Source organism: Patella vulgata, chromosome 1 (genome assembly GCF_932274485.2).
Source record: "Patella vulgata chromosome 1, xgPatVulg1.2, whole genome shotgun sequence".
NCBI lineage: Eukaryota > Metazoa > Mollusca > Gastropoda > Patellidae > Patella > Patella vulgata.
This window is the reverse complement of record NC_065879.2, coordinates 24821096-25310491: the sequence shown is the minus strand read 5'-3', so window position 1 is coordinate 25310491 and position 489396 is coordinate 24821096. Positions and strand designations below refer to the sequence as shown.

Sequence of the window (489396 nt, the reverse complement as noted above, 5' to 3'; positions counted from 1 at the left end):
ACAGCCAGGATTATACAGGTTCTGAATTTAGCTGAAGTCCATCATGAGTTTTAGGAAAATCAAGAAGTCGACAATGTCTAAATATGTCCCTTCTCGGTGCCAATATCGGCAGTGCGCAAGGGTTTAATGATAGCGGGATCATCGTTTGTCCCGACAGCCAATCCAATACTCAATTACAGTGCCTACTACTGAGAATTTTGAGAAATGAAACTTTCCAAATAATGTAAAATCAGATGAAATAACCTTTTACCACAAAGGTAACAGCGATAATTTCAAATTTCATCAAATTTAATTTTGATTTTAGTCTTTGATTGGATTCCTCATAAAATGGATTCATAGTACATGAACGGATCTGGACAAGCACTACTCAATCAACATACCTACCAAATTGCTCAATCAAGGTGCTTTTGCACCAAAAACCATGGTTCGAGCAATCTTATTAGACTAAATCTCAACAACCGAAAGCTAAATAACATGCATGCCACTATTTCTCAAAATTCTTCAACTGCTTTCAGACTAGCTCTTAACTTGTCATCTTAGGATATCTAGTCAGCCATTATGAAAAAGACGTAGATTTGGTAATATAACTTCTATTCTAAATGTCCCAATTCGAAAACTTCACTATTCAGTAACAAGAAAGCATATGATTTCTATTGTGTGCCATAAGATCGTGATATTCTAAGGCTAAAGGTCAAAGGGGCTAACTATCAACCCGACATTATGCTGCATTACATACTCCGTAATCCACCATCGCCTCTTTGGAATGACTGGGAAGTAGTGAGTAGGAAGTGTTTGTCTATATTAATACACACCCGATGTTTTATTTCTGAGTGTTCGAAACAACTTCTCGGTTAATTTCTCGCAAAATAACAATACTTCTCAATCTGAGAGCACAAATCCGATAGATGACTCAAAATACTGAGATTCATTACACATGTTTTCTGAGTTTTGAGAGTGATACTGCGGAATACATTATTATATACTGCATCATAATGTATTATGATAGCTGAAATATATGCATGGGATAAGATTCATGAATACCTGGAAAAATTTATGGTTGTTATTATTATACGTGTTGGTCGGTGCGAAAATGCTTAATTTTCGTATGCTATTTCTTTTCAAATTAATTTTATCAGCTTGCAAATGACATATTCCCGCTTCTCGTCCCCCTGAAACGACATATCACACATGTATGTTGCTCTTGGTATTGACAGAATACTTTTCGAGTCAATTTCTGTCGCCATTTTGGATTTTGGCGGCTATATTGGATCAACCGTTTTGAAATGAGTTGGAAACTGTACAAACGATTCGGATGACCAACAAAACCTATAAAATGATATATACTCTTCAAACAAGTAGGGGATATTGAAATGCAAATACCAATGCAGGTTGTGATATGATAGATAGTCATGGACACTTGGGATGCTTTGAGAGTATTTTCACAGATGAAGAACTTATCGCCACAACAGAACCACTGAGCTACACGTGCAACATGCAGTAGCGCCATACACATGGGAGGGGTTCATTGTCAAATTTGACACTTCAAGGAAGGGTTGATGAAAACTGCCGCGTGCTGGTTTATCCTATCCACGTTTGCTTTCCTATCGGTTCTTGCATAGGATTTGCTGTTTGGCGTATCTTTGCTTTGCTTCTAATGGGTTCTACACAGTGAGCAGTACCCAACATGCTTAATGTGTTGGAGTCTGTGATCAGCAGACTGTGGAACCGGTACCACCAAACACACAATGTTGATGATAGACCTCGTTCAGGTCATCCTAGGGCCACTACACAAGTCCAGGATCGATACATTTGTACACAGGTCCTGCGAAATCGAGGAGAAACGGCCAATCATCTTTCTGTAAACTTGTACCAAGTTACAGGAATTCGAGTTACACCCCAAACGATTAGAAATCGGCTAAATGCAGCCCATGACAAACAGGCGTCAATGTTGTAGGCAGCGTAGAAATTGGGGTAATCGTCGATGGGCGCGTGTAATGTTCTCGGATGAGTCCAGATTTCATCTGAATTTCACCGATAGGCGAGCTCGCGTTTGGAGGCTTGTTAATGAGCGTCATGCTAACGTTAACGTCAGACAGCATGACAGATTCGGGCGTGGGTCTGTTATGGTGTGGGGAGGAATCACCATGAATGGCAGAACGGTCTTGCATATTGTTCCAGGAAGGGCCACTGGTGTGTACTACCGTGACCACATCCTGGCACCGATAGTTCTTCCCTTAGCTCAACGTGCAGGTCGACGTTTCATCTTTCAAGATGATAATGGCCGTGCCCACCGCCTTCGTGTCGTGAATGGCTACCTCTAGCGTCAGAATATTGTCCATATGCCTTGGCCAGCCATGAGTCCTGACCTTTCCCCTATAGAGCATGTCTGGGACATGATCGGGAGACGTGTTCGTCGACGTCAACGTCAACCGACAACACTGCAAGAATTGGCCGTTGCACTGCAAGAGGAGTGGGTCAGATTGCCCCAAATCGTGATTGGACGGTTGATTAGGAGCGTGCCACGACGAATTGCTGAATGTCTGAGGATTGGTGGAGCAATTACTCATTATTAAGACAAAAATCAAAAACGTCCATTTTCACTTTTGACACTGTATCTCTTTGCGAGTGAAATGGAGCTGTCAGATAAGCCGCCCATATGAACTGTTTATGTTCATGTGTAGGCAATTTGCCTGTTATTAACATACACAGGTTACCTCTAATAAAAACAGCAGTGCATTTCCGCAGTTTTGTATTTTTTCTGAATATCCCCTACTTTTTTTTGAAGAGTATATATTACACAGGTCATTTCACTAAAAATGTTTGTCAAGGTCAATTTCAGACCATTTTTGGCTGCCATCTTGGATTTTCGGCTCTCCTGAGGTTAGTCCGTAGTTTTCAGAAGTAGCAAACTGCAAATATCTTCACGTGGGTCCCTTCTATGAGAAACCATCATCAAACCTTGTTCCCCGAGAAATGGTTACGGGTCTGTGGGCTGTGACCCGACTATACTAACGCGACTCCAAGCCCTGATTATGGTCCAACTGAAATTAAAAGCAGTTCATAAATAAGCTGTAGCTTACTTGTCCCGGAAATTGAAAATGATAACAGGTACTGGTGAATGTCCTTTTATAGTTTCATAGAAAAGCCCTTACATCATTGTATAGAATATTGTATAGCATTATTCATCATAAACCGGACGAAACTGGTCGGGAAAAAAATAGATTTAGCCATGTCTTATCTGATTTAGAACAATTAGAGGCAACAATTACATCAGTTTATTGCCGAGGTTAGATGTGACTAAAATAATTATATTATTGTAGAAACCCGTTTGATCTCCTACCTATTCCATTTCACCGAACAAATGGTACCAACATGATTACATTACAGTCAATTCTGGCAGTGCTTCGTACTATCAACTGTCGTGGCAGTATGAGTAATAGCCGAAAATCTCAGAGGATAAAACTTCCAATGAAAGGGTGGTGTAAAATGTCTTCTAACGACCGCTGTCTCTGCCCCTTTTGCCCGCTGGTCCCCTACACAAAAGAGACTTGGCAATGGTAATTCAAATTGTGGACCAATGACTTTCGAGTAAGGATTATCAGGTCTACTTTGAACATTAGGATGCATTATTCTTTTGACTGCGATAAGATAAACTTGTTTACACGCAGAGGGTGCACGTAACAAGTTGGTCTCAAAATAACTTTAGTATAATTGGTCATTGAGATGAATCGTATTAAGATTCGACCGCCATACAGTGGCGAGGCCTTCACTTTTTAACCCACCTTTTTTTTAAAAAAAAAAAGAAACACTATAAATCTCTAACGCTTGTGGCATTATCAAGAAAAGCGTTTTAATCGCTGGGGTGGTACAAAAAGCAACGTCCCACTTATAAATATGTAGAGCACAAAATGATCCTTTGGCACTGAATTCGTAGAAGAGCCACTACTGTCCGAGTAAGATTTACGTGACAATTGCCGTATAACAGTCTCAAAACAAGTGTCGACGCGGTGTTAAACCCCATTCTGGGGCCAACTCCTTGGGTCTACGCCCCAAGACTCTCTCTCTCTCTCCCTCTCCCCCACACACAAGCCACTATATATATATGGGTGTGTTGGTATAGATTAGATGTGAAACGACATTAATATAAAATATGCACATCACGAATGTTTACGTATACAGTTTTTAAATGGGCAAACGGCCTGATTACACATGGATTGCTATGTCACCATCTGATGTAAGACTAAAATATTTTAATAAACTTAGTTGGTGAAAAGAACATTGCAGAATTGCAGAAGGCAGCGGATTTGAATAGTTGTAGTCATTAAGTAATTAAACGGAATTAATTTGGAAGATATGCGTTACATGGGATTATAAAAAAGTAATATTAATACGATGACGATACAAGCTACAAATACCAATGACACTATCAGAACTCAAGTTCTTGATGACTACAACAGCAGCTTCAACCATAAGAGTATGCGTGCAGAAGATTCCAGAAAATATAGCCATCTTCAGTTGAAATTAAATAACAAAGAACGTAGAGAAAATTCCTCTGTCGCTCCCGGAATCAACACAACGAAAGATAGTGGGAAAACTGAAAATGAATTCTCATCTACAGATCAATCTTCTAATTGTGGATCTGATGTTGCTTCCACTATTGCTAAATTCGCAAAGACTGGTATGGAAGAAAGCGTATCTATTAATGCTATATACAGTAGTGATGCGAATCACGCCGAAGATTTGAAAAATATTCTATATCCTGACGGTAAAGTAGGACCTAGTCCCACCTATGCCACAAATACTGTAGGTAAAAATGCCAAAACCGATCTATCCTTTGATTGTTCTAATGAGTCATACACAAAAGAGACGCCTCCGTTGAACATGCAAGATACTGGTGGAACAAGTATTCCAAATGTAGATGAAGACGAGGTAATAGAGTTAGATGACCCTTCAACTAAATCAGGAATAAATGTTCATTCAACGGCGTTTAAAGATGACACTGTATTCAGCATAACCAAAGCAGGGTATGATAATTTGGGATATCTTTCCGATTCTGCGGTTAATGGAAAATATGTGCGAGAAGAAATGAAAAGGCGGAAAAATGAAATAGAACCGTCACCAGAGGACGTCTTCAAAAAACATAAAAGATATCGAAAGAGGCGTTCAACTACAAGAACAATCAAGTCTATCAAAGAATCAGAAATTGACGTAGAAATTGAAATTGGACTGTGAGTATCTTTGCCAATAATCTTTACAATAACCTCTAGTTACAATATTGCAGTATCGGGCATATTGTAGCTGAAAATTGGATTTATGTCTTACTTTTCAGGACAAACCGGGCTAATGAACACAGACATGTGGGAAGTTTTGCCCGAACAGCGGTGTCTCCGCATACTATTCATTCATCGAATTCCAGCTGACGTGGTTCTTTTACGTGCACGTCAACGTCTACACGTGTACACATCCCAAAGACCCTGCAGACGCTGTTTTTGCACCAATGACACGGGGATACCAAACGGGAAAATCCCCAGGAACATACTAGATTAATGAGCCTGTGTCTCACTCACTAAGTCACCGTGACTCCCATCCTGAATTCATAACAGGTATGACCATAATCACCGCTCCCGCCACACACCCCCCCCCCCCAAAAAAAAAAAAAAATTAAAAATAACAACAGCAACGACAGATTGAGCAATAGTAAATGAACTTTCCAAATGTGGACAACATCAGTGGCTATTCGATTCGAAAATGATAAGTTTACCCTGTTTCGTGCAGAACACCGATCACTATGTCACAGGTCAACATTTCTGGCATAGTGAATTGTCATTTTAACAAAATCATAATCTTGTTGCTTCAGCAGTGGACCTAAAATAGGAAAAGAACTGAAGCTTACTTTAAGTGTCTGTAATTTTCTTATGACTATATTTGTGACTGGCGTTCTGTACGCTCAAGGTGTGTTGATTGTTAGTATCATAGATGGATTTCGGGTCACCAGAACGGAAGCATCACCTGTCGTTTCAGTGTTTGCAGCTATTGTCTTTGGAGGAGGTACGTATTTTCCTGTCAACCACACAATAAAATTATAGGAAATCAAAATCTTCAACAATTTTATTGAAACAAACTATTTGTGATTTGGAATAACATATATAGGCATTAAAGAGTGCAATAAGGCATAAATTTTACTATTTGAATGTTAATAAAGAACATTATGCATCCCACATAAAACAAGTGGGTGTGGCCGAACACACCACTAAAAGGATTTTGTACAATAAAATGTCCAAATGTATAACAAGCACTTTGAAAATCACCTTATTGCAAACAGTAGCTATAGCACTAATCGTATTCCAAAGATGAGACCATTATCTCTGATAGATTTTGAGAATTTGATTTTCTAAGACCTGATATGGGTGAAAAATTGAGTACGGAAAAAAGCAAGTTAAAAGTTAAAAATTTGATTTACCTATACAAATGACTAAATATTTAACACTATATAATATAAAGGCTGGACACGACATGAAAAATCAACAAATTTTAACTATTTTGGGCAATTTTAGCTGATATCAAAATTTGACAGATCAATCTATACAGAGTGTTTTATAAGGTAGTGTCCTGTCTTAAAGCTTTGTTTAAGAATTACCATAACCCGTCCTTCCGGGTACATTGCAGTAAGTAAGATAATTCCAAATATGGAGCGAGCTGTGTCATTTGTCAGTGAGCTATCCCTCCCAAGTAAAGTAATAAAAAAAAACAAGTTTGTGTTTAGGACTCCTCGCAATGGAAGCACTGTGCCTGCAATACTTACATATAAAGGCAAAACGGTAATTCAGAGGAAAGTATACTAATGATCAACATTATCAAATGTATCGCTAATTTTAGGCATTAAACCCTTCATCCCCTCCTCCTCTCACAATACATAACAGTTGCCCAGGGACATTATATACACTTTTTTAGAGATGAATATTGCTATAATGAATTAATAGTAAACTGGTCTAGAAAAACTTGATCTCATAAATTCTCCTCGCGGGTGGCGATGCTCCCGGACTATTTGTATGTTGATTTGATAAAGCTGATATTTTAGAGGTAGGCCTACATTTAGCAGTTTACATCACAGTGAGTTCTTTCTTATCTTCTCAACAGCGAATACATAAATGTGGATCACACACCATTGAAAAATAATTCTTTTTTTCAGGGGGTGTTGTTGGTCCATTAATGAACAGATTTAATGGGGGAAGTTTATGTATGATTGGAGCCGTATTTGGAAGTGCTGGGTTTATAATCAGCTCGTTTGCTCCATCAATACCAGTTTTGGTATTAAGTATGGGTGTCATGGCGGGTACGTCAGGGGTTTTTTTTTATAATGGGCAACACAATAAATTTGCTATATTTGAAACTAGGCTGTAATTGTCCTTTCATATATCATTAATATTGAGCAGGACTGGGCAGTTAGTTTTTTTTCGTATGACTGTCTCTCAATAGCTGCAGTCATTAAAAACACCCAAAGGATGGTAGATCACATGATAAGGTGACTCTCGGTTGTTATGGAAAATTCCGACGTACTAGAAAGGAATTGAAAGGATAGGAATGGGGTTTGCCTCTGGAATACAAAAGCTTCGTCAAATGTTTGTCGTTTGTCACATGCGCAGTGTAAGGGTCGGTGGGTGGTGTTGCCCTGACAATGGCGTCTCCGCATATTCTTCATCAAATTCCAACTGCCTGGGGCTCGGTTTTAATGACCTTCCGAACAACTACACATAAATAGAAAGGCAGGTTTAAACACCCGTACTGTTAACTGTTGCATCTAGCATGGGTGACCAAAGTTGTCCAAGACTAGTAAAGGAAATGGGTGAGAGGTTAGATTTCTGTCAGGTTTTGATAAATATTCCTAACATCTGGCAGACAAAGAAAACTTCCAGCCGAACGAACAAACGTTATATGAGAATTTATTGTGAAAATTAGTGGTGGTCTGAATCCATGTATGTGACGATTTAACTTTTCTGCTATGTTTATGTATATTTCAGGTGTTGGACTGACAGTACCATTTATTCTACCTTTTATTGCCGCGAGCGATATGTATGATAAACATCGTTTTACTATGTTGACAATAATAAGTCTTTGTCCTGGTATAGGAGGAGTTGTCTTTCCTTACATGACAAGTGTACTTATTGATATATATGGATGGAGGGGCGTGGTTCTTATCTATGGTGCTTTATTTTTGAACTGTTTTCCAGTAGGATATCTTAATGCCATTGTTAAACGCCGTCTCAGTAAAAAACTTGGACAGAGGACGAACTTGAAGGAAATGCTCAATTGCTCTCTGTTCAGGGAGCCTTTGTACCTAGTTCTAGTGTTTTGCGTGTTTCTGATGAATACTCTTCTACCCACTGTTAATGTTTTCTTTGTGGATATGGTAAGAGGAAAGGGTTTTGATGTCGAAACCGGGTCTTTTCTATTGTCTGTTAATGGTATTACGAATCTCGGCGGCAGACTGATCATAATAGCATTAACTCCCGTGTTAAAATGCTCTCGTGTAGCCCAATGGTCCGTCTATTTAGCCATACTGTCTGCAGCCGTTTGCCTGTACGCTTTTGTTGTCAGTTACCCTCATCTTCTAGCCACTACCATCGTTTATGGGACATTTTGGGGTATGGCTATGATATCCTATCCGGCCATGATTTTAGAGGTGTCGGGACCCAAGAATTACCCGACAGCAATGGGATATTCTAATTTGATTGGTGCTATAGGCGGGTTAATAGGAGTCCCCATTGCAGGTTAGTATAAAACTATATGAATTCCTAAAATGAAAAGTGGCCTACTTGGCCTGAAATGTGGGGGTAAACAGTAAACTTGAGCAAATGATTATCTGCATAATCTTTGGTCCAACAATGTTACATGTGTGATAGAAATGGGTTAAGTAGATTCAAAATATAATTATAAAGTAAAGATCGTTGCTACTGAAATTTAGCTATGGTCTGCCTGGTTTCCCTATTCGAAGCTACTGGGTCGGCATTGGTAGAGTTGACAATTATCAATGACGTTTCAAGACAGCTCGGTAGCCATGCGTTTATATTTGTAATTCTTAAATACCCCCGCTTTTCAAAATGTGTTTAATTCTTCACCCACAAGTTGAAAAAGGTTCAGTGGCTGGATTGTAGATGTTGGGTGATGCTTAGTCCAAGTAATGTGAGATTATAAGACAAGTTAACAGTGTTGATTTAAAATTTCTAATGTAATTCCGGTTTTTAATTGAATGCCCCCAGAAATGGATGGTTGACGCCGTCGTCCTCTCTGCAGCCCCCGACATTTGCACACCACTGTTAGACCATATAATTTCATATACATGTACCATTCCTTTTTCTACAGGTTTTATAAAAGACACAACGGGAAACTATGATTTGGTATATTTTGGCACTACTGTACTTGGTCTCGTTGGTAGCGCCATGCTGTTAACCATGTACATCAAGACGACTTGTCAAAAGAGAAGAGAGGAAAAGGTCAATCACCCAGTTTTTAAAAACACGTTTACTTACATTTCCTCGTGAAATGTTGAAAGTTGATAAAATTTCTATATTAATTGTATTTTTTTTTTAAAAAAAAGAATCCAGTGTACATGAATACGTATGTTAGCTTGGGAAAAGTACATCTTCTGGAAACTGCCCATACAGCACCATTATTATCTTACAAACAGAGGTATCACTTAGTGTAGATAAATTAGATATTCCAAACAAACGAATCGAATAGAAAGATTCAACATACATGACAAGCTCAAAATCAACTCTGTAGACCCACGGGTGGGTTGGATACAGTTTGGATTTAAACAGTCGTCTATTTAAAATTAAATCTATAAATGGCGGACCAAGCTAACGTTTACCGTCAGTCGCTGATGTCACTACCGGAAACTGGTGATGAAAGGCCCGCCAAGCGAAGCTATCATGGCCATTGAGCATGTCACTTGATAATCAATCGAGAATATGTGGGTGGAGTTATCGTCTGCCAATCAAACGATCGCCAACTATCATAGACGGTGCAGACACAATTGATACCTATTTCTAGTCCAAACTCCCAGCAGTGACAATTCCGTTCAGAACAAAGTAAATTGACTAAAATTTTTAACATTTTCTTTGTTTATCATCTATTTTTGAATTATTATAGCAAGAATGGCCAACTCTTTATAAAACTCTTAACTAATGTACCTTTAAGCTAGGATATAAATATTAAACACTTCACCTCATTTTACAATGACACCACACAGTCTTTAGAATGCAAATATAGGTGTAGGTTATTGAAAAATTAATTTATTTGTTCAGCTAGTTTCTCAAATTGTACCAAGCAAACCCCAAGGGAAAATAATGATTGACGGACCAAACCATATTTTATGTGGTCAAGTAACCCTAAACAGACTAATTGGAGCTGTCTCCCTTATTTCACAAGTATTACTATTATTCGCCCACTGACTGAAATTTTACTTCGAAGTTGGTGTGGAGTTATATATTAGGACAGGCAGAGTGATCGAGTTCCCGTGCACAAACGAATTATTGAAGAAAGAAAAACAATATACGATCTGTTAGTCCCGACATTACCTGTTAAGTGTCGAGTTTCTGCATTAATTGCAATACAAGAAAAGGTCCTATAGGAAAAGTATAGATTCTGTAGAATGAGGAAAAAGAAGCCATTCTGTAGATTAATTTGTTGATCTATAGTGTCGCTATAGAATTGGTGGCAGTAGCGGATCTAGAAGCTGAAAATGGGGGGGGGATCCAAATCTATGGCGCATTCTACAATCCCACTCCACAATAAATGTCACAAAATACTGGCTATAGGGTAACATTGAGCTTCCTGGTAAAACATATCGACATTTTAACCCGAAAATACGACATTTTCACCCGACACCACGACATTAAAAATGTTGTAATGTCGCGTAAAAATGTATTGTCGGGTTGAAATGTAGTGATGTCGGGTTGTGGTGTCCAGGACCGTAACTGGCTCAGAGCAACGAGGGAGGCGGAAAGTGTTCTCAGGGCTTCGCCCATCCCCTGCCCCCCCCCCAGTTACAGGCCTGGTGGTGTCATGATGTCGGGTTGTTGGGGTGTCAGGTTGTCGTGGTGTCGGGATATCGGCCATATTCCGCGTAATACTATGATTATGTACACTGATCCTGGTGTTGGTCAAGAAAGTTCCCCGGGATTTTGCAGCGTTGTTTCTTCCTGTTGGTAGTGCTGGACAAAGTAGTGTCTGGTTGTGTAGATGGGACAAAATGACGTGTACATAAACGAATCTTTCGCAGCTGAATTTTTGTCATAGCACTCTGCATAGCGTATACATTGTATCTTCTATAGCCCGATTGGCACAGAAAAGTAGGAAAATTGAATGAAATGAAATTGTGTTTAACTTCCTACTGTTCTGCTCTAACTGGGCTAATAAAGACGGGCATACTCTATACAGTGTACAGTGAGGAAAGAATGATGACATAATGGAATTTCTTAGAGCGATAACATGTATCACAATTTCATTCATAATATACTAAACAGCAAAAAAAAAAACACAAAAAAACGTCAGTACGATTTCAAAATCACAGGCACTTTAATCAAATCATTCTAGAAAACGACTTACTAAATGGATCAAGGCAATTTGTTGTGATTAATTCATCGCAATTCCAAGACATTACGAGAAGGTTTAGAGTCTGTACACAGTCTATACATCAGTATCTAGCGTGTCCACCGCGAGTGTCAATAACAGCAGCGCAGCGTCTGTACATGGAGTGGACCAGACGATTGATGGATCCACACTCTCAGAAAAGACTGGCGCAATCCATCGGCTGTGTTTGGTCTCGGTTCGACGTTATTAAGTCTCCTCTGAATTTCATCCCAAAGATGTTCAATCGGGTTTAAGTCCGGACTAAGGGCTGACCAGTGCATAACGTTGGCGCCGTTCTGCTGTAGAAAGTGCCGAGTAACTCTGGCGTTGTGGGCACGGGCGTTGTCATGCTGGTAAACTTTGTTTTGATGACGTGCAAAATGTGGTATGACCTGGGCCCACGTCTGAGAGCTTGATCGATGTAGCGCACTGCTGTGATGCCGTCTCCTCTCCCTGGACCAAGATTCTGGAACACCACAGGACCCACTCCCTGGTTCAGGCCGATTCCACTCCAAACCATTATGCTTGGGCCTCCCCAATGAGTCTCGTTCCATGACACATTGCCCAGAATAACGCCATATTCTGGGCCTGCCATCTGCAGTTGATACGCAATACCGACTCTCATCTGTGAACAGAACAGTTCTCCATTGCCTGTATCGTCAGTTCTGGCAAAGTGTAGACATTCACGTCGATGGCGAAGGGTGAGGATCGGTCCACGGTAAGGTCTATGGCAATGGATGTTCTCTCTGGTGAGACGTCGGCGCACTGTATCGGTAGTGATTGGTCCTCCGTGTGTTCCCACTGTCTGACGTGCTGTCTCAGATGCCTGTGTGAAGGGATTCTGCGCGTGCTGTCGCACAACATGGCGGTCTTGTCGCCTTGTGGTAACCCTTGGTCTACCAGTTCGGGGCGATCATCCGTGGTGTTGGTGGCCGGAAAGCGTTGCTAAAGCCTGTAGATGGTCCGAACATTGACCTGGAAGTGATTGGAAACGGCTTGGGCAGTGTGGCCAGAGTCGAGTCTTCCAAGCGCCTGGTTCCTCTGAGCTGTCGTGAGTCGTGGCATGCTGCTGACGTTGTAGTGTGAATGATTCAACCAGGTATGGGGCTGCATTTTATAGGGCTATTCAGAGTAACATACCAAACTGAAGTTTCTTTTGCTGCTTAGTATACATTTCGGTACATTAATAAAAAAATCTATAGAAATCTATAGAAATCTATAGTACCAATTCCTACACAAAACTATAGAATACTACATATTCCGTGCTATACATTACTGTGCCGTGCAGTTGAATTTCCTACATGAGGCACTACACAAACCTATAGAATACAATATTGTTTTCCTACCGACCCCCCCCCCCCCCACAAAAAAACCAAAGCAAATCAATTCTGTAGAATACTATGGGACACACCCCCTCCCATCAAAACTCTATATGATTTCTTTAGAAAACTTCTTTAGGGTTCTGATTCTACGGGACCTGTCAGCAGTCATCTTTTCATAGACAGTGCTGCGGTATTGTTTCTGTTAGTGTTTTTATTATTTTATTTTTTTGTGGGGTGTGCAGCCAAAACTATACATGGTGCAAACATGGTGCAAACATTCTGCCAACGTAGATTTGGTTGACCTCCGTGGATCTATTATTTATTAAATATATACAGGAAGTGTTTTACGGATGGGACAAAAAATAATCTCAGATTACCCATATTTCGGTTATTTATCAACGGATCTTCGTCGGGTTTTCATTTTTTAAAATTCTGATTTACGTTTTTTTTTAAATTCAGAAATTCGCTCGACATTCCAGAGGGTGTATCTCCTTTAGTATCTAAGGTATCAAGTTGAAACTTGGCAAGATTAATGAACACATTGATGCCTTCAAAATGGAATATTAAAAAAAATTCGTGACGGCTTCCGGAAAAGTTACTTTTGTTGCTGTGCTTTTGTGTAAATCTTAGGGGGTTTAACGGGACACTAGAACAAGACTAAACATGTAATCATTTATCTAATCAGTGGATTCAGGAATAAAACACTCTTCCAAAAATAGACTACTTGAACAGGCCTGCCACTTTTAATTTAGGGCTTCTTTAAGTTCTAATTCATGTAATCTATTTCGTTAAGTAATTTTTACTTATTTTATTCTTTAATATTTCTTTATCTATTTATTTATTTATTCTAATTTTTTTTTCTTAACATCCAGTGTGAAGTTATATACGTGACAAGGAGTAGGGTTGCCTGTACAACCTCGTGGGTTTTCTCCGGGTCCTCCGGTTTCCTCCCACTGCTAAAGACCCCTCCGCACCTCTCATAATATAAGAAATGAAATTTAATGTTTGCTCAGACTGGGCTAATGAAGACGGGCATATGCCATAAAGTGTGCTATGAGGGAATTTTACCCGGACAGTGGCACTACAGCCTACATTTATATCGAATTCCAACAGCTATGGGATCTTTTACGTGCACGCCAGTGTCAACACGGGACCTCGGTATTTCGTCCCATCTGAATGACTATACGTTGTCCCTTGCCAGAGCATCTGCCCTGCACCACTGACAAGGGGGAACCACACTGGAAAATCCTGATGAATCGAACACGGGACCTACAGGTTAGTGAACCCGCCTGAGCCACCGTGACCCCATACGAAAACAAAGAAACCAGACCCAGGCAAAATTTAAATACTTTTTACATTTTTAAATAATAAACGACATTTTGTCATATTGTACCCTTTGACTTTTTTTTGTTTTTTTTTTAAAAATAATTTTTATATAATATTGGCATATCAGTAGTATGTTAACTGCATATCCTAACTTCTTTGAAGCTTGACGTGCATTTTATATTCGTATGTATAAACAACCAGTCGGGTCGAGGCGAGCGAAACAATTTTCGTAAAATTCTAGTTACATACATGTTGATTTTCCAAATGATCTGTCCTCCGCGTGTCGGTGTCCTTTTGCAGTCGTACTTTAAATGTTTATTTTCAATCCCTTAAAATCGAAAACAAAAAACAAACCCCCACTGAACAACAGACAATCAAAGTGTAGTACTACGAGCGAGAAGTCGAGAACCCTAAAGAAGGTCATATAAATAGGGATAATGCAACTTTGTAGAAAATTGACAGCTAAATTGATGAGGATAATAATGATAAACAGTATTAATCCCGATGAACTTTTCTATTGCATAGTAATGGCATATCCGAAAAAATTGACAATAGTCGACAATGGGGGTGGGGGGCATTTTGGGTTAAACTAACATAGTACATAATAAACATATTAATACATCACTGATAAGCATAGCCACAGGGTCTGATGTAATACGGACAGCTATTGAACTTAAACAATTGACGAGCCCCGGGATAACTTTCATGCTATACGTAATATATGAGGTAATGAGAATTGAAACAATGCGTACTACTTGCTGACGTATGATTGATAAGCGATCTCTTTTTATTTTGGTCTATTGTTCAAAAGTGAAAGACATTTATTACAGTATCTATCAATAGATCACTATTATATTATAACATAGATGAAGCATTGCTGTGCGTGTGACCTGTCTGACTTGACTACACGACATTTTATGACCGCTTTACGTTAAGATAAAAATGGTCACCTTCAAAAATAAAATTCAGTGACCATGAGACAGAAATAGGTGTGTGTGTGGGGGGGGGGGGGCGGGTAGCTGTCCTGGGAGACGGATTTAGGCAGTGCAGTGCAGTGACAAAGTAAATGAAAGTTTATTTACAAAAATAAAATCCCTCTTGCTTCAAACACTCGGCGAACAATATAATATATTTGAAAATAATATTTAATAAAAACGCTCCCCATGCTCTTTTTTCTTTCACTTTAAGTTATCGCCACTTCGTAAAGTTTAGTGCTTCGTACGGGTTAGGTACATAGGTAAGTCCCAAAGTAAATTTAAATGTCTTTCTGTGTTTGGGGGTTATTTTGTTTACTTTCTTTTGGGGGTGGGGAGTCTTTTAGAAAAATTTGGCACGCCAATTACTCTACTTCCCGAATCAACTTACTATTTATTAAGACCAGGAAAGCTGCATTTCTAATGGGAAGAAGGACAGCGTCTTCGTCATATCGCAATGAAATATCAAAAGGGGACGTAATGGGATTCGAAATTAAAGAATAATAATTTTGAAATCTTGCAAGAAGAAAGGCTGTGGTGAAGTTTTCGCTATTCGACTTCCCGAATCACAATAGCTGCATTTCTTATGGGAGGACACCGTCTTTGTTATATCGCAATGAAATATCAAAAGGGGACGTAATGGGGTTTGAAATTAAATATTAATTTCGAAATGTTACAAGAGGAAAGACCGCGGTGAAGTTTGCGCTACTCGACTTGCCGAATCAACTTGGGTATCTATTAAGACCAGGAAAGCTGCATTTCTCATGCGAGGACACCATACCATCTTCGTTATATCGCAATGAAATATGAAAATGGAACGAAATGGTGGGGAAGCGCGTCGACAAAGCGTAATGGGCGAACATACATACATACAATCACACACATACATCTTTTATTTTATTTATATAGATCTAGCTGTCAAGGGTACTTTTACGTGCACGCCAATGTGTACACGAGACCCCAGTTTTTCGTGCCATCCGAAACGTTGCCCCTTATTGTCAGGCCACCGCAACCCAGCTGACAAATGGGAGTCAATGTAGACTCATTTTCAATAAAAGATTGGAAATTTAAGAAATGAAAAATCAATAAATAGAATTAAGAGCATATTATTACTGCTACTATATATAGGTCTAGCTGGGTGTTAACGCCAGCTTTCGGCAAAGGTATCGCAGACATTGTATTTTCTAAAATAATACATCAGTCTATCCTAGATTAAATAGGGGAATGGGGATTTTAATTAGGGATATTTGTTTGAAGTTACAAAGACGCTTATGCTCGGGATTCCTATTATAGTAGCCTACACTACTGACCTGGGCATTTAATTGTCTGACGGCTAATTAAATATATAACAACGAGGGTTCCATTATGGTTTCTTCCTTTGTTATATTTTTGTTTAGTTCATTAGTTACGGTTCGGTAAGTCTAACGTAATTTGCGAAGCATATGATAAATTTGTTAAAATGCGATTCAAGAAATAAGCTATTTATTCATTAGACTATTTTATACCGAAATAAATTTTAAATTTGATTTGTTTCTAGTCTCGGCTACTTTTTATCGAACAACCCGAGTAGGCCTTAGTATTTTCTTTAGGTTATAGCCTAAAACGTAAACACCAATTAAGTTTTCTCTAATATGTCTTTATTTCGTCTTAATTTATTAAGTTCACGGGCGGTCGTTAGTTTCATAGAAAAATCCCTATTCCTTAGGTCTATTATTAGCGTCCCAGTTGTCACAAAATAATATGTTGTAATATCCTCCTCATTGTGTAATACCGGATCGGTCACGTGACATTTGAGGTTTTTATCGGTTGGTTTCGACTGGCAAGTCAGTATTATCCGGGCTCCCTTCAAGGTTGAATCGCATTACTCGCGAGAAGACCAGCAAAATGGACGGGCGTGATAGAACCTTCAAGCAGAAAGTCGACGGTTTCACGACTTTCTTATGGAATTCGGATGAAAAGAAATTTTTAGGCCGAAATGCAAGGAGTTGGGGTAAGATTTCATTGTAATTTTCAGATTTGGATTTATTATTTTACTGCAGAAAACAACCGATTTCAATACTGTCGCAGGCGAGTTATTTAGAGGGCATTGAAAGACGCCAACTTCGTTGATGAATGGCCGCTGGAGTATCGTGTATTTGCATGTTTCGCAGTATTTTGATTGTCCCAAAGCAATATATTCATATTTACTTGAATTTTTTTTATCTTAGGTGGTATTTTGTAAACTTTTTAGATCTAATTGTTTGAACAAAACATTTTTTATTTGAAGACGACAGAAAATGAAAAGGTGTGTGGGAATCGGGGAAATTTTCCAAAAATACTCTTGCAAGTTGCACTGAAAAACAGACATTTCGACATGCGCAAATGGCTAGCTTGGATAATATGACATCTAAGCCTCATCTTTAACCTCAATAGGCCGAACGAATAAAAAAAAATGTACCGGGTCCAACTTTGTGATATTCCCATGGTAAAGGTTAGGCAATATCTCTAGCCGTAGGTCGTAAAACGGCTTCTCGTGTCATATTGCAACACCAGTATAGGTCAGTCACCTACTTCAGTTAGAGGACATTTAGGACAAGTAAGTGTAGTGTGTAGCAAGGGCCTTAACACTTGTGTGAAATTCGAATTGTGCTATACTTAAAAAAAAAAGGCACCACAAGAAATATTAAGTTTAAGCACAATTGTTTTTACCAATTTTGCTTTCGTAGCTTAAATTAAAAATACTATTAAGTCTACCAGAATGGTACATTTTAATAAATAATTAAACTTTATTATAATTATAACCAAATTATTTTTAAAAATAGTAAGGTTGAACACAGGGGTGGGAAAAAAATGGATCCACTAGCCCAAGGCTAGTAGTCTACTGTCAGAGACTTGCCCAGCATTAATTTCCACTAGTCCGTTGTTGGACATGGTATAAGCTTTAATATCAGTCTGCATGTAAAATAAAACTGGATTAATGGATAATTGAGGAAGAGTAGTAGGTGGAAATTCTAAAGTCTGCACATACATGTATTAGTTTGTGATGTAGAAAGCAACAAGAACTTGTGTGCAAGTGCCATTTTAGCCGCCAATTTAATTCACAAACTATAAAAAAATCAGCAGTGAAAGGGCACTAGTCCCGAATTAGTACGGCTAAATAGGTCTTTAACCTAGAAGGTATTTTTGGTAATTTGGGCACCGGGTTAGTGGATTTTTACATCCCTGGTTGAACATTCTAGTACTTACAATTTTATTTAATCATTTACCCACACAAGTTGAAATTAAAGATAAAGCGTTAGGTCCACTGGATTTGTTGGTTGACTCAATCTGTTTTCTTGACTTTGATATAAGGTTATAAGTTATTATTTATAAGATAATTAAAGTTGTGAATTAATCTGTTATTCACCAATTAGTTCATTCTAGTGTACCTTAAACATGGTTTCTATAAACAATTATGTACATTGTATTACAATTGTGTGATACACTCTGGTCAGCTAAATCTAATATTAATATTTCTAGGCTGTATCACAGACATTTGTAAGCTTCCATGTTATGTTCTTGTTGAATGAAATGTAGAAATTTTACATAACTTCTTGAATGTATGTCAGTTGTAGGTCAATTGTGAGGTCATTACTAATAGGATAAAGTTAACCCAAAAAATGTTTCTTCTCTGACATGGCTATAAACTTAAATTTAGACTATAGTATAGACCCACATTGATTTGAATTTGTGTGGGGGCAGGGATACTTTAGATCACAAGGTCTCACATCAATGTTCTTTTTATTGTTTCATTAGTTTCAATCACATTTTTGTAATCAGTGGATTTCCCTCCCTCTACTTTTATTCTTGTCTACATTGTCTTATCCATCAATCATAATTAATGAGAATCATTGTACATGCTTCTGGTGATAGTAGTACATATACATGTAATTCAATTGCATGTAATGAACCATGTCCTTCACACCTCAGTAAACTTAAATTTAGATTGTACTTGTGACCGTGAAAAATCACTCGTCCGTGTAAGACATTGATGTTGTTAAACTACAAGTGCAGTCTATTACTAGTTTTATTGATAGTTTTATGTAATATAACAAACCTTTAGCTATAAACACTGCAAGATGCCGTTGTTTCAGCACTTGCCAAACGAGATACATTTTGCTGACCCATAGTTCAGGGGCAATATATTTGTCGTAGAAATGACTTTCAATTTCTCTCAACAACCAAATCGTCTTGATATAGTAATTTCCAGCCGCTTTTTTCCCCCGAAAAATATGAACAGTATTAAAATTAATTTTAAGAATAAGTTTTAAATCCTAAGAATTCTGCACAAACATGATAAATGGACTGAGATATGAGTAGGCCTAATATTATAAATTGTATGTTATATAAGTCCGAAGTATTGCAGATGTTGAATTAGGGTAAATGTATGTGCTGTGATATTTGAATATTTTTAGCAGACTCTATCCAATCTATATAAAAAAAATCGAATCGATCGAATTAACTCAGTACAGTATCATGAAATAAGTACATAGTATTCCATACTGGAAACCATCTAAACAATGTATCTATTTGTGCTTGTTTGGTTTAAAAAAATACAGGTTTCGAATCCCCGGTTGTACGTGACAAGGAGTAGGGTCGCCTGTCCAACCTCGTGGGTTTTCTCCGGGTCCTCCGGTTTCCTCCCACTGCTAAAGACCCATACGCGCAAGCGAATTATTGAAATAAAATTAAACCATATGTTAGTCCCGAAATGACCTAGTTTGTGTCGAGTGGACGTTAAACCCCATTTCTCTCACTCTCAAAAAATACAAAAATGTTTCTGAATCCAAAATATAAGAATCACATTATCATATACATGTAGACGCCACCTTTAATATATTTTCGGTTTATCTTTCAGCTGAGATTGGTTTCTTCTATCTGATTTTCTATGCCTGTTTAGCTGGTTTCTTCTCCTCTATGCTGGTGGTATTTTATCAGACCATTGATGAACATTATCCAAAATTGATGGGAACAGACAGTTTACTTAAAGGCAATCCAGGTTAGTACTACATAATGAGGTGTGCTACCTTTGCTACCATAAGCAATATTGGGTGGCATTATAATTAGTGCCGACTTGAAAATATATTTAGTCTGGATAATCCGGGTTTTATTTATGCGCGTCATAGTTATTTAGTTTCAATGTAGTTCATTACTGATCCTGTGGCTGAGCATTTTTTCTTTGTGTTTTGCCTACAGGCCACAATTTTTAATGGATTGCCGTGGAACTTAAGGAGGGCAACTGCTGATTTTGGCGCATGTCGCGACTCCTAGGGACTGGGAATGCTCACTATTCCGTGGGTTCATTAGTCCACCGATATCTATTATTAGGGTTGGGTTAGGGTTCATTAGTCCACCGATATCTATTGTTAGGGTAGGGTTAGGGCTATTGATACCCATTTTTATACGTCCACATAGAAATGTGGACACATATTGCCATCACATCTGTTGGTCCGTCCGTCATCCACCGTCCACTCTAAATGGGCGTTACCCTCTGTAGGATCAATAATCTTTGTAGGTCTTTTTTTTATAGCTTGAAGCGTCATTCGATGGCATTGTAGCCTAATTGACGTCACTTTACTTGCGTCTGCTTTCATTTTAGTTTATTGTTTTGATTTGTTGATATGCTTTAATTTTTCTTCTAACTATAACTATGGAGCTGAATAAAAAAACACAGAAAAAGTGCTTTGTTCGGTATTACTTTATTCAATAAATGACATTTCATAATTCTTGTTTGTCCCTCACTTTGTTTCAAAACTTTGTTTGACCCTTCACCTAAAAAGTTTGCCCACCACTGGTCTAGATTGTTGGGCTTGGTGTGTGAATGAATATCTAATGATTTCCCTGACTGACTTAACTTTTATCTGACACTATATGCATCAAAGTACAGATGCATCGATGTGTGCGAAACTTGTTGGGCGCCGGTTCTAAGTTGGCCTAGAATTGCTTTATTCAGTATTTGCTGCCATACATATTTCATATGTTTCTTTAAGTTAAAAGATTTTTGAATATTCTCTAAATTATAATCTTATCTTGCAGGAATGGGATATAAACCAAAACCAAATATTGATTCCACCCTAATCCGATATTTACACAAAGAAGCTGAATCCTACAAAGTTTTTACAACAGAATTAGACGAGTACCTTGCCAGTAGGTTTTTTTATTACATTAATGTCATGTCGCATTTAAGGAATTAGTTATGCAGGCATTTCATCCATGTCATTTTTGATTAAAACACATCGGCAGTGCCCATTTTATGAACAGAATTGCTGTTAAGACTATCGCAATACATTTAATTCTTAACCTTTTTGCACTTGTGGACCCCATGGTATATTTAACAGATATATAGACCCACATGTGTTTACTTGGTACAGATTTATAAGAAATCAATTAATTTTTGGGTACCAGTAATGAACTGACAAAAGAAATTAATCATATATGACTAGGTTTCAATTTATCATTGCTGATCATAACATCATTTCTTCGGTGAAGATTGTTTTCTTTGAAGTAATCCAAATTATTGTTAAGAATATATTTGTCGCAAAACTTTTTAAGAGTAATCTCTTTTCTACTCGTTTTGCTCTTGTACAGAAGCTTGCATTGGAAAGTCACTCTGCAAGTTACACAGGGTTTGCGGCCATTACAGTGCTAATGACAATGTATTTAATTACTACATTACCATTACTTTTTAATTATTACAATTACTTTCTCATTTTTAGCAATGTAATAATTACCATTCCCTATTACATTGAAAGTAATTAATTAACCATTACTTTATCACTATATAAATAAACATTTTTCATAGAAATTAAAAAGATAACCTTAATTTTCTGCCATGAAGCCCCTACAAAATAATCCTCGTTTCACTATAATAGATATTTGTGTATAAATTGTTATTTCTATATATTATAACATCAAGGCAAATTTTCAAGAGATTTAGATTGAAGAGTTGTAAGACTGTTGTCTTTTAATCTAACTGATTGAGTGATTGTCTACAAATTAGCACTAATCTTTGATAACAAAATATATCATTTCAGAAATCCACTTTTTAGGTTAAATGTCTAAAAAAAAAAAAGCCTTAAATAAAAAATGTTTTAATACCTCATAATTTTTTAAAACTGATTTAAATCTTTTTTTTTTATAAATTATAATGAATTGGATACATGTCAGATACACTTAATTTACTTCTTTGGTGCTATAAAATTTGAGGCTTGTTATATTGGCAATATTTATATGTGATATAAAATGTAATTGACCATTAAATGTTTTTTGGAATCATTACTTTTGAAATCTTCCATTACTCATTACATGGCCATTACTCCAAAAATGTAATGATTACATTTCATTACCATTACCCACTATCATAACCCTAGTCCTGAAGTACCACAAACAAGTGGTTGACCACATGGGATTTTAATTTTTTAGCCCTTTTGGTCTATATTTTTATTTTTTTGAATTAAAAATAATTTTTGAGGTTGCCATAGTTGACTACAAATGATTAATTAAATGTTGTCTTCAAATATTTCAGCATATAGTCAGCAGAGTACAAATAACAGTAATGTAGTTGAATGTAACACAACAGATTTGAGACCTGATGAAACAAAACCATGTAGAGTTGACATAGAAGCTCTAACACAGAACTGTTCTTCAAGTAATGGCTATGGATTTCCAGATGGTGAACCTTGTGTTTTGTTGAAACTGAATAAAGTAAGCACTTTGCTTTCAGGGAACATTAGCAATTTGGAGATATTCGTATGCCAGTGATAGTTTTTGATTTCACTCAAATTAGAGATAGATCTGCATATTCATTGATTTACGAACTTTTTAGATGTATTATTGTACACATTATGGCGTGATTTTTTTTCCGATAAAATTTCGTCAGTGATCAGATTTGTCCTAGACTATCACTGTAGACAGTCTTTAAGTTGATGTGCTCGAGTTGTCAGCATGTTAAATTCTATTTTACCCCTTTTTTGCTCATCGTCCCATTGATCACAAGTATTTTCATGCCATGTCATTATGATATCACTTAACACAACTGAGAAAAAAAACCTCAGTATACATGTATATTCAATGCAGTATAGTTTGTAAAGTTTATTGGCAAATTTAGACAATGCCTAGAAGTCAATTATTGACCCTAGATTTGAAGATATTGGATTATGTTGATTATGTTTTTCAGATATTCAACTGGATACCTGAGAAATACACTGATTTACCTGAGGATATGCCTGAAGATGTTAAAGCTGATTATTTCACAAAATCACAAATTTGGATCTCATGTGAAGGCGAGGTTAGTCTTTTTTCTTTGCTTTATGAAAATGTAAGGAGAGGCCATTATTTTTTTAAAATGATTGTCAATACATTATAGGTGTCAAGTAAGACATTAATGGCACTCACTTCCAATATTTTATTGAGTGATCCAATAGACTATTCAATACCATTAGTAAACTCTGCCAAGAGGTAACTAAAATGTAGCAATAGCCTGCCCGCAAGTTTGACTTGTTAGAAAACCATAATAGTGAATAGAAATCTTTGTAGGAATCTGAAAAAATTTTTGAAAAATATTACACAACTTTTCTGGGTGTTTTTAATAGCTCTAAATCTTTTTAAATATTTGATATATTTTTTAAACATGCAGTTTTTGTTTTTTAAACAATTAATTTTAGAATAAAATTCAAATTATTCTCTATCGTGTCTAATTTGTTTATTTGTATCTTGTTTTTCATTTTCCAGAATCCTGGAGACAGTGAGAATCTTGGAACCCCAGTCTTTTATCCAACTCAGGGATTAGGGTTACAGTATTTCCCATTCCAGAATCAGAAAGGCTACCTTGCACCTGTTATCTTTGTCAAATTTGTTGGAATAAAGAAACATCTTGGTTTGATGGTTGAGTGCAAAGCTTGGGCCAAAAACATTAAACATAATCGCAGTTTGAAAGAAGGAAGTGTCCATTTTGAAATTCTTGTAGATTAACACTTATTAGGTTATTTTTTATTTTTTTTTTTTTTTTTACTGTGGAACAAACTAAAATACTCTAAGTTCAAATCAAGTTCCATGTACTTGACATATTATTGTTCTGTTAACTTTAGGCCACAACATTTTAATGTTTCACTGAATTGTAATTATATCTAAAATTGATAAGTTGTATATTAAAAAGCACATCTTTTGGAGAAGAATCTATGAAAATTTTCCCTTTTTTTTCTTTTTTTATCCATTGACTTCGTAGAACAATTTTATAACCACCCATAAATGAAGTTCTGATTATTATGAAATTTCACCATTGAGTCGCATTATTTTCAGAAAGATTGTGAAAGTGTGAATAAGAGTGAATGATTTTTTTTTTTTTTTAATGGTTTTTATATGATTATGGAAGTATAAGCGAGAGAATTTCATTGAGGCTATGTGGGGATTTTAACTGTTCTTTTTTGTGTTAATTATTATTTGTAATCATATAGACCATTCCCCACTGACACCTTTGTTTATTTGGTTTAAATCATTAAAAATTGTTTTTTTATTTTTATTACATACGCTAAAATTTCAAACTACATCAGTTTATTTTTTGTAAACAAATAAAAGCAATTAAATGAAATTAAGGAATATTTTGTCTTTATATATTTTTTCTCTCTCTCTTCTCCACTTTGTGTGTATGATGGTATTGTTAAGGCACTGACCTGGTTTCTAAATTCACAAATCTGATTCAGAACCACACCAGGAATATTAGTTTTAAGACTTGAAATCTCAAATCATTAGCAATCTGAATGAATGAAATTTATTCATTTGAAATGAATGTTAAAGAATTCACATTATTTGCATTTACAATCATTTGTATGTTTACATATATAAAAGCAAGGAATTTGACTGAATGTATTTGTATTGGGGCATGTGATGTGAATTCTATGCATTTTGCACGCTAGAGATATGAGATATAATTGTTATTAGATGTATAGTCATTCACTGCGATGTATTTTTGTGAAGATTACATGTTATATTGCCAGATAATTAGATGTGAATATGTTTAAATTTCTATGTCAAAGGTAACTTTGTAGCGTACAAATTATATTAAATTAATTGTTTATATACAGAATTCTACATCCTATAATAAAATGTTTTTAATTTCGAACTGAACTTGTCTGTGTTGTGGTATGGAGAGATATAGACTATGGGGCTTTATTTTCAGAACACTTTTGAAACCTGTTGAGGGAGACAGATACAGTTGTTGTGGGGTGGGAAGGTCCCTAAACTATGTGTTCCAGGTTGGCTGTATATGCCAGGCTTGATAAAAAAAAAATAGGACTGAAATGTCCTTTTTAGGCTTTTATACACCCACTTGGAAATGTGGTATATTGCCGTCATGTCCACTATTTCTTGTGAATACTCTAGACTATTTATTACCTGATCGGTTTATTATTTAAATTAGTAAAACGAAGAAGCCTGTTATTGTCTGATCTGTATTTATTTTGATGCATTAATTAGTAAAAATATATAATCCTGTTGAATATTAACACATAACGTTAATTACTTCTAGAGGTGTGGACCTTGTTTCACTTTGTTAAAACATGTGAACGTTCTAAAGTTTTCCGGTCTGTCAGACTGATCAACAGTGATTATTCGCCAAGCCATACAGTCACTGAGGGGGATTACATTGGTGCGGCTTAAAGGACAATATTAGTGTCAGTCATTATCGCATATTTGATACAACTGGTTCAACACTTCCAAAAATAACTTTAACGAGATCATTGCTATGATAGATGCATAATGAAGCTTTAAAAGACGGAAGTGACGAATGGAAAACACGAGTTATCCTTCAATATAACTGACTGAAGTGACGAGTGATAACGAATACACGGGCGAATTTCTGCTCACTAATAATCCTTCGAAGACCAAAATTTGTTACATGAGACTGTGAAACGAAAAAAAAGAGAAAAAATCCGTGCATTGCAATGTTTGTATCGTCCCCCGCCTTTCGAAGAAAGCAGGAGCTATTAAAATGGGTTCGTCTGTATGTCCGTCTGTCATACTTTTTGGGACACAATAACTCTACTAATTGAGCTAGAATGTTCAAACTTGGTGTAGGTGTTTATTAGGTCAATGCCTTTATGGAGTTCGAGGATGAGCATTTTCTGCTTAGGGTAAGCAGAGATAAGCAATTTGATTGGTTGATGCTATATATGGGACACGATAACTTCAGTTCTAATTAAGTGAGAGTGATGATATTTGGTGTATAGTTTCATTACATCAATACCTAGACTAAGTTCGATAAAGAGCATTTTCTGCCCAGGGTAAGCAGATCGATAAGCAATTTGATTGGTCGAGACTTTAGAACACAATAACTCTCTCTAATTGACCTAGAATGTCCATACATGGTGTAGGTGTTTATTAGGCGAATGCCTTGATGGAGTTCGAATGTGAGCATTTCGTGCGTCGGGTAAGCAGAGATAAGCAATTTGATTGGTTGATATTTAGGGACGCGGTAACTTTTGTTCAAATTGAGTGAGTGTCAAGTTTAGCCATGGTGCCACTTATAACTCAGGATTTAACACTTATATTTAAGATTTAAATATACAGGCGCTAACTCAATTCAAATCTCAGTGCTCAAAACAGATCTCTGCCGCAAGAGGTCTAGCCACACTTTGATTAGATTTATTAAAATTGGTGTCCATCCGTATGTCTGTCTGCCTGTCACACATTTTAGGACACAATAACTTTCTTTGTGACGGACAGACATCCATTTAAATAGCCCATGCTGCAAGGCAGCGAGAGAGAGAGAGAGAAATGGGGTTTAACGTCCACTCGACACAAACTAGGTCATTTCGGGACTAACACATGGTTCTATTTTATTTCGCTTGCGCGTAGGGGACTTTAGCAGTGGGAGGACCCGGAGAAAACCCACGAGGTTGGACAGGCGACCATACGCCTAGTTTGTGTCGAGTGGGCGTTGACCCCCCCCCCTCTCTCTCTCTCAATTTCAGCACGGAGGGCCTGACAAGGATAACTGTCTAGTCGATCGGATGGAACGATAAACCGAGGTCCCGTGTACATATTGGCGTGTACGTAAAAGATCCCTTGACAGTTGGAATTCGATATAATTTTAAGAGTAGGCCGTAGTGCCGCTGTCCTGGCAAAATTTTCATTATAGCACACTGTATGGCGTATGTCCGTCTTCATTAATCCAGTTCGGAACCGAACACTAGGACGTTAAACTCCATTTCATTTCCAGGCGAAGAGAGAGAGAGAGATAGTGGTTCAACGACCACTCGACACAAACTAGGCCATTTCATTACTAACATATGGTTCAATTTTATTTCAATAATTCGCTTGCGAGGAGGGGTCTAGCAGTGGGAGGAAACAGGAAGACCCGGAGAAACCAACGAGGCTGGACAGGCCACTCTACTCCTTGTCAGGTACAACCGGGGAATCGATGCTGAGATTGAAAACAACATCGAACGATATGGTTGGCAAATACTATTTCAAATACAAGCTAAACAACATTTGCGGTTTAGCTTATATTTGAAATAGTATTTTAATTTGCAAACCATGTCCCGTTCGATGTTGTTTTCAATTTCAACACTCCGCCAAACCATTCAACCAGACGAAGAGCGAGTCCTTGGTATCAACATAATTGGCCCGATCACACGGTGGCGACATAATGATGATGGTTGCTAAGAAGAAGTATCAAATTCTAAATTTGTTTGACTTTCATGCTTAACATGTAAAGCGACAACAAAGTAGACAATTTTCGTCTTAATAATAGAAATAAGATGAAACAATTAAAATTTACACTGAACAAAAAAAGAAGTTGGATTATACATTGTCTAAATTTAGAAATTACATGAATAGAAGTTAGAAATTACATGAATAGAAGTTAGAAATTAGACGATAGCATTTTAGAATTTTGAGTCTAATATACTGCCATAATTTTCAAGGAAATGAAATGGGGTTTAACGTCCTACTGTTCTGCTCCTAAACTGGGCTAATGAAGACGGGCATACGCCATACAGTGTGCTATGAGGGAAATTTTGCCCGGGCAGAGGCGCTACGACCTACTCTTATATCGAATTCCAACTGCCAAGGAATCTTTTACGTGCACGCCAATATGTACACGGGACCTCGGTTTTTCGTCCCATCCGAACGACACAGCTGTCCTTGTCAGACCCTCCGTCCTGTATCAATGACAAGGGGAAACCACGCCGGAAAATACAAGGTAACAACATCAATATTGATAAAAAATATTGTTTAAAAAAAAAAATACCGAGTTAGAAATTTAGCTCCTTTAAAATAACCAAAGCAGAAACCTAATCATCCATGTCAACACATTTATGTCCAGTATTAGACCTGCCATTCACTCAATTTATCTCTCTTCAAATAACAAGGACTCTATAATTTATAACTTAACGATGTTAAAGGGACAATAACATCCTTGCTGACTTGACAGCTCCAGAAAATAAAAAATAGCCTTTTTCTAAGTACTAGATATGTTAGTGTCCTACCTGTTGTGTAAATTATCCATTAAATCCTATTTTACTTGTTCAAAAATATTTTTAAATCCAAGTCACATTTGAAAAGCTTTACATCAGGCTTTTCAAATCATTTAGTTGAATTTTTCCAATTTTTTAAATTAGGTGTGTCAAGATGAAATTTGTATCATCAATTAATTGGAATATTGTAAAATAGTACAATTTGTTGACCAGAATAAAGATTGGGACATATTATTCAGTTACAACAAGAGTGGTATTGAGTCTTTAATAGATTTAAAGATACACATCGAAAGTGTAAAAATAAAATTATACTGATTTAGTCCTACTTTCCTGCCGATAACATTGTTAATTTGTATTCACAAGAGGTTCATACCGACAGCATACACTAAACCACTAGCCCAACTAATCGGTCGATATATCTGACCCTACCGGACAACTAAAGCTGGCCAGCAGAACCGAAGCCACAAAACTATTGCCCCCGCCCCCAGATTCGGTAAACCGTCCGTTTTTCGGGCTCAAACATCAGAGAATGAGACCATATATCATAGAAATATTATTGTAAAATAAAATCGCTCGCTGATTATGTTTTGAACTTTGTGGATAACTCGTTTTAGTTAATGATCGATTCTTTCTGAAAATTCGGGTGACATTTGTGGCAAATTATAGTCTCAGCCCCCCCCCCCCAACCGAGATATTGGTCCCTTACGCATATGCTTGTAAATGAGCGGTCAGATATTTCTAACTACTCAAGGCACGTGCTAAATCTCAATGTTTTTCGATATTTGCACCTATTACGGACTCTTTTCCGACCAATGTGGTTTAGCAAAGTGATCACCAGTTACCCCTGCAATATAAACGCCAAAGTGACACTATCGAGACCATAATTGTATATTTCAAAAGACAAACCCCTCTTCCCCTCCCCCATCTGTGAGTTGTTTGTACCAGAGCCCGGGTGAACCTGTCGCTGGCCCCGGGACTACTGCTACTATCGCTTTAAAGTTCATCGGTGGCTAGTTACATTTATTGCATTATCATTATCTTTCCGAATTTATACGTAAGTAATCATAAACATGTTGGTAAAACTTTATGAGAAACAGATATATAAATGGGTAATAAAGTTATTTTAATTCAAGAAGTGGTTACAAAGTATCTCAAATGTATTTGTATTATAATCTTTTACGTATTTGCTCTTATTTAATTATATTGATTGCTATGTTTTGGTTGTCGACTTCGTAATAATTCAGGCGATTTGTGAATGCCCGTGAGTTTGGAATCATGTTTGTGTATTCGTCTTCGAAATCCAATCACCGCTGTCGGTAAAACCATCTTGTCTTTAATATGTATTTATTAGAGCTAATGGGTGAAGTTCAGATAGACTACAACACAGTGAAAGTAGCCTATCACTCTTATGTTTAAATGACATGTGAGAGACGATTTGGGTAATTTATCTATTTACCCACAGGCTATAATATATATATATATGTAATAAACCCTGCACCTCGTCTTTCACTTGTCAGATTAATATCTTACTATAATATATACAAGATCACCTTCAAACTGAACACGTATTCATACAATATGTCACTGTGTGTACAAATATCAAATTTTGGAAAATTTCAGTACAAATGTCAATTAAAGGTCAAAAGAATATATAATCTTGAGGGTGTGCATATTTAATTATCTTTTATCTTTAAGAATATTATATGGTGACAATTAGTGCAGGGTGAACCAAAAAGAAAAGATTTTTAAAAAAATGTACCGATAGGCTACTGGATGATAGGTAAACCTATTACTATCAACCTATTTTAAAAAGGGCATATTTCTTTATATTTTCATAGGATCGTATCCACGATGGACATAGTAGACCTACCGAAAGTTAATCCAACTTCGATCAAAATGGAATAAAGATATCACTGAATATATAGTGTCAGAATTAAACGGCATTGAACTGGTAAAATTGGTAAAAAAAAAATTGTATCGGACAATCAATAAAGTGACATTTTGAACATTTTTATTTTTTGCAATCAACTTCATGCAATTGTACAATTTTTGCTGTGTCGCATCACTTCTAGTCGATCTTTAGAACGTGTTAAGTCAAATATATACACTATCATACAAATACGACCCAATAAAACCTCTCTTCTCATTGCCTGGTCGAATTGCCTACATTTCTACCATGGGGATTATAAGTAGCTAGCGTCGCGCGGGCAGGTAGATAAAGGTATAATAATGAGGTCAAGTGAAGCGTCATGCATAAAGTAACTATACTATATAGTGAAGAGACGTCGTTTACTGTTATCCTTTATAATATATAGTAGAGATTTTCGCCACTTTATACCTCACTGTTTTACATGAGAATAAATCAATGTATGACATAGTAGGCATGACCAACCGATAAAATAATACATTTCAGACAACACCTTACCGGAAAAACACGAGATTTTAGTCCTTGTCGGTTCAGCCAAAGGGAGACAACCCTATTTTTTTGTTATTAATTTACAATCGAACGGTACCAGACCACAATTCTCCCGTCAAAAGGCAAAACCTAGTAACTCCCTTTTTTTATCATCAAAATTGAGTTTGGACCAAATTTGTAGTTACTAGGGTATGTGCTTCCTGTTGTACTAAATATTCCAATCTTTTGATTTTGTAAGCAGTTACACCCATGACACAATCTAGCAACTTCCTTCATTTGCCTAGTATACCACAGTAAACCCTAGTAACTCAATAGTCAAATCAATGGATGAGCTGGGGTTTAATATTCATTCATTACGTTTCTCTTTGTTTTCTCAAAATAAGAAAAAAGTGAGTTACTAGGTTTTGCCTTTTGACGGGAGAATTATAAATTATGTCAATGTTTAATCCAGGAGTCGGACAAGAAAAATCAACAAGCAACAAAAGGCATCTTGCAGAATTACCCAGAAATATAGTTTAAAATCCCCAAAAACAATAAACAAATTCATGCCTCAATAATCTGAAAACAATTTTAACCAATATTTTTTTTTATAGAAACAACAAAAAGATCAAATAATAGTCTAGGACATTGTTTATTGCCTTTGATGAAAATATATAATTAGAAGGCAATAGAAGACAAAACGCATTTTACTCAAACACAAAATTTCAGTTAAATATACATATTTATATATTGTAGACAAAATTATTGTTATTAATAATAATAAAAAAAAATATTTGAATTAAATAATTGTTCTTTATTTATAAATATATATAATTAAAGTAAACAAGAAATTCTAGAAAATCACTAATATGTAAAATGTTGCATTTGTACTTTTTTTTAAATCATCAAAATCTTTAAAGCACTGGTGAAGTCCTTTTTCCCCTGTGGATTTTATGTATAATCTACTGTATATGGATTGTTTGCACCTTATACCAAGCTAAAGTCTGGACTGGATAGCACATAAATTTGTTATCTTCAATATGAGAAATCACCCCACAAACCTATATTGTGTATAATATGATGATAATAATGCTATACATTCATTTATGTTTAGATTGTAAAAGTATTTACACTATTTTTTAAATACAAATTATGTAGTTTAAAAAGAAGCCCTAGAACTAACAGTACATTTTAAATTTTCAAAAAAAAAAAAGACTTACATAAATATTGAACATTCATATGGCAAACACAGAATATAAAGGTTAAATGCAAATTATATACTGTATATAAAAACTATTTGGATGATCAAATGGAGGAACAGAAAGTTACTAATTTGTAATTCCACTTCTACACAAAACTACAAATCTGATCTTTATTTTCAAAAATTGTACTTCTATTCTGTTCCCATAAATTTTGTCGATTTTATATGCAATCAGTTAATATTTGCTGTGGGTGCAATATTTTTCAGCCTGTACAGTATGATCTAGTGGAGGTAAATACAAATAAAATTATGAATACATAAAGATTGTCTGATTTGTGAAGAATTGCAATTTGTAATCCATGAAGTGTAGACAGTACAAAGTATACTAATATCCTTTAAAAATACATATTACATAAACCAAAGTGTTTGAAACAAACTTAACATATATATTATCAATTAAAGGAATAAATACTACTTTATATTCATTTGTTATTCTATATGATATTTTTCATAAGTTCTACTTTAGCTAGAATTCTAGATAATAAAAGTCATTTTAGGCCACATTTTTATACATATATTTATATTGACGCCCATGAAATAATAATTTTAGTTTTATTTGTAATTAATGGTTTCTACTAATATCTTTTTACTTCTTAATATATAAAAGTATATCTTAAATATATATGTATATTGAAAAAATCTTTAATAATAGTAAATGATTAGTTACACCATTAAACTCAGCAAATATTCTGAAACAATGTACTTCATCTGAATAGCTTTAATAGATATTCAGTTTTGCAGTATGATTTTATTATCAAATTATCTGAACTTCATATTTACTACAAAAATTCAAATCAAAATAATATATAATTTAATAAAGAAGTCCAGTCTTTGCCATTTGTTATATTTTATTCATTATATATATCTAATATTTAAATAGTTAAAAAATGTACAACCCAACACTTAAATCATTTAGCACATTAACACATGTTTATAAACAAAACCCTGCACCTTGAGCCACAATATCTACCCTTTGTACTCTAAACACATGGCTGTTTGAATAAATGGTTGAACTGAATAGCAGCTTTTTGTTTACAAACAGTGGCTGACAGTTCTACTCATGAGACCACAGCCACCCTCTTAATTTGCTACCATAACTTAAGTCTAAATGATTTGTATTTCGGTTGTCCATTTTCAAAACTATTCGATATCAAATGATGAATAAAATATTACAAATGTCATTGACTGGAGTTCCTCTTAACATAAAAATAATGATAAATGATAAATCTAAATCAAAATGGCTAGACTTCTTTGATTTGGGTCAAAAATTAAACTCTCCATTTCACTCGATTTTATGTTTGTTGAATTGTAAAAAATTTTTATATCTATAAAGACATACCAAGCCAAATTAAAGCTAATACTACAAATCAAGTTGACTTGCTCTCAGTTTTTCCAAAATAAAAATTTAATCATAAAATAAAAACGAAATAACACAGCAAATCAACCCCATTCATTAAATCATTTTGTCCGAAGTCAAAGAGGTTCAGCTACTTGAAACACTACACACAACCCCGTAATAAAATTACCTCACCAATGGTGATTTTATATAGAAATTTGGTAAACTAACAAAATAAAGCACTCCAAAACTTGTAAAGAAAAATATCTATATGAATGAAAATACTAGAAAAATATGAGTGGGGAAACACCAAATTGATACATAAAAGGAGTAAATGGTTTAGCTTATTCCAAATAATTTGTATTTACCATACTTAAAAATATAATTTGAGAGATCGCATTATTTATTTCGACAGGCCTCCTTTATTGAGACAAATTATGAGATTTACTTTGTAGACTTATCTTGAGACTTTCAATAACTAAAATTTGAGCAAACTTCAAAAGAGAAATTAAATTAGATTTACATTTACTAAATTCAACATACTTCAGAAAATCTAATGATGCTGTACTAGACTATGTGTTCATGGTAAGTGTTTGGGATTAACCTTCATTTGTTACTAGAATCAACTTATAAAAACTTTCTTGACTCTTCTGTTTGAAAAATACACAACATCAAAGATTGCATGGCAGAATTCACACTTGCAATTGTAATGAAATATCTGGTATTATTGATGACAAGGGCACCTAGAAGTTGATCCATGTATGGTAACTGTTACATTTGATAAGACTATAGAACCGATTGGACCATCTACTTCAAAAGTACAGTATTAACGAAAATGTGCATAAAGATTAGAAATGTGCAATTTTCAAAACAGTATAAATGGTAGATATACCAAATAGTAAATATACTTTATAGAAAAATAAAAACATGGTGATTTTTGCGATTGTATAAATAGGTGGAATTTTGGAATGAATTCATTTGTTGTGGTGTAAATCAATTGATTTAAATAATGTTCTTGGTAAAAAAATGAATCCTCTGAGGATGCATATTATAGTCAATGCCTTAACTATCAAATAAAATTGCATAGAAATATTCTATTACTGAAATTACCATAATATTTACCAAATATCTAGTCTATCGAACTTCATGCAGCAAACTTACAAAACCTTGAAAATTTTACAACAGATATATAGCTGGAATCCATAGTACAAAATAATGCAGTCTTAAAGCTTGAATACATATATACCTCTTTTTACAACCAAGCCATTGACAAGATTCTAAATGATGTGGTTCTATATTCTAAATATGAAGACAATGATTTGGAATGCAGATGCAGGTAGTGGTTTTGTTTGACTAAAATGTCTTTTTGATGAATAAGGAATTCGAGAATATGCCCTATGATATGGCTATGAAGTTATAATTTTACAAACCTTGGAAAGCACAAACAGCATTACTTTCCTAAGAAAAGAAAATTCCTAAATTTTATAGTTACATATAATATCTTAGTTTATCATTATCATATAAATAATTAAATACATTTAAACAAATAGTTCTACTTATTAGTAATTTTGTAAGTACATAGCAAGTCTGCGTTGTTTGAAAATAAAACTAAACATTTCTATTCTTAAGGTTGCTGTAATCAGGTCTTGGCAGCAAAGTAAATAAAAACTAAGAATTCAATTAGTCTTTAAATATACAAAAGCACAATTAATTTATACAACAAATTCAATGAACAATCCACAACAACGAATAAAGACGACTGCATAATAAAGATTGCTTCAAAAACCATCAACAAATAACCCTGTTTTTACAATAATAATCAAAATGTACCTCTCTTGGGTTCATATTGATTCACTATTTTTTTTTTAATTTCAATCAACATTTGAATTAACAATTGACAATTAACATGGGTTGAATAATAAATAAACAAGGTTTGAGCATAGCTATATGTAAACATTTATTATATTAATCAAGGAAATTCTCAAGTTGTCTACCCCGTGACTTGTGTGGTTTTCAGCACCATTCAATATGTGTAAATATGCCTTAATGCTCTGAAATGATTATATAAATGCGTTTAAAAAAGACACAGGTGTAACAGACCCCTTGCTCTTTCTGTATGGGGACTCAGCATGCTACAGGGAAGGCAACTTAGTAATTTCCCTCATTAAGGAAGACATTAATTAATTAATAATGATATGTATCAGTGAATGATTATTAACAATATAATACAATAGCAGTGATGATCGTGCTACCTTTCACAACCATCCTAAAAAATATTTACAGGTTTATCTACTGTCTTTTCTGTCTGTTCATGTTAACTAACATCAAACTGATATATGACGTTAATAAATCATCCATCTTATAGCCCTAAAATAAAACAAATACAAAATATTTCAATAATAATAGTTGAGTACAATCAAATTGCTTAAATTTGTTATTTTTCAAACAAAATCAAGTTTGAATTTATCTGAAAGAAAATAGTTTGGACAAACTTTCTATTAATCATATCCAACCTATTTGAAACCGATTTTACATTTTTCAATTTTTGGGAATGGTTTCAAACCAGATTATGAAACTGACCAAAACATGTTTAAGTTACCCTGGTTTAACAGTGACTCTAATCAACAATATTCAGTTGTCATCCATTTTGGTTTTTAAACTATGGAAACTCGTTCAGAATCCTTTTTAGTTTGAAACTAAAACCAGTTTCTGTGCAATAAATACATCCTTTTACATTCTTTGATAGAATTTGGAAGGACATTCAAACAACAGATTGGACAATGTTAATGACTGGGTACAACTGCGCCCACATTCACATTTTAGCACATAAAAACTTACCAGAGATGTTTCGCATAGAAGTTTACTGCCTCGGACTAAGTTTCCAATTGTCATGTGGAAATATGTGTTACCACTACTCCAGTTAGATATCTTTGTGAATGGATGAGTAGCTAATATGTCCTAATAATAAAAAAGAATAAAATATTTACTTTTCCATGAAGGAGAGATTTTATAGGATACCTTAAAAGAAAGGAGGTTTAATTATGCATATCAAATGCCAAAATATAAAAAATAGCTTTTTTTACCTTCAAAATATGAAACAATCATAAAATTTACATAACAACTATAGCTAGGGTTTTGTAACCCATTTGATGAATTTCATTGACGATCAACGGTTCTGGGTCCAGACTGAGTACACTTCCATTTATAGAGATTAAATAGAGAGGTTTCTACATTATCATCAAAATTATTCAACAAACTATTTTACCTTTGTCTGTGGGTGGATCAAGTTAACACCATGTTTATTTATTGCTATTAATAAAATCTCAGGATAATTGATTTCAGTAGTTTGCTACAAGTAAAATTACAAGATTAGGTTAGACATATTTAAAGATGCATTATGTAAGAGCTAAATTAGGCATTTAATCCCATAATCAACTCTCTAGACCAACAGATGACTGTGATATTAAATGGATTATAATAATTTAACATTAAAATGGATAATCAAGACTGTTTATTATCCTAGAAATGGTACTTTGCAATCAAAACTATATTGTCAAAACTTCAACCATTCAAAACTTCGCTCAGAATAAAGTAATCTAACTGAAATTTATATATTAATTTTTCATTACCATTTTTGACTATTACAACAAGAAAAAAACAGCTCTTTATTTAAATCTTAAATAATCCATCTTTAATAAATAAAATCAGATAGAGCTTTTCTCATCACATCAGATAAAGCCAATTCAATACTCTATTTTGAAAAAAAATCAAAGAATTTTAGGTTCAGCTCCTTTAAGTGATGTTACAGGAAAATTGATTGATAGGGGGGTTCCAATGTGGGCGCATAAAATTGTTTATGTTAACAATTTGTAAACATTATTTTAACTCACCTTTACTTCAAAGAAAGCTGAACCAAAAGTTGGCCATTTATAAAGAATCTTTAAGAAATCAACTTTAGCATCTTGTACAGTTTTACCAGCATCTTTATTAAAATGGCTGATGATAACCTGAAATATTGAGTAAAAAAACTTTAAAAGCCCTAGTGAAAAACTGAAATTTAACTAAAAACTGGTCTTGAAGTACCTGGTCTTACAAAGTTTGTCACAAATTTATTCTTTTCAAGGTAATGGAACCATTCACTAGACACTAAAAACTGATCAAGTACAAAACCCCATGAAGTTATAATCAAACATACAGTGATTAAAATCTTATTGGCTTCTAGTTCTTCCTGTGTATAAATTTGAAGTCAATCAAATGATAACTTTAGTCACCAGAAATTTACATGCCATGTTTTGGCAATGGTGTGTATTTGAGTTCTGTGAGATGACATGTTTCAATATTTAATGTGGCAAATTTTCTACAGCAATCTTTAGTTAAATCACTCTGGTACCTATGCCAAATAATTTTTTAACCAGCAGCTGCCAGACAGGATACGCCCACATTTTGCAAGAGATGAATGGAGAACAAATCAAGGGCCATAATTCAGGATGTTAAGATCCAATATGCGCGAATATCGACAGGAACCAAGATCTTTGGGTTATAAAGATATATTTCAAGTTTCATCAAAATCAGATCGACATTTTGACTTCTAGAAGGTCCACAACCTCTATATACCATATATTTACACTATTTGTGTATGAGAGGCGGCCATTTTGTCCGGCAGTTTTGGTCCAATTTTCACGAAATTCAAACTCAAGTGTCATTACAGTGTAACAGTGGTATATTCAAACTTTTTTTTAATTCGAATTGAGTCGTCCCTAGGGTGTAACGGTGATATAATAATACGTTTTTTTAAATCGGGTAAAAATTATGACTTCTATAGGGACCACAAGCTAAAAACATGATTTTTCGTACAACCAGGGGCCATAATTCAGAAAGTTACGATCCGATATGCGCAAATATCGACAGGAACCAAGATCTTTGGGTTATAAACATGCATTTCAAGTTTCATCAAAATCAGATGACAATTGTGACCTCTAGAGTGTCCACAAGCTAAAAACGTGATTTTTCGAATAATCAGGGACCATAATCCATGATGTTATGGTCTGATATATGCCAATATCGAAAGGAACTGAGATCTTTGGGAGATAGACCTATATTTTAAGTTTCGTCAAAATCAAATAAAAATTGTGACCTGTAGAGTGTCCACAAACAAATTGTGTATGATGGACGGACATCCGGACTGACAGGGGCGACGACAATATACGTCCACATGAAAATGTGGGCGTATAAAAATCTACTATGGTTTAATTTTTTGGTTATTGCGTGTGATAACAACTGATAAGCTGACCAATCAAATGGTAGTAAAACTTGTTGAATTGTCATAATTTCTGTTTCAATGGAACTGCTTATTTGAATTCAATAAAAACATAACTCACCCTTTTCCAGTCATCTGGAGATTGTATTTTAATTAAATCATTTGGTAATAATTCACGTAAAATACGACTGAAATAAATATGTAATTTGAAGAAATAACATAATACAATCGTGTAAGTTTGTTAAAATATAAAAATCAATGTTTATCAATACAAATAAATTAGAAGTAGTAAGTATACCTTGACTCATGCATGACACCTCAGTTTATACAAATAATGTTTCAAATAAAACTTACGGAATGTTTGCTAGTTGTTGTTTATTATCTCCATATTTAACTCGATAAATCAACGAAGCTAATTGGGCAGCATCTTCACGAGGGCATTTATGATAACCTCGTAATAATTTTGGCATTTCCTGAAAAAAAAACGCACACAAAAATAATCACAACAGATTTTGTTATCACAACTCATGTTCAGAAAATTATCTAATGTAGTCAAGGTATCAAACATAAGGTTGTAACACCTTGACACTATGAAGATGATCAAAAGGCACCCTTCAATTCTATGCGATCAAATTTTTTGATGTGCCACGATCATTCCAAAAACTCGCCGAACAGACCATTTCACTGGCTAATCTCTCACATCACCCTGAACGCGGATTATATAACAACTCTTCCAGATCCTATTGTAGTAAAGTAAAATGAAATTTTGAACTATAAAAAACAGAACGTAATAGGATCTGTGTTAAAATCAGATTAATTAGACAATAACATGTGTTATTAAAGCCTTCACAAAATTCTATAAAATAAGCAAGAGCCATAATTAATGAAGATTGTTGAAAATTGATAAGCTTCTTCTGAACATCAAGATCATGAGATGATAACTTTTGTCACTACAGCTTCACAAGATTCTACAAAGTGGGCAAGGACTGTAACTCTAGATGTATTTAACAGAAAGTGTAAAGATTTGAACAATGCATATTAATTGTCAGTCCAGAATTGTCAGAATCGCAATTGAGTGATGCAACATTCAGTTCTATCATAGTTCTGTCAGTCCCGACAACGGAGGTGGTGTGAGTAGAATTGTGATGTAATTCAATACAACGCATAATATGTTTCAGCTGTCACTGTTGGTTGGGTTATTTTTTGCATGCAGTTGGCACACGAGTTGTAGCTCAAAATCCACTTCTCATTCACTCAATTGTCACTATTTTGGGGATTAAGAGAATTCAATTCCGGAACGTTCAAACCAGGATCCCTACATATTGAGCAAGAGCAATTACTCTGTTGAAATTTGATATCATTATTCCTTTCACTAATCTGAACCATGCATATCGACTTCAATCAAATCTGAGGATAGCTATTAACGCTATAAAATACAACAGATTCTACACAATGTAAACATATATAAAGTTTTAAAAAAGAAAAGATAAATGTAGTCTGTAGAGTTAACACAAGATATGAAGACGACAAAAAGCAATATAAGATAATATTTCAATGTGGGTATTTCAAAAATACTGTTCAGGTCAAAGTTACAATACCTTCATTTCATGCATTAGCTTCTGAAAACTAATGTAGTTCACCATTTGTGTTTGGGGGGGAAAAAAGAGGTGTTTTGTAGTTAATGAATAAGCCATTATTTTCAACAAAACAGTTTGTCCTTTTCAAAATTAGACAAATCTTACCTGATGAAAATGGAAAATAACATCTGCATTGACATCTTTTCCTGGGACGGTGTTCGTCCATAATTTCTTCATGAAGAATACTTGATATGTAAATTGGGGGGTAGCACCTGAAAAATTCAAATACAATTATATATATATCAGTTTAATCAACAGTGAAGCTATTTCAGGGCCCATTTTCACGAAATTGATAGATTTACGCGTATGCAATGATTATATGCACTTTGTGAAATGGAGCTGGCACAATAACTCAAATGAAATGGAGTTTAACATTCTATTGTTCTGCACCACCTGGGCTAATGAAGACAGATGGCCAGGAGATCCTGGGTTTCATCCCTATGTGGGTCGAAAAAATTCCTCAGAATTTTCAAGCCTGGATCCCCTTTTCAGTGATGCAAAAAAGAGGGCCTAGCCAAGAAAAAACGTCTAGTAATTTTGATGGTATTAAAATCCACGCCCCACCCATGGACTTGTCACCATACATGCAATTAAGAGAACCCTTAACAGTTGGAATTCAAAGAAGAGTTAGTAGAAATGCTGATGTCCTAGCAAAACTTGCAGCAAAGTAGTATACTGAACTCACTTTATTTAATTTTCAAGGTACTTTACTAAGATTTTGTGATATTTTAAAGGATGCATAAGTTCTAAACTATCACATTTCGAAAATTACATGTGCTGAGGATTTTTGTTGAATATTGAACATGCTTTCACATGGTACATGTTTCTTTAAACTAATGTTTCAATTTTGGAACCTCACATCACAAAATGGCAAAATTATACTGCTTATGTTAACAACCTTTTACAATTCACACTTCAAGCTCAAATTAAATTTTCTACCAAACTTGCAAGCATGTTAATTTAACACTTGAATGTCTTCGCAAGATATGTAACTTGCTCTGTACTTAATACTATAGCCTTTTTGTAACGACAAATGTGTGAAGTCAGTAACGGTTAATTTGATACATAATGGGTTCATATATATAAGAAGCATGTCAGATAAACAAATTCATCGAAAATAATTTACCTTCACGAGCTGGACGTGCTTTACGAATCCAGTCGGTTAAATGTCGCACAAAGTCAAAGAAGAAATCGCCTTCTGGGACACTGATAACTGAAAATAGAAGTATTTCCTACATTGGAGGTAGTTTTCAGCAGTGATGAGATAAAAATAGAAATAAAATCTCTCGCATGAAATTATAGTCATCATTTCTCAGGACTAATTAGTCAATAAACTATAACACATACTTATGGAAGAACATTTACTGATTTATTTGGGCGACGTTTCGAAGAGTATTCTCTCAACGTTTTCAAGCAATTAGTCCTAAAATGAATAGATGACACTCATTAATTACTTCCACAATTATCATTTTATAAAGCATCTATACTGAAGTCCAAAAGAAAGTATACACTGTTCATTTCGTAATGTTTCAAACAAAGTCGTTTTTCCATTGTATGTGGTATTTGGGTACAATGTTCATTTGGTTTGCCTTTTATTTGCTTAGAAATATTGAGTTTGGACGCACGAGACGTGTTCAGTGTAGTTTTATCACATTTTTTTGATTTAAACAAAACTTAGTCATATTTTTAGTGTGTATACTTTCTTTTGGACTTCGGTATAGTAAGTAAATGCTCATTATCAGACTATGCAGAAAACGCCGATCACTGAACCCCAAAAAAAATTGGTTATTAAAAAGGTTTTTCATCTACACTGGAAAATAATGTAATAATTCTTGAATAACACACGGAACAAAATGTAACCCACCTTTATCAGCTATTTTCACAAATAAACTAAAACCTTCCGGTGATCTTAAACCAAGTTTTGTGGAAATATTCTGACAGAAATCTTTTGCTCTCGTACTTGACTCCACCTCAAAAGCCTGAAATTAAATAATAGAACTGTCAAATTGATAAAGAACTAATACAGATTACTTCACAAAATAAAGACAGTGGATTTACACTTTTCTTGGCAAAGCAATGTTAAAGCCTGAAATATAATTGGATATATTAGTAAACTGTTTTGGCATGACGTCGTCTGCTATTGCATGAGGACACATGAATCAGAGACCACTTTAATTTGTATCTAATTTCAGATTTGCTAACATTTAGTATACAAAACATTTAATGTCATGGATTTAGCTATTCAAGTTATCAAAAATCATTTAAAATCAATAGACTTGTTCGTCTCAGTTTAAACTGTGTATAATTTTAAAGTTAATCGAATGATAACTTTGGCCTGTAAGAGCATCCACAAGGTCTTTATAAGTAATCAAGGGATGTAACTCTAACTGTAATTATCAGAAATCCTTGAAAAACAATAGCCATCTTCGTCTCATGACCTTAAACAAGGTGTATAAATTAACTTTAGCCTTTAGAGTGTCCAAAAGATTTTTCAAAGTGATCAAGGGCCATAACTGGTAGTAATAATTGGAAATCCTTGAAAATCAATAGGCTTCTTCATCTAAAGACAGGGGGGTTGGATGGGTGAATGGATAGCACGTGCGTGCTGTATCATAAAGTCTGTCATTGAGTCAACTGCCAGGGTTTTCAATTCCCCGGTTGTACGTGACAAGGAGTAGGGTCGCCTGTCCAACCTCGTGGGTTTTCTCCGGGTCCTTCGGTTTCCACCCACTGCTAAAGACCCATAAGCGAATTATGGAAAAAAAAATTGAACCATATGTTAGTCCCGAAAAGACCTAGTTTGTGTCGAGTGGACCTTAAACCCCATTTCTCTCTCTCATCTAAAGATCTTGAAACACCATGTATAAATTTCAATGTGGGTGTATAAGAAACCAAAATTGTTGAAATTCAATAGGATTCTTCATTTTACTGATTTAAATAATGCATATAAATTTCATATAGATTGAATGACAACTTTAGTCAGTAGAGCATTCACAAAGTTCAATGAAGTGAAACAAGGGCTATAACTCTAAAATTTATTAACGGAAATTTCTGAAATTCAATAGGTTTCTTCGTTTTACCAATTTAAAGATACATTATGGGAGATTAGATATAGAGCTGGCAGTTCTCACTATAATAGTTAAAAGGGGAATTTGCTGAAAATTTCAGTCAAATTGATCCACTCTGAACCGAGAATTTAGTGATTGAATTTTCGGCCTAGTCTCATTCATCATTACTAAAGTCGGTACGATAAAAAGCATAGTCTCGATTATCCATTTCATGATTTAATCGATCCTAAACCAGTAAATATCGCAGGCTAGCGATGACATATGTCTGGATAAGTTAATTAATGTCTAATTAATAATTTAGATAACATATCAGGCCTAAAGAAAGACCTGCAATAGGCAGATTTAGCTCTAGCATAATGCATATTTAAATAACGCATGTAAATCTGTTTTTCCACGCCAACCAAACTATAAGCCATGCTTTCTTTGCGACTTTGTTCCACCCAGCAGGCACCATCCCTCACACACTAAATGGTAACCAGACTTGAAAAATCTAACAAGAATTCAAACCCGAAAATGCCCCCAATATAAAATTGTGCATTACCTCATCACTATCATCCGGGAAATAAACTTTATGTAATATTTGTGTTGTTTTATGTTGAATAGCCTCTACTTCTACTTGATGGGGTGGATATTTTCTTGGACCATTCCTACAATAATTATATAAATAAACATAAAAACAATTCTCAAAAATATGCATAGAAATTAAACCGTATCTTTTGCAACAAAATGGGACATTCTTTTGATGCAACATGTTGAGTTAGAGAATGAGCTTAACCATAGAGCATTTTATCAAACCAATCCGATGTTAAGTCCTTTGTGATGTGGATACATATATAGCCTCTCATGATCAATGTTATTTTTCTTTAAATTTCTTAACTAAAATTTGGGCGATTGGCTTTTGAAAAGAGCAACATAATGTTCTTTTGTTTTCATTTTTTTCCCGAAGAAAAAGAAAGTTACTTTTAATAGATGTTCTTTACAAAAACAGACAAAACATAGCTGTTTCATGCACTGCACTATTAGGATGCTATCCCTCTAGTACATGTAGATTGAGTGGAGCTTAACCGTGCAATAACTAGACATTATCAATGTTATTCCACACTTTTGCTGGTTTACACCACTTCTAGTAGAAATCATACAGAGAAGTGGGGTGGGTTTTCCGTGCAATAACAATGAGCATGTTGAGCAGGTCTCAATGTTACAAGTCATTTATATCACGCTTCATACTTAATAAGTTTAACACCTCGGCCTACGACCTCTATGGTTAATCCTGTAAACTGATTCCTGAATATAATAAAACTACAAACCTTAGAGATTTCTGTAACCGCATCATACAATCATTTACTATCGAGTTCTGCCTCGTGCTCAAAAACTTTGATAATTCTTTTAATAAATTGGCACTAGGATTAAAACAACCAGTCGCTAACCACATTAACTCCCAACCTCTATCTTCACTTACTCTGAAATATAAACCATTCAATTTTATTTTTCAAATAAAGTTGAAAACAGTAAGTAGTGAAAACTTTATGTCTAAAATGGGTTGTATATATCTGTTCAATAGACTTGTATAGCAAATTGTTTGATTTAGGTGTATAAAGTCTGTGTGCTTTGTAAAACGCATATATTTGAATGAAACATTTTACTATACAACTTATATGTTTGTAACTGTACATGAACTTCTGTTTGTTATTCCATACTAACGATTAGACACCTCTCACAAAATTTGAGTTGTTGCTAATATTTGACATCCGGTAATTCTAGTACAGTTTTTCAATAAATGAAAATCTGGTTTTGTTATGGAAATTTTTACTCCACTGTTAAACAAAGAAGGTAATAAAATTGAAATTACCTGTTTTTGTTGTCAGTTAACTGTTTCATAATCTGACAAAAAACTTCATCTCTTAAAATTTCCTAAAAAAGTGAAATGAAAACAGTATTAAAGCTCCAACATGCAAGAAAAAGCCAACAGTGAGGCTGATGTCCTCCGCCGCTATCCCAAAATAAATAGATAACACATATTAATTAATTGCACATTTATATTTTGAAAAGTATTGAGAAATCAAACTGATTGTCTATACTAGTCTAAGCAAAAAATGTTCAAGTTCGAACTTTGTCAAGGAATTAAAGTACCTAGTGGTGAAACTATACACAAAGTTTCATCACTCTCCATCAGTTAGAATCAAAGTTATCTGTCCCAAAGCATCTATCAATGAAAATGCTTAGCTCTGCTTAGCTTTAACGGGAGGAAACTGGAGGACCCAGAGAAAACCCACGAAGTTGGACAGGTGACCCTACATTCTGTCACGTGCAACCAGAGAATCAAAATCACGCCAGTTGACTCAATGATAGACCTTATGATGCAATGTGCACATGCTAACCATTTGGCCATCCAACCCACCCACCCCACAATTAGGATCAAAATTGTCGAGCGAGCTACAAGGTCTCGACCAATCAAACTACTTATTGCTCTGCTTACCCTGAGCCGAAATGTTCATTATCAACCTTAGTCAAAGTATTGACTCTCTCTTAATTAAAACTAAAGTTATCGTATCCCAAAGCATCAACCAATCATATTGCTTATCTACGGACTCCATCAAGGCAGTCACCTAATGAAAGCCTAAACCATTTGAAGGATAGTTATTGTGTACCAAAGTATCGACCAATCAAATTGCTTATCGCTCCGCTTACCCTGAGCATAAAATGCTCATTATCGAACTTAGTCAAGGTATTGATGTAATGAAACTATACACCAAGTTCCATCACTCTCACTTAATTGGAACTAAAGTTATCATGTCCCAAAGCATCATCTAATCAAATTGCTTATATCTGCTTACTCTAAACAGAAAAAGCTCATCTTCAAACCCCATCAAGGCATTCACCTAAGAAACACCTATACCATGTTTGAACATTCTACCTCAATTAAAAGGAGAGAGAGAGAAATGGGGTTTAATGTCCACTCGACACAAACTAGGTCATTTCGGGACTAACATATGGTTTAATTTTATTTCAATAATTCGCTTGCGCGTAGGGGTCTTTAGTAGTGGGAGGAAACCGGAGGACCCGGAGAAAACCCAAGGACACGGAGAAAACCCACAAGGTTGGACAGGCGACCCTACTCCTTGTCACATACAACCGGGGATTCGAAACCACGCCAGTCGACTCAATGACAGACTTTATGGTACAGCGCGCATGCTAACCATTCAGCCATCCAACCCCCCTCAATTAAAAGGAGAGTAATCGTGTCCCACAGAGTGTGACAGACAGACAGACCCATTTTAATAGTCTCCTGCTTTCTTCGAAAGGCGTGGGACAATAAAGGTGACATAGTAGAGTTTCAGACCCCGCATAATCACAATCATTTACATCAAAAAACAATTCTGGTCAAAAAGTTATTCAAATCAATCAATTCCAACTAAAGTTATGATTATTTAAAGAATACATCAGTTTCTGTTGATTTTAAACTGCCATCTTTACGTATCTTACAAGCCATATTGCATGACTTTTTCTCTTATATTTTACATTTGAGATCTGGTTTGTTGTGCCTTTAATCTGTGCTTAACAAAACATTGGGCATCTCAATTTTGAGGGACTTGCTCCAAGACTAGGTGGCTTGGGGTTTTCATTTATTTTATAATGGTTTGGATATTTGTATAAGCACTTACAATTCTTAGAGGTGGTTCAAATATTTGATCTGTGAGTTCATTGGCTATTCGACCAGTTCTTCTTGATGGATGATCTCCCATATATTTTAGTATAGGTACAAAGCATTAAGGTAAATAACCAACAAATTTAAATATCAAACAATATTAATCCCAAAATTAATAGATGAAACTCATTAATTACGTGCACATTTATCTTTTTATAAAGCATCGAGCAATCATATTGTTTGTCCCTTTGAGTTGGCTGAGCAGAAAATGGCTATTACAACCTTAGTCAGGGTATTGATTAATGAAACCATACACCAAGTTACATCATTCTAACTCAATTGGAAGCAGTGCTATGTCCCAAAGCATTAAAAAAATCATATTGCTCATCACCAAACTCAGTCAAGGCATTCACCTAATGAACAAAACACCAAGTTTAAACATTCTAGCTCACTTAGAAGCACAGTTATTGTGTCCAAGAATGAGTGATCATCCAAAAATAAAGGATATCTAAGAAACACATGCAGGCTTCGGAACTTGGTTCATCTTTCCCTATTAACTTCTTTAATAAGGGTTGTTTCAGAGGATCTTTTGAATATCTCCACAATTCTCCCAATCCTTTCCTTTTCGGAGCTGTAAGAGTTTTACTCAGTGTTCTCTTTGGTGGTGCCCTAAATTACAAAAACTATATTATTCAAGCACAAGAAAAGAGTACCGGCAAGTTGCTTTTTTCCATACTCCTCGCAGTGTTTTGTTTGATTAGACCTAATCCCACTATTACTGCCAAACTCTCTGCTAATTTCTGTCTTGAATTATAATTGATCAACAGTAGGGTCAACAAACAATGCATTACAGCACAACAAAATATATCACGATTAACAAGAGGTCTAAATATGTTAACATAAAAATATATAATGACAATAGCAGCTGCATTACGTCATAACAAGCAGAATGTATTATGCTCAATTAACAAGTTCACTGCAGAAAAATTAATTGTGTGACAAAAGAGGCTATCTTAAATAGCTACAACGCCACACATGCAATATTTTTATCATCTGTTGGACCACACAGCAGACAAACAATATTTCACCATCTTTTAATACATTTAATCAGTTGTCTGAATTTTTAAGGAAGATCACAGATGAAAGACTGTCATGTTACGCATTGTGTTTTAACAAACTGGATAGAAATAAAACTTAAAGTTTTTTGACATGTGCTTTTTTGATAAATTAAAAATAATCTATGGATTTTCTTCACAAAAATGGATAAATATTATCGAATACATAACAAAGGTAGGAAGTAGCCTAAATAATGTTGGTACATACAGACATTTTACAGAATTTATATCAGAAATAATAGTCAAAAATTTTTTTATTCCAATAGCGAGTTTCAGCGACGGTCAAATTTACTGATACAAGTATCGATGTTTCTTCCAGATGCATCCAAGCATAAAATTTTACTATACTAATGTCCAAAAGAAAGTATACACTGAGCATTTTGTGCTGCATCAACCACAGTCGTTTTTTCACGGTATTTGGGTAGAATGTCAATCTGTTTCACATTCTTATTTTGCTTAGAAATGTTGAGTTTGGATGCAAGAGACAAACTCAGTAATGCTTTATCAAATGTTTTTAATCTAAACAAAACTTAGTCATACTTTTAGTGTGTATACTTTCTTTTGGACATCAGTATAGATATCAGTACTAACAAATGCTGAGATTTTATTACATGGTCACTCCCGTTAAGCGGTTGGTCATGAAAATTCCTGCTAAGCGGTTGGTCATGAAAATTCCCTTGAGCTAGGACTTGATGATAGGGTTTATAAATGTCATACCTAATATAGTTTCCTCACCTGAAATGATCGTAGGAGTACTGTTCAAGTGTGTGTGGTTTTTCTCCATTCAGTTGTTGTATAGATTCAACAGACGGTGAAGATAGAATACGAGTAGTATTATCAGAAGCCTGAATAAACAAGTTCTGAAATAAAAGAATATATTCTCATTAAATGTGAAGTTCTCATTGGGATGTATTTTTTTTTTTTAAAAATCCATTAATTGTCTTACAAGCAAAACTTTTCTTGAACCTGTTCAAAAAATTAGTGACAGACTCACAGTGAAAAAAAAAGGTGAAGAGCAGAAAATGTTTGTTTGAAAAATCAAATAATCCCACTGGTCTCAAAACTGTTTTTACTTACCAATATTTCATTCGGTGGTTTAGTTATGGTTGGTAAAACATAAACACATTCGGCAGGGAAATCACCACTCTTTCCACTTCTTGCATTTTCACCAAAACACCATCCTGGGTTCATCATGACAGATTCCCCATTTTGTTGGTTTAATACAATTAAATCACCTTTATTTATGGACAGGAATTCACCTTTAAAACAACAGCATATTATAGAAAGTAGTAAATACAAATACAGTATTCATTTTGAGTCCAGAACTTCAATTAAAGCCTCTCTATGTCATTTGTATTTTTCGGAATATTTTGGATTTAATTTGATTAAAAAGAGGCCTATCAAAAGATGGTGCCATCTTGTCTTTCAGGCGTATTGACGAAACAGCCTAATTAAAAATAAATTTTAGTCAAAACAACAATAGATTGGTTATAACAACCATGGATTTTAAAACATTTTGGTTTAAGTCCATTTTGACCATATCCAGTTTTTACTGTCTGCTGAATGTTGCGAAATTTCAAATTATTCATATCTTTGTAAATACTAACTGGGATTTGAATCATTTTTGGACTAATATTTCTTTCAGGGTGTAAACTTTCACAATCCCCCAAATGATGCTAAGAGACTTTCATTATAACCATTTTAGCTCTTTTCAAAAAACTTTTTAACAGCAATTAAGAGATGTCATTTGGCAGGCAACCAATGTCAAGACCGGGTGCACCAGTAGAACTGCTTCTTTCCTGTATTCAGTGTAGATTTGTCCTGCCTATTATGTTTACACTAGAATAATACCATGTTTGTCTTTGCGGTTTCTGTTAGTTTATGTGTGGTGTAGAACCTTTGCACTTCTACTATTATTGATTTTCAAATATCTGGTAACAGAAAAAGGTATTAATAAATTTAGACAAGACCTACCTCCTTGACTATAATCTTGAATAGCTATAACAAACTTGGATCTCTTCTTCAAACCTTCTAGAAAAGTCACAACTAAATCTCGAATATCTTCTGCATTTGGTGACGTAAATGTGTACTCATCTAATTTCACCGTGGCCAACGTAAAGCTCTGCCCATGCATTTTACCAGTTCTAAAGTAAATATTGTATTTTCTCTAGATGGCCAGTACAAAATTTAAGTCATTCATTGATATTGATTTATTATGTTTTCCTAACAAATCGGTTTTCATTCTTAAAAGTTCTTCCTTTTAAAAGACATAAGAAAGCAAAAAGTAAACATTAACAATTGAAGACTAAGCAATTGACAATTTAATCAAGCTTAAAATAGTACAATACAAACCTGCTACTGGAAACTGCAGTGATCTCAGGGAAAGATAACTCTAAAAGAACTTGTTCTTGATCATCCACCACATAAACGCCTGTCCAATTAACAGCGATTATCACATCATTCTTTGGTAAACTTGGTCCCGCAAATTTATAGGCTTCGTAAAATCGTGAAAACAACAATGGCCACTTATATTTTGCATAGCTAACGATATCTTCTTTGACCTTGTTCTGTTTGATTTTTTCATTTGAAAAATAAGGACTTTTTAATTTATTCAATATGGCTTGCATCCACATCTGAGAGGCATTGGGTTTATTGAAATAGGAATCAGGAATGTAAGAGTTCAGTAAAGATTGAAGACGTTCTGGAGAAAAGTTGCTGCCATATTCCACAAAATATTGCTGAGCTGCGATCATAGCCAAATCTTCATCCTAAAATCAAAAAAAAAAAAGATTTAGAAATGTTAGTTTGGGAAAAACAGACCTGATTTTTAATAAAGTAAACAGACTGCCACATCACTTACCCCCACAAACTGCCTAGTCAGTAGAGCAGGAATAAACTCAACAATGAAAGCTTGATTAAATGGGTAACAATAACAATCACATAAGCAAATATGTAGGCACGGTTATAAGACACTTGAGCACAACATGGAATTATCGCCACAACATAAGAAAACTGAAAGTTTGTATTTTTATTCAACAAGTGGTTTCCATGCAAGATACGCCCACATTTTGCAAGAGATAGACAGAAAACAAGCTAAAAATAAAAGCGATTTTTCGTACAATCAGGGGATATAATCCAGGAAGTTATGGTCCGATATGCGCGAATTTTAAAAGGAATCGGAATCTCTGGGATATAAACATTTTTTTTTAAGTTTCATCAAAATCAAATAAAAATTCTGACCTCTAGAGTGGTCATCTTGTCTGACAGTTTGGGTCTGACTTTCATGAAATTCAAACTCAACCGTCATTTGGTTGTAATACTGTTGTATTTAAACGTTTTTTGTGACCTCTAGTGGGTCCACAAGCTAAAATCTGGATTTTTTTGTACAATTAGGGGCCATAATCTACAGTGAGAGAGAGATGGGGTTTAATGTACACTTGACACAAACTAGGTCATTTTGGGACTAACATATATGGTTCAATTTTATTTCAATAATTCGCTTGCGCATGGGGGTCTTTATAAGTGGGAGGAAACCAGAGAAAATCCACGAGGTTGGACAGGCAACCCTACTCTTTGTCACATACACCCATGAAATGGAAATGACGCCAGATGACTCAAGGATAGACCTTATGATACAACGCGCATGCACTAACCATTCTGCCATCCAACCCCCCGCCATAATCCAGGAAGATACAATCCGATATTCGTGAATATAGAAAGGAACCAAGATCTTTGGGACATAAACATATATTCTAAGTTTCATCAAAATCACATACTTTTACACTATTTGCGTTCAAAGAACGGCAATTTGTTAGGCAGTTACGGTCCAATTTTTACGAAATTCGACCTTAATCATTATCAAAATGTAACAATGACATATATAATAGGTTTTTAAAATCTGATAAAAATTGTGACCTATAGATGGCCCAGAAGCTAAAATCACGATTATTTCATACAGTCAGGGGCCATAATCTATATGCGTGAATATTGAATGGAAGCAAGATCTTTGGGACATAAACAGTTTAAACACATGTTTTAAGTTTCATCAAAATCGGATCAAATTGTGACCTCAAGAGGGTTCAAAATATTGATGTTACATACTTTAACACTGTTTGTGCATATTACATAGAGCGGCCATTTTGTCTGGCAGTTTAAGTCTGATTTTCACATAATACCAATCCAATCATCATTATGATTTAACGGTGATAGATTTAAACGTTTTTTCAAATCAGATAAATATTGTGACTTCTAAGGGGACCACAAGCTAAAAACTTGATTTTCAGACAATCAGGGGCCATAATCCAGTAAGTTGCATTCCGATATGCATGATTATTGACAGAAACCAAGATTTTTGTGATATAAACTGAAAGTTTCATCAAAATCAGAACAAAATTGTGACCTCAAGAGTGTTGTACAATCAGGGGTCATAATGCATGAAGTTACCGTCCGATACACGCCAATTTCTAACGGAACCAAGATCTTTGGGAGATACACTTATATTTCAAGTTTAGTTAAAATCTGATAAAAATTGTGACCTGTATAGTGTCCACAAACAAAATGTGAACAGACGGACGGACAGAGGCAACGACAATATATGTTTAATTGAAAATGTGGGCGTATAAAAACGTATCACAGAGATACAGACATTTGTACTGGACCAGAATATAGGTTTCTAAGAATCTTTACACTAAAATATATTTGGGAGTTTAAAAATTGAAAATTATACATAATGTTTTTCAATTACCTTATCACACCTGTATTCTCCGAATTTAATGCCTCGAACAACTTGTTGATATATTAAATTAGTAGCAACACTGTCCTCACTAGGATCATGCCATGGTGCAAATATCTCTTTCCTGAAAAACAGCCTCCAGGGGGCATTACGTTCTTGTGCACCTTGTTCCTTGGCATATTGTTCACATTGAGAAATGGCATCCATCACATGATCACCTCCACTTCCCAATGACGACACCTGCACAAACAACAGAATACGTTATTGTCATATGAATGCAAAGGTGGATCAAATAAACCAGTTTAAAACCCATTTTCCTACCAGTCTTCAAGAAACCATTTTTTCTATGTTGGTTTATCTTAGTGGTCTATATGGGTAGTCTTAAATTATCGACTAATAACATGAGCAAAATTAAACATTTTTCAGATAGAAGTTTTACGGTAAGAAGTAAGAATTTTCTTTGATATCAGAATGAATTGGATAAAATATTTGATGGACCATCTTAAAGTTAACATAGACCCATTGAGCTAATTAATTTTTTAAGTCATTTTTCAGACAATATCTATATTTTAACGCGTTATTCCACACTACAATGTACTCACATTGATAATTAACCATTTAATTAAAGAATAAAATCAAAATATAAACAGTAAATAATCTCAATTGGATCAAAAGGAAGCATATCAAAAGATTTCGGTTTGTAAGGGTTTCAAATTCCCTCATACGATGATCAGAGATTTTAAGAAAATATGGTAAAAGTACAATATTTAGGCAATATTCATCGATAAATATTTCTTATCATTTTATAATTTTTGAGAAAAAACAACTCATTGCTGGACAAAATAATCCAGTGACCCTCCAAATCATTAAGGGTCCTGTTGACCCACAGTGTTACATATTTCATTAAATTAAAATTAATTATTCAAGAAAATAACGAACCTTATCAAAGAGGGCAATGTATAAAGAAAACCCAAACTGATCTTTAAGTTCGATTTTTTCTGATAATTGTAAACAAAGTTCTCTGGCAGTGGTAGCACTATCTGACAGAAGGGTCTTTGTATTACCATCCATAAAAGTTATAGGCAACATCAATGGTTTCTTGGATTTAGTTGCCTGAAAGAAAAACATGGGAATAAAGTGTTAAAAGCACAACAAACCAGATCGTTCAAATATCTCAAACATCAAAAATATGTAATATTTACTTATAAATGATAAATGTAGCTTGTATAGTGTTCACAAGGAATTGTGGAAGACAACTGATCAGAAATGAAATGAAATGGGATTTAACGTCCTACTGTTCTGCCCCGAACTGGGCTAATGAAGACGGGCATATGCCATATTAGGGAAATTTTACCCGGACAGCGACACTACGCCCTACTCTTATATCGAATTCCAACGGTCAAGGGATCTTTTACGTGCATGCCAATGTGTACATGGGACCTCGGTTTTTTATCCCATCCGAACGACTAGATAGCTGTTTTTGTCAGTGATGCAGGATGGAGGGCCTGACAACTGATCGGATATTCGGATAGACGGACTTGGGGCGACAGCAAACAACCATGTTTTAGAAACATTAATTAATTTTGAAGAAATGTACATATAGAAGAATTTTTATACAAAGTACTTGGACTGCCCAGATCAAAAGTTAAATATCTAAAGCATGCAAGCTAATTTTACTTTCTGATGTAGCTCAGAATCAAGATAAGTTGATAGGACATAACATTAGTTTTTTAATTTTAGTCCAAATTTTGTATTCACTGCTTGTATCTAATTAGTACCTGTAACTCTAACCAACTAGGTGGTTGATTTCTGGGACCATTTTTAAAGGTTCTTTTCAATCTCTCTTCACAATATGGCGCATAACCTGGTGGTCCCTCTAGTATAAAATTACGTAAATATTTCACCAACTACAAAAATGGAAAAAAACAAAAGATAAATTACAGACACGTTTGTAGGTACATATCTATCATTTGCTATTTTCTCAAAGTCTGAGCAAACCCTTGGGGTTACTATGCCTATTCCTAAATTCATACTTTTCATAACAGAGTGTTGGTTTTAGCCTTTGATGGATTTTTAGTATCGTAAAGATGGATTGGACAAGCAAACCACTAAAACAAAGATTTCTGTGCAGGGAATAGGGAATACTCATGTACAATATATCATTGATGACGAAAAGTTGATTGATGAGGAATCGCTTCCATGCACGATACTTGCCAAAAAGACTTTCACTGACAAGCAATTAGGTTGTTAAAGAAAAATAATTCTTGGTGTGCGCAAGAAGATTTAAATACTGAAACAAGACTAAAATTAAATACCTTTTCTGATGGAGGAAAACATCCAACACATAAACAGAGTAAAATCCAGCCTCTAGCATGTGATGTTTTATTGGTATTCTGTGTTAACTGTTTACAGATCTGACAATAAATCTCATCTCTACAAATAAAATAATCATAAAAAAGCTTATTGATGAGAATAGCGTTGCATGTAGAATTTTGTAATTGACAGTGCAGCACTAAATGTCCATCAAAACCAAAGAAAGATTCGAAGATTGCAAAATATAAAAGTTAATATGGCAAAGCCAGCTCACATAAAAAAAGTTAATGTGCCAGGTGTCAAAATGAAACCATGTGTCACCATCAAAAAAAAAACCCCAAAAAACCTTCAGCTAGGTGAACCTTTCACAGGAAATCACTTTTTTTGAAGGATAAGCCTACAGGCAAGTGGTATTAGAATTCCAGGAAGAGTAAGCATATTCTGCTTTATGCAGGACACCCAACACATCTATGTAGCCAAAATGGTTAGAGTGATCCAACGAAATTTAGACTGCAACCAACATGTATGGATAGAAAGACTTATATACATCCAAAGAGAAAAGACAAAGTCGGGAGCCAATGGTCAACAATGAAAGAATTCAATGGGGGAAATTAAACATACCTAAGATCAGGTCGTAAAATACCATGACCAATGATAAAATGAAGTTTTTCCAGATTAGACATTGGACGATCTTCAAGGAGAGCATTGCCACTACCCAAGTTGTCATAATCTTGCAATTTCTTTGTAACTTCTTCTGTTAATTTTGATTTTTTCTTCAGAGTTAAAGAGACAATCTTTTTTCTAGTCGTAGATTTTTTAACAGTATTTCTTGGGTATGGAACTGTTGAATCTTTCTCCTTTTATTTGAAGAGACAAATTTAATAATTATAATAGCAGGGCTATGTTTCACAAAGTACACATTAGACAAGAGTATTCTAAAACTCTTTGATTTAGATTTTGATTTATGTTGCAAGATGGCAATATGTCTTTGTTGAACATTTTACACCCATAGATAAATTTAGTGTTGGGATATAAGTGATTACGTGTTTATAAGAATGGATCATTACTGGGGGAAAAATAAAAACAATATTCGAACAATCCAATTCAATATTTTAATTTGCAAGCCAATTATTAGCTGTAGCTGTTGACTTACACATTTTAACCATGGAGTTCTGACAGATTGCAACCAAGTTACATTAAAGGGGAAGACCAACGATTTTCAATAAGGTTTCCATAAATAATAAATATATATTTAGAAATAATCCCTCCTATAACATATGCAAAAAATAATTTGCAAGCGAGAAATTAATTTTTATTAATACCAGAAGTAACGTAGTTGGTTCGACACGCTCACTGGTCACTATAGTAAACATACAAATTTGGAGCAAGTTTAGCGCTGTATTTTGTGATCGTTTCGCCGTTATGCAGAAAATCTGATGAAAGGTAATCTTTATTAGGATATTAAGAACAAGAACTTACGGTGTTTTGAAGGTATAATATACAACGTGTTTGTGTAAATTAAGTTTCTAAACTGGACACTGTGACACAATTTAAGCCACATGGCTAATTGTTTACATCACGTGATAGCTGGCACGTGACAGATATTAACCGAACACAAATTGGCGACCTATTCGACCGATCCAGCTGGCAACCTGTTCGTTGGCAACCTATTCAGAATGAGAGCGCACCCCTTTAATATGATTGTGCCAACTTTTACTAATAATATTTTGAAAGCTTATTTAATCAGCTTTCGGAATATATTTAGTTGGATGTCCAGAATTTATTAAGATAATGCGAAATTACATCTCTATTCTGAGCTAAAGGAATGGATAAATGATAATATATTCTACTTTCATTTGATAGACGTTACGTTGGATTTTATTGGTTGATAAAAATAGATGAGTTTGGGCGATTGTTGAATTTATTCTGAATAGGTTGCCAACGAACAGGTTGCCAGCTGGATCGGTCGAATAGGTCGCTAGCCGAATAGGTCGCCAATTTGTGTTCGGTTAATATCTGTCACGTGCCAGCTATCACGTGATGTAAACAATTAGCCATGTGGCTTAAATTGTGTCACAGTGTCCAGTTTAGAAACTTAATTTACACAAACACGTTGTATATTATACCTTCAAAACACCGTAAGTTCTTGTTCTTAATATCCTAATAAAGATTACCTTTCATCAGATTTTCTGCCAAACGGCGAAACGATCACAAAATACAGCGCTAAACTTACTCCAAATTTGTATGTTTACTATAGTGACCAGTGAGCGTGTCGAACCAACTACGTCACTTCCGGTATTAATAACCAGCGGCTGCCAGGCAGGATACGCCCACATTTTCGAGAGATGGATAGAGAACAAGCTAACAAGAAAGTGATTTTTCCTACAATCAAGGGCCATAATTCAGGAAATTACAATTCGATATGCGCATATATCGAAAGGAACTGAGATCTTTGTGATATAAAACTACATTTCAAGTTTCAACAAAATCGGATAAAAATTCTGATCTCTATAGGGTCCACAACCTTGATATACCATATTTTTACGCTATTTGAGAACGAACGGCGGCCATTTTGTCTGTCAATTTTGGGGCGATTTTCACAAAATTCAAACTCAACTGTCCTTAGGGTGGAACGGTAATATAATAATACGGTTTTTTAAATCGGATAAAAATTATGACCTCTAATGGGTCCACAAGCTAAAAACATGATTTTTCGTACAATCAGGGGCCATAATTCAGGAAGTTACGGTCCGATATGCGCGAATATCGAAAGGAACCGAGATCATTGGGTTATAGACTTACATTTCAAGTTTCAACAAAATCGGATAAAAATTGTGACCTCTATAGGGTCCACAACCTTGATATACCATTTTCTTACGCTATTTGAGAACGAATGGCGGCCATTTTGTCTGTCAATTTTGGGCCGATTTTCACGAAATTCGAATTCAGTCATCCCTAGGGTGTAACGGTGATATAATAATACGTTTTTTAAATCGGGTAAAAATTATGACCTCTATAGGGTCCACAAGATAAAAACGTGATTTTTCGTACAATCAGGGGTCATAAGTCAGGAAGTTACGATCCGATATGCACGAATATCGACAGGAACCGAGATCTTTGGGTTATAAACTTACATTTCAAGTTTCAACAAAATCGGATAAAAATTGTGACCCCTATAGGGTCCACAACCTTGATATACCATATTCTTACGCTATTTGGGAACGAATGGCGGCCATTTTGTCTGTCAATTTTGGGCCGATTTTCACGAAATTCGAACTCAGTCATCCTTAGGGTGTAACGGTGATATAATAGAACGGTTTTTTAAATCGGATAAAAATTATGACTTCTATAGGGTCCACAATTCAGGAAGTTACTGTCCGATATGCGCAAATATTGAAAGGAACTGAGATCTTTGGGTTATAAACTTACATTTCAAGTTTCAACAAAATTGGATAAAAATTGTGACCTCTATAGGGTCCACAAGCTAAAAACGTGATTTTTCGTACAAACAGGGGCCATAATCCATGAAGTTTCGATCCGATACATGCCAATATCGAAAGCAGCCGAGATCTTTTGGGGATAAACCTATATTTCAAGTTTCGTCGAAATCGGATAAGAATTGTGACCTGTAGAGAGTCCACAAACAATTGTGGACGGACGGACGTCCGGACAGGGGCGATGGCATAATACGTCCACATGAAAATGTGGGCGTATAAAAATTAATTTCTCGCTTACAAATTATTTTTTTGCATATGTTATAGGAGGGATTATTTCTAAATATATATTTATTATTTATGGAAACCTTATTGAAAATCGTTTGTCTTCCCCTTTAAACTCATTTTTGGTAACAAATATGGTATGAGTGAAATTATAACTAAATCAAACATAGTGAACATTTTTCAGCTACAGTGGATCGATCTTGATATTCAGTTCTCTTGTAATTTGTCATTCAATATTCCTGCTTTTATCAAGTGTTCAATTTTAGAACACTTAGATATATTTGAGAATGTTTTACTAATTGCAGATTCAGAAATTTAGTTTACCATTTCCTCTCCCATTCTCATGGCTTCCTCCAGATCTTTTTTATTGAATTTTCTACCTAAAGTTGAGTAGATTTTAGACATCACTGGGGTGTTATCCTGCAGAAAATAATCACACAAAACAAATCATTTCCATAATGAAATTCTACGAAAAGTAAAGTAGAACACGATATTGGCAGCACGAGATAGATCCAAGTATTTTCAACCAGATTAATAAAATCATATATTTGCTTTGGTTTTTTTTTTGACAAATTTTTTGTAAATATTTAAGTTTTTGGTCTGTATTCTTTTAAGAATAAGAAAGGCACTTGAAATATTTTAGTGAAGGTCATTAGCCCTCACATAATGTTCTAGTAGTCTAGTATTTATTTAGAAATGTTTCATACACAAACAAATTAACATAAATAATGCAATGTATAATAAAAAAAATTAATTCTAAGCCACACGAGGATACATTTGGTCGACTCTTCACAAATTATAATAACATTGAACATTTACCCGAATGTTTTCTGCCATCGTAGTGTGGTATTTAGGTTCAGGCAAATCACCCATAAATCTCAATATCACAATCCAAACAGCCAAGGCAGCCTGTAAACAGAAAGCAAATTGACGCTTTCACACAAATATTTTTAGTTTCACCAAAACAAATATAGGTAATTTCTTCACATTTTACTATTGATTTGCATAGTTAATAACAATTTTTGGAGACCCTGTAAGAACCGGGCCTTCCTCATTAATTAATATTTTAATATTACTGTATTGTGTAATATTTACAGTTTCTTACATAAACTGTGACACAGAAATTAGAGTTTATAAACCAATAAACTACAGTTGCCAATGTCGCATACATTTTGATGACATATACATGATTATTGTGCAGCTCATTCCTAACATTTTTCAAACTCGTAAATAGCATTTATCACATAAATAGAAATATGTAATAGAAATGAAATATTTATTCAAATAAATGATTTTGTGAAGTAATGCACTGTAAATATAAGAACAAGCCTTTCAGTACTCCAAGTATATAAGGTAATATATACTTCAGTACAATACTGTGAATTTTGGGTACTGTACCAAAGTATTTATGACCCAATATAACTACAGAAATGTCTCTTCAAATGCACTGATATGTCACTGTAGAATCTCTTAAGCAGTTGCTGTGCCAGATAGCCCAATTTCGCAAGAGATGGACAGAGAACTAGGTAAAAAAAAAACAAACAAGATTTTGCGGACAATATCGAAAGCAACTGAGATTTTTGTGATATAAAGATTATTTTAAGTTTCATCAAAAGCGGACAAAACTTGTGATGTCTAGAGGGTCCACATTGACGTATTACATACTTTTACACAATTTGTGTACAAGGAGTGGCCATTTTGTCGGGCAGTTTTGTTTTGATTTTCCGAACATTCAAACTCAAACTTCATTATAGTGGAACGGTGATATATTTAAACGGTTTTTAAAATCGGATAAAAAATTGTGACATCTAAAGTTGAGTTTTCGTACAATCAGGGGCCATAATCCCTGAAGTTATGGTACAATATATGCCAATTTCAAAAGGAACCAAGATCTTTGGGGGATAATATATCTTAAAATCAGATAAAAATTGTGACCTGTAGAGTGTCCACAAACAAATTGTGGATGGATGGACGGACAGGGGCGACGACAAAAACCGTCCACATAAAAATGTGGGTGTATCAAAACTATATAGTAGGGCTACCACCCAACCATTTAATACTTACCAACTGATCACCTTCATTACGAAGTGGTAACAGAGGTTGTCGTAGAGCTTTACGGCTGAAATAATGGGATGAATTTGCCTGGAAATATGTGGCCGCAAATTTTCCAAACTTGTGTTCTTTAATTTCTTCCAAATCATCATCTTCATCAAACCCAATAAGTCTATCTCCATCTTCTGCAATCTGAGGTCGTTTCGCATCGCCAATATCCTGAAAAACAAGTGTTGCCAGTCAACATGGCAAAAGTTTAATAACTATTTGTTTATTTAATTCATAGAATGATAATAACAAAAACGATTTATTTATATGAACAAAAACTATACCTTGTTGAGTTCAATATCATCTGTCAAAACAAAAATACAGCTTTAAATTTTAGCATTTTAATTACTAACCACAAACTATAGTTGGGATGCCCATCTCTTGAAAAATAAAACTAAAACGTAGACTTTTCATTAGCTGATAATAGTTTGCTCTAAGCCAAGGGAAAAAATAGAATTCTTAATAAGTCTTTCAGAAATTGGTAATCACCAATTCTTTACAATATAAAATCATAAATAATATGCTGAATTATAATTATAATTATTTACTTACGGCGTAGGCCTGATTGGTCAAGAAATCGACTGTCCCTCCATCGCCAGCACTTCCCACAAAGCCAAACAGATCTGTAATCTACAAAAAATATATTCAGATAAAGAAAATTTTAAGAAAAAAAATGCTAGTCATTGAGAATTTTACATCTACAGATTAAATCATTGCCGAGATATCACCAATTCAGTGTTCCAGTGTTGACACATTACTCCCAATTTATTCATACAGAACTAGCCCCACCACTAATTGAAATAACATATCAGCTTCCCCTAATTCAATATTATATATTGTCCTAAATCAAAGAGGTTTAATTTCTTAAACTAAAAAAGGCTGCAGAATGTAATAGATCATACTTGAAACTAAATTCAAGACTGAATACAGTGCAGGGATAATCAGTGTATTGGAAGTATCAAAAGAAATAAGCCTTAATCACAGTTGAAAGCTTAATAGTTTTCTATCAATGTGTACCGGAGTAAATCACATAAGCTATTGCAAGATTGAAAGGAATAGGCACCCATTTGCTAGTACGAATGGAGAGAAGCATAGTGACCAGTGAGAAGGGGGAGGGAGGGAAACTGTGAAGGTGTGGCATGGTCAATCAGGCTGCTTAGGGAGCTTTTGATCCTGTATATATATTAAAACTTACTTTAGTGATAATAAACCTTTTATACCAGATGAGTATCAGATAATCCTGTGAATATAGGCTGTAGTACCCACTGGAATAGCATGAAGAACCCCTCTATGTAATGCCATTAGCAATATTGTTTCTTAAAATTATCTTACCAATTTACTTTCATCCACATCTTCATTTCGATTTCTCTCGGCATCTTCAATTTGTTTATTTTTATATTGAGCTTTTTTTCTTTCCAGTTGTTCTTCTTGGATAACCTCTTTTTCAATCTCAGCTAGACGTTCCAGATGATGTCTTTCAGCTTCCTCTTTTGCAGTCTTAGTGTTCATCTTTTTCCTAAGAAGCTTTTCTTCTTCTTGTCTCAGATGTTCAGCCTCAAGTCTCTTCTTCAACTGTTCAGAATATATAAATTTTATTTTTACATGACTAGAAGAAATTGTAATGTTGGTAGACTCAGAATTCCATGTACGGGTATTGAAAACTGTAGAAGATTACATTTTTTTGTTAAGGAAAAGTCCTCCATGGAGATAATTTACATAATGATTCAATATAAGTGATGGGATTTCAAATTTTTCTTGTAGGACATTTTTACCAAAAATAAAGGGGCATAACTCTTATCGTTATTTAAGCAGATGGTTTCAGATCACAATTAAAAATCATGTGTCAACAAAATATTCAAATTCGTCTGTAATAAAAAAATTAGGTGCGCCTCGTTATTTTTTTATATTTAATTCTCATACGGTTTTCAAATTTATGTCAGTAATATTCCTACAAAAATAAGTGTTGTCGTAATACGATAGAATGAAAGCATGCCGACTACTGTCGACTGGTACTTTTGTTCAAAATCACCTCCAAAATTACCGTCAAATACTTTCTTCAGCAGAAATCCGGCATTCATCTTATACTACGTTTTGACTGCTATACCGATGGAGGTAAAAAAAAAAGAAAATAGAAAAGACATCCCCAAAATGTTTTGGCAGTGACCGTCGCTCCACGATTCCGAGCCAGTGACATCATCTGCTAAATAATAGCACTTGCACACGTTATCATGTAAAACAATTAACTACCTAATCAAAATTAATTGCTTAATAAATCCAGCCTATTATCAACGATAATCGGGTTGAGTGGTAGTTATACACTCAGTAATTTTGGAATTTTGAATATTATTCACGTCTTGATGTCCGATTGGGCATATTCCTGGTCGGACAATTTAGGAGGTTTGGAAAATAGTGTCGGACATGTTCGGAATATAAAGACTGTTCAAAATCTATATTTCCAAAAACCTTAAATGTTTCAAGAAGCTTTTTTGACAATCTTGAAATTTTAATGTGGTTGCCAAAGGCAATTTGAGTCTTTGATTTTTCCTTGTCTTTAGAAATATACTTTCAGATAAAACTGTACTCAGTAGGTCAATCATGCCTTACGGAAGATTTCTTTAAAGATATGTTCCCTGCATGAGTTTAATTAGATTATCTAGTACAACCTGAGAACTTATAAATAAAAGTATGATGTTTTTATGACCTAGATAAAAAAATTACAGACTGCAAGTGACTAGCTTGTGCTGGTGAAAGGTCAAAGCTGGTCGTTAGCACCCTGAAGAAAGGAAAATATTTCTAAAGTAAAAATAAAATATTGAGATCTGGAAAATAGACAGGATTTCGTTTATACAGATAGATATCCAGATAGAAGAAATTATGTCCAAAAGCAATAGGTTTACAGGAATTCTTGTCAAAAAAAAAAAAGAAAAAGAAAAATTTGTACCTCTATCTTCATTCTGTTGTATTTCTTTACAGCAATCAATGTTCTAACTGATGACTGAATCTTTACCACAGCAATCACACGTTTCTGTACCCACTGTCGTACAAGATGGCCTCGAGCATATCTCTGATAACACCAAAAAATGAGGATAAATACAAATGATGATATGTTTACTTGGAATCAGCCTTTGACTTGAAAGCTAAAAGATGCTAATTGTGCTTGATAACGATAAGAGGATACTTGTCGAAACGTCGTGCTTTTAGAATAAAACTAGTGATTGTTTCCAATAAAAATTGTGTCCTGTTAATGTGTTTCCCAATCGTTAAATGACACTTAAAGATTAATATAATTTTACTAATATGACATATTTCATTACCACGGTCTCCAGACATAAAACTAACTTTGAAGAAATAACCTCCTTTTAGAGGCAATTTCTATACAATTATAGGAATTTTGACTGGAATACACGTAAAAGTGTTGTAATGATTGATCTGAACATGTAACTGAGTGGTTATAGCTGTGTCATTTCCTTCCAATGTAATGCACTTGACACAAACTAGTGTGCACGTGCTAACCATTCGGCCATCCCTCCCCCCCCCCCCCTGCAAAGGACAAGAAATTTGCTTTGACCACAGCCTTTCTATTTACTTTTCTTGGATATTATACATTACGAATATGCATTTCTGTCAAATGCAAACAGACAGACTAATGTTTCGAATTCCCAAATGTGTTATCCTACTGACTCTTCTTGACTTAATCCAGGTAAATAATGCTTTATACTGAATAATGTTGAATTTTCTCACCTGGAAGTTCATAATGATGCTACGCAGAACATTGTATCTCATTGTTAAAATTCTAGATCTACATAATGCCTGTAGACGCATGTAACCTTGTCGCATCTGTAAAGATACATATATCTTTTAAAACTACAAGGTTAGAGTGCAGCTAGTCATACATATTAATTTCAACATGCATTTAAGTCGAATCTATTCAGGTTGTTGCATTAATGTGTCGTGCTACATCAATTGTTCATCTAACAAAAGAAAATTTACCCCCAAAAAATTTCAAGGAAAATAAATCATTTCAAAAGATAAAGTGAAAGATAAATTGTTTTCTAATTTTAGTTTCAGCTTTATGGCTCAAACTGTAGAACAAACATTCAGCTACATCTCAATATTGGCTCTATCTGTCGACCTAAAAATTCTAAATTTAGACGACAGATACCCACTTCAAACTGCAAATTAACACATCAAATTTAATTAAATCCACCCTTTTATTTTTACCCTAATCAAATAAGTCTAGTAATTTTAACAAATACTTCAATAGTCATCTGCATAATATTGTCCAATCGGTTTAAGTGTACTAACCCTAATAAATCTTTTTCGTTCAGCAAAACACCTCCATGCTGATTGGATAGTAATAATGTTTTTACGCATTTTGAGGAAGCGACGTCGACAGTGCCAACTACGTACAGTTTTCTGTATAATAAGGATCTTGTTGGCTAACATCACCTCTCTCTGCTGTTCCAAATAAGCATCTTGAGCATCCTGTAGAAAAATTAGTTTTTCAATCAAATATATCTTTCTGAGAAGTTTGATCTTAATTATGCCAAGCTTCTTTTTTTAATAAATAGCATCAGAACAGGGTTTTGTTTGTAAACAGTGACTCAATAGTTACCATGATGATATCACATATAGCATCCTAATTTGTTAATTAAATGATTTGTACTTTGGGTCTTACATCATGGAAACCCTTTTAAAACTAGATAATTGAAGACAAATAAAAAATCAAACCATACAGGCTATTAAAGTGCACAGGTCTTCTACTGGGTACACTTGCCTTGTATTTCCATTAATAGAAATTCATAAAAACAATTACAAACCTTTAAGAAAACTTTAGTCTTTCCCAGTTGGTAATCTGTATTCTTTAGAACAGCTTGACAAATCTTTAACGACGCTGCTCGACAATCTTCTTTATGTGCGGGGCCAATCCCAGCGCACAATAATCTATAACGCTCCACAAATTCATTAAATGTGTGTCTGATTGGATATCCAGCCCGTCGAATTCTAATAGTCTCCATCATACCAGAATATCGCAGTTGTTTACAGCATAATTCTCTATCAAATATCTGAAATTGTTATAAAATGTTTCTAATTTACCCATAAATGGAATGACACTGAAAATAATGAAAGGGTTAAACCAGTAGCTAGCTTTCTGTTATAAACAAACCAACCGTAAAATATATATTGCGATTGGGATGAGATCTGACATTGGAAGGAAACTGGAGAAAACATGCACAGTCTTTTGTTGACATTCAACATTAGATCTTTTCCTGGTATTAAAGTATAAGATCTTTTTACCTTAGGCTTTTTAAATTCATTAGGTTTAATGCATCTGACGAAAAATGGCTGACAGCTGCTGAGCGTTTTCATCAATGCATCAAGAGATCTCTTGAACTGAGCTGCTAACGTGGGAGATTTTTTCCTAGTGTCTGTACCCTGAAAAACAGATATATTAGTTATTAACAAATACATCATTAGCAATGTATCACATATTATCACCTTCATATCAAATTTCTCTTCATATATAAAATACAGGACACAAGAATATTGCACAGATCAGAATTCCCTTTGAAATATAAGACAAAATGAAATCATGAGAATATAGCTATTTATGGAATCGTTCCACATTGGTGGTAGAGGTTTTCCGCGTTCTATGTCTTTAAACATACATTATGCAAAAGGCTAAATCTGCCTATTTCAGGTCTTTCTTTAGGCCTGAAATGTTATCTAAATTATTAATTTGACTTATCCAGACCATAATCAACTCTCGATGTCATTGCTAGCCTGCGATATTTATTGGATTAGGATCATGATTTAATCATGAAATGGATAATCGAGACTGTTTTTTATCGTACCGACTTTAGTAATGATGATCAAGGCTAGATCGAAAAATTCAATCACTAAATTCTCGGTTCACAGTTGATCAATTTGACTGAAATTTTCAGCAAATTCCCTTTACATTATCTAGTTTTTAACTATTATAGTCAGAACTGTCAGCTCTTTATCTAATCTCCCATAATGTATCTTTAATAAATGTTGTCTGTACATTTTACAAGATTCAAAGTTTAACTGGTTAAATTATTTTTTAGATTTATTTGCGATGTATTGGTATTGCGTTTTTTATATCAAAAACATTCAGTTTAACTATGGTACAAGTCAAAGACTTCTTTAAATCATATGCCATCATATACAGAAGCCATGTGATGGAGTAAATAAAAAGCTGGAGTTTTAAGAATGGTCCTTTCCTCATTTAACATTGTCAGACTAATAACCCATTTCTTCATCAAACTTTCAGAAAACAAAATGTGATAAAATCATGAAATTTAAATAAGAATTATTATCATTAAGTAATTTTTCTAAAACTTACCATGGACATATCTTCATTAAATAATTTATTAATAAATTTACTTTTGGAATTATTGATAAGATTAACCAAATCTGGACTGAATGTGTCACGATTCTTCTCCAAAAATCCTGCAAACACATAAAAGAAAAAGTGAAAAATAAATTGTCAATTTTTTTCTAGTATATATGAACTAGACTATAGGTAAATGTGTGAGTATAATTCTTTTTAAAAGTCGACCATGGAAAATAGATGGCTATAGGTACAAAACACACTTATATAACATAGCTTGACAAGCAATGTAAAATACACCCACCAACAACTTTGTCCTCCAGTCTTTAATAAGACTGGATCTCCTGATTCTTTTCTCTTATTTTTTCTTCGAATGCACACAAGTTTTTTAGATAATGATCCTGAACTGTAATGATCATAATCAGTCACAGGCAATAACTCTGGAAGTAATTTTCTGCAAACACTCAAATTCAGTTGGGACAATCTTTACAATCAATGTAGAACTTAGTGGAGTGAATATAAATACCACTTGATGGACGGACAGACATAATAAAACTATAATAAAATGAAACAGGTACAAACTTTTAGCATCGTAGAAAACCACTCCAGCAAAATGATTAAGACCAAAAGATGTGACATGAGATGATTTTGGTTTCAAATAATTCTGATTGTCTGAATGGTGTTGATGTAATTTATTCAACATGGTCGTATCTGTTCCCTGTAAAAAAAATTCAAACGGAAACACTCATTATTAATGTTCACTGTGCAACTAAAATAATCATTCTCAGAGACAGAAGAGATGTTATGTTTTTTCAGATCTAAAATTATGAGAACTAATAAAATTACCTTAGGGAATTTACTTTCTTCGTCAACTAACGCCATAATATTCATTGGTTTGACAGCAATCATATCTAAAGCATCCTGATTATCTACGAATTCAATATGTTGCCAATTTATACCTTCTAAATTATATTCTTGCTGTAAAATATAAATAATTTAAAAACTGTTAGTGCATTGGTTGAGGTTTGCTTACTATTTCTGGAAAACCTGGTATCACCTTCTACATTACTTGGGAACCTCACACAGCCAACAGTTTACCCTTTCTTTATTGTATAAAGAAATTTGAACCATAAAATACATTTTAGTCGCGACTAAACAAGTACAGACATTTATCATTCATTATTAATTTTTTTATACTAGATCGCTAGGCTGGAGGTCGGGGGTTTGCTCCCCATGTTGGCCGAAAAAGTTCATAACTTTCTGACATGGTTCCCCCTTGTCAGTGGTGCAGAACGGAGGGCCAGACCAGGACAGGTGTCTAGTCGTTCGGATGGGACCAAAAACTGAGGTCCCATGTATACATAGGCGTGTACGTAAAAGATCCATTGGCAGTTGGAATTTGATATAAGAGTAGGCTGTAGCGCTGCTCTCTGGGAAAAATTTACCCCATAGCACACTGTATGATGTATGCCCATCTTCATTAGCCCAGTCGGAACAGAACATTAAACCCTGTTTCATTTCATTTCATTTCTATCATCATGATCAAAAATAAAATTTTCAATTTCATTGCATTTTATGTGTTCATACATTTGTTTATAGTATGACCATCTGTCTTTTAATCAAAATTTTGTTGAAGGGCGACAATGGAACTAAAATTTGGATACAAGCCAAGCTGATGTTCACTTTATCTTTGGAAACAAGAGGTTAAGTTGACATACCTGTTCTAGTTTAAATATGTGCCTAACAAAGAACTGTTGTAGGTTCTCGTTAGCATAATTAATACATAATTGTTCAAAACTGAAAACATAAAAATAAAATACCATACATTAATTTGAATCTTAAGCCCAGTTCTCACTTGTGAGGGTTGATGGTTGTAGGACTGACAAGCAAAATGTGCTTAGTCATTCTGATCGCACAAAGAATCTTTGGCAGTTTGAGCTTGACAATGAAAGGAGGAAATGCCATATGTTAGTCTCCTAATGGTTGAAATATTGTATTGACAGGACATTAAACCCCATTCATTGAAATATGAAAGATTGTTTTCATTAATCATAAAATTACATTTCTACCATCTCTGCATCAGATTGATGGAGACCATGTATTGGAATCATCTAAAGTAGCTCTTCAGATTCCTTAGCTGTCTGATTAAAACACAGATCCCGTTTGGTGTCGCTTTTTATAGTTCAAAATTTCATTTTACTTGTCTTTACTGCACTAGGATGTGAGGGATTAGCCAATGAAACGGTCCGTTATGGCAAGTTCTTGGCGTGTGGTGCACGGAACTGTGGGTATCCCACTAGAAACTTTTAATACCGATTGGTTAATCAAATGTCTGATGCCATAGGTCAAAAGCCGTTAGTATGACCCCTGACGCGACGTCCCACTACAACTGGTCAGATCTTCATGTAGTAGAGGCCATGGAAAGAAAAAAAAAGCGAAACGAAATATAGATCTGTATTTCAATCAGATTGTTGTATGATTTTCTATACACCTTAAGAATTAAGATTACAAGTACCGTATCAAAAACATAAAATCTCTTACATACCTGTTTTTATTAAAATTTTCAAAACCAAAAATATCGAGAACACCAATGGACTTTCTATAGTGTGAAGATGCACTCATTGGTTTAAAGATGGCAGCATTTATTTTCTCTACAATCCAGATGAACATTCTACCGTAGATACCCTTAACAAAGGCATCACGGACATCTAATGATGCAGCTAGACCCATCGTGGATGTGACCGTTTCTCCACTTGTGAAGATAGTTTTGGTTGTCAATGAATCAACCAATGATTGAGCATCAACCTGTAAAGAAATGAAACAATATCTTATACAAGACTTGAATTAATTAAGCCAGTTGTCACTGACATTGTTGGGCACAGATTCAGTCATTGTCAGACAATTCCTCTCTTATTTGTTATCTTGTCTGGCACAGATTTGTCTTTACTCTGTGAATTTATTAATATCTTTATCAAATGTCCTGCATTAAGTCAAAAATGTTGGGTAAAATTCCAGCTGTGTCTGGCATTTTGTCGGATACAAATATAATCATTATGCGAAGTCCTACATAAAATATTTCTGAAATAAGAATCTCCAAAAAGATTCTGATATAGTTTTTTTTTTTTATCAAAGTAAATCTATTTGAAATATCTGCATTGCTGTAAAACTGACCTGTAATAATCTAGCAGCACTGTTTATATGACTGATATCTTGAATCTCTGTAGCTTCTAAATGATCTAATTCAATAGCTGCAATAAATACATTATGTAAGTCAAATCGTAATACTAAAATATTGAAAAGAAAATATATACAACCAAACATTAGGAGCAGGCTGGGAAAATCCTCTTGTTGGCTAGTCCTAGAATTAGACATGAATTAATTATTTTCAGGTGGGAAGACAGCTGGAATACTTACCATTATACTGTATATTTCCAATATGGAGAAGGGTGGCAAGAATTTTAAGGATTTCCCAGATTTCATCATCTTTAAACATTAAAACTTTCATGGCTGATCGGATGTCAGCAAATTCTTTTGTATCATCTCTTCCTTCACATGTTATACTTTTACCCTGCAAGAAAAGTTACGCCGACATTCATATTGGTTTAGAAATGTGGCTATGCGTTACACTTCCCTCTTTTAATGAAAATATCTTTATCTTAGTGGTGTTTAGGAGAGAAGATTGTTGTTGTAATTCTGCTGCAGTTAAAGGGGCAATTGGAGCTACCGGTAAGTACACCAGACAATGCTGCAGCCCAGTCTACCATTAAAATTGGTCAACGGTACAGATCAGTGACAAGAAATAGAAGACACGTTTTAACGTGTCTTCTATTTCTTGTCACTATTCATCACAAAGAATCTGAATCAAAAATGGTTTCTACTTTTGACTCATCCCCTTTAATGAGTTAATAATAATCCACACTGTACTGACCTGTATGAGGTAAAAATAATCCTTAGCTTCTGTTAACTCCAGTTTATTTTTATCTTCTCGAGTCATTCCCATCAACATACAATAAAAAATATGATAGTTTCTCTCGTCCTTAGCCTGACTAACTATACGCGATTTCTCTAATAAATACTGTTCTATCTTAGCACCCTCTATAACACCTTTATCCGTAAAATGGATGTCAATATACTTTCCGAATCTGCTGGAATTATCGTTTCGTATCGTCTTGGCATTTCCAAAAGCTGAAAAAAAAAGATATAAAATTATTCATACATGGCCACTATATTATATTTTTTTTTAAAAAAAGATTTTATGACATAAACAAAATTTTGTCATGAAAACTTTCCACCGGAAACAGGTTAACGTTTAAATATTTACATTGTGTCATTGCCCTAGTCATAGTGCAAGGTTGTTTCTCCACATTTGGACACTAGATTTGCATACTTGAACCCAGATTTATTAATGGGTAACCTATTAAAACTGTCGTATAATCTTGTCTATCAACTTACCCTCCATGATAGGGTTAGCCTCTAGAATCTGTTGTTCAATCCATGAATGTTGACCACTAATAGCTGCCAGAAACTGTAGAATAAGTTTTGTGGATTCTGTCTTTCCTGCGCCAGATTCACCACTGAAAGAAACAAATATAACCATATATTCTTTATTTAGGTAAGATTTCTTGAAGCGAAATGAATATCCGTATTTCTTAAGCAATGGTTCTGTGCATTATCAGCTCATTTACATTGCTACAGTAGAGCTCACACAAATATTCAAATTTGAATAATTTTTCATCCACTCGACACAAACCAGGTCATTTCATAACTAACAAATGGTATATAGTATTTTTTATAATTCACTTGTGCACATAGGGGTTAAATCTTTTCAAAGGCTTTGATTATCTAGATATTTCATTGGCCGTTCAATCATGGTGAAAAGAGCCGAAGTCACAAACCCATAACACGCTTTTCTTAACCATAACAGAAGAAACTGACATGACTAACCTTATAATAACACATTGGTCATGTTGATATCTCTTCATGTTGTGGTACGAGTTGTCTGCTATGGCAAATATATGGGGAGGTAACTCTCCTATCTTCCGATCACGATACAGAGTTATCTGTTCAGCATTGTAGATTGGCAGCACTTCATAAGGATTAACAGCTACTAAAATAGACCCTGTGTATGTCTACAAAAATAAAAGATTAAATAAATAAAAAAGCTGTTGAATGTTATATTACCTTTAAACAAACAGATTGTCCTATGCTTTACAGATCAAGTAATAGAGCTCAGGTGATCTTTTCGATTTGAATTGATTTGATACAGATTAGTCAGTTAAAGGAGCTAAATCGCTAACATTTGGGACCTAGAAATTGACAAAAGTGGGTCGCAACGCATATAATACTGTAATATGAATGTATATAAACTGATTTACATTCAATGGTTTCCGTTTTTACTCTAATTTCAAATCAGTTATGTTCGGCGAAATAAGCCAGCAGTCTCAAGCGAGTGCAAATTTCTAGCGTCTGGTTATTCCAGTCTACATACGCCGTTTGATTTGGTGCAATGTGTCTAGCCTCGTCCCTCGAGTCTCTTGATGCAACTGGGGCTGAAGCGCATTATGGTACACAATTCGTGTACCAATGGTAAAATGTTTATTTTGTCTTAAATATTGGATATCAAAAGCCCATCTTTTTCCGGTAAGATCACAACATCATTGTTGATTTAATTTGACAAATAAATCGTGTTTTCAATGTTGAAAATTTTGGATGATATTGAGTTAGAGACTTAGCTACTTTAAATTAGGTGTGTTGAAATCGGTCTGTATGCATAATCTGCTAAGCGACTGCCGAGATATACATGTTTTAACTTTCGATATAAAATACCTTACTCTAAAGTCAACCATTGAATAGATATTTGATAGATTATTTCGGATAATGATATTTTTAAAAATTAATTACAATAATTTTCAGTCACAAGATTATGCCTCTTTAAATCTAGTTTTACTATCAAAGAAATTCAAAGAAAGTGTTTCTACTGGCCGACATCCTTATAAAAAGTTACCCAAGACCTAGAAAAGTCAGATAAGTTAGATTATTCTTTCAATAAGAGGAATTTACTGAATGTTACATATCTAGTATGAAGTGTTCAAGGTTTTATTGAATTACATATATATAGAGAGAAATGGGGTTTAACGTCCGCACGACACAAACTAGGTCATTTTGGGACTAAAACATATGTATAATGTGTGTGTTATGTACTTACATATATAAGGTTGTCCATATAACGTATAAAAAGATTTCGTAAAATTCCAGCTTCGTTTAAATCTCCTAAACCAATCATATCTTCCATACCATCTACCGAGGTTGGGTGCATGTGTTTAATTTGTATTTTTCCTTCGATCCAATGTTCATGGCCATCATCGTCAATGACCTTAATTCGTCCAGATTCTGAGAACTGAACTTTTGCACCAAGGGCAACACTAAATTCCCCCCGGGTTTCTGGTTCCAACCAAACATGGTCACCCTGAAAAGATAAATACAAAATAAATATAATGCATCATATATTTTTAAAAATACGAAAGATCAATGCCATCGACTTATACCAGGTATACAACGTAATTCTAATTAATTTATCAAAACTTAGTAATTTCAAAGTTTCTACTCATTCAATTGATGAACTGATGTATAGTATAATGAGCAATGAAATATACTTTTATAAACTTTTAATAACTATCAAATCACACAATTTCAGCTGTACATGAATGAGTTGTCTGAACAAAAACATAAAAATCAGGGAGAATAACCCATGAGAATGACAACCCTTTAGCAGTTAGCACTTTTCTTAAAATGTCTAGACCTGGGGTTTAGCAGGCACACCTTAAAATTCAAATTCTTCTAATTTTAAATAATCATAACTTAACAACATGTTGACCTGCGGACTAAAAAAAATACTCACTTTTCTTAAGATACCTTTGTACCTGGACCTACGAGGTAGAATATTTTTGAACATATTTCAACATTAGTTTTAGAGAAAATGGCTGTCCAGGTATATAGATATGATAGATATGTCGGGTAGGTGTTGACCTGATAGAGAGTATATACAGTTAGTAAACTGATATATCATTGTAAATAAACTTATGTACATCATATCATACATACTGTACTGTAAACATTCTACATCTTTCCAATCTTACGATCAATCGGGAAAATTGAACCAAACATACAAAAAAAAAAATCAATTCAAAATGACCAGACCTCTTGATTTAGCTAAAAATAAAACAAGGTCAATTGAATTAAGTTTGATGTATGGAATTGGTTTGTAAAATGGGTATTTGTCTACATATAAATGCAGCCAATGTTGAGATATAACTGTTGCATGTTCCACTGTCAATATTTTAAGCCAAAATTAGTAAACAAACCAACAAAAATTCAATTGTTTAGATTTCGTCCATCATTACCGATTCTCAGTATTTTTTATTTCGACTAACATCAAAGGTGTTCGGATCATTTCAGGAGGGAGAGAATACTATGTTATTTTGAGACTAGCTTAATTTACATTTTTTTTCAATAATTTGCTTGCCCGCAGATGCCTTTAGAAATGTATCTGAGTATCCCAAAACACACTGTGATGTTAGGCAAATGAACCTATTCCTTGTCATGGATCAAACCATGATTTACTTAGATAACAGGCCTTAATAATCTCCAGTGCATGTTTCAGACAACTCAGTCACCCTAACTACCATTATTTGGAAAATAGGTTAATTTTTTATATGTACCTGGATTATACTAAGCACCAGGTTGAGTATCACAGGTTTACTTCCAATCAACAAATATTTTACAAGGTGACCTCACACCAACATTTTAGGTTAATCACTCATCTAGGTGGAATAACTACATCTTTACATGTTTACAAAGTCTACCCACCTTTCCTAAAACTTGCTTTGATACAGATTACTCAAATTTAATGAATGCCAGATTGGTCTAGTTTACATTTTTAACACTTTCCCACTTTGTTCATTAAAAAACTACAGGTATCTAAAACTTGTTTGGAACAGTAACACAATATAAAAGGAAACACACAATTAAATTTACTATTTGATGCAAAGGGTAAAAACATACCATACCATATTAGGTCATTTAGAGCGAAAGTTTGGTAAGATAGTTCATATTAAAAAGTACTTCCCACAAATAAGATATAATTGTCATGCCAACATTCTGCTATTGTTGATTTTCAAAGTTTTTAACGCAACAGAAAATACTTCAAGAACATATCCCAGTACCCCAACTTCAAAATTTTTATTTGTGGTCGAAATTATCCAGACTTAAATACAAATAATAAGATAGAATGACTATTCTATTTACTAGACTGGTATAATCTAGACATCAATCAATATTAAATCTAGTATTGTAAACCACAAGTTACGGGTTTGGAATTGATGAATGATTACGGCGGTCTTTACTTTTCTTCCTCAAATGTTTTAAGTCAACTAGTTTTGCCTTTTATACAAATTTGATTTCAACCTTGTACGACAATTCTTCCATTGATTTCACTAAACAAAGTTTTACTGAAGACAAGATTAAGGATCTTTTTTTTTTATTTTAAAGACAGATCCATTTAACGAATACCCCTTTTTAGAATGAAATTGAAATGTCAAAAGGGCATGTACCAAACTTGAACATTTTTTTTATGTCGTAGATCACATTTAAAATTTCAACAAAGTCTAGCTTAGAGTGTCATAACTGCACAAGCCATGAATTGCACTGCACATACTAGACCTACATGTACATATAATTTGATCCCGCCTGAATGACTAAATACAAATTTGAGATGTCCAGTGTTTTAGGTTTTAGTCAACCATTTACTTTCAAGTGGGACAACGAGCTGCAATGTTTGGTAGACGAACCTACCCTGGTATCAAACCCATGACTTGAATAGATTACAGGAAACAAACAAAATATGTGCCAAACAAAAAGCATGAAGTTGAGCCTGATATTGCCAATTATAACAATGGCGGCGCCAGCCGCCAGTGGTTGCAGGGGCAAAGCTGGAGCAAAATCCAAGGTTAGGGGGAAAAGGCACAAGCTTCAACTTGGGGAGAAAGGGGGAGGGGCTCCCCCAGACATTTTTGAAAAACAGGCTACTGGAAATGCAGTCTGGCAGTATTCCAGGTACTGATAGTTGAGATAAAGTGTCAAATGGATGGACTTGCGAACTTCAACGAAGCCCACTCACGAGCGCCAGATGGAAATGCTGTCTGACATTAGAAGTTACCGTAGAAGGTATTGATTACCAAAACATATCACAAATACTTTTTTTTTTCTAAACTTTATTGAGGGGGGGGGGGGGGAAACAAAGGGCAGACCACATTTATGGGGGGGGGGGGGGACAAAAACATAAAAATCAGGGAGAATACCCCATGAGAATGACAACCTTTTAGCAGTTAGCACTTTTCTTAAAATGTCTGGACCTGGGGTTTAGCAGGCACACCTTAAAATTCATATTCTTCTAATTTTAAATAATCATAACTTAACAACATGTTGATCTGCGGACTAAAGAAAATACTCACTTTTCTTAAGATACCTTTGTACCTGGACCTATGAGGTAGAATATTTTTGAACATATTTTAACATTAGTTTTAGAGAAAATGGCTGTCCAGGTGTATAGATATGATAGATATGTTGGATAGGTGTTGACCGGATAGAGAGTATATACAGGTAGTAAACAGAGGGCAGACCACATTTATGGGGGGGACAAATGCCCCTCCCCTTTTGCCAATTTCAGCAACAGTTAAATGTACATATGGAGACAAATAGTAGTACCGGACGAGGGAGATAACCAATAAACTAGAACATTCTCAAGTTAACTTTTGACTATAATATTTGTATATTTACGGTACACTTTACATGTATTAAACATTAGTACCATATCATAAATACCAGAGATAAAAACTTCTATATAATCCACTCCACCTTATACTGTTAAATACAACCTGAGAATGTTGTTAGCTATGTCTACTGTTTGTCCACATCTGACTGAGTAACAGGTAAATATTATATCCAATCTAACATTTATTATTAGAAAAAAATTCTTTTACAGAAAAGAGAGAGAAATGGGTTTAATATCCACTAGACACAAACTAGGTCATTTCAGGACTAACATATGGTTCAATTTTATTTTAATAACTCGCTTGCGCGTGGGGGTCTTTAGCAGTGGGGGAAACCGGAGGATCCAGAGAAAATCCATAAGGTTGGACCGGTGACCATACTCCTTGTCACGTACAACCAGGGAATCAAACCGAGCCAGTTGACTCAATGACAGACCTTATGATACAACCCACATACACTAACAATTCGGCTATGCAACCCCCCTTTTTACAGAAAATTAAAGAAAATATATTTAACATTGCAGACTAATAAGTATGTCAACAATTACTTAGGTCAAAATACATTTGTTATTAGAAATGTGTGCAGAGAGAATTTTTTTTTCTTCTGCAAGTAGCACTTTCCCAACATTCTTTGAATTCCTTCTTGCAGGGTATGTTTTTACATGCAGTTTTTTCCCCAATATATACAAAGGTCCTCAGATTTCTAAACTATCGCTACAAAACTCTGTTACTGCGCAGACAGGTCAGAACCAGAGACCATATTACTATGAGTACTTAACGAATGTATAGTATATAGCTGAAACAATATTCTAACTTAACAGTATTCAATGCTGGATTGAGACATTCTGGACTGAGTGCGTTTCAATATTGTTGTGTAAATAGGGATAGTTCTAACCACTTTTCTTTGGGATCAAATACCAACTTAATACTGTATACATCAGTGATCTGAGACTAATATCTAAAGATACGTTTATGGAAACTGCATTCTGAGCATAATAGTACTGTCAATCGTAGGACAGTGTTAAATTTGAAATGCCTTGCAACCTTCGACTAACTCAAACAAAACATCACCTTTTTTCATACCAAGTATGGCATTACAAAAGGTCTGTTGGTGGGATGACTCATTACAATTTTGAGACAAGTTGATCATCTTCTTTAATGTGATAAGAGAGACATACACAAACTAGATGATTTTGGAACTAACAGACATACAAATTTGCTTGTGCGTAGGTGTCAGCAGCAGTGGGAGAAAAATGGGGGAACCTACTCTTTGTCACATACAAGCTGGAAATCGAAATCATGTCACTTAATTAAATGAGAGATCTTATGATCTAAAGTGAACACCTCAGAACAATCGGCCACCCAACCTACCTCTTCAATGTAATAAACAAATATTGTAACCTAATATATGGTTAGACACTTTTGCATATATGGGTACATGTACATGTATCATTACATAAATATATTGATTGTTTATGTTGTAATAGAGAATATGTCGTGTAAACACAAAACTTGACTTGACCAGAATGGACCTTGTACATGTATTGCTAGTTAAGGTCATCCATGCTTTACATCACAATGTCCAAGTCAATCTGAGCTCAGTTCAGAAAACATCCCCGTTCTTGCTGTAATAGTTCAAAAATTGATAATGAAAAATGAATATATTGAAAATTCCAGTCAAATTACTTTATTCTGAGCGTTGATAACAATTGAAGTCTTGATTGTCAATCTTGTAATTGACATCACAATGTCAAAGTCAATCTGAGCTCAGTTCAGAAAACATCCCCGTTCTTGCTGTAATAGTTCAAAAATTGATAATGAAAAATGAATATATTGAAAATTCCAGTCAAATTACTTTATTCTGAGCGTTGATAACAATTGAAGTCTTGATTGTCAATCTTGTAATTGACATCACAATGTCAAAGTCAATCTGAGCTCAGTTCAGAAAACATCCCCGTTCTTGCTATAATAGTTCAAAAATTGATAATGAAAAATGAATATATTGAAAATTCCAGTCAAATTACTTTATTCTGAGTGTTGATAACAATTGAAGTCTTGATTGTCAATCTTGTAATTGAGTGATGTCCATTTTAATGTTAAACGATTATATGTCACACGGTTGATCTAATCTATTCAGCTGTTCATTTTCAGACATAACGGCTAACATTAACCCATGTGAAGTAACATGGATAAAAATAACTGATGAAAGTATAAAAAGACTGAAAAGGTAAGAAATATTATATTTTGAGACACACACACACGACTAATATTTTACCTGAATTTTACTGAATGAAAATGTTATTTTTGTCTGAAAATGCCCTTTTATATAACACATATGACATTTTGGGACTGCAGTGCCCCCACCTATGATTTATGCTATTATAATGCACACAGGACGATTTTTGTCTTTCAAAATATATGAAAAGAAGGACACATATTTGTAATCGATAATTCAAAAGAAATTGTATAATTACCTTTGACAGTAAGACCATGTTGATTTATTTTAATTGTTCCCCTTTAAACAGTATATACTTTATTTCTGAAATACATAAAATGAAAATATTTTTCAACATAAAGATAGGAAAAAAATGCAATAAAGTTCACCTGTGATGTGATATACTGACTGTGAAAATAAGAGTTGGATCAAAATCAAAAAAGTTTGAAATACTTGTACTCCTTTGTACATGTAGAATACAATGATACTGGAACAGAAATTTCTAAAATACGGGATTTAACCTCAAATTTTTCTTCCTGGGAGATGAATTTAGTGTATAAAAGGGTGTATAGCTATATTCTTTGGAACCTTGAAATTAACAACATCAGGTCTAGAAGCACATACTCATGTAATACAAGTGTATATAAAATTTGTAATTTTTAATCAATTATGTTCATTGAGGTACATGAATAGACCAAATTGAACGGAAGTAGTTTAAGCCTGCTTAGTCCATTCCACTCGTTTTTAAAAATTATTTTGTCATTTGTGAATCAGCCATTTTTAATTACTTCAGCAGTGGCTTGTGGGATATGTTTTTCCATGTAAATTACAAATGGTGCTTGAAACCATAGAGTACACAAACCTGATTAGTCCATTCTACACATTTTTGAAAAATCATTTTGTCATTTGTGAAACAACCATTTTTAATTACTTCAGCATTGGTTTGTGGAATTTGTTTTTCTTTGTAAATTACAAATGGCACTAGAAATCATAGAGTACACAAGTCGTGTACTGATTTTAAAATGTTCATTATGTCTTAAATATTGGATATAGGATCCCATATTTTCAGAGAGAGAGGGAGAGTTTAATGTCCACCTGACACAAACTACATGTAGGTCATTTTGGGACCAACACATGGTTCAATTTTATTTCAATACCGTAATTCGCTTGTGTGTAGGGGGTCTTTAGCAGTGGGAGGAATCCAGAGGACCTGGAGAAAACCCACAAGGTTGGACGGGAGAACCTATTCCTTGTCATGTACAACCTGGGAATGGAAACCACGCCAGTTTACTCAATGACAGACCTTATGATACGGCGCGTACGTGCTAACCTTTAAGAGTTGGATGGGTTTAAAAGTTGCTCTTTTTGTTCCTTTTCTCTTGCTCTACTATAGCTCACAAGCTGATAATGTTCTCTATTGTCTTAAGACTGGTGTTTGTTTATTAAGTCATTTCAATTGAAAAAGGCCAGAATGTGCTCTGGGTTTCATTTTATGCTTATCTTTTTATTGCTGTCATTACAGTTTGTTAAATTTAGATGGCTGTTTGTTAGAATTAGGTCAGTTGACTACCTGAACAAAGTGGACATATTTTTAAAAAAAACTTTCTAGTTATTTGAGTGCATTATTTAACCATGCAAGGTCGCAAGCATATGACCATTTATCTAAAATAACAGGTCAAAATGAAGACTGTCATATACACCACAATAAAATTCTGTTAGGAAGCTATTAAAATAAATAGATTTTATAGGAAGAAAACAGATACCTTCTACATTTTTTTTTTTATATTCATGGGCCACCTGAGGATTGCCAATGACCTACCTCATCAAAATGCTATAAAAAGTTTGTAACTTTGAATAAGGAAATGTGTAGTGTTTGTAACAAACAGTTTAATCCAATATTATGTTAAGTGTGTTTTGTTGCCAATTTTAACTCTCACTTACAAACAGATCAATACAAAGTTCATGTAACCACTGTCTGTCTGAGTCACTTGTCTGATCTTCACAACTGAAGTTAACTACCAAACATTCTAGGTTTAGGTTTTTACAATTAAAGGGAGACCACTCCATTGTTTAGGTTTTTTAAAAGTAAGTTTCAAATTGATCAAACACTTATGATACAATGTACTGTGCATGGTGGCTTAATGCTGGCTTAATGACTTTCTGTTCTGAACTTATTTTCGTATAATACTTTAGTCATCCTCGATGTCATCCTCCTTTGACGTTCATGTTAATAACAATAATTTGCTGATGTCGCCGAAGATGAACGTCACAGGAGGATGACTTTTTTTTCTTTTTTTTTTTTAAATGGGACTTACTTTATAGTATCATAGGAAAATTAGTTCAGAACAGAAAGTCATATGGTCAACATTTAGCCCAATGTATTACGCAGGAATGATTTGTTCATGTTAATAGCACAAACTGATATGTGTCTTAATTCACAAACTAGCGGTTGCAAAGCACGATATGCCCACATTTTGCAAGAGCTGGATAGAGAACAAGCTAAAAAAAATACTGTGATATTTTGCACAAACAGGGCCAATAATCCGGGAGGTTATGGTCTAAAATGCGCGAATATCGAAAGCAACTGAAATCTTTGGGATGTAAACATATATTACATACTTTTACACTATTTGCGTTCAAGACAGTTTCTACGATTTCCAAATTCAACCCTTATCAGAGTGTAATGATGATATTTTTAAACAGTTTTAATAAATCGGATAAAGATTGTACCCTCTATAAGATCCACAAGCTAAAAATATGATTTTGTTGTACAATCTGGGGCGATAATCCATAATCCTAGAAGTTATCATCCGATATGCGCGAATAACGAAAGGAACCAACATCTTTGGGATATAAACATAAATTTTTATTTTCGTCAAAACTGGATAAAAATTGTGACCTCTAGAGGGTCCACAACCTTGGTATTACATACTTTTACACTATATGCGTTCAAGCAAAGGCCATTTTGTCAGGCAGTTTTGGTCTGATTTTTATGTAATTCGAACTCAACTATCATCAGGGTGTAACTATGAAATGCTGAAATGATTTTTAAAAACGGATAAAAATTGTGACCACTAGAGGGTCAACAAGTTAAAATCGCAAGTTTTTCGTACATCAGTGGCCATAATCCATGAAGTGATGGTCCAATATGCGCGAATATCGAAAGGAACCAAGATCGTTGGGATATAAACAAGTTTTAAGTTTCATCAAAATTGGATCAAAATTGTGGCCTGTTAGCACTTCACAACCTTGACATTACATACTTTCGATTTTATCCATCGGTTTCGGTCCGATTTTCACGAAATTCAAACTCAACCCTCATTATGGTGTAACGGTGATATATTTTAAATCAGATAAAAATTGTAACCTCTAGAGGGTCCCACAAGCTTTTTTGTACAATCAGGGGTCATAATCCAGGATCAAAATTGTGGCCTGTTAGCACTTCACAACCCTGACATTACATACTTTCGATTTTATCCATCAGTTTCGGTCCGATTTTCACGAAATTCAAACTCAACCCTCATTATGGTGTAAATGTGATATATTTTAAATCAGATAAAAATTGTAACCTCTAGAGGGTCCCACAACCTTTTTTTTTTCACAATCAGGGGTCATAATCCAGGAAGTTACAGTCCAATATGCGCAAATATTGACAGAAACCGAGATCGTTGGGTTATAAACTACATGTCAAGTTTCATCAAAATCGGATAAAAATTGTGACTTCTAGGTGTCCACAAGCTAAAAACATGATTTTTCTTGCAATCAAAGGCCATAATCCATGAAATTATGGTCTGATACATGTCAATTTCGAAAAGAACCGAGATCTTTGGGATATAAACCTATATTTCAAATTTCGTCAAAATCAGATAAAAAATTGCGACCTGTAGAGTGTCCACAAACAAATTGTGGACATCCGGACAGACACGGGCAATGTCAATATATGTCCACTTGAAAATGTGGGCATATAAAAATGTCATAGGCTAGGGACTGAAATAAATGCACCATGATCCTTATAGATACCTTGAATTTAGACCTCACACTATCTTATCAGTGAACTGTAATAACAATTGACAAGGTATTCAATCCACCATTTTTACATATTCAAGACTGTGCAGACAATTAACATGCACATTATATAGAAACTAACTTGTTAAACAGATGCTTATTTAATTAACGTGCAAAAAATTGCAACTAGTCTTTTTAAAATAAACATAAATGTGCATCTACAACCCATATTCAACACGCATTTGCAGTGTAAAAATCTACACCTGCTGCATAATAATTTTCTGTTGATCAAATTATATAGTTCCGTAAGCTTCATTTGGAATTTTCTTTTTTATTTGGTGGGTTCAAAAGCAAATATTTACAATGATTATGGTCTTTCGTTCCTTACCATTAGCTAAATGGTTATTTCCAATATTCAAATTCATCCGGGATTTTGTTCCATTCAAATAACCAAACACTTCCATTGTCCGCCCTGAATGTAGGCCTATTAACAATAATATATCTGAATCTCATATTTACGATGTTTCGTGTTCCGTGAAACACAAGATATTTTAGACTTAATATGAAATTACTTATAATTAGGTTTAATTAATGTTGATGACCTCAATTTTCAAGGAAGGGTTATAATGCACACCTTTCAGTATAAAGTATAATCTTTGTTGGTTTTAACAAATTTTTTGGTTTTTTTCCTTTATGTCAAACAGATTTGTATATTTTAAACATCTGCTAAAGTGTTATCATCATGTTCATTAACAGTTTGAAAAAAAAAAATAACAGAAAAAGAAATTTAGTACACATTTTTACAAATTTTCTTTTGAATAATAAGTAATTATGTGATTTTGTTTTGTGTAACTTTCTGATGAAAAAGTAAGACTTTCTCCACATGAAGTATTGTCTCCACAAAGGAAAGGCCTTATTAATTAGGGGAGTAATATGTATATAAACATTAATTGTTGGATCAGTCTATATTTTTTTTAACCAGAAACTGTTTTGCATGCACTTGGAATTCTTCTTGTTCTTGTATTTCTTGCCACCGTACTCTACAAAAAACACCTAAGGCTCTGCCAATTCAAGTACGATTGACACAATTCAATTTTTGATATTACGTCACAATTCCAAGATAGCTCTGATGACATCAGGCAGTGATACAAGCTTGCATAGGTAGAAACACTTAACCAATTATATGATGTGTAGAATATTAATGCATTAATTGCTAATGCCCATAGGTCACATTCATTTTTCACTCAATTTCAGAATACATCTTTGTTCATATACTTTTGGCATACTCATTAAGGCACCTTCCCACACTAGTTTTACTTGCCTATTATTGGGTCACTCTTTATAATTCATCATTTTTCATATCAAATATTTTATGAAATGAAATGAAATGGGGTTTAATGGTCTACTGTTTTGCTACGGGTGGGCTAATGAAGAAAGGCATACGCCATACAGTGTGCTACACTGTATGAGGCACTATGGCCTACTCTTATATTGAATTCCAACCACCAAGGAGGGATCTTTTACGTTCAAGCCAATGTATACACAGGACCTAGGTTTTTCGTCCCATCCGAACAACTAGACAGCTGTCCTTGTCACGCCGGCTGTCCTGCACCCTTGAAAAATGAAAACCACGTCTCAAAATCCCGATGAACTTTCTCGGCCAATGCAGAGATCGAACACGCGACCTCCAGGCAAGCAAGCCTGTGTCTTACTCACCATGGTTCCCAAATATTTTATGACTTAAGGACAGTTGAAAGAAAAGATAATTGTACTAGACTACATGTACATTCAATGCTCTAATAACTTTTCTTAATATCCACCTATAATGGCTTAAGTGTGTAATGAACTGAAAAAATGAGGACAAATTTCTCATCACACAGGAAAAGTTCAATTAAACAAACAACCATACAATAATACAAAATTATTCCATTATGAAATACTTTCAGGACCACAAAATCTCTTCAATGTGTTTTGTAAATTTAGAATAGGTATTATAGCTTTCACCAAGAAAATAATTTATACATCTAATTAATTTTGAATGAAACCATATTTAAAATAATTGTAGTCCAAAAATTTAACAAATTATTTAAGTAAAGTACATGTCTGAGTGTTGATCAAATTCCTTGAAATGTCTGTATCTCTCAGAATGGTTGCAAGATTTGTATCAACCTTTGGATCTGGAACAGTCTCAATGTAACTGAATAGTCAAATCAAGTCAAATTTTAAAAAAACATGTTTTCATAAACAGACAAAGACCCACATAGCCCTAATGTCTCTTTAAACTTTGGAGTTAAACTGACAAATAATTTGGCACTTTGGTTGAGTTAATCGCTAAACATGTTACAGAAGCCTTATCATTAATTGCTTTGAAATTTTGAAATTTCTTTATCTCCCTGTTCAACCCTAACTGAAACTAATGACCAGTGAAATTGAATAAATCATTTAAATTTCTCTGAGTTTATAAAAGTAGTTTATTTGGTTGGATGGGAAATTAAATCAAGCAATTGTTAAATACCGGTACTTAGAATTTTTTCATAACACTGTACTATATACTGCACTATAAGACAAGAAATTAATGAGTCACGAAATATGTGTTAAACAAGAGGATTGACATAAGTTTGTATCAAAATTAAGGCGATTGATGGTATCTTACACTTTTCTAAAATGAAGGCCAAGATTATTGTAGGTTCAACAAGCCAACAGTGAGGCTGATGTGCTCCCTCCTCAATAACAAAATACACTCATTAATTACTTGCACATTAATCTGTTTATAAAGTATTGATCATTCAAACTGTTTTATTAAGACCCACGTTGTCGGCACATACAACCATTTCATTAGAACTTTGAGTAGTGGTATTTACAAGTAAGGAATTCTTTATCTTCCCACTGTTTCTGTAAATCAGGTCTTAACTTAACCCATGTGACACTTAGTTGTATACATGTAGTCATCAACAGTATAATCATACCCATTACATAAACATAATTGTATATTCAACCTGACAGCTTGAATTAAAGAACTAATAAATACTTTGATCACAATGGACACAATGGTGTGTATACACCCATTAAACAAGATTCCTCTTTAGTTTTTTTTTAAAAAATGATCATGTCAATCACCCTGGTTGTTGTGTCTTCAACTTAAACAGATATTACACAATACTGTACATGTGTACTGTATGTATAACAATGGGATTTACTAAGGAGATAAAAGCTAACTTGTGAGTTATTTAATGTCTCGATAATATGATATCGAAGCATGGCAGTTGCATGTTTTTCGTACATATCTGAATGCATTCTTGTGTGCGATTTACCAGTGTATTGTTCAGTGCTGGATATAAAGGCAACTTAACCAACTGTTTCACTTTTCATGCTGGCTTGTATGCCACATGGAAATACAGTGTAGTACTTTACTTGAAAACATAACACAAATGACTAAACAGTTATATACTATGAAATATAATAAATTTGTGTTTGTTCTTTTGTATCTGAGTGCTGTTCACTACCCACACCCCCTCAGAAGCCTATTGATATGCATGTGTACAACCAGTGACCTACACATATACGAGACTATAGTATACACACAACAAATAATTGATGATGTCATTTTAACACATAAAATCAAATGGAATTTAAACAGGAGGAGGAGGAGGAGGGCTTTTATCTCCCACATCCACTTCCCCATCTTACCCTCTTCATTGCATAATCTGACGATATAATCCTATGTAAAACTGGACAGGTTTATAGACACTATAGTATAATCTAGGTGTGATAAGTATAAACCGACATACATGACTGATAGTGTATAGAGAGAGGGGTATATAAAGACTAATGGAATTTAAATAGAGGAGTGACCTAGCTATATACCGGTATACATGTATTATAATGAATGAGACAGTGTGTATAAGTAAAAAAGTAGATGTATTGTATTTATCTTAAAGATCACATATTTCTACCATTTCATCTATAAATAGAGCATGAACATTAGTCATATATCTTAAAAACTTCAAAATCAATACAATAATAATATAATTTGACTGTTCTAATTTCCAAAAGTAAAATATTAATATCTACAAATATCTGTATATACAGTGAAGTTGATTTATGTTGATTTTTTAGTAAAATGGTAACATATTTTCAATCTTAAAGGCCCTGGGCAGAAAAATGGTCATCAAAACAATAACAAAATAATTTCATAGCTTTAAATTTCAAACAAAAAATATTTCATTTTAAAGAGAAAATGTAACTAAAAATATTTTATGACCATTGTACATGCCAGCTGGATTGATGTCTGTTCACTAAAATAAAACAGTAAAAGGTCAGTTTAAAGTTGATATGAATATCAATGAAACTTAAGACTTTAAATTTTTAAATGCAAGTCCTAATTTCCTCTTTAAAATGAATGAAAAATATTACACATTAAAGTAAACTATATTTCATCACTTGAACCAGAAAACCATCGACTTACTCCATTAATAATCCTAAGTCTGAACATTGAGGTACAGTTGTATATCGACATAATGAAACTGAAAAGTCACTATTTGAAAAGTAAACTGAAGTAATACCATTAATCATTATCTATATTTACATTGAAACCCTCCCTGTATTATTATACTGCATAATTTATCAACGGTAAAGAATAATAATCTACATCATCAGTACAATCTTGGGGTGGGGTTTTTACATCATTCAGTCAATCATATCAAATACCTTCAGCTATGAATGTATCTATTTGAGGCAGATCAACTACTGGGCTGATGAATAGACATTTATTGAAGGGAAGGGGTTTCAACAACACAGTTGGTTAATTTGAGACTAATATATGTTAAAAAAAAACATTTTTGTACAATTTATGTACATGTATGTCATGATTTCTCTTTTTCAAATTCCAACTGGCAAAAAACCTTCGCCATTTCGTAAAAATGTTATTTTCTGTCATTAGAATGTTTTCACAAAGGCTGCAGAAGATGACACATTCAATGGGAAAGACTTGAAACATTCACAAAATTTGGATTGATGCCTAATCTTTCTCCAGACCCATAGGAGGTTCACTTCCTTTTACTAATAACTTGGTTTTGCTTTTATATGGGCTCTTTGTCCTAGATTAGCTCTTTATTCTGATATATTATATGTACAGTATTTGTATTATTATTGGGCTTGAAAATACATAACTTGTGGTTCATAATAAGATTTGTTTATTGGCAAAAAAGGTTTCATAACTTTTTTCATTTGTGGTGAAAATGTAAGGTGATTGGGTTTTTTTTGGTTTTTTTGTATGAGACACTTCATTCTTATTTAGGCCATACAAAAACAAATATTATTCTGGTTCTCACTCTCAATCTTAAAACAAACGACAAATAACCAATGAAGATATGAATTTATTTTAAATAAAAACAGTTTATTGTAGTAATGTAGTGGTATCTTAGAAACAGATATATTTCTATCTTTATATGGCCTTACTGATATTCAAGAATTTATTTTAAATTTTAAGCTGTGAGCACTGAGCACATATCAAGACTATACACCCCATATTACCATTCAGTTCTAAACAGTTATTAAAAGCAAACCTCATACCAAAATTCACCACAGTTGGTGAGTGTCCTTGGACGTTTGCATTCCTTTCATCAAACGGAAGGTGTCATATTCCCCTAAAATCTCTTTTCAAGGATTGAGCCCTACATACTTTCTTGAAACATAGATTAAAGGGCCAATCCCGATAATATTTTGGGGAATAAAACTGCTTTATTTTGTGTTAAAATTCCTTAAAATCCTCTACCTAAGGGCAGAGCAACTAACTCAACATATGAGATACATTTTCAAACAACTTAAGCCTGTCAGTTTTCATCTGGAAATGGAGACCGGTGTCCCAAGCTGTATTATGCGGTGTCTGGATAAAACCAGACTTTTATTTTATAAAAATAATGTGTAGGTGAAATTTACCTTTCATTATCAAGTACAGCACATGGGTCATTCATTGTATAGACCTCTGATAGAATGGGAATCGATTATCAGGTCATCCAACGAACAAATTGACCCAAAATCTTAAAAAGGTTACGTGTCCGGATAAGCAGTTTTGACGTTCACGCCCAAACGACTCAATATTTTGAGCTGAAATTTTGAGACAAGGTAAATACACCATTCCTCTATATTTTTGGCACTTAAATTTCATATGTACTCAGACTTCCATTTTTGAGACTGTTCAAATCGAGACAGTCCCTTTAAGTAAAGAAGACTAGATGACTATAGGGATAGAACTACCCACAAGAAAATGGATAAAAAAATTCTGAAACCAGGATCAGAATAAAATTTAAAACAAGTACATACATGTAAGGTTAATGAACTACCACGAATATTATTTTAGATTATAACAAGCGGCTGCCATGTAAGATACGCCCACATTTTGCAATAGACGGCAAGAAAACAAGCTATAAATAAAAGCAATTTTTCGTAAAAATCAGGGGACATAACCCAGGAAGTTAATCGCAAATATCAAAAGAAATCGAAATCTCTTGGATATAAACATATATTTTAAGTTTCATCAAAATCAGATAAAAATTCTGACCTTGGTATTACATACTTTTACTTACACTATTTGCGTACAAGGAGTGGCTATTTTGTCGGGCAGTTTTGGTCTGATTTTCACGAAATTCAAACTCAACCGTCATTAGATCGTAACACTGATATATTTAAACGTTTTTTAAAATTGGGTAAATATCGTGACCTCTAGAGGGTCCACAAGCTAAAAACTGGATTTTTTGTACAATCAGGGACCATAATCCAGGAACTTACAGTCCTATATGTGCCAATATCGAAAGGAACCAAGATCTTTTAGAGATAAACCTATAAGTTTCGTCAAAATCAGATAAGAATTGTGACCTGTAGAGTGCCTACAAACGGATTGTGGACAGACGGACAGGGTCGACAGCAATATACATCCACATGAAAATGAAAATGTGGGCGTATAAAATTTTTAAAAGATGCAAAAGTTTTTTAAGGTTCCCCTCTTCTTTTGTTAATTTCTTCATTTTTTCCAGATGATTATTTTGGGACATTGTAATAGTAACAATATTGTCACATCTAGAAATTGGGTGTGAAACCCATCCTCACCGAGTTTTGGCACTATGCTGCTTTGAGGTAATCTCTTGATGAAATGAAATGGGACACACATAAATAAATAAATGTAAGACTTACATTCCATATGTACTGTATAAACTGATCATAATAAAACCACCTCCATTCTTAGAAACATTTTTCCACAGTATATAGTTATCTATCCAATTTATTATCTATTATTCATACCTATCTTATATCAGTCTATACAACAGAGCATATATATCCAATAATATTACCTTAATATCAATAATACAAATAGCTTTAATTACAATTTATCTATTTTTCTTCCTATGTTTAACATTTCACTGACCAACACAATTTCATTCCACTTCACAGACACATCAGCCAAAACACACAAAGCCATGTATTTAAGTCCAGTGTTCTAACCGTACAACTACTGCTGCTGCCAAAATATCTGGTCACGTACCACTTTTTAAATTTTGAATGTTCACTTACTATTATATAAATGTGCCCACTACAGTTTTGTTTCTTGATATATAATGGTACATGGATAATAGTCAGTCTTAGAGTTTCTTGTATTCAAAAAAAAGACCGATGCAATATTGTTATAAATAAATAACTCAAATCACCAAGAAAACAAAGCAGAAATATGTTTTTGACAACTATGATCAGTTGACCAAATCTATCTGATTGCATGTTATCTATTTACACTGTGTTGTTGTACACCAGATAACTTTTTGTATGATTGTTATAATACATGAACCTGGTTTATCACAGGTATATCTGATAGGTCAGGTCAGGTAAGGTCAGGTCAATATGTCTTTAAATATAATAATTTTATCATGACATAAAGCTGTTACCATAAACACTCTTTAACTGTACTGAGATTGGATCAATCTGTTGCCACCACTACAACCAACACACCATGCCTTCATTATTTAACTGAGAAAACAGTAGGCCTACACTTTGCTTTAAAAGTAGTTCATTCTTAGATTTAAAAAGCTGCCCCAAAAACATGTAATGTACATTTTAATGAATAAAATTGGTTAATTATAAACTCAAAGGCTTACAGAAACCTTTTCAGCTAAAACTTTCAACTAAGGTAATTCCCAGTACTACATTTGTATTTCTTTCAACAATGAACACCCTCTGAAATCCAGCACTACTCCTCTGAAGTTAATGTTTCCATGATTCATCTGTTTGATACGTAAATTTATTTTTATCTGAAATTTAGGGAAAGATTGATACATGTAGACTCAAATATCCTTATATTAAGTTATAATCCCTCAATAAATTACCGATAAACACAATAATCACGCAGAGCTTAATTCAACCACTGAGCCCGATTAGCATGTGTATGATTCTCATATTACTCTAGCAAGAATAATTATTGATACACAGGATGGTCGAAGTTTTCCTTGAAGTACAATGTATCTTGAAAAAAAAAAAGTGTTTGTTAAAGATAAGATTTAGATAAAGAGCTGGCCATTCTTGCTATAATAGCTCAAAAATAGATAATGTAAAATGAAAATATTGAAAATTTCATACAAATTACTTCATTCTGAGCCAAGTTATCACTGTTTGTAGTTGTGACAAGATGTGTGCATTGCAATATTAACCAGGGCATATTCGAGACTTAGCCTCGCTTTCCCATTTTTAAATTAAATTTTTAAATGGTCTTGTTTTGTTAATAAATGTGTAATTCTTAAATTATATTTTTAAATGGCGAATCGTTCTAATCTAGTTAAAATCTCAAGAATCCGATGCCATCAAGAGTTGATTATGGTCTTGTTTTGTTAATTAATGTCTAATTAATAGTTCCGGTTTATATAACATTTCAGGCCTAAAAAAGACCTGCAATAGGCAGATGCTCTTACATAATGTATGTTTAAATACATTTTCTTGCAGTTTGCATCTTTTTTCCAATTGTTATGTATTTAGGATTATTGTGAATGTCAAGAAAATATTATAATCCATGTTATTCATTGATGGATTTTTAATCGCTCGCAAACTGCATCATTGTGAAAGCCGAGTCTCTAAAAGAAATATCTGTCCAAAAAATGGTTCAATTCAATACAGTATTTACAAAGATATATTCAATTCTAAATTCTGCAACATTTACATGTAGAAACCACTGCAGGCAATAGAATCTGAATACGGTCAAAACGAAAAAAGAGAGAGAAAGAGAGAGAAATGGGGTTTAACATCCACACAACACAAACTAGGTCATTTCGGGACTAACATATGGTTTAATTTTATTTTAATAATTCGCTTGCGCGTAGGCGTCTTTAGCAGTGGGAGGAAACCAGAGGACCCGGAGAAAAGCCACAAGGTTGGACAGGCGACCCTACTCCTTGTCACGTACAACTGGGGATTCGAAACCATGCCAGTTGACTCAATGACAGGCCTTATGATACAGCGTGAACGTGCTAACCATTCGGCTATCCACCCCCCCCCCCACCGTGAAAACGAAAGTAAATTAAAAAGGGTCAAAATGTATCTAAATATATATCACTGGATTCTTCAAAGCTAATAAATATCTAATCTATTGTTTTGATTTTTTATGGAGATAAAATCAATATATGGTTGTTTTGACTTAAAGATGGGTTCCCAGAAAAGTATTTATCGGGTGGTTATTTCTAATAAAATATATGGCAATTTTGGTATATATGGAAAGTAGAGATATCCAATCTTCCCCGAAAAATACTCATGGAGCGTATACAGGACAAAAATGTAAGGGTTCCCCTAATCAACAGCCCGACGATTAGGAACTTCTGCACGCGCGATGTCAAAGGTCACAAGCGAACATTGAGCGCTTGATGTACAAGTTGATAAACTTTATGAAGAGTTAGACGTACAATACTTTCTGAGATAAAAATGACGGAAAAGACGTGGGTAGTGGATAATCCGAGGATTTAATTAGGATTCGATATTTGTAATAAATAGTAAGCGATTAAAGACAACATCGTCTTATGTATGCAATGAATTCTCCTCTGACTCCCAAGACGTGACGTAAACATGACCTGGTTTGATCGAATTTTAACAGCAGGGCATTCCTTCGCAATTACAGCGTTTGAGAAGGATTTGAAGCATTATTGTGACAAATTAATTAATTTGAATATGTTTTTGGTCCATATATGCCATTTCTTTAGGCCTGAAATGTTATCTAAATTATAAATTAGGCATTAATTAGCTTATCCAGACCGTAATAAACTCTCGATGTCATCACTAGCAATATTTACTGGATTAGGATCCAATCTGCTGCTCAACGCTCATTTATGATTAAATCACGAAATGGATAATCAAGACTATGTTTTTTATCATACCGTCTTTAGGAATGATGATCGAGGCCAGACACAAAATTCAATCGCTTAATTCTCGGTTCAGAGTGGATCAATTTGACTGAAATTTTCAGCAAATCCCCTTTACATTATCTAGTTTTTAACTATTATAGTGAGAACTGTCAGCTCTTTATCTAATCTCCTATAATGTATCTTTAATCCGAATGAATTTAATGCCAGGAGATTATCTATTGTTAATATTTTGATTTTGATTATTTGATTAAATGTTAAAAAATCAATTTAATTACATTTTAGTGTGGATTAAAGCCATTGCAAATTTGATATTTTTGAAGAAATGCAAACGACAACTTGGTTTCTTAAATAGAGCAAGTGTGTTTGCTGTATGATAATCTGCCTATCACTTTGTTCTTATCTTACAGTATCTTTTAACTCTATACTAACAAAGCATATCTACTTCCTGGTCTGAAGTTTAACAAATAAATTCTAATATACTAATCTGTCGTGATCATTTGGGATCTGTAATCTGGCATTACAGAAATTTATAATTCACAAATCTTCACTTATGTCATATTTATTTGACCACTTCACTGCAAGATTAGATGTTATCGCGATAAGGCAGAATGTCACTTTAGCTCATGAACATTGTTGCACTTGCGTAAGTAAATAATATGGCTAGTGACTATAGTGGTGGTAGTTGTTCAGAGAGCAATGGGGTTTAAAGTCCACTCGACACAAACTAGGTCATTTTGGTACTAACATATGGCACAATGTTATTTCAATAATTTGCTTTCACATAGGGAGACTTTAACAATGGGAGGAAACTGGAAGACCCAGAGAAAGCCCACAAGATTAGGCAGGCGACTCAATAACGGACCTTTATGATCTAAAGCATATACTTCAGACCCAATCTGATTAAAATACAGATCAATATTTCGTTTTGTTTTTTAAACTTTCGATCGCCTACACTACATGAAGATCTGACAAGTTATAGCAATAGGTCACGTAAGGGGTCAAAAGACCGACTTATGACCCTATGATGTCAGACATTTGATTAACCAATCAGCATTGATGTTACTAGTGGATTACCCACAGTTCCGTGCAAAACACACCTAAAGCTTGCCGTGACAGACCGTTTCATTGGCTTATCCCTGACACCATTCAGAACACGAGTTAAATAACAACTCTTCCAGATCCAAGTGTAGTAAAGACAAGTAAAACGAAATTTTGAACAATAAAAACGAAACGAAACAGGATCTGTGTTTAAACCAGATTGCTTCAGACCTCTCAACCTCACTCCTTTATTTAATAAGTTCACAGGTAAAAATTCATCCAGATTTTCCGGCGTGGTTTCTCCTTGTCAGTGATGCAGGATGGAGGACCTGACAAGGACAGCTGTCTAGTCGTTTGCATGGGACGAAAAACCGAGGTCCCGTGTAGACATTGGCGTGCACGTAAAGGATGCCTGTCTACATTAGCCCAGCTCGGAGCAGAACAGTAGGATTTTAAACCCCATTTCATTTCATTTCACCATAATTGTTTCTTCCATATTGTCCAAACTATATGTACCAGTTTAATTCATCTCTGTTTCGTCACTAAAAGGCACTTGACCATGAGCTCGCATTGCTACCTACAGAAACTAACTAGAATGGTTCATTTTGACATGAAAAACGAGTTACATGGGCAAATAACATGGCGATTATGCCTGCATTGCATACCGGTGTCAATGCTACACCAATGTAATTTTAAAATGCTTTCAATTTCTGCCGTATAAACGAAGACATATAATTTTGGAGGAATATTACTGGCATGAATTTGAAGCAAATACTGGTCGGTACGCTTTCATTCTTTTGGAATATTACTGACATAAATTTGAATACTGTACAAGAATTAAATATGAAAAACAGCAAGACTTATTTTCTTGTATTCAGAACACAATATGCTACATATAACATACAAATATTTGTAGTTACATGTATAATCTATTAAAGGGAATGGAAGCTTATTGACTATTTCCTGAAGCTGACAAACGACTTCTGGTGACCTAATTTTGCCCTCTATTAAACCTAACTAAAAATGTCCCAGGAGCAAAATTTTGAAATAGCATCCCTGGTATTAACATTTAATTTATGAGGCGTACAATATTTTTAGTAAAAATAACTTTACCGTGACCCTTTGATAATTATTTGAGATTTAGGTTATTTTGAATATATGTTCTGGTGAGGGTGAGATTTACAATGCTATCTCGGCACCCTTCAACTCCTAAATATATGCTAATGAACATCCAATAAAAACCTATATCAAATCTGCAAATTGTAGATCACTGAGAATTATTTCTTTCCAACACCAGAAAATGTCACTGTGGCTAGACTGACAAATTAATGCTCAATCAAATTAAATCTCATTAGCCGCTTCCGGTATGAACAGGATAATTGTCTTTTTAAGATGACATTAATACTAACCTGCTGTCGGCTGTTGCTTTTGTAATATCTGATTATGTCTCTATATTATGATTGCCTCTCAACATGAGAATATCAATCAAAAATACATTTGATTTTTCTTTTGTTAAAACATTTCACCTTTTATATTTTACAGAACATTTGACAAAATATTGAATATATTTTGATTATAATTTGTACATTTGATTTTCATATTTTGAGACTAACATACAGTTAGTTTTTTCTATGGTCACATGTGTAATGCTAGGGAGGAGAAATTTGCCTAGACAGCCTGGTCAATGGTTTTATTTCTCATTCAAAGAACCAAGCAACAATTAACTTTTCAGCCCTGCAATTGCTATCCTTGTCAAGTGGAAACCAGGTTGAAGATTCAAGAAATCCTTCTCGGCTCACATAGGGATTTTGATTCAAACCTGGCATATTTTAGCATTCTTAGTTTCGGCCACATTTAGAAAAGGAAAATGTAACAAACTGTCAATGCAATAATTTAGTATTTTTTACTATTAGTCGGATTACAAAGACGATGCTCAATTTCAGCTCGTGCACTGTAAGATGGGCACGAAAGTTATTCCACACAGTAACAAATCAAGTTTAGTACGGCAACTCTAGTCTTTAAAAACAAACCAAAAAACTTCTTAGTCCTGGATACAAACTTGCTAACGTAGCAGCTAGTATAAATTGTGTCATTTTACTATTGGTTTGAATAATTTAAAGATGTTGCATTCATTTATTGATTATTACAGACAACTTATACATTATAAATGTGGTAACACAATCTACTTCAATTAATAATGCAGCAAACACATTACTTTCAATGTCTAAAAGGAGCTAAATCTTTTTGATTTAGGCCAAAATAACATATCAAATTGAGTTGATCTTTTGTGTTATTTCAGTTAGTGATTGGTGATTGGTGAGAGAGAGAGAGAGGGGGGGCTTTAACTGTGGGAGGTAAACAGAGGAACTAGACAAAACCCACGACGATGGACAGACAACCCATGTTACTTGACTCAATGACAGACCTTAGAAACTAAAGTGATCACTGGACCACCCCCAACCCCTAATTAGTGATGAGACAAGCTTTACCTGACTATATGTTCTCTTCGAAAGGTTAAGCGGAAGGCTTGTTTACTGAATTTTATTTTCATTTATGGCTTACTGTGTCTGAAGTGGAACACTAAATCGTTCATGTCAAACACTTTATCTGCAGATGTATTCCCACATTTCTTGAATCAAGAGGTTTATTAAGCACTTTAAACTGATAAATAATTTAACATACATATAACCAATAACAAATAAATTCTCATAGGAAACTTTATTCGGCTTAACCAAATCTGACATTTTTTCTGTATAAAATCAATTTATTTATCTTGACATCATAAATACCAAAGGAGGAGCTTTAAGATCAATTTATACTCCCTAATGTCACGAGATTTTATCTGTGGGAAATAAAAGTTTCTTAATGGTACAATGCCTCAATAACAAGCTTTATGACAAAGATGCAAATATCTTCTTTGATTGGCATTTAGTAATTGGAACATATTAACACAAGGTACAATTTTATGGATACACAATTACTGAGTTTAATACTAAGCGATGTTTCGACAAGGATACTCTCATCTTTATCAAGCAAATGATACGGGTATGTGAATAGTAGGCAAATATATACAGAATATGCAACAAAATAATCAAATACAATTAAAACTTACAGTCTCGACGCTGGCCACAGTGCCCAAGCCGTTGCCAATCACTTCCAGGTCAATGTTCGGACCACCTACAGGCTTCAGCAACGCTTTCGGGCCAATAACACCACAGATGATAGTCCCCAAACTGGTAGACCAAGGGTTACCACAAGGCGACAAGACCGCCATGTTGTGCGACAGCACGTGCAGAATCCCTTCGCACAGGCATCTGAGACAGCACATCAGACAGTGGGAACACACGGAAGACCCATCAGTGCTGATACAGAGAGAACATCCATTGCTGTAGACCGATCCTCACCCCTTGTGAACGTCTACAGTTTGCCCAACAACACCAGAACTGGCGACACAGGCAATGGAGAACTGTTCTGTTCACAGAGTTACTCAGTACTTTCTACAGCCGAACAGTGTCAACGTTATGCACTGGCCAGCTCTTAGTCCGGACTTAAAGTAGCAAAGTCTCTAACTCAATATCATCAAAAATCTTCGACATTGAAAACACGAATTATTTGTCAATTCAAATCAACATTGGTCTTGTGATCTTACAGGGAAAAAATGGGCTTCTGATATCCAATATTCAAGACAAAATAAACATTTTACCATTGGTACACGAATCGTGTACCATAATGCGTTTCAGCGCCATTTGGAACAAGGGACTCAAAGATCATCGGTGTAGACTGGAAAAACCAGACACTAAAGATTGCCATTCACATGAGACTTCTGCCGTATTTCACCGAGCATAACTGATAAGAAATTACAGTAAAAATAGAAACGATTGAATGTAAATCAGTTTATATACATTCATATTACATTATTATATGTGTTGCGACCCATTTTTGTCAATTTCTAGGTCCCAAATATTAGCGATTTAACTCCTTTAAATAAAACCCGATTGAACATATTTTGGATGAAATTCAGAGGAGACTTAATAACATGATGGATTGCGCCAGGCTTTTCTGAGAGTGTGGTTCCAGATGCCAATGGCGTTCATCAATCGTCTGGTCCACTCCATGTACAGACTCTGCGCTGCCGTTATTACACTCGCGGTGGACACACCAGATACTGATATATAGACTGTGTACAGACTCTAAACCTTCTGGTAATATCTTGGAATTGTGATGAATTAATCACTAATGTGTCAACATACTGTTCACAAAAAATTGCTTTGATCCATTTAGTAAGTCATTTTCTAGAATGATTTGATTAAAGTCCCTCTCTGATTTTTAAATCATACTGACGTTTTTTTTGGCTGTTTAGTATATGTACCAGAACAGAACTAGGTAAAACATCTTCAAAAGTTTTATCTTGTAAGCAAATGGATTTGTTAACCTACTTTATGTCATTGTAGCCTTTCAGACTACCGTTTCAAGTACATATTTAAAAGGAGGAATGAGAACAGCAAAAGATGCAATTAGCAGTTAAATGAAATTGTAACATGTATTGTTAACATCCAACCATTCAGTAATTACTTATTTACTTATGTACTTACTGCGACGTACAATCCTAGATTTTAAACAATCTAATTACTTCTAAATATTAAACATTCTTCTTTACATCTTATAAATTCTTTACTTACTTATTACTTATCCTAGGTTGTACAATATACAGGGGCAAATGCTCACATCAGTGTCAAGACCCTCAACATTATGGTTCAAACTTCAAAGTCACTTGGTCTGATGAAAAAGGTACAGTTGGCCTCCCATTTCTCCCATATATTTGTCATCTTATTTGAATCAACTATTTTAAAATGTTGGTGAGAAGATATAAATGTATCAGGAAATATACTTGTAACTAATGTTCTATAAAGCCGGAAACCCACAGTTTCATTTCATTTCAATCAATTATTTTCAAATGATACAAATATTTGATATTGTGTGATATTTCTTCTATTAAAACTATTTATTCCATTCACTCAATGGATTCAGATTAGACTAACCTAATGTGTCCCAGATTTTAATAAGCCATCTGAGTCCATCATGAAAAGCAAAAGGTAGAGGGCAATGGTGATGTTTACTATATAAAAGTGACAATACACCATCATTAAACGAGTACGACACATAGCATAGTGCTGGTATAAAACAAATATAGATATACATCTTTAAATAAATATCATTTATCTACTCCCAAACAGACACTCCTCTACTTATTTATGTAGGTTGAGAATGTGTGAAAGAAAATTGCGGGTTTATTTCAATATCTTTAAAAAGAAACCAGTAATGGCATCAAAAACCCCAAAGCTTTCCATCTATATCTATTACTACGTGTAATTATGAAAATGCTCTTATCTTAACAATAAGGTTTTTTTCGTAAGTATTTCATTTTTTGTTGGATTGTCGACATTGAGTGAAAAAAAAAATGCTAAAGTATGTGTACGATCACGGATCCACTTCTTGTCAGGTTCAATTGTGGCATCAAATCGACTCATGACTGTATAGATGACAGGCCTTGATGTATCACTTTAAACCACTTGAGGCTATCTATCAATCCACAATATAGGAGAGGATTCTTTTTTAAAGATGGAAAACAGAAATATTGTCTAAGGAAGTTTCGTATATAGGATGACCAGGGATAACTTGACTTCCATCAGTGTGACAGGAAGCCCCATGATATCGAATTTAATTAAGATCTTACAATAGCGATTAAGGCACACAAAGAATTTGCCTGTTTTTCACTCTGACACCCCTCAGACATTTATATCTAAACTGGTTTAAAATTGTCGGGGATTTTAAACCAGTATATAATAATAATAATAATAATAATAATGTACATTTGTAGAGTGCCAAATCTATCGAAAAGTTTGCTCAAAGCGCAATGAAATAAATAGTTATATACACAGCGAACAGATAGTCTGATTCTCATAGCATTCCAGAAATAAGTGAGTCTTCAGCTGTGAGAATTAAAAGTATTCAAAGTTTCACAGTTTCAGATTTTCAGACCAACTACACTGAAACCTCTGTCACGAAAATGTTTCAATTTTGACTGTGGAACAATGAGAGTGTTCTGGTTATAAGATCTCAAAGACCAATTTGGCTGATATGGTGTTAGTAGTTCAGATAAATAGCTTGGTGCAAGATTTCACAGACACTGATATGTGAGGCACAGGACCTTAAAGTTGATGCGCATGGCAATTGGGAGCAAATGAAAAGATTTTAGAATAGGTGTTATGTGAGATGATGTTTTGGTTTGTGATATGATTCTGGTTGCTGTTTTCTGTATTTTCTGTAGCTTGTAGAGACTGGTTTGATTAATCCTAGACAATAAACTTTTACAATAGTTTATTCTAAACAGAACTAGTAACTACTAGAGATTTGGCAGCATCAATCATGATGAGATGTTGAATGTCTCCAATGCGCCACAAATGAAAGTTACAGTTTGAACAGAAAGATTGTCCAACTGACTTCTTATTTTTGCGATCTTAGAGATGAAGAAATTAGAAAATTTATTTGCTCAAAAACACTAGTTGAATCAGGAAGTTTTATGTTTGACTGAACACCAAGTTGCTATTCAATTTTTTCATAATTTGCTATATCAAATCTGTGTTGAAGACTTTCTAATTAGTTTATTCACCTTAATCTGAACACCGAGTATACTGTAGGTAATTTACAAAGACTGTCTACTAAACTTGTTGACATATATAAAGTGTAGATTCTTCCCCCTCTTGTTTATATACATTTATAAACAAACATTGATGACCAATGACAAGATAGTTTGTTTAAAGTGACCAGAGTTTACAATACGATGTGAAACTGTTTGACCTGGCATCAGACTACCACTAATCCCTTCACATGTCTTCTCAAATCACTACCATACACTGTAGTCCAGTGAGAAGTGGAAACAAACCGCAACTGAAGCCTCTTCCATTATGACAAAGATGGTGTAAACAATGAGGCTACTGAAGCACCTTCCCCTAGGTGGTGGCTACAATCAGGCTTTTGAAGCACCCTTCCCTACATTATACAATAGGTGGTAGCAACAATCAGGCTATTGAAGCGCCCTCCCCTACATGTACAAAAAAGGTATTCTTGATTATTTTTTTCAAGTATTTGTAGTTTGGTTTTTTTTATATTAAACTGCATGTAAAGGTTTTATGATTAATGTTATCCACCTACATGTATAAAGCTCATGTGTACAGCCTGACAAGATGTCAATGAACTGGGAATTATAACCACAGCTCACCACAGACCCAGGATTATTGCTATTGAATTTATGTACTGGGAGACAGAGCTATAGGACATTATATCATTGACATCAAGGGTCATGCTATCAGATACTATCTCATTATCATACAACCCTATTTGATTAAATAACAAATTTGAAATTCTGGTAACATAATCAATTGGTAACATAATCAATACATCCACGACAAGATACCAAGTTGAAAGATAGGTTGCCAGGCAACGAAACATACGCCCACAGCAGCTAAATCGTCCGAGCAGTCGACAAGGGTTGTCGCATATTTATTCTTTTGTAGGTTATTGGGGGCCTTTACAAGACAGTTCCATACAGATCAGATTATAATTTTTGCCGTTTGAGGGTTCACAAGGTTCTACAAACCAAAACAAATTGAAATGATGAATATAAATTTCATACATATCGGATGATAACTTTCATCAATCGAGCATTAACAAGGTTGAACAAAGTGAAACAAGGGCAATAAATCTAGAAGTAATAAACGGAAATTGCTGAAATTCAATAGGATTCTTCTCTTTACCAATTTAAATGATGCATGTAAATTTGATACAGATCGGCAGATAACTTTTGATGTTAGAGTGTTCAATAAAGTGAAACAAGGGCCATAACTCTAGACATAATAAAAAGAAATTGCTGAAATTCAATAAGCTTCGTTGTTTCACTCATTTAAATAATGCATATAAATTTCAGAAAGATCGGATGATAACTTTTGGCGTTAGAGCGTTCACAATGGTCAATAAAGTGAAACAAGGGCCACAACTCTAGATGTAATGAACAGAAATTATTCAAATTAAATATGCTTCTTCGTTTCAATAATTTAAATCAAGTATATAAATTTCAGAAAAATTTGGTGATAACTTTTGGCGTTCGAGCGTTCACAAGGTTTAATAAAGTGAAACAAGGGCCATAACTCTAGATGTAATAAACATAACTTGCTGAAATTCAATAGGCTTCTTCGTGTCACTAATTTAAATAATGCATATAAATTTCACATAGATAGGATGATAACAAGGTTAAACAAAGTGAAACAAGGGCCATAACACTAGAGAGAGAGAGAGAGAAATGGGGTTTAACGTCCACTCGACTCAAACTAGGTCATTTCGGGACTAACACATGGTTTAATTTCATTTCAATAATTCGCTTGCGAGTAGGGGTCTTTAGCAGTGGGAGGAAACCGGAGGACCCGGAAAAAACCCACGAGGTTGGACAGGCGACCCTACTCCTTGCCACGTCATAACACTAGAAGTAATAAACGGAAATTGCTGAAATTCAATAGGATTCTTCGTTTCCCTAATTTAAATATTGCATATAAAGTTCACAAAGATCGGATGTTAACGTTAGAGCATTCACATGGTTCAATAAAGTGAAACAAAGGCCATAACTCTAGACGTAATAAACAGAAATTATTGAAATTAAATAGCCTTCTTCATCTCACTAATGTAAACAACATATATCAATTTTAAAACAACTGGATGATAATTTTTGGCATTAGAGCGTTCACAAGAAATTGTGGACGATGGACGGACGGACGTCCACTTGTAAAATTAATGTTCACGAGTGTCGCTGAAATTCTGTAAAACTGCTACTAAAGGCTACAGCTTACAATAATGTGTACATCCCGTACATAATCTTAAAACATCTAAACATACATTGGCTGACTGAATGCACTGATTTAAAGGAGCTACATGTAAATCCTTAACATGTGGAACCTAGAAATTAACCCAAATGGGTTGCAACACATATAATAATGTAATATGAATGTATATAAACTGATTTCTAATCAATTGTTTCCGTTTTTACTTTAATTTCAAATCAGTTATGTTCGGCAAAATACCCAGAAGTCTCAATGGAATAGTAATCTCTAGCGTCTGGTTATTCCAGTCTACACTGATAGTATTTATTGCTCATGCTCTCCAGATAAGAATATGTCGTCACCGTTTGACATGGCTTGTGGAATATGTCTAGCCTCTTTCTTCGAGTCTCTTGTTACAAATGCATTATGGTACACGAATGGTAAAATGTTTTTTTTGTCTTAAATATTGGATATCAGAAGCTCATCTTTTTCTGTTAAGATCACATCATCAATGTTATTTAAACTGACAAATAATTAATATTTTAAATGTCAAAGACTTTGGATGATTTCGAGTTAGAGACTTAGCTACTTTAACTGCCTACTTACTGGTACTAGTAGTAGTATTTCTTACTGACCAGCAAAGATCTCCATAGTTCTAGATCTAATGCCAGATATCTTCTAAATACAAGGATAAACCCTTGCATTCAAGAGCCAATATTTTTGTTTTAAGATGAAACACCCTCTTGAATCCATGTCATTAATAAAATCGTTGATTTTATTGATTTTATTTGTTTGTACATTTGTTGATACATGTACTCTGATTTTGTTCAAATTAAATTGTAGATAAAGTCAATGTTGAGATATAGCCTTAGCTATATTTGTATTCCTCTTGATCTTTTGAAACAAAATCTAATCGAAAAGAGCTAATTCAATACCCCCCTTCTTTTTTTAAACGAAATCAAAGAGACATACATGTAACCCCAGATTGTCTGACAAGTCCAGCATGTTAGCCAATGAAAGTTTACAGTAAAACTGATCATGGTAAATATGCTGCACATTAATGACATTGTTTACTTTTAATGTATTAAAATAGACCCAATAAAAAGTATCTGCTATTGTGGCATCTTTAACCATTGTAAAGACAGAACAATCTTGGCTCCCCAATAAGATCCATATAAGATATAAGGACAGGATTACACAATACTGTACAATACATGTATTTCAGCATCCCTGCTGCTACAAGTAAAATGTTACACGCAAGCCATATATTAGCTTCAGCTTCTGAAATCCAAGTCCATTTAGGTTCAAGTAGTGCTGGATAATATCAATACAGAAAATCTGATGCCATTATACTTGATAACATAGCTACCAGTAACAGACTTTTGTTGTATTCATATATTCACAAATTATCACTCCATATTCATACATTGTACCTTTGCGGAGTTTCATGTTTCATCAATATTCAATATTACTGTTCAGGACGTGAAAGAATTAACTAAATTCTTATCCAATATTCCAAATTCTTTTCACATCAACAGAATTTTACTAAATAACACTTTAAATCAATTTTTTACCTTTTTTGTTTAGTTTAAACTGAAGTCAAGATTGATTTAAAGCTGTAAAACACAACTGATCAATTCTATACTACTAATTTATTGGGATGCTTAAAGATATATTCACTATCAAGCATAATTATTTCCTCTGTTTGGCCCACTAAACTTACTTTTATCTGAAAGTATACATGTATTTCTAACAGACAATGTCTAAATTTTGTTTTGTAATACTGATCCAGTAATACATGTAAATACTTAACTGAATGTGGCACTAAAAACCTATATTATTAACACACTTGAAAGTAATGAAAGGCTGCCCCCTCCATGATACCTTTACTGCATTAATCTGACTTTGGTACATGTAGTAAAGATGTTTTTAGAATAATGCTTGTTACTTATAACATACGATGCTAAAGAATGACACAAATCCCAGCTCTTTGTTACGAAATAATGCATCCCAGCAACTACGGTCAATATATAGAGAATCTCCTACTCGTTTTTTTTGATAGATTTTATTTATCACCCAACCCTTTCTTATGCGCACAAAAAAGTAGATATAATTCTTCTGTATAGATCTAATTGTAATGAACTTGATTACATTATGACGTAATGATACATTATTTTTGACCGCAATTCATCCGTTGCAAATTCCTATATATTGACCTGGTGTCTCCTAGGTTATGGGGAGTATTATAATTTTTTTATGGTAATTGAGAACTTTTCTCCAACAATATATATTACTGGATCCAAAAAGTAGTTCCTTTTTAATAAAAAAGTAGTTCCTTTTTAATTGACCAATCAAATTCATGTAAAGCGATATCCAGTAGATTATGAAAGTTCACCAGTGAAGTCAAGGTAACAACCAGAATTATGTTGCAATACCTTGCCATCGTGGGTAGTTTGGGCTACGTGTAATTACCTAAACTTTTGCGATGTTTCATTAACTCTAATATAATCATACATCTATTAATTATGTTCACCACAGTTATACCACGCTGCAAGTTTCAATCCCTCAACATTGTGAAGATACAGCAAAAATGTTAACTGGGGTTTTACAATGCATTTATTCCTATCTGTAACTTCAATTCTCAGTTTCATTTCTTTTGTCTAACATTCCTGAGTATTGTTTTATTGATTATTTTTCTCAATCTCTGTTTAATTTCATGTAAAAAGTGCACTGAGCCGACGACAACACTACTTTTCCATAGACTGTGTTACTTTCAACTCATAAACCTGTCTTTAATTTGACAGAGAGGTTAGCGGTTAGATCAGGACTGTCGAGTGACTCACGAATACATCAAAATACGAATCAATCCAATTGGAATGTTTTCTCTTCCAAGTAAATTCCCTCCACACACATGATATGAACAATGAGTAGCGTTGACTAGAAGAACACTAAGCTGATGTATTTACAAGTTCACTTTCCATTCAAAGTCGGCACTATATCAACAGACCTCGCCTCTTATACATAGCTTCACTTTATAACATCAAAACATAAAAGAACTAAACTGGACAATCAAATTCTGTAGTTTTCTTTGTTTTTATCCAATATTGATTACTGTAGCATCATTTTGGTAATAATTTGCTAAATGATGATTTAATTTTGGGAGAAAATTCAATAAATTCTAACATCAAATTATGAAAAGAATTGATGCGTCAAAATCATCACTTTCCTATAGCCACATATCATTGTAGTAACAGGTATGTACATGTACTGTGTGTAATTCAGTCTACTTTCTAGAACAACTGACATTTCTTGTTTTATACCGTTTATTTTACTTTAGGTAAATTGTCTAAGAGCTGACATAATGTGTGTTCAATTACGTGAATACTATATACCACTAAAAATTAAACCATAAATCAATTGTTAAGAGATATTTATATAATGCTAACACATTTACATCATGAATTTTTTTTTACAGTATGACTGAATATTATTCTTCATTAAGAACATGGAGTACGTCATACAGTTTATTTCTTCATAAAGAAAGCATCACAGAGGGTGTGCACATACATAAAGGAGTGTTGAAATCAATAAGCAACATGCACATATGCAACAGTTGGCCAAATTATTTGCTGCAAAAGATAACCAAGCATTCTGGGAGGCCTGCTGAAGCAATACCTGCTCCCTACCAGCCGTAACAAATTCTACAATGCATGTATTTATAAAAGGCGGTATACATGTACTGGAATACATTTCTGTGTAAATAGAATCGAAATATGTGAATTCTGTAAAATAAACTTTTCATTTATTATCTGTAAATAGTGCACTAAAAGTCCAATCAAATACCTCAAATTGTAAATAAAATATTCAAAAAAATATATAAACAGAATTTCATAAAACGTGAACATGATCTGTTACTCTGAAATACAGCCGTGAACACCTTCAAACACTTACCCTAAAATAATTCCAGAAAATAGAATTTTGAGACAAGAGTACCCCGTACAAACATTGAAAGTTGCATGCTTATAAACCAGTAATTATTATAATTTAAATACTTCTAGAAAACAGAATTTCATTGATGTTAGTTTAACAAAGGGCCATAATTCAGTAAAAAAAAAACTGTAACTCTGCTACATGTATATACAGCAGTGTACCAACCTTCAATCAAATACTATAAAGTATCTAGTCCGCTGCTTTTCATAATTGAATTTGAAAGTGCCTACATGCACATCATGTCCTTACTACAAGTATAAATACAAATAGAACTTGTACAACGTACAGGCAGTCATCTTTGTTTACATGCATAATAGTAGACAGCAGTCTGTTCTATATACGTTTAAATATACAGTCTGTCTCAAAGACATGTATCAAAAAATCACAACATCAAAAGCCATACAGTGCATCACCACCATATTACATTTAATGCTCTAATGAATATTACAATTTGGATAGTTTTTAAAGGACATTTGAACCAATTGGTATTATTAGTCCAATAACTATTAAAACAATCCGAATTGCCATTATTTTCTACCATGATTTCATGTCCCAATCTCTATGGGTATTTAATCATTTGTAATACAATGTATTTTTTTTTTGTATCCACTAGCATCCTGTTCTAATAGTAAGTGCAGGTGGACAGCACCACACACAATTACACAAAACAAATCTATGGAAAAGACACAATAATCATAAATCACAAACAGACATACATTAATACATGTATGTACATACATGTATGTAAACTAGATTTTATTTTCATTTGCCCACATATTCATGTGGATTTATTATGCCATTGCCCCTGTCCATCCGGATGTCTGGAGGTCCGTTCACATTTGTTTGTGGACACTTTACAGGTCACAATTTTTATCTGTTTATATCCCAAAGATCTCACATTCGTTCAGTATTGGTGCATATCTGACCATAACTTCCTGGATTATGGCCTGATTGTACGAATAATCTTGAAATCTAATTTTGGTCGAAAAACTTCAAATAATAATTATTATCTTATCAGCGTAAAATTCAAACAATAATAACTTGGCTCAGAATAAAGTAATTTGAATAAAATTTTCAATATATTCATTTTGCATTATCTATTTTTGAACTATTAGTATTATGGGAAGAACAGCCAGCTCTTTATCTAAATCTTACATAATGCATCTTTAAAATAAAACTATAGTCTTCTGATGCATTGTGGTTTTAAACACTAAAAATTTCCCTAAATTTCTCTTCTATTTCAGTTAATTTGAAAGAACATCATCCTTATGGGCATGAAGAACATAATCATTATGGGCATGGCAATGTGTACACAGGACTTCGGTTTTCGTACCATCCGAACGACCCAACATTTACCTTGCCAGGCCCTCTCTGTCCAATACCACTGACAGCGGAATCCATGCCGAAACATAACAGACCAAAGCACGAACATGAACAGGAAGAATAAATAATTCCACAAGTACCTCAATAAGATTGACGATCTTAGATCACATGCACATATATGCCTATGCCTTCAGAATTTTATAGGTACAGCTTCGTGTAAACACATGAATTTGTTCATATACATAATACAGGAGGTATACATGCATGTAATTTGGTAAGTCTTTATCAAAAGGTATGTTAATTTAATAATTAAGAGAAAAAAACAACATATATTTACATGGAAACAGATACTTGTATTATAAGGGTCTGCAGAGCACCAGACTTTAGCCTATATACATGTAGTACATATACATGTAAGTATAGTGTCACTCAAACTTGAGGATCACATCCATCCTCCAACCTTTTTTGACAATGTAATTTGTAAACACAAATTATGTTAAAAGGTATAGATCAAAAAAGTTTTGATAACTGTAAATAACCAGGACAGAGTAAATACATGTACTAGTATGTAGATGATACTGACTGGTGCCATACATGTACATGTACTTCAAAATCTTAGATGAATTTATAGCTCATTTAATCTAAACAGCAAGGTATAAGTAAATTGTAGTTGTAGCAAGATTCATGTAGAATCAAGATATGGCTGTTGCAGGGCTATGAAATCAGTTGACTATTGATTTTGCTGTCATCTAATTAAAAGATTGTAGTTTATTAATTCATTCATTCAGTAAGCAACTTTAAGCCCAAGAGATGAATCACAAATTTATATGAAAAATGACAAAAACTATTCCTTTCCATAGCCAGGGTACATTTTTATAATTATGCATGCAGTTATTGGATTTTTCTCAGTAAGGGGAGCTAAAAATTTAATGGAATGGGTCAACACTATTAGATCTCATTTTGAGACTAACATCTGTTAAAGATTCATATATACATGTATATATATATATATTTCACCCATATGGGACTAAAAATTAATCTCTGATCATGTTGGGATAAATGAATCTTAGTAACACTATAGCCCAGGGCTTGACAAAGAGCTCTTATAAATAAACTTGACAGTCTGATAAGAGAAACATAAACTCATCAGATAAAAGGTAAATCTATGATTTTCTTGCCAGACTGGCTACCCTAGTCTTAACCTAGTGCAATTAGTCATTTGGTCTTGTTGATTTATTACTGGGCATCAACTATCATAATCTAGGCCAGCTTTGTCTTAACATAAATATACAGAATTTTTTCGATACAAAAGTAGCAGGCAAAATGGTTCGCCAGACATTGTTTGGTGGGTCTTACATTTAAGGTTGATACTTGTATTCAGTAACACATTGGCTCGCAAACCTGGAGGTCACGTGTTCAATCCCTGCGTTGACCTGAAAGTTCACTGGGATTTTCCGGCGTGACTCCCCCAAACCAGTGATGCAGGTCGGAGGGCCTAGCAAGGGACAGCGTATAGACGTTCGAATGGGATGAAAAACCGAGGTCCCGTGTATACATTGGCATGCAAATAAAGGATCCCTTGGTAGTTGGAATTCATAAAAGAGTAGGCTGTAACGATGCCCGTCTTCATTAGCCCAGGTTAGGAGCAGAACAGTAGGACGTTAAACTCCATTTCATTTCATTTCATTTCATTTCCGCTGTCCGTGCAAAATTTATCTCATAGCACACGGTATGGAGTACGCCCATCTTCATTAGTCCAGTCAAAGTAGAACAGTAGGACGTTACATCCCATTTCATTTACAGGTTGTATCTTTCATCAGCCAAAAGGGTATTGAAAAGTGATAGCAATGAAGTTCAATGATTGGGATTCAACAGATAGGATTTATTTTTCGGTTGTCCTTTTAAAAAATAAGACATCAAACATTTTCAAAACTATCATTACATGTATATGTATATTATACATGTAGCGATATACATTATATCCTATCGAAAATAAATATAATGTAGGGTATATTTATTTCTTTGAGGTTTAATTGGGAAAAGTCTGACACAAGCAGTTCCGTTTTCTAAATATATGATACCGGTAGGTAAGAAATACATCATACATGTAATCTGTGAATCCCATCTTTTTTCATTTTTTCCCTCGTACAATAATCAAGCAAGGAATGCGAGATGGTGGGTTTGATTCAAGCCAACAAAGAGAAGGGTCACCCATTATTTTTTGCACGTTAATTTAAAATCACCTTTGTTTAGTTCCAAATTGAATTAATATGATTTGACTTGTTTTGAATATACATGTAGGCCTACGTACATTGGTCATTTTCAAATAATATTGTATGCAAGATTTCAAACAAAACTGTCAATCCCTCGCTACAGTATGGACATTCTAAGATTCTGTACGAATCATACTCATAGTTCAACAGATGCTAATCATTCTCGGGCATATTGCTTTGATCTCAAGAAAGTATGCAAGTTCTTGGATTTTTGATGATTTAGCGGAGTATAGGGTTATTTTTCATTGTTAGGCCTATATAAATTTAATTACTTTCATTTTCTTGTTGAAAGTTCTGATGCCTCTTCCGTTCTCTGAATAATAAAACCTCTCATTCGTAGGGTGTGGTTATTTGAGCTATTACAATCTACTATGGGTCAAGATCGCTGTTCCAATAACAAAATGATGAAATGCTGATAATTCTAATATGGCTATAATTCCTGCCCAATATCAGGAAATTATAATACAGTCACATAATTATAGAGTTAATCAAAATAGGACACATACTCCAGTAATCTACAGTAGTAACTGGTATTAAAAATACCAGTTGATAAAGATAATACAGGTAGGCCCTACATATGCATATCTGGCAGTGTTCAAATTTGGTTGTATGCAAAGTCTGTTAAGCCATAATCCTGTAACTGAGATACATGTAATTAAGCTTATAGGCCCTATGTTTTTGAACTTTCAAATTACGAGTCATAGGCCTACAGAAGTTTTAAAACTCATGAAAAACACCTCACAATATTACTAGGCTACTTGGATTTGCGATCATTCTTGGTGAATTAAAGGTCAATCTGAAAATTATAGGCCTATTTTTCAAAATTAATTTTTCTTTAATAAGAGTTGATTAATATGCCTCTTTAATTTTTTAGGCCTATTTAATAAGGACTGAATAAATAGAAATAACACAACTCGATCTGACCTGGATCGATAAAAAACAAAAAACAAAAAAAAATTGGGAAAAATTTGACAACCAGAAAGAGCCACGTGACCCGGTTGAAGACATTTCGGTAAGATCAAAGAAATACACACCTGGAGAATAACCCCACTGTGCTAATTAGATAATAGTCAACAAGAAGTATGCAATACACAGAATATCCAGCTCTAATTGCTACTTGACAAATAGCTTCCGATTGCTAATAAGTAGCCTTTATAATTACAAGTGACACAAACTATATTTTAGAGCAGTTCGACCAGTCAATGATGGCGGAGGAGTAAGCCAGGGGTTTCGCATGTAAAAAAAAAAAGAAAAGAAAAACATCGACGGTATCTGGTCAGACATGACAAGCTAAATTACTGTAGCCGGCACGTATTATTTAGACACACATTTATAATTACCTGTCTAATACAGTTATCCAAGATTTAAATGTCCATTTCGGCTTCTGTTTTTCAGATATTGAAAGGGGACACACGTCAATTTCAGTCACACCCAAACACCCCAAACCTGTCTGAGATTTAACGAGTTATTCAATGGACTTCCCACAGTGCGCGCAGAATGATGACGTCATTTTCAATCTTCGCACCTGAGCAATGTTGTCATCGTAACACGGATCTTTTAGAGATCACATATCTATGTCGTATCAAAAAAGATGTGAAAAATAGTATAAGGGATGAAACGAGGTTTTTTATTTTAAAAATATAATGCAGGTTCTGGATTTTAAAGCCGTTTACTACGTAGTCAGAATTATCCAGTGACAAGAAATATCCAAAAAATGTTTAAACTTTAAGACTTGACGAAACAAGACTACGGTATATAAATAAATAATCATGAGGTAAACTGTGTTGGGGAGGAGGCAGCATTTAATGTGTATTTTTTCGTATACCTTTATATTAGGAATAAATGCCAACACAGTCAATTAATTATGGGTATTTGCCCACTCTACTGTCCATTTTTAACGCCAACATATCCAATTCTTTATATTCGATAGTAGATAGATAGCCTAATAATTTTATAATTATAATAGATATAGAGATTTCATGAAACACCCATTTCGGGCAGCATGTAAATTATACATTACAGTCAGTATCATAAATCTATATATATATTTGTGACTGTCGTTTGTCTGTCTGTTCGGGGTTGGCGGCTACACTAGGTCTGCCCTGAGTCTGAAATTTAGGGTAGGCCTAGGCTATAGGGGTAGGGAACAATCAGGGGTAGCTCGGACCGGGGAGTAACATAGGCCAGGTGGCGTTAGTCTACCACTTCTGGTTTCGGAGTTATGACCCCCGAGCGAAGCCGGTCTGTTCGGGGTTGGCGGCTACACTAGGTCTGCCCCGAGTCTGAAATTTAGGGTATAGGGGTAGCTCGGACCGGGGAGTAACATAGGCCAGGTGGCGTTAGTCTACCACTTCCGGTTTCGGAGTTATGATCCCCCGATCGAAGCCAGGTATGTGTCTGTCTGTTCGGGGTTGGCGGCTACACTAGGTCTACCCTGAGTCTGAAATTTGGGGTATAGGGGTAGCCCGGACCGGGGAGTAACATAGGCCAGGTGGCGTTAGTCTACCACTTCCGGTTTCGGAGTTATGACCCCAGAGCGAAACCGGTCTGTTCGGGGTTGGCGGCTACACTAAGTCTGCCCCGAGTCCGAAATTTGGGATATAGGGGTAGCTCGGACCGGGGAGTAATATAGGCTAGGTGGCGTTAGTCTACCACGTCCGGTTTCGGAGTTATGACCCCCGAGCGAAGCGGGGTTGGCGGCTACACTAGGTCTGCCCCGAGTCTGAAATTTCGGGAATAGGGGTAGCTCCGACCAGGGAGTAACATAGGCCAGGTGGCGTTAGTCTACCACTTCCGGTTTCGGAGTTATGACCCCAGAGCAAAACCGGGTATCCTGCAAGTACATTATAAAAGTGGATGAAAATACATAAAAAAAAAAATGGATGACAAATATATAAAAAGTGGATGAAAATTACATAAAACTGGATGAAATGAAGGCTACAGATACTGAGAGTGCATGAGATATGCCTAGGCCTACTGTCTGTCTGTTATTTAATTCATAATTGTGACCTGATAGTGATGCAAAACAGAATAAAACATAAAATGTAAAATTAGAAACAGAAATTTTGGCACTAGGTCTCAATTTAACATCAAATATAAATGAATAACCTGAAATAACAGTAGAGGATCTAGAAGATGTGAAAGGGGGGAATCTTGGGCGCCATATCCACAATCCCATCCCACTGCAATGAAGGCAGGAAAAAAACGTAATATAATGCATAAAATATCACTAAGCTCGACTGTAGAACATAGATCATATTGCCTATATAGTTGTTCGCCAATCAGTATCTCCCCAGAAAGCAGTTTTATTCAAGTTGACATAAAAGTTCATGCCTAAATTATGATAATTGTTATAGATTTTGTTATTGGTTGTTTTTTTATTTTTTGTGAACCTTGGGGGCGCTTACTTGGTCCAAAGGGCACTTATTTCCCCCCCCCCCCACTCTATATAATTTAAGGTAAACGCATTTACTCTTTGGTATTAAAGTTACAATTTCATATTTTTTAGTTATATTTTTAAAATGTATTAAAATAAAGCCCTAGATGGTATCTATAAACAGTCCTACCTTGTTAAAGAATAATCCTATTAATCCTATAATTCACTACTGCCAGTTGAGAAATTGGCAAAAATATCATTTTCAACTTCAAATTCAAACGTTTGAAGATAGCTATACCATGGTGGGGAATAGGAAAACAAGGGAGGTAATTGTGTTGTTATTTCCGGTGTGAAGATTTTTAAGTGTGAGAAAGATAACCTATGATCATATAATAGGGAGTTGACAACCTATTGAGCAAAAGACATAGAAATAATTATGTTTTGACTTTCTTAGAAAATATGAAATAGTAACTTTAAGGAAAAAAATATATAGGATCATTTAGTGAAGCATACAATGATTGTGGGTTATATATAGGATTTTTGAAAACCACAGACTTTCAGATTGTTATTCTACCTGTGAAACGTGAATCAAGAGACAGCCCACTGGTCAATAACTTCTTGTTATATTTTACTTCTAGCAGCAGTACAGGTAGCTGGCAGCATTCAATCTTGCCGATGTTGTCATTATTGTCAAGGCGTTGCTGTCCACTTCTGTTCCCATAGAACTGACAGACTATGTTTGCTGGAAACGATGAACTAATCTCAGGATGAAAGTGTAAAGGCATCCAAACCTTTGGGTGACACTCTGTTACTGATTTTACTGTACTCAGAAGAGATTTGATTGGACGATGAGACACACTCTGTCAAAAACTCATGTTTTCAGTCTCAGTACAGCAATGGCTCAAGAGGGATTACTTTTTACGGTAATGAAACATTCATAATACACTAAAATCTGATTAAGAGTAACAACTCATGAAGTAATTATCAGAAAACCATTAGAATTTGTTTGGTTTTTATAAAGTTCTGCCCCATGCTAACGCTTAGTATACAAAACTCTTAATATCATGGATTTGGTTGTTCAAGTCATAAAAATTTACTTGTTCGTATCAAGATCTTAAACTCTGTGTATCAATCGGAAGTCAAACAGATGATAACTTTAGCCTCTAGAGCGTCACAAGATTTTTCAAAGTGATCAAGGGCCATAACTTTGGCAGTAATTATCGGAAATCTTTGAATATCAATAGGATTCTTCGTCTCATGACCTCAAACACTGTTTAAAGTCAATCAGATATTAACTTTGGCCTCTAGAGCGTCCACAAGATTTTTTGAAGTGATCAAGGGCCATAACTCTGGCAGTAATTATCGAAAATCGCTGAAAATGAATAGACTTTTTCGTCTCATGACCTTAAACACTGTGTATAAATTTAAAGTCAATCGGATATTAACTTTGGCATCTAGAGCGTCCACAAGATTTTTCAAAGTGATCAAGGGCTATAACTCTGGCAGTAATTATCGGAAATCGCTGAAAATCAATAGGCTTCTTTGTCTCATGGCCTTAAACACTGTATATAAATTAAAGTCAATCGGATATTAACTTTAGCCTATAGACAGACGGACGGGGGCGAAGACAATATACGACCACATTTCAATGTGGGCGTATAAAAAAATTGGTCTCAGAATACACCATTTCTACTTAAATTATATTTTTTTGAGGCTCTGGGGTATGAGATTGCCAGGGATTATGAACTCTTCCATACAATTACTCAAAGTTACATACGGTATAGTTCAAGACAGCTTCAATTACATTGATAAGAGACCTTTTAATCTTTTATGACACTTATCCAATGCCCAATTTCTGTTGGAAATAGCCAGTAACACATTTAAACAAGCCAACAGCGAGGCTCAATCACAAAATAAATAGATGACAAAGTTATGTTTTTTAGGAAGCATGTATTAATCAAATTGTTTATCATTCTGCATAAGCTAAGCAGAAAATGTTCAATGTTGGACTTTTGTCAAGATATAACATAACTACACACCCCTTTAATTAGAAACTTGAAAATGATAAGACAACACTTGCTTTGTATGTGTACAAAACAGTGATTATTTTCCATATAAGTTGTCATATTTTTTTTTTAATCAGAGTTATTGTTTTCTAAACTTTCATTCGATCATATTACTTATGCTATGCTTTGCTTAAGTAGAAAATGATCATCATCGAACTTGATCAAGACATTAACATAACCAACATCTACACTAAGTTTGAACATTCTGCCTCAATTATAAGCATTGTGACCCGAAGTCTTAACTCATGAAATTTCTTATCTCGGTTTAGCGTAAGCAGAAAATGCTCATCAATGAACACAGTCAAGACATTTACCTAATGAACAAGCCAACTGTGAGGCTTTCTTCAAAAGGTAGAGGACAAAAAGTGTGACGATGGACGGAAGAATCCATTTTTATAGGCTGTGATTGGTCGAAAATATCTCCAATCAGACCAAAATCAATTTGCCTGCAAACTGATAATAGCCATTTGGCATGGTAGTATTACATATCACAGCATATTATTAATAGTAAATTTTCAGACTAGCATATGGTAACATTCATTTCTATGGTTATGAATTGTTTCAATGGCATTTAGTAATTTAACTGGAATAAACAGGTCACAATTCTATGGAATACTATTACTTCTTATTACTGAGCGACGTTTCAACTAGGCTTCTCTAGTCATTATCAAACAAGAATATAGTAAACAGTACAAACCAGAACTATCATGGGGCTGTCTTTGATCATTCACTCAAATTTGACTAATCATGTAACAAATCAGTTTTGTTTCATCAATTTATTCAATTGTAATTTCAATCATCCAAGAAGCACTTATTGTCTTTCAACATAATGCCAACACATTATTTTTGTAACATGTCAGTTATCAGCCTTATATAGCATAAAACTGTAAATGTTATCCATAGACTGGAGCATTTAACATAAGACATACATTTTTTATGACATTGTCTTATCTGATGGGTCCTTTCGTTGGTTTTATATTCAATCCTTTATACTAATAACGCACATCGCTCTAGCAGTCTGGACTTATAAAATGCGATAATAACTGTATATATTACATGACTGGTTTGATTTCATTTATGGAATAAAATTTCAACTCTTAATAACACTTTCTCATCGTAAAATTTTACGCACAAACTCCTGTACAAGTTTAAGATAACTCTGTTCCTGATTGTTAGTAAAAGCTGTTTGTGAAATCGAACGATTGAGTGTAGTAGATTTTGGACTCGACTGATTACTGGACCCTGGAGACACAGGTCCACCTCTTCTCATGTATCGTACCATGCTTGATAAGAAGGAGTTCTGGAATAGATTAAAAAATAAAATAATTAATTGTCATATTTTTTCTCATTCCTTATTCTTTTCATAATAGAATTTCTTTCTTTCAAGGTTGTAATTGAAATCTCATTGCTGTTGGTATATAGCGTAAAATATTACTGTCACTTTTTGATAAGCCTATTAGCATAGACAACTTTGCTTATGGGATTTTATATATGCTTCAACATAGATTTCATCTCCAGTCAATCACAGTTCAGCTTTCACATTAGTATAAAATAGCAAGTTTACGTTTTTATTGAACGTGTGATTACTTTCGATCATTTTCAGCTTCTTTTCATAATACAAGAATGACTGCGCATTCACTTTCAGTGCAAATGAACTCATTTGACCTTTGACCCCAAATATCTTGAAAACACCCCAACGGCAGACTGATTACCACTCGGCATCGTATTCTATGCAAAATTTTACTCTAGAAAAGTTGGGTCTGGTTTTGTGCCCATTTGATGGACACCCCCCCCGCGCTGAGCCTCCGGTTTATTTGGTTCAATTTTTACGAAACTTGATCTCAATCGTCATTAGGTTGTAACACTGATATATTTAAACGTTTTTTAAAATCAGGTAAAAATCGTGACCTCTAAGTCTAAATGGTCCACAAGCTAAAAACTGGATTTTTTTGGTACACATAAGCTAAAAACAGGATTTTTTTTGCACACACAAGCTAAAAACTGGATTTTTTTGTACAATCAGAGGCTATAATCCAGGAACTTACGGCCAGATATGTATGAATATCGAAAGGAACCAAGCTCTTTGGATTATAATCATACATTTCAAGTTTCATCAAATTGGATAAAAATTGTGACTTCTAGAGTGTCCACAACCTTGGTATTACATACTTTTACACTACCAGGAGCGGCCATTTTGACTAGCTGTTTGGGTCAGATTTTTTAAGAAATTCGAACTCAACCTTCATTGATATGTAACGGTGATAAATTTAACCAATTTTTGAAATTGAAAACAAACTGTTACTTCAAACGTGTCCACAAGCTAAAAATGCGATTTTTCGAACAATCAAGGGCCATAATTCAGGAAGTTACGATCAGACATGCACGAATATCAAAAGAAACCATATTAGAAGGTTTTTTTAAATCGGATAATAATTGTGACCTATAGAGGGACCACAAGCTAAAAACGCAATTTTTCGTACAATCACGGACCGTAATTCATGTAGTTACGATCCGATATATGTGCGAATATCAACAGGAACCAAGATCTCTGGATTATAAACATGCTTTTCAATTTTCATCAATATCAGATGAAAATTGTGACCTCTAGAATGTCCACAAGCTAAAAACTTGATTTTTTTGTACAATCAGGGGCCATAATCCATGAAGTTATGGTCTGATACATGCGAATAACAAAGGAAAGCAAGATCTTTGAGAAATAGACCTATATTTCAAGTTTCGGCAAAATCGGATAAAAATTGTGACCTGTAAAGTGTCCACAAATAGTGGACGGGCAGACAGGGGCGACAGCATAATACGTTCAAATGAAAATGTGGGTGTATAAAACACAGAAATCTGCCAGAAATCTCATATGTGGGAAGAATACAGATACTTCTGGACATCAGTATAGCTTGGATTCTTGCCATAAATGCAGAAATAGTTCTAATATTAGTTATTATATATGACAAACCAATCAAGGGGGGTTGGATGGCTGTATGGTTAGCACGCTCACGCTGTATCATAAGGCCTGTCATTGAGTCAACTGGCATGGTTTCGAATCCCCGGTTGTACGTGACAAGGAGTAGGGTTGCCTGTCCAGCCTCATGGGTTTTCTTCGGGTCCTCTGATTTCCTCCCACTGCTAAAGACACTGCAAGCGAATTATTGAAATAAAATTAAACCATGTGTTAGTCCCAAAATGACCCAGTCTGTGTCGAGTGGACTTAAACTCCATTTTTCTCTCTCTCTCTCTCTCAAACCAATCAAGAAGGGTCTGGTCATGTCAATGAACAACAACATCAGTGAAATAGTGAAGCTCAGGCGAATAATGAAGCACTTACTAATTCGGTCCCAAGTTCCCGTTTTAACAGCTGTTTTTCACGTGAGGATAAATTTGGATCTTTTAAATATCGACAGGATTGGGACATCAGTATATATAGGGAATTCTCCATCACAAATATCACATGATTTCTGTAAATACACACAATATTCAAATAAATAATACAACCTTATTTTCACATTTACAAAAAATACATGTAGATAAATCTCTAGTTTTTATGCCATTCGATATTAAGACAACCATTGGTTTACCTTATCAGTTTTTATCACCCAGTTACACATTCTTTTGTATATATCGCTTGTGTGATAACTTTCATATTCTACTAAGCGATATCTCCTAGGAGATATCGCTTTATATGAATTTGATTGGTCAATTAAAAAGGATGGAAAGGGTTGGGTGATAAACAAACGGTAGCCTAGCAAGATACGGCCATATTTTGCAAGAGATGGACACAGAACAAGCTAAAAAACGATAAGGGGCAATAATCCAGGAAGTTACGGTGGGATATGTGTGAATATTGAAAGGAACCAAGATCTTTTGGATATACATTTTAAGTTTCATCAAAATTGGATAAAAATTGTGACCTGTAGTGGTCCACAAACTTGGTATTACATGCTTTGACACTATTTGAGAAAAGGGGGGCGTACACTTTGACGGGAAGTTTTTGTCCGATTTTCACAACATTCATACTCAACTGTAATTACGGTGTAACTGTGATAAATTTAAAGGATCCCTAAGTTAAAAATAAGATTTTTTTTTATATACCAGTACTCTTGTTTAAGCCTAAATCGTAAACTGTCTCTGCTTTTCACTATAATGAATATTGGTCTTGACAAAATAGAATCAATTGTGTATGTATTAACTTGAGTTTCATTTTGATTATCTGTCAATACACATTTCATGCAAAACTGCTGAAAATGTTTACTTTCAGATGGAAACTTTCCAACAAAATCAATCAAAACCTTCTAATAAACATCTGCCAGAAGAGGGTAATTTTTGTCACGAAGAATGATATTAAGCAGATTACTTACTTAGATATGAATTGAAGAGTGTCTGAGTCAGGTGATTTATGTGGGGATCCACCTTTCGGGTCAATCTGAAATTAAATTATTTCCATCTTAACTTATGGAAACTATGGCAGAATCAAACATCCTTAAACAGATTATGTCATTTCAATGTTCACAGAGGTTCTCAAAATATGTTTTTTATCATTCTAAAGATTCAATTAAGAGTGGTTTGCCTTGTTACAAAACTCCTAATAATTTACTTCATTTATTAGAACCTCACTTAGTTACCAAGCATTGATTTTGAGTTAACAATTTGCCAGAAAAATATAGCTTTCCTGATGTCTAATGGGCCAGTCTAGATAATTATTGTATGTTCTAGAATGTTTCTAACATCTTTTACATAATCATTAAATGTCAATTTTCTCATTACAATCTGATTAAAACACAGATCCTATTTCGTTTCAATATTTCGTTTTACTTGTCTTTACTACACTAGAATCTGGAAGAGTTGTTATATTACCAGCGTTTTGGTTGAATTGAGGGATAAGGCAATGAAACAGTTTGTTATGGCGACTTCTTGGCATGCCATGCAGGGAACTGTGGGTAAACCACTAGAAACGCCAACGCTGATTGATTAATCAATGTTTGAGTACAACTTGTCAGATCTTCATGTAGTGTAGGCCATTGAAAGTATAAAAAAGAAACGAAACGAAATATAGATCTGTATTTTAATCAGATTGTTCTCATTAAATACTTTGTAAAAAACTGGTTACTATGAAGTTATTTTAAAATTATCAGTTCAACCATTTGGTTTCCTATAGTAAGCAAACTTTCTCTTTTATATATAGATTTGGAGTAATCTGATTTTAGAGAAAAATAAAGAAATTGTGTCAGTTTAATTGAAAATAAAGAAAGAAAAAGTAAAAAATTATTTGCATAATGCTATATATTTTTGCCTTTAATCATAATCAAAATCAAGTCGGAGAGAGATATTTTTACCTTAGTAAGAAGTCTAAAACAGGAAGTTATACAGGATATTAACATTCCGAATGTTGGAGCTGTTTCTTGATCTATAGATGGTGTACAGAAACCCATTCCTAATAATGGCTCATATTCACTTATATCCATACTCTTAAAAAAAACAATAACCACAGTCATTTACACTGATTTAAAAAAACAAGCCAACAGTAAAATAGATCACATCATTAAATACTTGCACATTGGCTTTCTTAAACCATCTAGCAAATCTAATTTCCTATAACTCTTAATCTGAGACGAAAATGCTCATTATCAAACTTAGTCAAGGTATTAACGCAATGAAACTATACACCAAGTTTCATCACTCTCACTCAATTAGAACCAGAGTTATCATATCCCAAAGCATTGCCAAATCAAATTGCTTTTCTCTGCTTACCTAAGCAGGAAATGCTCATCTTCAAACTCCATCAAGGCATTCACCTAACAAACACCTACACCAAGTTTGAACATCTCAGCACAATTAGAAGCAGAATGATTGTGTCCAGAACCATTTTAATAGTCCCCTGCTTTCTTGGAAAGGCATTGATCAATAAAATCTCTTATCTATTTTCTAATTACCTGATCTAATAAAACTTCGCATAAATCTGGTGTAAATTGCTTTAATGCTGCTAAACTTCTACCAATTATATCCAACATCCTGTATAAGTATTATATTGTATATCAAATTTACGTAAAGGTTCATATGCACTACATTTTGTCTAGCTGCAAGTCCAACCGTGTCCATTTTTCATTTCTCAGTTTTGACTATTCACTTTGTTAAATTATCTAATACTACTTATTATCTAGAACGCCTTTTTAAAAAAGATAGGTTGCTAAGCAATGAAACATACACCCACAGCAGTGAAGTATTAATAATTTGATTATTGTTGAAGCAGTAATAACTGTGAACTTGACACATTATAGTGTTGAACATGAACTAATTGTGGACTTGACCCTTACTGTTTACTGTATGGGCAAAGTTGAATGAAACAACAGTTATGCACAGAACATGTAGAATGTAGCTATACCATAAAATTTTTTATTTTTTTAAAAATAGTTCAATTAAACTATTTAATAATTTAAAACAACGGTTTTTCGCAAAACATGCAGCATGAAAAATGTTACTATACTACATTAATTTAGCACTCAGTAATTATTATTTTTTTCAAATACCGGTAGTTTATTGTAAAGGCCTACTGCATGAAACATTTTGCCATCCAAGTGCTATTATAATATAATATTTAACTTGATCTTACCTTTGTTGAACCTGCACTAATTGTGTACTAGGGTGATCAACATCTTCTGTTGATGTTTGTTGCTGTAGCAAGGGAGATGACTGAAGAGATGTTTGCATTTTATTCTTTCTTTCACTTGTTCCTCTTTGTGCCTTTAGTAATTGCATGTATACATTAAATAAGTTTAAGTCCTCAAAACTAAAATTTGAAATACATCAAGAAAAGTAGGCCCACCCATAGTATTAATTTGAAAATCAAATTACATAATCAGTAAGAATATGGGTTTAATGTCCACTCAACACAAACTAGATCATTATGGGACTAACATATGGTTTTTTAATTTTATTTCAATAATTCGCTTGCGCGTAGGGGTCTTTTGCAGTGGGAGGAAACTGGAGGACCTGGAGAAAACCCACGAGGTTGGACAGGCGACCCTACTCCTTGCCACATACAAAAGGGGATTCGAAACCACGCCAGTCGAGTCAATGACAGACTTAATGATACAGCGCGCCATGCTAACCATTCAGCCATTCAACCCCCCTCTTTAATAAAGAATGTTTGTCTAAAGACTGAACAATCAAAATGTAAATGACACTAGTAAAAATCAGTTATTCTGAATTATGCAGTTCCTACTTTAATAAACAACATCACGAATTTCAAAAACTTAAATCGAGAACTTTGTTCTGCATTGTTTTTACAAGCTCTGTCAAAATGAGAATAGAAAGAAAACTCTGCAAAACGAATTCAACAAGATATTTCCTTATGCTATACGAATGGTACATGAACAATCCCACCAAGAACTCTATTCTGCATAGCATTCCAGGATTTGCTATCAAAAAATTTGATAGGGTTCTTCTCATTGAACAAACCCAGCAAATTTGGAAAAAATCTATTAAAAAAAGCTCTGAAATGTGGACGATTCACATGAAATTGTGGATAATTCACATGAAATTGTGGACAGACTGACAACCATATACAGTGGACTCTGTCACTTCCTACATCTGAATACTACGGCATGTCCCGATTCATTTCCTTATTACTTCAACCCAAAAAGTTTTGAGTAGTCCGGATTCTGAATATTGCAAATTACGACATCAATCAGCAGACCTGTCACACGATTTGCGTCCAATTAACATTGGATTTAGATGATTATATATTCGAAGGTACAATAATATTTCCGGTATTAAGGCAATTGAGTATTCCGACATGCTGTGTAATCCTGCATATTGTATCGATCCCGATACAGAGTCCCCTGTATATAGCTACAGTAAAATGTGCTTGTATAAAAATGTGTTACCTCTAGTATATGTGACAAATATCTGGGTCGAATTAACAGAGAAACGAATGTCTGTGTCATATACACCATACATGTCTAAAATTAAAAATCAAACATGTCATTTGTACACAAGACAGCTTATACATTTATCATCACATACAATAGAAGCAAGTACTAATACTAATAGAAGGTGAACTAAGCAAAAAGCTAACAGGTCCCCAAAATATTTATCTTATATTTAACTTTTAGGATTTTTCTCTACAAGTAATCAACAGCTAAACAACTCATGCAAAAATTTATCAGAAGAAGTAATATTTTTAAACGAAATTTAGATAGTAAGGTGATATAAATATCACTATTTCCAGTTTACAGTGTATGGCCTGAAATCAATGAACAACAAATCTACCAATGACTTGAAGAATGTTACTCACCAATAATCTATTAAGAACATCAGGTAGATGAAATCTCCATTCTCGACTAAAGAAAGACAACTGGTGGAGGAAATTACACGTAACTTCTGCTTCCTTCATAGCTTGATTAGATAAAGTGGTACAACCTATCTCTAAGGACTGAAACAAATGGAATGGATTTAATTAAAGATATATTAAAGAATTGGGATTGTAATTATGTTATTATCTGTCAAATAATATATTTAAACTATATTTGGATATAGACTTATCATTCACAGTTGTTTGTCCATGATGGATTGCTTACCACTAGCAAACAAATAGATGAAGAAATGTCAAGGACAATCTATTGGTCCTCCCAGATCTTTAAATAATTGCTAGTCCTATACGTATTCCATTTAGTACACTCATTTAGGTGAAGTACAAACAAGTCAAGTTTTAATACAGTCACACCTGGTGACTTTGGTAATGGACATTCCAAATGTTTTATTTAATTGGCCCATACAGTTTAGATTTGGGATGCCTCCTCTTTAATACTTATCAGTCTCCTAATAAAAGCAGTATGGTCAATTACTACCCAGTTTATGACTGGATAAGAAAAAGTGTTCTCCAAAAGCAGTCAACATTTTACCTGTTGTAATCTGTCTTGATGAGCTCCAACAAAGTTAAAACAATCTTCTAAAAATGAGTAACGTAAGGTAGACAACATGGTAGCATACAGTTGTGTACATAAACAATATATACCATTCCATGTTATACTGTTACTTTCATATCCTTTACTACCCTACAATATACAGATAATACAACAAAACTATAAAGTTTACATTATACACTCTACAACCTACAATCCATTATACAACTTACAAGTATAAAATATACAATGAATATAATTATACTAATATACATAATAAAATATACATAAAATATTATAGAATTTAGAATGGATAGTAATGTTTATGCCTACTGTTCTTCAAATTCTAACTGCAAAGGGTTCTTTTACGTGTAATTTGTACATGGCATCTTGATTTTCAATTCCATCCAAATGACCAGCTACACATTCTTTGTTCACCCCTCAAGTGAAAAATCCTAAAGGTTCTTGTTGGTCAGTACCAAGCCCAGTTGCAGACTGAGCACTTGCATTTCTTGTATATCTGAGAAGGCTTCTTTCAAACAATAAAGGATTTAACAAAACAATTAAACAGAATTACCTTTTGAGCAATTTGTCTTGTGACTTTATCAACTTCACTGTAACATTTAGATATCACTAAACATGTATGGTCTGCTAAATTACTTAATGCTAAAACACTGGCTCCCTGTAAACGAAACCATTTGTTTTAATGTTAAATCATTTAATGATAAAATGTCACAAGCCATGATTCCATCATGTATTCATTGCAAACAATACCATGATCAATTCATTACGTTTTCGACTTCGTATCCGTGAATTGTAGGCGAAATCTCGGTTATCGGACCCATCTTTTCTACATTCTATCAACCACCTAGCACTAAAATTAGACACACAAACCATTTTGTTGCTGAATCCCAATTGAGACACAAGTTGGCAAGACCAATGGCTTATGCCTCTCGTGTACACATTAGTCTATATGATTATCAGACTACAAAAAAAGAAATAGCCTAAAGAAAAGCTGTGACGAATAACTTTATTTCAAGTAAACTTTTAAATTGTATAGAAAACAAACATTTCACCAAACTATTGCAAAATCGTAGAATGGGTTGTGATTTGATTGCATGTAGGCCTAAGTCATTAATGGGAACAACCTTTGTGTATCAAACATTCCATACGAATAGCTGAAAATAAAATCAAACAAGGAGGAAATTATCAATATTTATCAAGGAATATGCAACTGGCTGGAAGTGTGACTTTAATTGAAAAGATTCCAACTACAAGAAAGAAGTAAAATGATTCAAACCCTACCTTTTCTGTTTCAGCAATAGTTAACATTAACAGAAACACTGAATGAACATATGTTAAACCTTGTTGGGCCTGAAATGAAATACACACAAATGTCAGTCATAATTAAACTCCATCATTTTTTTTACCTTTAATACATGTATCTATACCATATACTACACACACATGCAATTATTTCATTAATACAAGACATTAATGCACAAAATAGAAAAGTGCCAGTTTAGATTACTGAACAAGGGTGTACATTAGAATTTGATTAGTAGCAAAACTCCTCAAAGTTTTGATGATTTCACAACAATGTCTCAATAGCAAAAACACTCACAGTGGCCATAAATTAGAGAGACATAACCAAATTTGCTCGCATTTGATGTGCCTTAAATTTACAAAGGTTCAATGAAAATTAGTTCACTACATGTATATTGTGAATTACCCAAATTTTTGAGAAATGGTATTACTTGTGTTAGAAACTATAAGTATACCCTGCCTCATCTGTGACAGCTGCCACTATTTATAGCTAAACCATATTGGTGTACTTATTAGATCTCTGCATTAAAAGTTCACATAATGGTTGGGGTATGGCATTATAATATTTTAACTAATGACATTTTACATAGTGAATGTGATCAAAGATGTGTTTGTTTCCTAGTCAACTGCAGTTGAAAAGAGGGGTTGCAAGGCAACAAAACATACGCCCACAGCAGCTAAATCGTCCAAGCAGTCGACAAGGGTTGTCACATTGGGGGTATTTACAAGACAATTTCATACAGATGAGATAATAATTTTCGTCATTTGAAGGTTCTAAAGGTTCTACAAACTGAAACAAGGGCCTTAACAATGGAAGTAATTTACAGAAATTGTTGAAATTTGACAGGCTTTTCTGTTTTACTAATATAAATAATGCATATAAATTTCATACAGATCGGATAAGTTTTGTCGTTTGAATGGGCATAAGGTTCAACAAAATAAAACAAGGGTCATAACTCTAGAAGTACCGGTAATTGACTGAAACTTCTGATATTCAATAGGTTTCTTTGTGTCACTAATTTAAACGATACATATAAATTTCAAACAGATCGGATGATGAATTTTATTGTTTGAGCATTCACAAGGGCCAACAAAGTGAAACGAGGACCATAACTCTAGAAGTAATTAACTGAAATACAATAGGCTTCTTCGTTTCACTAATTTAAATGATGCATATAAATTTCACACAGATCGGATGCTAACTCTAGAAGTAATTAACTAAATCCAATAGGCTTCTTCGTTTCACTAATTCAAATGATGCATATAAATTTCATACAGATCGGTTGAACAAAGTGAAACAAGAGCCATAACTCTAGAAGTAATTAACGGAAATTGCTGAAATTCAACAGGCTTCTTCCTTGTTTCACTAATTTACATAATGCATACACATTTCATACAGATTGGATGATAATTTTTGTTGCTAGAGCATTCATAAGGTGCAACAAAGTGAAACAAGGGTCATAACTCCAGAAAAAAATCAACGGAATATATTGAAATTCAATAGGCTTCTTCATCTCACTAATGTAAACAATCAGATGATTAATGTAGCATGTAGGGTGTTCACAAGAAATTTTGGATGACGGACATGCATACGGACGGATGCAGCGGCAATATACGACCACATTTTCATTTGGCGTATAACAAACACTATTTGACAGCGAGTGGTTCTTAAACAAATAAATCAGTTGTCAATAAATCAAGGAAGATGAGTGAAAATATCCTCTATTATACCAAATTTCTGTTACTGAAGTGATAGGCTACTCTACTTAGTTTGTCTAAAAGAAGGGTATTCCAAAGAATGCAACTGCTCGACAAATAACTGCTAATTATCCAGTAAATGTCACCACATAACACATTTGATTGTCATTTCAGTTGTTAACATCAACAAGTTTCTACAAAAATGCCTTTTAATACAAATATTACGTAGAAACCAAAGAAATTGGACTGCATTTGTGTTAGCTCAGATCTTGATGTAAACCACCTCAATGACAGGGTCCAAGATATACATTATTGTGATCAGACCTCAACCCACATGACTTCAAAACAAATATACAGATAGATAATCAATAATTCATTTTGATAGAAATATGTACCTTTTAGAATTGGATATTTCTTACCTTAATATAAGTTTCCATAGAGATAAGTAAAGTAGGTAGAATAGAGTTCTGTTGTAAAATGGTTAGCCATATTGTTGAATCTCCGATGCATCGAATTAACTCTTCTAATAAACAGCAACATGTTATCTGTAACTATATAAAAATTATATGTTTAACAAGAGGTTGCCAAGAAAGATACGCCCACATTAATAAATGTCTATAAAATTTTTAACACAAAAGCATTTATGATTAAATCTCTATATCAAAAGATTTAAGCACAAGTCAGGTATTTTTCGACTTGTAGTTTAAATTTTTAGCTTACTGTGGACACATAATCAGTTATATATCAACACTAGCTCTATGTGGAGATGTAAAAATTTTAAGAAAGACAAAACATAAAAATCCAATGAAATACATAATTTAATCTTTAATTTAAATCAAAGACGTCCAGCCATTTTAAAGGAGGCAAGTCACTAACTCAATATCATCCACAGTCTTCTACATTGCCAACATGACTTATTGGTCAATTTAAATCAATAATTCATATTTACAAAATGTAAATTTAAAAATTGGCACACGAATCGAGTGCCAGAATGCTTTCGAGCACCATTTGTAATAAAGTGACTTGATGAATAAGGCTAAACATATCCCACAGGAGAAAACTACCAGTGTAGACTGAAATAACCAGACGCCACAGACTGCCAATCAATTTGGACTCTTCATGTATTTCGTCGAACATAACTGATTAGAAATTACAGTAAAAATATAAACGATTAAATGTAAATCAGTTTATATACATTTGTAATACATTATTATATGCATGGTGACCCATTTGTGTCCATTTCTAGGTGCCAAAGAATAGCGATTTAGCTCCTTTAATTAATGCTATTTGTGACAATAAATCATCTTTTTCCTGAACTAATATTCTTAAAATCTGATTAACCACCCCAATTCAATTTATTTGATTTGATCTGTAAGTCTAAATATTTATAATGGTTATATGAAAATTATTTTCATTCATTTGACCTTTAGGCCTAGAACAATTTTTACCATGAATATACATATAAATCAAAACATGTTTTTTATTACATTCCAAAGCAGAGGATAAAATACGACCTTCTAAAGGTTTTAAATACACACTGTGGTGAGAAAATCATTTTTAAAATACCAAAATAATCAGACACCAAATAGAGTTATCTCCCCTTTAAATTCAACAGATGACGTCTGCTAGCTTGTCATTTGCCTAGTCATCTGTGTAATGAAAAGATGCTTTTTGTTTTTAATGAAAAAGAAAAGGTTGAAAAATAGTCTAAGCAAAGAGGAAACATTGAAAGCTATGTCAAGGTAGATGTTGTTTGCTTTGTCCAACTTATTAATAAACACTTGTCAATGTCTTAGTCAAAATAACATTATCAATTCAAACCCATGTCTTCTATGTTTAGTAGGCCCTTAATTGTATGAGATAAACAATTCTTTTAGCAACAACAGACACATTTTGGGTCCCCAGAAAAAACTTCACAAAAAATTTAAAAATAAATCAAAAGACCCACCCTTTATTTGTAACTGGTCAAGAATTAAAAAGATAATGTCCCTACACATACACGCAAAAGTAAAACCCTAAACTTTACTTTCAATGAAAACAATAACCAAGAGAAGGGCATAGATATAGAGAACAATCAATGTAACTTATGAAAAAAAAGTAAGTTTATATAGACTCAATAATCTTTTAACTTGTAAAAATTGAACTCACCCTACTCAAAATTCATATAGGCTCAATAATCTTATAAAATTGAAATCACTAGGCCTATATAGGCCTACTCAAACTTATATAGGTTCAATAATCTTTTTATCAGTAAAATTGAAATCACTGTGTAGCAAGCTGACTGACTCAAAATTTATATAGGCTTAAAAGAGGCAAGTCGCTAACTTATTGGTTAATTTAAATCAACATTGATGTTGTTATCTTACCGTGAAAGATGGACTTCCAATATCCAATATTTAAGACAAAATGAATTTTTTTAAATTGACACAAGCATCGCGTGCCAGAATGCATTCGTGTGCCATTTGTAATGAAGCAACTTGATGAACGAGGCTAAACATATCCTACATGAGAATACCACCGGTATAAACTGGAATAACCAGATGCCAAAGACGGTTATTCAATTTGGACTCTTCGCATATTTCGCTGAACATAACTGATTAGAAATAACAGTAAAAACAAAATTGATTATATACATTCATATTACATTATTATATAAACTTACGTGGCGACCCAATTAGCTCCTTTAATAATCTCTTTTAACTTGTAAAAACTGAATTCACAATAGGCCTACTCAAATTTATATAGTCTCAATAATCTTTAACTTTTAAAAATTGAAATCTCTATTGGCCTATTTAAAATTTAGGAAAACATAAGCTTAAATACATTATGTCTATATATACTATTTTAGATTACGCTATTTACCATTTTAGATTTTGAATGCAAACTCAGTCTTGTATAATTAACATTGATTAATTTAAGAATTTTATGGTATGTGAAATCCGGGGGTTAAGATTCCACGTATATGTTCAGTGAGTCGCATCTTAGGGATTCTGATCACCCAGTCATTTGGCGGGTGTATGATGTATGAGGTGATCTGTCCCCGCTATGGATGCTAGTTACACCCGATCCTATGCATGTACGGCTTTCTAGACAGAAAGGGAGGCCATGAGTGGTCAGCGTGAGTCTTCCTTGTATCTCTCAATCACAGTGATAGATCGAGATATGTAGGGTTTCAAGTACCATCAAATGGAAGTTTCCTAAACTTGATTACTTTCACTTTTAAATAAAAGTATTAGATTAAAATATGCAATTCTTGGTACTAATTGGCTAGTGTATACTCTTGAAAATTTAAGTTGACCAATAGAAAGATAACTAATCACAAAATTACAAAACAATGGTATTGTAGTTTTATTTCCCACCATACAAAGTGCATTCATGACTTGAGTAAAATTAATATTGTCTGTAGTTCTACTATAAAGCTCTACTGAATGTCTGTACATAATTTTAAGTCGGCTTCATGCAATATATAACTGATTCAATACGACGCTAGTTTTGTTTGTGTCAAACTATTACTATGTTTGTAATTTATATTAAATCATGTTTCTGTTTTTAATGTTTGTTTTATATTTTATATTGGTTAATGTTTTATCGTTGCTGTAGTTATTTATCTTTGAAGTTGTATTTATGTAAATGCCTGATAAATTACTTATTAGTATAATATGGACTGAAAACATGCATTTTATAGGTAAGAATATTTAAATTATTTGATAACAATAATTAATAAGTACATTTTTACATAAATCAAACCCTCACACTCAATCAAAGAAACATAAGTTTTAGTTTTTCTTGGATTTGCTAACATAACCCATACATGTATAATATGCTTAACAAGCCTATCCATAGGGACAATACATGGGATATTGTGCAAGAAAATCGATTTAAACAAGCTGGGTCATGCCATATGCTTCAATATGAACTCGCTTGAATTTTATTGTTTTATGGTATACTTAATAACAGACAATTGATGTGTGTGTTTTGAAAATTTATAAAACATGATGTATATTTTTAAAAGATGTGATGTTTTATGAACTAAACAGATATGAGCTTATTGGTTATATCTTTTTACAAATAATCATAACCCCAAAACTACACAAGAGTGAATACTTTCCATATATCATAGTTCTGAGTGTTATGTATTGTAGGCCTTTAGACCTTCTAATACCCAGACAATGACCATTATAAACCGTTGTACAGGAAGATATTTACAATAAATATTTCTATCCATGACATTTGGTATGACATGAGCCTCCAGAGGGACCACAAGCTAAAAATGTGATTTTTTGTACAGTCAGGGGATATAATCCTGGAAGTTGCAGTCCGATATATGCCACTATCGAAAGGAGCCAAGATCTTTGGGTTATAAACATACATTTTAAGTTTCATCAAAATCGAGATCCTCTTTTTCATAATTTCATGTAAAAGATCCATTGATTTTTATACTTACTTTTAATTTGGAATCAATATCTGTTTCCACAACAACTATGTCAGACATCTTGTCTTGTGATAAGGTTTGTTGAGACTTATGAATCAGTTCCTTTAAACCAGGAAGCTGGCGAGTACTCTGTAGTAGGACTGCACAGACTGTTGGTAGTAGTGCTGACAGGTTGTCAAGAGGTATATCTATTAATGAATGAGAATTTGAATGATATACATTGTGTAAACATAATGTTCCTTTTAAGATTTTGAATATGTTATAAAGAAGAGACAAAAAAACAAAATGTGTATCACTGAATAAGCCCAAAACAGACAAGATGTAGTAAACACACAAAAAAACGAAATTTTGGTATATATTTCTAATTTGAAATTTTGGTATATATTTCTAATTTAACTATCACTTCCAATAGAGGCACACACAATGTTTTTAGATAAAGTTCTTTGACAATTAATATACTTTATTGATCTATAAAAACAGGTTAAAAAAAGGATGACGATTATCCAAAAACACATGGTGTTACTGTATTCAAACTTAAGAAACACAGTTTTAATCAAATAAAAATTAGACAAAAGGTGTTGAAATGAATAAGAAAATATCTCCACCATTCACCAAAGATGAAACATAAAACATGATTTCTTGTTACTCGAATGCAATTCTCTCAATTTGGAGTTTACACCCTCTACAAGTACCTAATGTCAAATTAGAAAGAAAGTTATTCATACTGTGAGAATCTTGTTTATAAGTTGATTGTAAAATGGATGTTATGGAAGCTAGTAGACCAATCTGTACAGAGGGTATCAACATCTGACTATTGGCACATGTCTGTAGAATTATATTCTGTAATTTCTGTAGAGTAGCCCTTGGTTTTAATATAGAACTACAAAAAAATAATTGGGTCACATTTAATGAATGACTTTTTAGATGTATAGCACAAGGTTTCTGTTTCAAATTTTGACTGTCAGACAGAGGCCAGAATTAGGTCACCAGAAGTCATTGTCAGCTTCAATGCAGAAAATTCTCACCATCGAACTTAGTCAAGGTAATGATATAATGAATCTATACTCGGAGTTTCATCACTCTCACTTAATTATAAACAAAGTTATTGTGCCCCAAAGCATCAACCAATCAAATTACTTATCTCTGCTTATCCTAAGCAGAAAATGCTCACATTCGAACTCCATCAAGGCATTGACCTAATAAACACCTACACCAAGTTTGAACATTCTAACTCAATTAGAATGGGAGTTATTGTGTTCCAAAGTCTCGACCAATCAAATTGCTTATCGCTCTGCTTACCCTGAGCAGAACATGCTCATTATCGAACTTAGTCAAGGTACTGATGTAATGAAATTATACACTAAGTTTCATCACCCTCACTTAACCCTTCCTGAGCTAAACCTGACGATTGTCGGGATAGTTTTATAGTCTGTCAGAGCGGCACCCGACGATAGTCGGGAAGTTTATTTAACTTGGTTTACTCCCCTGTAAAAGCATGGTTTTAACCTTAGATGGTGTATAACAAGAGTTTTTATTACAAGTTTTTATTCTTCGAAAGGTGGGGGACAATTAATTAGTAGGGTTGTATACATACCTAGTATTATTTCTAATAATGGTGAAATATAAAGCACTGGAAACAGATGCTAACTTCATATTTAATACTGATAAATCACCACTAAACTGTAATGATGCACATAGAATTACCATATATTTGGATACTAGCAGATATCATCTACTGCTTCTAGGTTTACAGTTAATTGAAAGAAAGTAATTTGGGTTTTAAATACTAATTTTACAATGAATGGTAAGTTCAAGTCAGAGATGTTTGTTTTACTGTGTCCTTTTTAGATCTATCAGTGTTTTATGTAAAATTTTACCTGTTCTTGAATTCCTATCAACAAATCTTCTAAAATCTTCTCTTTTACCCTATCTGTTAATTGTAATTCATCTACCTGTAAATATAAAAACAAGTACTTTTTTTAAAGGCAGGATAGATATTATTAACCGCATTTTATCCCTGTGAGAATTACAAGAATAGAATGAGGTTTACAGAGCGTATCCACTGAAAACACTGGGGTTAAATGTAAAGTAACTTGTCTGAAATTCTCAGTTCAAATATTGAGCATTTCAGAAGGGTTTGCCAATTATTTTAAAAACCGGTTACATAACTTAGATAAAGAATTTTTGACTGTTAACGTGTAATAAATAACCTGATAAACACATCTACGATTTGCATAAAGATGGGTTGCCAAGCAACGAAACATACACCCACAGCAGCTAAATCATCCATGAGGTCGGCAAGGGATGTCGCATATTTATTCTTTTGTAGGTAATAGGGGGCATTTACAAGACAATTTCATACAAATCAGGTTATAATTTTCATTGTTTGAGGGTTTACAAGATTCTATAAACTGAAACAAGGGCCTTAACTCTAGAAGTAATAAAATAAATTATTTTGTATATAATTGGGTGCATGTACAAGACAATTTCATACAGATCAGGTTACGGTATAATTTTCATTGTTTGAGGGTTTTGGCTGAACAAACAACATCAATAACATGGTCATCAAATGAGAAAGTATATTTTAATAATGTGAAACATCTGACCAACAGATTACTAGTTATAAACAGTTCATGACACACATGATATATACGATAAAGGCAGACAAACGGCGAGACACGACGAACGCTGTCTTAACTAGTATTCCGCCATAGGTGTCCCACAAGGCAACGTCACACATGCAGCTTATCATATTACTGTAAAATTATAAAAGAGATGTACAATGCATAACTGTATAAAGCAATACCCACAGACCTTAACTCTAGAAGTAATAACAGAAACTGCTGAAATTCAATAGGCTTCTTCGTTTCACTAATTTAAAGAATGCATATAAATTTCACAAAGATCAGATGATAACTTTTGGCGTTAGAGCGTTCACAAGGTTCAAAGTGAAACAAGGATCATAATTTCAGCTCCTTAATTATCAGGTGTTTCCGTAATTGCAGAAATCCGAAAGTGTTTTTTAACGTTATTTGTTACTAAAACTTTTTTTTTTTTAAATAATTCTGAAATGCGTTAATCTGAAAGTGCTTTTACTAAAACTTCTTTTTTTTTTTTTTTAAATAATTCTGAAATGCGCTACACAATAAACTAAGTAAATGATGAAATTAAACTTTTACTATAGCAATTAACGGAAACTGCTGAAATTCAATTGGCTTCTTCGTTTCAAATTTAAATGATGCATGTAAATTTCATGCAGTTCGGATGATAATTTTGGTCGTTTGAGCATTCACAAGGTCTAATAAAGATAAACAAGGGCCATAACTTTAGAAGTAATTAACAGAAATTGCTGAAATACAATTTGCTTCTTGGTTTCACTAATTTAAATGACGCATATAAATTTCATACAGATCGGATGATATCTTTTGTCGTTCAAACTTTCACAAGGTTCAACAAAGTGAAACACGGGTCACAACTCTAGACATTGTTATTACCGTACATTGTTGCAATGTAAACAACATATATAAATTTGAAAACGCTCTGATGATAAATGTAGAGTGTATATTGTCGTTGGATGGACAGAGGCGACAACAATATACACCCACATTATCATGCGGACCTATAAAAACCAAACAGTGAGGCTATCTCCCCTGTCGAAATTCGAAAATAAATAGATGACACATATTTATAAATTGCACATTTATCTTTTTCAAAAGTATCACGCTGCAATCAAACTGATTATCTATACTTAGATAGTCATAAAATGTTCACGATCAAACTCAGTCAAGGTTTTGTAGTACCTGGTAGTGAAACTATACACGTAGTTTCATCACTCTCCATCAGTTAGAATCAGAGTTATCTGTCCCAAACACTAGACTCATTAATTGGCCATGTAAAATGTTTATCCTTAAAGAGCTAAAGTTGCCTATTGTAGGTCTTTCTTTAGACCTTAAATGTTATATAATCATTAACTAGACATTTATTAAAGAGACATTATGGAAGATGATTATAGATAAAGAGAGAGGGAGAAATGGGGTTTAACATCCACTCGACACAAACCAGGTCATTTTGGGACTAACATATGGTTCAATTTTATTTTAATAATTCGCTTGCGAGGAAACTGGAGGACCTGGAGAAAACAAAAATTATTTTTTGTACAATCAGGGGCCATAATCCAGAAAGTTATGGTCTGAAATGCACAAATATCAAAAGGGACAGATTTTTTGAATATAAAGATATCTTTTAAGTTTCATCAAAATTTGATGAAAATTGTGACCTTTAGAGGGTCCATAACTTTTGTATTACATACTTATACACAATTTGCATACAAAGAGCAGCAATTTTGTTTGGCAGTTTCATTTTCGATTTTCCCGAAATTCCAATTCAACCTTCATTATGGTGGAATGATGATATATCTAAACGGTTTTTAAAATCGGAAATAACATTTTTACCTCTGGAGAATCAAAAAGCTAAAATGCGATTTTTCGACCAATCCGGGGCCAGTAATAAGCAGTAATTGTATTCCATAGAATTGTGACCTGTATATTGATATACCATATTTTTACACTATTTGCCTACAGGGGACAGCCATTATGTCGATCAGTTTTTGTCCGATTTTCACGAAATTCAAACTCAACCATCATTAGTGTATAACTGTGATATATTCACACCTTTTTGTTCTTAAATGGATAAAAATTGTGACCTCTAGAGGCACCACAAACTAAAAACGCGATTTTTCGTACAATCAGTGGCCATAATTCAGGAAGTTATGTTCCGATGTGCGCGAATATAGGAACCAAGATCTTTTGGTTATAAACATGCATTTCAAGTTTCATCACAATCGGATCAAAATTGTGACCTCTAGAGTGTCCACAACCTAAAAACGTGATTTTTCGTACAATCAGGGGCCATAATCCATGAAGTTATGGTTCGATACATGCCAATATCGAAAGGAAATGAGATTGTTGGGAGATAGACCTATATTTCAAGTTTCATAAATCGGATAAAAATTGTGACCTGTAGACAGAGGTCGCAGTCACACAAAAATCTGCGATTTTCACACATTTTTTTCAAAATAAACGCAAATATTGACGGACGCTGAGTAATTTACCCGCAGAGAATTTCCCCGTGCTTCACCTGGCATTTACACACTGCTACTGAACTGTACATAGTCTCCGTAGGTTTTTATATTTCCTCTTATTTCGTTCATAATCTTTAAGTTCATGGCAGTAAGCCTTCTATACGTAGCTATTCTGAGACCCAATATTTTGCCGCACTGGAAGCAATAAAGTGCATTTCATACAAGACTTTGGATTGGCTAGAACACAATAAACTGTTTACATTCATGAACCAATCAAACGTGTAATAATATTGCTAGAATTTTTGCTCTTGAAATTAATGATGGCAGTATATTTCATTAATTAATATCTTTGGCAAGTTGGTAGATTCCCACATATGTGGAATTGTACTAAATCAACTTAGTCTGTAATTGACATATTGTTACATAAAAAGAGCTATTTAACCAAAACAGGTGTCTATAAAATACCCTGAGAGTACACGTGAGTGGAATTATTCTAATTGCATCATTTAGCTTAAAGTAACCAATCATATCGTGAATTGCACAGGTTCAGGGCCATGAACACGCTTATTTATGCGTGATAAACGTGGGTGCTATATAAGATATCTATTTGAACCTTTCAAGTCAGACTTCCATTAGATTCCAGAGAGCTTCCATCTGAGTTCTTAGACAGCCGCGAGGCTGGCTAGGGTGGAGAAATGGGTTCTAGGTAGTATTGTAATTTGTGCTATGCTTGTATACCTCTATACAGCTATATATATATATATAAAATGTAGAAGCGTACTGTTGCATTGTTATTCCTGGTAAGGAAAACGTCTTAAGAAACTGTAAGAAGTAAATACACAATGTGAAGCAGAAGTAAAGACAGCTAGAGACAAATTCTAGACAATCACAAGGCTACAGAAATATGTAGTAAGAAAAGATGCATGGGTCGTACGTAGGATGTGGCGACCGGTTTTCCGACATATACGCCCGCTCTCCACGTCAGACAGAAGACCTATGGTGCTACAAATATTGTCTTTCATAGCGATAGTTTGCTCTTTACTTCCTGTCGAAGTGAAAGATTAAAATAAATGTGACGTCAACCATAAATATGCCGTCAACCTTCAGTCGTCATTAGACTAAATACATTATCAATGAATTAAGGACGCTTAAAATAGGGATGTTCACTTAATGAGCCAATCAAATATTGTCTTTCATAGCGATAGTTTGCTCTTTACTTCCTGTCAAAGTGAAAGATTGAAATAACTGTGCCGACAACCATAGATATGCCGTCAACCTTCAGCCGTCATTAGACTAAATACATTATCAATGAAATAAGGACGCTTAAAATAGGGATGTTCACGTAACAATGTTACTTGCTTCTATTGAGTATTTTGAGAGACCCTAAATCACGCAGATGTAGAGAGCAAAAACACAAAAGTTTTGAATGTCTGCATATTTTTACGCAACTCGAAATTGATCCACTGCGACCTCTGCCTGTAGAGTGTCCACAAACAAATTGTGGAGGGACGGACAGCGGCGACAACAATATATGTTCACATGAAAATGTGGGCGTATAAAAACTAGATAATGTAAAGTCGGTAGGATAAACAAGCCAACAGTGAGGCTGATGTCCCCCACCAAAATACCAAAATAAATAGATGACACATTAATTTATCGCACATTTATTTTTTTTAAAGTATCAAGCAATCAAACTGATTATCAACTATACACTTAAGTTTCATCACTCTCTATCAAAGTTATCTTGTCCTAAAGCATCAACCAACAAGGCATTGACCTAATCAACACATACACCAAGTTTGAACATTCTAGCTCAATTAGGAAGAGAGTTATCGTGCCCCAAAGTATCAACCAATCAAATTGCTTATCTCAGCTTACCCTAAGCGGAAAATGCTCATCTAATCAAATTGCTTATCTCTGCTTACCCTAAGCGGAAAATGCTCATCTTCGAACTCCATCAAGGCATTGACCTAATCAACACATACACCAAGTTTGAACATTCTAGCTCAATTAGGAAGAGAGTTATCGTGCCCCAAAGTATCAACCAATCAAATTGCTTATCTCTGCTTACCCTAAGCGGAAAATGCTCATCTTCGAACTCCATCAAGGCATTGACCTAATAAACACATACACCAAGTTTGAACATTCTAGCTCAATTAAAAGTTATCGTGTCCCAAAGCATCAACCAATCAAATTGCTTATCTCTGCTTACCCTAAGCGGAAAATGCTCATCTTCGAACTCCATCAAGGCATTGACCTAATAAACACATACACCAAGTTTGAACATTCTAGCCCAATTAGGAAGAGAGTTATCGTGTCCCAAAGCATCAACCAATCAAATTGCTTATCTCTGCTTACCCTAAGCGGAAAATGCTCATCTTCGAACTCCATCAAGGCATTGACCTAATAAACACATACACCAAGTTTGAACATTCTAGCTCAATTAGGAAGAGAGTTATTGTGTCCCAAAAAGTGTGACGGACAGACAGACGGACAGACAGACAGACAGACAGACGGACGAACCCATTTTAATAGTCCCCTGCTTTCTTCGAAAGGCGGGGGACAAAAAAACAATGAGTGTTGAGCAGCAAATCAGATTCAAATCCAGTGAAATTCCGACACATAAGATAGCATCGAGAGTTGAATAAGGGGAGAGAGAGAGAGAAATGGGGTTTAACGTCCACTCAACACAAACTAGTTCATTTCGGGACTAACATATTGTTCAATTTTATTTCCATAATTCGCTTGCGCGTAGGGGTCTTTAGCAGTGGGAGGAAACCAAAGGATCCAGAGAAAACCCACAAGGTTGGACAGGTGACCCTACTCCTTGTCACGTACAACCGGGAATCGAAACCACACCAGTTGACTCAATGACAGACTTTATGATACAGTGCGCATGTGCTGACCATTCCGCGATCGAACCCCCCAAGTTGAATAGGGTCTTTTCATGTTAATAAATGTCTAATTCATAGTTTATATAACATTTAAGGCCCAAAGAAAGACCTGCAATAGGTAGATTTAGCTCTTGCATAATGTATGTTTAACAAGACGTGACCACAATGAACTCTTGATGCCACTGGATGCTTGAGATTTTAACTTGATTAGAACGGTTCAACCATTTAATGACTTAATTTAAAAATGGAGAAGCAAGGCTAAGCCTCAGATATACCAGTACCGTGGTTACAATAATAAACAATTAATGCACACATCTTGTCAAAACTACAAAAGTGATAACTTGGCTCTGAATAAAGTGATTTGAATGAAATTTCCAATATATTCATTTGCATTAGCTATTTTTGAACTATTATAGCGAGAATGGCCAGCTCTTTATCTAAATCTTACATAATGTATCTTTAATATAAACTTACTTTAAATTTGGAATTGGTAATTAGGAAGTTTTTCCATGAGAGCAACAGAAGTAACGTTGGGTCATCTGTTATTTCATCTGGTGCTGTTTTGTTTTTCTTTCCTTCTGATATCAAACTGTCACGTACACACTAAAAATAAAACCATGTTGATATAATTATCAGTATTTCTTTATAAAATCTCTATTAGTATTGGTAATAATGGTATTTAAAACTAAACTGCTTTCTTTTGATGTTTTTGACCATGTCCAACCAATCCTATGACACATTATTTACATTACATATTTAAGTCTAGGAGTGCAGTTTTAAGATTTTAAAGTAACCAGCGGCTGCCAGGTAGGATACGCCCACATTTTGCAAGAGATGGATAGAGAACAAGCTAAACAAAGAACGATTTTTCGTACAATCAAGGGCCATAATTCAGGAAGTTACGAAACGATATGCGCGAATATTGACAGGAACCAAGATCTTTGGGTTATAAAGTTTCATCAAAATCAAATTAAAATTGTGACTCCTAGGGGTCCACAACCTTGATATACCATATATTTACACTATTTGCGTACGAGCCGTCATTAGGGTGTAACAGTGATATATTCAAACGTTTTTTTTCAATTGGATAAAAATTGTGACCTCTGGAGGAACCACAAGCTAAAAATGCGATTTTTCGTACAATCTGGGGCCATAATTCAGGAAGTTACAATCCTATATGCGCAAATATCGAAAGGATCCAAGATCTTTGGGTAATAAACATGTATTTCAAGTTTCATCAAAATCAGATGAAAATTGTGTAATGGTTATATATTCAAACGTTTTTTTAAATTGGATAATAATTATGACCTAGAGTGTCCACAAGCTAAAAACGTGTTTTTTTGTACAATCAGGGGCCATAATCCATGAAGTTATGGTCCGATATATACCAATATCAAGAGGAACCGAGATCCTTGGGAGATAAACCTACATTTTAAGTTTCGTCAAAATCGAATAAAAATTGTGACCTGTAGAGTGTCGACAAACAATTATATGTCTACATGGAAATGTGGGCATATAAAAACTAAAGCCTTTTTTTCAGAATTATATCTTTATGTGATATAAAAGCTTTACCTGAAGCTATTTATTTTATTGTTATATAAATTAGTATTAAAAACTCACCTCTGATATATGCTCTAATCTTTTGTCTTTAGCCAATTGTTGACAAGATTTTTTTAATCTACTGTCTAATTTATCACTGCAATAGATTATCAACATTTCCTTTCGTACATCTAACAAACTAATTTCAATTTGAATACAAATAACGTTTTAGAAAGTTCTGACAAATTTATAAACTTTATACTTAAGATATAAAAAAAATGAAAACTGAGTCCGATCTTCTTAATAAGCTTAATTTTATAAAGAGTTAATTTTGAACTAGTCAGCAAAAAGCAATACAAAATACTTTGCTAAACTCATTCCTTATCTCAATTAAAACCCAAAAAAAGACAGAATATTATACCTTGATATAACAAAGAATTCTTGAGCCAGAACTTTGAGACAATGTGCCACCGTCTTCATCTCATCGGCATCAAACTGTCATTTTAAACCAAACAAATCAAATTTAAATGTTTGCAAGACATTAACATAATATAAGTACATGTATGATGTCATTAATTTATAAAATCAAAATTTAAGCTATATTTGAAACTTTATTTTTTAGTTTAATAAATCAAAACCTCAAAAAAAATCAATGGTTTTGGAAGCTAAATATTTTTCAATGTCAGTATCCAAAAATTAATTTTACCTGGCTAGTCTCAGAAGATTTCAACAAGTTTCTCTCTAGCGGACAAAAGATACTCAACCAGAATGTCTCCCTATTAAACAAAATATAACAAGGAGTATTTATATCTTTATATTCCATTCAGACTTTGAATGAAGATCATATACTAAGGGGAATTCATCTTCACAGTGACCAAACAGTGTACAGACATTAGTCCAGTGTAAACCTATATTTTATTGCCAAGTTTTAAGGTGGAGCTCTTAAAATCCATTTTTCAGTTCTGTTTTCAAATTTTCTGCATGAGATTGGTCAAAATTACTGCATCATCCTAATAACACCTGTGGACAAACTAGTGATGGGATTTCAAAAATTTTCTTGTCGGACATTTTACCGAAAATAAAGGAGCGTAACTATTATCGTTATTTAAGCAGACGAATTCATACCATAATTAAAGATAGGTTGCCAGGCAACGAAACATACGCCCACAGCAGCTAAGTCGTCCGAGCAGTCAACAAGAGGTGTCGCATATTTTTTCTATTGTCGGTAATGAAACATTTATAATACTCTGAAATCTGATTAAGAGTAACAACTCATTAAGTAATTATCCGAAAATCATTAGAAATTGTTTGGCTTGTAGTTCTGCCCCATGATAACGTTTAGTATACGAAACATTTAATATCACAGATTTCACTGTTCAAGTTATCAAAATTCATTGAAAATCAATATACTTGTTCGTCTCTGTGTATCAATCTAAAGTCAATCGGATGATAACTTTGATCTCTAGAGCATCCACAAGATTTTTCAAAGTGATTAAGGGCCATAACTCTGGTAGTAATTTTTGGAAATCATTGAAAATCAATAGACGTCTTCGTCTCACAACCTTAAACACTGTGTATAAATTTCAAGTCAATCAGATATTAACCTTAGCCTCTAGAGCATCCACAAGATTTTCCAAAGTGATCGAGGGTCATAACTCTGGTAGTAATTATCGGAAATCATTGAAAATACTGGGCTTCTTCGTCTCACGACCTTAAACACTGTGTATAAATCTGAAGACAATCGGATATTAACTTTAGCCCCTAGAGTGTCCACAAGATATTTCAAATTGATCAAGGGCCATAACTCTGGCAGTAATTATCGGAAATCACTGAAATTCAAAGGCTTCTTTATCTCATGACCTTAAACACTGTGTATAAATTTAAAGTCAATCGGATATTAATTTAATGTCAATCAGATGGACAGGGGCGACGACAATATACAACCACATTTCAATGTGGGCGAATAAAAATCACGTCAACAAAATATTCAAATCCAGTACGTATTAAAAATAGGTGAACCTCACTATTTTTCATATCAAATTTCCGTACGGTATTCAAATTTATGTCAGTAACATTCCTACAAAATTAAGCATTTTCGTAATACATGGAATGAAAGCTTGCCGATACTGCTTTGGCATTAAATTCACAACCGTAATTACGTGTCTTCGTTTATACGACAGCAAATGAATACAGAACTTCCAAAGTAAGAATAGTTTTTAATGTCAGAACATTGTTTTCTACTTTATAAAATGTCAACAAAATATTCATATCCGTGCGTAATAAAAATATACTGAACAGTAAAAAAACGTCAGTTTGATTTCAAAATCAGAGAGGCACTTTAATATAATCATTCTAGAAAATGACGTTCTAAATGGATCAAAGCAATTTTTTGTGAAAGTATGTTGACACATTAGTGATTAATTCATCACAATTCCAAGACATTAGGAGAAGGTTTAGAGTCTGTACACAGTTCATACATCAGTATCTGGTGTGTCTAACGCAAGTGCCAATAACAGCAGCGCAGCGTCTGTACATGGAGTGGACCAGACAATTAATAAACGCCATTGACACCTGGCACCACACTCTTAGAAAAGACTGACACAATCCATCGGCTGTGTTTGGTCTCGGTACATTATTAAGTCTCCTCTGAATTTCATCCCAAAGATGTTCAATAGGGTTTAAATCTGGACTAAGGGCTGGCCAGTGCATAACGTTGACACTGTTCTGCTATAGAAAGTCCTGAGTAACTCTGGTGGTGTGGGCACGGGTGTTGTCATGCTGGAAAACGTTGTTTGGATGACGTGCGAAATGTGGTATGACGGGGGGTCTGAGAGCTTGATTGATGTAGCGAACTGCTGTGATGCCGCCTCCTCTCCCTTGACCAAGATTTTGGAACGCCACAGGACCAACTCTGTGGTTTAGGTCGATTCCACCCCAAACCATTATGCTTGGACCTCCCCATGAGTCTCATTGCATGACACATTGGTCAGAATAACGCTGGCCACGTTGACACCATATTCTGGTCCTACCATCTGCAGTTGATACGCAAATATTCCTACAAAATTACGTGTTTTCGTAATACGATAGAATGAAAGCTTGTCGATCCGTACCTGCTTCAAACTCATGCCAGTAATATTCCTCCAAAATTACATGTCTTGGTTTATACAGCAGCAAATGAAAGAAAGGCGTTCATAATAATAATACTTGTTGTGATGTCAAAACACCATTTTCTTCTTCATAAATCAGTATTTTAAAATTACATTGATAGTTAAATGACTCGTAAAAAGGCATAGCTAACTTCAGCGTATGGCGTACGTGACTTATTGCAGATAGCTTCATAGTAATCATAGTAAACACTGCCTTATATGTTAAGCTATTTTCGTGCGGCAATTGATATCGCGGGAATGTGAAACTGTGGATGAGAATATCTATATGGAGTCTTAAAAGACATAAAAGATACCGCAGACAAAATGACTGTCCATTGATTTAGGTTGTTATATACTCTGACGACTAGTTTATATATGCTGTCGGTTGATGCATGCTTTGATTAAAATGTCTGACAATGGAGAAACCACGAGGTAAACATCTAGATTAAAATTAGACCACTTTTATTGGATTGATGAATAGTCTGACAAAGGGGAAGCAGTGACTTCTGTTTAAGATAAGATTGATGAATTGTCCGATAAAGGATTAAGTCAGTCAATCATGGCAGATTAAGTAGTTTTAAGGTAGGCGTATAGACGCTATAACTTGATAAATACGTTGATCACTTAATTACCTAATCAATCCAGCCTATCACATCGATAATCAGGTTGAGTGGTAGTTATACACTATATTATTTTTTGAATTTAGAATATTATTCACCATATCTTGAGGTCCGATTGGGCATATTCCTGGTCGGACTATTTTGGACATGTCCGGAATATACAGGTGAAATCGCATCACTGGGACAAACTGTACTTCATAGTAATTTGGCATGGTACTACATGTATTGCACATCTTAATGTAGCAAAATAGTAATAGTATCCTGTCATGGGACAATTGGCAGAATCCAGACTACCAGTTCTCTAACAGATGATCCATCCCAAACAATATCAATGATTTCATTCCTATTCTGGAAATAGTATGATAACCCAATTTTAAGCCCAGGTTATGTTCTTAAGCCCCATGCAGTAAAAAATCACTGCCAAGACCCATCATATCTTTTGGATCACTGTATAGTACAATGGGTACTTATGGCTAGCCGCCGGATCCATTCACTTGAATTGATAGAGCTTTTCATCGGTGAAGTGTCAAAAGGGTGTATCTAAGAATTTCTAACGATTAAGAAATAGAACCTTTTGCATTTCAAAATTTCAACAAATCAAGATACAACATGTGGATACATAATACCCAGAACAGTTCTAATAGGCGTAGAGACCCACAGCTTAGACAGAAATGTGCATATTAATTGGGAGATTTTAAAAATGCAAAAAAGTGTATTTGACTAATTTCCAGAGATACACCCTTTTGACACTTCACCGACGTTTTATGACTTATATTGTCTGCCTTTTTGTCATGTCTGAGTGTGTCTTACAGGTTTCTAGTTGGATATTACATGGGGTGCAGTTCAACTCAATCTGATTAAATTACAGATCTATATTTCTTTTCGATTTTTATTCTTGCGATGGCCTACACTACATGAAGATCTGACCAGATGTTTTGGAAGGTCGGGCGGGTAAGAGGTCATACGAGTGGCTTTTGACCCTATGACGTCAAACATTTGATTAACCAATCAGCATTGATGTTTCTAGTGGATTATCCACAGTTCCGTGCACCTCACACCAAAAGCTCGCCGTAACAGACCGTTTTATTGGCTAATCCCTAACCTCAACCAAAATGTGGGTAATATAACAACTCTTCCAGATCCTAGTGTAGTCAAGACAAGTAAAACGAAATTTTGAACTATAAAAACCAAAACGAAATAGGATCTGTGTTTTAATCAGATTTAGTTCAACTGCACTTACTATTAGAAATATGAAGTTACTATTACAATTGTGTATCAGATTTTCAGATGACTTACTTTGCTCTTAAAACTTCCATTGCACGTTCTCTCAATCCACACCATAATGACTGCATAAAGTCTGTACAAGCACACAGAAGATCAGATGGACACTGATAGGTACTCTGAATAAAAACATCACTATGAATCAAACAAATATGGCTTACAAGGCATGTGCTCTTAAAACTATAAATAAAACATTTTTTACTAAAAAGATTGAATTTATATTCATTTCCTAAAGAAGGAAAAAGTGAATGCTAAGACAACACAAATAAAATAATGGTTTCTCGGGACCTGTCCGCACCCAAAAATGGTTGCACAAGCAGTCTTTTTATTGGTCTTGAAGAAAAAAAATAGAAAAAAAAACGAAAAAAAAAAACGCCCACCCGACCATCAATACATAGTCATAAAAAAAAAAAGGTGTCGCATGTGCTTACTTAATCTACATGATTACCCCATGGTTTCTCCTCTGTCGGACATTTTCAATCTCCTAAAGTCATATCCTAATAGTATATAACACCCCAAATCAACGGACACTGGAATCATAACGTTCAAAATACTTTGATCCTTATCTACTGCCAAGTGTGAACATGACGATGCTGAAACAACTGTGACCACTGGTTCTACTTGGGTTCTGCGCCATCACACAATATCTTTTTACCTTTAACCATTTTATTTTGTAAGAATTGCCACATGGTCCCACCAAGCAGCCCATTTGTCATTACACAATATTTTAACCATTTTCCATTCACCAACAACAAAAAGTATCCATACGAATCGTTGCCTATATCAATACATTTGATTGTAACTTATTTTAATACTCCATACATAAATTCTCATCTACAATGGCACCTTCACACGATTTCACTGTCGCATGGAATTCATCGCCTACCATTTAAGGCATTGCTTACTACGAAACTAGTAAAATGGTTGGTTTTGGAGCAAAATAGCTGTAAAATAGGTCACTTCACTTACACCAATAACAGACATGATAATACGCGGAAGTTGGCTATGCCTTTTTACAACTGAATAAACTTCCAATGTAATTTTTAAATACCATTTTATAAAGAAAACGATCCTTAGATATCATGAACTATTTTATCACGAAAGTTTCAATTTCATTTTCTGTTGTACAAAAGAAGGCAGTTAATTATTAAGGAATATTTTTGAAGTGAACTTGAATTAAATATGAAAAATAACAAGGACCACCCAATTCTTTATACTAATCGTAAATATTATTCATAATGTGATATGTTACTTAACATAAGAAATATTCCTTGTTAACTCACTTTTATGCGCATGCTTAACTGAAATCATGGTCTCGCAAGTAATTTAAGATTTACTTAGCTACAGGGATGACTTTTACGTCGTTTACATATAGTCAGTCTACAATTTACCACATAATATGTACCTTTTTTATCGTCATGTCTTTATTATTTCCGTGCACATTTCAGTCAGTGTTCAGTGCTTGAGTAGACTTGATTTTGGGGTTGGTGTTCTAAATATGTACAATAAAATGAAAGCAAAACCGTAGACGAGTGATCGCTTTCTGTAATGTTCTCATTTAAAAAAAAAAAGAAAAGAAAAAAAGACCACCCTCCCGCCCATACAATTTTCAGCAATAGCCCAATTTTATTTTGCACTATCCTCTATCCAGCAATGAAGTAAAACAAGCCAACAGTGAGGCTGATGTCCCCCGCCGAAATAGGAAAATAATTAGAGGACACATATAAATTTATCACAAAGTATCTTTTACAAAGTATTGAACAATCAAACAGTATATCTTTACTTATAGTCTAACAATCAAAGTAGGAGAGTTATTGTTTTCCAAAGTCTCGACCAATCAAATTGCGTATCGCTCTGCTTACCCTGAGCAGAAAATGCTCATTATCAAACTTAGTCAAGGTATTACTGTAATGAAACTATACACCAAGTTTCATCAATCTCACTTAATTAGAACTAAAGTTATCGTGTCCCAAAGCATCAACCAATCAAATTGCTTATCTCTGCTTACCCTAAGCGGAAAATGCTCATCTTCGAACTCCATCAAGGCATTGACCTAATCAACACATACACCAAGTTTGAACATTCTAGCTCAATTAGGAAGAGAGTTATCGTGCCCCAAAGTATCAACCAATCAAATTGCTGCTTACCCTGAGCAGAAAATGCTCATTATCAAACTTAGTCAAGGTATTACTGTAATGAAACTATACACCAAGTTTCATCAATCTCACTTAATTAGAACTAAAGTTATCGTGTCCCAAAGCATCAACCAATCAAATTGCTTATCTCTGCTTACCCTAAGCGGAAAATGCTCATCTTCGAACTCCATCAAGGCATTGACCTAATCAACACATACACCAAGTTTGAACATTCTAGCTCAATTAGGAAGAGAGTTATCGTGCCCCAAAGTATCAACCAATCAAATTGCTTATCTCTGCTTAGCCTAAGCGGAAAATGCTCATCTTCGAACTCCATCAAGGCACTGACCTAATAAACACATACACCAAGTTTGAACATTCTAGCTCAATTAAAAGTTATCGTGTCCCAAAGCATCAACCAATCAAATTGCTTATCTCTGCTTACCCTAAGCGGAAAATGCTCATCTTCGAACTCCATCAAGGCATTGACCTAATCAACACATACACCAAGTTTGAACATTCTAGCCCAATTAGGAAGAGAGTTATCGTGTCCCAAAGCATCAACCAATCAAATTGCTTATCTCTGCTTACCCTAAGCGGAAAATGCTCATCTTCGAACTCCATCAAGGCATTGACCTAATAAACACATACACCAAGTTTGAACATTCTAGCTCAATTAGGAAGAGAGTTATTGTGTCCCAAAAAGTGTGACGGACAGACAGACGGACGGACAGACGGACAGACAGACGGACAGACAGACGGACAGACAGACGGACGAACCCATTTTAATAGTCCCCTGCTTTCTTCGAAAGGAGGGGGACAAAAAAAAGAAGAAGAAGCTGCCCTTCCCTCCTACATTTTCAGCTGTCAGTTGCCCGAGAAACAAGATTTAATTTTGTGTGGCCTAAACTAATAATAATTGAACATTCAAAATATATTTCTCTGAAAGAAAAAATATATGAAATATATAAATAGATACCTGCTTTTTAATCTCCATTAAATTTAAAACTGTTTGTAGACAGCTAGTTTTACCTAGTGTTAAATCCTGCTGTAAAAAATCAAATAAACATTCAAAACATGAAAGAAAGATGAGGTTTACCAGCAATTTAACAGAACTAAATCTGGAATTAAGGGGTCTTTAGAAATGGGGGTATATAGGAGAAGCTGGGAAAAAAAACAGGATTTAATGTCACTGGTATCAGCAACACAGATCCATACGAAGGTCTTAAAACATACAATTTGTGTTCCTCATTAATTATAACTGAAATAACATTGTGATGGACAGGGCTATACTTTTACTGAGGACAGTAAAGTTTGTACAGACTGGTGTTTGCATAGTGTAGTGGCAGTCCATCATAGTCTACATGTATAAGATAGAGACTAAAGACTGTTTAGTTTTATCTCAATCTACCTATATCTCGGACCACTAAAAGAAAACATTAATATGAAATATCTCTTACTTTTTTGCCATCATTAGAGTTAGACGACTGCACATTGAGAAATATTTCAATCAAACCAGGTTGGTATTCAATACACACTGACAAAAATTCTAATATCACTACTTTCAATCTTAAATCCTTCAAAAATAACATATAAAGTATCACATATTTATAGCAAAGTAAGTATTACATGCCATGCAGTCTAGTCCAACTTTTCTTCTTAATTCTTTTTCATTTTTTATGTTGCTAACAATCATACTAAAGACTAACAAAAAGCCAATGAAAAGATGTACTGTCTCAGGCAATAACAGTTTTAACAAATCACAATATGGAAGTGGTTTGATCTTCATATGTAGACTGCCCAAATTCTAAGTCTCATCGAAATGAAAATCTAATTTCAATTAGACTTCATATCATATAGTATTACAAGGCAAGTACTTGCTGGATTTCATACATTACTTACTTCTGAAAGAGCCTGTAATCTGCAGAGAAACATATCTCTCACTGGTTCTGCTTCTGATCCTAAACATGCTAATATAGACATTGGTGATACCTGAAAATATAAAATAAATGACAAAACTTATAAGTGTGGATTTCCATTAATTACTGTGATGCTTTATATATACTCTTCCACACAACTTTACATGAAACAATATACACAAAACTTTATATGAGCCCAACTTGGCAAGCGAAGATGAGCATAGTGTGCTATAAGGGAAATTTCTGACTACTCTTCATCAAATTCTAGTAGTAAAGGATTGTTTTACATGCATGTCGATGTGTACATGCAAGGGACTTGGTTTTTTTTAGTCCCATCCGAACAACTAGACACTGTTCCTTGGCAGGAGCTGAACTCCAGAGTTCTCCCGATTCCAAAATTTGAGAAAAAATAACTTACCATAGCTAATCTCTTTAATAAGACCAAGGCTAATGTTGGCAGCTTTGGATTGTGTCTATGATAAATATACTGCGCAATTGTAGCTACAACATGTTGATGTTGTCTACCAGCTGGTTGTGAGGACAGAGCATGTTCCACAGGAGAGACCGGTAGATCTGGAGGTTTGAGTAATAAAAGACGATTCAGAACCGAGAAAGCAATCTGGATCAATTCTATCTGTTCTATACCTGCTCCTTCTGTTGCACTGTAATACAAAGCTTGATGATAATAGAAATTTTATGAAAAGGACAGGGTTTCTTGAATAGTGGTCCCTTTATACATAGCACAAGTGAGACTTGGGCACACTTAAGACCAGGGCTCACAATGGCTTTCAATTTATTTTTTTAGCCAAAATGGATCATAATTTTTATATAAAAAAAGTTCATAAATTTTTTACACTACATGTATCTTGAATATTTTATCCGCCAAAAATGTGTGATCAAAAAAATGTAGTAACAATTATATTTTTAAGGTAGGCCTATTATAAAACAAGCCAACAGTGGGGCTGATGTCCCCTGCCGAAATCCCAAAATAAATAGATGACACATTTTAATTTATCGCACATTTATTTTTTTTTTCAAAAGTATCAAGCAATCAAACTGATTATCGACTATACACTAAGTTTCAATCTGTTTCACAGAGGATTACAAAGGTCTTCTAATATCTCTGTAAAAGATGACTACCTTCAACACGTGACTTTTCATCACGCGGCATCAATCATTGGCTCAATGGTGTGTGCATTGTTTACATAAGACCTTACTGGTTTGGGCAGAATGGAGCCTTTTAATCATTTTAATACCAATTTACACCAAATAGGAAATAATTTTTACCTACAAATACGTCAAACGTCTTTATTTATTTTTCTAATACATAAAAAAAATGTTTTAGAATTTAATTTGTCGGAGGAAAAAAGTTAATATTTGTGGCTCATTAAGTGCATCGATGTCATCCTTATCAGTGAATGTCGCGGCCTAGCGAATATTCACTGCTGATCAGTGTGACTAAGTTTCATCACTCTCTATCAGATAGAATCAAAGTTATCTTGTCCTAAAGCATTGACCAATGAAATTGCTTAGCTCTGCTTAGCTTTAGCTTGAAATGTTAATCATTGAACTCAGATAAGGCATTCACCTAATAAACATCTCCATGAATTTTAAACATTCCACCTCAATTGAAAGCAGAGTTGATATATTCCAAAGTCTTGACCAATCAAATTGCTTATTTCTCCTTAGCCTAAGCAGAAATTTCTCATTATCAAACTTAGTCAAGGTAATGATATAATGAATCTATACTTGGAGTTTCATCACTCTCACTTAATTATAACCAAAGTTATCATGCCCCAAAGCATCAACCAATTTTATTGTTTATCTCTGTTTACTGTAAGCAGACATTGTTTCTTATCGAACTAGATCAAGGCATTCACCTAATGAACGCCTACACCAAGTTTGAACATTCTACCTCAATTAGCAATCAAATTGCTTATCGCTCTGCTTACCCTGAGCAGAAAGTGCTCATTATTGAACTTAGTCAAGGTATTGATGTTATAAAACTATAAACCAAATCTCATCACTCTCACTTAATTAAAATCTTCCCTATTCGGCTCATTCTTACATTTCCAACCCCGGGTGATAATATAATTTAAAATAATAACATTCAGTTAGGCAGGCTTGTATATTTTACATGTCGTGTGAAGCCGCAGTAAACGAAATTCGACTATCAAATATCTAATTCTCCTTGAAAAGAATTATCTGCTATTTGAGTATGTCTTTTTTTTTTAAGACAAAATGAAATATCAAATAATCACTGCTTGGATTAATTATTAGGTGTAAATAATGACTTGAGATAGGCTTTATTAAATATCATTGGCAATTATCAATCAACTAATTATTAATCCAAGACAAATGATTAGTATTACTCATTGACACGTTCCAGATTATCCGCTAGTTGATTAATTTACAGTATGCCGCCACTTGATTATGATTGACACTCAACGTAATGGTCAATCTAGGATAATTACAATTAGAATTTTAAGATTTTTATTCCACCACTTCTCAAAATGAATCAAAAGTACGTCAAAACTTTATCGCCAAAATAAATTTTTTTATTGCAAATTGCAACTTAGGCAACCGACGGTGGGAGCCCTGCTTAAGACATTTTACTCCACAAATCTAGAGAACTTTAATATGAATATGCACAACTTTACAGTATGCTTCTTCCAATCGTGTCAGGATATGTTCGGAAGTGGCATCTTTTTTGTTAAAGATTTTAGTTTCAATTCTGGGGGAGAATAGCTCTTACATTAATAACCATTCTTCTCAACTAACTCATGAACAGAAAACAGAAGAGAAATTACCTCCCTTGCTGTGATAGAGCCAGTTCTATATTATCAACACCAATCGCTATTATCTCTAATAGTGCTCTTCCTGCCTCAGTAAATAATAGACTATAAACACACACTTCTTGAAGTTGTAATCTGAAATTTAAATTTGATAAAATTGTGTAGAGTCAGAATTTTGTAATCTATAAATCTAAATACAGTTCATAATAATATAAATGCTTGCAATTAAATGTTCCTGCGGTTCATTAGAAATTCTAGTATGGGCAAAATGCAAGTAAAAATTTATTATGTTTCAGTAGTATAAATATATGTGTTATTTTTCACTATCTTTACTATGGTAAAACACCACAACAGAGGAATATTACTTACCCTTTTTTCTCAGCTTTTTTCTGCAGATGTAGAAAGTTGAGAATTTTGTGGAAAAGATCCAAACATTTCTGACCTGCAATAACCAATAAATAAGTCAGTGTGAGTTGATCATCAAGCTTACATTGGTTCGATTGTGGAATGAAAATTGATTCCATGAAAAAGAAATGTAATAAATACCAATGTTCAACATCACTCTAACACTTTTATGTCATTTTGAGACTGACAAGGTAATTTTTTCAAGCTTCTACAAAATTATCTGCTTTTGGCTTTCAAATACACGTCCAAATTGTAGAGTGTCATGTTAGAGTCAAGTTTACTCTTGTAGCAATTTTCTTGAACTTATGTATTGAAGTATCTAGGCTATCCCCAAAAGTTAATCTTCTAATAATATAATTGATTTTCAACCAACCCAGAGATTCTCTGCTGTTACTTTGACTAAATCTCCACTTTCTAAACACAGGAAATATTTCCCGTAGAATATATAATATAGTCGGTACTAGTTCTTCTTCTTGATCACTTCGGGTTAATGGCTGAAAGAAAAAAACAAGTGGAGCACAATGACAAATCAAACAAATCAATGTCTCTTGCATCATATTAACTGAAAAAATACTTGAAAATTGTGTCAATGGTAAAGTTGTTTTATCAGTCATTCTAAATATCATTTGGGCAGCTTTGAGTCCAACAAGTGGCTCAAGTAGAAATGAAATGAAATGGGGTTTAACGTCCTACTGTTCTGCTCCTAACCTGGGCTAATGAAGACGGGCATACGCCATACAGTGTGCTATGAGGGAAATTTTTCCCGGGCTGTGGCACTACGGCCTACTCTTATATCGAATTCCAACTGCCAAGGGATCTTTTTCGTGCATGCCAATGTGTACACGGGACCTCGGTTTTTCGTCCCATCCGAACAACTAGACAGCTGTCCTTGTCAGACCCTCCGTCTTGCATCACTGGCAAGGGGAAACCACGCCGGAAAATCGGGATGAACTTTCTCGGCCAATGCAAGGATCGAACACCCGACCTCCAGGCTAGCGAGCCAGCATCTTACCCACTTAGCCACGTGATCCCTAAGTTTTGATGGGTGTAATACATAAGGCAGGATATTTTCCCCATTATACCACTTAAAACTGTGTAGTAATATCAGACTTCCTTGTTAACTACAGGTTAATTGCTTCTGCAACTTTATTGTTAAACTGGTTGGCTTCGAAGGTCCCTCGTTCTCAATATAGCATAGATGATAGCTGCTCGTAATATCTGGGTGAGCTCTGATCAATTTCGCTCAACACCCTCTTTTATAAATCCTTATTTCTGTATGTTATAGACTAACCTTGGCATTAATTTCCTTCCCAAATATGGAATAAACATCCCCATTCTCCCATGACCAGGGGGGAGAACATTACCTTGTTTGGTCTACCAAACACATGTCAGAAACAGATAGAAATTGGTGGACATTTTGACAATTGTAAGGATTTTACCAAAATATCACAGTTTTTTATATATAAACATGTCATCCACTTTCATAAGTACGTGGGATTTGACTCTATAGACAGTATTATCCAATAATTAGTTAAAGATACACTATGGTCTTAAGGATCAAAGTACTACAACTGTTTTATCTATAAGATTTTGGGTGTGGTAAACTGTATTCTTGTACTGTCTGTTCAGTCTTCATTCCTGTACTAGCTATAAATGTCATCTCACAAAATTGACTAGGACTAATCAGTGTGTTAAGCTTTGCTCCAAGGGCTTGAGTATGAAGTGATTTCAGTGTATGCGAGTACCTACCTCTATCAAGTTAGTTATAAATTTAAGTACTGCTTCAGTAAGAGGATATCTGGCTTCAATACACTCTGTTCTAGCTAATATAGTACCATATAAACCAGCATGTAAACCACGACCACTGCAAATTAACAAAACAAAACTAGCTCACTGCCCATCTAAGCTATGTATATTTTAACAGTTTACAACCAATCTGAATAAAATTAGATATCAGTCATATTTATGGGAATTTAAAAACATAGTGTATGGCAGAATCATGTTGTGATATAAAGTAGGTTAGATCACAATGAGTGAGGTCATGTTTCGTATTGGTGTTTGTTTTTTTTAGTTCATACTGGTGTTAAAGTAGGAAATTAAAACACTTGCACAATTTGTCATTGTTTCGCTTTTGTTAGAATTGTTCAAAACTCAGTTATTTCAACATTCCTTTAAACTCTAACAGATCGTTATCTTGCTAAGTGTCATTTGTTAACTGTCCATGGAATTTCTGTTGCTGGAAAGTCAATTTCATTATCCGTTAGCTAACGGACTAATCAAAGTTAATCCAAGAGAAGACTGTTTGGTCATTCGCTGAATTTTATATGACGTTGTCAACTGAATAGTTTTGGGGAATACATGCATGACTTTGGGTGCCTCTATTACAACAAGAATGACATCGCCATTTTCATCACTGTCACTGAAATCTGAGTCAAAAGGGGCTCTACTATATACCGGAAAACACAGGAAAACACTGAAAAACACCGGAAAACAACCGGAAAACACCATGTTATACTGAATACCGGAAAACACCGGAAAAACACTAAATACCGGAAACCACCCTAAATACCGGAAACCACCCTAAATAGGTAACCCGGAGAAGGGCTATACTATAAACCGGAAACTAACCCTAACCCAGGCACACAGAGGACCAGGCTCCGGGTTACCTATTTAGGGTGCCAGTCTCCGGGTTACCTATTTAGGGTATTTTCCAGTATTTAGTGTGTTTTCCGGTATTTAGTGTTTTTCCGGTGTTTTCCGGTATTCAGTATAAAATGGTGTTTTCCGGTTGTTTTCCGGTGTTTTCCGGTATATAGTATTGCCGGTCAAAAGTTGTCATCAAATCTGAGTTAAGTTCACTGTCTTCATCCTTGAATAATGCATCCAGCCATGACATCTATCTATATATATATTTGTGACTGTCGTTTGTCTGTCTGTCTGTTCGGGATTGGCGGCTACACTAGGTCTGCCCCGAGTCTGAAATTTGGGGTATAGGGGTAGCTCGGACCGGGGAGTAACATAGGCCAGGTGGCGTTAGTCTACCACTTCCAGTTTCGGAGTTATGACCCCCGAGCGAAGCCGGTCTGTTCGGGGTTGGCGGCTACACTAAGTCTGCCCCGAGTCTGAAATTTGGGGTATAGGGGTAGCTCGGACCGGGGAGTAACATAGACTAGGTGGCGTTAGTCTACCACTTCCGGTTTCGGAGTTATGACCCCTGAGCGAAGTCTGTTTGTTCGGGGTTGGCGGCTACATCTGCCCCGGGTATCTTGTTAGCAAAGTCATGTTTTGGGTTTTTTTAACTTGTATCACCACAAACAAGTCTTCAGAAAATTAGCGAAAAAAATATAACAAAACAACAAGAATGATAGCAGACGGTACTTCATTCGTTTAGTGAAATGCCACCTATCTAACATGGGAGTTAACTCTATTAAAATGCTGGGAAATAAATAAAATCAGTAAACCAGGAATATTCCGGGTGCCATGTATTGAGGACTCATGCCGATACCAGAATAATCAGGGTAAGGATTAAAGACAAAAAGATAACTGTAGTATTTCCTACAGAAAACACTGCGCAGGTCCATCCGAGATCCTTTTTGTGCTCCGGTCCCCGACGACTATATAAAGGGAACATCCGCACAATTTCATTTAAGCCTTATGAGTTTGAAATGAACGAAACTAGTTGCTTCATGAGAGAAATCTGGGACGGCTACTCGCCACTCATAGATTTCTAAGTTTATTCACACTTACTGCGGAGTAACCTTATCAGCTAAGAATTTCATAATTCCAGTCACCTCAAACGAGAAACCGAACCCAGAGTCAAACACTACCTAGGGAGAAGTTGACTCTTTACCGAAAAGAATCAGATAGATTTTATGTCCGGAACATAATCGGAGTATATCTGCCGATCAGAAAGCAAGCGGTTGTTCTGCCTTCAGCCATTATACCAGTGTACAAATACTCCATAAAATGAACAACAAATTTATACCTTTGTACCGGAGTCAAAATTCTCTGGAATTTGAATAGCAAATTTAGACGATTTTAATTCCATGTAAATCACCACAATCGTATAGACCAAAATAATATTCTGGTCCTTATACGCCTTATAAAAATATAAAGGCTCAAAGCCGAGTGAATATTATCTTTACCTCACCGAATCGTTATATAACGGTTTATGACCCCACCTTTTCCAATTTAGTAAGCCCTCCCAAGAGAAATGGCACCTATTATCCTATTAAGAAAAATAGCCCATGCCGTGCACCTTCAAAAAAAGCCAATCAAATCATTGAGAAGGCTGATATGCAAGTAGAAATTTTACGATACAAATAATTGGGCTTTCCATGACTGATCCTGACTGAGACATAAATGATATGTCATGTTGGATAATATTTGAACCATTTTAAATCGAAATGGATTCACACTTAAGAACTTTTGCAACGAACGGCTATACAATTTCATAAGATTTAGTTCCAAAGGGTCCCCACATTCTTTATATTTATATCAACAGAAAACACTATCAAAAAATCTATAGAATACTATATAGTATTTTTCTACAGAAATTTTACCAGAAATAACATGTAGGAAAATCTATAGGATTTGTGGCCGTTATTTTCTATAAATTCTGTCTGGACAGCAGCGTTTCTGTATACTCTTCGAGTAAAATTAAGTTCACAGCAGTAATTGTTTTTTAGCTACTGTTATAGTATTAATAATTCTTTGATGAAAGTGGATCAGGAATTTTGTAGGTTTTTTTTTAACATCGTTATTTGTTTTCTCTTTGTTTTATTCAAAGTAAAACCTATCAAAGCAGAAACCTTACCTTAATATTTCTCCAAGATTATCCAAGTTTTCTGTCATATAGGGTAAAAATCCAGTCTGCTTAATACTGTGCCATACCTACATTATATATTTTATTTCAAAAAATTAAAAATATAATGTGTAGCATAAATTTCCAAGAAGTATTACTTTCTCTATCAATACACAATTTATGAATATCATTGTAAAGATTAGAACAAAAATAGCATCAGATTTTAGCTGAAAATGAGTCAGATCTCAAGGAACAAATGTTGTTCCGTATACTTCTTACAGTTATACAGTAGACTTGACTTACTGGTTTAGGATGTTTGGTAACAGTACAATTTAAACATTCCATGGTATTACTGAGTAACTCTAATGGTGGTGGATTGATAACACTAAACCTGTTAAGAAACACAAAATAATGCTTATCGCTTTCTTGGCAAAGAAGATTCAATTTAATGAACGATAATAATGAACAGCGCTGACATGGAGAGCACAATACAATTTCTTTGTTCTTTAATACAATTTCTTTGTTCTCTAATACAATTTCTTTGTTCTCTGTCATTGTATTTGTCATGAATTTTTCACATTTTGTGTATTATTCATTTTGGTCCTCAAGCAATGAAATGCAATTATGTGCAACTGAAAATGCTGATTGCTTATGTCGCATGTGCACTTACAACTGAAATCTTAGAGAGATGTTGACTGCGATTGTTCGCAACTGATCCCTCTACCACCAAACTAAGGTCAAAGGAACCACATGACTGTCACGTAATCAGTACAAAATGGTGATGCTATCATCTAAGGTTAGCAATTAATTTCTTAAAGGCTGGTTCTGCTATTACACGGTATTATTCTTTCTGTGAATACAAATACACTTCTTTTGTCTAAACACTCATCGATATGGTCATCAGACATTTTTATGTACACAAATGGCATAATGGAGACCTAAGGAAAACTATGAACATGTGCTACTAACTGCAACATCAGATCACAAGACCGATTATGTTGTCTTTTTCATGCAACTCAAAGTTGCTTTAAGTTTCATCCAGTAGCACTAACCAAATCGCATATAGTCACCACATCGCAGCGCAAGGGCGGCATGAGCCCCCCTTTAGTGTATTACACTTTTTCATTATGTTGGTGCAAAATTAAATTGATTTTTTACCGTCTGGAAAGTATCTCCAAAATTCTAAAAATAGCATATCCTTTTTAATATATCAAAAATATAAATTTATGTCTTTCAAGCACTTACCTTTGTATTAAAGTAAAACAAAGATTGATAATATCCGAAAACTCTTCAATACACTCAGGGTCAGAGGTCATAACCTCTTTAACAAGGTTCATTGTCATAGTAACTCGGTCAACCTGAGTTGGCGAAACCATTCCTAGAAAATGACACAACAGAACAAAAATGAGTGCCAATTTAGGAAAGATATAAATGTATGTACATAAAAAATAAATGTAGGCCAAACTATAAACCAGTTTGATATTACAATTTAGTATAAAGCAACTTCCACAACCACATGTATTTCTCTGTGTCATTAATGCAGTGTATGAACTATATAATATGTGATGAAATACATGTTGTGTTATTTGAGGACTAATATTGTATTTATTCTCTTTAATTCAATGACAAATTAGACAATCTAATCAAAATCAGATGTTTCTTGTTCTGTTTATACAAATGGTCACTCCATTAATATCTACATTAATATCTAAACACATGTTTATGAAAACACAATCTGCACATTAATAACAAAGATTAAGTGACGTAAACAAAGATTGGTACAGGTATATTGATTTTAATTAGACAGCAGGTTAAGAGAGAGCACAGTGAACTTATGATTTTTTCAGATAAATATAAGGAAATCTGATCCACACATGTCTGAATTGTTCCAATTTGATAGGCTTCTTTGTCTCACTAATGTAACAATAAGCATAAATTCTAAGATGATTGGATGATACTTTTTGTCACCAGATTTTTTTTTTGATTAATGGCAATAACTCTAGAAGTAATAAACAGAAATCACTGAAACTGATCAGCCTTCTTTGTCTCAGTAATGTAAACACTGCATTTTAATTTCAAACAAGACCAATGATAAATGTAGTCCCTAGATTGTTTGTAAAAAAAATAATGTGGATGATGGTCAAACAGATGGACAGATAGCTGGCAGGGAAATGGAAAATATGCCAACAATAGCTTAATTAGTTGTACAAATCTTCAAGTAAATAAAAAGCAAAATATAAATCATAAAAATCGAAACAAAAAAAAATAATTTAAAGTATATAAAATTCAACTTTTGTTGATAATGACATGTTGCTATAACTGAGAGACCACAGGGAACTCGTGATTTTTTTAAAATAAATATCGACAAAACTGATATTCGGCTTTAAGAAGCTTCTTTGTTTCACTAATTTGAAAATATATTTAACTTTCAAGCGTTCGAAAGATTCTTGTGAGTTAACTAGGGCCCTAACTATAGGCTTCTTTGTTTAACTAATCTGGACAATGCAGATCGGATGAAAACTTTTTTATATTCGAAAGATTCTACAAAGTCAACAAGAAGGGTCCAAACTCTCTACATGTAGATTTCTGCATCTCACAAATCTGAAAAATGCACATCAATTTTAATCCGATCAGATGATGACTTTGACAAAGTGATCAATGGAAGTGATCATGTCACTTCATCTAACTAATGTAAACAAAAAAGTACATAAATTTTTGAAAGGTTGGATGACAATTAATGTAGTCTGTAGAGTGCTCACAATAATGGTATACATGTATGACCAATGAACAGGGGTGACAACAATACAACCATGTTACATTTAGTGAAAGAAATACTGAATACAATGAATACAAATAGATTGTTACACTTATACCTGCCCCATGGGAAACTTGAGTGAGTAAATATTTAATTTCACACATTAAAAGTTGCCAACCATTATAAGATGTCTGCCACTGTATTATAGGACCACCCATTTCGCCCTTACCACCTGACAAGAAAATAATAGAAATCATAGAAGATACACAAGACAAAAAATATGACATAAAACTTTTGGCTCTAAGTTAAGTTTGATGTTTGAGAGAAAACCAATGTCTACAAAATATTTCTAAAAAAAATACCAAGTGTAGCTTTATAAAATAGTGTGAAAAAATCGGACAGGAAAAAAAATGAAATTATAATTAATTATGAAAATAATGAACCAGCGGCTGCCAGACAGGATACGCCCACATTTTCAAGAGATGGATAGAGAACAAAGTAAAAAGAAAGTGATTTATCCTACAATCAAGGGCCATAATTCAGGAAATTACAATTCGAAATGCGCAAATATCAAAAGGAACCGAGATCTTTGTGTTATAAACTTACATTTCAAGTTTCAACAAAATCGGATAAAAATTGTGACCTCTATAGGGTCCACAACCTTGATATACCATATTTTTTACGCTATCTGAGAACGAGGGGCGGCCATTTTGTCTGTCAGTTTTGGGCCGATTTTCACAAAATTCGGACTCAGCTGATAAAACAACGCTGATAAAACAATACGTTTTTTTAAATCGAATAAACATTATGACCTCTATAGGGTCCACAAGCTAAAAACGTGATTTTTCTTACAATCAGGGGCCATAATTCAGGAAGTTACGGTCCGATATGCACGAATATCGAAAGGAACCAAGATCTTTGGGTTATATATCTTTGGTGATATAATAATACCGTTTTATTAAATCGGATAAAAATTATGACCTCTATAGGGTCCACAAGCTAAAAACGCGATTTTTCGAACAATCAGGGGCCATAATTCAGGAAGTTACAGTCCGATGTGCGCGAATATCAAAAGGGACCGAGATCTGTGGGTTATAAGCATACATTTCAAGTTTAAACCAAATCGGATAAAAATTGTGACCTCTACAGTGTTCACAAGATAAAAACGTGATTTTTTGAACAATCAGGGCCCATAATTCAAGAAGTTACAGTCTGATGTGCGCGAATATCAAAAGGAACCGAGATCTGTGGGTTATAAGCATACATTTCAAGTTTAAACCAAATCGGATAAAAATTGTGACCTCTACAGTGTTCACAAGATAAAAACGTGATTTTTCATACAATCAGGGGCCATAATATATGAAGTTACAGTCCGATACATGCCAATATCGAAAGGAACCGAGATCTTAGGGTGATAAACCTATATTTCAAGTTTCATTAAAATCGGATAAAAATTGTGACCTGTAGACTGTTCACAAACAATTGTGGACGGACGGACGTCCGGACAGACAGGGGCGATGACAATATACGTCCACATGAAAATGTGGGCATATAAAAAAGATTCATCTAAAGAAATTTGTCAAATGACAATATTAGACACAAGATAATTAATGTTTAAAAATTTTGTTAGAATATTATTTTGACATTATCTTTACCTCCTAATGGAAGAATCTGCCCAACACTGCTTCTATTTATAATCATATCAGCTGAAAGAAATATACAAGTAAATGTACATCAGTATAAGTGTGTAAGCCCACTAACTTCCTCTGTGTTATAGGCTAGACCATTTCTTCTACTATGAAAATGGCTTCACTAGACATGCCTATCTCAACGTTAACGGTTACTAATAATTCCATATCAAATATTTAACTTGTATTCAAATGTACAATAAATGTAAAAGAAGCAGGTCCTCATTTTAACAGGGTTATTTCAAAATGCTTATCTAGATGATGATTTTTGATTACTAGAAAAATTGTGAATAGTAAACTGGATACACAATTACACAATGTTCCAAATATTCTACTCCAAATTCTGTATGTTAAAAACCTTTATTTGAAGTCCTCTGCCACAACAAATACAGAATAAATAAAGGTTAAAAATGCTTAAAGAAAGCACTATTGTTTAATTGTCTACATGTTTCGTCTGAGCTTGTCAAGACATACAATAACAATAGCAATAATAATAATGAAGAAGATGTATATAGCAAAATATTGTAATTATTTTGAAATGTTTAATTTGGGTTTAATTTTGTCAATAAAATATTATTCCTTCAGTCTCATTTTCATGGGATCTGAATATGCATTGTAAAAAAACAGGTATATTTTGAACTTAAGGTGGTCATTTAAAGGGATCTTCCTTAAATTTGGTTCCCTAATATGTTGTCTATGAACCGTTACTCTGTTTTGTACAGTTCAGCACAGACACTACATTTTATGACATGTAATACATAAGTTACTTTACAGTTCATACATTCATTAACAAAAAATTCTTTTCCACTGTTAAATATAAATGATTTACCCTCAATTAAATATCTACTTGTACCGTAATTATCCCTTCCACATTTTACAACTTCCTTAATTGGAAATGAAATGAAATAGGGTTTAACGTCTTGCTGTTCTGCTTCAAACTTGGCTAATAGAGAGAGAAATGGGGTTTAACGTCCACTCGACACAAACTAGGCCATTTCGGGACTAATATATAGTTCAATTTCATTTCAATAATTCGCTTGCGCGTAGGGGTCTTTAGCAGTGGGAGGAAACCGGAGGATCCGGGGGAAAACCCACGAGGTTGGACAGGCGACCCTACTCCTTGTCAATGACAACCGGGGATTCAAAACTATGCCAGTTGACTCAATGACAGGCCTTATCATACAGTGCGCACATGCTAACCATTCTGCCATCCAACCGAACTGGGCTAATGAAGATGGGCATATGCCATACAGTGTGTTATGAGGGAAATTCTGCCCGGACAGCAGCACTATGGCCTACTCTTATATCGAATACCAACTGTCAAGGGATCTTTTATGTGCTAATGTGTACACGGTACCTCGGTCTTTCGTACCATCTGAACGACTAGACAGCTGTCCTTGCCTGGCCTTCTGTCCTGCATCACTAACAAGGAGGAACCACGCCAGAAAATCTGGATGAACTTTCTCGGCCAATGCAGGGATCGAACACCCGATCTCCACGCTAGCGGACCAGCGTCTTACCCACTGAGCCACCGTGACCATCTTCCTTAATTGGACTGAGGGATTTAAATTCAGCCCTAGTGATTTAAGTTTATTAGGTTGTCTTTTTTTAATAAGTTTTTTCAATGTGGAAGATGTGTTTTAATTAAGCTGGAAAAATTAAGATTGTGACGATTAAAGGTGGTGACAAATGCAATTATATTGTGATTTGTACCTTTTATCTTTACCTGCCTTAATTCTGTTATCAGAATTTTACTAGCCCTTTGAATTGTGTCATTAATTAATGTGGAGGGATATTTGTGGGCTAACTAAAATACTCCCAATTCCTCTAGTTTTGAAATTTAGTTATTGTATGAAAACTGAAATGTTCAGGAAAGGAATTGGAACATCTTTAGACCACATAATACTGTGTTTCTTTCCTCAACATTTTAATTTTCATATACAGACAACTAGTTCCAACTATGACTATATATAACATTCACACAATTAGTTACAGATTCTTTCAATTTTTACAGTAATTTAAACCCTAAAATCAAATTATTAGTATCTTTAAGATTCAGCTTACCAGTATCATATGGCATTTTATTATTAACAAGTCTAAACACGGAATCTTGTTCTGTAGGTTGTAAATCTTGTGGATGATTATTATCCAAATATTCTGTATAATAATTTAATCTCTGTAAACATAGCTTCACCTGTAAATTCAAACATACAAATAGGTGATTTACTAACACTGTAACCCGGGTATCCTTTAATCTTGTGTATCTAGCATTAATTTCTTTAAGATTCATTCAATATCAAATCTTTGTTTGAAAATTCTTAAAAATCATTTAATATCACCAACAATTATCTAATTTGTACTTGTGCCCAGCAGGGTCTATAATCCATGAAGTTACGATCCCATACATGCCAGTATGGAAAGGAACTGAGATCTTTGGGATATAAACCTAAATTTCAAGTTTCAACAAAATTGGATAAAAATTGTGATCTCTAGAGTGTCCACAAACTAAATGTGAAAAGACGTCTGGACGGACAGGGGTGACGACAATATACGTCCCCATGAAAATGTGGGCGTATAAAAATGACAGACAATTAATAGTGGAAGCCCTGCTTGTATAAACTACAGATTAGAGTTTTTCAGATTTTGTTTTTCTCCCTGCTAGTTTGGCTAGTCATACAAGAGAGAGAAATGGACGCATGCCGAATTATCCCAGAAAGTTTTGGATGCTTACACAACATAGATCAACATACACAACATAGTCGACAAGAGTAGTTCATAGGTTTCATCCAATTTTGTAAACAAGCCAACAGTGAGGCTGATGTCTCCCGCCGAAATCCCAAAATAGATAGATAACACATATTAATTAATAGCACATTTATTTTTTTTCAAAAGTATCAAGCAATCAAACTGATTATCAACTATACACTAAGTTTCATCACTCTCTATCAGATAGAATCAAAGTTATCTTGTCCCAAAGCATCGACCAATGAAATTGCTTAGCTCTGCTTAGCTTTAGCTCAAAATATCAACTATTGAACTGTCAAGACATTCACCTAATGGACCATTCTACCTCAATTAAAAGCAGAGTTGTTATCTTCCAAAGTCTTGACCAGTCAAATTGCCTATCGCCTAATAATAAAATTATCATCATCAAACTTAGTCAAATTGCATATCGCTCTGCTTACCCTGAGCAGAAAATGCTCATTATCGAACTTAGTCAAGGTACTGATGTAATGAAACTATACACCAAGTTTCATCACTCATTACAAGAGCTAAATCTGCCTATTATTGCAGGTCTTTCTTTAGACCCAAAATGTTTTCTAAATTATTAATTAGACATTAATTAACTTATCCAGGCCATAATCAACTCTCGATGGCATCAGATTTCGCCGATATTAAATAGATTAGAACAGTTCAGCCATATTTTGATTTAAGCTAAAAATGGAGGAGCGAGACTTAGCATCGAATAACCAGTACGGTGGTTGAAGTTATTGCACACGTGATGGACAGATGGACAGACGGACAGACAGACAGACTACCTGCCTAATAATGTTTGCTGTTTGCTTGTACACTTTGCTGTTTGCTTGTAATAATAAACCTCTCCAATTTTAAATAATTTGTTCAAATAGTTCTTACAGTTTGCTTGTACACATTTCAAAGCTAACACTGTAAGTTTTCTTCATAAGAAGATATGACATTTTTGTTATTTGGGGTGATAAACTACACATGAATCACAAAAAACTAACCCGGGAGCCCAGTAAGATTTAATCAAAATATTGAGTCCAAAAGGTTTGAGGTCTACAACACATATTTTACCCCTAGATCATTTTGGAAAGCCAAGTCTTAAGTTTTGTAAGTTTTCTTCATAAGAAGATATGACATGGCTATAGACTATGGTTTGTCTGGTATCCATGGAAACACCAAAAGATGATGAGTTTTCTTGGAAATTCTTTAAGTTCATGCTAAAAAGGGATATCAATAATCCCTCCCATAGATCGAAAGTAGCGGTTATAAGCATCATTTCGACACCAACAACAAGATTTTGTGATTTTCGGTAAATTCTTTGAATATGTCCACAACAAGTTTTAAAATACAACAATCAGGATGTAAAAAGTAAATATTTACTTCAGTGCACTACTTCGCTTTACTTAAAATCCTTATGCATTAAAATATAGTAGTCGTAGACCATCAGAAAAAGAAATTCAGCGATATTCCAGTCGTGATAGATGGTAGACCTGATCAGTCAAGTCCAGGGCTTCCACTTCAAAATTTTCACTGCCGGTCATTTTTGATAACGCACGAAAACTTTTCAAAGTAAATTTATATTGTGAATTCACGTGTCTATACTACTTTGTCACCATGGGGTGCACACAAAAAATATATTTGACTTAAAAATGAAATATTATTAAGGCTCATGATAATTATTTAATAATTAAATATTCCGTTTTGGCTACTTAAATAACGAAATAGTTGAATTGGCCAGAGAAAAACCATTTCAGTAGCTCACACGTAATTAACACGTGCTCTATAGAAAACACACTGACCTGGATAATTTTGAGTTGTAATACAATAACTTTGAAATGAAGATAAATATATAATTATCCATGGCATACATCTCACATTTTTTGGGTTTTAGACCATCTCTTACGGAATTACGGGCCGCAAAATTGTGACGTAAATCCTAATAATGTATAACTAAATGACTAACGGATAACTAACTTCACGGCTAGCGACACTAGTGCCCCCTAGAATATGGTTGTGTATAAGAGTAACCGTATATACACATTTCTTCTACACGTGGAATTATCAATATTGCTGCACAATAGAACTGGAATACGTATTTTTCTTAATTGTTCGGTAAGCAAGTTAACTAATCTCTAGATTTTATTTCAACTATTTCCACAAGGCCGTAATACCGCTATAAACATTTTATTTTTAAATGCATTTTTCTTCCAACACGTACGTTGTTGAGGATTTACGTAATTTCTATGCTGTTTTTATTTGATATGAAAGTTGGTTGGATTCGAAGAGCAAACGGCTTTGTTGTTGAAAATTCTTATGACACGTGGACAATATGTGAATGATTAACAATGGGCCGCTTCACGCCGTTGATTAGATTCCCACTTATCAATTAACATTTATTGCTCTACTACCAGACACTCATCATTAATTATCAACACAACACTCAGTATAATCTGTTGACGACTATATATACAACTCTATAACACCAATCACGAGATTGGCTTCTGGACGACGTGCATTCTTGTATAGTTACACAGTTAAGGTCGATCGTAGTCAAGTTTGAAAATTTTTTTTTTTTAAAAAAAGACCCTCTTTCCGGCGTGCAAAATGACCGTTAGGTCAGATCTAGGAACGGTCATTTTCCATAGCTGTAGGTCTCGACCGGCATATACGGCCGACGTGGAACCCATGCTCAAGTCATAAAGGGAATTCCTTCTTGTGACATGACTTAATTCGGATACGGTCATCCTGTGTGAAACTGTTGCTGGTGACTGTTAGCCATGATTGTTTACTGCGGATCATCAACTGATATAGGTCAGGAAAACCTTTTCCTTTGCTATAAATAGTTTTTTTCTTCCGCTTGTATCTTCATTATTACACAGCAAACAGTCTGACTGTTATGTGTCCTTTGAGTTATTTTACACATGGAACAAGTATGCAAAGTCTTTATAAAAATGGTGCTGAAATGTTAGTGTGTATCCTAGGCTACTCAACACCCTTAAACCTAGTTTTAGAGGGGGGTGTATAAAACATCACCAAAACTTTGACTTGTAGGTTAGTATTAAACGACATGGTCAATAACTCCAGATAAAACTGAATGCAATATTTCTCACAAGTTTGAAATAACTCCATGCAAAATTAACGTGCAACTTTGAATTTCAATGCAGTTCCTTCTTATGACTAGCAGAACGTACCATAATTAGTAAGTTTGACCGGTAAGCAGAGCCGAATTAACCATTAGGTTAATTTTGGCACTCAAATCAGACTGAGGGTCAACTAAATTTTCTAAAGATACTGTAGAAGACACCAGCAAATCTTGAATAGTCTTATGTATCTGACACAACTCCGTCGCCAGGGATACCACTTATAGTCCATGTGACAGACCTCGGATTTCGGAGTATCATTACCAATTTGATGAATAAATTCAACCATGATTTTCAGTTAGCCTGGTGCCCGAAGTGTTCAAATTTGGCTGATGGACTTCCGGTTCACTTTGCTAAATGCCATTTTGGCGGCCATCTTTAAAAATGGCCGCCGTTTTTTCATTGCAATTGAGCGCGTCAAGGAAACCTTCATAACTCTTTCACAGATTGACCTATTGATATGAAATATGGCTCAAAATGTTCGCAATGACATTCTACAGCTGCTGTTATATGATACATGTTGGTGAATGAATCATATATTTTCCAAATCAACAGATTATTCTGAAAAAAGCAACGTTTTGGCATTTTTTTTCAAGATTTATTTTATAAGTTCACTACCAAATCATGTTCAGGGTAAATTTAGCCAAATTTTGTGTGTGGTCTTCTTAAGTTATTCATTTGGCATAAATAAATACGCTCAGTGACCCAGTCTGTACAGCTGCGGTGGTCGGAAACTCAACAAAAGTCTTGAGTAGACTGTCAATTTTAAAATGTTGAGCCTCGGCGAGTTAGGGTACTTACCATGTGAACGTTTATTTAGGGTTGTCGCAATCGCAACGATATTTGGGGACCGGTTGTTTCTGAAAAGAAATTTGTCACTGAAGACGATTTTGATATTATGTCACTTATGTGACGTCATTTTCGGTTGAATCCGTCCGATTTCCAAAATGGCCGCCAAAATTTGACGAAAAATGAATATCTTGTTAGGATGGATGAGTATCACGCAAAGCAAGACTTGTGATATATCATATATAGGGTTTCCGTAGTCATTGTACTTTGAATTGATCTATAAAATTAGTTTCCCAAAATCCAAGATGGCGAAAATTCAAAATGGCAGTCAAAATTTGATCGATGCCTCGGATAATCGTTATTTTACAGTTTGATATGCCCTGTAATATGCCGCTTAGGGGGTTTTCGATGTCACAGAACATAAATACAACCTCTAAAAAAAGGGTTTCCAAAATCCAAGATGGCGGCAAGATTTTCCCTAAAATGAATGATTTTTCAGATAATCGTCATTTTTCTGTTTTGTACGGCTTGTAATATGTCCTTTATGGGGTTTTCAGGATCACTAAACTTAAATATTACCTCAAAAATAGATTTTGGATAAGGTAGATGATTGCCTCAAAAATAGATTTTTGATATCGTAGATGATTGCTTAAGAACAAAACGGGACAATTGTCAGTCTTTCTATTGGCTTTGCTTATTATAAAATTGTGTAGTAGTTTTTTAGGGGATGATGGAATTAATTATACTAGATCTCGTAAATCAGAAAACAAGATTTAATATTATTCCAGCAAACCTGTATGGAATTTTAATATATCTTTGCAAATATATCTAGTTGTTAAGAAATACCTATTCTGTTTGTTCACAAATGGGCCGAAATAGTGGCTCAGTGGGTAAGGCTCAACAAGGTCCGGAATTCGATCCCTGTGTCTGGGCAAATTTTTCCTCATTTCACACTGTATGACAAATAGCCATCTTCATTGACCAAGTTAGAACAGTAGGACGTTAACCCACATTGCATTTCATTTCTGGTCCACAAATCGTAATCTGATAGATTTTTACTTTGAAGAGTCTGACATCATTTGTGGTATCATCTAGACAGATGGTATCATTGATTCATATTTGTAAATTGTGAAAGTGTAAAGTGTATTTCACAACAAGTTCTAAGTTTAAAAATGATAATTACAGAGATAATTTGAAATACATTTACGACTAGGTATCCCAAAAGCCATGGCTCACGATTTCCTCTTTGTTAATGTCACAACCATCCACCTCATTGGAATTACTGTGACAATCGCAACTACTGTTTTTCTTCAGCAATGTACACTAGCCAAAGTACAAGAAGAAACAGGAGATCTCGGCAGCGACAATGATGATATCATTTTAATATCATAGGCCTGCCTAAAGCGAAAGAGGAAATTGGTCGACATTATTTTTGTGATGCCTAGTCGTAAATGCATTTCAAATTATCTTCGCAACGATTCTTTTTAAACTTTCAACTTGTTGTGAAATGGATCTGTCGATACGATATCTAGACTATACCACAAAAGTTGCCAGTCATGGAGTCTTTGATGAAAAACCGGTCCAGTTGTACCATATAACGAAAAAATGCGAAAAGTACCGAGATAAAAATCTGAAAAGTACCGAGATAAAAATCTGAAAAGTACCGAAAAATGCAGACAAAATACGGAAATAGTGATAAATACCGAAAAAACTTTTTGATACTAATTACCGAAAAAATTCGAAAAACCCAAAATATCGAAAAAATCAATAAATAACGAAAAAACAACACTAATTACCGAAAAAAAACCTAAGCCACACATAAAAATTGCTAGGTGGGTCAGACTAGACCATGCATAAAAATGGGGGGAACTGTAGGTTACGCATTAAAATTATTGACACTCTTAGGTGGGTAATGGGTCAAGCAAGATCAGGCATAAATATAGTGGTACACTTTCAGTCAGGGGCGGATTGGGGCCGGGAACCGACCCGGGCTCCCGTGTCGGAGCTGCCCCTTTTACTGACCGCGGAGCACGGACGGGGGTTCCGGGGGCTCCCCCCCTGGAAAAATTTGAAAAATGAACCCCAAATATGCGATTTTGTGGCATATCTGATTATAATCTTTGTCAAATAATATATCTCATAAATCGATTAATTTAGGCCAAAAGCCCGATCTACAAGCAATTTACAACCATCAACCTGTGAAATTATCATATCGTCATATTATTAATTGACGTATTATCATTGTATCGTCGGAGTCAAGAGTCAAGAGAATTTAACTGGTTAAAAAATGGGACTAGTTGAAAAAATTTTGACCATTTGATTAACCAGTTAGGAATATTGAATAAGTAGGAGTTTTTTCATTGTAAAATGTCCCATTTTTGTTGCCGGGAGCGCTAGTTGATTCCTCCTGTGATGGGATTCGAAATCCCCATTGCATGATTCCGAATTCCGGCCCACGCCCAGCACACCCGGCCCAGAAAGTCTATTATACCAGCCCATTCCAGACTCCAGTGATGGCGTGGCGGCCCGTTAAGGCCACCGGCCACATACAACTTGATCATCGTCGCTCCATGGCCGTTTTTTTTAGACGAATTGGACAAAATTATTTTTTTCATTTTTTGTCCGACAGGCCCTTCGGGCGATCGCATGGCCCAATCAGCGCCTGCATTCAGTTGGCCATTGATCACAATATGTCCCGCATAAGACTAGTTGGGCATTGTAGGTGGGTCATGGGTCAGGCATTTAGTAATTGAAGCATAATCAAATAACACACTATTTATGGACAACAATTTCTATAGTTTATTTCACTGCGACGTTTCAACAAGATTTCACAAGTCCTTATCAAGCATATAACATTAAGAAACAAGCCAACAGTGAGGCTGATGTCCCCCGTCCAAATCCCTAAATAAATAGATGACCAATATTAATTAATCGCACATTTATTTTTTTCAAAAGTATCGAGCAATCAAACTGATTATCAACTATACACTAAGTTTCATCACTCTCTATCAGATAGAATCAAAGTTATCTTGTCTCAAAGCATCGATCAATGAAATTGCTTAGCTCTGCTTAGCTTTAGCCCGAAATGTTAATTACTGAACTGAGTCAAGACATTCACCTAATGAACATTTACATCAAGTTTCAGCATTCTACCCCAATTAAAAGCAGAGTTATTGTGTTCCAAAGTCTTGACCAATCAAATTGCTTATCGCTCTTTAGCCTAAGCAGAAAATTCTCACGATCGAACTTAGTCAAGCTAATATCGCCCTGACTTCATTATAACCAAAGTTATCGTGCCCCAAAGCATCAACCAATGAGATAGCTTATCTCTGTTTACCCTAAACAGACAATGTTCGTCATTGAACTCCATCAAGGCATTCACCTAATGAACGCCTACACCCAGTTTGAACATTCTACCTCAATTAGAATGAGAGTTATTGTGTTCTAAAGTCTCGGCCAATCAAATTGCTTATCGTTCTGCTTACCCTGAGCAGAAAATGCTCATTATCGAACTTAGTCAAGGTATTGATGTAAACAAACTATACACCAAGTTTTATCACTCTCACTTAATTAGAACTAAAGTACTATCGTGTTCCAAAACATCAACCAATCAAATTGCTTATCTCTGCTTACCCTAAGCAAAAAATTATCATCTTCGAACTCCATCAAGGCATTGGCCTAATAAACACCTACACCAAGTTTGAACATTCTAGCTCAATTAGAAAGAGAGTTATTGTGTCGCAAAAAGTGTGACAAACGGACAGACGAACCCATTTTAATAGTTCTCTGCTTTCTTCGAAAGGCGGGGGACAATAAAATGAAAAGAATATGGTTATATACAAATATACAAGAGCAGTGTGGACCCTCCAATGGGATGCAAAATCAGCTAGTATGGGCAACTGTCCCAAGCCGTTAGATAAACAAATGCACATAGACAGGTATAAACTGTAATTGGTATAGATAAGCACAAGAATAAAAGATCAAACAATTATTTAAGCGGTATAATGAACCACGAGCAATAGGCCATAACAGTAAAAACATGATAACGACTTGTGAAATCTTGTTGAAACGTCGCAGTGAAATAAACTATAGTAATTGTTATCCATAAATAGTGTGTTATTTGCTTATAAAAGACATATTACAAGCTACATCAAACAGAAAATCGATCATTTTACGGAAATTCTGGCCGCCTTTTTGAATATTCACCAGCTTGGATTTTTTTTAAACACTCTGTGTTTTGGTTCATTTTAAGTTCAGTAATCCCATTCAATTGGATATTACATGTAATATCAAACTGTGAAATAACTATTATCTGACAAATTGGCCATTTGAGCAACTTTTGGCCGCCATTTTAAATTTCTGCCATTTTGGATTTGGGGCACTCATATTAGAGATTATTTTTTATGATCAATGTTTCTGATATCTAGTAAATCACTTTAGTTGACCAAATAGATAATTTGACTTATATGGGTCTGAACAAGATTTTTTTTAGTAAACTTATGAACAGACATCATGAAAAAACCCCGAAAATATTGCTGTTTTCAGATTAATCTTTTATTTTGAAACCGAAAACATTGATTAAACAACATGAATCATATACCAGCAGATTTAGAATTGTATTATGAACATATTGAGCCATATTACATATCCGTAGGTGAACCTGTTGAGGAGTTGTGGGGGTTTCCCTGACTTACACTATTTCAAATAAAAAAATGGCGGCCATTTTTAAAGATGGCCGCCAAACTCATATTTGGCAAAGTAACCCGGATGTCCATCAACCAATTTTGGACACTTTAGACCTAAGGCTAACTGAAAATCATGGTTAAATTTATTCATCAAATTGGTAATGAAAATCTGTCTGTCACATGGACTATTATGGTCACTAACTGTAGTCACAAAAACATCTCTCTGCACTATCTCTTTTAAGCATAGAAAGTGATATTGGCAGTAAGGCTAGGAAAAAGCAATTGTGAGCATCATACAGTAATATAAACGTGTATTCTCAGTTACTTTTTGTCATTTTGTTTGCAAAATTATGTCTTTCTTTAGCAAGCAGCCTTAGGCCTACAGTACCCTTAATCCGGCCCTGCCGATAAGATGTTCAGAAGAATTATGAATAGACAGACTGACAATCGGACAATAAAATTAAATAAGGGTACATGATATTCACCTTTTTAGCACTGATAGTTGAAGCTGAAGCCAGACAAATATTAAGCTGTAGAAATCTGTTAAACTCAAGCGGAAACAATGTCATCGATGATTGGTAAAGGCTACCAACACCAACATTCAGATCCTGTAAATAGTGAAGTCATCTTAATAAAAGCTTTTGTATATTAAGAAAAATACTTCGCAACAAGCGGCTGTCATGCAAGATATGCCCACATTTTGCAACAGATGGAAAAAGAACAAGCCAAAAAAAAGAGCGATTTTTTGTACAATCAGGGGCCATAATCCAGGAAGTCACAGTCCGATATGTGGAAATATTGAAAAGAACTGAGATTTTTGGGATATAAACACATATTTTAAGTAAGAGGGTCCACAACCTTGGTATTACATACTTTTACACTATTAGTGTACGAGGAGCGGCCATTTTGTCATTTTCCCGAAATTCAAACTCATCCGCCATAATCCAGGAAGTTATGGTCCGATATGTGCTAAAGGAATCAAGATATTTGGGATAAAAACATATATTTTAAGCTTCATCAAAATCGGATAAAAATTGGGATCTCTAGAGGGTTCACAAACTTGGTATTACATACTTTTACACTATTTGCATACAGGAAGCTGCCATTAGAATAGGGTATAACGTTGATATATTTGAACGCTTTTCAAAATCCGATAAAAATTGTGACCTCTAGAGAGACCATAAGCTAAAAACTTGATTTTTTGTACAATAAGGGGCCATAATCCAGGAAGTTACGGGCTGATATGCTTGAATATCGAAAGGAACCAAGATCTGGGGGCTATAAACATATATGTGACCGGCCGCATCTAAATGAGTCGCAATGCGGGAGAATCAATAATGAGATAAAGACAAAATAAGTGAAAATATTGATTTTGAACGAAATTGAGATTTTCACAAAAATGAGTCTATAAATATACTATCTATCGACACAGAAGATCAAAATAGCAATAAAACATTTTAAAACACCCGTATTTGAACGTTTTGTAAGAGTACCGTATTCTTAAATCTCACCTATTTCTCAAAATTCTCGGCGAAATTAGTTATTTTTCTTCGCTCACAGTGGGACGACCTGTCATTCCTCTTGCATAACAATTGGCATCGTTGTAAAGCGGAGCATCTCTAGTTTATAAATATGATCAAAATATTGTCGATGAATTGATTTTGAACAGATACAATTGAGTTTTACCCCCCCCCCCAAAAAAAAATATAAATAAACTTCGCCTGTTGCCATGCTGTCCACACAACTCCTTTGCCGATTGGCCCGAACACCGCGTGCAAGACATTATCGATAAATTATTGGTTTTGGCAATGTTTTTGGGTACCTACATGCGATTCACTCTGATAAGTGGCAGAAAAAAAAATTAATTCTGATCGTATAGATTGCCGTTGAGTGTTAATCGAAACCACGTGGCTGATGATGTAAATTAATCGACAAGCGGGTGTGTGTCATTGAGTAATACTATTACTAATCAACTGTCACGGGTCAATGATAAAGCCGTCGACAACTCATTATTTACTCCGAATAATTAATCCAAGTGGTGATTGTTTGATATCTCATATCATCTTTAAAAAAATAATCTATAGGCCTTAAATGGAAATAAACAAAATGGCCAATAATGTTCTTTTCGAATTCCGTTTAACGTTGCTTCTTCATATGGCATGCAAAGTAAGGAATGCATCTGGGATATTATTGTTTAAAATTCTCTTATCACAATGGGTCGAAAAAATGAGAACGACCAACGAGCCGAAATGCGACGATTCTCGAGTCTGCCATTGAGTATCCTCTGAATAATGTTGATATTTACATCAAAGCCAAAATGCACGAAAGTGAACGTAAGCATTGACTATGAAATTGACATTTCTATAGGGACTCATATTTTGATAACGTCACGGTACTTGAAAATAATAATAGACCTATCGTACACGCAAAATCTTATTTTAATTCACGTGTTAAATGAACACACGTACAGCTGTTTCGGCTTCTTTGATGATTATCCAATCAACAATCTTAATCTCCTGACCACCTTAGCTGGCACTAAGGTGCTAATTAATTGATGAGATTAACTGAGTTAATCCCACTAAAGTTATATTATACACAACAGACTACTAATGTATAGATTGTTCTTCAGTATAACACTATCATGTGAATATTATGCCGTATGTGTTGTGGATGTTTCGTTACGAAATCCTAAATAAAAAACATTTCAAGCGACAAAATATAGCAAATAAATTGCGCAAATAGTCGGATCAAATTTTTACGATTTTCGTCTTCAGCACCCCTGAAAACCCATGGAAAGATATATTCAACGACAAAACAGCAGATAAATGGCCTTGTTGCTATGATATTTTGTTTTGGAACATACCAAATCTTTGACCTGCTTTTTCTCAAAACTTACTTTTGTGAGTTGGGTAGCTTCTAATGGACACAGCTCAGTCAATTTTTGCCCAATTCAAACAAACTATACATCAAATTGAAGGTAATGAGTTGGAGAATAACAATAACTCAATTTTCAAAATTTCCTCATTGTGACTCAGTATGCTGTGGGGGGTCACATATTTTAAGTTTTATCAAAATCAAATAAAAATTGTGACCTCTAGTAGAGGGTACACAACTTTGGTATTACATAGTTTTACACTATTTGTGTACAAGGAGCGGCCATTATGGTGTACCGGTAATATATTTAAATGTTTTTTTAAAATTTGATAAAAATTGTGACCTCTAGAGGGTCCACAAGCTAAAAACGCAATTTTTTGTAAAATCATAGGCCATAATCCAGGAAGCTATGGTCTGATATGCGCAAATAGCGAAAGGAGCCGAGATCTTTGGGCTATAAAAGTTTCATCAAGAAGCGGCCATTTTGTCCGGCAGTTTCGGTCTGATCTTCACAAAATTTGAACTCGATCTTTAGGAGATAAATCTATATTTCATGTTTCGTCAAAATTGGATAAGAATTGTGACCTGTAGAGTGTCCACAAACAAATTGTGGCGGATGAACAAGGGTGATGACAATATACGTCCACATGAACATGTGGGTATATAAAAATCATTGAAAATCAATATACTTGTTTGTCTCAAGACCTCAAACTTCAATTGAATGATAAATTTGGCCTGTAGAGCAACCACAATATTTTTCGAAGTAATCAAGGGCCATTACTCTGACAATAATTATCGTAAATCCTTTAAAATCCATAGGTGTCTTCTTCAAATGACCTTAAACACAAGCATTTACAAGATTTTGTGATCAAGGACCATAACTCTGGCAGTAATTATCGGAAATCAATAGACTTATTCGTCTGTTGACCTTAAACACTGTATAAATTTAAAGTTAATTGGATATTAACTTTAGCCTCTAGAGCGTCCACAAGCAATTGTGGCCGGCCGGCCGGCGACGACAATATATGACCACATTTCAAAGTTGTTGATAAAAATGAAACCTGTCCTTATGTCCAGATGACAACATGTAACCATACAAAATGAAAAGTTAGCGTTAGCTATTTTTTGACATTTAACTCACTTTCTGTAATATTTCTTCTGCTATAAAATCCTGTTTTATCAATTTGGATACAATTGAGTATAATATCTGGAATCAAGAAAAGATTAATTGATTTCTTAATATTTTCTTTAGTTTTCAGTTAGCATGAATAGTTTTTAAAATCATATATTATTATAAATTCATATAAATAACAATGAGATCATGTATAGATGACATCTATGGTATTTTTTAAAATCATTTCATCGGAACTTTGAAACAACATTAGAAAATCCAATGAAATCGACTGTTTTACTTTTTGCCCAAATCAAAGAGGTTTAGTCATTTTAAGAAGTAATTCCAATAAGAAATAAATGCTTTAAATGCCACCTGTCACCAGTTGCTATAATTTCAATATGCATTTTCCTTGGGACATAATCAAACAACATACAAAGTAGTTAGCCAACAAATTATTGGTATCCTCAAACTGAACACCCCTTGGAAAATAATCTAATCAATGGTGATTAAATAGATGGACAATCACTGACCTGAATTATATATTATAACAGTGATGTAATCAACTATGTAAATGTACAGTTCTTTGTTAAACTTACTAGACAGAATCCACTAGATTATGTTTTTAGAAAAGATAGGCACTTCATTAATTCCAATACCCAGTTATGTCGAGGCCCCTCAGGTCACATCTATTTCATTATGCACTGATTCCTTGTTTTCCAGTAACTTAAAGTGTGTTTACAATGTAAACTTTACATACCTCTGTAATGCCAAGTGTGTTTTCGTGGAAAGCTGATAAAACCGCATAGAATAACGTATATATAATATAATGGCTGATACTAGCTATAATCTGTTTTTAAAAATATATATATTAAAATTCTTATCAATCAAAATTAAAGTAAATATTTTATTTTAACAAAAGATAGCAAATGATAGCATTTTATGTGATCAAGGGCCATAAATCTGGCAGTAATTATAGTAAATCATTGAAAATCAAAGGCTTCCTCGTCTCATGACCTTAAACACTGGGTATAAATTTAAAGTCAGATATTAACTTTAGCCTCTAGAGCAGTGATTCTCAACCAGTGTGCCACAGCACACAGGTGTGTCGCGAGATAAAGTCAAACGGATATTAACTTTTGCCTCTAGAACATCCACAAGATTTTTCAAAGTGATCAAGGCAGATAACTCTGGCAGTAATTATCGTAAATCTTTGAAAATCAATAGGCTTCTTAATCTCATGAAGCCTCTAGACTCTAGAGCGTCTACAATTCCTTGACGTCCGAACAGACAGGGACAACGACAACATGCGACCACATTTCAATGTGAGAAACTTCCAATCAATAGAAACAGGTAACACAAATCCATTACAGATGCATTTGATATTCAGATAATATTAAAAAAACAATGTTTTATCCAATGTTTCGTCAGTAAAAATAAAAATATGAACTAAATACAAAATGACTGGAAGTCTGTGGAAGTCAGTTAGGACATCATAGGAAGTTATGACATGATAGAAATGGGGACGTAGATACATAACATGAAAGGCTAGCTTTAATAAAGGTAAAATTTTACAAGTAAGGAAAATTATGCATGATTATGAATGATTTTGAAACCCCCTGCATTTAACTCATTTAAACCATTAGGCCAAACTTAATCAAGTATATGAATCCACAGACTTTCTGCTGTGTTCAGTTTTTCCGAACTTTATCAGGAATTTTTTGTACTATGGTACACATGAAATCATGACCAGGTATATCAAAATGGGGGGCTAGATGGGGGGAATGACTAGGTTTTTAAGCTTTATATTACTTCTGTGCTTATTAAACTGAGTGCTGAACAGAGTAATGATTTGGCCTACATATTGCATTCTACAGGTTTTGACATGTTAAACAATAAACAACATAAGTACTGGCACAGTTGACAGAGTTTCTAATCTTGAATGATTTCATGTCTTTACTGGTTATTTCTTGATTTGTACACACAGTTTCACATGATTTGCACAAGTTTCTTAAACAAGATTGACCAGGGGTGCAAATGTGGGGGTGTAGGGAGGGAAAAAAATAGTCGGCCACAAAATAAATGCAGTCGGTCACAAAATAAGTGCAGTTGGTAGCAAAATAAGTGCTCACTGAATTAATAAGGTAAACAAAAAATGCTAAAATAGAAGGAAAAATTCCAAATAATATTATGTATTTGTGTGAATCCGTGCACCTAAATTGCATACGTCACGCTACTCATGCAAAACTTTAGTATAAGATAACCTTTTCAAACTATCATGTTAAAAACTAGATAATGTAAAGGGAATTAGCTGAAAATTTCAGTCAAATTGATCCACTCTGAACCAAGATTTTAGCGATTGAATTTTTGGCCAAGTCTCAATCATCATTACTAAAGTCAGTACGATAAAAAACATAGTCTCAATTATCCATTTCATGATTAAATCATGAATGAAAGTTGAGCAGCAAATCTGATCTTAATCCAGTAAATATCTCAGGCAAGCATTGACATCAAGAGTTGATTATGGTCTGGATAAGTTAATTAATGTCTAATTAATAATTTAGATAACATTTCAGGCCTAAAGCAAGACCTGCAATAGGCAGATTTAGCTCTTGCATAATGTATGTTTAATATATGTGTTTGTGTGAATCCGTGCACCTAACTTGCATACGTCACACAAAACTATAGTATAAAATAACCTTGTCAACTTGGCATGTTTGAAAAAATGTTTTTCACTCTTATTCTGTTGTGATTATGTTGGTCTTAGAAATGTTGCATATTCAATCCCAGTAGAAATTAAAAACGTATTTTACTCATGTTGTTAGTATTTTCTGATCATCAGAATCCTGCAAAATCTTCCCCCAAAGTCAAGGAAATGTCATTTCAGAGAGCAAGTAAGCGCCCCCTGAGACAAAGTCCCCAAAGGCCCAGTCCCAAAAAATTGAAAGCTCAGTTACATAATCTATGTCATCATTCTTCAACTCCTCTGTCGTATACTATCTCATCACTATCATATTCAAAGTTACAGCGAATCGCCCAGTTAGTAGTACCTCTTAGTGAGAGGGTCGTGGGGCGACAGACTGTAGAATTGTTATTTCTACTCTCACAAAACAGGTGAAATTGACAGACAGGCCTCAAGATTCAGTAACATTTCTTATCCTCTCGTTAATGAGAATTTGTTTCCATTTGTCATGGCACTGACTAAAATTTAAAAGCTCAGTTAGATATCTGAAATTTTTTCGCACCTGCGGTGGTAAATTCCATTATGACATCATTCTTCCTTTCCTCTGTGGTCTTATTCTGTCTCAGCACAATCATATTCACGTTTATAATGAACTGCCCAGTTAGTAGTACTATTGGTGTTAACGCCATGGGGCGGCAAACTATGCAAATGTTCTGTCAACTCTTGTAAAACAGGCGGAATTGACAGATACTGTCCCGATATTGATTCAATTTTCCAAAATTTTCTCAGGTTGCTCAGTGCTATAGCCACTGCCCCTGGCCTCTAGTAGACTCGCACCAGTGGTGCTCTTCTGACTGTGTCACTCACAGTGGCGGCGCCAGCCGTCGGTGATTGGAGGGGCAAAGCTGGAGCAAAGTCCAAGGTTAAGGGGGCAAAGGCACGAGCTTCAACTAGGGGTAGGGGGCCTCCCCCAGAAAATTTTGAAAAACAGGTTGCCCGAAATGCAGCCTGGCAGTATTTCAGGCACTGATCGATGAGGCAAAGTGTCAAACGAACGGACTTGCGAATCACGACGAAGCCCACTCACGAGCGTCAAAGTAGGGAGTCCTCCCCCAGCAAATTTTGAAAAATAGACTCCCGGAAATGCTGTCTTACAGTATTCTGTTAGGCACCGATCGTCGAGATAAATAGATCTGCCCAGATACCGTCCGTCGCCTGATCACTAGTTTATCCGACTTGAACAAAATGCCAAACGAATGGACTTGTGTACCTCAACGAATTCCGCTTGTGAGCGCCAAAGTAGCGAGTCCATTGGGGACCCCGCCAAGAAAATTTTGAAAAATAGACTGTCGGAAATGCTCTACAACATGCAAGTTTATGACTGAGTGGGGATGTGGGATTTATTCACTGTAGAAGGTATTGATTACCGAAACGTATCACAAATACTTTTTTTTTATTTTCTAAAATTATTGGGGGGGGCAAACAGAGGGCAGACCAGATTAATGGGGGGGCAAATGCCCCCCCCCCCTGGCACCGCCACTGGTCACTCATATTAGGGGCATGTGCATCAGTCGGTCACATTTTATTGATATTGATTCAATTTTTCAAAATTTTCTCAGGCTGCTCAGTGTTATGGCCAGTGCCCCTAAGGTTCGCATATATTTAATAACAAAATCAATAACAATCATCATATTATATGACATGAACTTTATGTCAACTTAAATTTAACTGCTTTCCGGTGAGATACTGATCGGCGAACAACTATATAGGCAATATGATCTATGTTCTATCAGGACGCTCAGTGTTTAGCCAGTATTTTGTTGCCATTCATTGTGGGGTGGGATTTTGCCACCCCCCCGACAACTACTCCCAGCTTCTAGATGAGCTATAGGCCCCTAGAAAACTTGCATCAGTGGTGCTCTTCTCCTGACTGTGTCACTCATATTAGGGGCATGGTGCATCAGTCGGTCACATTTTTGCCACCCCCCAAACAAAAAAGATATGTACGCCGCTGAGGTTGACATCCGTATGAACTTTTGTCCTTAATATTGTTATTAGTTTCAGTAGTTCTCAACTTATTTTCTTTCAAATATTGCCAATTGTGCAGTTCTTTCTCTCTGCAATTATTATTTTGCTGTTATCCATTAATTTTGTCATTGGTGAACTGGTTACTGGTGTCTAAAATACTTCGGTCTTTGGTCATTTGGTGAAGGTGAGGTTGTCGAGGGTAGTTGTCCATGGAATAATCTTCACATTAGTATCAGTCTTGGATTGGTAGGTCAATAATTCAGAACTGGTTGTCTGATCTGCTCTTTTAAACGCCTTTTGTAAAATTTTCTTTGTATATCTGGATTGTTTAAGATAGGATCCAAAATTTGTTAGGTTAATTTTACCTTTATTATAAGCTAACCTTTCATGTTATACATGTATCTAAATCCATGACAACATCATTCCTATGATGTCATAACTTTCTATGATGTCCTAACTGACTTACAGTCATTTTATATAATTTAGTTCTTCATCCCTGAAACTTTGGATAAAACGATGTTTTTTTGTTATTGTACTCTATTAATTATTGTATATCACATTTCAATGCGGGCATATAAAAACTGTGACCTCGAGAGGGTTAACAAACCAACAGTGAGGCTGATGTCCCCCGCCGAAATCCCGAAATAAATAGATGACATATTAATTAATTGCACATTTATCTTTTTCAAAAGTATCGAGCAATCAAACTGATTATCAACTATAAACTAAGTTTCGTCACTCTTTATCAGATAGATCAAAGTCAAAGAAACTGCTTAGCTCTGCTTAGCTTTAGCGGGAAATGTTAATCATTGAATTCAGTCAAGACATTCACCTAATGAACATCAACATCAAGTTTAAACATTCTGCCTCAATTAAAAGCAGAGTTGTTATGTTCCAAAGTCTTGACCAATCAAATTGCTTATTGCTCCTTAGCCTAAGCAGAAAATTCTTATCAAACTTAATCAAGGTAATGATATAATGAATCTATACTCAGAGTTTCATCACTCTCATGTAATTAAAACCAAATTTATTGTGCCCGTAAGCCTCAACCAATCAGATTGCTTATCTCTACTTACCGTAAGCAGACAATATTTATCATCAAACTCCATCAAGGCATTCACCTAATGAATGCCTACACCAAATTTGAACATTCTACCTCAGTTAAAAGGAGAGTTATTGTGTTTCAAATTCTTGACCAATCAAATGGGTTATCGCTCTGCTTACCATTAGCAGAAGATGATCATTATCGAACTTAGTCATGGTATTGATGTGATGAAACTACACACCAAGTTTCATCACTCTCACTTAATTAGAGCTAAAGTTATCGTGTCCCAAAGCATCAACCAATCAAATTGCTTACCTCTGCTCACCCTAAGCAGAAAATGCTCATCTTTGAACTTCATCAAGGCATCAACCTAATAAACACCTATACCAAATTTGAACATTCTAGCTCAATTAGAAGGAGAGTTATTGTGTCCCAAAAAGTGTGACAGACAGATGGACGAACCCATTTTAATAGTCCCCTGCTTCTTCCCCCATCCAATAACAGATATCCTGAATAAAAATATTATTTTTCGCATGTGGCCATATTTTTGTTCAAGGTGATGGTGTGATCGTTTGATACATACTGCATTAAGCATAGGCGTGACAATGACACATAAAAAACATTAGCATGGCCAAGGGATATCTGACAATTCAATACATATTTAAAACATGTTTTATTAGATGGAAATAATCATTCACGATTTGTTCAGTATCCGATATGTTTAAAGAGAACCAACCAATAATTAAATGGCAAAATTAGCCCAAGTTTCAAAATTAGTTAGTAGATAGAGGTAGTACAAGCTACAAGACTTACATTTTTTCCATTGAATGGTTCACAGCTGAGTAATTCATCAATCAATTCGAACACGCGTAACTGTAAAGCTTGATTACCAAAAGTTTTTAATTCATGAGAAGCTGATTCTTCATCAGTATATAGATGGCACATCATTGCCCATGACAACAGTAATGGACTATGAATTTGCTGATTGCCTAATTCTTTAAACACTTTCCTTAATTTCTGTTAAAATAAACGAATACACATATATTTATGACAGTCTAACGAAATTTTGTATAGAACAATATAACTCTTAAATTTCAGTCCATAACTTATTTGGACCTTCAGTTCATTATTCTGATTTTACTATTCCAATATTTCGAAGTCATTATTTGAATGCTACTAAATATTCAATTTAAACGATCACTGTTTCTGTTCGATGCCGGTGTTGGCCAAGAAAGTTTACCAGATTTTGTGCAGTGGTTCTCTCTCATCAATGGTGTAGGACGGAGGACCTGGCAAGGGATAATGTATAGTCATTTGGATGGAATGAAAAACCCTATTTCATATTTTCAGATCTCCACTGAATGATTATCAATTTTTTAAAATAAGTTGGTGGCAATGAAAAATATTACAAACAATTTTGTGGAGGAGACACAAAAAAACGTGATACCCAAAATATCAACTTGAATAATCGAATAGCTTTCAAAAAATATTTGAATGCGAATATTAAAATATTTGTGTGAGCACTCTTCATTGCTAGCAGTAATTTAATTTTCAAATTGTCTTTAAATCTTCCTTTATATATGATTAATTTCTAGTAAGTTTAAGCTATGAATATTGAGCTGGGGCTGATAAAACCAGATTTGTTCAGTCCAGAAAACAAGTAAATTAGCAGTTGGATGAATAGACTGGTTTCCAGTTATCTGAATAAGGATGAAAATTCATAAATAATTATATTGAATATACTGCCATTTCTGCCTATTATTTTTATGAGTCAAAGGAGATGCCGCAAGCTAATTAGATTGTGTGTAATGATGGAACATAACAAAAGTTTTAAAAAAAAACAACATTAATAATATATTAAGTCATCTAGAGCTGGTCTAGACTATTGAATGACTGAGCCGATTTCTTAGTTTAATGTAAGACACATTGATGTGAGCAAGATTACTCAAAACTAAATAAATTCAACTAACCTGATAAGAAGCATCATCTTTTAGAGTTGTATGTTCCGCAAAACTGTAACAAAAATTTCAAAATCAAATATTAAATTAAATAAAGTACAAAACACAAAGGCTCAAATGGGAAGTTATGTCAAGTGTTCTAACAAGATTACACATACTATGTTAGGATAATTCAATAGCTCTTCAATTACTATGTTTTTTTAAAATTAGTATCAGATTGACAAGTAATTTTTAGACCTTATAATTTTCTCCAAATATCATTTTATCTCCATAGTTTGATTCTAGTAACTGTCATCATTTTTTTTTTATTGTTTTAAAAAAAAAGAACCCGATGGACCATCTCCTTTAAGATGAGAAATGTTTTAAAAGATAAATGATATGCGCAACAAACCTTTCATCTTCTTTACATCGCACAGCATTCTCCATGTCCAATGCCTCTATCAATACCAAAACTTCTAAATATCTAAAGATTAAACAAAGAAAAACAGTGTTACCAGGAAACAAATATACACAAACCAGCACAGTGAAACAGTGCATTTACAATGTTTCTGTAACAGGGTAAATAGCTCTGCATAAACTTTTGGGTCAAAATCGAGAAAGTTCTTTTTTTCACTGTGGTGCCCCCTGCTAGTGAAAGAATTAAAATAAATACTCATCTTACCCAATTCTTTTCACATATGTCTCTGCTCCTTCATCAAGTATATGCCTGTAGTTCTGTCTCCAACCAAATCCATGTTTCTGAACAGGTAAAAAGTATCAAATTACCATGAATTTATACATAAACTTCTAATGCTAACACTTCTGGCAGAAACATAAGAACATTTTCTTGTAAATGACAGCACGAAAGTCACCTTTGTATAAGATAAAATATAAATACCCAGTGGCATCATGAAAGGATTAACAAAATGGGGGATGGGGGTTGGGGGTTAAGACTGAATCTACATGTAGCTTTATACAAGCACATTTGACAAAACAACATTTTTTTAATAATTTGCTTCCAGTAGTAGTCACCAACACGCAATTCAAGAAATTCTTTCCGAAATGTTATAATGGTAACAACATGAGTCATAAAAGTCATACCTTGAATTTTCCTATTAAATCTATAAAACCATTTGTATCTGTTTCAAAATCTTTGTAATACATCAACAACAGTTCTAGTAACTCGCACTGTAAAATCAAAAATAATTATCATGTCTTGTCTTATGACAAAAATTGGATACATGCTTATATATGGTACATACCTTCTTTTACTCAATGCTCAAGTTCTATCATAAACAAAACACAAAAAATATAAATTCAATTTTAAAGTAGCTAAGTCTCTAACTCAATATCATCCAAAATCTTCGACATTGAAAACACAAATAATTTGTCAGTTTAAATCAACACTAATGTTGTGATCTTACCGGGAAAAGATGGCCTTCTGATATCCAATATTTAAGACAAAATAAACACTTTACAATTGGTACACGAATCGTGTACCATAATGCGTTTCAGCGCTATATGCAATAAGGGACTCGAAAAACGAGGCTAGGCATATTCCACAAGTCATGTCAAACGGTGACGCTATATTCTTATCTGGAAAGCATGCGCAATAATATTATCGGCGTTGAATGGAATAACCAGACGCTAGAGATAGCCATTCGACTGAGACTTTTGGCGTATTTTGCCGAACCTAACTGATTAGAAATTACAGTAAAAACAGAAACGATTGAATGTCAATCAATTTATATACATTCATATTACATTATTGTATGCGTTTCGACCCATTTGTGCCAATTTCTAGGTCCCAAATATTAGCGATTTAAACTTTCTAGGTCAGAAGCTGTGCATGTAAAAAGTGGCTAGAAATCAGTTTTTGTTGCACAAAATGGAGTCTACCTCTTATGGTTTTATTGCACACTTACATAAATCTACTAACTAAAAATGAACTCCTACAATCAAAAAAAATGCTAAAAGGACAAAAGTTTCTTGTAATGATCAATATTTGGACATTTTCTGGAGCTTCTCAAATGACACCTAATCTACTGGTACCTAGCGAACATGAAATATTTAGTGATACTAGATAACCCAATGAAGATGTCATAAATCTAACCCCAATATGTAATATGGCAAAAGTATATTTCAACTCAAAATAAAACTGGTAGTAATATAAGTCATTGGGATGTAAAGGGAAGTAACTCTTCTGCAAGTACAGTTTTATAGGAAAACAGTTTACAACTTGCAGAACGTGTCGTTCTTTAATAGAAATTTCTGTTGCTTGAAAGGCAATTTCATTATCCATTAGCATGCGTTAGCTAACGGACTGATTAATCCAAGACTGTACATGTACATTCAATGTACATGTATAACAACTTCATAGAAGTTTTTATTAACAAGAAACTGAAGAAAGTGGGTCAACTTTGTAGTCTACTCACAAAATTTGATTAAAGACAAAAAGAAAACTGTAGAATTTCCAACAGAAAACACTATAAAAAAAAATCTATAGTATTTTCCTATAGAAATTTTATTTTAATTCTGCATGAAAAATTATAGGATTTGCACTACAAAAACTATGGAATATTTGGGGCCGTTCTTTCCTACAGGCCCACGAAATTCTGTAGAAACTGAAGAAAGTGGGTCAACTTTGTAGTCTACTCACAAAATTTGATTAAAGACAAAAAGAAAACTGTAGAATTTCCTACAGAAAACACTATAAAAAAAAATCTATAGTATTTTCCTATAGTATTTCCCTATAGAAATTTTATTATAATTCTGCATGAAAAATTATAGGATTTGCACTACAGAAACTGTAGAATATTTGGGGCCGTTCTTTCCTACAGGCCCACGAAATTCTGTAGAAATCTATAGAATTTCATCCTATAGAAAATGGGATACACCCTATTCCCAACCTCCACTCTAGAATGTTCTATAGAATTCTATAGAAAACTACACTGGTAATCTATAGGACTTTTTGCTAAGGGTATACTTTGACTGACAGCCTACTATGACATTGTTAAACCAATAACGGAGTCCAACACCTTTGTTAAATATAACGGCAAGTTAAATCCATGTTAAAGTTACAATTTCATATTTTCTAAGAAAATCAAAACATAATTATTTCTATGTCTTTTGCTCAATAGGTTATCAACTCACTATTATACGATCTTAGGTTATCTCTCTCACACTTAAAAATCTTCACACCGGAAATAATAACACAATTACCTCCCAATAACCTCCCTTGTTTTCCTATTCCCCGCCATAGAATAGCTATCTTCAAACATTTGAATTTGAAGTTGAAAATGATACTTTTGCCAATTTCTCAACTGGCAATAGTAAATTATAGGATTAATAGGACTATTTATAGATACCATCTATTTTAGGGCTTTATTTTAATACATTTAAAAAATATAACTTAAAAATATGAAATTGTAACTTTAAAGTTAAGAGGGCTTCCAGCAACAGACTTTCTCTCTGTTACAGATGAGGATCCGTTAAGTCCATGTTGACGAGTCGTTATAAGTTAACAGAGCTTTGAACCACCAACCCCTCACTGAATCCACGACAAAATAAAATCCGAAATTATATAATAATTTGGATATCTGTTAGCAGTTTTCTCGCACGTAGGAGTTAAGTTTCGGCAACTTAATTACTGTACTGAATTTTTTTAAATATTTTAGACGGATGCAACAAAACATCAGTAAAATCTCACCTCCTTGAATCCTAGCAATAGTGAACTATAAAACAGAAGAGCTAATCAAACCTGCGCCATGAGCATACTGCTTGAATGGAATGCGAGTGAGAGAGAGCGAGAGAGAAATGGGGTTTAACGTCCACTCGACACAGACTGGGTCATTTCGGGACTAATATGGTTTTTTTTTGGGGGGGGGGGTGTAAATTTTATTTCAATAATTCGCTTGCGCGTATGGGTTTTTAGCAGTGGGAGGAAACCGGAGGACCCGGAAAAAACCCACGAGGTTGGACAGGCAACCTTACTCCTTGTCACTACAACCGGGGATTCGAAACCACGCCAGTTGACTCAATGACAGGCCTCGTGATACAGCGGTGCACGTGCTAACCATTCAGCCATCCAACCCCCCCTAGATGGAATGCACGCAATACAAATATTCATTATTAATATTATTTCTACCTTACCATCAGTTGTGTTTAATTCTTTTCTGTCGCGGATAAAATGTTGATTTTAAATTGATGCAAAATCTGAGAAAAAATTTGCCAACCAATCGCTGCGATATAGATGTACTAGATTCATTACCAGTCATACATTATAGCCTGTAATGGTTTCGCTCAAATTTTGTCATTGTTCATCATTTTAATAATTAGGTATTTTGAATATGCTATTATTTAAAGCTAGGTTGCCAGGCAACGAAAAATAAGGCCATAGAAGCATTTGTCACATTATGAATCTTTTAGACAATATAAAGCAAAATATATAATTGGTAGGCCTACATTGATAAGATTCTATGACATAATCAAGGGCAATAAGTTATTATGAGAATCTGTTGTAATTTTTATCAACAGAAATTGTTTGAAGTGCTAATGAAATAGTTTACCTGTTCTTTCAAGTTCTGATTAGCCCATACTAACTTCTGACTGTCAGTCTAAGATAAAAAGTTAGACAATTATAATTTATATTACAATCAATGTTTTGCTTATGAGACTACAGTAATCAGCTAACAAATAATGTCAGTGAAGAACCATACAGTCACAATATGAACCTGGCCTCGTCATTTGAAAATCTAAGGAGAGCATAAAATACATCCCTAAAAAAGTACAGGAGAGTGAATTACACTCCTCACTATGAAAGTGATGGAATCTTAAAAGTACTGTATTGTTCTCTAGCTATGATGTAGCTATTGATGTTTCGCTTATTTAATTGAATAAACATTCCACAATCTGAGATCTTTTGTACATTTTTATTTTTTTGTCTGGTAAGAAAATAAAAACTAATATACTTTAGTAACAAGTAATAACTCCAACAGATGGATAAATGAAATGAAATGAAATGAAATGGGGTTTAACGTCCTACTGTTCTGCTCCTATGCTGGGCTAATGAAGACAGGCATACGCCATACAGTGTGCTATGAGGGAAATTTTGCCCAGGCAGCGGCACTATCGCCTACTCTTATATCGAATTCCAACTGCCAAGGGATCTTTTACGTGCATTCCAATCTATACGGGACCTCGGTTTTTCGTATTATCCGAAGGACTAGACATCTGTCCTTGTCGGGCCCTCCATGCTGCATCACTGACAAAACAGATGGATAACAAAACATTAAAAAATTAACACTTGTATAACAAACATATGAAATAAACAATTTGATTCATAACGAATATAAATATTACTCATCCATTAACCGAGCATGCACTATATTTCCTTCTTGGGCAAGATGCGAGCGTGAAAAAGGTGAAAACACGCATTTATTAAAGTACTTAAATCTAGATTTTTCGGAAGTGGTGAACACGATTACAACCCTCCTAAAAATAATTTTGTGGGCACTCTGGAGCGTGAGTGCAATCGTGCTCCTCAAAACGCAATGCCTGATGAACCAACGCAAAAAGACAGTTGGAAAATCAATTAAGTATAAAAGTTGTTCTTAACTGGATATGATATACTATCCACATTGTGGAGGCATCTGTACATTTCATTAACTTTTGTTCTAGTCCCATTTCATTAATTGTATATTAAATTGCTAACAAAGGGTAATCTTAAATGGAATAAACCTTAGAATTTATGTAAACAATTTACATACCATCAAGATACCATGTGTATCTACAGTTGGTAAATTCTCATTACATATAAAATCAAACTGCTCCAATAACTGAAACAAAAATGGCATGAAATATGAGTACTTCAGTCAATAATTGTGGCTACCATATGAATTTGCTACATTTTGATTAATTGCGGTGTGAATCCTATGAACACGTTCCAGATCCAAATTTTAGACGCGATGATTAGGGGGCTAATGAGTGTTAGTGATTAAATCTTCTGTTGAAGATAGTGGAGCGTGTTTTTAGCAGTTTAGCATTCGGATAACTGTGTGGTTTCTCAGAATTTGGACTACATTGAACAATTGCCATTGTTGACATATTTTCAGTTTGTAAATTGAATCATGTGAGTTCTTGTGTACTTTATTTGCTTCACAATATATATTGTTAATCATTTCAATAGTCGTTGTTTATTTTATTGGAATTTCTCGAGGAGCGTGTCGTTTCTCCCCGCCATTTTACGTTGACCCTCATCCGTGTGACATGATTTACAATAATCTTACATACAACAAGTTTGATCCAACTAAAATGTACTGATTGAATCGATATCATTATCTAAGAGGGCACATAAAAATGATGCTATCATAGTGTTGTAAAGGGTATTTCAAATTCAGTCAATAAATTACCTTGATGACTAGTTTTCCACCATCTAAAAGATCATCTAAAAATTCTGCATACGGCTCCTGAACAATATATTTGATTACACATTAGATTTCTAACAAAAAGTCAGCAATTAAAAACTTTCCTCAGCTTAGATTCAAACTATTAGATGGTATATATATATATCTATATATATATATAGACCTTCTGATTTCATTTTCCTATGTCACTTCCATGCAAGATATAAAGATAGGTTGTCAGGCAACGAAACATACGCCCACAGCAGCTAAATCGTCCAGGTAGTCAACAAGAGTTGTCGCATATTTTTACTTTTTTCGGTAATGAAACATTTATAACACACTAAAATCTGATTACGTGTAACAACTCATGAAGTAATTATCAGAAAACCATTAGAATTTGTTTGGTTTTTATAAAGCTCTGCCCCATGCTAACGTTTAGTATACAAAACTTTTAATATCATGGATTTAGCTGTTCAAGTCATAAAAATTCATTGAAAATCAATATACTTGTTCGTCTCAAGATCTTAAACTCGGTGTATCAATCTGACGTCAATCGGATGATAACTTTAGCCTCAAGAGCGTCACAAGATTTTTTAAAGTGATCAAGGGCCATAACTTTGGCAGTAATTATCAATAGGATTCTTAGTCTCATGACCTCAAACACTGTGTATAAATTTAAAGTCAATCAGATATTAACTTTAGCCCCTAGAGCACCCACAAGATTTTTTGAAGTGATCAAGGGCCATAACTCTGGTAGTAATTATCGCAAATCGCTGAAAATCAATAGGCTTCTTTGTCTCATGACCTTAAACACTGTATATAAATTTAAATTCAATCGGATATTAACTTTAGCCTCTAGAGCATCCACAAGCATCAATATACTTGTTCGTCTCAAGATCTTAAACTCGGTGTATCAATCTGACGTCAATCGGATGATAACTTTAGCCTCAAGAGCGTCACAAGATTTTTTAAAGTGATCAAGGGCCATAACTTTGGCAGTAATTATCAATAGGATTCTTAGTCTCATGACCTCAAACACTGTGTATAAATTTAAAGTCAATCAGATATTAACTTTAGCCCCTAGAGCACCCACAAGATTTTTTGAAGTGATCAAGGGCCATAACTCTGGTAGTAATTATCGCAAATCGCTGAAAATCAATAGGCTTCTTTGTCTCATGACCTTAAACACTGTATATAAATTTAAATTCAATCGGATATTAACTTTAGCCTCTAGCAGAGTGTCAACAAGATTTTTTGAAGTTATCAAGGGCCATAACTCTGGCAGTAATTATAGGAAATCGCTGAAAAATCAATAGGCTTCTTCCTCATGACCTTAAACACTGTGTATAAATATAAAGTCAATCAGATATTAACTTTAGCCCCTAGGGCATCCACAAGATTTTTTGAAGTGATCAAGAGGCATAACTCTGGCAATATTTATTGGAAGTCACTGAAAATCAAAGAGAGAAATGGGGTTTAACCTCCACTCGACACAAACTAGGTCATTTCGGGACTAACATACGGTTTAATTTTATTTCAATAATTCGCTTGCGCGTAGGGGTCTTTAGCGGTGGGAGGCAACTGTAGGACCCGAAGAAAACCCACGAGGTTGAACAGGCGACCCTACTCCTTGTCACGTACAACCGGGGATTTGAAACCACGGCAGTTAACTCAATGACAAGCTTTATGATACAGCGCGCACGTGCTAACCATTCGGCCATCCACACACTCCCCACTGAAAATCAATAGGCTTCTTCGTCTCATGACCTCAAGCACTGTGTATAATTTTAAAGTCAATCGGATATTAACTTCAGCCTCTAGAGCGTCCACAAGGTTTTTTGAAGTGATCAAGGGCCATAACTCTGGCAGTAATTATGGGAAATTGATGAAAATCAACAGGCTTCTTCGTCTCATGCCCTTAAACACTGTATATAAATTTAAAGTCAATCGGATATTAACTTTAGCCTCTAGAGCATCCACAAGCATCCACCGGCAGACAGACGGACCGACGACAATATACGACCACATTTCAATGTGGGCGTATAAAAAGTACATTATGTTACCCTGTATGGATGTTCAGCATCTGGCCAATAATTTAAAATATGACGAAGACATCGTAAACTATATAATCTCTCTGTGAAATAATAATCTCTGATCTTTAATATCAAAGCCTGAGCATGACGTTCATGACTTAGAACTTGCTGAAAATAAAAAAATATAAACCCATGTGACAAATGTATAATTACTATAATATCTATCAACCCGCATATATTAACACCAATAGATATTTTTCAAGACACTCTATTATTATGTACTACTAGGTACACAATCCAATTATCATTATCTGCCGAGCCAAAAGAGAATGTCAAAACAAAAGTGGCATTCATTGTATCACAAGACTTGACAGAAAAAAAACATTACATTTATTCTTGTAAACTCTGAAACTACATATACATGCAGAAACATTTTGAAATGTCTCAAAGTTTATCTTACATTATTTACACGTTAAATATGTTCTATTTAAAAAACAACAATCAGTAAATGGTTTGTGGTTTGATTTGAACATACATGTATTGTAATATCAAGACGTTTCCTCAACCTTAATTAATATCTTCACATTTTATTACCTGCAGATTTTTCTTAGAGCCACGGAATTCGTTAACAAGAAACGAACAAAATAAAGAATAACTTTGAGTTTCATCTAAATTCTGAAAGAAAGTGAACAAATAAATTGTCTGACAATCCAAAACATATATGGACACTGAAATGATTGAAATTAATATAAATTTTGAAAATCAGTGATTTTTTTTTTTAGTAATGAAACAGATATATTAAATTAGTTCTGATATACAGATTATATCCCACAAGCATTTCTAGCCAAGATCCAAAAGGTTCTTAATACTGCAACCCGAATAGTAACAAGGACACATAAGTTTGATCACATCCAGAATGTGCTGGCTTCTTTACATTGGTTACCTGCTGAGGCGCGAGTCAAATACAAAATACTAACATTAGTGTATAAATGTCGCAATAATGCAGCTCCTCAATACTTATCTGAACTCTTATATGACTACAACCCTATTAGATCACTTCGCTCTCAAAATAAACAGTCACTAGTTGTTCCAAGATATAATTTGAAGTCATATGGGTATAGGTCTTTCAGTTCAGCTGGTCCTAGATTATGGAACGAACTTCCACAACAGATCAAGAATCAACAAACTTTTAATCAATTTAAATCCGCACTAAAGACTTTCCTGTTTCAACAGTTTAACCAGTAGAGCCATTACAAAAAGCGTTTTGAGCATGTGTCAACATGGAGAAGACGCTATATAAAACTTCATTATTATTATTAGGCCTACAGATATATCTATAATTTCATATAATGTAAAACAAAAACATACCAGAAATTGGCTAAGTTTTAGAGTGAAGTCCAATTGTAATCCACTAATAGATTTGTTGTCTTTAAGTCGTTCCCCAGATGTCGCTCTGAAAATAGTTTTCAAAAATACAACATAGATAGGGGCTGACAGTTCCCTATACGCCCACCTGACCAGGGATTCTCAGACTGCCCGTGCATCAACCAGCAGCAAAGTAGTCCATGCTTAATCTAAAATCATTGTCAAGAAATATCTCAGAGCAAATTTTAAAAGATAGGTTGCCAGGCAACAAAACATACGCCCACTGCAGCTAAATCGTCCGGGCAGTCAACAAGAGTTGTCGCATATTTTTACTTTTTCAGTAATGAAACATTTATAATACACTAAAATCTGATTAAGAGTAACAACTCATTAAGTAATTATCAGAAAATCATTAGAATTTGCTTGGTTTTTATAAAGTTCTGCCCCATGCTAACGTTTAGTACACGAAATATTCAATATCCTGGATTTAGCTGTTCAAGTTATCAAAATTCATTGAAAATCAATATACTTGTTTGTTTCAAAACCTTAAAGTGATCAAGGGCAATAACTTTAGCAGTAATTATCGAAAATCGTTGAAAATCAATAGGAATCTTCGTCTCATGACCTTAAACACTGTGTATCAATTTAAAGTCAATCGGATATTAACTTCAGCCTCTAGAGCGTCCACAAGATTTTTTGAAGTGATCAAGGGCCATAACTCTGGCAGTAATTATCCGAAATCGCTGAAAATCTTAAGGCTTCTTCGTCTCATGACCTTAAACACTGTGTATAAATCTAAAGTCAATCGGATATTAACTTTGGTTTGTAGAGCATCCACAAGATTTTTCGAAGTAATCGAGGGCCATAACTCTTGACAATAATTATCGTAAATCCTTTAAAATACATAGGTGTCTTCGTCACATGACCTTAAACACAGTATATAAATCTAAAATCAATCGGATATTAACTTTGGCCTTTAGAGTGTCCACAAGATTTTTTGAAGTGATCAAAGGCCACAACTCTGACAGTAATTATCGGAAATCAATTAAACACTGTGTATAAATTTAAAGTCAATAAAATATTAACTTTAGCCCCTAGAGCCTCCACAAGATTTTTCAAAATGATCAAGGGCCATAACTCTGGCAGTAATTATCGGAAATCGCTAAAATCAATAGGCTTCTTGTCTCATGACCTTAAACACTGTGTATAAATTTAAAGTCAATTGGATATTAACGTTAGCCTCTAGAGTGTCCACAAGACTTTTTGAAGTGATCAAGGGCCATAACTCTGGCAGTATTTATTGGAAATCACTGAAAATCAATAGGATTCTTTGTCTCATGACCTTAAGCACTGTGTATAAATTTAAAGTCAATCTGATGTTAACTTTAGCCTCTAGGGCGTCCACAAGATTTTTCAAAGTGATCAAGGACCACAACTCTGGCAGTAATTATCTGAAATCGCTGAAAATCAATAGGCTTCTTTGCCTCACGACCTTAAACTCTGTATATAAATTTAAAGTCAATCAGATATTAACTTTAGCCTCTAGAGCGTCCACAAACTGAAAAAAATCAACATGGAACTTATTAGAAATTTAGATTGTGAAAATTTGGGTGGAGATTTAGATTGTGAACATTTGGGAATTCAATTCAATGGTACAATGTGCCTCTCTTGACAAATGTGAACTGGGCTTAAAAACCCCAATGCTTCTTGCTCTCCACTGCAATCCAAACCCAATAATTCCTAGATGATTTCTAGTTGCAACTAATCGCACAATTGACAATCATCATTTCAGCCATTCCACGGTGACTAGCTTGACATTTCTACTCAACACAAATATTTAAATATGAATATCATGAAACCTAATAAGCAGTTTCCATAAAAACTACTCCCAAGTAAAGCTGTTGTGTTCTGTTACATTAGGAACACTTCATATATTACTTCCTTGGGCAAAATTTTGTGCAATGTGATCATAAAGAGTTGTGACTCGCGTGACATGCATTTGCAGAGTGTTTATGGGAAATGATACTGATCCCCCATTTAGTAGAAACGTAATTAGAATATAGGAATATGATGTATATATGTATGTGAAGCTAAACTGTTCAGCCGTAGCATCATTTTGTTACAATGTTGTGTTTTATTGTTAAGTTTTGTAATGAACTGAGATTTTGTATGTGACTTGCTTGACATGAAAAGGTGACTCGCGTGACAAGTAGAAAAAACACTAAAATTTCAATATTTTCAACTAATTTTTTTATTGTATTTCATTGTCAATACAAACAAGAATTAATTTGCTCAGAAAACATTGCAATAAAAATTATAAATTCTTCAGAGTCACAAATACACACCCAAAGTTATTTTAAAAGAGTGCTACAAAATATACTCACTTTTTGTGACTAGCGTGACCATCAAAATGAGGTAGTTTTCGGATCCAGAAAAATTGGGGATCAGCTTCACTCATCGACAAATTTCTTTAACTGAGTGGACAGTGACCTTTTTGATCTCATTTGCTCAAAATTGACCCAGATTATAATAGAATGTTCCAGGGATAATCCATTTTTATTCCATATATCATGTTTATATCTAGTTACTTTAGTAACAAAGTCTTAGAGACCCCCAGTGCTCTCTCTTCGTTACTGGCGTGTCCTAATGACAACTAATATGAAAGTAAGGCTTTTCCCCCCATCTCTGTTCTCCGGCTATTTTGGAATCCTTACTGTCCATTTTTCACCGTGATTCTTCTTTGTTCGCCAAAGGAATCATTTCTTGCCACTTCCAACACAAATTTACAATAATCCAACAATCCAAAAACATAATCAGAATTCATTTGAAATGATCCGCAATTGTGAAAGTCACGTCTGCACACAGCCAATATTCCAAATTAAGGAATGGAATGTTACCGTAAACGAAAATTCTTGCTGTCAATGGTGATACCACTATAATTTATGTATTCAACATACATAAACAATCATTACATAAAATCGATTAATACGTAATTGAAGTACAGCAAGAATTTTCATTCACGGTAAAATCCCATTCCTAAATTTGGAATATTGGCTGACGCAGCTATGAACAGGTCTGCGCAGACGTCAGTTTGATAATGGCCGACCGATTCAAATGAATGTTGTTTATGTTTTTGTAGCGCACAATTCTACATGAAAATAGTATTGGATTATTATAAATTTATGTCGGATGTGGCAAGAAATGATTCCTTTTGGCGATCAAAGAAGAATCACAGTGAAAAATAGACGATAAGAATTCCAAAATAGCCTTAGAATTGAGATGAGGAAAAACCTTATTTTCATATTAGTTGTCATTAGGCACGCCAGTAACGAAGAGAGAGCATTAGGAGCCTCTAAGACTTCGTTACTAAAGTATATCATCCATTTGAGGTCAAGGATTGCATCTGGCCAATATTTATAGAAAATGTTATTATCTTAGGATGACATATTGCATAATTTTGAGATTTTAATTTTTGATTTGAAGTTCTGATGGCGTGGAATGGCTGATGGGCTCATCAAATATAACAATTCTTACCGTTGTTTTTCGTAGGCCAGTAATCCATCAAGTATTTTTGCCTTGCCTTTTTTCAATTCTATACCAATTAATTCCTGTAAAATACAATAAATATGTCACATCAAAGTTATTGAGCACTTTAACACATGCATTAAAAAAATGTCCAAAAGTTGCTAATGCTACATGAATAATGGCTAATATAATACCTTTGGTCTGACTATTCCTGATCCAGTAATAAACTGCCACAGAGCTCTATTACTGAAACTATAAATGTTATAATATAATTATAAATATCTACAATATTCTCAGGGTAAATAAGGTTATTGTTAAGTGTTACGATCAAATAATGTAATTTATCTCAAATATCAATAAAAACTAAAAGGGAAAAAAAATACTCAAAATGAAAGTGCGAATTTGATGAAATTTGATCTGCGCTATGTAGAAATTTATGCGCGTGAAATAACTTTATTTTCACAATGACGTGATATTAAAGTCTCTGATGTCTGAACAACATTTTGAGGGTTTGTTAATCCCTACATTATTGTGATGTACAGTTAAATCTCTAAAAGGGATATATCAATCCAAAAGTGGTTCAATTCCTTTCTGTATTTACAAAGATATGATGAATGGAAAATTTTTGCAACATTCTGCAACCTCTGAGTCTGAAGATGACAAAAACAGGATGATCAAAACAGACGTAAAACAAAATGGTCAAAATTAACATATTTGTAAAAACGACCAAAAATGTGGTCAAAATTTATCTGAAAATATCACAGGATTCTTCTTAAATAAAATATTTAATCAATCAGTTTAATTTTTTCTATGGCTGTTTTGGCTAATCGATGGTAATTTTGATTAGAAGTTTAAATGTCCATTTTGAACAAATTTGAGGGCTTTTGCGGTTTACGGTCGTTTTGTCTATAACATAACCCTTTATAAGAAGCCAGTGTCATTTCTTAGTTTTGCTGAACTCATAATGAATTATCTAACATTGATGTTTTCTTTATTAAATGATAAATAATCATTATGAGTACATAAATGCCGTCAAAAATGTTGTATTGTCTGAAAAATGCAAATAACGCACAGAGGCTTTCAGAACTGTACTGCAGGATAATTTTACCCACACAATAATGAATGGTAACAACCCAATATTTTAATTATTTCAAATTCAATAAAATTATTCAAATAAATGATGTGTGCTGTTGGTGTCTAAGGTAGTTTGGGCTGGTAGTTAGTAAATATTCAGTAGTAAATTTGTGTGTAGTTCAGTTCTGAACGTAGGTCTCATTACACTCGCCCTGTACGTTCAGGAACCGTCCTATTGAATCCTTGGCGAAAAAATTTCACTTCCCAGTACATTTTACTGGGCAACTTTTTACTGCTAAACGGTCGAGCGTCAGTCCCTGTGAACGTCTGAACAATGTAAATGAACATCTTAGTGAGAAAATAAGACCTTCCTTACCTGGGTAAGGTGAGCCTGGGGGGGGGGAAAATTGAAATCTTTGAAAAGTTGAGAATCTTCAGTCACTTATTGCTTTGCCTATTCCAATTATAATAATTTACTTTACAATCAAATTTTTTTCCTCCCAGGCTTACCTAAATTTCATTTCATCTTATATGGCCGAGTTCGTAAATTTGTGCGTTATCCTATCAATGGCATCGGTCAAGTCGTTTAGAAGACGGGGACTTTTTTTTTTTTTAACCGCGTGTTGTGTTGCTCATACTGGTTCTAGCGAGGTAAGCAAGGTCTTATTTTCCCACTAAGATGTATATTTACATTGTTCAGGCGTTCACAGGGACTGGCATGCGAGTGACACGACCGTTTAGCAGTAAAAAGTTGCCCAGTAAAATTTACTGGGAAGTGAAATTTTTTCGCCAAGGATATGAGACGGTTCCTGAATTACGTACAGGGCGAGTGTAAAATAATGAGTCCTACGTTCAGAGCTGAACTAATTTGTGTGATGCTAGGGTTTACTGAAGGATAAAACGTTCAGACTCCTCTGGCTAAATACTTAATATGAAGCTCAGTTATAACTTTTTAAAAGCAAAACAAACCGTTTTCAACGACAATACTATACAGTGAATACATGTAGGCCTCTCATGTAGAATGGAGGCCTAACAATACATGCAAGTTTCCAATCTGACAGTAACAGTGGAATTGATGATTCAGTCTCAAACAGAAATTCAATTATAAAATTGTGCCCCAATTCCAGAATAATCTATATAACAAGGAACTGAATATCTAATAACCACAGAAATGATTTTAAATGATTTGTTTATAAAATACCTATCACACAGGCCCGCCATGCTCAAGGAAATAGTACATTGCTACAGTAAAAATCCGCCGAGTAGACTCTGAGCTGGATAGTGTAGTTGCCTCCCTTCAGATAATAAGCGCCAATATTTATTGTCATTGAGTTTATTGATATTTGATTTTTCCACTTCATAGATAACCTACCATATGATTAACAATTTCCACTACCGAGATATTTTTTAAACTTGTTACCTGTATAATATGTAGGCTACATTTAAATGACGAATGTTCATGCTACAGTATCAACATGATCTACCGGTATCTAGTCTTTCGAATGGGACAAAACACCAAACGAAGTGTTGCGTATACTTTGGCGTGCACATAAATGAACCCTTGTCAGTTGGAATGCGATGAAAAGTAATCAGAAACGCTGCTAGCTGTCCGTTCAAATTATCCCGGCATTGTATATTCTCGTCGTCATTACGACGCGTATAATTGGTGCAGAAAACAAGGACGTTAAAACCATTTCGATTGATTATTTTAATGTAGGCCTAATTTCCAAATCACAAACTACAAAATTGGCGATTACAAGCCCTTTATCAAAAATCTGGATTTACAAGAGAATCAAAAAGAAATGAATTAGGCTATAAATCCAACAATTTTGTCACATCTTTTACAAGACTTTAATAGGAGGGTTTCAAACACCACTTATTGGTCAATTTAAATCAACATTGATGTTATTATCTTACCGTGAAAAGATAGACTTCTGATATCCAATATTTAAGAAAACATGAAAATTTTAAAATTTGCACAGAATCACGACCCAGAATGTTTTTGAGTGCAATTTGTTATGAAGCGACTAGATGAACGAGGCGAAACATACCCCATAGGAGAATACTACCGGTGTAGACTGGAATAACTGGACGCCAAAGACTGCCATTCAATTTGTACTCTTCAGGTATTGCAAACACCACTTATTGGTCAATTTAAATCAACATTGATGTTATTATCTTACCTGAAAAGATAGACTTCTGATATCCAATATTTGAGAAAACATGAAAATTTTAAAATTTGTACAGAATCACAATCCAGAATGCTTTCGAGTGCAACTTGTAATGAAGCGACTAGATGAACGAGGCGAAACATACCCCATAGGAGAATACTGCCGGTGTAGACTGGAATAACTGGACGCCAAAGACTGCCATTCAATTTGTACTCTTCACGTATTTCGCTGAACATAACTGATTAGAAATTACAGTAAAAACAGAAACAATTGAATGTAAATCAGTTCATATACATTCATAATACATTATTATATGCATTGCAACCCATTTTTGTTCATTTCTAGGTGCCAAAGAATAGAGATTTAGCTCCTTTAAATAGTGATATGGAGACAAACACTAGGAACTCTGTTTCAAAATTTGCAATGAGGGGATCTATTCTTTAAAAAAATCTAACATCATTGCCACCAAAGACGATTTTCAAAAAGTGTTTTAAGCAATAGGCTGCATGTAATCAGAATCAAGAAATTTCCATTTTAAGATACAATAACTTAGATCAAAGGCAAATCATTTTTTTATTGAGAGAGAGAGAGAGAGGGGGGGGGGGGGTCTTTAACCTGCATTCCACATAAACTTGGTCATTTCAGGACTAACATAATTATGGTACAATTTTATTTCAATAATTTGCTTGCATGTAGGGGTCTTTAGTAGCAGGAGGAAACCTGGACGACCCAGACAGAGTCTTTATTGGGATCACTGATCACCCAACCCAAAAATAAAGGGACATGATGCCAGAATAAGCAACAAATACAGACATAAACAAAAGTTGTCTTACTAAACATATTGGTCCAAACATTATTCAAAAAGATAAATTCCAAATAATGGCCACTTGAAGTCTACATTAATTTGTATTTATTACCTGCCACCATCATATGCCCCTATGTCTGAGAACTTCTGTAATATATTTGATTTGTTTTATCTGTTGCTATCTAATCTATTATGTGAACAATTCAAATAGTGGAAAATTGTATTGGTCTTCTGTCATGACACTTCTGATTTTTGGCCATAGTTTGGAATCTCAAATGTTCAAAAACATCTGAACAATTAAAATTAATGTAAATAAAATGACAAGAGGAGGGCCTTGTCTTTCTGACTTTCCTCTGAATATCAACCATTACAATAACCATCATACAGGCTAGGAAAGAGTTGAAACTTTGGATTAACTGTTATGCAAACTTGTAGAAACTTGGAGGAAGTGGATGTCAAATATTTACAGCCATGTGGGTCGTTTAGTACTAGTCCATACATGACAAGACAACTCAGCCCAATATATTAGCATGTCTATGTGCTAAAATGATTTATTTTTTTATTACTGCCTTTACTTTCCCTATATATGAAATGCCAAGCATTGATGTTGTGAAATAATTGCTACATTTATAATTGATTTGTTTTTGCATCCCTGGCGTATCAAGACTTTTAACAGAGATGTCTTGATCAGTTTTAAATAGACAATATGATTGAGACAAAATTTATATTTTTCTGTTTGGAACCTGGATCAAGGTCGAAATGTGGGTAAGAACAGCAGATTCCAGTACCCTACATCTAGCCACGGCTGTATGATGAAGTCCGCCATTGGAACTACATTCTATTTCCTGGATTACCAATGGCGTTGCCCATGATGATGCCTTTGAAGAATGTTTTATCATACAAATATTTCAAAATCTGAAGCTGTTTTTCTTTCAAGTTTATCCAATTTTCTTCAAACAAGGACAACTTTGCACTGAAAATTCTAAACACGCTTCGAACAACGCAATTTTGATAACTTCTTTTTAAAAACGGCAAGTTTTCCTAATAAGTAAACCGGTGCCGCATCGCAATTGTATAGGTGTAGGTACATATCACTTACCGTCATACATCTGAGGCTAGATGTAGAGTAACGGAATCTGCCAAGGTTTGCCAAGGTTTGCCGAGTGGGTAAGAACAACTAAAAATATTGATATACTGGGTACAAATTGTTTTTTTTAACACATGCTACTACTGATTGTGATGTGTGAAAGAAATGGACTCGTAGAACTTGTAACACCAATGTTTCTAAAAACAAGTGGTTGCCATGCAAGATACGCCCATATTTTGCAACAGATGGACAGAGAGCAAGCTAAAAAAAGGGATTTTCGTACAGTAAGGGGTCATAATCTAAGATGTTACAGTCCTGCATGTGTCGATATCAAAAGGAACCTGAGATCTTTTGGTTATATACATATATTTTAAGTTTCATCAAAATTGTGACCTCTTAAAGTGTCCACAAGCCAAAAATCAGGGGCCATAATCCATGAAGTTACAGTCCGATACATATGAAAAGGAGAGAGAGAGAGAGATGGGGTTTAACATCAACTCGACACAACTAGGTCATTTTGGGACTAACATATGGTTTAATTTTATTTCAATAATTCGCTTGCGCATAGGGGTCTTTAGCAGTGGGAGGACCCAGAGAAAACCCACGAGGTTGGACAGGCGACCCTACTCCTTGTCACGTACAACCGGGGATTCGAAACCACGCCAGTCGACTGAATGACAGACTTTATGATACAGCGCGCGCACGCTAACCATTCAGCCATCCAACCCCCCATTATGAAAAGGAACCAAGAACTTTGGGATATAAACCTATATTTCAAGTTCCGTCAAAATTGTGACCTGTAGAGTGACCACAAACAAAATGTGAACAGACAGACAGACTGGGGCGACAACAATCTACTCCACATGAAAATGTGGTCATAAAAAAATATCCAGATATAAAATAAAGAAAGAGATTTATATGTCCATCATATTCCAGTTCGTTATTTTTCCGTACAACGCAATTTCAGACACATGTTCCCATCTTAAAATGGTCACCATATACTTTTTTTTAAAATTGTCTTAAATTGTTTCTACAGCATAAAACAACTAAAAAAAAACTAAATTAGATATATAATTAATTTTATTTGCATTTTTTAATTTTTGTCTTTATTGTGGACAAATGAACCTATCACCATAGAAATATTACAAATGTACATCACAAATAATACACCACAACATATCTACTTTTTGCCACAACTGGGTGTTTTATGCTCCATAAATGAATCAAATGAAATAACATACAAGGAGTATCAATTAGACATTTACAACAAATCAATCTTTGTGATCTTAAGCACATAATATATATATATATATATACCATAAAAAATTTGACTTGTTGAGATGTAACACACAGGAAATATTTTTAATGAGAAATAGTCATGTGTTTTACAAATATTTTTCATTTCAGACTAGATTATATATATCTTAGGTAAGGATTATTTTTGGATCAAATTAGCACTAATATTAATTAGGTTTATTATGATCAAGAATAGCATAGAATATAAAACAGAACATCTTTGGAAAGATAAACCAAATATCGCAATGCACATAATAAAATGATAAACAAATGAAAATAATAGAATAGATTAATATCTACTTGTTGAATACAGCATGAAAAAACCTTTTTGATATCTATACTTTATGGGATTAATTGCAAACAAAAACTTTCAAAGAAAAATAAATTATTTTAACTAAAATATCATTTTGCTGCAAAATCTGAGCATTTACCATAACCCCTATAGAGTATAACCATATGCATTATCTACACAGTATAATATTTTCTATCAGCCATCAGCCATTTTCTATCTCCCTTTATTTTAAAGAAAATAATAAGTTGACAGCCGGTTAAGAAAACAGGCAATCCCTGAGCGTGAAATAATTTAAAATAAATTGTTTCTTGTGGCTCTTCATATTTCCTGGTACATACTATATTAATATGGAAGAAAACTAAAGTAATGCTAAGCAATTAAACATTATTGTAAAAGTTCTAAGAAACTGTCATAAATATAAAGGTAAAACTTCTACAACACATCCATATAAACCTTTTAAATGTTTAACCAGCGGCTGCCAGGCAGGATACGCCCACATTTTGCAAGAAATGGATAGAGAACAAGTTAAAAACAAACGCGATAATCCAGATAGTTATGGTCTGAAATGCGCAAATATCAAAAGGGACTGAGATCTTTCGGATATACAGATATGTTTTAATTTTCATCAAAATCGAATAAAAATTATAACCTCTAGAGGGTTCATAACCTCCTTATTAAGCATACTTTTACACAGAAGAGCGGCCATTTTGTTCGGCAGTTTTATTTCAAGTTTCCCGAAATTTGAAATTCAACCTTCATTATGGTGGAATGGTGATACATTTAAACAGTTTTTAAAATCAGAAAAAAAATTGTGACCTCTAGAGAATCTGCAAGCTAAAAATGTGATTTTTCTAACAAGCAGGGGCTATAATCCAGGAAGTTATGTTCGGATATGCGCGAATATCGAAAGGTACCAAGATCTTTAAGTTATAAACTTGAATTTCAAGTTTCATCAGAATCGGATCAAAAATGTGGCCTCTTGTGTGTCCACAAGCTAAAAATGGGATTTTTTGTATAATCAGGGGCTATAATCCATGAAGTTATGGTCCGATACATGCCAATATCGAAAGGAACCGAGATCTCTGGGAGATAGACCTATATTTTAAGTTTCAGCAAAATCTGATAAAAATTGTGACCTGTAGATTGTCCACAAACAAATTGTAGACGGACAGACAGGGGCGACGGCATAATACGTCCACATGAAAATGTGGGCGTATAAAAAATAGGACCCTAGTAACAACTACTTTCTGGGCTTTACAAATGATTTCTAGACAATTAAAAGCCAATTATCTTTTAAGGTAAAAGAATTCTTGATATTGAATCCATATTTACAATCACACCTGCCTAACAAGAACACTCTTTTTGAATAATTGACTGACCTACGTCAATAACATATCTGCCATTTTGATCGATCCATCTACCAAATGAGGTACATATTCTAAATATAGGCTCATTATTATTTTGGATGTTAAACTTAATCAGATATAAATACCTGGTTACTTTTATACTTCATTTAAATGCAGTTTTAATGAAAATCATTTGAAAGTTTGCAGTGGTCAATTAACATAATATGGCATATAATTTGGTTAATTGTAATTGATTTTAGGCTTAGTTTATATCATTATATCATAAAACATACAATTAATGAGTGTTCAGCACTAAAAAGATGTGTAAAATACATGTACATCGATCAATTTAAAGCTTTTGGCCGGCAAGCACTAAAAAGATGTGTAAAATACATGTACATCGATCAATTTAAAGCTTTTGGCCGGCAAGCCATTTTTGTCATATCAGATTCACTGAACTTGTGTGTGATAATTTTTGCAGTTATTCACTGAATTATGTGTGTGATATTTTTTGCAGTAATATTAATTTAATAATCAATAACTCAACAATTTTTGTCCAAGACTGCATTCACAAAGCAGAGGCTTCAAGTAGTAGGATTCTGGTAAAAAACTGGGAACTTTTCTTAATAAATGTTGTTGTGCGCCATACTGCAATTTCCTGTGTTTAATTTACTATAATGTCTATTGCAGCACCATCTGCTATATACAAATTTTAATCATGTCTGTAGGAACCATAATTTTGGGTAATTTGCTTTGGAAAAATGAATTTGAAGTCAGTATGATTTCTTTGTTGGAGAGACTGCACAATCAGATCAGGTATGTTCTGGATCAAAAAATCAGCCTGCAGTTGCGATTACATGCTACCCTAAAATAAATTTAGGTCAAAAGTAGAAAGGTGAAATATCAGAACTATTTATATACATAAATTGACATATCTTTGTACTACTCGCATCATATAATATATGTATATATATACTTACATGACAACTTAAATAATAATAATTAAAAAAAGATGAAAATATCATTAACTTTGGTTTAAGAGTATCACATCATTCATTCAAATTACTCATTTCTTACACATTCAGTCATTTTGAAACATTTCCATGCACTCACCCATCTGTTCATTTACTCTTGACTAAATATATACATCTTTATGTCAATTTTAACAATTCAAAACATAATTCACTTCATCATCAAAAATTTAAAACATCCATTTCCATGTGTGAAAAAAAAATCACATCAAGTCAAAGCACAAAAAAATTCATAAAAGTTCAACAAGATCAAAATTAAAAATATCGCTAATATAGCAATTATACCTTAAAATTTTCATTTATGCAAAGCAAAGATTAAGTTTTAAAAAGGATTAAAAGTTCCATAATAAAAGATATTTCCGAAAGTTTTAATTAGCACACACCATTTGTTTATTACTAAAAATAAATCTATTTTTCCAACATCATCTACTTTAAGTGGATTTTCTCTGTCAATCAGAAGCACATGAGTTCTCAATTAATCATATATTTAAAGTTACAATGATTCAAGTTAAATACAATATCAACACTAAATATAATCCAATAAAATATGCACATCGCTTTCATACACTGTCTATTTACATTATTTTATATACATCACAAGCTTGTAGTTCGAAAATAATAATATATATTTCCTTTTTTATTCATATAAAGTATTATTCTTTAAAAGGTTACCTTGGTGTCAGTATCTGTAATTTTAAAAAGACATAATCTGCTAATTATCTACTTCACATACAGACAAAAATATTTTGTATTATAAACCAAAACAAAGTCTGATATTTTTGAAAAACAAAATTTTCTAGGGACCATTCTCAAAATATATGTAATTGTATAATTCTTGGAAGAATAATTTCTTAATACTTTTATCTAATTATATAAATGTTAATCGATATGAAAAAGAATGTTCCAGAAGGTTTATTTCACAAGCAGGACCATCTTCACATTTTCAAATGTGGAAACAATGTACCACCTGATGACTAGAATAATGATAATCATACAGCACTGACTGCATCCAATCAAATTACCAATCATAGTGAAGATGAACCAGAACTATCATAATCAAATGACTTGTGTTCCACAAATGATACTGAAGTAACATGCATTTTATTGTGCAATTATTTCTATTTCACTTTTGAATAACTTACTTAATCTTTGCACAACCCAAAACTGGACTTATTTTGAGTAAATAATTATATGTACAACCATTCCTATAGTCTTGATCACTCCAGCCCAATTTGTCTCTTTGAAATTATTTATATGAATATTAACAAAATTGCGTAAATGTATATGGCAACTGACTGCCATGCGATTACTTATGGGAACTCATGTCTCAATCAATCAGTTATTGACAATTCACAATTTTTTGTCTGGCCAATATCCATTGCAGTAGAAGTGGAAAGTATATGGTTTGCATGATCTATGATTTCTAGAAAAATAAAGTAAAATTCATCAAGTTATTTTTAAAATCTTTTGTAAAATTAAGAAGAAAGACTGATTTCTTGAGAAAGTTAATTAGCAAAATTGGTATTTGCAAAAGATTTTGGTAAATGGTCATATAATCTGGATATATTTTCATAAACTTCTTTCACAGGTTACAGGTCTTTGGCATGTATATGTATAACAATATTTGACATTATTATATAATAACATCAATCATTTCTAAACCAATCACACATGGTTTTAAATATAGTCAATAAAACTGACCAATAAAAATTATGTGAATTTTTCTAGATGACCAATCATCATCAATATTACAATCACATAATTATTAACTACTAAATTTTCCTGACTAATTAAAAAGGTTTTTATACACTATATATGAGGTACCAAATCAACCAATAAATACCATTGATACATACTGCATTGGTAGCCATTTTGGCTTTGACTAAAATAACTATTCCTTGAGTTTGAACATTGAGTGGATAAATCTTGGATAAATCTGTCTTTTAATTTTCACATTTTCTATCTTGGGCGTATCTTTTCAAACATAAATCTGTTTCCTTTTTCTACAAATTCTCCATTCACTAAATCAAATGTCTGATGTTTAAGGAAGTGGAATTGCTCCACTGCGAATTCATAAAACTCATTTTCCATGGCCCAGATTTTTGATTCTCTGATTTTGTCCACAGTTTCAGGCAATGGTGTGATTTTCTTGGTAGTTTTTCTCAGGTGAGACTTCCTTCCTGTAATACACAAGACAAAATTGTGCTTAATATAAATCAGAAAGGAAAAAAAAAACAATTGTCTGGTTGACTTCCTATGGCTAGAAGATAAGTCAATAGGAATCAATACAAAGTGAGAAGGGAATAGATTTGGATCAGCAAATTTAAAAAAACAGAAGGAAATAAATCATCCAGAACAATTTTTAAAATTTAAGTCATTAAATATAAATATACTGTGAAAATTCCCCACTATAGTTCAGTTTATTCCCTTCTAATTTACCAACCTCGTGGGTTTTCTCCGGGTCCTCCGGTTTCCTCCCACTGCTAAAGACCCCTACGCGCAAGCGAATTATGTAAATAAAATTAAACCATATGTTAGTCCCGAAATGACCTAGTTTGTGTCGAGTGGACGTTAAACCCCATTTCTCTCTCTCTCTCCCCTTCTAATTTACGGTTGTCTATTCAGATTCTCATTTATCTAAAGACATTTCTTTGTCATTAACCATGTGCAGTTGGTGATTGGTTGACTTTAGATCAAACTACCAATCCAAGACTACGAAAAATTCAACAAAATCTTTTGAAAGGCTTTGATTATCAAGACATTTGTTGAATGGCTATCTAATCAAGGTGAAAGGTATTTTCCATACAACCCTCACATGCAAAGAACAAACATTTCTTAACAAGTCTCTAGATGTTAATGGAGTGACAACCTGATATACGAACAAATATAACATCTTGTTTAATTAGATTGTTTAGGACTGCAATTCATGTTAAGCAATGGATCATTTCCGATACCCTCTTGACTCCACGGCTCAATCCTTGCACATAACCATGAGCTGTTTTACAAAATAGGATGGTAGCAGATCTAAAGAGTAGCTGCAGTTAAAAAACAAAGTAAATTTTACCAGAATTATAGAGCTGAACAGCTCCTTTAAAGAAGCGAGGTAAAGTGGCTTCTAATATGGCTATAAAATCACCCAGTTCTTCTGTTACACCCACAACCAGATAATGATGAATAAGATTTTGCTTGGCTTGTTCTAGTGCCCACTGACTGCCTGGAATCCTGCGATCACAAAGAAGAAAATTATTATCATTTTAAAATACTTTTCAGGTGTCTGGAAAATATGCAAAGAGATTTCAGCAGTTCTGAGACTGTCCCTATATTAATAGCCCATATTATTATCACAGGTATCTGATACTGACAGGAACTAGAAGAGTAAATATTACTTATTAGCTTGTCACATGATCAAGAGTAAATATTACTTATTAGCTTATAATTTTATTAATTATATAAGTAATCATAAGTATGATCAAAAACTTATTTTTCCTTCAACTTAAAATCTAATATTGACTCTTTCTATATATTTATTTCGCTACATCTTCAATCAATTTAAATCAGCATACCCCATGGTTATTTTAATTTTAACCATGACAAATGACACATTTGACACCAGTACAGATTTTTCACAATCATTACAATGTTGGGGCTCTGTAGCAGTGGTATCAATATCAATACTGATGATAGGTATCAGAAATTTTTGATTGCATACAACTTATATGGAACATAATAAACAGGAATGTATAGAAACAACATACAGATATTACGTCATTGAGAAAGGAGCCCAGCCATGTTTTAGTTTTGTACAGCAATTCATTAGATTAGAAAATCACAAAATAAGCCCATACATACCAGCACTCTGCCACATGACCACAGAAGAATGGAATCTGCAACCAGAGATTATCTGCACTACAATCATCTCCAGATCTCTTGACACAATCATCAAAGGTCTGAAATTATATTAACAAATAATAATGTATCAATAGGCATTTTTGAAATGATACGATGCATATAATAAATTAACTTTGTGATCAAATGAGGAAAGCACAAAAATGCACCACCTGAACAGAAAAGAAAGGTTGCCAGACAACGAAACATATGCCCATGACCGCTATAGTCGTCCGGGCAGTCAACAAGAGTTGTCACATACTTTTTCATAAGTAATTATAACAAATCATTAGAATTTGTTTGGCTTCTAGTTCTGCCCTACACTAACATTTAGTATACAGAACATTTAATATCTAGGGTCATAACTCCAGAAGTAATTATCTGAAATCATTGAAAATGAATAGGATTCTTCGTCTCATGACCTTAAACTTTAAACACTGTGTATAAATCTGTGTATAAGTCAATCAGATATCAACTTTAGTCTCTAGAGTGTCCACAAGATTTTCAATGTGATCAAGGGCCATAAGTCTGACAAAAATTATCGGAAATCATTGAAAATCAATGGGATTCTTCGTCTGATGACCTTAAACACTGTGTATAAATTTAAAGTCAATCGGATAATAACTTAAGCCTCTATTGGTAATCAACAACCAAATACTTATGTACATATTATAAGATGTATCGTAAATAGTTGTAGTATCCAGCAGTAACTGGACATAAACTGAGTTCAATTACAAACTACATGTACCACCAACATTTCTGGACTAGGAACTGATCACAATGAATATGCATCTTGTTGTTCTTGTTGTTGTTCTTGGGGATGACACTCTTTGAAGCAGTCTGAGGCTTTGCCAAATGAAGTACAATCGACATAAAACTTGACATTCAATTTCAAGGTGGCTGTGACCATGCCACACTTGGTTCCTGGTCCATAGTAAAACTGTACATGTTCTTTTAAATTATACTATCATACTTAAAAGGTTTAGTTCTAGATGTATGAATGATATAAGTTTGAAAACAAAACCTCAAAGTTTCATAAAGATACCATGAAAGGTTTCTGAATTGAGCTCCAGAATAATAATTGCATACCAAAAACTAAGCCAAATATTTTCCAGAGATTTTAATCTGAGCCATTCAGATTGAAATAATAAACCAACTTCTAAAAATGCATCCATCAAAAGCATTATTATAATATAGTGAAGTCCCAGAATACTTTTTAAAACACACTAGATATGTGTATTTTGAGAATTTTTGGAAATACAGAATATGTCAATGAATTTCAAAAGAACCTGCGATATTTAAGATTATTACAACTATAGTAAAGGTTCAAAGTTGAAGGTAATTGATTCTCACACATGAGCAGAGAATATGGCATGATGCTTGTAGACTGGTACATTATCAACTTCTAGCAACTTATTCCTGCTCAATGTTAATGAACCTGTTAATCTGATCTGTCAAACTTCGCTATTATCAATCAACAGTCTTAATGGAACTTGGTAATCTGATCTACACAGATCACTTAGTGCCTGGGTGATCCAGTCTAAACAAGACTTATACTACTACCTTCAATAACAGAGCCACACTCTAGGTCTAGGGTCATGACCTCATCGTCAGTAATGACCCATCAAAATGAATAAATATTATGAAGACATTTCCTCCTAGATATACTTAATGATTTGGCTATATCTAATGGAGTCATCCTTTACTTCTAGATGAAACATTCTAAAACCATTGTCACAAATACTTAAATATTTCCATATAAAAACCTTCATATAACACATATTTCAAAGATTTAAAATTGCTGAATGCTTTTGTACAATTTCAACGAGCTTTTTTCAAACATATGGCCGCTTTCATTACAATTTCAGAACTTTTGCAACTTGCATATATTGCTTTCGTAAAGTTTATAGAATTGGAGTTCTATCTTTTAAAATTCAGTAGACACTACTATACTATTAAAAATGTATGCAAATTTTTGAGAAAGTTTAACTGTCTACCTTTTGATTTTAAATTCATACTTATAATGTACATACTTCCTTCCGTGGGGTAAGCTTTATTCCAGGGTGCACATGTCTAAAGAGAAAATATAAGGAGGGGAGTGGTAAATTCATCCTTCTTTAGAAAATATGCCATAGATATGACCCAGTAAGCAAGGCTCAAAGAACAATAGTATCAAGTTCTTGTTATTTAGCAACATGGATTGAATGATTTGAGTCTTAGTCCAAATATGTCAAAAAGGGTTAGAAATTAAGGGTTCATATATTCCACCAATAATACCCTAGAAGAGAACAGTGCTACCCAGTTAGCATCACCACAGCTAAATGAGATAAGTTTGATATGAATGCGTCTTATGTAAAGGTGTAAATCTAGGCTTCTCTTTGAATCAGAATATCAAATTTTTTTACCATGGAAGCGAGGGTGACATGACTAGAACATTGTCAGATTGTAGAATATTAATTACACAGAATGTCAGTATTAAACCTAAATAGCCGCTTATTAGAAACTATCCACCTTAATAATCTGGTCAGTTGTTGTCTTAATTAAAGTCAGTTACAGTGTTATATATCACCACTGGTCTTAGTTAAAGACAGGATTAATTAACTTGTCATGAGATAATGAAAAAATAAGAATAGTTCCATCATTAACTATTGACAATATTCACTACCTGTACAGTAGCTCCATAGATTAGGAGAATTATTAAGGAGTATTACTAAAGCTATTGATCTTATATCCCTTTTCACTAGATTAAATACAAGATTCTTAGAATGTAAGATGGGAATTTGCTTTTCTTTTCTCTCCTTTGTTAAAGCACATTAAAGGCACAGTAAGCCAGATTGTTCAAATGTACCAGTAAGCTTATCTCAGTTGTAAAAAAATATATACTACTAGTATTTTAATGTACAGACTGTTGTTCAAATGTACCAGTAAGCTTATCTCAGTTGTAAAAAAATATGTACTACCAGTATTTTAATGTATAGACTGTTGGTGATAAGGGATATAAACTAGAAATAAAGATAGATTGCCAAGCAACGAAATATACGCCCACAGCAGCTATATCGTCCGGGCAGTCAACAAGAGTTGTCTCATATTTTTACTTTTTTTGGTAATGAAACATTTATAATACATTAAAATTTGATTAGGAGTAACAACTCATTAAGTAATTATCCGAAAACCATTAGAATTTGTTTAGTTTTTATAAAGTTCTGCCCCATGCTAACGTTTTGTATACGAAACTTTTAACATCATGGATTTAGCTGTTCAAGTCATAAAAATTCATTGAAAATCAATATACTTGTTCGTCTCAAGACCTTAAACTCTGCGTATCAAACTGAAGTCAATCAGATGATAGATTTAGCCGCTAGAGTGTCACAAGATTTTTCAATGTAATCAAGGGCCATAATTCTGGCAGTAATTATCGGAAATCGCTGAAAATCAATAGGCTTCTTCGTCTCATGACCTTAAACACTGTCCACAAGATTTTTTGAAGTGATCAAGGGCCATAACTTTGGCAGTAATTATCGGAAATCGTTGAAAATCAACAGGGTTCTTCGTACCATGACCTCAAACACTGTGTATAAATTTAAAGTCAATCGGATATTAACTTTGAACTTTAGAGCGTCCACAATTATTGGAAATCGCTGAAAATCATGAGGCTTCTTCATATCATGACCTTAAACAATGTGTATAAATTTGAAGTCAATCAGATATTAACTTTGACTTCTACAGCATCCACAAGATTTTGTGAAGTGATCAAGGGCCATAACTCTGGCAGTAATCATTGGAATCACTGAAAATCAATAGGCTTCCTTGTCTCATTACCTTAAACATGGACGGACGGACGGAAGGATGGATGGACGTGGGCGACGACGACAATATACCACCCACATTTCAATGTGGGCGTATAAAAATCATAAGAATGGGCTGGCTTGTAGCATCAGGATAGCAGAATTGTTTTTTTATTTGTGTAAAATCAACAGAAACCTAAATAACCATAGCAATACCACTGGTATTGGTATATTGTGTATTGTCCATGGGTTTGTCTCGTGTAATTGTTTATGTGTGTGGGGTCCTTCTGCATTTACTATTAAACTCTGGCATGCACCTTTCCACTTTGAGTGAAGGAAAGATATAAACATTATAACAAAACATACGCCCACAGCAGCTAAATCGTTCGAGCAGTCGACAAGGGTTGTCGCATATTTATTCTTTTGTAGGTAATTAGGGGAATTTAATAGACAATTTCATACAGATGACATTATAATTTTCGTCGTTTGAGGGTTCACAAGGTTCTAAAAACTAAGAGAAGGGCCGTAATTCTGGAAGTAATCTACAGAAATTGTTGAAATTCGACAGGCTTTTACGTTTTACAAATTAAAATAATGCATAAAAATTTCATACATATCAGATATCATTGTGCTTGATAACGATAAGAGGATACTTGTCGAAACGTCGTGCTATTAGAATAAAACCAGCGATTGTTTCCCATAAAAATTGTGTTCTGTTATTGTGTACCCCAATCACTTAATGCCACTAAAAGATTATATCAGATGATAACTTTTGTTGTTCGAACGTTCACAAGGTTCAACAAAGTAAAACAAGGGCCATAACTCTAGAAGTAATTGACGGAAATTGCTGACAGTCAATAGGCTTCTTCATTTCACTAATTTAAATGATGCATATGAATTTCATACAGATCAAGTGATAACTTTTGTCGTTCAAGCGTTCACAAGATTCAACAAAGTTACTCTAGATGTAATTAACAGAAATTTGCTGAAATTCAATAGGCTTGTTCGTTTTTCTAATTTAAACAATACATATAAATTTCATACAGATCGGATAATAACTTTTGTGATTAGAGCATTCACAAGGTACAACAAAGTGAAACAAGGGCCATAACTCACGGCATAATTAATGGAAATTGCTGAAATTCAATAGGCTTCTTCGTTGCACTAATTTAAATGATGCATGTCAATTTCAAACAGATCGGATGATAACTGTTGTCATTAGAGTGTTCACAAGATTCAACAAAGTGAAACAAGGGCCATAACTCTAGATGTAATTAACGGAAATTGCTGAAATTCAATAGGCTTTTTTTACAAATTTAAATGATGCATATAAATTTCATACAGATCAGATAATAACTTTTGTCGCTAGAGCATTCACAAGGTACAATAAAGTGAAACATGGGCCATAACTCTTGGCGTAATTAAGTAGTCTTTTTCTTATTGTAAAAGAAAAATGACAAAAACTCTCCTAATAAACACTAGATAAAAATAACCATCTTTTAGTTAGGTTTTCACCCAAAAAGATTTTCAAGATTCCCTTTTCTACTGGCAATGTGGTTCCTATCAAAAATTATTGAAGCACGGTACAAATATTCCAAGCCTTGCAACAGACTTTTTTTTTACTGCCTTTGCCAAATAATGTTGATGATGGTATCAAAACTTACTGATAGATGAACACACAAAACCATGCTGAAAATGGATCGAGCACAGATACATGTAGTCATTCTATGGTAGTGTAAATGGGTAGCCTACATTTCCTGAATTTTGTGGGGGGTGCCAGATCTGGATCTAGTACTTTTATGGTGCCCCGTGTAATTGTGGATTAATGACCCAAAGCATAGATAAATTCAGTTTTTTGTGCTAGTTGCCATCCTCATGTACTGGATGATTAGAAGTGGTGCATTGCATTCCTGTGATTATAATAAATAGGCAGTAAGCCTACTCATTACTTTTTATCGATAGTATTTTTTCATGCACACCCTTTTAAGCGAATGTTATCTTCTTTCACATTAATCTGTTTTCAGTTCAAAATAGTCTTTGTGAATCAAACTAGGAAATATGGACTTTCGTTCTGCAATCCTCCATTTTATATACATATTTTTACAACAAGTACAAGAGCTGTAAGACACATCTGAAATCCTGTGTGAACAGATTGACACATGGTATGTAAAAGGTTAGCCAACAATGTACTAGTAGGTTTGTGAATAAGACATTTAGAGATACTAAGATTACAATAAATTGCTATAAAAGCAAGTCTTATCATCTACAGAAAGCCAATAATGCTACTAATTTTAACCTCTGCCAAAATAATTCATTTAGTTGCCTAGACTAAACATCTTATATGATGTTTAAGATTTGAACTTACAAATGTCCACATGGCTGCAGAAAGATTCAATATTGTATATAGCAGGAATGCCAAGTTGAAGCCAATTGAAATTGTAGAAGTGTAGATCATTTTGAGACTAGCCAACCACCAGATTTTTTTAGGGGTACAAGTCAGATTGATTTTCCGACCTTCACTTAATGCTGAAAATGAGTACAACACAAATCATTGGTGAGGTCCACAACTGGAAAACTAGAATTGATTATTATATGTTGTTAGATTATTTTAAAACCTTATACACATTTGAAAGCATTGTATAAATTAAAACTTGTAGCGTTTGCTGAAAACAAGGCAGATTTATCTTATTGTTTTATTTTTGTTCCTATTTCAGTTGTCCAACAACTGGATGTCCCCAAACATATTTACAGTCTACCTTTAATTATGTGAGCTAGATGACAGGACAATAACAGAAACTAACAACAAGGGCATTTTCACGAGTTTACAATTTACAAAGAGGATTTAAGCAACAGAATTGAACCATGATCATGATTAATACTTGTGCATACAGCTTTTTATGCATCATCAACTCAAGCCAAATAACACTGTTGTTCTACTAACCAAGTTTGTTTTTGATTACAGATCAGTTTTTCAAGTTAAACACTCTTCTGTAAATTTAAAGTAAACCTACTGGAAGAAACATCACAATGAATACAAATTTCTTACTTTGTTTCTCCTACAAATTGAGAAAGTTCATTGCATGGTTGACTAAATATTTAAACTCTGAATAAAATCAATCACTTGATGATAGTGATTCACAAACAATTTCATATCTGAGTTATTCCCCCCCTTTTGATATTAGAAGAATTGTTGATTTCAATATCTCCAAAGCGAACACAGGATTTAATCTTACTCCATCATCAATCTGAATTTGTTAATTTCATCAATCTCAATATATCACTCAGGCTAATAAAATTGCAAGTTTCATCTTTCAAGATGAAAGAATTCTGGAAAAGGAAAACCTGCTTAAACAAACAATTTGTAAAAGGAATAATGCCTTTACGTCAAATGTTGTTCACAAGAACCTCAAAGTTTTTTAGGACTTTTTTTGTCTTTGTTTATCAGCAGAGATAGATTACAAAATAATTTCTGGACTAGGCCTTAACTATAATGCTGATATATAGTTAACAGACTAGTGCAAGTCACATTTTATAGTGAGGCCCTTATATTCAAGAACTTTACTACTCACAGACATAGAGTTTGTAAAGTCAAATTGCATAAAATCAATTTTATACCAAACATCTAATAGACTGGATTTTAACAATGTTTCCACTGAGGAAAGTATTAATAAAATGGGGTTTGGCATCCTACGAGTGCTTCTGCACCATCAGGGCTAATGAAGACAGAATTTCTACTGAGTAATTGCAAACTTTCCTTCTGTCATAAAGTCACTTGTTGAAACAAAAAGTTTTATATTCTTTAAAGCCAGGCAATAATGAACCCAATTGTAAAATGTACGTTTTATTTAGAATTGACTACAATGGCGTCAGTTTTAATTATCGGAAAAGAGCTTGAGTCTCACCAGTAAAGAAGGATATCAATAGTTTTAATTTTCACCAACATCTTTTTCTTGTTATAAGAACATAAAAGGCCAAATCAATTTGACACATGGTAACAAAAAGAATTGTACTGAATTGTATCAGGTTTTAGCGATTTTTACTTTAGTGTTGCAAAAAACACCTGATCTCAAATAGAGTGTTTTCTTTTCATGACATTTTTTTTAAAAACTAAAGTTATTTCACAAATGGCTTGCTTGCCTCCTTAATATATGATATGGACAGATTTAGACCTCATAAATTTAAGTTGTGATAAGTGTTGTGGAAAAATCAGGGTGTGCTTACTCTTTCCATAATCTCAATACCATTTGTGACTGGCCTTATGTATGAGAAGGAAGTTTAAGGTAACTCCTTGATTTACTCCGACCCTTCATATTTTAGTGTTTGAACATGTGAACATCATGTTTTTAGTTGAAATAAAGTCTATATTGTATTTATGTATAGTCTATTACTGTTTAACAGTATATTTGGGATTTTATTTAAAGTAGCTAAGTCTCTAACTCAATATCATCCAATTAAATCAACATTCATGTTGTGATCTTACCGGAAAAAGATGGGCTTTTGATATCCAATATATTTAAGACAAAATAAACATTTTACCATTGGTACACGAATCGTGTACCATAATGCGCTTCAGCCCCAGTTGTATCAAGAGACTCGAGGGACGAGGCTAGACACATTGCACCAAATCAAACGGCGTATGTAGACTAGAATAACCAGACGCTAAAAATTTGCACTCGCTTGAGACTGCTGGCTTATTTCGCCGAACATACCTGATTTGAAATTGGAGTAAAACGGAAACCATTGAATGTAAATCAGTTTATATACATTCATATTACAGTATTATATGCATTGCGACCCACTTTTGTCAATTTCTAGGTCCCAAATGTTAGCGATTTAACTCCTTTAAGAGTGCTTTATGTAACTAACTTAAACTTTTAGAAATTCTAAATTAATATTCATAGCATTTCATATGATTAAAGCTGATTAATGACAGCAAATCATTCTGACTAGCATACATTTATTGTCATAATAACTGATATCAATTTCCATTTAGGTGAAAAGTTTACTGACTAGTACCAGAAGTTAATATTTATAATATGAGACTATTATTTTTTCTTTATTTTAGAAGGGTCAGTAATTATAATTCTCTGTCTTAAATTCTTTCACAGAATCACAATTCACCTCTCTAATTCACTATTATTTACTCTGATGCTCTGTTTCCTCACATTTCACAACCAGACAGATTTTATCTATTAAATGCAAGACAATTAACACAAAAGATATAAATAGTTCATCCTATTTACATTCAATGACGGACTGGACAGTACGTGCAAGGTTGATATAATATTGACTGCTATTGCACTGCATGCTATCCTACCTACACTAGACACCGTACTTTATCAAATTTCCTCTTGATTGAATATGAATAACAGAAACAATAAAACGATGATTATGTTGAATCAGTCAATAATCTTTTAAACCTTTTTTGGATTTTTTCTATTAATTGTTTGTAACCACTTAGATTGTCTTGACTCAGCCTTTGGTACTCTGTAAAATTCTAATCCAGTCAGTTTATCTCCATCACTATTGTTATTTGTTGCAACGAAGAATGGCACATTTTTGCCCCATTTTATCAAAATTTAAAATTCAGTATTTCAGTGTTGAATGAAAATTTAGAATTATACAGAATTATTTTTATTTACAACAGGATTATTATTTGGTCTAAGACACATGAAGATAAAGGCCTGTCTTCTGGAGCTAAAAATAGATACCGGAAATAGGACCAATAGAATAGAAAATTTACTACATAAAAATTCTTATAAGATTGTGTGCATGAATAAAAAGAATAAAAAAAATATACACGAAACAAACATACATATGTACATAATTATACAGTGATACAAAACTTACAAAGACATGAACAAATGGTATAAAAAAGCTCCTAAAAAATTTAAAATTTATATATTTTTATTCACCATCAGTATTTCTTGTTCGAAATCATTCAATTCATCATAATTTCGCTTTTTTAAAATGAAATTAATTTAAACAGTTCTTTTCTTCTTTTTGTGTGTTTTTGCAGTTTGTTATAAAACAAATTTCTTCTTCTACCACCTGGCATATAATACATACACGATCTTTTACCTCTAATTTTATATATCTCCCTGTTTTAATTTTCAATTTATGTGCGCTTATTCTTAGATGTTATTGCTTTTCTGTGTTTTCGATTTTTTATCATATCTAAATAATTTTCATAATTTATATTATTATGTATACATACATGTATTTTCTTAGATTATTTAAAGAAGTTCCATCTATGCCTTTATTATTATTTATTTTCTTGGACAATAAATTAATATTAGTATGTTATTAAGTCTATATTTGATTTTATTTATTTGCAATTTTTAATAAATGAAAACCAGCTGTATCTCCCTTCTGCATGCATATTTTCATTTTCATTTAACGCAAGTCTTGTTAAGTGTGAAGCAGGTATTTTTTTCTTAATTCTTTCATAGTCTTTTAATGCTAAACTTCTAATAGCAACAGCTATGTTGCTACTTTTTCTTTTTATTTCTAAGGCATATTTGCACATTTTAATATTCAATTTTTCTATCTTTGTTGAATATACATGGGAAAGATGATCAAAATATTTGTCTTTTAAAATACCCTGCTTTTGGCTTTCTGTTGTTTTTCTTCATCCATAAACAATATATCTGAATTATATGTAATGAACGGCCAAATTTGATAGATATAAAATTTCTTTACAAGATACAGATCTGGATTTAATTTTGATAATTTTAAATGCCTTACTTCCTTTCTGTGTTAAGTAATCCAAAGCGGCTAAACAGGAGTCATAGTCTGACTTAACTGTTCCAAGATAAGGGTAAAAATTAAAGAATCCCCGTCAAACAGAACCAGCAACAGACTTGTAGATTTTAAAGATCTTTATATGAATCAACGTTTCGGGTGTAGTACCCTTTATCAAGAATGATTTTTTATAAATCCTGTGACACCTTATATACAAACAAAAGAGATGACGTCACAGGATTTTTAAATTTATGTACAATGATTAGTTGAACAGTAAAGGATTGTTAAAATTAAGGATTGTTAAAATTATGGATTGTTAAAAAATAAGGATCGTTAAATTTATTTGTATGTACAAAATGATTTTTAAAATAATAAATTAAAGATAATAAAATTATTAAAGTAAATTAAATAGTGATTTAGGTTTTATTTTGACAGTAAAAATTAAGTGAATTATCGTATATTTAAATAAAATAATTGTCATTAATTTCTTCTAAGATGGCGGTGGCTGTTTCTTCTTTATCGGTGTTGTTGACCGGAACTGGGCTGGTACTTTCTGGATTCTCTTCTTTATATGGATGAGTAATCATTTGATTGTTTTCAACTTTTAGTTCATATTTAAAGCCGTTTACGTAAATAAATTTAGGTCTTGCTTCAAAGGGTCGAATCCACGTTGATGGTGGTAAAATTGGTATTGATTCTGCTTGATTTCTTTCAGCGTTATCGTTTTTCTTGATGGTTGAACTTGCGGCTTTTTCGGTTTTCTTATTGACAGAGTTGTCCACTGGTGCGGTTGACTTTTGGTATGTCATCCCTTCTCTCCTTTTCTTTTTGATGGTTGTAATTTTATGCACATTTCTAATGTGTTTTTTACCATTACTTCCGTTTAAAAATGTTTTACTGCAGAACGGACATTCGAATCCCATCTTCGGTTTTTCTTAAGTTTGTTCGTTCAAACCTCCAGGAGCTTGGGTTGCTAAGAGGTCGATAATCGATTCTTCGTGACGTTATCTGACGTTGGTGTTACGTGACGTTTTAGCGATAATTTGGGCTTGAAATTTGTGTCCCGTGGTACTAAAATGTTTGGCTACGGGGGTGTCATTAAATTTTCGGATATCGTTGGTATGTCCGTATAAACGGATTTTTAGAGAGTTGCCGGACTGCCCGACATATTGGATCCGGCAGTTGATACATGTTATTAGATAAATAATAAATTTAGTGTTACAATCAAGATTGTTGTTAATTTTGTAGGTTTTGCCGTTGTAACTTGATTTTACTTTGGTGGATTCTAATAGAAGTTTGCAACAAATGCAGTTTCTTTTGCATTTGTAGCAGCCTCAGGGTTTGTTGATGTCTGTGTTGGGTATATCATATTTGATGAGTAGATCTCTCAAATTTTGATTTCTTTTGTAGCATATTCTAATTTGGCAGTTTTGAAGAAATTCAGTGTCTCCATGGTTTTCTAATAGTTTTTGGTTGGTGGTGATGATCGATTTCAGGTTGGTTTTTGGTAGAAATTTGGTGGTGTAAGTGAGGATATAGGTTGAAAGATCAATAGTTTTGGAGGGATTGGATAGAGGTGCCTTGAGCGCTTTGATGATCCCTTGATGTATGACGTTGTTAGGATAACCTCTACGGTTCAGTCGTTGCTTCAGCAGTGTGAGAGATTTCTTCAGTTCTTCTGATGTGCTGGATATTCTTATTGTACGGAGTGCCTGATTGAAGGGTAGATTTTTGAGGGTGTGGGTAGGATGACAGCTAGTGTAGTTCCAAGATAATTGAATTCATTATGGGGATTATTTGTTATCTCGGAGTGTGTTAGACACATAGTTTTTGTTATATTTGTATTTATAGTTAGTTTCTACTAATCAGAATAATTTCTAATTGTCTAGACATTTTTTTGTAGACGGTCTTTAGTTTTTGAGATTAAAATGACTATATGTACCAGTACTTTTCACAGTAAGGTTAATCTAAGCTGGTCATGGTCATTTAATGTTAACTACTACACGGTATAGGCATATGTGGTAATCTTCATAAAAGATAGGTTGCCAGGCAATGAAACATATGCCCACAGCAGCTAAATTGAGCAGTCGAAAAGAGTTGTCACATATTTATTCTTTTGTAGGTAATGGGAGCATTTACAAGACACTGTTATCAATTTCATTGTTTTACTAATCTAAATAATGTATATAAATTTGATACAGATCAGATGATAACTTTAATCGTTAGCGTGATACAAAGTGAAACAAGGACCATATCTATAGAATTAATTGTTGAAATTAAATAGGCTTCTTCGTTTCACTAATGTAAACAACATATACATGTATATAAATCTGACCAGCGGCTGCCAGGCAGGATACGCCCACATTTTCGAGAGATGGATAGAGAACAAGCTAAAAAGAAAGTGATTTTTCCTACAATCAAGGGCCATAATTCAGGAAATTACAATTCGATATGCAAATATCGAAAGGAACCCAGATCTTTGTGTTATAAACTTACATTTCAAGTTTCAACAAAATTGGATAAAAATTGTGACCTCTATTGGGTCCACAACCTTGATATACCGTATTTTTACGCTATTTTAGAACGAACGACGGCCATTTTGTCTGTCAATTTTGGGCCGATTTTCACGAAATTCGAACTCGGTAGACCTTTGGGTGTAACGGTGATATAATAATACGTTTTTTTAAATCGGATAAAAATTATGACCTCTATAGGGTCCACAAGCTAAAAATGCGATTTTTCGTACAATCAGGGGCCATAATTCAGGAAGTTATGATCCGATATGCGCGAATATCGAAAGAAACCAAGATCGCTAAAAACGTGATTTTTCGTACAATCAGGGGCCATAATCCATGAAGTTATGGTCCGATACATGCCAATATCGAAAGGAACCGAGATCTTAGGGAGATAAAGCTATATTTTAAGTTTCCTTGAAATCGGATAAAAATTGTGACCTGTAGAGTGTCCACAAACAAATTGTGGACGGACGTCCAGACGGACGGACGGACAAACAGGTGCGACGACAATATACGTCCACATGAAAATGTGGGCGTATAAAAATGATCAGATAGTAAATGTTGTCTGTAAAGTGTTCACAAGAAATTGTGGACGATGGACGGACCAACGAAGGAGACCGCAATATATATGACCACATTTCCATGTGGGCATATAAAAAGGTTAATTTAAGCTGGCCATGTGTGTAATATGTTTATGGTCACTACTATTATATATGAATAAACTTTGTGATTTGATGATATATTTGGACTAAAAACATATTTAAAGTAACCAATCTCAAAACTTTGCATTCGCCGGAGATACCTACATCTATAAGTAAGCTGTTGTTAGACTGAATGTCTGTCAACTTAGCTTCATTGTGGGAGGGGCCATTTTTCAGAATGTATTTATCCTTACTTAATTACTTAAAGATACATTATGTAAGATTTAGATAAAGAACTAGCCATTCTTGCTATAATAGTTCGAAAGTAGATGATGTAAAATGAATAATTTGAAAATTTCATTCAAATTACTCTATTGCAAGCGAAGATATTAGCCTTTGAAGGTTTGACAGACGTGTGCAATAATTTCAACCACCGTACTGGTTGATCGAAGCTAAGTCACGGTCCTCCATATTTGATTAAATCAAAGTATCGCTGAACCATTCTAATCTATTTAACATCGGAGAAATCTGATGCCATCGAGAGTTGATTAAGGCCTGGATCAGTTAATTAATGTCTAATTAATACTTTAGAAAACATTTCAGGCCTAAAGAAAGACCTGCAATAGGCAGATTTAGCTCTTGCATAATGCATGTTTAATGTACATTTACCATACATATTGAGGCCTAAGTAAATTCTTAATTATTTCTGTCCTCTTCTTTTTCCGCCATTTATTTGTAGAGTCTTTTGTACGTTGACCCTCCTCAATGTTCCCAAAACCAGTATTTTTCTAGTAAGATTGTGTGTTTATACTTTCCATTTACCAAATTTGACATACTTTAATTCGAAATAACCACCCGATAAATACTTTTCTGGGAAGTATCTTTAAGTGAACCGATCTCGATCCAGTTCATACCACCTCAGTTCCACATTAAGTTTAAAGTTCGACACATTGACACTACTGGTACTGAAAACATAACAGTACAGTTTTCTGACCATAAGACTTACCTTAAAAATATCTTTGTTTAGGTAGGTCTTTTTTTTCCTTTTTTTTAAAGTCAAATTTGAAGAGCTAATTCGACAGCTTGATCTTTTTCCGCGGAGCAGAACAGTAGGACGTTAAACCCAATTTCATTCATTTGATCCTTTTCCATGTGGAAACATTCGTCTTTTTTACTTGTGAGCACACAAATCAATACTAATGACTCAGGATTGAGGCACAAATCGCACACAATTTGCCATGAAATTGAAGCGTGAATTTCCGTCAACAAGTTTTCAACAATTGTGCAGTTGTGTCCTCATTTTACTCAAAAATGGATATTGAAAATATTGTTGTCATTATAAAAACAACGCTCCACAGGCATCAAGGCAGAATCATTTCATGGGAATGGTCATGCTACCATTTTGTTGAGTAGCAGCACTTATGATGCGTTCGTCTTGATTAACCAGTTTCAATAATGAATCAAACCATGGCATAGTAAAGGGAAATAACTCTAGTGATGCATTTCAAGTTGACAAACAAACTAAAATAAAAAGATCACGGAAAAGTGCAATAAAATAGTCAGTAGTGGTTTTAGCTGATCGGTCAGGTATGGCGAAGCAAGAGATATTTTTAAGGCCAGTATGAATATCGTTCCATTTTTGTAGTATACATCGGGGTTATTTTTTGTCTGCATTAGGAGGGTTGGATGGTCGAATGGTTACCATGTGCGCGTTGTATCATAAGGTCTGTCATTGAGTCAACTGGCATGGTTTCGATTCCCTGGTTGTACATGTCCAACCTCCTGGGTTTTATCCGGGTCCTCCGGTTTCCTCCCACTGCTAAAGACCCCTACACACAAGCGAACTATTAAAACAAAATTAAACCAATGTTAGTCCTGAAATGTCCTAGTTTGTAACCAGTGGACGTTAACCCCTCTCTCCCCCTTCTGCATTATCTACTAATGTGCTCATTATAAAATAAAATTCTGTATGTTTCAAAGATCTTCCACAAATGGAACTAAAGCATTTTTAACATTTATTATACAATCAAAACAACCTGACTTAGATCGAATATCTTTAAAATCTGAGTTTTTTTATACAACTGTATTATGTTGAGAAGTGTACAAAACTATTAAAAAAGATATTGGAAAGTTTAAAACTGTTCTGACAGGTTTATTATGTGAAGTGTGACCAGCTCATCCATCAAGTAGCATGTTCAAATAAATGGGAGAATATTAACTTGTCATATATGTGTGATTTATTTTCAAATCTCTATAAAAAGTTGAATCTTTAGGGAAATGAAAATCTATATAAAGACAGTGTGTGATAATATGATATGTTAGTTAAGAGAAAGTGTTTGTGATTTCTAAGTGTGTGTGTAAATTTAGGAGAGAAATGAGGAAAAGAATGTTCAATGGGCTTGAACACTTACGGCCAGGCTGAGATCCATTCAATCAATTTGATAGTCCTTCTATTTAGCTTCTTTTTGACCTGTGTGCATGGTTTTCCTCTTAGTTTACAGTCGGACAAAATGCGTGATGCAGTTTTTCTGCACTTACTATTAGATGTCTTGATTTCTCCAGTTCAAATTGATTCTGGCTAAATGTGACACAATGGTCAAAATTAACATACAGCTACTGATATACAAATTTAAATTGGCATGTCACATATGAAATTACCTTAAAAATGGGGTGGGGGGAGTAGAGATATTCCGCTTGAAGTAAATGTGGGTATACACCATAACACTAATTTTCAGAAAAGTGAGTGGGGTTGGTAGATGGCTGTATGGTTAGTATGTGCCTGTATGGTTAGTACGTGCGCACTGTATCATAAGGTCTGTCATTGAGTCAACTGGCACGGTTTTGATTCCCTGGTTGTAGAGACAAAGAGTAGGGTTGCCTGTCCAACTTCGTGGGTTTTCTCCAGGTCCTCCGGTTTCCTCCCACTGCTAAAGATCCCTACGCACAAGCGAATTATTGAAATAAAGTTGAACCATGAGTTAGTCCAAAAATGACCTAGTTTGTGTTGAGTGGACATTAAACCCTCTCTCTTTTTCTCTCTCTCTCAGAAAAGCGAGATCAAAAATCACTGACATCCAGTGAGACTCTGCGGCAATCAAAAACAGCGAATTTGTTGCATTGTTGCATTTGTGATATAAATAAGCTTATACCTCATTTTGCAATGATGTTTCTATATACAAGTTTAAGTTTCTATGACTGTGTGCCCAATAAATGATTTGATTTAACTCAGGTTTGTACATAAAGTCTTGTATGACAACCAACAAAACTTCTTTAAGTGGCAGGGGGGGGTGTGGCCGAATGGTTAACGCGTGTGCATTGTATGATACTGCCTGTCATTGAGTCAAGTAGTGAGGTTTTGATTTCCCGCTTGTATGTGACAAGGAGAAGGGTCGCCTGTTCAACCTCGTGGGTTTTCCCCGGGGTCTTCGTGTCACATTTAGTAATTGAACAGTAACACTAAAATCTAAATGGAATAGCAATTACTGGTTTGTTAACATGCAACGTTTCCATGATGATACACTTGTCTTTATCAAACAAATGATAACATATAGGTAAAACCCTAAGTATTTATGCAGTATGTCTAAAAATGACGTTTTATAACCAATCAATTCCTTGCCTGAGTTCTGTATTGCTTTTATCACTTTCTTAAAAATATCATGCAAACAGCTTGTAATACAAACATGTACAAATGCAAATGGTGATAACTCTTCTACAGTTGTAAGGAATTAATTTTCGTACGAACCATACACATTTTACGCAATAAATTTACGCAATATTCAACAATACAAGTTCTGAATAATCCAGCTTTTAAACACAGAACAAATGATAAATACCAGGGCAACATAAAAGAGAGAAAAATGATTCTATTTCTGAGAATAGTTTCCCCTGGAGTGTCAACTATCAGTCATCAGTTTCACATGAGTCATGTTAAAATAGAATAGAACACTCTACTACAACAACTATTATTGTATTTTAAACCAACTATACCAACATTAATTACTTCTGTTCCAACCTTCTAACTTACTGCTGAAACTACCACGAAACTATTGAATTATTAAAGGCACTGAACTGCTTTAGTTGGTGGAAGAACAAGGGTCTGGTGTGTTATAGAGCAAGAGCTCTCTCATTAAATGTTTTATGTCTGCAGAAATAGTAGGTTTAAGTCTGATGAACTATTCTGTACTTCTTATTACAAATTTTGGTAAGATATTTCCTGAATTCAAAATGAATTGAAAAATATCAGATTTTCATCAGACAGTTCTAGTATGATTATCTCATAAAATTAAAGCCCTGTGATGTAATTGGAATATTTTCTAAGCAATAAGCTTATATATGCTACTTTAACCATTTTGTAAGACAATATTAGAACATGTGATAAGTTGCAGTTATCATTAATTTGACTTGTCTTCATACTATGACAAATTACAACTCAATGTTTTTTATGATATTTCTAATGTCCCCCAGGAACTGACATCCTTACAAGACTTGCCTAACACATTGTTTCTCTGCCATAGATTCTAATAAGACCTGCCCTTGTGCATTGTTTCCGTTCCATTGATCTACGGGACGAAGTTAAAAACATTTCTTTTGTCTGGACAACTAATCACACAATATCTTCCAACGCTATTGTCCCATTTATCAAAGTTTTTATATTTCCTGTTAAAGATACAATTTCATTTCAGAGCACTGTGCAATTTCAGCCTATCAGAATAGCCTTAAAGGTGAAATGCCTCTATTCCATGACAATTTTGGTTATTTTTTATTTTCATTAAATGTCTTACATGGATGTACGATAAAAATTCATAAAGCACATGTTTTTTCTTTGGTTTATTAATTTTTTCTTCAAATTTTTGAATACAGATTAATAATTAATCTATATATTTGCTTATTTGCATTATATAATTTATCTATTTTTTAGACTATTTAGAGCGAAAAATCATGTGACAAAGTAAAAATGCTCACTTTAACAGTAACCCAATCTGAAGATTAATGAGTCAGAAACCTTGTCTGCAGTAAAGTACTGACTTCATCACTTATTGACAATGTCCCTTAACATCATTTAACGCTGTTCAATATATGGTGCCTGTTAGTCCATATTATTAGACAGTTTAAAAGTCACGAAAAATTCAACTCCATAGAGGATTTGGAGTCTGACTCTGGTCACTTGCACACCATATGCTCATGAAATAAAAACTGAAAATAAACTTAAAACCTAAAATTCCTTGAAGGTCATTTGAGGGATTGAGCAATCCTTTGCAAACTACAATGATGTGAAAGTTGAATCTAGTCTAAAAGGAATACCAATTCAAAATTGGTTCAAGTTTGTTTGGCATTTACAATCATGATCAACTGAAAATTTGTCAACATTCGGCATCCTCTGGATGATATAAACAGGATATGGTCAAAAGCTTAAAGTAGCTAAGTCTCTAACTCAATATCATCCAAAATCTTCGACATTGATGTTGTGATCTTACCGGGAAAAGATGGGCTTCTGATATCCAATATTTTTAAGACAAAATAAACATTCTACCATTGGTACACGAATCGTGTACCATAATGCGTTTCAGGCCCATTCTAACAAGGGACTCAAAGAATGAGGCTAGACATTCAATAAGTCATGTGAAACGGTGACGGCATATTCATATCGAGAGAGTATGCACAATAAATACTATGTAGACTAGAATAACCAGACGCTAGAAATTTTCATTCGATTGAGACTTCTGACATATTTTGCCGAACGTAACTGATTTGAAATTAACAGTAAAAATGGAAACGATTGATACATATACATATACAATACAAATCATTGTCAGGTTACTTATCAAATGTATTTTTTATCGATATTATTGAATTTATTGTTTTTAATGCTAATGGGTCTGTTAGCTAGAAGCAAGTCGAACAGCTGATACAGATATTGACAGTATCTTAAATTTATTAACTTTCTGTCACCAGTAATCATTGTGATCAGTAACTGGAAGGCCAATAGGAAATATCAATGGTATGTTGAAAAACTCTCAATACACTTAATTTATAGAAACATCTTAAATATATGCAAAAGCAATTTATTTCCTAATATTACTAATACTGGTACGTAAATCATTTTATAAAAATATATTATCCCCCTTCTTAGTTGAGTATACTGAAAATGACAATTGCATCTCTAGAAGCTATGTTCTAAAGAGGTCAATGAACATGTATCACTTGAGTTCACTTCCATACACACAAATGTCCTTTAAATTTCAACTCATGTAATCTGATCAAAAAAATGATAAAAATCATTAATACTTATGAATTTCTGGAAATGATACACTAGAGCTATCCCTAAAACCATTGAGAATTTGACCCTTTAATGGGTTCCATCAAGTATAAACCCAAAGTCCTATCAGTTCTAAATTTAGATGTCTGTGTTACATTGATGACTTTAAATTTAGTAATTTTTTTGCATTAATAACTATTAAACAGTTACTGTTAGTCACGAGCGGGGTTATTATTCCTGGGAATAGCGGAAGTTAATAGAGTTCAAAGACTTCCTGAAATCTAGATTACATGTAATTCATTGCTTTTATGCTTAGATCTATTATATTTCACAAGTTGTTGACGGACAAACATCACTCTTTTAAAGTACTTTACTATTATCATCGCTTACACTATAGCAAATATAATTAATTTTGGTAATATGAGAAAACGTACTTCCTATTGCCTTCCATAACCTCATCCTTAAGACTTCCCACAATCAATCACCCCTTCACACATTCAATGAATATTCATTATGTAAATTATAATTAAGTTCCATTCTCCGGTTATTGATCATGTAAAATGAATGAATGGAAAAACTTGATATCAAACGTTGGTATGTTACACATAATTTGATTGGATGCAACAAAGGTTTGAATAATTGTCAGAAAGGTAATCTAATTCTAAGAGAATATAGAGTATGGTATCAGTTTCACATAATCATTTTCTTCTTTTTTTCCAAAATGAGAACCTTTTTTTCTGATTTACTGAAATTTTCTCTAACTTTAAAGTAGCATTTATGTTTTGGGGACGTTATTTTCAAGTTGATTTTACATTATACAGTTACACCCAGGATGTGAAATATGCTAACCCATTGCTGAACATATTATAGCCTATAGTGTCTTAAAGGAGCTCTCAGGATGTTCATGAGAAATGACATATTTTAATTAGTAATAACCAATGCTTATATTCTAAAAAATCAGATAATCAAAACCTATTTTGAATAATGGTACCAAAAAAGTACATTAATTTCCCTCTCTGGTGACTATTTATTAACCCATAATATTAATATTTAAAAAAAAAAGGACTACACAATTGAAATCAATGTTATTTCCAGAAAAAGATTTGCTATATTTTCAATACTTTTTGGGGGGAGGCACTCGAGTGTTAGGGCATTAGCCTCTCGACTAGAATATCCTAGCATTGGTCGAGAAAAACCTACCAGATATTTCATGTCTAGTTTTCACTGCAGGGCTGATGATGAAAATGTGCCAAGTCACTTGGATGGGTTGTTAAACCAAGGCCCACACATGACAACATAAGCAAACACCTGGCAGTTGGAATTTTAAGAAAAGTAGGCAGTAAACATTGCTGTAGAGGCAGACTTTTCATTCATGTATATAGTAAATGTTACTTGTTACTATTGTTAGTAACCAGAGAAATGAAATTTAACATTAAATTAGTCTCAAAATGTGTTGACGAGACATTTTACTAAACCTCTATACAGACAAATATTATAACATGATTGAGATGTATTATCAAAAGATCTTCAGAATTACAGCACAACTTCTTATCTAACGTTTTTTTTTATTTATGCCACATTCTTACACAATATTCATACCTAGGGGACTAATACTGAGTTTTGCTTTATCGTTTTAAGTTAGAAGTCAGGAATTTACAGTACATGAAATAGGCTGGAACTTTATTTTGAGAATAAAACAAAAACATTATCAAGACAATTTATGGTGTAAGGTATAATATCTTTAGCCTATAAATGTTAGAAGTATAAAATATCATAACCATAAAGCAAATGATGACACCAAGTTAATGATCTGGTTATAATAACTTCTCCAACCCTGGTCTTGAGAAAAAACAATCTCATAAACCTTCCCCTCTCTTTCCACACAGCCATTAGGCTGATAATACACACACCATCACTTACACTAGCAACACAACTAAGTTATTAAATTTACGAGTTCAGTCCAATTCTGAAAAATACAGAACCAACATTTCAAAATTTATCTCTGACCAGACCCGTCAACACCTCAGAGCTGTAATGCAGTAGGGTAGTGTAAAAAAAAATGCAGTAGAAACCATGATTTAGCAGTAGATTTCCAAAAACTGGTAAATTCGCACTTCCAAGGGTAATTAATTTAGAAATGATAGATTGAACTGCAGGCCCAACAACACAAAAAGTGCATTAAATGGGTAATAGATATAAAATATACACAAGCAATGGTAACCATATAAAATTTATGTAATTAATCAAAATTGAATATGTAGCTTACAGAAAGAAATAATGTCAAAAATAATTAAAATTACATCTTGGCATGATTGTAAAAATATCCTTGTGATCCCCATTCTGGGAGTTTTTTGTCAATATTGTTTCATATAAGATAATTGGTGTGCTTATCAGATTTTATAGTATTTTTACATTAGGAATAGAGGGGGGGGGGCTTAAAAAAGAAATAGTTTTGCATAACGGCTAATAATATATCGGCATTGATTTAATCATGCCCCCCCATGACGATTATCCTCTCACAATGTACAGGATTTTTTTTTCTCCCGAGATTCCGAAAATCTGTTTTTACATTTATTCGATAGAGCGTTCCATATTGTAAGTCAGAATCGGCGAGAGGTATTCCCATCTTGAAAGTAAAGTTCTAGGTTATGTTGCATTCGAAATATTGTATTTGATGTTGTACCTGCGCGAACAAAAATGTCGCCACACATGGCGATTATCCTCTCAAAATGTACGTAATTTTTTTTTTCTCCCGAGATTCCGAAAATCTGTTGTTACATTTATTCAAGAGAGCGTTTCATGTAAGTCAGAATCGGCGAGACGTTTTTCCATCTTGAAAACAAAGTTCCGGGTTGTGTTGCTTTCAAAATATTGTATTTGATGTCAGCCATTTCTGCCGTAAACAGGTCGCTCTTTGTTTATTTTATCGACACGCATTTTAAGAGTATTGGAACAAATGCCAATAATTATATCCACTTTATTAATTCTAAAATAGGTTGAAAACAATTTGAAAACAAATCTATTACTATTAGCTAAATTACACCTTACAATATCCTAAATGAAATCGATGTTGATAACCGAAAGTCTCAACCTTTTTTGTTTACATGCCAAGAGTTGCATCCCTTAGTTCCATAGTTTTAGCGAGAAAATTAAAAAACCCTCTTTGTTTGAAAATGCGGTAGAAATCTATTACCCAAAGTAGAGCAGTACATGAGGCCTTTTTGCGGCACTATACCGAGTAATGCGGTAGAGTCGTCAGGTCTGTCTTTGGCTGAGCAACTTTTTTGTTTTGTTCAGACCAAATCCATCCCAACCAAAATTTCTCTTTTACCATGAAAATTACTCTGTATCAATTACTGTAGTTCAAAAGCATGATTAGTTTGGCGAAAAATTTATGACAACATTTGCAGTTCTTTTTCTGGTTTTTCACCACTTAAGAATTCTACAACTAAATTTTGACAGGTTTCTCAATGATCCAGAAAAACTACCTGGTATCGAGTATACTGAATCATATTATTCAAATGTTTAGTTCTATACTGAATCATAAGTTTGGTTCTATAACCTTAACTAAGGGGTCAATTCTAGAAGAAGATTTACAATTATTTGCTGGATGAAAACATTGTCTCACTCAAATAAATCTCAATGCTTCTCTGAGCCAGCAACTGAATAGAATAGAATTGGATTATAAATCTGATACAATTTTTATGGCAGATGCTGTCATCATGGCATATATTTGAAGACTTTGTGTATGAAATTGGGTGTAAATGGGACAACAATCATAAAGAAACAAGATATTCACTGCATATTTATCCAATCTAATTAAAATTATTCTTTGTTTTGCTTTTATGGTTCTGATTATCTACAGTACACACAAGATATATTCAAAACAACTGCCAACAGGTTGTTTACAGTACAACTCTTAAGATAATTTATAATCAAATCAGTGGACAAAGTATTGACCTGATCAAAAAAGTTTGGATTGACAGTTTACACAAGTAATAACAGGACTTAATGATAAAGTTTGTCAGATGTTAAGTAACCATGAGTCTGGCAACAAATAAAATACCAAACATTAGCAAATATATCTGATTTAATCAGAATTACATTATATCACCTACCCATCCAACCAAATGCCTGAACTATTCCTATAGTACTTATCTATAGCACATCAATAAAAATTTAGTAATGATCTATTAGCCCATTCAGACCCTTAAGTTGAACTGGTTTAAAAACCCCAGGGATCATTAAATCAGTTTAACTTTGTCGTCTGAACACAAATGTGGGGCAAATAAACCAGTATATAAAAATCCCAATTCGCGACCTGTCTTCGAGCAGGCTTTTTATTTTAAACTGGTTCATTTTGGCCGTCTGAACGGGTTGGCTTAAAAACCCTGTCTCCAGTTCGCAAGAACTGAATAAAGAATATGAAGCTACCCACTTTAACCTCCGACCAGAAACTGGTTTAGCTTATAGTACGTGTGAATGCAACATGATCCTGTCTTAAAAACCGTGGTGATTTTGAACTGGTTTAAAAATAAGCGTCTGAACGGGGTATAGGTTTGCTGTCATTTGGGTCTCCCCTACGTACAATTCAGTTTATTATATAACGTAAATTTCCATGATAAATTAACATTTCTCTGTGTTTAAGAGTTCTAGAAGAGCCGTTCAAACTAGATTCACCAGAGAATAGTAAAAGCAATTGACGTGCCTCATGTTGTTTACATATCATGTTAGCATGTAATATTTTATTTGAATATGACTGAATAGCCAATCAACAGATGATCTTCCCAGTAATAGAAATTACACAACCAGTCATTACACAGCACTGGATGACTAAACGTAAATAAAGCAGAAAATCTTATCAAAACAATCCAGATTCAATATTGAATCAGATTAAAACTTTCTTCCAATAATTATGTGTGTTCCGTGCAAAATTGTCCACCTGTTTGCCTTCAGATGGGGAGATTGTGAAAAGATGCTGTAATTTTTCAGCAGCCGTTTTGCAAGCATGACCATTAGTTAGCCTAAAATATTATTTGTAACAAAATAAACCTGGAATTAGTTCATAAACGTTTGGTATGTATTATTAATTTACTTGCTGAAATAATTTTGCCTCTTTTCATTCTTTGATAATATTCTAAAATCCATGTCCAATACAATAGATGTCATTAGAAGTGAAAAGCCCTGTGCAAGAGTAATGCTTACTCTATCCAGAACACCCAATACTATTCTATCTCATTTGACAAATCTTAAACAAAGCCAATTCTATCTTGTCAAAATTATTTTAGAGATACAGATACTGTCACAACAACTTAAATCATTCATTATGCCTCCTTTAAAACTTGAGTTGTTTTAATGTCAGTATGACACATTAATTACCGGTACATAGCTTTTAACCATATTTTGTTGTCTCTCACTCTATAATTATCAGGACCTATCACATAGAGTTCTTTCCCCATCATTTCTCTGATAATTTGTTGCTAATAACATAGACAAACCTCAATATAAAATGTCTGACAAGGTGTGATCAGGTCAACACTAGATTGTGATATCCCACAGACCTGTGTAAGTTTACTCTCTATATGCAGTAACAACAAAGATAGGTTGCCAGGCAACGAAACATATGCCCACAGCAGCTAAATCGTCCGGGCAGTCAACAAGAGTTGTCGCATATTTTTACTTTTTTCAGTAATGAAACATTTATAATACACTACAATCTGATTAAGAGCAACAACTCATGAAGTATCAGAAAACCATTAGAATTTGTTTGGTTTTTATGAAGTTCTGTCCCATGCTAACGTTTTGTATACAAAACTTTTAATCTCATGGATTTAGCTGTTCAAGTCATAAAAATTCATTGAAAATCAATATACTTGTTCGTCTCAAGATCTTAAACTCTGTGTATCAATCTGAAGTCAATCGGATGATAGCCTTTACAGAGCCACAAAGTGATCAAGGGCCATAACTCTGCCTGTAATTATCGGAAATTGCTGAAAATCAATAGGATTCTGTATCTCATGACCTTAAACACTGTGTCCACAAGACTTTTAATGGCCATAACTCTGGCAGTAATTATCGGAAATCGCTGAAAATCAATAGGCTTCTTCGTCTCATGACCTTAAACAAGTCTGTGTATAAATTTAAGGTCAATCGGATATTAACTCAAGAGCGTCTACAAGATTTTTCAAAGTGATCAAGGGCCATAACTCTGGCAGTAATTATCGGAAATCGCTGAAAATCAATAGGCTTCATCGTCTCAAGATCTTAAACACCGTGTATAAACTTTATATTAAGTTTAGCCTCTAGAGCGTCCACAAGCAATTGCGGAGGCCGGACCGGGGCGAAAACAATATACATGTGGGCGTATAAAAAGTACTACATTAGCTGAACTACTGAAACAACATGGTATATTTTCTAAGCACATTACCAGAAACTTGAGAAACATTTTTCCTTTTTGTGAAAGATAGACACATTGTTAATCATTATATCTTTCTTTTCCCACAATCATATCAGGGTTATCTTTGGCATGTCAATCTCATAATATTTTACAGTATCAAAGAATACACCAAGACCATACACCTTAATCTAATAATAATTAATATGCCATTAGAAAAACTATAAATAAACTTGTATTTATTTGGTCATACCCTGTGGCTGCATAACCCGATAAAATACAAAGTACGCTGTATGATATAGATAGAACAGGAAGTACACCTTATAATAAACTGTAAAGACCTCTGATTTAACCACAGTATTAGAACACCATCTACCAGCACTTTTGATAAACTGCACAAGAAACACCATTTGGCTGCACCATCTGACAATTTACACTATGTGATTGCAAATTAACATCTGCTAAACAACAAAGTACACCAAGTCACTGCAGGATTTGAAACTACAAAATACATCATCTGGCAAATTACAGGGACGCCTATCCAAAAGCCACATCAACTGAAAAACTACATGAAAAACCCATCTAAAAAATCACCAAACTAACAGTTACCTGATGTATCTACCAGTATATATTATCTCACAAGTCAAAAGGCACAACATCTGGAAAAATACAAGGAACACCAATCTGACAAAAAAACCAAGCCAAAAGGCACAAAATGACTTTATTATCTATAAGCCAAAGGACACACCATCTGGCAAACTACAGGGAACACCCATCAGACAACCATCAAGCCTCAAATTGCAATGTCTATTTATTATGTAACAAATCAAAAGCACACAATTTGGCAACCTAAAAAAAATAACACTCATATGACAAAACTGCAAGCCAATGATCACTTTATCACATCACTTAACTATATAAAAGGCCTGATGCACCATTTAGCGCTATAGGAATCCCTTGCAAACTACAATATTGTTGAATCTCTAAATACTCTTATAGGAATAATATCAGTCCAAAAATGGTTCAGTTCTATTAAGTAATTACAAAGTTATGTTAAATTGAAATTCAATCAAACTATGCTGCTCAAGCGTAACAAAACACAGCCATCTTTTATCAGTAGTGGAGAAACCTGATGCACCTGGTTTAAATCCGTTTGAATCCAAGCCAGGAGATTATCTAGAGTCGGTATTTGATATTGTTTTCTTAATTAAATGTTACATAATCAATCTGAGTATATATTTAGTGTGTATTAAGCCCTGACAAATTTTATATTTTAGCAAAAATCAGGGCTTTTAACTCATCGGGACTTCTAAAACATACTTGTACCATCTGACAAACTACAACTTGTACAAGAAACACTCATCTGACAAACGTCAAGCAATAAGGCGCATAATCTAATATATATATACTCTTCAAAAAAAAGTAGGGGGTATTCAGAAACAATACAAAACTGCGGAAATGCACTGCAGTTTTTATTAGAGGTAACCAGTGTATGTTAATAACAGGCAAATTGCCTACACATGAACATAAACAGTTCATATGGGCGGCTTATCTGACGGCCCCATTTCACTCGCAAAGAGATACACTGTCAAAAGCGAAAATGGATGTTTTTGATTTTTTTTGTCTTAATAATGAGTAATTGCTCCACCAATCCTCAGACATTCGGCAATTTGTTGTGGCATGCTCCTCATCACGATTTGGGGCAATCTGACCAACTCTTCTTGCAGTGCCACGGCCAATTCTTGCAGTGTTGTCAGTTGCCGTTGACGAACACGTCTCCCGATCATGTCCCAGACATGCTCTATTGGGGAAAGGTCAGGACTCATGGCTGGCCAAGGCATATGGACAACATGGTGACGCTGGAGCTTGTCATTTACGACACGAGCGTAGTGGGAACGGGCATTATCATCTTGAAAGATGAAACGTCGACCTGCATGTAGAGCAAAGGGCCGAACTATCGGTGCCAGGATGTGGTCACGGTAGTACACACCAGTGATCCTTCCTTGGACAATATGCAAGTCCGTTCTGCCTGTCATGATGATTCCTCCCCAAACCATAACAGACCCACGCCTGAATCTGTCATGCTGTCCTGACGTTAATGTTAGAATGGCGCTCATTTACACGCCTCCAAACGCGAGCGCACCTATCGGTGAAATCCAGAGTAAATCTGACTCATCTGAGAACATTACACACGCCCATCGACAATTACCCCAATTTCTACGTCGTCTACTCCATGGACGCCTGTTTGCCATGTGCTGGCGAGTTAATGTGTAGAACCCATTTGAAGCATGCCAATAGCACGTAGACGTTCATCATGTTGAACTGTTGAAGACGTCTCATTGCAAATTAAACATAACACACTAAAGCAAAGATACACTAAACAGTAAATCTTATGCAAGAACATATAGGAAAGCAAACATGGATAGGATAAACCAGCACGCGGCAGTTTTCATCAACTCTTCCTTGAAGTGTCAAATTTGACAATGAACCCCTCCCACGTGCATGGCGCTATTGCGTGTCGCATGTGCAGCTCAGTGGTTCTGTTGGGGCGATAAGTTCTTCATCTGTGAACATACTCTCAAAGCATGTCAAATGTCCATGACTATTTATCATATCACAACCTGCATAGGTATTTGCATTTCAATATCCCCTACTTTTTTAAAGCGTATATATATTATTTCTCAAGCCAAAAAGTACACCATCTGACAAACTACCAGGAAAACTCATCTGACTAACATCAAGCCACAAGTTACATCATCTAAATATTATCTCACAAGTCAAAGACAAACCATCTGATAAAGACTCCTACTGAAAAATGTGTCAATTTGTGTGATGCTAAAATTTAAATTTTTCAGATAATATCTTATGTCATGTCATATGAGAAATCAACACTTATTGTCATCTTCTCAAAAATAAGAAGATTAAAAGATTAACTCAAATAAGCTCATTAAAACTTAATGTCACCAAATTGTTTTATCAATCAAAAATATAATCCCAATAGTGTTTTTCTTTTAAAAAAACCCAAAATATCTGAGCTTAGCTGTTCCATATTTGGCAACTAGATTTAAACTGACAAAACCAGAACTGGAGTTGTCACATAATATAATCTACACTATACTGTATATCCCTTTGCGGTCCCATGACAATTTTGCAACCAAAAAAATACGAATCTATGGAAAGCAGATTTCATCTGTGAGAAAGCAACATTAAAACCTAGAATATTGACCATGTTAAATTTAGGCGTGAACTGCATTTATCATTCTGCTGGTTCCCCTTGTGTATCTTCTTTAAACCAGGGTCCTTTTGATTCTATCTACGCCCATCATTCTAAATGAAAAGGGCTAACCTACCCCTTTTACAAATAACTGGAGGTTTGACACCCTCAATATAGTAAGCAGAACAGTAACAAATCACTTACAACACTTGAAATACTGCTCAATACTGAACAACAGAATTCCCTTTGAACTACTCTTTTTTATCCCTCTTGACAATTCATCTAACAGAAAGAATCACCTTAACCAAAGTAGTTTTAACTTAACGTAAATTACTCAAATGAAAATCTGGCAAAAGTCAATTTGCCCAGAATGATATTCATGAGTTTTTCAACCTTTCCATGTCCCTGATGGTGACGATGTCGTTTTAAATTCGTTTCATCTAAACAGATTTAAATCTAATTTTGTCCACGATGTTACAGGATAAAAGCTCAAGAAATCTCCATGGCCCAACATCAAAGAACTATCTGAAAATGTCACTGAATATTATTACTATTGCAAAATAATTTCTCTCTTTCTAAATTGACAGAATAAGACTGAAAATTAAAACGTAAGTGCTAATGCAAACTTTAGCATAAATGATTTTTGAAAATAAAATAAAATGTCACAATTATGTTCCAAAAGGTCTATCATTGAATACTGTCAGATTTGATGACATGTCAAAAATCATTTTCCACTATTTCAACTTAAAACATTATTTATAATTTTCTTAACAAGGAATTTATCATTCATTTCAAACAAGTAGCTGTACTTTTAAACATATATAATTCCTAATGGATAATATGAAAAAAGTCTTATATAATGCATTTCATTTCAATAAAAGATAGGTTGCCAGGCAACGAAACATACGCCCACAGCAGCTAAATCGTCCGGGCAGTCAACAAGAGTTGTCGCATATTTTTACTTTTTTCGGTAATGAAACATTTATAACACACTAAAATCTGATTAAGAGCAACAACTCAGAAAACCATTAGAATTTGTTTGGTTTTTATAAAGTTCTGCCCCATGCTAACGTTTTGTATACAAAACTTTTAATACTGTATCATGAATTTAGCTGTTCCAAGTCATAAAAATTCATTGAAAATCAATATACTTGTTCGTCTAAAGATCTTCAACTCTGTGTATCAATCTGCAGTCAATCGGATATTAACTTTGGCCTCTAGAGCGTCCACAAGATTTTTCAAAGTGATCAAGGGCCATAACTTTGGCAGTAATTATCAGAAATCTTTGAAAATCAATAGGATTCTTCGCCTCGTGACCTCAAACACTGTATAAATTTAAAGTCAATCAGATATTAACTTTAGCCTTTAGAGCATCCACAAGGTTTTTTGAAGTGATCAAGGGCCATAACTCTGGTAGTAATTATCGAAAATCACTGAAAATGAATAGACTTCTTCGTCTCATGACCTTAAACACTGTGTATAAATTTTAAGTCAATCGGATATTAACTTTAGACTCTAGAGCATCCACAAGATTTTTTGAAGTGATCAAGGGCCATAACTCTGGCAGTAATTATCGTAAATTGCTGAAAATCAATAGGATTCTTCGTCTCATGACCTTAAACACTGTGTATAAATTTAAAGTCAATTGGATATTAACTTTGGCCTCTAGAGCGTCCACAAGATTTTTTGAAGTGATCAAGGGCCATAACTCTGGCAGTAATTATCAGAAATCGCTGAAAATCAATAGGCTTCTTCGTCTCATGGCCTTAAACACTGTATATAAATTTAAAGTCAATCGGATATTAACTTTAGCCTCTAGAGCGTCCACAAGCAATTGTGGACGCCGGACCGACGGACGGGGGCGACGACAATATACGACCACATTTCAATGTGGGCGTATAAAAATCAATATCACTTTTTTATTATGTCAAATCTGTTTGATTCAAAATAACTATTTAATTAAAGGTGAAGACCAGTTGTTTCTCTATATTTATTCATTATCTAGTTTTGAAACAGTTCCAGTCAGCTGAGTACAAATTATTTAGTTTTTAATTTAAAAAAAAAAATGAACACACTGGCTGTGGTGTTATGTAACTGTCATCCACTGTATACAAACAAAGCAGCGCAAGTGCTATAAGCATGAGTTATCATTGTTCGTTTCAAGGACGTTTCTAGTGTATTCAATTCACATGTAAAGCAACATATTTACAGATTTCAAAGATGAGCTGTTATAAAGCAGACACAAATGGCTTTGTTTATAAACAATATGACAGTCACCCTATGTCTCCTTTCCTAAATATCTCCTACATGTGTCTTGATCTTTTAAAACAGGTTGGGGCTGATTTCACATACAATTTCTATTGGGGGAGGCCCGGGCCTGGGACTTATATAATTAGAATTATGAGGGTACTTCTAGTTCTACAGCCTTTATTTATTAGTTTTATTTTGTCAGATACATACTGAGTCACTTGTCAGTAATGTATATTATCTATCTGTAGGTATAAATAATTAAACAACAAGCAGTTTAATATCCATCATTAATCTCTGTATAAAACAATAAAAATACTTCAGACCATCATCATTACTACTAGCCCCCTCTTCAATAACCCATCAACACTATTTTTACATCTACTCCGGGACTACTTCTTACCCAGTCACCCGACCATCAAGCACGGAACTAAATTGGTATTAATGTGCATTTGGGGAATATTTTTAGAATTTTCTTTTAAATCAAATCACACAGATGAAGTTATAGCTCAGATCAAGATTAATATGGTACAGTGAATTGGATTCGCATGGCATTTTATATCTGTTTTGCGGAAACATATTTCCATTTAACAAGATTATACAGATTTCCTACAACATGCTTGATCAGTTCTAGTTCAAATGGCAGACAGTGCTTCCACTACATTGATCATTTGATCAAAAAAGGTAAAAAATAAATCCCTCAAAGAAACGACTTAGAAAAAATAAATAAGTTTACAGTCAATCTAATAGATATTGAAAATAGTGCTAAGTAGTATTTAGAAAATTTGCTGTTAATGTTCCATCAATTTTCAGAAATTACTGAATTGTTGCATGGCACATTTTACAAATATAGGAAGCCAGGCAATGAAGCATGTACACCAAAAACAGCTAACTTGTCCAAGCAGTCCTGAAGGCAAAATTTTTAGAATAGATGGTATAATATGACTGCTGAAACTTAATAGATTTCTTTGTTTCACTAATTTGAATAATGTACATAAATTTCATACAGATTGGATGATAATGTGGGCGGATAAAACTGATATTTAAATTTAACTTACCTCTCTGTTTCCAGCTTTACGACGTTTTAAAAATGGTCTGAAATCGTCTCCATATCTTACAAAATAGTAATAAGAAACTAGTCTGTCTAAAGGATCTCGAACTATGTTTATGTAAATGGGCTTTTTTATTATTCCAAACCTGAAAATACAAACATTATATTATTTATATTTTACATTATTTTTTCTTAAAAACGACAATATTATAAAAACACTTGTCGAAACGTTGTGCTATATATGTACAAACCAGTAATTCTTTTCCACATAAATTATGTTTTTTATTGTACTCAATCACTAAATGTCACTCATTATGAATAAGTTGTGCTTTTATGGGTAATGATTTATTTAGGATATAGATCAGACAATTTGTTAGTGATGACCATTTCTAATTATGCTGATTCCCAGCTCTGCATGTGTTACAAGGTTACTTTGAAAAAAAATATGTTAATGAATAATTTGTGCCTATTATTTATTTCAACTGGTTTACGTCTTCAATTTAATTAATAGAAGATTTACTATTATAAGCAAGCTAGATTTCCAATCAACCCTTCAATTCCCAAATCAGACTTACATGTTACACATAAATAAAAATATTTACATTCAAACTTCTATCCATTTTATTAAATTAATGATGATCATTTAATATTCACCATTTAAGAATTCAAACAAATTTTAATAATGATTTATTTTAATTTTTCAGACAGATATAATTTAGTATACTTGAGCAAACAGCATATATTTTTGTTTGTCTTTAATAAAATCAATGGAGTTATCTGATCTGTCTGACTATCTAGATATAAGTTACTAAAGGATGCGAAACTAATAGTCATTCCAATCATTATTATAAATTGCAAACAATAATGATATTAAAGTTTATGGATGGGCGCCAAATAGAAATTGCTAATCATAGGTTTTTGTCTACATTGTTTCTTAATAAACTTGAAGAAAACTTTGGCAAGAGAAAAAAGCTAGATTCATCAAATACTGGCACACAACAGTGAGCAAATAGTTTGAGACTAATGCCGGTAAACTGTATGACGAATGGTCATATGTAGTTGACTATTTTAATAGTTAAGAAATATTCATTAAGACTGCATCTCTTTATTCTTTACCTGACCAGCTTAACACAGTTTATAGTTATCTATCAATGAACCATAATTTAATCCAATCATTTCATGTGAAAGGTTTAGTATTTAATTCTTTAATTAAATTATATGTCTCTTTGCTTTGCAACTCCTTGAGTATAAGTTTGTTGTAATTTTAATTGTTTGTACCAACATATTAATCTTAGAAAAAGTGATTTGGCTTGGAGTAAAACTATATCTAGATGGGAATCATTATCTTTCGTAGGTTGAGATCAGCTTATAGTATTATAGTATTTTGGAAATGAAATAATATTCCCAGATCCATTTCCAGTATCTGTAATCATTCCCAAGATTACAAGTCAACTGTGAACAGAGTCGTATCATAACAAACTTGACATAGTGACAGTATCAACAAATGATATAAGGCTTGAACCATCACTTTTCCATAATTAAATGATTTTTATATCCTTATTGTTAATTTCACACACCTGTATTTTTATTTGAAACATGATATTTTCAGTAGCTTCACCTTACGAAATCTAAGCCCAAAGCTTCATCTAATTAAATGACATATGACCAAGGATGCCAACAATCTTTTGTAGAACACTTATCCTTATTTTCCTTGATGATTTTTGTTGTGCCCAGAAATAGGTCATATCTCTACAATTAACATACTAGATTGAACTCGTCTTGCACAATCCTACTGGTACCCAATTACAGATTGAAATACTGGTATAAAGTAACTTATTCAAATATTCAAAACCCAGGTCTACTAAGAGTAAGAATAGCTTGTTATAAACTGCTGTGCTGTTTTGTCTGTGTTTGTGTTACAGCCTGTTGTTTATTGAATAACATGACATGGGTTAATGTGCTTATTGTATGATAAAAACCATTAAACACAATTTACATCATAAAAATCTAATTGATTATTTATTACATAGGTATACATCAAATATATACACAATTTACTTATTCTGTTTCATGGCTATTTTCAGAGTAGAAAATACTCCTTAGTAATCAAAATTTAGACAAATGGTCAATACAAATAAAAAGAGTTTTAAGACAATCACACAATAGATTCTATTTAGAGTACCTAAGAAAGTTGCCCATACAAGACTGTAGTAGTTTTCTGCAGAGGTGGGAACATGCCATGGGACCTTGATTCTGATTCGCAAGTTATCGCACCTCTAGTTTGAGTCATGAAACCACATAAAATCAAAATGTCTTGTTTGTCTGTGGGGTTGTGATTTAGAGACAGGGTAATCAGTTGATTAAGTTGCTGGATCTGACCGATGGTTTGGTCAATTTATCTGCTACGGCAATCAATCGTCCAAACAAGCAATTATTCTCTTGTAGTGGACAAGAGAAAAGCTAATTTTCAAGGAAGATGAATAGAACATCGATAGTTTATTGACGATGGCTGGCTTGTTACAGATCTAGAGATATTTGCGGTGGTATAAATATGGCTTTTGATGAGTGTAGAGGGCAGAACATCATCTCATCCATACCACAAATACATCATTCTGACTAAAAACTCCCCAATTAATCCCCCCCCCCCAAAACACAGGAAAAGATAGTCATTATATTGATTAATGGTTTGGTCAAGTAACTAAAAGAATATTTGTTTTGGCAGGTTTTTTGTTGTCAATGCAAGATAAATTTAATGTTCTCAGCTGTTAATTATAAGATAAAAAGAAAGATGCTCTATTAGCATAAGTTATTTATTTTGTTAATTTAGACAATTAAAACGACCACATTTCAAAGTGGGAGTGTAAAAAACATAGATCTAAATAAAACCTGGGTCTTGATGGTTACAGATAGAAATGAGTTACTGATAGACAATTAGCATAAAATAAAAATGGCAGCATGTAAACCATAGATGGTCAAAGCTTACTTTAAATGGAGTGATTTTCAACATTTGTTTTAACAGACTACTTTTTTTATTGCAAGAAATGGTCAAGTCTCCATTTAGGATAGCATTAACAGCCTCTAAAAGAATTTACAAGAAATTTAAACTTCTCAAACTTGATTTAGAATATAGTTCCATCATTCCCCAGACATCATCAAGGTTTCAGACACTGTAAATCAAATCACTGGAACTTTCAGGAATTATCTAATAACTTAAGTCTAAAACTCTTTAATTATACATTAGCTTTAACTAGTGAAGTCTGAAAAACAAATGACCTAAAATAGTTATTCAATTGGCCAAGAGAAACTATTTGAAAGAAAAGTTGCAAGTACAAAATAAACAACCAAGTACCTAATTTCTAACCTACACGTTTTGGTCTAATCATCTAATAACTATTTATGGAATACTTTTCAGCTCTTGATTTAAAATTGTTATATACATAATAAGCAGTAAAAGAAACTTCAGGTTGGTATGTTACTCTGAATTGACGCATCGCATAAAACTTGCCAAATGTTTTTATTGTATATTTGTGACATCTCCAACTTTACCTGAGCAATAAATAAGGCTCCTTCCCAATCGGCTATTAACTTTAGCCTCTAGAACGTCCACAAGCAATTGTGGACGCCAGACTACCGGACGGACGGAGGTGACGACAATATACAACCACATTTCAATGTGGGCGTATAAAAAGTGTGTACAAATTTAAAGTCAATCGGATATTGATTTTAGCCTTTAGAGCGTCCACCAGATTTTTCAAAGTGGTCAAGGACCATAACTCTGGCAGTAATTATTGGAAATCGGTGAAAAATCTGTGTAAAAATTTAAAGTCAATCGGATATTAACTTTAGCACAGACAGACAGGCACAGACAGACAGGGGCGACGACAATATACGACCACATTTCAATGTGGGCGTATAAAAATCATAGATCTTTGGTCAACAGCTTATAAATATATCAATTCAAAGGCCATCCATGTTCATTATCTAAAGACCAGAGCCAAAGGTTCAACGGTTCAGAGTTCAAGGGTCACTGATTAAATAAACAAATAAAGTGACCATTAGATGTAAGTAAGAAGGCAAACACTGTCTATATGTTATTTAGTATTAATTAGTGAGCTGTGTGGACAGATTCCCTGATCCTTAAATCAAATAACAATATACAATGTTTAAACTTAAATGCTAATATTAATTACCAACTAGTGTTGATATGTCCATTGATCCACCTAAGATCAAACAAAAATAAACAAACTCTACTCATGTACATTAATTAAATTTCCCACAATCTAATCCAATATCATGATCTGGGTCAGATTAAATTTAAATATTGAGAACTTTGTCCACCAAAAGGCAGGATTAGTTTTAATTCCATGTGCCTAATTGAGGACATTTTTGACAGTGGGGATCATTTTGGGGAAGGGTTGTCACATATTTATTTTTTTGTTGATAATGAAAACATTTACAACACATTAAAATCTGATTAAGAGTAACAACCCACTAAGTAATTATCAGTAGCAGATTATAACGGTGACACCAGAAGAGGCAACAGTCCCTGAGTAAGGCAGATGTGCCACACGATTATTCATCAGTGCTGTTATGCACAGGCCAAGTTCTCATTTGTTTTCTTGTCTTTGTTCAACGCACTGCATTGGATGCACATGCAGTGCGCAGAATTCGGCATCTGCACATTCGTTAGGATGTGAGTGTTGATATCAACATTCCTCAATATATATTGTGCTATCAGGCCCCAGAATCAATTTAGTTAATAGTATATAGACAGATGTTTTTTATTATTACTTGCAATGTCTGTGTATTTGATGTGTATCTTGTCCGCAGGTTTGTCTTATGGGTGTTTGGTACCATCATCTTGCATTTATTATTAGCTATCAAGGTGACCAAACTGTAGCGGACAGCATTCTTCTTCCTCTCTAGTTTGAATCGCGAATCCCCTGCATTCCACTAAGAGTCATATTAAGATTGTCTCTACACATCTAGACTACAGGTAATGTGAGGCCCCCCAAGTAATTTATTCAAAATTTTTACAAGGCTAAGATTAAGAACAATTAAAATTGAAACATTTATTTTCCTTAATTTCTTTCAAACAAATTTATCCAACAATTGAAATAACTTTTCACTTAATCTCTGGAGGCCCTCAAGCTGACGAAGGCCCCTGCTGCAGTCCCTAAAGCCTGTGGATGATATTCATCTCGAGGCAGTTATCAACATTTTCCCAAATCAAAAAGTTTGAAAGAAACTTCTTATTATGCAAAATATGTTGGAAGTCCATTGTCTCATAATTAGTGGTGCAGTACATGTGTTTTACACCCCTCTCCAATTAGAGCCCTCCATCCTTATCGAGAAAAATTTTGTCATAGCACAATCAGGATATGTAACATATATGACTAATTTCTACGTGCTGTCGGCCGACATCAAGGAGATTAAAATATCCAACAATTACAATGGGGAAATCATATATATCCCGACAAAGGAGAAGCAATGACTTCTGTTCATGATTGGATTGATGAATCGTCCGATAAAGGATTAAGGCAGATTAACTTGTGTATAGGCGGTATAACACGATAAATACGTTGATCACTTAATTACCTAATCAATCCAGCGTATTATCAACGATAATCGGGTTGAGTGGTAGTTATACACTCATTAAACAATATTAATTTTGGAAATTTGAGTATTATTCACCATGTCTTGATGTCCAATGGGGGATATTCCCAGGCGGACAAATTTGGGCGTTTGGAAAATAGCGTTGGACAAGCCCGGAATATACGGGCGAAATCCCATCCCTGGCACAATGCATGCTGTATACCGTCATTAATCCAGTTGGTGCAGAATGAAGATATTAAACCCAATTTTATTTGTTTATCGACAGATATGGACAATGAAATTATCGGTTCCAGTTTGTATCAAAACCCACAGGAAAGTGCTCTGAATCTCATCTACAGCGATGTAGTTTTGAAAATTTTCCGGGTTGGCACTTTCGAAACAAGTTGCCTCGGGTTGGCCGTGCTCTTAATCGACCCCTGGTAATTATAAGAAATCATTAGAATTTGTTTGGCTTCTAGTTCTGCCCCATTCTAATGATTAGTATACAAAATATTTAATATCATGAATTTAGCTGTTCAAAGTTATCAGATACATTTTGGTCTCTAGAGAATCAACAACATTTTATGAAATCATCAAGGGCAATAATTCAGGCAGTAATTATCTGAAATTGGTTTTGTTGTCTCATGTGTATAAATTTAAAGTCAATCAGATGATAACTTTGGTCTCTTTTTCAATGAGGTTAAGGGCCATAACTTTGGCAGTAATTGTCAGAAATCAATATGCTTCTTTTTCTCATGACCGTAAACATTGTGTATAAATTTAAAATCAATCGGATATAAACTTTAGCCTCTTAAAGCATCCACAAGCAATTGTGGACGACAGACGGACATGACGACAATATACACCCAAATTGAAATTTGAATTAGCTTTGTGACCTTTTTTTTTATTATTAAAGTGGTATCAGGTCTTTATTAGCATTTAGCATTCATATGATGTAGCATTAACATCAGCTTTACAGCCATCATCTTTTAGTGAAACAAACTGAAAAGTAATTAAATATAAACATATCTTATTTATGAGGGGTTCTGTATAGAAGACGATATTATGATACACAATAATAAATCATTGATTAAATCATCTTATCAAAAGCAGATGATGACATGACATCATTGTTTTATTCAATTTTTAATAAGATGAAACCAAGAGTGTAGAATTATCCCAAACTATAATTATTTACATGAACAAACCATACAATTATCTAGACTGTAATCAAATGAAAGTCTCAAAGTGTGCGAACCATTTATTCTTCTTCAGAAAAAGGTTTTCTGAAATTAGCTGTAATATTATTAACAATCTTATACCATTATAACAGTTGGTTTCAGATAGCTACTCATTAAATTTCCATTAACATTTAATTAACTTTTTAAGATAAAATGTATGACATTGTTACTGAAAGTCACATTATAATAATTAATATAGGCAGATAGGATCTTTAGCATCACACATTTAACAAAATGTTGTCATAAGTAACTTTCTTCTCAATGGAACTTCTGCACACAGCCAGGTATACTGTTTTTATCTACAAGAAAGTTAACCTCAGATAATAATCCTGATGTCAGCACAACCACAGATATAGGATTAGAAATTAAGAAATAATATTAGTATTACAATTAAAAATGAGTATAATGTAAGATTGATAATAATACATATAAGTTTATAAATCTGTGAAGTGATTCTTTAAACTGAGAATAACAATTTATCAGTATCTTTAATCATACACACACTGCAAGTAGTTGTACCTAGAAAACAAATCTAAGATGGATATGATACCAGGAAATATCTGTTAGTATGAGTAAGATTAGCCAACCAATTTACCACTTGTTATAACATATCCCAAATAACTTCTGGAAACAATAATACTAATAGGGCAGTAACAACCATAACAATGGGAGTCTTTATAATCTTCCAACTAAATGAAACTGCTAATAATTAGTAAGAAATAGTTGGATGTACACCCTAATTATTGGCTAATAGACGCCTAAACCCAAATTCTTCACAGTTCATGTGAGTCTAATAATTTCCCAACTACATGTAAAAGAAACTACTAATATTTATTAACAAAGTAGTGGAATGTCCACTCATCACTTTGTAATTACAGTAACATTATTACCTATAAATCTTGTCAGATATTGAAGGTGATGTTCCTATTTGAAAGAATGACCACAATATGAAAGAGAGATAAACTTAGAAGTAACATTATTACTAATGAATATAGTTAACATTATTTCAATTACTTAGATTTAAAGGGGCTAAACAATTTTGATTTATGTCACAATAGAATTTTTAATTGGGTTATCTCAATGCTTTATTTTGATTGGTTTAACGATTTGTTTCGAAATATAAAATGGAAGACGGAATGTTTACAAATTTCAGTTCTGTTTTGGGTTGAAATTGTATATTTCAACATTGGCTCTTTGTAGAGCCAAAATTGTAAATGTGGGTAGATACCCACTTGGAATTCAAATGCTGTATTTTTAGAAAACACAAAATATTTTCCTGCAGTTTTGTATTAAAAAAGCAATGATCAACTTGACTGTTTTTGGCTTTGAAGAAATTGATACATTTTCTTAATCAAAATCTTTTATTTACCCAAACAAAACATAACGTAAGTGTTACTGATAAGAATGATCAACAAAACCCACAGAATGTCAAATTTTCCAAGAAATAAAAGTTAATTTGTCTGCCGCATTTTGATTCCAAAATGAAATCAACTCAAACTTGGAAGAAAAACTAATCACGTCACAGTCGTTGAACTGAAATAAAATCATAAACTTGTCATTCTCTTTAACACAGGCAATAAAAATGTGTAATCTATGACTAGAACAAAATCTTGTTTTGAATAGAACAATTTAATTCCATCATAAAACAAATATTAGCTAGTCTGTAATATATTACTCCCGAACTGGTCTTTAAACTTTAGTATTTATATTCCTCCTCCTTTATATATTTCTGTCCTTTTATTTTTTTAATTTGAGTCACAATTACATAATTTGCAAGACAAAAATTATTTGGCCTTACAAGGGCACCGACTTTGTACATTAATGTTTGGGTGTCTCCCAAAAAATAGTCTCTACTGTTACACACTAATTGACACCCCTTTAGTTGAAGCACTCAAAATTAATAATCTGTTTTTCATAGAGGGATTGAACTGTTGCAAAAGTCGCTCAGGTTTTTTTTTTCTTTTATATCTTTACAAAGAGGATCTGCACCTTAAAGACACGATCTGTAAAAACAATAAAGAATGCATCAAGTAGTAATAGTGTTGTGATTAGTCATTCACGATCAGAACAAAAGCTGATTATGTGACGTGATCCGTCTAGTGATTGTTTTATCGAGACATTGTAGAGCCCTGGGCAACTCATTTAATCAGACAGTCGACTATACTGATCAGTTATTTATACTAAATACTGTATAATAGGGTTAATGGGCCAGAAATTGTTGACGAATGAACAGGGCACCATTGTGGCCTAAAAATAATTAACATAAATAGTAAAACAAATCTCAGTTCAGTTCTAAAAACATAAATAATTACCAAACCGGATAACCTAGAGAACTTACATCCATGTTTGACATAATAAAAAAAGTCCTGGCTTCCGTTTGAAAATGAAAACAAAAATTAAAAACAATATAAAATCGTCTATGTTGTTATTCCTAAATATATATTCAAAGAATCCTAGAAATTCTGAGAGCAAATAACTATTCTACGATATTAAGCAATAGTAATAAATTTTCTTTAATACATCTCTGACAACACTGCAATCATATTTACTAGACGATTTAATCCAGAGCGATCATTCAAACCATCTAGACGTCTCGTCTTCCATTAGCTAAAACCAACATGATCGAAGGATAGAAGAAGAAAATATAATTAAATTGATACGGAGTGAGATTATTATGTGATAACTTCTATGATATGCTGATCGGTCGACATAAGACTAATCAACTTGATAAAATATATATTCAATTATTGTGTTGGCATGACCACGTAACATTAATTTTGCAGGATTTGTCTTCCATGCCATAAACTATAAACGTAGGTTGCAGCATGTTTAATAAATAACAGTTCTTCCCTACTTGGTGATAAAATAATAATTTTTTTGCTTCTTCTCTGAGACATATTCAAGGCCCTCACATTCAAACTGTGATAGTGCACTGAGATTGCATACATGGATATTTGGACTGAATGATGATTTTCCATGTATTCTGTAAGCTTATTTGCAATAACTTATATATCTATGAAAAGTTATCAGCAAACTATCAGTTGACGAATGACCTTGAACATCAAGCTGAACATCTACAGCATGCTTTTATGACCAATGTCTAGGCCATGTTATTATATTATTTTTTAATTCTGTTTTTTGTTTTAACCAAATATTTTAATATTCATTAATGCTTGGATATAGTCATTAGAGGCAGACAGCAATTAATCTGTCAGTCAATTTAAATTTTGACATTATGGCAACATGTCTAACTTTGGGCCTTTATGCAGGGCTTGGATACAGCAAACAACTTTTTGCTTCACACATTAAAAATAATAGAGCTGTTGATAGAAGGTTTGTGTTTTTATTGTCTATTATTTCTATAGTTCTTATCATTGCAAAACATGTCTTCTATTAACTAAACTAACTCAATTTTCTCCATAATATCAACCATTTTCCCTCTATAAATCTTCTCTCTCATTATCTCCAGATTCTGTAATATCCTAACTTGTAGATAATGATCAAAAAAAATCATCTCAATATGAATAATTTTGTGATTTTTTTTTGATGAGTAAATGGAGATTTATTGAATATTATTGCGTTCACATAGACATGGGTTTTTTTTTAGGAATAGGTTTAAAGCAAGAATTATGTTGTGAATTAAAATGATTTATATAACTAAATTGAGTGAAACATTTATTATAATTTTTTTCATTTGGCAGGAAAATATTCTTTTTAAAAAATTTTAAAATCATATTAGACAAATAAGGTTAAAGTGTAATATATTATCCAAGTTCAAATTTTATGTATATTGTTTGAAAAATAATTGAGTTCATTTCAAAGCTGAAAATAAAATATTTATGTGAGATTTTTCTTCTTTTTTTTTCTAATTTTTTTCTTTTCGGCCATTTTCCTGATATCAAAAATAGGACAACTTCAGCATACACACGTAAAAAATCAAACCAAAGACAATACCTGACAAACAAATCGAAACACATATAAGACATATACATGGACATGTACAGCCGACAATGTTCACAAGTTTGCAAAGAAATGTACTTCACAGTCCTGCTTTAGTCATGAAGCCACCTCACTTAATCTTTTTAATTAAAATTAACTAATTCCTTCTGAAATCCAATCTTTAATTCTCGTCCCTGTTTATTTTTATGCGCCCACATTGAAATGTGGACGCATATTGCTGTCGCCCCTGTCAGTCCGTCCGCGTCGTCCACAATTTCTTGTGAACGCTCTAACGCCAAAAATTATGATCCGATTGTTTTAAAATTGATATACACATGTATGTTGTTGACATTAGTGAGATAAAGAAGCCTATTTAATTAAAATAATTTCTGTTTATTACGTCCCTAGCGTTATGGCCTTTGTTTCACTTTGTTGGACTTTGTGAACGCTCTAATGCCAACAGTTATCATCCAATTTTTGTGAAATTTATATGCATTATTTAAATTAGTGAAACGCAAAAGCCTATTGAATTTCAGCAATTTCCGTTTATTATGTCTAGAGTGTATCCCCCACATATTGTAATAAAATATATAAAAATAAATATATGTAAATGTATTGTAAAATGAGAAATCAAAGTAAAATATTATTGTTTATATCGCGTGTGTCTAGTTAATCGACTTTATTCGTTAACAAAAATAGTAACACACGATAAAAAGCAGAGAAAATTGTTTTCTAATGAAGATTCTAACGTAATGAAGAAATAACAACTGAAATGAGTGGGGCTGTGGAAACCACTGCCAAGAATTGGCTTCAGACATAAGACCTAACCAATCGTCTACATCACATTCACAAACGGTCACAGCTACCTGTAGCAGTGCTAAAAAAATCTAATAATGAAATCTAATCATTTGTTATGAATTAAAGTAATATCTTGTTATTTAGGTGTTTTATGTTGAAACTGAAAAACTGCTAATCAATTTTTGAATTTTCTAATCAAATTTGGCAAAATTGGATTTTTCTTTATTAGCAGTGCTGCTAATCAACTGTGAAAAATTACCAACAGCCCTGTTTATACGCAAGGCACAAGAGCTTAAAATCTATTCTTGATTTAATTGTATAAGTGATCAAGGGCCATAACTCTGGCAGTAATTATCGGATATCTTTGAAAATCAATAAGATTCTTCGTCTCATGACCTTAAACACTGTGTATAAAATTTAAAGTCAATCGGATATTAACTTCAGTCTCTAGAGTGTCCACAAGTAATTGTGTCCTTGACACAGGTAATTTTTTAAACTATAATATTTAAGATATAATATTGAACGCAACATTCTCTTGTATTACATACAACTTAGATATCTATAATAATTTATAATACAGTATAGAAGTCAGAGTTTTACAGAAATCAGAAAACAATAATAAATGATTTCCACCGCTAGTTGAACAAACCACATTTAAACCCTTGGTGGGTCGGATCTGGCCCGCAGGCTGCATGTATGACACCCTTGTTCTAGAGCATCCACAACAAGAACATGGGTGACAATATAAGAACACATTTCAATGTGGGCGTATACATATAAACACAAGTTATTCATTCTCTTAATATGAATGAATTCCAATTTTATGTCCGTGATTCAGATGCAAAGAAGAACAAATATGTAATATTGTAAGTTTCTATATTCAGAACAGAAGAGTCATATGTGATTACACTATAAAGATCAAATACATGTATGAAAGAAAATGTTCATTCTTGCAGGCAGTAAAATTTCTGTAACATTTAAATTGATAGTTGTTTTTTTTCTTTCTGAAGTTTTGATATGTTGTGTCATATTTAACAGTTCACAAATTGTTCAATTACCGTACTTGCCTCATTAAAAGACAACATACTTTTAAATGTCAATAGTTGGCAAAAATTAGTTGTTAGGGCCGTACCATGTAAGAAAGGTTGCAAGGTTGGAAAGGGTGTTCCTATAATCCACTGCAAACAATAGAACAATTACATGTGTACCTTTATTTTAGAGGATATTCAAATACACAAATCAAAAGTATGAAACTGGGTGATACTTGTGTGACTTACATATTTCTTAATTTGGCTGATGTTACCAAATTATGTTAAACAAGCCAACAGTGAGGCTGATGTCCCCCGCCGAAATAGGAAAATAATTAGAGGACACATATAAATTTATCACAAATTATCTTTTACAAAGTATTGAACAATCAAACAGTATATCTTTACTTATAGTCTAACAATCAAAGTAGGAGAGTTATTGTTTTCCAAAGTCTCGACCAATCAAATTGCGTATCGCTCTGCTTATCCTGAGCAGAAAATGCTCATTATCAAACTTAGTCAAGGTATTACTGTAATGAAACTATACACCAAGTTTCATCAATCTCACTTAATTAGAACTAAAGTTATCGTGTCCCAAAGCATCAACCAATCAAATTGCTTATCTCTGCTTACCCTAAGCGGAAAATGCTCATCTTCGAACTCCATCAAGGCATTGACCTAATCAACACATACACCAAGTTTGAACATTCTAGCTCAATTAGGAAGAGAGTTATCGTGCCCCAAAGTATCAACCAATCAAATTGCTTATCTCTGCTTACCTTAAGCGGAAAATGCTCATCTTCGAACTCCATCAAGGCATTGACCTAATAAACACATACACCAAGTTTGAACGTTCTAGCTCAATTAAAAGTTATCGTGTCCCAAAGCATCAACCAATCAAATTGCTTATCTCTGCTTACCCTAAGCGGAAAATGCTCATCTTCGAACTCCATCAAGGCATTGACCTAATCAACACATACACCAAGTTTGAACATTCTAGCCCAATTAGGAAGAGAGTTATCGTGTCCCAAAGCATCAACCAATCAAATTGCTTATCTCTGCTTACCCTAAGCGGAAAATGCTCATCTTCGAACTCCATCAAGGCATTGACCTAATAAACACATACACCAAGTTTGAACATTCTAGCTCAATTAGGAAGAGAGTTATTGTGTCCCAAAAAGTGTGACGGACAGACAGACGGACGGACGGACAGACAGACGGACAGACAGACAGACAGACGGACGAACCCATTTTAATAGTCCCCTGCTTTCTTCGAAAGGCGGGGGACAACAATATTATTTAAGTTATGGGAGAAATTAGACAAAGAAATTAATTCACCTTGAAACCAATTATACCCAAAATTCATTTTGCATGATAATTTTTTTTTTAAATTAATTTCAATGAGGTGCTTGAATAAAATATCTTTAAACTTTCTAAAGACCACCACCCCACCACAAAAACCAATTTCTTCTTTCAAGTTTATTTGTTTCGTTATAACAACATTCTTTTATGAATTACAAAAAAAAAAAACTTTCAAGTTATTTGTATCATTATCTATGAGTGTTGACAATCATCATATGATAAGCATACGATAATAACTTGTTGCCACTGAGAAGTGTATTTCCATGAAGGGAGCAAAAGACCTGTGCTGTGTAATAATAGTGTGCAAATTCCATAGATAATATTTCAATGAGATAGGCTGTACCAGAATGTTTGATAATCGTGTTATTTATGAAGGCGAGCTACTTGTCTATTTGTGGTGATAATATACCAGCATCATCAAGTGACATAATTCAATACTTCATCCAGCTTTACATGATGCCTGAATTACCTAAATTAAATCACTCCCCCCATCCTCAAACACTATTCAACAAGACTGAAATTATTCTAAATTCTCAAATATAACACTTGTAACAATTACTGACAAGAGATAATTTCTAGTGATGCTCAAAGAAGATAGTGAGATAAGATTCTGTGATGGTTATAATTTAAAGCAAAAAACATTTATTTTGAAACATCTAATAAAACTAGCATTTGAAAAGGTAGAAGCTGGAGTTTAAAACAGAGGAGTTGGATGGCCAAGTAGTCTATTGTCTGATCTTTGGTTTGTTCATGACAAGGAGTGAGGTTTCCTGTCATAGACCACAGGTTTTCTATGAATTAGTTCCAAAATGACCTTTGTAATGTGGGATCAAACCACCGACTTGCAATGTTGCATAAGTAAGTAAGTAAGTAAATTTATTGCATAAAAACGCCCAAGAGGAGCAACATACAATTACGAAAATTACATTAATACAATACAACAAATATACGTAAGTAACAAATAAACAAACATATATATAAAGCTAATTACAAGTAGAAATCAATTAAATAGCATAGATAACAGACTCTACAGATCATGTGTTAGGCCAGCAGGTGACTATGGGAATAGAAATCAGCCCTCCAAATCTCTCTATACAGAAAAAAATAAATTGTGTATTTTTGATCATGTTAAAACAAAAGTGTCTCTTTAATTTCCCAAGTTTCAAAATATTCAATTACACAATAAACTGGAAATTTTTGTCATGCAATATCATCTATTCGTTTTTAATGAAAATCATAAGCTCAAACATATCATTCCACTCAAAATTCATTAAACAAAAATTATATTTCAACCTGTCTGATCTCCCCAGATATTTTATCAAAACATCTCCAAAATAAATTAAGAAGAGCAAAAACATGAGTTGAAGTGAAATGAGATAAGAGGGTGGAGGAGTTGTAGCAAGATAATCATCAATCATTATTTAGAAATTGATATTAAACAAACAAAGGGGGGAATAGGAATAAAGTGTGTTTTTAATAATATTATTAGTGGAGGTAAACAGTCCGAGTAAACAAAGAAAATTAATGAAGTCCTTTCACAAGATGAAATTGTAGACTGAATTTTTGCAAGAATAGGGAAATTTCTTTGCTATTTGACGGAGTAGAATTGACAATTGGAATCAATAAGTTATTAATATCGTCCGACCTTCGGATCGTAATGATGAAGATGTAAAACTCTCACTAACTCGTGTTTACTCTGATTATATCCCCTCATCGACATTAAAAACACGATAAATGGATTTATATTTCCATCAGGGTTACTCAAAACTTCGGACAACATCGCTAGAACGGGCTCGAGTAGATTCCAATACTTGGACCCGAGTAAATAATTTGTTAACGGCCCATCGTGACATTTTACCAAGAAAGAATTGATCGAGTGGATTGATTTGAAAGAAAATTCCAATCAAGAGAAGATATAAAAAAGGTTGAAAGATGATAACATATGACGAATGTCAGCCATTTTTTGTCCACTCATGTTTAAAATTAAAGAGTAAAAAAGTTCTTGGAAAAAAACTTAGTCGATTTGCAATATTTTTACTGACTGGGAATTGTTTTTGTCACTTAATGAAAAACATATTTAAACTAATTAAATAAAATGCTGACATATTTAAGCCAGGGGTGTGTAGCATCATTCCTACTATAAGCCAAACGTGTTTAACTATTTTGACCTCATAGGTTAAAGATCAGAAGGATGGGCACATGTCGTCATTTCTAATCATGCCGAAAGATACCCGGAGCTGGCATTTTTAAGCTGACCCCGTTCCAGCTTTTAAAGATGCATTATGTAAAAAGACAAATCTGCCTTTTGAGAGCCTTCTTTCTGGCTTCACATGTTATTTAATTATCATTTAGACATTTATTCTCATGACAAACCCATAAATGGCATAATCAACTCTCTAGATCATCCCACAGCTTGGATATTAATTGAATTAGACCAATTTTGCCATTTAATTGCTTAACGAAAAAAAAAAAATAGAAAATCAAGACTATTCTTGTCAAATCTTCAAATTTTCATAACTTCAATCAGAATAAAGTAATTTGACTCAAATTTTTTAATATATCCATTTTTCAATATCTATTTTCAAACTTTTATAGTAAGAGCGACCAGCTCTGTAATTAAATCTTACATAATGCATCTCTAAGAAAAGTTTCGAAGACAGAAGAGAGCTAGTTTAACTTAAAGGGGAATTATGTAAGATTTAGATAAAGAACTGACTGTTCTTGCTATAATATTTCAACCAGCAGTTGCCATGCAAGATACGCCCACATTTTGCAAGAGATGGATAGTGAACAAGCTAAAAAAAAACACCCTGATTTTCCGCACAATTTAAAAGATTTTTAAAATCAGATTAAAATTGTGAACTCTTGAGGGTCCACAAGCTAAACTCAGATCAAAATTGTGACCTCTAGAGGGTCCACAACTTTGATATTACATACTTTAACACTATTTGCGTACAGGGAGATTCCATTTTGTCTGGTAGTTTAGGTCTGATTTTCACGAAATTCGAACTCAACCATCATTACAGTGTAACGGTGATATATTTAAATGTTGTTTTTTTTTAAATCAGATAAAATTTCTGACCTCTTAGAAGGACCACAAGCTAAAAATGTGATTTTTCGTACAATCAGGGGCCATTATCCAGGAAGTTACAATCCAACATGTGCGAATATCGAAACGAACCGAGATCTTTGGGATATAAACATACATTTCAAGTTTCATCAAAATCAGATAAAAATTGTGATCTGTAGAGTGTCCAGAAGCTAAAAACGTACAATCAGGGGGCATAATCCATGAAGTTATGGTCCGATACATGCCAATATCGAAAGGAACCGATATCTTTTAGAGATAAACCTATATCAAGTTTCGTCAAAATCAAATAAAAATTGTGACCTGTAGAGTGTTCACAAACAAATTGTGGATGGACGGCTAGAGGCGAAGACAATGTCAACATGAAAATGTGGGCGTATAAAAATGGATAATGAATATATTGAAAATTTCATTCAAATTACTTTATTTTGAGCGAAGTTATCAATGGTTGTATTTTTGACAAGATGTGTGCATCGATTGTAACCACCGTACTGTACTACTGGTCATTCAAGTCTTAGCCTTGTTTCTCCTTTTCTAAATCAAATCGTTAAATGGCTGAACTGTTCTAATTTACTTAAAATCAGAGCCATCCAATAAATGTTAATAAATGTCTAATTAATAATTTTTATAACATTTAAGGCCCAAAGAAAGACCTGCAATAGGCAGATTTAGAATTTAGTTAACTTTTAGTCTGGAATATTGTGCCTTTAACTTTTGAATTAATATATCTATTTAATATCACTAACCAAAAAAAAATAGATCTAACATTTTCATTAATTCACTGCAGTTTTAGAATTCTGAATAAAGGAAGGAAAATAAAACATTATTTCTGTTTTCTGTGTTGATCTTTAATTTAATAGAAACCATGCTTTAAAGCATGTTTTCTATTACCACAGAGCAATTCCCTTCTATACACACATATTGTTTCAATTAGATCCTTTATAAATGAATAAATATTCAATTATTTTAATAAGTATTTATTCAGAAACTAGAAATTTAAAAAAAAAGTTTTGGACAGCTTAGTGCCAGACAGATTGTTTATTTGTTAAAAGAAATATTACAAATTACGGATGCCTATAATTCATCATTATGTAAAATAACTAGTAAAGTAAATCTTTAATTCAATTATTGTGCATTCGATTATTTCAGACTTTGTGATCCCAAACTCATACACTCTATATTCTGTTCATTTTAACTGCCTAGAAATCCAATTTCAATGACTTCTTGCACAGTTCATATAATGATAAGGCAGATTACTTATTAGGCCCAATTACCCTACTCCAAATTATTTCAAAGTGAAAGATGCATTTTTAAAGAAAGGCTATGTGCAAGTTAAGATAATAAATTTTTGGGCCTTCAAAAAAGTGGGATATGTTATAAAAAGATAGGTTGGCAGGCAACAAAACATACGCCCACAGCAGCTAAATCGTCCGGGCAGTCAACAGGTGTTGTCACATATTTTTACTTTTTTCAGCAATGAAACATTTATAATACACTAAAATCTGAGTAACAACTCATGAAGTAATTATCAGAAAACCATTAGAATTTGTTTGGTTTTTATAAAGTTCTGCCCCATGCTAACGTTTAGTATACGAAACTTTTAATATTATGGATTTAGCTGTTCAAGTAAAAAAAAATTCATTGAAAATCAATATACTTGTTCGTCTCAAGATCTTAAACTCTGTGTATCAATCTGAAGTCAATCGGATGATAACTTTAGCCTCTAGAGCATCACAAGAGTTTACAAAGTGATCAAGGGCCATAACTCTGGTAGTAATTATCGTAAATCCCTGAAAATCACACAGTGTATAAATTTAAAGTCAATTGGATATTAACTTTGGCTTCTAGAGCGTCCACAAGGTTTTTAAAGTGATCAAGGGCCATATCTCTGGCAGTAATTATCTGAAATGGGACAGACGGGGGCGACGACAATATACGACCACATTCCAATGTGGGCGTATAAAAATCAGGACATAAAGTCTGCTGCCCTGCTACATCCTGGCTGTCAAGATAATTCTGTTTGGTAAACCTTGCACATCAGAACTTCGCAACAATAAAATTGCATCTAAGATTTTAAATGAAGCCAACAGTGAGACTGATGTTCCCAGCCTCAATCCCAAATAAATAGATGACACGTTAATTAATTATGTGAACATTTATCTTTTTGTAAGCACCAGGCAATCAAATTGCATATTTACGATTAACCTCAGCAGAAAATGCTCATGATCAAACTTAGAGGTTTTGATGTAGTGAAACTAGACACTAAGTTTCATACCTATCCCTCAATTACAATCAAAGTTGTTTTGTGTCCCAAAGTATTGATTAATGAATTTGCTAATCTCTGCTTATATGCCTAACAGAAAATGCTGATCGTCAAACTCAATCAAAACATATATACACAATGTCTAAACATTATGAATAATGAGAGTTATTGTTTTCCGAAGCCACAACTAATCAAATTGAAGTTTCTACTCAAGAAACGCTAATCATCGAACTTAGTCAAGGTATTGATGTAATGAAATTACACCAAGTTTCACTACTCTAAAGCCTGTATAATTCTATGTACACCTGTTACATGGAAATGGTCCTATTAGTATTACGTTTGCATAGAAAACGGGCCCTTAACTCAATTAGTTAGAGTCAGAGTAATCAAGCTCTAAAGTCTCAACCAAGCAAATTGCTCATCTCTAATATAAGCAAATTGCTCATCTTTAATATCTGTTTTCGACCAGATCACATAGAATCAAAAGGAAAGCATTAATAGACTAGAATATTAAATTAAAAATATCTTGAATTGAGATTTTAAAGCTATCTTAAAGTCAGCAAAAATTAAATTATTTCTTCAATCTTTTGAACTGAAGCGATGTTAGTTGCTTTTAGAATTTGCTTCCACCATGATTTTCTGATAAAGTTTAGTCGATGTCAAAAACAAACATGCAAATGGAAGATTAATGTTATTTTAATCTAGTTCTATTTTTATTCACAACTAATTTCTCCGTTTAAAGCAATTAAACGGAAATTAACTATCAATAAAAGGAATGTTAAATGTTCTTGAAGAAATCCAACTTCCAGTATTTCATTACAAAAGCTTAAAATGTCATCAAATTAAAATTGAAACAACACAGATTTGAGGACAATTTCATAAGAAATTTCATTAGTCATTGCAAATCTTAGACGTCTATATTTTTCTCTTCCTCAGAATACTTAACATTAAAATATTTCTTTTTGAATACAAGTAATTGTAAAAGAAAAGTAATGGCTGCTAATGCAAATTGATCAAGTACCAATAAAAGCTAGGCGATAATTATTTCAAAGTTCTTAAGAGCAATTAATATATATATTTTACAAAAATCAGTAAAACTATGTTTACACAACTGAACATGCATTATGCAATTTGCCTATTGCTGGTCTTTCTTTAGGCCTGAAATGTTACCCAAATTATTAATTAGACATTAATTAACTTATCCAGACCATAATCAACTCTCGATGTCAACACTAGCTGGCTATATTTACTGGATTAGGATCCCTTTTGCTGCTCAACTTTCATTCATGACTTAATCATGAAATGGATAATCAAGACTATGTTTTTTATCGTACCAACTTTAGTAATGATGATCGTGGCTTGGCCGAAAATTCAATCACTGAAATCTCGGTTCAGACTGGATCAATTTGACTGAAATTTTCAGCAAATTCCCTTTTTACATTATCTAGTTTTTAACTATTATAGTAAGAACTGCCAGCTCTTTATCTAATCTCCCATAATGTATCTTTAAGCAGTTCTACTTCAAGTTTCTTAATGTACATTAATTAATATTTGTATTTATTATTAGACGTTCAAAACTACACATATCTTAATTGCCAACTTTTGATCAAACTTATGGTATGACACCAGAAGTGACATGTTGAAGTGGTTCCAACCTGATGTCGCTATAAAGGACTGATCTGGAAATCGTCATTGTGACCATGTTATTTCTGGTCTTATTAAATTAAGGTAACTTCTATATGATTTATTAAACATAGATAATTCAACCAATATTTACAAGAAAGAGAGAGATCTGATCCGTTCTAAATCATAACTCACTCCCTATTTGAAATACAGTTCTACAAAATATGTACTAGACAATTATGACACATTTACAATTAAACTATAAAATATTGTTTGTAAGTTGAAATCTAAAACAATAGTTCATTTTGTAGAAAGTTTGGTTAGTGACCAATTCTTAATCCATCCATTGTTGGACTTTAATAATGCCTTAATAAATGCGCAATTATCGAAAGGATCTGAGATGTTTGAATTGTAAACATATATTTTATGTTTCATCCAAATCGGACAAAAATTGTTACTTATAGAGGGTCCACAATCTTTGTATTACATACTTTTACACTATTTGCATTCAAGCAGCGGCCATTATGTAGGACAGTTTTGATCCGATTTTCCCAAAATTCAAACTCAACCATCATCAGAGTGTAATAGTGTTATATTTAAACGTTCTTTAAAATCGGATAAAAATTGTTTTTGGTCCAATTTTTACGAAATTCAAACTCAACTATTATCAGGGTGTAACCTTACGGTGTAATATTACCGTGTAACGGTAATATATTTAAACGATTTTTAAAATCAGATAAAAATTGTAACAACTAGAGGGTCCACAAGTTGAAATCGTGATTTTTTCGTACAATCAGGGGACATAATCCAGGAAGTTACGGTCCGATATGCACCTATAATCCAATGGAAGCTCGTGGACGCCTGCAGAAGCCAATTCTCGTCGGCGCCAGGTGAACCATGAACGATTACAGGCTTTCTAAAGTATTTCTTTCAAGACTTATGGATGAAACAGATACTAATATATTTTAGGACTGGTAGTATCACCTTCTGTATGAAAAGATAAAAAAAGTTGTTAGTTTTTTGTGATGTACTGCTGTTAATTATCTCCAAAGTAGCTGAATTTAGGTTAATTTCATGGGTTATTGTTTCCTTTACCCAGTTTTAGTCAAGTTGAGTTTGTCATTTTTATATTTGGTAGCATGAATTTTCTTAACCCACCCCATGAAAGAAGAATTTAGATAGGCTTTGATATCCAGATCTCATTGGCCTGAATCATCTAAAATTAATTTTGTGGTACCAGCGCAAGATCATTTACAAACTGTGTTAGTTTGGTCTTCTTGCTATGTAGAGCAATGGTGTGAGGACTTGCCAAAGTCGGTGTTTGAGAAAAGACAGACTTTGGCAATTTCACTACATGAAAAAAATTTTTTTTTCAATTTTCTCAGTCAGGAATTGAAAGATTTATCTCATATTGCACATTTATGTGTTTTGGGAGTACCCCAACCTATAAACACAATTTGGTCAAACTTTGGTCAAAATCAGTGATCCCTTAGCACCTTCTGCCTGATGCTCTCATGGACACGTTCTTAAATACTTCAGCAATGGAAGTATGAAACAGAGAACAGCACATAATATAGAGACCTAACAGGTGTTAAAATCAACATGCTCTTTATAGCCATATTGCCTAAACACACAAACTAGATAAGGTTGAGGAAAGGGAGGCCATTCTGTGTGTGGCTGGAATAAACTAAAATAACAGATGAAGACTATCTTAAACAACATCTTCTTTGATCAATATGTTTGCTTCATTAACATGACAAACATTACAAATTATATTATCATCAGAGGATACCAGTGTCAGCCAAGAAGAACATGTTAGATTTTTCAATTTCTTATAAAATTGTTTGGGGCAACCCCACATGTCAATGCTTCCTCTCTAACTTTTCTAGAAAATTTCACCAAATTCTTCACATATTTTGCTAATTCATAATCCAGATACAACTATGAACGTTGTCATCTGGCTTGGAGACCTTTCGAACACTACACTAGTTTTCAAACTAGTTTATATATGGAAAAAATCCCTTGTAGACGATTCAACCAACGAGTTGTGGATGACTTAACTAGACTTTTCGTGTGGATGAGTTTGCTTGAGGACAAGTTAAGTGGCATTCACATGTTTTATCGGGTGGACTGTTGTACATTTATGTCTGTTTGCACATGCGCAAAAATGGTAGTCTTAATAAAAACACACTGCGATACCCAAACTCTCACACAATGTGTGAATAAGGCTTAAAAAAATAATGTAGACAGGTAAGAATTTTGCACTGTTAATTATTTCCTTTTAAAGCCTCTGTGAGAGGCTTGTATTATGTCAAATTATTTACGCACACGGCAACTAAAATAAAAGTACTGAGTGTCAAGCAAAATAATGATTTAATTGTTCACAACTCTAATGATATTTTAGAGTTATTTACCGAGTCCTTTTGAACAGATATCAGCGATTCCAGTATTGGCCAATACCGATTTCTACCGATAGGTTACTTATCAGTCAATTACCGATGTTGAAAACAATTATCAGACCATCACTAGTTCAAACAAACCAACAGTGAGGCTGATGTCCCCCGCCAAAATCCCCAAATAAATAGATGACACATATTAATTAATAGCACACCAAGTTTGAACATTTTAGCTCAATTATAAGGAGAGTTATTGTGTTCCAAAGTCTTGGCCAATCAAATTGCTTATCGCTCTGCTTACCCTGAGCAGAAAATGCTCATTATCGAACTTAGTCAAGGTATTGATGTAATGAAACTATACACCAAGTTTAATCACTCTCACTTAATTAGAACTAAAGTTATCGTGTCCCAAAGCATCAACCAATCAAATTGCTTATCTCTGCTTACCCTAAGCAGAAAATGCTCATCTTCGAACTCCATCAAGGTATTGACCTAATAAACACCTACACCAAGTTTGAACATTCTAGGTTAATTAGAAGGAGAGTTATTGTGTCCCAAAAAGTGTGACGGACGGACAATCAGACAGACAGACGAACCCATTTTAATAGTTCCCTGCTTTCTTCGAAAGGCGGGGACAATAAGGTTCAAAGATTATGAACATTTTTAGAATTATCTCACTATTATAAATCTATTTTAAAGAGTCTTTATCCAGTAAAACTATAATTCAATTGTATTTATTGTTCTTCTTATAATACCTAATAACCTAAATGATCAGTAACTGCTCCAGCAGATCGTATTTCAAGCAGTTAGTCACTGTCCAACAAAAGACCTGTCCACTGCCTTAAATCAAAATTGTTAAGTTCTGTTTTCACTGGAAGGTAGAAGAGTTTAAAGTAGGCATTTTAGTATTTACAGGGTAATACCACCACTTATATAAAATCAAACGTTCTAATAAGGAAAATCATTACTTTATCATTTCATTTTCTTTAAATCTTTTCTTTATCTCAAATCTGAAATGCAATTCCTGTATTTTTCGGAATGAGACAAAAGAGCCTTGAAGGCTTGTCTGTATGTTTGTACAAGTGTATCAAATATAAGGAGAATTTAGCTAGCAGATCAAAATACATCTACTACTATATTCTACCAAGTTCATATATCTTGCCAAATCACAAAGCAAAGGTATTTCCCTTAAAAATCTTTTTGAAATACAATACAGCAGACGTTTAGTTCTTTGTTGAATATTATTTACACAATATGGCTGTAGACCATCTTTTTATTATATACTAAATACTGTAATAAAGAGTGGTGGGGCTTGCCGACACCTGCAAAAACTTTAAAAAAAAATAGTAAAAATACTGGTAAGCTATCATGAATGGCCGTCCAATATTAGAATACTGCGTCTGCTGGGACATAAGGTATATCACGAAAAGTTTACAGCTACATAACACACATAAGCAAACAAACAGAAATACAAAGGTAGCAATCTTTCAGTTAACTTTGGTACAATTCGCTAGTACTAAATAAATACTAAAATAGATAAATATTTATATCAGTTGGACAATTGTCTGTTTCCCTGCATGAAAAAACATAAAACTTTGTTGGCAAGTATCAAAAAGTGTCTGAGGCTGTCATCTTTAAGTGCCGCTTCACAGCTCCTCTTTTTGTAGTATATCATCCGGTAGTCATTTAATAACAGTATCAAAGAATGTAAGATGGAATTCTATGTTACTGAGTTTGAGAAAAACCTGCCCAAAATTTAATGTTCTTCTTTTATCACTGTATTTATTTTCTCAGGAACATTTGCACATTGTGGTGAGAAGACTCTGGTTTTCAGGGATATTATTCTATTAAACCAAATAATATAGACAGATCGATCACACCAGTGGGGGAGGGGGGGAGCCCCGTGGCATGCACGCAAAGCACCAAGGGTGCGAGCATGCAGCAAGTGGTTGGGTCCCCTCATGGCTCCACCTTTGGATGACACTTGTTTCTAGAACTTCCCTTATCTGTTATTTCACTTCAGTGGTAGAGGATTTCAAAACAAAATCATGAGGCTACTTATCTGTGACTTTGGAATTAGGCTGAATTTGAATCTCCTTATTCCAGAAGCCAAGAAAGGTAGGTTGCGAGACAATGAAACATACCCCCATAGAAGCAAAGTCGTCAAAGCAGACAACAAAGGTCGTCACATATTTAGTATTTTGTAGGTAATGGGGGCTTTCAAAATACACTAAGAGTAACAAACTATTAAGAAACAATCATATATAATTAATATAAATAAAATTTAAATGGTTTCTAGTTCTCTCTCATGCTTACATTAACATTTATTATACAAAACATGTACCGGTAATCAGTTGATGATTTTAGTTTTTCAGGTTATTGGAAATTAACAGACTTCCTCATCTCATGAACTTTCAATAGTGGGGGGCAACTAATTTCCTGCACCAGACCCATGACAGCTAGGAGACATTACAACTTAAAATATCATTCAGGCGACTTATTCATGAAACTTAAACTAAATTATATTTAAAAATTCAGTCCTTTCATTGGCCAAGAGCTAAAATTTGTATTAAGATTTTAGTGATCAACCAATGAAATGACAACCTTAAATATGTAGTTAAAATTTTTATGAATTAGGCGCCAGGATCTTGATATGAGAGGATGAATATGTGATGCTTCTGTTTTAATATTCTTGTACTTTGTTCTGTCTCATGAACTTACAAAGGTGGGGGCAACTAATTTCCTGCACCAGACCCATGACAGCTAGGAGACTTTACAACTTAGAAATATCATTCAGGCGCCTTATTCATGAAACTTAAACTAAATTATATTTAAAAATTCAGTTCTTTCATTGGCCAAGAGTTAAAATTTGTATTAAGATTTTAGTGATCAGCCAATGAAATGACAACCTTAAATATTTAGTTTAAATTTTTATGAATTAGGCACCAGGATCTTTATATGAGAGGATGAATATGTGATGCTTCTCTTTTAATATTCTTGTACTTTGTTCTGTCTTTTGTTGAACTGTTGTCTACAGTCTATTTATTGAAATGCTCATGTTATTTGAATACAATATGTAGCCAATATTTTGGAATTTGGATTCTAACTTACCTCGTGAAATCTAGAAAAGCTAAATGTCCGTGATATAAAGCCGGCTTCTTCTCGGACCATGTAGTAATATTTACAGCAAATCTCATCTGAAATATGTAATAGAATCATTACAAATCAATCAGAAGTGGGTAAATAACTGGGTTAACATCCACTCCGCATAGCTACATCTCTTTGAATAAGGTAACATTGAATAAGGCAAGCCCAGTATGATTAAATATCTGTTTTTAAAGATTAAATGAAATAAAATGGGGTTTAACGTCCTACTGTTTGGCTCCAATTTGGCTAATGAAGACAGGTTTAAGTGGAAGTTATCTCTTGTTTACTAATGCTCACAAATATTGCCCACAAGCCTCTTGAGCTAAAACAAGGTTATCCTCAGTATTTATGTTTATGACACGAGACAAATAAGCCTATTGATTTTCAAAAATTTCTGATAATTACTGTCAAGTTGATCACTTGGGCAACTTTTGGGAACTCTAGTTAGGGATTAAAGTTAAATTTAGTTGACTTGACAGCAGTGATGGGATTTCAAAACTTTTCTTGTTGGACATTTTTTCCCGAAAATAAAGGGGCATAACTCTTATCGTTATTTAAGCAGGCGTTTTCAAACCACAATTAAGAAGCACGTGTCAACAAAATATTCAAATTCATACATAATAAAAAATAGATGTCAATAATATTCCTACAAAGTTATGTGACATCGTAATACTATAGAATGAAAGCGTGCAGATTACTGCCGATCCATACCCATTTCAAATTCCTCCTAAATTACCGTATTTTTCAGGTCACACATCGATACATTTTTATATTTTTCAGCAGAAGTCCGGCATTTGTCTTATACTCCGTTTCGACTTATATACAGAAGGTAAAAAAAATGACATCCCAAAATTTATTTGGCAGTAAACGTCACTCTACCACAATGAGCGAGTGACACCAACTGCTAAATAATTGCATTCGACTCTAGCATGCGCTATCGTCTAAATCAATTAATTAACTACTTAAACATTATTCCAATCGAAATATTCGTCAAAATTTCTTAGCATGTTTATTTATTTCAAAACATAAAGCCCATTCAAAATATGATCATAAATCCGAGAATATGCCATCAAAATAGAATCTTTTCTCCAACATCAGATGTCTGAGACTCGGCATAATTACATCTCTTAATTTCACGTGTCTCGCCAGATTTCTACTTTCATTTCAGTTATTGTACTATAATAACTGCCATGCGTGTGTGTGTGTGAAATAGCTTTATTTAACTTTGGCTTCCACCGAAGAAATATCACAGAAAAGTTATCTGATACAATGTATATTGATTAGGGGTGTTATATACTATTAGGATATGTGACATATACGACTAATTCCTACGTGTTGTCGGCCAACATTAAGGAGATTGAAACGTCAGACAATGGAGAAATCACAGGTTAATCATGTAGATTAAGTTTATAATCACTCTTATTGGATTGATATATAGTCCGACAAAGGAGAGGCAATGGCTTCTGTTCGGGATTGGATTGATGAATTCTCTGACAAAGGATTAAGTCTGAAAATCAAGGCAGATTAAGTAGTTAATCAAGGTAGATGTATAGATGGTATAACACGATAAATATGTTGATCACTTAATTAACTAATCAATCCAGCCTATTATCAACAATAATCGGGTTGAGTGGTAGTTATACACTCAGTATATATTATTCACCATGTCTTGATGTCCAATTGGGCATATTCCTGGTCTGGAATTATACGGGCGAATAGTGTTAATTTTGATGTTTTAAGAAGTTCGACAAGCGACATATAACTATAAGCATAGGATCAATTAATGCTTTTTATAGATCACTGAATGTTAAAGGGAATTGAGTTTTAACCTTCCATCAACGTTTTACCTAGATTATTTTTGATACTAACACATGTTTATGTTTTACTACGGTCAAGCGTACAATCCAAGGGATGAGGATTTTGCATTTATGCTTATTCTTCTGGTTTTGTCACACCGCTCATCATCAGATTATTCTTACTATCTTTTGAACTTCAGATTAAACAAAACAAGGAGGTTCTGCCATAAGCTTATTCACCCATTATTTTTTGTAATTTTTCCTACAAACCATAAATACATTCTCCAAGTTTATTTTTATATACAACAACAACACTCCAGACACGACTTATTCATTTTACCACAAAAAAGACATCATGTATTACAAAAACCATTTGTGTGTAAGAAATAGAAATCCATGTTTCAGCAGTGTATCGGACTGTTTCAACTTAAAACCGTAAACTACAGAAGATGTACATAATAAAATGGCAACACGATGGAACAAATTGTAATGCCAGGTTTTTATTTCCACTTTTATTTTGGTTTAGTCGTAACGCCAATAGACATATGTTGTGTATCAAACACATGCAAGTCGTAAACATTATGAAATACAGTAGATCTTAGCCTCCTATATCCATCTTAAATGTTAGAGGAAATATGGTGATATCATATGTTATATGCATGTCAGAATGGTGTAGATGATGATACGTAAACTCCATCCATTTCCACAAGACATAACAATCTCACTTTTTACACTTTATCTAAACATTAAGCTAAATTACAAACTAATGCAAGATAACATACCTTTTTTTAACTGTTTTATGTAAACTTTAGCCAGAATTGAAAAAAATTGTTTTAAAGATCATCTCGGCATGTTGGTGATAGAGAATTTTGTGTTTGGAACTTCTATAAATGTTTTCTGTAATACTATACCCTATTCTTGATGGTAGGCAGCAATAGAGGTCTTCAAGATTAACTGATCAAGGCAGGAAATTCTATAGCTGAGAAGCATGTTCTTTAAAGATATGGTTAATGCATGTTATTTAATAATACTGATAACTAAATGTTCTCTAAATCAATTTCACTGGAATGTCAGGAGATATGTTTTCAAAAACTTGTTGACATTATAACTTTGTAATATTATCATGTACTGTTAACATGTGTTTATGTCATTCTGGATTACCTTGTCTTGCTGGGTTATGTTTTAGATTTATGTTTTTAATCAGATCAAATGCCGATTTACTTTTTGAATATCATTTGAATGTTATTCAAATATTTGTTTCAATTCAAATTCAATCTCATTGAATTAATATTTTTATACATTTCCTCTAGGAGACATAAAAACTGATCAAATTGATTAGCTTCATATTGCTTTAAATGACAATAAATAACGAATAGGCCTACCAAATTATTATTTCAAATAAATCTTTAGTGTTCAACTATAAGTGTTCGTACCATTTAAAGAGCGCAAAATGTTGCCAAATAAAATTTTATGTACTTAATAGCCAGTTGTTACTATATCTTCCTCAGTATCACCAGTGATATCAGTTCATTCTACTCCACTGGCACTAACCTATGGGTCAATACATGGGGGAAGACACATATTCAAATTATCCACCCTTGATAATTGTGCTATTTTCATCAACAAATCCAAAAATTCACTAGTTGGTGAAGGGAAGTAACTCTTATTTTATTGTAACTAAGATCGCGAACCGGTGTTGCAAATTTGTCAAAATGTTTTTTGGACATGGTTTTGTGTGCATGTCACTTCTTTGACATTAAATTTCTTGCAACCCTTCTCATAATCAAGGGTACAAACTACTTTATTGTTATGAACATAAATCATGACGCTAACACTGGTATGTAAACTGTTTTTCGATTGGTTCATAGAATCAACCTACGATGAAGGGCTGATAATTTAAATTCGTGAAACCCTGTAAATGGACCCAGGGGTTAGTGGAGTAGAACGGAACGATACCACTGGGGATACCGAGAATGTCACTATACACTTTACGGTAAGTTCACACAAATCTGATTAAAATTAATTGAACCATCTTCACTCAACAAAGTCGCATTATTGAAAACACTCTTAATCCCCTCAAAGGTCAGTGACATCGCAGTGACTGAATGCATATTAGAAATGTTAATTCCTTGATTACCATACACAGCAGGGACATGTACTCATTAACACCTGACTGATTCCTTAATCCCCTAATAAAATAAAACAATTAACTATGGATTAATTTTCGTATATATATAGAATAGCTTAAATGAGTGTTTCAACTTTAGAATTTATTTTATAAATGCCATAAACAAGACAGTCACAGTAATCATAATCCTGTATCAAGTTGGTCAGAATATTTTATATTGGGAGTTTAAGCTTACAATAACAAGCTTTCAATTAAAACAAGATGTGCATGAAATTGTTATTGACAAATGATTGCTATAGAACCATCATACATGTCTTTTATGTATTTATCTCATGCAATGCACTCTTTTTGTAACGAAACAGTGGCAAGATGAATACAGTGACAAGATGTGTAGTCCCTGTGACGTCACGTTCCTATCAACTGGATTAAAACTGTAATCGAAAAATTGAAAAGTACTTTTAGAGGTTCTATCACATAAATGGCAATATATTGAAAATTTTTAATCAGATTGGTGTGCAATTGGCCAAGGTGTTTATAATAAATACTGGCTTCAAGTACCTTACGATTTTGATATGACCATTTTATGTGCTCTTTAAAGACATCAAAATTTCTATCCCTTTTAAATGTATATCATTTTATGTTTTTAATCTTCTATAATTTTATTCTAACTTTAGAAATTATTCATCAAATTAATAGGGTCCATTGCAAATAGTAAAATAAAGTCTGTGTTCAGTAAGAGTTGACCATAAAGGAGAGCAGCTAATTATTTGCTTATAATTCACAGCCTATCTGGAGCATATCATTTCTTAGAATATTTTGAAAGGAGGATTGTGCAGGGATCATGTTTATATCCAGTTTGGTTTACGTCCTGTGTAAATAAAATATAAGTCCCAATGATGGAGCCAGAATGGTTAACAGCCAATGGCCTGGCTGGTATAGACAACATGTGCATACACCTGGTAATAGTCGGCTACAGATAATATAATTGGGCAGTCTGAAGAGAAATGACCTGAGATGAACTACTGACATTTTAGTGAATTGTTTAGACATTAGCCACATATCTTTTCTCTCTTGTATACCAGTTAATTTACTTGCAGGTTTAAACATTTATAAATACATCGCCTCTTTACTGCCAACATGTCACCCTATGACCTTACTGTAATTACAAACACAAGATACCCCCATACAATTACATCATACATTTGCCACCCCATAAAATAATGTAGACCTTCAACATCCCAACATTTATTGAATTGTCTACTCAAGCCTATTTTTACAGAGGTGTTTGAAAATGTTTAAATCACTGTAATTACGGTATACATGTATGGGTGGGAATCCACTGTTTTCAAAGCAAATTTCATAACCCATATGTGTTAGATAGAGTAGAACCCATACACCAAACACATTTTTTTTGCCCTGGGCATTCACCTGCATCGTGAACTGAATCAGACTGCATTCGACATGTGGACGATTAAGATCCCTGGTCTATAAAGTATATGTTTCAGGTGCTGTACTTGATGAAGAACACTGGAAAACGAGAAGGGGTACGGCAACACTCCCTTGAATAAGTAGAAAAGCTGGACAGGCTGGTACATCTGCGTAGGATCTGGATCAAAAAATGATACCGGCGGGGCGGAGTAGTAGAATAGATAAAATTAAAGAATCCCCGCAAAAAATCTTTTAAATCTACAAGTCTGTTGCTGGTTCTGTTTTGCGGGGATTCTTTAATTTTATCTATTGATGAAGAAAAGTAAAATCTATCTGCATATTGTACAGGGGAGGAAAAAAGAATCCGGAATTATGGGGATATATCTTGGTGTGTTTATACTGTATGTGTGTTTTTATGGTAATTTTCTTGGTCATAGACCCACATTCAAGCAACTGCATCAAGTTTTTGAAGATTAATCACACAAACTACTGCTTCTATCAGCTATATATTAATTAATGGGCATATTATGCAGTTGAACACAAAGCGGGGTATGCTTTATTCTATGAGAAAATAAAAGACAATGGTAATGTACTAACCTGATCAGACAGAGACAGTGTCCGAGAATTTTTACTTGTATTTAAATGAAGAACATGGAATTTATTTTGTGTGCAGAGATCATAGGCCATGCCTGCGAAGGAAGTACTGCCAGTTTTTGGTACACGATTATAAATTATTACTGTATCATCTTCAGCTGGTTCTGTTGTTGATTCCTGAAAAACATAAAATTAAAAAATTAATAATTACATGAAATATTATACTATTTTTCAATTCATAAAACCTTCAGAACTGTATTTATACATTTACTTTTACAGGTTCTCAATTAAACTTCAGTTAGACCTCTTGTAACCTGTTTAATAATTACCCATAAAGATGGGTTCCCGCGTACAAACTGGGTGATTTAATGGTATATATAAACCAAAAACATATTCAAACTAATTAATTTGTCATAATTATGCTTCAAATCCTTCTCAAACATTGTAATTGCGAAGGAATGCCCTGCTATTAAAATTCGATCAAACCAGGTCATGTTTACGTCACGTCTTGGGAGTCAGAGGAGAATTCGTTGCATACATAAGACGATGTTGTCTTTAATCGCTTACTATTTATTACAAATATCCAATCCTAATTAAATTCTCTGATTATCCACTACCCGCGTCTTTTTCCGTCATTTTTATCTCAGAAAGTATTGTACGTCTAACTCTTCATAAAGTTTATCAACTTGTACATCAAGCGCTCAAAGTTCGCTTGTGACCTTTGACATCATGCGTGCAGAAGTTCATAATCGCTGGGCTGTTGATTAGGGGAACCCTTACATTTTTGTCATATAATACGCTCCATGAGTGTTTTTCGGGGAATCCAGTATTTTTCTAGTAAGATTGGATATCTCTACTTTCCATATATACCAAAATTGCCATACTTTTATTGGAAACAACCACCCGATAAATACTTTTCTGGGAACCCATCTTTAAAGAAAAGGTTGACAAACAATGTGCACTATTTGAGATTGAAGTTCCGTCCTTTTTAGCAGCATAATGAATAATATTCAAAACATAAACCTGTACTAGATCCAGCCAGAGTAAATACTTTGATTCCCATTTTATAGGTACATGTACATCTTGATATACTGTTGTCTTCCCTTATGACACTTACATAAATTTCAGCATGCATGGTCTCATCAACAGCAATTTCACATTTAGGGTGATACACATCTTGAAAACGTCTGACAACATAATTCAGGGGTTTACAAACTTTCCATTGTTTATCAAATTTGTCAACAGTGTCTGGGGTATTATCAGCAAAATGAATGCAGTATAAAATTTGCAGATACTTGGACTTGTCATAGCCCGGTTGAAACCAGGAGTCTACAAAAACCAATGTTTGACAAATATATATATGCAGCCAAACAACCTTTCTTCTGATCTAAGTCTGAGGCACAGAAATATCAATCCAATCTTCATGAATATCCTTACTTTGCTTAGACTGGGAAACAATATCACGTAGGTTCAAATACATATAGTCTCATTAAAAGTGATCACATCCCCAATACTGTGATGATTTTTAACACAATTCTCATAAGCAAATTTTACATCTGGACTTTCATTCAAAGTATATTTCTATTCAAAACAATTAACTGCAACTGTAGGGCTAACTTCATCATGATTATCTTAAAAAAATCTTAAAAGTTACATCTTCATTCTGTCTCAGACAATAAATTATATCACTGTTCAGAATCTTGAAAATTTGCTGTATAAAACTTTGGGAAAGGTTTGTTTCCTACACTAATAATATCGCTATCTACATTGTCGCTTGAATCACTATCGAACAGACTTCTTCATCACTGACTCGCTCTAAGTCACTCTCCCAAGTTGTGTCAATGGGTTCCCAAAATGACAGATCTGCTAAGATTCCACAATCAATTTTTGGCCATTTAATAACAAGAAAAGATTGAGAAAACATCCAGAACCGTGGTCTGGATAGTAAACAACCCAGAGTTATGCCCCTATCAGAACTGGTAACTGCCCAGGTAAAATTTTAATAAAGCATTCAACTACTCCAAGACACCTAATAAGGTCTATGTACAGTAGTTGCAATGGTTGGTTTTTTTTTTTATAGTACTAGTAGAAAGGGGTAAATATGATTAGTCACTTTTCTGTGAGTGAAACTGTTACAAGGTATCCCACTTTAATTTCAAGATCAATAGTTCATGCCCTGGTTGATTGAAGCTACCACATTGACCTGAAAACATTTAACAGATCTTACAACTGAAGAGAGATTTCCACTATATTTATGTTGAAATGGTTAACACACTGATCAAGATATAAACACAGAACTGTTATTACCTAAACAATAGGCTACTTTATCATGTAAATTGTTTTTTAATAACTTAAAAGGTACATTAAGAATGACAGAGAATTGAAAAACACTTTTACTGTGCATGCTAACGCGGCATAAAATCATTGATTATATTCGAATGACGGAGCATAAAAAATGGGAAGACACAATCGTAGGATCGTTAAAGGACTTAAAAACAATTCCTAGAATTTTAAGGAATCAATATCGATAATTTAGGAAGCAAAAATTTATCGCACGAGGAAGACGATAAAAGATGTTAACGTGGTGGAAACCCTCTGCGTTGGAAATTATCATCTGGTTAAGAAAACTAAATGAATTATTTATTCACCTTTCACAGGTAGTAAAAGCTTATTTTAACAACTATTTACTCTATTTCCAACTCATTAACAAATCCACAAAAGCTTCATCTTTAAGCAGCAGCTTCAAAGTGTTTATTTTGCCTGGAAAGACAAACCTTTCAACTAATTTAATGGTTTCTCTGCCAGTTTGGTGTGAAAGTGGTTCTTTAACAATACATACCTACATGGTCAAAGTAAGTGGAAAGGTAAAGTTGTCTTTTTCACATTTGTAGTTTCATTTATTACCAGAAAAAGATGGGTGGCAAAAAAATGATTCAAAGCACAAACTGCAGACCATAAGGTCTGCTATCTACACAAGTCATGTGTTCAATCGAAGGAATTATTAGTGAGCAGAAATTTGGTCGTGTATCTGTTATCACTCGTCACATCAGTCAGCTATATAGAGAGATGACTCGTGTTTTCCTTTGGTGTTCGTCACTTCCGATTTAACCAGCTCTATCACATATGTGATAATGACTGGCACCAATATTGTCCTTTAAAATAGGTCTTCATCCTTTTATATATTATGAAGCCAATTTCACTAACTTCCAGTGGAAACACAAAGATATGGTTTTTTTTAATGTTGATAAGTTTTTACTCTTCTTAAAGAAGTTTGTGGACCAATTTAGTTTTAAACAATCACACATTCGCTACTTGACTCATCTGATACTTTCTTTCTATTAAGATTCCTAGTTGGTTTCCCCGCTGTTGATTGTTGGTGAAATGATTGTGAACAGATTATAAAGTAGTTTAGATCAACTTCAACTGCATGTTGATTTACTTCCCTTCACCAGCACAAAATCCTGGATTTGTTTTAAGCTGTAAATTGCTTCTAAATTACAAAACTAAAAATAGACTACACAATTGACTCCAATGTGTAAACACACAGATTGTCGGTAATGTTACAGATTTGTATTGGAACTACAGATTTTTCTGATTTTAAATTTACAATCTATTTCCATGAATTGCCAATAACCTGAATGTACGGATCCTCTCTACAGACTCTTTGTCATAAAAGGTTTTAATGTTCTTTGACCAGAATCAACTCCCACAACAATTATTCTGCATCCAAAGTTGTTTTAGAGAATCATAGATTTGGGACTCATTTTTTTTACCAAAACAGTCAAACTGTATAACATTTTAGAAAGCTGCAACATCCTCAACATAAACTTGGTCATTTCTGGACTAACATATGGCATACTGTTTGTTCAATAATTCGCTTCCATGAGGTGGTCCTTTGCAGGAAATGAAAACTGGACAAAACCCCAAAAGTTTAGGCAAGCAACAAATATCCTAGTAACCTATATGTACAATATGTACATTACAAGCATGGAATCAAAACCATGACACTTGCATCAATGTCAGATGTTACAATTCCCACCCCAAATGTTAACAAATAGAACAAGGTATGCTTACACATTATAGTACAAACAATTTAAAATCCTACAGTGAATTAAGTTATTATCTTTGGACAGCAGTTGTTTATGCAAAATCCAAATGTAAAGATAATTGTAGTCTACTTCATTTTTATTGTTCATTTTCTCAGATATCATAAATATTGGATTTGGCTATAATTTTTATGTATACAGATATTATCTGGTGATTATAATAAGTAATAAAGATATGCTACGTGATTATTACAATATTGCATGTTATACCCACTATAAATATCATGTAACAACCATAATAAGATATTGTAAATCAATTGAAAATTACATTATAATTAGTTCTGATTCTACTGGCACGTTTATGTTAGTGGTGTGTAGAATAGCGTAAAGACCTGCTACATATATATACTAGCTGATTGGCTGTTTTTCTCATCAGCAGGTCAGATGGTAATACGTATGATAATATAACACATCCCATCTCATGGTAAATCTATTCAGCATATTCTCATCATAAATCACTGCAGATTATCATTTCTATATGTCTTTATATATGAATCTAACTTTGATGATTTGCTGATAGAAAAATTGTTCATGTGGGTGGTCCGGGATTTCTTTATTACAATTAGAAACATTGAAATATGGAAATTTTACCTTGTCAAAGATAACTTTCTGACCTCAATATCTGTTAACATAATCTAATATTCTTTGAGCATATTTATTGTTAATTCAATCAAAATTAGGACTTTCAATGCCTGTTTAACTACATTACATGTAATTTCTTGGATTATTTCCAATAGCTGGCAAAAACAAAAATACCAACACATTATCGGAAGGGGACTAAGTTGTGAAGTTCTTATTGACAAAGTTCACAAAAGCAGACTTTCCCTTTAAAAGATAACCTGCTTCAAATCCTTTGGCACTTTTTATATGCTAAATATATATTATATATAATATATATTATATAGACATTATGATCATATATTAACTTTCACAGTAAAATGCATATCTACTAGCTTTCCAAATAATTGACACAAAACCAAGGAATTGACATTAAAAATAAAATAAGCTTATATCAAATGACAGAAACTACAACATAGTGGTTGAATTGATCAGAAAAATTAACCAATTTTAAAACACTGGTATTTTGTTTAGTATATACATGTACATGTAGTGAAATCTAACAGAACAGCATGAAGAATGTCTGCCTATGTCAAATAAAATAACTAATAAATATGATAGATAGGATTTCTTTTTATATTTTAAGTAATTTTTATCAACAGCAGTCTCAACTTTCTTAATAATGGCGACTGCCTTCGCAAGTCCTAATAAATATGATACATAGGATTTCTTTTTATATTTTAAGTAATTTTTATCAACAGCAGTCTCAACTTTCTTAATAATGGCGACTGCCTTCGCAAACCAAATGATTTCTACATTCTAACAACAAATAACAGTGATAAACACTTTCTATACTTCTCCTTTCACACACCATACTAACAATCAAAGATTATGGTCACGAAACAACAAAATGAACCAATTTGACAATTTACTAAAAAATCTCACCAATTTTAAGTTTGGTGGCACCATATTGAAAGATCTGGTAGCATAATGATGTTAATAATGCATTCTTTAAACAAGGATAGTTTTTGGATGGTTTATTTGGAGTTTTCTATAAATGTTGACCTACTGTAGTAACTTTCATCATAATTACCAGCGTTCAGGTAACGGATCATGCTTTTAACTATCTAAGAATATTGGATGCATCAGAAAAGAACCTTCCTTGGAATTATGGATCTGACATCATCAGTTTAGCTTCCTTGGAATGGAGGGTGCCTTCTCATGCAGTATCATATGTTTAGATTCCTGGGAATGAAATATGTAGCAACATCAGTTCAAGGAATGGAAGATGCAGCACTATGAGTTTGGCACCATACAGTACATTAGTTTACTTACAATCTATCAATATGTCCAATTGATATAAAAATTGTAGGCCTTTATAGAGTCAAATCAAAATTTTGTAAAAATGCAGGTGTTTCCAAGAATGAACTATACAACCTCTGTTAAAAGTTAGTAATTCTGAGACAATAAAACAAATTCTTTTGTAAGATGGTAAAAATAGACAATTCCCTTTATTAAAACTGTATTTTCTATAAAAATAGAACTTGCACTGATTGACTCTAATCGACAAGGTAGCTGATCAATCTGACAAACATCCTCCCCTGTAATTAATGTGATATTACCATACGTTAATAACACGCCACCCACAAAAATACGATGTCTTCACTTACATAGCCCAACCCTTGTTACAAATTACAACTTTTTGGAATTTAAAATCTACTCAAGGTCAACTATTAAGAAGTGTGTTTAGAGTTAACGTATTTATCTACTGGTACATCTGTATGTGTTTACCAATCATTGATTCAATTAACTAACTTAGATACAGGTGAATATAAAAGGGCTCGTGAATTCTCTCAATTATTCCTCCCTCCTTGGCTTGTAGCTCGGCTCTTGCAATGAATCAGTACTAATAGGCAAATGTTGTCAAGATACATGTATGTTTCGATCATCGACTTGCATATAAATTATACTGCATTTATGCTAATTACTCCTTTCTGATAATCAGTTCTGAACAGAACCATGGACCTTATAATATTATAAGGTCCATGACAGAACTTACATGTAGTACTGTGGTGATTTTATCAGTAAGCAATTTGTTCTTGATGTAATATTAAACCTCAATAAATGCCAGAAAAAGTCCACAAAACTGACACTCTGTACACAATTAAGATGTACTCAAACAACAATAATTCAAGATAAGACACTACTTTAACTTGTCTAAAACCATTTATTTGTTTAATCAGCAGTTTGTTAAGCACAATTATCTCCCCTGATTATCTCAATCCATAACCCAAATGGTTCACTGCAAGTTCTTTCTGATATGTGACAAGAGAAAGATGCACTTTATTTTAACTTTGAAGAAAATAATTTAAGAAAACAGATAATTAATGAATAAATTCACTTACAAAATATTGTTAACTAATGTGGGATAAAATAGAAGAAAATAGAAGAACACCAAACAAGTTCTCAAATAAGCCCTACGCCCTTCCCACCCCACCCACACCCCCATCATAGAAACAGGTTGTGGTCGGGGTAGAATGTCTAAATAATGTCTATACTACGATCCTAGTTCATTCATAAACAGACAGTCCTCAATACGTCCATCTCGTCTGTACCCCGTTCACAGATCAGGTTAAATTGCCATTTCCAAGCAATCAAAAGTAGTGCTCCTACGACTAGTCGGATAGCCGTAAACGGTTAGAACTGGACGGTTAAACGGTTCGAATTCAATGGTACGGTTATTCGGAGATATCCCCCATTACACAAAGTTGTGTCTGATTATATTCCTCTTTATAACAAACCTTGCCCGTTGTCATTTTGTATTTGATGTTTGAAAATCTTAGAATGTAACAGTCGTCCTACGAAGTCGACTACTAAAAAATAATACTATTAATAGCACTCGGGGTACTCGTAGTCATACGGCAAAGTCAACGGACCTTGTTCTGACTTTAGCTATTGTTAATCCAATCTAAATACTTCTCGGCATTTCTAACTATATTCTACCTTGTTTATTATTTACTTCAAAACGTAACCACCATTCAAAATATAATCATAAAGGCTAGAAAATGACATTATACTAGATTCGTTACGACATTCAACACGTTTCATATCTCGTAATTTCTCGCAAGAATTCTACTTTGGTTTTTAGTTTAATTAACCAATCATAAAAATTCTACTTGCAAGCGAGGAATTATTTCTTTATTGTCCAATCAATAGACGCCTTCCAATTTACTTTATTCTATTCTTAGTAACATTGTGTAATCGTAATATTATCGCCATCTGTCACGTACGAAGGGAAACAGAGTATTGTTTTTTATATTATCATTATATTTAATTAAAAAATGTTTCAAATGAACCAAGTTAACCAGGTAAATAAATAACTACGGCCTAAGATAGTTTAAATTTTCATTAAAGAATTGTACATGTCTGAAAAAATTCCTGAAATTTTTGCGCGTGTAATGCCTTTTAGGCGAGTATAGCGTGCGCATGAGTAATGACTCGCACCTCCTGACAAGCTCTGTTTTATGTTTAAAATTGATACCATACGGTTAACGGTTACTAACCGGTTAATAGCTACGGCTATTCGAATAACAAAAAGTCCAAACTGTAGGAGCACTAATCAAAAGCCTGTCTTTCGTCAGTTTAAACCGATTTGTAACTAGCTCTACCTCGTCCTCAATACGTACGCAACTGGTTTTAACTAGTTTAGTTTGTAACCTGACCACTCCGTTCATACGTACATGTAGTTCAACTCTTCCTCATCTCTTCTTATTGCTACGATTCCGCGTGCAATTCCATCCTGGCTCGAAAGGCTATAAAAACCCAGCACGTTCTTGCCATTTCTCATTCCTGTTCAACGCTTCAAGCATAGGATCGAAGTACGGCAATTTCGTTCTTAGTTTGTCCATCTCGTTTTAAATACGTTGTCACTCCGTCTAATTACAGGACAGAGAAAATTTTGAACAAGCTCAAAGTTCTAGAGCACCCTTCCCATACATAAAGTTCTTAAACAGATCGTAAACAGTTGCTACTATGTACACATCAGTTGCACAGTTTGAGACTGTTTGGCAACCTTATCCAGAATGTAAAATGAAATGAAATGGGGTTTAATGTCCTACTATATTTCCAGAACATTTTAGAACTAGTCTGGTGTAATGGGAGCTTAATAGTCTGCATTCACTTGGAATATATTAAAGCAGATCATGATCAGATATGGACTTCAAGTAATTTGCGTTATTTTTAATTCATATTAAACATCATTTGCAAGTCTCATATTCCATTCTCTTTGTAACGCCAAAACAAGCCTTGGTTAACAACAGCTTTAACATCCATGTAACAAATTATAGGGCCATAAATAAGTCACAGTGTTCATAAAAATGGAAAGTAGGAAATCCACCTGGTGCAAGGTGTGCAAGTTTAAACAAAAACTTATGAATTAATACAGCAATGTTGAATGTAGATTAGTGAAGAGTATGATGTTGGAGGTTGTTTTGGTTCAAATGAGATATTGCTGATATTATTTAAAACAGTCATTAATTATGTGTGATATCACTCACTAATTGCAAAAATTTGCTTTGGTATTAATATTAAAATATTAATCTGAATGCAATCAAATAAGTGTAATTTGATGGTCAAACCCTAACACTGGAATTTTATGGTCCAGGTCTCAACGACCTTTTTTTTTTTAAAAACACTATATTTTGTTCATAAATGAATGGGATTGGAGAACTGGCATGGCCTATTTAACCTCTCTCCTTGATTCATGATTAACATGCAGAGAACAAGAGAAAGGCTAAAGATTCTCCCAATGGTTCTCAAAGAAAGTTTATTTCCCAAGCTGGCTAATCATCTGGGTCGTCTGAATTAACCAACAACTTTTGTGGAAATTGACGGTTTCAAGTAGGGTATACATGTATGTAATATACATGCATAATTATAACTGGCCAGAATATTAAAAAACAAAACAAAAGAAAAACAAATGTCGGCTGATTTCTGATACCAAAGAGGTTACCAAGCTTCACATAGTCTTCGACTGAAGATGTATTAGGTATAATATTGGTTTGAGATATTAGCTGATAATAAGGTGGTGTAGATTACCCTACACTTATCTTACATCACATTCATATGATTTTTATTCAGTTTCTATATCAAGTTGATATATATTTCTCTGGGAATGCTTAATACATCTTCAATGTTATACCTCATGATCACAATAGCCAAATGTTTTTCTCATTTGGTGAAAAACAGTTGTGTACCTCAACATCACAATGTCACAATAATATACACTGTAACAAAATATATTACAGCCCAACTTAGAAGATTACTACAACCAAATTTTAGTGTTAAATGGGCCATTTAAAAAACAATTCCTAACATGTCTAAGGAAAACAAGATGGTGTCAACATATAAAATGTTTGATACCAACAAAAGTTAAAATCAACATTACTTGTACTTTCTGACACTAATTTTTATTTACCTTTTCAACAAGTTTTGAACCTAATGAGCTACAATGTATTCAGTAATTTTTTTTATATAACCCGCTATTTAACAGTTTTTGTTCAGGACCTTTGAAAATAAAATCAAATGGGGTTTAACATTCTACTTTTCTGCACCAACCGGGCTAATGAAGAGGACATATATGCCATGCAGTATGCAATGAGAGCAGTTTTGCTCGGACAGTGTTTTCGTCCACTCTTTATTGAATTCCATAAGCCAACACACCAATGTGTATACATGACTTTGGTTTTTCGTCCCATCCAAAGCCCTCTGTCCAGGATCACTGACAATGAGATTTGGTGATCATCTAGTTAACATAACAGATCATCAGACTCTGTAATCGGCATAGTCTGTCTAACATCATATCCCATTTTAGGGGTTTTTTTTATTTTATTTTTTTTTTCAAATCAGATACATCAGTCCTCTCTATCAATGTCGCTTGCATAGGTGGCTGAATGGACTAAACTGTTGATAATTTCTTCTCCACAGCAATCCTCAGTTAAAATTCAAATACAAACGGAATCTTCTTTTCACCATCACTGTAAAGGGCTTTTACTTTTCCACTTAAACTGAACATTTCAAATTACCAATTTTTTTTTTTTTTCAGCAGTTTGAGTTATTGCTGAAAAATTATACAGAAACCATTATATGAATTTGACAAATAAGGATTCCAACAATCAATGAACTCGCCACGAATTTATCCATGACCTTTAAAATTTCCAGATTTTCAAATGAATGTCAATCCTAATTAATACCAACTTACATTTACTGACAGACACACAAAAATGAAATTGGAAGAACATAAAAATCTTTGTGTGAACTGAAGATTAAATGTCTGTCAGAAAAAAATTATTCCATTTTTAAATGAGCAAAGATATTGTAGCGAAAAGTATTCTCATTTTAGTCAAAAGAAAGACTTTTTTACGACTGTCAACAGATACCAAAATAAATCAGATTCTGTTCATGTCAGATATCTACTCTTTGTGATATTAGTCATGGTTCAACTGCAATTCAGGGGGTAAAATTGCAGTTTAAAAAATACAAATGAATCTTTTGTTGCATTTCAGAAATTCCTCAACATGCGGGGCAATCTGTCCAATCCATTATGCAATCTCGAAATTGTTTTTCATCAAATTTTTGGCGGCGTTTGTCTATCTTTACAAGATTTTGAGTAGACTTCACTGAAATTTGAAATCTGGCAAGTCACAAGTAGGGAAAAAATGAATTCTTTGGATGTATTGTAAAACTTTTTATTCATTCGAAGAGTCTTCTATTAATAAAAGAAATATGAAGTTCAATGAGGACTCAATTAAAAGTTTCTATTTTAATTTTTTTCAATGAGGACTCAATTAAAAGTTTCTATTTTAATTTTTTTGTCTTCTACTCAAGCACATCTTTTTTTGGAGGCGGGTTGGGAAGTTGGATGAGATGAAGAACTACATACTTTGTGTAGGAACCTTTTTTAATTACGTTTTTTTATAAAAAAAAATGCCAAATTGTGACTATTTTGCCGATTCAAAATTGCTTTTGACTGAAATTTTCAAATCAAAATATTGAGCTGTTTGGAAACGATTGCTAGATAACATGTTTATGTAGCTTAACTGGTCTATGCACCAGTGATGGGATTTCAAACTTTTTCTTGTCGGACATTTTTACCGAAAATAAAGGGACATAACTCTTATCGTTATTTAAGATGGCAGTTTTTAGACCACACACAAAAATCATGTGTAAACAAAATATTCAAATTCGTCCGTAATATAAAAATAGGTGCACCTCGTTATTTTTCATATTTAATTCCCGTACGGTATTCAAATTTATGTCAGTAATATTCCTATAAAATTCGTAATACGATAGAATGAAAGCGTGCCGACTGCTGCCGATCTGTACTGTTTCAAATTCCTCCAAAATTACCGTATTTTCGGGTCATAAGTCGCTACATTTTTCAGCAGAAGTCTGGCATTCGTCTTATACCCCGTTACGACTTATGTACAGAGGGTAAGAATATGATATCCCGAGGAATGACACCATCCGCTAAATAATCGCATTCTACTCTAGCACGCGCTATCGTCTAAAACAATTAAGTACTTACACTATTTCAATCGACATATTCGTCAACATTGCCTAGATTACTTATTTCTTTATTTAAAAACATAAACCCCATTCAAATTATGATCGTAAATCTGAGAATATGCCATCAAAATAGAATCTTTTCTTGGACATTAGAAGCGTGAATTTAGTCACGTATTCATTTCATAATTTCACGCGTCTCGCGAGATTTCTAATACCGGTATAGCACTCGGCAAACCTCGGCAGATTCCGTTACTCTACATCTAGCCTCGGCTGTATGACGGTAAGTGATATGTACCAAATCAGATTTTCTTCAAACAAGGACAACTTTGCTCTGAAATTCTAAACATGCTTCGAACGACGCAATTTTGATAACTTCTTTCTAAAACCGACAAGTTCGTAGGTACTTATCACTTACCGTCATGCAGCTGAAGCTAGATGTAGAGTAACGGAATCTGCCGAGGTTTCCCGAGTGCTATAACTGCGTGCTAGAAATGTCTAATAGCTTTATTTAACGCTCGCTTCCACCGAAGTGATATCGCAGACAAATTATAATGACTGTCTATTGATCTGGGCGTTATATACTCTTACAATATGTGACTTCTATGACTAGTTTATACATATTGTTGGCTCACATCAATGCGATTAAAATGTCCGAAACCACGAGGTTAACACGAAGATTAAAATTATAATGGATTGATGAATAGTCCGACAAAGGGGAAACAATGGCTTCTGTTTAAGATTAGATTGATGAATTGTCCGACAAAGGATTAAGTCAGTCAATCAAGGCAGATTAAGTAGTTAATCAAGGTAGATTTATAGACCGTATAACACGATAAATACGTTGATCACTTAATTACCTAATCAATCCAGCGTATTATCGACGATAATCTGGTTGAGTGGTAGTTATACACTCAGTAAACTATATTAATTTCGGAATTTTGAATATTATTCACCATGTCTTGATGTCCGATTGGGCATATTCCTGGTCGGACAATTTTGGGCGTTTGGAAAAAAGATTCGGACAAGTCCGGAATATACGGGCAAAATCCCATCACTGCTATGCACATTTTAACTAATTTTATTCTTCAATAGTATGAGTGACACAAGATGATCATTATAACTTGGGCCTGTACAAGTATATAGACAAGGTTACCGGTATTTTATTTACTAAAACTTAACACGGATTGATTGCTCCATTAACAAGCGGTAGCCATGCAAGATACGCCCAGAGAACAAGCTAACGATCAGGCCATAATCCAAGACGTTACAGTCTGATACCCGCACGTATCGAAAGTAACCCAGATCTTTGGGATATAAATATATATTTTAAGTTTCATTTTAAAATTGGATCAAAATTGTGACCTTGGTATTACATATTTCCGTACATGGAGCGGCCATTTTGTGGGGCCGTTTCGGTCCAATTTTCACGAAATTCAAACTCAACCAACATTATAACAGTAGACATTTAATGTTGTTTTTTTTAAATCCGATAAAAATTGTGACCTCTAGAGGGTTCACAAGCTAAAAACAGGATTTTTCATACAATCAGGGACCATAATCCAAGAATTTTGGATCTATATGCGCAAATATAGAAAGGAACTATGATCTTTGGGATATAACATTTATTTTAAGTTTCATCAAAATTGGAAAAAAACTGTGACCTCCAGAGGGTCCATAAGCTAAAAACGCAATTTTTTGTACAATAAGGGGCCATAATCCAAGAAGTTACAGTCCAATACATGCCAAATTCAAAAGGAATCGAGATCTTTGGGAGATAAACCTATATTTAAAAATCGTCAAAATTGGATAAAAACTGTCACCTGTAGACTGTCCATAACCAAATTGTGGATATGGGCAGACAGGGGGGACGACCATATGCGTCCACATGAAAACTTGTTTACAGTATAGTACATGTACATGTGATGAATTTCTTTTTGTGTCAGTACTTTTCATTGACTTCATTCACATTGTAAATAAATCCAATTTCAGGACATTATGGGCAATCACTACAAATTCATACAATGTCTGGTCATCTTAGCATTTGTTAATATGGAAGCGGACTTTCAATGTGAAAAGACAGGATGGAGTGGGAAAAAAATCTTGGTTTTATCTACAGTGTAGGTTATTCATTAGGAAATACAATAAACTGATACAGTGTCAACCTTAATAGATACATGTACTCCTTAAGCCAGATATTACCATCATAATATGGTATTAGATACCAGACTTAGGAACTCATTCTACATCACGATAAAATACTCCATAACCATCTAATACAACCATCAACTTTATGTACTCACAGCTTTAACTGTGTCAACAAAAATATTACTAAAATATCAGTTCTAATTTGAGGATATGATGTCGACACTAAAGCAATTCATTTCAAAATAAAGACATAAAAAATAGCTAACATGAAACGTGTGATTGCTTTAACAGAAAACGTGCTCAAGACGAAAAATGACCAAGAAAATCTGATTATGGTAAATTCCAGTAAAATTATAATGGTGCCAACCATTCCTGTTAGAATTACAAATGCAAAGTTGCAATATTGTCGAAAATAACATTAAATTTAATGCAAATAAGATGTTAGTTAAAATTAATTATGACAGTCTTTTTTCAAGAAGAAAGTTGAGAAATTGAAAGAAATAAATCTTGACATCATTTAAGCATAAAATTGTTAAAACAGATTTCAGATAAAATTATCTTCTCCTCATAAATAAAGGGGTTTATACACAACCCATTCTCAAAAACCTACCATCGTTTGATAATAATATTGTGGTTTCACTGCAGAAAATCGTTTTTTTCAAAAATTTCCAAGAACTAGTCAGTCAGATGAAAAGGTTCTGTAATCAATGGTTGAGCAATTTTTTTGCTTGAAACAAGAATGAAGATATTTCAAAGATACCTTCAAAGTTCAAACCACCTTCATATTTGGCATTTTGTCTATTTCTGCTCAGTTACTCTAATGGTTAATTTAATGTTCTAATTAATAATAAAAACTATATCTAATTCAGGAACAAGTTAGACAACTCCTTTCACTGTTCGGAACAGGATGTTTAACCCCTGTTCTCAGTGAACATGCATTATTATCCCTGGATGCCTGGTCGATGTTCGTTTTTCCCCACCAATTTAACTGTACATATAGAAATCTATAGACAATAAAAAGTTCAGATAGCATCTATTAAACTGAAAACTCAAACAACAAAAGCATTTCAAAATTTATGCTTCAAAACTGCAAGATTTGTTATCTTATTTCTTATCCTTTTATGAAGACTTAGTGCCAATCTCTACTTCATTTGCTGTCCTTTTTTGATTTTGACGAATTTGTCTGCTGAACTGTGCATTGACTTCTGCATGAGTAGGATCCAGCAGAATGAGTATAAAGATCCCAACTCTCACTCTGAGTATTGACAAGTGATGCTTACAAAGATCTGGTCCAAGCCCAGCCTTATTCATGGACGAATTAATCTTCAGACTAAAATGTCCCTTTAAATTTTAGATAAAATCTTTTGTACTGGCAGCATGTGTAAATAATCAGGGAAACTAGAAAGTATTTTTTATCTACCATTTTCTTTTTAAAATTCCGGAGGACACTGGAATAAAAGAGTAGATATCGTGTAACAGAATGATTAGATCAGACAGTTAGAAAATTAACCTCATAGCCATGTTTAGAAGATTTAAAAAGTCATGAGGTTATCCGAGAGCATTTAAATCCTGACATATTATTAACAGATGTTGTACCGGTATATAAGTTTGGAATATGTGGAAGTTTATACCACCATTGAAGATTAAACCACCTAAAATATGACATTACATCAAAAGAGAATGAATAAATTTTCGGATCGGATTTAGAATTGGTTCTAAGACAAGAGAGAATCCTCCAGTCTGCTAAAAACTAACCTGGTTGGGCTCTGACTGTTTATTAATTACATTTAAATTTTAACTTTTTGTGATGTACACTTACCAAAGACCACAGATGTTTTTGTTTAAAAAAAAATTCCATTTCAGTTTTAGCAGTATACATGTATCTTCTCTGGAAACATGTAAGTCTTGCCTATGTTGTTTACCTGTACATATCATTTGTCGTGTCCATGTTTTGTTGTGCAGTTCAAGTTACTTTGCGTTATTTAAAGACACAAATCACTTGCATCTCAACATTGGCTTTATCTAGTCTATGTAAAATATTCAATGAAACAAGATCGTCATCCCACAAAACAATCAACATATCAAAATGTAAAAAACTAACAATTGTTGTATATTTTACTCAATGAACGAGATCTGGCCATGTTCTTTTTAAGGCTGCTTAATCTTAATTTCTTTAATTTGGAAGTACATGTAGTACTCTAGCAAAATTTTAGTTGGGAATCTAAAAAGTCGCGAATCATTTTTTATCAGATATAATACCATTTATTTTATCATTTAGTGCCTCAAAATTCAATTGGAAATAAAAAATCCTATCACAGTTACTTGAAAACGTGAACCTGTCCTTTTTATTCTACATTTCACAACACAAGGTTCATTTTAGGAGTCAGTCTGTTTTTGGTCGTGCTTATCCAGACACAATAAATGTATGGAAAACAAGACTACTTAGTACTATGCCGCGTGTCTTCACTCTTCTCTATAATGCTTAATCTGATCGTAATATTCATGATTTTCGATGTTGAATAACTTTTGCAATGATTAAAACAATGCTCGAAGTTTGACATATATTACGTAATCAGTCGCAAGCTACTGCTTTGCAAAACTGAAAGTTTGACATTGCGCGCTTACGTCGGTCTTGTATTCACAGCAATTTCTACAGGATAAAACATAATTAAATATGCTACTACATGTACATGTATTGTGAATGTTCAGAACAGGATGAATGAATAGGGCTTTTTTTAAATGCATTTTTAATTAATTATGTGTGATTTTACTCGCATGACAGCTATGTAACCAAGGTGGACAAAATTACAGCAAGGTATTTAAATTCAGACCACGTGACATCAACATGAGTCGTCTGTAGTTGGAATTCCTTTAGCACCGTAAAGGATTGGTGTTGAAGATATCATCCACAATGCAATTCATGCCATGCGAGATCAGTAACTTGCAAGTTATGCACAAAATATGAATAGAAAAAAAAAAATATTTTCCAAAATGACAATAACCCCCAAAATTTAATAACCATGGCTACCATAATGTAAATGGGCTATCAAGGTAAATAGAAAAAAAACTGTTACATTTAATTAATATTAAGTATTCATGATAGATTGTAACTGCACCTCAAATGACCAAAACTGCTAATCAAAAGTTGATTTGATAAGCAAAAATTTATTAAAACTGTTTGGCACTGCTAACCAATTGTCAACAGTTATTTTGTTCCCTGGAGAGTGAAGACATATATCAAAACCAGGCAACCTTTCGTCCATCATATATTATAATTGTGGGATCATCAACCAATGGCTTGCATAGATGACTGAATGTTGAATGGAGAGAGAGAGAGAAATGGGGTTTAACATCCACTCGACACAAACTAGGTCATTTCGGGACTAACACAATAATTTGCTTACGCGTAGATGTCTTTTTAGCAGTGGGAGGAAACCGGAGGACCTGGAGAAAACCCTTGAGGTTGGAAATGTTGAATGGAATGGGGTTTGATTTAGCTTTCCGTCAAGTGTACAATACAATGAGATGAATTTATTGCAAAGGATTAGCAGATTTGTATACAAATTGTGCAGTCAAATCACAGCAAATCAAAAATTATATATTTTCCACACTAGGAAGATCTCTAAAGCCTTAATAGTATTAATAATACCTAAGTTTTGATATATATTTTTAACAGGAACTTTTGAATGGCACATAAAAATGCTATCAAGCAAGCTCCTACATAGTCAAATGTTTTCAAATAGATGGCTATCTTAGTTTCAGATCAGCTCAAGTATTTTATGAGCAGGGAGTGTAAACTATTGAGAGATTCAAATATTTCAAAATGATCCTATTGATACAAGAAAAATATGTCTGACTTGCAAGAACAGACTTTATCCATTCTATCTGATCAAAATAATGGCCACAAATTACAAATTTTACCATTTAAAAGAGTTGATGATTGACTTGAAGGCCATAATTCAAGATGGCTATCACTGATGGATTTTACAATGTGGGGGAGCTTCAAATAATTTCAAACACATAAAATTACTAATTTTCATGCTTGGAGGTTGAAGACAATGCGTGAGACGATAAAAAAAAGTAACAATTCGTTAGAGCAAATGCACTTTTAAATGGCAATCATGTTTGTTACATCTGGTAAAATGAGAATTTTCTTGACTCTGTGGTATTAGATGGGTCATGAGACCACCCTAAACTTATTTACATATTGAGGCATCCCCAACATATGGTATGTTTACTATACATTTTGCTGTCTCCATGCATCAATCAAATACAGATTTAAATTCATTCATGCTCATTTGTAGCACAAACATGTTAAAACATCCTTAAATAACTCATGACTATGTATATGTATCTGTAACACTGAGATTCCAAGATTTGAATAGGAAATAAAATGAAATAAATAGGGTTATTATGGGCTAGTGTTTTATTTTACGTTGAAATTTCTTACCATGAGTCTTCAGATAAACTTTCTATAAAATTAAGCATGTTCTTTTCAGTCAATTTCATATTTCCAACCAAATAAAGTTAAAGCAATCAAGAAAGATTTTCCGATTCATCAAATTTCTTGCAATGATTTTGGGCAAAAACTAGACAAATGTCATCTGATAAAGTGAAAACTATTTTTAATCGTTTTTTTTCTATAATCAAGCTTGACGAAAAATCTGTTTGAAGTTGAAAGAAAACGACAGGCAATTTTTAATTAAGACTGATTTTTGCTTCTCAAGGGTGTCCAAATCAAGAGATATTAATTAACCAGATCCAACAATCATAAGAGTACTTCATGTGATAGAATTCAACAAGTCAAATACCATTGCATTTGAGTTGCTGATATTAGATTGTGAGATACCTTTGAGATCATTCTATTTTAAAGGATCCATTCCAGATACAGTGACCTGGTATCATCATTTCAGGAGAAAATGCTATCTTATGCTGCTGAATCTGATCGGACTTAAATTAATGGTGAGGAAAGTACTTTTTAAAGTAACAATGTACAAAATCCAATAGTTTTAATTATAACCGTCTTGTCTTTAAAGTAGGGTACCACAGGCCATCAAGATCTTTAAGATCAAGTGATCAAAATCTTTTGGAAATTCCAAAAGTCACTACTCTATTTGGACAAAGAGCCTTCTCATTTTCTGCCCCGATGCTGTGGAACAACCTTTCCCAACAAACCAAATCCAGCTCAAACTATGCAGTATTTAAGAAAAACCTTAAAACTGAACTTTTTAATCATGCTTTTAAATAGTGTGTAAATAGTGTTTAAATTGCTTTATTCATGTAATGATTTTATTCATATTTGCTAATTAACTTTTAAAACTTATATATATTTTAAATTTTGAGTAATTTTAAGCCTTGTTTTAAAATAATTATAAATTTAATATATTTAAAATTAAAAATGTATTTTTAAAGTATTTATCTTGATGTAAAACCAGCGCCACTGAGCAGCTATACTAGCTGGAACGTGTGCGCTTTATAAATGTATTAAATTATTATTATTATTATTATGAAATGTAAACATTTCTAACACTCAAATCTGAACAGAATAAAAATATAAAGAAAAATAATGCACCCAGATCATACTTTGCACTAAATCCAACTTATAACGAACTCTGATCTGCACTACAATTTGCAAGAAAACAAAACAGTTGAATCTCAATCATTCAATACACATAGAATACCCATTAAATTAGCACTCTTGGGGAATTTTTGGATTTGTTTTAAGTAGCCAGACAAAATTTTTCTATCAATTATTCATTTTTAATATCTCACTTTCTGTTGCTATTGAACATAATAATAATAATACACGAATAAACCTCAAGAAAGCTACATGTACGTAAAAGCTTATACTTTTCAAAGGGAAATCCCAGAATATACTTTGAGTGAATAAAACTGTTTAATGTGAGCAAATACATCCAGTTATTTCATGTAAATGGAGACAAGCTTATAATAACTCATTTCTATGCAGAGTGACAATTTTCTATTATAATTTCTTTTTTTGTTGTTGTTTGCTAGTGAGAAATAGATTTTGCAAGTTATTGCAGCATTTTAATTACAACTTGGCAAAGTTTGTAAGAAAGGGTATCCAACAGTCACTTTTATCATGCCACTTGATGAAAATTCGGAGGTGACCCTTATAAACGACATACACAACTCCAAACAGCTTAATGTATTTTGAGCTGATAATATTATTGATATAAAGGCTTTCTTTACACTTTGGTGTTTAATCTGCATACATAAATGACCCTGTGAAAACTAGGACTTTGACCATGCAGATTTAGAAGTAGACATTGGGTAAAGAGAGTGAGTGGCGTTAATCAGAAAAAGTGAAAGTTGACGAGTGAAGATGGATGATATTGACAGGTATATGTCTAGCATGTCTACATAGTGTAAACAACATGGTGGATTGTTTATAGTTCTGGTAGATTTAACAAGTTGTTTATATATCATGGTATATGCCATTCTCTCTCCCTCACTACTCATCTTCTAAGTCTGTTTTTATCATATAGTCAGTGTATGCATGTTAAAATCATTTAGATGTGGTAGAACACCTTACACCTTCCAAACATTCCATTACTTACAATTACTAACTATACCTTGCAACCATGCACATTACAATGCATCCAGATGATTTTCAGATGATAGTTCCAAGGGAATATCATGAATGTTTAAATAATTCAAATCTTGGAGTATTAGTCCTCCTGCTTAGATAACACTTTCCTATCTGTTCGTTATACATGTATGTATAGAACCAACCACATTGACATGTACCTACATGTGTACATGTCATGTAGAATAATCCTCAGTATTAAGTATATCCTGCTCTAAGTCAGTCGGTCTAGGTTCAGTATGGGTACCTGAAGCAATTTGGGACACAAGGTGTAGTGGACAGCTATTCCGAAAGGGCTTTTCTTGAAGGCATATTGGCCTGGAGGTTGATCTTTTGAGTTCCCCACAGCAGGTCCAAGGCAGAGCCCTAATGTGAATTAAGTTCCCCCCCCCCCCACCCACACACACACCAATTCACACATGTACACAAATTTTTGATTTTTGAACAATTTTAGAGCTAGCTAGAGATACCTAAAATTTGATACCTTTTGCTAAGGAGTACTGGTATCTCTGAATATGATAACAGTGTAAGTACATGCAGGTTAAAAAGTAGCACTTCTAAAGTTATAATATTCATCATTTCTTTCTTTCATGAGCTTTTCAGAAATAAAATTCTGTTTCATTCTGGGTACACTGCTTTCCCTGTTCTTCATCAGCCCTAGGATGTTTACTTGAACGGTCAAATAAAATAGGGTTTAACATCCTACTTTTCTGCACCATCTGGGCTTATGAAGGTGGACATACACCATGGGCATGGCCATGCTGTGTGCTATTAGGGAAATTTTGCCAGAATAGCATTGTTTCCTCCTACTTCACGTCAAATTCTAACTGCAAGGGTTCTTTTATGTGCATGCCAACATGTACAGTGGACCTTTGTTCTTGTTTCTTTCAATCTTTGCTTCTATTTGCTCACTATACTTTATTTATAAATTTTTTTTAGCATTTTACAAAATTCTATCTGGATTATCAACCTCATTATTGTTAAATTTTTTGACGTTCTCACTCATGGCGTCAACTGGCAGACTATCGCCATTCAGAAGGTGATCACAGTCAAAACTGGTTGCATTACGTTGCATTAAATCATTTTTTTTTTTTTCATTTTGAGTGAAGCCTGTATTATTACAGGTCCTGGACTGTACAGTGTTATTTGTTGTTTATTTCTTGCAATGTTTGTGTACTTTGTTTTGTCTGCAGGTTTGTCTTATTGGTTTTGTTTTGCGTGTAGTGCGGTTCTCTGCACTTATTGTTAAACTGTTCATAATTATTATTTTGTCTTACCTGTTCATTAGTAAACGAAAGATGGCGCCTGGTAATATCCATATTATCCAACTGAAGTTTTGTGACTGCTCGCTCTGAAAAATAAAAAAATATCATAAATTAAAAAAAAACATTTTCCAAAACTAAATCATCTGATCTCCGCATGATAAATGGACTTAAAATTTGTAAAGATGTTTGTTGAAATTGTGTGGGGTACACCTTAAGTTTTAAATGACTTAAATGGGTATGGGTAGTGAAGCCCGCTACAAAACAAATCTTTTGAGTTATTAAATAGCCATGATATATAACCAGCAGCTGCCAGGCAGGATACGCCCACATTTTAGAGAGATGGATAGAGAACAAGCTAAAAAGAAAGTGATTTTTCCTACAATCAAGGGCCATAATTCAGGAAATTACAATTCGATATGCACAAATATCGAAAGGAACCAAGATCTTTGGGTTATTAAACTAAAATTAAAGTTTCAACAAAATCGGATAAAAATTGTGAGCTCTATAGGGTCCACAACCTTGAAATACCATATTTTTATGCTATTTGAGAACGAGAGACGGCCATTTTGTCTGTCAGTTTTGGGCCGATATTCACGAAATTCGAACTCAGCCATCCTTAGAGTGTAACGGTGATATAATAATAGTTTTTTTTTAAATCGGATAAAAATTATGACCTCTATAGGGTCCACAAGCTAAAAATACAATTTTTCGTACAATCAGGGGCCATAATTCAGGAAGTTACGGTCCGATATGCGCGAATATCAAAAGGAACTGAGAACTTTGGGTTCTAAACTTACATTTCTTTTTTCATTGAAATCGGATAAAAATTGTGACCTGTAGACTGTTCACAAACAATTGTGGACGTCCGGACGGACGGACAGGGGCAAAGACAATATACGTCCACATGAAAATGTGGGCGTATAAAAAAATGGGTATGGATAGTGAAGCCCTCTACAAAAAAAAATATATTGAGCTACTAAATAGCCATGCTTGATAATAAAAAAAAAAACAAGAGCAAGGAGTTGAAAGCTTGGTTGGGTTGGGCTGTTACATGTAAATATGTCACTGTCAATTATGTCATGTTTAAGATTATTGTGGAATATTTTATGTACAGTGCTACTCTACCAAGTACAAGATTGATGGAAAGGAAATTCTGCCAGGATAGCAGAGTTTACTGTACTTCTTCACGTTACAATTGCCCAAGGGTCATTTTATATTCTTGCATGTTGTATGTACACAATTCCCAATAGGCTTACAAAACAAATATGTCTGGCATAAACTATCTCTGATACAGAGCGGCAGCTGCTGTCAAGGCGTTCCTTCAAATTAATTTTAATTCAATCAATTGCATTCCCTAATATTCTGCCAATTTTCGGATTTTAATTCTCAAATTATCTATATTTTGATCATCAGGGGATGAGATTAATGCAAAAATCTCTGACTGATCTTCCTTCATTTTTTGGGCTGACCCTAACAAAAAGGTCAATCAACCAAGTGAATTCATGGATCCCTCTTATTTATTCCAAGCATATCAATATTCTTTGAATTCAAAGAACCTCCTTTTCTCTGTCAGTCTAATTATTGTCAGACCAGATGAACATCAATTTCTGTGTACCAGACTTCTATTCTCCTAAGGCAGCATTTAACAACCAAAAAAGATCTAATAGGACATAAAATTATTCCCAAAAAATAAAATAATCAATCTGATTGCCCTACATGTAGAAGAAATTGATGTGTGATTTAATGAATTGGGCAGACATATTGAAATATTAATCAATAATTTGGTGATAAAAACCGATTGGCTGATTATACAACAGCTCGAAAAAAAAAGATTTCTTTGACAAGACGACTTAAACCAGAACACTGAAACATAGATGCACTGAAAATATATAAAATGACTCTGAGATTGAGTTTAGCAAGGTAATAGTTCCAAAATTGTGCTAGCCTGGAGTCAACAAGACAAATGAATTTTATTTTTTGCTGTGTTCGATTCATGTCACATCTTATGAAATCACAATTCAGGAGTTTTTTAACCCTTGTTTGGGTGAGATGCTGGCTCGCTACCTTGAAGGCGGGTGTTCAATCCCTGCATTGGTCGAGAAAGTTCATCCAGATTTTCCGGCGTGGTTCCCACTTTTCAGTGATGCAGGATGGAGGGCATGACAAGGACAGCTGTCTAGTCATTCAGATGGGACGAAAAACCGAGGTCCCGTGTACAGATTGGCGTGAAAGTAAAAGATCCCTTGACAGTTGGGATTCGATATAAGAGTAGGCTGTAGTGCCGCTGTCCGGGCAAAATTTCCCTCAGCACACTGTATGGAGTATGCCCGTCTTCATTAGCCCAGTTCGGAGCAGAACAGTAGGGCATTATTCCAATTTCATTTCATTTTACTTTTTTAATCCTTTCTTTTCCAAATACATTGCCGGTTCTAATAAGGAGATATTTGTCCGCAGTGATAAAGCAAATGGAAATTTCATGCTGTACATGTATTTTATTAAGGTATCCACAAAAGAAATACTAAAGACTATACATACATGTACATGTAACATTCTGTATCTTATACAGATGTATTACACAATATAGAGCTGAAGCTTTTTATTTCTGTACAAAGAATATTATTATTGATACTATGAATACAACGATAATTGCTTCTATTATTATGCTTTAGACTTATTTCAAAAAGTAAAAATTTACAATTACAAGTATATTTTATCTTATAACTGGCATACGTACGGGTAGGCTGATCACTTGTTCAAGTCAAGATTTAAAATATGAAGGTAGAAACACCAAGTATTGAAGTAGGGTGAATCAATAAACATGGTAAAAGAGGGCACCTGTTTTGACTCATATATTAATTACTTAACTCATAATACAGTATTCAAACATGCCATTTCTAAGTGGTGGCAATTTTTCACTTTAAAATATGATCAGTTCAAAAACTGGCACTTCTATTCCTGACTACTTAACACTAATTACAAACTGAGATTTGTCCCAAGTGGAAAAAATCTGGTTAACTTGATACCAGCTCTCTTGCTTGGTCTTTCAACCTCATTAGGTGTTAATTTGTTTATGGTTAGAAAAAACAAGAGTCTACATGATCCATGACATGTTTCTAAACATTTTTTATTTCAAACTGATTTTTCAAACCTTATCTCGAGTTAAAAACTGTGTAGTTCAAGTCAAGAGAGATCCATTTTTAAAATTAATGATGAAATCATGTGTTAGCTAGCACATACTTACTTAGAATGTAAAGAAAATAAACATAACCTCAACTAAAATATATACAGCAATTACTCTCCTCAAAAATAAAAAATAAATAAAATTCATTAGATGTAATAAGTTTAAAAAGAATAATAAAACACATGTTTACAACAGGAGAAGTTCAAAATTTAATGCCATGATGAAATTCACAATTCTGCATAAAGCAACAACCTATTATTTGAATTTAGTTCCCATTTGAATTTGTACACCATCCATATCTATGAAGTTACAGCACATCTATCAAGAAGCTTATTTGTTCTGAAATCCATGTCTAAACTATCATACTGTTATACATGTAGTATAAAGACAGTTATAATTTTGAAGGCTGACTATACATTCATGTATATCTATTTTTTATCAAGTTCACTTTAATTTTTATGACACATATTTAAATTTGAATGCATTAAGCTTACCATTGCAATGGTTAAACATTATCAGCACATGTACATGTATTGCCACATTTAGATATTAGCAATCATGGAAGATCGCCATCATTCCATTTGGAATATGATAAGAGTTATAGACAATTGACATGCATGTGTGTGCAAGTGATATCAAAGTTTTTGTAAAACCTAGTAAACAAGATTGGAAAATAATCACAAATTCATCAATGTACAAATTGTTTTGTGGTAGAATCTTCTCTTGAACAAAACCCTCTCCCCTACTTGATTCAGTATTAATCACCATCTGTCAACACTGAGGTTTGAATTCCATCTTTCTACCATTTACCAGTCTGGGTCTGGTAGAAGACCCGAAAATTACAATTTGATAAGTTTCCCCCACGGTATTATTACACAAATTTTAACAAGTTCTTCCATAATTATATACGAATCTGTCAAACAGTCTCAAAGAAATCTGTATTTCTAGTCCTTCAAAGCCATAGAATTGTCAACGACTGCTGCAAGATTTCTGCATCAATTTACAAAACAAAATCTCACCGATTTCCAATTATTTTCAACTTTTATACAATTCATCCCCTAACAAAAAAGAATATTCTGCACACAAATTAAATTAATTGCATACATTTGCTTATCTTTATTTTAATTTCATTTGGTCAAAATTAATCTAAAATGAAGGAAGAAATGTATCAGTGAAACAAGGATCCACATGGGCACAAACAAGTGTTGTTCTCTTTTTAGGACTACCAATGTATTCAACAATTTATTTTATTGAAATGTATTCAAATAGATCTGAACAAATTAGAATAAGGATACCACCTATGAAGCCACATTTTGTTGAAATCTTTGAAGTAGTTTTGGAGCACACAAAAACTAAAGAACCAAGAGACTAGAAACTACAGAAGACTGAATAAGAGATGATGCCTCTGGGCACATGAACAAATTAAGTTTTATAATCTAGTCAACAAGGCCTCATCTATAGGTCTACAACATTACAATATACTTGTAAAACTGATATAAATCACAAATTGATTTACTTAATAACTTAATGGTGCATTAAGTAAGATTTTTATAAGACTCGAGATGGCTATTCCTTGATATAATAATAGTGTAAAAATAGGTAATGAAAAATTAGTTTTATATAACATTTGAAGCCAAAAAAGTGTCATAATGTAAAAACTATATTTATGATAGGTTTTTTTTTCAAATGATTAGATATATAAATGTAGTACGAGTTATAATCCATGTGTCTGAAAAGATAGTAATGATATAACCCTGATGTATAATATTGTTGTACCACCCACAAAGATGTCGATTGTAGATTTCTACTTATATGATATATTCCCCTTGTCAGGTATAACTAATTACTATTGAAATGAATATCACTTTAATATAATTTCTGTGTTATAGATACAGCATAAAACTACAGGTGTGAAAAGAGATTTAAACAGGTTAAAGAGACAATATTGTTTTCAACAAGGAATTAAAAACCTTTTCTTTCATATCAAATGACCTTTGACACATCCCTTGGATAGAAATTTTTTAATATTTAGAGCAACCTGTACTTTGTCTATTAGAAATATCTGTATTTTGTAGACTATAACCACAAATTATATAAACAAATTTGATCAAAGACGAATCAACATGTTCAAGCTAAGTGTCTTTGTGAAATCGTATTGAACTGAATATTCTCTTTTTATTTTACTGACTGGATTTAGTCATTTGTGTTCTCAATCTCAACACATTTCAGGTAATTGACAGCATTGATTAGAACAATAGATCTTTCAATTGAACACCTTGTGCTCTTTAGAAATGTTCTGGCAATTCGATTAATGTCCTTAAATAATAAAGATTACATACAAAGTCACAGAATACCTGATGTTTACCAGAAACATCCAAACTTGTTAAAAGAAAAAAGAAGACTACATGTAGCTCCAATAAGAATACATAAAACTTTAATGTTGTTGTGCACACCAAGGCCATTTTAACCTGACTCTCTGATTATGACTAATCGACCATTACAACAAATCAGCCCCTTGAGATTTCTTATTTTCTTCCTGTCATTAGATCAGGTGAAGCTACAGAACTATAACATCCTGAAATCATCTCACTGTATTCCACTAATGGCACATTATTATTTCTTAAATGGCTTTAAGAAAAACAAACAGACTCTAAGAATTGACCTATAAAATGTGGAAAACTTGAAAAGGCATTTATTATTATTAAGAGAAGGAATTATTAACTTTGTAGATATTCAACTAAGGGAAACCCATTACACTTGATGAAAAATATCATTATATAGCACCATAAAGGATCTAACTCTCTTTCATTTAGGTCAAAAGTAAGTGTCTAATTCAGACAAAATTTTTTTTATACAATTAAAATTCCATTTAAAAAATATTAAGCAGAAGTAGTTTGTTTAATAATATTAGTTCCGTTTTTGGCTGTTATGTTATTGACAATGGAACACAAAGACACATTGGCTCTCCACATTGGCTCTACATGTGCACGTATCTGTGGACAGATACACAAATCGGTTCTGGCACAGATAGCATAAATGGGTACAACTTTATCAAGGCAAGAATTCAACCGGGTTCAATATGCTTTATTAGGACCCATTGTCAATTTATTTCCAGTTTGATAAAGTCATTCTTTTTAGGATTGGCATTTCAACAGCTGAACCTAAAATTAAAATCTAAAGCCTAGAAAAATAACAAAATTCTAACTTCCAGATTGCATCCATAAAAAATAAACATTTCATAATGTTAATGCATAAATATCCCTTCAACCTTATAAAATTATACATCATCGTATCTAATCAAATCAAACCTTATTTTTTGAAACACAAAATCCCGTCTTTGTGAGCAAATAAAAAGAAAATTCATGAATTTTAATGACATTGGAAAACATGTCATTAGCATACAGTAGCCTACAGAACTGTACAATCGCAGACATTCAATCCTTAAAATCCTTAAAACAAATAAATGCAATGTGTAATTTCAACCCATTATCAAAATAAAAGCAAGGTTTATTTTCTTGGTTTCCTTTTGGTGCCAACAGAAGAGATATTTGGTAAAGGATACGATTCCATTTAGATTTGTGGTGCCATTTTTCTAGCATTTTATTTCATTTAAGAACATTAAGTTGCCTATTAACTCCATAGAGAACATTTAGGTCAATAGATTGAAATATCTTAAAGCCAATGTGCATTAAGCTTTTTATTATTGCAGACAGCCACTTGAAATATTTGTCCATTATCTTGTATTATTATAAGTTTAATTTGGCTCCACCTTTTAATAATATTAACAAATACAGGCTTCATACATGTATGCTGGAGCTCTAGAAGGCCACACACAAAAATGCTTTTTAAAGTTCCAAACTAAGAAATATGCTTCCAACATTTATTTTGTAATTATCAGAAGATTTCCTATATGTTAAAATTCTAGTGAGTATTCTAGCGACCAACCTATTATATCTTTCTCAAACTTTAATACAACAAATCATTATTTCAGTGTGGCCTTAAGCAATACCAGTATTATGTTTATTTACATTCTTGGTTTAGATATATTACAGTATATACATGCCACTAGTGGAAACAGCATTTAAAACATTTAAATAAAATCTGGGAACTATTCTGATTTATTTTCTTTCATAAAAAACTTTTAATGCACTAATACAATTACTTCAGTATCCTAAATGAATGTGAAAGAATGTAAAGTATTATATGTCTGTGACCTTCCAAAAAGATTTATATACATAATTTTCACCATGGATTTTTATTGAAAGAGTGACAATAATTTTAGTGCTACTGACAGTGACATGTCATATAAGTCACATGTATGGTCAATAGAAAATATACTTATTTTAATAATAATAATAATATACTTTATTTTGTAGTAGGAGAGGCTTATGTCTGGCAAAAATGTATCTTACCATGTTCACCAATATATAGTATGAGGGCAAATCCATCAAAAAAATGTATTATCTTGGGACTTATAAGCAAAAATGTAGGTTCAAGCTCGCCAAAACCAAAGATGCCCAGGATCCAATCGCGTCCCGTCCCTCAGTTTAAATCAATGCAAAGTAAGTCCCGCCCTTTTTATCAAACACAAAACCTCCATCCGTGGGTTTATCCAGAAGAAGCAGGGATTCATATGCTGGATGCTCAATGGTTTGCCCCAAACATCAATTCAGAGAAAACAAACGATTATTTATTATTCTAAAAGTTTTATTAAACAAATTGTAACATCTGACAACCATAGAATAAATAAATAAATAAATAGATGAATGAATGAAGGAGTTTATCCATAACATATTAAATGGGCCTCAAGTTCCAAGATAACAGTTTAGCTTTATACCAGTCAGTGATTACCAGATGAATATGAAGGTACGTTTTTAAAAAAACAACTAATTTAAATGTAATCTCGAGATTCCATGACTATCGTACCATAGTAACTTTCAACAACTATGAATCTTACGCGTCTTTCTGCCTACATTAATACTGGTTCCACCGTTCAAGACCACATCCTAAATGCTGGATTTCGCTCCAAGTAAGATAAAATTCAGACGGCAGGCACAGTCATTACACACAAAACAATGCAGGTACCGGTTTGCACAAAGTCCGTGCAATAAAACTGATGACATGAAAAACCAAGACCGAATCAGCTGAATGCAGACAAAAGTCCACGAAGTAAAAAAAGCTCCACGGAATCGACGAGTATAAATACAAAACAATTTGAACCAAAAGCGCAGTAATATTTGAAAATGCAGAAAGCCACTTTAAATGCTAACTTTATAAGCCCGTAAGATTCATAACTAAATCTTATTAAATCATGACGTTTAAATACTTCTTAAATCATCGATAAATAAAAGCCAAAATTAAATATAGTTTATTAGCATGGTGGAAAAGCTAATTTTCCCGGCTAATAAATGGAATAGTTACTATTCCAAAACCTATATTGCCTTCGGGCGGCGGTACAAGTACAAGTGATGAATTCGGCTGCTTATATAACGTCTTACTTGCGAAACGCTTGTGCGATCAGCGCTGAATGTCGACAATTTAAACGCTGATTTGATTGTTCGCGCGTAGCCAATCAGAGAGCACATAGTAAAAGCTTAAAGCGTAAATCAAGCATGACCGACTTTTGACAGGTAAATAATGAAAATTAACAATTATTTATGTAATATGGTAAAAAAACAAATGTTCAATGCTCAAATGGTCCTAAACACGAAAGTAGAGAGTGTTTTCAATATATTACATGTACAAGTAGTTTTGAAGAATGTCGGTTGCTAGATTTGTGATAAAACGATTTTCAAAAAAAAGAAAAAGGGTTGACAAAATTAGGTCATAGGTCAATGACCTAACAATTTGCCCTTTAAACAATAAGAAAATATATACCGGTACATTAATAAGATAGAAAAAGAGATAGAAATGTATACATTAATAATATAAAAAAACAAATTGAAAATATATACATGTACATTAGAGATGTAAATTCATGGCATAAAAAAGATGCAATTCCACTTAAAAAGGATTTACAGTGATTAAAGACATTATAATTAATGAACAAAAAAAACCATGATATATAGACTTTATGAAGGTATGCTAATCGAATAAGGTGAAAGATAGAATTAATTTCATTTAAATATTTAATTAGCTGGACTCGCAAAGTGTTGCTGGATTTCAGGTGTTTGAGACTACCTGGTAGTATGTTCCATGGGTGTGGTCCACACTAAGGTTAGGTCTTAATACAGTCAGTTGTTTATTGATGCTAGAGTAAGAGGGGGAATTATGTAACAATGTTTCGGCAGGTAGTTTGGCCATTGCTGGTTTATAATTTTGTGTAAGAACATGTATTTATTTAACAGTTCTCGTTTTTTCACATTCAAAACTTTGATATTCAAATTAATCAAGCTGTAATACTGCATTTGAATGAAAATTGTCATCAGTCATTCTAAAAAAGTAACCATTTCTAGCCTTCTGAATAACATTTTTCAGTACTTATATTCTATATGTGCAAAACTTGCCATTATCTATCAGACTTTTAAAGTAAAAGCTTGAATACTTGATGGTCATGCACCAGATGCTGATTTTGGGTAGGTGTATATCAGAACTTTGTGAAGAATAAGTTTTGGAGTCAAATGTTATCATGGTTCCTGTAATGTTATTCCATAATGGCACTATCTCACGCTATGATTACACCATCTTTAATGAACTTTGATCAATCTCCGCAGTCTATCAACCTTTAAACTTTATTTTATCTTGATCTATTTCCTTGCTAGTGTTTATTTCTCTAGATTATCCAATATGGCTGAACACATAGCTAGTAGCAGACGATGTTCAAAGATTGCCAAAAGGCAAAAGTTGAGAGAAATTGCAGTTACAACATGTTTTGGGAAGAAGTAGAACACGCGATCAGGTTTCGGAATCTGATTGTTATATAAAAAACTTGATTCCCACTTCTGCTGGTTAAAGGTTATCTTTGTTGCAGGTTTGTGAAAAGTTGGTTCTACTTTGCCGCCATGTCTTCAAATATCTGTGCAATATTTATGTTAGCATGGCATATTATGTATTGTGTTATAGACATGTTAATGGAATGCCTTGGTCGCAAAATAACAGTTTTTACTTGCATTATATAACAGGCGTTTGAAGTTACACCTACACCTTTACCCCTCTTTAATTTAAATACCTTCCAGATATACTAAATCTCCATCAAAATTACTGTATCATTTGGTCCTGAAACATCAAATCTGTTTTTAACACAACAATCATTAACTAAACACACACAAAACTATTCATTTTTCCTCTACATCAGGAATAAAACAAGACAGACCCTCATTCCACTTCCCACTAAGCTAAACACATTGTTGAGAGTTATTGGTGCATTGTATTGTAACCTCAAATGTCTGTATTATTTCTCCCAAGGTCTAGTTTTCTAAAAGGAATCTTTAAAATCAAGGTAAGTCCCTGATTGACCAACTGCAACTTCTGAATGACCTACTGCTTTGTAAAACACATTTTACACACTATTATATTCTACTATGTACAGGAGTTCCATTAAGAGATATGTCATTTGTTTCCAGCAAATGACTAGTACATGCTGACAAGAATTCATTTTAATATTGACTGATAGACTAAATCCATCGATTTTAAGCCCATAAATTTTTTAGGAAGGTTTGTAGCTCTTCTCCCAAGTGAACCCTCTGGCACAGCAACTACTATTAATTTACAACACTGTTCCTGATTTCAAAGAATAAACCTATCCTCTAGGTACATGTATGTAGTTCTTTAATTACCTTTATGTAGTTCTATGCGAGTTTACATGTACCAAGCCAAAATTCTGACTATCATAGACTATTTTTTTTGTCTTTTTCATGTCATAAAATTAATTACCAACCAGACAAGATGTTTCACCAAAAAAAATCAAAAGATCTCATTTATTAAATTCCCTATCAGTTGTTCTTTCATCAATGTGTTTTTATCTGATAACCATGACAATTCTTTTGAAATACTACCACCTAGAGATGACTACATCCTCTAATCAGATAAGTTTATTTCAAACTAAGTATTTTTTGTTTAAGATAACATTTCTCAAAAGAAATCCTGGTAACCAACTTAACAGTTTTTTCTCTTAAAAACAAGATAATTCAATGCAAAGTCTTTGAAATGTAACTTTTGGAAGACTACGACTACAACTCTAGGTACAAATAATTTTCTAGATAAGAACATGAAAAAAGAGAAAGATAACTTTCACTTTGAACCCACTAATTTTCTTAGTTGTACCTAAACTTGGCTTAGAAAATACTATAATTTATACACTACTGAGAATTTTTGTGAAACCGGGGCCTGGTTATTTTGAAAGATATTACATGTAAATTTTATTGACAGGAAACATTTGTTGAATTATACAGAATATATTAAAAATTTAACTAATCCACATAGTGCCTAGGTATTGAAGTCATACAATTTAACTTTTAAGTCTAAGAATCAAAAGTTTCTGAACTTATGTCATTGCCAAAATGAAATAAGGTGTATTGAATAAAACCAATGGCCCAGTTGCCATGGTCCACAGGCTCAAATTGATAGTTAATCCACTTGACTGACAGGCTTTATACATTTTCAATTATACCACAAAATTACTATCTATAGGATTAGAAATCTATGAGTGGCTAATTTTATTTACATTCACTGGGGAGTAACCTTACCAGCTAAGACGAGAAACTGAACCCAGAGTCAAACATTACATAGAGAGAAGTTGACCCTTTACCGAAACGACTCAGATAGATTTTACGTCCGGAACATTACCGAAGTATAATCTGTCAATCAGAGAGCAAGCATTTGTTCTGCCTTCAGCCATTATACCGGAGAACAAAATACTCCGTAAATTGAACGACAAATTTATACCGTTATACCAGAGTCAAAATTCTCCAGAATTTGAATACCAAACTTAGATGATCTATATTCCAAGTAGATCACCAACATCGTATAGACCGGAAAAATACTCTGGTCCTTATACGCCTTATAAAAGTGAAAACTATTTTTACCTCACCGAAACGAAATTCAATTGTTTATATAATGGATTATGATCCCACCATTGTTCAATTTGGTACGCCCTCCCAAGAGAAATGGCATCTATTATCCTATTCAGAAATAGCCCATGCCGTGCACCCTCAAAAAAAGCCAATCAAATCATTTAGAAGACTGATATGCGACTAGAAATGTTACGATGCAAATAATTGGGCTTTTCATGACTGATCCCAACTGAGACATAAATAAAATGTCACGTTGGATAATATTTGAACCATTTTAAATCGAAATGGATTCACACCTAAGAACTTTTGCAATGAAAAGCTATACAATTTCATAAGATTTAGTCCCAAAGTGTTCCCACATTCTTTATATTTATATCTAATATTTAGCACTAACAAGGAATAACTCTTGACAGAAATTTCTACCTTGATCAGATAAGATCTATTACAACTCAACTATTCTAATTACCCCTAGCTCTTGATATTCACCATACCAATTACCTCTACATTTGTGATGATATCTTATCATTTGGTGAGATTATACTGAAGAAAAGAGGCTAGTTGATTCTACCTTCCTTTGTAGTCTAAATAAATGTTTGTGTTCTTCAAAAGATTGGTAATATACCAAGAAGTCGTAAATCCATAATAAAGTTGTATTATTTATTATGATTTAGATAGTCAATCAAATATTTTGATTATCAAAGATTTTGCTTAATTGTTGACTTTGCTGGTTTAGTTTCGTAGATTTTGATTCGGGAGTTAACCCATCACACTCTTGTCATTAAACACCCCTCTATAAAGAACAGAACAATATCTTGGTATATAATTACAATTAAACTACTTTAAAGCCAGATATCTGTCATATTACTAGATTTCTTAATCGTACTACACTACATGTTCTGTTATCACTGTACATGTACTCCTGTACCTATAGTAAATAAAACTGCTACATTAAAGTCTAAGTTTATTATCTTCAATCTACCATGGACAAGTTTATTACTTCCCCTGTTCTTTTACATAGTATTTTTTCAGTATTAGTTCAACACGAATCACTACAGAATGACAATGGGAGCCACGGTGGCTAGTTGGTTAAGACGCTGGCTCGCTAGCCTGGAGGTCGGGTGTTTGATCCCTGCATTGGCCAAGAAAGTTCATCAGGATTTTCCGACGTGGTTTCCCCTTGTCAGTGGTGCAGAACAGAGGGCCTGACAAGGACAGCTGTCTAGTCCTTCGGATGAGACCAAAAACCGAGGTCCCGTGTATATATTGGAATGCACGTAAAAGATCCCCTGGGAGTTGGAATTCGATATAAGAGTAGGCGATAGTGCCGCTTCCCGGGCAAAATTTCCCTCATAGCACACTGAATGGCTAATGCCCGTCTTCATTAGCCCTGCATAGGAGCAGAACAGTAGGACGTTAAACTCCATTTCATTCATTCATTCATTCTCGACAAAATTATTACAAGAATTACAAACTTTTGGGAACATAACAATTTTACTAACTGCAAAGATCTAAAGATGTATGTCTCATAAATGGGGCTTAAAATGGTAATTTTAATAACTCACTTGATCAAAACTAACATTAAACTGATGATTTTTATGTCTGACAAGTAACAATGTTAAATTCACATTTTGGTGTACAATGTATTTGGATTATGTGTTCAGATTTTTACTGGATAAGCTTATTGTATATAATTTTTTTTGTTTTATACATAAATTTCTGAAGTTTTTTTTTAATCAATAATAAAATGTTACAAACCATGGTGATATCATGTAATCAATTTCACAGTTTAATATATACTGTTTAAATTTGGCAGGTTTAGTTTTGAAACACCTAGTATAAAATATACTTTACATAGTTACAAATATTACAGATGCATTAGGTCACCATACATGTGAACCCTCAAAACTTATTTTTAACTGTAAATATGATATTTGTTCAGGTTTAAAAATCTGGAGTTGGTCACACCTACAAGTAAATTGTAGCTTGTTGAGCTTGTTGAATATTTCCTCATTATATCTATACCAAGATCCCTTACTATAGCCCTTCTTCGGTTGTCGAATCGTGTGTCAGTGGTAATTTTTTTACCATAGACAAATCCAAAATCTTTTATTTGTACTGACCTTCAAAGCACTAATGTCTCTTTAAATCATCCCTTGTGAAGTCCGGGTAAGGGAAAAAAAATTGACCTAGTGTTCAAAAAGTATTTTATCTTTATTTCAGATATCATTAATAGTTTGTTTGCTATGTGTCTGGATGTAATTACATACTTCCACTGACATGTGATCAGATTAACCAGTCTTAAGTGTGATATAGACACCTCTATTTAATATAAAATATCAGTGGCCTGTCAGAGATCAATGGATTACCTTCTATCTAATACTTGTAAAGACTGGTTGAATGGTCACACACTTCATCTGGTCAAAAGTGATATGTGTACTGCTTATATCTATGTAAAAAAAAATGGTCTGGCCAGTTTCCTTTAATCCATTCAGATGGAGTCGACACTATTGAGAGTCAATTTATTTTAGACATAGAGAATCAGTTTATTGTAACAAAATGACAACACAAGGATTCCATTCAATGGCATATGTACTCTATAACAAAAAGAACACATCCAATTACAATCAATAAATAAAACATCTAAGTAATATATTACAAATTGGTGACATATTTACAATAATCTGGATATACAACTTCCTGTACATTAACCTGTATGAAATATACATGTTCCTTTTGGAAGCCCCGCCTTCACTTGTCAGGAGTGGCACCAATTGGGTCGACATGGGAAGTGTGCCTAGTCATTTTGATGGGAGGAAAAATGAGGTCCACCCAAGTGCACCTCGACAGTTAGAAACAAAGTTCAATCACTGTCACATAATTAGAATCAAAGTTATCGTGTTCCAAAGCATAAACAGAAAAAGATCATCACTGAACTCATTCAAGACATTCACCTAATGAACACCCGACACCAAGTTTGAATACTGTACCTCAGTTAAAAGAATATAGCTATTGTGTTCCAAAAAGTGTGACGGACAGACAGACGACCCATACTGCCTGAGTAAGCATCATACTTAACAAATATTGTGATTAAAATTGGTAGTCAAGTCCTTGAAAATAAATAATATTACTGTTGATATCAATTCAATAATCAGCAATAAAAATTTGCTGAGCAACCTTGTGTATCACCTCTACTTGCCTAACTTCAAATATTGATGAAATCTGAAATGTTAGATAAAATTCTTAGTTCCTTACTTCCTTTTTTTTTTAGCGAATAAACATCCATCCAAGTTTCATAAATTGATGATGATTTGATCAAAGTTTTAAAAATCTTAATATATGTATGCATACTTTATATAAGAAAATATATGTTTGTATATCTCCCCAAAATACCAAATATTGAAATAATATGGACTTTTGTATATCATTTGCTTGATAACAACTGAACAATTCTAGTCGAAACATTGCTCAGTTTACTAATTCAGTAATTGTATTCTATAGACTTGTGTCCTGGATAAATCCCTATTAATTCAGATTAAAGACATTAATAATTTGACAATCCCATTTACAACAGATATCACTATGTACATAAGTTCATCAAGTAGGATTTTCAAATGACTTGCATGTAAATGACAAGAATTATGATCACAAGTACATGTATTCGCTTGTATTCAAATATCAAAGATAGGTTTGATGGGCAACGAATCATACGCCCATAGCAGTTAAATCATCCGGCAGTTGACAAGGGTTTAGTCTTTTGTAGGTAATTGGCGGCATTTACAAGACGATTTCATACAGATCATAATTTTCGTTGTCTGTGGGTTCAAAAGGCACTACAAATTGAAACTAGGGCCTCTTACCACTGGAAGTAATTTACAGAAATTGTTGAAATTCAACAGGCTTTTTCGTTTTACTAATTCAAATAATGCATATAAATTTCATACAGATCCATAACTCTAGTAATTGACAGAAATTGTTGAAATTCAATAGGCTTCTTTATTTCACTAATTTAAATGATGTATACAGATCGGATAACTTTTGTTGTTAGAGTGTTCACATGGTTCAACAAAGTTAAACAAGGAAAAGACCTCTAGACGTAATGAATGGAAATTGCTGAATTTCAATAGGATTCTTCGTTTCACTAATTAATAAATGATATAAATTTCATACAGATCGAACAACAACTTTTGTTGTTAGTAGAGTGAAGTTAGAGCGTTCACAAGGACCATAACTCTAGACGAAAGACCGACAGGGGCAATGGCAATATATACGATCACATTTCCAGAATTAACATAATGTATGAAAGCCATAATAACTGTGGCAGGATCAGATCAATTACTGCATTAAAATAGTTATATTAATTATAGACTATTGACAAGCTGGCGCGGTAGTCTAACAACTTTTCTTTCCCTCTTCTTATTACAATGGAACTTTTAGTACTTCAACAAGACATGTACTTAAAGGAACAGTTACATATTTTGCAAAGAATAATCATTACTTTCCATGCCCAAATAGTGAACAACTTCTGGTACCGGTACCTAATTTACTTCAACTGGTCAAGCACATTCCAGTGATGGTAAAAATCACCAATTGCAATCACCCATTAAAATAATCAAGATCAGCAATATGATGATGGTAAATAAGTAGCCTTCTGAGACATCATGAAATAATAGCATACTTTTGCTGTTTGTACCAAGCAATGGTCAGAATTAAATGCCATTTTAAATTCATTGTCATATTTTCTTTGAATCAGTGTGCTCTGATTGCAACCATGTTTGATCAGGATTAGACAACAGTATAATAGAGTATTTTATTTTATTATCTATATTTCGATGAAATTTCTCTAATAAGTTGTGGTGGCAGGACTGTTAGGTTCTCAGTTTGAGAAGTACAGTATTAATTAGTACTACTGCTAGATTTAAACATTTGCTAAATTACTTGACTTCTTTACAAATTTCTGCACCAATAAGGCATCTTCTCTTTAAGTAACATCCCTGACTGTATCTAGTGCAATAACCCTAGGCAACCAATTAAACTTGGATTCTTTGATGCAATAAATAATGCACTGTATAACCTGTAGATTACAATATGGGCATGTCTTGAAACTCCAGTACTAAAAACACTTTTATTTATCAACCATGTTTAATTTGGAGATTAGAAAAATGTAATAGAATAGAAACATGCAGTTTAACAGACTGAACACTAACAATCAATTCTATTATTCACATTTTCTAATTTTAGTGGATTTGCTGTTAAAATGCATCTATACATTGAGAGCAGTTCACCAAATAATCAGTACCATGTTCCTCAATTAATTTATTAAATTTGTACTTTTTTATATTCACTGGAGCGCCTAAGATCGTTTAAGGAACTTACAAGAGATGCATGGGTGTTCTTCTCGACGTGCTCAGCGGAATTCTTTTTGGCGTCTAATCTGTGGGCATCGAGCATTTAATCTTATTGCCATCATTGTTATTGAACTTGCACGATAATAAAGATTTCTCTGGGGGAATGAGGCTTGCAATGTAATTTGAATCAGAGACGGAACCAAACCCGGCAATCAGATTTAAAATAGTCATCCGTATTTTATCGTTAATGTCCAACGGCCCGGAGGAGAGTGTGTTTTGACCGAGCAATATGTTGGACGGATTCAATTACCCTCATTGATGTGATTTTGAATTTCATCGCATCCATACCACGGGAAACATCAGACATACACGCTAATTAAACTTCTACTGAAATTTTTCAATTTCTACTCTACTCTGACTCACAAACACATAATCTAATTTCATCACAAGGTGGCTGGTAATATCATGAATGCAGTTTCGATCTGTTATGATTAGATATCTTATACTAGTACTTAGAAATTAATAACTCATGATTAGTTTTAAATTTCCTGTTCTTGAAAAATATCCTGATATCAACACAATTGGAAACCGAACAAAACACTCTTTTACTTGGGCCAGTAATTGGACATAATTTGCCATTAGGCTACAGACTCACTTTAAAAATATGTCATATAAATTGGTTATTGTCTTTAAATAACATGAATTAAAATTCTGATTTTCAATCACAGTGGAATCTGTATGAGCAGCCACTCCTATTCAGCAACATCTCCTTGTAAGCTGTCAAGATAAATTCCCCCCGTAAAAATTCTGTTGTTACATCTCATTATTCAACGGTCACTATTTTACTAATAAATTCAACAAAACATCGCCCATTCAACGGCCATTGTTGAATGATACCATCTTGTCATTCTTTGTAACACCCCCGCTAATCCCATGAGTAGTAGTTAATTAACTTGACCCCCACTATCAGGTAAAAAAAATGTAAACATAACAATCAACCCGGGATTATCTATTAATTCATCTTTTGTTTTATTAAACGACTAACCTGATCATTGTTTTCACGCGTAACGACACATTATTTGATACTGATTGAATAAAATAAAAGTACTGAGTTTTGTCACGATCATTTAGTATCTCTTTTTCATTTCCACTTTATTGTTACAACCCCTGTAAATAGGTGATAAAATCAGCGATGTTTTTTTTGTTCATGTGCTTTTTTGATAAAATAAAATTAATTCATCAATTTTCTTCACAAAAATGGATAAATATTATTGAATGCATCATAATGGTAGACAGTAGTATCGAAGGTTGGTACAAAATGACAAGTTTACAGAAGTTACATGTATGTCCGAGATTTGAGTAAAGAATTTCCGTTCGGCACAAGATTCAGCGACGTTCAAATTTACCGCTTCCAATGCATTCAAGCGTAATATTTAATTTATGTCAGCACAAAAAGCGCCAAGATTTTATTAAGAGGCCACTCCCGTTAAGTTATGTCCGAGATTTGAGTAAAGAATTTTTCGTTTGGCACAAGATTCAGCGACGGTCAAATTTACCGCTTCCAATGCATTCAGGCGTAATATTTAATTTATGTCAGCACAAAAAGCACCAAGATTTTATTAAGAGGCCACTCCCGTTAAACGGTCAGTTGTGAAAATTCCCTTGGGTGGCTGCTTAATGCAGATTCTACTGTATAATAAGGTTAATTCCACATAAAATCAACCTAGATGGATTTAATTTTAATGCCAACCAAATTCTGTCTAACAGTTCTTGATCAAGAAACTCAAGATGAATCTTTTGGATGGAGTATTCCTGTAATAGTAACCAAAAAATAGGCAGATTGGAAATTCTCATTGAGAGGTTAAGAATCGATACCCATCTATATTTTATAAAATAAATGTCAGATTTAACTTGTAACATTCATTTCCTTTCAACATATTAATTTTAAAAACTCTTAGTAATAACCTTATTGCACATTCAACTATAATAATCTAAAAATCAATATTACATTTCAAGAACAAGAGATCGATTGTCTTAATTTTAACACCCACTATTTTCCTGTCTCTTTTATCATCTTGCAAGGATGAGATCAACTTTGGGCAGATTTTCAATAAACACTTTCATCAAACATTGCTATATTATTATTATTTAGATCAATGTTTTTGTGTAGGTGTTCAGTTTCTTAAAATTCTAATCTTTCCAACCCATTCCCAAATGATCAAATTCAAATCAAATGTTATATGCATCATGTTTTGCATGATAAACAAGCAGTTACCAATGCCATGCAAGATATGCTCATATTTTGCAAGAGATGAACAGAGCTATAAAAATCAGGGATCATAATCTAGAGACAGTCCGATATGCACGAATATATTTAAAGGAACCAAGATCTTTTGGATATAAACATTATTTCAAGTTTCATCAAAATTCAATAAAAATTGTGACTTCTAGGTCCACGACCTTGGTACTACATGTACATACTTTTACACTATTTGCATACAAGGAGCAGCCGTTTTGTCGGGCGGTTTCGGTTCGATTTTTGCGAAATTCGAACTCAACATTCATTAGGATATAACAGTTATATATTTAAAAGTCGATGGTGAGGGGTGAGGATCGGTCCACGGCAATGGATGTTCTCTCTGGTGAGACATCGGCACACTGTATCGGTACTGATGGGTCTTCCGTGTGTTCCCACTGTCTGATGTGCTGTCTCAGATGCCTGTGTTAACGGATTCTGCACGTGCTGTCGCACAACAGTGCGGTCTTGTAGGCTTGTGGTAACCCTGGGTCTACCAATTCGGGCGAGGGGGGGGGGGGATCATCCGTGGTGTTGGTGGCCCGAAAGCGTTGCTGAAGCTGTAGATGGTCCGAACATTGACCTGGGAGTCGGGAGTGATTGGCAACGGCTTAGGCAGTGTGGCCAGCGTCGAATCTTCCAAGCGCCTGGTTCCTCTGAGCTGTCTTGAGTCGTGGCATGCTGCGGACGTTGTAGTGTGAATGATTCAACCAGGTGTGGGGGTGCATTTTATACGGCTGGTCACGGTGAACAGCATGTGCAGCATGAGTTATATGAACATTTCCTGGGTTCAATTCTGTGTTTGGGAAGGAGCCTTATTGCTCAGGTAAAGTTGAAGATGTGGTCACAAATATACAATATAAAAAACATTTGGCAAGTTTTATGCAATGCGTCTATTCAGAGTAACATACCAACCTAACGTTTCTTTCGCTGCTTAGTATATATTTCAAGTTTCATCAAAACCGGATAAATATTGTGACCTGTAGAGTGACCACAAACAAATTGTGGACGGACAGACAGGGGCAACAACAATATACATCCACATGAAAATCAAAAGGGGGGGAATGACCTAGTATTCATGTTTATGTCAGATGTTAAAGGGGCATTATGGGAGATCAGATAATTAAAGAGTTGACAGTTCTCGCTATAATAGTTAAAAAAAATAGACAACATAAACAGAAGATGATGAAAATTTCAGTCAAATTGCTCCACTCTGATATGAGATATTAGCGATTGAATTTTAGGCCTCGAGACGATCATCATTACTAAAATCGGTTCGATAAAAACAATGTCTCAATTATCCATTTTAATGTTTAATTATTTTTCAAAAATTGTTTTCCAATACGCTAAATATTGCAGGCTAGTCTGGATAAGTTATTTAATGTCTAATTAATAATTTAGATAACGCCATATTCTTATCTGGAGAGCATATGCAATAAATACTACCAGTGTAGAGTGGAATAACCAGACGCTAGAGATTGCCATTCGATCAAGACCTCGTGTATTTCGCCGAACATAACTGATTTGAAATTAGAGTAAAAACGGAAACGACTGAATGTAAAATCAGTTAATATACATTCATATTACAAAATTATATGCGTTGCAACCCATTTGTGTCAATTTCTAGGTCCCAATTATCAGAGATTTAGCTCCTTTAATATGAGATATATAAATGCACATTTTAGACAACCAACAATATACAGTACATGCATTTGACTGCAGAGGTACATTTGTATGCATCGCTTTATAAGTGTTCAACTCCCAAGAAGTATCGTCTTGTGCAAACATTTGTCTACACATCTGCAACATCTATTTTACTTCTAGTATGGATTAGGCAAGTACACATGTAGACCTTCCTGTTGATGTTCAACAATCATATAAAGGTACCTCAGAGGGAACCCTAACTCAGGTTTTTCACCATTAAAAACTTTTAAATGTACATGGGTAATGTTGTGATAGCTCTGTATGTTTATATGCAGAGATCACATATAGAAGCAGATAAGGCTTTACACATCCATCATAATGCACACATGCTGCACACCTCAAACATTTGTGTACAAGATTAAGTAATAAGATGTACACCACCTTCCTTAAATTTCAATATTAATTGAAATCATAACAGGTTTTAGGGATGTAAATAAGATTTTGACTAGCAGGGGGCTTTAATGATTTTATATCGAGGCAATGCTAAAAAATATTCTAAATGTAGCCACAAATTTAAGTGAAAAGCTTTTAGCCAATCACATTTTACAATATATTGGATACTATCTACATCCTTAGATCTACATGCTATGTGCAGTGATCATATACCGCAGAAAAGAAACCAGAGATAAGGCTATTCATCATAAAGAGATATAAATGCTCTTCAAATATTTGTTATGAAGTAAAAGAATGTACAATAAGTATTGGTATCATGCACAGAATTTCGGCTATAAGCCTCAGATACAAAGTATCCTTCTCTACTTGCAGCTATAAACCTCCTGTATTATTGGTTTGTCCAAGCATGGATTAAATTAGTTTAGGTTTTTATGATACTCCCCCCTGCCGATAACATCACCAAGCATTTATTTGACCAGTTTGACATGGCAATAACAATAATAAGCCTATTTCTTACTAACTACAGACTAGGCCACCCAGACATGTTATAATCAAACAAATGAAACAACTTTCCTCTTCTTCTTCTTAAATTGTACCCTTAATACAACATGTGTCACAATTCTTGAAATCCTCAGTTTTTTGTTTGATTAAAGTCAGCTCTAATCTCTTGTGGAAATTTCTTGTTGATTTTTCTCATTTCTATTCTGGACCAGACAATCAGCAACCTGTATCCCCATCTTGTTTCGACATTTGGTGGTCCGTTTGTGTCAGATGTTCAATACTTTGTGTTGACAGGGAATAAGGTATGATTGATTTAAAGGGCGTGGCATAACAGACCAGAGTGTGTTAAATGACCCTTTTCAACTCTCACTTGTGACTGAACAATTGTAGCAAAGATAAAGCACCCAACAGAATTGTCAGATTCTCTCTAAAAATAAACATTGAATCTTTTATTAAAGTATTGAAATGAAAGAATGAAGAGGTTAACACCATTTCATGGCACAGCAGTGATATCACCCCTCTTATAGTGCAACCCAGATTTTGTACAGAACCCTTTGTGTAGAGATAATAATTTAGGACAAGGGTCCATGTTTTTACAAACCGTTTGGATATCTTTTAATTCTTAGTCAGATTTTAAAATTAACTTGTCATATCTGAACAAATTACGATGTACAAGTTATACTAGGTTTTGGTTGCATTTGATAGTAAGATTAAGAATATCTGTTTAAAAAATGGAATTTCATGCTCAGATCTTCACTTTTATCTCATTAAAAGGGCGTATGGATCTGTTTGCTTTAACCTTGAAATAGACTAGAAATGGTTCTAAAAGCACATATTAATGTAATATGAATGTGTGTAAAGTGATTTATTCAATTTTTGAAAAAAACATTTTGTAATTTCTAATCAATTATGTTAGGTGAAATATGGGAACAGTTCAAATTGAAAGCCAGTCGTTTACTCCTGCTTAGTCCATTCTACATGTTTTTTTCTATTATTATTTTGTTAATCAGCCTTTCTACATTGCCCTGTAGGATATGTTTTTATTTGTTGACTACAAAATGGCACCCGAAACCATAGAATAGACGACTCATGTACTGATTATAAAATGTTAACTGTGTCTTAAATATTGGATATTAGGATCTTATATTTTCACGGCAAGATAACAACATCAATATTGATTGAAATTGACCAATATACAAATGTATTGAATTCTAATTTGTGTTTTTAATTTCAAATATTATGGAAAATATTGAGTTAGATATTTAGCTCTTAATCATCAAGAAACGCCTTTTCAGTCAAAAATACTGGAATAAAATGTCACAGCTTCCTGGAGATATTCTGGAATTGAATCAAACCATTTTTTTCATTGGCTTCAGAAATGTGATTAAACCCAATTATATTAGTTAACATCATCCAATTTTTCTAAACAACTATTATGGGTTGGCTGGAGAGTAACAAAATGGCAATTATCGCAAGACCTGTGTTTATCGTCACAATGATTTCATTATCCGACGCAAAAAACTAAAATTACGCTGCACAAAACTTCAAGTTAGGATACAAAATCAATAGAGAGCATTAGCTACCTGCAGTTTTTGAAATTTCAAATTAGTTTAGGAAGTGAATGTTTTGCTGAGGGTAATCTATCATTATCACAATTTAGCTTCCTGTTTGTATGAAACTTGAAACTCCTCCGAGTCGACTGTCTCCTGTCTCAACATCATGACACACACACTTGCTGATTAATTCTACTTAAATTAAAGACAAACTCACACTTGCCATGATCACCAAAATCTAATTTCATGTTGAGATCTGTTTAACTCCAAACCAATCTGAGCTCTGTTCTACTTGAAGGAGATCTTATGATTTTGGTTTCATCCATCTTTTAATAGTTTTCTGTCATGTCCCTGCTTTGTCATGTTGCCCTGTGTGTTTGCTTATTGTCCTGTATGGTGCAGCCCACCGCAATAACATGATACCAATTGCAAGCTCCACCTGTGTACACATTTGTGTCAGCATCAGCCAGAAATTGAGGATGAATGGTAGGAAACATTGCTGTCTGAGCAAAGTTCTCCTCTCTTGCATTTCACATGTAACCAAAGAATAAAACAAATTAGTCTCAAAATAACCAAAGTATTGGGTTGACAAAACATTAAACCCCACTCTGTTACCTTAGTTCTGTATGGTGCAACTGATCTACATGTTGAGAATGCTTTTGGATAGTTTTTGATTTTGGGGAGTTTTGAACATTACTTTTTTGGTATTATTTAATGGTGATCTTATGTTGCACCTGGGCCCTTTGCTAACCATAAATCGGTATTAAATCTTAAGAACAAAAATAAAACTGTATATATATTGCACATAATGTATACATTTATAAACAACCATGATATTGATAATGCTATGAAATGTCCAAAAACATTAATTTTGTTTTGTGAAAAAAGAAAAACAGGTTGCCATGTAATGAAACATATGTCCACAGCAGCAAATCGTCTGAGCAGTTCATAAATGTTGCCTTATTGTTGTTCTGTAGGTTACTTGAGCATTTGCAAAACACTAAAAACTTATCAAGACTACATGTAACTACATGTACCATTAGTAACTATCTGAAATCAAACTATGAAAGGTTTTTTCCTAGCATAAACAATCAGATTATAACTTTAGCAGCCACACCACCCACAAGAATTTTAAAGTGATCAAGGACAATAACTCTAAAAGTCATTATCAGAAATTGATATAAATAAATGCCAAAAATCTACTTCATCTCATGAACATAAAGACTACATTTCAAGTCAAACAGACAACAACTTTAGCCTCATGAGTGTCTACAACTATATATTCTAATGCAGCTTGTATTTTAAATGCTCAATGTTGGTGAAAGATTCCCTTCAAAGACATATGTCATAATGTGTAAATGATGCACACAGAAGGCTACTCCTAAAAACAAAATCAGCACAAGAAATATAGACATACAAACCATTCTGTAAGTTAATAAAACATGTAGGAACAACAAACACGGGCAGTTCATGTGCAAAGTAGGATTCACAATGCAATTAGCATTCAAAGATTCAGTTCTTATCATGCAAAGAAATGTAATTAACACTTCTTGTATCTGAAACCCAGATTCCTTCACTTTGATACATTTATGATCACCTACTATTTTCTATAGTGTTCATTTGTTGTCTCCCATGTTCATTATTTCAATTATTAGGCTTTCTATATTATTATTATTTTTTTTTTTTTTTTTTTTTGGGGGGGGGGGGGGGCTTTATTTCAGAAACTATAAGAGATGGAGATCTGAAGTTTGATTTTCTCTTGGGAAAATTGGTGGTGGTAAGTGCTTAAAGCTTTATTAAGATGTGTGCGCACAATGGAAATACATTAAATCTTTGACCTGCACGAAAATTGAAAATCGGCCATAATTCTGTTAATTCTCAACTGATTTTTCAGAATTTACATTTTTGGACAGCCAGAGACATTGCTGAGCAGACAGAAGTTCAAAAATGTCTAAAATTTTAGTATTTCAATTATTAGGCTTTCTATATTATTATTTTTGGGGGGTGGGGGGGGGAGGCCTATATCTCAGCAACTATAAGAGATGGAGATCTGAAGTTTGATTTTCTCTTGGGAAAATTGGTGGTGGTAAGCGCTTAAAGCTGTTTCAAGATGTCATGGTTTCGATCCCTGGTGTGAGTTATGTGGCTTGGAGACAGGGGCGCCTTCTCAACCTCGTGGGTTTACTCCGGGTACACCGGTTTCCTCCCACAGTAAAGACCCGCTAAGATAATAAGAAAATTAAAATAAGACAACTTGTCTGTGATATCACCCTATGTGGAAGCGGACGTTAAACACTAAGAACAACAACTTACTTCTTACATTAATTTTCATTAAACATACATTATGCAAGAGCAAAATCTGATTATTGCAAGTCTTAATTTAGGCTTCAGATGTTATAGAAATTATAAATTAGATCTTTATTTAAACAACAAGCCCAAAATCAACTCTGTAGACCCACGGATGGCTCGGCTACAGCTCGGATTTAAATAGGATTTCACTCATTGATAAATTCAAATATGGCGCACCCTGATGAGAATACGTCAGTTAGATCGAGGCTAAATGATAGAGTGTACTTAGCGAGGACGCTGTAGAGCATTTCCGCATGCCATTGAAAACTTTACTTGATAATCGAGATATGTAGGTGGAGTTAATGCCTGTGAATCAAACGATCAGCCAAGGTGAAGGCACATTTCACTACCATTTCTAGTCAAATATTACAATGATGATAACTATGTTCAGAATAAAGTAATTTGACTGAAATTTTCAATATATTCTTCTTTCATCATCTACTTTTGAACTGTTATAGCAAGGATGGCCAACTCTCTATAAAAATCTCCCATAATGTATCTTTAATAAAGAAAAATAGATGTTTATTAGAATGCTATAGACAATTGTAAATTAATACTGCTTTTCAATCCTTTTGCAAAACTATTCTTTTTTCTTTTTTTCCCATTTCACATAGATCTCAGAAACTGTAAGAAGTGATAGATTTTTCTCAAGAAAATTGTCAACAGTATTACAAAAGGTGTGAGCAGACCAGAAATGATGTAAATCTTTAACGTTCACGAAATCGGCCATAATTCTGGTCATTTTCAATCAATTTCTTAGATAGTTACATTTTTGGATAGCCAGAGATATTGCTGAACAGATAGCATTTCAAAACTGTTGAATTTAGAAAATTTGTTGTTTTTTGGGTGAAAATTGGGAAAAAGAGATTGAGAATAGATGTCAAAGATGTATTATTTCACCATCATCAACCGAAATAGTGGAGTAATTTAACGAAACAAAGTTAAGTAGATGCCTTAGAGAACTTGCATAAACTCTAATTATGTCTTCGGTCTCGAGCTCAACCTTGATTACAAATTTTTGTCAAGAATGCTACAGCTGCTCACCGAGACGTTACGGTGTCTTGAAAGCATTCAGTACTCCTGTTTTTAGTACTGTACATGTATTCCAGTAGTTACTAATTTACTTGGCGAAATTACCATTAAAGGTGCTGTTCTAGATTTCAGAGAGTATCCTTTAATAACAGTCCAAATACCCTGTCTGAAAGTTTCAAATCAAAAAGTGATTGCTAGATTTGTTTCACAGAGTTACATAACTCATTTAAGAAGTTTCATTGTTCAATTAGAACTTCAGCAAACATATATATATTGGCACTTAATAATTTGGGAATTTGGAACTTCCAGAAAATTTCACAGAGGTTCAGATACAGGCACAATACCACAAAATTAATGTAAATACATAAATCTAAAGAGTCTTTCACATAAAATTAGCTGGCCTTATTCACTAAAATATATCTTACTACATTGTTCATTTAATGTAAATACACAAAATTATAAAACTAACCTGTGTAATTCAATCAATTAGATTCATAATTAAATTCCTCCCCCCCTTAATAAGCTTGACCTTTTTAATTATCTAATAATTGAAAAATCTGAGACCAATTAACCAAACAGAGCACTTTTTCCCTAGAATTTTTCATCATCAGTTTTATAAAGAATCTGATTTGAATAATTAGATTAGCCAAAGATGATGAAGCTATCATAAAAATTATAAAAGCTGAATGAATCAACAATATCCCTAGGTTAGTGGGAGTTAAATAGACAAGGGGATATAAAGAGTATAATCTATTCAAAACCCCCCTTGTGTCCTACTGTGCTTCTAAATTGGTATCAAAGCAGCATATTACTGCGTTTGTATTCTACAACGTACAGCTAGCTTAAAAACCCTATTAAAATATTTACATTAGGTCCCCCTCTACAACTCTGGCAGATGTCACAGCAAAAATAATTCATCAATTTAAGAATTTTCAGTTGAATCTTTTGAATTTTGACAAGATATTAAAATATTGAACAGCTTACAATCGCTTACACCCAATCCGTGTGAATCATCTGCCTTTAATGAAGAAATTTGATCATCTATTTAATCAAAATTAATAATCATACACAGCCGTCCGTAATGGCAGGCTTGTAATACGATAAGAAGTGTCAGACTATTCTGAAGATAATATCTATTTCCTGATTTTGAGAGATTAATGATCCGACAATGAAAACGAACAATGTTAATTGTGTATATTAATTGTGTATATTTTCGCAAAACTATATTTGAATTTCATGTTTTGCCTTATAACACAGAGTTCATTCGCAAAATAATACACTATAATGTATATACATGTACATCCTCTTCAGCTTAATTGTTGAGGAAATAATATCTTGAAAGTCTAATGATCTGCTGGCAATTACAGTGCCAAAATGTTAATAATTATATGTATTAAATAAATTTCCTCTATTTATCTGAATTCAATGGGCGTTTTTAATTGTCAAAAGGAGTTTATTCGCAATATATACACTTCAGTTTTTTCAGTAAATTTCAGATTTTTTGAGGAAAAGTAGGGATACAGAAGAGTTTATTCAAATATATCCACTTCAGTTTTTTTGCGTAATTTTCAAATTGTTTGAGGAAATACTGAAACATAAGAGTTTATTCAAATATAATGTATACATCCACTTCAGATTTCTTGGTTGTAAATATTTCAACCATATTTTAGAACATATGAATGAATGTTTTGGGTATGTTGAAATGTTTTTTTTTCAAAAAGGCAGAGGTTTTTTTAATTGTTTTGCACTGGCTGCCCACCATAAATTCAATTTATACAAAAAATACAAATCAGTCTTGTAGTGGTATCTCTATGTGTCAGACTGAAATGCATACATGTAGATAAAGACGCTGGCAGGTTTATGGTTTATAGTATGAGTGTACATGTGCTACATGGTAAAGAATATTTGATTAATAGATTCTTAAGTGTTTTTAATATTTTTCATAGGCTGTCACTGACAACAGATCTGACAAAGGTTTCACACCTACATGTACTGGGTAAATTACACCATAAACAAATGAGATCTATTTGCATAATTCATAATTTTCATGAATAACACTGATTATATTCATGGATAATTCCATGTTTGTGCTACAAGCATGCAGAAATGAAAAGACCTAAAATTATTCATTCTTATGCAAATTGTGTTTGGTTTAACAAAGTGTTTTCAACCTCATCATATCATTGTTTAGAGATCCTATGTGCTAGGAATGTTTATGTTGTGACATCTGCACAATTCGCGGAACTGTTCATTTAACAACACAACAAGCCAGATCATTCACACATACTTAAAGGTCAAAAATATGCAGTATTTTGAGTTAAAAAAAAGACTACATGCTATTGTACAAACCTTTCCAGTCTATTTCTTACACTAAGATTAAGAAGCAACTTTTGTTGACCTTTAATGTTTAACTTCACAAAAGAAACGGAAAAGGAACAAAAAATAGATAAAAGTTCAAAGGAACAAATTTGTGTGTGAAAATAATAATCATAGGTGGTAAAAACTCAGGTGGTTGACATACATGTAGGTTCAAATAAAATCTGTCAAATTGTGTTAATCTAAATGCCTGACTTTTAAATTTCACACACAAAAAAAAACAATTTAATTTACTGTTCTGATCTGATTGTGACTTTATAAATGTCAAAAGGAGTTAAAGGCATCAATTTTCTTTAGTTATACAAGAGTGAACTCAGCCTATTGTAGATTTAATTACCAAGCTCCATTGGTAAAAAGCCGCTATTTGATCATTTAAAACAAACATGATGGGACACCCCAACAAACAACCTGAATTTTAAAACCATTATTTTTCTTTGTAACATTACACCTCAACATGCTGACTACACATTTAGGTTTAAAGATACGATCCTTTATTTTGACCAACAAATTATTCTGATATTTTAACCGTAAAAGATGCTAAATGTTTTCTTTTTCATTTGCAATAAATTGTAAAGCCTGGACGTGAAATGCATTAAATAAAGTACCTGGGACATGTGAGGTCATACTTGACATACTATAACAGTAATTTCAACACAAAACCTACCTTTAATTCAACAATTAGAATTCAATTCACTTAAATTAAAATGTCCAAAATTTGTTTTAGAAATAAAAATAAGATTAGAATTCATGTACAGGTTTGTTAGCTTTCTTTATTTGATCTCAAATTAGCAATTCAAGTCACACTCTGCACTCATATAACCACTTGAAATCCTTGTTGAACACTTTAATCTGTGATTTATTATAGTATTTCTCTTCACAAGTCAAAATCAAACATTTCAAATATTTAACAACTACAACAAATACTGTCAATATATATATTTTTCTTTGAAAAATCAAAACTAACACACTAGTAGTTTATTGCAGTTATTTTCTTATTTAAACTTAAAACCAATGTTGAATTCAGGCTCATTTTAAAGGGAAAATCCCAGGCTTGACAGGGCACCATAAAAAAAAGTGGGTTTAAGTATGTACATGTATTGTAAATCAAAAACCAAAATATGACGAGATAGGGTATTTAGCTTGTCTGAAAATTTAAAAAAAAATTATTGTTTCATTTTAACAGGGTTACATAACCCATAAATGGAATTTCATTCTTCAATTGTATGAGTAATTTGTAATCAAAATGACTTTCCAGGAACTAACACAAATGGATTTTGTTACATGTTCACTTAATTTGGGTCCTACCCTCAAATCTTTAACAACAGACTTAAAAGAATATTTTTAGTCTATTTCAGTGTCTACATTCACTACATCAGATAGAATATCCAAAATCCCAATGACAACTTCAATATGCTAGAAATAGAAAGAATGGTTTTATCATTGAAGTTAATGGCAGTTACGGTGTCCCACGTCCACCAAACATGTCATGATGAGACCACATTGAAACACAATATTTAAAATCAAGGAGTACCAAAACATCCAAAATGTCAATATCAAATGACATCTTCCGCTTCAGTTCCTGTGAGGGCTGCTTTACTTCAAAAGCTGACATCATGAGGTTGTAACGTCATCTGCAAAATTGTTGTACTTTCTGGACATGGATCGGTTATTTCAACCAAAAAATGATGTAAAATATTGACAAAGCATCATATGTTGACCATTTAACCCAATGCCACGTAATTAAATCAAATAGTATTATTCTGAGTATTTTAGACTTTCTTTCTTTAGAGAAGCCATGAAAAGAAAAATAATCTGTAAAAGCTTTTCTTGGAAATATTCGTGGAACGAATCAATAACTATACATATTTGACAACTTTATTAACATTGTATAATGGCTGGAGAGAAAAGTTGTCCAATATAAACAAAGATTAATAAAAAAATTTGTTATTGTCAAGTCTAGATATTTTCTATTCCTAACAAACAAAATATTTTAACTATCTCCGAAATCTAATATTAATTTGCCTCCAGTTCAGAGAGGTGTCAAATTTCTCACAAGTCTAATTTTATTCTACCAAGGATAGCTGTCAGATATTTTCAGTATAAATAACCTGGCATAGTGATAACATGGTAATCGCTAGAAAGAAATCAGACCCAGTGCTTCACTCCCTCTGGGGACAGCCTCTCAACACTCTGCACTATTGTACCAGTCAATGGCACTACTTCATGCTAGATTAATCAAGACAAAAGCCCTTTATTTCCAGTCAACAATTAGTAATACATGATCTTACACTAGTCAATAATATTAGACGGCGATCAACTGAGCATGTCGGTTGTCTCGTCAAATTTTATAGAGATTAATCGGTTTTTGGAATCATGGATATTCCTCTATTTGTCGTTACTAACGGCTCGACTGGTTAATAATTATAAGATCAATTGTCTACTGGATGAAAGTTACAAATTAAGGTGTTTTACTTCACTAATCATCTACAATATACCGTTATCCCCTGAATAAACAGGCAAAAAGCTTGCGTTAACTCTTTACAATGTTAAAGGCCACCACCAACGTAAGATTTTTCATCACAATTAACAATCCTGTCCATTAAAAGAGTTAAACCTCTTTGATACAGGTCACAATAAAGTATTGAAATGGGGTTGATCTGATGTGTTACTTCGATTTGTAATGTTTATTTTCAATAGATTTAGCTGAAATCATTTTGTTTACCTTGCTTTAGTTCTATTTTTGGCTTACAGATATAACATTCGGCTATATCTCAACATTGGCATTAAAGTGCATATCAATCCAAGGGCAAAATCTATCATTGGAATGATCACATAGTTTTTATCTTTTGTTACTCTTAGCTTCCATTTTGAATATAATCAGAATTTTTATAACATAATATTTTCAAGAGACAACAATCATTTACAAGCAGTTGCCACGCAAGATATGCCCACATTTTGCAAGAGATGGACAGAGAACAAGCTAAATAAACGACTTTTCGTACCATCAGGGGCCATAATCCAGTATGTTATGGTCCGACATGTGACAATATCAAAAGGATCTTTGGGATATACATATTTTGAAGTTAATCAAAATTTGATAAAAATTGGATTTTTTCTACAAATAAGGGGCCTTAATCAAGGAAATTTACGGTCCGAAAAGTGCGAATATCAAAAGGAACCAAGATCTTTGGGATATAAATATATATTTTAAGATTTTCAAAATCGGATAAAAATTATGACCTCTTGAGGGTCCACAACATACCTTTACACTATTTGCGTATGAGGAGTGGCCATTTTGTCAGGTGGTTTTGGTCCGATTTTCACAAAATTCAAACTCAACCGCAATTAGGGTGTGACGGTAATATATATCGAATATTGAAAGGAACCGAGATCTTTGGCTTGTAAACATACATTTTAAGTTTTATCAAATCTAATAAAAATTATGAGTGTTCACAAGCTACATGTAAAAACGTAATTTTTCATACAATGAAGTTATGGTCCAATACATGCCAATATCGAAAGGCACCAAGATCTTTGAGAGATAAACCTATATTTCAAGTTTCGTCAAAATCGCGTAAAACAATACACGTCCACAGGAAAATGTGGGCATATAAAAATACTGAAAAGAGAACACTTTTTGCAGCAGTATAATTTCCATGAAAATACGCATATTACATAGTTTACGGTATTTGGCTACTAGCGTTGAAGCAGAACTGATAATATCCAGGTGTCATGCTGAAATTATAATAAATGTGCCATTGTTAGCACCCGAGTCATGTAAAAACCCTATTACCAAAGTCATTCAAATATTTAATAATCTGTTGGTAAATTAAAATTCATATGATTATCTCAAAATCATATCCAGAAATTGATAAATATTGATTTGCTTTTTGCACTCAATGAATTCTCTGATATGACAAGATTTCTTTTATCACCAGAAACTGGTAAAGGTAAATTGTACTAATTTATTTTTATATTGACAGTTTGCCGAGTACTGTCAGTCTACATGTGGTTTCTGTCGGGATATTTTCTGATTTTTATTATGTTCTGTATCTAGAAAGTCTATTGATAGAGCAACATGTACAAGACAAATGATAATCAAAGGTTCTAGATAGGTTGTCAGGCAACGAAACATACGCCCACAGCAGCAAAAACTTCCGAGCAGTCGACTAGGGTTGTATCATATTAAATCTTTTGTAGGTACATTAATAGGTGCATGTACAAGACACTAATATCAATTTCATACGTCTGAGCTTTCACAAGGTTCAACAAAGTGATGTCTAGAAGTTATTAATGAAAATTACTGAAATTTAATAGGCTTCTTCGTTTTACTAATTTAAATAATGCATATAAATTTCATATTGATCGGACGATAACTATTGCCGATAGAGCATTCACAAGGTTCAAAGTGAATCAAGGGCCATATCTCTAGAAGTTATAAACAGAAATTGCTGAAATTCAATAGGCTTCTTCATTTCACTAATACAAATTTAATGCAGATCAGGTGATAACTTTTGTTGTTAGAGTATTCAATAGGTTCAACAAAGTGAAACAAGGGACAGAACTCTAGAAGTTATTACCGAAAATTGTTGAAATTAAATAGGCTTCTTTGTCTCACTTGTTTTACTAATTTGAATAATGCATAAAAATTTAATACAGATTGGATAACTTAAGTTGTTAAAGCGTTCACAAGGTTCTACAAAGTAAAACAAGGGCCATAACTCTAGAAGTAATTAACGGAAATTGTTGAAATTAAATAGGCTTCTTTGTCTCACTAATGTAAAAAACATTTATAAATTTAAAAAAGATCTGATAATAAATGTAGTCTGTAGAGTGTTCACAACAAATTATGGATGTGGGCATATAAAACCTGCTACATGAATATTTCTGGTATTTTTATATTTGAACCATGGTTCTCTGCTGATTGTGATTTACAATGAGATTAACTTTTACTGGATAGTTTGGCTTCTGAAATCCTGGTCTGCCTTTACATACAATTTACTCAAAGCTAGTTTGTTTTATCCACACCCATTATGTATAGTATACATGATAATTTGTTTTCACACTGCTGACGAGTTCTCTAAGTGAATTTGCTTTGATGGCCACCAACCTTTCTCAAGACTTGTTTTGACTATTTCAATAAAGTTAATTGAAGAATGAAATTTCATTGTGCCATAATACAACAATTATTGTTTCATTTTTTTTTTTTCAAGGACCCTTGACCTTTTTGATATACCCCCCCCCCCCCCAAAAAAAAAACCCTGAGCTAAAAATATAATGCCTTGCTCTCACTCAACAATACAGGAAAGAGTCCCGCTCCATGCACTAAACATATATTTTTGTTGAAGAGACGTCCTGCTGATCACTCATCTTTGATTACCTGACAGTCAGTCTAATGTCTTTTTGTTTTCTGTTATCTTAGCCTTTTAAAAATGAACCTTGAAACTGTTATTAAATCTGTTCTTGTTCTTAAAATGACAAGCCAACAGTGAGGCTGATGTCCCCCGCCGAAATTGCAAAATAAATAGATGACACATATTAATTAATCGCACATTTATTTTTTTCACTAAGTTTCATCACTCTCTATCAGATAGAATCAAGATTATCTTGTCCCAAACCATCGACAAATGAAATCGATTAGCTCTGCTTAGCTTCAGCTCGAAATGTTAATTATTGAACTCAGTCAAGACATTCACCTAATGAACATCTACATATACATCAAGTTTAAACATTCACCTAATAGACACCTATGCCAAGTTTGAACATTCTACCTCAATTAGAAGGAGAGTTATTGTGTTCCAAAGTTTCTACCAATCAAATTGCTTATCACTCTGCTTACCCTCAGCAAAAAATGTTCATTATCGAACTTAGTTAAGGTATTCATATAATAAATCTATACACCAAGTTTCATCAATCTCACTTAATTAGAACTAAAGTTATCGTGTCCTAAAGCATCAACCAATCAAATTGCTTATCTCTGCTTACCCTAAGCGGAAAATGCTCATCTTCGAACTCCATCAAGGCATTGACCTAATCAACACATACACCAAGTTTGAACATTCTAGCTCAATTAGGAAGAGAGTTATCGTGCCCCAAAGTATCAACCAATCAAATTGCTTATCTCTGCTTACCCTAAGCGGAAAATGCTCATCTTCGAACTCCATCAAGGCATTGACCTAATAAACACATACACCAAGTTTGAACATTCTAGCTCAATTAAAAGTTATCGTGTCCCAAAGCATCAACCAATCAAATTGCTTATCTCTGCTTACCCTAAGCGGAAAATGCTCATCTTCGAACTCCATCAAGGCATTGACCTAATCAACACATACACCAAGTTTGAACATTCTAGCCCAATTAGGAAGAGAGTTATCGTGTCCCAAAGCATCAACCAATCAAATTGCTTATCTCTGCTTACCCTAAGCGGAAAATGCTCATCTTCGAACTCCATCAAGGCATTGACCTAATAAACACATACACCAAGTTTGAACATTCTAGCTCAATTAGGAAGAGAGTTATTGTGTCCCAAAAAGTGTGACGGACAGACAGACGGACGGACGGACGGACAGACAGACAGACGGACAGACAGACGGACGAACCCATTTTAATAGTCCCCTGCTTTCTTCGAAAGGCGGGGGACAAAAATATGGGTGTATAAATAAAAAATTGTGTCAATGTTAGTTATGCTATATAATGTTTTACATGTATATTGCATCTAAATTGTTGATTCTTTTTACATGTAAGCTGAACTTACTAAACTCAATGGGATTTAACAATGTCAATTTGACACTGTCACAAAGAGTATAGAGGGATTGAAGTGTTTCCCCTGTTAGGTGCCTGTTCTATTAGTAATAAGGATGTCTCACGTCAAACACCCGGATTCAATTTTCTGTGTGTGTTCTGCTACCAGTATTACATGTACTTTTGATCTGTAAACTAATTCAACATCACTGGTAAAACATAATCAGCCAAGCTTATCATCATACTACATGTATATTCTACAAATCTTTATCAAAATCTGTAATGTTTAAATTAAAGTTCATAATACATGTATAAAGTATAGTCAGAAACACCCTGTCACTGTCATTTCAAGCATTGTCAAATAATGTCTAATGAGTTCATTTTAGATCAACAAATGTTCCATGTCTTCCATGTCTATATATTGCATTGAATGTATTATGTGAGAGAACAGAAATATATTCCCTTCCAGACAGTGATGCATACTGGGAAATCATGTGTCAAACTTATCTTCAATTTATCTATTTTGGGTAATAAAACTGACCATTTAGTTGATTCATTTGTATCCAGACATGAATACATGGAACAAGTTAGAAACAAATGTCTTTTTCGAAACTTCCTGATAACAACTTCCTCAATATGTCATCAGTCTCTGGAATTCCTGTGAATCTGTGTTCTTTATATCCGTTTCTAGTCTAGACATATTCGATTTAAACAAATTAATTGACAATCTGTACCAAAAAACATGACTCTTGAATGTTGATGCTTTATTTCTCTTTGTCACACTGACAAGGCTTTCTTGTCATTTTTATTTTTTATTACTGGTATACACTTTACGTGTATGTTAATGGTCAAAATGAATTAAATACATTCACAAAGAATTAAATTAACAGTGCTGTTTTAAATACAGAAACATCTACTCTCAGGTAGCAATTTATATCCTTGTCCTTACATGTATTTACATTCTGAAATGGGACTGACAGTGACAGTGTCACTATCTTGTTTCTTTATTGTATGTAATTGTAGCCATAATTGTAACTTTTGTTAAACTTATATTCCAACCACTCATGGGTACATTTTAGAAAACGATCATTATCACAATTTCTATAAAAAAAAAAATAAATGAGTAATTCACATGTTGTCTTGCAAAGTATAGACATCCCACATTATCAACTTGAAATATATAACCTAGCAATAAGCACATACAATAGCACTTTGCACACACTTAAAAAACAGGAGTGTTTGCCTCCTTCAATGGAGGTCAAATTAGAGCTTCAAATTGCTGGTGGGTTTATTCATGATCTTTCATTCATTGAATTTTTGTGAAGGATTATTGAGATGAGAAGATATCTTATCAAATATTATATTTCAAGGTTTTTTATCTACTGTCTATCAGATTAATAATAATCTTTGATATTTCATCTATCTTTTATTAATAACATACTTGTACATGTTCTACACTACCACAATCAGGTTAAAAGTATAGTATGGTAGTATGGTACACAACAATAAACAAATGTGGGATGTGTGCCTTATGCATTAATAATGTGTTGCTTTAGCTTTTGATTTACCTATCATCTGTGATACATATCATCTAGTTTAATGTTGATTTTCTCTGAAATTGTACAAAATATCAGTCATCAGCACTAATAGTAATTATAGAGAGAGAAATGGGGTTTAACGTCCACGCGACACAAATTAGGTCATTTCGGGACTAACACATGGTTTAATTTTATTTCAATAATTCGCTTGCGCGTAGGGGTCTTTAGCAGTGGGAGGAAACCGGAGGACCCGAAGAAAACCCACGAGGTTGGACAGGCGACCCTACTCCTTGCCACGTACAACCGGGGATTCGAAACCACGCCAGTTGACTCAATGACAGACTTTATGGTTTAGCGCGCACGTGCTAACCATTCAGCCACCTAACCCCCCCTAGTAATTATAGACAGTGGCTGATCCTGCAAATCTACTTCGAACATTTCAAGAAATAAAATCTCACTGGGCGGTCTCTCCTTGGCTGTAATTCTTCATAGCATAGTCCTATTCATTTGAATGGTTATGTAGACTATGCAGGTGTATTATAAGCTTCTGAGATGAAATATGTAAGGCTAATATTTCGAATTTTAAAGAAAAGGGTGCCAAGTTACACATTATAACTTATGCTTCAGAAAACAGCATTTTGAGACAGGTGAAACTGATCATAAAACTGATACCTACATGTACATGTAGTCCTAGATGTGTGGAGTTCAGGAAAAAGTTCAAAATGTACCATAAATTTCAGAATAACTAATAAATGCTTGATCGAATATTATTAGATGGTCATTTGATTACAATCCTTTGCTCTTAATTGAAATAAAATAATATTATCTAACAGATGGCGAATACAGTGATTTAAGATCAAATTTAGATATCAGAACTAGACTGTTTACAATCCCTCATTCATGATAACATCACAAAAACTACCATCTACCGTAACAAGAACACACCATCATAAATCTAAATTTCTCGTGAAACAAGACACTGATAATATTGTCCTTATTTCTTTGTTCAAATTTATTGTTCAATTTGCTCAAAATAGACAAAATGGTGACCATCTGATATTCTAAAACTGTGAAATGTTACACTGTGTTTAAACAATTTTCTCTAACAAATTCTTTTTAGTGTCCTTTGTTACAATGTGTCAATCATGTATAAAAACGAATGTAATAGTAGTAACTGGTTCGGTGTAATTGCACGAATTTTGGTTGAATTCTATTCAGACAGTAAATAAATACAGACAGATATTTATTCAGAAACAGCTTCTAGTTTAACATAATCTGACTTATAAAATGAAATGTTATCGAATGTAAACAATGAATACAGAATAAAAAGGCTAAAATTTTCTTAACTGTCTGAACTTTTTAAATCACGATAATAAAAAGCGCATGAATTGTTTTCAATAAATCCCATCCACACAAATATTCATCACTAGATTGGTATACATGTACATGTACATGTATCAGGAAAACAAAGTGAGACAAAAACACAAGACCCATTTCACAAATCAAAAAAAAACATTACAAGTCATTAGAGAACTATCAAATCAATTGAATCAATCTGGAACACCGAAAGCATACAATGTGCTGCACAAAGTTTAAAGTGCATAATTTGTTAAACCTAATTTCTAAAATTTCTGGTGAATCTTCTTCCAATGATATCAAAATTATCGGTCAAAATCATTTTATACTGCAAAATACATTGTCCTGGCCATGGGTCATGGCCTAGAGTAATCTGTCTCCATATCAAAATTGGTGATACATGTATCCTTACCAGCTCAGAGTCTGTAAAAGCTCCAAACGTGTAATGAAGCGCTATATAAATCGAACAATAATAATAATAATAACCATATACATTTGTACATGTAGCTCATATTTATAACAGTGCACAGATATTAAATATTATACTTTATATCATAAATATCAAGTTAATCTATATAAGCTAATAAAAAAATTTAAACATACAATTTATTAGTTTTAAGCAGGTCAGTTTTACTACTGTAGAAATAAATATCATTTCTGTGAAATTGGTTGATATGTATTTGTTGAAAAGATTTATTATGACATCACATGTCAATCTAAATCAAAAATATGATGCAAAAATATTAACTACATGTATATTGTTTAATATACGGTTCAGACAGCTATGTTATAAGTTAGTTTTAAACACTGGCTTTTTTCAAGTCCAAAGATAGTGTAGCATTGGCACAGACTATTAGAGAAACCAGTTTAACTATTCTAGTTGTATAAGCTTATTAATTAAGAATGTGAATATCCGAAAACGGTAGTTTCCCAAAAATATCATGTGCCATCTTAGCCAACAGCAGTAATTTTAAGCCAACCCATTCCAACAACCTTAACGATTGCCAGGATTTTTAAAACTTAGCATCTGGCACATAATAATATGTGTTCTTTTTTTTTTTGCATCTATCTTAGGTTTTAAAACTCATGTGTGTAAGTGCGCCCATTTCCATAAAATATTATGTCTATGACATAAAATTACAATAAAAAAGGTTATTTGATTTTTCTTTATCTAAATTAAAAAAGTTTGAGGAAAAAATGTGATAAAACAAACCTTTTGTGACATGCCTATAATACATGTAGGTCATACTGAGTTTCCTTAAAGAATCATTGTTGCTTGATTTATAATTTATCTTGTTTTTCTTAAGCCATAAAGGCTGTGAAACATGTTTCCTGTTGTGTAAGACAAAATATGTAAACTTAAAATAAAAGTCAGGGATGGTAAAATTAATAAAGTAAGGTTGCCAGTCTGCCAGTCTGCCAGACAACAAACCATACACCAGCAGTTGTGCGAGAAGTCCATAAAAGCAGTTATATTTTCTTTTTTTGGTAGGTAATGGAAGCATTTGAAAACCACTAAATACTGATATTATAATTTTGGTTTCTAGATTGTCAGATTGGGGTGGGGGGGGTCGACAACATCCAATCACATTTCTATGATGGATTGATAAACAGTAAGGCTTAATTGGGACCACAATTTCAAGCTTGACCAACTACATGTACATGCATCACCAAAATGGATTGATTATAAATTCTTGGTTATTTTTGTCCACTTTACTGCCCACCCCCCTCTCCCCGCCATTTCGCAGAAAGCAGGGGACTATTTTTAAAATGGGTCTATCCATCTGTCTATATGATTGTCTGTCTGTCCCACGTTTTGGGACACATTAACTGAGCTAGAATGTTCCAACTTAGTGTACAGTAGGTGTTTATTAGTTGAGTGCTTCATGGAATTCGACGATGAGCATTTTCTGCTTAGGCTAAGCAGAGATAAGCAATTTGATCGGTTGATGCTTTGGGACACTAAGTTTGATAGTAAACATTTTCTGCTCAGGGTAAGCAGAGCGATAAGCAATTTGATAGGTTGAGACTTTGGAATACAATAACAATAACTCTCATTCTAATTGAGGTAGAATGTTCAAAGTTGGTGTAGGTGTTTATTAGGTGAATGCCTTTATGGAGTTTGAATATGAACATTTTCTGTTTAGGTTAAGTAGAGACTTTAATCTGATCGGTCGAGACTTTGGAACACAATAACTCTCCTTCTAATTTAGGTAGAATTTTTAAACTTGGTGTAGACTAGGTGTCTATTAGGTGAATGCCTTGACAGTGTTCGATCATGCGCATTTTCCACTAAGGCTATGCAGAAATAAGCAATTTGATTGCTTGAGACTTTGGAACACGATAAATTTAGTTCTAATTGGATGAGTGATGAATCTCGGAGTATAGATTCATATCAATATCTTGACTAAGTTCGATGATGAGAATTGACAATCAATTTGATTGTTGAAGACTTTAGAACATAACAACTCTGCTTTTAATTGAGGTAGAATGTTTAAACTTGGTGTATACAGTCGTTGTTGTTTGTATTTTAGAGGAGAGCCGAAAAAAGCTCTCCTTAATCAACAAATTGAAATTGCTCCCCCCAAAAAGCTCTCCCGGATTTGATAAGAAGAGTGATTTAGAAATTAAGGAGATTGATCTGATGTTAAGGAGAGTGATTAGTTGTGTGTATGGGAAATGGTTATGAAGATCAATAACTGCATGTTAGGGGATCATTCCTGATTTCATAAATGATAATAAACGCCTCATGACTTTGTAAAGGAGAGCGATTTTCAATTTTAAGGAGAGGCAGAAAAACCTCTCCTCAGTCGACATTCAGGTAAGCGTCAGGCGCTCGAGAGCGGTCGTTCACCTTAAAAAACAATGAGTGCTGTAGATGTTCATTAGGTGAATGTCTTGATTAAGTTTAATGATTAACATTTTCTGCTAAAGCTAAGCACAGCTAAGCCATTTCATTGGTCAATGCTTTGGGACAAGATAACTTTGATTCTAACTTATGGAGAGTGATGAAACTTAGTGATGTAGAGTTTCAGTACAAGGTACATTGTACATGTACATGTACTTCAAAACCTTGATTGAGTTCGATAGTGAACATTTTCTGCTTAGGCTAAGTATATAATCAGTTTGATTGCTTGATACTTTTCAAAAAGATAAATGTGCAATTAATTAATATGTGTCATCTTCTTATTTTGGGATCGCGGCGGGACATCAGCCTCACTGTTGACTTGTTCAATTAACAATGAATCATTCAACAGTAGTTAATTTGATATTTGCAATATTAAAAAAAATACATGAAATTTGTACATGTATACATGAAGACCCTTGTTCCTGAAACTAACTATTACATTTTTTTTTTTTAGCTGATCTTTCACAATATAAGCATTTTTTTTACTGGGTAATGGATTTTATATATTGTGTTATTCAACTGCCGGTCCTGACAGGAAGTTCACTATACAGATATTAACAATAATTGCTGTAGCCTTTTATTATGTTTTTATTGCTGAATTTATGATCTCTGCCCTGCAGCTATGTCATTACCTCTTCAAACCAAACAAAATCGAATAATCAGTTTTTTTTATGTCTCAAACTCAAGCATATTAATAATCGTTGACGATGGTACCCCTGAGATATGTGTAGCTTTAATTTTCATTGGATCAAAGGGCCGAATGAAACGTAAACCAAATTTCATGTCAATCAATACGTTTGATCTAAGCAAGGTAATTTAACGGACTTGTGCAATTATGTGTAAAAAAAAACTTGATTGACATGAAAAAAAAATGACAACACATACAAAGATCATTTTTATTGTTAATTTTTCCGATCGAATGTTGTGATTGATGTGAAAAAATAAAACAGATTAAAGGGTTCAAAGAAATGAAGAACTACATAGAGTCCACTGGCCTTTCCTGTCTGCTGTATTTCTTGAATTAAATCATAGATAATCTTTCAATGAATTATTTTGCTGTCTAATTTCTAATTCAAAATGTCAATAAAAATATTTTTCTGTGCTTTAACGGTACATATGTACATGCAGTTATAGTCATGTAGATTACAATTTTAGTCATGTATTTTCTAAGGAGTCATATAAATAGTGGGAAAGGCGATAATTTCAGCAGGTTAAGGATGGCTGTCTTGTCATCTAATACTAATAGCATTAAAAACTGATTTGCACCATAAAAATCTACATTGACAACTATTAAGTGGAGAAGTTAAATTCCCCTGGCATGACACACATTATCAAAGAATCAAGATAACCACAGGTAAAGTCTCAAATTTTTTTCTGGACTTCCAAGTTGGAAATGACTCCAAGTTAAAGGAGCTAAATCGCTAATATTTGGGACCTAGAAATTGACACAAATGGGTCGCAACGCATATTATAATGTAATATGAATGTATATAAACTGATTTACATTCCTTCGTTTTCGTTTTTACTCTAATTTCAATTCAGTTATGTTCGGTGAAATATGCCAGAAGTCTCAACCGAATGGCAGCCTCTAGTGTCTGGTTATTCCAGTCTACACCAATAGTATTTATTGCACATGCTCTCCAGATAGGAGAGAGAAAGAGATAGAGAGAGAATTGGGGTTTAACGTCCACTCGACACAAACTAGGTCATTTCGGGACTAACAAATGGTTCAATTTTATTTCAATAATTGGCTTGCGCGTAGGGGTCTTTAGAAGTGGGAGGAAACTGGAGAAAACCCACGAGGTTGGACAGGCGACCCTACTCCTTGTCACGTACAACCGGGAAATCGAAACCAAGTCAGTTGACTCAATGATAGACTGTATGGTACAGCGCGCACGTGCTAACCATTCAGCCATCCAACCCCCCTCTCTAGATAGGAATATGGCATCATCGTTTGAAATGACTTGTGATGTCTAGCCTCGTTCTTCGAGTCCCTTGTTACAAATGGTGCTGAAACGCATTATGGTATACAATTCATGTACCAATAGTAAAATGTTTATTTTGTCTTAAATATTTGATATCTTTTTTCTGCTAATATCACAACATCAATGTTGATTTAAAATTGACAAATAATTTGTGTTTTTAATGTCGAAGATTTTGGATATTACGTTACAGACTTGCTACATGTACCTTAAACTCAATATGGCATCAATCCCTTCAACTCGTGGCAATATTATCTCTGATAGCCTACTACTATTGCAGATTGCTGTTGGTAATGTCAGAGATTCTGAAAACTTTTCTAATTACACCTTAAAGGAGCTAAGTCTCTAACTCAATATTATCCAAAATCTTCAACATTGAAAACACGATTTATTTGTCAAATTAAATCAACATTCATGTTGTGATCTTACCGGAAAAAGATGGGCTTTTGATATCCGATATTTAAGACAAAATAAACATTTTACCATTGGTACACGAATCGTGTACCATAATGCGCTTCAGCCCCAGATGTATCAAGAGACTCGAGGGACGAGGCTAGACACATTGCACCAAATCAAACAGCGTATGTAAACTGAAATAACCAGACGCTAGAAATTTGCACTCGCTTGAGACTGCTGGCTTATTTCGCCAAACATAACTGATTTGAAATTGAAGTAAAAACAGAAACCATTGAATGTAAATCAGTTTATATACATTCATATTACAGTATTATATGCGCTGCGACCCACTTTTGTCAATTTCTAGGTCCCAAATGTTAGCGATTAAGCTCCTTTAAGTTTAATTAAACAAATTCCTAATCAGAAAATATCTTGTTACAATTATCCATGAAATCTGCCACAATATTATAATTATATGTGCATGTGCCAAACAATGAAATCCCCGAAACAAAAAAAAAACAAAACATAAGACAGATGATTTTATGCAATCGTTAATCTTCCAGTGCATACAAATCTTTAATTTGCCGCAACAATAACGAGAATTTAGTTTTTAACATGTGAGAACAGAACTACCAGAAAAGAAAATTACAAGTTAGGATTTTTCTTGGGAAATATTTAATTGCTTTTAGATTTTTGAATGCATTTTGAGTGAATTAGGAAGATTAGTTTTGTATAATTTCCATACTTTTTTGTACAAGAAGAAGCTGTTTTGTAAATTAACAGAATTAATCATGTATGAAGAAGGAAAAAAAAAACATTAACTAGCTAGCAGACATTTGGTATTAGATATTTAATGAACTTTCGAAGTGATGACTTTTGAAACCATTTCACTCTTGGATATCACTCTGGAGATCATACCTGTGATTTATACTGTGAGAACTGTCCGTGGCAATTTGGAATAGAAATGCACATACAAATTGTTAAATATAACACATGTAGAAATTCTAAAAAAGACAAACAAAGGATTTACCACCCTATCAATTAATTTCCCTTGTTCCCTTGATATCTATTCTGCAGAAAAGTAGGACAATAACCCATTTCATTTGATGACTTTCCTAAATTGTTAACAATAGTTATTTTGGTTGCCACTGTATTTAATGTAAGAACCAGAATATTCAAATTCTGTATGAGTGTTTGTATGTATGATACAGTTAGCTGTAAATGGTCATTACATAACATATCATGTTTTTACTTGACTAAAAACTATCATGACAATATAACCACTTTCATCAAGGACTAGGGTAGGTGTTTGACTTTCTTATCCATCCATCACTTCTGGGGAAGATACTGGAGGGCCTCATAGTGCAAACTACACTACACAAACCATAAGCTTATCTTACAATGTTGCTCTATTAGCATCTTATATTAAATATTGCTAAGATCTTAATTACATCTGAGATAATCATAATCTAGTTACCATAGTAACAAAATAGAAGCTAATTATTAATCATGTGGTTCACCTATTAGTTACGATTTCTAATGTCACAACAGTCCAATTATATTATATCACTATATCTTTATACTTGCACACATCATGAGTATACTTTGACTTGACAAAACTGAATACAAATTCTTCTTATTACTAGTAAAATAATCCTTCAATAAATTTCAAGAATGAGATTTTAGTATACTGTGTGTTTATGACACCGCCTATAAGATGTTTCTACTATTTAAATGCTGCATTCTATCATCCCCTTCCACAATTTACACTAACATTCAACTCACATCTTCCAGCTAAAATCACAGTAAAAGGCAATAAAATTGTTGTGTGTCAACACTTATAAAAGAACTAATATCAGTGCTGACCCCTGACAGAGAAAATAAAGGGACCATTATACGCTTCATTTGTGCCCCTTTCTTTAGAGGAAGTAGATAATTATAAGGACCATTGATAAATACTAAACATGGCCCTTGTGTGATTGAATTGACTGTTACGCCATGCACCATAAACTCTAATAATGACACAGTCTTTGTTGGTCTATTAGAACTTTTTATTACCGACTTTGTTTGCTAATAAAACAAGTTAAAAGACCCCTGGATCAGTCTTTAGAAACGGTCCCAAAACAATTCGTGTAACCATGACTCAAGCCTCAAAACGTGTTGGAAAATAATTGCCGTAATTGTTCTTGTAATAATAGATGTGTTGTTGTACATTATGTTGAATAAATAAATCATTTTCTATAATTTCACAGAAAAATCAATTTTCACTTTTAATAAAAGAAAAAGGTTTGTTCGATATGACAACATATGGTACCATATCTAAAGGTGTGCCAGACTGTGCCATTAGGGAGTTATAGAACTGCACTGGCACTTAATACCTTACCCTATAGATGTTAATGTCAATATTTTTCATATTCTGCTGGGATCTCTTAAACAAATTACCAATTGGACACTATGGTAGTAAATCATTGAATGAGTGTCACTTCTTTTGTAACGACTACAGCTAATCAAATTTCTTTATTTCTTCAGTGTTAAAGGAGCTAAATCGCTAACATTTGGGACCTAGAAATTGACACAAGTGGGTCGCAACTCATATAATACTGTAATATGAATGTATATAAACTGATATACATTCAATGGTTTCCGTTTTTACTCTAATTTCAAATCAGTTATGTTCTGCGAAATAAGCCCGCAGTCTCAATCGAATGCAAATTTCTAGCGCCTGGTTATTCCAGTCTACATACGCTGTTTGGTTTGGTGCAATATGTCTAGTCTCTTGCTAGAACTGAGGCTGAAACGCATTATGGTACACGATTCGTGTACCAATGGCAAAATGTTTATTTTCTCTTAAATATTGGATAACAGAAGCCCATCTTTTTCCGGTAAGATCACAGCATGAATGTTGATTTAAATTGACAAATAATTTGTGTTTTCAATGTTGAAGATTTTGGATGATATTGAGTTAGAGACTTAGCTACTTTAAACTTCAAAGATTCTTTTATGTATGTATATCTATAAACTTTCCTTACAAAAAAAGTCATTGAGAAACCTGGATAATAAATACTACAAAATAAAAATGTTTTCTCTCTTTTATCTTCTGAACTGTTTATATATTCTACTTTCGGGTACCAGTACTAGAAGAATGATTTCTTGAAAGTGAAATACTCACTACTGAAAAGTAACTGACAAAAACCATAGCAAATGAGAATGAAGAATTAAAGGATATTGGAGAACTAAAGACTGAATGGAGATGAAGTAAGGAATATTAGCACGCAAGAATGTGATCTATCAGATTGAAATGAACATGTTTAGTGTTTAATAGAAACTGGTTCCATAGAGTCTACAAGCAAAATTACACAAGGATACCTTCTATACACTCCCTGCGGCATTTTCTTCAAAAAGCCATAATTCAAACGCAAACTAAGACAATATTAAGTAGGATACATTAGTACAGTTAGCGTTATCAATGACACCAGGGTCATGTGGTATCATTTACTACAACAGTGACTCCCCCTTGTGAGAATTCTCCAGCTGCTAGTAAAAACAAACAGTTTATTAAATTTATGTCTTCAAAAAAGACAGCTGTCTATCTTTTAATATAAACTCAAATTTTTACATCTTCCTCGTCATCCTTTTCAACATTCAATTATACCCTTTTTTATCATTATCTGATATCATTTTCCTATTTTATATGTTAAAATGATTGTACATGCACCTGGGGATTAAAACCCAGAAAAAGATTAAATCATATGTTAAGCTCTTGATATCTGTTAAATTTTGAAGTTTCATCTGGTATTCCTATTATTATGCTACCTCAGCAAGTCAAAAATTAAACTTCAATTTAAGTCTTGTAGTCTACATGTGGTTAGCATTTCACAAATTTCAAGTATGTTTTTTTAGTGTAAGTAGCAATTCTTGTATCAAAAAGAGTCAGAATAAAGAATGGAATTCAATGCCTGACCAACACAATACTCCGGTCATTTTGAGACTACATGTATGATATGGTCCATTTCATTTCTATGCTTACATGTACAATGTGAAAGGAGAAATTTTGCCCAGATAGCAACATTTCCACTTACTCATCTTCAAATTCCAAATGGCAAAGGTTTTTTACATGTGTACATGTACACTTTCTTTGTGAGCCCTGCAGACGTCAACCCTGATTATAGAGAAATGCTATTGAAAGCACACAAAACCGGAGAGCAGCAGGTGATAGTACGTGTATAAACTTATCATATAAGATTAAGACACATTTCAGAAATATAGTGTAAAAAAATGCACTTGCCAAGTTGTTCAATTCATAATTCCTGCAATTTTTTTTCAGTTTTAAGAGAAACTAATTTTCCACAAAAATAATGAATAAACAAATATTTTTTATACTATTTCAACATGGTTCACAATTCTTATTTATATCATTTAAGAGAAAATGTTCATACATAAAGTACAAACAACCCAACACTTCCTTCCGAAGAATCTAGAAGTTTACACAGCAGTACTTACGTGTACTAGTATTTCAGATTTGTTAGCACATATGTGTGCAGTGTAACAGAAGTACCATTAGAAGTATTTAGGTATTTCCTTAAAATAACAGATTAAAATACACAATAGACGCTGATAGTATTAGAAAAAATACTGAAATGTTGCAAGACGGTAGTCACCCATTAAAAAACTATATTCGAAACTCAAAATTAACAATTTTTTGGGTTCAGTTTGCTGGCAAAATTCATATGTGAACATTCTAAGCAAAACCAGCAGACTTAATTGAAGGAACTCCCTCTTTCATTACATAATTACAAACCTGCCATAATTATGGCAGACTTCACAACAATGCTTTTGAACATTTAAAAGTGGGTGTAGGCAAGTCTAGCAAAAGATGTATGAAAAAGACAAGCTTCTACACTTTCAATGAATATTAAATTAGAAATGAAATAAAATGAAAAGGGGTTTAACACCCTACTTTTGTACTCCAACAGGGTTAATGAAGACGGGCATACAAAAAGTGATATTGCCTCTTGAAAACATTAAGACTTTTCTTTCTTTTTAATATCTTTACTTCCTCAGTGCTGTCTGTTTATTTCCAAGCATGTAAAAAATGATATTTGGAATAATGCTGACATTCTCATAGCCATGATTTTTATGGATTAATAATTCATGTTTCTTAATCAAACATGAAAATTTCTAAAATAAACTCAAACCAGCAGTCAGGGTAATTATTAATGTATTGGCTTACATTCCTAATCTGCATGATTTTTGTATTTTTGTAATATTTATGTCATTTTTCATCAACAGTCTATCTGTTAACATGATCCGTCTTGGCTCTTCAGGTATAATTCTTAATCTGTAGGAGGTAAAATAACAAAATTTCATGTAAGTGTAATTGTTTCCCTATTGCCTATGAGCTTACTTCATTAATTCCCTTTTTTTTATAATAATAAGATGTGCATTGGTAGAAAAATGCAAATATTTCTATGTTTTCTCCAAGAAAGTACAAAGTCTACAGGCAAATCTACCTGTTTTTTCAGTGCAATATTTATTTCTCCAATCTATGTTGTGCTGTGCCAATTTCATGCATCGTGACATCTGTGAATATTATTTTGTGATTAATCTTTCTCTGATTCTTTCAATTTTATGGACATAACAAAGTTCGTCCCTTCATTCATATCATAAATGTTTAGGCCCTACTTGTATCAGTGTAAACCCAAAAGTTAAAAAACAAGCCAACAGAGAGGCTGATGTCCCCCGCCGAAATAGGAAAATAATTAGAGGACACATATAAATTTATCACAAATTATCTTTTACAAAGTATTGAACAATCAAACAGTATATCTTTACTTATAGTCTAACAATCAAAGTAGGAGAGTTATTGTTTTCCAAAGTCTCGACCAATCAAATTGCGTATCGCTCTGCTTACCCTGAGCAGAAAATGCTCATTATCAAACTTAGTCAAAGTATTACTGTAATGAAACTATACACCAAGTTTCATCAATCTCACTTAATTAGAACTAAAGTTATCGTGTCCCAAAGCATCAACCAATCAAATTGCTTATCTCTGCTTACCCTAAGCGGAAAATGCTCATCTTCGAACTCCATCAAGGCATTGACCTAATCAACACATACACCAAGTTTGAACATTCTAGCTCAATTAGGAAGAGAGTTATCGTGCCCCAAAGTATCAACCAATCAAATTGCTGCTTACCCTGAGCAGAAAATGCTCATTATCAAACTAAGTCAAGGTATTACTGTAATGAAACTATACACCAAGTTTCATCAATCTCACTTAATTAGAACTAAAGTTATCGTGTCCCAAAGCATCAACCAATCAAATTGCTTATCTCTGCTTACCCTAAGCGGAAAATGCTCATCTTCGAACTCCATCAAGGCATTGACCTAATCAACACATACACCAAGTTTGAACATTCTAGCTCAATTAGGAAGAGAGTTATCGTGCCCCAAAGTATCAACCAATCAAATTGCTTATCTCTGCTTACCCTAAGCGGAAAATGCTCATCTTCGAACTCCATCAAGGCATTGACCTAATAAACACATACACCAAGTTTGAACATTCTAGCTCAATTAAAAGTTATCGTGTCCCAAAGCATCAACCAATCAAATTGCTTATCTCTGCTTACCCTAAGCGGAAAATGCTCATCTTCGAACTCCATCAAGGCATTGACCTAATCAACACATACACCAAGTTTGAACATTCTAGCCCAATTAGGAAGAGAGTTATCGTGTCCCAAAGCATCAACCAATCAAATTGCTTATCTCTGCTTACCCTAAGCAGAAAATGCTCATCTTCGAACTCCATCAAGGCATTGACCTAATAAACACATACACCAAGTTTGAACATTCTAGCTCAATTAGGAAGAGAGTTATTGTGTCCCAAAAAGTGTGACGGACAGACAGACGGACGGACAGACGGACAGACAGACGGACAGACAGACGGACGAACCCATTTTAATAGTCCCCTGCTTTCTTCGAAAGGCGGGGGACAAAAAAATCCCCACATAAATGTACATCTGTAAAACTTGTTCAATCAAATGAATAAGCCCAAGTAATACCGCCAATGACTCCATAAAACACTTATCATAAGAATATTGCCTCCAGGGGTTAGATATTATCTCCCTTTATCAGATAATGCAGGCCTATTATAGACAGGTGAGGACTGCAAGCAACAAATAAAGTTATGATATGTTGGTCATGACAGTTGTTTTCATTACCATTGTTATCACACTGGTATTTTTCCCTCCACTTTTTTTAAAGTCTTATGTCAAACATTTCAGTCAGACCTCTAATTAAAGGCTTCCTGGAAATTAAAAATAGTATTCAACTGATTAAGGGTCCCATCTGGTAAACCCGTCATTTCTGAGCTACCCTCAGCTTTGGCATCAGTCCCTTGCTAAATGCTGCATCAAAGATTCAAAGCTAGATGTATTTCTTAAAACAAGAGAGAAACAGCATTCCGTGGTCAAACATTGTATTAATATGAGTACTATTATTTGTATAGGGCTTAGAGAACGTCAAAAGAAGACATCTTTCTAATTATCAGAGTTTTGGGTAAAACCAAAGGTAATGCTTTGTTACTGTTAGATGATACTCACACATCTTGAATCTAGCATTTAATTGTTTAATGAAATTTTTTTAGGAAGAACAAACCACACATCATCTGATAATATTCAACACTGTCATTCACAAATACACATCTCAGTCATCTGATTGTATGCCATAATAATTTCAAATTATTTCAGAAATAGAATTATGAACATTGTGTAAGATTGACTGACAGTAATTGTAGTGATCATTATAAAATGTAAGGGATACCACCCAACTGTTCTCAATACAAAACAGCTGCAAATATAATTGTCTCAAGTTAATTTATTTAACTTCTATTCTGTGCATGTCTTGGGGATTTTTAAAAAATGCAAAATCATGAATCAAGAGAGAATTTGCTTAGTCATCCAAAGTATTCAACCATATGTTTGGCTTTCTTTGCAACTCTTCCAGATAAGATGAAGAGATGAAGTAGTTTAACCACCCAAAATACAAATACACAAAAGATTTAAAATGTTTAGATTTATACAAAGCACCAATTTAATTTACCATTCATAAATCCATTAAACAAGATTTGATTTTCAATGGAACGAAGGAATGGTTCCCATCACGTTAGACAACTTTCTAGATGACGTTCTATCATCTTATCACATGATAAAAAAATATTATTTCAATAAATTTGTTTAACAGCGTGTTTATATGCATCACTTTAAATTCTTGATTTACGCTCTATATTAAGTGTCTTATTGTCTCTGTTTATTATTTAGCTACAGTTCTATGTGTTTTTGTTGTTGAAAAATGGACATTAAATCTGCTAAAATGCGACATTTGTCTCAACAACACTGTATTTCAATTCATGGCTTTAAAAATTAAAATGTAAGGGAAGTTCACAGTTTCTGTTATTGAACGTACTGTATATGTTTATTGTCACCCTCTTAAGTACATGTACATTGTAATCATCAATCTACTCATAATTTTGGCTCTTCATGAATAACCATTCAAACTTTGTAAAATGAAGCTTGAGACCGATAGCATTGTTCCTTTAAAATACACTAAGATTAAAATGTTAGCAGAGCTAGTATGGTCCAGTAACATCCAGATACATGTAGATTGTAGTGTGAGGTGTTAAACAGCTGCTTTGGGTATTTCTACTTCATGTAGATTTATTTCATCCAACAAACGTCAACCAATTTGTCAAGTTTTTGCTGTTTGTTGTATCAATGTTGGTTTCTTTTCAAGTTTTTTTCTGTGTTCTTTGACAGGTAAATCTTGTAATTAATTGGAGGTAAAAAATTTAAACATATATACTGAGATGCAATGAAAATACACCACAAATTTAACTGAAATTGCTGGCAACCCATGGAGGCTATAATAAATTTTACTTTACAGTGAAAGATACCACTGTAGTACAAGGTCTAAAAATCAACAGGCAGTAACAATGTTGAGTCAGTAAGGACGTCTGGCCAGCATTTCAGCAGAGTGTACATGTAGTTGGTGGTAAACAGTGTCATCACTGATAAACCCCTCACAAGAATAGCAGTACCAGAATCTAACAGCGTGCTCCTATACATGTACATGTACATATTACTGAACAATTGGGAGGTCTTCCCGAGGCATTGATAGTTGACATGCATTGCTGTCCATGCCTTGATCAATCTCTAGTGGACCCGGTCTGTTGGAAGTGATTTGCAGTCTCAGGATAGTAGTGTAATGACATGCAAACCTTCTGGCGACAGCCCTCTTGAATGAACACAATGCCATTAATATCAATGGCCAATATTCAGGTATCAACCTTGGCAAAGTATCTGCCACAAAATTGTAGTACAAGTTTATACCACATTTTACAGCCCAGGTCTGCACCATAAATTCTGTGATTTTCAACATTCCCATTCTATCGAATTCATTATTAAGTGTTTGACAGTAGGCCCTATTCATCTGTGGTTCGTTTATGTGCTCATGAAAACATCATTCCCACATGTTATTGAATGGTGATCTCATGTTGTTACATTCAGAATTGAAAGATTAAAGTGTATCCCTTGAACAATATTTACAATTGTCCATTTAATGCATCTCAGTATGAATTGAGATGTTCAAATTAATTACTATGGTTATTGGGATTTTCTGTTATTCAAATTATTAATTAGACATTAATTAACTTATCCAGACCATAATCAACTCTCGATGCCATTGTTAGCCTGTAATATTTAGTGGATTTGAATACATTTTGTGATGGATAATTTAATGTAAAAATGGGTAATCAAGACTTTATTTATTATAGTACCAACGTTAGTAATAACGATCGAGGCTAACCTAAAATTGAATCGCTAATATCTCGGTTCAGAGTGAAGCAATTTGACTGAGATTTTCAGCATATTCTGTTTTCATTATCTATTTTTTAACTATTATAGCGAAAACTGTGTAATTGTAGATCTGTAAGCATTAGCAAATTATTAACAAAAATAGTCAACCCAAAATCATTCCTATACAATCTTTTCCTTTCAGACACTTTCTTGATACAAACAAAGAGAAACTACAAAACTATGACCAGAGACTGCAACCTTCTAAATGAACATAAAAATTACCTAAAATGTACATGTAGCTTCGAAATATTTCAATTTTTAACATAATTGGTAGGAAAAATCTTCATTCTTTTGTATTTTAGGCTTTCGACAACATGTACTGTATGTGGTGGTCCTTTAAATTAATTCATCTGGGCAAATTCCTCAAATACTGACGTTTAATTTTTTTTAAAAATTGTCCACAGCAAGTTTTCTGTATAACAAAAATAAATCATAATACTACATGTACTTTAAAATTCATTTGATAGTGCACCTTTTAAAAATCCAGCTACACTAAAAGTTGTTTGATGGCACCCATAAATGTACAATATACATATACATGTAATATAGACATATCATTAAGACAAACAGATAGACTGTTAAAAAGAAGACTCTAAATTTCATTAAAAGGGGTAAAAGAGCACTATTAACTAGAGGTAATGCAGAGATCTATACAAGTGATTACTTCCTTTTTATCATACATTGTATTGTATATCTGTAGAATTAATCAGGTGTAAGATACGATAACATCTAATCTTATTACCTGTATTTAGCAGGAAGGCAGGCAGGTAAAACTATAATCATAATAGTGTAATATTGGGTCTTTATGTCATCCGCAAGATGTCACCAGTCATACATGTACTACACATGTACAATTAAAGTAATACATGATTTATGGAACTGTTCCATATGAATTGAAAGTTTGGGGGGTGGTACATGTATTAAACGAACAAACTGTTTGTGCATCCTTTCACATTCTGAACCTATCACCTGCCCATTATTTATTAATATTTCAAGTTTCAAATCTTTTAAGTTCCTTTTGATGTGAATGTTTGTAACTTTGGAAATAAAGTAAGCTTATCAATCAACACCTTCCTACTGAATCCTCACTCCATGACGCAAAGACTACTTGCTGTCAAATGGTATCAATATGATTAATATGAAACTTAAATTCTGCTTCTTTTTTTTACAATGTAGTGGTTATATGAATATGCAAATGAAGAGTTGTCTACTAAGACTATTCAAACTAATTTATTCATTGTCTACTAAAATCAATTGAATTCAACTACTATTCTGTCCATTACTCAATGAAATTCCCCTAACATCCTCCCAACTCCCAATCGAACAATAACTATGTTTTCAGAAATTCTATCTGGATTATCGCCCTTATTATTGTTGATTTTTTTACGTTCTAACTCATGACAACATCTGGCAGACTATCACTATCTAGAACTGCCATTCTTTAGACAACCTCCTTCAAGAACAGTCGCATTACTTTGTCTTTCTTCTAAATCACGGTCTTGTTTTTCATTTTGTGGTAAGCTGGTTTTTCTGTTTTGACACTTACTATTAGAATATTTTTACAAACTAATAAATTCAGTACTGGATGTGATCACTGTTAGTATTAAGGTACACAGCACCATGTTAATTGAGTCTTGTAGGTCAACCTATTTAATAAAGTCTGGAGTTAATGAAATAAAGACAGGACATCCCCCAGGCTATAATCTAACTCTATTAACAGGTACAAACAGTGCTTGATCTCTATTACTTGTATGTATTACATGTTACATAATACATGACATAATCTGAGATAATTCTTAACAACAGTTTAAATACATGTTAATACCATCTGATCTGCTATAACAAGTTAATTGGCCTTGCTATCCCATCTACCATATACATGTACTTTAACATGTAGAAAGATGTACATACATGTACATGTATATACAAGTACATGTACACTGTAGGCATGGAAACATCTGAACAAATTCAGATTACTTGAGTGTAAAAAGTAGACAAACCACCTTTAAACAATAACTGAAGGGATGTTTTGGAACATGACATGTACATTGTACATGTATTCCAATTTTTTCAGGTCTTGATATTTCTTTTACCCCATTAATATGAACTGTTAAAAACTGGTGTTTCTTTTTCTTTTTTTAATATCATGATATAAATTTGGGATTTTTACAAAAAATTTACGAATTTACACACATTTTTTAGCTATTTTGAAGCACAACTGAGGGTTTGGGTCACTAGGGTTAATGAGTGATCAAACTGTAAATCATATGAGCTAAGTCTGTCATCTAAGAAAGTCATTATATGTTGATGCCTTGTTTGTAAGTCACAACTTTGAAGAAGGGACCTGTGTGAGCTCATGGGTTTTCTCAAGGTGTTCCAAGTTAATTATTGAATGAAAATACTGTATGTTAGACCCCAATTCTCGCTCTCTTTTTCTCTTGAAGAATACCTAAGTGAATAATATAACAACTATGAGAGGCCTATCAATCCTCAATTACACAGTTAATGTAGGCATGTAAATATTCTGTTTGTACATGTATGAATGATTCAGTTTGTTTAACCAATATGGAATAATTCAACTTGTGAAAATTACTATCAGAAAGGCCCTCTCAATAATGTACAATGCCTGGTTAATTGAACCTATTGAATAAAACTCCCAATCTTTATTCTTTGGCAAATCAATAAATGATAATCATAGAATAAAAATGCAATTTCCACCTCTGTCACTCAGCAATAACTGAATACATTTTTATCCATGAATATTATTGGGGGGGAAAAGTTGGATTTTATAAAGCACTATTTTTTGTTCTGTTATATGGTTACTTTATTATGAAATCTTTGAGTATCCAAATTTACAGTATTAGTAACCAGTGATTCAATAATGACAGCACAGGTCTAAACTTTTTATATCGCATTAAAGTTATTACTTTTTAGCGTACAGTGTTCATTACTTATTAGTATTACTAAATCATGGCTTACAATGCCAAACAGTGGCAAGGATATGTAGTATAAACTTCTACTTTATAAATGAACAATGAATCTAATTATACATAAATAATACTTATATATATTATTGTTACTATTCATTTATAAATGGACAATATGTCCATACCATGTAAAGTTTAATATAAATATTCTATAGTTTAATAATAATGTTGCTTTATATTGCTATTATAGGCTTCATTAATAACTCCTTTTACATCCTCCTAGTAACATACTACACAAGCATTTATAGATGACAGTCTCACTTACAGTATAATACTGGTATTTACTTTGTATGTACATGTATTGTAATGCTTCTACCCTAAGCAGTAGCCAATCAACATGAAACATTACATTATCTTAGCTACTTTATTCTTACTATAAACCACATGGCCCACTGCCAAAATCAAACCATTAACAAAATGGGTTTTATCTACTACTTCATCTATCAATGTATTACAGTGTATTTAATGTACAGAGCAAAGGTATGGTTGGTATACAGGCTCCACTGATACACCGTGGTTATACCTAATACAGGGATGTCAGAGTGTAGCAACAGACATGATGTACAGCTTTCTATGTACCAGTAATTGTGTACACTGTACAGTACAGAAATCATATACCCCCTGTAGGGCTGCTTTTTGGAGGTTTGACACAATGCCAGGCAAATTATGCATCAAATCAAAATAATTCAATAATTCATATTTATTAATTCAATTTCAATTCCTAAGCATTTTATTTGGAATCTGCTAAAAAAAGAAACCACAATCTGATTATGATTAGATGTTTTTCATTACGTTTTATATTCTGTATGTTAAGGAGCTAAACCTCCAACTAAATATTTCCATAATATTTGAAATTTTATAAAAACACAAATTGTAATTCAATATAAGTTCATTTAAATCAATATTATCTTACCTTGAAAATATAATATCCAATATTTTCGACACAATGAACATTCTAAAATCAGTACTTGAGTTGTGTACTCTATGGTTTCGGAAGCCAGTTGTAATGAACAAACAAAACGTATCCAAGAAGACAATGTGGAAGTAATTACATGTAGTAATGGCTAATTCGCAAACGATAAAATAATAATTAAAAAAACGTATAGAATGGACTAAGCAGGCGTAAGCGACTGTCGTTCAATTTATTATATAATAATTTGTTTAAATACTGAATACAAATCACTTTATAAGCTTATACATTCACATCACATTAATACATGTATGTGCTTTTAGACCCATTTTCGTCTATTTTAATTTCTAAAGAATAGAGCTACATGTATATGCCCTTTAATTGTTGTATTTTACCAGACTTAATTTTACTAAATCTTATACAACTTTTATCATTATGTTGTGTTATTATTAGTTGAGGGGATGGATGGCCGAATGGTTAGCACATGCGTGCTGTATCATATAAGGTCTGTCATTGGGTCAACTGATGGGGTTTTGAATCCCTGGTTGCACGTGACAAGGAGTAGGGTTGCTTGTCCAACCTCGTGGATTTTCTCCGGGTCCTCTGGTTTGCTCCCACTGCTAAAGACCCCTACGCGCAATCAAATTATTGAAATAAAATTGAAACATGTGTTAGTCCCGAAATAACCTAGTTTGTGTCAAGTGGACATTAAACCCCATTTCTCTCTCTCTCTATTATTAGTTGTCTACTGTAAACAGCCAATGAAAACACTGCTGTTTATGGATCTATGTATAAACTCCCTAAAATCATGTGCACCATGTAGCCATCGTCAGTCATAGGGACCACACCATAATACTGTACGTGTTAGATCTTATGTAGGGTAGACAACAGAATCATTTAAGACATTGAAATAAAGATCATAACTTTAATTAGTTAGATTGCATAAACAAGGTAGTAGAACAAAATTATTGGGAACAGGTTGACTAAAATGCCACAATCTTCCAAAGATTAAAATTTTAAGGGTTTCCCCCTGATGTATTTATTACAAGAAAATAATATATTTTAGACCACAGAAAGCTTGATTCAGAAGCCAGGCTTTCTTTTAGGTTGAGTGACAGAATGTCACTTCAATTTTTTGGCTTTGCAGTGAAACACTGAATAGACTTGACCATGTTGAACTATAACATAATTGTATCATTTCAAAGCCTTCCTACATGTATGAGTGATAATATCCAAACAGTATACTCTGTATGGTATGAAAATTAAGTGATTTACCAAATAGCATATAACCAGGGCAAGAGTTAGGTCAACAATCCCATGAAATGAGAGATACAAATAAGCTTATAGACCAAAGAGATAAACATCAATATGACATACCATAACATACATGTACACTTACTGTTTAACTTGTAACATTTCAAAGGTGTTACGAAGAATATCCATCACTTTTATTAAGAAATAAAACACCTTCTATTTACTCCTATTTCATATATTGAAGCTAATCTCTGACTACTTGAAATGTCAAAGAGAAAAATATGAAAGCTTACTATTCAACAATTTAATGTTGATTCAAGTATGCAAAAACTACAAACAGGAGCTCATGTTTGCCCCCCCCCTCTCTCTCTCTCTCTCTCTCTCTCTCTCTCTATATATATATATATATATATATATATATATAATATATATATATATATCAAACCTTACTTTTATAATTTCAATAGTCCCATCTTAAAATCCAAAATAAACTTATTATTGTCTTGTACTATTTACCGTAACATGTTTTCTGTCAAATGTTGTTTTATTAACTGCAGATGAATATGTTTGTTCGGTTTTTTTTGTTTAAGGTATGTGGTACAAAATAAGAACTGTGTTCAAAATAAATTACTGTAAATTTAAATAGAAAGAATATAAAATGATGAGCCGTATCAGCTGTGGAACTCAGTGTTCTACTGAAGGCAGTTCCGATTTAATTTCCTAAGTCAGCAGCGAGTCTCCCATTTGTCTCGAAATCAATTATTAGTACTTATTGTTGTAAGGTACATGTATAGGACCTACTCATGTCAATATGGCACACTGATCGATACTATCAATAAGACATTGTGATCAATGATAATTTGACCTACATGTAACTTTATTTTATTGACTCAATGACTGGACCTTATATATACTGTATGTAATGAAAAATTACAGAATGAGCAGAGAGAAATCTGTGGAACGATGGAATGGAACTGGGATCGACACTGACCTGAAAATTTATTATGGTTTAAGCATCTACATCTTTATATTAAAGGTGCCACAAGTGCCAATATTTATTGTAGGAAAATTGGACCAGGAAGTATACAAGCCAAAGTACACAACAGGGTGGGTGGAGGGAGCCAAAAAATATAACAGTAGGGGAGAATACGTTGACCAGTAAAATTGATTATTACTACCAGTACTTTTATTTCTATAAACATCTATACTGTAAACATGTATGTGTTTTCAATTTTATGACTGGCCAGTAAAAAGTTGAATTTTATACAGAGATATCAATTACTGGCAAAGATATGGGCTAAGCCTAAGAGTAGGAGAGAGATACTGTATGGATGTCCTGTGCTACCATTCTAATCACACAAGCTACAGTCCAGTTGAGTCATACTGTCTGCCAGCTTCAACTAATAAAAACAATTTACAGAGTCTGTACTCCTCTCATATCAGTCATCTGATGGTTTTAAATTAAAAAGAGCAGTTACATGATGATGAAGACAATGTTATGGTATAGTTACTGTCAACTGAAACTAGCTACAAGGATGAATGTTGTTTCATATACATGTAGTAATAGGACCATTTCAGATGTTAATGTACAATGAACATGATATTACATTAGGACTGCACGATAATGAATGCTGATGTTTGGTTTCAATGACTACACCCAGTTTGAATCAGACCTTTCTTATTACATTGCAGCCAATCTTCAGTCTTCACAAGGGCTATATAACGTGCCTTCATCTCAGATCTCAGTAACTTGGTGACAACTGATTTAAAAATATTACATACAGGCATATTATACTGTATTGCATACCTACATGAAATGTAGATAAGTTTAGTATTCTGAACCTACATGAACATGTAGTTTGATGTTTCTATTCACTTCACTCTCAACTGTACAGTTCACAATCTTGGGAGGAAATAACTGGGTACATGTACATGTACTTCATTGACTAAATGTAGCCACATCATTTAACTGTTAAAAAATACATATATGTATGTAGCAAAGAGATGAAAGAATAGAATAGTTATTTTGTTGCCTTTGTATACATGTACATGTACAGTTCAAATTTAGGACAAAACAAACAAAACATGATGGCAATGCTGTATGGGTGTTGTTTTTGTCTAAAAAAAAAAGTATTGATAGTTATAGGTTTGCATGCAACATCATGTGTTTACTTTCTCACTTTAAACAAGCAAGTTAATGCAGGGATGTTGACTCTAGCATACAAACATATATTGCTACAAAACCCATCAGTTAAAAAACTGACACTAGTGACCATCATACAGTACATCATGTACATGTACAATGTATGCAGTTAAGGTATAATTTATAATTTCTTTTGAAAATAGAAATTAAAGATGCATTATAAATGTCAGAGCTACATGTAACTACATGTACATGTATGCCAATTGCAGGTCTTTTTTCTGACTTCATATCTTATATAAAAAATTATTATTTAGACATTTATTCACATGACAAGCCTGTGTAATCAATTCTCTAGTCCACACTTGCGAGATTTAAAAATTTAATGATAAAATGGATAATCGAGGTTCAGTCTTGGTTGCCAGGTACTGTTGCTACAATAATAAACGATTTATGCTACATCTTCAAACAGTCATAACTTTGCCCCGAATAAAGTAATTTGAATGAAAATATGTTCAATATATTCATTTTTCATTATTATTTTTATGAACTAGTATAGCAAGAATGACCAGCTCTTTATGTAAATCTTACATCATGGATCCTTAAAATTTTAGAATTAGAACTTTGCTGGTAATTAAAATTATTACTGTATTGTAGATTTGCCGTTATTTGACTATAGAGTAAGATCTAGAGAAATGGAGTTTAACGCCGACTTGACATAAACTAGGTCATTTCAGGTGTGGGAGGATACCTGAGAACTCACAGAAAACGATGTTGGGCAGGTGAGATCTGACTATACAGATATATTGGGAGTGTTAAAGGGCCAATCTCAATTATAATTTGGAGAATAAAACTGCTTAATTTTGTGTTAAAAGCCCTTAACTAACTCAATATATGACTACGTGATACGTTTTCAAACAACTTTTAAAAACCTGTCAGTCTTCATCTGGAAATGGAGACCGGTGTACCACGCTGTATTATACGGTAATAGATTATAAGGTCACCCAATAAAAAAAATTGACCCAAAATCTTAATTAAGGGTTACGTGCCTAGAGAAGCGGTTTTGACGTTCACGTCCAAACGACTCAATATTTCGAGCTGAAATTTTGAGACGAGGTTTATACACCATTCCTCTATATTTTATTTCTTGAGACTCTGTTAAAATCGGGATGGTCCCTTTATATACATGTAGTACTGGTATAGACATATGGTCTAACAATCCATCAATGTGATCAGATTCTGTACAGGTTGTGAATTGTGCATATCATAACCAATAGTGGTTTTTAAAAGCCCAGCAAATGCTTGAGAACATTGCTTTGTTGATGAAATTGTTCACCAAAAGCACCCATTACATGTACATAGGACAAGGGAAGCATTCCACGATAATTTGTACTTTAATTATTGTATTTTTCTATGAAAACAAATGTTTAATGTTATTAACATGTAGTTGAAAAGGACTATTAGTTTGTTGACAAATGAAAATAATTTTAGCCCAAGTTTTAAAGCAAAATGCTACAAGCTATAGTACTGTACATGTATACATGCATGTATTTGGTTTCTTCTGTTGTGAATGTATTTGTACCGTATCTACTTAAACAGACATTACATGTATGCAAGAGCTAAATCTGCCTATTGTAGGTCATTCTTTAGGCCTGAAATGTTATATAAATTATTAATTAACTTAATTACCAAGACCATAATCAACTCGCGATGCCATCGGATGGCTGTGATATAAGTACATGTAGATATAAATACATTTTGTGGTCGATGCAGTTACCGTAAAAATGGATAATCAAGACTTTTGTTTATCATCGTAACAATGGTAGTAATGACAATCGAGGCTAGACGATAATATCACCGATATTTAGGCTCAGAGTGAAGTAATTTGACTGAAATTTTCAGCATATATTCTCTTTTCATTATTTATTTTTTTTTTCTAAACAATATTTATTCACAGAAACTGGATTGGAGAACAGGCAAAAGCCTATATACCCCCTCTCATTATTTATCTTTTAACTTAAACTATTATAGCAAGAACTGTCAGTTCTTTATCTAATCTTACCTAATGCCACTTTAACAAAAATATTTATAATTGTTTAGGCCTATCCTACAGTGTCAGAGGATAATATTTTCTTGAGCATTATCTGATTCTAATGGGCTCAGATTAGGAACCAAACTGCGCTACATGTAACACACAAATTCATTTGGACTGCCTTTACAGGATCATACTGGTCTCCCCAATGTTTGTGTGATTTGTGTTTTGATTTATATTGAAGACACAAAGTATACCTTTATTTCAAAATATTATATTGTGGCGAAAAAAAAAGAGATGAAAAGATTATTGGTATTATTACATGTAAATTATTAAGACTAAGACCCCATTTGTGGCATTTCTCAGAAAATAGGTTAGCACAGTCTTATATAAATTGTTTAGCTTAGCCCCTCATTTATACCTTAAATGAACTGAAATATAGATCTAAGATATACTTACCCAATCTAACTCTGGCATCATCCAGTCGTGTAACCTCGGTTATTAAATGCATGCATCCGAGAACTGCTACTAAACAAATTGTCACTAAAATTGTTGTTGCATTTCGTATTGGCATCACTCTAAGTGATCTTAAACACATTACACAATACGAATACATGTAGACAGACCCTTACTAACCGATAAGCTGTCAGGTGTATTTTAAACGGCGATAACAATAAACAATAGAACAGAAATTGTCATCATTTTATGCCACTCGTGAAATGGAAATGTAACTCTGGAAAACAACAAATGAGTTCAACAAACTGAAACTCGGTCTCGGAATTGTTTTCTTACAAGTTCACAGTGGAACAACCTATTTGTAAACCACAACAACTTAAGAAACTTGAGTTAGTTACTCCAATAACTTTCATATAATCCACGAATGTTATTCACACAATTAAGTAACGGTAAACTTTAGCATTAATTGTGCTGTTTACTGTTGACAACACATGACAAAGCTGCCAGAATCATTTCGGTCTGCTCTCTTTCTATTATAGCCGCACGCATGCGCGAACATGTGGTAGTATTCGGCCCAAGTTGTAAACTACTGTGAGTCAGATATGGGACACAACTGTGATGTACCATGTCATGTTAAATAATAAATTATAGCAATTTTTCGGCTGGTTCAATTGTTGAAATTGCAGATTGGCGAACATAGACTAGTTTAACAGTATCTTTAAATAGTCTACCGTGCCCTATTATAGAATTTTGCACAGCGATAGATATCATTTTATCCAAAAGGAAAACTTGGATGTCAATTATTAATGAATTTAAAGTATCAAATGCCTTTGAGAAATGTAATCTCTATCGTACTCACAAGCGCCCCTAAATAACGGTATAAACTATTCATTTATCAATCTGTTTCTATGATACACCCGCATTTTGAAAGAGATGGACAGATAACAAGGTAATAACGCGATTTTTCGTACAATCAGGGGCCATAATCGAGGATGTTACATAATATGAAAGAACCAAGATATATATCAAAATTGGATAAAAATTGGGGGGTATCGCGATTTAACCAAATCAACCATTATTTCAAATTATAAGAAAATAATTTATATCGAATTTTTATAATATCGTTCTTTATTCCAAATTGTCATTTCTAATTTACAATCTTGTTTGTAACCAAGTTACCAAATCCACCATTATTTTAACTCATATCCCTATACCGTTCTGCATGCTAAATTGTCAATTTTTTAAAAAAATCGTAACGTTTTTGGGTCAAAATTCCTCGTCAAAATGCAATTTCCAAGCAAGTTTGGGAGGTATAACCAAGTGACATAACTCGTCTATTGCACGAAAACGCTTACTTGGAAATTGCATTTTGAGTGACATTTTGATACAAACACGTTCCGATTTTAAATTAAAAATGCCATGAAGGTACGGTCCGATATATGCCAACATCGAAAGGAACCGAAATATAATGGTTTCGTCAAAATCGGAAATATATGTGCGCCCCCCCCCCCCACCACCACCACCACCACCAAGGAAAAATAGTCTGTCTCAAAATAAGTGCAGACACAAATTATGCATCGGCGATTAAATGAATTGATGAGGTAAACAAACAATGCCAAAGGAAAATTCTCAAATACTTAGTATGAATATATCTGTGTATACCATAATCACAATACGCGCCAGTTTTTCTAAGCTCAAATTAGTAAAAAAAACTGTTATGCGTTCAGTAATGAAACAGGAACACCTCAATGAACTATTGACTCTTGGGTGTGACCGTGGCCTGACGGACACAGATTCCCAGTACTTTGTACGTTTTTGCAAAATTCTTAATAAATAACATGCATTCCCATGCGTACTCAATTTTACTCATGTTATAATATAAGTGTTTTCTGATCATAATGTTGGTTGAGTTCGAATTTCGTGAAAATCGGACCAAAACTGCCAATCAAAATGACCGCCCCTCGTACGCAAATAGTGCAGAGCCAAACATCTGGTATATCAAGGCTGTGGACCCTCCGATTTTGATGAAACTTGAAATACATGTTTATAACCCAACGATCTTGGTTCCTGTCGATATTCGCGCATATCGGATCGTAACTTCCTGAATTATGGCCGTGATTGTACAATAAATCACATTTTTAGTTTGTCGTCCTTGTATATAGAGGTCATAATTTTATCCGATTTCAAAAAAAAAACGTGTTAATATATCACCGTTACACACTAACGGCATATCTGAACATAACTTCCTGGATTATTGCCCCTGATTGTTCGAAAAATCGCATTTTTGTTTCCGATTTTAAAAACCGTTTAAATATATCACGATTCCACCATAATGAAGGTTGAATTCGAATTTCGGGAAAATTGAAATGAAACTGCCCGACAAAATGGCCGCATTTTCTACGCAAATTGTGTAAAAGTATGTAATCCGAAGGTTGTGATGAAACTTAAAACTTATCTTTATATCCCAAAGATCTCAGTCACTTTTGATATCTGCGCATTTCAGACCATAACTTTCTGGATTATTACCCCTGATTTTACAAAAAAATCGTGTTTGTCTTTAGCTTGTTCTCTATCCATCTCTTGCAAAATGTGGGCGTATCCTGCCTGGCAGCCACTGGTTAATCTTTTGGATAATGTATGTATTATGTCAGTTACCATTTCTTTCCCCCTCTGTCCTTTTTTCCCACTCAATAAATTATTGGCGCAATTGTAATAATATATGATCTCTAAAATATGATCCATTGGGAATGATGCATGTAATTCACTATATCGAAGCTAATACAGCACTACATCAGGGAAATGAAACCACTTAGAAGTCCATTATTAAGACAAAAAAAGGTAAATGATTATAAATGAATCAGTATTTTGTACACGGTGAACAGTCCATTTGCTGATTACACTATTTTGCCTATACCGTTTTTTTAGGACTTCGAAGTTTGTCTAATGGTTTGGATTGTTCGTACTTGGTTTTATTTTATTCATGCATATGATTGTGATGAAATGTTCAGTCTTAGAATTAATAGCATTAATTGCAAGCCCCCCCCCCCTTTTTTTAATTATCAGCATCGATGCCAAATGGTTCTTTACAGAAGACTTTTCCTTCAAATTATATATGTTTCAATTATTACATCTGACGAATACGTTTCCAAATATGTATTGAGATTTTAAATGTCCAAATGTCTTGGGTGTGAGCGTGACCTGACGGACACAGATTCACAGTACTTTGTACTTTCTTGCAAAATTCTTAATAGAGAGAGAGAGAGAAATGGGATTTAACGTCCACTCAACACAAACTAGGTCATTTCTGGACTAACATATGGTTTAATTTTATTTCAATAATTCGCTTGCGCGTAGGGGTCTTTAGCAGTGGGAGGAAACCGGAGGACCCGGAGAAAACCCACGAGGTTGGACAGGCGACCCTACTCCTTGTCACGTACAACCGGGGATTCGAAACCACGCCAGTCGACTCAATGACAGACTTTATAATACAGCGTGCGCACGCTAACCATTCAGCCATCCAACCCCCCAAATTCTTAATAAATAGCATGAATTCCTATGCTTAATTTTACTCATGTTATAATATAAGTGTTTTCTTATCATCAGCTACCCGACAGACTTACATTCTGATGATACCAGATATGCATGCATTGATACCATATAGGAGACAATTGGTACACTTTTCAGCTAGGTTGACCCCCCCCCCCCCCTTGGACTCCTGGTCTATATAGCCAATTTCAAGTTTTCTGAACTTAGAAGTCATTGGATTGAAATAAATATCGAAAAGAACAAATTACACCTGCGTTGGTGTAATAATTAAAATGAAAGTGTAAATTACAAAACATCCTTGAGGGGTAACCATTTAACTGTAACATTACACTGGCTGAGTGCAACACTCATCCGAATGTGGTGTATCAGGCAGCTTACACTACTGGAAGTGGGAACTATTTTCCACCTGAATTGGTGTAATATTCTACACTAGTTGGGTGTTATGAGTTTACACCACTCAGGGCACACTGACCAGCAGTGAATATTCGCTATGCCGCTACTATTACTGATAAGGATGACATCGATGCGATTTAATGAGCCCCAAATATTAACTTTTTTTCCTCCGACAAATTAAATTCTAAAACATTTTTTATGTATTAGTGTAATAAATAAAGACGTTAGAAGTATCTGTAGGTAAAAATTATTTCCTATTTAGTGTAAATGGGTGTTAAAACGAGTAAAAGGCACAATTCTGCCCGAACCAGTAACGTCTTATGTAAACAATGCACGTGCCATTGAGCCAATGATTGACGTCACGTGTTGAAGGCAGTCAACTTTTACGGAGATATTAGCACACTGATCAGCAGTAAATTTTCGCTAGGCCGCTAAAATCACTGATAAGGATGACATCGATGCGACTTAATGAGTTACAAATATTAACTTTTTTCTTCCGTCAAATTAAATTCTAAAACATTTTTTTTCATTTATTAGAAAAATAAATAAAGACATTTGAATTGTTTGTAGGTAAAAATCATTTTCTATTTAGTGTAAATGGGTATTAAAATAAGTAAAATTCACCATTTAGCCCGAATCAGCACGCGCTATTGAGCCAATGATTGACGCCGCGTGATGTGACGTCACGTGTCGAAACCATAGAGGTGTATATATTGACAATATATACACCTCCATGGTCGAAACAGTCATCTGTAACAGATATTAAAAGATCTCTGTGAAACAGATTGAGATATTAGAAGACATTCGTAATCCTCCGTGAAGCACTCAGGGCGTAAATAACGATTTTGTTTGGCGGTGGGGGGGGGGGGGGCCAAAATGCGACCGACTGATGCACATACCCCTTGTACGAGTTTTCTAGGGGCCACGTGCAGTAGCGGATCTAGACGCTCGGAATAGGGGGTGGGGGAGGGGCGGTTCCAAATCTAGGGCGCCATCCACAATCCACCCCACAATGAATGTCAACAAAATACTGGTAGAACATAGATGGTATTGTATAATTATATAGTTGTTCGCCGATCGTTGTCTCGCCGGAAAGCAGTTTTATTTATGCTGACATAAAGTTTATGTCATATATACTATTCAAAAAAAGTAGGGGATATTTGATTTTTAAGTGTTATTAAAGTCACCTAATGAAACTGACGAAGAAACAAATGACAAAATGAAATGAAGTTCACATTCATCGATTTATTCCAAATGATCGTTAGACTAAGTAAGGCACAGACTGACCATTATAAGGGTAAAATGATACCCGGGGTCAAACAGCAAAGTTACCACAGCATCACAACCAAGTCAGTAACGGGTAAATCCTCCTCTGTTTGCCAAACAAGCATTGATCCGACGTGGCATACTCCTAATGAGACGTCTAAGGTCATTTTGGTCCAGATTGTCCCATTCCTGTTGCAACGCAGCAGCAAGTTCTTGGACATTGGCAGGACGTTGTTGACGTTGACGTTGACGTAACCTCTGTCCAAGCATGTCCCAGACATGCTCGATGGGGGAGAGGTCGGGACTCAGTGCTGGCCAAGGTAATGTGGTGATGTTCTGTTGTTGGAGGTAACCTGTAACGATCCTGGCCCTGTGACATCTTGCGTTGTCATCCTGGAAGATGAAACGGCGGCCATGACGTCGTGCGAACGGCACAACATGGACTGCCAAGATGTTGTCCCGGTAGTACTGGCCTGTAACACGCCCTGCAACAACATGTAAAGCCGTTCTTCCAGCAACAGTGATGCCTCCCCACACCATAACAGAACCATCCCCAAATCGATCATGTCTGATGACGTTAACGTCTTGGAAGCGCTCGTTTCGACGACGCCACACCCTCCTACGTCTGTCCAAAAAATCAACAGTGAACCTTGACTCATCTGAAAACATCACATTGCTCCAGCGTCGATTATCCCAGTGTTGACGATCCCTACACCAACGACGTCTTGCCTGAATGTGATGATCTCTCAAACAAGGGATCACGCGAGGACGTCGGGCGCGAAGGTGACCCCTATGCAGTCGATTCCGAATCGTCTGGCCACTCACTCTCACACCAGTGTCTGTTTGAAGACGAGCGCTGATCTGATTTGCTGTGATGACACGATTTCTCAAGGCCAAGGTACGGATAAATCGATCCTGGGCTTGAGTTGTCGCCCTTGGTCGACCTGAGCGTGGTCTGTCCTGTACAGATTGTGTATCACGGTATCTGGACCATAGCCTGCTTATGACAGACTGAGAAACATTCATCGTCCGCGCCACAACCGCCTGTGTTGTGCCGATCTGTAGCATGCCAAGGGCACGTAACCTTTCATTTTGGGTAAGCCGACGCATATCAAAATTTGTTTTCTGGTCACTAAAACAATTAAACTGATGTTTCCACCCTGGAATTCAATGCCACAATGACTGTAACATTCAAAGTCAGAGTCGTGCAAATCTTGGGTTGGACCCCCATGATGATCCCAAGCATCACCTGCATTCCATGCGGTAGCTATTGGTGCGTTTGGGCGTCACATGTAACTGGAAATGTTTCTTCTGTTAGGTTCTATAGTGACTTTTTTCGTAGTCATTTGCATATTTTAGTATTATGCCCCCAAAATCAAATATCCCCTACTTTTTTTGAATAGTATATGATGATTGTGCCTATAACAATGAGCAACCTGAGAAAATTTTGAAAAATTGAGTCAATATCCTGGCATTTGAGGTCATTGCTGGGAGAAATTCTTGTGGACGAGAGGAACAGAAATGTGAGTCAATGGGACAGAATCTCGAGATCTTCCCCTGTCAATTCCGCCTGCATGTTGACATAACATTAATTGTACAGTCCGACGCCCCACGACCCACACACCAGTGGTACTACTAATATAACTAGACAGTTCACTATAACCGTGAATATGATAGTCCTCAGACAGTATTAAGCCCCGTTTACACATGGCCGCGATAAGCGTGCCGTTCTGGGCACGGTACCAGACCGCGATAAATTTCAAGAAATTGACCCGTTTACATTACTCTAAAATAACCGTGCCAAGCACGCAAAATGTGGAACTCTTCACAGAAAAGTTAATTTCAGTCCCTATACCAATTACCCAGATGAAAACAATTATGATGGTTGATTTAGTTTGAGCAACCATTTTGATAGAACTGATGAGCTGTCAAAGTTTGTGGGGGAAAAAAGGTCAAGGTTCATTTTGCGCATGCGCAGTAATCCGTGCTCAGACCCAATCTGTTTCATAAAGAATTACGAGTCTAGAGTAATATCTCTATCAAAGATGACTGCCTTAACACGTGTCGTCACAGCACGCGGCGTCAATCATTGGCTGAATGGCGCGTGCATTGTTTACATAAGACATTACTGCTTCGGGCGGCATGCTGCCTTTAAGACATTTTAATACCCATTTACACTAAATAGGAAATACTTTTTACCTACAAATACGTCAAACGCCTTTATTTATTTTTCCAATACATAAAAAATGTGTTTTAGAATTTAGTTTGTCGCGGGAAAAAAGTTAATATATCTGGCTCATTAAGTCGCACCGATGTCATCCTTATCAGTGATTGTAGCGGCCTAGCGAAACATTCACTGCTGATCAGTGTGGCTCAGACCGGTTAGCGTTTACACTACGAAAATTTAAAGCGAGTCGGTCCTGGTACCGTTCCGAGACCTCCTCACTTCAGTGGGCCAGATTGGCACCGTAGTCTACCAGGCGCGGCACGCTTACGTTTGACCCGTTTACACTACAAAAAGAGAAGCGTGTCATACCTGGTACCGTGCCTGGTACGCTTAAAATTTGTAATGTAAACGGGGTTTAAGACAACAGAGGAGTGGAAGAATGATGTTATAAAATGGAATCGAGTGCCCCCGCGCGAAACAATTTCAGATATGTAACCGAGCATTTAAGAAGGGCTGAAAATTTTAGTCAATGTCATGGCAAATGGAACCAAATTCTCGTTAACGAGAGGATAAGAAATGGGACAGAATGTTGAGGCATATCTGTCAATTTCGCCTGTTTTGTTTTGTAGAAACAATTCTACAGTCTGTCGACCCACGACCCACTCACTAGTGGTACTACTAACATGAAGATTTACTGTAACTGTGAATATGATAGTGATGAGATAGTATAAGACAGAGGAGTTTAAGAATGATGACATAATGGAATTGAACCCCATATGTGACTGAGCTTTCAATTTTTGAGGACTGGGCCTGAGGGCACTTTATCTCAATAATTGGTCTCTGAAATGCCAATGGGGCGCTTACTTGGTCTCTGAAATGCCCTGGACTTTGGGGAGAGATTTTGCAGAATTCTGATGGTGGGAAAACACTTACAACATGAGTAAAATATGTTTCAATTTCTCCTTGGATTGAATATGCAACAAGTAAAAATTCTTAAGTGCAATAGATCGCCTTAAAATTTCATAATTTAAAGATTTTTTTTTACGTATTTCTGAAATCAACTTACTATACTTGCGATAACTTCTTACCAACTGTTCGACTAATATTATTCGTATGACAATCAAGAATATATTTTAAAATATCAAAATCTTCGTAACAAGCTCTCTCAATTTCTTTGACCAACATAACCATATTATAACAGGGATTTTTTTTTTCAAACATGACAAGCTGACTAGGTTATTTTATACTATACCGTTGCAATTTAGGTGCACGCATTCACACAAAATTATTCCCTTCTATTTGGCATTGTTTGTTTACCTCATTAATTCATTTCGTCTGAGACCGACTGGGGTGAGAACTCTTTTTGAGCCCGACTATTTTTTTTTTCCAAATTCCAAATGCGAAATTCCAAATTCCAAATGCGAAATTCCAAATTCCAAATACGAAATTCCAAATTCCAAATACGAAATTCCAAATTCATGTCTTACCGATAAAATAGCAATTTGGCAGCCCCCCCCCCCTCAATTAAACAAATTAGAATTTACATAATTGTAATTTTAGACAAATAACTACTACTAGTTTACCTAGCTGGGCCGGATAAATACCCGTTCCAAATTACTAGATTCCAAATTCCAAATTTCCAGATTCCAAATTCCCAATTCCAGATTCCAAATTCCAAATGCTTAATTCCAAATTCCAAATCTGATCAGACCAATTGGATCAGGTTTTTGCTTTTGACTAATCAGTTAGAGTATAATAACAATATTCCAGTTCGGGTTTGCTTCGGCAGATGTGAAAAGTTTGGAAATGAAATGAAATGGGGTTTAACGTCCTACTGTTCTGCTCCTATACTGGGCTAATGAAGACGGGCATACGCCATACAGTATGAACTTTCATACATACTGGATGAACTTTCTCGGCCATTGCAGGGATCGAACACCCGACCCCCAGACTAGCGTCTTACCCACTTATAGCCACGTGATCCCCTGAAAAGTTTGGAGCAAAGTTCCTCTGCAGTGAGCTACTCTGCTATTCGGTATCCTAGGACTGGCATTTTTTTTTTTTTTTTTGCTACAGCAGCAAATTTGGAATTTGGAATCTGGAATTTGGTATCTGGAATTTGGAATGAGCCTTCTGGGCTTTCGTAGGTAACTCCTAACCTTTAGTGGTGTCAGTGGCCCAAATGTGCCCCCCCCCCCCCGGAAAAAAAATCGTCGATCGCAAAATCAGTGCATTTTGTAGTTACCCCTATTTAGGTGGCAACTAGTTTCCACTCGAATGGGTGTAGCCTACCTTATTGTTGTTTCAATGGAATTTAGTAATTGAACTGGAATAAACAGGTCACAATTCTATGGAATACAATTTCTGCTTATCAGGCTACTGAGCGACGTTTCGACTAGGCTTCTCTAGTAAGCAATGATAAAATATGAAAATATAACAAGACAATATACACATGTACACAACAATACTTGGTGAATGGTGACCAACCAGATACACCTTTTATCTCTGTATAAAAGGTATTTTCATGTGGACGTATTTGTTGTCGCCCCTGTCCGTTTGTGGGCACTCTACAGGTCACAATTGTTATCCGATTTTGACGAAACTTGAAATATAGGTTTATCTCCCAAAGATCTCGGTTCCTTTTGAGAGAGAGAGAGAGAGAGAGAGAGAGAGAGAGAGAGAGAGAAATGGGGTTTAACGTCCACTCGACACAAACTAGGTCATTTCGGCACTAACATATGGTTTAATATTATTTCAATAATTCGCTTGCACGTAGGTGTCTTTAGCAGTGGGAGGAAACCGGGGGACCCGGAGAAAACCCACGAGGTTGGACAGGCGACCCTACTCCTTGTCATGTACAACCGGGGATTCGAAACCACGCCAGTTGACTCAATGACAGGTCTTATGATACAGCACGCACGTGCTAACCATTCGACCCCCCCCCCCCCCTTGGGTTAATTTTGATACTGGCATGTATCGGACCGTAACTTCATAGATTATGGCCCCTGATTGTACGAAAAATCACGTTTTTAGCATGAGGACAATCTATAGAGATCACAATTTTGAAACTTGAAATTAATGACAGTTGAGTTCGAATTTCGTAAAAATCGGACCAAAATTACTCGACAAAATGGCCGCTCCTCATACGCAAATAGTATAAAAGTATGTAATACAAAGGTAGTGGACCCTTTAGAGGTCACAATTTTGATCCGATTTTAATATATTATTATAGGTCCACATAATGTGGACGTATTATATGCCGTCGCCTCTGTGTGTGTGTGTGTGTGTGTGTGTATGTGTGTCTGTGGTTCCTTATACCCTGAGGATGATCCCTATTGTTTTTGGTGCATGCCCGACCCCAGGGGCCATTTTTTGTATTTGTTTGTCGTCTACAGACCGCATTTCTTAACGTATCATTTTGAAACTTTGCATACTTATTCTTTGTACCCTAAGGAACATCCCGATCGTTTGGGGTGCATACCCAACCCGCAGGGGCAGAGCCACGCCCATTTTCTTTTTGTGTGCCTGTGTGTCGCCTACAGGCCACAATTCTTAAGTGATCATCTTGAATCTTTACATACTTATTTCTTATACCGCAAGGATGACCCCTATTGTTTTTGGTGCATGCCCGATCCCAAGGGGCAGAGCCACGCCCATTTCTTGTATTTGTTTCTTTGTCGTCTACAGGCCGCATTTCTTAACGTATCATCTCGAAACTTTGCATACTTATTCTTTGTACCCTAAGGAACATCCCTATCGTTTGTGGTGCATGCCCAACCCCCAGGGACAGAGCCACGCCCATTTTTTTTGTGTCTGTGTGTCGCCTACAGGCCACAATTCTTAATCGATCGTCTTGAAAAAATTTCATATGAATTCCTTATACCCTAAGGATGATCCCTATTGTTTTTGGTGCATGCCCGACCCCCAGTGGCAGAGCCACGCCCATTTCTTGTATTCATTGTTGGTCATTTACAGACCGCATTTCTTAACGTATCACCTTGAAACTTTGCCTACTTACTCCTTCTATCCTAAGGAACATCCCTATTGTTTGTGGTGAATGCCCAGCCCCCAGGAACAGAGCCACGCCCATTTTCTTTTTGTGTGTCTGTATGTCACTTACAGCCTGCAATACTTAATCGATCATCTTAAAAACTTTTTTATACTTATTCCTTATACCCTAAGGCTGACCTCTATTATTTTTGGTGCATGCCCGACCCCCTGGGACAGAGCCACACTCAATGTTTGTGTGCCTGTTGTGTCGCCTACAGGCCGCAATTCTTAACAGATCCTTTTGAAACTTTGCATACCTATTCCTTATACCCTAAGGATGTCCCCTGTTGTTTGTTGGTGATTGCCCAACCCCAGGGGCAGAACCACACCCATTTTTTCTTTGTGTCTCTGTGAGTTGCCTACAGGCTACGATTCTTAATGGATTGTCTTTGAACTTGGGATATGTATTCCTTATAGCCTAAGGACGACAACTGCATATCCCGACCCCCCGGGACAGAGCCACGTTCAATTTTTGTGTTTATCGTTTATAGGCCGGAATTCTGAATGGATCAACTTGGTACTTGGCATATGTATTCCTTATAGCCTAAGGGCATCAACTATTGATTTTGGTGAATGCCCCGACCCGCAGGGGCAAAGCCACGCCCAATTTTTGCCTTTAGCCCCAAAGGCCACAATTCTGGATGGATTATCTCGGAACTTGGTATATTTATTCCTTATACCCTAAGGACGGCAACTATTGATGTTGTCATTTCAATAACAGGGTGGTACCTATTTATATTGTTTCCATGTTCAACCCCCACGGGCAGAGATACGCCCATTTTTTGTATTTATCGTCTACAGGCTGCAATTCTGAATGGAACTTTGCATATTTATTCCTTATACTGTAAAGACAGCAACTATTTATTTTGATGCTTGCTCCGACCTCCTGGGGCAGTGTCACACCCACTTTTTTGTTAGTATTTTGTCTGTAAATTTGGCAAAACAAACCCAACGACTAGCCTACTTTGCCTCTTATCATATTACAGCCATTTCATATTTCATTCTCTTCATTTTAAAAAGTACCATATCAATCAAAGCTGGAATGTGGACGTATATTGCAGCGTTAGCGATGCTCTCGTGTTTATATCCCAAAGATCTTGGTTCCTTTCGATATACGTGCATATCGGACCGTAGCTTCATGGATTATGGTCCCTGATTATACAAAAAATCACGTTTTTAGCTTGTGGCCCCTGAAGAAGTCACAGTTTTAATCGATTTTGCCAAAAGTTGAAATATAGGTTTATATCCCAAAGATCTCAGTTCCTTTTGATATTGGCATGTATCAGAGCATAACTTCATGATTATGGCCCCTGATTGCATGGAAAATTAAGTCATTAGCTTGTGGCCACTCTAGAGGTCACAATTTTTATCTGATTTTGGACGCATGTCGGACCTTAACATCCTGAATTATGGCCACTTGTTGTATGCTTTTTTTGCTTGTTCTCTGTCCATCTCTTGCCAAATGTGGGTATCTTGCATGGCAACCGCTTCTTCTGGATAATCGCTAAAGGCAATTTACTAAAAGATAAAAGTATAACCATTAGTGGAATATTGTCCAGCTATTTTTAGCCATACTATTCAAAGTCGATGTATTAGTCTGTGATAATCGACTAATAACAGATTGTGTCCATTGGCGACACAGAAATACCGTTTTGAAAAACAGATGTCAATCTCGGATTAGAAAACACGAACCAAGGAGCTCCTTACTCACTGAGCCACCATCCATTGAAATTGGTATATTAGCACAAACATTGCTAGACAAATCGGCCCCGTTTGTCGCGACGCAGGAGCGCCATCACGTAGTGATCTCTAAAACTATTATGGTCACTTCCGCCTTCATTTCTATCGGGTTTGGAGCTCAAAGGACGGCAATAAACTCGCTCTAACTTGACTGAATGAAAAATCTAACATACCTTTCGACTTTGTGGAATAACAATCTATAATTCTAGTGATCTTTTTTTTGAAAATCTTATCGGATTCCTGAGAACAGATGTATTTTCTTCATGATCACCATCAAAACATTGAAGAATCGATTATGTCGTAAATTTTATGTTAATTAGATTGCCATTACGTAGATTTTCCTTTTCTCACTGTTTTATTGTCGATTTAAGATGATACGAATATTTAGTATATATTAAAGACGTCTCTATTCATTTGACCTCATTTGACGTTTAAACCTATATAATGTACATGAATTTTAGGTACTATTTTTTTTGCGGATGAATACAGCTGTTCTGTATTGTATTCTGTGAAAATTTTGGATCCATGTGTCGACGCTTAAATCACATGGATCCATTAAACCTTCTAACTGTTTAATTCCATTTTTTTCATTGAAGATTCTTATATTACAAATCTTTCCTTACACTAGAAACGTAATCACTGGGTTGAGTTAGAATTATGGCATGGATTCCACTTCATACTCATAGGAATTGCTGATTACAGAATATTACAAAAGGTTCACTTGTCTGGACTTGAAACTGTGGGGTGTTCATTTTGAGCATCCAGTGACCTAGCCACAAGAACAAGTATAGCTCTAGCTATGGGTCCATTTCCTCAATATCTCAGTTGTAAAAAAATAATACGTCATCCAGCCGTTAAAACGGCGCATAGGCAAAAAATCAAAAAGCCAAGTTACCGACTAGATTTTTTGGCTACTTATACCCTAGACATGTCTGGTGGCACCCAATATTGCTTTCATTAAGATAAAAGAATAAGACAAGTCAGAATTTAAATATTTTACATATATTTTTTTTTAATTCATAAATCACATAGTACTGAGCAATGGCCAATGAGTAGATTATTTATGAAATGATATGGGTGTGCATTATATAAACCTACCCTTTCGCATACATATATCAGATCTTCGATTTACACAGTTCAAAGGGGATTAAACAGTTCTCAAGACAAAACCTTGGTTCATGTGTTAACAAAATCAAGAGAGAAAACTTGACTTTGAAATACAATTACTGTCGAATACAAACCCCATGGCCAATTATAACAATTCATAACCTTACATGTAGGTTGCAAAAATTTTCATACAAATCCTAGCTAATGTTCATGCAAATCTAGCTTTATTATGCAATAAAAAAACTAGTCAAAGCACACCTAACAAGTGGTAGGTATTGGTATATACACACATATTATAAACATAGACAATCTGCAATAAGACTTAGAAAAATGATATCAACAGCATCAAAGAGAAATAATAAATACTGTCATACTTAAACACAGATCAGGTCAAATCTATAAATAAGTACCCATAGGGCATTCTTAGAAACCTGGGCTTGTCACCAAGAAAACTAGTTAGTGGTTAATATAATATATATCTAACATAACATCTAATTTGTACAACTTTAGGTGGCAAGTGCTTTAAGTGTAAATACATAGTGTAGACCTAACTGCCTAACAAACACAGATAACATCACAGACAATTTAAAATGTCACAGTAAATTGCAAACCTTTTATTACTATAGAAAATATGAATACAGAACTCTCACTGATAAGTTACAAGGTTGTACCAAACATTCTGGAAACAATAAGCATACCTGCCTAGTAAACGACACCAGCATATGATAGATTGCTCTTGTAAGTCTCTTTTGCCAGAGTAAAACACAAGGGATCACCTTGGAAAATGTTTAACCTTGGTTTCGTGGGCCACATTTTATTTTTACTAATCTTGAGTGTTTAAAATTGTGCTGGTGCTACACCAAAGTTCATTATTTTATTGATTTCTATTGAGAGGATACAACCTGATGGTTTCCAAGAATGCCCATGGTGTATGTGTCATAATCTTGTTTCAAATCCACTTCTACCAAACTGCCCCCAAATACTAACATTGCTATCTGATGGGTTGTTCAGATTGCTTAAATTCATAATATCCATTAAAATAACCGATAATAAATCATTTATGACTAATAAAAGACACCTTATATACACAGTATAATAATATACACTATTTCTCATTCATGATCAACATGCACAAAAAAATCCAAACATAGCCCATTTAAACAAAACACATACATATATATTTACTTATATAGAAATTAAAATTTTGATTTAAATTCAAAAGCCATGTAATATAATATTGCATTGAGATAATATCATTTATTTATAGTAAAACACAAACAGAAATTAATATATATTTATATACACACAATCTGTAAGATTCTGTATTTGGTTTGATCATGACCTGAAATAATACAGATGTGTCCTCCTTTTGACAGTTTAGTTTAAACAATGTTCAGGAATTTCAATAACTATATTGGTTTTAATTCAAATGGTTAATTTATCAAAGCTATTTTATTACATTATCCCTGGTTACGTAATATATTATTTGAGATAACCAACTGAGTACATCTAACCTTCCTCTTAGCCCGTTTCAGTTAGCCACCCTCGATAATAGGCCATCTATTTTTATTGTATAGCTGCAGGCCTCAGGGCCAAATTAGCTACAGATCAGAAAATACCATTGGAGATTGTTAAGAAACTGTTGGCATGGTGTTAAGTAGCAATCATACAGTAATATGAAAACTATAGCCTACCTATTACCAAGAGAATCTAACTGTAGCAGACCGTGGGCAAGGCCAAGGAGACTGAGTAAGATTGTTGAGGTATATGCATATTTTTTATTAGCCTGAAAACTTTGAAAAAGCAGGACCCTTTCAACCCCTTCCCCTAAACACAATCTAACCTACATACAAACAATGTACCATTTTCTTAAATAAAAGGGTTCTAAACTATAAAGTCAACAAAAACTACTGTCGATAAAATTATATATAAATCAATAACAACTTAGATCTGTAACAATCACAAAACAATCACCATGTGGCTATTTCATATAATTAATCTACAATGGATAATAAATGTGTCTGTTAAATAAAACTGATTTGTTAGACATTATTATTTCCTATTCCAAAGTCAAAAATCCCCCACCTCTCTCATACATTCACTAAAAGATGACACATGAATGATTTGGTCATATTTCTTATTCTTTGTTCATAGCAAATAACCTAGTCCTTACTATTCATAGCATTGTTCATAAAATGCTATCATAAAAAGATTTATTTAGAACAAAAAAATGAACCATCCAAAATATCCATAAATGTCAATAGATATGAGTATGGCTAGAATATTTGACTAAGTTTACATTCAATTTAATACAATTTTAGAAAAATTATAATACAGTTTAATTATAAAATATATAACTTCTAAAGGGTTAGTTAAGTATGAGATAAATTGCATTATTTTTAAACTATATAAATAAAAATAAGCTAAATTTCTTAATCATCTTCCCAATAGAAATTTATTTAAACTTCTTATCACCCTAAGCAAAGTAATCTAATGTTTTTTTATAAAGGATTAATTCCATTTGAATGACTAGAATGATTTAAAAAATAGAAAAGTTATAAATGTAAGTATCAAAAAAGATAGAATAACATTTTTCAAATGGATATTGATAGCCTACATATAAGTATATAAATCAAATGAAAGTATTTAAAAAGATAGACTGCAAGGCAACGAAAGATATGCCTACAGCAGCTAATTAGGCTGAGCAGTCCACAAGGGTTGTTGAGGTAATGGGAGCATTTCCAAGACACTAGAAACTGATCAAGAGTAACAACCCATTAAGTAATTATTAGAAATAATCAAAATTTTATTGGCTTCTAGTTCTTCAAGGTGCTGAAATTTATTTTACATAAGCATATACTGGTAATCATATGATAAAGTTAGCTTTTCCAGTTATTGGAAATCATTAAAACAGTGATCAAGGGCAATAAATCGGAAATCAAGGAAAATCTATAGATGTCTTGAACACTGTGTATAAAGTTAAAGTGAATTGGATAATAACTTTAGCCTCTAGAGAGTTCACAAGCAATTGGACCTACAGACAGGTGTGACGACAATATACAACCCACATTTCAATGTTTGCATATAAAAACAAATTTGTGTACAATAACACAAAAGCAAGAAATAGTCACGCATGAAATTATTGAGAAAGGTCACTTTCATATGCGGCAAGAAATTAATGCAACCATGAATATTCTTTGTGGGCCTTTCACTTGTAAACTGCAAGCATTAATTTCTTGTTTATTAGGAACTTATGAAATATTTATTTGGAAATTTTTAAATAGCCTATCAATTTTATTATTGTTTATAAAAGATGGAGCCTCGGATAAATGAACACTAATAGTATATATATATATATATTCATTTGAACTTAAAAGCATTCAATTCTGCCACACGATTTCAGTACATATTCCTGCGTTATATTTCACTAAATAATTCAAATCACAGAAATGTATTTTAATTATTTTACCCTGTCAATTCCTAAAGCCAGTAACTTAAGACGCTGATCATCATTTGCATTCTTTAGACAATATCCAATTTTTCATGACCATCAGAAGATTTCAGCATGTCATTGTTGGCACAGGCTTATCTTGACTATCCTACATAACCTCTGCAGTGGATGCTGAATGTTGACAAATGTTAATTCATAATATCTTTGTAAATACTGATATTTGGATTGAAAATCCTTTTAGAGATTCAACTTACACAATATTGTAGTTTGCAAGGGATTAACAATTGCTTAAATGATGATCAGAGACTTCAAGTTACCCATATAAGTAGTAAGAACATACATAATTCCAATTTCAAATATCAGGAGACAGTGCTAAATATAAGTATCTTATTCACAATTTCTGATAATATTATACTATTAAAAGATACAATATACAAAATATTTTAATGTTCTAACCAAAAATTCATCAAAATCTCTTGTGTGACATTGACTGCTTCAAATCTGGTCCAATTGTTGCATTGTTTAGTTGGTTTTCTAACTAGTTATACATGTTTTAGAATTTGTGCTTCAATAATAACAGTCTCTTGTCAACCATATCCTTATTCATTCTTAGATATATAAATATAAGGAATCTGCTTGAAGGAGACTAAAATAATATCTGTCTTGTAGAATTATGAGCTTTAATAATAAAAGTCCCTATCAACCACTTCCTTCCAAATCAATTTTTAGATAATATAAAGAGCCTTCTTGAAGGAGACTAAAGTAGTATCTGTAGGCATATCTTCTTACATATAAACAATTTTACCCTAAACACTTAACTATGCTTTAAAGACAAAGGAATACTGCTTCAAGTAAGTAAATGTACACTTTAAAACAAACAGTATATACATACATATATATTTATAGATATAGATACACAGATAACTGTCACTATAGATAGCACTGATGTCACTGAACTCCTAATCAGCATAATGTTGCACTCGGTCGTGGCCTATTACATCCCTTAGTCGCCACGACTGGTGGACTTAGTCTCATTGTCAATGCCGATCCCAAACATAGTTTAGTAGGCGCATGAATATCCCCCGGTAACTGAAGTAAAATAGTTCCAACGGCTGCGATACCATCATCAGTGGGTTCTATAGCTATTGGAGCCGTACATAGCTGGGGTTCTTTCACATTAATAGGGGGAAGGTGAACAGGGCTAGGGTTAGGACAATGCATATTTTTAGGGACTAGTTTTAGGGGTCGCGATTTGCGTAAAACTAGAGCTACTGGTGTAGGTATTTTATAGTCATGTTTGATTAGTATAAGAACTTTAGCAAAGGGTCGAGAAGCCATGCATTCCATTTCTTGGGCGCGCAGCTGACGGTTTCTGCGTGAATCGAAAGCTTGCTTCATCTTCCATAGCATAACACACATGGCTAAAAACAGGAAAAAACATGAGAAAAACACAGAGAAAAAAACAAATAGGTCAATGTGTGGCTGATCCTGCCGAAAATACAAACTACCAAAAGTTACGTTATGTTTCACATCACCTTTACTCCGTAAAACTAGAAAAAATCGCGATGTTTTCAGTTCGTGAATATCACGTGGTAAAGTTATCACAAGTCGAAACTGTACGTCTCGTACAACTAATATAGATGTCTGTTTTTTAATTGTAATAAATGTATTGAGATCATTAGCTTTAATTTCTCGCAGATATAATTGACCACTTGATGGAGTGACCACTGCTGAACGTTTGTCTAATCGCGTCACGTTGGTAAGGCTACGTTTATTTCTTGCCAGTTCTTTATATCCTTGAACAGCATCCCGATAATCAATGTCTAATTTCTCATCGATATAAATATGATGAATTCCAGAAATACCATCGACTTCTGTAACAAATGTTTTATCCTGATTTGAGAAATAAACATCCACACCTGAAACAAGACAGAAAGGATGGCTCAATAAATAGGAATTTTGGGTAATGAGTAGAATTGTGGTGTGTGCTTTTTATAGCTAAGGCAATTGGTCGAGATAGCAGTGTATTCAGTTGCCGTGTGCATTATCCCCGAAATTTTTGTGTTCACATGATTGACAACTTTCATGAAATTGAGAGAATTAATACTGGAGCGTTCAATAGTTAAAACTTTTAATATTTGTTGCATCTAATTTAGTTAATTACCTTAAAAAATTTCATGTAGAAGTTTGCTGCTTTTACTATATCAATCAACAGAGAGGCTGACGCCACATAGCCTCAATCTCAATATAAGTAGATGATGCTCATTATATAATTAGCTGCACATTTTCTTCTTATAAAACATCTAACCAAAGCAGAAGATGTGGGGCATGTACAATGTGGTTGTACTGTATGCTAATTTTTATGCTATCTGTTTAAGATAGGTACCGAATTTTTGTCTGGATAGTAATGCTGTGAAATGAAATCAATAATCATATGTTTTTAACACTCACCTCCCATTGTGACATCAATTGTAATTCGGATATCTACATTAAGATATTTAGGAGGTACAGAGAAAAACACAGTTCGGCCTTGGTGCAATGGTTGTGGGTACTGGTTACAGTTTTTTTGTGTTTCTGGATCGAAACAATATTCCTTGTCTATAGTCATCTGACGATAACATTGATGACCTTCTGTTGGGCTACCAAAAAAATATTCTTTACACTGAGAACACTGAAATAAAATAATACAAAATAATTTGTGAACTTCCAAAATATTTCAAAAGAAATAATGTCTAACCACACTATTAAAATGAATTATAAAAACTTTCTACAAAAGACTTCAACTGTACATATTTCAGTGAAAAAAGTTGGTTAATTTAGAGTGTAAGACTGTTGTAAATCATTATCCTAGTCCTGAGCAATTAGCTGAAGCTCTGGTGAAAATTCTTAAACGAGGTATGTAATCTACCTGAGTAAGGTAAAGTGTCTAGTGTAAACAACATTCACAGGACACACAGAAGTAGATTTATTTGTATAATATTACTATACAAAAGAGAAAACATATATTATTGTCCATAATAAGCATCAAACAACACAATCTTTCAAACAGTAACTGACTGGTCTCAAGTTTCAGGAGAGAGAGAGAGAGAGAGAAATGGGATTTAATGACCCCTCGACACAAACTAGGTCATTTCGGGACTAACATATGGTTTGATTTTATTTCAATAATTTGCTTTAGCAGTGGGAGGAAACCGGAGGAAAACCATGAGTCTCAAGTTTCAGGATAAGAATAACTCCTGCAGCAAATTCAGACTGATTAAACCAAATGAAAATGTAATTAATTTTACAGACATATAAAAAAAATGTATGCTTTTGATGGTCTCCAGTTTATATTAACGATCACATCAGGGGTCCTATAGGTACTGGCAAAGATCTACTGAATGACAGATATTTATATCAAACTTTGAATAGCTTGTGTAACTCTTGACTAAACACTAAAACAGATCATTTGATAGGTTGCCAGGCAACAAAACATACAATCACAGCAGCTAATCATCCAACCACTTCACTAAGGTTGTCACATCATTCATCTTTTGTAGGTAACAGGTAATAAAATGAAAAAGGATCTATGTTATAATCAAATTGATTAAAGTTATATAATATATTCAAAAGAACCAACAATTTGGTCAACTATCAAGAAAACACAAGATTTACCTGTAATTTCCAGCAAGGTATTGTATCATCTTTGGATTCACATTTACTCTCTGTGTTATTATTACATTTACAACTCTCTCCAGTATGTTTATTACATACATCACTATGTCCATTACACTGACATCTATATAATAATAAATATATCATCATTGACGACAACCCATGACTCAAGTTTTTAATAGAACCACAACTTGTTAGAAAACATTAATTCTCAGGAGCTGTTAAGGGTACTGTAGGCTGCATTATGGGTTGAAAAATGTGCATTTACTTCCAAGATGATAATTTTTTTTGACAAGGAAAAAAAACTTATATAAAAAAATGGTACATGCATTCTAAGCATAGTTTCACTTTCCTCTTCCTAAAAACTTTCTGTCTATTATATACATACACTTAAGTTTAACAGACAAATAAAACCATTCTATAAATACTGAAGTTCTACCTTTTAGTTAAGAGTAAGACTTACTTTATACATCCCTCTGTTTTAGGTTTATCTTGAAGTCTAAAATATCCATCAACACACAGCTCACATTTCTCTCCTGTCGTGTTATGTCTACAATCTACACATCTAGCATTTCCTTCTTTAGGCCCATGAGCGGACTGAAAAAATACAAATCAAGAAATTAATGTTTAATATAAACTGAACCTACTTTCAGTGACATTAATTTCAATATGCATTTCTATTTTTTAACAAAATCAAATATAGGTATATTACAAGTAAATCAGCAGTGTCAATATTGTCATCAAACAAATAATAGTAACAGTAATAACAGTCTTAACATTTAAATATATATTTTTTACTTTGATGACATCATAGGGGCCTGTCTAAACTATAGTTGTCTGTGATAGACATTAGACATTGTTTTGTCAAATCAGTATGAAATGTAGGACTGTTGTATGGAAGATGGAAATTCTCAGTCTGTGATAAATGTTGAGACCTCAATGACAAATAATATACATATATACCTAAAATATGAATTCTTTTTAAAACACAATTCATCATTTGCACTTATATAAAACAAAATATATCAATACCTTTCCATACAGATCTTTTCCTAGGATTGATAGGTCATGGCTATTACTGGGATCAATCTGTGATCCAAGATATTCTTCTCGAGTTAAGCACTTCGATGAATGGTTATAACAAAATGAGAGACAGGGTATACAATGACCGCCGTCTTTAGGGTCCCCTACAAAGTTCTCTCGACATTCCTGACATTGTGGGCCCTAAAATTACAAAGTAAAAGGTGTTAAAGATACCTGTGGAATATTGATGCATGTGAATCATTTAAAGATCATAATAATTAAATAGCTTTTATATTCTATAGCTTTCCTGACCAGAAATTAGAAAACTAAAAAGATATCAAACAATGTAGTTGTAGTTTGTGTTATTATTTCATTGCGGACTTCATGTAAGAAAGCCACGATTTACCTGTGTGTTATTCTGACAGGAAAGACATATCCTGGGTTCCTCTCTACTGCGACAGTTACTGTGTTTATTACATAAACATTCAGTACTACAATTATCTCCAACCCAACCAAAATGGCACATACACCGATCAGGTCGTATACATACACCCTGAACACATTCTAGATGGCAGACTGGCTTACAACTTTTACTATAAAATATAATATATTTACAATTCCACATAAGTTTTGAACTAAACTAGTTTCCTGTTGTCTGAACATTGACAACAATTCATAAATTAAATAGCCACGCTCATAAAATAAAATCTATTTACAATTCCACATCAGTTTTAAACTAAACTAGTTTCCTGTTGTCTGAACATTGACAAAAATTCATAAATTAAATACCCATGTTCATAATATAATCTCATTTCCATGTTACTTCTCTTGACTGACAGCTGACATCACATGAGTATTCTGTCTTAATTCATATTCTTAATCTTAGACTGTGTTAACATTGATATACCTGAACCTAATAAGTTGCAGTGATGCAATAAATTAGGTTGCAGTGATGCAATAAGTCATGAATCAAGTGTTGCGATCATCCTTTTCCACTATGAAATGAAATGAAATGAAATGGAGTTTAACGTCCTACTGTTCTGCTCCTAACCTGGGCTAATGAAGACGGGCATACGCCATACAGTGTGCTATGAGGGAAATTTTGCCCGGACAGCGGCACTACGGCCTACTCTTATATCGAATTCCAACTGCCAAGGGATCTTTTACATGCACGCCAATGTGTACACGGGACCTCGGTTTTTCGTAACATCCGAACGACTAGACAGCTTTCCTTGTCAGCCCCTCCGTCCTGCATCACTGACAAGGGAGAACCACGCCGGAAAATCTGGATGAACTTTCTCGGCCAATGCAGGGATCGAACACCCGACCTCCAGGCTAGCGAGCTAGCGTCTTACCCACTTAGCCACGTGATCCCCTCCTTTTCCAATATGTGATATATCATGAGAATCTGCACTCTCTAAGTCTAATGCGGGTTGAAGAAACGTGTTCACACTTAGTCTCTGCCATAACTTTTGGGTCTAGATTTACTACTTACTTGAAGAAAGTATACATAAGTATCTGTAGTTAACATTCCATACTAATCCCAAGAGACACACAAGAGACAGTTAAACTGTCAAATGTCAGGGTTAAATTGTTGAATGCCAAAGTCTTGGAATCAAAGAAAATAAAGAATTAACTTACCATTTCTGTATATAACCCTTCTTACATTCACATCTAAAATATGTGGGTGTGTCTATACATGTTTGTGTTTCTGAATCGCACGTATGATGATTATTGAAACATTCATTCTCTGGTGGACACTGACCAAATGACCAGGAAACCGAGTTTGCTTCTGTTAAATTAAAATATAGATATAAATATAAAAAATAGCATTGTTGGGCAATGACGATACTCCCAACAGCAAAATTATGGAAACAAATTATGAGAAGACTATAGCTTTTGTATTTTAAAGCGTAAGGTGTGTAAAAACCGAGCCTCCCAACACCAAACAAATCTTTAACAATATTGATCCTTGGCGGTCACTTATTCTAGGTCTACTCAAGGGTAGGAGCAGAATCCAGATCCAGGGGTGGGAGGGTGGGGTGGGATCCTTTATCATCAGATGGTGGGATGGGATGGGCATTCAAAGCCCATGTGTAATATCACAATTAATGCTTTTTATCAATGAAATGGAATCGCAATGTGATTCTATTAATTCATTATAAAAATTGACGTCAAACAGGGTGACGATGATGGTATCATGCATTGTCAACTGTCAAATTTCCATAACAGGAACATGGCAAAAAACCTCCTGCAAAAATTCCTGGATCTTCCCCTGAAGGATGAAGGGCCGTTATAACTAATTGATTTACTTGTGTTCTTACCTATTCCTGGTATGGTTGTGGTATCTATGGTGATATTTTCAACACTACACTGTCCTGATGTTGGTCTATGTAGGCCACCAGCTAGACACGCTCCTAACCCATTCTGACCATCTACAGCGCACCAACCACATCCTGTCATTGTAACACAATCAGCACATTTCTTTCCTTCTGAACACGATCGGGGACAATGATTCTGCCCTTTTTCTTGTATCACAAATCCACATTCTCCAAATGAACAATGTAGTGGGAGATACGCTGGTGCCATACACTGAAATATTTACATTCAAAGATAAATTCCTTGACAACTGAAAAGTTAAAGCCTAAGTACACAACCATTGGACAAAATATTCATAATACAAACTACCCAATAAATGTATTCTTTGCTAAAAACATGATATTCTGCGAACAAGGAACATTTGTAGTAGAAAACTGGTTTTGTCATTAAAAGTCTTAGAAAAACAGAGCATCAATCAGCAAAGTATTCAAGGAGTTAAAAGAAAAAAACAAACACAACCACCTATTGAATCAAAAGAAACACTCTTGTTGAAGATACAGATTTTTTTGTGTAGAATTTGAAACTAATGTTTGTGTAGTTGTTTTGATATATAATAATGCCACTGAGCCGCAAACTGTTGCTAACGTCAGACACCCTATATATATAAACACATTATATTACATCAAATTACAGTTTAAAGAGAGTTTAGTAGGTGGAGATCTTCATCGGTCGGTAAATTTTCAATTTGACAAGATTTGACTATCATCTTACATTGGTGGCACTTTAACTAGATTAAATACCAATTTAATAGTCATACACATTTTGTTTAGTGTGCTTTAAGGAGTTTAACAAACACCCTCACAATATATCTGACTCTCTGGTAGTGTTTAGAATTTCCATAGCTAGGCAAGTCTAAAATTATATCAAATGTGATAGTGAGAAAGTGATAATGCCTCAGTTAGGAAACATGAAACAGCATATTATGTATTAATTCAATGAAGAAACCCACCTCTTGTAAAGTCTGGCTCCAAATGCACTTTTGAGATCCACCTTCTGATCCATTTGAACCAAGACAACTGGTACAATTTTTATATCGGAAACATCGTACAGGACATTGATCTGTCAATGGACGATCGCTATCGCGCATCAATGGACTGTGGGATGAAGACACACACGTCCAGTTGTGAATAGCTGGTTGAGTATACCTAAATACATTTTCACCTGGTAAATAGAAATGATGGTTAGTAGTACATGTATATAATTGGTTTAATGCAATTAGCATTCATCATAGCATAATTTCCGTAATTTCTTGTGCTTTTGAATTTATATTGGTCCTTTTTCCTCATAAGACATACAAGAATCTCTGTAGACTAAAATTTAACTTACTTGATTTTTTAAAATTCCGTGACCACATACAGATATCATTTCCTAGAGCTTTACAGGTTTCACAATCAGCCGCCGGACAGACGTATTCCATACAACTTCTAGCTTTAACAATACTTGTCTGTGCTCTCTGACATTTACAGTCAGCATCGTGTGGTATACACATGCCTTTCTTACAGTTAGTACACCACTTACAGATCTGTAAATATAGATTGGAATGGCGAGAGAGAAACAGGGATTTAAAGTCCATTCAGGTCATTTCGGGACTAACAAAAATAGAATGTTATTGGGCAAGGTTCAACGTCTTGTCAACACATTACCTTGGTCATTTTAAGACTAACATGGTTAATTTGGTTAAGCATGTAATTTTAAAGAACACATTACTGTCTGGACTTACTCTGTATTGGTTTTAAACTGTGAAGCATTCTTTCACATACATGCAAATGTTTATACAAGTGGACCTCAGTTTTTGTACCATTGAAAGAACTGTGCATATCTTTCTTGTCAGCCCTGCATCGACCACCATGACAATTCGCATACAAAGCTTCTAGTGCACACAGGATTAGACAATGGGACATTCTAGTCGAGGATTCAGTGTCATAACTGCTCGACTATCAAGGACCCCATGTAAATATAAAATATTACAAAAGCAATTTATTTTGTTATATGACATATAGATTGGAATGGCGAGAGAGAAACAGGGATTTAAAGTCCATTCAGGTCATTTCGGGACTAACAAAAATAGAATGTTATTGGGCAAGGTTCAACGTCTTGTCAACACATTACCTTGGTCATTTTAAGACTAACATGGTTAATTTGGTTAAGCATGTAATTTTAAAGAACACATTACTGTCTGGACTTACTCTGTATTGGTTTTAAACTGTGAAGCATTCTTTCACATACATGCAAATGTTTATACAAGTGGACCTCAGTTTTTGTACCATTGAAAGAACTGTGCATATCTTTCTTGTCAGCCCTGCATCGACCACCATGACAATTCGCATACAAAGCTTCTAGTGCACACAGGATTAGACAATGGGACATTCTAGTCGAGGATTCAGTGTCATAACTGCTCGACTATCAAGGACCCCATGTAAATATAAAATATTACAAAAGCAATTTATTTTGTTATATGACATAGCTAAGGGCTATTCCATTTTAAATTACCTGAGTGGGCGTGAATGAACCTCGAATATTCAGATCCCCCAAATAAATTTTTATGTGATAACTATTAAGTAGCTTTGGCTGCCGAAGTCCAAAATATCACTCCAAATAGATGTAAGTGGTGACTGGAGTTGTCAACGAGACAAACATTACTTAGAAGACCCGGCACCATTTACTTACGAAGTTGACATTGCTAACAATATCAGTTGTTTTCAAATGCAATAAAATGATAAAATACATACCAAGTTTAAACTGGGATCACCAGGGTAACGAGCTAAACATTGACTACATGTAGGATAACGATAACAATGTTTAGTTAAGTATTCTTCATCACGACAACCACGTCTACGAGACTCATGAAGGATGAGTTGTTGACACCTATATAAGTATAATAATAAGTTTTATTACATGAACACTGGGTAACTATCTGCTACAGCAAATAAATTTGATTTTGAAGTAGTACTAGTCAGCATAAATGCTTCGACATTTGCAGTGGTTAATTTCACGGAATATACTTGCCATTTTTAAATTAGAGGGTCTACACATTTCAAACTCGTGCCATTTGCCACTATCTATTTTAGGATATATTCCTTTCTTGATTGCAACTGAATCCCCCACTCTATCTATCAAATCTGATTTCTTTCCTCTTCGTTTTACAGCGTGATATATTCAAACCATTGCTTTAATTATTTCTAATACCGAATATTTTACTAGATATTTTGAAAAGCACGTGCCAGGAACATCTTCTTCACATATATCTCACTCTCTCAAAAAAAAACCCAACCCAAACAATACTTAAAAAAGTTTCGTAAAAGGGCTTCCACTTCAAAATTTTCACTACCGGTCATTTTTGATAACGCATGAAAACTTTGCAAAGTAAATTCATAATTCATGTTTTTTATTCATGGTAGGGTATTGTGAATTCACGTGTCTATACCACTTTGTCAGCATCGGGTACACAAAATATTATATATTGGACTAAAAAATGAAATATTAGTAAGGCTTATGATAATTATTTATTAATTAAATATTCCCTTTTGGCTACTTAAATAATCGAAATAGCTGAATTGGCCGTAGAAAAACCATTCCAGTGGCTGGCACGTAATTACCACGTGCTCTATAGAAAACCCACTGACCTGGATAATTATGAGTTGTAATACAATAACTTTGATATGAAGATAAATATATAATTATCGACGGCATATATCTCACATTTATTGGTTTTAGACCATCTCTTACGGCATTACGTCCTGCAGAATTGTGACGTAACTCTTAATAATGAATAACAAAATAACTAACGGATAACTAACTTCACAGCTAGCAACACTAGCGCCCCCCCCCCCCCCCCAGAATATCATCGTGTATAAGAGTTACCATATATACACAACATTTTTGTAACACGTGGAATTATCAATATTGCTACACAATAGCACTGGAATACGTAATGTTCTTAATTTTTCAGTAAGCAAGTTAACTAATCTCTAGATTTTATTTCTACAATTCCCACAAGGCTGTAATACAGCTATAAGAAAATTATAATGCATTTTTCTCCAAACACGTACGTTGTTGAGGATTTACTTAATTTCTATGCTGTTTTTATTTAATAATAATATGACAGTTGGTTGGATTCGAAGGGCAGTACTTCATATTAATTGCCCTTTTTTCGAAAATGATAATAATCTTGTTTACATCGTGCGTGACTGTAATAGCGGTAAACGGCTTTGTTCTAGAAAATTCTTATGACCTGTGGAGAATAGGTGATAGACTAAGAATGGACCGCTTCACGCCTTTGATAAGATTCCCAAATATCAATTAACTTTTATTGTTCTACTACCAGACACTCATCATTAATTATCAACACAACACTGTGTATAATCTATTGACAACTATGTATACAACTCTATAACACCAATCATGAGATTATGTGGCTTCTATACGTGCGCATTATTCTACACTGGCAGTACAATTTTATAGTTACATAGTGGATGTCAATTGTAGCCATGTTTGAAAATTGGGTTGAAAAAAAAAAGGCTATTTTTCCTGCGTGCAAAATGACCGATGGGTCAAATCTAGTTCCGGTCATTTTCCATAGCCCCCTGTCCCGACCGGTATATACGGCTGACGTGGAACCTGTTTCGTACACACATTTATCATTGAAAGAAGACCTAAATTTACTTCATGGGTGTTTATTGGTCTGATTTATACTCTTATCAGGCATTGTATCAAAATATGATACGTCATCTGAAGAAAGCTTTATTGAAAGCAAACCTATAAATGATGTTGTTCGATCTTGCTGTCTGTCAATATGAAAATATGTAAGGAAAAACTTACCCAGGAGGGGGTAACTGTGTATTAACTGCATTTTCATAACATATCTGAGTACCAGTTATGTTCGATGTACAAATTGAACAACTGGACAGATTCTGACATAGGGTCAGATTCTTGATAAACCTACACATGTCGTTTGGCATGATTAGCCTTGTGAGTGAGCCGTGGGCCATACCAGAGAAACCTCCCATAATGAAATTTGATCCCTCTGCTCTTACTGCTTGTAAGCCTGCTACTGTAGTTAATCCATAAACAGTTTCCAGATCTGTAACAATGAGGTTTTTACAATTAAAAGAGAAGTCCCAGATAGATTTAGTGAATCAACGGGTTAATCTGGGGTGAAACACTCTTCTAAATCCTTATCCTGTGCAACTATATGAAGCACTCTGATACTCTTTAAAGAAAAACAAACTTATGCTACTCAGTTTTTATTAATAGTAAGTGCAGGAGGAACGCACTACATGCTAACAAATTAGCCAAAACTTACCAGCTAATGGTATGGTTATAATAGAATTACAATAAGTATTGTACACCAAAATATCTGAGGCGTAACTTCCATCTTCAGTTTGTCCACCAATAGTTATCATAGTATCATTATATAATACAGATGTATGAAATACACGACTCTTCCACTGAAACAATATCATAGAATTATCAAGAATATATTTCATACACATATTTACTGACGTTTTCGTTAACACTTAATAGTAGGGTTGGGTAAATAACAGCGTTATTGCAATGACTTGTGGTTTCATGGCCATTTTGGATGCTAAATACGAATTTGTCAGAATTATTTACTTAGGATCACGTTTGAACCTAGAAAATTCAATTTATTCAAACTGGAGGCCAAATTTCATGTTTTTGGTCAAATATATCATAAACCTACTGTCAAATATCTCTGTGCATAGGTTTTAGAAGTAGAAAATAACGAAAAACAACATTTCAGAACAGTTGGGGGGGGGGGGCATCAAAGCCTTCAAACTATCAAAAACTACGAAAAATTACGAAAGAAAAATCTCATTTTGCAGCAAACATTTTGATGGATTTTTGTTTAGCGTCTAAAATGGCCATGGAAACCACAACTCAAAGGAAAAAGTTCATATATACACAACCCTATATAGAAGATTCAGGATTAAATTCATATAATCCCACAAACAGTGATAAACGAATGGACAAGAGTATTTCGAACTTCATTATCTTGATTTCACCAGCAAAGACCTGCATGTAATTAAAGGCTTAATCAAAAGTTTTACCCACCTCTGTTCCATTCTTGAGAGTTAGTAAATTCCATTCCTTCATACGAACATCCACAGCATATATAACATGGGAGATAATCCACTTATTAAAGCGATATAGATAACCACCAAAAGTGTATATAGTAGACGTTTTAGGATCATATACTGCTGTGTGACCATATATACCTGAAATATAGAAAATTTGCAGTCAAAAGCTTCCTGTGTTTACTATTCATTAAACAATTAAAAATACATTATTATATAGTTTCTGTAATCACAAGCTGCTCACACACCAGGAACATAAGGCTGCATTTCATATAAGCTGAATACCTAAACTGGTACTATTCTAGTTCATATCTAGATGGACTCTAACCTCAAATGTAATTCTATTTCCAAATTCAAGTTGATCAGCGCCAACAATTATACTTTACTTACGCAAATAACCATTAATTTCTGTGGTCATGTGTGTGGGTAAAACTGACCAGTGTTATTTCTTTTGATATTTAATTTCATTTGATATTTGTTAATCTGCAGTCCAAATTACCCCCCCAATCGACTATCATTCTCACCAGAACTCTTGGAAAATAATGTCCATATATATACATGTATGTTGAATTCAACACAATGTGAAATTAAAAATCTTTAATGCCTTAAATAGAGTCCATTCAAGAATCAAAACTGTTTTACATATTTCTTACATTGATAAATATGAAACAAAAATAAACAACATACCAATAGGAAACGTTCCTTTGAATTTATTTTGTTCGAATTCTGTCCATGCAAAATACTGAGCTGCGTCATACACAAATACTTTGTTAGAGAAATAATCATTGGATGAAAATCCTCCAATCAGAACAATCTGTGTATTTTCCATATGGGTAAAGGTATGTCCAGCTAGCGGTGGTATCCACTGTGGAGCTTGCTTTAATATAAAAACATAACAAGATTTATGTTAAGAGAACAAAGGCAACAGATCTTCTCATGAACATTCTTAGATACACATTAACTCTTTACTAACTAAACTACTGTAGCTTGATACAAACAAAATTATTTTATTTGTCACCAGCGGTTGCCAGTCAAGATACACCCACATTTTGCAAGAGACGGATAGAGAACAAGCTAAAAAAAAAGAAAAGGAAAAAAAAAGCAAAAAAAAAGGCGATTTTTCGGACAATTAGGAAGTTGGGGTCTGAAATGCGCGACCAAAGGGCCATAATTTAGGAAGTTATGATTCGATATGCGCGAATATCGAAAGGAGTCAAGATCTTTGTGTTATAAACATGTATTTCAAGTTTCATCAAAATTGGATCAAATGTGTGACCTTTAGAGGGTCCAAAACGTTGATCTACAATATTTTTTACACTATTTGCGTACAAGTGGCTGTCATATTGTCCGGTACTTTTAGTCCCACCACAAGCTAAAAACGTGATTTTTATACAATCAAGGGCCATAATTCTGGAAGTTATGATCCGATATACACTAATATCAAAAGAATCCAAGATCTTTGGGTTATAAACATATATTTCAAGTTTCATCAAAATCGGATCAAAATTGTGACCTCAAAAGTGTCCACAACCTTGATATACCATAGTTTTTACACTATTTGCATGAGAGGTGGCCATTTAATGTTTAATTTAAAAAAAAAAAAATTCTTGATTTATCGCTTAAAGAATGGGAAGGAAGGAGCACAACTCTAAAAGTTGTTAATGTTAACTGTTTAAATTCAATAGAATTCTTTGTTTCACTAATTTCAACAAAGCAGATATATTTCAAGCAGATTGGACAATGACATTCATCGCTAAAATGTTCACAAGACTTTAAAATGGGAACAAGGGCCATAACTCCAAAGTAATTTGAACTAAATCTCTCCCCTCTGGCTTCAATTTCAATGATTTATCAAGGACATTTCTTGGTCTAGAACAGTTTTTTTCACATTATAATCTTAATTACAACCAAAAAAGATGCCAACTATCATTGAATGCAGTTGACCATCTTGATTTATTTTTCTAACTTAAAACCTGGTTTAGGAATTTATAGGCTGTGTTATTGTGTCCCAAAATATGTTATGGGCAGACAGATGGACAAACAGACGGATAAACTCATTTAAGCAGTCAGCGGCTTTCTTTAAAATGTGGAGGACAAAAACAAACTTACAGTCATATTTGACCAAACTTGAGATTCAATATTAAATTTCCACAGTTGATTTGTTGTTATGTAAGATTTCCCTGTTGATGATTCCACAAAACCACCAAATATAAAAAGAACTTTTAAAATGGGTACACATGCTGCAGCGTGGTAATATCTACAAATATAAACAATTAATATAAACAAAACATTGACAATTAGATACTAACATTATACCAGTTAACAAAACGTAAACATTCAAATACATCTGAAATTTACAACCAATAATTAATACTATTATTGGTATTATAACAAGAGATTTACCAATTTAACATTTTACAATAACATTGATATCAAATTGAATCGTATGGTTTTTGAGGTAAATTTGAAAGAATGACAAGTTTTAGATATTTTGTGTTAAAAGCCCTTAAAATCATCTAGCTTAGGCCAAGCAACTATCTCAATATACGCGATACATTTTCAAACAACTCAAACCTGTCAATCTTCATCTGGAAATCTTAAAAGGTTTAGTATCCGGATAAGCGGTTTTGACGTTCACGTCCAAATGACTCAATATTTTGAGCTGAAATTTTGAGACAAGGTAAATACACCATTCCTCTATATTTTGGCGCTTAAATTTCATACGTACGCAGACTTTTACTTCCAAGACTGTTAAAATCAAGATGGTCCCTTTAACGTCTAGATCTGGGTTTGTAATGTTTGGAACAACTTTATCTAAATACTTTTTTTTTATTATGCTGCAAAGAATCTTGAAATATCATGCAGTTCAGCAAGTAAACAGAACAGCTAAATTTTGCCTTACTGTCTAATTTCAGTTCAAATGACAAATGCTTCGCTTCAGAGTTCCTACCTTCCACTAGGTTTTATATCTGTAGCTGGGAGAATCCTCTTCCATTTCCTGATAGAAATATCATACCACCATATATCTGATTGTAACCCCGAACTCGGCGACATGCCCCCAAATAAATACAACTTGTCTTCTCCACAATTGGTTAATGTATGACCCATCATCGCTGGGGGTAGGTTGTCTCTGTCTTTCATTCTGTTAGGATCAATGAGCAATTCTAGACGAGGTAGATGATTGTCTACTGGTATATTACACGCAGCTCCTACGAAACCATACGTACACTCACACATCCCATATTCCTAAATTAATTATGGGAGAAAAATATGTCAGTGTCTATAAATGAATTTTGTTACAAGAAGGAATGGAATGGGGTTAAACGCCCTGTCAACAGAATACTATTTGAGACTAACATTTAGTACTTTTCATTTCAATGGTTATGTGTGAAAAGTGAGAGGGTTCTTCCTTATGACCACATGGAATTTTAAATTCTGAAAACATGTAGGCTTATAAAAAGGCTAAAGGGAATATCTGGATATTTAAGTTTGGTTGGAATTGGAAAAACAAAACAAAAAACGACATCACTAACAATATTGTTATCACGTTACTTATTCAAATTGTGATCATGTTATCTGACTTACCAAATTACATTCTCCTTGTGTTAAATTATAAGAACAGTTTCTAGGACAAAGTTCAATCTCGCAGTTGACACCACCAAACCCCTGCTGACAGACACATTCATTATCCTTACATTCACGATGTCCATGACATTCCTCCGGACATTGGTTGATTTGGAAACTAGCATTGAACCCTCGAGATGACGAGGCTGTAATTATAAAACATTTGTAATGCTGAAAATATTTCTTCAAGAAAAACCAATATGAGAGTCTTTACACAGGATTATATAAACTTAGAACATTAAATTTCTAATTTTAATCCCTATAATCTAGTTGACTTGCTTTTTGGGCTGTTTGGAGACATTTTGGTAGTTTCTTGCATTGCCAAAATCTGGTATTTCTAGAATTTTCACTGTTTTTCTGATCAAAAGTCCAATTGGGTATAGTGTCTGGTTAATAAAGTAACTAACTTAAGACATGTATAAATAAATCACCAGTTATCCAGATCCAGACAAAATTTTTTTTTTTTTGATGATAAAATGTAATTTTACCTCTCATGTCTGCTTCAAAATAAACTGTAATAACACCTGAACTTGCTACCACTACAAAATCTCTACCAGGTTTCATACCACAGAACGCCCCTAACAACATGGCTGAATCATTGGTACCACTTATAAAAGTTGGTATACCATCGTAGATATACAGTAAATCCTGCAAAACAATAATTAATTAAACAAGCCAACAGTGAGGCTGATGTCCCCCGCCGAAATCCCAAAATAAATAGATGACACTTATTAATTAATCGCACATTTATTTTTTTCAAAAGTATCAAGCAATCAAACTGTAAACTAAGTTTCATCACTCTCTATCAGATAGAATCAAGATTATCTTGTCCCAAAGCATCAACCAATAAAATTGATTAGCTCTGCTTAGCTTCAGTTTGAAATGTTAATCATTGAACTCGGTCAAGACATTCACCTAATGAACATCTACATTAAGTTTAACCATTCTACCTCAATTAAAAGCAGAGTTGTTATGTTCCAAAGTCTTGACCAATTAAACTGCTTAACGCTCCTCAGCCCAAGCAGGAAATTCTCACCATCGAACTTAGTCAAGGTAATGATATAATGAATATATATTCCTAGTTTCATCGCTCTCACTTCATTTTATCTAAAGTTATCGTGCCCAAAAGCATCAACCAATCAGATTGCTTATCTCTGCTACCGTAAGCAGACAAGGTTCATCATCGAACCCCATCAAGACATTCACCTAATGAACGCCTACACCAAGTTTGAACATTCTACCTCATTTAGAAGAAGAGTTATTGTGTTTCAAAGTCTCTACCAATCAAATTGCTTATCGCTCCGCTTACCCTCAGCAGAAAATTTTCTTTATCCAACTTAGTCAAGATATTGATGTAATAAAGCTATACACCAAGTGTCCTCACTCACTTAAACATACATTATGCAAGAGCAAAATCTGATTATTGCAAGTCTTAATTTAGGCTTCAGATGTTATAGAAATTATAAATTAGATCTTTATTTAAACAACAAGCCCAAAATCAACTTTGTTGACCCATGGATGGCTCGGCTATAGCTCGGATTTAAATAGGATTTTACTGATTGATAAATTCAAATATGGCGCACCCTGATGAGAATACGTCAGTTAGATCGAGGCTAAATGATAGAGTGTACTTAGCGAGGCCGCTGTAGAGCGTTTCCGCATGCCATTGAAAACTTTACTTGATAATCGAGATATGTAGGTGGAGTTAACGCCTGTCAATCAAACGTTCGGCCAAGGTGAAGGCACATTTCACTACCATTTCTAGTAAAATATTACAACGATGATAACTATGCTCAGAATAAAGTAATTTGACCGAAATTTTCAATATATTCTTCTTTTATCATCTACTTTTGAACTGTTATAGCAAGAATGGCCAACTCTCTATAAAAATCTCCCATAATGTATCTTTAATTAGAACTAAAGTTATCGTGTCCCAAAGCATCAACCAATTAAATTGCTTATCTCTACTTACCCTAAGCAGAAAATGCTCATCTTCGAACTCCATCAAGGCATTGACCTAATAAACACCTACACCAAGTTTGAACATTCTAGCTCAATTATAAGGAGAGTTATTGTGTTCCAAAGTCTCGGCCAATCAAATTGCTTATAGCTCTGTTTACCCTGAGCAGAAAATGCTCATTATCGAACTTAGTCAAGGTATTGATGTAATGAAACTATACACCAAGTTTCATCACTCTCACTTAATTAGAACTAAAGTTATCGTCTCCCAAAGCATCAACCAATCAAACTGATTATCTCTGCTTACCCTAAGAAGAAAATGTTCATCTTCGAACTCCATCAAGGCATTGACCTAATAAACACCTACAAGTTTGAACATTCTAGCTCAATTATAAGGAGAGTTATTGTGTTCCAAAGTCTTGGCCAATCAAATTGCTTATTGCTCTGCTTACCCTATGTTCGCTAGTCCGAGACATGTCTGGCATTTGTGGATGAGATAGACTCAATGGTCTTCGTGTATATGACCCAACAATTACAATGTTAACAACACTCATTGTTTGCACTGCTTTTCAATTCGTCAACCAAAACCCTCTTATAATATACCTATTGTTTAATCTTAATTTAGTAAAATAAAGAAATACCAACCCTTCCACATTCGACTTCCATATCTCCTTCCACAGCTAATTTAATCTGTGGTGGTGGAATTTTTTGGGTTAATGATGATGTAGAGTAAGGTTTAGATGAAATCTCTGAGTAAACTGTCATCAGCCACAGACAATAGGCATGTGATCTATGTACGACACCACTACCTTCATGTGTACCAAGTGCACCTTTAGTTATATTGGTTAAAATAGTCCGATCATCACATCGTAAGTAACACTTCTCGCGATTCCTTGAAAAAATCAAACAGAAAACATAAAACATATGTTTAGATTAGATAGTGAGTGTTGGGTTTACAACTGTTTAGTTTCTCAACTAACAGACAAATTAATTACTCCACACTGCTCTAGAAACTAAACAGTTCTAAACCCAACATTCATTATCTAATCTAGACAGACCATTTAAATGAAACCCAATGGTTTTCTATGATTCTCAACAGATGTGAACAGTTTTCCAATAATGGTTTGAAACTAAACATTAAATACAGAAACTCTCAATAAAACAACCCAACTAAAGATAGCAAAGTTGTAGTGATATTCAATTCGAGATATAAAGGACATGTGTTGTTTTTCTTTGGTTATACTGAGTTTTAAAGAAGCAATATTATTATAATCTGTATAATTCAAATCATGTTGATTCTTTGCGTTGTGTAAAAACATATTGTGCCTATTTACAGATTACTGTATCCTACACCCTACCACATATTCTCAAATAATCGTTTGGGGACCAACTTATTAAATTAGTTGACAGCCAGAATAACATTTGTTTACATTTAATGACGTTACAAAGGGATATGTTTATGTAAATGGAAACCAAATTTTTCGGTTATGTCTTTGAACTAGTCATCCTCGAACAGTGTCAGCGGATATAAATAATGCTCAATAAACACTACCAGGTAGACCCAAGCAAATATCTCACCTTGGATCACCATAATATCCCTCTTCACACTGATCACAGAATTCACCTTTAGTATTATGTGTACAATAACATTCTCTGGTTATATTGTTACATATACCACGATTTATATCACCATGTCCATTACATCCACAAACACTACATCCTGTAGAAATAGAATTCATACAAATATATTTCTTTCTAATCATTTGTTCATTAAAGGCTGGTTTAAAAAGCATGATAGAATATCCCCCCTCCCCCTCTTTTGCTTAAAATTTAATTTCACAAACCTCCATATGATATAAATGTGTATATACACGGCCGGTGACGGCCATAGCAACTAGAGTTGTCACGATTACAAAATTCTTGAATCGTTTAATCGGCTAGCCAAAAATCATATCAGTGCCGATTACTCGAATGCTGTATAAATTCTCTAATAATGTAAAAGAAATGTTTCTTTCATTGGCTAATAATGTCATTGTTTGTTGATAAGTAAATTATAAAATGATGCGTGAACACTGAATAGCTGATTGTACAGTGCACTCTGTCACATCCGACCTCTGATCACTCCGGCAATCTGTTACATCCGACACCATTTTCATGTCCCGATTTATTTCCTTATTATTTCAGCCAAAAAATCGCTGGGTAATTCGACCTCTGTACGTTCCGGATTACGACATCAATCAGCCATCCCGTCATACGATTTCCATTGAATCGACACCGTATAATCCGCCCTTCAATCGGTGGGTGTGAAGCAAACACTTACCGATCAATTATCCTCGAGATTAAAACTGAATGGGTGTGAAGCCACAAAAGATTAACAAGCAATCACCAATCAATTATCTGTGAGATTAAAACCCGCTACCGTGGGTCTTTGTTGATTACTTTGATAATTTTAATCTCTTGTACGACAGTTGTGACAAATACCCAAGAATATCCACGAATTTTCCCCCGAATTCACAGTCGTAAAAACATTCCTAGCACCTGTTGGAAACATTCGTTGCCATGCTGATTGAACCTGAATAATCTATAAGTTTGGTCACCCTACGGACCCCTTCGAACCGTGTGACGACAACCTGGGGATGCTCGATTCACAGTCCGGAACGTCCCGAATTGACAGAATTGCAATCGAGTGACATGGAATTCAGCCCTGTCACAGTTCAGTTCTGTCAGTCCCGACGACGGAGGTGGTGTGAGTAGAATTGTGACGTAATTAAACACAACAAACAGATTTCGGCTGCATCGTTCGTTCGTTTCTAGAGTTTTACGTCCACTTCCACCTAAGGTGATATCGTAGACAAATTCGGCTGCATGGTTGGATGCGATATTTATTATCAAGTCGACGCATGCGTTGTAGCCCGAAGTACCCATTTTCACTCGATTGTCACTATTTTTGGGAATGAGAGAATTCAATTCCGGAATATTCAATCGAGTACGCCCATTATCAATGAACACGTGATAGCAAAGACAAGAGTGTGATCAACTGAAGACAGCGAAGAAGATAAATTAACAACAGACTTGACCTATTCAAAATGCCTACGCATGTTAAATGAAATAAAAATTAATGTAAAAAAATTTTGAAAGTACAGAAAGGTTTATCATTCTGAAAGGGAATAACATTCTGGTGATTCGAAGTTCTATGTTCGAAGCTACATTATAATAATACTTCCGGTTTTCGAAGTTACAATATTTCTGATTTTGAGAAAACTGGGTATTCCGACACTCTGTGTAATCTAACATATTGTAACGATCCCGTACGATGTCGGATGTGACAGAGTGCACTGTATATTATTTTAGTACATTTCTTTGAGTTTGTGCTAAGAGATGTTGGAATAAATCGTTTAAATTGGCAACAAACAACAGTCGTTTGATATCTAGTTACGCGGTTGAGCTGACATTCCCGTGTTCTGACCTACCCCTACAGCTTTAAATGCTAGAATTAAATATCCAATACTGGCAAAAGATTACAATTCACTAGTACAACATTTCCCGTACATAATATTTTAACATATATAGCGATAATCATGTTGACGAAAAACAAGAGAAGCCACACAAGACAGTACAAATAAAAAAAAAAAACCCATGTGTCTTTAAACTTAATTTACACTGGAGGAAATTCTGAAGGAATCTTTCAATTATTCTGTTGGGGTATTATTTTCTTCTTTATAAAATGTTTTTTTATTTAAATTACATTGGTTGTTTATCACTTATAAAAAAGCATAGTCTAGCTAACTTCCCCGTCTCGTGCGTTATGCATTCAGTCCATGTATTATAAGGTCCATGATATTATCATGTCTGTTATTGATGTATGTGGCCGCAGACAGCTATTTCGCACCAAAATCAACCATTTTACACATTTCGTACTAAGCCATGCCTAATATGGTAGACGAAGAATTCCATGTGACATCGAGATTGTGCCACTGTAAATGGGAATTTCTGTATTGAGTCTTAAGAGATGTAGTTTCAATGCGATTTTAATAGTCAGCAGTTCAGCAGTGTGTTTAGCAGACAGTAAAAGTCAAACATTATATGTAATTCTAAATTGTATCAATATAAATTGGATGAAACAACTACCAATAGCAGCTTTTAGACCGGAAAGATTTAAGACCTTCATATCAAGACCTGTTTGCAATCAGTGCCTTTGCTCAACATCTAAGAAACTGCCATGTTCATTTAAAGACGGACAGCCGGGTGCCGGTTGCTTATATTAAAAAGATGACGGGCACAAGGTCTATACAGTTGGTATCTCTAGTCTAACACAACAATGGTGTGAGTTCTGCCTCCAGCGGGAGATCTTTCTCACTTAATCTCAGTGCCAACCATTCCAGGGGTACTGAACATCGAAGCAGATTGGCAATCACAGAATTTAAAACAACAGTGTATTCCATCAGATAAACTTGATATGGGGTTTCAGTTTGGATCTTTTTGCAAGTCGCCACAAGACACAACTGAACAAATAAATCAGTTGAGAACTAGATCCCTATGCGCAGGAGTGAATGCATTTCAAAGGAGATGGAACCAGAAGGGACTTTTCTTATTCCCCCTTTGCGATCATACCGAGATGTCTGTTGAAAATTGAACAGGAACAGGCTATTGTAACTAACAATAGACAAGACCATGGTTTCCAAAAATTCTACGTTTGTTAATCAAGAAACCAATTCTTTTACCCCCTTACATAGATCTCTTTACCTCCACCCACTATTAAGTCAGGTGAGATTCAGGTTAGTGGCGTGGACAATCACAGGAGACATGATATTAACATAGGTGTGCTGCCAAATTATTGGCAGAAAACTCTTTGTGCAAAAGTGCACCACCACTTACAATAACAGTTGGCATCAGTGGTGTAGCTGGTGTAATAGACAACAAGTTGATCTATTTCAATCCTCTGTGGTAGAAGTGGTTAATTATTTGTTGAATGTTATAGAACTTTGAACTGTCGAAGATCGACAATTTCAGCCTTTCATGAATCAGTTGATGGGGTTAAAGTTGGTCAGCATCCTTTAGTAAAGCATTTACTGACAGCATCTTTTAATTCTAGACCTCCACAACCACGCTATGTTGTGACTTTGACCCTGTCGGATAAGAGAACTGCCATAGGGTTAGCTTTAGTATCACCCGGGCGTACGTCAGAGCTCTGTGCATTGGACATTAATAGGTTTATGACCAACCAAGGAAACAATATTACTTTTAAATTAAGTAAACTTACCAAGACACATAGGATTTGCCAGGATCCCCTGTCTGTCAAATTACAGGTTTTTCTGGAAGAACCAAACTTGTGTGCTGTTCGGGTTCTATGGGACTATCTTAATCAAACGGCTATTTGGAGAAATTGATCTGATTGTCTGAGACATTAGCTTTTATTGAGTTACTTTAAACCACACAAATTGGTGGTTTCGTGTACCATTACTGGCTGGCTAAATAAGATTTTACAGCTGGTGTAGAAATATTGTCCTTGCAACATTGTTTTCAAATTTATAGACAAGGAATAGAGAAAAATGATGGTATTATATTGTATTAATTAATATCTTTGGCAAGTTATTAGATTCACATATATGTAGTATGTACTTAAATCAACTTAGTGAATGAATGACATATTGTTATATAAAAGAGAGAGAGAGAGAGAGAGAGAGAGAGAGAGAGAGAGAGAAAAATGGGGTTTAACATCCACTTAACACAAACTAGGTCATTTCGGGACTAACACATGGTTCAATTTTATTTAAAAAATTCGCTTGCGTTTAGGGGTCTTTAGCAGTGGGAGGAAACCCAAGGGCCCGGAGAAAACCCACAAGGTTGGACAGGAGACCCTACTCCTTGTCACGTACAACTGATATAAAAAAGAGTCATTATAATGTGCTAAACATTCAATTCTAGGTTGATAACATATATCTTGTGGGAAGTTTCTTCGGTATATTTCCATTTTCCATATAAGGGTGGGTTTCAAAGTCATAAGTCGAAATTGACCAATCTCTTTGATTATTTACAATTAGACCAATTAGATAATTGAAGGTCCAAAGCTGGGCGAGTCTGGCTGGATGAGGTTTGAGAGTATGACTTTATTCTATTATGCATTGTACCATATGTAAGCAGCTATGATATATAAAATGTAAAAACAAACTGTTGCATTGTTATTCCTGGAAAGACAAACATCTTAAGAAAACAGTAAGAAGAAAATACACAACATGAAGGCTAGTAAGATATGTAGTAAGAAAAGATGCATGGGTCGTACATAGGATGTGGCGACCGGTTTGACAATGATCACAAGGCTAGTAAGATATGTAGTAAGAAAAGATGCATGGGTCGTACATAGGATGTGGCGACCGGTTTGACAATGTCCGCTCTCCACGTCTGACAGAAGGCCCATAGTGCTACACAGGCAGGCTTTGATTGAAACAAACGAATTTAAAGCAATGGCTAAAAGCCTGTCTTGTAAATAGATTCTGGATATGGCAGGCAGGTATGTAGCCACGGTGGGCACAGGTGCGTGACACTATATTTTGCCGCCCAGCACAAAGAAAAATTTGAAGAAAGCTGCCTAGTCGTATTTAAACCCCTTCGTGGTTCTCTGTACACAAACTCAGCACTTGAAATTTACCACGGCAAACGGCAAAGCCATGGTAAAAGCCGACGCAAACCATGTCTGCCACGGCATAATTTATTTTCGTGTGCCGTAGTAGACCCTATCATCCCAAATTAGTTTAACAGTTTAAAGAAAGAAGTATTGGTATTTTGTTTATTTATATTTAGAAGTTGTGTAGGTCTATTCATTTTACAATTCTACAGTCTTTAAATTTGTATATTTGACGTAAATAGGTCACCCAGGCCTATTTACAGCACTCCAATGTTAACGGTTTGGACGTCGTAAATGGTGTTGTAATTCGTGACACAAACAATGTGTTTTAATTATCATTATCTACCCGTTGTCATAATTCGTTGTACTCAAATAAAACACAAACACCATTTTAATTTTTAATCTCAAAGTAATAAAGTAATATTTGAAAAAAAATAAACACCCAAAAAAACTGAGAAACAGAGAAAGGCGGGTCAATTTTATGCTTGGTCAGTTGGTGTCAAAAAGTTTTTAAATCCCTGGCAGAGTCTCTGTATCATTGATGAAAATTAAGTGAATTTGGTAAAAATTTGAATATATAAATGGAAATTTGATTTGCACTGAAGCAAATACAAAAGGCAGCAGATGCTCTGAAAATACACCAAGAAGGGTTGAATTTCCATAAAAGACCACGCCCCCTCCCAAAATTTTTTTTTTCTCGTTCCACTCGGCAGCTACTTTTTCCATCACTCAGCAAATCCTGGCTACATCCTTGGCCAGGGTAGACTAGAGCTATAACATTTAGAAATCTCTAAGCCAAGTACTTTCCAAAAAGATGTATTGTCTTGGGCTTTAAACATATAATACACAATTATATCTTATAGAGGTTTGTGAAATGAAAATGAGAATTTCATCAGTGCATGCAATGCACACCATAAAATTAGAATTTCATGATCAAACCGAAATACAATATAATTCCTGTCCGAGTCCCCTTCCTAGATTTTCAATACAACTTCATTTCAGACCGATCTAGTTGGGAAGTCGTCTAATGTTTCAAATGTGTTTGTTGTTGCAGATAAAGTAACCTCTGGAAAGAATTAAGACTAGGATGTTGGAAGAACAGTTGGATGTACAGATGTCGCATTCATGATTTAATTTTAACTTGCGTATTTGTATGGGTTTGAAATGTTTTATATGTTTAGAAGATGTAACAGAATCGTTGTTAAACAATTTTTATTTGAACTGAATACTGTGTTGGTTTTCACTTCCTCCTCAGTGATTAATTAAGGTCTTCGAGAAACTGCGTGAGTTGTATGCACAGCGGTCGTGAATATACACAATTATATCTTGTTTTGATTTGATCATGAAATTCTAATTTCATGATGTGCATTACATGCACTGATGAAATTCTCAATTTTAATTGATACTTTTGTAAATTAAGTAAGTTTCTGTAAGTTGACATCATCTTTTGTGTTCATGGTAATATGTCCAGTGATTAAAACTGTGCCATCAAGTGTCCAGCGATTTCTTGAAAAGGGACATTTAAGCCTAAATCATTTAACTGGAAGACCAACCATGTAAACACACAACTTTGCCACCTGCGCTCAATGTGTGGCACAGCAGGAATAAAACCAAATGTCATGTTGAAATTTTTTGGATGTAGCACTGAAATCCTTAAAGAAAGTAAAACTGTACCTTTTGATTCAAGAGGATTACCATAATATCCCATTTCACATGATTCACAATGTAGACCTGTAGTACCATGTTTACAATCATCACATACGCCAACTTCTGTATGACACGTACTGTGATTATTACACTCACAGTCAGTATTACAATCTGGTCCTGTCCATCCTAATATACATAAACACACATGATCTGGTGGGCCTGAACAGTTACCATGGATGCATTCATGTAAACATCTACAACAGAATGTATCAAAATAGAAGAAAGTTTTAATCTTTAAAGTTAGATATCTCTTCTATTTATACAGGAACAAAGTGTCTTCTGATTTTTTTTGTGTTTTTTCTATAAAATTTCTATCTGCAAAATCAATCTTATTTAATTTCAGTTTATTTATAAACTTCAGCTGACACATTTTATAACCATCTGATGGATTTGAAATCTCTTGCGAACTACAATATTGGAATCTCTATAGACCAAAAATGGTTTAATTATGGTCAGCATTTACAAAGATATGATGAATTGGAGATTTGTTAACATTTGATATCTTCCGTTGACAACATAACAGGGAAATAGTCAAAACAAGTCAGCGCCAATTATGTTCTTCATCAAAATATCTAGATGGGTCTACATGTGCTTTTAATCTGAATGAATCCAACCAGGATAATTTGATTTTGATATCTAATACATTGTACTGATGATAGGCAGTAGGTGACAGCAATACAGTACACTTCGAGCGGAAGTATGAAAATAGTCCTTGTGGGCGTTTTTTCTGCTCAAAAATAGCGGTGTTTTACCCATATACACTTCGCAGAATTAGAGACGTTCTGGGCGGAAAAAAGTCCGCGAAAATATAAAATTCGCGGTGGATTATCGCCCGCGAAAATATGAAATTCGCGGCGGATTATAGTCGGTGGAAATAATATGTAACAGGCATTGCCTGAGAAGAGCGAAGCTGATTATTGTCAAATATAAAACCTTCATAATTAATTTTCTCAAGTGATACAAAAAATGTTAAATAATTTAGTTTTTCCAAATTGATTTTCATTTAGATCTAAATTGTATACATTAATTTTGTTTTTTAAAAAAGAACAAAAAAGTGTGAGAATTATTTTCATTGACGTCAAAAATATGTGACGTCATTGATTAGACGCGTCATAGAAATAGTTCTATGAGGCGCGTAATCTCGCTTGGGCGAGATTTGGTAAGTTGACATGCGCATTGCCTGTTTTGCCCAGTGTATCCGGTTCCAGTCTGAATTTTTTTTTAATCAACAGTCTGTGGGTGACAATTTCAGTTACGCTCCTGTGTTACCGGAAAAGAGCTTTGCGCGATGCTGTAGAGCTTTGCTCTCTATCAAATTAGCGGCGGATTATAGTCCATAGTAATTTGAAATAGTCAGAGTATTTCAGTCCATATTGCCACAACGTTATTGGAAAGAAACAAATATTTAATGGAACGATATCACGAGTATATTAGTCGTTTTAGTTCACCGGTAATTCATATATTCATAATACTCTTTTCAAATTCCGTTTTGATTATTAACTAAAGTGTACCAATGTATTATTGTATTCATATCCTAAAATGTCCGTTATGTTCTATTCATTTATAATGTACATCTACATCGGTATTTAATTCGTGAATCACACCATAAAGCACATACACATAGCAATTTTCTATGTCATTAGTTGATCCGACAAGCAGACAATGAAACCATGTTTCGTGAATTCTGATAACAATGTCTGAAAATGGACGACAATGAACATATATAGAAGGTAGCGATTTGCACGTGGATGTCTTAAAATATGCTGTTTTTTTTATATACTGATATATTATCAGTTTTAATTATGAACAATAATTTAACGATATTCGTAGAAATAAACGAATTAGCATAAATTGCTAGGAAGGAATATTTTCTCCTTTAACGGTAATTCAATTAAAATGACAATTCGGCTCCCAACGTTCAATATATACATGTACTTTATGTCCCCAAAATTAAAAGTCATATTGGATAGAAGCTGGAAGATTGTTTACTTATTTCAGTTTCGTATTTGACTATACAGATTCCCCATTACCCACATTGCAAAACAGATCAACACGTCAAATCGTTTCAGTTACAGGTATAAGGCTTAAAAATATCATGTCTTAAATAGCCCCTTCAAATATTTCTTTTTATACTTTAACTTATAAATGCAACACACAAACTGCTTACCGTATTTGTACAGTTGACGATAAATATCCTAAATAATAATCCGGTTCGGTTTCTTTCCAATAATTATCAATGAACATATCGACGAACCTTTAATAAAACACCTAACAACCAGATCTTATGAATGGGATCTTGTCCGGACAGAACTTAGATTAATAGTTCAAAGAGTGAACATCAAACAGTACAAAGGAAATTGCCGAACAAAAAAGCGTGCGTTAGTTAAAGGGGGCATGGTGCGATATAAGGGATGATTTGTGCGCCAAATTAAAAATATTATTACCGAGAGGGGTTCCCTAGTCCGCCGCTATAAGAAATACAATAATGTGGGTATCAATAAACCTAACCCTAACTCAACCCTAATGATCGATATCGGTGGACTAATGAAACCTAAAGATAGATATCGGAACCCTAACCCTAATTCAGCGTAGCCCGTTCGTGACAACCGCACCTATTTAGTGTGAAAATCCAGTTTGTTCGCGTCCCAATTGTAATTATTCTTTATTAATGAAGTCAACTATTTTGGGTAATGATTACTTACTGACAATTCAGAATGAAAGTATTGTCTACAAGACTACGACATGGGAACAATTTGTTGTTAAAGGGGCTTCTATTATAGTCAATTATCAATTCCTTTTGATGACACGTGCGAATTCACGTAATTTGGAAACTTGATTGACAGTATGCATTGACTCAGACTCTTTGGTGCCGAAATGAAAAGGCCATCAAGGTATTATCCGACTGATATGTGTTAATGTACACGTGTTCAGCAAGGTTGACGGTGACTTCTGGCTATGTGTGCTTGAAAACAGGACATGAAGGCATATATTACTTGTTCGGGTGTGATTTATCAATTTAAAATGCTTTGTGTGACATATTTGTCCGAATGGAAATGGCTATTTCGATGGACAAAACTTTCGCTAACGGTAAGACCAGCATCTATGTGTGTAAACTTTGAAATTTTCGTAATTTGAATGAGTTTGAAATAGTCGATCGATGCAAGTCTTAAAAATGTCGAACATATTGATGAAGTAATGTATCGGTACAGCCATAATTCTGTTTATTTTATTATTTAAAAGCCTGTTTGATATTTGTTATTTTTCAATATAAGCCAGTAAAATCTGCGTGTCTAACCGTGTTAAATTAACAATCTTTATTTTGGCATGCCGTATTAGCCGATATTCGACTATGATATCACTGCCGTGGAATCGCACGATAAATAAACCCATTTCAAACCAGCTATTGATGTGCCGACTGTACATGCGTGGAAAGTCCGACTTTTTAAAATTTCGCGGTGGGCGGCGGTTTAAAATAATCGCGGAGGTCGGCGGTTTATTTAAATTCGCGGAGGAAATTTAGAGCGGAATTTTGAGCGTGGCCAGAGCGGATTGATTAACTGACGTCCGCGATTTTTCATTTCCGCCCAGGTCAGACCACGGGGAAATTTAGTACTTCCGCTTGAAGTGTACTGTATGGCATTTTTTGAAAAGCTCAACTTAATACTTACGCCTTATCACATATACTTCTACCATTGCCTTTAAAACCTCGATTACATTCACAATGGAACGAATCAAAACTGTTCTCGCATGTAGCATTAGGATGGCAGTCATGTAAACCTAGACTACATTCATCGATATCAGGACATGTGTCATATGCCCAGCTTGAGTTTGTGGTGAGAGAATCAGAGACATTGTGTATCTGTGATATCATAGCAGAACATGTGGCATCACTTGTCGGACCTGTAAATAAATTACTGTAAATATACCAACCATTGACAACAGAACATTTGCAATTGTTTTAAAATGATTACTTCCAACAGGGACTTAATTTACAGAAAGTATTCTGGAGCATAAAAGATTTCTGAAATTTGAATTTTAAAAATTCCAATATAACAAATAATACTATTCAATTGTCAACAACACTTCACTCAGGGGTCATTCCATGCCAATTCACCCAGACTTTTTGGGTGAATTGACATGGAATAACCTGTACATGTAGGTGAACAAAATTTTTCTTAATATAAGATTACTTAAAATTCATTAATTGACAATCTTTTATGAGCCATAAAACTAGATATTAATCTAGACATTTCAAAGCATTTAACACTAAATATAGCTTAATTTATATTTTCTAAGTGCAAAAACTCTTTTAAAATTTGATTTATAAATTGACATAATGCCTTAAATTGTCATAAATTTTAAAAAGGTTCCTGTTTAAGAATAGAGATTTGCGAAAATTTCTTACCAACAAAATCGCCATCAACACATCTACCGATAGTAGGATTTTCATCATTATAACACCAACCACAACTGAACTCAGCCTGGCATTCCTTACAATTGGTAAACATATTACAATCATGGCAGACATTTTTAACGATATTATCAATCCAACCAGTACATTGTCCATATAAATAACGTGGAACATAGTCTGTAAAAGGTAGACATGTTTTCGTATTTTCACACCAAGCACATTCATCATTCTGTTGTAAACATTCATAGCATGTCGGTCTCCTGAAAAAAAAAAGAGAAGGAACTCTTGAGACCAACATTGTTCGAATAATGTATGCCTCAGCAAAAGTGCGACATAATAAAATTTGAAAATAACAATCCATTTTCAAATGAACTGGTCACAACTGGGTCAACAGATTTTAACAAAGAAAAACTTCCTTTATTGTGTATCATTATGTACTTTGAACATCTATGATAAAGTCAAAAAAAAAGAATAATGAATAAACAGTGCACATGCTCAATATTATCCATACTACATCATGGAATCGACGACAAATCTAAGCTTGGGCACCCCAACCCTTTTTGTCCCCCGCCTTTCGAAGAAAGCAGGGGACTATTAAAGGACAATATTGGTGTCAGTCATGTGATAGAACTGGTTAAACATGTTCCAAATATACTTTTAACACAGAGATCATTGCTACGATAGATGAGTAATACAGGTGTCATGAATCAGAAGTGATCAACGCCAAAGGAAAACATGAGTTATCCCTCTATATAACTGACTGAAGTGACGAGTGATAAAAGATATACGGCCGAATTTCTGCTCACTAATAATTCCTTCGAAGACCAAAAGTTGTTATATGGGACTGTAAGAGGATATCTGACAATTCAATAAAGTAATTGAATGTCATTTGATAAGAGAACACGAAAGAAATAGAAATAGTCTGTACATTCCCTTGTTTTTATTCATTCTATTCCTTATAAAAACATGGTAATGCATGGACGTTATCTAGTGGCAGTCAATTCTTTTTATGAATTGTCAGATATCCTCTCGCAGTCTCACACAACAACTTTTGGTCTTCGAAGGAATTATTAGTGAGCAGAAATATGGCTGTGTATCTGTTTTCACTCGTCGCTTCAGTCAGTTATATAGAGGGATAACTCGTGTTTCCCTTTGGCGTTCGTCACTTTAGATTCATGACACCTGTATTTAAGGATGTAACGGTTCAAAAATTCTTGAACCGGTTAACTGGTCGTTAAAAACCCAACCGTAACCGGTTAACCCATAAAGAAATTTCTATCAAAATAAGACTTGATAATATATTTTTAAATTATTAGTATTACAGCTTTTAAGTTAACAGTCAGTACAAATTCCATTCATTCATTCATTCATTCTTGATGTTTCATTTTTAAATACAAAATAAGTTTGATTATTCAACATTATCTAATTCCAAAGAATTTACTACACGTGTTGCTATCACAAGCCATGCTGTATCGTATGGTAACAGTGACCCGTATGTCAACTTTGACCCCACAGCATTGCGCACTCGAGTGATAATATAAACAATTTTACTATTCTTTTTTAATATTATTTCATCACATCATACTTGTTTCCTTTTGAGACTTTGTTTATAGAGTGATGAGGTTAATACTGTAAAATAATTAATCTGTAAATCAGTTGAGGCTATTTAATGCTTGGCAGCGAGTGATAATAATGTATACAAATGTCAAAACTTCGAGCGGGTTGAATTTAGAGTCATTAACTTCTCGAGACTTATTACAAATGACAAGTGCTATTTGAAATATTTATGTGGTCTCAGTGAAAGAAAACAATGTTGTGGCTATCATTCCTGTGTTTGAAAGTCAGGTATCATATGAAAACGAATACCGTTTAGTAATTTTTTGAACCGGTTAACCAAGTGACCGTTTACATCCTTACCTGTATTACTCATCTATCGTAGTAATGATCTCTGTGTTAAATTTATATTTGGAATGTGTTTAACCAGTTCTATCACATATGTTATAATGACTGACACCAATATTGTCCTTTAAAATGGGTTCGTCTGTCCGTCTGTCACACCTTTTGGGACACAATAACTCTCCTTCCAATTTAGCTAGAATGTTCACACTTGGCATAGATGTTTAGGCTGACTTTAAAAATATCTTTGTTTCGCCTGACGCGACCGACTAACTAAAACCACCCCCGACTTAAATTATTTTATTGCACTTTTCCGCGATCTTTTTATTTTATTTTGTGTGTCAACCTGAAATATATCACGAGAGTTATTTCCCTTTACTATGGCTATGGTTTGATTCATTATTGAAACTGGTTGATCAAGACGAAAGCATCATAGGTGTCGCTTCTCAACAAAATGGTTGTAGACGAAAGCACGTCCATTCCCACGAAATGATTCTGCCTCTATTTTCCTCGAAAACGGATATTGAATATCCGTTTTCGAGAAAAATGAAGGCACAACCCGCACGATCGTTAAAAAACGTGTTGAGGGAGTTTCAAACGTCAGTTTCTGGCAATTCGTGTGCGAGTCGTGCATCACGAAAAATCCCGATGTCATTGATTTGTTTGACAATAAAAGAAGACGAATGTTTGCACCCGGAAAATTATCATTCTGTCAAATTAGCTCTTAAAAAAAAATCTGAAAAAAAAACCCCCGACCTACCGACCCTTCTCCTCGATTGTGGGTCGGGTTTGGTGAAACAAAGATATTTTTAAGGTCAGCCTTATTAGGTGAATGCCTTGATGGAGTTCGAAGATGCGCATTTTCTGCTTAGGGTAAGCAGAGCTAAGCAATTTGATTGGTTGATGCTTTGGGACACGATAACTTTAGTTCTAACAAGCCAACAGTGAGGCTGATGTCCCCCGCCGAAATCCCCAAATAAATAGATGACACATATTAATTAATCGCACATCTATTTTTTTTCAAAAGTATCGCGCAATCAAACTGATTATCAACTATACACTAAGTTTCATCACTCTCTATCAGATAGAATCAAAGTTATCTTGTCCCAAAGTATCGACCAAGGAAATTGCTTATCTCTGCTTAGCTTTAGCTCGATATGTTAATCATTGAACTCTCTATCAGATAGAATCAAAGTTATCTTGTCCCAAAGCATCGACCAAGGAAATTGCTTATCTCTGCTTAACTTTAGCTCGATATGTTAATCATTGAACTCAGTCAAGACGAACATCTACATCAAGTTTAAACATTCTACCTCGATTAGAAGTAGAGTTGTTATGTTCCAAAGTCTTGACCAATCAAAATGCTTATTGCTCCTTAGTGAAGCAGACAATTCTCATCATCGAACTTAGTCAACGTATTGATGTAATGAAACTATACACCATGTTTCATCACTATCACTTAATTAGAACTAAAGTTATCGTGTCCCAAAGCATCAACCAATCAAATTGCTTATCTCTACTTACCATAAGCAGAAAAATGCTCATCTTCGTACTCTATCAAGGCATCAACCTCATAAACACCTACACCAAATTTGATCATTCTAGCTCAATTAGAAGGAGAGTTATTGTGTTTCAAAGTCTTGGCCAATCAAATTGCTTATCGCTCTGCTTACCCTGAGCAGAAAATGCTCAATATCGAACTTAGTCAAGGTATTGATGTAATGAAACTATACACTAAGTTTCATCACTCTCACTTAATTGAACTAAAGTTATTGTGTCCCAAAGCATCAACCAATCAAATTGTTTATCTCTTACCCTAAGCAGAAAATGCTCATCTTCACACTCCATCAAGGCATTGTCCCAATCAACACCTACACCAAGTTTGCACATTTTAGCTCAATTAGAAGGAGAGTTATTGTGTTCCAAAGTCTCGGCCAATCAAATTGCTTATCGCTCTGCTTACCCTGAGCAGAAAATGCTCATTATCGAACTTAGTCAAGGTATTGATGTAATGAAACTACACACCAAGTTTCATCACTCTCACTTAATTAGAACTAAAGTTATCATGTCCCAAAGCATCAACCAATCAAATTGCTTATCTCTGCTTACCATAAGCAGAAAATGTTCATCTTCGAACTCCATCAACGCATTGACCTAATAAACACCTACACCAAGTTTGAACATTCTACGTCAATTAGAAGGAGAGTTATTGTGTCCCAAAAAGTGTGACAGACAGACAGACAGACAGACGGACGGACCCATTTTAATATTCCCCTGCTTTCTTCGAAAGGCGGGGGAAAATTAAGTGAGAGTGAGGAAACTTGGTGTATAGTTTTATCACATCAATACCTTGACTAAGTTTGATAATGAGCATTTGATTGGTCGAACACAATAACTCTTCTTCTAATTGAGATAGAATGTTCAAACTTGATGTAGGCGTTTATTAGGTGAATGCCTTTGATGGAGTTTGGAATAAACATTGTCTGCTTACGGTAAGCAGAGATAAGCAATCTGATTGGTTGATGCTTTGGGGCATGATAACTTTGGTTATAAGTAAGTGAGAGTGATGAAACTCCGAGTATAGATTCATCATATCATTTACCGTGACTAAGTTCAATGATGAGAATTTTCTGCTTAGGATAAGGAGCAATAAGCAATTTGATTGGTCACGACTTTCGAACATAACAACTCTGCTTTTAATCGAGGTAGAAGGTTTAAACTTGATGTAGATTATTAGGTGAATGTCTTGACTGGGTTCAATGATTAACATTTCAAGCTAAAGCTAAGCAGAGCTAAACAATTTCTTTGGTTGATGCTTTGGTACAAAATAACTTTGATTTTATCTGATAGAGAGGGTGTTCCAACTTTGGTTGATGCTTTGGTACAAGATAACTTTGATTTTATCTGATAGAGAGGGTGTTCCAACTTTGAATTTATATTTAGCCTTATAACTCTCTCACAGGTGTTAGCTCAACATCCTTGTCTTACTATAGTCCAGAAAGCCTAAAGATAGGTTGTCAGGCAATGAAACATACGCCCACAGCAAATATTTAATTTTTTGTCGGTAATGAGGGGCATTTACAAGACAATTTAATACAGATCAGATTATAATTTTCGTCCTTTGAGGGTTCACAAGGTGCTACAAACTGAAACAAGGCCCTTAACTCAGTAAGTTATATACAAAAATTGTTGAAATTCCAGCTTTTTTCGTTTTACTAATTTAAATAATGCATATAAATTTCATACAAATCGGATGATAACTTTTGTCGTTAGAGCGTTCACAGGGCTCAAGAAAGCGAAACTCTAGACTTAATGAACAGAAATTGCTGAAATTCAATAGGCTTCTTTGTTTTACTAATCTAAATAATGCATATAAATTTAATACAGATAACTTTAGTCACGAGATAGAGCGTTCACAATGTTCAACAAAGTAAGGCAAGGGCCATAACTCTAGCAGTAATTAACGAAAATTCAACAGGCTTCTTTGTTTTATTAATCTAAATAAAGCAAGTAAATTTCATACAGATCGGAAGATAACTTTAACTGTTACAGTGTTCACAAAGTCAAACAAAATGAAACAAGGACAATAACTCTAGAAGTAATTAACAGAAATTGTTGAAATTCAAATAGGCTTTTCTGGTTTACTGATCTAAATAATGTATATAAATTTCATATAGATCAGATGATAACTCTTGTCGAAACAAGGACCCATAACTCTTATCAGTTATTAACTGAAATTGCTGAAAATCAAAAGGCTTCTATGATTTACAAATTTAGATAATGCATACATAAATTTAATAAGGTTCAACAAAGTGAAACAATGGGCCATAACTCTAGAAGTTATTAACGGAAATTACTGAAGTTCAATAGCTTTCTTCGTTTTACTAATTAAAATAATGCATAACTCTAGGAGTAATTAATGGAAATTGTTGAAATTAAAAAGATTTTTTCGTATCACTAATGTAAACAATAATAGTTGTCTGTAGAGTGATCACAAGAAATTGTGGACGATGGAGGGACCTACAGACGTACAGAAGAGACAGCAATAAACAACCACATTTCTATGTGGGCGTAGATAAAGTGAGTACTGTATCTGCCGCTCATACAGTATTCATGGCAAAATAAAAATTACCTTTCACATGGTGCTCTACAATGATCAGGATCTAAAACAGCACCTGGTATACGATGTCTTCTGGTACAATGGCCATTTGGTGATATCCATTCGCACAAATTATCCTATTATAATTTATAGAAAATAAACAATCAATAATCATAGTGTTTAACAAGTCAATTTCTTAAAAGAGAGAGTCCATTTGTCTCTATATTGTAAAATTATCAATTTGGGGTAAATTATCAATTTTAAAATATCTTTATTTAAATAAAAAGAAAGAAAACAAATCCAGAGACCACAAACCATGTTTCGGATTCGGGAAAAGACGTTTTTAAATTGTTTTGTCACATCATTTAAATGCCAATTCAATTAACTTTGCCATTATCGTATATCACAATCAGGTCTTAAAACTTATTTAACATGTGAAATACATGAAAAAAATGAGTTACTTTATAAGAAAGAGAATGAAAGAAAATATCCACGGGCGTGAAAACTGAACTAAATAGCTATATGGTCAAGTGACTTCCTTATTCTTGATGTCACGGTCTCTTACGACATTTGATCTTGTGTCTTTTTAAATTGCTGACTGATCTTTGGTTTTGCATTAAAATATTTAAATCTGTTTTAAATAATAATGCCTGTAGATGATTACATTTCAAATAATCATCACATCTGTTGAAAATATGCTTACCCTGGTACATGCCTTACATTCCACATAATCATCACATTTGGGACACTGACTGGGTGTTGTTATTAGAAATTGTATGGAACTTAGATTAGCACAGACAGCTGTTACAGTTAAATCATCTCTATCCATACAGGTCCGTAAGGCATTACACCATCCACATGATGTATCAGTTAAACACGCCACACAGTTATAATGTATTGAACAACTTTCTCCGCTATATGGCTGTAAAAACTCAGACGTCAGAGATTGCTGAGTGAGTGATTTTAACGCACCATTCCATTCTAGTTTGATGTTACTCTGTGGGTAATTGTCGTTTTTTCCCTGTTCCTTTTTAACATGATGTTTCAAGACGACTTCAACAAAATATTTATTGCCTCGTGCAATGTTTGGAAATAATGCACTTCCGTCAAGTCTTCTGGCCTCACTCTCATTATATTTCATTTGTGACGATAACGATAATACTAATTCCTGGAAAACAAATCATTATATTTCATTTGTGATGATAACGATAATACTAATTCCTGGAATAAAGGACACAGCAGTTTAGTGGCAAACGAATCATTATTAAACTACTTTGAAATACGAACAAAAGTTTTAAAGTAAAGAAATTTTCCATAAAATAAAATCGTAAAATACAATTCTGGAAAATTATTTTAATAATCAACTTCTGTTCTATCAGACTGATTCAATCTAGTTAGCTGTCATCTGCAGTGAATATCACTGAAGAATCCCACAAATTTCAACACCAATAATTGTTTGCAATGGATCATCCAAAATAGAACAGGGAATTGGCTGTGTTTAGGATCAATTATCATTAAACAGGCATTTTGTAAGAGCTAAACCTGCCTATTGCAGGTCTTTTTTTGGGCCCTAGAATGTTATATAATTTATTAATTTAAATTAGACATTTATTAACATGACAAGACCATAATCAACTCTCGATGCCATCGGATGGCTCCAATTTTAAGTAGATTAGACCAGTTTGGCCATTTAATGTTTTAATTTTAAAAAAAGTTGCCAGACAACGAAACATAAGCCCATAGCAGCTAAATCGGCTGAGCGGTCGACAAGGGTTGTTGCATATATATTCTTTTGTAGATAATTGGGGGCATTTACAAGACAATTCCATACAAATCAGATTCTAATTTTTGTCGTTTGAGGGTTTACCAAACTGAAACTAGGGCTGTAACTCTGGAAGTAATTTACAGAAATTGTTGAAATTCGACAGGCTTTTTCGTTTTACTAATTCAAATAATGCATATAAATTTGATATAGATCGGATGATATTTTTAGTTCAACAAAGTAAAACAAGTTTAGAAGTAATTACTGGAAATTGCTGAAATTCAATAGGCTTTTTTGATGCACATAAATTTCATACATATCGGATAATAGCTTTTGTTGTTAGAGTGTTCATAAGGTGCAACAAAGAGAAGCAAGTGCCAGAACTCCAGAAGAAATTAATGGAAATTGCTGAAATTCAATATGATTCTTCGTTTTACTAATTTAAGTGATGCATATAAATTTCAAACAGATTAGAGGATAACTGTTTGTCATTAGAGCATTCTGTAGATTGTTCACAAGAAATTGCGAATGACGGACTGACGTACATATGTACGGACGGGGGCGACAGCAATATGCAACCACATTCAAATGGAGAAGCCAGTTGACTCAAAGACAGACGCCCCAACCATTCAACCATTCGGCCATCCAACCCCCCAACCCCACCCCTTTGTCTATGGAGTTGGTTTTAATTTAAGGAATGTCAACATGCTTCCTGATAAACAAGATGAAATTCGTCCAAAGAAAATAGGCTACCGGAATGACAATCTTTTTCAATCTTGTGTGAATCTATGGTACTACGAATAGTACAAATGTCTACATTGGTCACATCTGGTTACTGGTAGGTGGTATCAGGCCACAATTAAAAATCATGTGTTGACAAAATATTCAAATTCGTTCGTAATATTATTTACCATATCTTGATGTCCGATAGCGTAGGGCATGTCTGGAATATACAGGCAAAATAGCATCCCTGGCGCACACTTTTAATTACCATACTCCTTACTTTGAAATGAGAAGCGCGAAGGAGTGCCCCTCAAAAATCAATCCCTGTGAAACCCACTTAAACCATCTTTTGTGCCGAAAGTTATATTTCTATATCCACCGGGTATAAATTTATTGCAAAGTGGTTTGTGTAAGATAATTTAGAACAATTCATTAATGGATTCTGACCTAGAAAGATCAATTAATGGGAGTAATCATACCTGGAATCAACTATTGGGGGGACCATTCCAAACCCTCTAATCATAAGAAATAGATGAAATAATATCTTACTGGTTTAACTGTGACATTTGTTCGACTAAGATATAAGGATGTCTGTCCTCCTCGCATCTTCATGTGTAGACGTAAGAGAGATTTTCCTGGTGGTGGTGGGGCATTTAATGGATGTATAAAACCAATCATTCTACCAGTATAGGTAAAATCATTCTCTATCTCACTCATAAAATTATAGCGAAACTTTAACGTTTGTTCTGTCTGACGGACAATACTCAACTGAAACAATCAATACAAATTTTAATAAAATACATGAATATGAATAAAGATATGAATGTGTCTTGAGCAAAATAATTTATACTATCTGATGCTCACTGACTGAGTGGCTGACACATAATACTCAATTACGTCCAACAGGCCATTTTTTTCCTATCTTGTCCTTGAAAAACACACATTGTTAATATTCAGAAAGAATAACGTATCTGATATTAAGATGGGTTGCCAGGCAACAAACTATACACCTACAGCCGCTAAATCGACAAGGATTGTGGAATATTTATTCTTTTGTAAGTAATTGGGGGCCTTTAAAAGACAGTTTCATACAGATCAGATTATAATTTTTGTTATTTGAGGGTTCACAAGGTTCTACAAACTGAAACAAGGGCCTTAACTCTGGAAGTAATTTACAGAAAATTTTGAAATTCGACATGCTTTTTCGTTTTAATAATTTACATAATGCATATAAATTTCATAAAGATAGGATAACTTTTGTCATTGGAAAGTTCACAAGGTCACAAAGTAAAACGAGGGCCATAACTCTAGAAATAATTGACGGAAATTGCTGCAAATCAATAGAACTCTGTTTCACAAATTTAAATTGATGCATATAAATTTCATACATATCGGATGAAAACTTTCATCAATTGAGCATTAACAAGGTTAAACAAAGTGAAACAAGGGCCATAAATCTAGAAGAAATTATTGTAAATTGCTGAAATTCAATAGGTTTCATGGTTTCGCTAATCTAAATGATGCAAATAAATTTCACAAAGATTGGATGATAACTTTTGGCGTTAGAACAGTCACAAGGTGCAACAAAGTGAAACAAGGGCCATAACTCTAGAAGTAATGAACAGAAATTGCTGAATTCAATAGGCTTCTAATTTTTACTAATTTAAATGATCTTTCACAACGATAAGATGATAACTTTTGGCATTCAAGACTTCACAAGGTGCAAGAAAGTGAAACAAGGGCCATAACTCTAGTAGAAATAAACAGAAATTGCTGAAATTCAATAGGATTCTTCTTTTTATTTATTTAAATGATCTTTCACAAAGATTAGATGATAACTTTTGGCGTTAGAGTGTTCACAAGGTTCAACAAAGTGAAACAAGGGCCATAAATCTAGAAAAATAAATGGAAATTATTGAAATTAAATAGGCTTCTTCAGCTCACTAATGTAAACAACATGTGAAAATTTCATAAAAGTCAAAGGGCTGATCAAATTCCATCCGTTTTAATTGACACAACTATTTAAATGAACTTACATGATCTGGATAAGTTTTGTTCATTGGGAATCTATATTCTATCCAATGTAAACCTGCTGGGTAATCCTCCAGTTGACATTGTTGATGAGTTGTTAAGCTAGCACTTAAACCTTCCCACCATCCCTGTATACCAGATGATGTATTCTCTGCTGCTAAACATGTACCTTGTGGCACTGAAATAAAAGAATATGATGATAAAATAACGCATGTACCTATCGATCGAAATTAAACTCAATTTCAGTATAAAAGTCATAAATACACTTTTCCAGTTCCAACATGCCAGATTAAATGTTAAATATAGAGTTTAAGAGCATACACAAATAAAAAGTACTTTTATTAAAACACATTCTTGTACCAAAAATTTATGGCCATTTTAAGTTTACATTCTGAGGGGTGCTAGCCAGATCCTGATCATTGTACCTCCCAAATACACATTTTTGACATATTAGGATATATTATCATAAATCTTTATCTGGTTCTTTCATTATGTCTCAACTGGATATCAAATGCATCATTTTGATTATCGAGAGTGATCCCATCAAGCCATCCGCCATTGGTTTGTGTCGCCTATTTCTATTGTTTGGCAGTTTCTCACATTTCCATGTGGGTGTATAAATATCATAGCTCCAATATCAGTACAGATCAGAATCTGAAACCATTCACCTTTATCTCTACTACTGTTACTTGTCAGATGTTCTGGTTCAAATATAGTTAGCTTATGTTTACATTTATGTAGGGTAAGCCTGTTCTCACAAATCTTTACATGTTTGTAATTTTGAGTTTGAGTGACATATACTTTTATCAGAAGTTACATGGTTTTATACACTAAAAATAACAAATTAACATAAATATATTTGACTGATATAAGACAGTAATTAGCCCTACTATAACCTGGCAGAATATTTCATCGACACATTTTAAAAGAAAGTAAGTTTTATTACTAATACTATAAGTGCAGGAGAAAAACTAACCATGTGTTATCTGATATAACCATATATTTCTTTGAATGGCAATTTTTATCTATACTTATTTCCTGTTAAATAATAAACTTGTGTCATTAACTACCATATAAGTAAGCCACAGAGAAGCTACCACTGACAAGTGGGAAACCAGTCGAGTTTCAAGACCTGTGAAAATTAAATCATGCTAAAATGAAGTTACATGTACCTGCTCTTGTCTGACAGACTGCTTGTTTAACACACCAGCTACAAGGATCATTATAGACACGACGACGTGGCTGAGATGCTGTCAGATTTACCCCTTTTCCCTGGCTAACACATGCTGAACATGTAGATAATACGGCACATATTCCAGGACATCTCTGACTCTTTAGATCTTGTATATTACCATCAGAACACATCTAAATAACAAATATACATAGTGATAATAAACAAGCCAACAGTGAGGCTGATGTCCCCCGCCGAAATCCCAAAATAAATAGATGACACATTAATTAATCGCACATTTATTTTTTTCAAAAGTATCGAGCAATCAAATTATACACTAAGTTTGAGCACTCTCTATCAGATAGAATCAAAGTTATCTTGTCCCAAAGCATCGACCAATGTTAATAATTGAACTCAGCCATGACATGACAGCAGAAAATACTCATTATCAAACTTAGTCAAGGTAATGATATAATAAAGCTATACACCAAGTGTCCTCACTCTCACTTAATTAGAACTAAAGTTATCGTGTCCCAAAGCATCAACCAATCAAATTGCTTATCCCTGCTTACTCTAAGCAAAAAATTCTCATCTTCACACTCCATCAAGGCATTCACCTAATAGCCACCTATGCCAAGTGTGAACATTCTAACTCAACTAGAATGAGAGTTATTGTGTTCTAAAGTCTCGACCAATCAAATTGCTTATCTCTGCTTAACCTAAGCACAAAATGCTCATCTTCGAACTCCATCAAGACATTAACCTAATAAACACCTACACCAAGTTTGAACATTCTAGCTCAATTAGAAAAGGAGTTAATGTGTTCCAAAGTCTCGGCCAATCAAATTGCTTATCGCTCTGCTTACCCTAAGCAGAAAATGCTCATTATCGAGACTTAGTCAAGGTATTGATATAATAAAGCTATACACCAAGTGTCCTCACTCTCCCTTTTAATTAGAACTAAAGTTATCAGGTCCCAAAGCATCAACCAATCAAATTGCTTATCTCTGCTTACCCTAAGCGGAAAATGCTCATCTTCGAACTCCATCAAGGCATTGACCTAATCAACACATACACCAAGTTTGAACATTCTAGCTCAATTAGGAAGAGAGTTATCGTGCCCCAAAGTATCAACCAATCAAATTGCTTATCTCTGCTTACCCTAAGCGGAAAATGCTCATCTTCGAACTCCATCAAGGCATTGACCTAATAAACACATACACCAAGTTTGAACATTCTAGCTCAATTAAAAGTTATCGTGTCCCAAAGCATCAACCAATCAAATTGCTTATCTCTGCTTACCCTAAGCGGAAAATGCTCATCTTCGAACTCCATCAAGGCATTGACCTAATCAACACATACACCAAGTTTGAACATTCTAGCCCAATTAGGAAGAGAGTTATCGTGTCCCAAAGCATCAACCAATCAAATTGCTTATCTCTGCTTACCCTAAGCGGAAAATGCTCATCTTCGAACTCCATCAAGGCATTGACCTAATAAACACATACACCAAGTTTGAACATTCTAGCTCAATTAGGAAGAGAGTTATTGTGTCCCAAAAAGTGTGACGGACAGACAGACGGACAGACAGACAGACAGACAGACGGACGAACCCATTTTAATAGTCCCCTGCTTTCTTCGAAAGGCGGGGGACAATTATCAAAGGGTGTTATGTCCGTTGTTTTGTTGTGCAGTTCTCCTGCATTCTCTACTTTTAAAAGTGAATTTAATTCCTTGGATCAGGATCAGGTTACAGATTACTAATAGTCTGACAAACAGAATGAACTGTGTGGTAATAAGATGAATAAAATCAATAAATAAGAATTTATTGCACTGTCTAATACATAAGGAATAATGTAATTCCTAGCCACATTAACTCATATAATTCTGAGAAAAAAAACCCAATGTGTTATTTCTCCCTCAATACACCATGACTGAAGCTTTATTACAGCATACAGCAACAACTTATTTTCATTCCATAAATAAATCAAGGCATCATCAGTAGAAAGTGATCACTAACTTTTCACATTCATAAAATGGGCACGCAAGACTCTATGCAATAATGTTTTCCATCATTACAAACTAATTTATCTATCTTTGTTGATATTGATGGTACATGTAAACTTACATCTGTTCTAGTACGATGAACACAACCAGGTTTGCCTGAATCTAAGCGAGCTGTTTTACAATATACACAGTCTGGATCTTTCAAACATGTTTCATCTTTAGAATAATCTAAACAATGATCCATATCTTCTAATACTACAGTCTGAAATTTAAAGACATACAGATTACAGCCATGGAATTTTAAAGTCTCACTGTGACATTTTAGTGTAATAAGAATCCTTTGCAAACTACAATACTGTGAAAAATAGGTTACCAAGCAACGAAACATACGCCCACAACATACGTCCGAGCGGTTAACAAGGGTTGTCAAATAATTAATCTTTTGAAGATAAATTTCATTCGAACATTCACACGGTTTAACCAAGTGAAACAAGGGCCATCACTCTAGAAGTAATTAATGCAAAGTGCGGAAATTCAATAGGCCTCTTAATTTAAATAACACATACAAATTTCATACAGATAGGATGATAGCTTTTGTCATTAGAACATTAAAATGGTTCAAGAAAGTGAAACAAGGGCCATAACAAGGAAATTGCTGAAATTCAATAAACTTCTTTGTTTCACTAATTTAAATAATGCATATAAATTTCATAGATCATATGATTACTTTTGTTATTAGAGCATTCACAAGGTTCATCAAAGTGAAACAAGGGCCATAACTCTGGACATAATTAACGGAAATTGCTGGAATTCAATAGTCTTCTTTGTTTTACTAATTCAGATAATGCATATAAATTTTTCAAACAGATCGGATGATAACTTTTGTCATTAGACCGTTTACAGGGTTCGACAACAAGGTGCTTAACTCAAAAAGCAATTAATGGAAATTGCTGTAATTCAATAGGTTTCTTCGTTTCACTAATTCAAAGATAAGTTGCCAGGCAACAAAACATACGCCCACAGCAGCTTAATTATCCGAGCGGTCAATAATGGTTGTCGCATATTTATTCTTTTGTAGGTAATTGGGGGCTTGCACAAGACAGTTCTATACAGATCAGATTATAATCTTGTTGTTTGAGGGTTCACAAAGTTCTACAAACTGAAACAAGGGCCTCAACTCTGGAAGTAGTTTACAGAAATTTTTGAAATTTGACAAGCTTTTTCGTTTTACTAATTTAAATAATGCATATAAATTTCATACAGATCGGATAATCACATTTGTCATTCAAACGTTGAACAAAGTGAAACAAGGGCCATAAATTGCTGAAATTCAATAGGCTTCGTGGTTTTACTAATTTAAATAATGTATATGAATTTCACAAAGATCGGATGATAACTTTCAATAAAGTGAAACGAGCCATAATTCTTGACATAATAAACGGAAATTGCTGAAATTCAATAGGATACTTCATTTTACTAACATAAATGGCACATATAAATTTCATACAGATCGGCACATAACTTTAGAGGTTAGAGCGTTCACAAAGTGCAACAAAGTGAAACAAGGGCCATTATTCTAGAAGTAATGAATGGAAATTGCTGAAATTCAATAGGATTCTTCTATTTACAAATTTAAATGACACATATAAATTTCATACTGATTGGCAGATAACTTTTGATGTTACAGCATTCCCACGGTGCAACAAATTGAAACAAGGGCCATACCTCTACAAATAATTGACGGAAATTGCTGAAATTCAATAGGATTCTTCTATTTACAAATTTAAATGACACATATAAATTTCATACTGATTGGCAGATAACTTTTGATGTTAGAGCATCCCCACGGTGCAACAAATTAAAACAAGGGCTGTACCCCTAGAAGTAATTGACGGAAACTGCTGAAATTAGGCTTCTTCGTTTCACTAATTTAAATAATGAATATAAATTTCACAAAGATCGGATGATAACCTTTGCCATTAGAGTCTTCAACAAAGTGAAACATCGGCCATAACTCTAGAAGTAATGACTGGAAATTGCTGAAATTCAATAGGCTTCTTTGGTTCACTAATTTAATTAATGCATATAAATTTTACAAAGATCGGATGATAACTTTTGGCGTTAGGGCATTCACAAGGTTCAACAAAGTGAAATTAGGGCCATGACTCTAGAGGTAATAAACAGAAATTGCTGAAATTCAACAGGCTTCTTTGTTTCACAAATTCGATTAATGCATATAAATTTCACAAAGATCGGTTGATAACTTTTGGCGTAATAGCACTCTCAAGGTTCAACAAAGTGAAACAAGGGCCATTACTCTAGACATAATAAACAAAAATTATTGAAATTAAATAGGATTCTTCATCTCACTAGCATTCTCAAGGTTCAACAAAGTGAAACAAGGGCCATAACTCTAGACATAATAAACAAAAATTATTGAAATTAAATAGGATTCTTCATCTCACTAATGTAAACCACATATATTAATTTTAAAACAATCGGATTAAAACTTTTGGAGTTAGAGCGTTCACAAGAAATTGTGGACGGACGGACAGGGGCGACGGCCATATACGTCGACATTTCCATGTGGGCGTAAAAAAAATGTATATAAATTTCACACACACAAATAGGATGATAACTTTTACCATTAGAGCATTCACAGGGTTCGACAAAGTGAAACAAGGGTCATAACTCTAGACATAATTAACGGAAATGGCTGAAATTGAAAAGGCTTCATTGTTTCATTACAATGTAATTTAAATAATGCATATAAATTTCATACAGATAGAATGAGAACTTTTGTCATTAGATTTAGAGCGTTCATATGGTTCGACAAAGTGAATCAAGGGCCATAACTCTAGACATAATTAACCAAAATTGCGAAAATTCAACAGGCTTCTTCGTTTCATTAATTTTAAAAATGTATATAAATTTCATACAGATAGAATGAGAACTTTTGTCATTAGAGCATTCACAGGGTTCGACAAAGTGAAACAAGGCCCAGAACTCTAAAAGTAATTAATGGAAATTGCTGTAATTCAATACGATTCTTCGTTTCACTAATTTAAAGGATATCAATTTCACACAGATCGGATGATAATTTTTGTTTTCACAAGGCGCAATAAAGTGAAACAAGGGCCAAAAACTCCAGAAGAAATTAACGGAAATTATTGAAATCACACAGATCGGATGATAATTTTTGTTGTTAAGTGTTTTCACAAGGTGCAATAAAGTGAAACAAGGGCCAAAAACTCCAGAAGAAATTAACGGAAATTATTGAAATTAAATAGGCTTTTTCACCTCAGTAATGTAAATAACATTATATGTCAATTTCAAAACAATCAGATAATAAACGTTGTCGGACGGATGGAGGAGATAGCAATATACAACCACATTTCGATGGGGGCGTATAAAAATGAATCTCTACTAGGAATATTAGTCTAAAAATGGTTCAATTCTCTTTCAATATTTACAAAGTTATGTTGAACTGAATATTAAAATATCTAGGTTGCTCGCTATGTAAAAAGCCTGCCGCAATTTTGTTGTTTGCGAATAATTATTGATGAGCCTATTTTAAATTAAACTGAATCCCAACTGGAAAGTCATCTAGCACTAGTAGCACATGTATTTTGATTCTGTCTTCTTAATTACAGGTTAATTAATCAATCGAAGTACATATTAATGAGCAGGGCGCATGCTGTCGGTCGCCAAAGACGCAATTTGCGATAAAAATATGAAAGTGGCGATTAAAATTTGATTTTGGCGATAATGTTTTGGGGTACTGGCGATTCTTTTTGAGAACCGGTGTAAAAAAAAATCTTAAAACTCTACTAATCATATATATCCTCGACTGACCATTACATTGAGTGTAAATCATATGGTGGAATACTATTAATATGCCAACAGTAAGGCTGATGTCCCCTGCCGTAAGCCCGAAATAAAAAGATGACACATATTAATTAATTGTACGTTTATCTTTTTCTAAAGTATCGGGCAATCAAACTAATTATTATCTATAAACTATGTTTCATCACTCTCTATCAGATATAATTAAAGTCAAAGAAATTGCTTAGCTCTGCTTAGCTTTAGCAGGAAATGTTAATCATTGAACTCAGTCAAGACATTCACCTAATGAACATCAACATCAAGTTTACACATTCTACCTTACTTAAAAGCAGAGTTATGTCCCAAAGTCTTGACCAATCATATTGCTTATCGCAAACTTAGTCAAGGTAATGATATAATATTATAATGAATCTATACTTAGGACTTTCATAGCTCTCACTTAATCATAACCAAAGTTATCGTGCCCAAAAGCATCAACAAATGAAAATGCTTATCTCTGCTTACCATAAGCAGAAAATCTTCATCATCGAACTCCATCAAGGTATTCCCCTAGTTAACACCTACACCGAGTGTAAACATTGTTGCTCAATTAGAAGGAGAGTTATTGTGTTCCAAAGTTTTGACCAATCAAATTGCTTATCGCTCTGCTAACCCTGAGCAGAAAATGCTCATTATTGAACTTAGTCAAGGTATTGATGTAATGAAACTATACACAAAGTTTCATCACTCTCCCTTAATTAGAACTAAAGTTATCGTGTCCCAAAAGCATCAACCAATCAAAATGCTTATGTCTGCTTACCCCAGACAGACTGACAAACGAACCAATTTTAATAGTCCCCTGCTTTCTTCAAAAAGTGAGGGACAAATATGTCCAAATCTGCTAGGCTAACAGCAAAAAAAAACCCCCAACAATTGGTTACACTAGGATGTAAGCATGCAAATGGTGCTCTAGGCCTACCTCATGTCTAGCAATAGCTGGCGAAACTTTATAGATTAGTAAATCAGAACGAACTTGACCAGAGTAACCACCCATTACAATCAATTGGTTACTATTAGCAACTGCTGCTATATGACCAAAACGACCTTTCGTTGGTTTCAAATAACCTGAAATTAAAATAACAATACATGCTTTACATACAAAATTGTAGAACCATATCTAATATGATGTCGGCATAAACTTTGTTTTCACTCAAAAGTAAACAGCAATTTTTGACTCAATTCAAATTCAATTCTGTTGAGGACAATCGCGCAGTACACAATGATTAATAAATTGATATCAACACCAAAAATATGTTGAAATTTAGGTTTAATAGGACTTATCTTGAACAATAATTCATAAAAAACAACACATAGAAACCTACTTCAAATTTAGAATAAACAAGCCAACAGTGAGGCTGATGTTCCCAGACTTCCAAAATAAATTGAGAACGAACGGCGGCCATTTTGTCTGTCAATTTTGGGCCGATTTTCACGAAATTTGAACTTGGCCATCCTTAGGGTGTAACGGTGATATAATAAAATGTTTTTTTAAATCGGATAAAAATTATGACCTCTATAGGGTCCACAAGCTAAAAACGTGATTTTTTGTACAATCAGGGGCCATAATTCAGGAAGTTACGGTCCGATATGCGCGAATATCGAGAGGAACCGAGATCTTTGGGTTATCAACTTACATTTCAAGTTTCAACAAAATCGGATAAAAATTGTGACCTCTATAGTGTCCACAAGCTAAAAACGTGATTTTTCGTACAAACAGGGGCCATAATCCATGAAGTTTCGATCAGATACATGCCAATATTGAAAGCAGTCGAGATATTTTGGAGATAAACCTATATTTCAAGTTTCGTCAAAATCGGATAAGAATTGTGACCTGTAGAGTGTCCACAAACAATTGTGGTCGGACGGACGGATAGGGGCAACGGCATAATACGTCCACATGAAAATGTGGGCGTATAAAAACGTGATTTTTTGTACAATCAGGGGCCATAATTCAGGAAGTTACGGTTCGATATGCACGAATATCGAAAGGAACCGAGATCTTTGGGTTATAGACTTACATTTCAAGTTTCAACAAAATCGGATAAAAATTGTGACCTCTATAGGGTCCACAACCTTGATATACCATATTCTTACGCTATTTGGGAACGAACGGCGGCCATTTTGTCTGTCAATTTTGGGCCGATTTTCACGAAATTCGAATTCAGTCATCCCTAGGGTGTAACGGTGATATAATAATACGTTTTTTTAAATCGGGTAAAAATTATGACTTCTATAGGGTCCACAAGCTAAAAACGTGATTTTTCGTACAATCAGGGGTCATAAGTCAGGAAGTTACGATCCGATATGTACGAATATCGAAAGGAACCGAGATCTCTGGGTTATAAACTTACATTTCAAGTTTCAACAAAATCGGATAAAAATTGTGACCTCTATAGGGTCCACAACCTTGATATACCATATTCTTACGCTATTTGGGAACGAATGGCGGCCATTTTGTCTGTCAATTTTGGGCCGATTTTCACGAAATTCGGACTCAGTCATCCTTAGGGTGTAACGGTGATATAATAGAACGGTTTTTTAAATCGGATAAAAATTATGACTTCTATAGGGTCCACAAGCTAAAAACGTGATTTTTCGTACAATCAGGGCCATAATTCAGGAATTTACGGTCCGATATGCACGAATATCGAAAGGAACCGAGATCTTTGGGTTATAAACTTATATTTCAAGTTTCAACAAAATCGGATAAAAATTGTGACCCCTATAGGGTCCACAACCTTGATATACCATATTCTTACGCTATTTGGGAACAAACGGCGGCCATTTTGTCTGTCAACTTTGGGGCGATTTTCACGAAATTCGAACTCAGTCATCCTTAGGGTGTAACGGTGATATAATAGAACGGTTTTTTAAATTGGATAAAAATTATGACTTCTATAGGGTTCACAAGCTAAAAACGTGATTTTTCGTACAATCAGGGGCCATGATTCAGGAAGTTACTGTCCAATATGCGCAAATATCAAAAGGAACTGAGATCTTTGGGTTATAAACTTACATTTCAAGTTTCAACAAAATCGGATAAAAATTGTGACCTCTATAGGGTCCACAAGCTAAAAACGTGATTTTTCGTACAAACAGGGGCCATAATCCATGAAGTTTCGATCCGATACATGCCAATATCGAAAGCAGCCGAGATCTTTTGGGGATACACCTATATTTCAAGTTTCGTCGAAATCGGATAAGAATTGTGACCTGTAGAGAGTCCACAAACAATTGTGGACGGACGTACGTCTGGACGGACAGGGGCGACGGCATAATACGTCCACATGAAAATATGGGCGTATAAAAAAGGCTTCTTGAAGGCTGGTAGCAAGTTGGGGATTTTTGAATCTGGCTTATTTGCCCCTTTGTTGCATTCAAATCACACAGTTAAGCTAGCTGAAAGGTTTGATGCATCATTTAGCACTATATAAATCCTTTGCAAACTACAGTACAATATTGTTTAATCTGAAATAGGAATATTAGTCCAAACTGGTAACAAAGTTACGATAAATAGAAACTTCATTGATCTATGCTGCTCGAGTAACAAAATGATGCTATCTGTTATTGGTAGTGGAGAAATCTGATGGGCCTAGTTTAAATCTGTTTGAATCCAAGCATGGAAATTATATCTAGCCTTGGTATTTTGATTTTGTTTTCCTAATCAAATCTGAGTACATATTTAGCATGTACATGTACATGTACATGTATTAGGCTGCAATAAATTTGATAATTTAGCGAAAATGCATTTTTAAATGGCATAGTATCTTTTACTCACCCATTGTGTCATTTTGCCACACATGACATCCCAGATGATATAGATACAGATCACTATTATAACAAATCTCCAGATGGTGATGTTTGTGCGTATTACCTCCATAGACTACCATATAATTACCCATTATCACAGCTGTATGAAAAGCGCGAGGAAAAGGCAACCCTGAATCGTCCAAATTTTTATTATGGATTTTCGACCAGAAACCATCATCTATATTAAACATATTTAACTCATTTGTCCTTGTACTCACTAAACGGCTTGTTTGTGAATACCCCCCAAACACTATTAATGACCGAGATTCTCTATGATATACCGTTGAATGACCTATAAGTCTACGTAGTGGAAAGTTACCTCCCCTTATTCTTACTATTTCCCACTGTGTGGCAGCAGGTATTTTTAATTTATACATAACATCCGATGCAGTAACCTCTGCAGTCTTTCCCCCAAACATGTATAGCCATTCATCATCGACATTTGACAGTGTATGTCCTGTTAGGGCTCGTGGTTTCACAGTACTATTTATGGCCATCAATTCCCACAATCCATATGTTGTGTTGTAAAACCACAGTTCATCATTTAGTGTATCATTTAAAGACGACCCCCCATAGACGTAGAACCCATCCGTGACCCCTGCAGCTGCATGACCCTTACGGGGGGATGGCCAGGGGTCAACTGCTGCAATATTAGACCACTTGTTATCCTTAAAACAAAACTTTATCAAGTCATTTAATACATTGTTGAGATTAAATCCTCCAAATATCCAGAGACAGTTCGTTGATGGCTGGAAAACACCGGTATGAGCTGTGCGTGGCGGGGCTTCATCATCCGCCGTGACTCTATTCCAAAGTTGAGAACCATTTTCATTATCTGTGGAAACGCCACAATCTGGACCAATAAACCCTTCCTCGCACACACAAGTTTTCCCTTTGGGGGATGTTGCTGTACAGTTGCCATGGTTACTACAGTTGTCGGGACAACGTAATTTATCACAAGCCTCACCATAGTAATCAACACAATGACAAGTATGATTTATACATTTTCCATTGTTACTACAGTTTTTGGGACAATCTAGAACTGTATACCTTGCCTCAAATCCATCTTTCATGTAATTTCTATCACTGAATAGATACAACAACATCTGAAAAAGAAATAGACAAATTGTAGAAGAGAGAGAAACCTTCCCTAAATCATTTCGTCACATGCATCACTTTAACAAAAGAGTCATGACTCATGACATCATAAATGCCCCATGACATCATCCACTATATTACAAACTACAAAGTGACATTTGAATGCTACATCGGCTTGCGATTCTGTCTCAAATCAATGGATTAGTGAAATAGATAACATTTTGCTACATTCAATTTTATTGTCCCCTGCCTTTCGTCCGTCTGTTTCCGCCTGTCTGTCCGTCACACTTTTTGGGACACAATAACTCTCTTTCTTTCTATTTGAGCTAGAATGTTCAAACTTGGTGTAGGTGTTTATTAAGTCAATGCTTTGATGGGGTTCGAAAATGAGCATTTTCTGCTTAGGGTAAGCAGAGATAAGCAATTTGACTGGTTGATGCTTTGGGAAACGATAACTTTAGTTCTAATTAAGTGAGAGTGATGAAACTTGGTGTATAGTTTCATTACATCATTACCTTGACTAAGTTCGATAATGAGCATTTTCTACTCAGGGTAAGCAGAGCGATAAGCAATTTAACTGGCTGAGACTTTGGAACACAATAACTCTCCTTCTAATTGAGCTAGAATGTTCAAACTTGGTGTAGGTGTTTATTAGATGAATGCCTTGATGGAGTTTGAAGATGAGCACTTTCTGCATTGGGTAAGCAGAGATAAGCAATTTGATTGGTTGATGCTTTGGGAAACGTTAACTTTAGTTTTAATTAAGTGAGAGTGATGAAATTTGGTATATAGTTTTATTACATCAATACCTTGACTAAGTTCGATAATGAGCATTTTCTGCTCAGGGTAGGCAGAGAGAGAGAGAAATGGGGTTTAACGTCCACTCGACACAAATTTTATTTCAATAATTCGCTTGCGCGTAGGGGTCTTTAGCTGTGGGAGGAAACCCACGAGGTTGGACAGGCGACCCTACTCCTTGTCACGTACAACCGGGGAATTGAAACCCTGCCAGTTGACTCAATGACAGACCATATGATACAGCGCACGCGTGCTAACCATTCGGCTATCTAAGCCCCTGCTCAGGGTAAGCAGAGCGATAAGCAATTTGATTGGTCGAGACTCTGGAACACAATAACTCTCATTCTTATTGAGCTAGAATGTTCACACTTGTTGTAGGTGTTAATTAGGTGAATGCCTTGATGGAGTTCGAAGTTAGAAGATGGGAATTTTCTGCTTAGGGTAAGCAGAGATAAGCAATTTGATTGGTTGATGCTTTGGGACACATTAACTTTAGTTCTAATTAAGTGAAGTGACGAAACGTGGTGTATAGTTTCATCTAGGGCTGTACGATATTCTCGATATAGTCATTTATCGCGATATGGTACTTTTAGACCCAACTACAATATCATGTGGCCAAAAATCGTCGATATAGTGGTTTATCGAATATTGCCAAAAACTTCAAAGATCGAAAAAAATTATCATAAAAATAGATAATAAATACACTATACAGCAGTGGAAATTAGCCGACGGCAATAAACTATAATAAAACTAATGTTTTGAGAATCGTTAAATGTTGAAAACACTTGCGCAGTGTCCGCAGCCGTTTTTCACTGCATCAAGTATGCGTTACTTTTACTTTGTTGTCAGTTGTTACTACATGTAAAGCTTAGGCCTACTAAACCCCTGAAATTTCCCACTACCGCGGCTAATTACCAGGCTATAAATAGGTTGTCATATTTTTAAAAAACAAATACATTTTTAGAAAACTCTACGAAACTTAATTTCTGAAAGCAAGAATAAAACGATCTATAAATAAATTACTGTCACTGTTAGGCCAGGAATACCGCAGCCAATCGAATGCTTGAATGGAAGATAGTCCGGATCATTTAGTATTTGTTAAACTGTTTGAACTTACAATACAAGACTTGAAGACCGCATTTACTTACTTAGGCTGCAGGTGATATTTGAGAATTTTCTTGCACAAGGTCACAAGCAGACGCTTTTTAAACATCAGCGGTTGTATTTAATTTTTATCCAAAAAGGATGTTGTTTTGTTCATTTTAATAAATCTATTTTATAAAAAAAGCAAAGTTTAAAGTAGCTAAGTCTCTAACTCAATATCATCCAAAATCTTCGACATTGAAAACACGAATCATTTGTCAATTTACATCAATATTGATGTCATGATCTTACTGGGCAAAGATGGACTTCTGATATCCAATATTTAAGACAAAATAAACAGTTTACGATTGGTACACGAATCATGTACCATAATGCTTTTCAGTGCTATTTATCATAAGGGACTCGAGAAACGAGGCTAGGCATATTGCACAAGTCATGTCAAACGGCGACGCCATATTCTTATCTGGAGAGCATGCGCATTAAATATTATCGGTGTACATGTATACTGGAATAACCAGACACTAGAAATTGCCATTCGATTGAGACTTCTGGCATATTTCGGCGAACATAACTGTTTAGAAATTACAGTAAAAACAGAAACGATTGAATGTAAATCAGTATATATACATTCATATTACATTATTATATGCGTTGCAACCCATTTGTGTCAATTTCTAGGTCCCTTTAATACATTTATATTTAATTTATTTAATAGCAAAGTGACATTATTATTAAATATCGCGATATTTAACTATATCGTTGAAAAAAAATGCCAATATCGATATCGTCCCTTTTTGCAATATCATACAGCCCTAGTTTCATCACATGAATACTTTGACTAAGTTCGATAATGAATATTTTCTGCTGTGGATAAGCTGAGCGATAAGCAAATTAATTGGTTGAGACTTTGAAACACAATAACTCTCCTTCTAATTAAGGTAGAATGTTCAAACTAGGTGTAGGTGTTCATTAGGTGAATACCTTGATGGAGTTCGATGATAAACATTGTCTGCTTATGGTAAGCAGAGATAAGCAATCTGATTGGTTGATGCTTTAGGGCCAATAACTTTGGTTTTAATTAAGTGAGAGTGACGAAACTCTGAGTATAGATTCATTATATCATTACCTTGACTAAGTTTGATTTAGGGATTTTCTTTAGAACTATTTAAGAAACAGTTTTATACCCATTTTAACAAGCCAACAGTGGGGCTGATGTCCCCCGCCAAAATCCCAAAATAAATAGATGACATATACAGTATTAAAATACTAAATAGATGACATATACAGTATTAAAATAGCACATTTTTTTTTTTCAAAAGTACCAAGCAATCAAAGGCCCATATTTTCGAACAGTGTCTAAAATAATCTGTGATTAGGTCTAATCAGTAACTAGCTAGTTAGAGATTAGTGGTTGACTAAGTTTGGTATTCTCAAAAGTCAGATTAGCTAATCGTTGACTATAATTTTTTGTAATCAACGATTAAAATTCATGTTTAAACTTTGATTATAATTAAACATTTAATCAATGATTATATATAATCAGTGATTAAAAAGGCTTTTGTCATTGATAAAGGGGCCCAATTACAGGTAGTAGATTAGAAAAGTACATGTTTTAGAACAGTTTTTCCCATCCTAGGGTCTGTGAAATTATTTTTAGGGTCAGCAAAGTCAAAGGTGTTCATATGGGTTGACAGGAAAGAAATAAAATGTGTGAAAAAAGGCAATTAAAATGGAGTTCGGATATGTTTAGTATTCGAAATGAAATGAAATGGGGGTTACTGTTCAGCTCCAACTGGGTTAAGGGAGACGAACATACACCATACAGTGTGCTATGAGGGCAATGTCGCCTGGACAGCGGAACTACGGCTCACAGTTATACCAAATTCTAACTGCCAAGGGTTACTTTACGTGCACCCCAATGTGTACACGGTACTTAGGTTTATTATCCAATCCAAACGACTCAACCTTGTCCCATCCACCCTGCATCACCGTGGCTCCCTTTTAGTAATCGAAATATGAATTTCTGTTGCTAATATTAAAGTCCCATTTATTCTCCTGATGCATTTAATTTTATGCCACCTCTTTTCTATTAAAATCCAAAATTATCACTAATTGTCTATTGTGTATAAACTTGCTATATCTGTATTATTAATTTATTTATCCGCTTTTAATACCACACTTTCCCAAATTGTAGTGGGATTTTGGTTTTCTTCGTATATGGGCGATTTTATTAATTATTATTTATAACAAAGTTTTACGAGTTGCTTGACCTATTGAGACACAAGACGTATGCATTTTTTTTATATACAACATATAAAATGTCATTTAGCAACATTAATTATTGTATAAAAATGTGAAACATTGATTTACATTTATCAAGTTTCAAAGAACTCGACTGTCTTTCGTTTCTTAAATCTCTTACATCGGAAACATTGCTTGAACAGCTAAAACTAAGAATGTAACAAATTCTTTTTTATTGACAAAAAGAAAGCCATTGAGGACACCTTGAAAAAAAAATCATAAAGATTATGTTAAATCAGAAGAAACGTTTGACTTTTCTACTCTGTATGTACTATTACTATGCTTCAATATTTCTATTGGTTCTTTCATGTATTGAGTACTAGGTTTAAAATTTATACAGTGTTTAAGGTCATGAGACACAAAAGCCTATTGATTTTCAACAATTTCCGTTAATTTCCTCCAGAGTAATGACCCTTGATTACTTTGAAAAATCTTATGGACGCTCCATAGGCTAAAGATTATATCCGATTGACTATAAATTTATACACAGTATTTAAGGCCACGAGACGGAGGATCCTATTGATTTCTGATCTTTACTACTAGAGTTATTGCCCTTGATCACTTTGAAAGCTAAAGTTAATATCCGATTGATTATAGATTTATACACAGTGTTTAGGGTCATGAGATGAGGAATCCTATTGATTTTCAACGATTTCCGATAATTACTGCCAGCATTATGGCCCTTGATCTCTTTGAAAAATCTTGTGGACGCTCTAGAGGCTAAAGTTGGTATCCGATTGACTTATACACAATGTTTCAGGTCAAGAGATGAGGAAGCCTTTTGATTTCCAATGATTTACGATAATTACTGTTCGAGTTATGGTCCTTGATCACTTTGAAAAATCTTGTGGACGCTCTAGAGACTAAAGTTAATATCTGATTGACTTTAATTTTATACAGTGTTTAAGGTTATTGATTTCCAGCGATATCCGATAATTACTGCCAGTGTTATTGCCTTTGATCACTTTGAAAAATCTTGTGGACGCTCTAGGGACTAAAGTTGGTATCCGATTGACTTTAGATTTATATACAGTGTTTAGGGTCATGAGATGGGGAAGCCTATTGATTTCCAACGATTTCCGATAATTACTGCCAGAGGTATGGCCCTTGATAACTTTGAAAAATCTTGTGGATGCTCTAAAGTTAATATCCCATTGACTTGAAATTTATACACAGTGTTTAACTTCATGAGAGGAGGGGACTATTGACTGTCAATGCTTTCCGATAATTACTTCCAGAATTATGGCCCTTGATACTAAATGTTTTGTATTGTAAACGTTCGCAGAGGGCAGAACTAGAAACCAAACAAATTCTACTGATTTCTGATAATTACTAAATGGGTTGTTACTCGTACTCAGATTTTAGAGTCGTAAATGTTTTCATTACTGACCAAAGAAAAAAAATGTGGAAACCCTTGTTGACTGCCCGGATGACTTAGCTACTGTGGGTTCCCTTTTGTCCTAAGAGCTTGATTTGCTCCGTTCTTTGCAATTCCTTTTGTTAAAAAGGTTCTTTGACACTTCTAAAAATTATTTATATTTTGTAGTTTATTCATTTTGACTAAAGTACACATAATTATTTATGTTTTATATTATAGAGAATGTTGAATATTTCAAAAATCTTTTTTAACAGAATTTACTGTGAATGTGAATTTGTTGCTTTCGTAGCAAAATATAAGTGCAGTGTGTCTGAATTCAATGAAAAATAATCATTTCTATAACATTCTATACGTTGTAATTGCATATCCATGAACTTAATCCATCCTTAAACTACCCCCCTGAGATGACTAAATATTGGAGTGATTTAGTCAATGATTAAGTACAAGTCAACGTTCGAGAATACCACATTTTATGGTATTCTCGAACAATGATTTACTCACTGACTAGGCTAATCAAAGTTTATAAAAATCTTAGCTTAAAATTTAATCAGCTTTTCAGAATATGGCTGGTCAGAAAATCAGAGATTAAATCTATGATTAGCACTAATCCACTTTCAAAAATACGGGCCAAACTGATTATCAACTATACACTAAGTTTCATCACGCTCTATCAGATAGTTATATTTTCCCAAAGCATCGACCAATGAAATTGCTTAACTCTGCTTAGCTTAAATAGCTCGAAATGTTATTCATTGAACTCAGTCAAGACATTCACCTAATGAACATCTAATCAAGTTTAAACATTCTACTACAATTAAAAGCAGAGTTGTTATGTTCCAAAGTCTTGACCAATCAAACTGCTTATCGCTCTTTAGTCTAAGCAGAAAATTCTCATCATCGAACTTAGTCAAGGTAATGATATAATGAATCTATGCGTTTTATCACTCTCACTTAATTAAAACTAAAGTTATCGTGCCCCAAAGCATCAACCAATCAGATTGCTTATCTCTGCTTACCGTAAGCAGACAATGTTCATCATCGAACTCCATCAAGGCATTCACCTAATGAATGCCTAAACCAAGTTTGAACATTCTAGCTCAATTAGAAGGAGAGTTATTGTGTTCCAAAGTCTCGACCAATCAAATTGCTTATGGCTCTGCTTACCCTGAGCAGGAAATGCTCATTATCAAACTTAGTCAAGGTATTGATGTAATGAAACTATACACAAAATGTCCTCACTTAATTAGAAGTAAAGTTATCGTGTCCCAAAGCATCAACCAATCAAATTGCTTATCTCTCCTTACCCTAACCAGAAAATTCTCATCTTTGAAATACATCAAGGTATTTACCTAATAGACACCTACGCCAAGTGTGAACTTTCTAACTCAATTAGAATTAGAGTTAGTGTGTTACAAGGTCTAGACCAATCAAATTGCTTATTGCTCTGCTTACCCGGAGCAGAAAATGCTCATTATTGAACTTAGTCAAGGTATTGATGTAATGAAACTATACACCAAGTTTCATCACTCTCACTTAATTAGAACTAAAGTTATTGTGTCCCAAAGCATCAACCAATCAAATTGCTTATCTCTGCTTACCCTAAGCAGAAAATGCTCATCCTCAAACTCAATCAAGGCATTGGCCTAATAAACACCTACACCAAGTTTGAACATTCTAGCTCGATCAGAAGGAGAGTTATTGTGTTCCAAAGTCTCGGCCAATCAAATTGCTTATCGCTCTGCTTACCCTGAGCAGAAAATGCTCATTATCTTCGAAAGGCGGGGGACAATGAACACCTATACGGACCAGGGCTCACACTGTCGGTCGCCGAAGTCGCAATCTGCGATAAAAATATGAAAGTGGTGACTAAAATTTGATTTTGGCAATAATGTTTTGCGGTACTGGCGGTACGTAAAAAAAATCTTAAAATTCTAATCGTATTTATCCTGGACAATCAGACTGTATCCTGGATTAACCATTATTGAGTGTCAATCACATGGCGGAATACTATAAATTAATGCGGATCACGTCACTGAGTAATACTAATCAGTTGTCTTGGATTAATGCTTAGTTGATTGATAATTGCCAATGATATATATAAAGCCTATCTCAAGTCATTATTTACTCCTAATGATTAATCCAAGCGGTGATTATTTGATGTTTCGTTTCGTCTTTAAAAAAGATAGGTTGCCAGGCAACGAAACATACGCCCACAGCAGCTATATCGTCCGGGCAGTCAACAAGAGTTGTCGCATATTTTTACTTTTTTTGGTAATGAAACATTTATAATGCATTAAAATCCGATTGATTAAGAGTAACAACTCATTAAGTAATTATCAGAAAACCATTGGAATTTGTTTGGTTTTTATAAAGTTCTGCCCCATGCTAACGCTTAGTATACAAAACTTTTAATATCATGGATTTAGCTGTTCAAGTCATAAAGATTCATTGATAATCAATATATTTGTTCGTCTCAAGACCTTAATCTCTCGTTGAACAAGCCAACAGGGAGGGTGATGTCCCCGCCGAAATCCCCAAATAAACAGATGACAGATATTAATTAATTACACATTTATCTTTTTCAAAAGTATCAAGTAATCAAACTCATTATCTATGCTCAGTCTACTAAGCATAAAATGTTCACGATCAAACTCAGTCAAGTTTTGAAGTACCTGGTAGTGAAACTATACACGTAGTTTCATCGTTCTCCATCAGTTAGAATCAAAGGTATCTTGTCCCAGGCCAAAGCATCGATCAATGAAATTGCTTAGCTCTGCTTAGCTTTAGCAAGAATTATTATTCATTCGCCTATATATTCATTTATACCTCAATTAAAAGCAGAGTTGTTATGTTCCAAAGTCTTGACAAATCAAATTGCTTATCACTAATTAGCCTAAGCAGAAAATTCGCATTATCGCACTTTGTCAATGTATTGATATAATGAATCTATACTCAGAAAAATTCCATGTAAACTGTGACATCTATCATGCTAAAATGTAGATGACAGTTTTGGGCAAATAAAGGACAAAACCCTAAAAAATATTGATCTGATTTTGTCGAAAAGAAATACTGATCTTTGTCTTATCATAATGCTATTTTCAAAATGTTCATAAAAAATTGATGAAAAATTTGACATTGATCATGCAGACAAGCATATTTAAAGCACTGTGGACAGTTATTGACCCCAAAAAAGGGTGTAACTCTAAAAATATTAATCCAATTTTGCAGAAAAGAAGAATCCTCGTGTGATAATACAAGTTCCCTGAATGCTTCAGAAAAATTCGCTAAAAAATGTAGTTCTATTTTGCTGACAGAAATGTTGACAGAGTGTCGGATGTAAAGGGTGATGAGAGTGTGGAGAGTACGTGTAAGCCAACAGTACATGTATGAGACTATATCTTTAAGCCAACAGTATGAGTGTACAAGCCAAAAGTAAGTCAGATGTTCCCACCTAATTCCAAATAAATAGATACATGTAGCAGTTAATATTATTAACTTGCTTGCACATTTTATTATTATTACTTACTTGCACATTTATGTTTTTATATCAAATTACTTAGTTATAACTCTGTTTAGGTGAGCAAAATTTGATCATTATCGAACCGAGGTGTTGATGTACATGTACTGAAACTATACACCAAGTATCATCACTCTCATTCCATGTAAACTGTACCTCCATCAACAGCAGCTTATTGTGTTCGAAAAGGTGTGACAGACACTTCTAAATGTACATATACTTACATATCCGGACTTTGCTATGAGTGTATCAGGTGGACTATCACCACTCAAACTGGCTAATAAATGGCTGCTGTAGGAATTCCCATCATATACAAATAGAAAATCAAAGGAACATTCTGTTGACATACTCTTAAAATCCAGATGAATAAATTTATTTGAACCACCTGCTGAAAAATGCAAGAAATAAACAAATAATAGATAAAGATATACACTTATATCAAAAACAAATTGTTTTCAAGGTGCCACTGATTATTTGTAAAAGGCTCTAAGAATGCTTCATTCCAACAGTAATAATAGAGCATCGCTAACGCTCCAATATACGTCCACATTCCTGTTTTGACTGATATGGTACTTTTTTAAAATGAAGAGAATGAAATATAAAATGGCTGTAATATGACAATAAGGCTAGGCGTTGGGGTTTCTTTTGCCAAATTTACAGACAAAATATTAACAAAAAAGTGGGTGTGACACGGCCCCACTAGGTCGGGGTCTGCACTAAAATAAATAGTTGTTGTCTTTATGCTATAAGGAATAAATATGCAAAGTTCAAAAATGATCCATTCAGAATTGCTGCTTGTAGATGATAAATACAAAAATTGGGCGTGGCACTGCCCCTGTTATTGAAATGATCGATATGCTGAATTTGAACAAAACCTGTTAATTATTGCAACATGTAGAGTATTAACAGATAAAAACTAACAAAAAAGTGGGTGTGGTACCATATCTCTGGGGATTGGGACATGCATCAAAATAAATATTTGCTATCCTTACAGTATAAGGAATAAATATGCCAAGTTCCAAGATGATTCATTTAGAATTCCAGCTTGTAGACCTGGGGGTTGGACACAGACCAATGTATATAGGTAAAACAATATGCTGGATCATTCCGGATTGGATCCAAATCTGTTAATAATTACAACCTGTATATCATTTTCAGGCAAAATATCAACAAAAAGTGGGAGTAGCACCACCGAAAGGGCACGGGGGTGGGGGGGGGGTTATGAAATGCGCAAATATCGAAATGAATCGAGATATTTGGGAGAGAGAGAGAGAAATGGGGTTTAACATCCACTCGAGACAAACTAGGTCATTTTGAGACTAATACATGGTTCAATTTTATTTCAATAATTTGCTTGCGCGGAGGACCCGGAGAAAACCCACAAGGTTGGACAGGCGACCCTACTTCTTGTCACGTATAGCCAGGGAGCATGTGTGCTAACCATTCAGCCATCCAACCACCCCTATATAGGATATAAAGATATATTTTAAGTTACATCAAAATTGGATAAAAATGTGACTTCTAGAGATTCCACAACCTTGGTATTGCATGTATACTTTTACACTATTTGTGTACGAGTGGCGGCCATTTTGTGAGGCAGTTTTGGTCCAATTTTCACGAAATTCGAAGTCAACCATCATTAGGGTGTAACAGTGATATATTTGAACGTTTTTTTAAATCAGATAATAATTGTGACCTCTAGAGGGACCACAAGCTAAAAACATGATTTTTCGTACAATCAAGGGCCATAATTAAGGAAGTTAGAATCCTATATGCATGAATATCGACAGGGACCAAGATCTTTCGGTTATATAAACATGTATTTCAAGTTTCATCAAAATCAGATTAAAATTGTGGCCTCTAAAGGGTCCACAACCTTGATAAACCATATAATTACACTATTTGCATACAAGGGGCAGTTATTTTGTTCAGCAGTTTTGGTCCGATTTTCACGAAATTCAAACTTAACCATCATTAATATTAGTGTGTAACGGTGATATATTCACACATTTTTTTTAAATCGGATAAAAATTGTGACCTCTACAGGGACCACAAACCAAAAATGTGATTTATCGTACAGTCAAGGGCCATACATTGTAATTCAGGAAGTTAATATCCGATATGCGCGAATATCGAAAGGAACCAAGATCTTTGGGTTATAAACATGTATTTCAAGTTTCATCTAAATTGGATCAAAATTGTGACCTCTAGAGTGTCCACAAGCTAAAAACGTGATTTTTCAAACAATCAGGGGCCATAATCCATGAAGTTATAGTCTGATACATGCCAATATCGAAAGGGTCCGAGATCTTTCAGAGATAGACATATATCTCAAGTTTCGTCAAAATCAGATAAAATTTGTGACCTGTAGAGTGTCCACAAATAAATTGTGGACAGACGGACAGGGGTGACGGCATAATACATCCACATGAAAATGTGGGATTTCATGTGGGCGTATAAAAATCAAAAGATAAAACTGTACAACGTATTTATTATGGCATATGTAACAAATTAAGTGTCATCTTCAACTAGATCTAAGCCAACAAAAATCTTAGTCCCAGTTGTTTTGAAAAAAAATAATGGATAGATCTATGCATATAATCTACAAATACAATTGATGAAATTCTAAAACACGTTATTTATTTTGTCAATAATCTAAAGTCAATCCGCTGTTTTATCCATTTTTACGTTTAATTATTTTTCAAAAAATGTATTCCAATCCGCTAAAAATTGCAGGCTAACGATGGCATCGACAGTTGATTATGGTCTGAATAAGTTTAAATGATGTCTAATTAATAATTTAGATAACATTTCAGGCCTAAAGAAAGACCTTCAATAGGCAGATTTGGCTCTTGCATAATGTATGTTTAAAGGAGCTAACCCTTGAACTCAATATTCTCCATAATATCGTTGTTATCTTGCCATGAAAATGTGGGATCCTAATATCCAATATTTAAGACACAATGAACATTTTAAAATCAGTACACGACTTGTGTACCCTGGTTTCGAGTGTCATTTGTAAAGAACAGAGAAAAACATATCCTACAACCAACACAATGTTGAAGTATTTAGTAATGGCTGATTCACAAACGACAAAATTACAGTAAAAACAAGTACAAACAAACTGTGTTGAATGGACTAAGAAGGCGTAAATGAATGTAGTTCAATTTGAACTGTTTGCATAACTGATAAAAAATTACAATAACTTTTTTAAAGATACATGTAGGTTTTGCCCACAGTAGATAAGTTTAGTCAGTAATGAGAACATTAACAAATTACAACACATGAAAATCTGATTACGAGTAATAACCCATTAAGTAATTATCAGAATTTGTTTTGATTGTTTGTCTCATGACCTTAAACAATTTATATTAACTTTAGCCTCTAGAGCGTCAACAAGATTTTTCAAAGTGATCAAGGACCATAACTCTGGCAGTAATTATCGGAAATCACTAAAATCAATAGGATTCTTCATCTCATGACCTTAAACACTGTGTATAAATTAAAAGTCAATCAGATATCAACTTAGCCTCTAGACTCTCCACAAGGTTTTTCAAGGTGATCAAGGGCCATAACTCTAGCAGTAATAAACGGAAATCACTGAAAACCAATAGGATTCTTTGTCTCATGACCTTAAACATTGTGTATAAATTTGAAGTCAATCGGATTTAACTTTAGCCTCTAGAGCGTCCACAAGCAATTGTGGACTCCAGACCGACAGGGCCAACGACAAAATATGACCATATTTCAATGTGGGCTTATAAAAATTGAATATACATGTATAGATCATTTTAAATAAGCTTACATTCATATTACAATATGTGCTTTTAGACCTATTTTTTTTCGTCTATTTTAAGGTTCCCTTTAAAGTAGCTAAGTCTCTAACTCAGTATCATCCAAAACCTTTGACATTGAAAACACGACTTATTTGTCAATTTTAATCAACATTGGTGTTGTGATCTTACCGGGAAAAGATGGGCTTCTAATATCCAATATTTAAGACAAAATAAACTTTTTACGATTGGTACACGAATCGTGTACCATAATGCGTTTCAGCACAACTTGTAACAAGCGAACCGAGGAATGAGGTTAGACATATTCCACAAGTCATGTCAATCGGTGACCCTCATATTTTTAGCTGGACAGCATGCGCAATAAATACTATCGTTGTAGACTGGAATAACCAGTTGCTAGAGATTGCCATTCGATTGAGACTTCTGGCGTATTTCGCCGAACATAACTGCTTTGAAATTAGAGTAAAAACGGAAACGATTGAATGTAAATCAGTTTATTTACATTCATATTACATTATTATATATGATGTGACCCATTTGTGTCAATTTATAGGTCCAAAATATTAGCAATTTAGCTCCTTTAAGACTGGTAATTGAGTTTTGTTTGTGTGTGCTGCGGTCCTCTTGCTCTTACAATTCTTTTGTTTTCTTCTGCCCTTTTTATTTATACTTTTTGATAACATGAATCGATGTAAAGTGTTTGATTTGAATTGACAATTTTTGCAAGGTTTTAGTGAATATTCATGATTTTGAGGCAGATTGATCAGGAAATAAACTGGGAAATAACCTACAAAAAATAACATCACAGCCTATTGATTCCATTGACATTGCAAAGAAAAAAATTGTGATGGCCAACCCTCTTCCAAATTTGTATCAGGTAATTGTGACATGTTTGGCTCTTTTTTGTAATCGCAGTGGATATTTGACCATGTCACGGTTTCATGATTTTTGGACATAAGATATATTTTGAATTTGTACTGTTTCTGCAGGCAATCGTAATTTTAACCAAAGCGTTTATATAGACCTTCAGCTCGTAGAATTTTATCAATACCGTTTCTGTGCAGCAGCGATCGTTCTTGTGTCGCGCCACCAGTAGGTGATACGCTTTTCTCGTTTAAAAATCATGAACTGTGCATGTCAAACAGAATGAAGTGTCCTCTGAGGTCTGTTATTCAGTGAAGGCAATAAAGCAATATGCATTTAACAACTAGGCAAAATTACAATAGTACACCAAACCGGGAAAAACAAAATGGCAGTGTAAAAATATAGACAATGATATAAATAAAACATAAACACATATTATGATAAACAATCATTATAAATATTAATAGGCATCCATTACATAATTCTGGTTAAATTTATATAAATGTACAAAACATATAAATTAGGGGAGAGAGAGAGAGAAAGAGAGAGAGTTTAAGTCCACTCAACACAAACTAGGCCATTTCGGGACTACCACATAGTTCGATTTTATTTCAATAATTCGTTTGTGCGTAGGGGTGTTTAGCAGGACCCCGAGAAAACCCATGAGGATAAAAATTAGGATATTAAATCATTTTAATCAGCTATGGTGATAAAAGGTGCAGTTGTTTTGACTAACCTGGTCAACTATCCACTTATGTCTGCTGACAGTTCCTACCGCTTGCAATATGAAAATACTGCTCATCTCCACCTCGGGTCTACTTACAGGCTATTTTTGTATCCTTACCGACTATTTTTCACCCTGATTCTTCTTTACTTGCCAAAGGAATCTTTTCGTGCCACAGCTGACACATTTATAATAATTCAACACTATTTTCAAGCAGAATTTTGCGATAAAAAACATACACAAACTGATCAGACATATGAGACTCGAACATGTTTATTTAATCGCTAAATCCTACTTGAAAATAGTGTTGAATTATTACAAATTTGTGTCAGATATGACGAGAAATGATTCCTTTTGCGAAGAATAAACATTCACGGTGAAAAATAGAAGGTAAGAGTTCCAAAATAGCCTGAGCACAGAGGTGAGGAAGAGCGGTATTTTACCGTATTTCCATATTGCAGCTATATAGCAAGCAGTAGGAACTGTCAGAAGGTAAGAGTTCCAAAATAGCCTGAGAACAGAGGTGAGGAAGAGCGGTATTTACTGTATTTTCATATTGCAGCTATATAGCAAGCGGTAGGAACTGTTAGAGGACATAGTTCGCTCAGAAACAGTTCCTACACAGCAACTCATACATAAATTTAGGATATGTCATATTCTGACAAATTTCTATCAGACAATGATATGGAAACAATCAGCACAACTGGGGCAAACATTTTCAGTCACATGTATGGTATAAAGAAGGAATTGAAACGTGTACGCTATAAGTATACAGAGCGCCCAAAAGTTAAAACAACTTAAAATTTAAAACAACAATATCCATGTTATTAAAACAACAATATCAATTTTAAGATAACACATTTTTATAACAAACTCAGAATAGTCTGAGTGGTCTTCAAAGAAAGCAATTGTATTAAGATGAGTTGTCCTATATCTTGATCCATGTTTTAAAGTTGGGATGAGTTGTCTTATTTAATTGGGATGAGTTGTCTTATTTAATTGGGATGGGTTGTCTTATATTGGGATGAGTTGTCTTTGGGATAAGTTGTCTGTATACCATCTGATTAGCCTACATATTCTGTACCTTTGTGGTGCAGAAATTATAACTGTCTCTGCAAAATAAATCAATACATTTTCTGCTGAACTATCTGATAACTTTTAATACCTACCTTCTATCAACCATTCACACTGAGCAAAATGTGGGTACTCTGTTGGCCCGTCTGAGATTATTCCTTTTTGACCATTCAGTACCTTTCTTCCACTGCACCCCTCTGTTAGTCTGCACGCTAAAACAATGGCTGTAACAACAGCAAGTGTTACCTTGAGAGTCAACTGTCTCATTTTGACCTAGTAATAACTCGCCGATTGAAACCATATGAGTTGCAGACGGAATTAAAACGTCATGTTTTTGTAAACTATGTGGAATAATATTTTTGTGGAACAGTCAACCAAAAAAACGATGCCAAACACACTTCTAAAACGAAGAACGTGCATTATTTCATCGCCTGGTATGTAACCCTACACCTGTTCTCATCGCCAAATCATTTTACTGTTATGAAATCATGTCCTTTAGGCAAAAACTAACCGAATATGCGACGCAGTGGTCGTAATATTTACTCACAACCACTTTGAGTTTGACAAGTGAGCCTCCATTGTTTCAGGAACGAACAGTACGGAACGAATACTTTCCTAGCTTCTGATTGGCTAATAAACGCTACGCTTCTCTCTCTCAGCTGCTTAGATCAGCAAAAGGTTACAGAGGTCAATTCGCTCAGACAAGATTTTCTAAAAATATTCCAGACGTGTAAGCTTGCAGTTGAATAGCTTTTTAACAAGTGGTTCTGGGTTTTGGCTCAGTGCCGAGCAATTCTAAATGATGATATTTAGTATAAATTGCGGGAAACCGTGGAAATAAAATAAAGGTTTATAAAGCATTTCTGATGACATTTGTATTTGGCATTTTGGGACACGCAGTTTCGGGAAAAAAAAATAATAAATAAATAAATAAATAATGAATAATGTTCCGGAAAAGGAAATGAAGTAGAATGTAGCAATTAATAAGGGTGGATACCGGATTTTTGAACAGGGTGATCAGGGGGTGCACGGGATAGATCCTTGCCGAGCATAGCGAGGCAATATATATATATTTTTTTAACATATTATATTGCGATTTTCATAGTAAAAACACACTTCATAGAACTTAACTAAAAAGTGCAATTTGTTACATTAAATTAAAACCGTTTATCTTTCATATGTATTCGCAGTATAGCGTAGTTTTGATTTGTTACCGATATTTGACATTTTTTTTTCACAAAATAAATAAAAATCACCTTCGCATCAACCGGTGATTTGGGTCAGTGCCAGATTTACCATTGTGCTTAGGCTTGTTTAAGGCACAGGACAGGGTCCCGTTGCCCAGGGGGGGCCCACCTTCCCTGATAATTTGAAATTTTGCCTAAAACTCGTTGAAAATAAGATTTGACTGATCAGGTAACATGTAATATTTTATCTACTCCTAAATTTTCTGAGCATGTAGGCCTATGACGAGCTGCTTGTGTAGGCATGCCCATCCTCGGTATCCCCAGTGGATTCATTCTGTTCTACTCCACTATCCCTGGGTTAATCTATGGGCGTCTCCAACTTTACCTGAGCAATAAGGCTCCTTCCCAAACATAAATGGAACCCAGGAAATATTCTCAAAAACGCAACCTGACTTCTGAGATGGTAATGTGTTCTCCATGATTTTCATGTAACTCATGCTGCACCCCCATACCTGGTTGAATCATTCACATTACAACGTCAGCAGCATGTCACGACTCCCGACAGCTCAGAGGAACCGGGCCACGGATGATCGCCCCCGAACTGGTAGACCAAGGGTTACCACAAGGCGACAAGACCGCCATGTTGTGCGACAGCGCGTGCAGAATCCCTTCCCACAGGCGTCCGCCAGTGGGAACACACGGAAGACCCACCAGTACCGATACAGTGCTCCAACGTCTCACCAGAAAGAACATCCATTTCTGTAGACCTTACCGTGGACCGATCCTCACACCCCTCGCCATCGACATGAACGTCTACAGTTTGCCCAACAACATCAGAACTGGCGACACCGGCAATGGAGAACTGTTCTGTTCACAGATGAGAGTCGGTATTGCGTATCAACTGCAGATGGCAGGACCAGAAAATGGCGTCGACGTGGCCAGCGTTATTCTGACCAATGTGTCATGGAACGAGACTCATGGGGAGGTCCAAGCATAATGGTTTGGGGTGGAATCGGCCTGAACCAGTGAATGGGTGGTGTTCCAAAATCTTGGTCCAGGGAGAGGAGGCGGCATCACAGCAGCGCGCTATATCGATCACACTCTCAGACCCCACGTCATACCAGCATGACAAAGCCCGTGCCACACCGCCAGAGTTACTCGGGACTTTCTACAGCAGAACGTTCCATAAGGGACCCCTTATAATACCGATAAACTCTCTGAGTGTTCTCCGTCCACAACCACTCCCATGTCACGACTGCACAGAAAGGATGTTAACCACTGATGGATTTCTCCATCTATACCATAGTTTTTCAACTTGAAGAGAAGTTTATTATGGGACAATGTATCAAAGGCCTTAGAGAAGTCCAAAACAGTTATGTCTGTTGGATTCCCTTTGTCATGGCTCTTCAGGGGGTCGTGCATGGTGGCGATTAGTTGGGTTTCTGTAGAATATCCTTATCTAAATCCGTGGTTGGGCATTGTAAGAATCCCATTTTTGTCTAGGTGGTCCAGCAAGTGTTTACAAAGGATGTGTTCGAAAACTTTACCAAATACACAGGTTAATGACACAGATGGGTAATTTCCTGGTAGGTGAATATCCCCTTTCTTGTATATAGGCGAGACGTTGGCGCTTGTCCAGTCCTTTGGTAGTATTCAAGTTGCTATAGACTTCCGAATAATGTGTTAATGCTAGGACTAGTTCGTCTGCACAGTTTTTAAGAATTTGGTTTGGAATGCCATCTGGTCCCATAACCTTGTGTGTTTGAAGGTTGGCGAGCAGTTTTGCTACTCCTGTCACAGTGATTTTTAGTGATGGCAAGGGGTGTTTCACATTAGTAGAGGGTGTTTGTGGTACTGATGTGTCTTTGTTTATGATTGACACAAATTGGTCCAGCAGAATTTTAGCTTTCTCAATGCTATTGTTCATTAGGGCTCCATTTAGTTTGAGAGGTGGAACTCCAACATTCTCTTGTCTTCTAGACTTCACAAAGCACCAGAATGGTTTTGTACTATTGGCTCTTAGTCCTTCCTCTATTTTATTATTTATGTATGAAACTTCTGCCGCTTGAATTCACGCTTACATTTGTGTTGAAATGCCTTGAACTCAATTCAACTGCCAGATGACTTGGCTCTGTTGTAAAGTCGTGCTTTCCTTTTAACCATACTCCTAAGGTTCCGATTGAACCATGGTACAGATAAGCGACCTTTCATGACTTGAGATGGAATATGTGTATCCATAAAAGTTTGGATACCATTCTTGAATGAACCCCACATTGTGTCCATATCGTCCTTGTTTGCAGTGAGTTTACTGGATAGTTGGGTTAAGTCACGCGTGAGGTTCTCCCAGGTTGCTTTCACATATCGGTAGCATTTTCGTGCATTCCGGATAACAATGTGTGGGATAATGTCAATATCGGTGACTACCATTGCATGATCACTGATGCCAGGGACACTAGTTGAAAATTTAATGAGGGATGCATTGTTTGTAAGTACCAGTTCTAGGATGTTGTTGTCTCTTGTACATTCATGGTGAACTTGGGTAAGTCCATTATCAACTGAAAAGTTTATAAGAGCTTGTTGAACATCTCGCTGTGGAGCAATCTTTCCAACAGCCAGATCTTCCCAGTTTAACTGATAGTTTATTCACAGAGTCCACAAGGAGATTAATGTCACTTATGTTCCTGTGAGGCATCATATAATGATGAGATGTAAAGGTCTTTTTTATTTTTTGACCAGACTATTTCACAGTCTGTGATGAATCCTTTTTGAATGGCAATAAATATACCATCCTCTTGGCCTGGGGTTCTGTCATTTCGGTGTGCAGAGAAGTTGTCCGGGAATATCTCACTGCTCTGTATTTCAGTTGAAGGTGGTAGACCTGTTTTAATTCCTTTAAGCCACGACTCTGTACCACAGATGATGTCAGGTTTAATATAGTCAATGGCTGCCCTGAACCCCGATTGGTTGGTTCTTACGCTGCAGCAGTTTGTTTTTCGTGATGTAGGGGTTTGCTGATGAATTGTCATTTGTTCACGATTTCCTCCCTGATATGCTTCTAGTTGGTCTCCCTTTGGGTCTACTGGTGTGATGATGGATGAAGTTAGTCAATAGAGTTATCTAACTTCGATAGAGATTGGTAAATATTTAATGTTTCAAAGCTGTTACATGTTATGCTGTCAATGTTAATAGAGTCACATTTATAGCAGTGCCAAATTACACTCGAGCGTTCCAGGTGTGACCAGAGGGCGATCAAGGCTCTGATGAGCCCTAGGCAGCTCGACCAGCTGGGCAATTTGCAGAACTGGTTTGCCATAGTAAAACTAAAACCGCTGTAAGAGAAACGAAATTTCTGAGGATACTTAATTTAACGAGTAATACTTAGATTTCTGTACTTCTTTGACAATTTCTTTTTTCATACGTTCGCCGAATAGTTCGATAAACTACTCAAATGTGGTTTTCAATAACATAGATACCAAACTTTTCTATGTGCGCGGCTAGAAAAGGGTCGTATTCTAACAATAGATCCACGAGTTTCCGATAGAAAAAATCCATTGTTAATTTACGTCAATGAAATGAAATGCGGTTTAACGTCCTACTGTTCTGCTCTTATACTGGGCTAATGAAGACGGCATACGCCATACAGTGTGCTATGAGGGAAATTTTGCCCGGGCAGCGGCACTATCGCCTACTCTTATATCGAATCCCAACTGCCAGGGGATCTTTTACGTGCATTCCAATATATACGCGGGACCTCGGTTTTTCGTATCATCCGAAGGACTAGACAGCTGTCCTTGTCAGGCCCTCCGTTCTGCACCACTGACAAGGGGAAACCACGTCGAAAAATATGGATGAACTTTCTCGGCAAATGCAGGGATCTAACTCCAGACTAGCGAGCCAGCGTCTTAACCACCTAGCCACCGTAGCTCCCTATTTTACGCCCATACTCTTCATTTCCTATTATCTCATTAGAAGTGGTTAGGGCACTGGTTATATTCTGACAAGCTGTAATTTTTTCACTTGTAGTAAAATACTCCCTCATTTCATCACTAAATGAGATAGTAGGAAATGAAAAGTATTGACGAAAAATAACAATGGATTTTTTCTATCGGAAACTCGTCACTGGTGAAAAGGTAGAACGAGAATGGTTGCGCTACCCTCTTTCTGAGTATGGAGATGGGGTTGACAACAGATTGTACTGCTCTATTTGCAAGTTGTTTGGTAACAGTCGATCGTTGTTGAGCACCCAAGGTATCGACGACTGGAAAGATGCGTTAACCATGATAGAAACTCATGAGGTCAGTGACGATCATCTAGAGGCGCACGGAAAGTTTTATATGTGATGGCCATAGACCAACATCAACAGGAAAGGCATTTCTAACGCCTACCCTTTCTTCATCACTAGGTATATGCCCAGTTAGCCAAGCTGTCATCACTTTCAGAAATCACTCCCTCCTGGTCGGTCGCGACTCATTTTTCTCGATATTATTTGTGTTTTCATCGACGGAGCAGTGACCCTGTCCCTGGCTGCCGAAAAACATCGTGATTTTCGGCGTAGTTTAGCAGCTTTTTTTTAAGCATTTCAGCTTCATGTTTTTTCTGTTCTCTCTTCTCCCATCCACACCTTTGCCTTTGGGTCATATCAACGGCGAACCGGCCTACGTTGAAATGACGCGGCCTTCATGTAATGAAAGAAAGACAAATTTCAAGAGAAAATCGCAAAAACTTTTTGTAAAATGAAAGCGAAACCGGATACCAGGTTAATGCAAGGCAAGCGAGTGACCAATTTCCCAGTTGGAGTGATCGATCACACTAAAGTTCATCTCGAGCACTATGTCACTAACCGTCTGGACCTTCTTCCCTCATAGTGAACGGCCGACATAACCGAGTTAGGTTCGTCGGAAGCGTAGTCCAGTGAATTTAATAATGTAAAACATCAAATTTAACCAGAGGCTGCCTGGCAGGATACGCCCATATTTTGTAAGAGATGGATAGAGAACAAGCTAAAAACAAACGCGATTTATTGTACAATCAGAGGCAATAATCCAGAAAGTTATGGCCTGAAATGCGCAAATATCAAAAGGGACTGGGATCTTTGGGATATACTGAGTGCCATGGAAAACGCATCACTTAGTTTTTCGTATAACAAAATGATCCTGTAAACATATCTTATTTATTTTGCTTCCTATTGTGAACAATATTCAAATGGGAACACATCAATAACAACAACACATTTGTACACTTATGGATGTACAAAGTCAGAGGGGTCAAAACCAAAAGTACGACACAGATGTCAGTAGCGCGTGTGTCCTCCACGGGCTCTTACGCACGCTGTGCAGCGACGTCGCATGGAATTTACCAATATTTGAAAGAAGGCCGGGGGCAAATTGTTCCATTCTTGGACGACAAGAGCAGCTTCTAAAGCAGCAATGGTGTGCATCTGTGATCTCCGATACAGACGGCGTCCAATCTCATCCCAGACATGTTCTATCGGTGCCATGTCCGGAGACATTGATGTTGTTAGCAGCCAGGTAGTCCATACTAAAACGGGCGGTATGCGGACGTGCATTATCCTGTTGAAAGTGCTGAAGTTGTGGGTGCGCTCGAAACATCGGAACAACAATTGGTTGCAAGACATCATCACGATAGGCTACAGCATTAACGCGACCCCTGCAAATGTGTAGGGCGGTCCGGTGATGAAATGTGAAGCCTCCCCACACCATTACACAGGGTTCTCGCGGCTTTGTCAAACATTTTTTCAAGGATATTCAAGGATAAATATACGTCAAATTCAAGGATTTTCAAGGACATTTTTTAGCCTAAAGTTACAATTTTTCATCTTAAAAATAACCAAAACTTTACCAACTATCGTTATAATCTCATATTTAAAAGGAATTGAAGACATTTGCAACAAAATTAAGGATCTCAACTGAAATTCAAGGATATTTTCCTATTTCCGCGAAATTCAAGGATATTCAAGACCTTGAAAATGAAATTTTAAATTTAAGGATATTCAAGGATTTTCAAGGACCGCGGGAACCCTGTTACACTTCCCCCACCCCATCGATTCGTTTCGAAGACGCAGCAGTCTGCAAGACGTTCCCACACACGTTGACGACAATCAGCGTGATAAAGATGAAAGCGACTCTCATCACTGAAGAGCACACTTTGCCAGTCTACTCTTCTCCGTGTCTGGTGTCCTTGAGCCCATATCAAACGCCGCTGACGGTGATGATCCCTGGGGATAGCTCCAACATAAGGTCGTCGTGCACGAAGTCCTACTTCTCATAGACGACGTCTTACGGTGTTGGCACTTACTGGTCCTTGTCTTCCGACGACTGCTGCACCTGTTCGAGTCGCTAGGCGGAATCTGTCACGCAGATGAGTGACCCGGATGTAGCGGTCTTGAGCCTGGATTGTAACGCGTTGTGGACCAGGACGTTGATGGTCACGTGTTGATCCAGTAACTCGAACACGTTCCACCAACCTTACAATAGTGGACTGATGACAATTGAAGTGTCTGGCAATACCACGTGTAGACATGCCAGCCCTGGACATTCCCATGGCTTCATTCCGTTGATTTTCAGTAAGTCTCGGCATCTCTAGCTCGATTCCTTCACACGTCCAACAACAAATTACGACAGATTGACGTTTCACAGTTCATGTACTGCACATTAAGTTGAAAACATGCTTTTAAAGGGCTCACACACAATGCTGCACGTGAATATTGGGTTTTTCATGTGCATCTCGTGCAATTTTTTTTTTGTGCATCGGGCCGATATTTTTTGCGTTTGGGAGCATTTTGTGAAACAATAGTTCATAGTATTGCATAATATTATACATACAAAACCACCTAGTAATAAAATATTTGGGGAAAAAAGTGATGCGTTTTCCATGGCGCTCAGTATATAAAGATATGTTTTAAGTTTCATCAAAATCGGATAAAAATTGTGACTTCTAGAGGGTCCAAATCCTTCGTATTACCTACTTTTACACAATTTGCGTACAAAGATCGAACATTTTGTCGGGCAGTTTCATTTCAATTTTCACGAAATTCGAATTCAACATTCATTATGGTGGAATTTAAACGGTTTTTAAAATCTGAACTCAATCAAAATGACGGTGTAACGGTGATATATTCGAACGTTTCTTTTAAGCTAAGATCTTTGGGTTATAAACTTACATTTCAAGTTTCATCAAAATCAGAAGACAATTGTGGCCTCTAGAGGGTCCACAACATTCATATACCATATTTTTACGATATTTGAGTACGAGGGTAGGCTAATTTGTCAGTTTTCGTCCGATTTTTACGAAATTGGAATTCAATCATCCTTAGGGTGTAACGGTGATATATTCAAACAGTTTTTGAAATCGGATAAAAATTATAGCCTCTATTGGGTCTATAAGCTAAAAACGCGATTTTCTGTACACTCGGGGGCCATAATTCAGGAAGTTACGGTCCGATAGATGCCAATATCGAAAGAAGTCGAGATCTTAGGGAGATAAACCTATATTTCAAGTTTCGTTGAAATCGGATAAGAATTGTAACCTGTAGAGTGTCCACAAACAATTGTGGACGGACGGACAGGGGCGACGACAATATACATTCACATCAAAATGTGAGCGTATAAACAGGTCGTCAAAAATTTTATGAGCCTCATTTTTTCTTTGGCCCTAGGCAGCTGCCTATGGCATATATGTAAACACTCAGTTTTTGGTATACAGTTGTCTTCGTAAAAGTAGTATAACCAATAAATTTGACTTTTTGTATACAATTTTATTTTGGTTTTTGTGTACATATCTCAAACCGTTCATGACATCTTTATGAAACTTTGTACAAACATCAACCTAATATAGTAGTTGTGTTTTCAGCTATTCGAAAATGGGCCTACTTGTTTGTTTTTTTTGAGTAAAAAGGTCTGCTTGAGTCAAGTGGCGTGGTTGCAATTTTCCAGCCCTCCCATTCCTAAAGGCACCTACGTGTTAGCAAATTACTGAAGTAAAATTGAACTATATGTTTGTCCCTATATTACCTAGTTTGTGTCGAGTCCACGTTAAATCCCAGTTCTTTCTATACCATATGCACTACTAATTTTTTGTTGATTCCCAATAACCAAAATTGTCTATCTCTGTACCTTCCTTCCAAAGCATGTCCAAGTGTGTGGGATGTTGATGACGGAGTCTTAGTATTTAATTGGATTTGCATTCGGTGTGAGCTATTTATGCCTCAACCTGATTGATAATGCCTTCACACGTCTGCCAACATCTGGCTTGTGAACATAGGCCACAGATATAAAAAAAAAATTATTTCCTATTTGAAGGGAAGAATTAGGATCCTGAAAAGACGAACCCCGTCAATATTCAACGTTCCAAGATCTTCTGTTCCAGATTTACCCCCCCCCCCCTCTCAAACCTCTTGTATGCTATTAGGATGGCAATTTTGAACAGGATCTTCTGAAAATTTGGGTGTGGAGCATTGAACCCTACCCATACATTATTTTGCATTCAACAGTTACACCTCACATCCCTTTTACCCAAAGCGGGATAGTTAAATGCTTTTCAAATTCGATGTTTAGCTTCGAGGTCAGAAGAGGAGATATATATATATATATATATACTTTTCAGCAATTCGCAACACTCTGTGAGTTACCACTCCTCCACAAGACCCATTCTTTTTTAAAATGGTGTTTAGCATTGGTTTAATGACAATATCCAGTACTGCGCAATCTTCCATTTAGAGTAACCCAAACGCCTTTCTGTAAACTTTGTGAATGTAAAAGAGGCTATGTTTTTCAAATTTCGCATGAAGCATTGGTCTAGTGGACGAACATTATCTATATTCAGCATTCCTCGTCTGTTATTTGGCAGCTGCCCCCTTTCAGAAAGTGATAGTCACTACTGTTTTAAATGTAGAGGATAACCCTTTTGACATTACATTACTAGAAAAGCTTGTGGACATAATGAAGGCATAGCATATCAAATTTTGTCAACATCCAAGTCTTCCTTTTGGCTATCTTTTATACATTTGGTAGAATTTATATAATGTGTAGGCTATACACGTGCCCCCCCACCCCATACGATCACGTCCAAACAATTCTTTTAATGTTGAAGGGAAATCAATTTCAATAGAATGATGTAGATAACAGTTTAGACAAGAATACAAGAAACATTCTTTTCCTCTTTTTTTTTTTAATTTGCGTTAGTGTACATAGTTTATCCCATTCTCTGGGCCAATTCTTTAGCTTTAATTCTTTCAATTCTAGCTTGTTTGGCTTGAGATCTCTTACTGAGTACACCACCACCCCATTGTCGACGGATCTGAAATGAAGAGATTGAAAAAATCAATACAGAATTGTATCTATTTTTTTTATTTTAATATACACCAACAGACCACCCCCCAGATACATTATCAAATTCATAACATTCTAGTAGGTAAAATGGCTCAGGGTTAAAAAGCTCTAAAAACCCTCATCAGATTCAGGTTTATAAAACATTTTCATCATTGTCATTTTATCCACAATACTAATTCAATGTCTACACTATACTAATTTGTGTTTGAACTCGACATCCATAAATGTTCAATTACAAAGCATCAATCTTACATGTGTTTTGTGACACACATAAAAATTACTAACATATTTCCCCAACCTCTTTCGTTTGTAGTCAGAAGAGTCAACAGCTTTTCTTTTAAAAAGCTTTGTTATCTGCTTATGAAATTCAAAAATTTGTTTAACATCCACTCCAATCTGACATATTTCAAAATTGTATTGCATGCAGTGCTTAGGAAGGAGACTACATGATCAAATCCATGAATGACAAAGATAACAGACATATGACCTGCAGTGCATGCCTCAAACACTAGACCACCCAACCCTCATTTAATTGATTGTATGTGTGAAACCAGCGGCTGCCAGGCAGGATACGCCCACATTTTCGAGAGATGGATAGAGAACAAGCTAAAAAGAAAGTGAATTTTCCTACAATCAAGGGCCATAATTCAGGAAATTACAATTCGATATGCGCAAATATTGAAAGGAACCGAGATCTTTGTGTTTTAAACTTAAATTTCAAGTTTCAACAAAATCGGATAAAAATTGTGACCTCTATAGAGTCCACAACCTTGATATACCATATTTTTACGCTATTTGAGAACGAACAGCGGCCATTTTGTCTGTTAATTCTAGGCTGAATTTCATGAAATTTGAACTCGGCCGTCATTAAGGTATAACAGTGATATAATAATAGGTTTTTTTTAAATTGAATAAAAATTATAACCTCTATCGAGTCCACAAGCTAAAAACGCGATTTTTCGTACAATCAGGGGACATAATTCAGGAAGTTACGGTCCGATATGCGCGAATATCGAAAGGAACCGAGATCTTTGGGTTATAAACTTACATTTCAAGTTTCAACAGAATCGGATACAAATTGTGACCTCTATAGGGTCCACAACCTTGATATACCATATTTTTACGCTATTTGAGAACGAACGGCGGCCATTTTGTTTGTCAGTTTTGGGCCGATTTTCACGAAATTCGTACTCGGCCGTCCTTAGGGTGTAACGGTGATATAATAATACGTTTTTTTAAATCGGATAAAAATCATGACCTCTATAGGGTCCACAAGCTAAAAACGCGATTTTTTGTACAATCAGGGGCCATAATTCAGGAAGTTACGGTCCGATATGCGCGAATATCGAAAGGAACTGAGATTTTTGGGTTATAAACTTACATTACAAGTTTCAAGAAAATCGAATTAAAATTGTGACCTCTATAGGGTCCACAAGCTAAAAACGTGATTTTTCGTACAAACAGGGGCCATAATCCATGAAGTTTCGATCCGATACATGCCAATATCGAAAGCAGCTGAGATCTTTTGGGGATAACCCTATTTTTCAAGTTTCGTCAAAATCGGATAAGAATTGTGACCTGTAGAGAGTCTACAAACAATTGTGGACGGATGTCCAGACATAAGGACGACTGGACGGACAGGGGCGACGACAATATACATCCACATGAAAATGTGGGCGTATAAAAAGTCTGATCTAGTACCATTTGATAATTTTTTTTCATAAAACCCATAAGCAATTTTCAACAGTTTTGGATAGCGTTTCTCCAAATAACATTTGGATAAAATGGCTCAGGGTTAAAAAGCTCTAAAATCCCTCATCAGATTCAGGTTTATAAAACATTTTCATCATTGTCATTTTATCCACAATACTAATTCAATGTCTACACTATACTTATTTGTGCTTTAACTCAACATCAATAAATTTAATTATTTTGAGACACCTCAGGAATATGGCTATGTACAACAGATAATGAAATTTGCCCATATGGAAGAAGAGCGACACACGTCTTCCTTCTTTGATGCATAGAGAAATTAAGATCAACTCAAAAAGACCTTTCAATCAAACTAAGGGGAATCGTATTTTCTATCCCTTAAATAGCTATTGCTGAGCCATTCACATCCTAGGGTACCATTTAGAAAAGGCTTGTATAAGTAGGTTCTAAGAGTAGTCAAATGTTCAATTACAAAGCATCAATCTTACATGTGTTTTGTGACACACATAAAAATTACTAACATATTTCCCCAACCTCTTTTGTTTGTAGCTTTGTTATCTGTTTAAGAAATTCAAAAATTTGTTTAACATCCCTCCATTCTGACATATTTCAAAATTGTATTGCATGCAGTGCTTAGGAAGGAGACTACATGATCAAATCCATGAATGACAAAGATAACAGACATGACCTGCAGTGCATCCCTTAAACACTAGACCACCCAAACCTAAAACTGAATCAAAAGCAGACTCATTTAAATGATTGTATGTGTGAAAAAAGCCCGATCTGGTACCATTTGATAAATTTTTTTCATAAAACCCATAAGCAATTTACAACAGTTTTGGATAGTGTTTCTGCAAAAAACATTTGGATAAAATGGCTCAGGGTTAAAAAGCTCTAAAAACCCTCATCAGATTCAGGTTTATAAAGAATTCATCACTGTCATTTTATCCGGAAAGAACTAAATTGAAACAAGAATAGCAACAACTATCCTGGAAGAAATATGTATCACAGATCTGTGAAGAAAATGCACATACCTCATCATATCTTTCATTATAGTTGGATCGAACAGCTTCAACCAATTTACTTAATGATGATTTGTCTTCACTGAAATAAAAGATTAAACAGTCAAGGGAATTATGTGCAATATTCATATGTACAAAGACCTTTCACTTCCCCATCCAAAAGACTTGACCAACTGATTAAAATATACTTGTATATGTTTCGGCTTGTTATACTTTCGATGGCCTCCACTACACAAAACTCTGACCGGTTGTAGTGTGAGGTTGTGTCAGGGGGTCATACAAGCATATTTGGAAATCAACTTTTGCGAATGTCTTCCCACAGTTCTGCGCACGACACAACACAAATTTGACAGAACAGCCCATTTGATGGGCTAATCCCTCATCAAGGGCTGCTAATCAAAAAGTCCAGGGGCCTGTTTCACCAAATTTTAACTAAGATAAAATCCAAATTTTAGTTATTTTATTGGATAATATTAGATTGATTTTAGTGCTCAGCCAATCAAAATTGAAGTATCTACTAAAATTTGGATTTTATCTTTAGTTAAAATTTCGTGAAACAGGCCCCAGTTTCGCGAAATCTGATTAGCAGTTTTTCAGTTTCAACATAAAACACCTAAATAACAAGATATTACTTTAATTCATAACAAATGATTAGATTTCATTCTTAGATTTTTTAGCACTGCTACAGGTAGCTGTGACAGTTTGTGAATGTGATGTAGACCTTTGGTTAGGTCTTGTGTCTGAAGTCAATTCTTGGCAGTGGCTTCCGAAGCCCCACTCATTTTAATTGTTATTTCTTTGTTATGTTAGAAATCTTCGTTAGAGAACAATTTTGTTTGCTTATTATCGTGTTACTATTTTTGTTCAATCGAATGCACATGGAAATTAACGAATAAATTTGATTGAATAGACACATGCAATATAAACAATATTCTTTTACGGGAATTCTTACTTTGTTTTCTCATTTTACAATACATTTATCTTTTTTATTTAGATTTTATTTACATTACTTGGGGAATACACTGGATTTATTTTTTTCAAATTGAATACCGATATAATTACTGGAAATTGACATGTCTCACAACACGAGTGGTACTACTTGATTCCCCATTTCCGGTTTAATAGTGAGTTATGTCCCTGTATTATATAGTATAATGAATTGTGTCTGGGTAGTTCGAGAAGAAAATGTCACACAGAATTCAGTTCTGTTTATAAAATTTTATTTGACACTTTATACACACTGAGAGTGTAGAGAAAGCCTTCTAGTCTTCAAATTGTGGATAAATCTTTGTGTCAATATCCCAAATGACAGGCATATTAATAATTCACAGTTACTGCAAATCAAAAACGTTAGATTTAATTTTTGATTAGCAATGGAAAAATTATGTATTGACGACAAGTAAAACAAAATATTGAGCTATGAAAAACTAAACGAAATAAGATCTGTGTTTTTATCAGATTGATGACTTGACAAACCTGCTTTCAATTTTACTATAATTTTACTGAAATACTTACGAATTCACTGAAGGAATAGCCAAGCATGTTGCTGTTTTTTTGTGTACAACTCGTCCCAGTCGGGATTTGCCCTTTACAATACAGTATGGAACATTCATTTTACGGCACAAGGCAGGCATAAATAACACCAACTGAAATATAAACAAAAATTTAATATTATATTCAAAATATGGTCTATGGAAATATAGTACTAGGACCACATTGACAATATTAGTTATGGTACATGAATATTGATCAACAGAAACCTTGGAGTAGATGAAACCTTTGACAGCTCAGGCTCGAGAATAGTAATTTTCTATCTTCACTTTCTATTCAGGTGAAGGAATTGTTTAACATCATTGCTAATCAAAGTTTTCAGAAAAATTGTCATACTATACACCCAAATTCACTTTGTTATACTCTTAATAGTCCTATCATAAACCCTTCAGCCCTCGCCCCCTTTTTTTATTACTGTTAAAATAAATAGCTTGTGCTAACACAATTTTTCGAATTCTAAATACATAAATAATTTTATCTTTGTTATTCGATGTTAAATTGAACAAAAAACATGATCTGAAAACTGATATTTGAATTTTATCAAATATTTGAATATGACCAAGAATATTTGAAAGCAGCATTAAAACTGAATACTATATATATATAAAAAAAATAGACATGGATTTTTCACTTTGACAGCTCAGGCTCGAGAATAAATATTTTTATCTTCACTTTCTATGCAGATGAAGGAATTGTTTAACATCATTGCTAATCAAAGTGAAAAGAAATCAACTTTTCCATCAAGGTACTTGACTAATCCTGAAAGACGATTTAACAAAAATTATAAATTGTAAATTTGTAACATTCAATAAGTTTGTATGGTCATAATATCCCAAGTTTTAACTTCATGCAAAGACTGACATCGTTGGCCATCATAAATTACTACTGCTATGTGAACAATTACTCAAATTTGTAACTACCAACAGGTAAGAGATTTACTATGAATACAGAATGTGCAATGCTAGTGTCATAATAGTCAAAGAATCTGGTATACATAAAAGTTCAACTACCATAGTCTATCTGTATCCCGTCTTCATTAGCCGAGTCAGTGTAGAAAAGTAGGACGTTAAACACCCTTTCATTTCTCTATTTGTACCTGACAGGGATTCCAGTTGGGCCTTTCGGTTCAAAATCTTGATATTTAAAAAGGAAATTGACCATATGCCTCTTCAATTTTGTCAGTCAACTACTTCGATAGCTCAGACTGAGAATAGTTAAATTTTTTATCTTCACTTTTAATCAGGTGAAGGAATTGTTTAACATAATTGCCAAACAAAGTATTCAGAAAAATTGTCATACCATACACCCGAATTCACTATGTTATACCCTTAATAGTCCTGTCATAGACCCTTCAGCCCTCGCCCCCTTTTTCATTACCGTTAACTAAATAGCTTGTGCTAACACAAATATTTGAATATGACCAAGAATATTTGAAAGCAGCATTAAAACTGAATACTATATATATAAAAAAAATAGACATGGATTTTTCACTTTGACAGCTCAGGCTCGAGAATAAATATTTTATCTTCACTTTCTATACAGGTGAAGGAATTGTTTAACATCATTGCTAATCAAAGTGCAAAGAAATCAACTTTTCCATCAAGTTACTTGACTAATCCTGAAAGACGATTTAACAAAAATTATAAATTGTAAATTTGTAACAGTCAATAAGTTTGTAGATGGTCATAATATCCCATGTTTTAACTTCATGCAAAGACTAGACGTCGTTGGCCATCATAAATTACTACTGCTATGTGAACAATTACTCAAATTTGAAACTACATGTACCAACAGGTAAGAGATTTACTATGAATACAGAATGTGCAATACTAGTGTCATAATAGTCAAAGAATCTGGTATACATAAAAGTTCAACTACCATAGTCTATCTGTATCTCGTCTTCATTAGCCGAGTCAGTGTAGAAAAGTAGGACGTTAAACCCCCTTTTATTTCTCTATTTGTACCTGACAGGGATTCCAGTTGGGCCTTTCTGTTCAAAAACTTGGTATTTAAAACAGAAATTGACCATATGCCTCTTCAATTTTGTCGGTCAACTACTTTGATAGCTCAGACTCGAGAATAGTTAATTTTTTTATCTTCACTTTTAATCAGGTGAAGGAATTGTTTAACATCATTGCCAATCAAAGTAGGCACATTTATTACAGTTTATTAATGTGTAGCACATAGATCTTAATGACCAAATAAAAAGATAGATTGACAGGCAACAAAACATACACCCACAACAGCTAAGTCATTCGAGCTGTCAACAAGGGTTGTTGCATATTTTTTCTTTTGTCAGTAATCAACACATTTACAACACACTGAAACCTGGTTTCGAGTAACAACCTATTAAGTAATTATCAGAAATCATCAGAATTTGTTTTGATTGACTCATGACTTATAGGAGCTAAATCGCTAATATTTGTCACCTAGAAATTGACCGAAATGGGTCGCAACGCATATAATAATGTAATCTGATTGTATATAAACTGATGTATATAAACTGATTTACATTCAATTGTTTCCGTTTTGACTCCACTTCAAATCAGTTATGTCCAGCAAAATACGGCATGAGTCTCAACCAAATGCCAATTTCTAGCGTTTGGTTATTCCGGTCTATTGCGCATGCTCTCCAGATAAAGATGGTATCACCGTTTGACACGAGTTGTTGAATATGTCTAGCCCCGTTCTTTCTGGTCACTTGTTACAAGTGACGTTGAAACACACTGTGGTACACGATTTGTGTACCAAAGGTAAAATGTTTATTTTGTCTTAAATATTGGATATCAGAAGCCTACCTTTTTAAAAAATCAATTTTTTTTAGAATAATTATTTTAATATTTAGGTGAACTAGATTACTCAGAAAAGTCACAGGATTAACCTCAAGGTTTAAGTTCAGTTGAAGAAATTAAAGTCAACATCATTGTAATCATTGTCACCTCTCTTACAGAACCTTTTTCTATTTTAAGACATTAACCTCATCAATTTTATCATTTTTATTCTATCCCTTTGGTCTTGAATAAAACTTTAACTTACTTCAATAGGGTCAACATCATGGGCAATAACCACCAATTGAGCTTTTTTTGACTCAATCATTCTTGTTACTGTGTTCACACCTGATCGTACAACTACTGGGCGTTTAGTTGGGGCATCAGCTCCCTTAGCAACTTTCTGTTCAGCTCTTTGCTTCAATCGTCTTTTCTTTGCCAGAGCAGTCTCGGGTCGGTATTTGTCCATTAAACGAAATAATTGTTGTGCTGAAAGATAAATACAAAATGTCAAGTGAGGCATACATTTAGAGTATGACTTTAAATATATACATAGTGTTTAAGGGCATGAGATGAAGAAACCTATTGATTTTCAGCAATTTCTGATAATTACTGCAAGAGTTATGACCCTTGATCACTTTGAAAATTCTTGTGGACGCTCTAGAGGCTAAAGTTAATATCCGATTGATTTTAAATTGATACAAAGTGTTTAATGTCATGAGACGAAGAAGTCTAAAGATTTCCGATAATTACTGCCAAAGTTATGACCCTTGATCACTTTGAAAAATCTTGGGACACTCGAGACGCTAAAGTTATCATCAGATTCACTTCAGATTGATACACAGAGTTTAAGGTCTTGAGACGAACAAGTATATTGATTTTCAATGAATTTTGATAACTTGAGCAGCTAAATCCACGACATTAATTGTTTCGTATACTAAACGTAATGATTTTCTGATAATTACTTAATGAGTTGTTACTCTTAATCAGATTTTAGTGTATTATAAATGTTTCATTACCGAAAAAAGTAAAAATATGTGATAACTCTTGCTGACTACCCGGACGATTTAGCTGCTGTGGGCGTATGTTTCGTTGCCTGGCAACCTATCTTTTGTGTGTTCGTAATTTATAGGTGGGGCAATGTTCACACGAAAAATTGGCCAAATCGAATCTGCCCCTTTTCTAGGGCGTGGGTTCAAGGGTCAAACATGATCTGCCTGGATTTTGTTCTGTCGAGTTCGCGCTTCCGGTCATTAGAAAGATCTGTTTTCTGAAACATTTGATACCAATTTCATGTAAGTAGGATTACTACGGGCGAAGTTATGGATTTTCCAAGTTTGAAGGTCAGATGAAAAAGGCCTAAAATTTAGGATGCCCCTGAAGGCCCAATTTTGCACATCACGTTTTTTGCGTCATGGTTAACTTGCACACCAAAAATCATCAAAATCTGTGATGGTCATGTCAGAACCTTGTGTACACTTGATGTGGAATCCCCCAAAGATGATAGATGGCGTCTACAGTGGATGCCGATCAGTGACTGAGTGTTAATTTGTTAGAATTCAGATAATCTTTTAAGTTTGCAATGAATGACTTAAATGCATGTATGATCTTGAAAATCTCTGCAAGTAACCGAATACTTCATTAAAATCTAATTATGGTATGAAAAACGTTTTCAGAGATCTTGGTGATAGAATTAAACTTCTTCATTAGATTCAGATCTTTAGATTCATCATCTCCATTTTTCAAACCTCTGACCAATGGCAAACTAGTCAATACTGCAGAGTTTCTCATGTCCTTGAAGAGTGGTGGAACTAATTAGTGAGCAAACTTACTTACCAAATGACCATGAATGGAATTTCACATTTCAAATAGCTTTAAATTTTATAAGCATCCAGTCAAAGTCATTATTACAATTTCCTTTAATTCTAGACTTGTGACCCTGGCAGAATCAATAGAAACTAGTGAAAGCTTTAACCGCAAATTCATCATCTGTTTCGATTAGCCTACAGTGATGAATTATTACAATTTTCGATAGAGATTTTGTCCTTGATTATAATTATGTCAAAGTACTCAATGAAGATAACTCAAACTGTTGGCGTGGGACCAGATAATGATAATCAAGGGCAATAACTGTCTGATATTCACAATAAAATTGCTGGCAGAAGTAACTGTCAAATGACACCCTGAACATAATTTTGGAGGCACATCGGCCATATTTCACATGAATGTACGGTTTTAAAAAAGAAAAAGAAAATGTCTCAGAGATCTTGGTGATAGAATTAACCTTCCTCATTTGATTCAGATCATTTAAGATTCATCATAGTCATTTTCCAAACTTGAACTTTAGAAACTGCTTGAAAAAAGTTAAAGAGAGAAATCAACATAAAAACAGAATTTGATAAAGATGGTTCCAACTTGAAGTTCAAGTGCACAAACAAACTTAGTATTTTGAAATCCATGTGTAAAAATAGGCACAACCTTAGTGGATATAAGTAAACTATTGCAAGAAAATAAACTGTAATCTACAAATAACATGAACTGATTTGAAATTCATCTCTGATAAACCAATCATGCCATTAAACCAAGACTCCAGTAGAGCTTTGTAAAGCTTTTCAGTAAACCTAAACCATGATAATTACTGATCAGTGGCATTAGCACTGTTAAGAAACCTCAACTGAATAGGCTACAGACTTTAAATGCTAGGCCCTCAATGTACGTATAATTTCTGATTGATTTAATCTTGTACATACGGAAACATTCTGTTCAAATGATAGATTGCATAATCACAAGTCCACATAAAATTTTAGGTCTTGTGCAATAAAATCAATTATAATCAATCATAGTCTCAGATAAAACTGTAATTTACACATGTAATATATTTATTTTCTAGGTTCTAATTCAGCAAATCAAATTCTAATCCAGTAAATATCGCAGGCTAGCAATGACATGGAGAGTTGATTATGGTCTGGATAAATTAATGTCTAATTAATAATTTTGATAACATTTCAGGTTAGCTCTTGCATGATGTATGTTTAAGCAAACACATTTAATTGCATCACTGTTTTATTCTTTGTTTATCTAAAATGTTTCAGAGATCTTGGTGATAGATTTAATTTCTTCATGAGAATCTGACCATAAAGACTCATCATAAATATTTGATGACAATTTATTTGAAAAAAGATTTTTTTGACAGTGAATCACTTAGTAAGAGATTGTGTAAACCGTAAGTTTAAAAATAAAAAAATGACATTCTGGAATTTTCATAGTTGGAGAATTTTAAAGAGTTGAATTGATTTAATGGCCTATGTGATGGATATGTATTTTTTAACATTTAGAAATTGCAATGGTGCTGCTCTAGTCTACATCAGCGATGGGATTTCGCCCGTATATTCCGGACATGTCCCATGCCATTTTCCAAATGTCCGAAATTGTCCAACCAGGAATATGCTCAATCGGACATCAAGATATGGTGAATAATGTTCAAAATTCCAAAATTAATATAGTGTACTGAGTGTAAAACTACCATTCAACCTGCTTATCGTTGATAATGGGCTGGATTATGAAAACGATGTTGACATCACAAACTAATATTTCAGAAATTTTGCATTCATTTGCAGCCATATAAACAAAGACATGTAATTTAGAAGGAATATGTAATTTTGAAGGAATATAACTGTTTTGAATTTTATGCTGAAGCTGGGTCGGCAAGCATTCTATCGATGTATTACGAAAATGCGTAATTTTTTAGGAATGTTACTGATATAAATTTGAATACTGTACGGAAATTAAATATGAATAGTGAGGTTCACCTATTTTTTTTGTTGACACATGATTTTTAATTGTGGTATGAATCTGTCTGTTTAAATAACGATAAAGAGTTATACCCTTTTATTTTCGGTAAAATGTCCGACATAAAAAATTTTGAAATCCCATCACTGGTAGGGTGACCTGTGCACTCTACAGAAAGTTGGTCTCGACACAGCTAAATCTGCACGCTTCAGTTGCGTGTCTCGAACTGATTTCTGACTACCCCGCACTCTCTTTGAGTCGATAAATAGCCATGGAACGTGCAATTCTCTACAAATATATCAACTATTACAGCCGTAAAAAATCTATTGTTGACGATTTTGAATAGCTGTAAAATTTAGCTTCTTGGTTATTACAGCAGCTTTAGAAATTACATTTGTTTTATTTTTTAAATTGCTTTATCATTAACTGTACCGTTAAGAGCCGCATCTTTTGGTTTAGTACAAATAATATTTCTGAAACACTCAGGTTAGACAAGAACATGATACTAGCAGTAGTTTCATTTTACTTTTACAAGTTTCTTAAAACAATTGTTGAGTTATCTAAAGTGCTTATTTCTAAATTCAATTTCTTGTTCTAGCTTTCTGTTATGTTTCGTAAAAAATTAGTCTTGATTATCCCGACCTGTCAATCAGACGTAGAATGGTCGATAGACTGGTTAAGCGAGACTAATTTCAAAACAAGGGCACGTAACCTATCTTTTACTCAAAAGTGTCTGGATGTTATGGACGACACTTGGAACCAGTTTTCAGTCTATTATTTATAAAAGATTAATGGTCATAGCTTATTAAGTACAACATGATCGTTTATTTAGTGACTATAATTGTGTGAAACTGATTTGTGGCGTAATTGTCGAGATATTTGGAGATATTTATTTATGGTGGGTCACCTTATCACTGGTCTATATGCCACATTCACACTAGTACGAGTGACTGGATCCAATGAAATGACCTTTTTAGCATAAGATTACTAACCAGTTTGCCTGTCCAAAGTTTGTGAAAACTGATTAACTGGTGGAGGAACTCTGATACGTTTGTAAAGGACAACTCTCTGGCGCTGAAGCTGAACATACTTGGGCCATCTTACAAACCTGGTTAGATCTCTTTTCGGTTGTATATCCTGGCCTGTATAAGAAAACCAACAGATTTATTACATGTTATTAATAAATTATACAAATACTGTAAAGTAAAATAATCAAAATTATGTCTAATATCAACAGAAAGTACTTCTACAAATATTGTACAAGTTGGTACACAACAAATTTAATAAGTGATCAGGTAATATAGATCATACAAATAACTTAATAGCTGGATGAGGAGTATACAAAGCAACTTTTATTATAATCCATCAATTTGTTATCCATGTGGCAGAGAAATTGTTTTGGACAATAAAAATCAATCAAAAATATCCACATTTCACTTGTTCACATACGACACGTATATAAAATCTGGAATACATACCAATACGGAAATCCTTTCGCCTCTTGATAAATAATGGGTTATTTCTAACTTTTTTAGCATCTATTTTCTTCTTGGATAAAGGGGCATCAGCTATCTTCTTTTTACCCCCCTTCTTTACTGTCTTTCCAGACTTGGTCTTCGGTTTGGGAGGCTGATAAATAAATGAAATTACAGAATTTCTACAAAATTATGAACTATAAAATCTCAATCTGTTCAGATCTTGCTAGTGCATGAGGTTTCCTTAACTGGGGTTTACTGTCCTACTTTTCTGCACTGACCGGGCTATGAAAAGGGACATACGCCATGCAGTGTGTTCTGTGTGGATGCCAATGTGTATACATGACTTGGGTTTTTTTGTGCCATCCGAATGACTAGACAGTCCTCGTCAGGACCTCCAATCTGCACCACTGACATTAAGGGGACAGCACGCCGGAAAATCACGACCAAAATTGATGGTCCTAAACTACGATCTCATATGCTGGAACAAGACAATCAACAACTAGATTTGAGATGCCCAAAAACCTAGGCTAGGAGCCTAAGGATTTGAACACACTGGAATGATTCTTTTCACTTTCAATGATCTACCTATTTCTTAGCTCTACAAGAACGTACCTAAAAACGTTGAGATATACCGATGTGTTTGTTTTTAGCTACGATTGGGTGCCTTCAGTTTCATCTGGCAAACTCAATTTTTTTATTAATACATGTAACATCTTAAAAAATAAAGTAATTTTATACTATTATGACTACTTAATTTAAAGAGGCCAATGCAGTAACAACTATCGCCTAACTCTAAATAGATCTATACCATTTAAATTAAATTATCCGACTTGAAACCAACATCAAAGTCCATTGTACATGCCTCTTCATTCGGAAACCTCATCTGTATGACAGTAAGTGACATCATGGACGATTGCAATATGTAGCTACACCCATCCATACAATTGTGATGCGGCTACCAGTTTACTTATTAATATTATTAAAACTTGCCGCTTTTCAGGTAGGATTATATGCTTAATTATAATTGCAGTTGGATGTGGCAGAAATTTTATAAATACCAATAATCTATTGTTGTTTTGATGCCAAATGTTGTCAATTTTGCTTAAAGAAGACGTTTGTGGTTTGCCAGGTATGGCATGTCTTATCACGAAACACTGAGTCTGAGGGTGGATAGATGAGGTTTCTTATCTACCAGATGCAGGAAGCGTTGGTCTTATTGAAATAACTTGTGAAAATAAAAAAAAACTAAAACTCATATTCATAAAAGAATTGTTCAACAATCGCAAAATACAGTCAATAATTTAAACTATGTAGTTGTACGGTACTGTACTATGGATGCCAAATTTATGGGGCCTAGATTGGAATATTCCCCATGAATCATCCGAAAAAAAAGTATATTAGAAGAAATATTGATTACTTTAGGCATATCCTATTTTATTGAATTCGGATTAGCGGGATAGTATGCGACGATCAGGACGGATTAACTTGCTGGACTAATATTGTTCAACCCACCATGTTGGCTATTGCCGGAAAAGACCAACCGGAACTGCTACAATTGTCACGTGATAATTATATTAAGAACTTCCGGGTGATAATAGAATCGTTTGTTTTGTTTTATTATTTTTTAAGTTTCTGTTCGGACTGTTCCCACTTACGTTATTTGCTTAATTTTTAATAGTTGTCCATTTATACTGGAGGTATAGCTGACGATTAAGCCTCAATGTTGTCTTATGCCTGAGCATTTATTGTGATAATCAAATCTGTTGAAACAAAAAAAAATGGTCAAAAAACTACTATTACTTTATAGTACTATACTTATATAGAATTATAGTATATAGAACATACTACTAACCTAGTACTAGATAGTTAAAGAGGGTAGGGCTGTACGATATTCTCAATATAGTCATTTATCGCGATATGGTATTTTCAGACCCAACTACGATATCATGTGGCCAAAAATCGTCGATATAGTGGTTTATCGAATATCGCCAAAAACTTCAAATATCAAAAAAAATTATCGTAAAAATAGATATTAAATACACTATTACTATTATCTATACAGCAGTGGAAATTAGCCGACCGGTATAAACTATAATAAAACTAATGTTTTGAGAATCGTTAAATGTTGGAAACACTTGCGCAGTGTCCGCAGCCGTTTTTCACTGCATCGTGTATGCTTTACTTTTACTTTGTTTTTAGTCGACAATAAATTGTCAATTGTAACTACATGTAAAGCTTAGGCCTACTAAACGCCTGAAATTTCCCACTACCGCGGCTAATTACCAGGCTATAAATAGGATGTCATATTTTTAAGAAACGAATATTTTTAGAAAACTCTACGAAACTTAATTTCTGAAAGCAAGAATAAAACGATCTATAAATAGATTACTGTCACTGTTAGGCCAGGAATACCGCAGCCAATCGAATGCTTGACTGCAAGACTTGAAGACCGCATCTACTTACTTTCGCTGTACGTGATATTTGAGAATTTTCTTACACAAGGTCACAAGCAGACGCTTTTTAAACATCAGCGGTGTTTAGCTGTTGTATTTAATTTAATTATGGAAAACATAGCTAGTACTACAACTAGCAGTACAAAAAACATTGAAACGTTTTTATCCAAAAAGGATGTTGTGTTGTTCATTTTAATAAATCTATTAGTATATTATAAAAAAAGCAAAGTTTAAAGTGTATGAATAAAGCAATTCTTACTCACACTGCTTTAATGCATTTATATTTATTTTATTTTGTGTCATTATTATTAAATATCGCGATATTTAACTATATCGTTGAAAAAAATGCCAATATCGATATCGTCCCTTTTTGCAATATCGTACAACCCTAAAAGAGGGTGGGGGTCAGTTCATCCCACAACCGTTTCAGCTCGATCTGTTTCATCCCAACCTATTTTTTTATCGGGCAGTTTCATCCCACTTGTTATTATAATAGCAGTCAATTAACTGAGTTGTACTTGTCTTATTGTTAAAGTAGCTAAGTCTCTAACTCAGTATCATCCAAAGTCTTACAAATACAAGTTGAAAACGCGAATTATTTGTCAATTCAAATCAACGTTGATGTTGTGATCTTACCGGGAAAAGGTAGGCTTCTGATATCCAATATTTAAGACAAAATAAACATTTTACCATTGGTACACGAATCGTGTACCATAGTGCGTTTCAGCGTCAATTGTAACAAGTGACCAGAAAGAACGAGGCTAGACATATTCCACAACTCATGTCAAACGGTCACGCCATATTTTATCTGGAGAGCATGCGCAATAGACTGGAATAACCAGACACTAGAAATTGCCATTCGGTTGAGACTTGTGCTGTATACGGTATTTCGCTGGACGTAACTGAATTGAAATTAAAAGTCAAAACGGAAAGAATTGAATGTAAATCAGTTAATATACAATCAGATTACATTATTATTTCCTTTGCGACCCATTTGGATCAATTTCTAGGTTCCAAATATTAGCGATTTAGCTCCTTTAAATAAACTGTTAAAAACACGTACTTATTGTTAAATAAACAATAATGTAGAGTCTATGGAATAAATAAGTTTTACTCGTGGATTTTTGTTGATGACCGAACACCACCGAGATTAGTTCACCGCTGTATATTTGTATTGTTTGTTAATTGGCATACTCGTATTGTTTGTTAGTTTATGATGTCTAACATCATTTATCTTATTTATAAAAAGGTATTTTATAATTACATATTGACAGCTGAATCACTCGCCAAAATACATCATGGACTCTACGTATTACCCAATAACCAACTAAATTGTGCAGGAACCCCTTTTCGATAAGACAAATTAGATTGATATTTTTTTGAAACCATAATTAACTTTAAAACTAATCGTTGATTTAATTTCCGTACATGAAATGGAACTAAACAACTCCAAATATAAGAATTCCGAATAAGAATCAATTTAGAATACCAAAATGCGAATCGTAACACATTGTGGTCTAACTGTGTGATAAATTATAAAAAAAATCGTAAATCAATAGAACCTGTTGTAAGGTGGACACTGCATGCTTTCTTTTAACGTTGAGTTATTTGAGGTGCCAGGTAGTCTGAAGACAACACGTGTCAAAATAGTGGCTACATGCAATTTTATTCTTTGATCTTTTCTATCACGAGCAATCCTGTTATAGTTAAACCAACATGCATGAAAATGACTATATTACAAGTTGATAGTTTTGCTATGAGCATATCACTCGATTGTAAGCGATGTAATTTTAGTGAAATTGGTGTCAAGAATTGGTGTGGATTCGGAAAATAAGTTAAAACATATGCAAAGGAAGACGTTGGACACTATTCATGTTAAAATTGCATTGACATATTTTATAAATAAAATATTCGGAAAATAAGCTAAAGCGTATGCAAAGGAAGAAGTTGGACACTATTTATGATAAAATTGCATTGACATATTGTTATTGATATTAATGTATAAATAAAATATTAAAAATTTATGTAATACCTGTTTTTAAATTTGTGGGATGAAACGACTCGATATAAGTGGGATGAAAGGACCCTTGTAAATTTGGGATGAAACAGCCCGAGATGAACCGGTAGTGGGATGAAACGACCTGCTCCTGTTAAAGATAGATGGGAGATTAGATAAAGAGCTGGCAGTTTTCACTATAATACTAGTTAAAAACCAGATAATATAAAGGGAATTTCCTGAAAATTTCTGTCAAATTGATCCACTCTAAACCGAGAATTTAGCGATTGAATATTCGGCCTAGCTTCGATCATCATTACTAAAGTCAGTACGATAAAAAACATAGTCTCGATTATCCATTTCATGATTAAATCATGAATAAAGGTTGAGCAGCAAATCGAATCTTAATCCAGTAAATATTGCAGACCAGGGATGACATCGAGAGTTGATTAATGTCTGGATAAGTTAATTAATGTCTGGATAAGTTAATTAATGTCTAATTAATAATTTAGATAACATTTCAGGCCGAAAGGAAGACCTACAATAGGCAGATTTAGCTCTTTCATAATGTATGTTTAAAGTATAGTAACAATGTTGGGCGCATTCTGCACTCCTCGGGAAGATTGCAATCTGCGCAGAGTCTGTAGGAATCTGTCATCAACATTTTACTGTAACTGTAATGATTTTTAAAATAAATTTCCATATCACTGCATGGATTAGCGTGTGTGCAAACTGCAAAGAATAAGATTTAAATTCGAGTCCGCAGTATCTCATAATCTTCGCTATTTATATATGTCAACTGATCAATTGACTGAATGTCCAAAAATATTTGCTGTAATTACCATAAAGTTCGTGTTATTTTTGTATATTTGAAATAAATACATTTATAACCAACAGTTGGCAGATTTTTGATTTTTTTTTTATCAAAGTGCAGTGTAGCTTACGTGTTTCCTAATTCTGGTTAAGATTAAGAGGACATAAATCCTCAGACATAAATATACCTTTTAAAGATTTTGATTAAATTGATGGTGGTTTAATTATTTGTAGATGCTGTCGTGCTTATACCTGTACCAGTAAACTGACAGTCACAAAATTCATTAAAACGAATAATACTAACGCAGTGATTCATTGTGAATACTGAGTAGGATTAGGCAGATTATCATCGCGGTAATCCATTACATACCTTGGACAGAGTTAACTCCCCGCGGACTCAGATTAGTCAACAGAAATTAGAGAATAGCCGCATGCGCAGGTGTAATCTGTCTGTGAGAGGCAATCTGCGTTCAATAACTATACTACTGCCGATAGATTGAATAGTCAATGCAATGATGAACGGCCTCCCTGAATCTGTTTATTCTTTAATCTTTCTTTTTGCCTTTAGTCCCTGAAATGTTAATAGACATTATCTATAAATGTAACTTTATCTCCCACGATTATTTTTTTTTTAGGAATTCTGGTTTTTTGAAGTGATTTAATGTAATATGGCTCAACCAACGCCAAGAACTCTACCTCAAAGTAAAGATGCTCTTCTTAAATCTTACAAAAAACACCTGACAGATGACATTCAGTCCATGTTAAGCAACTTTACAGAGATCATGAAATTAGCAAGGGTAACATTCTTATATGTATTCTTATCTTAGATATAAAATACTTTTCAAAATTAAGTACAGTTCAGACCCATATAACATTCTTATATGTATTCTTATCTTAGATATAAAATACTTGTCAAAATTAAGTACAGATCAGACCCAGTTCAAGAATATCCGTCAAAGAATGGACAAATATACTGAGACGCTATGAAACTCATCTCTTAATTGATTGGAAGTGCTGGCGAGATGAAAATTGCAGCTGAAATCTGTTTTTGGCATGATTGTAGATTGAACATTCACCGATATAAGAAAATCAACAACAATCCTAGGTCATAACAAGTTGCAAAGACGAAAAGTCAGTAAAATAAGACACCTTGAACAGCCAGACCCACTGTGCAACATAGCCACATGGGAGAGATAAACTTCTAAATGGCTGCTTGTTGGATCTGTCTCCACGCCCGTTCCAGTTGCTAGAGATTTTGTATTTGGGGATGCTGGGACAGTTGACATCAAATATTGGCCCACAGGTGCTCTATTGGTGAGAAATCAGGAGAGAGTCCTTTGAGATATGTGTTGTGCATGCTCAAGCATTAATGCTGAAATGTGTGCAGAAGTTGATGATGTCTAAAAAGTGTCATTGTGCATGTAGTACTGGGTATTCCTTCTGCCTCTTTCCTGTAATAGTAGCACTTCATGCACCCCAACGCTCATTTGTACAGTCATTGTTGTAGCGTTTACCACGTCCATGCCACAGTAACACTTTCTCCTCGGTCTTTCTCATCTGGAATCTGGATTCATGCCATTGTTGTAATCACCACTGTTGGTGAATGGTGATGCATTGCCCTGCCTAAACATTGATGTTAATGGCAGAATTGCCCCAGTGTGTGGCACTCAGTCTGGCACAGCATAGTCGGGGATAAACAGTGTTAGCACTGATGAACCCATGTCAGCTGGTAGGTTGTGGTTCTGAATAATGATGTGCAGGTCTCGTCGAGGTGTTGTCATGCTTTGTCATCCAATAATCAGCAACAGATCTGGTACTCATGGTCTCTTGCATTGACTCAATTTAATAGCATGTTCTTTGTGTTCAGGTGTCAGCCTTGGCATATTGTTGCATTTTCACAGATTTATATGAGATTTTAAAATTGATTTGTGTTGTATAATATACACAATCGTGAAAACATTTACTAGATTAAAGTGTATCGCTAACACGTGATTTACAATCATCCATTATAGATTACCATTCTTCCAATATTTTACATGTATGGCATATTGACATCCATTCTTGCATCTTTACATTATATATGTAAATATAATATAGAAAATTGTTATTTTTGTCCCTTGCATTTCGAAGAAAGCAACAGATTATTAAAATGACCCTGTCTGTCACATTTTTTAGGACACAATAACTCTGCTTCCAATTGAGCTAGAATGTCATCAGGTGAATGCCTTGACTGAGCTTGATGATGAGTATCTTCTGCTTGGGTTAAGCAGACATAAGCAATTTCATTGGTAAAGACTTTGGGACACAATAAATATGCTTAAATTATATACATGAATCAATACCCTGACAGAGTTATGCTGACTGATAAACTTGGTGTATAGATAGATAGCTTATTAATTACATCAATATTTTGGGATTTATGCAGGGTACATCAGCTTTACTGTTGGCTTGTTTATACTTAATTTGTTGACCTATCAAACCTATGTGATTAAATGTTACACTGAATACTTTACAAATACATGTATAGCCCTTTTTATGTGATTTTGATTTAAGGAAGGTACACCATCTTCAACTTTTTCTGTGGTAAGTTTAGTTCAAAGGTCAAAGGTTATAACTTATATCTTGATTATTTCAAAATATCAGACCTCTCTTTCACCTCAGATGGATTTAGAAATGTTATTGATCTTTTTAAAAAAAGTGACGAAAAACTTGTGACGTTAAATCCTTTAAAGTTTAAAGGATTTAAAAATCATCAATACCCATAATCCCCGATCAACTGGATCTAAAATTCCATCATTTTGAAAAGGGAGATCTTATATAAGATTATATCTTGATAACCTGAAATCTTGATCCGATAATTCACTGTAAAGGATTGAGTTAATGTTGATGGAAGTAAAATCATTTGGTAAAAGGCTAAATTTTATTGAAAAGGAAATTTTATAGAAGAAAATATAAAATGGCACCTCTTATCTAAATTTGAATCTACATATCTGCCTTGTATTTTCATTGAAGTTAAATATTCAGTGCTTATTCTCAAAGAAATGAACAATTTAAAATTCACATCAAGTGTACATTAATTTTATATTTTCTTTATCAGAATTTCTTTTTGAATCTCCGGGATCACTTATATGTAACTAATAAATCAGCATCATCATCATTTATTTCAGTTTCCTACCTTTGCCACAACCATATTATACTCTTACGTTGTCCTCATCTTCATCAATATTATTTTGTTGCTCCTATCTTTCACTCCATATCTCATGAACATAATGTTTTAAAGGAGAAGTCCCGGTTTTCACTATTTCTTCAAAAAATAAGTTCAATGCCAAAGTTTGAAGAAATAACGTATTTTCAAAAATTAAACTATTTGTAAATGATTGTAAGAATAGTTTATAATAAATAGACAATTTGATATTGTTTGTAAACTTTGCAAAGAGATAATTTAAACACAGAAGAAACCTACAAAATTGTATTGTTTGCCAGAAAGTATAGCAGAAAGTTGTCATTATGCACACATGAGTTATAAACAGAAATATCCAGGCACAAGGTGATTGGTATTCACTTGTATCTGGGATTACTCCTTTAATAATCTACTATTGTGTTGCATGTTGGAAGGGATTGATGTATGCAATGTACTTATGATTCATTTATTTATATACATGTAAGTCATTGTAAACCATGTCATTGTGTATCATGTATATGCTGAATATAAAAATTTACATAGAAGACTAATCAATTAATAATGGGTGGACTGAATCCTAATAAATGGAAAATGGATTTTATAGATTAATTTTTGAAATAAAATTAACATTTTAGTGTTTACTTCTGAGGAACAAATAAGTCATATTAAAATTCGTTTATATTTGTGTGAGCACTATTTAATTGCAAGCATTTCATAAAAGACAGGCTTTGTACTTTATAAAATAAGATCCACATAGCCATATTTGAAAGTAATATAATTGGCAGTTTTGTTTACAATTGTTGAACCTTTTAAAGACTGTATGATCTTTTGTTCACCAAATAGACTAAAATTGTGATATCTATGGATTACAAGACATTTAAACTCATCAGAATACTATTTTGTTTTATGCCTTTGACACACAAGTGATTATATTAGAAAGGATGCATATGTACTGTACTTGTGTACCAAAATTGCACATTATGTTAGATAGGCTTAGGGCTATTCCATTTAAAATTACAATTTTATAGGTCTATACACCGCCCCTACCAACAAAATATGTATATTTGTTAACACTTTAACCAACATAATTTGGTTTCTAAAAGAAGAGCATTTTTCAAGACTTCCTCTAATAATAATAATCCTATTGTTCTACCAATGGAACATTTTAATAACTAGACTCCCCCCCCCCCCCCAATGTAATTTTAACTGGACTGAGATCATACATTTGCATAAACTTGATCTATGCTAAAGCCATATTATTTGTCGAAATGGAAAGCTTAATAATTTGAGTTAAAAACAGGGTTGGTGTTTTACCATTTTAGTCTCTCTGGTTCGATTATTTATAGATCGGAAACCCATCATTCTTGAGCTGTCTTGCAGTAAGAGACAATTTTATGTTTGCTATACTAGGGTGATTACGGCACCAGTGCCTTTGAGCAGGACTCATAGTTTCAGATCTAAAAATTCGACCGTAAGTTTCTCTTTGAAAAATATAGGTCCTTTTTTATACACCCACATTGAAATATTGTATATTACCGTGGCTACCATCCATCGTCTCCAATGTCTTTATCATCCTAACTTCTTAAATTGTATAAGCTTAAATGTTGTTTACAATAGTAAGTCGAGGAAGTATATTGAATTCTAACAATTTCCATTAATATTACATCTAGAGTTATGGCCCTTGTTTTGCTCTTAAAGACAAAGTTATAATCTGATCTTTATAAAATATATGCATGATTTAAATTTGTGAAATTAAGAAGCCTATGAAATTTTAACAATTTCTGTTAATTACTTGTAGAGTTATGGCTCTTGTTTCACTTTGTAGGTTCTTGGGAACGCTTTAATGACAAAAGTTATCATCCAATCTGTTTGGAGAGTTATATACATTATTCAAATTTCAACAATCCATTGAAAGTTCTAATGACAAAAATTATCATCAAATAAGCATTAAATTTATATACATTATTCATTGAAATGATGTTAGAATTATTGCCCTTGATTATTTCATAGAATCTTGTCAAAGCAACAATGATATTATAAAGTGTAAAGATTTTACTTATTATTTGCCCCCATCTTTCGAAAAAAGCAGGGGTCTATTAAAATGGGTCTTTCCGTCTGTCGGCCTAATTGAACTAGAATGTTCAAACTTGGTGTAGGTGTTTATTAGGTGAATGCCTTGATGGAGTTCGTGGGTGAGCATTTCTGCTTAGGCTAAGCAGAGATAACAATTTGATTGGTTGATGCTTTGGGACATGATAACATCGGTTCTAATTAAGTGAGAGTGATGAAACTTGGTGTATAGTTTCATTACATCAATATCTTGACTAAGTTAGATGATGAGCATTTTCTGCTTAGCTAAGTAGAGACTTCAATCTGATTGGTCGAGACTTTGGAACACAATAACTCTCCTTCTAATTGAGGTAGAATGTTCAAATTTGGTGTAAGTGTTTATTAGGTGAATGCCTTGACAGTGTTTGGTCATGTGCATTTTCAACCTATGCTAAGTAGAGATAAGCAATTTGATTGGTTGAGACTTTGGAACACGCTAACTTTGGTTCTAATTGGGTGAGAGTGATAAAACTTATAGTACAGATTCATTATATCAGTACATGTACATTGACTAAATTTGAAGATGAGAATTTTCCACTTAGGCTAAGCAGCGATAAGCAATTTGATTGGTCAAGACTTTGGAACATAACTCTGCTTTTAATTTAGTTAGATTTTTCAACTTCGTGTAGATTTTCATTAGGTGAATGTCTTGACTGAGTTCAATGATTAACATTTTCCGCTAAAGCCAAGCAGAGATAAGTAATTTCATTGGTTGATGCTTTATACAAGATAACTTCGATTCTTTCTCACTGATGGAGAGGGATAGTTTCACTACAAGGTAATTCAAAACCTTGACTGAACATTTTCTGCTTATACAAAGTATATAGATAATCAATTTGATCGCTCGATACTTTTGAAAAAGATAAATGTGCAATTAATTAATGTGTCCTCTATTTATTCTGGGATTGTGGCAGAGGATATCAGCCTCACTGTTTACCTAATATTCACAGTGCAACACCTTTTGTGGCCTGTTTGGAGAACTTAGCTGCTGTGAGTGTATGTTTTTTGTTACCTGGCAACCTATCTTTCCAATCTGCTGGTAAAAATAGTAACACAAAAGTGATCCAAAATATAGTACACATTTAGTGACTGAAGATGTTTAGTGTTAACATTATCATACAGGAGCTGAAAGCCTGGAACAAAATTTGTATTTCTTAGTTATTGTTTTTGTATACTAATATGCTGCCGTGTAGTTCTGGTGCCTTGTATTATCTGTAATTAATTTCCAACATTAACTTTGTTTCCACAGGTGGAAGAAGAAACTCAAATTAGTCGACCAACACAGTGTGAACAAAATCAGTATGAAATGCAAGTACGCGCAGCTAATATTGTAAGTTAAGTTTATCTTTTCTGTATCTAAGAATTTACCTTTTCCTGGTATATTCTGTCATATTTCAAACCTGGGTTCTTAATCCATTTTCAAACCAACCGGCCAGAATTGGGTCAAATGATGTCCCATAGGAAATGGGTTAATTATAAGCTTACATTCCCTTTAATATAACTAGACTGCAACAAAAATAATTCTTGGTAATTTATTATGGAGAATGTCATATTTTAATGTATGTTATTACCACAAAAATAAGGACAGGTACACCTTTTGAAAATTTAATTCAGGTACCAGCTTGAAGTTCATGTCAGTAATATTCCAGAATAAATTACTTGTTGGAAAGATGCACTTAAAACATTCATATATTAGAATTAACATTTAGTTTTTGTAAAAAAAAACATTCAATGCGATGATTGGATTTGTAAAGTGTAACCATAGAGATGATATCAACAGGTCTTGACTATAGTAGTTATTTACTGATAAACTTCAATTTCTATTTGCCAGGTTCCCGAGACAATGTATCTTTTTTGGGCCATAGGTCATCATTGTTAAGTAAATTTGACTGTTGACAATGCATGATGCCAACCCCTAATCCCCTGCCGCCCCCCCCACCCGCCTTCTAGATCCGCCGATGAGTTTACAATAGAACAATCATTAATACTGTAAATGTTATAATTTATTTTAAAAACTTTGCATTGAAAGGCTGTGTTTGCTCTTTCTAGAACACCTAATAAATACCCCATTTCATTCTCTTATAAAAGTCCAATTTTTACTGACTTTTTTGCAATTTTAGAGGATTTTTCAACAAAGGGATTCAAGAAACCCTTTTCTCTCATCACAATCACATATTTCAAATCAATAACAATAAAAGGATATCAGTCACACTTCCTTTTGACATTATTCATTACTGTGCAGATAATGTCTTGTCCATCTCACATGTTAACAGTGATGTATTTTTGGGCCATCCTCAAACATAGTCTTGAAATAGTAGGACTTCTACTGTTTACTGCCTAGTAGCCAAATCAGATATTAATAACAATGAAATTGATTATCACATAGTTCAAATCCCTGTGATGTAGATTCATAGTGGTAATCAAATCCAAAAACTCAGATGATTCAAAGCCCTGCTGTAACTCACACATTTTATATCTTTATCTTACAGGTAAGGGCAGGTGAATCTTTAATGAAGTTAACATCAGACATTAAACAATTTTTAATTTTAAATGACTTTCCATCAGTGAACGAATCCATATCACAGAGTTGCCAACTTTACAAGCGAATGCAGACGGAAGTTGATAATAACCTGATGTTGTTACGTGATGAAATGTCATCTGATTTATACGAGTTGGAAGAGGAATATTATTCTTCATTATATAAATGATGCAGAAATTATGTACTGATAGAATACATCAGATATATGGTGTGAGCTAGAAGGAATTTCACAATTTTCAGTATACTGTAAATGATGACAAAACAATTTGGGTGATTTCTTGAGGTATAGAAAGTAAAATTTGTTCATAAACGGGTGCTGGGTAATTAGTCTGAACATACGGGCAATGAAAAATTCCACGACCTTTTTTGTCTATTAACGTTTAAAGAAAAAATATAACTAACTTATTTCTATGAGATCCACAATGCCTGAAAAGTATTTTCTCGTCTTTTCTTGTCCACTGCATGCCCGAAAATATGCCCGAAGCTCTCTTATGATATGTATGCCCGAAAAAACGGTATTGATTT

General features: G+C 34.1%; 7 protein-coding genes, 1 long non-coding RNA gene and 7 other non-coding genes across 20 annotated transcripts; 4 read left to right on the top strand and 11 right to left on the bottom strand.

The window, feature by feature from the left end:
• Nucleotides 1-4261: 4261 nt before the first annotated feature.
• LOC126808818 (monocarboxylate transporter 3) lies at nt 4262-9571 on the top strand. 3 transcript variants are annotated; one of them, XM_050533793.2, is made up of 5 exons: nt 4262-5228; nt 5861-6048; nt 7190-7333; nt 8019-8768; nt 9361-9571. In XM_050533793.2, the coding sequence occupies exons 1-5, from the start codon at nt 4393-4395 to the stop codon at nt 9537-9539; spliced, it is 2097 nt and encodes a 698-aa protein (XP_050389750.1). In that variant the 5' UTR covers nt 4262-4392; the 3' UTR covers nt 9540-9571. The 3 variants fall into 3 exon arrangements, with proteins under 3 accessions (XP_050389750.1, XP_050389749.1, XP_055955708.1); XM_050533792.2 differs by having other exon boundaries at nt 5858-6048; XM_056099733.1 differs by lacking the exons at nt 4262-5228; nt 5861-6048 and having other exon boundaries at nt 6870-7333.
• Nucleotides 9572-17083: 7512 nt separating this feature from the next.
• On the top strand, nt 17084-25388 carry LOC126808832 (sodium/potassium-transporting ATPase subunit beta). Its single transcript, XM_050533822.2, has 6 exons — nt 17084-17243; nt 20130-20270; nt 21308-21418; nt 22797-22975; nt 23448-23558; nt 24002-25388. The coding sequence occupies exons 1-6, from the start codon at nt 17138-17140 to the stop codon at nt 24239-24241; spliced, it is 888 nt and encodes a 295-aa protein (XP_050389779.1). The 5' UTR covers nt 17084-17137; the 3' UTR covers nt 24242-25388.
• Nucleotides 25389-31771: 6383 nt separating this feature from the next.
• Nucleotides 31772-113082, bottom strand: LOC126808811 (myosin-VIIa). Its single transcript, XM_050533784.2, has 46 exons — nt 112941-113082; nt 79979-80043; nt 73883-74143; nt 72622-72806; nt 72130-72251; nt 71606-71862; nt 71092-71245; nt 70849-70925; nt 70223-70482; nt 69396-69474; nt 68524-68655; nt 68260-68395; nt 67690-67796; nt 66621-66758; nt 66143-66388; nt 65628-65807; nt 65064-65159; nt 64264-64386; nt 62655-62894; nt 61875-61952; nt 61287-61493; nt 60042-60131; nt 59547-59642; nt 56125-56360; nt 55506-55623; nt 54969-55097; nt 54130-54303; nt 53203-53430; nt 50811-51226; nt 50433-50602; nt 49536-49717; nt 49194-49318; nt 47852-48012; nt 47360-47454; nt 45547-45608; nt 45005-45157; nt 44239-44344; nt 42494-42608; nt 41756-41842; nt 40735-40841; nt 39347-39465; nt 39114-39180; nt 37626-37742; nt 37001-37084; nt 36574-36693; nt 31772-36102 (listed from the first exon to the last, which is right to left on the bottom strand). The coding sequence occupies exons 2-46, from the start codon at nt 79994-79996 to the stop codon at nt 36025-36027; spliced, it is 6531 nt and encodes a 2176-aa protein (XP_050389741.1). The 5' UTR covers nt 79997-80043; nt 112941-113082; the 3' UTR covers nt 31772-36024.
• LOC126808837 (uncharacterized) lies at nt 77618-109428 on the top strand. Its single transcript, XR_007674791.2, has 3 exons — nt 77618-77663; nt 79656-79731; nt 109249-109428. It is a non-coding gene; the product is annotated as an uncharacterized LOC126808837 (long non-coding RNA).
• A 4721-nt stretch (nt 113083-117803) lies between the features above and the next one.
• LOC126808813 (nucleoporin NUP188) lies at nt 117804-203146 on the bottom strand. 2 transcript variants are annotated; one of them, XM_050533786.2, is made up of 52 exons: nt 203108-203146; nt 201027-201084; nt 200842-200915; nt 197311-197395; nt 196537-196617; nt 195973-196110; nt 193916-193972; nt 193274-193342; nt 192074-192121; nt 188607-188693; nt 188188-188264; nt 187918-187989; nt 187539-187581; nt 186382-186585; nt 180573-180662; nt 179843-179908; nt 176313-176435; nt 166533-166662; nt 164436-164486; nt 162899-163012; nt 161271-161403; nt 160329-160416; nt 160038-160114; nt 156971-157085; nt 155595-155715; nt 155186-155258; nt 154832-154951; nt 152440-152683; nt 152005-152094; nt 151563-151679; nt 151082-151150; nt 147983-148086; nt 143627-143696; nt 143342-143415; nt 143002-143077; nt 141856-141984; nt 135285-135359; nt 135002-135087; nt 134133-134287; nt 133420-133595; nt 129395-129526; nt 127257-127325; nt 126529-126633; nt 125952-126104; nt 125345-125482; nt 124935-125009; nt 123659-123789; nt 122982-123060; nt 122385-122516; nt 121410-121474; nt 120380-120509; nt 117804-118342 (listed from the first exon to the last, which is right to left on the bottom strand). In XM_050533786.2, exons 1-52 carry the CDS (start codon nt 203125-203127, stop codon nt 118154-118156), a joined length of 5277 nt encoding a protein of 1758 aa, XP_050389743.1. In that variant the 5' UTR covers nt 203128-203146; the 3' UTR covers nt 117804-118153. The 2 variants fall into 2 exon arrangements, with proteins under 2 accessions (XP_050389743.1, XP_055957120.1); XM_056101145.1 differs by having other exon boundaries at nt 151082-151147.
• Nucleotides 203147-207031: 3885 nt separating this feature from the next.
• On the bottom strand, nt 207032-349384 carry LOC126808831 (heparan sulfate 2-O-sulfotransferase 1). The gene is made up of 8 exons (XM_050533821.1): nt 349372-349384; nt 301356-301429; nt 279097-279270; nt 273112-273197; nt 246675-246813; nt 213784-213881; nt 212999-213156; nt 207032-212114 (listed from the first exon to the last, which is right to left on the bottom strand). The coding sequence occupies exons 2-8, from the start codon at nt 301395-301397 to the stop codon at nt 211894-211896; spliced, it is 918 nt and encodes a 305-aa protein (XP_050389778.1). The 5' UTR covers nt 301398-301429; nt 349372-349384; the 3' UTR covers nt 207032-211893.
• A 72661-nt stretch (nt 349385-422045) lies between these two features.
• LOC126808810 (multiple epidermal growth factor-like domains protein 8) lies at nt 422046-453501 on the bottom strand. Its single transcript, XM_056098445.1, has 9 exons — nt 453021-453501; nt 446694-446857; nt 436242-437379; nt 433383-433528; nt 428700-428840; nt 426573-426765; nt 425406-425578; nt 423919-424137; nt 422046-422105 (listed from the first exon to the last, which is right to left on the bottom strand). The coding sequence occupies exons 1-9, from the start codon at nt 453190-453192 to the stop codon at nt 422046-422048; spliced, it is 2406 nt and encodes an 801-aa protein (XP_055954420.1). The 5' UTR covers nt 453193-453501.
• A 9761-nt stretch (nt 453502-463262) lies between these two features.
• Nucleotides 463263-477362, bottom strand: LOC126828004 (60S ribosomal protein L7a). Of its 2 annotated transcripts, none has more exons than XM_050557597.1 (7): nt 477293-477362; nt 475781-475931; nt 475295-475444; nt 470782-471002; nt 467710-467840; nt 466207-466276; nt 463263-463427 (listed from the first exon to the last, which is right to left on the bottom strand). In XM_050557597.1, the coding sequence occupies exons 1-7, from the start codon at nt 477293-477295 to the stop codon at nt 463323-463325; spliced, it is 831 nt and encodes a 276-aa protein (XP_050413554.1). In that variant the 5' UTR covers nt 477296-477362; the 3' UTR covers nt 463263-463322. The 2 variants fall into 2 exon arrangements, with proteins under 2 accessions (XP_050413554.1, XP_050413546.1); XM_050557589.2 differs by lacking the exon at nt 477293-477362 and adding an exon at nt 477198-477268.
• LOC126808971 (small nucleolar RNA SNORD36) lies at nt 463547-463617 on the bottom strand. Its single transcript, XR_007674877.1, has one exon. It is a non-coding gene; the product is annotated as a small nucleolar RNA SNORD36 (small nucleolar RNA).
• LOC126808969 (small nucleolar RNA SNORD36) lies at nt 465244-465314 on the bottom strand. Its single transcript, XR_007674876.1, has one exon. It is a non-coding gene; the product is annotated as a small nucleolar RNA SNORD36 (small nucleolar RNA).
• LOC126808973 (small nucleolar RNA SNORD36) lies at nt 466046-466114 on the bottom strand. The gene has a single exon (XR_007674879.1). It is a non-coding gene; the product is annotated as a small nucleolar RNA SNORD36 (small nucleolar RNA).
• LOC126808974 (small nucleolar RNA SNORD36) lies at nt 467977-468053 on the bottom strand. Its single transcript, XR_007674880.1, has one exon. It is a non-coding gene; the product is annotated as a small nucleolar RNA SNORD36 (small nucleolar RNA).
• Nucleotides 469808-469885, bottom strand: LOC126808975 (small nucleolar RNA SNORD36). Its single transcript, XR_007674881.1, has one exon. It is a non-coding gene; the product is annotated as a small nucleolar RNA SNORD36 (small nucleolar RNA).
• Nucleotides 470600-470674, bottom strand: LOC126808972 (small nucleolar RNA SNORD36). Its single transcript, XR_007674878.1, has one exon. It is a non-coding gene; the product is annotated as a small nucleolar RNA SNORD36 (small nucleolar RNA).
• LOC126828033 (uncharacterized) lies at nt 477335-488879 on the top strand. 2 transcript variants are annotated; one of them, XR_008785862.1, is made up of 5 exons: nt 477335-477382; nt 481678-481839; nt 483596-483625; nt 487582-487662; nt 488822-488879. It is a non-coding gene; the product is annotated as an uncharacterized LOC126828033 (transcript). The 2 variants fall into 2 exon arrangements; XR_008785858.1 differs by lacking the exon at nt 477335-477382 and adding an exon at nt 477513-478250.
• Nucleotides 488880-489396: the final 517 nt, after the last annotated feature.

Bases quoted from the DNA above. Each gene is read 5' to 3' on its own strand.
- LOC126808818 (XM_050533792.2), top strand. From the start codon at position 4,393: ATGACGATACAAGCTACAAATACCAATGACACTATCAGAACTCAAGTT. The intron at 5,229-5,857 runs GTGAGTATCTTT...TTGTTGCTTCAG, and splicing joins GTAGAAATTGAAATTGGACT to CAGTGGACCTAAAATAGGAA. The intron at 7,334-8,018 runs GTACGTCAGGGG...TGTATATTTCAG, and splicing joins AAGTATGGGTGTCATGGCGG to GTGTTGGACTGACAGTACCA.
- LOC126808811 (XM_050533784.2), bottom strand. The intron at 68,656-69,395 runs GTATGTCAACTT...TATATTTTACAG, and splicing joins ACATATTTAAACTAGAACAG to CAAGAATATAATTTAGAAGG. The intron at 66,389-66,620 runs GTAAAAAGATCT...TAACAATTTCAG, and splicing joins ATGAATTTAAAAAGCCTAAG to ATATTTGATAGAGAATTATG.
- LOC126808810 (XM_056098445.1), bottom strand. From the start codon at position 453,192: ATGAGACAGTTGACTCTCAAGGTAACACTTGCTGTTGTTACAGCCATT. The intron at 428,841-433,382 runs GTAGGCCTAGAG...TTTAAATTTCAG, and splicing joins CAGCTATTGCTAGACATGAG to ACTGTAGTATTAGAAGATAT. The intron at 424,138-425,405 runs GTAAGTTCATTT...TGATTGTTTCAG, and splicing joins ACAAAACTTATCCAGATCAT to TTGAGTATTGTCCGTCAGAC.
- LOC126808831 (XM_050533821.1), bottom strand. From the start codon at position 301,397: ATGGATATTACCAGGCGCCATCTTTCGTTTACTAATGAACAG. The intron at 273,198-279,096 runs GTTAGTACATTA...TACATATTTCAG, and splicing joins CACTGTCTCTGTCTGATCAG to ATGAGATTTGCTGTAAATAT. The intron at 246,814-273,111 runs GTAAGTTAGAAT...TTGTATTTTCAG, and splicing joins GCTTTTCTAGATTTCACGAG to GTTTGGAATAATAAAAAAGC.
- LOC126828004 (XM_050557589.2), bottom strand. The intron at 471,003-475,294 runs GTTAGTAATCTT...TTTATCTTTCAG, and splicing joins AACTTTGGACAGGCAAACTG to CACAACAATTATTTCGTTTA. The intron at 467,841-470,781 runs GTAAGTTAAAGT...TTTATATTTCAG, and splicing joins ATGATGTTGACCCTATTGAA to TTGGTGTTATTTATGCCTGC.
- LOC126808832 (XM_050533822.2), top strand. From the start codon at position 17,138: ATGGACGGGCGTGATAGAACCTTCAAGCAGAAAGTCGACGGTTTCACG. The intron at 17,244-20,129 runs GTAAGATTTCAT...TTTATCTTTCAG, and splicing joins CCGAAATGCAAGGAGTTGGG to CTGAGATTGGTTTCTTCTAT. The intron at 20,271-21,307 runs GTTAGTACTACA...CTTATCTTGCAG, and splicing joins TTTACTTAAAGGCAATCCAG to GAATGGGATATAAACCAAAA.
- LOC126808813 (XM_050533786.2), bottom strand. From the start codon at position 203,127: ATGGCGGGCCTGTGTGATAG. The intron at 196,111-196,536 runs GTAATAAAATGT...TTTTATTTTCAG, and splicing joins GCTCTAAGAAAAATCTGCAG to CAAGTTCTAAGTCATGAACG. The intron at 135,360-141,855 runs GTAAGTTTATAT...TTATATTTACAG, and splicing joins TTACCAATTCCAAATTTAAA to GTAGATGAATTACAATTAAC.